The sequence below is a fragment of the Opisthocomus hoazin genome, chromosome 1, assembly GCF_030867145.1.
Source record: "Opisthocomus hoazin isolate bOpiHoa1 chromosome 1, bOpiHoa1.hap1, whole genome shotgun sequence".
NCBI lineage: Eukaryota > Metazoa > Chordata > Aves > Opisthocomiformes > Opisthocomidae > Opisthocomus > Opisthocomus hoazin.
This window is the reverse complement of record NC_134414.1, coordinates 27,987,632-28,498,270: the sequence shown is the minus strand read 5'-3', so window position 1 is coordinate 28,498,270 and position 510,639 is coordinate 27,987,632. Positions and strand designations below refer to the sequence as shown.

General features: G+C 40.4%; 6 protein-coding genes across 13 annotated transcripts; 3 read left to right on the top strand and 3 right to left on the bottom strand.

Moving 5' to 3' along the window:
- Positions 1–9,257: 9,257 nt before the first annotated feature.
- Positions 9,258–61,968, top strand: LOC104332702 (NEDD4 binding protein 2 like 2). 4 transcript variants are annotated; one of them, XM_075420217.1, is made up of 11 exons: positions 9,258–9,387; positions 11,775–13,213; positions 23,186–23,310; positions 28,744–28,832; positions 29,175–29,251; positions 33,857–34,000; positions 48,979–50,786; positions 53,350–53,435; positions 54,133–54,178; positions 55,116–55,308; positions 61,369–61,968. In XM_075420217.1, exons 2-10 carry the CDS (start codon positions 11,775–11,777, stop codon positions 55,274–55,276), a joined length of 3,975 nt encoding a protein of 1,324 aa, XP_075276332.1. In that variant the 5' UTR covers positions 9,258–9,387; the 3' UTR covers positions 55,277–55,308; positions 61,369–61,968. The 4 variants fall into 4 exon arrangements, with proteins under 4 accessions (XP_075276332.1, XP_075276342.1, XP_075276352.1 ...); XM_075420227.1 differs by lacking the exon at positions 33,857–34,000; XM_075420237.1 differs by lacking the exons at positions 53,350–53,435; positions 61,369–61,968 and having other exon boundaries at positions 55,116–55,206.
- Positions 61,969–62,714: 746 nt separating this feature from the next.
- Positions 62,715–77,005, top strand: N4BP2L1 (NEDD4 binding protein 2 like 1). Its single transcript, XM_075420204.1, has 5 exons — positions 62,715–62,891; positions 71,684–71,808; positions 72,671–72,759; positions 74,009–74,085; positions 75,794–77,005. The coding sequence occupies exons 1-5, from the start codon at positions 62,770–62,772 to the stop codon at positions 76,020–76,022; spliced, it is 642 nt and encodes a 213-aa protein (XP_075276319.1). The 5' UTR covers positions 62,715–62,769; the 3' UTR covers positions 76,023–77,005.
- A 1,229-nt stretch (positions 77,006–78,234) lies between these two features.
- Positions 78,235–121,370, bottom strand: BRCA2 (BRCA2 DNA repair associated). Its single transcript, XM_075419814.1, has 26 exons — positions 121,292–121,370; positions 120,391–120,639; positions 118,186–118,300; positions 117,336–117,388; positions 117,188–117,228; positions 116,983–117,094; positions 115,111–115,166; positions 114,060–114,174; positions 109,175–110,359; positions 103,472–108,289; positions 102,182–102,274; positions 100,695–100,764; positions 99,887–100,305; positions 98,717–98,907; positions 97,916–98,103; positions 92,868–93,038; positions 92,206–92,557; positions 91,370–91,525; positions 89,133–89,277; positions 84,670–84,791; positions 83,396–83,606; positions 82,994–83,160; positions 82,786–82,921; positions 81,022–81,278; positions 80,172–80,324; positions 78,235–78,861 (listed from the first exon to the last, which is right to left on the bottom strand). The coding sequence occupies exons 1-26, from the start codon at positions 121,368–121,370 to the stop codon at positions 78,235–78,237; spliced, it is 10,281 nt and encodes a 3,426-aa protein (XP_075275929.1).
- Positions 121,371–125,107: 3,737 nt separating this feature from the next.
- ZAR1L (zygote arrest 1 like) lies at positions 125,108–126,973 on the top strand. Its single transcript, XM_075428619.1, has 4 exons — positions 125,108–125,680; positions 125,919–126,011; positions 126,152–126,226; positions 126,628–126,973. The coding sequence occupies exons 1-4, from the start codon at positions 125,108–125,110 to the stop codon at positions 126,769–126,771; spliced, it is 885 nt and encodes a 294-aa protein (XP_075284734.1). The 3' UTR covers positions 126,772–126,973.
- Positions 126,974–130,830: 3,857 nt separating this feature from the next.
- Positions 130,831–388,670, bottom strand: FRY (FRY microtubule binding protein). 5 transcript variants are annotated; one of them, XM_075420163.1, is made up of 64 exons: positions 388,560–388,670; positions 355,598–355,774; positions 311,622–312,422; positions 278,236–278,435; positions 258,069–258,122; positions 249,641–249,780; positions 247,040–247,130; positions 246,557–246,636; positions 246,359–246,439; positions 244,571–244,739; positions 242,018–242,110; positions 241,825–241,923; positions 238,958–239,059; positions 235,851–235,954; positions 235,249–235,357; positions 234,219–234,305; positions 232,287–232,458; positions 230,461–230,593; positions 225,896–226,003; positions 221,361–221,616; positions 220,069–220,251; positions 219,096–219,182; positions 217,071–217,330; positions 216,553–216,742; positions 215,653–215,777; positions 215,414–215,471; positions 211,977–212,068; positions 211,604–211,776; positions 209,485–209,645; positions 208,531–208,641; positions 206,386–206,540; positions 204,278–204,377; positions 203,778–203,949; positions 201,794–202,050; positions 199,687–199,833; positions 195,525–195,693; positions 194,677–194,767; positions 191,916–191,998; positions 188,566–188,716; positions 187,906–188,009; positions 183,164–183,349; positions 180,930–181,128; positions 180,164–180,285; positions 179,105–179,292; positions 178,072–178,166; positions 175,745–176,346; positions 173,918–174,015; positions 173,655–173,825; positions 168,575–168,715; positions 167,647–167,826; positions 166,421–166,582; positions 165,500–165,574; positions 164,294–164,464; positions 158,280–158,480; positions 157,582–157,743; positions 153,868–154,031; positions 152,493–152,682; positions 146,610–146,759; positions 144,904–145,002; positions 144,344–144,427; positions 138,248–138,265; positions 135,136–135,246; positions 132,873–133,066; positions 130,831–132,280 (listed from the first exon to the last, which is right to left on the bottom strand). In XM_075420163.1, the coding sequence occupies exons 3-64, from the start codon at positions 311,689–311,691 to the stop codon at positions 132,022–132,024; spliced, it is 9,039 nt and encodes a 3,012-aa protein (XP_075276278.1). In that variant the 5' UTR covers positions 311,692–312,422; positions 355,598–355,774; positions 388,560–388,670; the 3' UTR covers positions 130,831–132,021. The 5 variants fall into 5 exon arrangements, with proteins under 5 accessions (XP_075276278.1, XP_075276279.1, XP_075276296.1 ...); XM_075420164.1 differs by lacking the exon at positions 388,560–388,670 and adding an exon at positions 388,389–388,452; XM_075420181.1 differs by lacking the exon at positions 138,248–138,265.
- RXFP2 (relaxin family peptide receptor 2) lies at positions 366,152–436,217 on the bottom strand. Its single transcript, XM_075418514.1, is given in 8 exon segments — positions 366,152–366,259; positions 412,040–412,201; positions 413,469–413,649; positions 415,218–415,479; positions 415,482–415,608; positions 417,373–417,478; positions 417,480–417,587; positions 436,195–436,217. Coding segments are annotated over 8 exon segments (1,077 nt in total).
- Between the last annotated feature and the right edge of the window lie 74,422 nt (positions 436,218–510,639).

Below are 510,639 nucleotides of genomic sequence, written 5' to 3'. Positions count from 1 at the left end.
GGAAGAAAGCTGACAGGTGAGAAGTGACATAGACTTTCAGAACACCCCAGCATCCCACTGTGGGATGAAGGAAGGTTGTAAGGAAGCTGGGTCCTAGAAAGACTCAATGCTGTAGACCGCAGCAATTCCTGCCAATTCACTACAGTGAAATATTAGAATTGCCTAACAAAATCCTACAGTCCCAGGCAGAACAAGGGAAGGAATAGATTGGAGTGAGCAAAATCTCTTAATCTTTTTTCTCTCCCCCCTCCCTACCCGCTCCCCCCCCCAAGCAGATATTTTAGTTTAACCATATTATAAAACTCTGTCGTGGCTAGCAAGCTCGGTCAGCTCACAGGAGAGTGAACTAACACAAGGAAGAAGGGAGGGAACTACACAGCAGAGACCAAGAACACCTGCTTTTGATAGCAGTAAGTTGTGAATTGTTTTGTCAGCTTCCCTGCCTATAGATTAACATTCTGTGACTTACAAGTAACTGTTGAGCAAATCCTTCCATACAGCCATCACCACAGTCTGATGAAGGGCCAGCACAAGTAACAAAGAATTTGAATGGAAGCCATTTGATGTATTTTTTATCTGAATGCAAACTGCAAGTTATATCTCTAACACAACAGGAGTTACCCAAGAGAAATCAAAACCATTTAACTGAATCCTAAGGTAGCTTTTGTTTTCTTTTATAAATGTTTTGGGCAAAATCAAGGCAGAACAGAAAAATAAAAATTGAAAAAGTTTAAGAAATAGAAAGGTGCATTTTTTCCTTCTTTTTTTTTCACCATGCTTGTCTAAATTCCCTTTCTTAATGTAGCAGGCTTGTGAAAAGGATACTTTTGTTTCCAGCACAGGTATAACCACTTTTCCTTTCTGTTTGTTTCTCTTATAATTGTGACTCTAGAACAATTGCATCAAAAGTATTTTACTAGAAAAACAGCTCAAATTAAATACATGTCATTTATACACTGAGCCCTTCACACTGAAAGGGTTTTGCCATGTAGGAGGGAGAGTTAGTGCCTACACATAGCTTCAACTTCGAGGTGTAATGATTTGTCTCATAGAAAGAAAAAATAGTTCATTTGTTAGTGTTGGCTCTTCAACTACATGGCTGACATTATTATGAATATGAGTTAACTTTGCAACTAATTTTAGTATCTCGTATGTCTCCAGTAATTTGCAAGGAAGCCACATGGAAACAGTGACTTAAGATGACTGGAATTATGAGGCTTACTGTCTCTGTGAGTGCTGTTTCCAACCCTGTCTCTTTGTAAACAAAAATCAAACAGCCAAATAAGACAGTGATGCTCAGAAGCTACAGCTTCAATACATGTGCAATATTAATTCTAAAGTTTAATAAGTACCACTTTAATCTTAGTGCTAATAAGTCTGACTACCAAAAATACCTATCCACATCTGTCTTGTGGCTGTTCTCTAACAAAAAGACAAGAGTCACTAAGTACTATACCATATTTCACAAAAAAAAAAAAAGTTTACTAGAGATGATATTATGTTGCTTTTCAGGGTGAGGACGGCAGGAAGGCTTTCGCTCCACCTCCTCATCTACTCTCTTCATGAAATAGTGAACAGCTACAGTGTGACACTAGTAAGATTAAATGACCTACTAAAGCAAGTCTTTCTATTAAAACAGCAACTATTACCCCCTCCCAAAACGTGCCATCTCAAGTCAGCGGTAGATGTATCTTTATCTCTGACCTCTCTTCTTCAGACAGAATCCTAAAGAGGTCAGCGCCTTTCTGGAGACATGCGTGGGAAGAGAGCAATAAGATGTTTCATGTTACAGTAGCCACAGGAGCGAAAAACATCATTTAGATCGTTAATGTTCTGAAACAGAATCTGTCTCTTTATTACAGTCAGGAAGTGATGGTGCTTTATTTCACTACCAACCAGTGCATCCTTTATGCCTTACCTAAACAAATCTAACCATCTTGCTGTCTGACAGGAGTAAGTTAGAGAGCACTAATACACAAATCTTTAAGGTTCCTAATACCTGTTTGTTGTTGGTTGGTTGGGGTGAGTTTTTTTTTTTCATTCTAGTGTGGCTTAACAGATGTCTTGTTGCTAAATATCATGGAATTTTCTTGCTGACCACTGACCCAGTTATTTGCACACTGCACACCTATGACTTAACACTAATGTAACCTACAGCAGCCAGCATCTAAAAAGCCACAGTAGTCGGGGGGAAAAAAAAAAACCTTCTTCGCTTAGTGCCTTCCTGACAATTCTGACAGTAGAGGATTAGTATTTTGGGAGTCTGTACCAGCAGTCTTTCTTTCCCTGGTGACTAGCTCAGTTTGTCAGTGAATTCAATTAGTTTCTCCTCTGAGTTACCTTTAATTGATTGAAACACTTTCCATCCTTAATTGAGATGTAGCATAGGAGGTAGGAGAGGGAGAGAACATAACCTAAATATTCTTCAGCAATGCTGTTAGTATGACAAAATGGGAAAAATATTTAAGAAATTTTTATTGTAAGTTGTACCTGAGAGGTGAGCATCTCAGTTGTTAAACTTCAAGTATTCAAACAAAAGTTATTTTAGGTAACAACTGCAGAGTTAAAAGGAAGAAGTATGCTACAAAACAGTGGGGATGTTAACATTGCCATAACTAAGCACGTTGTACTAAACTTCTATAGTGTTTTATCATCTCTTTTCCTCTCACTTAAACAGTGATTAGCATTAAATACTTAAACATATTCTGCTGTGTAAAATGCTGGGTATTTTTCAGTTGCTCTATCTGATACTATTTTTCTTCTGCTCACACTTATTCCTTTTATTATTCCACCATCTGCCCTCTATTTAAAGACACTTCTTTTAATGTCCCATTGAATTTAAGTCTACTGAAGGCATTATACTCAGTCTCCTCCATTTTTATCTAAGTTTTAACTGCTATTTAGATACTCTTGCAGACTTAGCAGTGCCTGGACCTTCACCTTGAGTGTCTCTTCCCAGAAATTCCCCATGCTCTACTTTGAAACACATAAATTGTTCAGAATCGTGGTTTCTTGGCCTGCTTTCCTCTAATATTTCACAATCTATAAGCTCAGCTTTGCTGTAGGCCAGCAGTTGCTGTATTTTCTAAAGCACTCTGCCTTAAGGTTAAATCTTACAGTTCTTTCAGTTTTGTTTTGCTATAGTGCTTGAGACCTAACTCAGAACAGGTGCTTTACTGTCCAAAAAAAGAAAAAAAAAATCTTCATATCATGCAGATTTCAGCCAAAAATTATGAAATAAAAGATTTCAAGAACCTCCAAAATAAACTAATGAGGTGTTCCTTTTTTTTCTCTCCACTATTTTTATCTTCAGAAGTGTTCATCCTATACTGCAAGCGAATCAAATAATATTTACATGAAAAACTACTTATAACCAAAAGAAACACTAGTTTCTTTGTAGCTTAAATATCGCTTACTAGAATCTGTTGCATATATCAAGAAATACTCCTATCTCCTATAACCAGCAGGGCAGTAGGGATATTTTTTGGTAAAAAATAGGACTTTATCAAAACTATAATGCCGAATTCCTAAGTTAATTCTCATGTTTAAATTAAAAAAAAACCCCAACAAACTCCTTTATTTCTGGAAATTATTAAGCCAAAAACTGTTACCAAATTTTTATGATCGAAACTTTGATCTGACATTTACATATCAGTATACCTCTTTGCCATATAAGTATTTCAGAAAACGATTTGGCAAGAAATATCCCCAGTTGGTTGAGTAAACTAGTTCTCTTGATGTTCACCAGAATTTCTCTCTAGAAATAGTTTGATTTAAATTCAAAGAATTGTGCAAGAGTATTTCCTAAATCATCTTGAAGCCTCACTTCTTCTAACATGATTTAGTGAAGTACAGAGTGGCAAGACTAGCTAAGACCCAAGGTGATTACCCTTTAGAAAGAGGAATGATTAAATATAAGTATGTAACTAGTCCTCTTGAACTCAAATGCATGTCTTATTAAAACGTTATTAGAAGAACAGTGTTGTGAGAAGAAGAAAGAGTATTCTGCTACATCAAGTCTGATAACAAGATCAAGGCACAAGATCTAAATGATTGAGCTATAATTCCATATCAACCCTTAATTGTAAAAGCCTATCTCAAGTAGTGCCCACTGGATATTTATCTTGATTTTTTTTTTCCTTGTTATTACAGGTGGAGTCTCATCGTTCTGTCTATCTTAAATTTGCCTAATCTTTTCTAGCAGAAGGCAGAATACAGACATTTATTGTTTTGCCAACAGTTAATTTTTGGGGTTATTATTTTTATTTTTACCTTCTTCATGCTGAGTTATTTTGGGAAGTTTTATCTAAAATTATTCTAGAAGCAAATTTAAGCAAAATCTTTCCTTACAGAATAGTATAATTTTATTAAAAATACCCAGTGCTTTCCCTTTTATGAAATAGGAACTGGCAATTTGAGAACTCTGAAGAATATTCCCATTCCTGCTGCTGTTACAGTGTACCCAAACAGTGTACCTCTCTCTCTGCATGTATGTACAGAGATGTATGTATTCTCAGTAGTTTTCCCTCAGCAAATGGATGCCACTGTGAGGCTCTGTTCCAGATTTGCAGGAGAAGATAAAGGCAGCACATTGTCTCTTGCAGAGAAGAGGAAAGTAATAAAAGCCAGAAGGAAGAAAACACCCTGAACCAAATAGAAAGGAAGGGAAGGGGAAAGAAGAACAGCATTAGTAGGAGGAAGTGATACAGGACTATGGAATGTAAAGGAATAATGGGAACCAGTCAAGGATCAAGACCATACTGGAAAGGAACTGTACAGGCAAGGCAGAGACCAGCAGTCACAGCGGGCAGAAACAAACACCGGAGTGTAACGACAACGGCAGAGCAATGTGGCGGGTAGGGTCATGTTAGTTGGCAACCATCAGGGTGAGGGTGAGGTGACACAGTTATACCGATCCAACAGCCGAATGCTGCTGGAAGGAGGAGTACCAGGCCCTGCACCCTCCCCAGCTACTTGTTCCCAGTGCTTCCCTGACACTGACTGGCCTGGCCACTAGTGATGCAGGAGCACTGGCTCCCTCCGGGGTCAAACAAGACCAAAAGCTACCATGAGAGAGGAGGCGCGGCAGCAGGGAGGCGTACCCATGTATGGGAAGAGAGTAGCAGAAGCCTCTTTTCTGACAGTAGTTTAGTTATAGTGTGGTTTAGTTGTAATTTGAACCAGCACCTTTAGGCATTTTTTCCTACAGCACCTGAAATTGGGCCCATGCAGAAAACAGCAGTCTGTTAGTGCAACTACTTACTTTACTACAAGTACCAGTGATCTCTGCCACGGATCTACAGCATCAACTATAGTGGTAAACCATGTAGGAATCAGGATGATCCTCCAAAGCGGACAGTCGCCATTTTCTCTTTTTAATTCAGGAAATCAAATGCAAAAATTACTCTGAAAAAATGCTCCATTTGCAAGTTCAAACATTCAAGTTACATAATACCAAAATTAATTTTTTTCATAGAACTTTATTCACTTCCTTTATGCATACAAATTGTGATGCTATCTCTAATGTTCAGATCAGTTTAAACTTACAAGACACTTGGAAAACTGAATCAAAATCTTATTATACAATGTGGAAAATATTTCTTTCACTCTTCTCTTAGATCAATTAAAGCCAACATTTCATCAGCTAATACAAAGGTGATGACACAAATGTCAAGGAACACAAGAATAGGTAATTTTTCATAATCTGTTACTCATGAAATAACAGTACTACACTCTTATATTTTTACTCCTATGAGAAGTTGCCACCAAAATCATAGATGAGTTTTGTATGTTACAGGAAGCGTGATTTGGGGGACATATAGCGGAATTACATGATAGAGTTCTAAGCAAATTTATAAATACATTAAAAAAATGAAGTTATAAAATTCAGACTCCTCTCCAAACACAGAAAAAAACATGATCTGTTAATGCTTCTTTGTAAATATTTTCAGCATTAGAGCTCAGCCCTGTGGACACTACTTTTACCTACCCTACCAGCTTCTCCTCCAACGTTTCCGATGGAACTTTTTCTATCATCTAGTGCAGACTGAGGATCCTGGGGGAATTGTTTGTAGCTTTGTCTCAAATAAGTACAACATCTTCCCATATAGGATCTGTAGCAGCTGTAGTAGTATCATCAGGGAAAGCATATTTTATTATCCTCAGTGAGGCTGAAAAAATGACATTAGGGTATTGTCAGTTGTAACATGTGGCGTATTTAATTAGGTACACAAGTACTGGGATAATTCCCAAAATGAAATACATCTGAGAAAATTACTAGATACACAACATGAAGCACTTGAGAGCTTTGATCTCCAGACACTTCCTTCACAAGGTCCACCTGCAGTATATTCTTATTCTCATGGTTCACAATGGTTCACTTGGGTGTTTTGTGATCTAGCTTGTGTAGTGAAGCAAATTATTATTTCAGATGGAAAAGTTTTTTTCTGTAGGATTAAACAATCGATAGTATTATTAGTAGAAACAAATTCTCCACGAAGCCAAGAATCTTCATTGCAAAATATTTTTAATATTAAAGACTAGCCTTACTATCTTTAGCCGATCTCATGAAAAATGGTAGAATAAAGCATATACCTTTGTATATTCAAAAATATTTGTGTTAGATATATTCCACCAACCTGCAATAATGTTCTCCTTTCTGTATCTCATGTCTCTACATTTTTCTCAGTAACAAAAGTCAGTTCTTCATGACATTTCCTATTTTCCTTCCTGAAAGAACCACTTATAGCAGAAATGACCAGTTCCTTCTGAATTTTCCTTTACTTCAAAATAGTTTTAGAATTTGTCTCTTTGACCATGGATTCCAAAATATGGTACATAACTCAGGCCCTAAAGACACAGCAAAGCCACGTCTAAACATAGGACTACTCCTGTCTTCCAGGAGAATTCACACATTGTTTCTCCAGTCTGGAACGGAGCGACAAGGTTATCATAGAATCACAGAATGGTAAGGGTTGGAAGGGACCTCTGGGGATCATCTGGTCCAACAGCCCTGCCGAAGCAGGGTCACCTACAGCAGGCTGCACAGGACCTCGTCCAGGCGGGTCTTGAATATCTCCAGAGAAGCAGAATCCACAACCCCTCTGGGCAGCCTGTTCTGTCACCCTCAGAGTGAAGAAGTTCTTCCTCACGTTCAGGTGGAACTTCCTATGCTTCAGTTTGTGCCCCTTGTCCTGTCACTGGGCACCACTGAAAAGAGTTTGGCCCCATCCTCCTGACACCCACCCTTAAGGTGTTTATAAGCATTTATAAGGTCCCCTCGCAGCCTTCTTCAGGCTAAACAGGCCCAGCTCCCTCAGCCGTTCCTCCTAGGAGAGATGCTCCAGTCCCCTCATCATCTTTGTAGCCCTCTGCTGGACTGTCTCCAGTAGCTCCTCATCTTTCTTGAACTGGGGAGCCCAGAATTGGACACAGTACTCCAGATGGGGCCTCACTAGAGCAGAGTAGAGGGGGAGGAGAACCTCCCTTGACCTGCTGGCCACACTCTTCTTCATGCACCCCAGAAGACCATTGGCCTTCCTGGCAACGAGGGCACACTGCTGGCGCATGGTTGTCCACCAGCACTCCCAGGTCCTTCTCCACAGAGCTGCTCTATAGCAGGTCAGCCCCGATCCTGTACTGGTGCATTGGGTTGTTCCTCCCCAGCTGCAGGACCCTGCACTTGCCCTTGTTGAACCCCATCAGGTTCCTCTCTGCCCAACTCTCCAGCCTGTCCAGGTCATGCTGAATGGCAGCACAGCCTTGCAGTGTATCAGCCACCCCTCCTAGTTTTGTGTCATCAGCAAACTTGCTGAGGGTACACTTTGTCCCTTCATCCAGGTCACTGATGAATAAGTTATGCCACCCTTATTCCTTAGAAAAAGCTGCACAAAGATTTCCCAGGTCTGGTCGTGGTGCAGGCAATGCCTAAGTAACTAGTGCAGTGCCATTAAATTCAAATCAGCATGGAAAAGTATTTGATGCTAAGATTATGGCATTCACACAATACATATTTCAGTAGATTTAAAATCAGAAGAGCACTAATCTTAACAAATTATGGTAAATGGGAAGAATCAGGAGATTCACTTCAAAAGCTCACTTCTGATCTAAACAAAAATGCTACCAAAGACACATGTACACCTTCTAAAAAAACAGGGTTATCATCTGGCACACAGAAGGGAACTACGTTTTGGTCTCAGGGGTAACAGGAAAAGAATGCCTGGCATGGATTTTAACAATCACTGTTTTCTTTTTACCATTTATAGCAAATAAGCTGATTTCAGAGGTTTTATAAGTTATATACAATGTCAAATATTTATAATTCATTCAGGTTATCCGAAAGCATAAATGTGGCAGGTATTTACAATGGGCACATCACTTGGAGGAGCTGGTTTGTGCACTAATGAAAATTGGGGAATTGCTGTTACAAGACTGTCTCTTAGGAAAAATTCACTTTGCGTTGCACAATATCACAAGATTCGGAAAAAAGAATGTAGTCACATGAAGGAAAAAATGTACTCTTTTTATGCTGCACAGAAAAGTTGCAAGTTCACGTAATTACAATACACATCTAGGAAACAGGCAGCTTTCACACTGGGGAACAATCCTCATCAGAAGTTCACAATCATGCTAAAATTTTCCTTTGTTCTCTTACACAAAATTCAGCATACCACTTAAAGCAAAATAAATGTTCTTACCGTTAAAACCCTATAGAAGAAAGTATTTTATCCTTAACATCACGGTCAGAGCAAGTTAACCTAGTACATGGATATACGTAACCCACTATAATAAATGTTCTCCCTTGGAATTGTGGCCATAAACAGATGCTTTATTCAAACGAACGTGGACAGGCCTAATGCCTGGGCAAAACACACCTCCAGGGTTTACCTCGTTATCTAAAACAACACAAGACAACCCCCGGTTTTGGGAAGGTAGACCGTACCGCAGGCACCAGAGTCAGAATGTGGTGTGAGTAGGGCAGGGGGACAGCGGGAACACAAACCAGGCCGCCGGCTGGCGCTTCTGCCCTGGGCTTTCCACAGTCCGGCACTTTCAATGCCCCACGGAAGGCAGCACCACACCACCTCACACCGCGCCGGAGACACCGCCCTCCTGAGGAGACCACGCACGCAGCCCGCGCCCTCACAGCGCTAAGCTCCGCCCCCGCCGGCGGGGGATGCTGGGAGTTGCAGTGCGACGCCGCGCCCGGCGGAACTACGAGTCCCATCACCGCCGGGGGCTGCGGGGGTGAAGGGGCAGAGGGAGGGGGGCGCCATTTTGAGAGCGGGGGGCTGCCCGCACTCCCCTCCTCTCCCCTTCCGGCCCGCCTGACGGGAGCGCGCCGTTTCGCTGAGGCGGCGGAAGACGGGCGGGCGCCGTTGCCTTGAGGTTGGTCTCCTCACCCGCGTGTGGCTCTGGCGTCTCTTCAGTGGGGCCGGGAAGTGCTGAGGCTACGGGACGTGGGCGCCGGGAGGGTGGTGGGCGTGGGGCGGGGAGGCGGCTGCCTTGCAGGGGGGCGTGGGGAGGGAGCGGTGGACACAGCTTCGGCTCAGGCCCCACCGCCTCCAGCCCGTGGCGGGAGCAGTGCCTGCTTCCCCCGGCTCCGAGGCGGCGCCCGGCTCTCCGAGGGCTCTGGCCTGCGCGCTGTCACCTCCGTGCCGGGAAACAGGCGGTCAGGCAAGCGGAGCCGATCAGCTCCCCCCGTCTGTGAGTTCTGGCGCATTCGCCTTCTTTTTCCATTGGGAAATTTGTTGTACTTAAGGCCTTGAATTACTTGGTTGAGGCGTCTGGGTGTTTGGCAGGTTAGATGAAATGGTAAATTAGCATTGCAGGCGCCAGCCTGGTGAATCACGCGTGCCAGCTCAGGTTCAACGCTTACAACGAGTTCGTTATAGAAATACGACAGACCTATGCCTGTCCTAGTCAAGGGGCAAGACTGTCACGTAGATCGCACTATCTCAGTACGTGTTTGCGCTGTCCTCCCCAAGAATGCAGGTGGAGATGCTTTCACTTGCAACTTTGCTGTCCCAAAGGATAGTCAGAGAAAGTCTGTTACAAAGGTTAGCAAGAAAGGCTATTCCTGTGTAGGACGGTCAGAGCAGCATCCTCCATCATTAGAGATATTGTGCAGCAAGTGTTCACGTGCTCTCTGTTTTCATTCCACATCATTAGTGGTCTCTGCTTAAACACCATCCCAGAAGGCAGATGAGGACATAGAAGCTAATAAAGCAATTTTTTTTCCCCTCGGTCCTGTTTTTGAGTGGAGGTGGAGTAACGTTTTTTGGTAGATGGGTGATAGAGTCCACCATTCATATAATGTCATACTCGCTTTCTAATTTACAGAAGAGAGGAACTGAGAAGCTGGAGGTATACATAAAATGTGTATATCTTGAGAGGCAGAGAGACTGTAGTACCCATATCATTGTTCTACCTATTCTGAAGAAGAGGGTTAGTTGCATGGCCATGTTTCTCCCGCTTCTGACATTAGTGTAGTCTTCCAAGTAGTAGAGTCAAACGCAAACAGTAAACTCTCCTTGGTCTAGATGTTGTGAGACTGAGGATGACAGATTTCTCTTCATTTGCATAGTAGGTGAGAAGTGCGCAGAGTAACACCACCTTTTCTTGTCAGTTTTGCAAAGGAACCTGAGATGATAAATATTACTTGCAAATCTTTCCTTAGTACTACCTACAGATCCTTGTCAGATAAAGAAAAAAACCTAATTTCTTGTCCAGAATGAAGAGCATGTGACATTAATATTTACTCCTAGAAAGCTGAAATGTTTACAGAAAGCAGCAGAATAAACCTTCTAGTAGGAAACATACTTTCTTTCTTGTTTGGTACTGCATTTGCTGTCAGGGGGGTGTGCTGAATACTTCACACTTGATTTAGAGTAAAGTGACTATTGCTTTTTATTGCATTCTGTCTAGAACTCTGGGATATGAAGGAAAGTCCAAGTAATTATAATTAATAGTTAGATGGATAACGACATGACTGCGTGCCACAGTGGTCAGTGCCATCTTGATTTGTTTTTAATTCCTCTTGTCTCTCTGCCTCTTTCTGGAATTTACTGGTGCATTCTTAGAATACAGTCTGTTTGGGGCAGGTGTTGCTTTTTTGTGTTTATTTTTAGAAAACATGCAACCAAGTAGTCTTAGTCCCTAACAAAGGTCTTCAGTTGTTCCAAAACTAGAATCATAATGACATATTACAGATTTAATTTGAAGTCTTATTTGACTAGTACTAAATTATAAATACTATCCAGCATCTGTTTGATTGGTGTTAATGAATTAGTTGAGTTCAGTTCATGTCACAGAAAATAATCCTTGTGATTGATGTCTTTGCATTTTTGGTGTTCGTATTAGTATTGATGTCAGGCATCAGTTCATGCATTGGAAATTGACGCATGTTTATCTTGTAAAAGAGACGTATAACACTTGACAGATTAACATTGGTCAGTAGAGAACAGAGGATGTTAATATTTCAAATACAACATTTTAAAATTGTGATTTGTAAATGGTTTAAGGTATATCATAAAATGTGACTGCTAGGCTGGTACAACATTAATGTAGTTCTTTGCTAAATATGTGCAATAATGTGGCAGTTTTGTTAAAACAATAATTCCAATATGTGATGTCTGCTTTTCTTCTCGTTGAGTATGTTTTAGGTGTGACCGTGGAGGGTCTGAGGATGCGTATCATAGGCCTGAATAACTTCTGCTTTTTCATACTTTTCTGTAAAGATGTGCATGCTGATAATGTATTAATTTTTTTCTAAGATGCTTCATGCTGAATGTAGAGTAAGGCTCTTGGAGTGTCAGGATGAAATCACAATTGAACCATGTTCTAAAAAAATGAAGTCAACAGAAGGGGCTTACGAGAAGCTTTCTGATGATGATAACCAAGGTATTCAGGAGGAAGTGGATGCTGAGAGAACGTCAAATGATTTCATGCCAGCATATGCCTCAGATAACCAAGGGCAACGTGAAGTGCCGAAGCAAGAGAAAATACCTACTGGTGTCTTGGGAACACTGAATGAAGTGCTCCCTGAAAATAATCTAGTGCTTAGTCAGCCAGTTAATTCAGAAACTGTGCAGAGTGTAAATCCTCCATTTGCATCAATAAATGACACTAAAATTGAAGAAAATAAAGGCCATTGTGTTACAAATAATACTGCTGAAGATAAAAATAATGGTATGTCATTCTCAGTAAATAGAAATGCATCAGATGAAGAGTTTTTTACAAGCAAAGAATTTATCGGACCGATTTACAAGCCTGCCGAAAGTAACAAACAGGACAAATCTGGCAGTTGCAATGAATGTACAAGCTGTGAGGGAGATCAGAATGAATTGCATAAAAATAGAGATAAAAGAAAGGAGGCCAAGAAGATCCAGACTATTTCCTCTGCTGTACCAGAAATAGGTGATGAACTGGACCAGTTCTATAAAGAAATTCACCAGCTGGAAAATGAAAATTTAGATTCTAATTTTCAGCAAAAAGAAACTGAAACTTCTCAGGAACGCTACTCTCCATATAACTGTAGTCAAACCTCACAAGAGGGTTATCAACGCGTATTGTTGGGCAGCCCACAGCCATTTTATGAAAATGGACAGTGTTTCTTTGGGGAACAGAACAGTCAGAAACCAAGCAATGAGCAGCAGCTTGTCATGGAAACAAATGGCTGGAATACTGAAAATACCTGTAATGGACAAGTGGATTCTAAATATTGGAACTACTCAGTGCCTGAATTCAGACCTGCTTGGCAGTCAGCAGAGTCTTTCAGAGTACCTCAGGGACCTCTTCCTCTTAGATTCAATCATCAGTCGCATTTTCAGAGACTTAATTCCCCGTCACAAAAACCAAATGCTCTTCTTTCTCAGAATGGTGAACTTTCTTACAAAAATTATCATGGTTACCATGGAAATACTGATATCAACAGTCATGGTCCATTGCTTGATCAAAGTACCAACTATGCAGGTCATATTGATATCCATACTACTCAGGTCTTCAGAAGTGGAAATAATGACGAGAACGGACTCCAAAATAATGGTTTTTGTGAAACCAGAGAAGAGCGTTGGAATGATCCAAAAGCTGACATTACAGAAGGAATGCATAGCTTTTCTTCCTTGCAGTTCCTTGAAGAAAGATTTGTTTGTTCACAGAAATGGCTCCTAATCTTAAGAGGCCTACCTGGTTCAGGGAAATCAACGCTTTCTCGGTAAGTAAAGACTTAAAGCTTGAGAAGCTTATTTAAATAAAAATTTCTAAGAATTTAAAAAAAAAATCTGTAAGCACTTGGCAAACTTTGGCATTTGTAAATTAGGCTATTAAAATGCAGTCATTTGTACTTAATGGGGACAAATGACATTAAATATTAAAAAGATTTGCTTGGGGGTTTTGTCTTCTTTAGTGTTTTGATGAACAAGAGCTGTTTTGTTTTAAATTTAAAGTGTTCTGTATCCATTAAATTGCATGATCTTTTATTCTGAAGCTTTCAGCTGTACTGGTATGTGATGGTCTGCCTCATTTTTTTTGTTCATAAATTCCTTCATTTAAAAAAAAAAAAAAATCTTCTGTCATATGTGACAGCATTAACTTAACTGAACCAGAAGTACTTTTTTATGCCCATGCAAAAATCTTCAAAGACCATGAGAAGAATTTTGCTACTCTGAAAATACTTAATTTGTTTTCAGTGTGTTGATGAAACTGAGCATAATCTCATTCCCCTCTTTCATAGTACGGTCTGTTAATTTCTCTGTTTGTTTATGAACAACACGCAAGAAAAGTATTATTAGTATTATTTGCAGTTAAAAATGCACGTGTTGAAGTCTGAGAGGGTTAAAAGCAGGTACCACCTCCAAATTGGATTTTCACCTTTTTTTTTTTTCGGCCTAGTTTAAAAAGCACATAGGTTGGTACAGAGCACAGACACTTTCTGTATTAAGTGAAAGTAGGTTTCTCTTGCATACAAAAAGTAAAAGTTGTTACTGTATCAGTACTTACTGATTGAGCTTTGTCCAGAAACTATACATCACGAATGGGATGTCTTCTGTGGTTATCTTCTGTTGTATGGTAAGAGTCTATGAAATAGATACAGTGATCATATTCTTCCTTGTTTTTTGTATGAAGAAGTAGCCTTGCTGATTGTGATTTTTTTTTTTTTATATTTAGACCAAGATTGCTGTATCATAAAAGAATACTTACTAGAAATTTCTAGCCTACGAGTTTGTACAATTTTAACCATAGTGTTTTCTAGTTGCCGATTGCTCTATTTTGCAAACCTGCATTTTTTAAGCTGCATGTGCCTGTGTAGGTCTTATTGCAATAATTCTTTTAATATATGAAAGCAACATGGAAAATTTTTTAAAATAACCCTTTGGGAAAAAATGCTGCCTCATTCAGTGCAGGAATTGGATAATACTTAATGTGAAGATATCAGATATTTTGTTTTCCGTGTTGGGTGTGCCGAATTGTCTCTGAATCTTTCTTCAAATGTATTATTCATATTATCTGAAAGATTGTAAATATCTTCAGGTTTTTATGAACACGTATTCATGCTTTATTCATGCTTAGTGAGATCAGTTACTGATTGTATTTAACACGTGGGAGAGTGGGCACTATTGAGATCAAGTTCAAGAATAGTCACCAAATTTGGGTGCAGAATTTCAATTGCATCGGACTTGTTTTTCAGTGTATTCAGTTATATACAGTTTCATATGCTCAATGCTTGGTTGCAGTTGTTAATTTCTCTGAAATCATGTCTCAGGGTCTTAGGCACCTGGGGGGGGTGGGGAAATCCCAGAATTAATAGCTGCCTACGGGGAAAATATATTTATTATTAATTAAGTCTTATTCTTATTAAAGTAGAATGTGTTTTTCTGTGTAACATCATAGAATTCTGCAGTGTAGACTAGGACAGCAAATACAGTTTTCTGATGTCATATTAGTACCCACAGATGTCTTTGCAGGCTTGGTATTTTTAGCACCTGCAGACAAACCTCTACCACTTGTGCCAGCAAAATGACTGTGAAGGAAAAGCAGAAAATTGACATCTTTGTGGATCAGCACTAGAAGGAAATGAGATGCATCTTGCAGGTTGGTTTCCCAAGTATGAAATGACAGTAGAGCAGTAGTGAGACCCAGGAATCTTGAATTCCTTTCTGCGTTTTGGGCAAAGTAAGGGCTGTAAGTACAGGCACTTCTCCTGCTCCCTAACTTGACCCATGTCTGTCCTGAATCTTCAAATGAAGTCTGTGTTTTGTTTTGACTCTTCCATCCCAACTGCTTGGAATCACAGGCGTGTTTTTTGGAAGAGGTTTGTGGAGGTCAACTAGTCCATTGTTCTTCTTGGAGCAGGTCTGTCAGATCAGCTGTGTCTTTGTCTAGCCTCATCTTGAAAACCTGCAGGTAAAGAGATTCCACAGTCTCTCCAAACGTTTCTGGTGCAGTGTTCTTCTGTGCTATAACATGTGCTGTTACCTGCTAGAATATGGCTCATCATCTTTGCAGCTTACCTTCAGGTAAGGGTGTAGGCTTATTCACTGTAATAGGCTGATACCAGGTGGCCTTTTACTGTCTTCATTCCCAGACTAAACAAGCCCAGCTGCTGTTAACCTCTCCTCATAGGTTGTGTGTCCTCAGCCATCTTGGTAGCCCTTTCGTGGTTTTCAGCATGTCTTTTGAATCGGGAAGCCACAAACTGGACACAGTATTTAGAATTGACCGCACAAGAGACAGGTAGAGTGTGGATGATACCTTGCATTGATCTGCTGGCCACATTTTCTCTAATAAAGCCCAGCATGTGGATTGTTCTTCTTTTGAGGAGAGCACACCATTCACTTGTCTCCAGTTTGATGTCCACTGTAATCCTCGGATCCTTTTCGTCAGGGCTGCTCAACCAGTTTCTTTCCATTCTGTACTGATGCCTACATTTCTTTTACACCAGTTGCAGAACTTTGCTCTTTTCCTTGTTGAGCTTCATGATGTTTTGCTTAGCCTGGTGCTCAAGTTTCCTAATGGCCTGCTGGATAGAAGCCCTGCTGTTCAGTATGTCAGGCGTCACTACTAATTTGGTGGCATCTGCAAGTTCTCTGCCTCCAGATCAACGAAGATACTGTAGAAATTGGTCCCACTGTCACGTCTTGCTGTGCTCTGCTTGTTACTGGCTGTGAGACGATGTTGAAAGCTTTGGTAATTTCCGAGTATGCTACATTTGTCACTGTCCTCATCCACAAAGGTGGTTGTTTCATCAGAGAGTGCATTCTGTGGTCAGTGAATAATGATTTGTCTGTTGCAAAACTCACGTTGACTCTTCCTGGTTACCTTCATTTCCTTCACATGTTTGGAAATGGATTCTGAGAGGATGCACTCCATTGTCTTTCCAAAACTGAGGTTAGGTGAGGTTGAGCTGCCTTTAGTTCCTTGGGTCCTTGTCTTTACCTGGCTTAAATATGAGCATAACATTGGCGGTTTCCTGGTCATTGGAGAGCTCCTCTCATCTCTTTATTTCCTGCATTCACCTGACCTAGACAGTCCCAGCCTCCAGAGGCTCATTTGAGTTCCCATTTCTTTATCTATCTATTTCCAGTTGTGTTTTCCTACTCCTTTACAACCATGGCTTTTGGTCTGCGCTTACGAGCTCCACGTTTCTTCCTAAATTCTAAGCTCATTTCTCAGTTTCTTCTTCTCCACCCGCTTTCTTCCCAGATTCATATTGTCCCTGTTTTAGCCAGTGGTATTATCTCACTCCCAGCTTCATTGTACTGGTTCCTTCCTTGCACTTCACTCTTTGCCTTGTCCCTGTTTTCTAGTTCTGTTGCCAGTACCAAGTTGCTTGTTCCAGTGTTTATACCATTATGCTTCGCATGTCCTTCCTGTTTTACGCCAATTTTGTTCCTTCTCTTGCCATTCTTAAGATTGTGTTGGGAGAAATGTGTTCTTATAATGCAGTATTGGTACTGAATCACCTTCCTACCACAGCTAGAATGCGCTGTTCAGGAATAGGTTTACTGCACCAAGGATCTTTGCATTTTATGCTCTAATTTATACAAAAATCAGTACTTTCCACTGTTATTTTCTGTCCACATTTTAAAGTCCTGCAGCTTGGGCAGATTTACAAAAAACTTTTGCAGGAAAACAAAACGCGTGTACTTTGCCAGATTTCACTTCCTCAATCAAAAGTTTCTTGGAGAAAAGCATGGAATAACAAAACATGATAAAATTCTTGTATTTATTCCTTGGTTTTGGAAGTGATTGACCATCTAGTTAGAAATTTTTTTCAAACAATTTGGCCAGACAGCCAGCAGCGATATCTTCAGCCCAAGTGAAATAATTCTGCTACAATTAGAAGTGGAAGATAATGTGATCTTACAATGCCAGAAAAAGTTGCAAGAAAACGGACTTGGATTTTTAGGATATTTTGCTGCTGAACTTGGCAGAAATTGTAATTTTCCATTCTTCCATAAATATCTGAACATTAATTTGAATAAAATGGAGCTTAGTGAGGTTGAAAGAACAAATATGGGTGCCATTTAAGAAGTACGTTTGGAATTAAATCCATTGTCAGGAGTATATGAAGACAGTTGTCTTTGGGGCCGCTCTTCTTAGAGCTCCATCTTCCGAATGGGAGAGTTAAAGAGTTAGTAAGTATAGCTGAAAGTAGAAACAATTGTGTGCTGTTGTTTCTATTTATGTATTTCTTCGAACAGTGTTACAAGCAATGCTTTTAAAGTAGCATTCACATAGTATAGTAATACTACAGATTTTAAAATTATGCTTACTTATTTTTTTCCTCATCTGTGATATGTTAGCTATTTTAAATAGGTGAATTATTAGATTCTAAGAGATCTTCTCTATTATAAAACCATCTATCAAAGTAGGCTAATCAGGATACAGGTTGAGGGACCGACTTAGTTTTGAAGAAAAATTAAGGCAGGATTTGTATGTGTCTGTGTGTGCATGCGCTGGAAAAACATGTATTGGTTTGCTGACTAGTTAAAATGAGCATTTTGGTTTCAAGATGAGTTTTGCATGTTGAACTGATATATTCTATTAGATGAGATAGCGTGTGAGGAAGAAGTAGGTGAACTGCTTTAAATTTATATCAGCTTTAATTTCACTGTCCTACTATGTTCAAAGATGGTTATTCAATTGTAGGGAAGGTTTTGGGTGAAAAAGCTGGATTACAGCAGTTGGATAATACTGCTGCTCATTTCAGACATGTGCACGTATTGATGCTGACTGATCTGTGGTTTGACTCTCTTATTAGAAATATATTCATCTTTTTTTTGTTTCTCCATTTCTCAAAAGTGGAATATCATCTCTTTGTGGGTTTAGATAGTAATGATGCTTTCTTTGCATAGGTGTGCTTTTTGTTGTTTCTGTTTACTAGTTCATGAGCCTGGGATAAATTTTATTTCCAAACACTTTAGAAGTATGTGAATTATTCCATATGATGTCAGCAATTATGTTTGTGTTTTAAATTTTGCAAGTTTAAAAACTATGAATTCTGAAACAGCTAATTGTCAGGCTTTTAAAATGTTATGTTTTATAATTTAATTTCACAGTTTGGAAACAGGCTACGATCATTGCTGTAATAATTGAAGTTTCAGTTCATAAACTCATCTCTTTATGATAGCTTGTGTTTTATGTACAAGGTAAGGGTTCTGTTACTCTGGCCTCTTTGGTAGTCACTTTGCCTTCCCAAATTCTGTAGTTTTAGTATTATTCTTGCAAACATTGTTTACTATATTAAATCTGTTACATCAGTTGTATAGGTTCATAAATAAATTGTGGTGTATTCTGAACTTCAAGTAATAATAACAAAATATTTCAAGAATAAACTTTGTTGATGGGTTTGCAAGATTCCTAAACCCTTGTCATTGTGTTTCTTTATTGCTACAACTAATGATGTTTGGAAGATACAGCAGAAGAATTTGACTAAGTGAATTATTCTCCAGAACACTGAGCAAACACAGTTCCTAGAAATAAAAATAAAAATGAATGCCCCGTTAGTGTTGATTCATCAGTTCATGTATGTTCCTACAGAAATGTGATAGGCTTCTGTGAGCTGTAGGTGTGTCTGTCTACTCAGCTAGTAGAAGAATCCCAGTTGTTACTTGCTATCTCTTTTATTAAGGCAAATGGTCCTTACTCTTTAAGATGTGTGTATATACATTCAGCACACACAAAGTTAGTGTGGAAGATGGGTCCAGTTTTTCTAGCATAATTTATTGGCAAATGTAGCATACTGTAAATAAAAAAATTGGGCCATGTATGAAAGCATGGCCAAGTAACTTAATGAATATAAATTCCTGTTAAATATTTCATACAAGAGAGGAACAGATATGAATAAATTCTGTTGTGTGTGATGTATGATTTACTTGTGCCATTTTATCTACTTAGAACAAAAACAGTCTTTGAATCCTACACCAGTGTAATACACATCCTAGTAAAAGACATACGCCCTAACAAAAATAAGTATTGAACAATGTCCAAAAAAAGTGGCTGTACTTTTGGTGTATTGCGCTCTGCTTTCTGGAATAGCATTGCTATTTATCCTGAGGTGAACTTAATACTCTGGGAAAGGGAGAAAGAGCAAGAAGGGAAAAACAGCTTGTGTGCAGCTTTGATCATGTTACTGGAACAGTTGCATCATTAGTAGTTTCTTCTAGTCCTCAGTAATCTGAATTTTGTTGTTATGAATCTCTGTATTTTAAAAACAAAAATAACCAACAACATAGTTGTGGGACAATAAATGTGTAGGAATGTAAGGTAATATGCCGTGCAGTGTCCCAGTCTTTAAACTACGATCCATAACAGGTCTGCTGTTGGTGACAGGTGGCAAAACATAGCAAATTCCTTGTGTAGGAATTAAACTTAAGTAGCTCTCCTGCAGATATATGTAGGAGAGCTTAGTAACTGAGAACTAACATAGATTTATTCCCCTACATTATCTGGGATATGGCCAGTTCTTTTCTGTTCCTCCCACCTCAACAGTAGTGCATCCTGTATATTGCTAGTGCAGTTTGGGTTTTGTAGCCTTTGGGTACATTGCCTATTTCTGAGCTGGAATAGTTGCCTATATTTTCATAGGACAGTGATATCTGAGTGTTGCAATGGGCTACAAATGCTCTGTGGCACTAACTGGCTGTTTTCTATTTTCAAATCTAAATATACTATAGAAAAAAAATAGTCAAGGGGGTTTTGTAATCACACTTATTCTGTAGATCAGACTTTAAACAGAATTATACTGTTGTCTCTGTTTTACAAAGTTTTCATTTAAAAAACCATTTTCCAAGGACTTTCTGAAAATAACGTTTACATGTGGCAGAATGGGGATTGCTTATTGGAATGGATTAATGTGGATTTGATTTGATGGAGATTCTGATCAACCAGCAGTTAGTTATAGAATCATAGAATCATAGAAAGTTTTGGGTTGGAAGGGACCCCTAGAGGTCATCTAGTCCAACCCCCCTGCAGCGAGCAGGGACACCGCTAACTAGATGAGGTTGCTCAGAGCCCTGTCCAACCTGGTCTTGAATGTTTCCAGGGATGGGGCCTCCACCACCTCTCTGGGCAACCCGTTCCAGTGTTTCACCACCCTCATTGTAAAGAATTTCTTCCTTATATCCAGCCTAAACCTACCCTGTTTTAGTTTAAAACCATTAGCCCTCGTCCTGTCACTGTTGTCTCTACTAAACAGACTGTCCCCATCTTTCCTATAGGCTCCCTTTAAGTACTGAAATACTGCAATCAGGGCTCCCCGCAGCCTTCTCTTCTCCAGGCTGAACAAGCCCAACTCTCTCAGCCTGTCCTCATAGGAGAGGTGCTCCAGCCCTCGGATCATTTTTGTAGCCCTCCTTTGGACCCGCTCCAACAGTTCCACGTCCTTCTTGTGCTGAGGGCTCCAGAGCTGAATGCAGTACTCCAGGTGAGGTCTCACCAAAGCAGAGTAGAGGGGCAGAATCACCTCTCTCGACCTGCTGGCCATGCTTCTCCTGATGCAGCCCAGGACACGGTTGGCCCTCTGGGCTGCCAGCGCACATTGCCGGCTCATGTCCAGCCTTTTGTCTATCAGTACCCCCAAGTCCCTCCTCTCAGCAGAGCTGCTCTCGATCCTTTCATCCCCCAGCCTGTATTGATACTGGGGATTATCCCGACCCAGGTGTAGGACGTCGCACTTGGCCGTGTTGAACCTCATGAGGTTCACCCAGGCCCACCTCTCCAGCTTGTCCAGGTCCCTCTGGATGGCATCCCATCCTTCTGGTGTCTCGACCGTACCACTCAGCTTGGTGTCATTATGCCCTGTGGCTTTGCTATAATCAGTTTCTGTGACTTACAGGTATTTGTTGGTGTGCCTGGGCAGGATGATTTTTAATTAAATCCAAAAGTCAGCTCTATGATGTGTTTAGAAGGTTTGACTGTGGCATTTCATGACAGTGCAAATACAGAATTATAGAAAAGCTTTATGGATTTTTGCAGTATTCCCACATCATCCGTTACAACAACTTCTGTAATTAATAAACATACTATTAGTAATATAAAATATTACAACATAGAGTAAATATAAAAATGTTAACAGTGAACATTGCAACTGTGTCACTCTGAGTTGCCCTTTTTACCCTCATGGGCTTCCTCACAGTGTCTTTTATTGTTTGCTAAAGTATACTTAAATTTCTTCAATAATCTTTAATGTTAGCTGTGCAAGAAGCAGAATGTAATGCAACTTATTGTGACCTACAAATGAAGTAAACATCTAGCCAGTAAAATATCTGTGTTACTTGGAAATGGTGGACCTAAAAGACTGGGTATTTACATTGCAATCTTTCTCCCTTTTTTATCTTTATAGATTCTAATTTGAATCTCTGCATTTTATCTGTTTGCTTACAAATTTGGTTTTTTGTTTGGTTTGTCTGTTTGTTTTCTCCCCATAAAAATTCATAGTCTTTTTGAGAGAATGTTCTGTCACATTTTGTTGAAATTGGTCTATGTGAAATCACCGTGGAATGGCATTGCCTCAGGAAACCAAGCTAAAATTCTCAAATCAAGTGCTTTAAGTGATTGGAGAAGTGATTGTTTTTCTCCTGATTTGAAGTAATACATGCAGGGATAGTAAAATGCATGGCTTTCCTGTCACACTGTTAGCACTAAAGAAAGAATGATAGGGAAAAACAATATAATTCCCTGATAGAAACTGAGATGCAAAAAAATCTTATCTTCAATTTTTTGTTATCTATTAGACTGAAACTACACTTCTACAAGACATGGTAACCCATGTAGCAGCTTGCTGCTGCTCAGCCAGGGGAGGTCTCCATTGATAGTTAGGCACTTAATGTATCACCTTCTGGGGCCTTCTTAAATAGACTCAACTGCGAAAGCTTCAGAAAAGTAACCCGGGGGAGGAGGGGGGGGAAGAAGAGAGAAAAGGATTGCTTTCTTCTGAGTATGAATTCCAGCGAGTGCCAGAGTTGCTGGGAAATAGAGGCAAGTAAGACTGTGTCAGCAGGTTTGGAGGAGAAGACATAAAACTGGATTCTTGAAAACTAGGAGTTTGAAAGAATACGGACACTCTTCTGTAATCCTGACTTCCATTAGTAGGACAATCTTGAATGTTTATTGTGATCTTTTACTTTTTCCTGAAAAAGGGACATTGCTGTAAACAAGTAGTTTTCTTTTGCTGTTCCTGTTTGACCCACATTGTATGTGCAAGCGTCGGCAAAGGTCAGAAGAGAGCATGTTGAGAGTCTAAGGTACTGAAAAAGTATGTAAACATCCAGTTCCTTTCTTGGATGCATCCAGATTCCTCATGATAAGAATGGTTTCTAGAGATAGTTCCAAATGAGAATTGATATGCAAAATGTTAGTAAATATATTAAATTGTTATGAGATACTTAGAACTTTCTTCAATATGAGCAGAAATTAGGTGGGTACAAACATCTCTGGGGAGTGGAGGAGAAGAAATAACAAATACAGAAATAGCAGAAAGGCGGAAAATATGTTGCTTTAATTTGGATTAGGATTCTTGGCAACACATACAAGTGTACTTTTATAAACCTGTTTGAAGTTTGCAAGAAGTTGAGAAATAGGGCACAGTTAAATTTGTTTTAGCTATATTCTTTTTTTCCTGTGTCTTTTTTTCTGTCTGAAAAATAAAAGTTAAAATATTTTTGTGTTTTCCTTTGTTTAACAGTATTCTGCTTAGTCAAAGTCGTGATGGCATTATACTCAGCACCGATGATTATTTTCGTCAACAAGATGGATATACATATAATGCTGCTCAGCTTGGTGATGCCCATGACTGGAACCAGAAGAGAGGTTTGAACGCATAAGAGGAATCCTATTAAATTATGCTTATATTTAGAAAATAGAAGTACAGGATAACGTGCATGTGTGTTAATAGTCTATATGGAAAAGGGTATATGTATTTTTTAGTATAGGGTATGTAGAAGTATATATTTAAAATATTCTTTATTTTCTAATTTATGTATATATATACACATTAAATTTTGAACTTATGGAAGGTTCAGAGTTAAAAAAATACAAAACCTCTCTTCTTTGTGCTATAACCTACTGATTTATTACATTTGATATTAGTATCTTGATGGCAGAGTTGAACCTTTTTAATGCTGACAACAGCAGAGTTTCCAGTGTCTTTCCTGATCTGAGGTTCATTCAGAATTTATGGAATGATTTTTCTGAGGAAGATCTTAGTTCACTTTTGTAGCTTAACAGCTTTATAAGTCATCGTTCTTAATACCTAGCAGTGTCCAAAGGTTGGGTTTAATTGGTAAGGAAATAGAGATACGTGGGGTAAGAGAGGTGGCAGATAGATCCTTGCTCTTTGTGTAGCAGTTTTCTAAGAATCTCATTATCAGTTTGGTCTGCTTCAAGGAGTGGACAAAGTGAGCAACTCCATTGCCTGTGTATGCAGATTACTCTCTGTGCTGCAGTGTCTCAAGCAGAAGCTTCCTTGTTGTGTAGTGGACTACTTCTTTGCATCAAAAGATACAGGAGGCCAAGGAAAAAAAGAATGTTCTCCCCTTTCCACCCCTCCTCACCCTAATGCAAAATTTATGGTACATCAGGGAATGTTTCTATATGAACAGTGAAGGAATTTTTTAGAGCAATCATTTAGAATATCAATTATAAAGAGCACTTTTGAGGTTGGAGTGCAGCAATAATAAATACTTTGAATGAAGTTCCCAGTAGGAGCCTAAGGAGCAGAAGAGTTTGTAAGGTAGTAGTTTATGGATGAGAAGCTCAACACTTCACAATTAGAACACCACCAAACAATTCTCACTTGATAATGGTTTCTGGCTGTTTCTAACTAGACCTTAAGATCTCGCTAGTTCTGTATCACTTAGTTAAACAATGGTTTTGATGACCAGAAAGGATATAATTTACTTATTCAGTGATTTTGACAGCGAGAACAAGAACAGCTGTGCCGTTCTGTATAGAACACCCCCACTGCGAAACATTTGCCAGAATAGCTTTGGGTTGAAGGTCATACTCAAGTCTTAACCTCCTGCTTTGATTAGACAGAGCTCTCTGACTTCAGTACTTCAGAAGCTCTTGGGTTTCATTTGTCTGTGGATCCTTGAAATACATGGAATGAGAACTTCAGGGGAATGGTAATCCTGATAGTTGGAATTCTTGTCTGATAAGTAAGTCTAGGTTAAAGTTTCATATAGATTATATCAGCTGCAGAAGTTATTTATATATTTGCTAATATTCATATGACAACATATTTAGCTAGAGCTTTATAATCCTAGTGTCAGAATTATGGAGAAGGCAAAAATTTACTTTCTTCACAAACGAGAAAATTATTCTGTTAAAATTATCCCCCTCCCATTTTTGAGGAGGGAGTGAATCTATAATATAATGAGAAAAAAATAGTTACAGGTAAGACCTATTAGCAACAAAAGAATTTATTTTAGATTAACAGAATTTCAAACTCAAGTGTTTGTAAGACAGTGAATTACATGCTCTTGATACTAAAGCACATAGACATTTAATGTGGGGATTGTAAGGTCACATTCACAAATATTAGGAAATATTAGAATTAATTTGCCACCACAACTTCAATTGTGAAATCAGTGTCACTCTTACACAATTTTAAGCCCTTTAAGTTCACTTCTGTGGCTTTGCTAAGTGTCTCCTATTTTAGTTCATCCTGCCACTTCTACTGGAACTTTTGGCTGCCTTTCTGTTTTTATCATTGTCGACTTGATGGGTCAAGTTGGGGTTTATCCACTATTTAAATTTTGTTTTGTTTTGGGTTGGTTTTGATAGTGACTAATAAAATGAATGAATTAGTAACTTTATTACTTTTAAATAAAACTTTATCTAGTATATTACATCAGCACTCTTAGCACTTAGATCCATAGTTAAAATGGTAGCATATGTAAGTGGGTTGTAGCTATAATATGGTCTTTCTTCACAAGCTTTTGTAAATGAACGATGCTCCCATATCTTCATTACCAAATCGGCTATTCTCTTGCTACTTTTATGAATCTTTTCTGAAATGCATATTTCAGAATTTTTCCCTTATTTCTGTCAGCCTACCAGTCGTCTTTTCTAGATTCGGGTTTCAGAAAGATCATTTGTGCCAGATTAATGAAACGAGGGCAATATATTTTTCATTTTTTGAAAATGGACCTTCTCCCATCTATGGAAATGGACCTTCTCCCATCTATTCTTAGTGCTCTGTTGGAACATATTTTTTCCTTCCTTCCTTCCTTCCTTCCTTCCTTCCTTCCTTCCTTCCTTCCTTCCTTCCTTCCTTCCTTCCTTCCTTCCTTCCTTCCTTCCTTCCTTCCTTCCTTCCTTCCTTCCTTCCTTCCTTCCTTCCTTCCTTCCTTCCTTCCTTCCTTCCTTCCTTCCTTCCTTCCTTCCTTCCTTCCTTCCTTCCTTCCTTCCTTCCTTCCTTCCTTCCTTCCTTCCTTCCTTCCTTCCTTCCTTCCTTCCTTCCTTCCTTCCTTCCTTCCTTCCTTCCCTCCTTCCTTCCCTCCTTCCTTCCTTCCTTCCTTCGTTACTTCCTTCCTTCCTGTTACTTCCCAGCCTGTTCATTTAGTTTCTTCCCATTGTGTGGATTGATTTCTGTATTTCTTCCTTCAGATCCCTGCTTCATTCAGTGTGCAGATTGAGCAGTGTTCATTACATGGGCAGGTATTCAACAGATGTATTTTTTGGTATGAGTGTTATTTTAATATTTTGAGCTTCATAGATTCCAATTCTTTCATCATCTTAACTTTCCTGTGAGCATTAGTGGTATTATATTCTGAATTTTTCATTGGCAAGCTGAGGCACAGTTGCTAAAAATATCTTTCTATTTTGGATGCCAGACTTAGCAGTTTAGATATTTTCTTCAGGGCATGTAGTAGTAATTAAACTTCATATATTCAGAATAAATTTTCACTGTCTTCATATTCAGATGAGTTCATATCTCTTCCGTAAATGATAGCTGTAACTTTTGAAATTGGGCAGCCAGAAAATGAAGATCATGCAAAGTGGTGGCCGCTTGGAAAGAGGTGAGATGATGTTCAAGAACATTCCCCAAAAGATGATCCTTCTCCCTTTGCAGTCATCCTGGCTTACTCATTATTTATCTCACAATTACTTTTTAAAAAAAAAAAAAAAAGGGAATGCTTGGGTGGTGCTGATGATCTGATACATACCACCAGTTCAACTACAGAACAAGTCCATCACACCTGCTGAAAGAGGTAGGAGTATATGTGAGGAAATAGTGTGCAAACATGTATTTAAGGACAGTATGGTAATACGTGTGCCCTATAATTACTACACACCCAGCTTTAATTCAGGTATTTCCTAAGGTTCAGAGTTTTGCTTTGCAACCATGATGTTTTCATTGTTTGTTTTTTTTTTTTCTGCTTTTGCAGTCTTTCTGTGTCTTTTAAATGAAGGACTGAATCTTTGCTCTTTTCCTGCAAAAATTTTGGAATGTGAAATTCTAGATATGTTTGTGGCTCACATTGCTAGTACTGCTTAGAACAACTAAAAATTTTTTTTTTTTCCCCTTGGCTTCAATGTGTAGCATCAGAGTAGTTGATTTTTTTTAAAAATGAATTTAATCTTCACAATGCTTTTGTAAAATAGATAAGAGATTATTGTTATGTTTTTACTGATTAACTGAGCCACACAGAAGCTGAGGAATAGAGTTTATAAAGGCCGTACTTTCACTTGTAAGATGCTTTAGAATAGTTGCAGGAAGAGCTGAGGAATCTTCTTCATGAATCTGATATTCAGTCATAAGTTGGAAATCTGCTTTTCCATCTGGCATAGTTTCAGGCTGGAAAAAGAACCTCATTTAGTGATTCACGCACAAAGTAGTTCTTTTCTAAAGTTGTAAAAGTTGTGTCCTTTTCTGCAAAGAATGGCAGAGATCTTGCTTTCAAAATAAAAAGGCAAAGGAAGTTAAAACAAGGAAAATTAAGGTAGCCCATTTGTCCCTCCTTCTCTAGGTACTCTCTTCTGCAGGAGTTCCTTCTTTACTTCTGGTACAAATAGCTTAACTGCTGTCCCGGTTTGTATAAAATGGAGGTGGATATCAGGCTGATAAGGGTATAGAACTTGAGTTTTTCACTGCCTTGAGTAAGTCTCCATGCAACATCGTGTAGAAGCTGAATGTCGTAATCATGCTCTCCAGGTGTGCTCAAAAAAAGTGGTTGTGCAGTGTTGTTTTTTTCAGGGACAAATCCTAGAAATGTGAGTTAGGAGTCCTCTGAGAATGTTCTTGAAATCAGGAATTCTTCTAAATCCCTTATACAGTCCAGAAAGCAAAGTTGGGTGTAGGCATAGGATAGATTTGTCAAGACTAAAGCAGTCTTGGGCTTAGGAAGAGATACCATTTTAGGCATTAGGGTAACGTTAAAATGTTTTTTGTGCTGTGGAGGTGATGAATGTCAGGTAGCCAACAGATCTGCATGTTTTGTTCCCTAAACTCCTTTAATCAATCTCAGTTGTGTTGTAAGCCCTAGCATGCTTCTGGTGGGTAAGAAGCAGTGTAGTCTTGCTGGACCAAAGTTAAAAGCATGCTACTGCAGAAGTGTCCTGTCAAACAAATTGCGTCATGACTGTGCTCTGTCTGTTTTTCCATCAGTAAAGATGCTAGTTTGGACGTGCCTTCTTACCATTTGCTGTTTTGTAGAACTTGGAAGCATCTTATTATTCCTGAAGCTTCTGCTCTCTATTAGATTTGGCAGAAACTGGCCAGTGAGTTCAAACATTATTCAAGTGGAGACAGCATGGTTGTAATGTATCTAAGAAATATATCAGATATGTGATGTTTTTCTGTGAACATCACCTATTTCTTAGCATTTTGTTGGAGAAGAATTGCAATACCTAACCACAGGTCTCACTTATGAGGGCACCATGTGTTATCCGACAGGGCTGGTAAAGCTGGAACCAGGATATGGTTTCATACTGGGATCTCTACAATCAGCAGGCCACAGACTTTGAGCAGTTCTGTTGTGTTGCTTTGACTTCTACACTTCCCACTTACCCCTTTGTATCAATTCACCACAGCCTCTTTTTTGTGCCCTTCACCGTCTTGCCTCTATGTCTTTCTATTCCTGTCTCTGCCTTTCAGTGCTTTTATTCCTTTTTGTACAACAGAGTGTTTCAGTCAGACTGGATTAGCACAAAGAACATGTGGAACAGTTTATTTGCATTTACCATTTTATTTGAGTTACATAGTTGTTTATTAACTGGCACTATTTTTCATTGCAGCAAAACAAGCAATGGAGCAGGGAAAATCTCCAGTTATAATAGACAACACTAATACTCAAGCCTGGGAAATGAAGCCATATGTGGAAGTGGTAGGTCTTGTTGTGTGATCATCTGTTACAACTTTGCAAGCTTACCTTCACATCTGATAAGTTGGTCTCTTTTGTCCAGAAACATTTTCCTTACTGAAGTTTCTAAAGAGAGATTGCTTATTGATATGATCAGTCATTGGTGTGGCAATAGTTCAGACCGATTTAAGGATTGACTTGATCTAATCTGCTTAGGCTGGAATGAAAGCTAAGGCAGGTTGGGGGTAAGTGAAATTCAGCATGCTACCGCCACAGAGTTAACTGCATCTGTTCCTTATACTGATCTATAAACTTTTTGTTACAGTTTATGCAATAATGATACATGTATTTCTTTGCTTGCTGCAGGCTTTAGAAAGGGGATACAGAGTGGAGTTCCATGAGCCAGATACTTGGTGGAAGTTTGATCCTGAAGAATTAGAAAAGTAAGGTTTATGTTACAGAAAACATTGTAGTTGCATATAGAGGTAGACAGACAGATAAATGTGCACACATAAATATATATGAAGTATGTTATATTTTATTCAGTATCTTATTTTTTTTAATACTTAACTACTAGTATAAAATGTATTTTCTTTAAATAGGCATTTTCTGATATACCTTTTAGATGAAAGTGTTACAGATAAATAAACTGACAAATAAATAGAGGTTCTGTCTTCTTGGGCCAAAAAGTTGATATTAAAATTTTGTTGGACATAATTAGAAAAATGATTCACCCCTGTAAGAATTGCTGCTATTATAATGAATAATTATTCTGAGAAATTTGTTGCTACAAAACACTGATGGCAAGAAATAGGTAGAAGACAAAAAGAAGTTATGCATTTTACAAGGAGTGCATCAATAGAAGTGCTTTGTTTAGTCTGCTTTTATAGATGTCTCAGTGTCAAAGAACAACAGTCCAAAACTAATCAGTAAAGGTTAAAAAGAAAACTCATATTTTAGATTATTCTTTTGCAAGATTTTGTGAAATTGTACCCAGTCTTCAGAGGATCTGACTTAGAGTACTGTTGGACATAGGTCATTGGAATTCTGGGTTGTGAGAGTGCCTGGGAAGCTGCGGATTATTCCTGGTTAATGTCTCTCTTCTCTCAGATGTAGCTGCCTTGGGTATCCATGAGGTATCAAATCAACTTAGGGATATTTCGTTATTTGAAATGTAACATAGTATTTCTGTATGCTTCCAGCTGACTTGGCTTCCAGCTTTGTAAAGTAGCCCCTACAATGCATGAATTATGTGCATATGATACTTACATTACTGACTTGGACTTTATTGTGTTTATAAATCTTTTAAAGTTTTTACCTTTTGGTCCTAAGCTATGACTAACTTATTTTTAGAGATGGAGTCCTCTCTCTGTAGGATGAATTCTAGTAAGTTTTTCTAGTTTTGGGTGCAGCACAGCCAAGTTAGGAAGCTGTCGTAGTGATCAGACGTTTCTAAGATGTTCAGTGTGAGACTTCCATTGCATGAGACAGACTAATTTTCCAGGAAAATTCATGTTTTCACATGGTCTTAACAAGTAACAGGATAAACAAATGTGAAGTGTTGTTACTGTTGAGTTTTATTGTTCAGTCATTAATTGTAAGAGTAAAGTTTGTATGTTTCCCAAAACCAAAGGAAGACCCTTGAACCGTGAAGTGCTGCTACCAGATCTTAGGAGCTTCCTAGGAATGTTTTAGCAGTTTTTTAGCAGTCCAGTTGCTTTAAATATTTGAATAAAGGCCCATTGTCTGGAAACTTATTTTTTGAGAGTTTAGGAAAGGTGGTGATATGAAGTTTCATTTTGTTTTTTAACTGCTTGGGGAGAAGGCTCAGTTCTTAAGGTTGGGTTTTTTCCATATTTGTATGTTCGAGAAATAGGTAATGATAGAGATGTTATTGTAGTTTTGGGATTCCCCTTACTAATTCTGAGCTCAACACTTTGTGCAGTACCTGGGCAAATACTATGCTAATAATAAATTTGGTCATTGTATTAATTGTCTGGAGTCATACATTCTAATTCCCTCCTAAAGAGGATCACTTAAGACTCTTTGTTTCTGGTAGTTGGAATAAAGAGTACACTAGCTCTTACTTCAATTAGCAAAAGACTTTTCTGTATTTTGGATACATGCTCCTTGTTTACTTGTTTTTGGTGGTGCTGTCTAGATTGTTAGCAACTTTTATCAAATAATATAATATGCCGATATTCTAGAAGTCAGGTGGATTTCTAGGTACTATTTTTGTAGGGTTGTTTCCGCCACCGCTTAATGTGTTGGAGAAATCTGTGAAAAGGCTCTCTAGGCCAACATGGGGTGAATTCTTCATGTCAGGAACATGACGGATGTTTTAGTGTGAAATAGTTGTCAGTGTCTTCCAGTGTGCCTGTGAGGTAGACATTATCTTTAAACTCACTCATGAGTGATTTTTGCGTTTAGTCCAGTTTTGTGCACATAACTTTTGTGAAAACGTCTTGACTCCACAGATGCCTTGCAGTAGTGGTCAAGACTTTGGGCATAGCATTTAGAACTTTATATAAAAGATTTTGTACTTTGGTACTGTTTTTAGGAAATCTTTAAGACTGCAGGTGAGAGAACAAAAGAGTGGCAAAATCACTGGTAGAAGAGAAAGATTGTTTTTTATTGTTTAATCAGTGTTGGATGAAAAAAATTACCCTCTGTCATCTTTGCATGCTTTCTGACTAGCTGGTCAGTTGAGAACTAGAACTTTTTTTGAAAAAGTATACGTTTGCTTGAAGCTTTTGGGGAATAACAGGTATCCTGTGTATAAGCTGTATTTTGGGATGAGTGTTTTTTTTTAAAAAAAGTTACCTGCTGTATAGCTTCACACAGAAGTGAAAGTCAAACATGTTTAAAGTAATCCTTTTTCTTTCAGTGTGATCATAAAACTGCAACTTGGTACTGACTTCATGAAATTTATGCTGATTTTTTTAAGTAGTAATGTCTGTGTAGAATTACTTTGGCAGTATATGGGTATGTAAGATTCTTCTAATGTAGAAGCATTTAATAGTGACAGAACTTTATCAATAGATTCTGTGTTCCTCCAAGTAAAACCGGCTTCCAAATCATAACTGTTAGGAGCTTTTACTGGTACATCTGCGTTGGTTAAGAATAGATAGCTTTATGCATGTTCAGCATAGCCCAGCTGCCAAAGGATGAGTGAAGACATGCCTGAAGAGGAGATCCCAGTATTAAATAACACTATATAGTAGATTTGTTTCCTTTTTAAAATTAATTTCTATGCTTGATGCAATTTTGCTTTTGGTAATTTTATTACCCTGCCTTATTCTTTAAGGAAAAGTACTTGCTCATTTGTGAAGTGATTATACACAAGTCCATTCAATTGTGGATGAGTGTGCACTTTATGCCTAGAGCCCTTTAGCTGTACTCTTTTTTTTCTAGGAGTACGAAGGTATGGAAAATACTGAATAACTGTGCTGCCACCATTTGGCATAAAAGGACTTAGACTTCCTCTTTTCAGTTTTCTTCTGGCATGAGAGTCAAGTGCTTTGTAGAATCCTCATATTTCTAGGGGATTGACTTTTTTCTCTACCATTAACCTTGTTCATATTCGTGAATAAAATCAGAACTGTTAAGACTTGTTAGCTGGTAAGTTCAGTATGCTGCTACTCCTTGACTTCTTGAGCACAATGTGGAAATTAGTAGAATTTAAACAATGAACCACTTGTGACAACCACTCTAGCTTCTGATGTCTCAGGGAAGAGTGTCTATGAGAGAAATACTCTATTTAAGCCTATTCTTCCCAGAAAGCAAGCTGGTAAAATACACCTTAAGGAGCCAGCATAATTCTGAATACTTCTGAGATCACAAGTGCTTCTTCCTTCCATTCTGAATGTGAAACTGGTGTGCAACCTGATGTATGCTTTGAAACCTCATCAACTTGATATATACTCCTTTGCTGTAACAATATGCACAAACTCTGGGGGGGGAGTGAATCAGTCTTTTAAAATATTTCTGTATAGAGTATCCTCTTTCCAGTGTAGCCTGTTTGTTCCCAGTATTGATTTATCTTCTATAGAACTGAGCAAGTTGGTAAGGAGGCCCGTGCCTCTTCTGTCCCTGGCAGAAAGCACAAAGATGCAGACATATATTCCCTTTTGGTATGACTTGGAAATATTTCAGCTTAGACAAGGTTTCATGGTGATAAGAGTATATTGGGTTATGATAAGTGCTTGTCTAAACTATCGATTATTTTTGTTTGTGGTTTATATCTGTTATTTTAGATTCTATTCTGTTACAGTGCTGACAATTCTCTGACATTGTTTGTGCATGAGCCTCGTGTTTTTCTGTTTGGCAGAGACCAAAATTTTCTGCTAACATGGATTTTAAGATCCTGTTCCATAGATACTAAGGAGATAGATACATTCTCAGGTTCTTGATAGGCTGAGTTCTCACTGAATGTAGCTGTTCACTAAACACTGCAAGAATAGGACAACACTTTTGGCCTCTCTTTCCTTGTATGCGTTTTTAAATTTCTACAGCACGTATCAGTAAGAGCTAGTAGATAAAGGTATCATCAGCATGCTGTCCAGGTTCAAAATGACAGTTGTTCCTTATTTTATATAGAGACTTATTGAAAAGAAAATATTGTGTCACTAAGTCTGGAAAACATGCAGTTTAATTTTTTTATGCTAGTTTGAACATTGCTTTCGTAAGTAGTAGTCTATAATATTATGCATCCCTCTACTCATTAGCTAGTAGATCATGTAAAATCTGATGAGTAAATAGAAAGCAAAGTACTAGGATTACTTAGGTACATAGTCCTGGTGAATAACATGACATTTCTGTATGAAAAAGAATGACTGTATTGCTTTCTGTTATTTAATATAAGCAGTGGTGCATTGTTAAAATAAACCTTAATAGAAGATGAATACTGAGAGAATGAGAATACAGTGTAATAAAAGTGAAATTTCAAATATGAAAAGCAAGAATAAAAATTGTTAGAGGGTTTTTTTCTTGAAGACTGTAAACATATAAACATACCAGACAATTTATTTAAATTTTTATTTTTGTAGGAGGAATAAACATGGGGTCACTCGTGAGAAGATTGCTCAGATGTTGGAACGATACGAATATCAAATATCCATACCTATTGTCATGAATTCAGTGGTACCTCCCCACAAAAACACTCAAAGGCCACCTCTGCATCGAAGACATAGGTGGGGAGGCAATACAGACTCGTGGAATTCTTTCAGTATTTCCAGTAGCCGATAACACAGTTGCAGTCAGTTAATAAAAATCTGTTGCTTGCTCTTCTAAAACACATCATCACCTCCAATAACGTAGTGGATCTTCTGTGTTTTAAATAGGCCTATTTCAAGAACATTTTCTTCTGGAGGTTGCTCCCTTAACAGATTTGCATGTAAATAAAATTGTACATTACATGTTTTTAAAATCTATATTTATTATAGTTGTAATAACTGAATTTAGTTAAATATTTAATATAGTATGACGTATAGCAGAGTCTTCCTTCGTAAACTGAAGACAATGATGTTGTCATACGTCAGGTAACTGTTGAGCAGTTTTTTTAGAGTAGGTCATATTAGATATCTTTTAGAAGAGAATTAAAGGCCCAGAAGAGGTTATTAATGTAATAACCAATTTTAATGATTGCCATTTAGTCTCCTTATCTCTTATGAGATTTTTTTTTTTAAAACAGTTGTGTCCTGGATTGTCCTTTTGTTCCATTTGGCATGTATTGCCAATTGGCAAAATTTTGGCATGTATTTTCTGTTTCTAGTTGTGTGTTTCAGTGGTTTTTTTTTTCTCTCAGAAGCTCATCTGGCAGCTGAAGCAATGTTCTGCCAAAACACTATTCACCAGCCTTAAACTGTGTGACTTGAATTATTTATTTGTTTGTTCTCAGTGGTGGTATATGAACTATGATGGTGGCTGAACACCACCAGCTTTTTTGTGCTGACTAAAAAACCTAAATTTTCTCACTAAACCCCCAAAATTTCACAGCTATGTCTAAGTCAATTTCTTCCACTTTGATAATACTGAAGTATTAAGGCATTAGGCGGTCAAGTCCCAGTCCACAGCTGGGATGCATCAATTCAATAGAAATAGTGGATATAACTCTGTAAAACCATGTTGCATTCCTAATTTTGGCACAGCCGATGTAATCTGTTTAGCACATAACAAAGAATGAGCCAGCATGGAGATTGACTAAAAAAATTATGAATGTGCAAGTTTTCGCTTTGCTTGCTTTCTAACAGCTTCCTGTATTAATAAAACATATTTGTCTTCAGTGTTGTTTTAGTAGTTCAGTGCAACAGTTTTTATTATTTTCAAGCCTTTATGTTTTATACAAATTAACATTATTACTCACTTGCTAGCTGAAACAACCTGTCTTCAAGTCTAACTACATTTGACTTCCTTAAACACTGAATGAGTGAATCTTGAGTAGGAAGTTTTCTGAAGAACAGGAGTACGTAGCTAAAAGAATTTTCATGGTTTTCTATTACTAATTTGGTGTAATAGCCATCAGAATTTTGAAAATTCCAAAGCCAGCATAATTTTTTTTTTTTTACTTGTAGGCGATTTTTGAATAGACCCTAGAAATTACTGCAGCTTTAAAGTCTGAATACCATGAAAGTTTAAAATCCGGGTATATAGTGAAGTATTTTTTTGTGGTTTTCTATGCCTGTTGTGCAAATCTAAATTTATACAATTTAATGTATATCTGGAATAACATTTTAATATGAGATCCTATTAGTTATAAAAGTCAAAGTGTGCAGTTTCACATTTTATTAATCAATTATTTGAAAAATAATTGAAAATGTTTCAGTAGCACATGGATTGTTAATATATTGAATTATGTGTATATATAAAAAAAAGAAGCCTTCCCAACTATATTAATTATCTTCCTTCGTTGTCTATTATTCTTACAAATTATGTTACTGTATTTTGGTTTTCATGTTTATCTTTTTCCATGTCTCAAAAGAAGCATGGAAATCACTGTAAATGGTCAGTAATACTTTAATTAGCCCGAAGTTTTTATATTTAAAAATGAAAGCATATTTCAAGTAGGAGGAAGATAAAAAGGTTTTAGAAAGACTCATTTTATTTACTCTATATTACTTTAAACCCTAATAAAGTGATACAATTTATTGAGGCTTTATGTAATATTCACACAGTGTGCTAAGGTATGACAAAAAAGAGCTGATTATTGAAAATTGATGTTATGATATATTTTGGTACATTCTGTCTTCAATTTTTAAAGCAAATGTATTTTTTTAGCAATATTTAGTTTATATTTAAGTTATCTTTAAATGAAATTTGTATTTAAATAGATGTGAATTCATCCTGTTTTAAAGTGGTGCAGCATTTTTGGGTGTTATCTTTTTAATAAATTATTGGTGGATGGGATGAGTATTTTTGATATGCAAAGCATCTTGATCAGTAGTAGGCTTGCAGTTTGCAAAAAACACATAACAAGAAAGGAACGCTTTGCAACTTGGCATTGTCAGACATTTCCTGTAAACTGCTTAATCTGTAAAGCTGTATTCCAAGGTAAGTACAATGACATGGTAGGTGAAAACACAATGGAATTACTGTCTGTGTAACACATTTTTGATTTCATGGTATATTTCGTGAGGATATGATAGCCAAGGTTATACGTATATCTCAGACAGAGATTACTTTTGCACTACAGTATTTATATGTAACAATATTAAAAAGATGATGTGAAACACACATTCCAGGTACTGAACTTCTCACGCTCCCTCACAAACAAGGAAAATTACTTTTGTCAAAAAGTGTGTACCAGAAATGTGAAAACTCACTGTGCAGTTAGACTGGGGATCTAAAAATTTTTTACTGTCTGGCATAGTTTTTATGCAATACACCTGTTGATGATAATCATGTGCCTAGAATGAAGGTTTTCTGTTGTTATAGATTTGTAGTGAATTGCTAGTTCATCATATTTCATGAAATAATAGTGTCAGAATTCTTTTTTAATGTAACTAATGGATAGAACCTTAATGGTACGAATGCAGATTGTATCTGTTGTGTACTTCAAACTAGTGGGATGTTTGGTAAGTAAATGTAAACAGAATAGTTAAGACACTCAGCTGTAGGTTGAACATCATCCTACTCTTCTAAGCATGAAATCTAAATGAGAATTAATTTGCAGAACATACATAAATTGGTTCATATAGCTGACCAGTTAGCATCAGCTATATAGGATTACGTGTTCTATAGAAAAAAAGAGTTCTAGTTTTACTGCTTCATATAAACTGCTGTTTCTTGTTTGATTAGTTTACTTCCTGAATTATCAGAAGTTTTCATCAGCCTTGTCTTTGACAGATGATTTAATGTTCTTATTTTTCTTTTGTTTGGAGAAGAAGAAAAAAAACAACAGAAATGAACAAAATAAAAAAACAAAACCAACAAAACCAGAAAAAACCCACCCCAGAACCCATAAACCCAAACCCTGGAAGACCTATGGGCTGGTTTTGGCTGGGATAGAGTTAATTTTCTTCATAGTAGCTGGTATGGGGCTATGTTTTGGATTTGTGCTGAAAACAGTGCTGATAACACAGGGATGTTTTAGTTACTGCTGAGAAATTCTCACACAGAGTCAAGGCCTTTTCTGCTCCTCACACCACCGCACCAGCAAGTGGGCTGGGGGTGCCCAAGGAGCTGGGAGAGGACACAGCCTGTCAGAGGACAGCTGACCCCACCAGACCAAAGGGATATTCCGTGCCGTGTGACATCGTGTGCAGCATGTAAAGCTGGGGAAAGAAGGAGGAAGGGGGGTACATTTGGAGTGATGGCGTTTGTCTTCCCAAGTAACTGGTACGCGTGATGGAGCCCTGCTTTCCTGGGGATGGCTGAACACCTGCCTGCCGACGGGAAGTGGTGAACGAATTCCTCGTTTTGCTTTGCTTGTGTGCACAGCTTTTGCTTTACCTGTTAAACTGCCTTTATCTCAACGCATGAGTTTTCTCACTTTGACCCTTCCAATCCTCTCCCCTATCCCACCGGGGGGGAGTGAGTGAGCAGCTCTCTGGTGCTTAGTTGCTGGCTGGGGTTAAACAACAACCTAATGTAACACTTATTTTTTAACATGATGTTAAATGATCTCCTGTGAGGATTTCTGTCTTCTGTTCATGTAGTCATGTCCTCTTTAGGTTTGTTGTAATCTAGTTTGTCATGCTGCATAATTTTTTTAAGCTTTTTGTCTTTAAGAAGAAAGCCAACATTTTGTCATCTGTCTCTTAAAACCTTTGCAGAGGTGGTAGTTTTTCTTTTTTGTCTCTGCTAATAGATAACTGAAAGCCAGGCTTTGTCTAGCTGAGATGGGACTCACAACATTTATATTTGATTTGTTTGTGTCTGTCTTTCCTGATGTAATTTAGACTGTTGATATTTTCTTCTTTGAGCTGACCAGTAGGGTTCATTTTCAGTGAATTAGAAAGAAAATTATTTTTCTGTGTTCACATTCATGTGTGATACCTGTAGTTTGAACTGCCGCTTGCTCCTAGCAATCGAGTTTTCTGGAAGAAGTGTTTCCCCTCTGTGCTGGTACGTAATGGAGATGAGGTTGCCGGGCGCATGTTGAGAATTGAGGGTTTTCCATACAAAAGAACAGAGATGTGTATTACAATTCCCAGTAAAGAGCAATAAGAAGACATGCTGTTGAAATGCAGTTCGTAGATTTGAAAGTAAGTACTCGATTTAAGAGTGAGCAGATGTTTCATATAGGTCAGGTGTGGAAATATTTCACTTCAGTGTTTCTACTGCAACACTTTCTCTTTGCAGTGTTTTATGTTCTTATCCTTTTGAAATAAAAGCACAAGTGGAGATTAAAGCTCTTTAGTAGTAATTTCCTGGGTGAGAATCTACTTGTACATCAGTTAATTTTGGGTTAGTGTTTTGGGTTTTTTTTTTCTTTTACAGCCTAATTGGTTGAAATTAGCTGTAAATCAGCTTATTTTGAGTTCACGGAAAAATATGTGAAAGCATAGCTGGTCTTTTAAGTATTTAGAAGATAAAGTCGTAAGTAACAGGATTTGTCAAGGTCAGATCATCTCAAATTTGTCTAATTTATTTCTGCAGTAATGGAGAAGCAGCAAGTTGTGGTTTTAGCTTGAGTTAGACTCTCATTGTCATTCTAGATCAAGAATAATAAAAGCGTTGAAGTGTTGCGTCTGGTATGGGTCTTTGCAGTGTCCTTTGAGCTGAGAAGGCTCCTCTTCATTTCTCAGTTAGGCAGGCAGCCCTCGACCCTTTCGTGTGTGCCTTACTGATGCATAGTGCTGTTGTAACAATACCACATAGCGCCAAGTCAGAACATACTGTATCCATGAAGTATTTTTTTTTCAGTTGCAGTCTTTTTAGCGATATTAAAGATTTTTCTTTTTTGAGCTGTTAATTGAATTCAGCTTTTCTTTTGTGGTCCCTCAAACTGATTTCAGAGTAACTGCTTTGATTATGTGGATCATTCTGCTTGTCCTTTTAAAATATTTTCCTGGTACTAACTTTGTAAGTATGCTAGTGTCTTATGGAAACATAGTAGAAAAATATTTTGTAAGTAAAACTTTTGGAATGTATGCTTGCATGTTCTCTAACTCCACTGGTTTAAGAAAGCATGAATTATTTAGTGGGTGATGTTTAATCTCTTCTTAAACTGCTAACAGACTAAGAAGTGCTGCTTTAGCTGACAGAATAAACATTTGCTTATTTCTAAGGGGTTTATTGCAGCATTTACACATCAGTCTTCATCACGGGCCAGTAATGCTCTTTGGCTGTTATTTTATTTGTGATACTTCTAAAATTTTTTTTTTCTTTATTCATCACCCATAGATTTTGGCGACCTATACTACAGGTTATAATAGCCTATAAGAAGTTACTGAACAGTTTATCCCACATGTTGCTCTTCACCATGGAGAGTTTCTGAAGGCTCATGAACCTGACTTGAGTAGATTGACTGTATTATTTTTCCCCCATTTAGCATTTGTCCTGATAACTTCCCTGTAATGCTTGTAAGGTAAATACACTGCTTTGCGAGGATCTTGACAACAAAAGTACAGACATCAGATCTTTTACCTGAAGCAAGACAGGTATACTTATTTGAGCTTCATTTTTAGCTCTTTGCAGCTGTTTGGTACACATGCTAAGTATTCAATGAAGTATACCTGATAAAAACTATTTTCACTTTATGAAAACTGCAGTTAGAAAACTGTACTTAATGGCTGGGCAGCAAAATTGCATTATAGATAGGAGCAGAGATGGAATTCTGTGTGTGTGTACATAGAAGGCACAGTTAGAGTGTTTCTTTCGGTGTCTGTTTTGTTCCAGCAGTCTAGACTGAGTTCTTGTTTCTAATAATGAGTACTTAGATTATGTCCATAATGCTGCCCTTTTTGGTCCTTGGTCTAGAGGAGAGGTTTTATTGTGAGTAAAGACAGCTAACAATTGTTGAACTTCCTACTGGCTCTGTAGGGAATTGAGCTGAAAAGAGAGAAAATGAGTGTGTCTTTTGCCTGGTTAGTTTGTGGTGCCTTTGTTGAGAATGTCAAGCTTTGAGCTCACTGGTACAAGTAAGGTGTGACATACTGGAGTGAGCTGAGCAGAGTGGTCAGAGCATGGAGCACATGATATACAAAGAGAAGCTGGGAGAAACGGATTGTTCAGCCTGGAGAAGAGAAGGCTATGGCTAAGACAGCTTAATGCTGTCTTCAGATACTCAATGGGAAAGTATAAAGGTGGAGCCAGGCTCCTCTTAGGTGAGAAGCAATGGGTAGAGGTCACAACATGGGGAATTCCAGTTAGATACTGGGTTGTATAATCTCCATCATTGGAGTATTCAGAACTTGTCTGGGCAAGGCACTGAGCAACAAGATCTGGGCTGGTATTGTTTTGAGCAGAGGTTGGGCTGTATGATCTCCAGAGGCCCTTTCTGGCATACGTTATTCTATTCTAACGGGTACAGTGAGAGCAGTGTCCAGAACATCAGAAGAGTTAGCTCTTGCATATCAGAGAAGACTAACAGAATTGCTGCCTGGTTTCAGGCTGTCGGATGTAGGCTTAATTGATACAGCAGTCCATGATTCCCTTCTGATTCTCAGATGGGCACCAAGTTTCTTGCTTTAACTGTAGCAGCAAAACTGGCTGTAATGTTTATTCCAGTTATTTTGCTTTATAGCTGTATTGGCAGAGTTTTTCCTCCCTCAGGCAGTGTCCATGACCATGTTAGTTGTACTGTTTTTCCAGACTTAAACACTAATATATGTCAGTATTTTCTATCTAAAGTAGTTTTTTATTTTCTGTCCAAAGACAGACTTCTATTGACACTTACTACATTGCAGAATGGGAAGCCAGTTTTCTGCATCTGTTCATCCACGATGCTCTAGGAACAATACAGGGCTGTTTTGTAAAAGGTAATAATCTGTAAGGGTAATTCATCACGCCTTTTGTGTATCTCTAGTCCTTCTGGTGAAAGATGTTTAAAAGGGAAATGAGTTAATACTAGAGAGTAGTGTGCAGAAATAGTAAGTAAAGTTGGATGCCAGTATAACGAAGTACTGAGATTTGTTGAAAAAGGTGTAATATCTTCCAGAGAATGCACGTTATAATTCAATGCTGAGTAGCTCTCAGTATTTCATACAGCATTTGAGATCCATAGAATGAGCCCAGTGCCTGGAGCAGATGTTCTGAATGGCAACATTGTCTACAGTTACAGGTATTTGAATTTTATGTTACTATAATCTAGGTTAAAGGCAGGTTACTTAATATTTACTGATACTGTTTTCCTCTTGTAACTTTCCCTCCCCCTTTTCTCTTACTTTTGAACTGCGTCTGTCTCATCTGATTTGAGTCCTGTGTGTTCAGTTACTACAGTTGTCTTCATAACTCTGGATCCCTCTCCCCCTCCTGTTTCTTCCCTGAACTATAAACTTGTGTGGAGAGCTACACCTTATTCTATTTTTTTTTAGTGCCTTGGTTCAAACTGATGCTGATTTAAAAACCGAGTATATATATATATATATATATATATATTCCCTCTCCCTCCAGGTTGTCCTTTTGAGTTTTTTTCTTGTTCTGCTGAAAGTAATATTTTCTGTTATACAATATATTTTTCTTCATTCCTTTTTTTTTCTTAGCCTTATTAAGTTTGCAGCATCTTCTTGTGTTTTCAAAACTCATACTTTTGTTCCCAGAATTATGGTCTGTGCTTTGGTGGTTATTTAATTATATGTCTCTGCTATATGCTTTGTTGATTGAAGCTGTTTTAGACATAGCTAACTTCTGTGATCTTTCATTGAAAGTTCCTAACGGAAAATAGCTTATTACGTACTTCTAAGTATTCCATTCTGCTCTCATTATACCTCGGTTGCTTCCTTACATGCCCACCCATATTTTTCCTCAACTTGATTTCACTTTTGTCTTATGTAGTTCTCTTTCTTTTCTGGTTAAAATAGTGGTAAATTGATTTATTTGAAGAGTAGATTCTATAGGGGCCTAAATATACAATGAGGATATTTTTTAGGAATTGGGATCTGGGAAGTCTGTCTTATTTGTGGACTGCATTTTAGGACACGATTTATTTCACAGCCTCGTGAAATCTCAGTAAATCTGCCTTTGCCTGGGTAGAGCTGCTCAGGTAGAATTGCATAAGCACATGCCTGGAAAGCAACAGATTGTCAGGGACAGGAACTGAAAGATGGATTGTGAGGTTTCTCACAGCATTTAATTTTTGAATGCAGATCTTATTTCTCCTGAAATCAAGGATCCACTCAGATGCGCTGCAGTCTTGTGTTTGAACTGGTTAGATTATATATACACTATGCAGTATGTTATATCTGTAACAGCAACTGTGGTTGTCATTTGGAATGAAAAAGGTTGATATTTTTAAGGTAATTATTACAGTTTGCGTGTTTTTTCAGTATCTGTGAATTGGCCATGAGGCAAGCGGGCTTCGCATTTGCAGTGGACAACACTGTTTGGTCAGTCACAGTCTTTACCAGCATGCTTGGTGGCTTTCAGCTGGGAGCACCAGCTTTGTAAGATGCAGTGTGTAAATTGTGCTCTGGTGTTGCTGAGAGTGCTTAGGATGTAGTGCTTAGGAAGTAGTGAAAACTGATTGCTTCTTATCACATGCAGTAGAGCTATAGTTTGTCCAGAAGATAGTGAAAACTGAGACTGATTGTTGTCTAGGAAGGTGGGATTTTTCTGTCCTGTTACAGATTTTTTGAAACTGTTCCTTAAAATCTCGTACAGAAATGTGTTTATATCAGTAGAAAATTAAGGAGCGCTGCTGCACAGCAGGTTACAGCAAACTTTATTAACTAGTGCGAATTTGACTATAGTTGCTATTTCTCCGAACTGCTTCTCAAAGCAGCATGTGTCTTGTGGAGCCTGGATGAATTTCAGTCAGGTTGTCTTCATGCTTGAGCTGGTATCATCCAAGCAGTAGAACTGATGTCATCAAACTTGATGAGATGATTCATACAGTACTTCCAGTGCATAACTTTGGCATCTGTGTCCATCATGTTCTCTTCAAAAGACTAAATACTGACAGAGAGAACTTAAATTAAATTTGATTCTGAGCTGAGCCTCCGTGGGTGAGGAGGCTGATGATAAAGCTGCGGTTTCTTCTCTGTATTGTAAGTGCACCCCCTTAAGATGGATTTAGATCACTTGCAGTGTTCCACTTTGTCCTTTTTTTTCCTTCTTAACATGCTTTTTAACATTGAGCCATAATTAATGGCACAGAGAAATCCAGTAAAACAAAAATGGTGTCTTGTCTCTGTTAGCATCCGTCAGTACCTCTGTTGCTGTTTGGGGTGTTTTTTTTTTTTCCTTTCCTGGTTAGAATTTTGAATTGTGTCAGGTCAGATGTTTATGGCAGCTAAATGAGGTTGAAAGCAGCTTTTGAATTGTTCCATGTGTTCAGCAAGTAGATGTTTGATTCTAAGCGGAAGTATTTTCAGTGTGCATGTATGTATATATCAATCGGTATATTCAGGATTGATTTCCTTAATGAACATATTCCGTGACTGAGGAGCCGAAATAGGAGATTGGCTCTCAGTCAGAAGACATTTATGAGTTTCATCAACCAGGCAGGACAAAGATCAGATCACTCCACTTGAAACTTCTTGTGGAGTGAACGGATCATCATTTGAAAGTGAATTGCTGTTACTAGCACCTCAGGCACTTGAGTTTCTTGGTGGGTTTGTTTTGTTGGGGTTTTTTGCTTAGTTGTTTGGTTTTTTACTTTGACAAGTAAAGTGGTTGTGCTTTTTGCCATGTACTTGATTAAATGAACAGCTTATAAAGGCATGCTTTGATCAAACCAATTGTATGCTGCTATCTGTGTACTCTCTAGATCAATGTCTCTTGTGTCTGGACTGTAACAGGGCAGCAGTCTGGTGGCTGATTATACATTGCGCAGAACTATACATAGATCAGTCCTGTAGAAATGATAAAGATAGGAGTAGCTCTTTGAGTACTGTGAAAAAATAGCACATTTTATGAAGGCAAGTAATAAAATCTCACCACCACTCACAATGCTGTTGGGAGACAATAATAAATACTGAGTCACTTTAGATTGAATCCAATTAGTAGAATCTTTACTGATCTAGGGTGGGGAGCATTAATTTGCAACACTGTAATGTGTAAATATTTTTTATGAATCATTTACGGTGAATGTCCTTAAGATGGGCTGCGAGGCAACCCAACACGTTGCTGCTAAAAGTAGTCACCTTGCTCCCACCAGCCACTTCCTTTGTCTTAGCTAGACACTTACATCTTGCTTTGGTCAGTTAAGTCAGCTCAACAACAAATCAAATAATTGCTTTCTTTTGATGCTGGCTCAGTCAGGTAAATCCACCCCCAAGGAGGATGGTAGAGCCAGCAAAAGTCAAGTAGTGGAAGTTCAGGGGCAACATGTGGAACATGGTAGGAAAGGGTGACTAAGACTGTTTCTTCAGCAGCAATAAAGTTCTTTGTTGGTTGCTGCACTGTCTAATGGAATTTCACCTTTTGGAAAACGCAGTAATGCTGACAAGTTATTTTGCATGTGTTTTTTTCCAGTTGCTTGATCACATATTACGGATATTCCATTTGGTTTTGAGGAACTGGACTTTTATCACTCATGTCAGTATTAAAGGCAAGATGTGTAACAAGAAGGCTGGTACCATGACTTGTTTTTGTTATACCAGAGTTATAACTTCAGTTTCTTTATGTTGCTGAAGTAAAGTTAGGTCACAAGGAATTCAGCAATGCAGTTGGACTTACCAGGCAGGGAAAGTGAAATGTACCCCAGTAAATGCAATTTTATGTAAGCAACTCTACTGTAATTTTGATGTTGAAAACCCATGCCATACACTTTGGAGATTAATGATAACATACATATTTTAAAGAGCATATACCTCATTTCTAAGTGTCATATGGAATTGCTTTTTAAATTTATCAATTCCTCTATATTTCATTACAGCAATGACTGCAGGCATTTTTGATATTAAGCAGACATCAGCTTAGATGTCTGCTAGGGCTGGAGTTTGTACAACTACAAGTAACTAACTCTTCCTGGTTTTGCCATTTTCCAGCAAAATGTGCCTAATTTCTGTAGATGTTTACTTTGCATGTCCTGTCTTAGCAGTCATTAAAGTGCATTTGTTTGTCCAGTAAAGGGTGTCATCTGAGCACTGACTCTCAATCAGGCTGGATGATGCTATTCTGAGCAGTTGGTTACAACCTTGAAGTCACATGCAACAGAGTTACGGCAAAAAGCTTTTGATACTGTCTAAATGGTAGGCTGAGAAATTTCAGAGTGTTGTTACAGAAAGTGAATTCCTATTTCAATAAAATTACTATTACGTATTTTCAGGTCTGTGTATTACCAATCAGTCATTTTTAATTGCACAATATATAGCAGAATTTAATTGCACAATATATAGCAGAATTTAATTATCAACTGAAATGACACCTTTACCCCCCCCTCCTCTTTTGTGTGTATTGTATGTGTTTAAAAACAGCTCACTAGTAAATGCCCCTATAAAGAAAAGAAGTCTATCTCCATGCTGGTTCTTGAATTTTCTCAGTGTTTGCATGCCATATGGTTTTACAATAAGAAAAACTAAAAAGGCGTGTCGGTGGACTGAAAGAGGAGGAACTAAGATAAAACTAAAGAAAACTAGTAGACAATTTGCTTCATTAAATGCAAAAACCTTGATGTGATACCAAGTATAGCCCAAGCAGGAAATTTTTAGCTATGCCATCATGGTGCCTTAGAGCGTTTCTTTGGGGCAGTATTTTCTTAGAATCAGTTGGAGAACAAGTTGCTTGGAAAAGTGAAGAATAATAAATGTTATTAATCTGCATTTACTAGTTCATCACTTTCCTTTTTACTGTAGTCCTTTCTTTAGGAAATCCAGACCTTTAGAAAATGAATTGCACTGAATTGCTGTAAAACCTCCATGTTTCGAAAGCGGAGAAATGATGTAGTTGTTGTATTTGTTACGAACTGTTGAATGTCACTACTGAAGGTCATATCCAGATATGCTAAATCATCAGCCTTGGCCAACGCTTGCATGCGTTATTGTTACGGCATGCGACAATTTCAACACAATAATAAGTGTTAGTTTCTCCAGGTTCTTCTTCTCCCATTGTTTGGTGGATGTATTTCTGCTGTTCTTGCATTCCAAAGTGAATCCTGTCCAGCATGGGTTTCCTTTCTGATTCAGAATTAATGGTGAGGAGAGTAAATAAATGTGCTGACCTCCGAGACGTTTCCCCTCCCCCCCCCCCCCCCCAATTTGCGCAAAGTTCTACAATACCTTTTGGTGTGGCATCCCAGCCTAAGAAGGTTTCTGTCAGCATTGTCCTGAAAGCGTTGTCAGGTGTCTCAGGAGTTAGACATCAGAAATATGCTTGAATCAGTATTAGGGACATTTGCTTCCAGCAGCAGCTGCGCAAATTCACATCTGGGAGAAGTGAGTGGTAAGCAAGAGTACAGCTACAATAATACCAAGGCTGGAGAAGTCCGTTCCTTTCCGTGCCAGTGCCAACATCAGCAATTTGGTTGTCATTTCTGCAGAGTTGTTATGGCAGCAGAGGGGCCTTTGGGTACAATACTAAATTCTTCTTGGAATTAGTGCACAGGTCTGTTTTATTCCCCACTCCATTAAAAACAATTAAAAATGGGACATTATTTTCTATTTCACTGGTAATGGGTTTTACGCTTCTGAAAACTTCAGAGAATTTCCTCTTCTAAAACCACTTTCAAGTCATAAATTTTCATCGCGGAGGGAGAAAGTTAATGTCAGGATTTAAGACAGAATCTGTGATTAGTATGTGGTTTCTGCAAATCTGCATTACATGTAAGAAAATAATCTCTCCAACTACCATTGCAGATGCTTCACTTATATATAATTTAGTTCAATAGGCAAATAAGATCTATTCCATCCTAAAGCTTTGTTTGCATCCCGTCTCTCTTTTGGGGAGAAAGGAGGCACGTTGCTGAGTAGGGAATGTATTGTGAACAGAATTCAGGTTGGAATTTGTCTTGGCTAGCTTCAAACATCTGCAGTATAGATACTCACACTTAAACCATAGGGTGCTGTGCTGAAAATAGACTGATTTGGAAAAGGGGAAGTCAGTTTCTATTACTCACAGGAAAGCACTGTGTGGACTTAAATGCCAACATTTGAAGGAAGTCCCATTTCTTAGTAGCATGTCTCATGTGGATGCAATTATAGGGCAATAAAATTGTTGTGCTTTCCAACAGCATATTTTCGGAGATCCCGTAGTGCTTGGTGCAGCAATATCAAGGCACCAAGACTTTTGAGTCCTGCTCCAGTCAAGTGACTTTGTGGCTGTAGCAAGGCTGAGAAAGCTGCTGAGGTCCTTCACACTCAGAGAATTAGGAGTTTGCTTTGTAGAGTTCAGATTAGAAAGAATTTACATGAGTCTAACAATGAATAAATTTAAGAATGAATAAAGGGTAAGGGTAGGTTTCCACAGGCAACCTTTAGTCCCAGGTTGCCTACTGATGACTCTGGCTTTCCATCCGTGTGCACAATCACCCCCATTTTTTAATTTCTCTCTGAAGAATTTCAGAATACAGCACTTAAAAAAGCTTATGTTGCATATGAATGCCCAGAAAATAACCAATTTTACCCTATAATTCTTCTAGCTACTGGTTTGTTTGCTTTAGTGTGTTGTGTAAAGTACCGTCCTGAACAAAGAGTTTACAGAAAAACGAAGAATTACAGAAAAGGAGCAGATCTTTGATATGAAGATTTATCGGTCAAACTTAACTTTGAAAATCTCATCTCTCTCTGAAGAGTTGCATAGGGAGAAATTAGATTTCTGGGCTAGGTTTTTCGTGCATGAGTTCATTTCAGGGTTAGCTGGCTGATGGGCTAACATCAAGATTTCAGAGGAGTCCCTGTTAGGGCTGCTATCTGTTAAATTCAATGAGAAATGCAGAGAAAAAAAATCAGACGTTCTGAAAAGGACTACAAAGTTTATTGTAAATAACTGCCTACAATTGTGTTAGTTTTTCTGTAGTGTGTTATTTTGTTGCTCGTAAAATATGAAATAGGGTTTCCAAATGTGTATGCATCCACACTTTATATACTGAACAGTAAATATCAGAGTTGCTGTAGTCACTGTACCTTTATTCAGACTTTTGGTTAGTAAGTTTTGAATTTGAGTCCAGGTTATCTAAGTATAGTCCATCTAATCTTAATGGATGAAATTTTCTTACTACATCCTCCACTAAGTAGCTTTCTGCTCAGCATGACATTTAATGAAATTTTAGAATAGCAGTAGCTCCTCAGTATCTGTTATTCAAACATCATTTAGAAAGACATCCAGAAACATGTTGTTTGGTCTTGCAATAATTTGTGGTGCTTTTTGTAAAGATAAGTTAATGAGATGGCAGCTATGTTTATTTAAATTGGTTTTGGATATTCAAGATTGTTCTGAATTGTAAGGTGTACGTTTGTTTAATCAATAGAAGGTTTTTAGAATAGAAGATTTTTATCTATTTAAAATGCAGATGGTCTGTGTTTGATCATCATATTAACATAAAGTGCCTATTCTTCAAATTGAACACCACAAGTATATTACTACTGAATTTTTTGTTTAGTTACATTTAATTTTTTTTGCTTTCGTGTAGGGAGACAATTTTAAAGAATAACCCTGGGCACCTGTTGACAAAAGCAAAGCAGAGGAAAAAGCGAAAAAGAAACAAAAAAATTAAAGGCGGTCATACAGAAATTATGAAGAAAAAGTTAGGTGGAGCAGCTCATCATCCACTTCCAAATGACCAGGACACATCCGAAAGTGAAGAGGATGATTCAGAAGAAGAAAACAGCAAATCGTTGTGTACGTTCAGGGAAGGTCCGGAGGATCCAGTGACAGTTTGTGAAGAGCAGCCTAACGGTGATGGTGAAAGCCTAAAAGAAGTTGCAGTGGTTTCACGAGAAAGGTTTCCCATCGCAGTGTCTGAGGTCTCAACAATGTTGAACAGTGCCTTGAAAAATGAGTTGCCTGTAGAAGGTCACATTTCACTTCTAGTAGATGTAGAACCTTTTTCGACTGAAAACCTAACCAAAAACGCATTCAATGACGAGGAAAGAAATCAAAGGTACAAAGAGAATCTTTGCAGAAGCAATTTCCTAAAAATAAGCAATGATAAAAATTCCACCTGGGAAACAGAAGGCGTCTCTGAAGATTATAAGACGCCACTGCTGAGCACAGAAAACAAGCTTGGATCATACCAAATTACATGTGAACCCGACATGGAAGCTAAGCTGTTAAGTTTAAATGGGGAAGAAAAAGAAGTGTCTCGGTGTTACAGTTCAAGTGTACGTGATAATGTGCCTGATCAGAACATGGAGGACAAAGGTGCATTAAAAGCAGAGAAGAATCACTCTAATGCCTGGGCTTTTTTTTCAGTTAATTTACCTACTGAGGAATTGCAGCTGGGCTTTGATACGCAAGTTTCTCTTTCCTCTTGGTCTGAGGATAAATTTGTAGGTGAACAAAGACCCCCAAAAATGAGGAATCCGAAACAGACTCTTATGAACAGTTCAACACAGCTAAACTGCTGTCAGTCAAACGAAGGGTGGGTAAAGGAAAACCATCAGGTAACAGTAACTGAGGAGGCTGGTGATGTGGTGAGCAATGGTCTATCAGTGTCTCCAGCTGGTGACATGCACTTGGATTCCCTTGTGGAAGCCAGGGCCGCCTTCATGCAGTGTTCGAGTGATGTAAAAGTTCCAAGAAATGATGCCACACCAACTACATCAAAGAGGAGAAGATGCAGAAGAATTGTCAATTTGGCGCCGAAGTTTAATCTACCAAGACAGATTGCTGGGAGTACAGAGGAAGGGAAGGAATTCCCCAGAAAAGGCGATGTTCCTCCAAAAAGTGTTTTAGAAGTGGAGCAAAAGAGCTTTCTAAGCAAGGACCGTGGAGAGGAACATGAGCAGAACAGTGCATTGCAGGAATATTCTGCACCTTGCAGTGGCACCAAGGCAACCTGTTCCTTACCCACCCAGGATGCAGATGCTCTGTTATGTGATATTTCTTATTTGGGACAACCTTCTCCTATGCCAGAATATTCCTGCAGGGTTTATGTAGCTTCCAGGACTAAGGAGGAGCAAGTTAGAACTCTTAAGCAACAACAGGTAGTTGATACAAAAGAGGGTGAGAGTGAAAAAGTTTCTTCAGAGGTTGCAAATAGCCAACCAGATATTTTGACATCTGTTAAAGTTATTTCTGAATGTCCAGGAGATTCTAGTATATTGGCAAGCTCCAGTGAAAATGGGCACGAAGCAGATAACCCTGAGCCAGCAGAGGCCTCTCAACTTGAAGATAATCAAGATGTGAATATGAAATGTAGTTTTCTGGGACTTCCCTTATCATTAGGATTTGCTTTTCAACTTGTGCAGCTCTTTGGCTCTCCAGGTCTTCCACTGGGTAATACTCTTCTCACTACTCCTATGTAAAAAAAACAAGAAAAAACCCACAACCCCTCAAAACCTCAAACAAAAAACCCTCCAGAACACCCCCAAAAAACAAAACAAATGAACAAACAAAAAATCCTAAATCTCTATGATTACTCAGGTTTATTGCAATACCAAGTAATCTAATATGAATCCTCTTGAAAGGAATCACTGCTGCTTTGGTGATTATTTTATTTTAATTCTTTTATTTTTTACCTAAAAGCTTTTTCAGTCTGTTAAAGGTGCCGTTGGATTTGGCTTCATAGTGTCTTTTGTAACAAAGACTTACTTTAAATCTAGAGCATGAAGCTCTGGTTGATGTTTTAGTGCGTCCTACTGAGTAAGACTTTTCTGTGTTGATTACAGAACTAAATGAAAACATGGTACAAAATGTTGTTCTTTTACATAAAGATTGCATGTTTGTTTTTATAGTCCACCTGGTTAATGTAGTACTTATTCCTTTTTCTTTATTTAGTGAGGTTTTCACAGAACCTTATGCAACTTAGGTACTGTTCAAAATCTTTCCCAGAATCAAATTTAATTTGAAGTTTAGTATCAAACTTACTAGATGCATTTTCTGATAGCGAATACTTTCTTTTTAATCATGCATGGTTAAGAAGTCTCACAGTGTTGCATACTTGCCTTCCAGAGCTCCAATTGTGATATTTTCGTACTTGGAGTTTAATAATTTTAAGTTAGCTGTTAGAAGTCTGATGATCGGTCCTCAAAGGAGTTGTGTGTGGCAATCATGATTTCCAGATTTACCGCAGGCCAGCGTAACCGTGCAGAGCTGTAGCCAGCAACAACAACAGCTGGCACTTGTCTGGAAATCACCCTAGGACATGGTGCTGTCTACGCACCTGCTGAAAGCGCCACGTTCCCTGTGCATAAAGTTCTGCTACTTCTTTGGTCCAAATTTAGTCAGTGGAGAAACAGTAACTTTGATGTGGCCAACAAATAGGATTAAAAAAAACACAGACTGGTTTTTTCAGCGTGTAGACCTTTACACCTGTTTGTTTCAGTAGAATATAAGCCTGTATTTCATATGAAAATTTTAAGATACAACTGAGGAGCAGCTTACATCTGTTTATCTGCCCAAACTGACCTTGGGATTCTTTCTTTTTATTGTAAAAGTCGATGGCAATGCTACCTGCCAGAACAGTGATGCAAACCCCAGGCAGCATTACTCGTCCCCAAAAGACCTGCAGTGCTGCTTTACCTAAATCTGGCAGCACACACCAAAGAACTTGCCATCTAGAGCTGAAACAGAGCAGAGAAGTATGGCTCATGTCCTCAGCTATTGCATATAAAACAATTTTCTCTTCCAAACTTGATGAGTCTTCATATCTGTGATCTTAAATTTCATCATCTTAGAGGGAGTTGGCCATGACATGAACACAGGGATCTTCCAGGAAAAAACTAAAAACAGGCATTCAGAAACACTCAGTAGGTTAGTGAACCAAATGTTGTTGTTCTGGGTCAGCAACAGGTGAATTTCTCTTGGTGTTTAGATGCATTTCTTTTGGAAATCACCGTTAAGAATCTCTCTGAAGCCCTGTCATAGTGGTCAGACATTGGAACAGGCTGCCCAGGGAGGTGATTGAGTCCCCATCCCTGGAGATGTTCAAAAAATGTGTGGATGTGGCACTTTGGGATATGGTTTAGCAGGCATGGTGGTGTTGGGTTGACGGTTGGACTTGATGATCTTAGAGGTCTTTTCCAACCTATGATTCTATGATTTTGTGATTGCTGGTTTTTGGGGTTGGTTTTTTCCATCAAAATTGCAATTGCTATCTGCGGAAGGCTGGTCTTATTCTCATTTGGCTACGCTTTTCCTACAATTTCAAAAATTCTTGTGCTTTTTGTAGCCTATTATATATTGATTCTAGTATTATATCTACTATTTATTCATGTACAGATTTGAGCTGTAGTATTTTACAACACTGGCAATTGCAGTCAATTGTTATTGACATTTGGAGGGGGAATTTTTGGGAAATGTCTGGTTATTTATAAATGAAAAATTTAGTTGAGTGACTTGCTTATATGATTTTCATATAAGCATAGAATATATTTTAGACTGTTTCCCTGTAAAGAATCTGTTTCCAGCTGCTTAAACAGTGTTAGAGTTAAAATGTTTTAGTGATTTCTTTAGTGATATTGCACAAATCCCTATAATTAAACATTTTTAAATTTAAAGGTTGTTACTTAAGTTGCATTTTGTTTAATTTATGGCCTGAAAGCTTTCTGGTTTTCTTTTTTGTGCCTGGTTTCAGGGGACTATGTGGGGGAAACGAAAGTATGGTAGGAAAGTCTTTGCCTAAAAAAAGTAACCAAACCCAAGTCTCCTCCCCCTTCTGTGCTCTGCATTACATTCTAGAAAACCAAAATTCTAACGTTGCTGCTGGCTTGTTCAAGTATCTGCTGATTTTTTGAAAAGTCCTACATATATAATGTATGCAAAAATTGTAATTCAAGTGATATATTTTGGCTATGGAGAGATCTGAACACTCAACTGCAAAAAATATTTTCTTCTGCAGAATCCTTGTTGCCAGATGATTATATAGTTCCTCTTGACTGGAAAGTTTCAAAGATGATCTATTTACTGTGGAAGACCTCTGTGGAGGTACGAATTTTAGGGGATTTTGGAAGGCTTTCCAATATTCCAGGTGTAAAGAGGAATTCTTCAGTTCATAAGCAAGATGATGTTCTTTGCAAGTAAATTTGCTTTGGTTTTTGATACCCACAGTGACGAGATGGATGTTTTATATACTCTTCTGAATATTTCCAGAACCAACTCCAGGCCATGGTAGGATTCATGTTTTGAAAGATCAGCTTCAGAAATGTAGACAAAGTAGTTGAAGGATTAAAAAAACCCAGCCCTTTCCCTTGATACTTTTGACCTGACCTGGCCTACGTTCATTAAGTACAACCTACCATCATCCAGTTGGTTTTCATCTCACGGTTTTCTCCCATCATCTGAGCAAATTTCATCCTGCGCTACCTGTAGCTTCTTGACAGCTACTTCTACAAAGAGTCAGAAGAGAGGAGAGAAGTCATTCTGAGTGACTGATAGCAACTTAGCTCTCCTTGTCTAGTTAGAAAGCATTAACTTACAAATTACTTTTTTCCCCCTGCTGTGGCTGTTGCTTTGTGAAGGTTTGTTTTTATCTAAGGAGCACTGTAGTCTCTGGTAGTGGAAATGAGAAAATCCTGTAAATAAAATGAAATTATAAGATAGAGCAAGGACCTTGTTCTTTCCCAAAATAACAAAATTTCTTTTAACATTCTTTTTTTCTCCGGACTATTATTATCTGTTTTAGGAAAAACAGAAAACAAATGGATTGCAGAATGGAAACGCCTTAGCTGGTAAGTGTGTTCTGTGGTACAAAAGCTATAAAATATGCCTTGTTCAGTAAAGAAGATAAGCTAATGCTGAAGTGTCTCAAAGGTTTTCAGCACAAATAGGCGATAACACTACTCTGTGCAAAAGCGCTAGGATGCGATAAATTAATCTGTGCCTCCGTTGATTGTGCACATGGTACGGCAGAGCTGCGGTTGCTGTGAATCATCCCTTTCTGCTTCCTGGGGCAAGTGCTGAAATTCTTTGCCTTTTCAAGTTTCCTGTATGGAATGAATCCAATGCTTAGCTCAAGTTTACCTGACTCCAGATCAGAAGGACATTTAGCATGAAAAAGTCTTTGTTTAAACTTTGTTTCTCTGAAAATTTGAGCATCTTCAACTTAATTAAACTTAATGGTCACTAAAGATTGCCAGCATAATAATTGGTCAGGCTCTGGAGCAGCAAGAGATTATCAAGGTCCGTGGGAAGCTCTGGACTGCTGCATACATTAATTCCTGCAGTGTGGAGGTCATGGGGTAAGGTTACTGATTCTTTTTCCGTTATTTCCATATTAGTTTAATATAATTTCACAAGTTGCCTAGCAGGAAGTTAAAAATACACAATAGTTGCTGTCCGGAAGCTGATAGGATTTGATGTCTGAAATAGGAGAGGAGTTTCTCTATTTTAAAAAAGAGAAAAGGAAGCTCTTGGAGGGCTGAGAGGAAGCATAGGAGTAGGAACACACACACATACACACACACACGCACGTGTAATTTCCCTGTCAGAGACAAACCTCAAAAATTTAGTTTATTTTGTAGGCCATTTAGGAGGCAGAATCAAGAGTATTCTGATGAAATAAAAGCTTGTTCTAGAAATACTCTATTCTGACATGATAGAAATAATGGACTACATACAGTAATTTCAGGTGTCTTTGGCTGCAGTTTGTAATTTGTTTATTTTTAGATGATATTATTAATCTTGAAGATCTAAATACAAATTGCCAAGAGAACCAAGACTTTTCTGAAACACATCTGGAAACGGACCTATTTCAAGAGGTGGTAGAGGAGAACGTCATGACCTACACTAGCGGTGGCTGCCTGGATGCTGCGCTTCATCAGTCATGACCGACCAGCTTAAATTCTGCGTGAAGGAAAAGGTAATCAGTCACACTTGTGAATGTATTTCATTCTTGTATTATATGTGACCAAACATCTAAAGAACATTGGTCATTACAGTTTTAAAGTGCATTTAGTATAATGACACGACATTCCATGCCAAGAGCCAGTCGATACACAATCAGCCAACTTGATCTTTTTTTTCCTTCAGCTTAGGATTGGAGGTTGGTTTTTTGTTTGTTTGGTTGTTGTTTTTTGAAGTCTGAATGGGGAAAAGAGAAGGTAGCATTTTGGTATAAAAGCCATATGAATTTTTTCCTCTGAAATCTGCAGCCTGCCTCGTGAAGTGAAAGCAGTGGTCTAGGTTGCTTAAGAACTGCATTTTATTCCCAGTTTGATTACTGCGGTGATCTGTAGTGAGTCAGGTCATCTCGGTGCTATTTTCCTCGTCTCTGCAACGTGGAGAGCAATGCTGACTCTGTTAAGGGTCTAATTACGAAGCGCGCTATATGAACAGTAAAACAATATTTCACTACACTAAGAAAGCATGTGGCAGTTCTGCTTTTCAGCAGAAAATCAGCAGCAGGAGGTTGCAACAGGATTCTACATATTGAAGGGTTAATTTTTCATGACTGTTTCATTCGGTATGACAAAGTGTGCTGCTGGGTGTTAGTACACTATCGTGTTTATGCTTGTCTTGTGAATTTTTGAACCCCTTGATAACTGGACAAACTTTCTCCAGTTTGTTTGTGAGAGATATTCTAAGTAGATTGTGATAAGAAGGAAGGACTTTTGGATCCAGCTGGAAAACACTAGCTGAACTTCCATATTGTTTTCCAACAGTTTTTCTTTCCAAAGTGGAAAATGCATAAATCTGTAGTTTTAAAATAAGGAAACTGATGTACATGGAAATAGAATACTCTACAGCGCTAGCTTATGTTAGTTGTAGGGAATATAGAATTAAAGCAATGCGTACTTCGCCATGAAAGAAGACTCCCAGTCAGTGTTTATCTTTTTTTTTTAAAAAAAAAAGGCATTGCACGCTCTGTGCGGAAGGATCTGATCATGAAGATCGTGCTGCAGTCGCGTGGTTAAGCTGGAGGTCCCTTGGCCTTCTGATTCCTACCCCCTCTTGGTAATGCAGATTCGCGGGGACGAGATAGCGGACAGAAGTCCCAAGGCCATCAAAAGGGACTTCAGGGCACTGGGGTGATTGGTTGAGGGATCAGGGGCACAGGTGGTGTTCTTCTCCATCCCATCAGTGGCAGGGAACAGCACTGAAAGGGGCAGGAAAACTCACCTGGTTAACAGGTGGCTCAGGGACTGGTGCCATTGGTCAAATTTTGGCTTCTTTGATCATGGGGAGGTGTACACAGCACCGGGCCTGCTGGCGACAGGTGGAACTCAGCTATCTCAAAGGGGAAAAAAGATTCTTGGCCACGAGCTGGCGGGGCTCATTGAGAGGGCTTTAAACTAGGTTCGAAGGGGGAAGGGGACGTAGCCCAGCTCACTAGGGATGAGCCTAGGCTTGGCGTGCCAGGGTCAGGGGTGAGATTGACAGCCCAGCATGGGCAATAACCAGGAGGAGCTGGAAGCCATTATACAGCAGGACGGCTACGACTTGGTCGCCATCACAGAAACGTGGTGGGACAACTCGCATGACTGGCATGCTATCATGGATGGCTACAGACTCTTTAGGAAAGACAGACCAACAAGGACAGGTGGTGGAGTTGCTCTATATGTGAGGGAGCAACTGGAATGCATTCAGCTTGGCCTGGGGGCAAATGAGGAACAAGTTGAGAGCTTGTGGGTTAGAATTAAGGGACAGGCTCATAAGGGTGACATTACGGTGGGTGTGTACTACAGGCCACCTGACCAGGAGGAGGAAATTGATGAGGCCTTCTAAGGGCAGCTGCAAGCAGCCTCACAATCACAGGCCCTGGTTCTCATGGGGGACTTCAACCACCCTGACATCAGCTGGGAAGACCATACAGCTAGGCAGGCACAATCCAGGAGGTTCCTACAGAGCATCGATGATAACTTTCTGATGCAAGTGATGGAGGAACCAACAAGGAAAGGTGCTCTGCTGGACCTTGTATTAACAAACAAGGAGGGACTGGTGGAGGATGTGAAGGTTGGAGGTAGACTCCGCTGCAGTGACCATGAAATGGTCGAGTTCAGGATCCTGCGTGGAGGAAGCAGGGCGATAAGCAGGATCAAAACCTTGGACCTCAGGAGGGCTGACTTCAGCCTCTTCAGGGAGCTACTGGGAGGAATCCCGTGGGCCAGGGCTCTCAAAGGCAGGGGGGTCCATTAGTGCTGGTCGCTCTTCAAACGACCCTTCCTCCATGCTCAGGAGCAATGCATCCCCCTGAGAAAGAAACTGAGCAAAGGAGGCAGGAGACCTGCATGGTTAAACAAGGAGCTTCTAGCGGAGATCAGGTGGAAGAGAAAGGTCCATGGAATGTGGAAAGAGGGGCAGGCCACTTGGGAAGAGTACAGGAATGTGGTCAGAGCATGCAGGGATGCCACGAGGAAGGCCAAAGTCCACCTGGAATTGAAGCTGGCAAGGGATGTCAAAAACAACAAGAAGGGCTTCTTCAACTACATCAGCAGCAAAAGGAAGGCTAGGGACAATGTGGGGCCGCTGCTGAATGAGGCGGGTGTCCTGGTGACGGAGGATGCAGAGAAGGCAGAGCTACTGAATGCCTTCTTTGCTTCAGTCTTCAGTGCCAAGGCAGGCCCTCAGGAATCCCAGGCCCCGGAGGTAAGAGAAGAAGCCTGCAGAAAGGACGACTTTCCCTTGCTCGAGGAGGACTGTGTGAGGGATCGCTTAAGCAATCTGGATGTCCACAAATCCATGGGCCCCGATGGAATGCACCCACGAGTGCTGAGGGAGCTGGCGGATGTCATTGCTGAGCCACTCTCCATCATCTTTGAGAGGTCCTGGAGGACAGGAGAGGTGCCCGAGGACTGGAGAAAGGCCAATGTCACTCCAGTCTTCAAAAAGGGCAAGAAGGAGGACCCAGGGAACTACAGGCCGGTCAGCCTCACCTCCATCCTGGGAAAGGTGATGGAGCAGCTTATCAAGGAGGCCATCATGAAGCAAGTGGAAGAAAAGAAGGTTATTGGGAGTAGTCAGCATGGATTCACCAAGGGGAAATCATGCCTGACCAATCTAATAGCTTTCTACGATGACATGACTGGCTGGGTAGATGAGGGGAGAGCCGTGGATGCTGTCTACCTAGATTTCAGCAAGGCTTTTGACACAGTCTCCCGTAACATCCTCCTAGGGAAGCTGAGGAAGTGTGGGCTGGATGAGTGGTCGGTGAAGTGGATTGAGAACTGGCTGAATGGCAGAACTCAGAGGGTTGTCATCAGCGGCGCTGAGTCTAGTTGGAGGCTGGTAACTAGTGGTGTCCCCCAGGGGTCAGTACTGGGCCCAGCCTTGTTTAACTTCTTCATCAACGACCTGGATGAAGAGTTAGAATGTACCCTCAGCAAGTTTGCTGATGACACCAAACTGGGAGGTGTGGTAGATACACCAGAAGGCTGTGCTGCCATTCAGCGTGACCTGGATAGGCTGGAAAGTTGGGCAGAGAGGAACCTGATGAGGTTCAACAAAGGCAAATGCAGGGTCCTGCACCTGGGGAGGAACAACCCCATGCACCAGTACAGGATTGGGGTGGATCTGCTGGAGAGCAGCTCTGCGGAGAGGGACCTGGGTGTCGTGGTGGATGACAGGTTGACCATGAGCCAGCAGTGTGCCCTGGCTGCCAGGAAAGCCAATGGGATCCTGGGGTGCATTAGGAGGAGTGTGGCCAGCAGGTCGAAGGAGGTTGTCCTTCCCCCCTACACTGCCCTAGTGAGGCCTTATCTGGAGTACTGTGTCCAGTTCTGGGCTCCCCAGTTCAAGAAAGATGAGGAGCTACTGGAGAGAGTCCAGCAGAGGGCTACAAGGATGATGAGGGGACTGGAGCATCTCTCCTACGAGGAGAGGCTGAGGGAGCTGGGCTTGTTTAGCCTGGAGAAGGCTGCGAGGGGACCTAATATATACTTACAAATATCTGAAGGGTGGGTGTCAGGAGGGTGGGGCCAAACTCTTTTCAGTGGTGCCCAGCGACAGGACAAGGGGCAATGGGCACAAACTGAGGCACAGGAAGTTCCATCTGAACACGAGGAAGAACTTCTTCCCTCTGAGGGTGACGGAGCCCTGGAACAGGCTGCCCAGGGAGGTTGTGAAGTCTGCTTCTCTGGAGATATTCAAGACCCGCCTGGACAAGGTCCTCTGCAGCCTGCTGTAGGTGACCCTGCTTCGGCAGGAGGGTTGGACTGGGTGACCCACAGAGGTCCTTTCCAACCCCTACCATTCTGTGATTCTGTGATTGTTGCAGACAAAGCCTATATGACTGTTGATTGCCTTGGTCCTGGCCACGTGGTCCCTTGATCCTTACAGCAGCTTCGGTGCTCAGCAAAGCCTTTGGTTTGGGAAAGCTAAGCTGGTTAGGTACTTGTACTGGGAGGAGGAGGGAAGTTAGTCGGGGCTTTTTGTGTTGGTGGGTGTTTTTTTTCTCCAGTTGAACATCTGAAAGGAGTTGGGGCAATCCCAAACACAAGTACAGGCTGGGCGGAGAGTGGCTTGAGAAGCAGCCCTGAAGAGAAGGACTTAGGGGTACTGGTGGATGAGAAGCTCAACATGAGCCAGCAATGTGCGCTTACAGCCCAGAAAGCCAACCATATCCTGAGCTGCATCAAGAGAATCGTGGCCAGCAGGTCGAGGGAGGTGATTCTGCCCCTTTACTCCGCTCTTGTGAGACCCCACCTGGAGTCCTGTGTCCAGCTCTGGAGCCCCCAACATAGGAAGGACATGGATGTGTTGGAGCGGGTCCAGAGGAGGTCCACAAAGATGATCAGAGGGCTGGAACACCTCTCCTGTGAGGACAGGCTGAGGGAGTTGAGACTGTTCAGCCTGGAGAAGAGAAGGCTCATCAGATCTCCTGATGAAGTGTGTTGTGGCTCCTCCTTTCCCTGGCCGTGCTGTTCCCATCACTTCCCTTTGCGGGACACGGTGATTCTGCAGCCAGACGGTGAGGCAGATCAGCTCTGCCATCCAGTCCATGAAGACATCCGGAAAGCTTTCAGTCTAGACCACTGAGCTGAAACCAATTGTCCTAGAGCCGTGCGACCATGTTAACTTTGCTGGGCATGGACACGGGCAAAGGGGCAGGAATGTATAGCTAGGACAAGCAGGACTGTCTTTCGGCTAGCATGACAAAAATAATCTAAAAGATACAAAGCAAAATAAAGCGGTCTTCCAATAGTGCCACAGAAAATATCATCTCATGGCCAAACCTCTTCCAGTTGCTACTTTGATAAAACAATAATTTTTTTTTTTTTTATCCTTTGACATTTAACCACTAATTTTAAGCAGAATGAAGCAAGAAAAAATAATTATGACCAGAAAACCTCACCTGTCTTTTACAGTGCTTACCAGGAAAACCTGGCCTAAAATTTACTTAAGCAGAAAGTATAATTACCGGGGGGGAGTAAGAGCTGCCCAGAACAGTGCTTCTGGAGCTCTCAGAAAAGAGTTACCATCAGGTTGTGCTGGTGCCTCACATGAACTCCCCAACTTGGAGGCCTGTGGGGTCCTGAGAGAATGTAACAGGGGGAAAAATCTGCAACATAATAAAACAATTATGAGATGTAGCTATGCTCTAGTAGTATTGGTTCATTATATTATTAGTATTCATTATATAGTGTTTGTGACATGGAGAGGAAAAAAAAAATCCACTGTGTTACTCTTATTTTTCAGCCTTAAGATTGATGGGTCCTTACTGTCTCTAGTTTTGACACTCAAGTTCTCTTCCTTCCTCCTTGCATTTTTTATTTTTCCTTATTTTTCCTTTGCTTTCCATCATCTGCTTCCTCTCCATTCTTTTTAACTTTTGAAAAAAAATAATCAAGAGCTGTATTAAGAAAGAAAGAAATATCAGACAGTTGAACTCTGCTCAGTCTGAAGGTCAGATTTGCAACCATTAAAGTCTTTCTGCAGTCTGGGCTGTTGTATTTCAGCAGAATCTTTTTTGTCTTTATTTCAGAAGCTCCTCACTTTGATTCCACCATGGAAGGACTTCAGTTGGCCACCAAGGATTTTTAATGTGAGGAATAACCTGGAAGAAAGTAACCACTTGTAGATTGTTGGTGTGAATCTTTGGCCGTTCCTTCCCCCACCGCGCCCCGATATCAACCTCTCTGTCCATGTAATAAAAATCAAAATTGAGTTACCTTCGCTGTGTGTGGCAAAAGCTCAATTTCTGAAGCCGTTTGGGATTTACGCCTTCTCAGTACATCCTCAAGTGTGGTACAGAGAGATTGAGAGCAGAGACCGGTAAGCAGAAGGGAAGGGTCCGTCGGCCTGAGGTGTGGGCGTCGGGCTCTGGTGTTTCACTCACTTGTATCAGGATGCCAGGCATTGCCACATGAGCTGGTAGCGATGCCTGCCTGCAGGGAGAGGTGTCCGCTGTTCTGTTGTGAACGGGTGGCTTACCCTGTTTCTGCCTGCTTTTACTTTTTGTCCTGCCACTCACCATTACATCCCAATCTCTTTACAATGTCAAGTGGAGTAAGTCTTCACCAGTCGCTCCTCTTCTTTCATCCAGAGGTGCACAACTTGCCTTGTTTTGTCCTGAAACCAAGCTTAACGCTTCCCCCTGACGAGATTCATTGGGGACTACAGAAATAAAAAGTCACTGTGGACCTGATTGAAACACGCTGGAGGTGTGGCCGCTGACCAAGCCGGGGTTGATGCTGTTCGTGGCTCCGAGAGGAGAGCAGGACGCCACACGGGCTGGTTTTGGTTTGAGTAGAAACGATCATTTCTTTCTTTGCCTTGTGTGACGATCAGGCTGAAGCAGGTCAGGTTTTCTGCAGGGGCAATAAATCTTGTTAAACTTCCTATAGTTTCCCATGTTATGTTATGTTTGGAAAAAAGTGAAGTTGGGGTGGAGAGTGCAATGCACAGGGTGATTTGTGCAGTGCCGTTACTTAGCTGCGTCTGCTTGGGATCCTCCTCTGCTCTTTTTTTTGGGGGGGAGAAGGGTTTGACTCCAACAGCTCCTTCACCCTCCTCTGCGGGGCTGTGGCGGCCGCCCCTGTGCGCTGCCCTGGGGGTCGCAGGCGGCAGCGGCAGCGGCAGGGCCCCAGCGCTTCCCGCGCTGACGGCTCCTACCCGGCCCCTCAGAGTTCCGAGATCCATCTCGGCTTTAAACACCCGGGGCTGAGCTGCGGGGCGGCAGCGGGGGCAGCAGCCGGGCGGTTTCGCCGTGCGAGCCGCAGGCGCCCGCCCTTCCCGGGACGCTGCTCCCCGGGGCGGCTTTCGCTTTCACGGGGGAAGAGGCAGCTCCGAACCCGCGGCCCACTGAGGGGGGGGGGGGGGGGCAGTTCCCGCCGCTCCCCGCTCCGCGCACACGGCGAAACCTCCGCGGGGCCGGGGCCGGGGGATGGAGGAGCGGCTGCTCCGCGCCCTGGGGGGGCTCAGCCTGCACCCCCCGCCGGGCCGCTTCGGCGGGCGCCTGGTGCTGCTGCGGGGGCTGCCGGGCGCCGGGAAGAGCACCCTGGCCAGGTAAGGCCGCGGCTCCGCAGCCCGTCCCCGGGGGCTGCCCGCTGCCCCGGCCCGGCGGCGGGACGGGGGCGCGGGGCAGTGCCCCCCGGGGCGGGGGTGCTGCGGGGAGCCCTCGGCCCGCCCGGGCCCCGCTTCCGAGCCGCGGATGGGCGGGGGGCGGCAGCGCGGGGTAGGGCCCTGGCTCGGGGGAGCCTCGGGCCGGGCCGGCGGGTGCTCGGCTGGGGAGGCCGCGCCCGGAGCGCCGTGTCCGGTGCTGGGGCCTCACGGCGAGAGGGACACGGAGGGGCTGGAGCGGGTCCGGAGACGGGCTGCGAGGGTGGTGAGGGGTCCGGAGAACAGGTCTGAGGAGGAGCGGCTGGGGGAGCTGGGGCTGTTTGGTCTGGAGAAGAGGAGGCTGAGGGGAGACCTTATCGCTCTCTACAACTGCCTGAAAGGAGGTTGTAGTGAGGCAGGGGTTGGTCTCTTCTCCCAGGTAACTAGCGATAGGACGAGAGGAAATGGCCTCAAGTTGAGTCAGGGGAGGTTTAGATTGGATATTAGGAAAAATTTCTTTACTGAAAGAGTGGTCAGGCATTGGAACAGGCTGCCCAGGGAGGTGGTTGAGTCCCCATCCCTGGAGGTGTTCAAAAAACGTGTAGAGGTGGCACTTCGGGGTATGGTTTAGCAGGCCTGGTGGTGCTGGGCAGATGGTTGGACTCGATGATCTTGGAGGTCTTTTCCAGCCTGTGATTCTGTGGTGTTATTCAGAGTGAGCAGTACCAACAGGGATGTGTCTGGTGACGTGGACTGATCGCCCAAGCCAGGGTAGTGCTTGTTGTTGTTCCTTCTCTAAAAAGTCCCAGACTGGTGCTTTTTTTTTTGTAGTTAATCACAAACACAGTAAAACACTTCCTCTCTCTGGCTGTGAAAGTTGACAACTCTGACCTGTGTTTCCACGATGTCCTGCAGTCCTGGTCAGAGCCATAGGGGTGTGTGAGATGGACAGAGGAGACCGTTCCACTCTCCGACAACTCCAAGACTGATTAAAAATAGCTGGACAACCCCAGAAGGGCGTGCTGGGCAACGGCGCCGCAGTCAGCGTGACACCGCGTAGCCGTTGTCTGGTGTCACAAAACCTGACAGCCCGACACCTCACAGCTCCCAGTGCCACCCACTCTCCATCGGAAGAGGAGCATTTGCTGTCTTCTCACTCAGGTTCCCATGCTGGGGTGAGGAACCCGTGATGGGATCAGGGGTTGCCACGGGAAGGGCTCTGCTGTGAGAGGTGGCGGCATGAAGCCGTACGACATGCGGGGTTAGCGTGCCATTTCTGCTTTTCAGTGCAGTCCTTCCTCTCACACGGTGCCTCACGGGATTTCTGCAGCATCAACTTCTATAATGCACAGCCAAAGGCTGTGTTTTTACTGACACCCAAATATATGTCTCTCCCTAAAGAGGTCGTGTAAGTGCAGGCCCCTTCTCCTTCAGAGTGGTTTGAGTCTTCTCATAGTACAAGAAGAACGTAATGACTGGGAGCTGTATTCTCAGCCAGGGCAAACAACTGACTGACCTGTTTTTTTTAGGTCAAAACACAAGGTTAATTATTAGTGACAGATTTACAAAATCAGTTGTAAGTATTCTTTTAGTCCCCTGTGAGATAAACGTTTGAGGAACCCATTCTGTTTCTAGCCCCTGTTAACTGTGTCACTGCATTTGGCCATTCAGCAGTACACAGATCAAAGGGCAGCTGTAAAAACTGCATTTAGGACCTCTTCATTAACTCTGTCCAGATTAAAAAAGGACCGTGCCAAGAAAATTCTGAGATTTGCTGTTCCCACATTGTGTACCTTTTGGTGCTGGTAAATGCAGTGTGCTAAGCAAAGCGGTGTCTGTGGAAAATTACTGCAGCAAAGCTCAGTGCAGGATCCTACAGGAGGAGGAAAGTAATACTCATTTGCTAAATCCTCAGTAAGCTCACTTTACCCTTTCAAATTCATTCTCTCAGATTTTATTCACTCACACTATCAGAGCCAAATACTTGCAGGCTCCAAGGTGCATGAGCACAGGTGGTCTTGCCCAAAACCAGAGAGGGCAAGGGCCTTCAGCTGTCACAGAATCACAGAATGTTCGGGGTTGGAAGGGACCTCTGTGGGTCATCTAGTCCAACCTCACTGCCGAAGCAGGGTCTCCTACAGCAGGCTGCACAGGACCTTGTCCAGGCGAGTCTTGAATATCTCCAGAGAAGGAGACTCTATAACCTCCCTGAGCAACCTGTTCCAGTGCTCCGTCACCCTCAGAGGGAAGAAGTTCTTCCTCATGTTCAGACGGAACTTCCTCTGCTTCAGTTTGTGCCCGTTGCCCTTTGTCCTGTCGCTGGGCACTACTGAAAAGAGCTTGGCCCCATCCTCCTGACACCCACCCTTAAGATATTTATAGGCATTTATAAGGTCCCCTCGCAGCCTTCTCTTCTTCAGGCTGAACAATCCCAGCTCCCTCAGCCCTTCCTCCTAGGACAGATGTTCCAGTCCCCTCATCTTCCTCGTAGCCCTCTGCTGGACTCTCTCCAATAGCTCCTCATCTTTCTTGAACTGGGGAGCCCAGAACTGGACACAGTACTCCAGATAAGGCCTCACTAGGGCAGTGTAGAGGGGAAGAAGAACCTCACTCGTCCTGCTGGCCGCACTCCTCTTGATGCATCCCAGGATCCGATTGGCCTTCTTGGCAACCTGGGCACACTGCTGGCTCATGGTCAACCTGTCATCCACCAGCACACCCAGGTCCCTCTCCACAGAGCTGCTCTCCAGCAGGTCCGCCCCAAGCCTATACTGGTGCATGGGGTTTTTCCTCCCCAGGTGCAGGACTCTGCACTTGTCCCATCCTCAATTTCTCTTCTGGATTCCTCTTGGTGGGTGGTGACAGGATGGGTCTGCTATGCCGTCTGGCAGCCAGCAGTTTCTGTGCTGCCATCTTTTTGCCTCCAAACTTTGCTCACTTGGTGCTCCATGAATCTTCTGCAGGGCTTTTCTCCCGTTACTTTCATTTTCCCCTTTTGGGTGTCTTTTCAGCTGCAGCCTCTCCCTCTTTTGGAACGAGGGGAAGAAGGAAGGTGTGTACAGGCTGGCATGACCTGCTGGCCATCCTCCGCTGTCCAAGCGTCGGTCTTCCAGCCGCAACTCATCTGTGCTGGGCCTTAGCTGAGCGCTGGCCTTCGGGGGGGTGTAAACAGTGCCTTTCCCAGTTTTATGGCTATAAATGATGTTCTTGGTTGTCAGCGTGCGCCTTTGCTCTGTTTCTCCTGGTGCTTTCACACATGGCTCCATTCATTCATTCTTCGTGTCAGCCAGTGTTTCTGTTACAACTTGTATGTCTTTACAGCGCTCAGAAGTGTCACTAACCGTCAATGTTGTCACTGATGACACAGCAGCTCGCTGATAACCCCAGCAGAAAGGCCACTTTTCAGTTCATCACACAATCCCAAGAACAACCTCAGATCCATGACTTGTTTCCGTGACCTTTCATTTTCACCCAGCACAGTTTGGGTACAGCTTTGTAAGATTCAGTTAAGGCATCTTCATTAAAATGATGTCCCCATCCCGGCTGCTCCCCCAGCTCAGAGCAGCACGACATTGGTATGGATCGGTTCAGGTCTGGTTTTTGGTTTCTGGTGAGGACAGCGAAGGATCCCCCTGTGATATACTGAATAGTCAAGGCAGAACGAGGAGTCGGTCTGCTCACCACCCAAGCTCCAAACCTTTCAATTTCCTTCACTGTTGAGAATAGGCTTCCCTGAACTACGAATTGTAGGTGACCGTAACTGTCTCGCTCTGACCGTCTGTCACCACCTGCATAAGCGCGTAGGAGAAGTGGGGTGGTTGGGTGTCCCCAACAGCCTCTGTCAGGCGTGTGTGGCACCCTCCTCCTGAACGCGTTCCCCTGGCTTCACAGGACGGAGTTCGTGATCACACCTGGGCAGCTGCTGAGAAGACCATTACCGGAGGGACAGTGGCAGGTACAGCTTCCAAAAATGGCTCCAAAAAGCATCGAGTGAGATGCATACAAGCTCGTACCAGCTTCCCCAGCAGACTCTTCATTGCACAGTAGCTGTATTTCCAGGTCTTCTACAATACATTGCTGTGACGCACAGCTTGTGGGAGCTGTAACCCTCTGTCTAGCAGTTTTGCTCAAGCAGCAGGTTGGGCATGAGCAAACATGCAACTTTTCAGCCGCCGCTGTTGATTTATCGCTTGAAGTGAGTTTGTTTTTGTGCGCCCTTGTGAAGCACAGAGGGAGCAATCTTCTGGAACAGAAGGGAAAAAAATGCATTGGCACTGAGGCATCGCTGCTTGGTGTAACCTGTCTCTGCTGCGGTTCTCTCTGCTGCTTTTGCCTGGTTCCTCCCAGCACCTCCAGCCCCATTGCCAGCACCCTGACCCGCTGCAGAACTGCGGCTCTGACAGGGTTCGTGGGCTTCAGCTCCGCAGCTCCCGCTTCCAGGCGACAGCGCCTCGTAAACGTTTACCTTTGTATCCAACCGCTTCAGGTGATTCTCCTGAACGTGTCGACCGAACAGGACACGCAGCCCGTGGCCTGACAGCTGCTCTCAGCCCCGCGGCCGAGACGCGAAGGCACTACGGGCTGTGGCGGCAGCACAGCCGTCGGCTGGCAGGCTCCCACCAGGGTGAAGTCCTCCGGGCACCTGGAGCTGTTAAAACACAGCAGGCAACTGATAGCGCTGGGCACGTGCTCCAGATCTCATAGTTCTGATTTTCTGCTGAAACAAAAAGCTTTGAAATGCCTCACGAACGCTGTGTGTTAGGAAGAGTGAGCGGAGCACATGGTTGTGTGTGGCGTCGGTAAATGTGTAGTACATTGGAAGTAGCTTGAGAATTTACTGGCTCGGAGGTCTGTCCAGTGTACTGTTCTGTTGCCTTCTAAGCACTGAAAAAGTTCCTTCCAATTTGTTTACTGGGCTCAATATTAGACATTCATTTATTTTCAAATTTTCTGAGGGAAAAACATAACAACCTATGAAATACAGTTATGGATTTTTTTTTAGCACCAGTGATATTACTGGTGGTCATGGAGCCTTCTCCCAGGTACTCCAATGCATCCAGCTAGTTGAAATCCTGAATAATTGTTTTGTTGTCTGTATATGCAGTTAAAATCTGAAACGATCGCTTGGAAACACTGAAGATGCTGTTTAGAAAAAGCGGGACTTTAAAAACTGTGTAAATCATGGAAATTGGGTCTTCAGATGAGTAACGCAGGAGACACTAAAACCACCTGTGTATTCCCTGGGGTGGCTGTTACACTGCTGCCGTGATCAAAGAAAACCACAGTTGTATTTCCAATGGAAAAATTCTCCTTTTCAGTCACAGCAGCTGTCATAAACCCGACCAGGGTGAGACAGCGGATGAGTGCCCACTGGCACCCGTCACGACGCCCCGTCGCTCAGAAGCGTCTTTCCAGGGGCTCTGTCAGTTCCCAGGCCCTGCTGGTGGGTGCATGAGGTTTGCTGCTGCTGTGTCAGAGCTGAAGAGCGGAAGCATCTGAAAGCCTTTCCCCCCACAGCTGTATCAGCCAGTCTCATGAGGTACGGCACCGGGTGTGGAAGCCTGCTTCGCCTTGGGGAAGGGGGAGAAAGGGCTGGGGAGATTCACTGCAAGCAGAGGAACATCCCCCTGTGTGTTCTTATTTTCTTATCCTTTGTATTTTTTCTGAAACAGCAGCAAACATCTCTTAAGCAAGACACGGAGCGTACCGTATTTTGTATCTACTGCAAGACAGGGAGCTGTAACACGGTGCAGTTGAATGTCCTGAGTAGGCAAATTCATAGTGAGCCTTTGGCAGATACTGCTTGTCACAACGCAGTGCTCCGAGTTCAGTGGCTTTTTTAAAACATGCAAACATAGCTCTCATGTAGCCTTTGATCTCACAAAGAGATTTCATTTTTCTTTTCCTCCTTAGTGGGCTTTACACTTTCTGATTTAACGGCAGTTGGTAATTTTCTTTTTACAGTGCTGCTCAAAATTTATTAATTAGTAACACTGGTCACAAGTCCTCCCTTTTTGCATAGCTGGTGTGTATTGTGCTGAAATATAGGCATTTTTACTGCATACAGTGATTAGGAGCCTGATGCCATTATGTGAAACCTTTCTTCTAAGCCAGCTGGTGGTCCTCTGCAGATCGTAGAAGGCTTATTGCTCCAGGAATACGCTAAAGAGGTTTGGGTGCCCTTTGAAATTATAAGGGGCAGAAGAAACTGGGTTTTTGTCAGCTTCTTGGGCAACAGGGAATTACAGAAAATGGTCTTAAATAACTTTAGTGTCCATTTGGTTGTTTTAGAGAGCTAAAAGTTAAACCCAGCAAAATATGCAGAAGGTGAAACCTTCTCTCTCTATATATCTGCATATATATATGTGTGTGTGTATATATATATGCGCATATGCAGAAGGTGAAAAGAAATCATCTTTTTCCCACTTCGTGTTTCTTACATTGCCGTTAGTAGGAGTTTGGTGTGAATATAGCAATGTGACAGTAATACATAGTTCTTAGCACTTTTTGGGCCATATTTCTCCTCCTTTGAAGCACAAGTTTTATCTACCTTACTGACCAGTGATATGAGGACAGTAGGCTGAGTTTACAGATAATGGCGTACTGCTTAGATTGCTTAAAGGGCTAATATCAAAGCTCTGATGCAAGCGTGCATATATGTGTTAAAAATCTAGTAAGGCATATGCTAAGAAAAGAATTTAAAAAATTTGTGCTGAGAGAGAACATTTTTAAAGGAAACATTGAGCAAGAAAAAATAATCTTGAGCTCTTGTATTAATATGTACAATTTTATATGCATATTAGTAGTTAAAAGGATGCCATATTTTAGCAGAGTGAGATTCTCAGAGGAGAGACGGCGAAGAGATGGCAAAGGTGGGGTGCTGAATTACAGCGAGAGCTGAACAGATCAGTTTGTCAGCACAAGAGTAACGAGGTAAGCATTAGGTGCTCCTGTGCTTTTCATGGTAAGGATTCTTTGCCTGTGCTCAAAATGAAAGCAAAAACAAATGGACTGTTTGCTAACAGTCTGCGACATGACGTTTGTTAGATCTGTTTGCCCGGTGGTGTGAATAAAGTTTCTCTTTGGAGCCAGAAGCTGGTGCCGTGTAGGTGCTACATGATGCGTCGTGTGGTGGCTGCAGCCCCGTGCTGTGGAGACAGCCCTGGCCGTGGGCAGCCAGCCTCCGCTCTCTGGGGCGGCTGCAGACACGCAATAATATTAATTAATCAGCAGACAGTAGACATTGCAGTGGAGGCAGAACAAAGTCCGAAGCTGACCTGTATTCAGCTAAATGCAGCGTGCAATCCTGGTGTAGAATTGCTGCTAGCAGGCAGATTAGGATAAAACTGGGAAGTAAGTGGTTAGGGTAGAGCTGGAGAGGCCAGGATTAGGCCGTTTCTGTCTGTGTGTCTGTTTTTTTGCTGATAACCCAGAGAGACATTGAGAACTGGTTGTTTCGCAGCTTACGGGGATGGAAGAGAAGGGTTTTTTCAGGGAAGCTGAAATGAGTCCCAGGGACTGGAGACCGTGTGTGGTGTGAGATAGCAGGGCAGCAGCATTCATGTCCGAGAGCCACAAGGTTTCTGGATTGGCCTTACTTTCTTTTGCAGTGACATTTTGGGCCTTGGGGAGACAGAAAGCAGCGAGGTGATGCCGTGGGCTCTGCCTGACTTCTTGCAGAGACTCCCTCCCCTCCCCAAGCACTCTGATGGGAAAAAAATTGACAGTTCAGTCTATGTACACAAATAAGTCTGGATTACACAAAATGGGAACACAGTTTTGCACTGATAATTTTTTTTTCACGCTCTCTAAGGACTGGCAGAGGAATGGTACATAGCTAAGCCACCGCAGAGGCCAGCCCTGTGACCTCCTGGCGCCAGGCAGTGCTGGCGAGGTCAGGCTCCAGCAGGCGACGCGTCTGCCCTCCATGGGCATACCGGGGCCGGGCAAGCAGCGCGGTGGGACGCACAGCGGTGGGGAGGGAAGGGGGATTGCCCTGTGCCGCTGGCCACAGGGAACTGGTTTTATGGATCTGTTGCATTTGGGGCTGCCAGTCCAGGCGATTCAGATTAGTTTATAAAACATACTTAAAAGCTGAAAATAAATAAAAATTAGTCAACCCTACAAGAGGATTAAGTAAAACAGGGACAAATGAAAAGCAGAAGGAACCTTAAATTGCAACAAATAATAGGAAATATTGACTAATGACTCAGATAGTTGTTTGCAAAGTAAAAAAAAGTGCTATGTGCTTTGTAGCCAAAAGAAAGAACAGAACAAAACTGATGGTAATACAGACCATATTTACTAAATGACTCATTATTCCTCCTAGTTATCTTCAGAAATCTCTCTGTAGCAAAATTCCCATGATCAAACTGTCTTTTGAGACTAACTTCCCTGGGATTAGCAGGCTTGTGGGTTTTTGGGGCTTGTTTTTTTTTTTTTTTGTATTTACAGTCATACCTTCTCAGATAACTCAGAAAGAAACCTGAATATATTAATGTGATTCAAGACTCAGGTTGGCAGTCCACTGTAGATTTCTCTGCTGAATTAAAGAAATCAAGGCCATGCCTTTAAGCGCCGTTCCTTTCCTCCTATGTGTCCATCTCCTGATAACATTACTTTCAGCTCCTTGAAGCTGGGATTTTCAAATGAAGCGCTGTGCATATTTGCAGAGCATTCATACGGCTCTTGATTTAATGTTCTCTGTTAAAGGCATGCGTTAGCATATACTAATCCTTCTTTCATCTTTTTTTTTCCAGACAGCTGAAACGTGACCATCCCACTGCTGTAATTCTTAGTACCGATGACTTCTTTATTGAAAATGGTGTATACGTGTTTGAGCCCGAGTTCCTAGAGGATGCGCACAAATGGAACCAAAAGAGAGGTGACTGGAGTTGGTCTGGGGGTTTTGCAGAATAGTTTTACTTTTCAGTCTGTCTTTAAACTTAGCCCCCAAAATAAAATATCTCAAAGCCCTATCATACACTGCAGTGCATGGCATACTGGTTAAAAAAAATACCTGTACCACTTCTGATTTTATTTCTTCTGTCTTACAAGAGAGAAATTTATAAATGAAAAAATGTTAGTGATGGATAGATGTTATTTTAGAAAGTAAACCGGTGACTATTAGGTAGCACTGCTGAAGCTTGGTAATGGCAGGTGGCATGCAAATACCAGCCCAGCAGCTGCTCAGCACAGCTCTGTCCACCGCAGCCTTCAGGCTGCAACAGTTTAGATGTCTGTCCAGACGGACTTCGAAGGGCACATTATGGGGGCGAGCTAGTGATAACCAGGGGGAAAACTTGCAAACCTAATTATAAGTTTGGGAATGAAACAAGCCAGGTCTCTACTTCAGGGAGCAAAACGTAACATGCTTTTGTGGCTGTGTTCTGAACTCATTTCTAGCAATGGCAAACACCTTGAGCTTATGTAACGGGGATCTCTCTGCAAATAACAGTCATTTTTAGCTGTTGTAAATACCTAGTGCTGTGACACCGCTAAGTATTGTCCTAGGAGAGCTTCAGCTCTTGGCGCTAAGCACAGGCACCGGCTGCGTGCCCTCCTCCAGGAGAGCATCTGCTGGGCACTGCCCTCTGCTCGCGTTCGGGCCGTGGCTGAGAACCCCAGGCTGGTGGGGAACCAAGCGCGCTAGCAGCGGGCAAAGAGAGGACGCTTTGGGGCTAGTAAGACCTGGCTCAGTCTGTTACTGAATACATTTTAGCATTATTTAATGTGTTACATTACAGCACGCAAGGCAATGAAGAATGGGAAAAGCCCGGTTATTATTGATAATACCAACATCCATGCTTGGGAAATGAAGCCGTATGTGATCATGGTAGGGAAAGCTCTGATTTACTGCTTTTTTATGCTCAGCTGTGACATTTAAGAGGTGATCTGACTGAAACAGTGCTTCACATAGCTAATGAGAATTACTTCACTGTCCCCTTAGTCCTCTAATTACAGTTAATGCTTGATACTGCAGAGAAGTAGGGGAAGAGGTGCCAGTGTAGTTGTTTTATCTAGTCAGAGAAATACCTCAGTGAAGGCAAAATTACTTGAAAGGATTAACAGTCTTTGAACTTGCCCTGGAACTTCTTGGTGATCAGGATGCCATCCTCTTCCCCAGTAGTGATGTGAATTGAACAGTTCCCAAACTATTCATCGACAAACACATCGAGATATGACTTAAAATTTTAGTTTATGACTTTTAAAAAATAAACCATAAGGAGTCTTTGAAGACACATTGGTATCTCTTGCAGGAGTTCTGGCAGAGATGGCAATATTTTTAGTACAGTTTCATAATGGGGCCTGTCTGCTCACATGACATTCATGCTTGTGCACAGCTATAACTTCTTGGGTTATGGGCTCGTCAGTTAAGAAATTTGGGTCATATTGCTGGTATGGAAACACAAAAGAGGCAATAATTAATAATTATGCTGGGAATCCTGGACATGCCACTCCAGTAGCAGCAGCTGTGAATGCCTGTGTGTGACTGGGAAGCACGCGAGCGAGCACAGCCAGAGGTTGGCAAGAAGTTAAAAAGATCAACAGATTTCCCTGTCTCCTTTCCCCCCAATCAAAACCCAAAAGCAATCAATAATTGTATTAAATATATATATGCACATGCATGTATATTTGTGCATGTGTGTATATACGTGTGTCTGTGTATACACACAGATAGGTTGCTTTATGTTGGAAAAAACTGAGGCCTGTAGACTCAGTGGCTGGAAATAGCATGGCTGATAGATGTTGCCCTCACACTCCCAGAAGCTCCAGATTGGCATGGCCAACTTGTGGCTCTTGAACCATCTGTGACTCCCAGAGAGTTCAAGCGCCAGGATGCTGTTGTTGTGGGGGATGGGGCCTGGGCCACTGCTGAGCCAGGTTTTGCTGGGAGACCCAAGTTCTTTGGTGTAGAAGGAAATGAACCAGCTGGGACTCAGCCAGTCATGGTTATCTTCCTGTTTCTGGCTCCTGGTACCTGCGATACATCTCCTGGTCAGATAAAATCACAGGGGGTCTGGAAGCTTGGCCATGCCAGAGCTCAGCAGCCACATGTCTAAAACTTCTGTGTACTTCTTCAGGCACGTGAAAATAGATATGAAGTTACATTCCGAGAACCAGATACACCCTGGAAGTTCAATGTCCCAGAACTGACGAGGTACATCTTTTTCTCTTTGGTATAGCAGACAGCTTCTCATTTTATTGACGTGCTCTGAGAAAGGTCAGCACTCTTCATGTATTGTAAAAAGTAACCTAGTAAATGACAACAGAAGGATTGTTGCAGAAAATTTCTATTACTCAGTACCTGGTCTGCAGTGAATTCAGCCCTGAAAGAGCCTGACCGTGCTGAAGCAAGTCAGGCAGTAGAAAAAGCAAGCCCCACCCCCCACCTGAAAGCATGTATGTATACTGCAAGCTTCTTGTAGCAGGAACCCTGATTTTCATTCCATATTTTGAGCAGCGCTTTCTCTATTTGGGCATAAACCACATCTAAGCACTACAGAAAACATTCAGACATCTGTTCTTAAAAAATCGAACCGTAACAAATATTGTCTTGCAATGGTGGGATGCTACATTAAGCGGGGTCAAGAAATGAGGTTCTGCAGGATATTTCTGAAGGTCTTAATGCACGCATAGAGAAGGAATACAATGAGTTTACCAACTGCATCATGTGGTGGGATATAGAGGCAGCCAAATATGGCTTTAAGTACGTTAGTTTGGCTAGTGGCTGCAAGGTTAATGGTTATATCTCTAAAAAAAAATTAATGCAGGCTAATTTCCTAGCCTTTAACCAACCTGATGTAAAGCACGTTGCAGTGAATAGTGCACTCCCCGGTGCAGGTCCAGAAGCTAACGTCTGCCAGCTTACTTGTTATTGCAAGGAAGCAGGGCATGGGTGCTTCATTCCGACTGATTTCTTTGTGTCGTACCAGCTAGGAACTCTAGTCAAAACTCAGCACGGCTCCCTTTCGCGCCTGACACAGACAAGTGGCAGAAGGCCGTGGCCCAGGGTGCGCGCGCTCCAGGGTGCAGCAGGACATGGCAGATGGCAGCCAGTGGCTTGGGGATGGAGGCAGGCGAGGACATCGACAGCAGTAGCAGGCAACTGCAAACTTCATAGTCATAGAATCATGGAAGCTTTGGCTCTTGCTTCACCAGCACCAGCTGGGAGCCATTGGTAGGGCATCACTGCGGAGGCAGCTCTTACTGGTAACCATTCATTATAGGCCGAGCTACTTGGTAACTTGTATTTTGTTTTATTTATCATTTGAAACAAGACAGCTTTTTACAGCAGCCCTGTAAAGCTAATTCAAATACACTCAGTTTGGAGCAGCTCTTTGGCAACCGATTCTGGGACAGCTGAAGGTTGCTTCCAGTCCGGTTCCACACCGCGTCTTTACTGGCAACACAGTTTGTTCTGGTTGCTGGTCCCAGACATTTTTTTGACCTCCATACTTGTCGTTTATGAGTCAGTGCCTGGGCTAGCTACAGCCCTTGTCTGCCATTTCTCCAGGTGCACAAAAGCTCACCCTGAGGCTAACAGCCCATTAGCATTAAAACCCAGCAATACTCATATGAAATAATACCCAGGTCTTCTACACAGCTCTTTCATTTCAAAGGATTTGTCTAACTGCTTATGTCCTGGCTGCCCACAGAAGGACTTGTGTTACATTTTTCAACAGTCTCAATAATATTTTTAAGAAGTAGGTAGAAGTGAACAACAATTTGGCAAGAAAAGGGCTAGAAATAGATCAGCAGGGACACGAACCTTTATCCTGAACATAGCAGGTCCTTTAGCAAGCTTAAGATAAGCTCTAATACATGGGCAGCTAAATACTTGTATTGTCTGAATGTTGACTCTACAGAAGAAATATTCATCATGTCCCTCGACAAAAGATACAACAGATGAAAGATCAATATGAGCACAACGTTACCTTCCACAGCGTTCTTCAGTCTGAGAAACCCAGCAGAGATGAGAGAAGCTCCAGCGGACCAAACACAGCTTATGGCATGGGTGCCCGCTCCAACCGCCCTCCAGCCTTCTCAAACCGGAGACCTCATGTGGCGCATAGAAACCACATGTCATTTCACTAGAGGTGGATTCCTCACTGTGTTTTAATTATCAGGGTATCAAAGTGTCTAGTTTCACCTTTTTTTCCTAAACTGCCTTTTAGTCTTGTATTTTTCTACTACATTTCTAAATAACTTTTCTTACAAATTTTTAAATGTCACTAGATTATGCCCTCACAGTGCTACATGACTAAGTACAAACTGTACCCCTCCTCATCCCTCTTCCTCCACGAAAATCCATTCAAGCTTACAGTGACATTTACTGGCTGTGCCACCTGCTTCAGGGGCTTTTTTCCCTGCATTGCACTCTGTCACTAATAGAGCACAATAAATATTCCTAAATTCTTCCTTTCTTACAGGCCATGTGGCCAATTCCTTCTCCATGCAGTTGTCATTTCTTCCCATTGTAATACTTTCTAGCTGGCTGTACAACCTTTTGTAGAGCGTTACTGCTAGCTGTAAGAGAGGCAAAGCAAGTTGTGGAAAAGGTGTCGAGATTTGATGCCGTTCCCTACCTACACCTCTGCTGTCTGGATTCGTGCTGGTCTTCCCTCGGCTTTGTCACAGCCAACATGCTTCTCCAGCCTGGAGGCAAAACACTTTCGCACACCAAGCTGAGCCCTTTATCTTGCCAAGACATAGGAGATCAACTGATCTGGAGACGAGTCCACAAATGGAGGCTCCTACAAGGAAACATCAGTGTTAAGCTAGTGCTTGGTAACTTCTGAGAAGGAACAGGGCTACAGGAGGAGCTCTGAACAGCTGAAGCCCAAAGCTACCAAACACCTGAACTAACTCAGAAGTACAAAATAATGACTTAAGAAAGGAGAAAAAAAAGTGTTCTCGTAAGGGGAGAAATCAGCTCCTTCCACCACTAAGCACCTACAAGCCACCGACTGATGGATGAGTGAGAAAAGCAGCTGTCCTGCAGTAGTTTTATCCATATTGTTAAATTCTGCTGATTATGTCCTCATCAAGAAGCCTCATTAAACATTTTTAAAAGTTGGCATTTGGTGATGGCAACTTTTTTGTAAGTAGGTGTGGATTATGAGGCAGTACTTACAGAACAGGACAGTAGCGAGTTAGCAGCAGGACATGAAGGCAGCTCACACTGGACATTAAGAGAGATGGGTAATGCTGCTCTTCATCTAGCAACATGGCAGAAATAGTATAAAGAAATATGCTGTTTCTGAGCAAAAGCCAAACTCTTCAGGCCACAGTAGATGTACGAGATGAATTGCATTTTCTGCTCAAGCTGCATTTAAAGAAGTAGTATCACCATTGTAAATAACTGTGAACTATGGGCCTAAGGAACCTGGCTCTGCAGTATTGTAAAAGTTTACAGACCCATCAGCAAGCTGCTGTCAGCCCATTACATGTCTCCTGTCCTGCTACAAAGTCCAGCTTGGTCACAGGAGCCACCCCCAGCTCAGCACTTGAGCCAAGTGAATGGCACAGCACCCTCAAAAGGTTGCCGAGTGGGAGCTGGTGGTCTCAGTTCTGAAACATCCTCCCTCCTTTGACCCATGCCCCGTGGGAAGCAGCAGGGGACAGCCCCACAACAAACAAACTAAAAAATGGAGGTGGCAGCAATTAACGAGAACAACGTAATGAATTCAAATACTAACTCACTGCCCGCAGAAAGGGAGATGAAATCAAAGAAAGATCTGATTATCTTTCATGATGCCGTGGCCTCAGGTGCTTCTTTAAGGAGGAGCAGCTCAGAAACACTGACCAAGGAGGATCTCTCATTAATACTTTAATAATCATAGCTGTTCTCTAAAACTCTTCTAGCACTGTATGGAAAGTTTGAGGGGAAAAGTGCTGTGGCAGAATTAAAGTGCAATATTTCAGTGGTAACAATAAACTTACCAAGAATTATTTATTTTGCCCTGTGCTACTTCTGACAGCCAGACACCTATTCTAATACTACAGAGGGTAGCAAAACTGAACAAAGATCGCACTGTAATTTAGGAACACATCAGAGTCGAAGCAGAAAAGGCTAATAAAATGTCATCAAGCCTTCAGCCACACTGATGCTATTGTACCACACGTTTGTGTGAGAAATGTATAATTACTCAGCTGCAAATTATTTTGCAGATGAAACGTCATTGAATGAGGCTTTGTTTCTGTAATATAGCTTTATTAAATACAATCAGGATTTAATGTACAAAGGGTAAAAATAATTTGAATTTGAAATATATACAATAGTGTACATGTGCATTTAGCAGCATTTTCAGGGTTTTTGTCTTTGTAGCTTTCTGGGGGCTGGTAACGAGTCCTCAGGCTCCTTTGCGTCTTTCTGAAGAGCCTCAGCTACTTCAGAACTGCTTTTTAATGAGTTATTTGGTTCCCTGGTAGACCTGGAACTATTTTTGGGTGAAAGATTATCAGATAAATCAGTAGCTGTTGTACCGCTGTTTTGATTTACATAATGCATCTTCTTTTCTTCTGATAAATTATTCATGAGTGCTTGTGTATTAATCATTGCAAGTTCCTCATCAGCAACCAGGTCATTCTCAGGAAGGTGGACAGTTTCTCTCAATTTTCTACAGGGGGTGACACGACCAAAATTGCCATTTGCTTCTTTTGATGACTTGCTACGCTCTAAACCCAAACGTCGTGGTGGCTGAAATGCCTTTTTTAACGATGGGGAAATAACCGAACAGATCGGTGTCAGTGGTGGAGGGGCAGGTATGCAACTGAGGAAGTCCATCGCTCTTCTCTTTTTGCTGTTTTTGGGGTGGTCTTCATTAACTGTAGCAGATGAAGGCGTTTTTGCTGACCCTTGTGTGACAAGTTTCATATTCGGCGTGCTAGTTGACAAAGGGCTTGGATGCTTGATTTCAATTTTAGAAGAGATCTAGTTAAAAAGAGATAGAATAGAATATCCTGTTTCATTAGCTTCCTCAACTGCTTCCACAAAACGGGAAAAAAAGTGATACAAAAATGCTGTGTCATCATTCATGTCCAATTTAACTTCAGTTTGATATCTTCTGACGGTGACTAATATTATTCTTTCAAGTATTAATGCCTGATAAATCATTGTTTACATACACATTAAGACAGCACATTTACACTCTGTTGCTGAGATCTGAGCTAACTGTATGGGAACTTTTCTGTGCCAGACAAGAAAGAAATCAAAGAAGAAATCAGAGCACTCATAGAAAGGAGTCAAGTCTTCTACTACATTGGATAGGTCCTCAATAGATTGTTAAACAGGGAAAAACGAGGAAAAGATGTTGAAGAAAAAAGGGTAGAATATAGACCAAAAAACTTGAAGATAACAATACACACAGGATAGAAGTTACACAGCAAATAATTCAAACGCATGCTTTATTTGAGAATACCTTTAGTGTCTGATCTGTTTTAACTTGGTTAATACAGTTAATAAATGGGTATAAACTAAACCTTCAGAATTAAATATTAGCACTCTATCTGAAATGGAAAAGGATGCCTTATAAGCTTAAATTTAGTCCCCAGGAATTGGTCTCACACCAGGGTGTTTCCATGTCCCTTGCAACTAGTGGCAGGAAAAAATATTTGTTCTGACTCCGCTCAGTTCTCCACATCAGGAACGACTTAGCAGCAGCAGCCTTCTTGGAACCTTCAGTACAAGTTAACTCAATTTTTGTCAAGACTGCTATAAAATGTAAGCATTTACTGGGTGACACCTCCTCCCTTCTAAATCCTGGAAACAGTGAACAATATCTCAGAAAAAAAGACCAGGAGGTAAATTCTGCAAGCAAAGGCAGGAGCTGTAGAATGCCCTGAAAGAAAAATTTACCGATCAAGATTTTTCCTTCCAGTGACATCCATGTCAGATAATCTTCACAGAGGGACCAAGGAAGCAATAAATCATCCATAGGAAAAGGATGATTCATTTTACTCTTAAAACTTGGAATATTTAAAGTATGCTGTGAAAACACAGGCCACAAGGGGAGGTTTTCATGTACTGCTTGGAGAAAGAATAGTCTCACAGTTCCTCCTGGGGAATAACCCTAAACCCAGACACAAAGAAAGCTTCTAATCAGCTTGCACTGCCCTGAAGAGAACATATGGAGTGGACCCAGAAGCGAGACCATTCACCACAGCCACCAGTGTCAAACATGCTTATATACTTACTGTATGTACTGTCAAGTGTAAACACAATATTCACTACCAGAAGCTTACCAAACTTCTATCGTCTGCATAAAGGCCTGAGTAGCCAGAAGGAGAGGGGCATTCCAAGCCACATCTTTTAGTTAAACTGGGTGGAAGCACGAGATTTCTTTGTAGCAAATTCGTCAATTTACTTTCTGCATCAGAGCAAAAGGAGGTCACATTCTATAAAGGAGAACAGATTACAATGCAGAACAGTTGTTTTCCAAATTAAGTACCATATGCTTGAAAAGTATTTAGGACTTTGTTTTCTCATCGTAATCCCACCAGAAGTTTATTTTCTATCAAACCAACAACTTAGAATACTGCTCTACTTTCTGGGGAGGGAAATATCATACCTTCCTTTTATTGTTAAGAAGAAAAAAATCCTTTTGTATTTAAACTTATTTTTCAGTAAGAAGTGAGAATGCATGACCAAGACATGCTATTTAGCACAGCTAGAAAATTGAAATAATAAATAAATGAAAATCAACTGAGCAAGACAGTGAATTTCAACTTGTAAAAGGCTAGACCCAAACTGTCCATGACCGATTCCCTGTTGACAGGTACAATACTTTTTTCTAGCCAGAGAATATTCAGCTCAACCAACACTGTCTTTAGTATGTGCCATGGAATTTAAAAAAAAAACAAAACTAAAAACAAGAAACAAACAAAAACCCAAAAGACATTCAATAGGTGATATGGTGAGTCCTCCACAAAAGTGCATTAATGCCTTACTCTGTCTCCCAGAAAATCCCCTCGAATTCAACATTATGTACATTACTTGTTTTAAAGATTTGTTAGTACTAACGGACTTTTTGGTGAAGACTGTAACAAAGCAGGAACTAAAATTAATCGTTAAACTAAAAATTTACAGATTTACCTCTATCATACTTCTCAGTTCATTAACCTTCTCTTGAAGATAGCTTTCCTTTGGACTGGCTGAGAACACAGAAAGATCTCCAGCCAACAGCATAGGAATTTCTGATCTGAATTCAGACTGCCACTGAAGATTGCTTGCAGAAATGAACGAGCAGCGGACAACTATATCTTCTACAGCAAAGTGTCTAAGATCAGTCCAGATCTTTACCGCCACCAAGTTACAGCTTTCATCAGATAAGTACACCATAGTAGTGAAACCTAAAAGCAAGACAAAAGTCTGAATTAAACCTTAAACCTTCAAGTAAAGGCTGATTACAAATTGTATCTTAAAAAAAGTCTCACAACTCTTGAAGGAGAATTGATAAATATAACATGGCAGCGTGTCTGCATGGTAACAGATGTTTGATGCTTTATTCATATAGAATCATAGAAAGTTTTGGGTTGGAAGGGACCCCTAGAGGTCATCTAGTCCAACCCCCCCCGCAGCGAGCAGGGACTCCACTAACTAGATCAGGTTGCTCAGAGCCCTGTCCAACCTGGTCTTGAATGTTTCCAGGGATGGGGCCTCCACTACCTCTCTGGGCAACCCGTTCCAGTGTTTCACCACCCTCATGGTAAAGAATTTCTTCCTTATATCCAGCCTAAACCTACCCTGTTTGAGTTTAAAACCATTACCCCTCGTCCTGTCACTGCTGTCTCTACTAAAAAGATTGTCCCCATCTTTCCTATAGGCTCCCTTTAAGTACTGAAATGCTGCAATCAGGTCTCCCCGCAGCCTTCTCTTCTCCAGGCTGAACAAGCCCAACTCTCTCAGCCTGTCCTCATAGGAGAGGTGCTCCAGCCCTCGGATCATTTTTGTAGCCCTCCTTTGGACCCGCTCCAACAGTTCCACGTCCTTCTTGTGCTGAGGGCTCCAGAGCTGAACGCAGTACTCCAGGTGAGGTCTCACCAAAGCAGAGTAGAGGGGCAGAATCACCTCTCTCGACCTGCTGGCCACGCTTCTCTTGATGCAGCCCAGGACACGGTTGGCCCTCTGGGCTGCCAGCGCACATTGCCGGCTTATGTCCAGCCTTCCGTCTATCAGTACCCCCAAGTCCCTCTCAGCAGAGCTGCTCTCGATCCTTTCATCCCCCAGCCTGTATTGATAGCGGGGATTACCCCGACCCAGATGTAGGACCTTGCACTTGGCCTTGTTGAACCTCATGAGGTTCACACAGGCCCACCTCTCCAGCTTGTCCAGGTCCCTCTGGATGGCATCCCATCCTTCTGGTACTACACCATGTCCCTACTGATTACAGAAAACAGCTTAAAGTCTGTGTTCCAGTGGTTAAAAAATAATACTCCGATGGTGCTTTCCCTTTCTATCCAGCAGATTATCCACCTGTCCCTACCCGTGAGCTCCAGTGCTTAGGTTCTACTCATTCCTTGTCACAAAAGAGGCAGCTCACATACACGCACAGTGCTACTTCTACAGATGCTGCACACAGATGTGAGAACTTACTTTCACCATTTATGGAAACAGCTAAAGAAAAGCTTTTCTTGAGTTAGATTGTCCCTCACTAAATTCTTCCTGAGCTAATAAATGAAGACAGTTTTTCTTTAGGAAACCAGAATTATCTGCCAGCATATGACAGTGATGGACTGTATTAGCAGGTTTTCACGTGGGTCTGAAATGTAGGTACAACATCAAGATCATTTTTGACTTTTGAAATAAAAAATCTAGTGCTTATTCAATGGGAGGACATGAAAGTGGTCCACAACATACCTGTTCTGCTAACAGAAACTACAACTCCAACTAAATCAACTTCAGCACATGGCGGCTGAAAAGAAGGATCCGACAAACTGGTGAATTTTAGAGCTTTTCTTGGGAAGAAAATCTGTACCAGCATCTCCTGTGATACCTGAAGAAACATAGAATTTGTAAGACTGTGATACGTTATAATGATTCATCTTTATGCAGTTAAAGCACTTACTGATAGTTGTAGATACTGAGTTCTCTTTGTTGCTGTTAATTGTATGTTAGTTGAGTCTGATCTTCCTTTGGACTGTGATGTTGACAGCTGGTAGATTCTGTACCGACTGCCTTCCTTTAACAGCGAACAAACATCTAGCAGTGGACGCCAGATACTCAGTATCGCTCCTAACAATATCAGATTAAGATATATTAGCTATGCAATACTCATTTGAAGGCTTTTAAACAATATAAATCCACAACGCTCTCTCCCACACAAAAGCCCTAAACCAAAAACCCACATAAAACTGGAAATACTGACATGCAAGCTAAAATCCTGTTGAGAAACTCTTCAAATCTACCCGCTATGTTGGCCAGTCACCATGTTTAGACAAAAGTTATTTACAGTTTTCCAAGTACTAACCTTTACGTTTTTCTTGTTTTTCTTGCTTTCTATAGTCTACCACGCATAATTTCCATACAGTAGACACATCTCTTTTGGAACAACCACTTGCTTCCTGTTCTGCTGACTCCAAAGCCTTCTTGAATTCTTCCTGTATCTGAGTTTGCTTTTTATCATTCATCCACTGCCTGTAAGCATTCAAAGCTTTTAATTGGTCTTCACTGAGATATCCCTGTAACCAGGAGAAAATGTATTCAGTTATCTTTTTAATTCATTAAAAAAAAATCCCATCCAGATTTTTAGATAGCCTCTTTCTTACGTGTTCATCTGTTACCAGCAACATATTGTTCAACTGACATACTACTAGGACTTGAAATGAGGGTTGTTAACACACTGGGACTCACCAGTCTTGACTGGTGCTCGGTGCTCCATTGTCTAATTATTACATGACACATTGTTCTTATGTGATAATTAGTGAGAAGCCTGCTTAAGAATGCGTAACTAAGGTGAATATTTGATACAACAGGCATGCTTGCTGGTTTCATTAGAAAGAAGAAATATTAGGAAAAAATTCTGTAAGAAGAAACGAAGAGTTGCACCTCTCAGCAGGCTGCTATGTCTGAGCTGACCCAGTAATTTACATTACCAGGAATGTTACCTCTCTGACCAAGCCTTCAAGATCCAGATGCTTTCACATGTAGCAGCACAGATATGCATAACGTTCTGTCAGACAAAGTCACAGAGCGTATGGCTGTAGGACAGTCAAGGACCCTGACTCGCATAAGGCAAGGCATGCATTTAATTTTTAAGAACTGGCAGGGACTAATCACCTGCATCTTATTAATAAAGGCATAAACACCTGAAAATTGTGATTGAACTAGAACAGAGTGCGAAAAGAGCAATGACAATATAATCATCCAAACGCTTCAGTGAACAGCATGCAAGAGGAAGTGTGTGAAACTCAAGACTTAGAGATGCATTTAGTTTTCATGTCTGCGAGACAAAACAAAGTAATAAAATTACAAGTAACATTAACTTTTAATTCTACTATGTCCTTGATTTTTATATCAAGAGAAAATAGCTTAGTCGGTTTTACAATCTAATTTTAACAAGACTTCATGAAAATATTTTCAAAATTTTTAATCTTCATTTACTTAGCAATAAGCATGCTGTAGAAAATCTCAAAAGGTAAGAAAAAAAAAATAGTAATTTAATGGTTGATTTTAGCAGGAGGTACTAAATTGTAAATTATTCCACAAACATTTCAAAATTAGCCCAGTAGGATCTACAGTTACCTCCATATAGCTAGGATCAGATGCATCCTGAATTGCCTCATAAAGTTCTGCACCATCTTGCAAATTATGGATTTGCTGTCTTGTGACTATGCGTGATCTCGGTGTTCTTCTGCTAGTGCTCTCTGTTGAAAAAATCCATTACATTGAGTACAACCAATACACTTTAAAAGTGAAAGAAGAAATAATTATGTAAGAAGCATGGCAGTACTTCGGCCTTGACAGAATAAAAATACAAAACACTTCTATATAGGAACTGACGTGTGTGTGTGTATATATATATATTAGGAAAACACAAGCGGAAGGAAAAAAAAATCTCATTCAAACTTTGGGGAAGCCAGTGTCAGTGTCTGCACTTGGGAGAGGGTGGGAGATTTGACAGCGTTCCACAAAACTTCATTGATACTTCACTGTATTTCCTGTATGTCACTTTTTCTTCGTCTCATACAGCAGAAAAGTCTCGAAAATACCAAGATCTGCGACAACAGGTGACCAGAGGCCTGCATGTGAAGCCTCCTTAGGGCACCAGCTAAAAGCCCAGTTAACTTCTTCATATTAATCTATTATGCTCTCCTTCGGCAAGTCATTTTGCTGCTAGCATTTTGATTAATTGTTTCAGTGTACGAGACTCCAGCGTACGCAAGTTTAGCAGTGAAACATAAAATAACACAATGAGGTGACTGATATGTGGAAGTTCGTATGAATGAAGTTAAAAATCATAAAGCAATTTCTGATTTAAACTAAGAATTAAGTAGTGAGGTTTGTTTTGGGGTTTTTTAGAGTATGGCTTCATTTGCCTTTTGCTTGTTATTGGTGAAGAACTGCGGGTTCTGAAAAGGAGTTAGAGAACGTGTTAGTGTTATAGACGACCACAAGATTTATGGAAAGGGAGAGGCTGTTGGGTTGTAGATATGACCCTGTCAAATTTGAACTGCACAGGCTACTGTTAGTGATGGAATCCTATCTGTTGCTGGAAAAAAAATCAACTAAAACACCAAACCAAAACCAACAAAAACTCCTCCCAAAAACCAGACCAAGCGTATCAAGGCAGCTGGAATCGATAATCAACATGGCAAGAATCCTAACACCCTTCCTCATTCCCGTTTAGCAGAGTCAAACCTAAGGGGAAGCAAACATATTTCTGGCACAGCAGTGAGCTTCATGCAGCTGTAGCAATCAGCAGCCAGTTGGGCCACTTGCAGCTACAGCAGGCCTGAACTACTGCTAGAAATCACCAGCAGATGTACGCAGTGTCATCCCATCACAGAGTCAGAATACGGCTGAAGTTGAAAGGGACCTCTGGAGGTCACCTTGGCCAACCCTCCTGCTCAAGCAGGGTCACCTACCGCAGGCTGTCCAAGACCAGGTCCAGTGAGCTTTTGAATATCTCTAAGGATGGAGATTTCACAGCCTCTCTAGGCAACACTGTTGATCACCCTCACAGTGAAAAAGGGTTTCCTGATGCCCAGAGGGAACCTCCTGTGTTTCAGTGTGTGCCCATTCCCTCTGGTCCCGTCACTGGGCACCACTGAGAAAAGCCTGGCTCCATGTACTTTGCACCCTCCCTTCAGTGGTCGGTGAATTGGATAGAGAACTGGCTGAATGGCAGAACTCAGAGGGTTGTCATCAGCGGCGCTGAGTCTAGTTGGAGGCCGGTAACTAGTGGTGTCCCCCAGGGGTCAGTACTGGGCCCAGTCTTGTTTAACTTCTTCATCAAGGACCTGGATGAAGAGTTAGAATGTACCCTCAGCAAGTTTGCTGATGGCACCAAACTGGGAGGTGTGGTAGACACACCGGAAGGCTGTGCTGCCATTCAGCGTGACCTGGATAGGCTGGAAAGTTGGGCAGAGAGGAACCTGATGAGGTTCAACAAAGGCAAATGCAGGGTCCTGCACCTGGGGAGGAACAGCCTCATGCACCAGTATAGGCTTGGGGTGGACCTGCTGGAGAGCAGCTCTGCGGAGAGGGACCTGGGTGTGCTGGTGGACGACAGGTTAACCATGAGCCAGCAGTGTGCCCTGGCTGCCAAGAAAGCCCATGGAATCCTGGGATGCATCAAGAAGAGTGTGGCCAGCAGGACGAGGGAGGTTCTCCTTCCCCTCTACACTGCCCTGGTGAGGCCTCATCTGGAGTACTGTGTCCAGTTCTGGGCTCCCCAGTTCAAGAAAGATGAAGAGCTACTGGAGAGAGTCCAGCGGAGGGCTACAAGGATGATGAGGGGACTGGAACATCTGTCCTACGAGGAGAGGCTGAGGGAGCTGGGCTTGTTCAGCCTGAAGAAGAGAAGGCTGCGAGGGGACCTAATAAATGCTTACAAATATCTGAAGGGTGGTTGTCAGGAGGGTGGGGCCAAGCTCTTTTCAGTGGTGCCCAGTGACAGGACAAGGGGCAATGGGCACAAACCGAGGCACAGGAAGTTCTGGCTGAACATGAGGAAGAACTTCTTCCCTCTGAGGGTGACGGAGCACTGGAACAGGCTGCCCAGGGAGGTTGTGGAGTCTCCTTCTCTGGAGATATTCAAGACCTGCCTGGACAAGGTCCTGTGCAGCCTGCTGTACGTGAGCCTGCTTCGGCAGGGGGGTTGGACTAGATGACCCACAGAGGTCCCTTCCAACCCCTACTATTCTGTGATTCTGTGATTCAGGTATTTACGCACATTGATGAGATCCCCCTGAGCCGCCTTCTTCTCCAGGCTGAACAGCCCCAGCTCTCTCACCATTTCCTCTCGTGTCAGATGCTCCAGTCCCTTAAGCATCTTCATGGCCCTTTGTTAGACTCCTTCCAGTATGTCCATGTCTCCTTTGTACTGGGGAGCCCAGAACTGGACACAGTTCTCCACATGTGGCCTTACCAATGCTAAGGAGAGTGAAAGGATCACTTCCTTAGACCTTCTGGCAACACTCCTCAACTTGTCCACCAGGACCCCCAGGGCATCTTCTGCAAAGCTGCTTTCCAGCAGGCAGCCCCAAGCATGTACTGGTGCATGGGACTGTTCCTCCCCAGGTGCAAGATCTGTACTTCCTTTTGTTGAACTTCACGAGCTTCTTGTCAGCCCATTTCTCCAACCTGTTGAGGTCCCTGTGAATGGCAGCATAATCCTCTAGTGTTTGTCACTTGTTCTAACTTTATCTCATCAGCAAACCTGCTGAGAGTACACCCTGCCTGATTATCCAGACTATTGATGAAGACGTTAAAACAGGACTGGACCCAGTGTTGATCCCTGAAGTACACTGCCAGTTACCAGCCTCCAAATAGACTTTGTGCCACTGATTACCACCCTCTGGGCCCAACTGTTCAGCCAGCTTTCAATCCACCTGTCTGCTCATCCAGCCCACGCTTCATCAGCTTCTCTATAAGGATCTCAGGGGAGACAGGGTCAAAAGCCTTACTGAAGTCAAGGCAGAGAATATGCACCGCTCTTGCCATATCTACTCAAGCCAGTAATTTCATCACAGAAGGTTGTCAGGTTAGTCAAACATAACTTCTCCTTGGTGAATCCTTGCTGACTGCTCCCAATCACCTTCTTGTCCTTCATGTGCCTGGAAATGGTTTCCAGGATTAGTTGTTCCACCACCTTCTCAGGGATCAAGGTAAGGCTGACTGGCCTGCAGTTAGTTCTCTGAGTCCTCCTTCCTGTCCTTTTTGAAGGCAGGAGACATATTTGGTTTCCTCCAGTTTTCAGGCACCTCTACCAAACACCATGATCATTCAAAGATAATCAAGAGCAGCCTCACAAAGGCATCAGCCAGCTGCTTCAGCACTTGTGGGTTCATCCCATCACCAACCATGGACTTACCAGTCCAGTTTGCATAAGTATTCTCTAACTTGATCTTCTTCCACCAAGAGTATGTCTCCCTTGCCCCAGACTTTCGCCTGGTCTCCAGGGCCTGGGATTGCTAAAGGCTGGCACTGCTAGTTAAGGCGTTCAGTAATTCAGCCTTCTCCACATCCTGTGTCACCAGGGTTCCTGTCCCATTTAGCACCTCCACTGACCTCAGTATCTCCACAGTCCTGCAGTGTTTGTGAGGAGAGATGCTCAGTCTTGGTGTTCAGGTCTACTGATATACATCATAAGCAGCGCCCACCTCCAGGTGAAATATTAGTGTCAGGTCTTTGAAGAGAATGGAATTAACAATTTACAATTTTGTAGCACTTCTCTGAGCACCATCTCAATGATAAGTTTTTAGTAGCCTGGCTACCAGCATGTTCAGGAAGAGTTTCCAAGATAGCCACAAAGCCAAGCAAATAAGTATATAACTGTTTTGTACTGAAAGGTCTTGATACGTAGGAAGTAACAAACCTAAAACAATACAACACAAAACCAACAACAACAAAGAAAATGCAACACCCTATCTCTGCTTCTCTTATCACCAGAGAAGTTTTTTCCAGTTTCATTAAACTCTTCTGTGAATGCCAAAGAAGTTTTTGTGTTCTTATTACATGTTCTGAAACAATGAAAGCTTTACCTTCATGCTTTTCATATTCTGCTTGGATTTTTGCAAACAGAGCTTCCAGTTTCTTTTGTTGATCCTCTGCATGCTTGGCCGCTTCCCTTTCTTCAGCTCGGCTGTTGCGAAACACATATGAACCAGCTGATGTCTTTTCCACCCACTAAGATGAAAAGATTCAAACAAAACCCAGATTTTTAAAATTTTTAACCTCATCTAGTTTCCTTCTAATACTCATTGTTAAGCAAAAATGCATTAAAAACTGAACAGGCAGTACAGCATAAATTCTTTCAGTATAATAGATAAAAGGCAAAACCCCACAGCACTGGTTGATAAATACTCACTTTAAAATTACACAAACAGAATGGAGCAGTAGTCAAAACTGCATGACTTAACAGCTAAAGAAACCATAGCTTGTAGTAATAGGTACCAATGATGTAATTTGAAGATAGCTGGATCCCAGTGGTAGACACGTTAAGATACAAACCATCAAACTCAATGGCTAAAAATATAGCAGAACCGCACTCTACCCGATTTGTCTTTCCATATCAATTGTACTGTCTGTCTTAACATGCTAGATTAGATGCTGTAAAAGAACTATGATGTTGTTCTGCAGACGCTCTTAAACTTTTTTCTGCCTGAAATGGTTCCATAGGACTACAGCCTTGTCCACAACCCTGCCAGAACTGGCTCGCCTGATTTGAAGAGATAGGCAAGTCAAAGAAAGAGGTCACTGCTGCTGAAAGTGGTCCCTTCCCTTCCTCTTCGCTGTGCAGTCTCATCTGCTTCTCCCATGCACTGGCTCTAGCACATACCTGACCTCAGACAACATGAGTCTGTTAATTCAATAGACAGCAGTTTGTTGTGGGGTTTTTTTGTTATTATTCATTAGTTAGTTACTCCTGGTTTACTGAATTAAATTAGCTAAGCAACAGGATCAGGTGAGCTCCAGGTTCAGCAGCAAGAGAGTATAGTGAGGGCAGAGCGAGGAAGGGTTGAAGGACTAATGCTTATGAGGCAGCGAATTGTTGAAGTAAGCTTTGCCTGCCTCATTAACTGCATGCCATGCATTTCCTGCACTATTCACAGTTTGACAACTTTAATTCAGGTTCCTGTGATTTGTACACTCCTTGACTCTTGAGGTAAAAGGACACAGACGGCCCAAGTCCTCCTATTGTTTTGGTCTGTTTGAGCAAGAGTCTTAGGTGTTTTAAATAAAATCTACATCAGCACATCAATCTCTTGATATAGTGAGATACAAAGCACAACTTTCCTCCCAGCCTGGAAGCCATTTACTGCGATGCAGTTATAGATTACAGTCCCCTTTCTGGGACCTAAATAAATGTTAGTTCTATCAGACAGTTCACATAGTAAGTATTGCAATTTCCTCCATTAAAGTAATAATCTAAATATCAAAGTAATGATCCAACCCAAGTATTGGTATTATCTTTGCAGAATTCATTCTACATCAACCAACAGTTAGACAACACTTTAGAAAGAAAGCAATGAAAAAACATCTGTATGTACAGGCCAAGTGTAACACACTCCGAGAAAAGTTAACAAAATCTGAAAGCTGTATCCTGGTTAAACTGTTAACATTAGAGGGATTGTTTACTAAAAAAATATTGTTTCTTTTCATATTTGGTACTGTTATAAAAGCAAGTAGTTACAGTGAAGTCTGACCATATTTAAAATGTCTGGATATCAAGTGGTATTTAGAAGACCTTAATTCTATTTTACACCATAATCACATTGTATTTTCAATAATATTTTAAAATAATAGATCTTACACAATATAGCCAGCTACATGTAAGAAAAAATAATCTTACTAATGGTTATAAATATTTAACTTCTTTGCAGGGATACGTATGTTAATAGAAAAAAAATGGGCTTCACTTCTGCTTAGGAGTTGAAACTGTCAATGGTTTTTTCCTTCTTTAAAACAAGTGCTGTGCTTTTCAGATTACAGAACTGAAATTCAATTATTTCTGCCTTTTTGAAGCTGAAAGCAAAGCCAACCAGAAGATACTGAACGCAAACTCAAATTCTTCTTACAGCAGAATACTCCAGTCCTGAAAAAACTAAATACATGCAGACTGCAAGAATCACTCCTGTTCATTTTACACGTAATAGTACCTTCTCTTAAATTTTTTAGTGAGCTCTATTATGTCAAATTTGAGGAATGATATAGCAATTAACTAATACACTTCAGATCTCATAGAGCCTGTTAGATTCATAAAATACTTATACCATACCTGAATAGGATAAGTTCTTTGAATAACTACATCAATACACCCCACTGCACCACCCTCACTGTAAAGCGATGACAAAGGCAAAGGAAAAGGTCTGGGATCCCGATGAAATCCTAGTTTTGCATGCCATCGTGCACATCGAGTGCTGTTCGCTGAAATCTGAATAAGTTAAATGTTGAATGATAAACTGTCACTGGTAGGTCAAAAAGACATCCAACTTATTATATCTAAAGGAAAGACTATTATCACACTGACCTCACTAAGAACATATCATTTTTTCACCTCAACATAATACATTTTAATTTCACAGTTTCTTTTTGCATTGAAGAATGTATTTTAAACAGGAACTAAAAATTTGGTAAGTTAAAATTTTCTAAGAAATTGGCACCTATGAGACAAGCCACTGACTTCTACCAGAGGAGCAAAATTTTTATGCTGAAACTTCATGCATTGTTTTAATCATCCTCGAAAAAGTCAAGACCGTCCCCTCCAAGCCCACCCTCTCATGACCTGTTTTCTTCCCCCCCAATTCTTCCTCCAAATTCCATATTGTCTGTGATGGATAAATACTTTTCGTAACCTGGTGCTTAACCAAATTAAGGAGCTGGAACTGTAAAAATACACAGCAAAACTTGGCAGAATTTTATATTATAAACTTATCTTCCAATCCTATTGAATAGTGTCAGCTACCTTGTGTCACATCTTACAAATCTCATTAAACTTTGACAAAACTTCGTCTGTTTATAAAGCCCCGACAAACCTTTTTCTGTTTACAAAATGTGGCTCAACTAAATAGCATCCATCACATCCAATCAAGCTGAACTAATGCTTTGTTTTACCTTTAACATAAGGGAATCTGGGGCTTCCAGTGGCGTACATCCATTTTGAGAGCCAACAAGTTCTGCTCCGTGCACTATGATCTTCTGACCAACAGTCAGCCTTCTTCTATGCAAGAAAGCTTTGAGAGGGGGATCCAGAAGAGCTCTAATCCCGTACCAGCCATCAGTAACTTCAATTATTGCTGCTGCTTTTTTACTTTCCACATTCTTATTGCTACTGCTAGGGGATACAACAGTGTTTAGCGATATGATTTTAGAAACACACAGTACAAGTGCTTTACCTGCCGCATCATCTCTTTCTGTTATTTTTTTAATTGCTGATCGTTTACTTCTATCAACTTCCAAATCATACCTAGAAAAAAGAATTCATGATGCTTTGTTAAAGGAAACAAAATCCACCACATTGTTTTTCCTTAAAAAAAACTGTAGCAAACTATTGCTTAATCAATCTAAATGATTAAGTACCACTGTAGCAAAGCAAATGTTATCGAAATCCTTACAAATAACACGCACTACATTTTTAATATGGATATGCATAAGTTTAACAATATAAACATTCTGATAAATAATAAATGTAAGGTAGAGGTGCTTATTTTATAATATGAACTAGAAAGGACACAGTATCACAGATTACAAGTCCAAATACATTCTTATATACTTACCTATATTTCAACTGCAACAGCACCGTTTCTGGTGTCAAACATCTGTTAGCAAATTCATGTGGAAAAGACACTTCCATGGCCGCCAATTTCCATACAATCCACCTATAGTGATTGTAAACCCAGGCCTCTGTTATTAGCTTGGGATCCACACCAGGAGTGTCACAGAGGGCTCTGCAGATAAATTGTTAATAAATTAACCGGAAATCCACTGTAAGGTTTTACTTGCCTATTTTTCCCCAGCATTGTATTCAGTGTATGTACATAGGTAACGTTAACAAAGGAATGTTTATGAGAGTGAAAACAGGAAGTTTACATAGTTTACAAGTTTCCATAACCTGATCTGGTTATTGTCCGAATACTGAAGTTTTGTCCTCATACGCTCTGGCAGCATGCATGTGCATACATGCATGCGTTCTTGAAATGGAGACTTTTGACCCTACGAGTAGCTCCAGGGGCATGCTCTGTCAGCTTCACGCAGTTATGCACAGAGCACAGAAGGACAGAAGTGTGCTCTATTCCCTTTCAGTCCTGGAATTTCCCCTGCTTGCTTGATGAGTTCATTACAATCCATCTACTCTACGTCACAGTCCCTAGAGTTGTGGTTTGAGTGTTTTGTTGCCTTTTTTTTTTTTTTTTAAGCATGCATGTGGACAGCACATTTCAAAGACCTTTCTTCTCTCCATTGAGTGACTTCAGAAATGGACTTTCATTCTGTGTTGAGGCCAAGCTGTACCACCATGACCTGCATGAGTTGCGTTGGAAACATCCGTTTTTACCAGCTCTCACAGTCACTAGGAAGGCCATTTCATGAAAGCAGGAAGAGAAAGAATTAGAGCAAAGATTCAAATAGCTGAGCCATTAGACTAATTAGAACAAGTCAAGTCCTATCAAAAAGTCAAATTCCAACTTGTCAGAAAGCCTCAAGAAGATTTTAAGGAACTGTATTGCTGTTGGGTGAGGAAAAGAAACAATTTAAAAGCCACAAAGTCATATACAGGAAGATAAGGAGCAGACATGACCATCAAATTGCTTTGCTCTCTTCTAATGTAGCAATAATTAATCTCAAACGTTAGGAGACACTCTGTAATCTTACGTGAAGGACAAAGCATTTCAGGAGTTAAAGACAGAATTCAGTTCAAGATTAAGATCCTAAATACAGATGACTAAATGAAGGCATATATATTCTAGTTGACAGAGATTCAGTTAATATACTTAAGGGGATACAAAGACTGATTCAGTTGACCAAACAGTAGGTATTTATTCTCAGCCATAAGCTTTAACATATAACAAGTCCAGAAAAGATACAGGAACTGAAGGCAACCTCTTGGGAAACAACCTCTACAAATTGCTCCAGAGGCTATCTGGTATTCAGGGTCAGGTCAGAGCAGGTTCTGACACCAACAACACCGTGGCTATTCTGGGATATTTAGCAGTATGTTGGTGGTTTCTCTCTTCTCTTTCTGAAAAATGAGTGTGGGGGAAAGCCATGTACCTGATGGCGTGACCACAGAATCAGGAGCACCATCTGAAAATGATTACTAAGACAAGTAACAAGGAACAAGTAAAAAGGAACAACGTGCTTTGGAACAAGCAGCTGGGCTGTCTAAAAAGGCCAGTATTTGGCACATCTAGGCATGTTTCATGCAAATACTTTAATGCCTTTCCCATTCACAGAAAAATTGTGTGAAATTAATCAAGATTACCTCCAACATGCCTAAGCAGCAGACTGCAAATACACTGATCCAGAGTTGGATGCATTATTCCCAGAGATCTACTGCTTCTTGACAAAACAACCTCAAAAGTCATGTTTCCTATTAATTTGCGTAGCACTGTTACTTGTCAGCCTAGAAATAGCATTTTCACATGAGAAAAGAGTGACCAGCATGCTTTCTAAAATGCACTGCAATTCCAGAACACTGACATGTAGCAAGAGGCCCTGCACCGGAACTACACATGGATGAACCTCCAAGACAGTCTTTTATGCTTCTACCATAAATGCTTTGTAGGAACATTCCATCTAGCAAGGTATATCCTCAAAACATTCAGCAATCGTGTCACCACTGGAGGGAAACGCAAAATCAGGGATGGTATTGCTAATAGCAAAATACTTGCCAAATGGGAAGGAAACAGACGGGTAGCAAGTTATGTCAAGTTCTGCATACTCTGCCTCTGAGTGACTACATAAAAGCATACGCTTGCACAGCCCATAGCTGTCCATGGAACAGTTGGGGCATGCGATGCCACAGGGTGCAAAATGGAACTGTGGGAGCATTAGCTATGCCTTACAGTACTTAGAAAAAAACAGAATAAATTTTAAGAACTGCTCTGAGACAAACTTTGTTTACTATCAAACAGAGAGACTCAAGAACTTCTGGAGCAGCATGCAAAAATACTTAGAAGCCACTTCTAAACAAGTGAAAGACAAGAGGGTGATTAGGAATGGCCAGCATGGATTTACTAAGAGCAAATCACACCTAACCAACCCAACTGATTTCTACAATGAAGTAACTGGTGCTGCGGGCAAGGGGAGGGCAGTGGATGCTGCATATGTTAGCAAGGACTTTGACAATTTTTTACAGTCTCTATCATGAAACTGGTAAGATATGGGCTGGATAAGTATAGATAAGGTGAGTGGAAAACTGGCTGCACTGCTGAGCGTAAAGAACTGTGATCAACAGTACAATTCCAGCAGGTGGGCAGTAACTAGTGGCACCTCTCAGATATCAACACAGGGACCAATGCTGTTTAATGTCTTCATTAACAACCCAGATGATGGCATGGAACACACGTGCAGCAAGTTTACGGATGACACCAAATTTGGGGAAGAGGTTGATAAACTGGGGGGGGGGGTGGGGGGGGCAGGGCTGCTATTTAGAGGGACCTGAGCAGGCTGAAGAAACAAGCTGTCAGGAATCTCATGAAATTCAACAACAGCAAAGTCTTGCACCTGCAATGGAACAACCCCACGCAACAGTAACAGGCTGCAGCTGACTGGGAAACAGCTTTACAGAAAAAGATCCAAGGTCCTGGTGGACAACAAGATGACCATGAGACAGCAATGTGTCCTTGCAGCAAAGAAGCACAAAACCACCCTCGGCTGTACTAGGAGCAAAGCCAGGAAAGCAGTAATCCTTCCCTTCTCTTCAGCACCTGGGAGACTACATCTGAAGTTTCTGTCCAGCTTTGGATTCACCAGGACAAAGATGCTGGTATACTGGAGCAAACCCTGCAGAGGACCACCAAGGTGATCCTCCTGTGCTCTCAGGGGCTAAGCATATGACATAAAAGCTAAGAGAGCTCAGTTTGTCCGAATTTAACAAAGGCGGCAGAGACCTTATTGCTGTACACAACTACCTGACTAGAGGATTCAGAGAAGACAGGGACAGGCTCTTCTCAGAAGCACGCAACAGGATGAGAGGCAACAGACAAGTTTGAACATGAAAAATTCTAACTGGAGATAAGGGTGGTTGTTTGTTTGTGTTTTTTTTTAAATCATGTGAGTGGTCAGCTGGCACAGACTGTCCAGAAAGGTTGTGGCAGCTCTGCCCTCAGAGGTTTTCAAGATTCAGACAAGTCCCCGAGTAATTAATCTGACTAGAACTGTGTTGAACAGGGGCTTGGACTGGATCACTACCAGCAGGCCCTTCCAATTTCAATTACTCTATGATTCTGAACTCCAGCACTTGATTGATCTTCACGGAGTAGTTGTTGGGTACGGACACAGAACATCTCCAGTTCTCCAAAGACGAACAAATATTGTTGACACCAAAACCATTTCCCAGAGTCATGGCAATGACTTGGGCATCAAAAACGTTTCCCAAAGTCACATGGGAGAAGCTAGTAATGATACTGAGTCACTAACAAGAGCAGAAAGCCATTTTTTTTTCACGAGGATCACAACATAAAAGTACACATCTTCTAACAGTCAATTTTCCCATATTGGATTATGGGCACCAACTTCATCAACTCAAGCTTTCAAATAAAAGCAGTCCTTGAGCTTGGAACAGACCTATCTCTGTCACACTTTGGTCCTGGGAAGCCAATGTTGGAAAGCTCTTGAATTCTGATACTACTTAAGTTGGCAATACATGCTTGACTACAAATACTATTCAAACACAGGTCCTTGCCTTGAGTCTTTGCATGAATGCATACCAACACTGACCGTGGCCTGAAAAAAGAGCATCTTAAATTTACAGAGGAAATCAGAAAATGATGGTTAAGTATTTTCTGAAGTTTCGGTAGAACAACAGTACATTGGTAGTTTCTTGATCTGTTGCACATGCTTTTGATGATTTTATAATGTACAAACCTGCTTACAGTAAAGCAAAACATAATTATGAAAGTGCTTAGAAGAGATGCACTCAACACATACACTTTTTTTTCAGCTCATCTTAAATGACTTGCAAAAGGAGGGACAGAAAGACCAGGAAGAGTGCAAGAGCAAGGGTTGTTCATGCACTTTTTTTTTGCTTCTTAAATATACTCGAAAGAAAGCTTGAATAAATCAGTGACTTTTACTACTGAAATCTTAGCTTCCTTCAAATCATACATCAGCTTTAAAAAAATAATATTAAAAAAATGTATTTTTAGCCTTGTCCTGCCAAAGAAGGCCCAAGCACCTCCCTGGAAAAACCTTCATTCCCATCAAGAAACTCTAGAGCCCACCAGAAATAAATCCTCCTCCACCTGGGAAACAAAAATCAAAACCTATTAATGCTAATTACACAATATAGTAAAGTGCTTAATTAACAGAAAATAGTTAATATTTTTCTAGACTATTTACACTGATGAAGAGTCCCCAGAAATCTTCTGAATTGACTTAGTATGCTTTCTTTAATGGTCAGTGAAGATCACTAACAACATTAGTCTGCATAGTAAATTTACAATCCTACAATATCTGTATTTACAGTAACAGAGGTGCACTAAAAATGCACAGTGAAGTAGTCAAAGGCTTTAAAAAAAATCACTGTGTTGAGTTTATTCTAGGGGATAAGGGAATCACTAACAAATAAATAGCATACTTGTTTCAAGTTCATAAGTAACAGTACCTGTAAAACTCCTTTTTTCCAGCTTTTCCCTCATCTGTGGGTATTAGCCATCCTCCATCAGCAAGTTGCATCCCATTTCCAGCTAATAAATACTCTTTACTGAAAAAGTCTTTGATGAGAAACTGGAAAGATTCTGCATTTGTGCTGTTAACTTGTATGCAATGTTTTGAAACACCACACATGTAAAGCTACAAAAAATTAGATGAAAAGACAAAATAACAACAATACAGTAAGAATTCAGCTGGGAGGTTTTATAACTAGCATTATAAATTCAGACAAAATATTTCCTTGAGGTTGAGACAGCTTTTGTCTAACCTTGTCATTTCGTATGTAATCCAAGAGGAATGGAGGAATTCCCAGCAATTATTTTATCAGAACAGCAGCATCACATTGTGCTTTAAAATGTTTAAAAAAATTCAATAGGTTTTGTACCTTCATTGTACCAAAAGCAAGAGGCTTTTGATGTAGACTAACCTAAACTTAAATTTTAACTGTTATCTTAAAACAGCTATGGGTTAAAGTCAATAGCAACTATAATTAGTGGATTTTTTCCTTGTTTGATGCTTGTCTTGTTTGATTATACCACTACAGAGACATTTATGAACCTTATGATGTGGGACAGTCATAAAAACTATGGATATGCAAAGCTACTTAAAAACTGTAGTAACTGGTATAACAGCTACTGTAAATACTTCTCTCAAAACTGAAGAATGTATCTATTCAAAAGCTACTGAGTTTTTGTTTGCTTGTCTTAAGGAACAGATCCCAGGGAAGACACCCAGCAAAAAGATATCAATATACCTCTTCCGTAGAATAAAAACTAGGAGATTTCTCTTCTACTGCAGTTTTCAGAGAGATTCTATTTCTTGCAGATGTTTTAATGGCATAAAGACTGCCTGGCTGTGAGCTAATATTTTGCCTATATTTCTTTTTAATTCTCATTTCCTGCAGATCTCGGGCACAGCGGAGGTTTGTCATCATCTTGACCACAGCTGCAAAGAAAAACAAACCCAAAATCATCAAAACCTTTTTACAGTATATATCGATTTAAAATATAGTCACATTATAAAAGCAGATTCAGAGAAGCATATTTTCTAAGCCACTCTGCAGCTTTTTAGAAACTGCAACAGTCTAAATACTCAAAGTTTAATGCATTTAAAAAGCAGTGTTTACTGAAGGAATTTGAATAGTATTTATATTAAACGAATGATATGAAATGAATATGAATATATAAGTCCCTGAACTAAACTTAAATCCACATATTCTTCTCAGACTGAACTCCATCTTCATAGAAAACTCCAAATGAACAGAAATTAGTTGATGATGACTACAAAGACCATAATCATGAGATTTTGACCGGTAAATAAGGGCTCTAATTCTGCAAATGTTCATGCACCTGTTCAAATATATACAATGAGTCATTATTTGATTGTAATAGTTACAGAAATTATACAGACTGGAACATTCAAGAAAACTTAGAAGGCATAAGGCCACATGATAAATCAAGTCAAACACTTGAGCCTTTAAACTCTCCCTCTTTGAAAATAACACAATCAGCCATTTATATGTTAAGCCTACATTTTAATTAGAAAACAGACTGAAAACAAGCTTCTGTAAAAGTGAATGAAGTATACCAAGGCTGGTCTTTAAGTAAAATATTCTAGGAACTTCAAGAGCTATACAGAACCAAATATCAAATGAAACACAAGCCATCTTATTTCTGAAGCAGTGTGAAAACAAATTTTTCATGTTTTTAATTGACTTTGGAGATGAGTTGCATATGTTTTATTAGGAGTGCAATATAAAAATATCAGGAAAGCAATTATTTCCTAATTTTCCTGCCAAAAAAAAGCTTAAAAAGAAGCTTTTTTTTTTTTTTAAATAAAGTCTGACAGAATATGCAAAACCCTTAAAGGTTCAACTCTGATAGTTAGCATTCACAACAGTTAAATGATCTAAATCTGAAAATACCTAAATTGTCATTGTCTAGGTCAGCGTCTGCTACATGCTGGATGCAAGACTGATGATCTTGAGGTTCAGCAATATTTTGTTCAGTTGTGATCTGATTTAATTCTGTCTCTGCAGTCATATTTTTGCTGATTGGTGAGTCACATCTTTTGCTGCTGCCTTGTTCACCTGCAGAAAATGTCAGCTTGGTTTTGAAGGGTGGAATAAAAGTTTTAGCAGTTTTGCCAGATTTGTGCGAACTTCGTGTTTCTTCACTCTCTTTTGCTGAGGCCTTACATGGAGTAGAAACCCCTGAAGTACCATTTGAAGACTGTCTTAGTGCACAGTGCTGAAAAATGGCAGGTTTAGACTTGAATCCTTTAAAGTCTTGATCTGGTAGAGTAAGGGTAGGATTCTTGACTTCTTGTCGTTCTTTAGTAGCCCTACAGAGATGAAAACATTCAAACACACAGGTCTCAGCTTCCTGAGAAAAACCATTGTGCTGATTTTTATATTCTTAAAGTAGTAATACGACTTTCAACAGTAAGTAATTATTGTCAATAAAAAGACAAAACGTCACTGTGACATTTTAAAAACTGAATACTTATCTATCCAGAAAAGAGAAATACAAGTATAAAATTTGTTTGTCATCTCACTGGTCTACTGCAGCAATGTGTGTTGTATGGTAATTTAATATATTTTGAAGTGAAATTATTAGTGTTTTATAAAGTTGGGTAGCAAATTATCATGTATTTTTAAAAAGTTACAAGAGCTTGTGAGGTTTTAAGAAATTGCATTAGAAGAACTTTAAAATATATCATAAATTTCTTACCCAAAAGGTTGACAAGTTACGGGTTTTAAAGGAATATGGTACATAAATTTTCTTCTGTCTTTGAAAATGCCTATAAAATAATTAGGAAAAAAGTTTGAAATGGCATATTACATTGATAGAAATTTACATCATGTTTTTTCTGTGTTAATGTTATAAATGTATAGAAAAGTTTCCAGAGTGAATTTAAACAGCTTTGTTCTTCTTCCCCCCAATAAAATCTTTGTATATAACGTCTTCACACTAGTTGCAGACAGATCTAAAGGAAAAGTGACCACAATGCTGAACTCTCAGAAGTTCCTATCTGTCAGCCTGCAAGATGTTTTTAGGCTCCTGAAAGGGAAATGTTTATCATATATTTAATTCTAGGTAGGCTCGCCATGCAATTTAGAATTCTGTTGGCAACCTGTTTTTTTTTCTGAAGTTACAACAGAAGAGGGTACGTTTGCACAAACTCCTCCTTCCATCATTGAAGGACATGGTTATCTTGGAATTATCAACATAACTAAATCATGTCTGCCTGGAATTTAAACTGATTTGTGCTATGCCCTTAGGCTGCAAAGAGGAAGTTTCATGCAAGAAGTCATATATACAAGATGCCACGTGTTCCAGAAGTCAGAGGCAAGACTGTACTGGAGATTAGAACTGTTTTCAGTTGTTCCACCAAAGAATAACACTGTTCAGATCCTGCTGCAGGGTAGGATAATATTTACATATGAAGGGTAAAATATTATTGTCTCGCAACAACTTAGAAATTTCATTTAAAACTTTCTTTAAATCATGGTGTTATGCTTAGAACAGATTTAGGACAGCATTCAGGAACCAATATACTGATTAAACCAATACATTTGATGAATCCTGCTATTGAATTCTAGGCCAGAGTATGCAGTGGTTAGAACAAGTTCCTTAAAGAACACAGCTTATCGCATAAGCCATAGCCAAAATCACACTACCCTAACACACTAATCACTAACTAGCTTCACATAAAGCATCAACTCAAACTTCAAAACCTTGATTTCACTTTCATAAGCCTCCACATCACTGGTTTAAAATATTAAAAGCACCTGCATACACCTATCAGTAAGTATATTCTTCACAAATTATTATATGATGAAACCTTCTCATCTTCCTGTAGATATTTTTAATTGAGAAATTACAGATCAATAAACTATATTCTCCCTACTGAGACTAGAATTTATGAGATTCAGGACTGCAAGAAACTGCAATAATTCCAGCCAAGCTGGAAATTAAACCAGAGTTCTTGCAGCAGTAGTACACTGTAATACACTTGGATTCTACACAATAATACATACCAGTAATCATCTGATTTCAAGTCAGCAGAGACATCACCATAGCAGCTTCCCTAAATTTCCATTACTATATTGACAAAAGCAGCAGTTAAGCAATCTTATATGCTAGTTTATTGGAAATTGAAGAATTCTAAAGATAACATCAGATTACTGCTTAGAACAGATGATGACTAAAATTACCATCAGGGGTGCTTTTTGAAGCTTTCAAACACCTGGGGGGATCCTTTGTTCTGTTGAATTCAAGCAGTAACTGTCTTTTAATTGGAGGTTCTCCTAGGATAAAACCACAAATTTTTAAAAGTGATGTTACTTCTAAGTTCAGTTTCTTACAAATACTGTATAACTTAATTATAATTTCTAAATAAAACATTGAAGAAGTCAGAGTAAGCAGAAATAACAAGTTTTCAGATCATGCATCTGTATTAAACAGCCTTTTTGAACACAGAGCTACTTTACCACAATTTGAAAAAAAGTTTGTTCTGTACAGAATGACTGTATATTGTCAAATCAAAGAATGTATATTGTCAATCAAAGAATGATTTTAAGACTCCGTATAATGACATCTGTTGCAGAATCTTTTGTGGTCAGTAAGTCTGTTCTGTCCAAATCAAAATTTGTGAGCCTTTAGTTACCAAACTTACTCAAGACAGTCTGCCTCACAAAGCGCACCACGGCAGACTTCAGCAGCACAGCTCACCTGCATCTTTTTTTGTACTTTCAGTAATCAAAGGGTCCCTAGTGAACTCTAAAACAGTGCATAACACATCTTTTACAGAAGCTGTAGCTAAGGATATGGTTCAACTGTGGCACAGCTGTTTCCAGGTGGAATGACAACAGTCCTATCTGCCTTTCATGCCTACCCAAACCTTCCCACACCAGCCTGCCCGACCTTAGTACCCAAACTTGTGCAGCCAGGCAGTGACTCTGTGGCAATCCACCCTTCCATAAACAGTTTTCAGCTAGCCCAGGTCCCTGAACAGGTCTGGGTGACTGTGCAAGCATGAAGTACCAGCACTTCAGCCCTGAGACAGATCAGTTTTAGATGGAAAAAAACTGCACTTTTAGACCAACAACTATTTTTCGTATCAGACTAGCAACCTCAATACAAGTGAAACCTTGTCCTTACCGACAAGGCACAAAAAGGTGAAAATGGAAATATTAGTACTAATTTTTCAGTGAAAAATACACTAGATTTGTGCAGAGAAAAAAAAAGTCTGCTGAGAGAAAATAAACAGTAGCTTTCTTCCATCTGCACACCTTCAAAATTACTAATCACAAATTTAGGTTGTACTGTGCATTTAAGGCTGGAAAGAGTGGATTAACTATCGGCTGCAGCAAGAAGAATTTTTGTCATTGACATCTAAAGAACTTCCACTTCTATATGACTTAAAAATCAGTGTGACATGCAAAAAACCCTCAAACAACTCACTGTAGAAATACGAAGTTGAACATATATAAGAAAAGACCTACCGAGCGAGTTTTCTTCTTCAAAATGCCTCTTCCCAAAGGTCTTACTTTGAAAGTTTTTATCCAGTCTGCCACTGAAGGACTGTGTGGCATTTATTTGTAGTCCAGAACCGGAAAGATCATCTTCCATAAAAGCTCTTGCACTTTCCACAGCCTCCACTTCCAAGTAATTTTTTGGAGTTTGGAGAAGATTAATACTCATTTCTGCTTTAGCAGTAGCACTGTACGAAATTGCTTCAGACTCTGTTTTCATCCCCTGATTCAGATGCCCTTTTCCGAAAGACCTAGTCTCCTCTTGCTGAAAGCTATTTTTAAATGATGCTAACTGCTTGTTTTTCTTATTATGTGGTACATACTCAGACATTTTGACGTGGTGTGTGCTTGGAACAGACTTCATTTCCTCAGGATAGATGCTTTTTAAGTCAAAGTCTTCATTGCAGCTTTTTTCAATTTTGGATTCTGAGATCACTTTATCAGTTAAAAATTTTACATGTTGACTACTCTCTTTAATTGAACTAAGCTGATCCGTAATGCAAAGCCCACTGCTCAAAAAGTCATCAGATTCTTTTAAAATTGCCTTTGCTTTTTGATAGGCATTTTTAGAGACTGTTACCTGCTTTCCACTTGCAGTGCTGAACCCAAAGGCAGGATCTGAAATCAATTCAGTGCTGGCATTTTCTTCCCTTCTTGGTAACACTGTTGGCATTTTCCTAGGAACTACTTCAGTGGGCATTTCGGGCTTTTCAGCATCTTCCTCGACTGAAAATGCTTCTTGTACATGCGATGAATGACTACCTTCCATTTCAGAAAAGAGCTGTCTCGCTTTCCTGAGTGACTCTTCTGATAGTTGTACAGGCTTACCACTTGCTGTACTAAAAAATCCAAGATTGCTTGTAGAAGAATCCAACTGCTTTATCTGCTTATCTGGAACAGGCAAGTGCCCTAAAAGTTTAACATTCTGTTCAAAGCATTGCTTCTGAGAATTTGGAACAGGCTTTGAATCTACAGACATGTTTGTATCTTGTTGACTATTTTCACTAGTACTTACATTTACTTTAATAAAATGGGATGCAGCTGAATTAATCTCTTCATTTTTTGTAATGTTTAAAAACTTCGCAGAATTAGGACACTCGGCATGAATGACAGAAGATGAATTTCCGGCAATTTCTGTTTGATTAGTTCTTGAGTTAGTCTCAATTTCATATTTTACAGATTCACCGTAGTCTTCTTGAAACATCTGTCTGACTCTTGCTAATGCACTTCCCGAAACAGAAACCGCTTTACCTTTTGCTGTACTAAACACAATTTGTTTCATATCATCCTTTTGTTTTTCAAACTTAAGTGATGTTTCTTTTAAGCTGGTTAAATTCACTTCATCTCCAGGAAGACTGACTAGTGACTGGCTTTGGCAAGCATTAACTGTGGTGTCTGTGAAGCAGTTTGTATCAGCACAAGGTTCATTTAAATGTTCCAAGTCAAATTCCTTATTGTCATAGTTCAAATGAGAAGAGCTACTTTTTGAAGTCAGGAGGAGGGACTGATCTCGTTTATTGTTACTATCCTCAACAAATAAAGTATTTTTTGTATCTCCAGGCACAGAATTATATGCAGGGTCATTTGATACCTTCATTAAATGCAGAGATGTATCAGAGTGCACAGGAGAATCATGCATGGTTTCCGAGTCATCCCTCTTTTTTGCTGAGTATTCCATCTCTCTCTCAGCAAACAGTTTTCCCTCTTCAGACAAACGAGTCCTACTTGAAGCATCACTCTCCCGCCTAGGAAGGGATTCTAATTCTGACTTTACAGGTCTGACATCAGGTTTTTCACATGCATATGAAGTTACCAACCTTCTGGCACAATCTTCACCTAGATTAACAAATCTATCTGCTTTAACAGTATCCAGAATTGCAGCGTGTTTAATGGGACTGCTCTCTACAGTCTGCTTAAATTGATCTCCAGGTTCTTCATGAACAAGGTTTTTATTAAAATTATGTTTGTCTGGATCACACTGAGCAATGCTTTCAATACGTAAGTCACAGTCTTTGACACAGTTTTCACCACATTTCCTTTTCTTTAAGGGGTTCTCGAAACTGTCATTAGGTTCCTTTTCCAAATCAACATTTTCTGCAAAAAAATGTTCAGCTTTAGCCAAAAATCCACCAGCAATTGTTATTTTCTTGCCACTAGCAGTATGAAAACCAGTCAGATAACTCCTCTTCACCTCATTTTTTTCAACATCCACCTCCTGCTCAAAAGGTATTTGATGATGATGGCAACTGCTTGTTTTTATTTTGCTTTCTTTCACTAGCAGGATCTTATCACGGGTGGTGTCTTCTCCTTCCATGTTTTTACTATTTGTCTTTTGTTTATCAGAGTTCTCCAACACATTTAAATCTTTTTCTGCACACTGTACATTGAGCAAGTGTAGAGAATCATCCAAAGCTGTGTCAGAAATGGATATATCACCACCAGCTGAAGTTCCAAAATTTTGTGACAAGCCTTCATTTTCTTTTCTGTCTTCTCTTTTCTGATTAGGAGACAGGCTTTCCATTTCCTCTGATATGCTTAAACTATGTTCTTCTGCAGCTGTAATAGCATCTCCTAGACATGTTACATCTAACAAGTCTTCTTGCAAACTACCTTCGACTTGGCAATCTCCTTGATTCAAAAACTGTTTGGAAGTTTTATCATTCTGGTTATGATTTTTAATGGATGATAGACTGTTGATGATAGTGCTAGTACTACTGAAATTAACATTTTCATTATAATGTATTGATTTTTTTGTTTGATTTTCCACATCTTCCTTGTACGGTGTACTAATATTTTCCTCATTTTTTTTCTGTGCATGGTGGGAAGCAGAACTTGTGTGGGAAATGGCACCTCTGCTTTTCAAATTTGAAACACAAACTGTTTTTCCTTTGTTTTCTTTTGTCAGGCATCTGACAAAATTACAGTTAGAAGACATATGCCTATTTGAATTGTGACATCTAAAACTAGTTTCAGAAGATTTAATCAAATAGTCATCATCATCCAAGTCCCTGAAGAGCTCTGCAGATCTGGTTAAAGCCTCCTTAGAAATATTTATTTTGTTACCTGCAGCTGAAGTAAAGCCTGCAAAATTAGAAAAGCCATCCTGTTTAGCTACTGGAAAGCTCTCATCAGATATTCTACTTTCATTTCTGTCTAAGTTAGTAAAAGTAACCTTTTTGTCATTTTTATCAAAAACCACTGTGTTTTCTTTTTCGTATTCCACCACTTTAGAGTCTTCATTTGTGTCTTCCTGCTTAGTAAAATACTTGTCATTTTTGACTTGATTTTCAGATTTAAAAGTGCCACCAAAGTCAGCATCTTTCCTTGTTTCAGAAATATTTTCCACATTTGTTGTTCCACATGTTTCTGCAGTTCCGAACTGTTGAAAGGCATGACTTTGTATCGTGTTACTTCGCTTTCTAAACTGTGTAAATTCAAACTGGCTACCTGTTTCTTCCAGGATACTCGAAATTTCAGCAATTTCAGCTTCTTGGCTTGCTGTCAAGGTTTGATTTGTTTCTTGCAAGGATTGTTGACTTCTAGGAAAGCTTTTACAGAAGCCAGCTTTATATGGAATAAGCTGTGTATGTCTGGGCTCAAGAAAACTTGTCTGTGAATCTAAAGAATCAGATAAATTACTGTCCAACTTGCTTTCTGAATCAGACACAAACGTATTCTCCTTTTTAACTTCGTTTGAAAAGTTTCTGGCTCGTTCCATGGAAGTGGCTTCAAAGCATTCATTTTCAATATCTTTGAACAGCATTCTGCCTTTCGCTATACTGACTTCAGAGAATTTAATCTGCTTATTGGAAGCAGTCTGGAAGCCACCAAAGCCCAGATTCAAACTGCATGCATTAAGATTTCCTGATGATTTCCTTTTATACTTTAGGTTCTGCCTTGACTTTGTGCTGGAATACATAGATGCCACTTGTTTATCTTCTTTAGAAACTACTTCATTTAAAGAATTACCATCTATACAATCCAACAATTCTTTAGCAACCTCTGCAGCTACATTATTGCAAGCAGCTGCTTGAGGGCTTTCACTGTTTTCAACTGACTTTGGCTGTTGATTGTCAGCTACAGCTTCTGAAAAGGCAGCTCCGTCTGTTTTCTCCCCTTGTTTTAATCCAGTGCTATCATTTTCCGAGTCGCTTATTCCCAAAGGTCCGAGTACTTCTCTGCAGTCAACTACTGACCACTGGTCTGCAGCATACCTTTTATCAGTCGATATTTTATTGCAACAATCACTATTGATTCCATTTATGCCACACTTGATCTGACTCAAAGCATTACTGAAACCGCCAGTTGTCACAGACGTAGTGTCATGGTCCATATCAATCAAGAGTTCATTATCCCTAGAGGAAGAACACGCAAGTTGTTCTTCAAGGCTCCGTACAGTAGGTCCATTGTTCACATTAGCACTCATGTACTGATCTTCCTGACCTTTGCTCCCTAAAGGCTGTTGCTTAGAGAATCTGGAACGCTTTCTTGCCATTAGGCATGCTGAAGTTCGAACTTTACGTTTTATATTTGAAATTATTTCACTATTTAAAGAATCTGTTGTGTCTTCCTTCTGTGTATTAGACACTTCTAAGCATTTTAATGACATAGCAGGTTGATCCTCTCTTGCATTTTCCCCCCAGCCTCTAAGGTCTTGTTGCTTCAGCCTGTCGTTGAAGGAATTACCAGATGAGTTGTCCATTATATCCATTTTTAAAGTACAGGTGCTGAAATTGTTATCTTTTATATTCGATTGCAAATGCTTTCTCTCAGCAAGAAGCAAGCAGTCTACAAGAGAAGACATTACAGAAAAAAAAAATGTTAATGAAGTAGTTCATATTTATTCAAACAAATGTAAATACAGATTTTCATAAACTTTTAGCTCATGATTTCTACACATGCTTAACACTAGTGCCATAAATAACACTACTGGTTTCAAATGTGAACACCCTCACAAGACTGGAGATCTGTTTAATCTAATCACGTTCTAATAGCCAGAAACAAGCGAGTAGCCTGCGGTTAATGCTATCAGTTAAAAAAAAAAATTTAGTTGTAGTGAATTTTGAAGAGATTGGCTTCCATTCCTTGTGTCTCAACATAGGGATTTGTTTCAAACTTCAAAGAGAAGTACTTCAATTTCTAATATTAAGTAATTCTTCCAGCAAGAACAACAGCTTTAAAAAACAGGAGTACATGCTTGCTTTTGTTATATAATTTTTTTAAAACATTTTGTGTTTCTGGAAGAAACACATGTACAGTCTTAAAACCCCTAATTTTAGAAAAGTAACAATACAGCTTTACCATTCTTTACGATCTCTAGAAGTTACCAATTCAGACAGGATGGCCCTTGACAGTACGGATGTCTAAACAGCATTAATAAAGACAATTAGGCTTGTCAATTAGAATAATGTTTCAAGGTGGAAGTTTCTATTTCAGAAACTAATCTGAGACTAAAACAGTAAGTTAGCAACAGACAATTTAAAAATAATGCTATTCTTTCAATATTATTATAACAGACCAATTCCATAACTGGTTTCCCAGACTAGTCAGTTGCAGAGCTACTTTATCACAAACACGAGATTTTACATAATTTTATCTGAAACATTTACATAAAAGGCTCTTAATAAATAAATACAGAATCCTCCACAAATGGTGAAAAGCTTAATAACATACCTTGCTTAGCAACACTGGCCACATGACAACCTTTAAATTCACACGAATCAGATTCCAAATGTGGTAATACAGGATGAATAGGCAATTCAGAGGTTACTTCTTTCTGTATTTTTTCTTCTTGATACAGAAAAGTATTATTTATTGTATAAATAAATCTCTTGGATCTCCTTCTCAAGCTGGATAACATACTCACACTTTTAAAGCCAGACTTTGTGAGAGTATTTTCACTATTTGCTAAATGTAGGTCACTGCAATTATCTGGAGATGTAGCACTACATACAAGTGCGTGAGACAGAACATCAGTTATCACAGATTTAGAAGTTGCTTTTAAATGCTTGGAAAAGCTGTCGTTGTAGACTACAGAATACTCCGTAACATTTGTACTTTCAATTAAAAAAGAATTACAGTTTAAGAAGCTCATTTTGGAAACCTTCTCAGCTGCACATCCTTGTACTAACTTTGGATCTTGAACCCTCACAGACAAAGATTTTACCGGAGTTATTTCTGATGCTGGGTTGTTTTCAGAATTTTTCACTTCATAGCACTTTTCTGACAAATTGACATTCAACAGCTTTTGTGTTTTTATCAAGCCAGAAATATTCAGTAAGGATGTTTCCACAGCATCATCCTGGGTCATTAGGACTGAGTTCTCTAAATTTTTCTCTCTACATGAGTCAGAGGGTGGAGAGCCACACATCGACATTTCCAGATGAGTTACATCAAGATCAGATATGTTCAGCTGAGACCACTGGCTTGATGAAGATAGCACGTCTTCTTTCATGGGCATCTTGTTCTCAGATGACTTGTGTGTTCTATAATCTTGCGCATCTCCTGTGATCGTAAGTGGCTCCAATTCCTTTTCATGACCTATTAAACAGCCATCTTTACCACCCCCTGTATCTTCATCTGTGTTTTGCAGTAAAGAATCCTTCATTTCAATAAAGTGGCTTTTTTCAGTCCAGCTGGTTGTTTTCACTTCCTGTGAAATGCCAGCCTTTCTTCTAACAGGCAGCTCAGAATGCACACTTCCCTCTCCTTGTGCTTTATCTGTGTTTATTTCATATTTCTCTACTGCATCCAGAGCATGCGGCACCAGCAGAACAGCTCCATTGGGCTCAGCAGGCACGTTGAATGTATCCTCAAAGCTACTCATCTCACCAAATAATCCATCTAACATCTCCGACTCTAAACAGTTTACAGAAGATGGGGAGAGGAAAACAAGTAAAAAATTAAGTTTTAGGAAATAACTTAGGGACAGCATTGTGCAGCTTTCAATTTTATGGCAATTACCTTTATTCAGGAGTGAGTTTGGAAAAATAAGTCTACATGTCTTTAAAATAGGTTACTCTTCAACAGTAGCTGTTCAAGGAAACAGGCAAAGGACACACACGCAGATGGTTCCGGCCTCCTGAGGACTGTGGTGGTTAAGCAGGTTTCCAAGATGAAACCTAGCTGTCTCAGAAGAATTTTGTTTTGTTCTACAATCAGGAGAACGAGTAGGTAATTTTACAAGATAAATATATAAATTTTTTTCCTCCAAAATTTGTACCAAACGGTAGGCACCAAACACAAAGAAGCTGCCTGGTTTTAACTGGCAGCTAAGGAAACTTGTTTACGGATGACTCTAGTAAACTGTCTTTGATGTAGTATAGTATAGTGTCTAGAATGATTTAGAAAAGATTCTAATTTTAAAAATTTTTTAGGAAGCTTTTAACAAGTTCCAAATGATTGGCACAAATATGAGAAATTTTTGTTTGTGTAGAGAAATAATATGCACTGGGAAAAAAAATAACCTAAACTCTACTTCACAGACAGCCTTAAAAGCTTATATAGATCAAATAAAAATATTACCTTCTCAAAAGTGTGAAACTAGGCCTACCTATCAAAATAGGTCACATTCAAAAATAAGCTAGGTTTTACTCTGAGAGTACTTTTTAAGGCTTTTTCATATCAAAGAAATTGTAATCAAGTCCCTAGAAAACATCCATGTTCTCTGTCTTCCTTGGGCACATAACCAATACCTTAACTTTTTCCATAGGCCTTTTTTATATAATTTAGAACACTTTTTCCCTATTGGAACTTTTAAATAATCTAGTGTATGAAAGATTTTTCCATTTGGAAGTCCATAAAAGATTTCCCAATACTTGGTCACACACATCCAACTATTTGCAACATATCCGTTAAGGGTTCATGCCCACACTGTGGCCATAAAACCGCCTCTCTCATCACATCTTTTGAATGGTTACTCATTCTCTCTACTTTCTGTTTTTTTGCCTGAGTGGCAGAAGGTATCACTACACAAGATCTCAAAAAGAAGAAACTGTAACACCAAAGACTGAGTGTACAGGTCCTTCTCCCTTACTATAGAAGGTTCCTCTGGAGTAACTTCTGTGTCCACAACCTTTCATCTTGTAATCCTTTGTCAACAGAGCTTTCTAAAAAGACACAGTTGTATTTCTTTTTACTTAAACAGGAGTCATTACCTTGAATAGAAAAACAGGAGTAGCTGAAAGACTGTAAAGATATTGGTTGTACACTGAATAACTCAATGCCAGGAATGAAAAAAAAATATCAGGGAAGTTCATTTTGACTTTTAAACTTGTTGGAAGGTCAGCGAAAGCCCAAAACCAAGGACTGAACAACAGAATGCTCCTGTTTTCCCAGTAAGTCCTCTAACTAGGCAATAACTACTTTATTTGTTTTCTCAGAGCCTCTCCTTCTGGGTGAATAATCCAGTACTGAGAAAAAAAGAGGCTTAAACATTAGATGTTTCTGCTCTGGAGTCATAATTGACTGATTGTTAGAACGGCTTAGAATTGCCACGTTTCAGGTTGAAATCCTTACTAGCAGACAGTATTTAACCCATTTCTCCTACTTTGTGAACGATTCTAGACAGTGACATTAAAGATGAACCATTTACTCTGATCAGGGTTACAAAGAGAACGAATGATGTCATTTTGTGTTTTGAATTAAAGAGTTTAAATATTTAAAGTTTTGGGCAACAGGCCAAGGTAAAATACCTAAAATGTTACAGAATTCCATGTTTCCTATTAGTTTTTCAATTTAAATAGCTTCCCAGTCAATATGTTGATTACTATATATTTGAAGAATCGTAACTCTGAATCCATGGTTATATACACACAGCAAAGCTGCAAATTTTGCTACAAGCGCCAGATGTCTAAAGCTTACTGTTACAATGATCAGTCTTAAGAGTTGCTTAAACTAGGGATGTGAACCTTAGGAATTAGTGACTGGGTTATAAAGGAATATGCTTAATGACTATATGCAAATATAGCTCCTTTCATGAAATTCCAAAGTCTTAATACATGACAGTACACATGTTGCAGTCCACGGTTAGACTAAATGTGAAACAGTTAAAAAAGTTTTCCTCTTCCCTCAAATTATTACAATTAAATCCCCCCAAAATACAGTGTAAAAAAAAATATCTTTGAAATATTTGGTAGTTCTTGTACTTTGGACTAAGTGCATATATGCAGTCTCACTGCTATTAAGGACACAATGTGCACAGTAGAAATAATCTCTTCATATCCTTAAAATCATGTAGATATTCAATTCAATTCTATGATCTCTCTTGCTTTCTTTGACTGAAATGAAACATATGCCTAATAAAACTGACTGCCTTTCATGATCATACAGCATTACTCCAGATAAAACCAACATTTGAAAGCTGCAAAGGTGGAGGTTTGCACTATCCTTCTTTTCACATCGCATCTTCAAATGTCAAGTTAACTATGATCAAAAAGGGAAGAAGGAAAAGACACAGCTGCAAAAGTCATTTTGTACTTTAAAAGAAGTGGGTTTCTCCTTCCTCTTATTTTTTATTCAGATGTTTTAACTAGCCTTCTCTACTGTAGTATAGGATGTAATAAGGCATTTTGGAACACAGAACATTAATTTGTCCTTGATTTCTAGAAGTATTTTACTGACTACAGATTACTTGCATATGCTTACTACGAACTATATTTTTCTCAGCATGTTTGAACCTACAATATAAAAAGAACAGTATAAAGCAACAATGCTTCCTGACCCCAGCATTCTCAGCCAAAATCTAAATTCACATTCAAAACTGATTCTTTCATAATTTTTACATGTACCCCCAAATAATATTTTTAGGGCAGACCATTCAATTCAGATTAGTAGACGTACAGTCTTCAGGATAAATTGTCCTGTCTAGCCTGTGTCAATTTCTGCAGCACCCTTTTACACCCACGCGGGCTGAACAAATTTCTGTTCATATTCTTCCCTTCTGCCATCATTGCTCAACAAAAACCAAAAAGCTCACACTGAAGTGTACATTTTCACTTGTTCACTAACATGGTCTGAGAACACAGAATGAAAACACTTTTTTCCCCTTGGCTGAGTATTTTCTGCATTAATTTAAAAAAAATGCAAAACCAAAACCATTTCATTTTCCTAAAGCATTTGTCACATTTTGAATTACTAATATGTGAAGTAAGTGAAGAAAGGACATAGCAAGATTAAAAAACAAGCTCACCACAGAATAATGAGTCTTGGGGTGAAACTTCATGATAAAGCTAAACTTTTTCAACAGCTAGAAGTAGCAGTCTTGCTCCCCCTTGAGCCTGTACCACTTTTGTCTCTCAGCTCTCCCACACAGTCTCACACCTCCACTTACACTAGTAGTAATTTGGTTGTCATCCAATGGCATGGTAACCAGATTTAATTCACCAACTCAGCAGAAACCGATTCCTTTTTTTAAGGCCAAACTAATTTCACAGTTGCATCGATTCAGGAAGTGGGAGTACACAGTTGGCAGAGAAAATAAGCTATAAGATCAGCTTGGGGTAACTTTACCGTCAGTCTTGCTTCACAGTATACTCAGTAGTAAAGCATCAATGCATACCAAAATCTTTGATGTCATCTCCAGCGTTTAGTGTTACTGTTTCTGGTACAGACAGCATACTTGTGTCACTTGTCCCAGGACATTTATCATGGTTGGAAAGAAAGTTGCGCAAAACCTGTAAACCAAAGACATAAACAGTTACATACATTACATATCAGTAAGCGTCACTTTAACAGTAACTCTAAACATTTACGGCAATATCTGAATAATTCTGCATCTCTTACAATGAAAGGTAACATTTTCACAGGTACACCTGAAAATAAATAAGCAGATAATACTCATTTTTGATTCAGGTTCCATTCTACAATTAATTTAAGGGCAGTGAATGAGTTCAGCAGTTAATTATAAGCAAGCCTCTCAAAAACAAAAAAAAGAAGATACGAGGAAGGAGAAAGATTTTTTGCTTATTTTACCTTGTAACAGTTTGTTAACTGTGAAGTTTCAGGTAGTGAAGAATCAAATGCAAATTTGTAACTGAATCCTATTGGCGCCATTCTTGGTTTTCAGTCTGAATAATCATTCAGCTTTCATAAACACAGAGTAAAACTAATATTTTGCCAGAACTTTCCCCTTCCTAACAATATCAAAGGTCTGAAATTAATACTCAATTTCAACTCTTGGTAGTGGATGAGCACAAGAAGTTATTGGACAATATAAGCTAAACAACTCCCAAAACTGACAGAAGAGGAAGAAGAACAAACAACAAACCCTCAGACAAGTAGCATATTGCAATGCCTAGGTTTGATTTCTCTTCGAATGACTCCAACTGCTGCTGAATTCAAGTGGGTGTGTTTTCTTTTGTTGTTTTTTTTGTTTTGTTTTGTTTTTTTAAAGGACAGCAAAAATATTCCTCAAAGGGGGTTATTTGTGAAAATACAGTCTACAGCCAGGCTTTGTAAGTTTAGTTTTGTGAGCAGTAACATTTCAAAATAGCCAGACAGAAGGGTCTAGAATGAAAATGAGAATTTTTTATTCTTGGCTCAAGGAATGTACATGTAACTAAATAGCTTAACTGAAATTAAAGAACAGCACAGCTCTCAAAACTACTTACTATGTCAGCTCTTTCATCCTGTTGCTTTGCTCCAGAAATAGAATCATTCTCTCTAGCTTTAGAAGAAAGACAGACAAGTCAATTCATTTGCTCCTATGCAATCTGTTGTGTTCAAATACAGTTGTGTTTTAGGAGTGTTTTTTTCAGGTTATTTTAAATGCAATTGAAATCTGTAAATAAAAAGCTACTTAAAAACTGACCAAAAGTTCTAACTAAACAGTCCTACAGGTGAGGCTGAGGGACAGTGTAAAAAAGTAGTTTCATAACTGCACAAAACACCCTGAATCACAGGTTGTGGTTTCTGCTACATAGGCAGACCAGTTACCATCCTGAGACCACCATCACTGCCAATCCCCTTTCCAGCAGTTATTCATGGCACTACTCTCTATTCTGTCAAAGGTTCTGGATGAGATCTTCAAGCCTCTGTCAGGAATTTAGTTTTTTCCATTTCCTCCCACAAGAGCAGTAATATCTGTTCACCTATATTACAAAAGGAGAAAATGAACCCCGTTTTTAAGATGCCTAAAGAGCAGTACATTCAAATTACTTATTTCAAAGACATGGCATCTAGGTTCCATGCAGTAGCCAAATGACTCACTCTTTCCTTTTACAGGTGCCAGATGGCAAAGAGTGGGCATCACTACTATAAAATACTAGGCTCATCCAGGACATGGGAGAATGAGAAGGAGAGCTCAAAGCACAACTCATCTCCCAGCAGAACATTATTAAGCTACAGGTACTTTCCCCAGCCTTCCTTTTCAAGCCACATTCTGAACCAATGAACACCCAAACCTGCACAACTCAGTAGCCTTGCGCATAGTACCACCCCCTCTGCCAACAGAGGAATCACGGAATCTCCCAAGCTGGAAGGGACCCGTAAGGATCATCGAGTCCAACTCCCTGCTCCTCGCAGGACTACCTACAGCTAAGCCGTATGACTAAACACATTGTCTCCCTGAACTCTGACAGGCTTGGTGCCGTGACCAGTTCTTACATGAGGAGATTCCCAACGCTTGCATGTATTCTTGATATGCTTTATATGTCTGCATGCTCTACATGCTTTATATAGTGATAGTTTAACCACATTTTAAAAAGCAATGTCAGGAGATAAGCTGACATCCAGGTTTTCCCATTTTCTCAAGAATTTTTATCAACAAGTCATAAAGTCAAATTTCATTTTGCTTATCATATGCTAAAGAAATCCCACTTACAGCCACACCTTAGGTCAAGGCTTCATGTTTAGCATCACTGTTAGTGCCACTTTAACAGTCATCACACACTCATCCTCAGCTATACTGGCCCAGCTATTCATGCAGCTGCGCAGCAAATGAGGTCCAGGCATTGCCCTGTCCAAGTAACCCAAGAAATATGGTCTTCAATTGGACCAGTATCTCAGTCTGTGTCACTGCATCAGTATGACAGTAGGCACAGAGGGAGGGCTTAAAAATGCTGAAGCCAGCACTGCTGCTGGAAAGTTTAGTCAACAGGCTACCTCCTTAGACTTCATAAATGTACTCACACAACTTAATCTAATAGTTAGTGATAGTTAGTTAATTTTTGTTAGTTAGTTTTGTGATAGTGCAAACATAAGCGATCATTATCTAATCCTCTTTCTAAGCATTGCTATATTATTTCTAAATTTATATTCCCTAATCCCTTATACAAAGGAAGAAAGCTTTTGAAAAGCAATGACAGATTTAATTTCATTTCTTTCTTTTAGGGCTGCATTAGTCACCCACTAAGCATCACTTTAAGATTTTTGTCCTTTTTCATTTAAAAAAAAAAAAAAAAAAATCAGTTCACACTAAGTGAAGTTCCAGTGTCAAACTCGGAAGTTTTTAACCCTTAGCAACTGTTTGGTTTTAGAAATACCTATTATCACTGTCGCACCAAGCGTAGGAGGTGTGGCTAAAGAACTTGACCAGGACATATCTGGATCCACTTCCGCTCCCAGACTTTCAGAAATACGTTTTGGAGTTCTGACCTAGAAATATATTTAACAATTAATATTTCTACGCAGAATTCTAAATGTACTACTCAGGAAAAAGACAACAAGATGCAGAAATAAAATATTTACCTCCAAAAGTTTTGGTGTGCAAAACAAGCTTCCATATGGTCCTAGAAAACAACACATAATAAGGACATTAAGTAATACCTAAAGACGTAAGGATTTATATCTACAGATATCAGATATTTTGGAAAATCAAAAAAATGAAAATACAAACCAGGAATATTACTTCTCTGAGGTGTTCTGTAAGTATTCGTTGAAACAGCTGGACTGCAAAACAAAACCAAATTAAAAACCACTAATTTCACGTCCCAATTTATGAAAATAAGGAAATATTTCAGACATAACATATATTACCACCTCCATTATTTTCTTTCTTTGCAACCATGGCTGTTTCCCTGACTAAATAAAATGTAGATTCCTCCCAACCATCAGTCAGTATTTTAAACCTTACCCTAAGTTTATTTCAAACTATAAAACCCTTTTTACGTAAAATGATAAATTTTTAGTGAGGATTTGTCTGAAAAATAGTGCATCAGACTTCAGTACAGATCTGCATTTCATAATATTCTGTATGAAGCTATGGAAACTGGCTTAACTAATCGGTTTTAATGAAATAATCGGTTTAACTGTTCTTATAATCAACATGAGTATTTTCAGTAGATTTATCTGAAATATACACATTTAAATGTAGAAATCAAGGCTATTATTAAAAAAAAATCTAAGTAAACGTTATAAATAGCTTTACAAATTACTACTTGAGAAGCACGTGATACATCACTATTCTTTCTTGCACTAGACATTGAGGATTTGGGAAGCTGAAATAGTGTCAACAAATGCCATATGCCTTTCTATATGACATATAGAAAGGAAGAACACCTAAAACCAAGGAAGCTTTCAAGATTAGCTAATGTTTTATCTTCAATTCACCTAACAACTTAAAAGTATCACAAACATACAAGACATACAGGATTGACTGCTCTGAAGAAGTCTATCAGTCAAATACGGTGGTTTTGATATCTCTTTTTGGCTAAAATCCAGTTTATTTTATATTTGCGTGGACATATTTAGCATACCTAGCAGCAAGGCAGTTGCAGCAGGTACCAGCAGGAGAAGCAAGTATTTCATTTTCTTGATCTATTTTTCCTCTTGTGATACTTGGGCTTATCAAATTCTCTGTGCCTACAAAATAGAAGATAATCAACACAACCTTCCAGAACTACAAACAACCATTTTGATTTTGAAGTTTAAAGATAAGCTTTAGAAAAAGATATCATGCAATGTCTGATTTTTAGTTTAAAAAAACCTCAACAGAACACTACCTTTTCCCCTAGTGTTTTGAACTTATTCAAATTCTATATCCAAACAATGCTAAACACATTTCAAATGCACAGCCAAAAGTGCTCATTGTCACTTTATCCGTTTGATATACAGGTGTTTCAGTATATTTCCTTGATATTATTCAAGTCACATATGCCATTGCAGTTTTAGTATACTGTATTGTGCCTTTCTTCTCATTGCAGAAGTTATCCTTAGGAGAAAGTCAATACATGCAAACATGCATTTGTACCAGCTTTCCCTCAGATTTACTTAAGACATAGCCTGCTTGATTTGAATAAGCAGCATAAAGCAAAAATTAGTTCTGGAACTGTTCGTGTAGGCACTGTCACTGGTAGCAGTAGCTATTTATATACTAGGCATCTCCAGGCAAAAGAGTGTGCCCACTAAGGCAGCAGAATCCTCCAAACAGCGAGCCCCTCACATGAACAAGCAACTACTGAAAAAAATTCCTATTCAGAAATTTCAAAAATAACTTTCATATCAGAAATTACACCAGGTTTCTGCATTTCTCTTTGCTTCTGAGTTCCTGAGCCTACACGCAGAGCACAGCTGCGTCCCAGTACCACACCAAGGTGAAATCCATCGGCTTCCATCCATGCTGTTGTTTTTACACAAAGTAAAACTGGGTACACGAGCCAGCTGGCTCTGAGAAAACCAGGAGAAAAAAAAAATCTTGGGCCAGCCACAGGTAACTATAGAAGCTTTGGTAACAGTTGTCTTCCCTTTAGGGAGTGCGTACAAACATCCGTGTGCACAAACACAGAGCAAAAATAACCATTTTGAAACAGAAGAATCATAAGGTTACTTTATTTGGAATTTATGAAATGCTACCAAGAATTCACTAGGGACTTAACACTGTAAAAGTCCAAACAGCTAAATTTAGAAGAAACATGTTCTCAGCGGAGAATAAGTTGAGCAGAAGTTCAGCAGTAAACTTAACAAAAACAAACAGGGTAGCAATATTCTATGTAAGCAATGTTATAAAGTACATTTGAACAGCAGCACAGTTCTACTGCTTTAAAGACTTTGCTTTACAATCCAAGAACGATTCTGGGTAATAAACCAAAACCAGGACATTAAGGGAGTCTTGTGCTTGTCTGTAACCTGTTTAGAAAAGCTTATCTTATTGTTAGGAGGGCACAGACACCGGAGATGTACAAATTGGGTGTTGCAGGAATGGGGTTAGATATTCTTCCACAGAAAAGATTCTTATACACCATCTTGCATACATTCCCCACAGAAAAGATCCATCTCTCTGTCCAAGGAGGATAGGTACTATGGCTTCCAGGTACATCAGAAAGGAGCAGAGTGACATGTACTTTGATGACATACTTGGGATTTGGAAACAATGCAATGATAAGTACTTCATTGAAGTGGTATAATTCCTTCTTTTCAAATGGAAAAGTGTAACTTCCTTCCATGACTTACAGTTTTACTAACTCCAAGAGCTTAGTGCTTCTAAATCTTTCCAAGAAAGGTAAAGGATTGCCCTACAGATGGCCTCATACTTCAGCATGATAAGCATCACTGTCTCTTGAAAAGATTCTCAGAGATTTTGCATAACAAAAATCAGACTGCTAAAAAAATTCACTCTGATTCTCAGTCAACAGGTTACACTAAGACTATTATCTCCTTATATTAGCAGTATTTAGAGTATTAGGACCATGACAATATCTTTTCTACAGGGAACTTTACACATACCTTACCAGTTTATTGCAAGGCCGAATGCATTATTAAGATTAATTCTGCATTTTTATAGGTGATCTTCAGAAGTGTACTAAAATAAGCTTTTTAGTCATACAATTTCTGCAGCAGCATTATCTATTACATTAATAATCATCAGCTGTAACAACAAAAGGCAAAAAAAAAGTCTCTTGCTATTGGACAGCGCAAGAAGCCTTTAAGTACCACTTAAAAAAAAAGTTACTCACTTGCTTCTGTTGTTTTCTGATCCAGTTCTTTTCCAGGAGAAGAATAAGGTGGCAATGTAATATTTTGCTCTTTAAAAATCAGTGGAGTTGAAGCTAGCTGACTGTACATAGGGTGTTTTGCCCTTGGAGTTTTAAGAGATGTTTGATCAAGCCAGTCAAAGGGACCATCAAGTTCTAACAATCTAGGCTCATATGGGGGTGCTTCAGCACTGAGTTCTTCAAACCAGTTGAGACTGATAGGCCCTAAGTCTACAAAGAAAAACATACAGAAAGTCACATGAAAAGGCAAGAAGGAAAAAGGGAAAAAAAAAGATCCTCCATCCAGGATATGAAAATACATTAGGCATTTAAATGCTAGCAGCAAATCACATTGCTCCTTCCATTGTCATACTTCTGTTTATTTTGTTTCTAGATAGCTTTGAAGTCTGATACCCACAAAGTATAAAAGAATACCTGCCCAAATTCTCAGACCATTAACAAAACTAACCAAAGAACACATAAACATCACGTTTGCTTAAAATATACTTCTGGCTTTCAGTTTATCTCTTATTTTACTCAGCCTGGCAAGTTAAACGGGTTCCTTTTTAACATTAATAAATCATACCACTACAGGTGCATTTGGTAAAAGAGTAAACTTGGTCTGCAAGTGGGTACGTAAGGAGGCCACAGCTAAACACAAGTGCAAGAAAGTAACTGAGCACACATTATGGAAAAAAGCTACAAATAAAAATTTAAGGAAATATATTAAAAAAGTAGATATTAGCAAATACGGATTTGGGGCAAGAAGAGCAGCTAACAAGTAGCATAATGCTTTTCTACAGAACATACAGCAGATGTGTCTAAAATGTCAATGTCCAGAAAGCAATCTTAATCAAAATTATTTACTGTAGAGAAGCTGTACCTGATTCGCTGCAATGTGCCTTAAATATTTCAAAGAAAGTCGGTCTTCCCACAGGTTTGTAAGCCATTTTCTTATCCATAACATTACTGGAACAGCTGCTGAAAAACCTGAGAGGAAATAAAAACCCACTTTCATACAGTGCTGTGCTAACGCCGTGGGGCTGCCAGCGTTAACCCCACTTGACTGCGTGTCTCGGCAGGTGTGCGGTAACCCAGCCTCTTCAGCCTCAGGACTGCGATCTGCGGGTTCAAACGCTGCAGTGACAAACACGGTATTGAAAACAACAGGAGAGCATGGGGAATACTACCAGAGAGAATAAAAACACTAAGCCAATACGACAGAAAAATCGAGACAGAATGGGCAGAACACTTTTCGGGTATTTTAAATACAAATAAAAAATCCACACTCATGACTATACGTTAGGATAGAATGTATACGATTACTTGTAAACTATTACCTATAAACTCTCACAACCATTACAACTTCTGCGCCCAGAATTCGATTTAAAGTGGCCTTCCAGTGGAGCAGACGTTGCCAATTTCACCGTTCCATTAAAAAATGGGTGTTAAGCGAGACTGCCATAGAAACTTTCCTGTCCATTCCAACACATTTTTACTGTTTCTGCCGTAAAATCCGTTTCCCACGCGACGGCTTTTTTATACACGGTGCCTCACGGAAACGACGGGAAAGTCAGGCATTTGAAAAGGGGGCAAAAGCTACCCCCGAGGCAGAGAGCCCCGCAACCGCAGCTACTGCCTCAGCAGCGCAGCGTAGAAGACGACGCGACCCATCCACGCCGCTTCCCGTGAGGGAAATCTCCCGCCGGGCGACCGCCCACACACGGGCGCTGCCCGCGGGGCCGCCTCCGGCTCACCCCACAGGGCCAAGGGTCCTCAGGGGACGAGCCCCGGGAGGCCGGTAACCGCAAGGCCCCGCGCCGGCTGTGAGGAGAAGGGCGGCAGCGGAAGGGACCCCGCGGGGGGGGGGGGGGGGGAAGCAGAGTCGCCCCCCACGCGAAGGGGCAGCGGGCCGGGCCAGACACGGGGTGTTTACCTCCCTCCGGCCCCTCGGGCGGCTCGGCGGCCGCAGCATCGCCTCCCGGGCGGGGCGGGCGGGCGGGCCGGCCTCCCCACAGAGACAGCGGCGGCGCTGCCCCGCCGATAGGCGCGCTCCCGCGGCGACCCTGCCTCCGCGTTCAAAGCTTGGCGCCAACAGCAGCACCGCCCCTCCCTTCCCCGCTGCCACCCGGCGCCTGCGCACTGAGAGCGCCGCCGTTCCCGCCCTCCCCGTCCCGCGCGTCACGGGAAGGGGGCGGTGTAACGGCCGCCACCGCCTCGCCTCGGCGGTCGCGGGGCGGGCTCGGGCGCCGCCCGCCTCACAAGGCCGGGGGCGGGAGCGGGAGGGCAGCGGGGCGGGGCGGGGCGGGGGGAGCGCGGTGCGTGGTGTAGTCCGGCCGCGCAGAAAGGGACCGCCCTGAGCCCACCGCCTGCTTGAGGAGCGAAGGGTGGCTGCCGAGGGCCGACGTGTTCCGACCCGGTGTCCGCAGCAGTTAACGGAAAGAGGCTCCGCTCCCGAAGCCTCGCAGCGCGCTGCAGTGCCGTGACGGGGAGCCCGTGCCTGCGGCGGTCACATCTTGCTGGTCAAGGCGGTTTTGTTGGCCTTGACACGTGCAATAGCTGGTGATGTCTGTAATAAAGTGAATATTATTGTCCTCCACATACATACCCATTCCCACTTTGACTTTTGGCAACTTCTTGGCCTCAGCAATGAGTCCATAAAATAACTCCCAAGCTGGGTGGGAAATTCTTCCCGTTACCAATGCTGACGTAGCCATCTTTTATTTCAGCGGGATGCTCATCCGCACTTGAGTTACAAAGGGGTTTCTTCCCACCTCTCCACACCAGTCCTTGTTGTACACCGTTTCATCACACCGCCTGCTCGCTCATCGGCCACCTTCTTCGGTGCCTCTTCATACAGTGATTTTTCCATGTCCCTCCTCCTCCCAACGAGCTGCTTTAACTTCTGCTCCTGCAGCGTCCCGGGGAGGTGCAGCAACAGGTTCTTCCCAAAGCATCCCAGAGGAAGCCATGCCGTTGTTTTGAATGACGTCCAATTTAATCTCCACCTCCCTCCCAACGCACCCTAACAATTTGCTCTTTTTGCAGCCACACCGCCATCATTTTACCTTGGTCACCTCCATACCCTGGTCTTGCTTTGAGCTGATACAGACGGTGCTTTGAAAATCCAAGCGTAATGCGGAGCCATCTTGCTTTTAATTATGATGAAGGTGTTTCCGGAATTTAAACCCATTTTTCTTCCATAAAAATGTTGTTTCCTCCTAATTTGTTTCAGACACTTGAAAGGATCTTTTTCAAATATGCTGTGAACGTTTAAAGACATCATCCCGACCAGCTTTTCTCTAGCCCTGTCTCGTTGGCCCATGGAATTTTATAATGCAGCTCTTCCGTAAAGGTGGTGCGGAGTCCTACCAAGAAACTGTTTCACATCACAGCAGGTCCAGGGACCTGCGCAGATTCTATAGCCTCTAAGGACTCACATAGGCAGTTTAGATGATGTAATTACATGATTTTAACTATATTACCTTGGAATTGAACTAAAGTGATGTAATTACAGAAGAAGGAATATCAGCCCAATATGTAAGTGCTTGTATTGCTACAATTTATTTCATTATGCAGATATTAGGCCGCTTTTCCCAGTATAACTGTTTTCCCTCTGGAGTGTTGCACAAATATATCCCACCATCTCCTCAACCCACACAGTTGACAGAAAAGCTGCACGCAGACAACCCCCAAGCAACAGGGATGCTCAGACCTTTGAACACCGAGAAAGGCTTCTTTCCAGAGATGTAACTGCCTGCGTTCTCTGCTCAGCTGTCTGCGGGGCACCCGGTTCATCTGGGCTTTGTTCGGTTCCCCGTCCTGCTCCTGGGACGGTGAGCAGGAGCTGCGAGAACGCAGGGTTTCCCATCTGCCAAAGCCTGGCTCTCCCGCCTGCGGCCCAGCTACGTTTAACTCCTCTTCCCAGCTCCCTGCAGACTGTCCAGTTCTGAGCTGCCCAGTTCAAGAAAGATGAAGAGCTACTAGAGAGTGTCCAGCAGAGGGCTACAAGAATGATGAGGGCACTGGAGCATCTCTCCTCTGAGGACAGGCTGAGGGAGCTGGGCTTGTTCAGCCTGAAGAAGAGAAGGCTGAGAGGGGACCTTATAAATGCCTACAAATATCTGAAGGATGGGTGTCAGGAGGATGGGGCCAGACTCTTTTCAGTGGTGTCCAGCGACAGGACAAGGGGCAATGGGCACAAACTGAAGCAGAGGAAGTTCCAGCTGAACACGAGGAAGAACTTCGTCTCTCTGAGGGTGACAGAGCACTGGAACAAGCTGCCCAGGGAGGTGGTGGAGTCTCCTTCTCTGGAGATATTCAAGACCTGCCTGGACAAGGTCCTGTGCAGCCTGCTGTAGGTGACCCTGCTTCGGCAGGAGGGTTGGACTAGATGACCCACAGAGGTCCCTTCCAACCCCAAACGTTCTGTGGTTCTGTGATTCCTGGCAGCTCTGCCGGGGCCACCGAGTGGCACTTTGCCTGGACAACGCAGACCACGTCTCACAGCGGTTCCCAGCCCCGCGGCCCCACTGCCCGCCCGAGATCATGGACGAGGGTCCCCGCGCTCCCCGCGGCCAGCCCCGCCGGGCTGGGGCCAATTTCCCCGCCAATTAGCAGCAATTAGCCGCTGCTCCCCCAGATAAGATAAAGGCAGGGCCGGGGGACGACCAGGAGCGACTTTTCTGCAGCTGTAGTCATGGAGGGCTTCGTCTACCCTCCCTTCGGCGCCTACCAGGGCTTCCGCGGCGGCCTCACGCCGAGCCGGGGCCCGGCGGCGAAGCAGCCCAGCTGGAAGCAGAGCAAGAGCGGCGGCATCAGCCCCCTCCTCGGCGGGCCGCTGGCCCCCGTGCCCCCCGACTACCTGGAGGGCTGCCAGCGGGCGCAGCTGCGGGCCCTCCTCTCGCAGGTGACGCCGGGGCTGGCGCCGCGGCTGCGGCGGGCCGGCACCCGGGAGGTGGGGGTGCAGGTCAACCTGCGGGCCGACACCGCCGTGCAGTGCTCGCTGGGGCCGCGCACGCTGCCCGCCGGCCGCCCGCCGGGCCCCGCCGCCCTCCGCGCCCGGGGCCGCCTCGCCCTCTACTCGCCGGCGCCCGACCGCCGGCCCTGCGCGCTGCCCGAGCCCGCCGCGCCCCGGGAGAAGGCTGAGGCGGCCGAGCCGGCCCCCGAGGCGCCGGGGGCGGAGGAGGGCGGAGAGCAGCGGCAGGGCCCGGCCGAGGCCGCTCCGCCCAGGGAGGAGGCCGCGGCCCCCAGACGGCGGCCGGCCTTCCAGGTAGGCAGCGTGGAGCCCGGAGCGGAGGGAGGGGGAGAAGTCCGCTGTCGAGCAGTGAAGGACGCGGCGGTGCCCGGCCCGGCTTCCCGCCCAGGCTGCGTCCCGGGTCTGTAGTCCCCGGGCAGCTCTGGCTCCGCTGCGGCCGGAGAAATAGGGGGGGAAAAATTGGTGTAAGGAGGGAGCTGGGCCAGGCGGTCTTGTGGTGCTGGAGGCTGCTCAGTGAACTTTCTCTTGGCAGTTCTTGGAGCAGAAGTATGGCTACTTCCACTGTAAAGACTGCAAGACCAGATGGGAGAGCGCTTACGTGTGGTGCATTTCTGGAAGCAACAAGGTAGCTGGCAAGTCATTTCTTCTTCCTGACACTTGTAAGAATGGCACCTAACCTGTGACCAGTCCGATGTTCTGGTGCAGATTTAGGTGCCTGTACTGAACGCCAGGAGTAAGTTTCTGTGGCAACCTGCTCTTTTCCAGGTGTACTTCAAGCAGCTCTGTCGCAAATGCCAGAAGGGCTTCAATCCCTATCGAGTGGAAGCAATCCAGTGCCAGGTAAGTTACGGATTTCTGTATCCGGGTGAGACTGCCAGAGTTTGCCATACACTCTTAAGAGTTTACAGTTGCCTAATTTGATACTGTCTTTATCTGGAGGAGAGCTTGCCTTCATTGAAGTACCGGATCTGTTATTTTGGTGAGGTGTAATGGGGTGGGGCTCCTGCCTCCTGCAGACGGCTTGCACGAACGGTCTCCTGTTCATACCATGTTATGCTCCACGTAGGGCAGGGTTTTGTGCTTCTGGGTGAGAAGGCTCATACTGCTGAACTCTGCAGGGCTCTTGCCACAAGAGCTCTTTGAAGTGTATCTGCCCACATGTGTTCAGGAAAACTAAGTGTCGGTCTAACACAAAGTGAGCATCTTTGATCTGCTACTTATAAAATGTCTTGTTTCTTAAGACCTGTTCAAAGACTCGTTGTTCCTGCCCTCAGAAGAAAAGGCACATTGACCTCAAGAGACCGCATCGCCAAGAACTTTGTGGCCGCTGCAGAGGCAAGAGGCTGTCCTGCGATAACACTTACAGCTTCAAATACATTGTCTGACCTGTCTGCCCGCTCCTGTTCACTTTGTCAGTCTCTTGCAATGTTTGGACTTTAGGCTTTTGACTTGGCATTGGATAATGGATAAAGACTTTTGTATTATTTATAAAGTATGTAACTTCATTGTTTATATGCTGTGAATAAAGCTCAATAAACATTTGCACTAGTTTGTTACCCCTTAGTTTCATCTTTCTGTGATGAAAGAGGAAAGTGCATCTGGGAGGAAATGGAACCTATTTGATTTCCTAAATGAAATAGGTTTTTTGTTTTCAGTCTGCCTTGAAGTAATGTGAACTGCAATAGTAAGTTTTTCCTTCAGTTCCACTGAACTGATGTGGAAGATGTGTTTTGGAGCATAGTCTGGGGTAAATGCATCTGTAAGTGCCTCTGTCAAATGTATAAAAGAACCCAAAACCAAACAAAAAAAAAGACCCCAAACCATCCAGCAGTTTGATAATCAAAGACTATATCCCAGAAGACTGTAAAGTAGGAGGGGAAAAGAAAAACCTTTTGAGTGTGGGTAGCTGTGACAGAGCGTGAAAAGAGGTAGAACAAGAAGAGCTCAGCACCTCCCTCCCCACTTCCCCTCCTCAGGAAGCTGTAGAGAGCAATGAGGTGCTCCCTCAGCCTCTTTTCTCCAAACCAGACAAGCCTGAAGCCCTCAGGTGCTCCTCACAGAACATACCTTACAGCCCTCTCACCAGCTTTCTTAACCTTCTCTGGACGCATTCAAAGGCCTTCACATCCTTCTCAAATTGTGGGGCCCAGAACTGCACACAGCTCTCAAGCTGAGGCTGCACCAACGCTGAACACAGTGAGACAATTCCCTCTTCTGACCGGCTGGTTGTGCTGTGTCTGACGTGCCCCAGAGTGGAGTTTGCCCTCCGGGCTGCCAGGGCACAGGGATGGCTCCTGTGGAGCCTGCTGCCAGCCAGCACCCCCAGGTCCCTTTCTGCAGGGCTGCTCTCCAGCCATTCGTCTCCCAGTTCATACTTGTACCCAGCATTACTCCATCCTAAGTGCAGAATCTGGCATTTGGACTCATTAATTTTTGTGCTGTTAATCATTGCCCAATGCTTCAACCTATCTAGACCCCTCTGCAAGGCCTCTTGTCCCTCAAGAGTTAACAGCACCTCCCAGTTTGGTGTCATCAGCAAACTTGCTAATGGTGCATTCAAATCCCACATCCAGATCGTTGATAAATACATTGCACAGGACTGGCCCTAGAGTTGAGCACTGAGGACACCGCTGGTGACTGGTCACCAGCCAGACGTATCCCCATCCACTACAACCCTTTGAGCTCTGCCCTTCAGCCAGGTCTTCACCCAGCGCACCGTGAACCTGCTCATCCCACCACAGAACAGCCTATCCAGAAGGATGCTGTGAGGGACAGCATCAAACACCTCACTAAATTCCAGAAAAACTGCATCCACCACTTTCCTTTCATCGCAGGATATCAAATTGAACAGGACTTTCCCTTTGTGAACCCATGCTGACTGTGCCTGATGACTGCATTATTCTTTAAATGCCTTTCAGTAATACCCAGTATAATCTTCTCCATAATTTTTCTGAGAACTGAGGTTAGATAACAGGTCTGTAGTTCCCTCAGTCTTCCCTCACGCCCTTTCTGTAAATTGGGATAACACTGCCTAGTTTCCCATTACTGGGGACCTCCCTAGACTCCCAGGACCTTTGGTGGGTGATCAAGAGGGGTCCTGCCATAAGATCTGCTAGCTCCTTCAGTGCTCTGGGATGAATCCCATCAGGCCTCATGGACTTGTGAACATTCACCTGATACAGCTGGTCCCTTACAACTTCAGCGTCCACAAATGGAAAGTCTCTGTTCCCAAACTTGTGGTCCTCCAACTCAGTAGACCGGGCAGCCCAAGGTCTATCAGTTTTATTAAAGACTGAGGCAAGAAGAAAGCATTGAAGGTCTCTGCTTTTATTTCAGCCCTGTTAGTCAGATGACCATCTACAAGAAGCATTGGTCCAATGTCTTTACACCTCCTCTTGCTATTAACATACTTAAAAAAGCCCTTCTTGTTATCTGACATATCATTGGCCAGTTCCAGCTCTTCTTGAGCTTTGGCCATACATGTCTTCTCCCTGCGTATATGAACCACAGTTTCAGTGAGGCTTTGTTGGGAATATACTGATTTCTACTCTACCTGAAGTTTAGAAATGATGCTAGATGGTTACATCATGGGTTTTGTTGTATCTGTGAAGACTCATAGAATACTTTGGAAGTTGGAAGGGACCTCTGGATGTCTTCATACTCAGCAGAGGACCAACTGAATCAAGTTGCTCAAGGTAGTGGTTAATGGATTGTACTCTACCTGCATGACAGTAACAAGTGGTGTGCAGCAGGTGGGCTGTCCTGGGACTTCTGTTCAACATCTTTACCAGTGACCTGGACGAGGCTAGAGAGCGTACTTGTCAAGTTTGCAGGTGACACCAAACCGGGGGGAGCAGCCAATACAGCTGAGGGCAGTGCAGCCATTTGGAGGGATCTCAGCTGACTGGAGGAATGGGCCAACAGGAGACTTCTGATATTCAGCGAGGACAAGAGGAAATTCCTACCCCTGGATGGGCAGAACCCATTGCAGTGACACAGCCAGGGGACTGCCCAGCAGCAGGGCACCTCACTGGAAGGTGCCCTTGGGGTTTGGTTGGCAATGAGCTGGATGTGGAGCCAGCAGTGGGCCCTGGCAGCAAAGGGTGGCAACAACATCCTCAGCTGCAAGAAGAGAAGGGGAGCCAGCAGAGCAGGGGAAGTGATTGTCCTCCTTCACTTGGCACTCACTAGACCACACCTAGATTACTGTATCCAGTCTGGGGCTCTCTGTATGAGAAAGATGTTCATCAAGTGTAAGGAGTTCAGTGGAGGCCACCAAGCTGGTCACGGGGCTGGAGCACTTGCTCTGTGAGGAGACGTTGAAGAAACCAGGCTCATTCAGTCTGTAGAAACGAAGACTTCAGGGGGACCTAACCGTAGCCTGCCAGGTTATGATTATTCAGGAAAGACGGAGCCAGGCCCTTCCATGTGGCTCATGGTAGTGGGATGAGAGACAGCATACACAAAATAAAACCATACAGGTTCAGACTGGATAAAGCAAAAGCTTTTCCACCATGAAAACAGTCAAGCAGAACAGGTTGTCCAGAGAGGCTGTGTGCTCTCCATCCTGAATGTTTTGAAGACCCAGCTGGAGAAATGCCTGAGTAACCCAATCCAATCTCATGGTTGATCCTGCTTCAAAGTGGATGACCTCCTCAGGTCTCCTCCAACATGAATTTTCCTGTGATGCTGTGATCTGTGAAATAGTAATGATTTTGCCAAATGATAAAGCAGATCTCAGCTTTCACCAACCGCTAAAATTTTTGCAGACCACCCCAATTACAGTCCTGAATAGCTTTCAGAAGTGAAATAGGTAACAGAACTCTGAAGACTTCTCCTGCCCTTGCAGATTATTTTATTCAGAATAAGAGCTGAGTGATTTCCTTGTACCTATTTGTCCTGGAACTACAACTGTTCTGCAGAGCTCTGTGGACTGCAAAATCAGCAAACCTGTGAAAGAAGTCGATTCCACCCCTTTTGTGCATCAATACAAGTATCTTTCAAGAGCCACATAAAGTTGTGCAAGCATTTTGAAAAGAGAAAAGGGGTGGAGGGGAGAGAGCTTTACTGGATTCTCAGAGCCAAGGCTGAATACGGCAGGCTGGACAGATTTTCCACGAGAAAAATGAGAAAAAACCCCACTGAAACTCAGCGCTGGAAAGAACAGGATCATTACTGATGTTTTTAACAGAAACAAACCTTCACCTCCATTTTGGATTTGGATGAAACTGCTTTAGTCAATGTGCTTTTCCTGGTTGAGCTGTAACTGCAGACTGACAAATCCTTACATGTCTCACTGGTTTCTCTCAGTGTAATGAGCGACTTCACCATCAGTGATGAAAAAGGTGTCTTTTGGGGGCTGCCGATCACAGATCCCATCTGCAACAGTATAAAGTCAGACAAGAACACAATCTTCACAACAAGCACATACTCTGTTGCGATTATATATGACTTTTATATTTTAGTTAAATGGATGTACTGATCCAAATATCAACCAAAGTTACTTCACAAAAACAGTAAGTGTATTTACAGAGTGAATAAGTTACATAGTTGTCAGAATAAAAGTGTCTCAGATGTGCAACAGATTTACATGCATACATTTAACACTGGACAGCAGTTAAATGTAAGAAAAAACCCATACAGGTATGACTTTTATATATATACATTACAAATAAAATAAGACATCTCTTTAAAGAAACTTAACATGAGAACTTGCATTTCACGTTAATATTTTTACTTTTTATACTCAAAAATTTATATTAAATAAAAATATGCATGCATAACAGTTCAAAAGATTTGACTCTGTGATGGGACTTTCTCCTACAAAATGGCAAGTTAAATTAGATCAACCATCCTTTAATAGTATAAATATATTCATAAAAGCAACCCTCTAGTAAAAAGCAGCCAAGGTCCTTTAAAAAAAAAAAAAAAGAAAATCTACCAAGACCATTCATGATGCTCGGGGGGGCCTAAGAACAGACCTCTGCAATGTGATCCAGTACCTTCAGAGACAGTAGCCTAGTAACATTAGGAAATGTACTTCATAGCAGCTCGTTGTTTTAAGATACAGTAATCATATTCAAATTACAGTGTACATTAAACTGGAGTCCATTTACAATTTATTTCATACACACAGGCTCTCAGCTTTTGACCAAGTTTGCGAGATTCTGTGGCCAGCTTCATTCTGCCCATCTTTCACTCAACCAAATAAGAGAAAAAAGGAAAAAATGTACAAGTTTTTTTTTTTAACAAAAAAATATTATTTCATGAAGGAAACATTGCACTTTTGCCAACCTAAAATTAATTTGCTATAGAGGAAGTATTGTTCAGTGTAGTAGGCTTTGGTATGCAATGGAAGTCACTTCTTCAGTAGTGAGTTGCAGTTGCTCAGTGAAATGCTAACTGATTTTTGGGCAACAGAGAACAAAGGATGCCATCCCAGATGCTCTATGCTACCTTCGTCCTTACAGTATTGCTACACATTTGAAGTTCGGCCCATGTCTTTTTAGCAGAAATCCTAAACGTAACAAGCGTGAGTACAGTTTGACCAAACCTTTGTAAGGCTGAGAAGACACTGAGCCACCTCACTCCAACAGGGCAGCACTCCCAGCGTGAAAGCGGACACGAGAGTCCTGTCAGAGACTTGTGCCGGAAATGCTGGAGTCTGGAAGAAAAGTATTGATGACCCGGTAACTCTGAGCTCTGCGAATCATGTCGCGGATCTCTATATTCAGTTCCATTAATTTGGTACAGATTTCAGTCAGGCTCTGGTTGGAGCCCACCAGTGCGTAGGTCCCCGTCTGACCCAAGGTTTGGTGCCGGAAGTAAATGTTCAGTAGTGTCTGGACTTCGTCGTCAGAGCTACTTCCAAAGATATCATTGGGCCACAAAATCCTGCAATCAAACAGGAAAGGAATGTCCGTGTCATTATGGGTGTATTAGCACAGACGGAAAATAGGTGATACAGATCTCTAAAAGGAGAACTGACTCGCACACGCTTATAAGCCAAAAGCAACTCACTGTTTTATGCTACTCATTTGTCACTCAGACTCTGGTGTCAGGCACAGAAATCACATAAAAGCACAACTCCTATTACCTAAAAAATAGAAGCTTAAGAAAACTCATTCAAATAAGTGGAAGTGAAACTGGGCTGAATGTTAGCTGATGCCAGTGACATACGCCCGGAAGGAATCAGCTCTGTAACAAGATTCTTTAGAGCCACACGGAAGTGCTTTTGACCTATGCAATGTAATTAAACATCTTCATTGTTGCAAGCATATGTGTTTGTATTACTGATTTGGTATCATTACTTGTGGCACACCCCTGTGAAAGTTAATAATATCGATGCTCCTATGTACCTTGTTGAAACACATTAAATTAATAATGCTGACTCAGCACATTATATTTAGTAGAAGTTAGGAGGCTAATAAATGCATGCTGCTCTATTAACGTGAAGGTCTAATATGAGCCATGCAGCAAAACTTGCCTGCATTCTCTTATTTGTCGGACGGCTTTAACAAGTTCATTGTTTTTCAAACACTCCAGCATGGATTGAATAGCCGCTTCCGTGGAATTGAATGTGGGCTCAGATTCCGTCGCCAGAGGCTCAGCTGCGATTGCAGCAGTGGCATCCTTCAGATTTTTCTTCAACTCACTCAGTTCTCTCGACATATTTAACAGCTGTTCCAGGGAGAAAGATGAGAGACGGACATTTTCATTCTCCATTGGCACCAAAGGGAGTGGCTATTTCAAGCCTGTTCTTGCTGCTACGTTGGATGTACACATTACAGAAAAGACCCCATTTTAACACAAGGGCATTTCTTAATCTCTGTGCTCTGTACAATACAGGGAAAACACAAACTACAGATTTTTAAGCTTTGTGCTTCCTTTGACCCTATGCTGTATTTTTGGCTTGCTAAAATGCAAGAGCACATCTAAACAATCTTTTATTTTTCACCCCCGCTACTTTTTTCATATCATGGTGAAAAAGTCTTAGCAAACATGTACTTCTCCCAGCAATGATCTTGTTATTTATTTACAAAACACATGCAGGAGCTGATATGATTAATAGATAGACAGGAATCGTGTAACCCTTTGTTAGGCTGAAAAGTTAATACGGCACAAGTCTCATAAATAATTCATAAGTGAACAGTTAATTTCTAAAGATCTACCTTTTCATGCTCATATATGCTAAAAATAACCACTGTTACATGAACTGACAATGGAACATCCTTTAAATAATAGCTTATTGCTCCAGCAAAATATGTGAATTTCATGGTGAAACAGCTATTCCTTATATTACTGTTCCTCATTTCCATAGGCTGCATTATTTATGACAATCTAACAAAATCTTAACTGGGAAAGAGTTACAGAAGTCAATGCTTTTATAAGGAACACACAATATTTCTAAAATTTAGGCTACTCTACGACTAGATGCCTACTGTCCTGCCTTCTCTTAAAAGCGAACAGCCCCGTCACACCACGAGCCACCCTTCAGACTGGTTCCTGAAGATACAATAACTATTCAAACTCTTTGTACTGCGACAGCACATCTGATAAAACAAACCATCTCAATTTATAAAGAATCTGTAAACTACTAGAATCTGTCATAAAATACATTTTATAGCTTGAAATTTTGTTTTACAGCTACAAGCAAAGTATAGTAACTTCTTCCCCTCAATAGTTTAAAATATAGACACCTTACCAGGAGAGAAATGGATATGGAACGGCAAGTTATTTTACTGTCTTTCCTTAAGTGATGATTATTCAACTAAAAGTGATCACCTCAAAGGCATTTCAAAGTATTACAATTTCATGCAATTGCTGAAAATGAATTGGACTAACAGTATTGTTCTTGTGAAGTGTTTTTTAAAGTCAGAGACATAGCTTTATCTACAAACAGAAAGCTATTTGGGTCAAAAGCAATAGTGCGTTGCGTCAGAAACACTTAAAGAAGAAAGCTTGTAAAAATTTAATACTCTCTGGAAATATTACACTGATTTTTATCAGTGAACAAGATCGGGCTGTATACTTGCAGTCAAAATATAACATAGTTCTACAGTACACATCTTTGCTTGCTCAGGTGTGAGAGGATGCAAAACCATTTAACAGCTGTTTGTCAGAAACTGCTGCAGACATTTCTAGGTAATGCACATGCAACAGAGACAGTTTATATGGCTGGAAATTGCAATACATCATTCCAGCAAAAACCTTAATTTTGCATCCATATTAATTTACCAAATTATTTTGTTATTGCCATGCTAACAAGTGCTCCTAGTCTAAGTGTCTCCACAAAGTTCAGATAAAATCATTCATGATCTAGGAAAAGGATATTTTCTTGTATGTGTGAAGAAGGCTTATTTTCCCTAAAAATTAAGGCCTCAATTAAAATAAGAATAAAAATAAATCACTTGCAGATGTTCACACAGTGTGAGCCCCCCCTACATGTAAAGTGTGTGAGTGAAGTTAAGATTTCATGTATCATTCTAGTTTGTTCTCACTGACTGGAATGACTTCTGAAGACTGCATGTATAAAATATCCCAGCCTCTGAAAGTACAGTTAATTAAAAAAAAAACCCAGCATCTCAACCATATTTTAATGCCGATACTGGCATAGTGAAGGGTTTTGTCTGCAGACTTTTATTCAGGGTGAAATAGTGTAATCTTTGGTGTAAGTCCATAGAAAGGAAAATGAGAATATGAAAACAAAATGATGCTTTCAGTGTGAGGCTTTGTAGTTTGTTACATACCTCTGGCATGGAACTGACTTCATGCACTTGTCCGATAAGTTTACAGTAGGACTGAAAAAGCAACAGCAGCTGGAAGTGCAGTTTATATAATCTCTGACACAGTTCCAATTGCTAAGGAAAGATTTGAAGGAGAAGAAATAATTAATAAAGATCAGTGAGTTGGGATAATTTTCAATATCTAAAAAACCACTTTGAGATAGTTAATTTCTTCAAAAAAAGTTATTTTTACTGAAGTATGATCATATACTGTTTCAGAACACATTCTTTCTTCTGCAGGTACGTCATATGCAACATTGAAAATCAAAATTATAATGGCTAGCTCTCAGGTAGCACACATCAGCATTAACTTCAAAGCAGTTTACATAGGTTAGCTGCACCATCTCCAGCTTGCAGCTGGAAAGCAGAGGCAGAATATGTGGGAAATGACTTTGCTGCATACAACATGAACTTCTTTAAAACCTCAGAAATGGTCAAAGACCTCTTCTGAGAGGATGGAAATCCAAGAGAGAAGCAATGAAGCAGTTGTCCACGAGGGTCAAAGCTCCTGCGTGCTTCTTTGAGGGGAGAGGAAGAGAGGCAATAAATCCAGCTTGGAGCGGGAAGGAGGAAGTGCCAGCACAGCAACTTAAACCTCAGCTCATGGATTTTCCACCATCTTAAAGAAACCATACAACAGATGGACAGAGTTTAATGTGTAAGAGGACACCTGGCTTCCTCAATTTATTCTCCCAGATTAAGCAGATACTGTTCTATGAATATTAACTTGTTTCTTCCAGTGCAATGCGCAGCACCACACAAGAGGTGTCAGACACACTGAAGTAACGTGCGATGGGCACATCTGCCAGAGGCGTCAAGTTAATATGCTCACGGTCCTGGTATCCGTGCTTGATGGTTGGACTTGATGATCTTAGAGGTCTTTTCCAACCTTAATGATTCTATGATCAGGATGGGGGATTCACTTAGTTCTACAGCTGGATCATGGTGGGGAAGGGAGGAATATTTAATCCTTGGCAAATTACGGAAAAAGTTAAAATCCTGCAAGTACCAGTCAGGAGGCCTTCTGACCCTTTGGCAGGAAAGCCTCACAGACTTTCAACCATGTTTTATTTGTCTTCTCTGTATTACAGAGACAGTGACCAAGGGTGGGCTCAGTGTGATCTTTCCATTTGCTTGGAGGAACCAGAGCAGAGTTTCATGCCAAACATGGCAGAAAAGAAGAAGTTGCTATGAATGACTTTGCTTCCTTAAAGGACTTCATACGTGCTTAGCTACCAGCATGTACTTCAGCTATTTGCTGAACTGGGGTCTGTGCAAATGCCAGCACAAACACTAATAAAAAGTACTTTAAAAACATTGTAAGCATTAATTTGACTGAAGTGTTTGTTTACATGTGGTTCAATATATAAATGCCAGGGGTTTTATTAATAAGCCAAAGTTAGAACCATATCCTTAGCATTCCAGTTCCCAAAATTTCTGTACCAGCCAGCCAAGGCAGAGGGACTGAGGTCAAAAGAGAGGTTCTTTGGCAAATTTCAACTTTGATGGTCAGGGAAAGGTGGACACCAACTACCCATCTACGAACAGTCACCCAAGGGCAGTGCCATAACCAGGCAGAGCTAGCCTCCGTCTGAAGGAGGTTTATGGGGGAGAGCAGGAGCAGCAGGTGCCAACCTGGCAGGGCCTGTCCTACCGAAAGCAAGGCAGATGGGTCTGCTCACACCTCGGCATTGGTCTGTCACTGCAGCAGAGTCCAGTGCTGTAAATTTGCCTGGTCTGAGCTCTGTGCTGTTGTGGATAAACTGTTTCTGGTATCTGAGTTGGTATGTTTAATGTTTGTTACTGGTGAGCAGAGGCAGACCATTCTCTCCCCACCTGGAAGGAAGGCATCTCACCAGACCTGACAGGACAGCAAAGACCCACAGGAGCTGAACGAAGGCCAGGTATATCCTTGGTGGGGAAAAAAGGGAAGGAACAGGTGTGGAACCTGCTAGGACAGAACTGACTTGTGGGCAGGGACAAAACCTGCCGGTGGCCAAGAGAATGAAGAGGTAGGGCATGAGGGATGCTGCCTGATAAACGAACCTGCCCCGATTCCACTCTCTCTAACTGAGGCCATGGAGCACTGCCAAGCTCGCATCTGTGTTGCTAACCTTTCTCCTCCCAAACTCAAGAGTGACTCTTTAGACACAACCTCCTGGGAAATGGCTCTGGCTTCTGTCTCCTCTCGAACTGTGCCCAGGCACTTGAGGGGCTGGCTGGTGCCCCTGCCAGGGAAGGTGCTGACCGACCAGCCGACCACCCCTGACACCAGTCCAGGGATGCATGCCAGCTCCCTGGTCATGTTCAGTGCACCAGCAGGGATTAAATTCACTCTGTTCAAATTTTGGAGAACTGGCAATGCTACCTAACACTGTATGTTACATACATATATACTTAAAATTGTCAGGGAGTTAAAAATTAATTGAAAACCAGGACATGGCATAACATAATTAAAAATAAAATCTCACAATAGCTTGGCATGTAACACATGATTTTTTTTTAGTCCTTGGAGAACAACAATTCAGTTTCACCCTTCTGGCTGCCAACCTGAAGGAAGACAAACTAGGCTGAAACTGAAGACTCAAGTTTGACTCACTCAGTATTTAGTTACCATATCAATCAACTCAATTTTTGTTCTTCCTGAATAAGTATTAGAAAACCAATCATGGTGAAACTATTCATCAACACATAAACAAAACCAATTTGAAACATAACTGACAACTACAAAATTGCAGTTTTTCATTGGGACAAATTGAAAATTATGAGTTTTAATGTAACAAAATATTTTATTTTCCTCTCCAGCATATTATATCCACTCAAAGTTTTGATTTTTAAATATTTATGTAAATGACCATTTAAAACAGCACATGAAGGTGTCAGAATTTTGGCACAGTATTTTTAGACTTCACAAAACACACCTTAGTAAATTGTTTTAGTCACTGCATGTAGAACCACGTATTCTACAGGAATATTACAACAAAAAAGGAAAACATGCTTAGAAGTAAAACAGTAAAATTGGGGTGTATTAGTCCATCTACAGATGGACAAAGAATATGAAAGAACTTCAACTTACTGCAAGAGATTCCATTTGCTACACAGCAAGCATGGCACAGGAGAAAAGGAAAGGAAAGAAAGTATAGTGTCAGTGTAATGCATGCAATAGGAAGCACAGCCCATCTTTAATAGCATAACTTGCCAGCAGTATTAGCAATGCTTGCCTCAACCTGATAACTGGTTGGAAATACCACATACAACATGCACAGCATTCTTAATAAAATCAAGCTTCAATTCTAATGGTAAATTCCAGTCTAAATATCCTCAGTTAGATCTGCAGATTTATTAGTTTTGATTTATTCCATTCAGTAGCTCAGGAACTTACAGTGAAATTGTGTTAGAAAACTCTTGAACTAATACTTTTATTTAAATCTGCTTTCTTTGTTATTAAAAAGAGGACATATTGCAAAACACTAAAAAAATTAGGAAAGGTTTTCAAATGATGAACATAACTGAACTTTGTTATTTAGAAATATTTTCTTATTTATAAATACTTCTGTTTTTGGACAGAATCAATTTAGTGAAATTTCCAGAACAAGCTTTGTAACTGCTGGGTTTATTACTTGGCACATTACAATGGAAACATTTTGCATATAACTTTTAAGTTATGACTATCACAAGAAAAAAAAATCCATGGAAAATGCCATTTGGGTTTCACTACATGGCAATGCCACAAGTTGAAACAGCTTTGTATTCCTTCCTCTCACCAGTAATGACTCACTGATTCATAATTCTGGAGCTATTAAAATGTCAGTGGAAGTCCTGTTGCAATGGTAATAAAAATGCTAATTCAGTTACATTAGCATTTCAAAGATTAGGGGACTAGCTTCTCTCCTCAAGAAGAAGTGTTCCTCTTTTCTTTGCCAAGAACTATCATTTGCACTCTGTGTGCATCTAGTGCAACTTTCCTTATTTTGTATATATGACATTCTCATGAGATTGTAGATGAACAGAATCATCATGTAAATGCTGTAAGTAACAAATACAATGTTGTCTGCCCACTTACAGCCTGATGCTAGTGCATATGCACACAGTGTTAAAAAACATTTGGAATTTTAATTAAAACGATTTACCTTACCATTAACACAAAGGCAGCAAACATAGAAATGTGAAAAAATGCTGACTTTGTGTAGCCTAACAAAGTACTTCAGTCTGGCGCCTTTCCATTGGCCTTGCTATTAAAGTATGTTTGAAAAGTGTTGTCCCAAATCCTGCACTACTCTTCTATAAAACCATGACAAACTAAGCTTTAAGTTTTGTGATGTTTAATTTTATGCCTTTAACATTGCTTGAACAGTTTTTTTCTTCTATTTAGTACTCTTGAAAAAAGCTCTTTATATCTTGGCTTCCACGCAGTTCACGTAAATTAAGCTTTGTAAAGCTAAATTCAAGATAAGAAGAGGACAAGAGCAGACAGATCACAGTGAGCTAGTAAATTCACAGGTGTGCTGGCTTGTGTTTTTCAAATCTTGTTTGTCTCTGACTTACGCTCCTCTGAAGTTTAGCATGCCACCAAGTTTCATTTGCACTTTCAAAAATACTGGAATCCACATACAATATCTAATTTGCCATGGAATTTACTTTAAAGAAGTGGAGGAAGGGGGGGGAAGCAGCAAATAAGTCAATTTCATGGTCTTTATTTTTTAAGAAAATACTGTCTTCTCTGTACTGCTTCCAAAACCAGGGCAAGCCAAAAAAAGAGGGGTGGGGAAGGGGTTTCGCATTACATGAAAACCCCTTCTTCTTCACTGAAAGAAAATATGCTGGATACAAAATCTCCCTAAGCTACTGATGCTCAACTCCACACGGCTCTACAATTTCATGATTGTAACTTATCTTCCTCTCTCTTTTGGTATAAAATGAAATATTCCTTGGAAGTTGTAAAAACACTCATAATTGTGCTAAGTGACATTTGTTGTAGTCCCCAGCAGCAAGGGCTCAGGCGGAATGTTCCTCACCTTCACTCTTCTCAATTTCTAGTTTAATTCCAACGGTAAGGGAAGTGTTGCTTTAGATTAGTTGACAGACACTACACAATGAATGGCTTCGGCAGCTGAAAACACTGCTTAGAGTATTTGGATCACTTGCAGAGTCCTTTATGCACCTGGTAAATGCTGCATCTAAGAAGGACACACCCCCCAGCAGCAACACTTTGATTTAGTTTTTTAGTGAGACAGAGAATTACTGTGCTGTACCATTAGCAGAACAGGAAGATAGCAAAGTAGTAATCTTTAGATCACGGGCCTTCTTGCTTTTTTCAAGGAATCATTTTTACATACTGAAAAGAGATGACAGTTATACAATTATTTCTTAAGGCATTAAGAAATGTTATTAATAAATTATTCTTAATCCCACTCGGATGGCAACAGAGTCTTTAGTCATTTATTGGCACAGAAGAGTCCCACCATAACAAAACAACGGCTGTGTGCAAGGGTTTTTAATTGTGAGTGCATCTTATTAAGGCATTCTATTTGACTTGACAGTCCAGCAGACAAAAGCTTTTCTCACAGTCTAGCAAAGTGGGTATATATATACAAATTTGTGTGTGTAGGTGTATATATATACATATATATATATGTATATCAGAGAGAAAAACAGAGATACAGTGTATGCTGTGCATTCTTAAATATCCACTGAGCTTCAAGGACAGTAGACACTATTCCGTCTGGGGAAATCTAAAACACAGCTGTGTTCCTGCTTTGGAAAAGCTGCCTGCCCAAGCCAATTTCACCTCATTGTCAGTCCATGGATCTATCAAGCAGCATTCAGAGAAATGATTATTAAGAATTTCTAACTTAACAATGAGACTCACTGTGCCTTGACCTTTACTGTAACTCAACTCAACTCCAGATGACTATGGTCCCAGGAGGTACACCTCCAGTCTTACTGGTGGCCTAGAGTAATTGAACTACAGGGAAACCCACAGAAACAGGTACATTCTGAATTTTTGGATGAATTTTTATGGGGTGCAGCATGTTTTAAATACCCAGTAACTGTCTGAATTTGCAAAGCCCACATCTATTAGTTTGTGGTGAGCTTTGGGATGAACACGGTTTAAGAAAGGTGTATACTGGCTTTGGACTCACAGAGTGAACTGAACATCTCCTTGGGAGATAAATACTTATTGGAATTAGCAGTGCTAATTGACAAGAAAAATAGGATCTTCCAGGTATCTTTTTTCCAGGGAAAAAACCTCCAAACAAAACCAGTCTTTGACTAGATTGAAAAAATCTCTGTTTAGTAAGGTGGAAGAATGTACTGACAGCTGTACTCATCTAAGACTGTTACACCTGGACAGACAGCACAATAGTATCTACAGTTATCATTTGTCTATAAATTGACCTTGAGACTCTGCTGCTCAATGTAGCATCAAAGCTTGCAAATCACATGCAAATCATGTAATCTGTTGCAAAAATAAGGGAGGGAAAGACATTCTGGGACATGAAGCTTTTACCCAGTTTCAGAAAAGTTGCTAGTTCTAGTAGCTGACCTAGACAGCTTCTATTTCAAGCTTCTCTAATGTCAGAATAAGCATCTTTTGCCTTTGCCAATATTCAGTAACAATGGTCAACAAATCATGTGCAATTATTCTGAAATAAGATCTGATTAGAGAAATTGGTGCCAAGTTAGTTATCAGCATCAGCAGGCATTTGTGTTGCAACCACTTGTGCTAATGCTGAATTTGGTCTTCTGTCTGTCTTGCCTGTAGAGGGGACTGTTTTCACCTCCAGCTTTTTACCAGGTGGGGAGTTCTGAGAATCTAAGATTTCTGCCTTCTGTAGAGCAAGGTGTTGCTTTTTCTTCCTTACAACTGTTGCTGCACCTTTTCCAGAAGTAGCCTGGTTTTGTGCTTAGCTAAGCAATTTTTTATGCCAGAAGTTTTCAGCAGGATTTCAGACTCTAGTCTAACCCTCCATGAGTTTAAGAATTTAGGCAAGTTCCCTTGTGACTACCACTGACCACTACAAGACAGACTTTTTTTCCTACAGTCATTAGATTCTTTAGCCTTTCAGGTTCAGGGAAAAGAGGTGAGGAAAGGTAAGAAAACAACTACTTGCCACTCCAGGAGTAATTTTTCCTTGTCCCTTCCTAATGACATTTCCTCAGTTTCCCTGGACTCTTCCTCCCATTACTCTTTGTGGAATAAACAGAATGTTCCTTTGGGATGAGCTGCTTCAATTGACAGTTAAATGAGAAGGGGAAGAAAAGAAATATGCCTGCTGATCAAAGACCTACCATCCTATCAACTTCCAAGGAATAATGCATTTTGGGATGAAGGAACAATGCTGGGGAGAGACCAGGGATTCCTGCAGGAGTGAGAAACCCTTCTTTTCAGGTTGTCTGATAAGCAGGAAGAACACTATCCCCAGCTTCACAAAACACACATTTAATTCTGAAACAGTGAACACCTAATTAAAAAAACCCCACACAAGTGGAACATGACACTTGTTAGCATTTGATTTGATGCTATACGAGCTCACATCACAGATTATTCCTATCCTCAGCGTTCTCTACCCTCTGCTTTTCCAAAAAAGAAACAGTGTAGATTATCAGCAAGATGTGTGATCCTCCATCCCATGCTATGGGTTTGCAAAAGACGGATGAAGAGGGTAAGTTAAGCTGTACACAGCAAGATATTTAACACTACAGCCTGAAGTCACTCTTCAGGGTGTTGTGCATCAGTGGGAAGAGAAAGCCCCTGCGCCTTCAGATATTTATGCCTCCCTCTGTATCCTGTATCTCCCTCTCCTGATGCACTTGCAGGAGAGGCAGCAGCATGTGTTCCAGGTCCCTCTTTTTAAGATTTGAGAGTAGCTCACTTGTAACTTCCCTGTACACCATTGCAATTACAGAAGAGACAGCATCCTGTTTAAAGGCACTGGAAGGTGCCTGTAACTTTTGCTGGTGCCAGTGCCAGGTGGGGGAAGATTGAACAGTTTTCCCACCACCTGTGATTGCAGCCAGATGATTTATTAGCAAATTAGATTTGCTAAGAAGGTCAAGAAAGCCAAAATGCAGGCGTGGCAAGGATTTGGGGTTCTTGGGAAATGGCATTAAAAAAAAAAATCAAGGGAGTTCGAAGACAGGAAGACAAATACATAGAGGTAGGGAAGAGATGTTAAGATAAAAAAAGAAGAAGATAAAGTGAACTGGGGGAGAAGACGGACAAACTGAAACCAGCGTAAGAATAAAACAAGGTATTTGAAAAAAATGGTTGCAACAGGCAACTTTGTTTTCTGAAAATGTCATCATTATCTTTCACAAGTTGAAATACATGGAAAGAGGAGATGCCACTTTTTTTCTACATGCTGTTGCTGCTTCCCGATTTTGGCTAATCCTCTCCAGCCCCCTTTTTCCCATCCCTCCATTCTTTTTCCTTCAAAAGGAAAAAAACCCACGAAATAACATTTCTCAGCTCATTCTACACCACTACAATACCAGCTGTTTCGTATTCTTAGTATAATATCAAGTAACAGGAATGTCTGCTGATTGTGCTGATATTATAAAAAGATTTGATTTCTTAACTAAAATCAGCACACTAAATGTATACATATTTATGTATATATATGTGTGTCTGTGTGTAAAACTTTTGTTCAAAAGTGATAGATATTTTGCCTTAGCCATAAATACTTATCTACAGCATAAATGATTTCCCTGGCCATTTTACAGTCATTATTTCATAACTACTAATCTAAGTGGATTTCAACCAGGCAAGTATTGCTGTTGGGCAGACCGAGCCTGCAACAGCTGTAGATAAAACGGGTGTAATGTGGAAGCACAGTACACCACGAGCGATTTTCAGAGGCTCTGCGCTGTGGGAAACTGCTGCTGCAACATCTCCCTAAAAGGGAGAGCACACAAGACACAGGCAAGGTTAGCTCTGCTTCCTTGTTTAGACCAGGCAGGTGGAAGTATTTCCTCTGAATACTTCCCATTTCCTGTGGTCAGGACTGCGGCAACAACCATACCTTTGAGCCTTAAGTGTGCAAACTGGGTTATGCCCTGGCCCAGCAGAGAGACAAGGAGGAAGCACAGCAGGGTGTTGGGGGGCTGAGGACAAGATACACCACACACATCACTTTACAGGAGAGGAATAATACTGCTCCTTCATTACCTTCTCTTCCGAGTCCCCTGGCTGGCAGGTAATAACTCCATCTCGTGAGCCCCCAGCAAATGTTGCTTTGCAGTTTGCAAGCCACTGTTTTCAGAAAGAAATTCAAAGAAGATATGAGTAAGGCCTATAGTTTGATTTGAAGAAAGGTGAGCAGTATTTTAGTTTCGCAGCACAGCATGTAAACAAATAAAATCTTGCAATTGCACTTTTTATTCACACAGACTGTGACAATTTGCTTTGACTGCAATTAAAAAAGTATAGTCTTCATTTCTATTAGTATTTGAATTGCATAAACCAAGAAAATGAATTTATTACTGAATAGGAGAAAGGAGAGAGCAGGAATATTAAAGATGCTAATGTTTCTAAAATCAAGGGACACAATAGCTGTTTTTTTAGTTCTGGTTCATATGTTCAGGAGGAAACATTTAATGACTCTGGTATCTGAAACATGTTTTTCTAGTCAATATTAGTTTAAACAGATCTGAGTGTATCTGCAATTTCCTGACATAGCCTAAGTATACACAAGGACAAAACCAAGAACATAACATCATCCAGCATACCGAGAGTGTTGCTTCTTTCCTGTTGTTGTATGTGTCCAGGTACTCCTGCAGTTCTAAAACACTGAACTTCAGCTTTTCCAGAAGTCCACAAGAGAGCAGCTGGAGAAATGAAATGAAAAGAGCTAGTAAATGTCACTACAAAGGAATAACAATATTAGCAGAGCAGAAAGTGTAATAAAGATCTTGCAAGAGAATACTTAGAATTACAGATACCAATACTGAAAAATATTTCTACGTATGCAAAATATACATAAATAGAATACTATACTGCAAACTCAATAACAAAAGTTGCACTTACGATAATCATAGAATCATAGAATCACAGAATCATAGAATGGTTTGGGTTGGAAGGGACCTTAAAGATCATCTAGTTCCAACCCCGCTGCCATGGGCCGGGACACCTTCCACTAGACCAGGCTGATCAAAGCCCCATCAAACCCGGCCTTGAACACTTTCAGGGAGGGGGCACCAACAGTTTCTCTGGGCAACCTGTGCCAGTGCCTCACCACCCCCAGAGTAAAGATTTTCTTCTTTATACTTAATCTAAACCTAACCTCTTTTAGTTTAAAGCCATTACCCTTTGTCCTGTCACTACAGGCCCTTGTAAAAAGTCCCTCTCCAGCTTTCTTATAGGCCCCTTCAGGTACTGGAAGGCTGCTACAAGGTCTCCCCCCAGCCTTCTCCAGGCTGAACAGCCCCAATTCTCTCAGCCTGTCCTTGCAGGAGAGCTACTCCAGCCCTTGGATCATTTTTGTGTCCCTCCTCTGGTCCCACTCCAACAGGTTCATGTCTTTTCTGTGCTGGGGGCTCCAGAGCTGGATTCAGGACTCCACGTGGGGTCTCACCAGAGCGGAGTAGAGGGGCAGAATCACCTCCCTCGACCTGCTGGCCACACTTCTTTTGTCGGGAAAAAGCCCACAGCTGGCTTTCTGGGCTGTAAGCGCACATTGCTGGGTCATGTTTAGCTTCTTGTCAGCCAGCACCCCTAAGTCCTTCTCCTCAGAACTTGGGGATGTTGGTTGATGAGAAGCTCATTGAAACCATGTTCTGTGTTTAATAGCTTTGCAGAGGACTTCCCTAAAATAAAATACTCCACAAAGCTTAACTAGTTAATCTCCACAGCTCTCTGATGATGTAAGTAAGGCACAGCTCTTCCACGGCCACAGAAGTGGGCCCAAGATTACATTTTGCAAGTTCCCACCTCTACACTTCTGTATGAGGCCACACTGTCCTGATGCTGTTGGATAAACATGGGCCAGAATGAAAACAATGAGAAGGGCCATCTCATTCAATCCCTAATATACAATTTTTATCATCCAGCTCACATCACAGTTGAGTCAAATGAAACCACTGAACGTATTACCATCTTTCATACTGAAATATGTAAAAAATAGCTTCTCCTTTTCCATTTGTGGAGCCAACTGGGTCCAGTAGGCACCTGTTTTATACTGGGTTTTAGCACACAGGCTCAACACATCATAACTACTCTATGATTCTATGATTCCACGTTGCTCATCTTCCAGTACTTACCTAATAAAATAACAAGGAAAATTATTGGAAATATGGTTATGAACAAGAGATAAAAATTAGAGATCGGAGGTGAGTATGTTCTTGACATATTTGTTCGGGAGTTGCTCAAAAGTGAAACAGTCAGTAAAATAACACACTGCAATGCAGCACATGCTTTTTGAAAGGTATGTACTCACTGTTTCTGCATCTACAAAAAGGGTGGGACATTCTGAACATGATGTTAACATTTGAGAAGACCTCACAAACTTGGAGCCTATTCCTCGCAGGTTGTCTCCCAAATAACTAGCTGCATCACAGGTTAGGAAGCAGAATCTTTTCTGAATATTCTGGAAAGCAAAATATAGTTTATTACGTTCTTTACTCAAGTACAAGCTTCTTTCCTTTGTAAAGAAACGACACACTTTTTTTTCTTTGTACAGTAACATGTGCAAAAGAGACATCTCCCTGGGGAGAACTGAACGTCTGCTCAAGGATACTGAATAATAGTTACTTTGCTGAAGATAGTGTACAGTGGGGCAGCTGTGAAACTGATTACAGAATTCATAATAATCTACTACTGAAATACATTCTTTCTTGTAAAGATGATTCAATCTTTATAAAGCCTTTTACCCAGAGGTAGCATTTTTTCTTGGCTGTACAGTTAACAGAGTTGATCAGCACGTTATTTTTCTGCCCATTCCGGGCATTGTTTTGTTAGTATTCCATGTCAAGTGGCTAATCAGATAATATAATGGACATCCTTATGCCAAAGAGCAGCATGGAAAAATCAGAAAAAAACTTTTGTTTTCTACTGTGGGAAAAACCTTCCTACTAAAACTTTCCTGCTGCTTGGGAGGACTCCAGAAATACGCCATTGCATCCAGGAATTGTTCTTCTCAGAAGATTTTTTTGGGTGTTTTGAATCCTAAACCAGTCTAACCTTCCAGAAACATTCTAGTGCTGATACTTTATTTTCAGTGACTAGTATATAAAGCAAATAACAAACAAAAATAGTATATTAGTCTTGCAGGAACTGAAACAATGATATTGACAAATACACAGCAGGTTTCACTGCCAAGATATATCTCACTAAGGCCAACTGTGCAGCAGACAGGAGTAACATGAAAATATTTTGAAAAATAGAAGTATGGAACATTTTTATATGATTCAATCCACTTTACCATAGGCATTTCTCTGAGGAATGCAGGTTAGGACCTGTATGACCATAAGCATGCCTCACTGGAGAGAACTGCTTCCCAAATACCAATGTGGACAACAGACATACAAATAGCCTGTTACTGCTCCTACACTGGAGCACTGAAGTTAAGTACCTAAAAGCAGGTGAGCTGAATTCAGACTTTATTGCTAACAGAAGCTGTTGGATTGAATGATTTTTTTTTTTAAAAACGCTACATAAGCCCTTACACAGAAACAAAGCACTATACATGTCACTCAGCACATGGTTCAGATTCTCTGCTGCACCGAGTCTATAGCAAGGGGCTCTTGGTAATTACCACCAAACCAGGTAAATTATTATTTTTATGAGCAACCAGCAGAATCATCTGAATCATAGGGCTTGGTGACAGTTGGAGATTTATTATATGATGTCTTCTGAAAAGAAAAATTCAGTTGAAGTCTTAGTGAAATTGTTGCTGACAACTCTTCTGGCAAAGGAAAGAGATACAGATTTGATCCTAGCTAACAGAAAAGAACTAGCTGAGAATGTAAAAGTGGAAGGAAATTCAGAAAGACAGATTATGGAACAGAATCCAAGAGATGTTGGTTGAAAGGGACCTCTGAAGAACATCTGGTACAACCTTCAACTCGAAGTGGGACTATTTGCAACCCTAGATCAGGTGAGCCATGGTTTTGTCTAGCTGAGTCTTGAAAGCTCCAAGGTCACAGCTTCCTCAGGCTCTCTGTGTAACCTGTTTAGGTGCTGCAGTGCCCTCCTGGGGAAGAGTAATTGAGTTCACGAATCTGAGGCAGTGAAGGAGAGAGATAACGGAAATAATACAACTGACTTCAATGCATTCAGAAATTGCAGGAAGGAGCCCATTAGAAATAAGTTCATGGGGAAAGCAGATAATGAGAGGTGGCCATGCCTTTAGGGAAAAAAAAGAGGGCAGAAGCACATTCTATACCACTGAAAGACAGCAAATCTATTAAGACATACATCTGGCTAAATGACAAATATTTCACTCAGCCAAATACTCATGCAAAAAAGAACAACCGAATGTGAAACTGTGTTAAATTACTAATTTAGGTACCAAAATTAGCCTGGCAATGTAGGCACAATAATCAGAGAGGAAGATGCCAAACAAACTAGTAAGAGAAAGAGAGAATGTCAAGCAGTAAACTATAAATAATGAAGAGGAAGGCCAAGGAATCACAGTGGAGAGAAATAGCTACTCACAGATGGTACTGAAAAGACTGACAGGTTTAATGACTTCTTTTGCCTTATTAGTCCCACAAAGGGCATTGGTGTACAGGCAACAATGAAACATCAGTGAAAACTCAGGTGAGAACTCAGCCCTCACATCTTGCTAGTGAGGGCTTGGATATTTCTACATCTTTGCAGATCAGGGAAATTCATGCTATGATAGGTATAATACTGGCTAAAGAGGTCTAGGAGCCATAGCAAGTATCTTTGAGAACTCACAGAACACAGCGTGTTATAAAAAACTTGAGGAAAGTGCTTATCTCAAAAAAAATCAAGAGCAAGATAATTAAACATGAAGTTCGGAAAATGTGGGAACATAAAAGAGATGAATAATAGGCAGTACAGATTTGGTCAGAAGAAATCATATCAAACTATTTAATTTTCATGAAAGGTTAGAATTTTCTATTAGGAGGAGAACCAATTGATATGTCATATATGAATTCATTTACCGTCTTAGAAGTAAGACAGAGAAACCCAGTCAAGGTAACTAGGTGCAAAACCATATTCAGAAGTTAATTATCAGCAGCTCACTGTCCAGCTGGAAAGATAAATTGAGTAGGATTCCACTGGGGACTGTCTCAGGCTCTAATCACATCATTAATGAAAATACTGAATAATGGAATATGCAACATGCTTATTACATGCATGGATGATGATTGAGCTGCAGGGGCTGCAAACTCATTGGAAGCAAGGATTAGAATTCAGACTGATCTTGATAAACTGAGAAAGTGGTATAGGGAAAAGAAAGAAGGACAAAGTTGTACACCTGGGTTGAAACAATCCACAGAGCACATTCAGGATGGAGAATAACCAGGAAGGCAAAATCTTGTACAACAAGATCTGCATACTAGATTGGGTTACAAGTGGAAAACAATTAACTGTATTCTACTGTACAACAGCTAGCAGAGAGAAGTTTTTAAGCATGAATAGCTTCGATAAAACAGGTAATCCTCTTCTAGTCAGTGCTCGTAAGAACTTAGGCTGAAATACAGAAGCTGCTCTTGCTTTTCAAGTAATGCATAGACTAAACTGAAGAGAGCCCATAGCAACAGTGAGTTTAGAAAAAGTGACTTATGAGGAAGGTTGAAAGAACTGAGGTTAAATTAGAGAAGTTTGGGGTAGGTGAAGTCATGGTAATGGTCTTCAAATATACGCAGCAACTGCAAAGAAGAGAAGTACCACTGCATATAGAGCAAGAAGTCACGGGCATAAAACACAGAAGAGTGTTTTTCAAGCAATAAGGAGAGTTAAGCATTGGACTACATTGCCTAGGAACATTGTGAAGTTCCACCTTAGCCTAAAGGTTAAGAACAGTCTAGAGGAAAAAGTTAAAAAACATTTGACTGAAATGAAAGTTATAGTCGACCCTGTCCTGGGCAAGATAAGGAACATCAATTCTTCAGGTCTGTTCCAGCACACATCTGCTCATGCATTTTAACAGTTCTTGTTTATTTTATGTAAATAACTTCCTCAAAGCATTTCAGTTATGGCTTCATCAAAAGCTGACCAGTCAACTGTTCAGATTCAAGAAAACATATTCTTCCTTTACTGCTTCCCCTTTCAAATATTTATAAAAGCAACAATCAATCTACAGCTAACAGTCTTGAACAGTGTTTTAAAGTATTAAAATGTGAAACAGCAAGAGACTATCCTTTGGTATCTATGTATAATGCTTCACTAAATATATTTATTTTGCAATTACATGGACTATCAGTTCTACAATAAGTTATCATCTCGACTATGTCCTTCTAGGTGCAGATTACAGCAGCTTAAATCTTTCAAGCAAGGTCTGAATGCAGTATATATTTTATGAAATGGGACTACTGTAAATAGTAACATTAACCACCAGCATATTACAAATAGGTATATGCCTTCATATAGTTCCTGTGCTTTGTATCAATGTAAATATTAAAATATTCTCAGAACATTTTCTTCTTAACCTCAGACTTCCTATTCTGGGAAGAGGACTTTGCAGAATAAAAGGGCTTGATTGTGGAAACTACCTGCTAGCTCTCAAATCTACTTGTCTTGGAACTGGCTGGTCTGCTGGAAGACATTTGATTTGATGGAATATGAAGAGGCAGCCATAAAGGTAATCCAGAGATCTCTGAGCTATGACTCATTTACAGGAAAAGTACTTCAATACTTTCAGGAATTTTAAACAAGTTTAGTGTGTTGTGGGCAAACATCCAAGATACCATTAACTTGATGCAGACTGAAATGTAGGTGCCCTGGAAAATGCACTTCTTTCACTTCACCAAGTATTTAGCTGACAGGTTCCTCCAAACAAGGATTTTGTTTCACAGTTAAATATTTTGGCAGTACTTTGCATTGCAAGCCTAGCACATACTGGGCTTGTTTCTGAAACTTCTTGTTGGTGAGGGTCGAGAGACTTTTAAGTTAGGGGATGAGTAGCAAAGTTTGATGGTGCAAATACAATATAATTCCAGATAAGCTGAGATCTTGTAAAGAAATCTGGGAAAATAATACTTCTATGCTTTAATCCTGAAAAGGAGAATAAAGCAATTCTATAAACTAAAAATACGGCTGTGACTCCAGCTAGAAAATTCTGGTTTGTTGATACTATTAATATCTTTAATTTTTTTTTAGTACTGTTATTCAGGCTTTGCTGTTATTGAAAACTTTTTGAAAGCAGTATAGTATCTTTCTCCTCCAGTATGAACCAAAGAAATTCAGTAGTCTATCTTTTGAATATAGGGCAAGCACAACAGCAGTGTAGTGCATTACACAATATTATTTCTTTAGTTTTCAGAAGTGTGACACCAGTTGCTTTTGACCTCTTCAAACAGAACAAAAAGGACAAATAACTCTCAGAACACTTGAACGGGGACATTAACCTCTAGGACTGAAATAATGGCAGAAAAGCTGAAATACACATCATGAAGAAACACATGACTAATTTTCAAAGTTGAACTGTCATGCACTCGTCAGCACTGTTTTTTTCCTTCCAAATGGTTATTTATCAGTGTTATCTCATATAAAGCAGGAGAAACAATTTTAAAAGGCTTTAAAACTAATTATGGGTAAAACCAGACAGTCATTCCTTATAACAGCTTGTACATCTGGCTCTCTTTTCTTCTATCTTTTTGCAACATTCTTATCTTTGCGAGCACACAGTTTTAGAAAGGAGAAATGTATTTTTAGTCTTCAGACTCAATCTCTGGAATTTATGTCATGTGATGGCAGATGGATATTTCTATTCAGCTTATTAGGTATAGAATATTTTAATAATGTTCACATTTACATGAGCATGGTCAGATTTCAACAGTTTGAGATGAAAGAACAGATTAACAATAGTTTCAGAGGAAAAGGCTATTTCCTTTCTTTTGTAGATATTGTTTCAGGCTGTTTGTAAAGTACTGAAGAAAAATACTATTTGAAGTGGTTTCACATTTTATAATGTTATTTCCCAACCCGCAAGTATCAGATACATACTGACAAAACTGGTTCTAGAAGACAGTTCTGCATGAAAATCTGGTATGGCAATTCTGCAGCATGCAAAATTGCAGCAGTTATACACCTAGTAGTTCATTACTGGTTCTGCTGTCAAGAACCATCCTCATAGCCACACACAACCTAAACATTTTGATTTTGTATCTTCAACATATTTTCTTACCTTAAACAGGGAAGAGAACACATGAAATGTATAAACTGCACAAGAACCATCAGAGTCGCACATGAGCTGGTTGATATGACTACGCCAGGCTTCTTCTGCATCATCACATGCTGCTGGCTGAAATGCAGCAAGGATGGCAGAAAAAAATGGTGAGGGAGGAGGGGAGGCATTTCGATCCACTTCTCCAAAACTGCAGGAGAAAAAAAAAAGTGATAAAAGGAGAATACCAAGAAAGTGGCAGATAAAATCACAGGACCAATTACAGCACCTTTCTAAAAATATTCATGAAACCTCAAATTACTTTTGAAGATTGGCAAGATGTTGGCTACAATAAGAAATCCCTCCAGTTCAGAATCCCTGTCTTCAGGCTATTATCATCTATCTTCCTCCATGCCAGAATACTTGAATTGTTTTATTGTACCATTGTTTGGAGGAAGAAGGCTGAAACTTCACAGGATAGAGCCCATGAAGAAAAACTCCTCTTCAAGGAGAACTTGGTTATAATAATGTCTAGCAAAAGTACTGCAAAGAATCTCAGCGTGTACAAACATTATATGTATGACTTGTCTGGTTTCCGCCCAGTGGACTGGAGAAGATCCATCCCTTCTCCACGCTGTTCCTAGGACAGAGTATTTTTCTGGTACTCCATGGTCAGTGGAAGAGGCTGACTACCATTTTTAAAAGCTATTAAGCTACTCGATCTTGTGTATTATCCTTTGGGATGGAGAAATACTTCCTACGGCTCTCAAGAACAGGAACTGTGATTTGGAAACATGTGGCACACAGACAGAGAGCGAGCTTCTCTATATATCCTCATTCCTTTCCTTTCTTCCATAAATACAGGCTAACTGCAGTCTAACTCAGCATCCAAAATCTGAAAGAGCTCCATAAGGCATGGAAAAATCTTGATGTCTTGTTGCAGCATATACTGGAATCCAGCCATGCTCACCAGCAGCCTCAAGAGTATGCAGATGGGATTTTTAACAATATTGTGACTGCCTTATGACCCATAAGAAGTCAGAAGGATGACTACATGGCCAATCTGTTGAACAGCTAACTAAGCAGTATTTCCACTACTGCAAATCTTTAAAAATATTTTTTTCTTTTTTTAAGTAAATATAATACATATATAATGACTAACTGCATATATGTATGTAGAAACCATACCTTGTTTTCCTAGAAGGAAAATCTTCAGGTTTTTTTGAGTTTTGTGATAATTATGCAGGTAATTAGGGCATTGTCTTTTCACTGCTCTAAACTCCTGATAATTTTATAAGTCCTGTGGCCAAGACAGCCATTCCATTAACTAACACCTTGTTACCACTTTGTTGTACAGTGTAAAAGAACTTTCATGAATGATAGCATATACAATTACCTAGCAAGAGCAAATTGCTCCAGCCTGTCAACCTTTTCTTCAGTCTCTGTCATATCCAGACTAAGGCTATCACTGCATTCAAACACTCCAGGGAGTTCATTTGTAGATCCCGAGAGGTCATCCTCATGGACTGCTGTATCTTGTTCTTCATGTACAGCTTCAGCCTAGGAGAGTGAATGATGATGTCTTAGAAAACAGCAAATTAGTAAGTTCATTCCACTAATGAATAGAAAGCATTTAATGAAAAAATCCACCTGACAACATGTTAAATTGCACAGATATAAAGCCACAGATTGTAAATGACATGAATCAAATTACACTTCTTCAAAAATACTGTGTTTGTTTAACTTGCTGTCTTGGATCAATACTATTTTTAAGGCATTTCTTCAACTCAGTTTGTCTAGCAAAGAATTTCAGATTTCATTGCATTTGGCAACACAGCAGTGAAGTATTTTTTCAAGAAAAACAATAGGGTCCTTGGTACTGTCAGGCTGTCCTTGTCACTTATCACTTTATAGTGTCCGTGAGTGTATTAAAGCCTCTCAAAATATATTGAAAACAATCACTGTCTGGAAGATTATATGCGTGTTTAGAATTGAGAATTATTTTTCATATGTTATTTACATAATCACTTCCATTCAAGAGGAATCCAAAGCATTCTACAGGCCATTAAAAAGACTATACTTCTATCACTTCCTTCCTTTTTCATCCATTAGCACCTAAAGGGCTTGATTTCTTTTTGAAACTTTCCAATCTCTCTTGCACTTTTAGTCTGAATAAATTTTGTTTCAGTTTTTAGCTTTTGCCTTTTGTCCGCGTCATCCAAAGCATCTCTGCAAAGCAGTTGCCGTAGGGATGACTGCAGTGTGTAGCTCAAACTCTGTCTCTTCTCTTTGGAGTTTCTCATCAGGTGTGTGTTTGTGCACACATGCATATGCACAGTACATTTGTGTGTTGGGAGCTGGTAGGAAGGGAAGTCCGTGCCAAATGGAATTAAAAGAGAAGAGTGTCTCTTTGCAGGTTACCAGGCCTGCTTGCATCCTACAGATGGATTCTGGGGATTCACATTTCTAAAAGTTAAACAAGACTTGTATCAGAAAGGACAGGATCAGAAACTAAGCAGGAGAAAGCTTTTTTGGTTTGTTCTGTTTTCTAAGTGGAAGGGATAGGAATATTGCTGAGTCCAGGGTGGACGAAATGAACGAGAGCACAAATGATCTTGAAAAGAGAAATGAAAGCTATATGGTTGAATTACCAGAACAGGAGTGAGAGCAGTTGGCAAGAAGCATAAACGTTTCATGCTTCTTCAAGAAGTAGTTAGTATTGACCACTTCCAAATACGAACTATTAGCTTGAATTCTAGAACCATTGGCTTGTTCATTGCAATGATGGTGTTTGTGTGAGGAAAACGCATTTTGATGGGATAGGGTAAAGGAGGAAGAAAGAGGATGCAAACACCTCCCACCCACTGGAGTCCAACGCGATGCCCAAAAAGCAAAATAAAACAGTGGACTCCAAATATTCATGCAGGATTGCAGTACAGTTCCAGAAATTGGTGAGTTTAGATAACTCGAAAAATACATAAAATAGCATCATCTGCATCTTTGTATCCCTCACATCATCATCCATCACTGCCTTCTAATCACTTATAAATACTATCTTTTGATCATTATCTTTATTAGCAAATAAGTTTAACTAATTTTGTGCCTTTAACAATAATACCTGGATTTTGGCACTGAAACATTTGAGAAGAGGCCTAGTTAACCAGTCTGTGGCTCTTATTCGCTGCATCTATTTAAAAGCTGAGGAGATATTTTTGGTTTTGCTTATGAAGCAACAATTAAACATTTTTGTACAGCACTAAAGAAGCAACAAAAAGTCTCCTCTGCATTGCTGACATACCATCGGCTCTCTGAAAGAACTCAGAGGAAAAGAGAAACAGGAAAGAGCTCAGATTTTGTGTTGTCAAATTAATTAAAAATTATTTAGGTGCAAGTTCAAGTTTTCTGACTAAAAACTGGATGACTTCTTTAAAATAAATATAAACCCAGGCATTTTAACTTTGTTTATAGTGACTCCAAATTGTTTTGAGTGAAAATACAGAAGTATACATACTAGAAGAAAATAACTTTCAAGCAAAAAAACACTAAGCAGGCATTATATGTAAAGTTTATCAAATCAAACGTCTTTGTAACACTGTCAAATCCCTGTCAACTGGGGTTATGTATTTCAACGATATCAAACCTGTCTCAGAACTAGCTGAATTTGCCTGTCAGTCCTACAAGGAACTGCTGTGATTTTATATTCTTCACTTATTTATGCTGGTGCATGGGTATTGGGACACTAAAGAAATTTTCACAGTAAGGGTTCTAAAACCCCAGGCATGTATGAAACTCATGAACTGTGAGTCTTAATGTGTGTACCAATAGCTGCAGCAGCTGGACGCGTGACATTAGCCACAGTCACCACCTGCAAACGTATCTGTTCTGACTGCAGCTTCCTGAACTGAAATTCTGCCAACTTCTCCTGCTTATGGTTGTTATGTGGTAACTTGTCTCCCAGCAGTTGTTTTCACAAATGATAATGAGTTTACCTTTTCCACAACCTTCATTTTGAGAGGTTCCCCTCCTTTCCTATCCTTACCCACATTTCCCTCCTCCAGTTGTTTCTTCCTCCTGGGGAGGTTTCTGACACAAACAATTTGTTCAATATTCAGCACAATTCCAACCTCATTTTCTATGATCTCTTCAATAGACGTTTCCATTACTTCTGTTATATGCAGTGCTAGCAGTACTGTATCAATTTTTGCGTGGCTGCATGTGGAAAGGACCAAGGGCAAGAACTGGAATGAAAGCCGATGATTACACAAGACATATTCTTCCCCTGCCCCATTCTCTTACACTGCCCATTCTGCGGAAGTCACCCAATTTAGAAATGACAGAGAAAGCTTTAATCGTTAAGGCACCAGTGTCATAAAGCCACTAACCCACACACACCCCTCCACCCCAGATTATATTTCTGGAGAGACACTGAGAGGAGTAGGTTCACTTGATCTCCCACAAACAAGTTATTATCACACAGAAAATTACAGAAACCATCCCCACATTGATAATCATTTACCAACCTTACTTTGTGTTAATCTTCTGATACAACTGTCTGAAATAAAACTGTGCTGAATGTGGTTGTTGTATGTTTGCAAATCCTGCCTCCCCACCCCCCCAAGATGGCTTAATATTGCAGTCATGAATTTAAAATTTTTGAGTGTCTGCCAAAAGGCAAGAACTGAATCCAGTGCACACAACTGTACAATAGGTTCCCACATACAAAAAAATCTCAGAGAATACACGTGTTCACCCACCACATGAGTTGGCATATCATTCTTTTAAATCAGCATGAAGAACAAAAGAATATTCCCTTAGGGTTGTAACTTGTAGCCAGTTCATGAATTTGTCTTCCAATGAGCTTGTAGTATCTTGGTGCATATGTAGGGCAATATACTTAAGAAACAATAAATTCTTCAATGAAGAAAGCAGAAGGGAAAGGGTATGAATGTGCAGGACCGCATGAATGTATTGTACTATACCATTAGCTACAGGAAGTCAGAATGTACTTGCTTTCACAGATCAAACCCTTCATGAAAGTGTAAGTAAAATAAACTTGTAAAAGTGTCATGTAAAACAGCCCAGTCAGAAAAGAAAGTAAAAATGTATTCACCTTGGATCCTTCAGACACTTGGAGATTATTCATTTCAGGCAAAGACACGTCAAAGCTGGCTGTTCCTATATTAAAATGATGAGGGTCTGCTGAGGTTGTGTCACATGATGTAGAGAGTGAGTCAATATGATTTGTATCCTCAGATGGGGAAAGAGTTATAATCTGTTTAAAAGACAACAAAAGCACAGAAGAACCGAGTATAATCTACCCCAGCACACACTGCTTTTACGAACATGCAAAGAAGGCATTGTCTTAAAGGGCAGTGGCAGTGGCTCTAAATTTGTACATGCAGACATATTATAAGCCTTTCAATGTTTCTAGCATAAAAATTGTATGCAAACATCCCAGAAGTGAACAATTAAAACCTGACACAGTTTACCAAACGGGAGTTTTGTCCTATTTAAGTATCGGATACGTCAGAAAGATTTACTACTGGCCGTTTGTGCAAAATTGTCACATAGTAACCTGTGGAAAAAAGGGCAAATAGTTGTATCTGACACTTCCTGTGTTTCAAACTTTGCATTAAAATTCCTGTTTACCTTTGCAAATAAGCAAAAATCATCAGCAACAAAACACCGCTTTGAGTGCCACCCCCCAATCTGAGCTGATTAGATTGCACCTGGGCAAGAGGAAATTAAAGCCCAGCTTATTTAAAAACACAACCCTATCTATTCTTAAATTGCAAGTTTGCAACTTACTAGGTCTGAGTTCTCCAAGATTTGGCTGGTGGTCAGGTCCTCCTCCTCTGATGACTCATCGGAGTCCTCTCGGTTCATTTTGTTGAGGCTGGGCGTGCTTCCTGAGAGCTGGCTCTCCTCCAGCAGCTGCATGTCACACTTGTCCAGGCTATCCAGGGACCGCCTGCGGACTCCCCAGTTGAAGTTGTCCATGCTCTCCCCCTGAAATCAGATATAGGGTTAGCTTCTTTGATTTGAAACTCATCAGACACAAAACACTAATCATTAGATCAAAGTTAGCTCAAGAAATATTTTAATGTAAAAATATAATACACACTTCCTACAAACATTATTTTGTTAAGCAACAATGTAACAACAGCATTTAAAATTTCCAGCATTTCACCTGGAGACGAGAGCAGAAGCATGGAAATGACAATTAAATGAAGAGTCATTCTTTACTGTATTAGATGTTTTTCATGCATTTGCCAATTTAAGAATTCGTTTTTGTAAGTCCACATATACACACACCTCAATACCAGCAGAGCAATGACAGGCAAAAGAAAAGTTTGGAAGCAATTTTAAAGGATTTTTCGATGATGTTTAAAAATATTAGGAGCATAGTTCATAGCAATGGTTCAATTGTGAAACACATGTTAAAGATTTTAGATTCTTTTCATTACACACATAACCATAATGATGAGTTAAAGTAGATTTGAATGAACCCTTCATTTAGCACGCAAAACGTAATAGCTAAAGCAGCACACCTTCTACAACTTTCTTTCTAGGCCCATATAGCTTATTTTTGTAACTTGCATTTATCTGAATTATTTGAAACTATACTCTGAGAATAACCTGATTAGTACTGACTGAGATTTCACTTCTTAAACAGAAAATCAAGCAAATTGCATAACTATTTGTTAGGCTGGTGAAGTGATACAAAGATCAATTGATTTCTTTTGTGTATAAAAATGACAGTTAGTTTTCCACCATTTTTCAACTTGTTTTGTTTCTGTATTTTCCAGTGGACTGCATCATTTCCCTGATTGTGCTAATTCTCTTGCTCCCTTCTTCACGTCTAGCCAGGTTCCTCTCTGGCAAGTGGAGGAGCATGTCCACAACTGGTCCCATCATGGACATGCAGAGGCCAAAGGGGCCTTACACAGCGATGGAGGGTCTACCCCAAATTATCCAGCTGCAGTTCTGGGTACTTTATTTGGGTGAAAGCCCTTAACCTTACATAGACATGGGAAGGAAATTTACAGAGAAAAGAAATGTCTGTTTTGAAAATTCAGGACCGACTGTTTAAAACAAGACTCTGCAAGATGCAACACTCTTAAACAAGTAAACCAACTGCTGAAAATTCAAGTTGACAGTAATCTTTTAAAGATGAAACCACTGAATTTGACAAAAATATAGTTCTGCCTAGAACAATCACAAAATTTAGTAAATATTTCTGGAAGGAGTATATCGGATTATGGAAGGAGTATATCGTGGGCTCATGCAGATTAAAATTATGTGCAGTCATAGAGAAAGAGGTCTCAGTTCAGTAGGGTCTTTAGGCAGATTTATAATTTTAAACACTTGAGTAATCCCCATTCCGGACTACTCAGAGATTTACTGAATGGGGACCAACTGCATACAGTGCCAATTAATTCAGCTGCAACCTTACCTGCTTAACAATCAAGAAACTTGCACAAATAGATCCTACTTTGCGTCATTGCCCTTTAATGCAATGGACTTTGGAATATGATTGGAAAGAGGTAATGTTCATTTTCATGACACTAAGCTCACCGTTCATAAACAAATACAAGTTAAAAAAAAGTATTTTTAGGAAAAAGACAATCTGGGAATGCAAAAGCACCAACCCACAAGAACATGTATAACTAAGGAATGCACTATATTCAAAAGCAAATGAAGGTGAAAGTGTTATGAAGTTCAATACATTATTGGAAGAACTCTGTGTTTTCATCCTGGGACTAGGATCATGTAGTGGTTTTGTGCAGGTAGAGAACGGAACACATCTAAGAAACTCGGTCTCTTTGTATCTTAAAAATGACTGTGCAGTTCCCTACTACTTATTTTAACAAATTCTTTGGCAATCCATCCTTGCCCATAAAGGCTGGAGCACACATGCAGCAATGAGATATCCTCCACAAACACATCAGCTACTGAACTAACATATGACAAAATGACAAAAATAAGCAAGCAAGCAAAGGTGACCCTCATCACGTGCTGATCCTCATGATGCCTAGTAGAGCTATCAGTGAACTTTGCAGCCTATGTCTGTGGGAACATTTCTTGTTGTAGTTTTATTTTGCAATGTCTTACAAGAAGGAAGCCAGCCAAAAGAAGAGAATTGAAAAGGGACACTTCTGGGCCATGCAATTAGAAGGGGGGTTAGTGAATTAAAGCTGAGGGAGAAGGGCAAGAGAGATGAAACAGAGTGTAACCCAAATACTCACAGCATTTGGGTTAGCGTAAGTTTGCTACAGGAGCACCCAGACTCATACGGAATTTAAACAAGAGGTCAACACATGTCTGCAAAGATGGAGTTGTTTTTACAGTCTGTTAAGCAGTCTTTCTTTCACAGTTAACAAGAAGGAGGGAAGATGTATTTGAGAGGCTGTTCATTTTTATCTACAGGAGGAGCAAAGCTATCTCCTATCCGAAAAGCCACCTGCAGCAGACATCAGTTCAAAATAAAGCAGTCACATATTATAACCGGGTCTGGCCAGCAATGAGCAGATACCACATATGACTTCCCACAGTCACCACCCTCTGGTAAAGGAGCAGACGTGCCCTCGCAGACACTTTAAACATTACCACAACCCAGGGGAAAGGGAAGACGCAGAAAGGGCAGTAAAAAGGGAAGGAGCTCTATGTGGTGGAGAGCAGCATAGCTCCTCCATAAAGCCGGGAAGAATCATGCAAAACTTCTTTCACACAGGTCTCTACCTTACTGTATTGACAACGTATGCAAAGTTAATGGAGTCACACAAATATTGTAGGATATAGGCAAAAGTGTTGTGGAACTGCATAGTAAGGCACTGTTTCCACATGTTCATATCTTTTAGAGCACAGGCATTTTCAGACAAAGATTTGGGGGCTGTGTTTGCATAATAACTGATGTACAAACTAGCAGAAACAAATATGCAAAATACTGCTGTTGCTGATTTTTGTATCATTTGTACAATTCATTACAATTCTTTATCATTTCAGTTCTCTCTGTACATCGATAAACTGCAAGTTTAGGTCCAAAACTGGCAACAACTGATGTGCCTTTTCAGCTGTCTTCACAGGGTAAATGAGTTCAGCAGAATTGGTAGGAGTATACAGCCGAACTAAATTAAGCTGTATGTATTAATTAAGTTATTTAATTAAATTCAGGCTGGCAGGCAATGATGTAAACTTTTGGAAGAGGTCTCTGGTAACAGCTTTAGCAAGATGCTAACAGGAGCCAATGTACCACAAGTGAAAAGCTGGAAATTATACATAATTTCCCCATGGAAACAAATAGCCCAAACTTTACTATATCATAAATAATGAAGTTCTTCTTTTGTTTCTACATAATACTTATGCACAAATACACTAAAAGGAGAAAAGGCTCAATTTGAAAAATGCTGATACTAGAATTAAGATATTTTAAAATTTGTGAAGACTGTTGAACATGTCAAAAACAAACTTAAAATGAAACAGAGTATTTGAAAAAGACCTCAACAAAGTTTCTACTACAAGAAAAAATTAAGCACCTGTCAGAAGTGCAAGCACACGCACACCCACCCAGCCACGCACACTCTGAAAAGGGGGAGGGCAACAACAAAACTACGATGTTATTCTATGATACGAGTTTGCAAGAAGGCATAACATATACTGGCATATCTGAGTTCAAGTAGCATTCTTACCTGAAGTTCCTGGGTAGCACATATAACAGATAGAAAAACAAATAGAAAGAATCTATGTAAAATTACTGTATTAAAGACATCATAGACAAACATCTGCCTACAATTGTAACTAATATTATCACAGAAACTTCAACTCTTCAGCCTATCTTTTAAGTTTGAAAATAATCATTACTTGCTTTCACATCTGTATGAAATTTCAAACACGAACATCTTGTGGTATGGGGATAACACAAGCATCACTGGTCTGTTTAAACCCTGAGGTTTTTTTTGGAAAGACTATTTGTGCTCTTGCTAGCTTAAGTTTTCTAACACTGTTTCATTCATGTTTATGAATATATCAAATTCAGACCTGATGTAAATGATACAGTTTCAACTCAGTCATTAGAGATGTAGCCTCTTACACCAGCTCTTAACTGGGCTAAAGTATCTATTTATTTAATAAGTCAGTCTGGACTAAACCCTGGAATGCAAGGTCTCAGATCCATGGCAATTTGAAAACTGTACTAAGTAAAAGACTACATTTTTAATTTTGCTTCACATAAAACTAGAGAAGCTTAGTATCTGTTCCACAACCAACTTAAGACCATTAGTATGTAGATTAATTTAGGCCTCAGTGTTGAAGTTAGCCACATGTATAAAACAAATTTTTGCAGGGTCACAGTCCATGAAGGTAAACTCAGTTTGATAGGAATTGTTCTGCACAATTATATATAATCTGTATATGGTTTTAACTGGTGAAGAGAAAGAAGAAATTCCTGAATTTCACTGGAAAAAAAATTACCATCTGATATCTAGTCAAAATTGCAGTCCCAAGTCCTTGTAATATCTTGAAAGCATTTAAGACAGAAATGATTGCAGCCGGTATACTTTTCAGCAAACAACCTGCCGTTGCTGTTTTATGATTTATCATTGTATGGAACATTAAAGCTCCTTCATAATATTTGGTTAATGTGTTTTCAACCATTAATGCCAACTGCTTTGTTTTGTTTGTTTGTTTGTTGTTGGCAAAGTCATGGGCAGATGTGAGCCAAAATTACTATACTTGATACAGAGATTCCTGACTTGGAAAATAAGGACTCTGTGATGTCTCTTTCCATTCCTTCATCTTTTCTCTTCATTGGAAAAAAAATTAAAATTCACATGTACATGAGTTCACACCTGATGCATCTGTTTACCTTCAAATGATTTTACTACTGTAATTCAGCTAGGGAGAAAACTGATTATTTCTTCTTGTACACATGTTCTTCTCAGGGGTAAGCGCAATGCCTGAGAGAATTCATGTTAAAATTGAGTCCTGATTATGACAAGACAATTTGTTAAACTGTAGGTTTGCTGAACATATGCACCTTAAGTACTTCAAAACAGCTAACAGCTTCTGAACATTTAAATAGCAACAAAATCTTTTGGCTTGTTTGCCAATGGATATTCATTTTCGGCTCTTCTCACCCAAACAGAAAGAAATACTCCAAGTTTGATATAAGCAAGGTTAAAGGTGTAGCCCACAAAATTCAGCATTTCTTCAACTTTCTCCCTTCAGCAGTTTCAGCTCAAGGTAAGCTGACAAGCTTCATCTGTCAAGACTTGATCTGGGCCCTCAGGGTTCTGTTTCGCTCCTGCACGAAATGATGAAATCCCAGACACCTAAGCAGAGTGGAAGGTACATTTCTCTGAGCGTTAGTGATTTCATCAGCAGTTGCAGGAGAAACAACAGCTCAAAGGCTTGAATTCATGTTTTGGAAGGTTACTCTTGGGCCAACAGATTTGGAGCAATTTCATTTTATGAGTTTTTAATCGGCAAATATATTTTTGTTAACAATTTAGATCCTTAAAAATTGTATTTAAAATAAATCCACTTAAAAATAAATTCACTGAAAAGGTACTAGAACAAAGGCTTTATCCTCCAGTAACAGTTTTGCAGTGTTTCCAAAAGTAGATTCGGAAACAAAGGGTGTGGTAGCCTCTTACTGTTATGCTACTGAAAGAAACAGTAAGTGAACATTATAAACAATCTGAACTCAAAACTAAGTTTACAGTAGAGTTAAAGCTTTATATTACAAGAAGAGTATAGTGTTTAGTAGAAAGAATATCAAACTGTTTTAATAAAAAAGCTGTTTCAGAGAAAATATACTGTACCTCCCCATCTTCCAGCTCAACGTCTAGGAAATCAAAGTCCCTAAAGACTCTGAATTGTTGTTCACTGTTTGAATCATCCATGTTCTCCTGCTCCCTTGTTCCGTCTTCAGAAGACACCAGGCTTGTCTGGTGCTCAATCAGGTCCAAATCACCACAGGAAGAAAAAATTACCTACAATTCAAAGGATTTCTCTTGTAACAAACTGTTTCCTCTGGTTGTTTCTTCCTAAAAGCTGTAATTGGTTATTTGGACGACTGTATTTCCAGTACACACCTAATTCCTTCACCGAGTATTTTTAGAACACTCTTTATTATTTATGTTGGACAGGTGCCTTCAGATTAAACTTGTACAAAGAAACAACTTCATGCTGCAGGAACACATCCAAGAATATTGCAGCTACCTCCTAATGGCTGCAGATTGATGTTGCCTGGATGTTTGCATGCATTTATAGGAACAAAATTCAGAGCATTTAGTAAAGAAAATACTGTCAAGGGGATGAGATAGTAAGTTAGTAAAAAAATCTCTAGTTAAAACTGATGTTCAAAAATATGTCAAGATTAGAAAATACAAGTAGCTATAATTTTTCCTTTCCTGCTAAAAATAATTATATCTGCAATTTAGTTGCAACAATGCAACAGTCCCTGTCTTGCAGCTATGAAGGACCTGTTCACCATAATACAAGTGACATACAATATATTCAAAAACATCCAGAAATTTTCCTTTCTCTGTAGAAAATATTTAATAACTATTTTAAGAGCTTCCTACCCTGGATGATCAATTGCCCATTTCCTGGCACCAGATAATATTAATTTTTAAAGAGTAACATTAGAACTACTATCTAATGGAAAAATCAGACACACGCCCTTTCTGTTTTATTTCTGTAATTTAATTTTTTACTTTATAAAGGCTCTAGATTAGATTGCTAATACCAGAGGTCATTACTGTCTATCCACTGAGATGGCACAAGTAAAGCCTACAGCATCACAGATGATACCTGTATTTATCTCCATAAGTAAATCATCTTTAAGTGTGAGGGCCATTAACCCACTGGTCTATCTGCTGAGAAATGCAGTGTGGGCCAGTACAAATGACAATGACAATAATGTGACATGAAGCTATGCAAAACAGGTCAGCAACTCTGGGAGACAAAGTACTTCACTTTTAAAGTTCAGGGCAAAATGAAAGGGTCAATACAAGGCTACTTACTGAAGGGTTTTTACTCAGCCCAACTTCCTGACCACATAGAGAAAGGACGTGCACCAGCTTTTCCTTTGTCCGTTTCTAGAAAACAAGACGTTTCTCAAGTGAGCATTTTTTAAATCACTCATTCTCCTGGTGGCTAAAAACATACATTAACAATTTTTAATTAGGAGCACCCAACCAAAGAATTAGTCATTATGTGCTCAAAGGGTTGCCTGCAGAGCAAATATGCATACAAGGAAATAAAAAAATAACTGTTAATGATTTTGGTGTTTACTATTTTTAAATTAGCCTATTAATTCTATTAAGCATAATAAAGAAACATTGGATTGTGTGCATTACTTCAAAGGGACAGTTCAGAAGCTTAAAATTAAGTAAATGCATAATTTTTTTTTTGCAGAGTTGGGCCTGAGTCACCGCTATATTCTACTATATTAAAAAAAAGAGCAATAAATACATTTATTCTGCATGGTTTTATTTTAACTGGCAGATAAACAAAATCAATAAGGTAATGAAACACCACTTTTAGGAAAATAGTTCCAAGGAATTATTTTTATCTGATTTCCCATGAAAATAGCACTTTGAAAGTTGCACGTTGGCTATCTTCTCTCCTTGCTGATATCTGAACCCACCCGCCATTCTTAGCTAAATCTGACCTAGACTTAGAGGTCTTAAAGAGACGCATTTCCTGGAGGCTGAACAAAAAACACTGGCAGGATAGAAGACAGACGTAACTCAGTCCACTTCCGAGCCCAAGACAGACATTCAGCACACACAGTCCGATGCTGCGCTGCCACTGCCCCAGCCAGCCAGCAGCACTGCCCAGGGCACAGAGGGTACAACTATTCCAGAACCTAACTGTGCGTTAATTCAGCTGCTCCGCGTGCAACTTGTTCATGAATAGTGGGCTACTTAAAAGGAGTTTACCTGAGAGTACTGGGGTCTCTTCCAGCTCACAGGAACAAGGACATTCGAGTTAGATCCTGATGAGGTTGAAGAAATGCTTCTGGTGACAGCCATTACCCTGGGTTTACCATCTCGTCCAGAAGAACTTTGCAGGTCGTCATACCGCCTCCCAATAATTGGAGTCTTAAACAGAGAGTAATTATTCACTAGCACTATACTCCAGGATGAACTTATAATGGTGCATATTGCTTCAGTTGCATGAAAAGATTACTCTGAAGATCATACACACTGGTAAAACAAGGAGTGCACCAAATGTCATGTCACTTGGTATGTATGTTATTTTCCACTGTGAACGCCTCAGTAATAATGGCCATACCTTGTAGCTAGTGCTTATGTTCATGAATAGCTAATACCCAAAGCAACTGTCAAGCTAGTTTCTACAAAAGAAACATCAAACAACCCAGAAAGCTTATGAAATCTACTTCAAATCCACATTTCTTGCATGTGTCTTTAAATGTTTTTTTTCCTAAGAGTGCCGAACACTCTGGCCCTGTTCCAACAAACAATAAAATGCTTTCTTGTATTGCTGATAGGATGCTCAGCATTTTCTAGAACTATACCTACATGAAACAGCAAGAAGAAACTCGTTCTACAAATAGCACAAGATGCCTTTTCATGTTTGCGTTTCCTTTTAACCTCGAAGTCTCATTATTATCTATATGAAATAGTCTATAATGCTGCAAACAGTCCTGTAGGTTCATTACTATAGAGTTGCCCACTAAAGTCAACAGGACCATTCAGTTCTATAAAATTAAAAGGTGTACAGGGTTTGCAGGATGAAGACTGCTGTAAAAGAGTTCAGTCAGCAGTCAGGCAGTACTCTCTTAAAGGACATGCTTCTAGTCTAACAGTTACAAAGAACACTGGCATTCAAGTACAAAATGCTTTGAGGGGTAATTTGTACATGTAGTATACTTATATATTACAGTTGGCATAATTACAACACAATTTTTCCACCAGATAATTTTAAACACATCTAATATCTCCTTCACAAAAAAATCTAGTAAAAATCCAGAAAGAGCCCTCCAGCATGGGTCATTGAATATGTCACTGTAGATCGAAAGGAATTACTCAGTTTGGTAACTTTCCTTTCTTTCCTAATTTTTCAGATTTCTTAAGGAGCTGCAACACATGTTTTATGATTATCAAATAACAGAATTAAGGTGTAGCAGAATTACAGATAGTACCTCTGAAATATCAAAATGAAACTCTAAAGTCTTCCCTGGTAGCTCCTTGGAGGCATTGTTCCATACTCGATGTATTTCCATTTTTGAAAGATCGCTGTGTTGATAGGATGGTAAAACTAAACTTGCAGAACGAGAAACTACCAACTTCAGGATATTCAAAGCTTCTCTCCAGTGAATGCTCTAGAAATAGGTAAATTTAACCAACAAATGGAAGAAAAGATTCACACACATAAAAGATAATCTACATTTTACAGTCATATTTTTTGCCACACAACAAAAATTGGAATTGGAATATTACTATTCTTTCTCTTTCCTCTCTTGGCAAGGTACGCACTTGCAGAATAACTTCAACAGCAGGGACCAAGACTTGCCTAAAGGTGTCATTGTTAGGGAACTGGCCTGCAACCTGGGACACCTAAGTGCAAGGCCAACTTGGCAAAGGACTTAAAATCTCCTACCTGAATGCCCTAATCAGTACGAATAAATATACGAGCCATTACAGAATCTTCATTTAACAGAAAAGCTGACTTGACACAGGCTCTTTACAGCTGTGAATTCCTAGTAGAAATATGTATTTTCCACTTGCCAAGAATTAGGTGCAGGGTCTGTGAAGGAAAGTGCTTATGCCACATCTCCCTCATGCTAATAATTAAGAACAGTGGTCAGTCAGGCTCCACCTGGTATTAAGCTTGCTTCTAACGTAGTATAGCTGCAGCCTAACCTTCCCCACACAGTGAACATACAGCTGGGCATCTTATCAGAGGATGTGCAGTCTATGGGGCATCAGGATGTTTATAAACTAGATACCGCACTGGGCAGTTGCGGTCCTCCCTGCTAATCTAGTCTTAAATTCTTATCAAGAAAATCAACTGATGATAGTAAAAACTGCTAAGTTCCTATGTTAATATAAAGAAGATATGGTATTTACCTGTACATATTTTTCAATGGTTTTTAGCACTTCCATGTTAAACTGTTTCACAGGAATAGCTGACAGGTCCATATAACTAAGAAGACTGTAGATCATCTGTAAGAGGGACTGTTGCATACTAGGCAGGCCTTTTTCCAGTAGCTGTTAAAAAAAAAAAAAGTTAACTAAATTTTGAGACATTTCATCTCATGGAAAAAGCTAGTAGCTCCATGAATACCGTTTGTACTGTTAATCTCTCTTCACTCACTGATTTTGCAATGCCATTTTACAATCATTTTACAAGTGATGATGGTACAAGTGTGAAATAAAAGAGAGCTTTAAGTTGGGAGCCAAATGCTAGCTTGTTTTGATAATGAAACATACATTTTATATATGCCTGCCCTAACTTCTCCAGAAAACACATTCAGCAGTTGAGTAAACTGTAACTGGGGAAGCATATCCAACAAAAACAGGGGAGTATCTTTTTATTTCTACCTTTGCTGAAAGTCAGAGAGAAAAAAGAAAACACGCTGAAGAAACAAAACTACTACTATTCAGACATCAGTATGTATTTATCCAAATATATTTCACTGCCAGTGCTCACTGCCTGTAACTGCCAAGGAAACATTTTCTGTTAAGCAGGAGATGGAGTCCCTGGGCTCTCTTACTGTAGATGCTAATACAAAGAAGGGCTTCATCTAAATCCCGGAATTTTGGAACATCTGAGTGTAGATCCCAGAATACCACAATGAACCTTGGAAATGCAACTGTGCTCATATATACACACAACAATAATTTAGGAGGCTTACAGACAGACATGCTATGTTTGCAAACATGTGCGAAATAGCTGAAAATTTCCTGGAAGGTAGCGCGCTCTTTCACTGGTGACATGTACTGTCCCACCCCACAAATTTCAGAGGCAATCAAATGTTATTGCTGGAAGTTACCAGAGGCTCAAGACTAGATTCCATCCTTCTGCTCAGAACAACAAAAAAGTTCTAACACTAGCTAGTAGAGACATTAGGATCTAGAAAACAATTGCTTATAAAAACTCTATGCCACCTCAGGTCTTCCACCAGAGAAAAATTTCGACTGTTACCCAAGTGGAGTCTAGTAATTTATTAGATGTCCTTGCTGGCCTGAATGACAAGGCTCCTCTTTTTACTGAATGAGAACACTTCATGCCAGCCAAAATGGAATGATTAGGTACGACACACACGTATCTCACCCCACTAAATATCTTATGATTTCTTTCATCAGTAAAAGTGAGTAGTAATTAGTGATTCCTAAAATGAAGTAGACAAATTCCATTAACAGCAGAATAGATGGAACTTACTATGCTTTACCTATTCCTCTACAAAAAGACAGCAAGAATTTTTAAATTAAAGGTACTACATGGTAACCTGCTTCAGCCCACGGATACCTTTACTGAGAGACAAAAAGTGCTTAGCAATTCTTCTTCAAAACAGGGTTTTAGACTTTTGCTTGCCTTCCATCAGGACCTTGCAATGGAAGGTTTGACTCTTTCCTTGTAAACAGTTTATATCATCCAGCACATCAGCTGGTATACCATTTCAGTGTAGGACTAAAGGATTAGAAGAAACTATCTGGATGAAAGGAATTTTTTTGTTCTCTGACAGAGGCTACTGTACCAGATAATCACTTTTGTGATAGGAAAATGAATTCTTGGGATACAATAGGATTTTTGTCTCTACTGCTGATTAGAAAGCTTTTCTAGGAACTTACTTCTGAAAGCTTCTAATTTCCATTCCTGTTTGTATAGATTTGTTGTCAATGGAATCCTTTGACTTAAAAAGGTCTTGGCCGTTAAACTCTAAACATTTGTGGACTGTGCTAGTTTTCACTTGTTCAGATGAGTATATGTGGTGGCTGATAGTCCAAATGTGTACTTAAATACATCATGAATTTGTAACAAGAAAGAATATTCCAGTTTGAAAAAAGAACAGCAACTTTAAAATGCATTTAGTACAATAAGAATTCTTATGCTGCCAGAAGTATCAAAAATAGCAGCAAGATGGAGTTATGGTAACACATCATTTGGATCAGCGAGTGCAGGACAAAGACTTTCTACTGTATTTGTAAGAAGAAATCATAACTGTTCTCTGTATTTTTTTTTTTCACTCTGTTCCATACAAACTGTTTTGAACTGTGGATTCTTTTCTTGTTAGTGTGTGGTAACTATCTGTGTCTTATCTAGGTTTAGGGATCTACACTCTGTCAGTGACATTTGTTGCCTGGGCTGGCTGCTGCCTGTTGATGTGGCTGCTAGGGTGCTACTGTAGGAGATAGTTCCCTTTGCCCCTCCAAATCTGGCAGCAGGTGAGAAGAGATACTCAACTCTTAGGCTACGTTGGTCAGTCAAACAAATATTCTCTGTGTCCACTGAGGAAACAAAGAAGGCATTTCATAAGCAATGTCTGATAGACAAGCTATTAGTGGGATAATGCCTGATCTAGGACATCATTCCCCTTGCAGCACAGATGTTTTAATCACTAGTGATTCCTTGGTTTTGAACAGGTTATGAATGCTCATGTTTCTATCACAAGTAATCCTCTAACAGGGAGGAGGAGGAAACATCTACCATGAGCATATTACTATGCACTATGTGGTTTCTTGTCCCTTCTTCTGTATTAACAGCATTACTTGTCTAAGCATGACCCTGGACTTAATGAATCATTAGTTTAACATGTGACCCACGTAAATTCAGATATGCTCCTAGAATGATTGTGCTCTCACGGTAAAAGGTTGATTTTTAAAAATTAGTATACAAAAATCTAACATAAAATCAAACAAAGCTTTTATTAATGTGTTTGTATGCTGATTTTGGTAGTGGAGGTTCAAAGTTCTCATGCATTGTTAAATATTAATTTTTCCTCATCTGTAGACTGAGATCCCCAAGTGTTTTTCTAGAAGAAATGATCATTTTTCATGGAGGGAGCTGTAATATGTGAAACTGAGTAAGGAGCACTGCTTGTCACTGTAAGGTTTGGATAAGAACACAGCTGAAATGTCTTATTTTATGTCAGGACTATAACCCTAGCTGACAAGCAATTACTTGCCATCAAACAGGTTAAACACAAATTTTTGTCTGAGTGGCAATAATTGAAGCTTTTACCTTCTGCAGAGAGCATTTGTTCTCATAGTCTTAACTTGTGGTAGAAAGCCCCCTTCTGCAGGTATACCTGTGTGTTTGGAGGGGTCACTGTTGCAACACAGATGTCCTTTGTTATCTTTAGGTGCTGCACGTCTTACAATTTCGCTCAGGTCTGAGCACTGGGGACTGAGCCAGGCCTGTTAAAGCCCGAGGCTCTGTAACCAATGGCTGTAACATCCAACTGCAGATTGCCCAGTGGGGCTGTTAACCCGTTTGGCTTGACCTATTGACAATATATCCCACAGTTAGTTTACAGGAGACAGGAGCACTTTATTTATCCTGGTCTGGGGATTAACTCAGAGGAAAAGGGGAAACATATTCTGAATGCTGGAAAAATCTTTTCCATGGCCGCAGGAGGCCGAACAAGATGGTTTCTTGTCTCTTGCTCCTCCTCTAGGCTGGCAGCTACCCTATGCTGGTACAAATATTCCCCAGACATGACTCAACAGAGCTGCAGTCAATGTAAATACAGAGAAGGGAAGTTGTGCTTACTACTCTGTCATCCTTCCATGTTGGTGCTATGTGAGGAATGTGCCTTAATCACAGTCACAAAACTGCCTGACTGGCTGTTAATACAGTAGCGTGGTGCCACTCTACAGCAAGGGGGAAGTGCAAAGAATGAGTCTCCAGACGAATGTCTAAACCCGTTCTGGGGGGAGCAAGATCACGTGCAATGGCCTTTGTGGAGGTGCTCCAGCACTAGGAACTGTACGTGGAACACTGAAGGGAAAACACAGGCGCAAATCCTTTCCTAGGGCTGGGAAAGCAAAAGAGTCTAAACCTCCATTTTTACAGCATTTGTTTATTAGAAACACAAGTTTCTGTGGTGAAGCAGACACTTTACTGGAGGATTCAGTTGTGTTTGAAGAGCTAATAGTTCTTCAAAGTCTTTGAGTTTGAAAACAGACTGAAGAACCTCAAGGTCCTGTTTTACTCTCCTACAGGAGAGTCATGGCTTTCACCACCAGTTAAGATCTGATATGATTGTTTCATTGGAACATCTATGTGCAAACAAGGTGAGGAATTGCAGCTTGAGGTAGCAGGGCCAAGTTTGCTCTGAAGTCTTGAGCGGGTGTGGGAGCACAGCCTGGCCTCTCAGGTTCTTGAGAATACGTGACTAGCCAGTATCAGAGATGCCCATGGAGTTTTTCCAGATCCTTTGGCAGAGGGGAGAACAAGTCTTCTCCAAAAACCAAAGCTGCTCTAAAGAAGCTAGAGAATTTATGTCATGAATACAGAACTGTCTTCTCCCTCTTGATGAGAGGGGAGACGGAAGGCTTCTCAATACGGCAGGGAAGTGAAGGGATAAATCTGAGAACTCTACAAGAACATGGTGTCCCAATACTGATCTGACACAGGACACAGAAGATCATGTGGCCTTAAGCTAAAGAGCAGAACTGAGTCTTGGATCCCCAGTAAGAACACTGCATCAGCTCTATACTTCATGCCTGAGAAATGTTAGGAGTAAGTGATGAGTACAGGGCAAGCCCTGGGGAGCAAGATGGTCCCATTCAATATTTGAGGAATGCACACAAATCTATATCAAGAACCAGATTCTTACATAGCAGATGATATCCTATTTATGCTGCTAAACCCCTTCTGGAATTAGTCCTTCTCTAATTTTCCTCAGGAAGCTAAATAAATGTTGTCCAGTTTCTTTCTCTTTCACAGTGGAAAATCTGACCAGCTGATAAGTGAAGCTGCTTTCAGATGTATCAGCCTTGCAGACCTTTGTTGGCATTTGTTATAGTGTTCAATATTGATTTCCTATAGTAATTCCCTTTCTACTGCTAATTTCTGCTTTTTATTCTTAATTATAAATAAGAGCTACAGAAAGCCCCCAATATTCTGCAGGTAGATGTCAGCTCTTTGGGTTGTTAGGCAACAAAAGAGTTAAAACAGTAAACAGTTTTTGAAAAAACTTACCTCAGCCAAATACGTAACCATACTCAAAGTAATATCAGCGAATGCTTCATGAAGGTAACGACAAACCACATTTACCCAGGTAGCACAGTCCCTTGTATAGCTGTGTGTTTTATAAAGGGTCATAACATGCGCGAGATTTGATAGCTTGGGGTTCTTCTCCTCCAAACAAACCTAATTAAATATAAATGTCAAAACACATTATGAACAAGGCAACTGCATTTACAAGGTTTGAAGATGTACAAAACAGTAAATAACTTTGATACCTGAGCAATCCTTTCGGCTATATCTTTACAAAACTGGTTTGGGCTGTCAAAATGCTGAATTAAATGGGGCAGGAGACACAAAACATTCAGTGGAAATCCTAGAACAGGAAAATACAGAACAAAATGTGTATTTTGGACAGCAAGAGCCACAGTGATCTTTAAGTTCATGTTTTGTGAGAGGTCACAGTTCCAATATTACATTAGCTGTAAACTCACACAGGCTCTGTCAAGTTGTTCACGCCACTGGCCATGCCACATTTGTCTTCAAGGGGTCTTGATTTGAAAATCCAGTAATATCATTGAGGCAACAGTACTGTTACAAAGCATGAACCTATTTCTGCAAATACTACTGCACAAGCAGGTATTTACAGGATAAAATATCTCACAAAAGTATATATTTTATTCCTGTTAGAGAATATGTTTAACTTTTCCACTTAACTGGCTTATTGACAGTCTTAACTGGTGGCATTCTCATTACTGCTGCTAAAACATAAAAAGGATTTCAGTGAGTATTGATAAATGAACAACTGTCTTGGTCAGGCTGCCAGGCATAGCTTCCATTGTTTTATACTGTTCAAGTTAATAGTAATAATGAATCAAAATTCTGATACAACTGGTCAGATGAGACTACTCAAATGGTTGTTTTTGAAGCTAGGGGATGGCTCCTGCACTAAGTGCCAGCCACTGTCATGGGTGTAAAGGCTCTGTCTGGAGCTGGGGTTCAGCTCTTCTGCACCAACTCTTAGATCAAGGTAGCTGATGAACTACAGGCAGTGATTGCAACAGGGAGCTGTAACAAAAGCTGCTCCAGTTCAGGTGGGAGCTCAGGGCTCAGAAGTCAAGAATTTGTAACAGGACACAATCCATTTTTTGAAAAGAAAGAATCTGATCTATGAAAATAACTTTCTAACTGTTCATTCCCTCTTGTTCTACACAATTAAACAAGTTGCTAAGGTAGAAGCATAATTTCCCCAGGTTTCCCCTACGCTCAGAGAAAAGAAAAGATACCTCCAGATGGTACCATCACGGTCCATGTGTGAATTGCCCAACCAAAGTCTGGAACACAGGCACCACACAGGTGCTTAGAGACGGGCAGCCTGTTCATGGCATTCATCCCCTCACTCTCTGTCTAAGCTTGTTATGACTTAGTTGTGAAGCCTGCACAATTGTCTTAATATCTGTGTTTCTGACTGAGAGAGGGGAGTAAGTATCTGGAACAATACAGAAACTCTCTTCAAGAATAAAATTAAGAAGTGATCACAATCTCAACTATATAATTGGGAATTTCAAAATGTTACCTTATTTTGTTTTAACCCAGGCCTCTCTCCTCACACACTAATGTGCTATTGTAGTTTCTCTAAAAAGTGCACAGAGTTTTCAATATTTATATTTATCGGAAAAATCCCATGAAGCACTAATTTCAAATCAAATAATTTGCAGTATTCTGAAAAGAATGCAATGGAAAACCTGGCCAAAACTGGTTCTAAAAAATTTGACAGTAGCTCCTTACATATGTTTATTTTGTCAGCACTCAGAAACTTTTAATGCTACTAAACACTAGAAATGAAATGTGAAATAATACATGATTGCTCTTGTCCAAAACCTTACTGTGCAAGAGATTCACTTTTCAGAAGCATGTTATATTGCTAAGAAATTTCCAAAAAGCCCACCCAACTCAAAGCAAAAGTACATTATTAGTAGAGAATTGTATACCAGAAGAGAAAGAAAAAAATGCCATTTTTGGTTTTGTGCAGATGGCCTAATGAGGTCTGTCATCAAATGTCAAAGCAACAGAAACTGAAAGAGAGGAAAGTATATTGGTTTTACCTATAGCTTGAGAGGAATCCACCATGGATATTCGAGACACTGGTGTCAGCGAACTAAAGAGCTGTAGTGTGAGATCAGTGGTAGTAAGGGAGGTGAATCCTTTCAGGAGTAGCTGCTGAAGCCCAGAGAAGTCTGTCCACTTCAGCTGTCCTTGCAACTTCTCTAACTTCTCCCGATTTTCAGCTTTATCTAGTGGCAAATGAGCCAGAAGTTTATTCAGTAACCGCAATGCCATCAGATACTCAAACTCAAAATCTGATTCCATCAAAGCCACAGCAACCCAGAAGATGGTGGCCAGTAGGTTGGTTGGATTGTTAATATGGGATGGGTCAGTGAGACTGTCCTTTAGAGAAGATGAACTTCTGGTTTTAGAGGACAGGCCTTGCTGTGTGCATGCCTGAATTCTGTCTAGTGTGGCACTGCGCGGTGGGTCAGAGGACTTATCCACATCTCCAAACTTTTTGGGTACAGAGAAGCTCCTTTGGTGCCTGCTTCGTTCAGCAGTGGCTGTGTTACCGCTTGCAGGATTCACGTTCAGCTGTCCTGTGCTCTTCCGGTTCACAGTCAGTTTGGTGCTTGATGTTAAATCTGGCGAAGATGAACTGAATCCAAAATATATAACATACATTGCAACATGTGAATGCACAGCTTGAAACTTGTATATACTGGATGCAAGTTAAGTATTTATCAAACTGTAAATAAATATTTAAATAGGAAAAGTAAAACAGCACAGCACACTGCCTATTGCAGCCTGACTTTTTTATTCCAGAAGTGCCCACAGACACGACTGAAGTGAGGTTCATGTGGCACTGCACCAAACCAGAGCAGGATAGCCTACAGTCTAGATAGGTAAGAACGGGATAGGAGATACAGAGCTGTGAAGCGACTTGTGGAAATGCCGACATAATGGGGCAGTGGTAGAACTGAAAACAATTTTGGTCTGTAAAATGCTTTCAACAGTGGAGCAAACCCTGAACTTGGCACAGCTGGCAGGCAAGTGCACAATGGCTTACTGGCTAATGTGAGAACTGTGGGCAGAAGAAACAGCGCGTCTTAAGCAGAACCACAAATATGCCACATGATCCTCAAGAAACCTGTCACGTGTCTGCCTAGGTTCTTGCTAGTACAGGTCCTTCAGAAACCTTGTTGTCATTGCATCCTCTCCTGCCTGTACCCTAAGACCTCTTCTAGCTGGTTTACAAAAAGTGGAGATGTTTTAATTTCAGTGACTGATGCCTCCTCATGGACTGTCATGTTGATGATCCAGACAATCCCTATCAATCATCTGTACAGATGAACATGCTGTGTTGATGCATGCAACAGAAGCTTGTTCTGGAGACAGCTAATTCCTGACTCTCTGGTCCCATTCCTACCTCATATACTATGAGTCCCTACTGTCTATAATATTTAAAGAGGATCTTATGGAATCAATAGTGTTAGGGTAAAGAATGTTGCATCCCAATGCTTTCTGGAGTGTTTCTTATTTTCTGCTCCATCTTGGTCTTTCCTGAAATGTGCACTGAAGAAAGATAAATAGCTCTCAGTTTAGAAAGTAGAAGCTGTATTTCCCCACCTCTACTCTGTCACAAGGCAATACTTGTGTTCTGCTGTTGCAGTATAATACATAGCACCCTGCCTACTAGCTTCAGAAATGATAGCCCTTGTATTTTTGTTCTGCATGTAAATCATGGTAACTTATGGACAGTTTTCAAACATGTTCCCTATTCTGTCATTGCTATTAGGAGTCAGAGATACATTAATTTCCCTCAGTACTGTCAACAGCTGTGTTATGGAAGGAGCCTGCCTTTTCCCTCCATGTACAAAGGTCTACTTTCAGGCCAGCGGTATCACAAAGATGGTCTACACGTCTGGCAAAATCCATGGGTTATGTGCACATCAGACAAAAATCCCCCTAGTTTTACTGAGGAGAACAAACCACGATCATTTATGTTTAGGGGAATACTTCATCTGAGAACGACAGGTTGTATGAAACCAATATTCCAAAAAACATGTTTCTTCACAGATATGTTTTCAAATATATGGTACAAAGGTGAAAAAAATACATATTTTTAAAGGACATTAAAGTAAGTTATAGCCAAGAGGCAGCAAGGCAGAATTTAAAATGCATTGTAAAGTTCCAGCAGTTCTATCAACATTATTTCAACTCTTGCAAAATTTGGCTGAGATGTGCTCTTAGCCTAGTTCTCTGAAAGTTACAAATGAGCTTCATCTTAGAAAAATAATTTTATGCTTTCAGACTGCAGAACTGCGCACTTAATAGCATGAGACACTGAAAAATAGATACAGTTAGGAGAACAGTCTCTTACCGTGATAATACCGTCAAAAGATCACTGTTCTTCAAACACTCAGACAGATTATCCACAGCAGCTTCCAATGTAAGTAGCGCCTCCATTACGTACCCCTGTCAATGCACGAGGTTAACCATTTCAACAAAGACATTCAAAATAGTGAACATTTAAAAAATTTTCAGTTCATAAAAGGAACAGGCACCTACTGAAAACCTGTAATTTCTCCTGAACAAAGAAATTCACATCAATGCCACTGCCCTGAACATTAAAATGTCACTGCAAATGTGTTTTATTTTCTGCCTCTGAATGATCTATGAAGGCATGCAAGAAGGGCACATATCTCATCAGGGGATTGGTAACGGCCTACAGAACCTCTGCCTTGCAGGTCACTGATTTAAATTCTGCACAAGCAGTTGTGACAGAATATTACTGTCATCTTGTGGCAGTTTCATTATCTAAGTAAAATATGGAGGTAATGTCAGTCTATTTCTTATTAAGAGCTAGTAGTTCTCTTTATTAAGTCTTGAATCTCGCAATAAATAGGCTCTGATCGTAAAATTTCAGGAGAGGACAGTCTGTTTAGCTAAACCAAGTGAACATCATAGTTCACTGAGAGAGGACTGGGTCAAATTAGGTCAGTGTAAGATTTGTATTGTTATGAATGGTGTGGATTTCTTTATTCCAAAAGATGTTAACATTTGAGAAATGAGGTGGTGTCTACTCCAGCTTGTCAGATTACATCAACATAGGAAGATGTGTTCCTCTAGCACAAATTAATGATGTGAAAAGGGAAAAAATGGTCATCACAAACATTTCGAGTGACATTTACTAGAAATTTTTGAATTATTTTCTTTACAGCTATATAAGATTGTAACAGCCTGATGAGGACTTTGTTAGGGTACATATGGATTCAGTAAATTCAGAGGTAACCTTTGTTAAGGCCACATTCTACTTTGCATCATGACTCCAGAACAGCTTGCTAAAATGGTAATTTTAAATTAAATCTACATCAAAAGAACAGTATTAAGAAACATTATGTACACATGGATACCTGAATCTCATCTCCATGCTCTCCAATAACTTCCACCAATCTTGACAGGAGGTCAGACAACGCATGTGCAGAAAGGGGTTGCTTTAAGGCCCTGAATATCTGGAAAGAGCGACCTGCATAATGTCTTGAAGAGCTTGAAAGCGCTGTTTGTAATGCAACTTCACTCAGATGCTGCTCCAAATGAAAACCTAAGCAAAAGAATAGTATGTAAATTGTTTTTTTTTCAATGACAGACTTTACTGTGGGTCATAAACAGGCTGAACCAACTCTGTGGGGAGGATATCTTGTAGTGTATCTTGTAAACTCTGTGAGAAATGGAGATGCAGAAACGTCTGAGTTTGGGAGAATTTCCCACTGTTACATTTATTTCACACAAAATGTAAGAAAATAAACTGGAAACCCAAAATTCTGAGTCTGCAACTGTTTGCCAGCAAAGCTCTGAAATTCCTCATCTGATTTAATTTTTTTTACAGTTCCTGGACAAACTTGCAATCCATCCACTACTCTTGCTGGCAGCAACACATAACTTCTGAACACTCCCAAACCTAAAGCCAAGCTGTATTAGGAGTCTTTCTACTAGCTTCAGTACGCTTTGGATAAGATCTTAAATATAAATACTGATGCTGAATTCTGCTCTGATCTTGGAAGATATCTAATTAGTGACTGTGTTGGTTTTAAAAACACAATCAGTACCTTTCCTAAGCTGTAAAAACATAGCAAATTAAAAGTAAACTTTAATTGCCAGAAGAAATTTAACAAAGTACATTTACTTAGTAACTGTCATGTATTTTACCAACAGGACATAGAGGGGCTTTTATCTGCTGGAATCAACCAAAATGCTTTCACCAACAGCATTGAAGAAATGTTCAATTTAACATTCAGCCACAGTCCAATCTAACAAGATTTTTTTAAAGCAGTTCTTTCATATGTCATACATCCTTGTTAAGACATACAATATGTTGTGCTTCTGCATAAGCAGATCTACTAAATCACAGGATAAACATTCAGTGTGAACTTGAGGGAATATTCTTTTAGTTATGAAAGGAAAAAATTTACTACCTGACTTGGAATCTTTAAATACAGATACAACATGACGCAGAAAATTAGTAAGCTGTTCAGCACTCTTGGTGTTCTGATTTTTGGGTGTGATATCTTCATGGCACCAAAGTGGACCAAATGCCCTTAAAGAAATACATAACAAAGTGCAAAAATTCTTTGAGTTATCTGAAATAAATTTAATCAGATAAAATATATAAACTGTAAAGGCAGTTAGATATTTCCAGGGCCACAGCCTGGAAAACATGCAACTGAAAAGAATTCTATGAGCAAAATACAAGCAAATAAATATTCCTGCACTGTATTTTACAAAACCTTTCTTATAAAATATAAGTTATACCATTTAGAGAGCAGCATAAACAAATCCCTGTTTTTTAATTTAACATTGCGCCTAGGATCTGCTGGCTGTAGTTGGTAGTTAATAGTTTCACTATGGACTTTCACTACGCCCTGTACACTTTCTATCTAATTTTTATAAAAAAAAAAAACCTGTCTTATTCCATTAGTTGATTGTTGAACATAATACTATCAGTCAATTAAACATTTTATTCCTGTCAGCCAAGACTTTTTATGTTGTTCCTGACACTGTAGTGCTTTTAAGTACCTACCTACTTCTATAAGTATCCATAAAAGAGGAACAGGATTCTGTAATTACTATAAAAGCTCAGACATTTTCCTTTGAGTCTTTTAAGTTGCTACAGATAATTGTAGAGAAGACATGAAAGTATGTGTTTTGAGTACAAACGTAACCTCTGCTTGTCTCTGTTACCTGGTTGTCAGAAACTCAATTAATTTGTTTGCTTTCTCATCTGTTTCAGGAGCAGTGTCCATGTCCTCAACCTCTTGTGTAATCTGTGGGAGATTTCCACTGCTGCCTCCCAGACTGATACTGGAGGAGGTGGAGCTGGAGCTCAAGCCGGAATCTGGCACCGGAGACGACTGGTATTCCCGCAGAAAGTCAAAGCCACCTGCCAGCCGAAAGGGAGGAGATAAAGAAGGAATGCACTGTTGGGCCAGCATTACAGATGAACATGTCTGCCAAGCAGCTCTTTTCAGAGTCAGCAGAAGAAACCTTCTACTGGGAAACATGGAGAAAACCTGCAGAACACAACAACTCTCAAACGCCGATGGGAGTGAAAATGGTACTGTGTTTCTAAACATGCAGAATCCAATATAAAACAAAAAATACCAAAGTCAAGTTCTTTTTTTTTTTTTTTTAACTGCACAAGGGCTACAGCACTTGAAAAACAAATGTTTCAGGGCTTTTTACATTCAGAAGTATGGCTTTTTGTAAAGTGAATTTTGAAGTTGGCTAAGCGCATGCAAAGTTCAGATCTCTTCTGTGGGCCAGTCTGATGAGGAAAAAAACCTCTGCAGGGTGGAATTGTTAGCACAATGATGTTGTCCTAATTTTAAAAATGTAATGGAAACCAAGACAGAAATGTCTAAGACTTCTGTTCAACACCTTTAGTAGCTGTCAACACTGGACTACTCATACGAAATATTTTCAGCATTAAGATTAAATATCTGAGTAAGAGTTCTGCTGGATCAAAAGCTTGCCACACAACTTCAGAGCTGAAATCAGAAACTAAGACCTGTTTTCTTAAAGTCAGACTGCTAGTCATCTTAGGTTGTATCTACAGGAGAAGAACTGGCCTTGCGAGAAGACTGGGAGCAGGAAGGGCCTCTCTACTGACAAAATCCATTGCAGGTCAGAAGACTCCTAATTTAGTTGCCTGACATCATGTGGAACAAACCTGAGCCAAAGTATTTTCAGTTAGGATTCTTTGCTATAGCTACTCACCCACAGTCTCACTCTGTATATAGCTGCTCAAAAAAGAGTCCAAATATGAAGTTTTGACAATTTCTTGGACTTAAGAGGCCCAGACACAGTATAACAATTATGTTTTTCAGAAACAGCAACTGAAACAGTTTTTCATTTTGGCAGAAGAGCAGCAATAAAATTTTCATGTAAGACTTTGGTTCTGTATTTAATAATTCATGGACAGGCATTAGAAATGAGATCTACACAACTCAGGACAGGAAATCCACGTGTGAGGTAATTTTGCACAGATGTTATTCAGAATAAAACATCCGTAGCCAAAGTAATTCATTAATCTGAAATACCTACCCCTTCTTCTCATTACTTTAAAATACCTTTTTGTGTCTCATAAGTTATCAAGTAATATTCTTTATAAAGTCAAATTGTTTATTACTTTTGGTTACATTCCTGAAGAACCATGGAAATGCCACAAATTTTATAATCTTTCCTTCTCTTTTCTCACTGTGTGGTGAAGTTCCTCACCCTCTCCCAGACAACTAATTCCATCTGCATCACTCTACATTGGTTCTGTGATTCGTTCAAATCTCAGCAGTACATTTGCTTTTAGCAATACTACATGACAATAGTAAATCTAGCTATCAGCCCTCTCCAAACTGTTCCAAACCAACCCCTTAAAAACTGGAAAACTGCTAAAAGTCAACAGCATACCAATCTCAGCAGAGGTCTGAAGTACGCCTCCTAATGCAGAAACAGATTTCAGGACAGAAATGAAGTGTATCTATCTGATATTAAGGAGGGTGTGTATGATGTGAAATTTAATTTAATAATGGAAAATCTGAGCTGCACATCCTTGCTGCTCTTCCTGTGTTGGAATTATTTATTCATTTCTTTTGAAGGCTGAGGAGTGATTGCCCTCATTTAAAGTAGTCCTTGCTCCCTGAGGGGGAAGTTAGGAAGTTATTAGCTGTATTAATGTTTAAAATTCTACATTATATATTTTGCCTTACATCAGATGGCTTTCTCAACTATCACAAAAATAATAATTTGGGTGCATCTTTAGGGTAGTTCACATGGAAATAATATTAATGGGAACTGTTCATATTTGTCACTACTATTTTAATTTATCAAAACTGTTGTATTTTAGGAAAGTAACCTTGACATTCTACTTTCAAAAACCTCACAGTATAATGCAATGTTCTTTTCTTCTTTTGCTTTATTACCTGTATAAAGATATTCAGGTAAGTATGCTGGTTGTACTGTCAGAGTCTTGGTCTCATTCATCTCTCTGGTCTGAAGAAGCACTGATGCAATGGCTTGGTAGTTGCTATTGCAAGATAACGCAATCAAAAGGTGAAGCAGTAACTTTTTACTGTGTTCAAAGACCTCAGGGCGGTAATGGTCAAGACCTAAAAGAAAAGGTTACAGCAATCACTGAATATAAAGTAATAAGAAACAATTTCACATTCCAGAAATAGCAAAAATTTCAAGGCAGTTCATGGCAACTGTGCAAACAAACAAAAGATGCAGTATTTCCAGACACAGTTACTAGAGTTTTTACTTAAATGTATGTGTATGTATTTAGTTTCCAGATTGGGGTCCTCTACAGGAGGTACAAAACAAGGTGTGGCAATACAGCTTTATGCATTCTGCCTCACTGCAGTGTTAATTTGACAGGCTGGAAAACCTCTGAAGATTGGAAATTCTTCGTGGTGGTTGTAATTACATTGCTTACCGCAGCATCTGGCTTTCTTGCACAGACATCAGTTTTAGAATGAGTGTAAACTGTAAGAGGTAGATACTGATTTATTAAGAAAGGAACTCACAGACAAAACCCCTTGAAATAGAACTACAACTACCAGTAAGTAGCATGAGAAACTAGCCACTAGCTCAGGGTGCAGAACTGAAATCGAAAGTCTAGCACTGAAAGACTCTGATCTGGTTAGCACTACTGCTATTTGCAAGGTTTTAACACAACCTGAATAATTCACAAATTTCATATGTAAAGGAAACATGTTTGCAAAATAAACTGCATTCTGTGGCAGCAATCTCTGTTTGATTCTCTTTCAGTATCTTCCAGATATTTAAAAATACTTTATTCCATTTACGGGCAGTTCCAGTGCTGAAAAATTGAACTGTTTTCTCCTTAGCTCCTCTCTTCCCAGGATACATTCCTCTTTAAAAAGAAGCTCCTTTACTCTAAGTGGCAGCAGCCAACAGGTCTTTCAAGTCAGGTATTCTCTAATACACTCCAGTCACGCTTGTTCTTACCCGGTCTGCAAAACTGAAGCTGCTCATACTGCCATAGTCTGAGCAGTGCGTCTCTGGCTCCTGTGGGCAGGTCTTTGGAGCTCCTGTGATCACAGAATCATAGAATGGTGGGGGTTGGAAGGGACCTCTGTGGGTCATCTAGTCCAACCACCCTGCCGAAGCAGGGGCACCTACAGCAGGCTGCACAGGACTGCGTTCAAGCAGGTCTTGAATATCTCCAGAGAAGGAGACTTCACAACCTCCCTGGGCAGCCTGTTCCAGGGCTCTGTCACCCTCAAAATGAAGATATTCTTCCTCATGCTCAGATGGAACTTCCTCTGCTTCAGTTTGTGCCCGTTGCCCCTTATCCTGTCGCTGGGCATCACTGCATAGTCTGGTCCCATCCTCTTGACACCCACCCTTCAGATATTTGTGGGCATTTATAAGATCCCCTCTCAGCCTTCTCCAGGCTAAACAAGCCCAGCTCCCTCAGCCTCTCCTCATAGGAGAGATGCTCCAGTCCCCTCATCATCCTCGTCGCCCTCCGCTGGACTCTCTCCAGTAGCTCCTCATCTTTCTTGAACTGGGGAGCCCAGAACTGGATGCAGCACTCCAGATGAGGCCTCACTAGGGCAGTGTAGAGGGGAAGGAGAACCTCCCTCGACCTACTGGCCACACTCCTCTTCATGCACCCCAGGACACCATTGGCCTTCTTGGCAACAAGGGCACACTGCTGGCTCATGGTCAACCTGTCGTCCACCAGGACACCCAGGTCCCTCTCCGCAGAGCTGCTCTCCAGCAGGTGTGCCCAAAGCCTGTACTGGTGCATTGGGTTGTTCCTCCCCAAGTGCAGGACCCTGCACTTGCCCTTGTTGAACTTCATCAGGTTCCTCTCTGCCCAACTCTCCAGCCTGTCCAGGTCACGCTGAATGGCAGCACAGTCTTCTGGTGTATCAGCCATTCCTCCCAGTTTTGTGTCATCAGCAAACTTGTTGAGGATACATTCTAACTCTTCATCCAGGTCCCTGATGAAGAAGTTGAATAAGACTGGGCCAAGTATTGACCCCTGGGGGACAGCACTAGTTACCAGCCTCCAACTAGACTCAGCGCCGCTGATGACAACCCTCTGAGTTCTGCCATTCAGCCAGTTCTCTATCCACTTCACTGACCACTCATCCAGCCCACACTTGGTTGATCCTTGGTCTTACTCATCTGCCCATAGCCTCCTCCAAAAGAATCATGGGCAACGTGCCCACCTCTTTTTCAGCTTCTTCAGGTTTCTTCTCCTATTCTCCTATCTCCATTTCCTTCCACCTGCCAGGAGATAATGAACCCATCCTACCCTGTTCTAACATACCCTGAAAACGATATAAAAAGTTCTTTTAGTTGCAAATAAATTCCACATTGGCAGCATTTGTGACTGAAATCCTGTTAAACCCTAGGTTTTTGTATGACAGTATTGATATAGATGTGCTAACCAGGAGGTGAGAAGGACAGTTCAGTCTTTGTGCTTGTCCAGTGCTGGGCCATCCTTTACTCAGAAGACATCCTGAGAGGGTGAACTTCTGTGACGTGGACACATTTCCATTGGAAAGGAGTCTAGCTGCTAAACTCATTTCACACTGGTTGCAAAACAGTTTTTAAACAGTAGTGATTTTCATCCACTATTGAGTGAAGCAGGATCACACCAGCAGTCTACCTCCAGTATCAGCTCTACAAACCATCCAATAGCCTATTAAACACATAAATTGCAAAATTCTTTCATTTTAATATTTTCTCTCTCCTTCCAATAAATGGAATGATACAGGCTCTTCAGCTAGCCACCATACCAGCTTCCAGTTTCCTTTTGGGTCAGATGTATCTGCCTCCTCCAACAGGACAGAAATACTTGATTTTCGATCATACTGGCTAACAAGTGTAGCATAACTTTCTTACACCTTCACAACAGAGCTCTACTACAAAACACTGAAAAATTTTTCCATGGGATGTATAAAAACCACAGGAACTGAACTTGAAGCCTGGAAGCTGTGATGTCATTTTAGTTACCACTAGGCCATTTACATTTAGTTACCAGTCACACTTTGCTTTCATTTCACATTTGAGAACTGAAAGTTCTTAACCAAAGGACTTTCTCAAATGGTATTCATAAATTTCTATTTATTTCTTATGAAAAACTGTAATGTTGTAACATTATTGCATGAACAAATCACTAAAGGTATTTTTATAGTGGATTACTAATATCATAACTCCGTTCCTGCCTATGTTTATTCACATGGCTCCTTGATGGCATCTTAAAGCTGTCTTAACTGCAGTGGCCACGCTGCTGCATACTGTTCCTGTCTTAAGTTATTAATTTATTCTTGTGAGAATTTCTAACTGTAAGCACCATTTTTCTCACACTTGCTACAAAATCGTACTAAAGACGTTGTTTGATCAGTTGATAGTTATTGATTTGATTCATACACTACTCCAGTTCACTTTTCAGCTCACAGCAATGTAAAAAAGAAGTAAAAAATTGTTATGGGCAGTCACAAAACAGATTTAAGTGAAGAATGTGTGTGAAATGTCTTATTGAAACTGACCCTGGAAGTCCCATCCGACATGGTCCTGGCTGTTATTCTTATGTTTCTTAAGAAGTTTGTTGAAATCAATGTACTAATATACAAAATGAGTATTTGATGAGTGTGCATTTTCCAAAAAACCCTATTTCATAAAAAAATTTCAAACAGAGCAGTTGGTAACAGACTACCAGAAAAGGAGAATGAGGTATCTTCTTGAACTATATACCGAAGTATATCACATGTATTCTACTGTGCTGTAACCTCCCAATTTAACCTTTTTGCCCACTGAACAACAGACTCTTCCCAGATTGCCAGTGAATAGACTTAGTGGTAACTATGGTGACGGAATGAGAAGTGGACTGTGATCTCCAGTTATAATAAATTTATTTCACAAGTGTCTGGCTGTGTTTATTTCTGAAAACTATTATTTATCAACCATGCAAGTTAGGGAATTGCTTTATAATGCTAAATACTCTTGTATGCTAAAAAATTATGCTACTTGCTTTTCATAATGTTAAGTGGCAGGATAAGGAAGGTATCACCCCTCCAGCTGAACTGTGTTACAGTCAAGAACAGACAGAGCAGTGGTGAAAAAGCAGTGCCTCTATGCTCAGTTATACAAGGGAAGACATTGACGATAATACATTCCATGAGCAGTGAAATTAATGAAGCTTGCTTTCCTGAGATTTGTGTCCTACCTTCACCATCTCTGCAGAACAGTAATCTCAGCTCTCTTACATAACATTTTTGCGAAGGCAAGAGACAGCACTGGTGGGTGTAGTCCAGGTCTAAAGCAAATCCTGACTGCGCAGCTGCCCATCACATAGCAGACTGTGCAAAGGCTGAGTCTCACCTGCCTTTTTCAGGGGTGGGGTGGGGGGGGGTTGTGCTACAGGTTATTTAGAGATATTTTAGGAAGTCAATAATCTTTCAATTTCTACCCACCTCTTGAATTTGGGTGAAATTGGCCAAGATACTCAAAACCTTCAAAGTTTTGAGACTAATTCACAGACTGTAATGCCTCAGGTTTGGGTTTTTTTTTAAGGAAACCGTAATTAAAAGCATGCAAGAAACACAACTCTACAAATTCAGCAAAACTAAACTAATAGGACAGGAGTACATTTATATTTTGCTTCTTGTTCTGTTGGTCTTACCTAGAAAGAGAGCATGTAGCAATAAAGGGAGGTGAAGAGCCCAATCTTCTCTCACACTGTGATCCACTACCATCTCAGTCATGAAGATGACAGCAATATTGCACCTGGAAATTAGATCACCGTATCAGTTTGAAACCTCTTCGAGATGGGAAAACAGTCACATCATGGCTATTTCTGAATTTCTACATTTTCAAATTTGTAGCATTTCAACATGCTCAATATGACTAATGCTGAAGCACCTTAGTTACAGTATTAAGCAGGTAAGTACCCATTACTGAAAAGAACACTATTACTGTCAATATAAATTATATAAAAGAGGAATTTGAGAATATACATAGCCTCATTAGAATAAATGATCAAAGGGGAACAACTGCTTGGAACAAAGGCTTGGGAAAGGGAAATTTTCCTTTTCTGTTTTAGTTGTTTCTTCAGTCTGATTCTTATCAGAAAGTGATGCCCTACATCGTAAACAGGCTTTATGGTACAGAACTGGTAGAACTGCAGGCCTTCACTGCATGTTGATTTTAGCACTGGAAATCAGCAGAAATTGTAGGTATGCTTTTCAGATGTTCTGAGTGGTGGGATGGCTGGATTGGTGTTGGTCAACCAGTAAAAGGAAGCATGTCCCTGTTTGAAATGTCAGAATGAGAAACTGCTCACCTATGAAGAGGTCCCCGGGGTGTGATGGTTTCTGGGAGGTAGTCCACAAGTGGTGCCCAACATCCTCCATTGTAAGGCATGGGCAGGGGATGTGGTTGTTTGGTTTCAACAATATTCAATAACCAGCTTGTATAAGGAGAAACAGGATCATCTGTGTGGAAAAGCATTAAAACAGAGTCTATAAAAAAAAAGCCTGGTTACCCATTTTGGAGAAATAATAAAATAGAGTTTATGGTAACTTATCAGCTCAGCTGTTTGGAATAATGTGATAAGATGACATGAGGTTTTCAAATTCCCATGTTCAATAACAAGTCATGCACTTTTAATCCCTTTTTCACGCTGCTGGAAATTAAACAGATTCCAGGCAAACAGCACTGAATGGTAGGAGCTGCAGCTGAATCCCTGCTGTCACTTAGTAGCTTTGGATCCACATCACAAAGCACTAAGCAACAGACTTTCTCTTCAAAAATGAGAGAAAAGTTCAGCCAAGGAAGCTGCTGTCAGAAGCCACCTGCTGCAAGGAGCCACGTACCAGCGACACATTCTTGCAGCTCCTCACCAATGCCCTGCTGAGTGATGCTACAAAGGCAGAAGTTAAAAGTCCTGAAGTAGGAAGGAGACATGAGGAATGCAAAAAGCATCTTCAGGGTAATCGTCTTTCAACAAGGATGAATTATCATCTTGTGAACTTCTCAAAGATGTATTTAACTTCGCTTCAGTATGACAGCTGCTGTATGTTCATAAGCAATAGGGTTTTTTCTTCCACCTGTTTATCTGCAACGATGTGGGTCAAGTAAGTTATTTCCACCACTTTCTGTCTTCTCTCAGCCGCATGCCTTTGTTCATCTCTCCTGTATTTTGTTCCCTCTCATTCTTCTCATTTTTCCCATTGGTCAGCTTTTATTTCTTAGGTCTGGCAGTCTGCAGTACACTGCCATGGAATGTATCCTTTCCAGGCCTGGTCTTGACATATATCCAGACATTGCCCTTCGTGAATTTTTAATTAAAGCATTATATTTTGCTCTGCCTTTTTGTTACACTTCTGCATTTTAGGTAGATTTGAAACTCTCAGAACTTTCATCAACCTTTTTTTTTTTTTTTTTTAACAGCATGTACCTGATGTTTGTTGGTTTTGGTACAGGAAGCAAAACTGTGTTGATGCCTACAAAACTATCAGAGCTAGCTTTCTCTAATGCACACCACTTCTTGGTTTTGACAAAATGTCTCCAGGTTTTCAGATCTTCAGGAGCCCTTCAATGCAGTAGCTGCTTCTCCAATTATTAGTAAGATGCCAGCTTTTTCATTTCCATTCTTCAGTGTTAATCTTCTAAGAAGCACTTCAGATCTTTATGACTTAGACCTCTACTTGTTCCTCTTATCCTCTGGAGGATGATTTATTAGTTACAGATAAAGCAGAATAAACTGGCCTAATAATGTAGCAAAGTAAGTATAGCATTTTCACATATTCATCTTCTAAGGATTGACCAATAATGTTTGCCAGATGCTTTTCACACAAAAAGCACTGTGCAATCACTGCTTATTACTACCAGTTTAAGCGCTTCATGAAGTCCACACTAAGACCTAGCTCCTCACTCATGTTTTCACAGGTTTATGTGCAGACTGAGAAAAAAAGTAAGAAACACCCTGCACCTTAACATAAAGTCTTTGCATGAACAAAAGAATTTCTGTGCTGCAGAGCTCTGTTCCCTGTTTATATCCTCAGAAATACGTGTATGCTCAGGTGGACTGGGGAGAAGAGGGAAGCCATATCACCAACTCTTTCACAGTCTGGGCTGCCTGCCAGAGGGAATAAGTTGCACGTTCTTCACAGAGGTTGCACTATTTATCGTGTACAAATACAAATTCTTACAAATGGTGTAAGAATTACTCTTTCTTCTTACAGTTTTATATAATGTCAGTAGCTAAGTAAAATGCAGTTCATTTTACATATAAGTATTCATATATTTGCGGAAGGAACCCCTGTGAGCAGCAAACATTGCATAAATATTCACAGTACTACAAAACTTACAGGTGCAGGCAGGAAAAAACATTTGGGCACCACCTTGAGAAGACATGCCAACAGACCCTAAGAAAATTTCAGTATTTTTTAATATTTTATTACTTAAAGCCCCTGTCAAAACCAGCCATTCATGAAAAATGTTCTGATATATAAACATTGTTCTATTTTGAAAGATTGTTCATGCAGATCATATTCCTGCTGGTGTTCCAGTTAACATCTGCTGAAGAATTTTTAGTAGCTGCAGTAAGAGAAAGCCATAAGAAAAACAAGACAAGTGTACTAAAACCCACCAAGTTTAATACGTTGCACTATTTTTTTGTGGATTTCAATACTGCACTATATACATATGCAATATTTTGTAAATATTCTACTTCACAACTATGAAGGATAGTTAATTATACAGAGGAAATTAGCCTATCATATTGTACTTCATAGTGTTTCCATATTTTGCAGAAAAGTATTGCCAAAAAATTGTTTGGATGAAAGAATATATTAAATCTTTACTTCTAATGTTGAAATACTGTCCCAAACTGCTGTTCATTCCACCAATACAAGTCATTAAGGTCTCTATATTATTTGACTTGGCTTTAATAAGCCAGAGATAAAAGTCTATAAAAAGGTCTTGCCTTTATTACATTTGGTTAGGACCTAACCAAAACCTGTACATTGGCTTCTTTATAATTCACTCCAGAAATTAATTCAAACCATCCAACTCCTAAAATTTACAATGTAATTCAGTAGTTGATGGAAATATCTTGGCTTTCTTTGGAATCTCTGCTCAGCATCAAGTGTCCACTTATAGTCCGCTCAGCAGAAATACATAAAGAACAACAAGCATGCTCAGGAGCCCTATCTCACTCTCCCCTCTTGGCACAGGTCCACAGTGCAGCCAGAAATTGGCTGCAGACAGCAGAGAAAAGCTAAAGAGGAGATAAGGACTCAGTTTTGGAAACTTCTGAATTTCTTCTCCATGCTTATATAACAGCACTTGATTTTGAGGGCACAATTCAGAGCACTCACTGTAATACTCTTGGAAGTCTTTTGCCTTGCCATGTACAACAGGTTCAAGGTGTTACTGTCTGGAGGATTCTCTGCTACTGCTGTCTGTGAACGTCTCTAGCCTTTAAATAGGATTGATTGATTGAGCCCAGGTTAAACAAGGGAAATTAATTAAATGAGGTATGAAGGTAAAATAAGGACACTTCCTGTATGGTGATGCTACATTACTATTCATACAGAACTTAAACAGAGAACCTCCACCAGTCATAAGAATGTTTTCCTCTCCCACCAAAACACCAGAAATTTCATCAAATTGAATAATAGAACTTACTTTTGTCATCATCATAAGATCCTCCAGAGCTATTACTGTACCTTGATTCTAGTCGGGTATGTGCTCTGATTACATTACTGAACCTTCAAATACAAGAAAAATCTTCATTAAAAACACAGACTGACATTAAATATCTGGACTATATGCTTACTCTACAAAAAAAGCATTTCCTTATGCACGCACTTTTATACAGGAGTAGACAGCAATGCGAACATTAATGCTGTTTCTTTCCACAAAAAAAGCAGTGTGCTCCTGTGTCACAAGCTTTTACAATTTAGCAGAGGGAAAATTCTGTTGCTGCAAATGTATGATTTTCTTGAAGCAAGAAACTGTGCTAAAGCTCAGCTGAGATATAAACTGTTCACAGCTAGTATTTTTTCACAGGTAAAATTCTGGCGACCTGCTGCAACAGTAACTGCCTGAATAGTCTAAAGTCAAGCCCGCACATGTATCAAGCAGCAAAAGCTGCAGCAGATGACCCTTCAAGTGGAAAACCCAGCAACTACTAGAGCAGATCTAGCAGAGGAATTAAGGGATGTAAGAGCCAGAACAAACTGTTCACAGCTGTCCTCAAATTTGCCACAGATCCACAATAAGCTAATTTATACTGGTGATCTCCTTTGGCTTTCTCCACCTCCTTGTGCTGTCAGTGTAATCAGGCCTGAAGTGGAGTGAGAGGAATCATGCAGGAGACTCACACACTAGTGAGGATGTAAAACCATCATCATTTCTGCAAAGCTAGGAAATTAATTACAAATAACCATGTTAAAACAACTATATCAAACAAAACCAGGCTGAAGATTCTCTTTGCAACACTCAATTAAATTTCATACTAATGTGCATACATCTTATTGCAGGGTATTTAATAATACATTGACACATTATGCTGCTTCCAAAGCATGCCTGTCTCATAAGAGCACAATAAATTCATTGTGAAGGTGACAGAAAGGCATCATGAGCCATCTTAATTCTGCCATTTTCTGTCTTTCCAGTATCTGTTTCTCATATATTTTAGTAACTTCCTTTAATAAATGTGTACAAACTGACAATCACTGACATATTTAACTGGCATACTTAAAAAGATAAAAAAGATAAAAGAACAATAAAGTCAAGGAAAAAAAATGAAGAAATATGCAGAGATTAATTCTATTCTGTACGAAACAAACTGAGAATACAGGTCATAGAAATGACTTGAATGCAGGACATTTTACATCATATTGTGTCAACACAATAACATAGATATCTTCTGATCAGCTTCATATTATTAAAAAAATTCACAGATTTATGAGAATGGTTTGCTTACAATCTATTCTCTACTACTTTCTGTAAATAGTATTTTTAATATGTCTTGACATGAGGTCAATATTAATGGACAGTCTAAGACTGGCACATCGAAGTGTACATGCACTTACAGCTTCTAATGTCTTTGGTAATGTAAATGCCAGCAATGAATTCAGGCAAATTACTTTACACTTTTTTATGAGGAATCTTCCACTAGGAATCAGAATACCAAGAACAGAACTTTGTGATCTTCCTTTCATTTTTATTATACAGCCTTTGGCAGATTTGAATGCCAAAACTGTTTTTGGAATCACATTTCAAATTTATACAGTTAGATTTAAAGTATAGCAGGAGATGAAATTTGCTCAACTTCTCTGCAAATCAACTAAACAAAAATCTAACTTAAAACTATATAGCCATAAACATTTACACAAAGAATAAAAAAAAACTAATCCAGAGGAAAAATGGTTTTATCTTCCTTTTAAGTATACTTTTAGTGCATATGCTGAAAACCACAATTTTGAGTCAAATCCTCTCTACTATCAGTTTGAAACTTACTTAGTACTGAGTGCTGTTTTTTACTTACATTCAAATCAGCAGATAGATATAACTAACCTGACAAAATGCTACTCATATTTATAACATGTAGAAGTGAAGTGACTCAAAAATATTCTGAAGTACAGAAAAGTTTGCTCACATAATTGTCTCTGTACCTCTAAGCCTGAAACTGTGGAAGGTGGGTTGGACTGCTGAAGTGATACTAGCAACTACCAGGAACAACAGACTAATGTGGTATTAATACACTTACTAATTAATGCTATTAGAAATCATTCAAAGTTCTCTTAAAAAATAAGATGATTTCATTAAGAGAAGAAATCTATATCTGTTTTTGCTCACAGATCTGATGGCCCTTAAGCTTTGCATTTGTTCATTCATCATTTGTCAGTATGTACCATAAGTAGTAGAAGACTAAAGTGCATGTATGATTTCTAAGCAAAATATTTTACATAGCTTTCCTCGCTAAGATATTTTGTCTGGACAAAGGATGTGTCCTTGCAATCATGGATACAAACCTGCATACTAAACTTTACTCGCTGTCCATGACATCAAAAGGTGTGATCAAACTTGATTTTTAATAGAGATATTAACACTCCCAATTTTCTTTCTCCTTTGCGGTTAATTCCTACAAACCCACAATCTACTTAGCACAATTTGTTCAATGTAGGTTTAACAGATGTTCCTCTGCAATGTATTATTAAGCAACAGTAGGAACAAGAATCATGTGAGTAGGATTGTTTGTTTTACTTTTACATACACTCATTTTAACACGGTCTTACTGGGATAATGCCACTTCGGATCAGTGTAAGCATCAGAGTTTCTCACAAAGCAATGCAGAACTTTGCCCGACACCTCATCCAACACTTCATCCTTAGCCTAGGAAAATGCACAGATTTTGGAGGAAAGAAAACAAACCACAAACCTTTCATCAGTCTCTTTCACCATCTTGTTCTCCTCTACATCAGGAAAACTGTCTTGGCCAGCTACAACAGTGTTACTGCTAGAGGTGGTTCCTGTATATGAATGAAAGAAGAACACCCCTTACATGCAGCAGACAGTATTTGCAAAGCAATAAAATCCCGTAACTTAAATTACTCTAGTAGCCACAGTCAAAGTGATCATCCTGCAAGTACATGTGCATGTGAATGAATGCTGTCACCTCTACAAAACAGGACCCGCTTGCATGCTGAATGGTGTAAAATTTACATGCTTTGAGGGGTAGATTAACATAATTATGCTCTTCCACTCCTTGAACTCTGCTTATTTTCAAGTGACATAACCTACTGTTTTTCAAGAATTTGGCAAAACATAGGCAAGGTTGAATTTGGGGTGACTGTCTCTTTCCTACCTTTGACAACTGCAGCTTACAAATAGCTTCTTGCTTTTGAAAACAGAATTGCCACACAGTTGAGGCTCTCTGTTTTCAGCAGACTCTATTGCTTTAGTATACCTGCTGCAATCACAGCATCGGTGATGACTTCTTGTTCTGAGAAACTAGCAGTAGAAGAACCACCTCATAAGGGTCCTGAACAGCACCAAACATTGGCAATATCCTATTAAAATAGTTGCAATAATTAAGCATATGTTTACAAAGCATATACAATACTAGGAATCAAAACCAACTGTAATTTAGCTGTGCAACACAGCCCTGAAACTTGCGCTTTTTATATACACAAATCTGAATGGGTGCAAAACTAACATTGTTGTTTCAAAGAGATGAAGACTGGAAAAAGCAGAAGAGTGTAACTGAAAAGTGTATTTAGGTCATACCAGAAGCTGCAGCTGAGGCTTTGTTACTGGCAGCAAAACGGTAAAATGGAGGATTATCGCAGTGCTGGACTATTGGGTTCACTGGGTCGGTTTGCTGCAGCTCAAAAAGCAGCTCCTCCATTGTCTGAATAGTGTTATTGCGACATAGATATATTGCAACCTTTTTTATCTAGAGAAGAAAATAACAGTTATTAAACTCTGTCCAAAGTGAACTTCCAAAGAAATCAATACACATTACACTGCAGTACTGAAAAGATCCAGGATTCAAGGTGTTACTCCTGGACAGACACCCCAACCACACAACTGCACCCATCTTGTTCATACAGAAATACAGCTGCTCACTTTGATATCAAGATCATTTCCCCAGCAGCGTGAATCTGTGATCTGATTACCCCAAAGTTTTTGCTTACCATCCATATATGAGCTGTTTAGATATGTAACGATATAACATACACAGACACACCCCCCACCTAATCCTATTATTTAAGAGTATCAGCATTAACTCTGAATCACACTCAGGGATTTATAGGTTGAGTATGTTATTTCCGTTGAACATGAATCTTACTATCTTGCATGGAGCAGAGTTCTCATCTAGAAAGCTAGACCCACCCAAAACTTCATGCCTACATTTCCAGATATGGTTGATGTGAAAGAGATAGGTGTAGCCACAAAGAATAAACCAGGCTCTGAGTAGTTACTTATATCTGTAATCAGTGATAGCACATGGGAGAAAGGCAGAGCAATTATGCTTACAGACTTCATGCATCCCAACTTGAAAAATCTGTCTGAGAGAGTATAATTTATAGAAATTCTGGGAAAAAAATCTTTCATCTTATTTAACAAGACCTCAAACCTTATGGTATGCACAGCAGCAGTGAGGACCCTTGAGATACTGAGATCAAACTAGACTGAATTCTTGAGAAAAAAACCCAATGGTTATTAAAAGCAGAGAGTTTCTCTGGCTCAAAAACATTGTGATTCATAAACTGCTGGAGCTGGGAGACCGTGTGGGGAAGCATCCCTCTGTGCTTGCCTTCTTGTTTTTAAAGAAGCGTAAACAGATGCTTATAGCAGAGCTAATGCATACAGTGGAATGAACTGCCTGTTGGCCTCACTAAGTATTGCTGTTCTGATACTATTAAATGCTTCCATTAAAATCACTTCCTGACTGCTTCTGTTTCCCTTTTTTTCCTCTCCTTTTCTTTTTCTAAAGTAGAGAAAATGCACGTATTCAAGGTCTCTTTTAGTCTACTGTGCTAACAATTTTCCAGGGATTTTGCAGATACAAATCCACCTCTCTTCCGAGGCTCATAGTGCCACTTCCAGCTTCTTTGACCCCAGGAGGGGTCACATCCCCTACTCTAAAAGTCTTTATTGAAGAGGTTTCTGAACTGTAGATTTTCTAAGAAATCTTTTGGTACATATGTGAAAGAAAGGAGAGCTGAGCAATTTGCACTGGGACACTGGGAAAAAAATGCTTAAAGGAAACATAAGAGACAAAGCAATGAATTTAGCTGCTTAAAAAAAATATATTAAAAAATGTAAGTCAGGCATGCTTTTGGCTTGGACCCACATGGGCAGAACAGATGGCTAAAGGCATGAAGCAGCTGGTGACTGCCTTGGGGCCCAGAGGCCTCCAAAAGGAGACGTGTAAACTGGCAATCTTGCAACTGCATGGTCTTTTGAGCCCAGGTGATCTGGAACAGTGCTGATCATCTGTCTGAATTATCTTTACTTGCCAATGTGTATGTGTTATCTACATGATAATGGAAGATACATGTTTATGGTATCAGCAGTCTTGTGTAGTTAGCAGAGTTAGGTATGATTTCTTATCTGTAAACTCCAGGGCATTACCAAAACACTGAGCAGATGTGTGTGATAAGCCCTGTGAGTTTTCCTACTCCAGACAAAGCTACCAGTGAAGGGGTGACTCATAAGCACAGTCAGGCTTGGCTTTCTACAGAAGTTGAAAACTTTTTCAGATTTTGCAAAATCCAGGAATCGAACTTCTAACTCAACACTAGAAAACACAAACTAACAGGGTGGCAGAAAACACAGGGACCTTGTCAGCTGATGCCACTGAGGAAGACCTGATTGTCTTGTAACAGCTGCTGGAAGCCCGGGAGGAAGAGCAGAGAAGTCCCACAGGCAAAGCAGGAGATGCTGAGCCGATTAAGCTGGAGATGCCAAAAAAGACTGCTCTCTTTGTGGAGTAAGAAGACTGTATTGTCCTGGAGGAGGACAGAACTGTGTGAGCCAAGGCTTTGAGGCAAGAAGGTTTGGAATGAATTCGAAGAGAGAAGGAGAAGTGCTATGGACAGTAAGAGGGTTTGAGGTTGGCTGCTCAGAGCTGTGGGATGGTAACAGTTTTGGAAAAAGAATGTGCTGAAAACTCTGCGTTGGCAAGTATCTTCGTGGGGCAGTAGATGAGGTATGTGAGCTGCTCCTGGGCAAGAAGCGACAGGCTTGTTAGGCATTTCCAATCAGGCTAGAGATTAGGGGTGAGAATATATACTCAGCACAGGACTGTTCCTTCCTTTTACAAAACTGCCCCTATTCCTTTTTTAAGCTGTCAGAAATACAGCCGTCCTTATTTTATCTCTTCTCTCGCTGATTTCCACTTGTTCTCTGCCAACATACTTCCTCCCCATGGAGGCCACCTTTGGGCCTGATCCGAAGTCTGTCACAGATTGTAGGATCAGTCAGGTTGGAAAGGACCTGGGAGGTTTCTCATCTAACCTTGTGCTCAAAGCATTGTCAACACAGAATGGAGAGCCTCTGTCACTGCGTCATAGCTGATGGAAAGATCTTCATTATCCTCAAGATATTTGGGAGCAACCCCTTTGTATTCTCATATAAACCTTGAGCTTGTTCTTACAGCAAGTCCACTTTCAAATCTTTCCTCTTTTGATTAGCTAGGCAACACTAACTTGGCATATATATGCACTGATTTGATAATATACAACAGTAAACCCTACAAATAAAAGGAAACCAACAGCATGTCTATAGTACAATAACAACATCTTCAAAATTTTAATGTTCTTATATATTTCTTTCACTGTATTATGCTTAGTAGTCATCACAAACAGTTTAAGCAAAATGTAAAAAAGTATGTTTGTGAGGCTTTTTAGATATGTTTAACCCCATTAATATTAATTTCAAATTTATTTCATGGAAATCAATACAAAGAGACTAAACAATAAAACAGCATATTGTAATTGTGCCGGAAAAATTACTAAATTTAGATTGTTTCACCCAGCAACTGAGTAATAAGGAACATGGGAATGGGACTAGCTTGCTTTTCTCAGACAGCCCTGATTTTATTTTAACTTGAATAATAACAATAACCAGCACAGTTTGTCTTGCACACTGCAGGAACAGTTACATAATTCATGACAGCCATGCAAAGGCAAAAGTTGATATGGTAAAGAGCTTATAAAGGTTAGCTATCTTGTGTCCCTTGAGATGTCCCACAGCAAGCCTTAGTCTGCTAAAGCAGAAGAGAATGTAGCACTTTCTTAAAACTACATGCTTTTCTGAAGGAACACCTAAACCTTTACAACGAACAAACCAATACGATGATAGCATGTTATGTCCCATTCACAATATAACATCCATTGTTTAAAGGACTTTCAAAATTTAACTGATAGCTTTGTAAACTAACTGATTACTGAGAAAAATTATAAGCATTCAGTATTTCTACTTCTCTTCATTTTCCATACAAGTTATTTAACCTCTGAACAGTCATTTTGTCTTTTTAATGAAATTTTAAATCTATATATAAAATCACAGATTTTTGTGCAATTCTGACAAAAAAATGTTTCTAATATTTTTTTCTCATTCATTCTGGCAATTTACGGCTAGTTCCTGTCACTGGCCCCTTACACAGACATGCAAAGTTGCTCTTTGCTTGAAAGCAGTCCACCTCTTGCTTGAAATGAGGTGTGCTCCACTGGTGGAGACTGAGATTCTCATCACTCTATTCCTTTCTTGACTTTCAGTTTCTTGGCTCATTTATTCCTATGATTTCATTTTGCACAGTCTGCTAGGGAATACGTTGGTACTTCTTATTTTTGAAACAGAAATTCATTTGCTACAGGTAATCACTGTTTTCTTCATGAAAACCTGTGCAATTCACAGTAATTAAAGTGCAAACACTTACATAAGGTAAAAGGATGGTATCACTGCTAACACCACACAAACTAATGAGAAACTGCAGTGTTATCCTAAGGTTGTTACTCCATTTTTCATTGTTGGCCAAAGCATTCCAGACATTTTCCATCTCTGGTCCGGGAATTTCATCTCCATACTGCAAATGATCACAGACATACATTTCTTGGAATACGCATACCTCCACAAAATAAGGCATTCTCTTTTAGATCATTTTCTCATGCAAAATTAACAGTAAAATGCTGTAACTAGTGACAAAACAGTATTTTCAAAAGCCACCTGACAGACTTCAGAGCATAAAGTATATTTAAAAGTATTTAGGTTCAGATCCACAGAAGGACTTCAAGCACAAAAAAGTCATTCAGGAATGTAAACTCAAAAGGTGATCCTAAAATCAAGCCATTTATTGGGTTTCATCTTTACAGCTGTTCAAGCAACTGAAGTTCTGTTTCTGATTGTCCATAACTAAGTGCTTCAGCCTTCATAGTACTGAGCAATTCGAGACCTCTCTCCTCAGTAAATCCTAGCAGAATGAAGCATTAGACAGACATGGTTATAGGAATGACTTCCTTTGGTCCACTCATTTAAATGGTTAGTGCATGCATCCAGGAGGCGAGAGTCTAGAATTGAAGATGTTCTGCTTCTGTTTCCTATGTAAAATCTTTGGCTCCCACTTTGAGAAGACTGTTTTAACCACTGCACACACTGACATTCTGCTAGGAGAGGAGTGGCAATCTCCAGGTCATGCTATTCAACTGAAAATGATTTCAATACACATTAGCTACATCTACACTGTCACTGGCATCTGAATCTACTGTCATCTACATTGGCACTTCCAGGTGCCAGTCCCTTTATCACACATAGAGGCACAAGGCTAGGTCAATCAATGTGGTTTGAAGAAAACATACTTGTTCACTCTAGAACAAAAACCGTGTGTGGTTTTGTAAGCAACTTGTTCCAAAGACTGCTGCTGGTAGGCAGTAAAGGTAAGAGTGCATCGCATCTGTTTTCAACCCGTATAATTCCTCTAACAATATCTTACAGACTCCGTAATATCAGATAATTCACGAGGCAATATCATGCCCTGGATACACAACAAGTTTCAGAAAAACATGCTGGTGGGCTGAAGCACAGCCCCAGTATTACTTCAGACTTGCTCATATGACAAAATACACACAAAAAAATAATAATTATATTATTATTATTATTATTATTATTATTATTATTGCCTCAACATGAGGCAAGATCCAGAATCAGCTGTTATGTAGCAGGGATACAGACATTCTGTTGGAGAGAGGATTAACCCCGAGCAGGACAGGAAATGTGAACTGCTCTGTCCCATATGACACAGGTGTCGGGAATTACTTCTGGGAGTTATGTATTTAGCAGTTTAGACATATGTACTGAATCTGGCAAAAGCAGTGCCAGAGCAGGTACGGCACACTAGCACAGCAGCCTGCAACTCGGGAAAGAGAAGGAAAGGATGGATTCCTGGTACCCTTTCCACCAGATGCTTAGGTATTTTATATTAAAAAGTAAATGGAAGAAAGGAATCCCTGGTCCTTTATCAGGACTTGGGATGTAAAATACCTCCCCTTTTACAAAAGAATGCTTTAACTAGCACCTTAGAAAATTACACTGTTTTCTTCCTTTTCACTCTCTGAAAGAATATTGAAGTGCTTCCTAGAAAGTACAAGAGCTTCAGTAGGACAAATTCCAGGTGCTCATTCTCACCCCCAAATAAACTTTCATCTGCTGCCTTAGACCTATTAACCCAGGAGGTGATATAGGAGGGAACCGAACTTAGTTCCTCTATAAGTAATCCTTAATGCCCTCACTATTAAGTTTTTTTTTTTGTTTTTTTTGGTTTTTTTAAAAGGGTAACACACTGTTCTTTGAAAGAGAACAGTGTTAGCACTGTGCTCAAAAGTGAAGGGATTTCTTCAAAAAGAAGAGTCGGATTAGCACAGGCTGTTCCAGCGCAAAATTTCTGGTATCAAAGGGAAGACACCTAACTATCTTTTCCTAATGAAACAGAAGTTTGAATATTTCAGAAAGTGTTTTACAGGTTGTTTTTCTTGTCTGCTTTGCTTTTTTACCTTGGCTGTCATGTACATGAGATTATTAAGAACCAGTGAGGTGGCCTCAGGAGAGCCCCAGCCGTTGCCTTTTAGGCCACCTGTGACTGTTATTTCCCCATCCTTGTCCTTCAGTTCATCTTCTGGAGTGGTAGGGCTTGAACCAGGGAGGAGCAGTCTGTTGTCTACAAGTTCAATATTATGAAGCCATGGTAGCAGATAGGTAAGCATGATCTGTCTTCCATTTGGATGTGTTGTTGGAAATCGCTGGCTTATCTCTAAAACAGTAAGAGTTGAAAAGGACAACATGTTAGTTTATGAAGGAAACCTTAAATACACAGTTTAAATCAGATTTCTGACATGTGTTAGACCACCTGACAGTTTTTATCTTGCAAACTACAAGCATAAAAAAGCATGTACTTGAGCTTCTTGAAGAGAAACATTAATTTAATATTCAATAATAGCAAGCAACTGGTTGGGTTTTCTGTCTAGAATAACTAACATAGTCTGGGCTTAGAAACAGAAAGTCACCCCTTGTTACTGTGCCATGTTATGTATTACAGGAAATGGATGTCAGTAAAGAGGAAAAAGAATAACTCAAGTTACTGGCTGTTATTCTAGAATTTCAAGACCTTTTGAGAATTACGATAAACAAACAAAAGTGTTCTGCAGAATTACAAGTGCCCCATCAGCCTCCACATTTCCAAGCTATAGTTTAAATCTTAAGGCACTCAGTACACTGAGTTTACAAAACCACCTTGCATATATTAGAAGTGTTACTTCCTGTGGGGAGGCCTACAAAATTCACAGTCGGCTGCCAGTCCAGGAGTGCTGTATACAGCACTTCATACAGTTCATAAAAAAAGAACTGGCACTGTAAGGGAAAGGGATCTGGAAAATCTGGGATAAGAAATACAGTGACAGGCTTACTGCCAAGGTGAACTACAACAGCTCTCTACCAGAATTATTCCATAAAATCAGTACAGTTAACATTCCCTTTCTTTCCTCACTGCTTGGTTTTTAAAATTCTGCAAGACATACACTGTTCTCTCTTCTTATGACTCTAGATGCATAGAAAGGGGCTCTGATTTGGACAGTGTATCTGAGTTCTTTTGAACAACATAGCCACTACAGCAGCCTGAATAGATGGTAGCAGTAATAACGAACAACATTTGCTTTTTTTAAGATAAATGAGCCATCAGAATTTCCCTAGACCAGTTATTTATAATCCATGATATCTTGGGCACTAAGAAATGGATGATGTATTATTCATTTACCCCTCCTCCAGCCCCTACAGACGGAGTAAAAGCAACAGAAACTGTTTTTAAGAGCTAGTAAGAATTCCCACGACTACAGACATTGCATTCTGCTATTTAAAATCTAGAGCAACACATTAGATGGATTAAAACAGGCAGAGGTCTCAAAATGTAATTGTTCCCAGGAATGGTCTCAGAGAGGGAATATTCTGAATGGTGCTCCTGCAGGTCTGATTCTTTAACATTTTTCTCAGTAAGCCTGATATAGTTCTGAAAAAATTAAAATGATACTAATGACTTCCAGATGTGGCAAATAACAGAAGGTAGAGATCACTCATTCAGAGTGATTTCAATCATTGGTAAAACTGGACACATGCAATCAATCTTCCCAAAGTTAGCCATGTTTATATAAAATGAAGAATTCTATCCTTGCAAATATCATCTAAGCAAATGTATATATAAGAAGAATCACTACACTTAACACAAGAACTCAACTATAGCAGAGCCTGCCAATGTCCTTTAACTTCTTCAGGGCTCTCGTAATTTCAAAGTTACCCTAAGATAGCACAAGTGGCACAGAATCCTCAACCGAGGTTTTAAAATAGCTGTTCTGTACTTTTTGTAAGTACCTCCAGGAAATATATTTTAAATTTATAAACAGAATTGCTGTTCACAGGTGGAAACGTCTTAGCACTCTACCATTTATACAAAAATGTAAAGTAGATTACATGTCAAATAGATATAGGTACCTGAAAAAAGTGGAAGGGTAAGTTCAGGATACATCCTTGCTAGTTCATATGAAAGAAGCGCAAGTGAGACACTGTAAAGAGGTGGTAATGGACCATGTGTACCATACAAGATACTGCCCGGTCTTTGCTCAGCTACCTTTTTTGAATAAACAAAAAGCTTTGATTCAAGGATCTATGAAAGAGAAAAAAAAAATGTAATGAGACAATAAAAATTCATTAGTTCAGGAAATGTCAGCATTACAAGTTTACATACCAGAGAACAATCTATATGCTTCGGAGTATACTCTCCAAATTTGAAAGACATCATAACTGATATTTTTCCATTAATTTTCATATAAATATTCCCATAAATGTTTATAGCAAAGACAAAACTAATTGTTTATTTTAAAAACAAAACTAAAAAGGGAATAAACAGTACTTTATAAGACGGTCACAAAAAAACCCAAAGATAGGAGGACACATGCATTCGGTTGTTTTAAAAAAAAGCAGCTGATACGTGCCTGCATAAGTTGCATGGAAATTTCATAAATCTCTCTGTTGGTGTCAGACGCCTTGAACAGCACCAAGTTTAAAAGCGTCACTATATCAAAAGGATAGTTCCTAGAAGAATAAACAGCACGTTTTTGTGAATGTTGGTGAGGAATGCAGATTATATTCACTCTGATCTACTCTGTAATATGGTCTAAAGAGAACATCATCTTTCTTTACTCTATCATCAGAATATGGGAAAGGGAGCTCTTATGAATACATGCTGCTTGATCAAAGGGCCATCTGGTGAATGGGAAGAAAGAAGGGATTATTTATAATTACCTTAGACTAATGCTTAGGAATGCACTGAGTTACCCGGAGTGAGAAATGCAATACCTGTGTCTATAACTGTCAATTCATTTTAGTTTGTAACACAAACGGTTCACAGAACAGTCCAAACCCCTGAGAGAAGATGGGTAGCACAAAAAATTCCAGGGATAAAGTATTTCTTAAGTCAAGCTGCAACTAAAACAGTTCCTTTGGAAAAAAGACACTATCTCTGACATGAACATTCCCAGATGTTAGCCAGCTCTCTCAAAATTATTTTCAAAGAGTGAACACGAAGAACTGCTTCAAAAAGTCCACTATCTATAAAGTCAACATTAAATGTAAGGGTAAACATATTAAGGTGTTAATGAGAATATTGCTAGAAAAGCAATTCCCATGTCACATTATTTGCATTTTCACTAAGTCTCTGCTTTCTCATGATGATTTGTAAATGCATCTGATTCAATTGTGAACCATCAATTTTTCATCCTAGATATGAGCTACTGGGCCTCTGGATGGCTGCAGAATGTCTATTTGGACAATGTAGTAATAAAAAACACGGCAAATACATGTGTGGCACGGGACATTCGTGGTAATGCCAAATACCAGCTACTATCCATCCTCTACACCTGTCTCTTTGTCATTCCACTAAGTTTAAAAAATAATAATAAAAAAGAAGTTAAGGGAAGCTTTTTTGTAGAAAGTCAGACAGCAGCAATGAGATATATTACTGCTCATTTTACAAGCAGTTTAAGCAGTGGTGTCTCTACACGTGTTGACAGACGATAGAGGAAAAACTGTTAACAGCTTTTAAATATTAATAAAACCCCACAGCTTGATAGAAATTGGACTTTCCCTTCAACATAAATCATACTCTTGATTTTTACTGTAGGTATGGGAAAGATTAATTTTTAGGACACAGTGGCACAGGTAATCTAGGAAAAAAGACTGGCTGAAAACCTGGTATGTTTATGTGTTTACTAAACAAAAAACCCTCTTAAAATAATTGAATTTGCAAACACAAAATTCCATTAATAATTTTAAACTGTCAGTATAATACAGTCTATAGTCGTCTTGTTCCTGTAATAACAAAATATTTTTACAGATCAATTCTAAAATACTTGACTTGTTTAGATTTGCTGTATTTTTCTGTTGAACTATGCTGATCAGATATCTTGCCAAATTATTTTTTGTCAAGAGTAAAATTTTCAGATTTATTTTAATTAGATGCAAATTATCTTCTTGTTTTAGACTACTATTGACTTCCTCTATAAATTTTGTCTTGAAAAAATACCCCCCAAAAAGATAAATTTTTATTTGTAGCGGTATTTGTATCTGTGTCTTCATGTAGCGTGTGCTTGCTTAGCATTAGCAGCAATGATAATACTAGCTTACAGAAGAGGAATAGGTAACTAACTCAAATGAAAGCCAGCTAGGAAAAGAACACAATAGTTACTTTCAAGCTAGTAACATTTAAAGCATTTTTCCTTTTATAAAGTAAATGTAAAACCATGCCAAATCTTCCGAAACTAGATTTATGACCTATGTCCAAATTACAGTATTGTGGTTATTTTGTATCTTCCTGAGCAAAACAGCATAAAAACGGCACAGATTTCAAACACACATATTGTAAGAGCATCTTCTACCAAGCACACCACTCTGTTTTGGGGATCATGGAAATAAAGCAATACAGTCCCCAAGAATTGTTTGAGAGGATATAACCTAAGAGTGTGACTAACAACTCTCTACAACACAAGCTGAACCTCCAGTTTTCTTTACATTTTAAAGTGTAGATTCATAGATCAATTAATACCTGCTTCCACACACAGTTGCAATGGCTCTGAAACATCCAGAGGCAAGCTGGTATGATCCAGTATAACATCGATCTATAGCCCAGTTGAAGAGATTGATTTGATCAGGATTCAGTTCCAGCAACAGGACTACAACTTCACAGCCAAGCTGATGAACCTGAGCATATAAATACATGTCAAAACGTGATTGGTGTGGTCAGATATGCTCGTTCTCTACAATTCCTAGAGTGACATAGGCAAAACAAAGGGAAAATGGAGTATTCAAAATAAGTAATTTCAGAAAATTTTTCATAAATTTATTTTAGGGATAGCACAGTTGAAATGCAACTGAGTTTTCAATATTCCTCACTTGAAAGAAACTTGTATGTTTCTTGTATAAAGACTACATAAATGAAATAAATTTTCAAAGGAGGTTTCCAAAATTTGCACAGAAGAAAGCAGAATCTTTGGAAAATATAAGACACTTGATAGGCATTCTTGGGCAACTTCCACTTATACTGGTTGACTGATTTGTTAAATGCTTATTTCCTACTTCATGTGAGCTTCATAAAGTGGTACACTTTCATGCTTATCCTTCTTTTGATTAACACAGAAGCAAGGCTGACAAAGAAAAATACCTTTTGCAAGCCTGGGGCTATGAAAACTTGTATGTTTAATCCAACTATATCAAGCAATCTAACAACCCTCCCTAAAGACCTTGTATCACTTAATCCTGGTGCTACGACTGCTACAAACATATCACAACTAAGGCTTGGACTGTGCATTTGCGATGCTTCAGTAGAGGATAGCACTAGAACACCAAACACTAACGTCTATTAATATTCTGTCATCAAGTGTAGGTAACAACTTGCAAAGACTGCAAATGATATTTAATGTTAATGGACCGCGTAGGATCCTTCTTGTCTAAATCTGAACTAGCTGTATAGGCAATGCAGTTTATTTACAGTCCTTCATTACAATGACTAATCATGAATTGTAGTTATTAGCTTTGGGGAAACATATTTGACCTATCATATCAAAATTTTGCATTTCAAGGGGAAAAGTTAAAAAAAGGTAATTTTTGTCCCCAGTTACTTCATGAGTAGTATATAGTATTTGTTGATGATAATGAAAACATATCAGAAGGAAAAGTGCATCTTTTCCTTTCTGTTGTTCTGTATGTTTTCTTCCCAAGAATTACAAGAACACATATTACTTACACATATCTTTATAGCTCCCGACATTCCAAAATCTTATCTAATTTCTGAAAGATTTTCTCTGTAGCTGTTCTTTCTTCTAATTTGTCCAACCTTTCTTTTCCTAATCAATTATCATTTCTACAGCATGTATCCTCTACTTGCTCCACAAGCCTTTAGGCTTTGCTGTCGGCATTTTTTTAGCAATCACAGTCACCTGTGCTGGTATGAGACTTTTAGGGAGAACAGTGGGTCAGAGTACGAGATACCACAATGGCAAAGATCACTGTTCTCTCTCTCCACTTGGTGTAAATCACCAATCTGCTCCTCTTTAATCAAAGAGATAGTCCAATCAGCTATAAAGGCAGAAATATGACTGGGTAGTTACAAAATCAAAACCCATCTTCAAGGAAATGGAAGAGGAAATTGCAAGATTTTAATCTATTAGATATTTTATAAAAAGAAAAAAAATTTATTTCTTTCCTCTCTTGAATCATTTATTCTCTTGACTTCTTTGGAAGATCTATCCACTTGCTTTCATTCAGATTTGTTTCACCAGCATCTATGTTACCAAGCACGAAGGGATTTTACATTCTTATTCCACAGAAACTTGAAGTAGGTGCATGGAAGTACTCCGAATAGAAATAGAAGTATTTCTGAGCTCGTGCCATTTTTAACCTTTCTTTATCACCAGAAAAAAAGCCTAAATTTCTGTTGCAACTAATACTGAGCCATAAGGCAATTTTTTAATCGTACTATTTACCTACATTATATTTTCAGGAACAACAATTCTTTTACTGCTTAAGTGCTTTTAAATTAATTACACTTTTGCATTAGAACCTTGCAAAAAGCTATTGTTTCCTGCTCAAAATAGAACATATACAGTCATAGGTCTTCCGAGTTCCAAACTCTTTACTCACCCAGTACAGAGATAAAACTATTAATCAGTGTTGCATTTTGGTGAGTACTTACACGTAAATCTTGACAAGCCAGAATGTTATCCAGCCATTTGTAAAGATATCCATCAGGGGAAAGACCAACATTATCAAACACGGGTCCACAGCAGAGCACAGCTGACATAGCCTAAAATCATAAGGAACTTTAGTTACACGAAAAAGTAATATGAATGAACCTTTCAGAATGATTTGAGCCAAGGTCCAGGCTAACAGGACTGCCACTTGTTTTTATTCTTGAGGGATCTATGGTGAAAATGAAAAACAGCTGATTTTGCTAGAATTCACTAATTATGCTGCTATGGATGTTACTGGATTTCAAGGTAATGCTGAGCTTAAGCATTTGGCAGGCATATTACAGCCCAGTTTCTCCATTCTTCAGGATACATTTTGTCATTTTACCGAGTCTTTACAAGTCAAGCTACAAAACCAATTAAAATACACAGATTTTTTAATAGTATCTTTCTGCAGAAATTAAAATTGTATTATAACAAGTGGTGCAGCTTATACAAGTACACAAACTATTATTTTCCCAGCTTACTTATGTGAAAGAGTTGCAACTGGTTTTGTCACAAAAGTGTTTAATTTGTGCATGTGTCCAGGCAAGTGTGGGAGTGTGGGAGACAGTCCTGAGATGTGCATGTGATACTGAATTGGTACTATATTTCATTTCAGAGCCTAATATCTTCTCACTGAATCTGATGACGTGTTAATGAACAGCTGAGTAAAATTTTAAAATGAGTTCTGATTTTGAAAACAATTAGCCTTGAAAAGTGTCTACAAAGAAAAAAATGCGTAACTTCAGTGGCTCATACTGCTATATTCTATGATACCACTGTACATACACGTATGAGTATATAAACTTGCATCAAGTATGGCAATCAAATTTCTGTGAAATAAAAGGAAATAAACATCACACTTATATTTTGACTGGAAATCGCTATTACTGATTTTGACAGTGAAACTTTAATACCTTTAATGCACAATACTGGTATCTTGTAATCTGATGATTTCTGTCACTGTAACGGTCCAGTGGTGTGAACATAATACTGAAAGGTCCTGCCCACTGGCTGAACAAGATGAACAGGTGATGCCTCAAGCTCTGCTGAGGGAAGAGAAACCTCCTGTGGTGAACTAAGTGAACAGAAACAGAAATAGTTGTCATTTGTTAATGTTAAATACACATTCATATAGCAGAGATGATGACACGAATTTCAAATTTCTGCAAAAAGGGAGTTTTTCTTAAATGCTCAGTATACATTTACTCCAAACTATCTAAGCTCCTTTTAAAAATCTACCGTAGTGAAGAAGATGCATCTTATTTCTAAGATCCTTCACTTCTGAATTAATGTCTAGTTATACAAACATGTATATCTGACTTTCGAAACAGCATGCAAAAAACTAGTTATAGAATCAGGCCTTTCACTGCCTCTTGCATTCCTTTAGTGGCCAATATTTACTTGTTTTTTACCAAACCTTTACATATAAGCCCCCAAAATACCTATGTCTTATTCTAACACAGTAATAAGTAGGGACAAGAAATAAAAGAAACTTGGTGCCTGTTTGTTTATGACAAAGAAGTGGTATATTTTTTGAACAGCTAAATTACCTGAGCAAATGAAAAATATCTATGCATTCTTAACCGTGTGGAGAAAACAAAGAGAAATCCTTTAAACAATAGTTTTCACTCCCCTAAGCAAAACATGGTGGCAGAGGCAGTACTATGTTTATTAAAGAGACTGGAAAATTGCTACTGGCCAATTATTTTTCACTTAGAAACTGTGCTGGAAGCCAACAAAGTCTAACTAGACAATACTAATTCAAATCAATATGAACAGTGGCTAAAGATGATAGATGTTGACACAATAAACATTTGTTTGCTAGGAGTTAAATGTTATGGCATTGTTAGCGATTGATATATTTTAAAGCTGTCTTGTCAGCAGAAAATACATCTCTGAATTATTGAAATGCATCGGTTGTTATTGTATTCTCTCAAAACATACAGCATGGATGTCTCGTGGAAAATTCATATAACATGCAGTCATTGGTGACGTGCCTTGTAGAACATGAAAATGAATGCAAAGCCTTTTGAAATGCTCCTGGCAAAATAACTACTAAATAAATTCTGTATTGTTAATGAGCATCATTCAGAAAAGGAATAAAGGAAGGAAATTCAGTATTTCGTTTAATAACAGCAGCTAAGAACTTGACACCACTCAGTTCGAAGGCAACATTTTTACTGTCTTCAACAAGAATAGCAGGGATACCATTTTTTCCTTATCTTATTCACCTATTACATATTTTTTATGTAAACTATACTTTTATGTAACTTTATGCAACTATATAACTTTGACAAAATCTGCACCCCCGGGAACTGACATGAAAACATTTGTTCATTATTTATTCTTTTACTTTACTCTTGAATTCCTTGTTTGTTGCTACCAATGCTGTTATGTCCTGCCATAAATGATCTGGAGATACCAGATTTACGTAGACTGAGTAATCTCCAGACTTTATCTTCCAGTAATTACACGGACTTTACGGCAGATTTTTTTTTTCTGCTATTGGAATTACTCTGCATTTCTGAAGTGATCTTGCAACATACAAAAAGCATGAAATCAATTGGAGTAGTCTTCACTATACAGCTGGAGTCAGGTAACATGGGATACAGTCTCAACACCTCAGGCAAGTTTTTCACACATTTAATATTGTACATTTCCTGCACGTACCTATATTTTTCAAGGCCTGCCTGAGTTTATGAAGAGTCTGGCAATAAAGTCAAAGGCAATCAAACAAGGCCTTATGTCAAAGAAATCTGGAGACCCTAGAGGTCACAGACAAATTCTTTGCTGGGCTTTTACAGAGATGACTCTTATATATGAATATTACAAGCTTCAATAAGCTTTACTCGTTTTTTATTTGACTATTAATGGAGTTTTGAACATATTTTTGTCCACATTCCCGTTTACATTCATTATATGACAATTCACAAGCAGTGAAGAAAGCATAGAAAAAGAGAAACAAAAAATTACTTTTCCAATACATATATTAAATGCAATTTTATAGTACGTTGAGATAACTTAACACCATACCTGGAACACACTGAATCAAGTTGGCAATCATTGCACTGAAATGTGCTCTCATATCCTTAAGGATTTCGACTTCTTTATCATTTTCAGCCTCCAGAAGCATGCGAGTCAGATCAACATACTCTAAGAACAAGGCTCCAAGGGCCAACGTATCTCTTTCTAAGGCTCCATTTGTACTAGCATAAAGGGAAGTTGTATGTTAATATAAAGTAATAGTGTAGTTATACTACAGCTTTCTGAAGAAATGCATAAAAGTCTCTCCATATTTGATAGATTACACAATTCTTTAAAGAACACATCGACATAAACTCAGTGTTGTAAACATTGAAAATTATTTCACTTAAAGATCAATATTTATGATGAGTGATAGTCCTACCTGTCACTTATAACACCAGCATCAGCAAGTAGTTCAAAAATTCGCAGTAACTGCAGTCTTAGCAGATCTCGGCGTTCTCGACGTTTCTTGTTCTTGGAATTTAAAACAACAGCCATTTTTTATATGCATAGGTGCATACATTAAAAACTAGTAACTTCAGAAACGTCAGCATAGTAGAGAGATTTAAGAATTCCAGTTCAACCACCACCTTCTTCATTAAGGAATTTGACTACTTTTGGGTATTTCATCACAACAGCATGCTTATACATCAACACAGAACTAAATATGATCAAATTTTTGTCTTTGTAACTATTTTTGAACAAACTGTTAACAGCTATCTTAGTCCTCATTGAAAATGTGGAAATGAAATAATGAAATACTGGATAAAAAATAATTAATATTCAAGGTTCCTGTGCCAAAAAATCTGCTATCTTCAGGTAGCATAGATATTCATGTCAGCTTAACACCATCCAGTTTGGGTGCTGGAAGCATTGTAAAGTGCAGAACAGATGTCCAGACCCCAGGAAGATATTTTAGTGATTAGCGATTCTTGAACTTGGCAAGGCTGCAGCTGCATGATCACCCATATTCAAGTTAGCTCCTAGCAGACACGGCGCTAGTACACTCTTGGAAGTGCTGAGTGCAGTGGTTGTACACACAGTTAACGTACTCCTCCCACAGAACAGGACTGCACTGTTGTTAACCGGGTGCATGGTATCTCATTATCTTCTAGAAGGCTGTGCTTTCTGTCTTCTGTCTTGCCTTGAAAGACGTGAATGCAACAAGGCCTGTTCTTTGCTGAAGGGCTAAATTCACTTGTTTCTTTGTATCCCACATCTCCACTAAGCAAAAAGCGTGAGGAAGTCAAAAAGCTGCTATTGCACTCAAAGAAGTTTGCTGCCAGAACAAGAAAACCTCAGAGAAAGCTCAAATTTTCCTCTGCAGACAGTAAGAACGGCAATACCGAGTCAGACCAAAGGCTTATCTCACCCAGTACTCTGGCTCTGCCGATGGCCAGTAGCAGATGCTCGGGAAAAGGATGTGACACTTTCCCTGGTATTCTGACCAGGACTGGCAGGCTGCAGCTTCCGAGCCAATGGTTTTATTCAAATCATAATGCCATTGGATTTGTCCTGTTTAGAGCCCTGGTTTTTTCCCTTTACACTTTAAAGGTTCCAGCAAGCACGTGTAGAGAGAAAAAAAGCAGTTTTATTGTAACACAGTATTTAACAGGCTTAACTGCCTTCTGCAACAGCGTTAGAGGCATCTGGCAAGCTCCGTGCCAGTGCCCACATAGGGGATCTTCTGTAATGTCCGTTTTGGTTCACCCCCCGCAGTTCTTGGCCATGCTGGTAATTCTCTTTCTAGTCATTGCATATATCAGTTCAAGGAAGTTATTTCTGATGTGTTGTATACCTGCCTGCTGACAGGGAGGCCTGCCATGTTCTCTACTACTACAGGACCCATGCAGTCACTCCTGGGTTTACTGGTGGCACTGCCTGCAGGAAGGTGCCCCAATTCTTCATACCAGGAGCAATACAGGAATTAACATTGCAGTCTCTTGTTCTCACACTCTGCTGAAATTTCCACATGATATATTTGCTCTTACAGCACACTGTAAAACTCTGCATTCTCGTGATTCCTTTCCTAAGGGCGGACTGGATATGTGCTTCTCCAGAAAAGGCCTTTCAAGTCTAAGGTGTCTTCAGTGGTGCATTGGCAGAAATGCAGAGGCAAGTGGCAGCTCTAATGTGTATTAATCCACTTCTGCCCAGTATCAAAACAAGTGACCTTCAAATCAAAGACTTCATAGGGATGGATGGCACACAAGTGAATTGAGGTGTGAAGCAGCACAGAGTGGAAATCTTAGTGGATGCTTGCCAGACACAGAATTATTAACAATTGTCCACACAAAACTGAACACGAGTGAAGAGCCCGCTGAGTGAATGAACTTCTGTTTATTTCCATATTGGGCATAGCTGAGAGTCTTTGTCCACCTACTAATAATTTAGCTTCTTCTTGGCCACCATTCTCTGTGCAGCTTTTGTGCCAAAGACTGTGACTTGTCAGATGGGCACAGCATGCCAGGTCACCATGAAGATACCTTACTGAAACTGCTGCGGAGGACAGAGCAGTGAACACACAGTTTGAAATTGCGTGAGACCCAGGTAAACAAGCCTGGGCAGAGGCCAGTATTAATGCAGCAACACTGCTTCCTGTACATTGCCGTGCAGACTCCTCAGCAGGGCTGCATGGGCACAACAGCTGTGTCCACACTGGTAAACAGAGACAGGGACTGTTCACGGCCCCAAAGCACAGGCTGCCTTGTATTCCCACTGCTCCAGGAGACCCCAAGAAGGCTGGCTACGTCTATGTTGCCTAGCATGACTTGTGCAACGCTCCTCTGGCCCAAGGCATTATCACTTTGTGTTCTCCTATCACAAAATGCCTGCTCTAACCTGAGGAGTGTTTTGCAGCCACAGCAGTCGTTCTGTAAACTGGCCCTTAGGTTGCTGTGCACAGGGAGGTAGGAGATGAGAGGAAGCACAGAAGAGGAAAAGCGGCTGGGGCAGTTTGGAGGAGGACAAGTTTTGTGCTTGGTGCCTGCTTGTTCCTGGGTGTGAGCTACCCCCAGAACCATCTCAGATTCCTGTCTTGCAGCCAGGTGGAATGATCCAAAACAGAGCCGGGGAAGGAAAATTGAGCAGAATGGGAACTCGGGTCCAGCACTCTAGCTCTCCCTGTGCCTTTCCCCTCTAGCCGCATAAACATGTCCTGTGACTAAACCGCTTAGCCAGGCTCAGAGTCTACCACCAGAGGTTTTTAAACACTGTTTAGACAACATCTGTCAGGAATGACACAAGACTAGTTCATCCTCCCTTGGACAGATCCCATGATCTGCTGGGATACCTTCTAGCACTACTTTCCGTTATAACAAAGGACAGTATTATAATGAAGGTGAAAACAATGACAAATTTGCCAGTTAACCTGCTGTATTTAGAACAAAGAAACAGAGTCAATTAAAATTGAAATAGGTGACCCTGCCTACCCAGCAAATAAAAACCACATCTGAACACTGCCACGAAATGTGCTTGCAGCCCAGCTGAGTTACACAGTACTTTTTCCAGGTATTGAAAGTAGATTTCCAGTATGTTTGAGTTCCCTATGAGAAGGTTCCACATTTGACTGCAAATTTTTCCTCAGAATAGATGTCTATATTGCACATTTTGTATCACTGATAGAATTAAAATTAAACTTCGTTTTAATGGAATTACTTTATGTTCTTACACATAATTAATAACATTCTTCTTGCACACAGAGCTTAAATTGTTACTTAGTACAAAAGAATGTCTTTGTTTTTCAAGGAGACAAAAGTACTACTTTTAAAATAATCCTGCAGTTCAAACAAACTAGTACATTTAATTTCACCAACAAACCTCTGGTCTTCTTTCTAGGGCTTCTTTCATTAGTGGGTGAAGTTCTTCTACTAATTCCCTAAATTAAAAAAAAAAATTGTAAACAAAATCTAGCCTCCTCTGAAAAGCCTCAATATTTTAATCAATACACAAACACTAATGTCTAAGGTGCAAAGAAAAATGTGAGTATATTTAAATTACAACAAAAGTAATGCATTGGAATTAGAGGCAAATAATTGAGAATATAAGTGGGGAAGTACCTGAAAACAAGGGAATTTGTTCTTCCAAATCCTAATACAAGTGATTCTGTTATTTCTATGCTTTCAAGTCTCATCAAAGGCACTAGCTGCTTTAGTAAGACTCCAACAGATGGAGTTCCAATAGCCTAAAATGTATTAAGAAACCATTGACATTCAATTGTCAGGATTATCAATATCAAGTAAATATTTTTTTTTTTTACAAAAAAGCATGGTCCAAGAATCATTATGTATTTTAAAAACATGCTGAAATGATTTTACTATTATGGATATTAAAACACAAGCCTAACTGGATGTCTGCTACATCACAATCATCTCTATAAGGCTTAGCAAATAAATACACCTGGGAGATCTCTTTGATTTCATTCAGATTATTGTAATTTACTTAATTTGTTGTTTCATTAAAATATTCCAGTAATCGCATTTGTGAAGCTACAAATAGTAGCAACCTGTGCTCCTCCCAGGTTGCTACTACTTGAAACTGTATTTTATACAATATTCCTTCATGTCTGACAGGCATACAATGTTTATTCAGAAATCTGCCTTATTGATTAATAATGTTATAAATTTACAAACTGGAGTGCTCTACAAGGAAAGCAAGGGGATGACAAACTAAAATTAAAATGAACATCTATGTCCAGAACTTCTATATTTTGAATATACATCACGCAGAATGTGAAAAAAGTAATATTTTGAAAATTCCATGGCTTTTGCCAAATATTTATTGACACATCATGTTACAGATTATACAGATGTTTTAATTATTCACTATGTGCCTTAAGCAGTTCACATGTATCAAAATATTCTCCTAACTGAAATACTTTCATCAGGATACGATTTTGCATGCAGATGCAGTTTAAAACTCTCACAAACAAATAATTTCTTTGAAACAAGATGTATCACCTTATTATCGTAGTTCACTGTTCCATCAGGAGTGGTAGCCATGATCTCTGGTGTTGAAGCACGCAAGTGTCCTGGGCTCATAATACTGGGCTTTGCTACTCCAAAACAGAGAATAAGATAGTTTCTCCACAAAGTAACATAGTTGTCTCCACTGCTTGCTGTACTTGTTTTCTTTGCATTAACAGGAATACTAGAATGTAAAAATAAATTAAAATGACCAAAATAATTTCCCAGTCTTAATTACACAGTATCTTAAAATCTTTCAAATAGTAATAAAACATGCTATGTAGCCACCAGCCGCTATTCAAACATGACATGACCCCATGTAGGAAAAATCAGTGAAGGCAGAACACTAGGCTTATCCACCTTACAAGCTGCAATTATGAAACTCAAAACTGAATGTTTGGGTAGCACTCTTCTGGACTTACAGACTGATACTGAAACATCAGACTAAAAAAATCTTGTATTAAAACCACACAAACCATAAAAATGAAAGTTAAATGCTGATTGCCACTTACTTTGGATCCACAAGAGGCATTATCAGCTGTAGCCTCGTGAAAGCGTATGGCCAAGCATAGCTGAGAGCGGTAGGACAATGTTTTGGTAAATTCTCCTGTCTAAGAAAACTGAAGAGGCAGAGAACCCATGGGTCCTTAACAGACTGTGCAAATATCCAGACATGGGAAGGACTTTTCACATCATAATGGCTATTTACTAGGACAGCATTCCACTCTACCAGCCACTGCAAATCCACGCTGTGTGTTAATGGGATTGTTGTCTGTGGAGAGAAAAGATAAAAAATGACAGCAACAATCATTTATTCCCTGCCATGCTCCCCCTCAGTTCTTGTCTTTATTTTCAAGCTCCATGGCCAACTTCTGATGGATTTTTTAGACCAACACTTTTATGCTTCCCATCACATTGCCTTTTCACTCAGGAGGAGCTTTTTACAAATGTTTATAAGACCTACCTCATTATTGCCCCTCTGGTTCTTCCTTAAAGCTCCTATCTACTGCAACAGGCACAACAACTTGCCGTTAAACCCTACTGCAACTGTTGATTATGCTGATTGATATAATCTCATCATTACTTTCTCTTCCCCTTGCTGCCTGCACCCATCAACTGTCTCTTGTGTGAGACTGCGATCTGTAATAGCTATAGATTGTCCTTATGTTCTTTGTCTGAACAGCCGGACAGAGCCTTAGCCCATGATTAAGACTCCTACATGCTATGACATTATGATAAATGCCAATGCTATTAATAAATATTCTTCAGAATTCATCAGGGTGTTTGAATATGCATGTAGGGAATTAGGAGGCTGAAGCAGGTGCTTAAGCAGTTTTAATCCACTTAAATCCTGCTTCCTTTAGTGGCAAATATGGTTCTTGTATCAGCAAACCATCTCTCACTGTAATTTAAATTTTGTCTTAAGAAAACAACTTTGTGGAATGAAAACTTAAAACACATGCATTATGGCATCCTTATCATCAGACCTCAAACAGGATGTAACAGTTGCCTGCACCCTGCATCTACTGTAACAAAAGTAATCACTGTTACCACTCTCTGCTGTACCTGTCAGAAACCAGGTACACAGGCAACACATTTGCTTTGCTACACTATTAATGCATAGAATTCAAGCACAAAATCCAAACTCTTGCCTATAGAAACTGCAACACCCAAACTCAGAGCTGTTATTTCAGCTGAATTTCCTCATTCCTGGGTCACAGAGTCAGAATGTCTCTTGCTTGCCCAGTTTCTGATCCCTCCACTTTCTCTTTTCAGCTGCACAATGGCCAGACTTCACCACCAGTTCAATGTCCCCTTCCTGCTTTAGGAAAGGGCACTCATGCAGCAAGGAACAATTGTTGCTTTAAACTTAATCAGGCTGAAAAGTGCCCAGAACTGATAGTTGCTGCTCTCCAGACAAGGGCATTAATCTCTAAGATCGTACACAAAACAAGTTGCCTTATGCATCCGTTCTTCCACGGATACTTTTTCATCCAAAATGCTTACTGCATCTCTGCTTCCTCTGGTGGCATGTTAGGCACGTCAAACCCAGCAGAGTGTGAAAGGAGGGATTCACCCCAGCTGTGAATTACTCTAGAGCTTAGGCTTAGGTCTGCAGGCAGGGCCAATTCTGAGCACACAAGGGAGCTAGAGCTTATTCCCTTCTGGAACAAATGATAGCAGTGAGTGACTTCCAAGCACCCCAACCATTAGGTGGTACTGGAAATAAGACTTCCTCAATGGTTTCTTTGGATGCAGGTCACAGGTCCAGAATCTAGGTAGCTTTGATTATACATTTTGTTATAACTTTTTTTTTCTATAGGTAGTTATGTTCTATATCCATACTGTGATTTTTTTCATGGAACAGATTGTCTGGGACATTGTGCAGCCTTGGAGCTCTTGGGTGGATGGCTGGGGCCTTCAAGTTGTATGATTTCTTTGATTTCTGGCAGCTTTATTTTCAGTATTTCATGTCTGATATTTGTTATGTCCATGCGCTATGTAAATACTAGCAGTAACAGTAAAGTAGTACTTACTGAATCTGAAACAGCCACATGAATAAAACTTTCAAGAATAGAAGAACTCAATTGATCCATAACATCAATCATAGGCCTGTCATCATCCTGCATAACAAAGAGAACACAAGTTAACTGCTTTCCTGACCAAATTATTTCCCTTCTTACTTTTCTGGCACATGACACAGAGCCACCGAAGAATTATGACATGAATCTAAAATGCCTAAAAAAAATCATTGGTAATGATGAGTGCTTTTTGTCTTTTCCATATTAATCTCAGAACCAAGTCCAGGCTGTGGTTTGAAATGAAGTTAATTTGTGGCTACAGCTCACTGCTTACTGAACAAAAGCACATATCAGAAAATCCCAAATGACTTTGGATAGCTGGGATCAGAAGACTGAAAAATTAGCTTACTGTTTATTAAAGCATTCCTTTGCCATGAACACGCATATTTGTGTTCTTAGGCATTTAGATGCCTCACTGAGCTGTGACCACCAACGCACAACATGACTCTCCAAATTTCTACATCCATAAAAAAGACCTAGAGGTCTTTACTATACAAGGAAAATGTATGTGAATAATCTTAAATGTCTTATCCTTTTTTTTACCAAATGGTATGCTACAGGAATGAGTTTAATTTCCGATACAAATCTATAATCCTGACAATACAAAAATGATCCATGCAGCAAAAAAAGGTTTTACAGTGTCATTTACATTCACATCATGCCAAGAGAAAATATTAAGTTGCTGTATATGCTTCCTTTCAAATTCTTGTACAGGGCCCACGTTATTAATGTTACATTGTTGAGTACACAGAAAGGTTTGCAATGTTAAGGCAAATACAAATGGTGAGCTCAGACCGAATGCGTTTTTTATAAACTAAGTGCATACCTGCTACACCAGAGCTAGTACGCTAAAAGGAACTATAATAGCAGTCTTGAGCTTTATCTTTGGAAAATTTTAATTCAAAGTTCCAGAAAATAAAAATCATACCTCTGCCTGGCCAAGGGCCAGGAATAAAGCACGGATCTCTCTCAGGATTAAAACAGCTAGTTTACGTGTAGCAACCTGGAAACTACACAGCAGAACCAGTGCAAATCCTTCAACTGCATGTAGCACATTAGAATAGGGGCTTCTTTCAGACTGTATCCGGTGGCTGGATCCATTTGGTATCAACTGTAGAACAGTGCAAGGGGGGAAAAATGGAGGATGGTGTTTGAAAACCAGGTGTCCCAAGAAATCCTCTATTTAACTAGGACATATAAAGGAACACAATGCAGAGGCCACGTAAATGCTGAAGGAGGAGACTGACAGCATTCCCTCAACCAAGCAAATTTCATTGCTTTAAGTTATCTTGTTCCACAAATCCAATATATTAGCAGAGTCCTTTGGCCAAACGCCTCCCTCTAATTTGCAATTCAGCTACCTGCTTTGTTCCATCCTCCACTGAAAAAATGAAGGGGTGAGTCAGACTGTGAAGACTTCATACTTTTTCTACTCCATATAGCAGGTCCTCAGGTCCTCCATGAATCCTGTAGCAGGCAACACCTTAGGTAGGTGGCCTCTAGAATCCGGCCTCACCACTACAGTGTAACAATACTTACTGAAAAGTATGTGAGGATTTCTCTTTTCTATTTTTTTTAATACTATTATTACTTATTGTTTAATGGTCCTCTGTGATATAAAGAAGACGTCATGCTTGCCCAAAGGAAAACATTTCCAATGTGATTGGGTTAGGAGATAAGAAACCTGAAAATCATCTCTCATAACGAAAATATCCATGGGACAGTGCAGATGGGAGGAGCAGGAGCAAAGCTGTTCAGTTCCCAGGAATTTTTGTAACACATGGAGACAGCAGGCTGTAGAAACAATTGGGTTCTTTGATGTTTTTGAATCAACCAAATGAAATGGCTATGCGAAGGGAAGACCCATTACACTCCTCTCAGTGCTCCCACTAGCATTATCAATCATTTTTAGTCCTGGGGAAAGTGTCCTTCTGCCACATCTACATACACATATTTCACTTCATGTGCTTTTGTTGATGTGCATATTTCATTTTGACATGCATTCTCTTATGTTGCTCAACAACAATAACATCTGCTGTCTTACACAAGGACATAGCTGTCCTCAAAAGACAGCTGAACTAATTACCTTAAAAAGTCTTACGTAGTGAATTCTTCTCAGGTGAGCAAAACCAAAACACATAAACAACAGCAATATCAAGAAACATATTTTCTGTCTTCAATTAGTATAAACTTCAGGACACAGATCTCCTGATTTCATACCTCTGCAGATCTGGTTTTCGCCTGTTCAGAAGCTTTTCCTGGAGTGTGTATTACAAGCTTCCATTGTGTAAGCAACTGTAGCAGCAACTTCAGTGAAGTATCAAGAAGGGTATGATGCATATCATTCACTTCACGTAGCAGAAAATTAGTAAAACCAAAGAGTACATCCTCCCGCCAGTCAACAAAGTCAACAAGTAGACCCTGAAGAGAATTCTGTGCAATGTGTCGAAGTTCATCATCCATATGGATAGACAGCCTGTAAGTAAAAGTAAATGTCAGGTAATAAAAATCTAGGGAGGGTCTACAGTAGTAAGGAGCACACGTTTCTCAGTGTCTTAACACTGATGGAAAATTCCCAATGACAATGCAAATGTCAACGATGCTACCAGGATCTCATTATTACTGACCACAATTAACATCCTTAACCTGTTTTTATACTGTAATTCTTGCTACAACACTGCCTGAACATATTAATGAATCCAAAATAAGTCTTTGTTCCACTCCTAAAAGAGGAAAGTAACTTTAAAGTACATAATTTGGCAACCTTGCTGTCTCCCCAAACCAAGTACAGTTTACTTTCCTCACTTTTATAAAATAACTTATATTTAGTTATGATAACAAAAAGATTACAGGTTAATACATAATTTCACTATTTATGTATTTACTTATTTACTTTCAATGTAATAATAAGAAAATCACAACACCTCAGCTGCCCAACAGTTACAATGAATGTTTAACCAAGTAGCAAATCACAACTAGTGAAAGTAAATCTTCAAAAGAAATTAAAAGAAGCATTTGAATTAAAAAATCCCTTCATGCTTTAAACAGGTTAGGACAGGGAAATGGGAAAAACAGTGTCAGGACTTTCCATACTTCTAAACACACATTGGACAACCCCAAAGTCCTTCTGAAAGATGGTGCAATTGTAGATCCCATTTTCAAATTTGATTTCCTTTTACATTTGCATTGTGCTAAAGTTCTTTTAAACATAAAAATTATATATACTTTCTCTTGACACAAAAATTATTGAACCACTTCTGTGTTGGTAGCTTGGCAGAACAGAGTAAATTCAGATCAATGTTTTCTGCAATTCTTGGTTCATTGCCTTTATGATGTATTTTATTTTTATTACCCATGAGACTGTAAATTTCTGTGGTGTGTTAGAACTCATTTTCAAAGTGTTTTATCTACATTTAATCTACATAGTTGAAAACAAGGATGCGTTATAAAGAAATGGACAGAAAGCTAGGAAAAAAACACCCAAAATGTCAAATGGAGTGGAACCAAACTCCATTCAGTTGGAAGTGTATGATGAGATGCAGCTCATAACAAATTTGGTTCATTATAGCTGCCTAATTGGGAGGCAGGGGACATTTCAGTTAAGTCAAAAGAAAGCAACCGCCATGAAACTTCACCCTTGGTGAATATGACTACAAAAATAACTGCTATGCTTTAATAACCACGTGACCTTCCATATAGATTTGGAAACATGGCATTTTGTTGTGCTAAGAAAGGACCCTTTTTTTGTCTCCTCTTTGGAATGCCAAAACCAGAAAAACAAGCAAAACCCCTGAGACTGTGATTAAGTCATCCAAGAAGTCACTTCCACAATGACACAAAGTAAGAACAGAAAAAAGGATACAAAAGACATACGTCTCTAAGCCCAAGTTACTACATAATAGCATTATCAAATGAGATGAAATTCAAATTGAGCCTAAGAATGTATTTGTGTATATTACCACTAGATGACAGGAAGCTTGGGGAAGCAAGTAAATGTTTGTTTTTTGCACTTGAGTCAGTTAAATTTAAGACCTACTTGGGAATTTTTAATGAATGGTGTCAGTGGGCAGCAAAAGGGCAAAAGGTACAGTATATACTTGACATCTGCTTTATGGCTTATAATTTGAATACAGCTGTCCTGGAAGAAAGTCTACCCGCTGAGTTAAAGACTCCTTTTGGAAAAAGCCAAAAGACCTATCTGTTGTGAGGATGAAAAAGTCAAACGAAACTGTGATTAAAAGAATCCATTAACCCAAAGATGTTATTTTATCCTTAGTGAAAAGAAAATATTTAACTGTTTTCGATCCCAACAACACAGCCCCACACAAATCCTGGCAGAACAGCTTCTCAGGTTCTTTTCAAAAACTGAGAGAAGCTGAAACCTCATCTCTGCAACATTTTTATCCTTGTCTTGATTTTAGTCTCCAAACCAGAAAAGACACAATATTGTAATGCAGTGTCCTCTAGAACAGCAAAGACTTACCTCCTGGGACTATTATTTCATAGTTGGGAGTAGCCAATCTGGACCCAAACAAACATGGCATAGTATAGAGAATGTAGAAGCAGCTGTGGTGCTGGGGTAGTCTGGAGACTTAGATTAAGATTAGGCCAGGTATTAACTCCTTGAACAGTTTATTACTTTGTTCTCTGAAGCTGTACTTTTGTAGACTGTTTTCGGTCCACGCTGTCCCAGACTAAATAGACCTAATTCTTTCAATTCACTGATCTTTCTTTCTCTTCTTCTCTGGTCAACCTCTTCTTCAACTGCAATGCCCAAGCTTGGACTTGTTCCCCAAATCAGGCATCCTTGATACTGACTAGACCAGAACAACCTTTTCAAAAATCTTTTAGACTTATTTCAATTTATACGTGAGAATAAGGCTTGCCTTTTCATAGGAACATCACCTTTTCTGTGTTCAGTTTGTGGTCCTGCTCTGCAATACTGAGACCCTGCCAAGCTATTTCAACACTATGCTACACGTCCTGAACCATGAACTGGTAACTGCTTTGCAGCCTCTTCTGTGTCCACTTACTTTTACCTAAATTGTATTTCCCTTGCTTATAGTTGAGAATCTGATTTAAAACAGTTATCAATGTCTCAAAGAGTATGAGTACATGTAGGAGATGAGAACAGCTTCCCAAAGGTCCCATTGCTGGGGAAAGGTTGAGTATGTAATTGCTTCCAAAGCTGCTCTAGAGATGCTGTCCTCAGCTGCTCTTGATGTCTCACTTCCACAGTCAGAGTTAATTGACCCAGCAGACCTACTGCTTGCATTGTCCCAGCATGGAACCCAAGAAATGCTTACAAACTGATTGTGGCTGAAGAATCACAACTAACCTTTTCTGCATGAAGTTTGATGACAGAATAAAGATAGATCAGTGGTTATATTAACAGTTGTGGGACTTAAGGTGGGAAGCACCAATTTCTGAAGAAATCCACATCAGTTTCCAAACTTTCTTAAGAGTAGTGATGGGTCTGACCTGGACAATTCTCTGTGATTGAAGAGCTGTGACCAGAATGGGTATGTATGTGCTTTCTACCAGCTCAGTTAAGGCCATTACTAAGGACAGAAAGCTAGTTAAAATATTGGATTAAAGGAAAACATGTCCTTTTTCATTTCCCTTAAGCAGAATTGATGTTACTATTTAAGATGGTATCTGTATAATTTGATTATGTCAAGATCTAAAACAACCCACAAGTGATTTATAGCAGAGGATATAAACACAAGGAAATCAAGCTGCCCACGCACCACAGCACACCTACCCTTGGCTGTAATTTTGGCTTCTTTGGCTGTCTGAACCCTTTACTGCTAGTAGAAGTAATTGTTTCACTGTTTTAGCACGTCACTGGGAGCTGGGTGTTCATAGAGCAGAAGAAACTGCTTTTGCATGTAATCCTCTGACTCCCACAACTGCTGTTCCTCACAGACGTTTCAAAAGCAAAAATGGAATGGCCAAGACTGCTTTGTCACAGTTACCTGAGAGAAATATGCTGCACGGGCTTTGTGGCTTAATTTACCACCATCATCCACCTACATAAATAACACATGCTGGACTCTTTGACTTGGATACCAGAACTGAAATGTAACAGACCCTTCTGTACTGATCAGTACCTGTTATCATAATTATCTGCACTAAGTCACTGATTTGACAACCTGAAACATAAACTATTTTAGCAGTCGTGTTGAAGACTACATTCTTCAGTGATGTGAAGTCTACCTAGATAAATTCAATGGAACTGAAGCAGGGAGGAGATGAAATTTAAACAGCCTTTTCTTTATTTTCTGTCTTATAGTTAAAAAAAAATAATTAAAATAATTACTATCCATATTTGGAAGGATAGCACATCTAGCATATTCTGTTTTATCAGACAGACAAGTGGGAATCATAAATTAAAACTAAACACGTATCTCCACATTTTTCCACTACGCAGAAAAGATGTTATCTCCTGTTAATTAGCATGCTGTGATGGTTAAAAAAAGGCAATAAATGGTGAATATAATGAAGAATAGTGAATACGATGTAACCAACATACTGATGGAAAAGAGTTCTGGATGATCGATCTACTCTCTTATAAAGTTAGGAGTCTACATTATAAACACTATGCCTGTAAAAAGATGGTAGGACTTCTATGTCTTATCCATTAATTACTTCTTATAAGCATATGGCTTTGTCTAAGGAAGAGTTACGTATTCTGTGGCTCAGTTTTTCATTCTGTTCCCCTTGAGCAACCATTTAATGCTTGAACAGCTTACCTTGCCAGCAAGTCAATCAACTCAAGTTTTGACATTCCATCAGGAAGCAATCGAGGAATAGCAGCAACACATGTCCTGAACAGATCGATTTTTGGTTTTCTTTCACCGCTGAAAAATTAAACCAGAATTTTGACTAAGCTTAGCAAGTAACTGTGTTAAATGATCCACCTACAGTTTTTCAGAAAAAGGCTGGACATAACAGAGTGCCAGAGGCCATATAAGAACATCAGGACAGAAAGCTAGACCCTATAAATGAAGTAAGAAGGAAACATGAGTAAATGTTTCCATTCAATAAATGGTTTCAGTTTTGACAGTTTTCCTGCATTGTATCTATACAGTGCTTGAAAAATCAATTATTATTGACTCCTTTGTTTCTCTCTGAGGGGAACTGGTAGGTATATCAAGATAGAGTTACAATGTAAAAGAGTTCCCCCATCAAGATGAGCATTTGCATGATGCAAGCTTTGGATGAGGCGATGAGGAAAAAGCTGGGGTGCTCCCCATCACAGTGCAGCTATATTACACCAGTTGTATAAAGCAAATAGCAGATATGTAAGAGGCCCAAATAACAAGACTGAAGATCCAGAGAGTTGCCCTCAGTAGGGCATAGATCTGTGGAAATTGCACACCACACATTATTACACTGAAAAAGCAGCATAATTTAGAGGGACGTACGGCCAGAGAGTTTCTGTTGATTCTTGCCTGAGGTAGCAGCACTTCAGCAACCACTATCAGTTAAAACATGTTTTAGCAGTCCTAAGACTGCTCTAATCTGTGGAATGGCTCAACTGCTCCCCAACAGCCTGGGAAAGTGGTTGAGTCTAAAATTCAGCATGAACCAAAACCTAGTCTGGGAGTCCTTAAGTCTTCTAAAAGTAGCTCAAGTTTCAGCTGCTGATTATTTTCACAGCAGATGCAGCTGTTTCCTCACTTGTCTCCATTATTTTTTTTGTAAGAATGCAGATTAAAGAAGTCCTTCAGACAGACCCCAAAATCTAGCTTTTTATTTGTTAATTTTTAATGATCTATATTTTATGATAAAGAAATAACCAAAGCATAATAACGGCATTGCAAACTGTACAGTCTTTCCCACAAAATTACTAATTATTAGCCTGCAATATGCTTTGGAGGAGTCAAAAGAACAAGGTCCTCTTTAGGGACACTACTACTTTAAACACACAGAGAAAGACTGTTCCTGCTTTAATATGCTTTGGATTGAACTAGAAAAGGATGGGGGAAAAAGAGCGTCACCAATAAGCACTGCAAGTTACTTAACACCACAGTGAAATTCAGTAACAAAACAGATAATGAACGTAGTTTTCCTGCACCTCAGTCCAACTTACTGCAGTCCTGCTTACTACAGTACTCTGCCTCTCCACCCAACTGAGGCCATTGTATTTGGATACCTTCTGTGTCCAGTCACAGAGAAAGCCTAAATACAATACCATCTCATAAGTCTAAAATAAGATTTATAGAGTAACACTGAGCATTCAGTGAAATAATAGGTACAGAACAGCATAAACTGACATTAGGCTTATTTAATTCAAAGATTAAAGACAGTTTTGTAGTGAATATCGTTCTTTCTCTTAACACTCTATATACTTATCAGCTTTGATATATATTACATTAAGAAAATTATGATATGATTTTAATCTACTGACTTAAATTGTGCAATGAGGGGAAGCTATTTTCATAAGGAATTATCTCTGTCTCACTGTATCTATATCCTAACAGACAGAACTTGAAAGAAGGTGTCAGCAACTGACTTGAACAAGAGTAAAATGCACCATCTCATCTGAGAATGTGGTTGTAAACAAATCCCTCTGAACTTTTATTGCTAATACAACTACTAATGGATTAATAATTAGTGCAAAATATTATACTTTTACAGCTGTAAAGAGAAAAGTGTCATCGGCACTTTTATCTGCAGGCAAACCCATGAGTCTTCCCTGCTGACTTGAAATCGGAAGTGAACTTTGCAGAGTTTCCTTATTATCAGTCCCCAGTGGGGGTAAACAGTTTGTGCACTGAAAATGGAGGCATGTAAAATAATAGTCTGAGAGGAAACGCTTCTGAAGGCAAATCAGTAATTATTTATAAATATAAAATCTGTAGGTGTTGTGTGGTGTACCAGCTGCCCAGATGACTAGCAGGAGAAGATCCAAACCTGAGGCTTAAGTTCCAAATTTATCTGAGCTACCAGGCACAGCATGCAAAGTGTCTGGCCAGGGGGCCCTCCCAGGGCTCTGCAGCCGTCTCTTGCTGACTCAGGCTCCAACAAGATGAGCTCTGGATGAACACACTGACAGCTGTCCTCACCTGGAAGCCTGTGTTTCCATGCCAGCAGCATCAGATTTTAGTTACGTATTGGCAGCAAAAATCTTTGAAGTACATGCAAGAACAGGTTTGTACGTTAGAAAAATGGATGCCCCGTTCTGACTAGATGTTGGAAAGTCATTATAAGCTGTATGGAAATTCACGTCCCAATGGAGGATGCAAAGGATGCTCCTTAGTCAGGATTTTAGTAAGCCTCTTCAGAGTAGCATTTACTACTTCAGCAATAAATGCTTAAAGGGTCAGTCATTAAATACAGAAGCATGCCTAATACTGCCAAAGAAAATTCCAGAATCCATATACTTTAAAATGTTACGACTATGCATTGCCTAGCTAATTCCTTTTGATTCTTACTTTGTTATTAAAAATATCATTATGATATTTAGTTTATACAATAACATTAACTATATGTAAATATGACAAAAGCCATAACTTTAAAATACAGATAAATGTAGTGTTGTATCTAAGTACTAAAACCCCTAAGAAGTCAAAACAAATATGTAACAAATACGCTCCAGTGAAGCATGAAGTTCTGCAAATAAAATGATCAGTAATTACACAAAAGCCAGTATATTGGCTTTTCCAGTTATCATGCACAATGCAGTTTTCAAATGAGCCATTTTAAATGCTGACAGTAATGGCTAATGATGTTTTTCATGAGTTCACATGATTTTTTATCAACTGATAATTAGGCATCCTGGATGTTTTTTCCTTGGAAGAACAAGTAAAAATGTGTTCTAATGTGTTTTTCCTTTCCAGTGTATATATTGAGTTACAGCTCAACTCATCTGGATATAAAGTACAACACAAAAATATAGTGAGTTACATGTCAAGATCTTCCAAACTGAAAATCTTTATGTCTCTGACAAAAGTTACTACCAAAGCATAAGACTTTCTGAAATTTAAAACTCTTTTAAGTCTATTTGTTCACTGCTTCTAAAAATAAACAACACTTTGGTGATGCTGACAAACCATAAGAGACGTTTACAGCTAAGGTTAAGTACACTTCTTATCTAAGTGCTCAAGGTTTCACTACGCAATTATCTTTGGGGAATAAAATGTGAGTGTCAAAATTCCTTTTCCTTCTCGCAAAAGTCTGAATACCCAAAATGTTATGAACACTGTCTGTGAGTTCTGAGCAGTATATTGTATATATTAGTATATATAAGTATATATAGTATGTAAGTGTATATATATATATATAAATATTATTGAATAGTAATACTGGAATTTAATATAAAGACAATTTCTAAAGACACAAAGAGCTTACAATCTCCTCTACACAGCCACAGCAAAAAACAAGGGCAGAGAAATGACTTTAAAACATAAAGATTATATCCGCTGTAAAAGGTAGTTGAATTTGGCCAGTCATTGCAGCCTCTTTACCACTCACAGTATATTTAGCAAGTTGTCTTTTTTTTCACAGTATATGAAAAAAACAATCCTGATGAGACCAATGTCCTTTTCATTACACCTCAAACTTTTTTCCAGTGGTTGTTTCTCTTCTAGCATAACTACCATGTCCACTCATCTAAAAGGAAAGATATGCAAGGTATCCTCAGAGTTGGGATCTCTACAATCTGTGCTCTGCATGTGTCAAATGATGTCTCTGTGTCTCTAAAGTCTACTACATGTCCACCTCACTAGAACTCTCTCCAGGAAACTTCCCTTGTTAATAGTTTTGTATCAGAGTGTAAAATGCTGCTGTTCAACACTGCTTGCAAGGTACTGGTTTGATTCTGTTCCAGCGGGGTACTGCTTAAATCCAAGACTTATCACAAAATGACTTGTTTTTTTAATTAAGATTTGATTTTGACTACAGGCATGAATAACAATGGGAATTCTGAAAGATTATTATTATTCATAGGGATTTACAGCATTTGTTGTGTTCATTTTGAAACTCAATGATGCAAATATACCCTGAAACAGGGTTCTGATCATAGGCTGACAAGTTTTCCACTTTGGGCTTTCAACATTTACCATCTAAACATTCATAGGATTCACGCATGATTTTGGCTACATCAAGAGCCATCAGTTCAATTCCAAACACTGCAACATGCAAAAAAGTACAATCAGGTTGTCAGAAACAGTTTTTCAGAGTATATATTAACTAAACAAAACGTTCCTGTTTCTTGCTGTTTCTCTGATGACCCGTGATAGAAAGAAATAGAGGAAAAGTTTTGAAATTACATCTCAGTATTTTATGGGATTTACTGTTCTTTAACACTCACGTAATCATGTCTTCAGGTTCTTTGTTAAGCATCTGTATGTTGGTGAGCATCATGCACCGACCCACTTCCTTGTCAAGGTGTCTGAGTATGTTGTCCACAGCTTTTCTTACTTGAGAATAATATAATGACATACCTGCAATAACAAGCATTTTTTTATAATTTGGAATATTTATAGATACATATATTTTGAATTTTTTTTTCTTCTTACTCATGCTGTGCTGCATGAATTAAGAAAAATGTTTTCCTTGTGAGACAGCATATTCCACAAGTAATGATAGCCTGATTCAGAGACAGAATATGTTGCTCTCTCCAAAAAGAATGCTACTGTATGTAAAAATAGCCCAAGTGATATATACATACACACACATTTTTCCTGGAAGAAAAATCAAAAAATACCTAGTCAAAATATGTCCCTACATAGTCAAATGAAGTTGCACAGTTTGCCAAGTTATAGAATGTAGTTTGCGACTTGGTGACAGAAGTAAAAGCTCTAATCCGGCAGCAAGGATTAAAAACTACAGACAAAGAGAAAAAAGGAATCTGAATGAGCTCTCCTAAAACTTATTCAATATGGACATTCATGGCATGACATTTTACGTGAAAAAAAAATTAGACATTCAGCTTTACAGCAGCTGATGGACATCAAATATTTAAAAAATAAAACTTGAATTAACTCTTTTTCTATGTTCATCAAAGGCTAAAATTTTTATTTTCTTAATTAAATGTTATTTGTTAACACTGAACAATATATTTTTAATCATCTAGTCAATTCTCTATCCAATTCTTTCCAATTTGATAAAGACAACATAAGCTTAGAATTTCAAAATCGCATCAATTTTCAGATCCGATATGATCAAAAGTTCAATGGCACAGTAGAAGGCAAAAGAAAATACAGGAATTACCAAGTTTAATCTTGTATGTTATAAATGGAAACTAAATTATTGTATCGTAAAATAGTGAAGAAATTGCTAATAAAATGTAAGAATTCAATAGTGTAAACATTTATTATCAAATGCATGAGCTGTAACCCAAATGAACTGAATTGGTGACAGCATGAATACTACATCTGTCGTATTTCAACAGCAGTGGGTCTTACATTGCTTATTTTCTTGATATTACTACAATGATCTAGCAACAGTACAAGACAGGTCTTTGTCATTGGTGTAGAAATACGTAGACTTTCATTCACGTAACTTTGGGGACTTAATGAAGTGCTAAGGTGAGTAGTCAAATTTTCTTTTTTGTCAGCAACATCAGACACTTTCAGGGCATGATATAGAAGCTCTTCTCCTACAGCGCAGGATTCTCTCATTGACTCAAAGAAGCCCAAGGTAATGGTGCTTTTAACTCATGCACTTCAGTTCAGCTTTATTTTACATTTTAAAGTTTCTGTCATTTTTAAAGTTTCCCTTGGTGTGAGATACTGCAATTAAAATTAAGACATCAACAGAATTTTGCTGGTTTTCAAAGCTGATGAATTTTCTGAGCACAGGCACTGTTTCTAAGATTAATATCTGTGAATAAACACAGCAATTCAGCAATGAAAGAAGCTAATTCTTAACTATCTGTGTACTTAACTCCCCCAGAATATAGAGTTGCTACCCCTTGTGGAGCATGACTGAGGACTTTTCCTGAAATAATTTTAAAAAGCAGTATTTGCCAAACTAAACCATACATTTCATTAGAATGCACAATAAAGTAAATGTTTACAAGAAATAAATCAATTGAATATTTAACAATAGTAAATTATTCTGCTCAGGTACTGAAGAGTTTTTCACATTCATTCTCATTCAAGTTTCTATGATGTTGTCCGTTCTCTTACTGACCTATCATTTTAGCTTCCTCCTCCGTAAGAGTTTTGCTCAAATACGTTTTCTTCACTCTGAGAGTGTTTCCAGAGGGAAGGACAGCTCCAGTCACCGGCATTGGAGGTTCACCATCTTTTTGCTGCAAGCTATCAGCAATTACCAAGAAAGCTCTCAGACCAATATTCATTCTCTGCAAAGTTCAGAAGATGAATGAGTATCATAACCAAATAATCATTATTATACTCACACTCTTTAATCACTTTGAAATTTTGAGTATGCACTTGCCAGCATTTTTTCTCTATCTTTGCTACATTGACTAGTGTGAAATATTTCACAAAAAATGCCCATGAAAGAAATAGTGAATTTATAGTTGCATTACGAGCAGTGCTCTCCACTATTTCTAAGTATTTTCATTAGCACATTGTCTTTTCATCTTCAGGATAAAACACGTGGATATGACCTGGAGTTTAGTAATGCATTTGAAGTGGACCTTCGGTTAAAAATAAACGACCTATGTGGTCCACTACGAAAAAAGATCAATAACTGTCTTGAAAGGCCCAGGGCTGGCCATTATTCAGTGAAAAGTCTGGAATGGTGCTCAGCACTGAAACTTCAATGTGAAAACATCGGGAAGATGAGGCTAAGTGACCTGAATGCCTTCTGGGAATTCACCAGAGGAAAATTTGCAGGCTTCACATTGCAACGATTAAAAGACCAGAATGTTTTCAACTTCCCAGGAACGTATTCCAAAAAATCAGAGGCTGTCCTACTGACAGTCTCCCAGAGGTTCATTTACATAGATTTGGGGTATTTTTTTTTAGAATGCTAAAGTCTACGTACATCAAAAAGTATTCCTATTATTTCATTGTTTTTGGACTTACATTGTCGTCGAGAAACAGTAAAGTTTCAGATGCTGATTCATCAAGAAGCTAAGGACTATGTCCACTCCCTACACGCTTGGCTTCATGCAATGCTAATACACAATGTCCTTTGTAGGACCTTCCTCACTCAATACTGCAGGTGACTGACCCAGAACGTGGTGGGGATTGGCTGCTCTAGAATTCTGTTTCATTTTTCTTTGCTGAAGAAAGATGAAAGCTGTGCTCAAAGTAAAGCCTGCCCTTCGCTTCTGTTGATTTTGCCAGTAAAAAGTTTAATCTACTTTTCAAAAAACTTTTTTTGTATCAAATACAATTATTGTAAAGCAACTCACTCTATTTTAAAACCTTAGTGAACAGATATGACTCGTTAACAGTGCAAGATTAATATGGACATATTTTATCAGATGATCACAAATGCTTTTTATTTTTCATGTGTTTATCCTTAATTTTCAAATGAAATTTTTGCAAAATTATAAGCAAATACATTATTTTCAAGACAATTTTTCATTATTTTACCACTTTTTTGTGTGGGTTTTTTTTAAGTTTTTCAAATTTCTAATTGTTTTCTTTCAGGAAAGCACTAGCAAGCTGATTCATGACACTAACAGTAGTGGAGCTTTACCAGTCAGAGTGGTAAAACTTTATATTAAAGTTTTCTCTTTTTTGTCATCTTCAATTCTTCTTGCATCATGCACTCTTTTTCAGTAAAACTGTTTTGAAAAACATTGAAATTGTTACAGAAAATTTATTTTTATATTAAAATAGTTTAAGGCATTGCATATAACAACAGCAGAGTGATAAGGAAACACTATGAGCAATAGTTTAATTTATCTTTTTGTTTTCTACATTTGCCCTACTTCATATTTGATAATCTTCGCTGAGGAAACATGAGATAGGCATGTGACACTTCACAGATCAAAGTCCGCAGATGTATTTTACCAATAAATCAAGTTCAAGATTTGGCCTGAAAACTGGACAAAGGTGAAAGCATGCTTACAAGGTAAACAGAAAGTAAACGTAGCACACTACAATATATACTAACTCAAAAAAATGCAGATGCACGTCCTACCTCAGGGTTAAGACTGAAAGCTTTTGCTGGTTTTCCAACATAAAGGAAGTCAAAGATAATTTCTTTCATTGCAAAATCTAAACGTTCCTAAAATAGTAAAAATATTACAAATCATTAAACTGCTCACTTCTCTTCTTATATTCTTTAAGGCAACAGACTGTTGAAAACCAGTTTAATCGTGATTTATTTAAAAGTACAGAAAAACAGATTTTCAGAAGTATGCAGAACATATTATCAGATCTAAGCTTTCAACACTGCTGCATGTTGACAAATTCAAAAATTTACAGCATTTAAACAGAAAATGATCCTTTTTGGAAATAAAGCTTTTAATTATTTGATTTAAACTGTGGTAATTATGGTACTAACACAGTATTTTACATAAAAGGAGATTGTTCACAGATGGCACAGTTCAGGGAAGATTTTAAGCATCTGTTTAATCCATTCCTATTCAGAGACTTTAAGTCTGTGCTTAAGTGCTTTGCTCAATGGGAATGTTTTCTGAATTTAAGTAATAAAGAGATGAAAATTCCAACACTGAACGTTAGTTTGTTCTAGCAATTCCCATTTGAACTGAAAACTAAATGTGTCAGCTACATGCTGAACTTGGTTTTCCTCTGACTTACTGCTTTAAAAGCAGTGCATCTCCTTGTCCTATATAGTAGGAATGACTCAGTATCAGGACAAACTATGGATATTTATTTTGAACTTTATTGACAGTCAGAGCCTGTCAGCAAATGCATTTTCTGACTTGCTGGCAATACCAAAAACTGACAAATGTATTCAAAAAATACATTTGAGTTGAAGTGAAAACATTTTTATCCATTTTTAGTGGAATAAAGTTAATCAAACCCTGTTGTTTAAAAGAAGTCTGCTGCAGCTCAGTCTATAAATTTATCATTGCCTAGATGAAAGCTACTGACAATGGGGTTGCAAGAAATTCAGAAAATAGAAGTTTACTTATTTGTTAATTTCTTATTGGGAAAACAAATTATGCATTGTTTGGTATGCCACATGCATGGTTCTCCCATACCTGTGCAATAAACTGTATTATCTTCACAAAGATGTTTAGAGGCATATCTCTTGGCACAACACCACGGGACCCTTTTGGGAAAAGTGTTGTGACAATAGTAGTAAGCCGACTGTAAAAGAAGGAAAAAAAGCATTAGACATGTCTGGACTTTGCAGAACTTCACTTACCATGAAATGTAAGTTGGAAATCCTACTCTATTTAGAAAGACTAGAACGTATTTCCTTTGAAATGAAAATGTAATGGGGTATCTTGTTCTGATCCTTTGCTACAGAGTCAATGTAATTATTTTATTTCATTACTACATTGCAAGTAACAATAAACCCGTCAATGATATACCACTACAAAAATATTTCTAACTTTAACCAGGCAAAGAGTGATTTTTATTTCTTCCAAAAGCAGAAACACTTTATACAGTAATTCTAGTAAGTGGGAGAGTAACTGACGGTGCCACAAAGGGGAATATTCGGTTGTGCACTGTTGAGTTTTTTATTTCACAACAGGTATAGGTTCAATTCAAAGCAGTTCAGGAGTACTATAAAAGCTCTTCACTGGCAACATTCACTCTACAATGCCTGATTATCGTTACAAATACAGTATCTTACCTTTGGGTAGCTGTGTTGCTTTCACATTTAATTCTGATCATGTAAACCCACAGCAGTCTGTACAGAGATTCCAGTGCAACTCGAGCCATTTTGGGGTCCTTATTCTAAAGAAATATATAATGTAAGAACAAACTTCAGGCACAAATTAGAAAGGAAGTTCTGCACTTAATGGATGTCAAGGTTCAGAGTTCTCGTAAAGGCACTACAAAAAAATTCACCCTCACAGCTGCCCAGTACCCCATTCCTATAGCTCCAGGACCCTTACGCATCTCACCTACCTCTCCTGGTATTACTTAAGTTGTCTAAAAACCCAAGTATCAAGTTAGTTAAATTAGATACATGTTACAATTTAAAATCTCTATTTGAAAACCACCTCACTTTGAAAAGAAAACAACTTCTTCAGCTGATTCTGTCAATTCAAAAGCAATTGCCCTATGGTGGAGACCTGGTATGAAGAACATAACAGATAAATAAATGTACTGCATATATTCCAAAGTGAAAGGACAAAAGTGTGTCAAGAAGAAAAATCCATCTAGTAATCCTATTAGAACAAGCTGTATTTGCCCTAATATATCTGACATCTTCTTTACTTCCCCAACAGAAGGTATTGGCACTGGATGTGGTTCCTTTACCACTCCTGGCAGTACCCAACTCACTACTGGTGACAAAAAAATTGTTGAAGTCAATGTGGGGCTTTTGAACATGGGAGTAGTTGGCGACAGAGCTCTGCCAAGATCTCTACTGTTTCTTGATTGACAAGCACTGCTGGCTTTTATTCATTGTTCTTGCTCTTCTAGAAATTTCTTTTTCAATGCCTCTGCCTCTTTTCCTGTGATTGGTGGAGGAGCAACCAGACTGCCAGGAGTGAGGCCCATTTTCTTTAGCTCCTCCTTTTCTGTTTTCCAATAATACGGTGTTAGGTCCGGCCCATTCAGGTCAAAGGGACATTGTGTTGGTACTCACGGATTAATTGCTGAGATAGGTACTGTTTGACCCATTCTTGTAAAGTAAGTTCTGCACTCTCAGCTCAATCAAACTGTACTGGAGCTTTCTCTTTGTCCCATGTAGTTTGGACACAAAGAACTGTTGCTCCTGCTGAAAAATTTTGCCTCTAAATGAAACACAGTGCTTTGACTCTCTCCTATATAGAATTCCCGCCTTTAATAGTTCTTTGTAAATAAAGTTTAGTTAATGATAAATGTTCCATTTCAAAACCAGGATACTTATTAACTTTTACACCATTTTTAACAGGATAGTATGAAATGCCCTTTGGCCAGAATTTGGCTGGGGTCAAATATTTCTACGTCCTGGCAGGAGTCTCCTTTTGAAGAAGCAGACAAGTTTGTTTTTGTAAGATCAGAGATTTGCTAGTTTATATTAAAATCAGAAATATGATTAGAATATAAACCTTTTAGCTTTCCCAGTGTATGCTTGACCTTAATGGTTTTGGGAAGGAGACTGCGCTCTATGAAGTGTGGAGGCTCTTGAGAAACTTGATCCATTATGCAGTTCATGGGAGCCCACACAAGAACATGGAGTCCCATACACTGTTCTGGTGTGCACAACTCTTCTTCTAACATAAGGATTTCTCCTTCTTGTTGATCTAGCTCTTCTTCCAGCTGCGTGAGTTTGCTTTGGGCTTTGAGGTGCCACTCTGACTGGTGAAGTGATTGCTTCAACGGTTGGGGCATCTATTCCTCTGTACTAAGGAGTGGCTAACCACGTTCTTAATTTAGTCACATATTCAGCTACCTTTCCTTCTCCCCAAACTAAAGACTGAATGTGCCACCACATTAATCTATGAGCCCTACGAATTGAAGTATATGTCAATGAATTCCAATTTGATTTTCAATTGGTAATTTCTCTAACGGTTTCAAATAATTCGTCAGGATCTCCATAATTTTCAGAAAAATCTATATTCCCAGCTGGCTCCTCAGCAATCTTATAGATGTAGCTACCTTTTCTAAAGCTTGTATAACCTCATAAATATTGATAAAATTAGTTGCAATAACAGCATGTTTGTTTTCTGAGTCACTTTGCAAATAAAGTTCTAATACAACTCTAGCAAAAGTAAGTAATTCAGATACAGGTGGAAAGAAAACTTCAGGTAGGCTATGAACATTTTGTAGAGCTATTCTAACAGCAGGATCCATATGAAGAGAGTCAATACAAATTGTTTCATTAAGACAGAGAGAAACTACAGCAAGAAAGCAACAACGACAAAGGATGTAATATATACCTCATCAACAAGCTCAACTTCTGGAGAACAGGGATTCCTTCCACAGTTTGCCTCTGAGCTGAGAAAATGGCTGCATGTTTTACCTGTGCCGTTTGTAGAAGCCTCTTTAACCACTGATTCATCAAGCAGCAGTTTGGAGGCCTTTCACTTGAGCTAACCACTTCACTGTGCTTCTTATTTTGGCCTTTTCAGGTAGGCACAGGACCATCCTTTCATATGGATCCACTTTAAGTGTGGAATGGGACATGAGTTATTGTGCAAGTAAAAGAAACATGGAGGTGCAGTAATGACAACTGGCATACGTGTATTCAACAGTATGTGCTGGCCAGGAACCACAGCAGATTGCAGTGGACAGTTAGTCTCAAACTTCCAAGATCTAACAAATAGTAAAGGAATAAGAATGGATATGTGGAGGAAACTGCTTAAAATAGTTTAGGATTTTTTATTGCAACTTAACAGAGTGAAACAGGCAATGGAATCAGTGTCCTGCAACTAGTTCCATTCTGATACAGTAATAACAAGTGCTTTGTCTGAGAATGCCTCTGTGAAAAAAGGCAAATTAATATAGGCTCAGTTTTGCTATGTCACTCGAGCTAATAACATTAATCAACAGTATTGCCTGTTTCACAGCTGTTTGACTGAGGCTTGGTTTGAGTTAGAGAAACAGTAGAAATGCAAACTAGGCACAAGAACAGTTTTTTATTTACTGAAAAAATCTGCACAGCTAAAGAATTTGTACTCTTGGGAATAAAAGTATGTATGGAATCAGATAACTGCAATAATTCCTAACATTTACCTAAAATGGATTTGCAACAGATCAATAGCGCATATGAAGTTTAATACAATATTAAAACCAGAAAACACTAACCTTGAGATTGGATAGGCAGTTGTTGAGGAAAATATGCCATCTGTTTAAAAAGAACTGCTTCTGACTGACACAAAGCAGGCATGTTACCAAAGGGTACAAAGCCTAAACAGAGAATGGATGTCAATACCGTATTATTTGCACGTCTACACAACATAAAAGTAACTTAATAGAGCTACTGTAAACTTAAAGCTCTCCTTTTTGGGCAATATGTGTTAGTCAGCATAAACACATTGTTAAGTAGTACAATTTAAAAGGAACCTTTCGCTAAAGCTGTTACAGATATGTTTTACGGATTAACTGAAAAAAAAAGTCTACTTATAGCAGTATAATAAATCCAAATAAATCCACAGTTTTACAGACTCACAGGGCTAATTTCTGTCAGCTGACTGAGAAATGATAGCATGGAAATAACAAAACTTTATGATAACAACAGGACCCATAGAGATTGTTGGGACTTGTGAATGCTCAGATGCCTATTACTCCTCAAAATTTGCAGTCACAATCCTTACCGAGAGACATGTCAAACACTCTAATGAATTGTGTTAAAATACAGGCAATGCCTGGATCTGCTGGTAGTTACATCTTGCAAAGTGAAAAATAAAAAAAAAACCCAAGGCAGAACATAGAAGTCCAAATACTGGAATCTGGTCTCTTCGTCAACGCTTACTTTGATACTCATCTTGTAAATGTTACAGTAAAAAAATAAAAAAAAAGCTAAAATGCATCTATTAATTTTGAAACTGATTTGCTATTTCAGCAAGACTCTCCTGTTTCAGTTGTCATGTTAACATGCCCAATCAAGACTTTAAAGTTGTTAGTCAAAAATAAGGTAACTTTATCTTAAAAACCAATGATCACAGAATCACAGAATAGTAGGGGTTGGAAGGGACCTCTGTGGGTCATCTAGTCCAACCCCCCCGCCGAAGCAGGGTCACCTACAGCAGGCTGCACAGGACCTTGTCCAGGCGGGTCTTGAATATCTCCAGAGAAGGAGACTCCACAACCTCCCTGGGCAGCCTGTTCCAGTGCTCCATCACCCTCAGAGGGAAGAAGTTCTTCCTCATGTTCAGACGGAACTTCCTGTGCCTCTGTTTGTGCCCATTGCCCCTTGTCCTGTCACTGGGCACCACTGAAAAGAGCTTGGCCCCATCCTCCTGACACCCACCCTTCAGATATTTGTAAGCATTTATTAGGTCCCCTCGCAGCCTTCTCTTCTTCAGGCTGAACAAGCCCAGTTCCCTCAACCTCTTCTCGTAGGGGAGATGTTTCAGTCCCCTCATCATCCTCGTAGCCCTCCGCTGGACTCTCTCCAGTAGCTCTTCATCTTTCTTGAACTGGGGAGCCCAGAACTGGACAGAATACTCCAGATGAGGCCTCACTAGGGCAGTGTAGAGGGGAAGGAGAACCTCCCTCGTCCTGCTGGCCACACTCTTCTTGATGCACCCCAGGATCCCATTGGCTTTCTTGGCACCCAGGGCACACTGCTGGCTCATGGTTAACCTGTCGTCCACCAGGACACCCAGGTCCCTCTCCGCAGAGCTGCAATGCTTCCATTCTGCCTGTACAGCAAGTGCACCGATTCGCAAAACACTGATCTTGGAAAGGATGGTCCTGTTCGGACTCTAAAGAATGTGCTTTCTTTCGAGAAGCCTGAAAATATGCGCTGCAACCAACTGTTTGCCTTTCCCCTCCTACTCCTCCTTGGAGTGTTTCTATTTGTAATCACACCCTCACAAGAATCTATTCTGTTTTGTCACTTTTAACCATGTAGCCTCCAGTGTGGTATGTGCAGACAAGCAATCAAACACAAAGCCCCAGCTGTGCAATCCTTTCTCGAGCACATCGTATTGACTTTGGCAAGTATGGCCACCAGTTTGGGGAAGTTCTATTTACTGTAAAAACTGTACAGCAAAGCTCTTACCCTGCTGCAGTTTCAACAATGTTTTAGTAACTCGACAGAGTGGAATAAAGCCACAAAAACACAAGCAGAGTGAAATCAGAAATCCACCCCAAGTCTCCCACTAATTCAAACCAGAGCAGGACTGTGCCCCAGGGGACAGTCCCCCGGTACTGGTGTAATGGCGGCAGAGAGCTCAAGCACACTCCTGCAGTCTTCCCAGCAGATTCACCAATGCTAATGACCAGCATCTGCCCAGAACGCAGGGAACAGGGAAGTATTTTTGACTTTCTCATAGAACGAGGGAGGATGAACGACAACTTTCTTTACTTAAAAGGTCCAAGACTTCAAAACGGATTAGCTAACGCCACATTGCTGACGTGCGGTGACCCAGTTGGAGAGACAGACTGCTTAAGGCGGCCAGCGTCAAACTGACTCAGATCTTCATTTAATTCAGATCAACTCACGCTTCCAAAAATACACTGCAGTGCCACTGTTCATCTCACAAGAAAAAAATGAAATAGGGAGCTGCACAGTAGCCAAGTTACGGATTTAAAAGGGCATGTGTGATACATTTTTCTGTTCCTACAATGTATTATTTAAGCCCCGTGAAAGAGTTGTTCCCACATGCCTCATCTGTTCTCGCTTGACAAGAAGTGAACTCTATTCTTTCTCCTCTCCTCCTAATGTTTACACATAACAAGTATGAGAAAACCTAACCGTTTAATAATCACAGACCCAGAAGCTGAAAACATCTGTCTGATTCAGACTGATTTTGATCATATTCTGAATAAAATAAATACAGTTATCTTCCACAAACACAACAACTTTCCCTGCAAATAGAAATGTACTGGTTATTAAGCTTAATGGAGAAAAAAGTTTTGCAGCCTATTCTTGGAATTTCCCAAGAGTCTTGCTCAGAGATATTTCTGACAAAGAGTTTTAGCCTCTGCTTCTTAGGGTTACTAACCAGTGAGTGCTTCTTTCGTGAAGAAAGTTCAAGTGTTGTATCATACAGGCTTTCAACAAAGTTCCTCAGACAGGGGACATTGACTTCATTTTTAACAGCCTGAAAGAAAATTTCATGTTAATAAAACACTATTACACATGCCGTTTTAGCTTATTTAAAGGAATTTTGCAAACAGCCTGAAAAATAAACTCACAGCAGCCACGGGGACAAGAATTTCAACAAACAGTCCTGCCAGTGCATGCTTGATGTCTTTGTCTTTAACTTCAAGGAAATAATGTGCACATTCCTAAAACAAAACAAAACAAGAAACATAAACTGCCTGTCAGCTGGAATAAAGACCTCTAAATGTTTGCTGAATGCACATGAAGTGTCAGTGACCATTTTTATCTTGCAAATCCCACAGAAAACATTTGTCTACAAACTTCTAAATCTCCATTTTGCAGCAAGCACAAAGCAGGACATAAGTCAAGATCAAGGATCTGTCACTCTAACCATGATAATCTACAAACTCTCCACTGATTCCAGCTGTGCCGGGTGGTATTTTGGGGACAGAAAGGGAGTTGGACTCAGGGGCTGACCTCATGCCTTCCCTGTGTATACCTTCAGGAGCAGGAGTAATAGCTCACACAGACTGCCTTACACAAAGCTCTTGGAGGCCAGAATAGCAACATACTTCTCTGGTAAGGTACTCAAGGGAAGGAACAACCTTACTAATTCTATTCAATGCAGAACTGTGCTATGTGAGGGAAGAGACCTGTGGTGCAAACACCAGTTTCCAGCCAGCAACTGGGGATTGAGAGAGAAAGTAAAAATGTGCTTTTGTCCTAAACATGCAGCAAGCTACTATCCACACAGCTGTGCTGCTCAGGAAGTGGGGCGGGGGGAGGATGTTTGGGGGAGGGGTGGAGGGAGGTGAGCGTCCACCCACTCTTGTGTTTCTGTACAACTTCTCTGAAGACGACAAATCCTGTTGTTCCAGTTACTTCTTCCTCTCTGGGTCCAAGGCCCAAACAGCCACTGACATGACAAGGATGTTCCCCACCGACCTTTTTTCCTGTCCATGCGTGCAGAGCAGTTTACACTTTAGACCATGCATAATTTTTCCTGGCTGCGATCAGGATTTTACGCCACATGGCTTCAGTCACTCTGGCCATTTCTGCTACACAGCTGAGGCCCCTACACAAAGACAGCAGCCTTGCAGGGCTGCTTCTGCACTCCATGGTGGAGGACAGGCTTTTCTGAAGCTCACTCCTGAGATTAGCTTGCCCTTTGAAAGTGTCTCTCTCTGCTAGAGCAGAACTGGTGTGGTAGAGCTTGTAGCTGAGGCACTGCATGTAGATACTCCAGCTAACAGATGAATCGCCCACAGAAACGAACTGTAAGAGTATTTCACCAAACTGAGCAAAACTGGTTGTCCTGCATACACAGTGCATCTTCTGACGCTTTGTAGTATACGTAAGAATTGATTTGGTGCTGAGACACTGTAGTCATGAGCAAGGTAGAGATTATTTACATCCAAATTTTGAGCCTACTATATGGGAGCTTTACCACTGATTTCAATACCAGTGAACACTGGATCCCACCAGTGTTGTACCATAAAGCTGTGCCACAAAGTCATTCACTCACGTTAGCCTTGTGCACTGAACACACTACTTTGATATCTTGCCAGCTCTGGATAAGTTACATTAAGTCAACAAATACAAAGCTGTGTTCATGTAATGAAGAACAAGGTAAGAAGAAAAATGAGCTGTTTCTGTGTTTTTAAATATGTTTTCAGTATGTTGTTAAATACGGTTTAAAACACATTGCAAAATTGAAATAGAATGTGATTCCTGTTCAGGACTTAGAGAAATGGCTCTGTGTGTCTGTAAGCACGTGGATTTGTATGCTAATGTCAAATCCTTACTTGTGGGCATATAACATTGGTTTTTCACTCCAGTCACACTATCAATAAGCTGATCTTTACGTGGAGGTTCACATAAAATGTGTATTTTACTGGATGACTGGCTACAAACCATCTAGCCATGAGGGTGTTCCCAAGAAAAAATGGGAATAAAAAGGTTAAGCTAAAGAAACCTGCTGATGGAACAGAATCCATTGTATATTACCAACAAATGTTTAAACATAAAAGATTTTCCTTCCTTTTACAAAATTATGTAATCTGTTAAATTACAGCATTCATGATAGTCATACTGTGATCTGTACTAGCGGCTTTCAAACTGGGTGGGTATAGAATGCACCCTACAGGAAAGGGTTTGAAGGTGTGGTGGAAGGAGATGACATATGCAAGGGAAATTCCATCCAGCTTTTGCCTCAATTCTTTGTCTCTTTCTCTGCGTTTTTCTCCATCAGAAGTTCCTCTCCTCTCTAGCAGCTATGTCAAGGGTGGAAGATTCACTCTGGAGGCAGTGAGCAGCTAGGGAGACATAGCTACGCAGGGACACAAGGCAAGGAACAGCTGCGGGATGGCAGGGTGGAAGGTCTAGGGTCTACAGAACCAAAACTCCTTTTGTTGGGAGGGTGAGATGTAGGGACTGGGGGTATAAGGCTGATGAAAACTTGGTATGGAATGATACAGTCCAGAGACCAGAGACTGGACCGTTGAGATTCAAAACAAACAGAAAGTACCTGCACATACATTTATGTGGGAATGATGTGAGAAATCTCCTGGAGTATTACAGGAAATATGAAGGGGAGTCCTTTCTAAAAGCTCTGGGGACCACAGTTACATACTTAGGAATTTTACCTGCATAAACTGAAGAGAAGCTTCAAAGTCCTCCACAGGATACATCTTAATACGAAAGAATTTCATTCCCATTATAAGACTGATAATGCTTTGAACTACATATGGGCTTTGTTCTTTATGTCGTAACTCTTTTAACTCTGCCATGAATTTCTTCTTTACAGCAGGAAATCTATGAATTCACATTGGTTAGTTACAAAAAAGTACAGATTCATATTTTAAATGTATTGTAAGGTATATAAATGGGGAAAAACCTAAAGAAAATTCAACTTTGGTTATAAAATACCATTTCAGTCAGTATGTGAAGAGATTTCTTTTTCTTTGGTTTTCTATCACTTCTGATAAACTCAGAAAAGAAAACGAAGTGTACAGCCTGATCTTAGTCCCTTTGGATAACCACAACTTTCCAATCATTTTCTCACCATGCCCCCCTTTTACCTAAGAGCTAACAATATTTAGAACAGCCCCCTTACATGTTTTAAAAAAATCCAAGATGAAAGACAGTTTTGTTGCAAGTACATGCGATGTTTTCAAAAGAAAACACTTAAATGACAACCATGAAAACATTCAGATAGGCTATTCCTCCCTTCCGGCTTTTTCTATTAGCCACTACAGTAACACTTAAGCTTTAACAACAACAATTTGGGATGGGGTGGTTGTGACCATTTTTGATCTACCCCGTGAGTATATTGGAGCTGTCTTTTGAAACACACTGTCCACAAAAATATCATATAGGAAAATCACCCAACAGGATCTCCTGTCCTTCTTGAGACAAAATGAAAAGAATGTCATTTTCATGGGCAGGCGTAGCATGTAACAACTTGTTATCGCCTCTGACAGGGAACGCAGGAGAGCTGAAAAACACAGGTTGGCAGGAAGAAGTCCTTCAGAATTGGAGGAGAAAAACAGAATTTATGGAGAACAGGTATGTTTTGTCTTTGACAGTCAGCTTGAAGCTTTGGATCCAGATGTCACTTCCCCTTTTGCTTTTGACCCAGCCAGCTTAGAAGCCCAGGTAAGGCCTTATCTGAAGTCTGTGGAAGTCATATGATTTCCAGGAACTCAAACCAGTTTGCCTACATCAAGCTAAAAAAATAAGTTTGGTTGATTGGTCTTGAAGAGCAGACTTGCTCTCAGCAACACCAAGAAGTCAAGAGAGGCAGAGATCACTGACATGGATTTATGTTGGGGCAGTAAATTTAATTCTTCTGCTTAGCTTGTGTAATAAACGTATGATGAGATGTTCTGTTGGGTATATGAGCTTATGAATCTGTCTGGCTCCAGATTCAAAATTTAAGACCGGACTCCACAAAGTGTTTTTTGTCTTTATTCTGCCATCTGCATTAAGAAGTGCAGGATGAAGGACTGAGAAGCAGTGGCGTTGAGTTCTAAACTGAAATAACTGCAGAGAAACTTGAAAATGTTGCTGTGTTGGAGTATAGCCATTTTTAGGCTTGCCCAGACAGTGAAAAAATAGCATATAGAAAAAAGATTAATTAAAATAGCCCTCTTCAGCCCTTTGGGCCTTCCACTGATGTCATCGCTGAGATAAGAAAAATAATGCTGCTGTAGTCTATTTCAATTTTTTCAGTATCACTGGACTAGATGCAGAAAGCCTGTGATTCCCTAGAGTTCTAGACTCTAGAACAGCTGGATGAACAGAGGGCCAGTGAACTGAAATGATTTATTCCTACACTATCTTTTAAGAAAGCAAGAAAATCAGAATAGTCATATGCTAAGCCAGTAAAAATTCTCAGATTTCCATTATGTGTGGTATTCAATTTTACTTACTTTGCTTGAGCTAGAACACCTATTACTTCTGCATACAAATCTGCAACAATGTGCATATTTCCAGTGTTAGGACCAAGGTACCTAGCAAGAAATAAGAAAGAATTCTTGGCTGAGGAAACATCTGCTTAAACAACTACAATTAAAAAATTCAGCAAATAATTTTTTTTCATAGAATTTTTGTGTGAAAAGAAACCTTACCCTTCTTTGTATTTAAAGTGCTTGAAAGCCAAGTTAATAACATCGTGTACCAAACTGTCTATTACAGGATGAAGTGGAATCTGAAAACACAAAGTAAACCGTAACAGGTACCATATATTACACTTCAAGCTGCATACCTTAGTGCTTACATTACTCTCGAGTATCTTCCCTACACATATATGGTATCAGCTGAAACTGCATCTAGCTAACAAAACAGCTTAAGTGTGTTAGCAATTTAAAGTTTATTTAGTATTGAAGAGAAATACTTTAGCTCCAAAGACTGGGCAAAGCAAAGTCTGTATGAGCACAGAATAATATGTACCCTACAGGTGCAAGAAAGACAGCAATAAACAAGCATGCAGGATGTATCTAGTGTTTTTATTAGACTCTTAAAGATGGAAATAGAAAGAAGAATCCTAAAACTAGGTTGTACTGGTAATTTCCATCATTCATTAGTTAATGAGTAATTTAAGAACTCCATACCTGTTTCAAAACTTCTATTAATACTAAAGAAAAAATAAAATCAATAGCCAGATCTCTTCTCTCCATTAAATAATCCCTCTGCTGTTCATCACTGCAAAATCAAAACAGGAAACACTGTATTTAGGAGATGTGTCGTAATTCATATTATATGCCTTCCTCAATTACACAAATACAGATAACAGGGGATTGTGTTCTACTTTTTAAATTGCAGTCCAGCATTTCAGACAGTAATGTACTCACATGCTCTTAAAAACTGAGATAAATAGACCAAATCTGACTTGTTACTTTCACCTTCTTTCATATGTTTAAATGTAACTCTCCTTTTCCTCCCTCTTTTTTCCAATTTAAGATCAACACAAAACTTTCTGGAAAAAAAGAAATCAAACCAAAAAAAATGAAACTTTGGATTCTGTATTCTAATAATGGGATTTAATTTCAATTTCCTTGCTGATGGCACCATTTAGACAGTTCTTAATTACACTTTGGAGACAAATACAATAAATTATTTTGTGCTATCAAATGCATATCTAGACTTGTGATGGATTTTGAAAAATGCCTTAAAAGTACCAATGGAGAATTCATAACTAAACTATGCTCTCTTTTTAAAACTGTTCCAGTGTTATTTTTTTAATTTTGGCCACAAAATTGATCAGAGCTGGAACACCTCTCCTGTGAGGAAAGGCTGAGAGAGTTGGGGCTTTTCAGCCTGGAGAAGAGCAGGCTCCAGGGAGACCTTATTGCAGACTCCCAGTACCTGAAGGGGCCAGCAAGAAAGCTGGAGAGGGACTTTCTACAAGGGCCTATAGTGATAGGACAAGGGGTGACAGCTTCAAGCTGAAAGAGGGTAGATTTAGATTAGAAATAAGGAAGAAATTCTTTACTCTGAGGGTGGTGAGTCACTGGAACAGGCTGCCCAGAGAAGCTCTGGATGCCCCATCCCTGGAAGTGTTCAAGGCCAGGTTGGACGGGGCTCTGAGCAACCTGATCTAACTGAAGATGGCCATGCTCATTGAAGGGTCGGACTAGACAACGTTTAAAGGTCCCTTCAAATCCAAACTATTCAATGATTCTATGATCACTTGTCAGACGTTCAAACCCATTCCTGTGCAGAACAACACTGAGAAATAAATGTCTGAGGTGAATAGCTTGCAATACAAATATCTATTTGGATCACCTGATCGCGGTTTCAAAGTGTACTGAAAAGATAACATGAAATATACAATACTTTCTAAAAATTAAACATTAAAGGGACAGTTCTGCAGTCCGTTTCAAGCAGTTACCACTCATTTCTGTGAGATTTGTGTTGGCATAAATTCAGCACAATTCTTATAAACATTAACAACTTCAGTCTTTTCAGTTGTCCTTACGTGCTTTTAATAAAACATGCATTTAAGAGTTCTGCTTGATTAGTGACAAAAAAACCTGACCAATCTGATAGCTTTCTACGATGGCCCTGCTTTGGCAGGGGGATTGGACTAGATGATCCACAGAGGTCCCTTCCAACCCCTACCATTCTGTGATTCTGTGAAATAATTTGCATTTTGGTTTTCATAGTTTCACATTAACTGGAGAAAGGACTGGTTATACATTCTTTCTGTAATGCTATCAATTGACAGAGTGGCCTTGGTTCACTGCTAAGCTGACATTCAACTAGATTTTGGGTGGAGTTCCTGAAGACATATATTTATGAGCAGGTGGTCCTGCAACAAGTTGAGACAAAGGGGCACTTTAAGGCAAGGATTCATCTCATGCAGAAGTAGATATTGATGAATCATGCCTTCAGACTGCCTGCTTCCACTGACATATAGAGTCTGGAAGTGTCTGATTCAGGTTCATGTCTACCCTGCTGTTCTAAAACTAGCTCCTGCCCCTTCGTTCTTGCAACTATTGCCTGCAGTAGTTACTGGATTTTAATGTAATCCTAGAGTGAAGAATTGCCACCTATGCATTTCCAAACACCAGGTCTGCCGGTGTTGATTCTCCTGCTGCTTCACTAAAGTGTGTAAATGTACTACCAAAGTACTCAGAAAAAACTGTAATTTTGAAGAATATACCTGTACCAACCTGTCAGACCTCAATACAAACAAGACCAAACTATTGCCTTATCACTGAGGAACTACTGATATCATAAGAGATCAATATGTCTGTTTTGGGGTCTTTATTTTTGTTTGCTTTTAAGAGCTAAGTCAATGTTGCTAAAGCTTTTTGACTGATTCACAATTTTTTGGATTGAGGATAGGTGTATGTGAAATTTCGATGACTAATCAGAATGCTATATAAAAAAAAATCCTTCCAAGTGTCACAGAATTATTGCCTGCTCACATGAGTAAAGAAGACAGACACAGTTTATACACATCAATATTTAAATGACATTACAGCTTCCAAAACCGCAGTAAGAAACAGTGTTTGAACTATCATAAGGAGCATAATTTTAAAGACACAATTACTCCATCCATTTAGAAGCTGAGAGAAGAGTTCTAGAAACAAGCAGAAAAAGCTGACAACTTTCAAACAATTGTAACCTCACAAAAGCTGACAGACAAAATGTAATATATTTTATCTTATAATCTGTCAATAATGTATGTATACTCAAGATCATACCTTTTGGATTTAGTACTTGTTCTTGGTCTGTACTCATGAGATTCATCTTCTATGCCATTCTGTCTTTTATACCAATCAAACAAAGTGCGCAGGATAGAGGGCAGACAATATTCTGAAAGTGAGCTCATTGAGCTTATTACCTATGGGGAAAAGACAACAAATCAACAGGTATTCAAGTTTCCCCTCCTCCTTAAAAAAAAGTACTAATTCAAAGGCCTGTTCTTTTTTGTTTTCATCTAATTTACAAGATCCATGGTACAAGCTGTGACTTAATATTCTGCATTTCCTGTTGAAACATAAGAAGAAATACAATAATGGGCTGTATGTCGATGGTGTCTTTCTGTTGGTAATACTAAAATGCATTAAAATTGTGCATCACGTCCTAAAACACACCAGAAAACAACCTAGTTCTTCAAGGGGCTTATTTTTATTTGCCAGACAATGTTGATTTGAGTTTGAGTGTATTAGAAAGAAAGAAAAAGTGATGAACCAGAGGTAGCCTCATGAGTTGTATCTGACTGCTGGATGCCTCTCCTGAAGCTCAGAATGTACTCACAAACCCCGTAAGGTCTGCAATAATCTTAACAAACTGAATGTGCAGATGCATCCATCTTACTATTAGGCTGACACACCCGATAACTTACACTTTTTTATATACAGAAAAATATTTACAGTTTCATGTGTCTTCGTGTGCACAAATAAGTAAAACATAGTTTAAAATTATTCCTTAAAAGTTCCTGATTAAACAGCGCTAGTGGCATACTGGAAAAGATTACTGCTCACTCAGTACAAATTGTGTCACTAATTGCAGAAATGTTACTGAACATGTTACTACTGAACTATGACTTAAACTTCCTATAACAGGAAACCATAAAGCTGCAAAACATGAAAAGATCAAAAGCTAGGGTGAAAAAAACTCCCATTATTATACAAGATGTATTGCAACTGAATGTTCACAGCTACCGTATTCGTTTACATTCTAAGGAAACTACTATTTAAAATAGGAGTAAATTACTGATCTGGAGATTTATGACCACCTCAAGATCATGCAGGGCTTCATCCTGTGAAGTTCTGAGCAGCAGGAGCAAAGTGCTGAAGTACGTACTTCATGTCAAGTACACTGATCATGCCACTAATTCTGTCAGGTTTATCCATCTGCTTAAACTTACACCAGCACGTTACAGTGCTTGTGGAACAACCACAGTAGAGTTTAATGTCTTGCGTAAGACCAAGCTTGTGTGGAGCCTGTGACTAAGACAAGAGCAAAACTGGGAGACTGAGCACCTTACACACAATTCCCAAACATTACTAAAGCCTTAAATGACAACTTCTGTGGATGACAGTTAGTTTTGATCAAGAATTCTGATCTCTTTTGCAGCTTTTCATCCTCAGAATTTAACTACCTCACAGTGACGTTGTGGTCAAAAGTTAATGAGACACTTTGAGGATAAAATATTATTGTTTTGATTGGATTCAAGTATTACGGCCCAAAACTAAACACGGAACATTAGAAAGGTATAACAACTGCCTCTGTAAAAATACAAGTTTCTATAAAAGTACTATTTTAGGAAAGCTTTCAATCCAATGTTTCCAATAAATTTTATTACCTGAAATATGAAACAGGTTGCTGTGGAAGACGGTATGAAGGCACTGCTTGCAGCAGTGACAGGAGGACTTTAATGAAGAATTACTACAGCAGCCCAGGCTCAAGTATACCAAAGCCTTCAAGCGTAATACTTCAGATAAATACTTAGAAGACGTGAATCCCCTAGTGTCAGTGGAGACTATTCACTCTCAACTCAGGACACTTACACATCTCATTTGCTTCTCAGGTGTTTTCCACAGGTTATTCTGAAGTTGGCATAACACCATTGTCAATTATGAGATGCAGTGAAAAAGGGTTTACTGGGGAAGACTAGAACAGACCTAAGTATCTTTTCAGAGAACACAGCACTTAACTATAAGTGAAAAGTTGTTTCAATCAGGTCTTTCTGCACTTTTACCAACATATATCTCAATGGTCTTCCTAAATCCTGGCTACACAATTTCACTCACCACAAAAGTCAAAGTGATTCCTGTTAAATCTCCTCACGCCATACTTTCTCTGCTGAATTTACAGTGTGTGTCTTTAGTAGGGATGAAAGGTCAGTAGAGGTTTTTTTTTTTAATCTTTCTGTCATGGCACTTTTAAGACAGGAAGGAAGGGTGGACTGGGCAAAGACCTGGCGCTCAGGGAACAGGAAGGGAGGGAAGTCTAGCCAGCGTGTTGGTTACTCAGCCCTTTCATTTACTGGAAGTAAGTCCAGGAGTGAGATGAATTCTAGCTCTGTGCTGCTCCTGAAAGGGAGTGCACAGATGTACAAACGTGTCCTTGTTGGACAAATGATCATGTTCTTCCACCATAAATGAACTGCCTACTGTATAGCTTAAGGATAAGAAAGCTGCACAAGTAGGGAGCTGTTCAAAACTTGCGTTCACAGAGCATTAAATATACTTTATGTAAATGTTTAATATTTATTTTGGACTAATATGTAAGAGTAAATTTGATGAAATCTTGCCCAGATCGTTTGCTAGATTTTACATACTTTCATAAAAAGGTCTTCCTATGTTGTCAAAATAGATGCTGGGTTTTTTTATTTCACATATGAATTTCTATGTGCTTTAACAGCAAATATATTAAAAAATGCATTCAATCTCCAACACTATCATTGATTTCTTGGCTCTGCATTTTTTTATATACCATATATGTCAGCATGTATGTTAAATGTGCATTTTATTGCCATTTTAATAATGTAGAATTGCAGTATTTCGTTTCTGTATAGTGTTGGTTTATTTTTGTAAATCTATTATATGCGCAGTGTCTGCATATGCTGTTTTTAAATTGTTGTTGTGTAGATTCCAAATAATGGACATTTGGAGTGAGATTTTACACTTTATATCAATGATACTGAAAGTAGAATTTGATAAACGTTGTCTTCACTATATTTAGGATACCCATAGCTACGCAATAATGTATTTCCTTCATTCAATGTTTGTTCCACTTCATCCATGTCTGTAACAAAGCCTCATAACTACAAACGATACAGATTTAAGGAAAATAACAGCTGCAGTGAAATCCTTGTTCCTTGAAATCAGCAGCAAAACTCTCATGGACCACAGTAAGACTGGGATTTCATATGCAGTATACAAAATGAAGGAGATAAAGTTAACTACTCCTGTTCCAAATACTCTAGGCTGGGGCAGGGGGAAGGTGGAGAGACGAACTGCACTGAGCTCTGATCAAGGCAGCTACATGCTCTAATTCTGCTGTACCCTTTGAGACAAACCAGTTTTTCTTCTGCTGATGATAGCTTTCTAGACAAGTTAACTCTAACTGAAAAATCTGTAAAATCAAACATTAGGAGCAAGCAGTGCACTTGTGTTTGTGTAGATCTCCTTTCAGGCACGTCTTTGTTCTAAGCAGTTTTTTTGATAGTGCTATGAAGTTAAATGTCCCTGGGAACTGTAAAAACTGGTAACTATTAAGTTGTTCTTAACAATTTTCATTTATGGCCTTTGTTTTGCGAGTAAAGAAACAGTACTTTTTTGTACCATAATTTTGTAGATGGGTATTTTCACCTAGCTTGCTTACACATTAGCAATGTTTATAGCTATTTTACTGCCAAGATAAGAGTTTACATGAAAACCCACTTATTTCTAGTGTGCAGCAAGTCCAGTTCTGAGTGTGTTACCTTTAATTTTGCCTTCAGATTGACTTTGTTACACACTGCTTCAATCCAAACCTCTGATCAGGAGCCAAGGGTTGTTCTATGACCCCATCATCACCATTTCTTATACTTTCCCTACCATGTGCCCTTCTGCTGGTGAAGAAGGACAATGCGTAAAACTTAGGGAAATGGAAAACACAAAAGGGGTCAACTGCAGCACTACTGCAATGATGATGATACCATTGTTCACTTACTACTTCTAACAAATACAATATTGGATGGGAATAATTATTAGCATGTCATTTACCACGTTTAGGCTGTTATGAAAAAGGGACACTTAATCATTAGTTTGTTGCTTAGTGTCTTTTTACTATTACACTTTTATTCTATTTAGCTTGACCTACTTTTTGCTTCCATCTCTTAAAAGTATATAAAACATTAAATGTTATTGCTTTTCTATCTGTATTCTCCAACCTAGTGCACTTTTAAGAAGAGAATAATTAAAATGAACACAATTTTTTGTGCAGTTTATGCTGAAACTCTTGCAACAGGAACCTCATATAGATACTAAAACTAAGTCTTGCCTTTAAATTTTCACTTTCAGGGCCAAAACATCACATTTTGTATTTTCATATGGAAAAATGTCTGCAGGTTGGTCCAAGATTACACAGTGCCCTTTTTCTGTCTCCAGTGTTGTCAATTCACAGAACATTTATATACCGTGTAAGAACAGATGATACTTTAGTAGGGGCTGAGAAAAGGCTAATAAAAATGTTTCCTTGGGTGAGGATAAGCCTCCTGGATAACTATGGTTTTTTGCACCTAGCTTTTGATCTTGTCATGTACTGCAACTTTATGGTTTCCTGTAATAGGAAATTTAAGTCATATACAGGCGTACTATGGTTAATAACATTTCTGTAACTGGGGACATAGAACATGCTAATGCTGGAGCAGTAATGCTCTTTGCCAATAGGCAGCTATAGTTGTCTAATCAAGAACTTTTAAAACATGATTTAAAACACATTATAAAGATATTTAAAACCATATATAAAAACTGCGTCTTTTCATATATATATATTTCCTTTACATGTACACGCATCTAAAAATGAAAATACAGTCAGTGTAAGGAATCCAGTTTGTGAGGCTACTAGTGAGACATTCTGCAAGTCAGGATAAGATTACTTCATACATTGCTCAAGATACTGTTAGAGTTTGAGGAGGGTGATGCAATTGGCAGCCAGACAGAGCCCACAGGACAACACTGTCTGCCTAACCGGAGGCACTGACACCGCATCCACATGCAGAGCAACAGCTCTGCCTGGACACAGTCAGGTCCCTAGAGGCTGGATCCATCACCACCATCACAACTAGCATTCCTAAAATGGTGTTTTAGAATGGGCAGTGAAAAATGCTGGTTCTCAGAGCATCAGAGATAAAGCTGTTAAGTGGAAGTAATGCTTTCAGAATCGTTTTAAATAGTTCGGGGGTTTCACTGTTAAACTTGATGCTAATTACTCTGGGTAGCTAAAGTTCCATTCTGCTCATTGTAAGTTACTGTAAAGGGTTTTTTTTGGCTGTTTTTTCCACCCCTGAAGCTGACTTGCAAAAGGCAAATTTTAAATCAGGTCATGCCTTGCCTTTGTTGCTTTTTAATTTACAATTAGGAGATGCAGCTCAGGTATTTTAAAGTGATAGTCACCTGGTCACTTCAGCATCACCTAATCAATTTCATTTAAGTTGAACAGAGATAATTTTGACAAAGTAGAAAAAAGAAAATTAGGTTTCTTTGACAGTGTGTCATTTTTGATGTCTTAAAACTGAAAGTCAAAATTATTAGACACCCCTTGAAAATGTTTCTTCATGGGAAATCTCCCTCTTTTCCTCCTTAATTTCTGTAGTAAAAACGTCAGGAATGGCATGTGTGGCCTTTCCTGTTTTTGCTAGATGACTGTCTCCAGTCAGTTCCAGGAATAAACACCAAAGCTTTCCACACCTTACCTGGAAGGGAGAAGCAAGGGATAATCAATCTGGTCTTCCTTCATCCCACAGACTCTTTAAATATTTGAGTTAACTTAAAAAATACAACTTAAATGGTTTGACTTAAAAGCACATGCCCTCTTACTTGTATTTTAGTACCATGTGGAATCATGATCTTCAGTTTTCCAGGTAGACCACACCTTCATTTTTAATATCAGCAAAATTATCCATGTTTTCATGACAACTTTATAATAATGACATGTTATCATTTGCAAAACAACTTTATCATACTGAGATGTACTGACCTAATCTACTGAGTGAAACATATTAAGTAAAGAAAGACCTTTTGCTCTGTCTTCCTGTCCTTGATGTAGCTGAGTTCTATCAAATCTCTACTGTCTATTACAAATTTTTGAACGCAAATCTAACTACAGTGTAGCTAAACTAAAATGATTTTAGTAAGTATGAACCATGTCCTTGAAAACAGGCTCATCAGCCAGGTACATTTCGGGTCCCATCTTCCAGTCACAGGCATACACCAATCCCAGGAGCACTAGAACATCTCACAATGATCGTGCTGTTCAAGCAGAAAACAGTGTGAAATCTGAAAAGGGAAACCCAGGCTGAAGCAGACAGATAGTCTGAAAGATTCAAATCTGAACAGTTTGTTTGGAAAATTTCAAGGAACTGAAAACAAGGTTTTCTGACAAGACGTCTAAGGCAATCTCAGCTCTATACTTTTCTATCAACTCTACGCATAGGTAGGACACTAGATACACAGAAAAATATAAAAATGTTATGAATAGCATAATTTGCCTCATTTTTTTGTCTGCATCTGTTTTTTTCTTCTCCAGCATTGAGTAAATTGCTACAGTAATAAACACACCGTTGTTTCACTCGACAAAGCATTCGCTATTCTCATTAATTGATCTTGACTTAATTGTTCAATTTTCCATCTAATTACCAATACTAGGAAAAGCATAAGTCGTCTCATTCTTCCTTGTAAAGGGCCACAATTTGCTTAACCATGAATATTTAATCAAATCACAGCCACCCATTATGTGTTTGTTTAAAACACTGCAGGAACAGTATCACAAGGTTTGTGTATGGGTGGCTTAACTTGTTTTTCTTTCCCATTTGTATGTGACACTCTTCCCACAGGAAGGAAAAAAAATTACATAAAATTAAGGTCAGAATACCACAAAAAAATTCATTAGGCAGGTAGAGTACTCACAAAGCAGCCTCCTTTAGCCTGCAGTGGCTGTCTCCCCTGGGGGGGTCTCTCTGTGGTCAGCAAGGTGGGCAGAGACCTCCACAGTACAATGCAGAAGTCCTAACGTTCACCTCCTGCTCTGAACAGCCCTCCAGGCAGGCTACCTCTCCACAAAAAACAGCTACAGAACAACCTAGAAAGCGTCAATTTATCAAGCTAAAATTATGAAGTGAGCCTTTGTGAACACCAGTGGGAGTACTGTGGGTGCACAAGGCACCTTTGCTTCTGGTGCAAGGTATCTAATGTCCCAGCAAACACAACATGTGTTAAATTCATTTGAGGTTCTGATGTCCAACTCATACCTACCTCCCATCCCAAAGTTCAGTTAATCAGTATGGTACCTGCAGCTTATGGCATTGGCCACAGTTGCTTTCAGAGTTGTTGCTGTTGCTGCTGCTTCTGCTATCTCTTTCTGTCCCATATTTCTGGCACCATTGGGAGCAGAGTGGTGCGGGCAGCCACGGAGTTAGCAGCAATGGCAACAGCAACAGCAGCTGAGCCAGGAATGGCAAAGCAGCAGATATAACTTTGCTGCTTCTGATACGCCTTGAATTTCTCTTTCCTCTTTGTGGGGAGTGAGTTCTATGAGTTTTGGCATCCTTTATGCAACTTGAATTCTTTAGCACCTATCTTCCATTATTTCAAAATAGGTTACTTATGTAGGCATTTTTTCTAGATGCCTTTTTTTTAAGAAAGACGGCTGACAAAAATTAATTCTCTTATACCATTATTAAAAAGTGTATCTATTGCTGTTGGTTTTATTTTTATGCTTGTCCCATTTCCCTTACATAATAAATTTATTAATCTAATGGCCGGATATAAATTTCATTTGATTAGTTACAATTTAATTGTTTTATTACATGAAATCTAATTCATTATATAAATTCTATTTTAGTTTTTAATTCTTTTTCCCTGCCAACTATTTTTCTCAGATTACTATTTACCTTGTCATATGTAGCTATTCATGCTTAATTTTAAATACAATAGGTTGGCTCAGTCTATGTGAAGTGCAGCATACATGTAAGTCACGCTGGGTCACAGCTACAGAGATAAAATAGACTGATGAGACTGACAGCAATGACAATGATTCTAAAGACTCACATATTACCCATAAGAGAAACCCCATAAAAGAAAGATCTGGGGCCATGTCCCTGTTTCAAAACCCAGGTGTTCTGAAAAGATACAAAGTTTGCTTCAAAATCTCCATTGGGGAAGCAGCCAGGAAATAATACATATGTAAAAAGCTAGAAGCTTTATGGCAAAAAAAAAAATATTGAGCTTGAAAACAGTGGAAAAATCCTCTTAATTTAAAACCAAGACTGGTTAGGCAAAGCACTCATCATTCTACGAAAGGACATTGAAAGATATTGCTTTTGCAGTATGCAACAATAGTATACGGACACTGGATTGCTGCCCAAGTAACCATCTTACAGCCTGAGGAATGGCAACAAAATAATTTCAAGTGTCTTACTTGATCAAACTGGGGGTCTTCTCCTCGTTGCAGAGATTTTGTCAGTGGCTTCTCCTAAAACAAAATGTATTAAATATGTATTACTTAAAGTCAATATTATGATATATTCTATCAACTCTACTATTATTTTTTCTGTTAGAATTTACTCACATAATTTGCCTCCTGATCTGTTTCATGCTGGAGATACTGTTTATTTCATATGCAAAGGAGAGCTCCGCATACATACACATGACCTAATACTGACTGAGTGTCTTTTGTGTCTTTCCAAGAAAGAAAAGGCTTAATAATTTATTACATCGGAGTTACTTCATGCTCACACTGACAATAAAATCTTTCAAAATCCTAAGAAGCACCTCATATTTCCTCTAATACATAACCAAGGAGCTCTATTTAGCTATATGATGCACTTTCTTCTTATAATACTACCAGGCAATACAAACATGCCCATAGCGACAGTGCATCACACAGTGCTTACTGAAAGAAAGGTGATTTCAGAAGAATCCAATACCATAGAGCTCATTTTTAAGGAAGATAACTGTAGAAAAAATGGCTGCATCACTCAAAAAAAAATAAAGCATTTTTGGAATTTAAGCAAATTTTCAGGACACATTCCCTGACTACCTGGGAAGGCCAAGGAGCACTGCCCAACTCAGAAAGAGTCCGCATGTGTGAACATCCATTCACCTTCATGGCTTTTTTGCCAAGCAGGCTCAATTACTGAGGCAAGCAGATGTACATAGTCCAGTGTTCTAGATACGCGCAACAGTAAACAAAACATGCATCTCCTAAAGCACAATGAAAATAAACAATACATGAAGGCAGATGAGAGTCTCAAAAACATGTCACCATCACCATCACAGTCCTGCACTGAATTGTACTACTGTTGCTGGTGTCTGAAATGTGCCAGCGCCTTATTTCTCTATAAACCACGCATCTTTCTTCTCCTACAGCTGCGAGATCGGGGCTCTCCCACCAGCTCAGCGTGAGATTTTCTGTTCAGCTTTCAGCAAACTATTCTACTCATCAGCATATGTGAATGTACCAGGCAGAATACCACCACTGCCAGCGAATGTGAGATGCAAAACAAAGAAATCTGTACAGCTGCTGAAATAATGGAACGGAGAGACCTGAGGCAGTCCAAAGATTTCTATTCTTTAATGTTTCTCTCCGGAGAAAATCTTGCCCAGTATAATCTGCTGACTGATTTTGAAATTAATTATGCTGATCCATTCCTAATGCCAGCTGGCAGGGAGGCTGGCTGCAGGGTCACCGCAGTATCCCCTGACTACCCATCAAATAGAAAAATCAACAAAATGTTTTCTATTGAGTCACTGATTTATCCAGGGGAGTCATCAATATTTTTCATTGTTATCTCTAATGTCTAAAGTGACTTCTCCAGGTTACATTAAGGGCACAACTGCTATTAATTAGAACTTTATGACAGATTATTGGTAATGAACAGACACAGTAAAATCTTGTAGCCCAGAAACAGACACACGACAGCACCCCACCAGCAGTCCTCCTTCTCAGGCAGTAACTCAGTGCCACCCTACCTAGCTGTGTCTCATGGGAGGACAATACTTCTTTTGTCTGTTGCCGCACACTGAAAAGAACAGCAGATAATATTTCAAAAGTGGTGTTCACCTTATTTAAAACAAAAAAGATTCTTAAGTTTTCATGGGTCCTGGACAAATTAACATACCGAGAATCAGTGCAGTTTAGAGAAAAAAATAACATATAACCTTTTTTTTAGCATTAAATTTCTGATTCTCTTACAGAAGACTTGTGTTACCACAGAGAAGTTTCTTAAGGTCTGTTTCAATAAAAAGGGCTTTGGCATGAAGAAGCTTTGTGTTCTGGTGCCCGACACTGCAAGGCTTGGCTTTCAGAGTAGTATCTGAAACCCTGCAGAAATGCATTCAGTGTTTCAGGCAGAAATGAGGCATGGGATTCCTCATCATATACTTATCTGTAAAGTGAACACAATTAAACAAGACAAAACACGCTCTGGGAACCCAGGTCTGGAATTGCAATCCTGAAAATGTCATAATCACCTGTTACCTATCTCTGAAAGCACACACATCTCACTTCAGTTTCTGATTATGATGTTCCCCAGAGGCTACATTTCTGAGTTAGTGAAGATCCCTGCATTTTGACAAGGCAATACAATTCATCTCTTGCCCTCTTATGGGCGACTGGACCAGGGCTTCCCAAGCCATGGTACATCCAACTAAAGAAACCATTCACAGGCTGTGCAACAGACTTGGTCGTTGCAGAAGATGCCCTGAGATGGAAACCAGCCAAGGACACCCAGCAAAAGCCAGGAAGGGTTCTGCTGCCTTAACTTTTCCATCTCTCCAGTCTAGGGCTTTAACCGAGGCCCTTTTCTTCCCTTCATCCCACCCCTCACTTAACGTTGTTCTTGCCGCTTCCCTTCTCCTCACGCTCCTGTCATGCAGCAGCTGCTGCTGCAGTTGTCTCTACCTCCCCATCGTCCCCCTGTTCAGGTTGCTGCTGTTGCTGCTTTCTCCTCCACTCCTTCTGCACATGGCACTGCCACTGACTCTGCAGCAATGGCTCAGCCCAGCTGGACCCAAGCTGACCCCGTGAAGCCAAGTGTCTCTGCACGTACCCCCCTGTTCTGGGAGCGGGGTGCCCACAGCAGAGCAACTCATTGTACCTCTGCACTGAACGGCAATAACCACAGCAAATTATATTTGGGGCTTGGAGATTTGACAAAACTCAAAGTAGACGTTATTACTATTTACTTTATTACTAATGATGAGTACTGAATAGATAATGAATTGAATAAAGATGAAGGCCCAGATACAAATACATTGTTTGGTGCCCAAGTGCTCCTAAAATATAAAAGGATGATTGCTTGCACGATGAGTGTAACAAGTGACCATGTCAAGAGGACATTGCCAAGTAAATTCAAAGACAGCTCAACTACATGTAGGTGCTTCAGTGCCCTTTGAAAACAGCATTTTTTCTTTATGCAATAGATAATTTCTTCTCATCTACTGTAAACAACCTGCCTATTCTATACCATGTAGTTCTAATATCCTTACAATTCCTATCATTTCATTTCACAGAATCACAGAATCACAGAATGTTAGGGGTTGTAAAGGACCTCTGTGGGTCATCTAGGCCAACCCCCCTACCAAAGCAGGGCCATCAAAGAAAGCTATCAGATTGGTCAGTCTCTTTTCAATTCTCTTTCAGTATCTTCCAAATATTTAAAAATACTTTATTGTGTTTACGGGCAGTTCCAGTTCTGAAAAACTGAATTGTTTTCTCCTTAGCTCCTCTGTTCCCAGGATACATTCCTCTTTACAAAGCAGCTCCTTCGTTACTCTAAGTGGCAGCAGTCAACAGGTCTTTCAAGTCAGGTATTCTCTAATACACTCCAGTCATGCTTGTTCTTGTTTGGCCTGCAAAACTGAAGCTGCTCATACTGCCATAGTCTGAGCAATGCGTCTCTGGCTCCTGTGGGCAGGTCTTTGGAGCTCCTGTGATCACAGAATCACAGAACCACAGATTCACAGAATGTTAGGGCTTGGAAGGGGCCTCTGGGGGTCATCTAGTCCAACCCTCCTGTCGAAGCAGGGTCACCTACAGCTGGCTGCACAGGACTGCTTCCAGGTGGGTCTTGAATATCTCCAGAGAAGCAGAATCCACAGCCTCCCTGGGCAACCTGTTCCAGTGCTCCATCAGTATTTTATTATTTTATGCAGTATTTTCAACATTGCTGCTGTTGCACCTACTATATAGAATATATTCAATGGTAGACATTTTCATTATATACCAAAGGATCAGGACTGGCAAAGACAAGGTTAAAAAGTATAATAAAGTGAAATTGCCTCTGAGTAATAGATTCCATAGTGATCTATTTACCCTGGAGATACACTTCCTTAAAAGTTTTAAAAAATCTTAAAAATGTTTTCCAGCCTCAAGGCACTATTTTATTTTTATTTATTTTCTTGCCTACCCAATTCAGTAATGGCAAAGAGGCCCTTTTATATTATGAGTTGACTCTGTTTGAGCCTCTGTAGCTATAATACATTCTACAGAAATGTCTTCCAAATTTTGGATGAATAGGTAGGTTGAATATGGAGCCAAAGCCTACAGCCACAAAATATGAATAAAGAAACTTTTGATCAATCTGAAAGAGCCCATAGCTTTCTGGGTATGAAAAACATCAGAAAATTTCAGAAGAATGGATTCTCAATAACAACATTTTCATTTTTAATCACTAAGTTAAACATCCTTATTTCTTGTTTGAAGTGCTGCCTTCATTTGTATACTCTGTATTTGTTCATGCTGGAAACTCCTACAATATGAATACACATTAGAGATAAGCAGTAAAGATCAGCACAGACAATTTTCCATTTAATATTTGAAATGATCATTTTCAATAAAACTATTTCCACTCTTTGCATCACCAATGCTTACAAAGCAAAATGCTCACCTAAAAATTAATTCCTTCCTCTGCCTCATTGCTGTTGTGAAAACATTGATAGAATATAATCAAATAGAATATATTGACTATGTGATGGCAAATGTGTATTTTATCACATTTGCATGCATCAACTAAATATAATATTTGTAATTTATCTGAAAAGTAACATATCAGTCAAACCCTCTATTCATATAGGCACACTGAAACACTTCTCCAAAGACTGTCAGCTGCTTTTAATGGTTAATATATTAATGCTTTTTCAGGGCTGCTACACAAATATAATTGGGTAAATTTACACAGGAATAGCTTTCCTCAGCCATCTGTCACAGAACTAGTGTTCAGGGAAACACAAAAACAAAAAGATGTTATAGTGCCTACTAAGCTTCACTATGTCACCATGTTATAATGATATATAACGCCCCTTAAAGTTACTTCTAACCTCAGCAACCATTAGGCGTGTTATTCCTGCTGAACTACGACTGCATACTGTATTACTGACTGAGATAAAACCCCTCTTTTTATAAGACCATGGAGGATGCAAGGATATTTTGATACCAAATGTAACTTTTGCACTGCATGCTAAAAAGCAGCCACACATACTCTACCGAGTAGTCTACTGGGATGGAAGAGCTACCGCAAGGGAACAGCAGAAGAATGTTGGAGATGTAAAATGGAGTGTACATAGACCACATTCAGCTACTACAGCTGAAATATATATAAAATGCATGTAAGCACAATCTTAAGAACCAAAAAATCCCCAAGTGTAATTTTTTCCTGCTTACAACAAATCACCACATAAGCCCCAAAATTGAACATCTTTTTATTATATTCTTTTCAGAAGGAGGGGAAGGTGGTGTTTTGTAGGAAAAGGTCTGCTCCCAAAAAAGCTGGATCAAACATGCTAAATTTTTAATTTTTCCATTGGTTATTTTGAACAAAGATCGGAAGAAGTATCGCTGTCAATCTTGCGCTCATGTGGTCTGTAAACATTATCTGTATCATGTAGGAGAAAATGCCATGATGCTGATTTGCTTCTGAAGGCTGGGCATGCGAAACTTTATTCCACGGAGGAGCGCCTACCCTTCAGATGCAGCTGACGTGCCAGCCAGCTGCCTCTGCACGGGACAGCTTGTGTGTCCGGTCCCTGCCTCCATTTCGGCCGTGTGCTCCCACCTCCTCCCTCCCAGAACGGGTCTATGCTGATCCTGCACTGAGCAGCCTCACGCAGCTGAACTTGCAAGTATTTACTTCTGGTTTGCCCTCTCAAAAATGGCCAGGACAGTCTATGGTCCCATAAAAAAGCTATTGGACTGAAAATAGTTCTAAACTTCTTGGGAAATAATTTTAATCTCTTATTTACCTTTTTACTATATGGGAATCCTCCTCACCACCCCACAAAGCCTAGTTAATTTACACCTAAGCAATTAAGAGAGCCAAGCTTTTTGACTCAGAAGCACAATCTGTTTACTCTGATAACCTCCCAAATGTCTCCCACCTGGAACTTCTACGAAACAGGCAATTAGTGTCCCGTTTTCACAACTGTTCTTTGAAAGTCAGCAAGTCCTCATGCATAGAATATAAATTGCCAGTTCAGTGGATGACAACAGAATCTCTGATTTCTCTTCTTGCTCTGCTCAGGATCAATCGGATGCCAGATATCTCTTTTAAGAGACTGTGTCAGTGACCATGGTACACAGACAGCAGAATAATCAGAAACATGGGCTTCCTTTAATCAACTTTGGAAATTCTAAACATACACCAAAAGGAAATTCTAAAGGCAAAAATAATAAAAAAGATTTGACAATATAGCTTCAAGAAAACATCACAACTCCACATAAAACAAAATTATAGACTCAAAAAATGTTAAAGAAAACTCTGGTGAACTTCATGTAACTTTTGAAAATTAAGTAAAACAGCAATGCTAATTGTACATGGTGTTTCATATGGAGAAAAAAAGCATATTTCAAGTGGATATGAAATATATACAAAAATATTCTGTGTCTCCAGTAAATTTTTATTTTAGCAAACTCAGGTCAAAAACCTACTTGTCATTACAGTTATCACATAAAAATAATCACAGAATCATAGAATGCTTTGGGTTGGCAAGGATCTTTAGAGGTCATCCAGCCCAACCCCCCTGCAGTGAGCAGGGACATCTTCAACTAGACCAGGTTGCTCAGAGTCCTGTCTAACCTGGCCTTGAATTTTTCCAGGGATGGGGCCTCCACTGCCTCCCTGGGTAATCTGTGCCAGTGTTTCACCACCGTTGTAAAAAATTTCTTCCTTATATTCAGTCTAAATCTACCCTTCCTTAGTTTAAAGCCATTACTCCTTGTCCTATTGCAACAAGCCCTGCTGAAAATATTTTCCCCATCTTTCCTACAGGCCCCCTTCATCAAAGTTGCATGTTCAGAAGACAGGCTCAGTATTATTAAGTCTATCCTTGTCTAATGCAATTGCTCTTTTCTTTGTAACAGCTCTTCTGTTTCATAAATGTGGAAAAAGATGTGTCCAGTACTGCTGTACTGCTGAATACAAAACTGTGTAAGAAAACATCAGTTCAGCTTCAAATACAGGTTTTCACTCACTGGCTCTGACTCTTGCCTCTTTGGTATCTGTGTCATGTACAGTTCTGATAGCTTATGGTGACAGTTTATGTCATCACATCAGCTATTACCAGCTAATTTTTGTCTGATTATCACATTCTCTGCAAAAGGCATCTTACCTATGCTGTGTAGCAACAAAATTTAAATGTGGACAATCAGAAATTTTGGCCATGAGAATGTTTAATCTAAAGTAACTGATATATCAGAAAAAAATGGCCACACAAGCCAAAGAAATATCAAACTGATTTTCAGAACTAATACTACACAAAAGTGGAGTGAATTCCAAGCTGTCTGAAGAGAGAAGCAACCCCACTGAATTAGAGATTGCTTTCCAAGCTATTACATGCACAATGCAAAAATTAGCACTGCAACTTTCCCATAATATCATGGAACTTAAGAAAAAACCTCACAAAAAGCAAATATGAAAGTTTTCTTTCTTTCACTTACCTTGAGCAAACGACTCCAGAACTCCGACATTTTTACCTGATCAGTAAAAAAATTCCCAGACATGTTCTCAACTCAGTGTTGATAATAAGTGGTCACAAACTTTAAACAAAGGTTAAGTGCTGTTACAGATATACAGGTAAATGCAAAAAGAAACTCAAACAAAAAACCTACTGCTCTCAGCATTTGCATCTTCTCTAGTAAGGTGCTTTCTTGTAGGTAGGAAGTAAAACAATTCCTTTTACTAAGGTATTTTAATCCCAACTAAGCTAACAGCTACCAGTGGATGAGTTCCAAAAGAAATATTTTAAATACTTGCTTTTGTAAAATCTGGAAAGTTTAAAGAGTACTAAGGATGACTTTACTGACATTTGAGGTGGACTCTACCACAAGCAAAAAAGGAAATCTTATCGGCTGCTCATTTTCAGAGTTTTGTGTTACTAGGAATGTCTTTTTAAACTTGTAACCTGAACACATCAGAATCCTCTGTCTGAACACATGCAAGTTGTAAGGTGGGCCTTGGTTTTCCCTGATTTTAATTACTCCAGTACTACAGTGTACAGAAAAAGACGTGAATTTTACAACCTGTAAGTTTGATAATTTTAAAGAGAGCATCTAGAAACAAAGTGTGGACACTTAATGTCGACACCCTAATTCCAACATAGACCTGTGTTAGTAGACTGATTGATTCTGACTTCAGAACTTCCAACGTGAGAAGACAAAATTTTGTTATTTGGAATCTAATTTGCTGGGGCAGAGAATACATTAACTTTTAGTGGCATCCTTACTTATGATGAAAATTCATGAAGGACCATGATGTACAGCTTGGGGAAGGACTATAAAGTTAATATAATGGATTAACTAAAATAGCGCTAACTGAATTCTAGGTACAGGATTTAGTTTATTAGCAGTCCCAAGTCCAACCAATGATTTACACAGGTTAAGTTCAACACTATCAATATTCCCAGTTTCAATACCTATAATCAATTATTATAGCTTCAGTGATTTACACTCCTAAAAGAGTTATTGACTAAACTGGTATTTGATTGTAAATTTGAATATTCAAAAAAACCCCTAAATCATTTTAAAGTTGGTCATTGCTAAACTAACTAAATTGGTATTAATGAAATGAGAAAGGCCTGTTATAGGAAGCAACAGTAACAAACTGTTGTGGAGTTGGAAAACAATATGACTATTATATTGCAAAGCCTGACTGCAGCAAGACAAACATACACAAAAAAAGACAGGATTTTTTGCTTATATGATGCTTTTTCTTCAGGATGAGCAAGATATACAGGATTTACTTCTCAAAAACTATTGAAGTAAATACAGATTCTGTTGTTTGTGCTGAGATTCATTACAATGCATTTTCATTAAAATGTTTCTCTATAATAGGAACAAGAACGTGCCCATACAGACACCCAGAGCCAGCTATACTCCATAAACCCACTATGTCCACCTTGCTCTCAGCATGAAACCAAGAAGAAGGCTTTCTGCAGTCATGCTCTAACAATTAATGATACTTTGTACAAGGCATCAGTCAAGAGTGGTGTCATGAGACGCAGTATGAGAGTCCAAGATCTTTTACCTATAAGCCTGTGGGACTGGAATAAACATGATGCTCTGAAAAAGCATTTGATATAGTGATTTGTATGTAACTTATTTTTAGCATTCTAAGAAGAATAGACTATGGAGATCTGGACTTCCACATCTACATTAAGACCTTTGCATGAAACTGCTATTCAAAGCCCTGTTTCAGCTGTTTACCAAGGGGTTCATCTAGGCACTCTTCATCAGCCAATATGTGTATTAAAAAAAAAAAAATATCAGGGATATGCATATAATAATCCCTTCTATGAAGAGAAGGTTTTTGTGACAGCCAAATTCCGTGAAATAGAAACACTGAAAGATCCAGTGGTAAATTAAACAGATCTAGGAGACAAAGTCACCACAGTCAAGCGTGTAACTTGAACAGCACTGTTCCCTCCTTTCCACCTCTGACATTCCTTCTGAGAGCTGGCGAAGAGGGTGAGATGATGCTCTTCACTCACCTTGATATACCCTGGTCATTTGGTACAATTTTGTTTCCTAAACAGAGAAGTTAACTGACACTTCAATCCCATATGCAAAGAGTTTTACACCAACTGATTTATGACGAGCAAAGTTATCACTTCTGCACAAGCAGGACACTGTAGACAAATGCAGGAAGCTTTTTTTCCTGCACAGAATGGGGGATGCGCAGCTTCCCTCTTAAGCTCACCATGTTGTCCAAGGTATTACGAGAGCTCTCTCCTCACCTTCAGTCAAACCTCCTGACCATGGTGACAACAATGCTACGAGGATTTAGGGGACCTCCATGTTCCAAGCAGCGGATGAAGTTTCTTCTTTTAGTATACTTACACGGAACTGGTAAAATGCTATAAAAACAGGGAGGTCAGGAAGGGTGGGCAAGTTTCCCACATTCGTGAGCCTTGGGAATGAAAATACAGGATTGTCACTAGACATGTACTGACAGGTACAGCAGAGTAAAATTCAAAACGTCTGTCTGGATGCAGACATCCAGAACGACCTACGACCAGGCAGGACAGACCTCCTACCAGCTACTGAGTACTGAGACATGGCTGCACGGGAGAGAGAGACCCACAGCTGTTTCTGGTGCAGAACTGCCCACGACCCCACTCTTTTCCCCGTATCTCAACCTCCGTGGGAAGCACGAAGCAGGACACGCTTCAGTTCCTGTGTGGCGAGCTGCTGAAGCGCTAACATGGCTTTGCCGGCGTCGGGGCCCAGCAGGGCCAGCCGCAGCGGCCGGGGCTCCCCATGAGGACAGCAGGGCCGGGCCTGGCAGCCAAGGCCTGTCCCACCGCCCCAGCCAGGAGCATGGCCGGGATGCGGGCCCAGGGCGGTCCTGGCTTGGCAGGCTGGGCAGGGCTGCGGGGAGCTGGAGATCAGCCCTGCTGTGGGGCTGCTGGGGCAGGGACTGATGGCCCCAGCTCCTGGAACGGGGTCCTGGGCTGTGGTCAGTAGCGGGTCAGACCCAGAGGAGGCCACTGAGGCTTATTAGTGCCCTCAGGGCCCTGACCGCTGGTTACCCGGTCAGAGTAATGTGACCCAATTTTATCAAGGCTATAGGAAGCCCTTATCAGTTGATTTGAATAAATTCAGAGCTGGAATTGCTGGGCTGCTCCAGGCACAGCTGAGAGCTCTGCGAGAAGGAACCACATTTCTCTCAAGCCTCAGAGGCAGCCGGGGGTAATAATGACAGCTACTGACCCTGGCAGTGGTCTGCTGCTTTAACGTCAGGTAGCTACTTACTGTCATCAACACTGCGTCCCTTTTCATAGAATAGACCAACAGATGAGGAAAGGTGTATTTTTAAAGTGAACTTGAGAAATTCTGATGTCTGTCAGTAGTTTTCTCTAAACTTCCTTTATTTGGGGTTTTCTTGATTATGTGTTTATGTCAAAGGCTGTAGCTGTACCGCAACAAACGTGTCTCCAGGTGACTTGATCTGAAGCCTTTTCCTCTCGGTTACTGGTACCGATCTGAGAGACTTTCAAGGAGGATACCAGGGTTTCCCTGCAGAGCTAACGTCAGCCTTCACTGTTCTTTTGCTACGAGTACGATGGCCATAAAAGCCATAGCTTCCACCCTTACTACATGCTTGGCTAAGGAAACAAGACCTTATTGGGCAGATTTCCAAACTGGGAAGATAGCTAAGTGAAGTATTCAAGTTTTTCTCATATTTGTCATGCCACCAGATATGCAGGGTCAAATACAGCATAATTCAAGCTGTCTGATGCATAAACTGTACCATGCCAGACTCTGGCCCAGAAAAGAGCACATAAATTTAAATTTAAAAACATGCAGCAATCCTGATGAAGCAGTGCCTCATTGACTTCAAACATGACTCTGAAGGCATGCAAAGGATGAAGCTGTTGCGAAAATACTGAAAGATAAACCTTTATTTAATTTCCACTTCTCTGGCAAGAATGCTATCCAAGTGCATACTCGATTTTCTTTCTGTTCTTCATGATGACAGACCAGTGATACAACTGGCCTGAGATGACTGCAGTATGATTTTCATTTTCTGGACAGTGGTAATAACCAATATCCTTAAATGATACCAAAATTTGATTTGGGGAATGTGGTAGGTTCTCTGCTATATTTGCAGGCATTGGCTAACATATGATATAGTGTGACAGCCTTGGTGACCTTGGATTGAATCTGCCTTCCAAAGTTAAATTGTCTTGGTGATTTGAACCATCATATGTGGCATTGACTGTCCTCCAACTATACCCATGGAGTAGTGAAGCCCAGGGACAGTGAGCATCCTGGAGAGTCTTGCCATCAGAATGAGATCTAAAGCCCCAAACAGCATTCTGCCCACACGCCCAGCTACGGAAACCCTGACATCACTGAGAAAGCTCCTGTCAACATCAGCTGGCTCTGAAATCCATGAGCATTTTTATGGACCTGCGTCTAGCTCCAAAAGCCTATGCCAATGGCTATGCAAAAATGTGTCCTTTCCCTCCATGGTTGCTAAAATGGCATTTACTTTTTTACTCGATCTTGTATGGAAGCTGGAATCTGCCCCACACTGCATCCTGTTTCCTTCCTCCTGCACTCCCCATGAGTACTTCTGAAACCCTACATTCGTCTCTAACTCTTTTTCCAACTGTGTCTTTCATACTCTTTCCCTCAACTCCTGTGTTTCAATTCTATGATATGTCCCCCTGACCTACACAGAAGATACCGCATCTGTGGTCCCTGTTTCAGTCACACAAACCTTTCTAGGTCTTTCAGGAAGACAGCTGTCCTGAGGTTCAAGATTAGCCACCTTCGAAGGACTACCACACTGTACTGTTCAGTGCTTGGCTTCTGCTCCTTAGGGTTGGGATGGAGTGCCCAAGTGCTTTACAGAATTCTGGCTACCACAAACACTAGTGGAATAAAAGAATTATATTAATGATGATTGACATAATCCTTGAGTGACACAGAGGTGAACAGGGACAGATGCCAATGGGAATCTGGCATGTTTGCAGCATTTATAGAGGAAGACCCTAGGGAGGATACTTTTTGTATGGGAAAAAAACAATTTCAATGTATGCTTGCATAAAGTTATTCAGATAGAGTTGTCTTCTTTTCAATCTATCTGGGCATACATACACATACTAAGTGGATAGTCAGCATAGAGTGAGGTAGTTTGCCTTTCCGCTTTTCCATGAAATTACTTGTTCCTTATAGTAACTCCTGTCTGTGAACTGTCAATAAACAGGGGTCCAAAGTCCCCCTGTAGGCTAAAATATTTGTGAGGACTTCAAATGTTAAAAATGTACAATGTCAATGTGTCTCATTATGGGAGATAACAAAGGAGTCATTCTTCATTTCATGCAGCTGAAATTTTTGTCCACGTAAAACAGAAAATCCTACATTACAGTTGTGGGATAAAACTGCTTGGTATTATCATAGCCTACATAAATCTTACTAGTTATCCCAGCCCAGCCCTCACAAATCAAAAAAATTCTGACTTCCTTTTCTTCCAAGCCTGTCCTTAGCGTATTTCTTCTCCTGCCTAGAGCAGGTGAAGCCTAGGTTAAAGGTAATCGGACAGCAGTGCCATTATACATGTCAGTTGGTCGGTCTTCACAAAAACAAACTTGCATTATTCTTCCTAACTACCTGCTTGGCTGCTATCACCAGTCCTGTTTTGAAATAGGCCTATATTTTAATGTCTTTGAGCTTCTAATGAGATGGAAGTAATAAATACACTAGTACTAACAACATCACTGCTTTCATTTTTTTTCTAATGGCAAGATAAAACCTACCTAGGAGAAAGTTATAGGCAAGAATACATGAATATGCATATAGTCCTAATCTTATAATGAGTAGATTCTGTTCCTGAGTTCAGTATTCAGAGAGATCTTGAATTTAGACAAGCTCAGTAAAAGAAGATGCTTGTAGGAGAAAAGCATAATGAAAGTTTACCAACAGCTAAATTAACCATTAACCGCTGTCAAAGCCTGTAGCTCACTGTTTTATCCATGTCTACAGCTGTGTGTAAGTACTACTGAAAGCCATATTTAAAGATTAGCCTGATCAGTATGCGTAGGATGAATTACCACCCTAAGTGATAATCAACAGTCCCAAAAAGGAAACTGTTTTCCGGGTTTTTTTTCCTTCCAGTGTTAATATATGTAAACACATTTTATCATTTGAACTGGCAAAAGTATTTCCCTGGCTTCCTCATTCTAGCTTCATTTTACGGTCACCACTGGTTGAAAAAAAATCAGCAGTAATAAAATATCAAATTGTGTTTGTAAGTGAAGCAGTGCAGAGAAGATTTACAATATAAATTGAAAAAAATTAAATAGGAATGCAATATGCTGTGTAAAAAGGTCTGCAGGAAAAATTCTTACTATTCAATATAAAGGAGAACAATTATTTACAGAAAAGAAGCAGGAAATTATTAAAGGTTATCAAGAAGAAATTATTTACATTTCATTTATGTGAATTTACTTTTCTACACTGGAAAATCCCTTTTAATTAATTCTGCCATCAAATATCTTTGATTTGGATTAATATGACTTGACAAGCTGGGTACAGTAGTTTAATGATTGAAATTTAGCAACATAATTGTGAACTTAATGTAATTATTAAAATGTTTTTTATATTTCAGAGACCCTAAAAAGGTGAAAAACATGACCTGAAATTCCAAATAAAATATTCTGCAGACAAAGTAAAAAAAAATCACATCTGTAAACAAAACGTTCACATTGTAACTTGTTCAAGACTTCACAGTGGATAGCTGACATTAGATTCATGCCCAGAGAACATGCTAACTGGGGAGGGCATTTTTGATGATGATCGCTGCCAGATCCAGTAACCAAAGTGTCAAATCATACTCGGTTGACAGCCAAGGCAGCAGGAGGGGTAGCTGACATTGCCCTCTGCTTTCTCTGCCACTGGAGTCTTGCTCTCCCAGCCGACATTTCATGGGCCTGCAGGAGGGCGTGAGTGCTGTGCCCTTCACGGCTGCCCTAGAAAACAGCAAAAAATTTTTGTGCCTTGCTAGCATCTGCAACTCATGGCAGGACACAAAGCTGGTTCTCCACCATAGTTGTCAGAACACTGTAATTTGCAGTTGGACTCTGTGTATACCACAAAAGAAAGAGATGTGCATATCAAACGGGCATATGAACCCAAAAAAACTGAGAGAAAAATTCCTAAAAACAACAGTAATAATACTAAGAAAGGATAAGCAGGCAAAATCTGTGCATGAAAAGAAGTATCTAGGTAAAAAAAATATCAGTAAGTCTTTAATTTAATCTCATAGTAATTTCAGAGCTTGAATGTGAGCTAGACTTTGTGATAAGAGAGGAAAAAGCAATCATGTTATAAACAGATCATTTTAGCTTCTCTAAAAGATCTCCTAAGTATTCATCACCCATTATAAAATGAAACTGTCATATCTTGTAATGACTTAGAGAATTCAAACTAGAAACATCTCAGTGTTTGAGCACTTCGAAGTTTGATTTTCTTTGAGGTACGTTTGATTTTAATTAGAACAGAATCTTCAAAGAGCTCACCATTTGGCTATCTATTGTGAAAAAAGGCCAAAGAGTGGCTCTGCACCATCAATTTATAATCTTTGTCTCGCAAATCCCTGGGACTTCCTGGTCACAATTCTAGTCAGTAGAGTAGAAATATGGGAACAAAGCTGCTAAACATCCCACAGCTGCCCCACAAAAAGGGTGGACTGAACTTCTTAGCTGTTATTCCAGAACAATTTTTGCCATTTCCCTTGTCGCTTCTTTCATTACAACCTAATTATTTCAAGATCATTTTGACTGAATGTCTACAAAATCCTGCTTGCACATTTGTCACAGCCACCCTCAAAGAGCAGCATGCCATGACTTGTAAGTCCTATTAGTATTAATAAGATGTGAGTATGTCACTGAACTATTGTTAGTGCCTCATGGTTATACCCCTGTAAAAAATACGTTCTGAAAATGTTGACAAGAAGTAGGTGACATTCCAATTTCTTACCATATTTTTACATTCTACACTGAATTTACCAAACAGAATTTCACTGAACAACCTCTGGAATAAGGTAAGATCAACTTTCAGATGTTCATAGTTTCACAAAGAGACAAAAATAATATATCAACACACTGCAACTCCAAATCATCTTAACACAAATTGGAATGGGAATAAATCAAGGTCACTGGTTCATATCTATGTCTGAAATATTACATGAAAATGCAGAGGTTAGTGTTTAAGACTAACAGAGGTGCCGCAAGGAAATGATGTTCTCAGTCCTGGTCTTTTTGTTTGTTTCCCTGATCTTGTCAAGTAATTTTACATCACATTTTGTCTCAAAATGTTAAAGATGTTCACTGTGCATCACATGAAGACTGGATGGTAATAAATAGTTGCTGGCATTGTTTTTTCTTAAAGAACCTGCATTATGAATGTCAGCTTATCCTACTTTTTGTGATTTAAAAGGGACTCATGAAGGAAGAAAAAAATGGATCTTTGTCACAATATTTCTTTCTGTTAGCTTTTTCTGTGTTATATCCAAATTATGTAAGATATTTCTGTCATCTTGCATCCACCTCATGTTTCAGAGGGTAGCCTGGAAAAACTTTCCAAGCATCAACTGCTTCTGAATCTAAATCATGACATAAAGCTAAATAGATGCCATCAGAAAACACGATAATCTTAATTTTACTGTTCAGCATATCCAGACCTGAAAACAGGGAACTGAACTAAGTATTCTATACTGTGCTTTATAACAAAAATGTTATATGGCTTTACAAAAATTCACTTACAGCTCAGAAATACAGGTTCCTTGTTTGGGGTTCTTTTATATTATTTTTACCTTGTCAGAACTAAAACATAGATTACAGAACTATTCTTGCCTCATCAAAATAACAAGAATGTATATAAAACATAGTCTCAAGTTAAAATAGCAGAATCCCAGAAGTTCAGTTACATAAGACAATTTGCAACAGACATACTTGTATGTTAAATTTGCATAAGATACAAATAACGATGTCTCTCTCGCTCTCTGTGCAAGACCTTGCAATGTAGCTCCTTTTTCAAACGCTGCATGCTTTCTCATCTCTGGAAAATAGGTGCTACAGCCATTTGTTAGCTTATGAAATCTACTACTGTCACAACTAAAATAGGAACCAGCAGCACTATTCATTTTCATATTTTAGCTGAAAACCGGTAATGTTCAGAAATACTGTTTTTATCGTATTTCAGCATTTTCTAATCTATTTGGACTCAAGTGACTGCTCTCCCAGCTGTGAAATCTATGCTGGCTGACACCCCTTCTGCCTCTCAGTCAATCACATTAACACACGCCCGTATTGCTAACAGAAATAAAATACTCATTCATCATACTTAAACTGAAGGACTCGGGGGGTAGGGGGGAAAGCCACAATGCTCAAGCCATTCCATCTGGCTGGGGATTAAGAGTGGCCAATCAGAGCAGTGACAAATGTTCCTCAGCTGCGTCCCAAGCTGAGAAGCAAAAGACCAACAACCTTAAGGGTGGGCATGGACACGGCAGATCCTCTTGCTCCTCTCCAGGGAAACCAGCATGCTCGAGTTCCTCCCTGAAATGTCTGTACATCAACGCACGGAGCACGGGCAATAAGCAGGAAGAATCGGAGATCTGTGCGCCGCCGCAGGACCACGATCTCATTGCAATTACAGGGACATGGTGGGACAGCTCGCGTGACTGGAATGCTGTCATGGATGGCTACACGCTCTTTAGGAAAGACAGGCTCTGTATGTGAGGGAGCAACTGGAATGTATTGAGCTCTGCCTGGGGGTGGATGAAGAACGAGTTGAGAGCTTATGGGTTAGAATTAAGGGACAGCCTCATATGGGCGACATTGTTGTGGGTGTGTACTACAGGCCACCTGACCAGGAGGAGGAAGTTGATGAGGCCTTCTACAGGCAGCTGAAAGTAGCCTCACTGTTACAGGCCCTGGTTCTCGTGGGGGACTTCAACCACCCTGACATCTGCTGGGAAGACCACACAGCTAGGCATTTGCAATCCAGGAGGTTCCTGCAGAGCATCGATGATAACTTTCTGACGCAAGTGGTGGAGCAGGCAACGAGGGGAGGCGCTCTGCTGGACCTTGTACTAACGAACAAAAAGGGACTGGTTGAGGATGTGAAGGTTGGAGGCAGCCTCAGCAGCAGTGACCATGAAATGGTGGAGTTCACGATCCTGCATGGAGGAAGCAGGGTGATAAGTAGGATCAAAACCTTGGACTTCAGGAGAGCTAACTTTGGCCTCTTCAAGGACCTACTGGGAGGAATCCCATGGTTGAGGGCTCTAGAAGTTAGGGGGGGTCAAAGAGAGCTGGTCACTGTTTAAAAATCACTTCCTCCATGCTCTGGATCGGTGCACCCCACTGAGAAAGAAATCCAGAATAGGAGGCAGGAGACTCACATGGATGAGCAAGGAGCTTCTAGCGGAGCTCAGGTGGAAGAGAAAGGTCCATGGAATGTGGAAAGAGGAACACGTCACTTGGGAGGAATACAGGAACGTTGTCAGAGCATGCAGGGATGCAACGAGGAAGGCTAAGGTCCACCTGGAATTCAATCTGTCAAGGGATGCCAAGGACAACAAGAAAAGCTTCTTCAACTACATCAGCGGCAAACAGAAGACTAGGGATAATGTGGAGCCGCTGCTGAATGAGGCGGGTGCCCTGGTGATGGAGGACGCAGAGAAGGCAGAGCTACTGAATGCCTTCTTTGCTTCAGTCTTCAGTGCCAAGACAGGCCCTCAGGAATCCCATGCCCTAGAGGTAAGAGAGGAAGCCTGCAGAAAGGATGACTTTCCCTTGGTCGAGGAGGATTGTGTGAGAGATTGTTTAAGCAATCTGGTTACCCACAAATCCATGGGCCCCGATGGAATGCACCCACAAGCACTGAGGGAGCTGGCGGATGTCATTGCTGAGCCACTCTCCATCATCTTTGAACGGTCCTGGAGCATAGCAGAGGTGCCTGAGGACTGGAGAAAGGCCAATGTCACTCCAATCTTCAAAAAGGGCAAGAAGGAGGACCCAGGGAACTACAGGTCGGTCAGCCTCACCTCCATCCCAGGAAAGATGATGGAGCAGCTCATTCTGGAAGTCATCATTAAAGCAAGTGGAGGAAAAGAAGGTTATCAGGAGTAGTCAGCATGGATTCATCAAGGGGAAATCATGCTTGACCAAGCTGATAGCTTTCTACGATGGCATGACTGGCTGGGTAGATGAGGGGAGAGCCGTGGATGTTGTCTACCTAGACTTCAGCAAGGCTTTCGACACTGTCTCCCATAACATCCTCCTAGGGAAGCTCAGGAAATGTGGGCTGGATGAGTGGTCAGTGAGGTGGATTGAGAACTGGCTGAATGGCCGAACTCAGAGGGTTGACATCAGCGGCGCTGAGTCTAGTTGGAGGCCTGTAACTAGTGCTGTCCCCCAGGGGTCAGTACTTGGCCCAGTCTTATTCAACTTCATCAATGACCTGGATGAAGAGTTAGATTGTACCCTCAGCAAGTTTGCTGACGACACCAAACTGGGAGGTGTGGTAGATACACCAGAAGGCTGTGCTGCCATTGAGTGAGACCTAGACAGGCTGGAGAGTTGGTCGCAGAGGAACCTGATGAGGTTCAACAAGGACAAATGCAGGGTCCTGCACCTGGGGAGGAACAACCCCATGCATCTGTACAGGCTTGGGGCGCTCCTGCTGGAGAGTAGCTGTGTGGAGAAGGACCCAGGAGTGCTGGTGGACGACAGGTTGACCATGAGCCAGCAGTGTGCCCTGGCTGCCAAGAAGGCCAATGGAATCCTGGGGTGCATCAAGAAGAGTGTGGCCAGCAGGTCGAGGGAGGTTCTCCTTCCCCTCTACTCTGCCCTAGTGAGGTCCCATCTGGAGTATTCTGTCCAGTTCTGGGCTCCCCAGATCAAGAAAGATGAGGAGCTACTGGAGAGAGTCCAGCAGAGGGCTACGAGGATGATGAGGGCACTGGAGCATCTCTCCTACAAGGAAAGGCTGAGGGAGCTGGGCTTGTTTAGCCTGAAGAAGAGAAGACTGAGAGGGGATCTTACAAATGCCTATAAATACCTTAAGGGTGGGTGTCAGGAGGATGGGGCCAGACTCTTTTCACTTGTGCCCAGTGACAGGACAAGGTGCAATGGGCACAAACTGGAGCACAGGAAGTTCCGTCTGAAGATGAGGAGGAGCTTTTTCACTCTGAGGGTGACAGAGCACTGGAACAGGCTGCCCAGGGAGGTTGTGGATTCTCCTTCTCTGGAGATATTCAAGACCCGCCTGGACAAGGTCCTGTGCAGCCTGCTGTAGGTGACCCTGCTTTGCCAGGGGCGGGTGGACCAGATGATCCACAGAGGTCCCTTCCAACCCCTACCATTCTGTGAGTCTTTTCATGTCACCTCTTTGGCATATCTTGCACACCTCTGTCCTCTCCCACAACATTCTACTTGCCATAGTAGCGTATCTTACAGTTTGGAAAACACTGTCAACGCAGATTACAAAGAAAATATTCTTCACTGCACAGCAAGCCTAATCTAAAAATGAATTCGGAGCGAAGTGCATATATACTTAAGAGTTTCTTTTTACTCACAAGAGGTTCTGCCATGATGATGCGAATCTTGCGTTCAGCCTGAGTAGTGAAGTTAACAAACAAGCTCTTCAGGACATATTCGCCCGGTTTACTGTCTGGGTCAACGCTGACAGGCAGCATGGCTGGAGGTCCTTTTTCTCTCTGTGTACCAGAAACAGGTGGGACGGGTGGCTTGATATATCCGTTACCAACTGGAGAAGCTGAAATGTAGAAAAGACACCTTTACTTTTAGGTAATTCAGCAAGTCTTGACTTTTCTAGAGCATGCCAATGGCCTACTATACTGTCAAAGAAAACCTGGAGATTAGCTGATAATGAAAGAAATACAAAACCCATAAACAGAATTTCCACGGCATAGTTATAGGTAAAATGTACATAATCTAGACTGAAGAAGGAATCAAAGATGAAATTTTACATATTAAAACTGAGTTGTGTTTACTATGCACTGCACATTCAATCCTCTTTTTTCACACACCAACACCTAACTATCTGAATAATATCCTCATTTATTATCCTTTGTCTTTCAGGCCAGATCTGTAAGTCAGCTGTCAAGTAACAGATTTATTCTTTATTGCTATTCATACTGGCCTATCCTTGCAAAAGTCAGAAATTTGGTCTTTTGACTAAGGTGAGTTGTAAAGCGCCTGATTTTCCTCTCATTTATATGAAGGTCAACCAAGAATGACTCCTTTAAATACAATGACATTTCACCAGTATAAATCTTATATGAAGAGTCAGACATCAAACATTTTCCATGGCCAAAAAACGTTCATTATGCATTAGTTCTCCTGAAAGTACCAAACCCTATAGTCCCATTTGGCACTTGTGTGGTCACACCTGGAGTACTATGTCCAGTTTTGGGCTCCCCCATACAGGAATGACATTGCTATTCCGGAGCAAGGCCAAGGGAGGATCACAGAGCTGATCAGGGGCTTACATGCTTGCTACATGAGTACAAGCTGACACTGCTGGACTGGTTCAACCTTAAGCAGAGAAGCCTAAGGGGAGACCTTATTGCAGTCTTCAGCTACCTAGTGTAGTATAGCAAAGATGGAGCCAGACTCTTCTTTGAGCACAGTGACAGGACAAGAGGCAACAGACACTAGCTGGAATGCAGGAAAATCCAATCAGATATAAGGTAAAAATTTCCACTGCGAGGGGGTGATCAAACACTGGTACATGTTGTTCACAGATACAGTAGAAATTCCAGTCTTGGAGATACCTGAAACTTGACTAGATGAGGCCCTGAGAAACCTCCTCTAGTTGGTGAGCAGAGGTTGGACTAATCATCCTCCAGAGACTCCTTTCAATCTAAATTATCTGATGATTCTGTGAATTCCCCATAAACAGTATCAAGATATTATGTCCTAGGCTTAGCTCCACTTACTGTTTTTTCTGAGAAACTGAGGGAAAAAAAAATAATACGAAAGAAAACCTCATTAATTCAAATATTACCACTCTACGCATAAAATTTCCAAAACAAAATCCCCAGGCTTAGCTCTTATTGGCAATAAAATTCATGTTTGGTCTTCAGGCAGCTACTGGTAGCACACTCTGTTAGCTCTGCCAGAGACTTTAGAAGTAGCAAATCAAGTAACAGTGGGAAGACCAGCCATCAGCCACTGTGAATGCAATATAAGTGTGGTAACACCCGTGAGCAGTGCTAATGACTGGGCCAGAGATGCTTTAATGCAACACAAACTGTAGAAAATACTGTAAACTAATCTCATTATAGCATTTCCCCATAGCATTGCATTCCAGAGTGTCACATTGTAAGTTGCATCCAAGTTGCAAAGAATGAGAGAAAGAAAGAGAGAAAGAAAGAGAGAAAGAAAGAAAGAAAGAAAGAAAGAAAGAAAGAAAGAAAGAGAGAAAGAAAGAGAGAAAGAAAGAAAGAAAGAAAGAAAGAAAGAAAGAAAGAAAGAAAGAAAGAAAGAAAGAAAGAAAGAAAGAAAGAAAGAAAGAAAGAAAGAAAGAAAGAAAGAAAGAAAGAAAGAAAGAAAGAAGGAAAGAAAGAAAGACGGAAAGAAGGAAAGAAGGAAAGAAGGAAAGAAGGAAAGAAAGAAAGAAAGAAAGAAAGAGAGAAAGAGAGAGAAAGAAAGAAAGAAAGAGAGAAAGAGAGAGAAAGAAAGAAAGAGAGGAAAAAAAGAGAGAAAGAAAGAAAGAAAGAAAGAAAGAAAGAAAGAAAGAAAGAAAGAAAGAAAGAAAGAAAGAAAGAAAGAAAGAAAGAAAGAAAGAAAGAAAGAAAGAAAGAAAGAAAGAAAGAAAGAAAGAAAGAACTACAATGAAGGATGCTACACATCTAATGCCTTTAGCCTTTCCTTTTGAGGAACAGAATTGCCACTACTATTGAAAGTAACCGTTAACGATTAATTACATGAGATTGTTTTAAGAATAAATGAGATTTTAGATCTTTCCTAAATACTGCAACACTTCATTGCTGCAAAAACCTGAAAAAAGTAAATCCCAAAGACTACATTATTTTTTAAGAGTATTCAAGATATTGCAGAATCAGGTCCAAAATTCATGTATTGAAAAAAATAGATGATGAATTGGAGAAATGAGAACATGTTTTCCTTTAGCAAAATCAAAGTTTTGAAGTCCACTATATGACTACACTGCAAGACAGAAATGCAGAAATGCTTTTGTTTGTGCAGTTATTATTCTGCAAGTGTAACACATCCATACTTTACTTTGAAAATAACTCCCCTGATTGACAAGGTATGCCATCACTCTTCAGCACAGCACCACCACTTCTTCCACTCCAATAGATGTTTCCTGCCAGATTTGTTTCCTGTAAAGTTCCACTTGATTTTTGAGGGCAAAAGCATAATTATGGAGTCTTGTTGGCATTATGATTCTTTGCATAAAACAAAGTGTATAGAACAGTTCTACATTTATATCATACAAAACTGTTTCTAAAAATATACTGTTATTCTGAATAATAATCTACTTCAAAGTAATGAAAGATGAGCCACCAGAGAAGAGTGTAAGCACTACTGCTCTCCTGTCATCACCTAGGTTCTCCTAAAGTTTAAGCATGAAGAGAGCGGGATGCAGAGGATCAGATGCAAATTTACATAAACTATCAAATATACGAGGTAATGGAAACTTGTCCACAAAGACCTTTAGGAAGAAGTCAGGCAATACTTTTACAATCAGTCATATATTTGCCACATGCATGGTTTTGACTGGCTCACAACTATCCATTAAATCAGTTTGATCGTCAAGTGCTCAGTTAGGAAAAATATCTTTTTGTGAGCAGTGAAACCAATTTTCTTAAGGACTTGTATCCTTTGTGCAGGAAAAGCCCTGCCCTCGCTGCTGTCCTCATCCCGAGCTCCCCGCAGCCCTTCCCAAGCTCGGGGCTGGGCAGGCAGGCTGCCCGCCGGCCAGAATCTGCCAAGCCACACACACCCCGGCTGGCCAGCGCAACTATCCCAGGCTCCCGCTTCAAGGCATCTGTAGGATTCTAATCATGCAAACTTGCCTTCTGCTCCTCAGGCAATTATGGTTTAAACTGGCTACTGAGCTCAAAATTTGCTGGGAAGGGACACGCAGGAGGGATAGAAGGAAGGAAGGCAGCGTGTGAGATCGTGCATGCCTCACATCCTCACAAAATTAAGTCTGAGAAACCCCAGTCACACTACCTGGGAGCTGCCACCCTCATCTTCAATCATTGCGGCATTCAGCCAGGATTTTGAGACTGAAATTTAAATCTACATAGTCACTGTTAGTAGGAAGCCTTTTAACAATGATGCTGTTAGGTTTGTGACACAGATCTGATTCTTCTTTCCCGGACATCTAACTGAAAAATCAATTATATGCAGACTGTCATAGAGAAATGCAATTATCTGTGAGATTTTCTACACTAGCTCTTCTCTGAAATACAGGACTGTATAGCCTTTCCCCCAAAGGAAAGTAGAAAGATATCCTGGGATTAACATCTATCATTGCTACAGCAATGACAGCAGTTATAGAAAGGAGTGACATATGGCATTAATTTAGTTCGAATTTTTAAAAGATCATTTTGTAGCTGCTAACTCCATATAAGCATCTTCAAGTGGAAGTTAACATTGTCAGCAGTGTGAGGGTTCTGAGTTGATCATGAGTTGGTCATGAACTATTACATACAGGTTTGGCTTTCTAATGCATCGTTTCAGTGCCATTATCTCAAGCATTTGCATATGTTTGATATATGCATTGCAAAAATCTGCCCCAGTAACTAGACTATGACTGACATGTATACTGATGATGTATGAGCTTTAACAGAACACAGTTCTTTTTCCTAGACTGAAAGCCCTACAAAGCTTATTAAAAACCAAGTTGCCTCTGAGACATAAAACTGGAAATCAAGGACTCAAACTTTAGGAAACAGCTGCATTAAAGTAATCCATGACTGGTCCTTTTATGTTGACATATGATGTTGTGGGCCTTAAAAATAGCAATTAAAAGGATGTGCCCATTTTTGCCATCTATGCCAGAGAAACACTGCCCCATTAAATAAAAGACAGAATTTTTACGTGAGTAATCACCATATATAGTTTGTATGGGTTTATGCAGAAGATATCTGGTGGGGGTGAGGTGGGACGAAGGGGTTATACTTAATTCTAAATACTGATTTCATTGACAAATAAAGTTTTTAACTATCTGATTTCAAAATAATAATGTTTTACAAAGAAGTACCAGAACGGACCACTGAAACATATAGTTTGGACTCCTAACATACTGTAGGATACTGGTCACCACACACGTACTGCATTAAACTAAACCCTTCATCTAGAAAAAAGTAGCTCATTCCCCAGGAGAATGAATGGTGAGGCACACACAGGAGACCATGGTAACCCTGACGCCCGAGGGCCCTGCAATAGCAGGGCATCTGTAGGTCAGTGTTAGAAAGTTGCATACACATTTAAAGCTCCTATCCTAGGGAAAACTGTAAAAAAGATTAACTACACGTTATCAACTATAAGACGCCTGTACCATTTTGGGGTGAAATTCTGGCTGAGGGCTACTTCTCTCAAACAACCCACTTCCTCGTTTCCAAGGTAAGTTCCCCATTTTTCTACCATATCTGCAATAAGCTGTATTTCAAACGATATACTTTTCCTATTGAATATTTTTGTTTAGTTCAGGCTATAACCAGAAGATTTTCTTAACGTAAAACTAAAAATATGGAGTAAGTATGAAGTAGCAATGCAGTATCACATACAGTTGTCACCACGACCATATACTATTGCCACAGAAAGGATAACTGAACTAAAATCACTGCTAATTTTTTTCCTGTGTTGATCATTTCCCTGATCAGGAAATAGCTGTAAAAAAGCAGTTTTAACACAGACGCACACAGTCACTAAGCTGGCAATGGGGATGAGTACAAAATTAAATTATCTTAAGAGAGTCTCTGCTATGATTTACACTACAGGTATTTTTCTGAAAGCTCTGAGATGAAGCAAAACAACAGAAAAATCACCATGCAGGAGCCAAGAGTCTGTGCTACACTGGACACAACTTCAGCCAGAAACAGTTACTGAATTTTCAGTATCGTTAAGTAGAAGACACAGAGACTGCATTTTTTTAGTTAATTGTGTCAGATTTACACTTTAGCAGCAAGGAACACAAACCAAAACATGTATTTGCAGCATTTTCATACCTACCGAGCCCCTTTATAAAGCCGATCACACTGGACTTTCTCCAACATGCTATTGTAATATCCATGAGCTTGTGAATACCTGAAATGTTCCACTCTTCCAGTCAGAAAAGTTAGAATTGTTTTCTAACTAAAATCAAATAGGAAATCAGCTGCTTCATAATCCTGTTTCATACTTCACTATAAATTTTTCAGCATTGAGGCAGACATTTCCTTTAGTTTTTTCGTTTTGCTTTTTTAACAGGCAAGCGCTGAAGCCCTACAACGTGTGAGCGAGAGCAGGCCTCCGGATCAGATCAGCCTTTCCATAACCAAAGGGGTAATTTTTAGCTTCAGCATATGATGATGACCACTCACCGAGTGGCTGCATGTCTATATTTATCCACAAGTACATACTATGCTGACAGATTAGCGAAACTACTTCAGGCACTCCAAGAACATGAGACAGGACAACGGAGTCCGACATAAACAAACCATGCATATCTAACACAGGTATTATCACACAACCCAAGCTGAAAGCAATTAGTATAGAAATGCAGAGCACAGAGACAACACAGGATGGGTTTTGTTTTGTAACTAAGGTCTTCTGGCCAAAAGTACATACAGTTTAAATATCCTGCGATAAAATCAAGGCAGTATCTCTTCTGTTCCCATGGCAAGAGTCAGTGAGAAACCGCATACCCTTAAGGATAATTATACATCTGCTGAAATAACTCTTAAGAAAAATTACTTTGTTTTAAAACAGCAATTATAATATTAAAAAGAAAACACATTACTAAACCAAGTGTGAAGAATTTAATTTACAAGGATATGTTACATGTGCCAAGGTTACCAAAAAGTGGCTATTCACCCTTTGAAGGAGAACATTCCCAATTAGTTTGAGTTTGATAGACAAAGAGAATACAATTCAGGGGAAACTTTTGCTGAAGGAAACAAACTAGAAGTCTAGCAGATCTATTTTTATCTTGGTGAAAGAAACTGAAACATTCCCAAGGAAAATATTATTCCAGCATATTAGTAAGACGCAGTAGTAGCACTATTTCAATGCAAGCGTTGTTTTTATAATTCATTTGCATGTTTCAACAAAAAATAACCATAAAGGCAAAAGTTAACCAATAGAACCTAACATTAATGACTTTCAATACATATGATAGGAAGCAGATTTATTAAAATACAGGACTTTACGATGAGCAATTGATGCTACTAATGTCGGATCTTTCTGTGTTTCTGATCCTCTCCTAGGAGGATTTACACTCAAAATTGAAATACCAGGAAGAATTCAGTGCACATCTCACTCCCACATCCAGACTACTTGGAAAGTAAAAGTGTAAGTTATGGTGGTACTGGTGTTGTCCTTACTCTTCACAGGGAATTAATTTTATACTGGCCTACATGTTTTGTTTACTGCTTGTTTTCCTTTTTTTTGTTAAAAGAGTTGATAAACCAGTGAGTAACAATACAAAATGATAAAATATAAATAAATAACAATTACTAAATAAGTAATAATTGTATTTATTAACAATAACAAATACCTAATAACAAATACATCCTTTCAAAGATACTTCTCCCCTTTTCTTAACTGCATGCTTACCTAAATATAATTTGAACTAATTATTAACATAAATGTAAGAAAACCTGATTGTATGGCCCATAGCGACTTCAAAGATCCATATACAACCTACTGTAAGAATCCGCCACAAGCAACAGCATTGCAGACATAGCTTTCCTTCTCTAGTGCTGGAAACCAGTTACACTTCCATCTGTAGTAAGACTGGCATGCATTCTCCCAGGGATGGAGAGATCCGTAATTACCTTTTGCACATGTATGTCCCAGGCAGAAAGTATCAACCGTAGAGCTTTTACACTACACTGAACCACAAGTACTGCTGCAAAGTTTCCTCTATTTTAAAAAGAAGTGTAAAATAAGCAGTAAACAAAACTTGTAGGCAAATACTCATATTGCATTAAATGGACGCCCTGTGAAGGCTCATTTGAATGTGATGGAATTCTTCGCAGTGGAAAATTTACTCACTGACAGCAGTATGTAGACACAGACAGTACATACAGGCACATACAGACAATAAGAATGCATGAGAGAGTCTATATTAGAAAAAGCTCAAACATATTTTCCCTCTTAGTAGAAGAAAGTTGTCCCTAAAACTGCACATATTAGAAATCTCAGCGAAATTGTATTTTAAAACTCCAGACACTGAAGACTCCGTCCGAAACTGTTGTTCAAGGAGGTGCTAGGAGAAGACACTAGGTCGTTCTGTGCAGCTGTCTTGACGCAAGACCATGACATAAAACTATCCCAACTCATCCTGTCTTTCAAAAGCCTATTTAATCCAAATGAAGGATTCTTCAGGAAGAGTTACTTAGGTGGCCTGCAATGTAACAAAGATAAATCCCAACAATTCCATGCAAAACAGAAGTCTGGGCATAGCACGTAAATCCCTGCGCCAGAGGAAATGCTGTCTAGTCTAGAAGGTAAAATGGAAGAGTTCATGAGGTCGGCGGGGAAAGGTATAAAAGAAGTTCAAGATTCTGGAGCAAAATGGCTCATTCTAAAAACAAGTCTGAAGGGAATAACAGATTTGGGATTATTTCCAAAAAGGTGGTGAGAGATGACCTAAGCTCTTCAAATGGAAATTCTCAAACTACTTGATTATGCTGAAACTGTAAGGGAGAAAAGGCTAATTTATAAATTTGAGTTTCATCTGTGTCTTTAAAGAGACATGCCTCGGGAAAGTAATTTGTGTAAAATGGCATGGAGGAGGCGAAAGGAAAGAGATACCTTCCGTGATAAAGGTATTCCAGGACTTGGTCACGGATTTAACTGAGATAAGACCAACATTTTAAACTATTTCTGTCCGAAGACTTAGTGAAAAAAAATGCTGTTGCCAGCTTTAGATATATTTATTCCACTCTTTTCAGAATACTTGTTGAACTATGGAAGACAATTCCAACCCCTGTAGACTTGGTTGGGCAATTCTTCTTCAAACCTTCTATTCCTTTTACCACAAGAGAGTGTAAATTCTGTGTGAACACAGGGAACAAAAACACCAGAAAACAGAAGACAAATGAACTAATGCATCCACTAAGAAGTGGCAGAGTTACTGCTAAAGTGCAAACTTTTGCCAACCCAGTTGCTCTAGCCAAGAAAAAAGAGGCTTGAACTTCACGTGTGTGTGTGCATGCGCACATGCATGCCATTCCTCAAGTTATTTTCAGTATCTCCAGGGATGTTATAAAACAGCAGGCCTAAAACAGACCGTATGATATCCTCAGTGAGACTGAACATTTCAGGACGTAAGGCTAACCCCTTGTAGCAAACATATTCTGCACTCCCCTGAATCCAGGGGCGGACAATGATTTGCAGAATGGAGCCTCAGAACAAGTCCCAGATGTGGTCAGTTCTTAACAATCAGATCCAGTACTCTGCAGGATAGAAACAAAATGCAGCATCCATGAAAATAAGTATATGGCCAGCGGATGCTAAAATACCTCTTGTGGAGGATGCTCTTCTCTGCACATCTACAAAGATCTCAAATGTTTATTCCACTCAAAGATGCTTATGAAGCAGCCATTTTCTGAGATGAACCCCATTAGGAATAACCAGTTTAATACAGATATCTTTGCCCAAGCTCAGGGAAGCATCGGAACAGTCCTTACGTATACCGACAGGTCTTATCTGAGATGGATGTAGGTGGTGAAGTGCCTGTTAGCTTTGAAGCTAAGGATCTTTTTCAGTCTGGTACCCTGGAAAGGCTAAAATTGTTGGCTTGGCTTTATTAGCCACTAGCCATCTTCTGGCCCTCACATCCCTGCTGCTGGCAGGTAGGTGTTCGGCTTTGTAATCCTCAGACGTGCACTGCAACTCTGTACAAGAGAGGGGTAATTGATATTAGACCCCTTAGAGGAAAGCAGTGGGTGGAACACATATTCTCCTCTTGCAGGAGACCGTGTCTCCACATGCAGGGGATTCAAGACTGATGACTGCCAAAACAAACAAACAAACAGGAAATCCTGTCATCTACATCAACCCAGTTTCTAAAGTCCTTTTCACTGACTTGGCAAAGCTCCTAGTAACTATGATCCTGTAAGAAGTGGACTTTCTCTTTCTCCTAAGTTGCAGGTCATGGGTTGAGCAGCTTAACAATGTTCTCTAGGGTCTCAGATCCCTGCAAGACATCTGAGTGAGGCAGGAAAGTAATTCTCCTTCCTGCCCATTTTCTTTGTTCATCATCTATATTTCTGATACTTTTCCTCTAGATCATTATTTTCTTGTTTGCATATACCACTGTGCTGATGACTTGTCGTAATCTAGGCGTATAACATAAAGATTTTTAGCTATGCTGATTTTAGAATTTTCTTGGTTTATCACAAAATTAAAGACTGAAAAAGCTAACTGACATGGGAAATTTTGTGGACAATCCCAATACAACTTTCAATTGCCATCTGAGTGCACCATTTGGGGGTGACATCTCACTAAAGGAAACACCTGTGTTGCTTCTGATGGGATCCAAATCAAACATAAATACTTCTTAGTTTCTGTGTTTTATATGGTAATAGCATGCTGAATCTTTGCAGGCTGCTTTGAGATTAACAAAACACTTTCAAATTCTTGGTATCTTTTCTAGATACCTTCAAAAGTTTTGTTATCTTTGCCAGTTATTCCAAAAGTGAAAACTTGAAAGAAGGATGGAAAGACATATTCAGATCATCATTTTCTGATTAGTAGATGAACTGATTTTTAAAAAATTAAAACAAACAAAAGTTTTATTTCTGAAACTATGCTAGAATTTCTTTGGGTTTAAATAGAACTTAAAAAGCATTTTATTTTACATAAAGATGCTCATACTCTTCTTTTATACTTTTTTATGCACTAGGGGAAAAACCTAGCAGCCACTTTGGTTTTGTTGGATCAGAAAATAGCTTCCTGTAAAATTTTTAGACAGATGTTTTGTTGGGTGTGGTTTCCCTTTCAGAGACAGGGAGATGGAGATATTCCCATCATTTTGTGGTTGATGGGTGTTAGCAGAAGAATTATTTTTAGGGAACTTGGAAAAGTGCCGAGGAAGCACAAGGCTAAAAGAGTCCAAAAGAGAAGGAACAGTTACTTCCAAAAGAGGGACCAGCAAACAAGGAGGATGTGACCTGCATCTTCCCTACATGATTTCTCTTGGAGAGCGTATACTTTTCTCCTTAAATGTTTTACAATAAAACTGTCAGAGTCTGGATAAGACAGAATTTTTAAAAGATAATTCAACTGGTTATTTTTTAGTACAGAAAGACATTAAATGCTTGCATCTGAGTCCTATTCCAATTTCAATAGCTACCTCAGACGTTACAACTGGAACCTTCCCTGAATTTTTGCTGTCTCTTTGTCCGCACTTGCTCTTTCAAACCACTGACAAATGTTGGTTCATGCTGTTAAAAGCTCATATGTTTCACTCTGTGCAATGCGCACATGTGAATGAAAACCCGAGCGTGTTGTAATGCGCTTGTGCAAACATAAGCAGTATTTTATAACTGCTGCACAAAAAGAAGCAGGCTGTAGCTCATTTCCCTCTGAAATTGCATGGTCTGAACAGTCCTACCGATCTGACACTGTTCAATGGCTAAGAGCTGGTTTCCTAAAGAGTCTTGTTTGTTTCATGCCATAAGAAATACTACACCATGTTTACTTACATTTCGAAGTGTAGTACTATATTGAAGAAAAATCTTTAAAACTGTAATTGCTTCCTTGACCTTATCTTCTGATGCACCTGGTCTACTCTATGGCTGCCTTTTAAGGAAAGGTTCAAATTTAGCCACCTACAAACCAGATATCAAATTTAATCTGGCCACCTAGGCTCTGAGTAAATGAAGAGAGACTGACATTTCTAGGTGATTCATCATATCCTTCTTAGATTCTTAGCTTAAGACAGAACAAATCACTTTATAGAGGTGCCTATCACTCCTCAGTGATGACTGAGGAAGAACTGACACAAGGTTATGAGATGACTCTCACTCGTAAGCCTGTAAACTCTTCAAGAGCATCTTGTACAGACTGAACTGCATCGTGGTGCCTTTCAGCTGCTGCTGGCTAGGATTCATACCCTTGCTCATGTAGGTGGAAAATGGCACAATACCAGGAGTAAACCAAGCCACAAGCTGGCACTGTGAACTGGCAAGCTAAACCTTCACCGTCCAAGAAGACTCACAACATTTTGTGAAGCTTTCTGTGATGAAACTACAGGAGAGATTTCTGTGAAAAAAGACTAACATGAGAACAAGTCAGACACCTGTTCATGTTTCCCTCTACAGTAGAGCATACAAAGTAACACCTACACAAAGAAAAATGAGAGAAGAATATTTGCAGCCAAAATCTAGCTTAATAATTATCATTATCAATCCCCTATTCTATGTCTGATTGAATCATTATTGTCATTTCTTGATACTAGCTGCAGCAGCACACTCACAACGTTGTCTATCTTTTATATTGAATTAAATGCTATTTGGCCTCCTTGCTTACAGACAACCCAACACACGATGTGTCATCTTTTATTAGCCACACACCATTATGATGCTGTAGTATATAATAACCCTTTATTAACATTACATTAACAACTCCTTCTCTGAAAGTGGAGTTCACCCTTTTCTTAGCCACAAACCTAAAGGCAAATGTAAATGTTTGCTGCTTTGCTAGACTCAGACTCCAGGACATAAATATTTCTCATGGTGACTCTGAAATATAAAAGCAGCAGGGACAAGAAAATTACTTGTGCCATCCACAGGAGCTCAGTGAAGTTTTTTGAAAGTTTGGCTTGAGTACAGCTGCCTACTGAAAAATTTTCACTTGAGCAGACAAGTGAAGTGCATGGAATTTAACTGGTGTCTGAGGGACCTTCTGTATGACCAGACAGTTGCAGCTACCAAACACAGCATGGACAGGACATTGCTCTCACGCTGGTCAGTGGGCCATGACAGAAAACTCTTTATATATATTGAAATATCTAAAGGCTTTGGAGTAAGTGACTGCCAGAAATACATTATTAAATTTGGAGTGGAACAGGCACCTATAGAGATGAACTCTGCATTGGTTAGTTGTGAAAATAAAGAAAGAATACTAAGCTTAACGTCAGATTTTCCAAATAAGCAGCTTAAACGCTGAGAAAACACAGTAATTCCTCAGAAAAACTGAAAAGCCTAATTACATCTGAAAATAATAAAAAGATCCCTTTTATTGCATATTCAAAAGGAAATTCAGTATTCCTGAAGGCTGGGACAAAACTAATATTATATCTTTTTTTTTTGAAGTGTCAGCAAGGACAATCCAGGCAACCACAACACAGCTGGCCTGATGCTCATCCAGGAATGGCTGGGTTTGATTATTAAAGAGCCAAAGTATAATAACACAATGCCATAAGCATAGATTTACGGAAAGCAGATTTTATTAAACAAACTGTATCTTTTTACTAGATTATAAAATTGGTTAACACGGTTAAAAGCATAGTCTTGTATTCCTGGTTGGCAGCTGGATAGATGTCTTACCAAACTGTAAAACAAGAACCAAAAAATCAATGTTCACGACAAAAACAGATGAAAAGCTAGGTAACTGATACTTCTCAGCATGGGTTAAGGGAGAATCATACCACAATGAATGTATTTCTAGCAGAGGTACAGAAACCAGTTCTTGGTCCTGTACTATTTATCCTTACTGTTAATGACATAAAAGAAAACCAAAAACATTTCCATAAAGTTTACAGGCAAAACACAAATTAAGAGTGGCAGACAGAAAAAGAAGTAAAAAGATCCTTCTACTTCGAATAGCATTTTGAAAACTAAATGCAAGTAAAGAATGTATGAGATACTAATTCTAACCTGTGGAGAACTGCATAGCCAGAGACAAAGAGCGCACACCACATGGGCAGAACAAGGCTTTCTATTCCTGGGAAGCACTGATTATGAAAAAAGGCCTGAGACCAGGATGACTAATGTGTCGAAAACAGGCTGCTATTCTTGTGACCTGAAGAGCTATGGAGAGCCTTTTCAAGCATGATAAACAAAAGCAAAATCAGGAAAGCTCTCCTGCTTCACCGCCAGTGTCTCTGCAGCCATTGTGGGATGCTCAGTCCTGTTTTGGTGCCTGCAACTTGAGAAAGTTGCTGACGAACTAGAGGACATTCAGGAAAGGCAACTATAACCAATGACTGGAAAACTTGCCTTAAATCTTAGTTCTCTTTGACCACGAGAAAGTTACAGTCATTTAATCATATCCTCTAATAGCAGGAATTTGCACCTGCAATGGCACCTATTTGCAAAACATATTTACAGGGAGCCACTCAACCCATTTTAGACAACACAAACATTCAGGCACTTCCAAGGTGTCATTCATTGCCTCCTAATAAACACACCTAAAGCAGCTCATCTGAACTGCACCCTGAAAGTGCACATTCCTCTCCACCGGTTATCATCAGGCAAGCCAGGCTTGATGTAAGATGCAACATAAACTATTGAGGATGCCTGAAAGTTAGGTGAGATGACTTCCATGCCTACTCAGCATGAATACGAGTAACAGAAATGTGCTAACAGACAGCTCTTCGTTCAGTAATATCCAGTGTATGGAATTTTATACCAGACAAATGCATTAAAGAAGTTAAACACAAAGGGAAGGAAATTAACCGCCAGAATGCTATTCAGCCTGGTGGTGATTCTTCCATTAGTGGAAATTTTATATTAAGTGGGTTTTTTTTGAAGATGTGCTTTAGCTCAAACAGAAATTAATTCAGAGAAGCCATAAAGCCTGCTCTATGAGAAGAGCAGACTGGATGACACAACAGTTTTTCTGGTTGTATAATTTATGACTCGTTGAATACATTAGTAGGAAACATACTGCTGAGAACAATCTTTCTTTGGTAAAAGTACAACACAGATGTTCTAAGAAGGATGCTTCTATGTCTAATCTTGATAACATCAAGAAGCAAGTCTGAATGCCTATCAGTACTTGATGTCTCTCTGCACATCCAGGTACAAATATAACTTGTGTGATCAGAGTATCTTTGTGACATATATAGTAATTTCTTGCTATGATGGTTTGCTTCTCAAACACCCTTTGCCAAAGCAGAAGCTGATCTTAAGGGTTGTTTTGTGCAATACACCTCGGGGGAATATGAAAGTGGAGGTAACATTGGGATGATACAATTTTCAGGGAATATTTTAAAGAAAAAGTACATTGCCAGAATAATTTATAAATATGCCTTACAACTAAAAGTGATAACCATATAAAATAGTGGTTTGCCTTAAGAGAATGCTTGTACAGAGAAGTGAAGCTTTCTGAAAGCACGGTGATACGCTCTAGGGAAGCCATATTCTGAGTGGATGTCTTGAGAAGCACAGAATCATGGCTGAAATGCTGTCATTGAAAGTATGCTCACATGCACATGAAGGTGGACTGTCCTGAGAATCTGGCAAAGGCTAAAACCACATTTCAGTGTATGTTACAGATCACTAACAAATGCCAGGTCATCTGCTACAGAACAAAGATGAAGCAATATGAAGATTCAAGGCCAGTTCCTCGTGTAGTAGCACAGTCTGAAATAAAGTTCAGTTTCACGCTTGGGTGTATAAGAAAGGTTGTGATAATGCTGTTTGCATTACAGAATTATGTATTCCACCTATTGAACATAATTGTCTTTGTTTTCTTGTGGCACCTAAGAAGTTCACCAAATCCAGTAAATTGTCCTGCCTCTGTCCCAAAGGGAACTTTGTAACACGAACTTGAGGCTCCAAGGAAGCAGGACAGCACAGAAGACACGTGTTTATAGCACTGAGCAAACAGGCCAGAACTGTTCTGTCAAAAACCCCTGTTTCTCATGGTAGAAAGAAGTTAAAAACAGAACAATACTGACCTAAAGGATGTATAAACGGTTTTGTAAATAGATGTCAAATCAAAAAGATAATTCAAAGAAAAAAGGGTAGGCAATGTTTGGCAACACTGTTCCATACACTGCGATCTTACCATAAATTGTATTAGTTACAAACATCAGTTGTTACGGGACATCACATCGCATCAGACACAATGACAAGCTATATTAGCATAATGGGTTATTATTCCCAGATCTGTGAGATCAGTACTCCATGGCAACCCAATGATAATGAACGGCTTTGTCAGTAAGATAGCATGTACAAAACTGTATGAAGCATGAATTTCAAGTACCTGAAATGGTACATAAGGCTGTTAATAAATTAAGAATTTAAACACCAGCATTGACATTTCTTTCCATATATACACAGAAAGAAGCACTGAAATTTTCAGTACATTCTCAGTCGACCATCGCCATTGTGAGGACTTGGCATTGCGAAGACACTTTCACTCAGGGTTCAAGCTAGGTGAGAAGTTGGGTGCTTAAACCTGGGCTGTGGAACAGAAATCAGAAAATTGACCCAAACGGTTGGGTTCCCAGTGAGTCCGGGAGCAGCTCAGAACAGGATCCCCAACAGCCAACCTGGGCATGACACCTCCTGAGATACATCCCCCATGGACCTCACATTGTTAGGCCATTTCAGGTGTGCAAAGCAGAGCAGAGAAGCAGCTCCTCTCCTTTTCACTTTGGCTGTAACTGCTTTTTATGTAACAGCTTAACGGCTAGAGAACTCACCTAGAAGGTAGTAGCTCTGCGTTAAATGCTTAATTAAACATCAGGGTTTTGAACTCTCATCTCCCATCTTCTTGGAGAGCGCTCTCATTTTCTGGCTAGCGGCCAGAACAGTAAGGATTACCCATGTCCCGCTTGTTCGAGGTTTGTCATATTTGAAGAAAGAATTCAATCATCTGCTTTAAATTAGAGATGAAATGTAACAGTGCCCTGGTTTTGGTTAAAACAGAACTGATTCTCTTTTAGTGAATCTTCCTTACAGCTAAGTTCTTCTAAGTAAGCATGGCTCTGGCCCAGTAGTTTCCACTCAATCAACGAGTGACAATCACTGAAAAGTATGTGATGATAGATTAAAATATAATAAAAAGTAACATTAACCAATAAAGGTATCTGGGCAAGTGAATGCCTACATTGGTAAATTATCTTTTGTTCTTGTCACTGTGTGTTAGATGCATTTCATGAACGCGTCCAAATTAGATCCTTCAGGTATTTCACAGAATCACAGAATCACAGAATAGTAGGGGTTGGAAGGGACCTCTGTGGGTCATCTAGTCCAACCCCCCCGCCGAAGCAGGGTCACCTACAGCAGGCTGCACAGGACCTTGTCCAGGCGGGTCTTGAATATCTCCAGAGAAGGAGAATCCACAACCTCCCTGGGCAGCCTGTTCCAGTGCTCCGTCACCCTCAGAGAGAAGAAGTTCCTCCTCATGTTCAGACGGAACTTCCTGTGCCTCAGTTTGTGCCCATTGCCCCTTGTCCTGTCACTGGGCACCACTGAAAAGAGCTTGGCCCCATCCTCCTGACACCCACCCTTCAGATATTTGTAGGCATTTATAAGGTCCCCTCGCAGCCTTCTCTTCTTCAGGCTGAACAAGCCCAGTTCCCTCAACCTCTCCTCGTAGTGGAGATGCTCCAGTCCCCTCACCATCCTTGTAGCCCTCCGCTGGACTCTCTCCAGTAGCTCTTCATCCTTCTTGAACTGGGGAGCCCAGAACTGGACACAGTACTCCAGATGAGGTCTCACCAGGGCAGTGTAGAGGGGAAGGAGAACCTCCCTTGTCCTGCTGGCCACACTCTTCTTGATGCACCCCAGGATCCCATTGGCTTTCTTGGCAGCCAGGGCACACTGCTGGCTCATAGTTATTTATACCTGTTTTCTGTCTGAGTCTGAGTCATGCTAAATAATTCGTGTCATATTTGTCTTCATCCTGGGCTTCTTTTTGAATGCCAGTTTATTGTCCCACAAAGCAGAGCAATGAGCAGGGCAAGAATCAGCCTCCAAAGCATGAATTGTTCCAGATGCCCCTCGCTTCCCAGTAAAGACATCTCTGGTCTGGCACAGTGCATCCTTGTGATATTAAACACCCCTAAGTAACAGCTGCACAAAAAACATACAGGAACTTCTAAATGCTACAAAATGTATGTTATGCTTTTTATGTACCCAGTCCAGACCAAGCACCAAGCTACTAATCCAAAACTAATCAGTCTTTCACACGAAATAAAAGATGCCAGTATAATCACCACTAAAATGAATGTCCACTTGCACCAATTTATTTTCTTCTACTTCATTTTAACCAACAGTAAATGCTGCATTTGTAACAGTAATATTTGTTTCATATAATTTTCTTAACATCTTTAAATGAGATAAATGAAAATGTGAAAAGATTACAGTTAATCAGACCATTTTAAAGACTCTGGGTATGTTAAATGTGGTCCTCACATATACTAGGCACTTCACCAAAGCCACAGCGATGGATGCTCTCTCCTGCAGCTAGACCCAGGCTAACTGGCCCCTACTCTCTCTTTAAGTGGAGGCACAGTGAAAACCCTGGGATTCCGCACTTTGTGCACAGGCTCACTTCAGTAGATTTTACCTGCTGGGCAGATGGGCACTTGAGCACCAGATCTGACACATGACAGAGAATGAAAACACCCCTGAGAAAGTGGAAGGACAGATGAGAAAAGTCACTGTCTAAAGAAACACGATTATCTGGTTCTTGTGTTTAGACAGATCTGGGGCGTGTCTGTGAGGTACACACACTGGCTCATAGTGTTTGATTTATGTACTAAAATCTGTATGCCCATGGCCACCTCGAGCGCTCAGTAGACACAAGCTATTCTGAGTCACTTTGCCTTGACCCACAGAAGAGCACAGACAGAACCAACCAAATGAACTGTTCCGCAGCAGCTGTCTAACGCTATCATAAATGCAACATAATTAACGAATTAATTTAAAATATATCGTTAAAGCTGGATAAGCATCCTGAAATGCTGAAATCTATAGGGTAATCCTTTATTCAGTATTTCGAAAAAGACAATGACATAGAACAGAATCATAGAATCACAGAATGCATTGGGTTGGCAGGGACCTTTAGAGGTCGTCCCACCCAACCCCCCTGCAGTAAGCAGGGACATCTTCAACGAGACTTGGTTGCTCAGAGCCCCGTCCAATCTGGTCTTGAATGTTTCTAGGGATGGAGGTCATAGAAGTGAGTTACAACAGACGAAATTACAAATATCAGGCATAAGGACTGACCAGTCTAACTCCAATTCCACTGACGTAAACAGTTATATACTCACTTTTCTTCAGTGAAAAAGCCTTAGGACAATGCTCAGCTTTCTGAAAATGCTGCTCAGTATATCTTACTTTAATTATCAGTGAATATATTTATCAGAATTTCATTACACTGTGATGGTTCTTGTACAGTTTGTGGAAAACCATAGCTATAATTTGAATCCACAATGCATACGATGTGTATATTCAAAACAGAAAAAAGGGATTGAAAAAGATTTTCATTGATCACACTGATCATTTGTGTCATAAGAAGTTTAATGACTGAAGATCATTTTCTATATTAATTAGCAAGATATATATTTGTTATATATATTCACACACACATTTATTTATACACACATAAATAACAATGTATAGATTCAGATGAAATATAGATAAAAATGAAAACTTTATAATGAAAAGTCATGCCCTGAGGATATCATCATAACATAAATGTAATCTTCAAAATGCATGATGTCTCAGGCCGGCTTTAGGAGAATTTACCAATAAGTTGAAATTTGGTATGTAAATGTTTAGGATATGTTCCAGCTGTGCAAGAGGATGTGACTACTAATATACACTCCTTTATACTTAATTGAGAAAAATGCTTGATTAAAATCAGTGGCAGCAACTTTGTTGAAACCAGCCCATTACTTTGCAGGAATAGATTCCTTTCGGTAACAAGAAAATGACTGCATAAAGTAATAATAGGCTTTACAGTGAACTAGAAAGAATGGTATTAATATTATGCAAGAAGCCATTCCAAGTATCTATTAATATCATAAGCATATCATCAATTTAAACAAAACTCTAGCTTGCCAGTAGGGTGATGCTTCCATTTTACTGCTTGAAGGACTACTGTTTGTCCTCAAAGAAATTAAAAACCCTTACTTGTCATGGCCATTCTCAGTAGCTCTGCTGTAACAGACAGACATCTGGGTTTCCCACTTTGGGCAAAATTGAGCTGGGAATTGGCCCAGGTGCAGCTATGCATGCGCATGGACCTTCTCGCACTGTGGCTGCAGAAGACAGTCAACCTTACGCCTCTCCTTCCAGGGAAGACCTGGCCTTTACACTACAATTCAAAAATGTAGCCAGTCTTGTTTTTCACGTTTCAAAAATAAATTCTGCCTCGAAAGATATTTACAGATTCCCATGGTAATTACATTTCCAGATTTTTACTCTAAATAACTCCTCATTTGATTCTTTTTTCCTCCTTTTCCTTTTCTGATACTTCTATACTTTAAAGTAAGGATTATCACAAATGCCATTAACATGCTATTTACATATTCTTCCAAATCCTTAACAAGGATGTAAAACCAAATAAAGCCTAGAGTCCATCCCTGCAGTACCCAACTGCTTAGCTGAAGCTAATGTGACAACAAACCATCAGTAAGGATGCTTTATTTACAGTGCCTCATGCCACTTTTTAACACATTGCTCGTAAAACTATTATACTTGCAAGTATGCTGACACTCAAATATTCACCAGTACCCAAACCCACGGTCTGTTTCTTCATTCACCTGAGAACACTGTCAAAAGCCCCCAGATGTGCCTGCCAGCCTCCCTTGGGAGATCCTAGGACAGACTAGCTTTTATTACCAGCTAACTGCCGTACTGGAGAAGAAATACGTTAGGAAGTTATCTGCTACTGCATTACAAGTAACGATAAATAGAAGAGTAATGTGGTAAGAGTATTTCTTTGTACATCTATATACTTTCCTGCTGCATTACCTCATTGGACTGGGGCTTTCAGAGGTGAAAATGATAAGCAAGGTAATATAGGGGATGTATGATTAATCTGATGCCAAATGAACCAATTGTTGACTCAGTTACCTTCACAGCACACACAAGTCACTTGCTGCTCTCTTCACCTGATAACGTTTAACACTTTCTGTCACCTAACCTAAGCACTAAAGCAAATCAAGGCATACCCTTTGCTGGTGGGATTTGCTATAAAGTAAGGACGTAGGATGGAAATCAGGACTCCTGCACAGCATTCTACGCTTGGGAGGGGATTTCTCTGTCTCTCACCACCCCCTTCTCCCCAGTTGCTCTCTTCTTCCACTATCTCTACAATCTGGTGTCTCCTCAAGACTGTATCTTCCCCACTTCAGGCTCCCCATTCCACCTCAAGACTCCCAAGCACTGTTCCCCCTGCCCAACCAAACACTGCTCGTCTCATCCTTCCAGCCCTCTCACTCCCGTCCCATCCCTCCTTCTGTCCCTACCCCTTCACCCACCCCTTTCCAGTCCTCCCTTGGCCCTGTCTCCTACCAGCCATTCTTCATTTCTAGTCCTACTGTCTGGGAAGTATCAATTCCCCTATTACTGGTTTGTCCTCCTCTCCCCTGCCTCCTCTCCCTCCATTCCTGCTGGCTCTTTGCTGAGCTTTTAATCCAAATTTGCTCTCCCCTCCACCCTCACTTTCTTTGTGCAGTCACCGTAAGGAGCCAGTTGGCTGTAAAGTGTCTGTCACCCACCCACCCCCAAGATCCTCTTCAAGAGGATTGTTAACATGAACAAACAACAGCATTTTCACATTTTCTCATTCTTAGGAAGGGTAGAACCATTTCTGCAGAAAATTTCGAAATTCACCCTCAGGGGCATTAAGTTTAGAAGTGCTTTAGTTGAAACTGCGAAGCTCAGGAAAAATTACTGGCAACAGAAAAGAGCGTTTTTACATTAAAAAGTAAGCACAGCAATATACATGCATAATCATTAACAAATATTCTCTACCTTTTTATGAAATTCCAACCTGTCTGTATTAAGAATTCGGTTTTAGAAGTTCATTAAAATAATAATTCCAATGATTCCAGTAATTTCACTTGCCATAGAAGTCTGCGGCTCCCTGTAACACCCACTTCTACCTGCCCCTCTCCCTTACTGCTTGAACACGACAGACAAATGAGTAAAAACAACGAAATTTTTAACTTCACTTTCCATTTGAAAACATTTCCATCTCCTATTTCATGACATATATGTTGAAGATTCACTATGGACAAGCTGAGACTTTGCTTGATTTGCTACAAACCCCAATGACTTTTGTATTTCAAAAGCACTACCTTCCAACTTTTGATTCCTGGAGAGTTGTTCTTGCTCTTGACCAAGCACTCATCCCAGTAAAGAATACATACATTGCTCTGCCACATTTTCCTGTCTATGAGGAATAGAACAAAAATCAAAATAATCACCTAGCTTTGGTTCAGATGGCACACAGATAAAGGGTGTGGTGAGGTTATTTGTTTCAAACATCTTCCTTAAAAGAAGAAGGCTTACAGCTAAGTAATTTTATCCTCACTTAGGGCATCAGTAGCAACAAATATGCACCCCGTGGAATTTAAAATAATCCAAGGACATTTCCATTTAAAGTTATTACTTACCGCCAATTTAAAATATCATTACAAATAACAATTAGTTGAGTCATGATTCACAATGTGTCATTTGGCTACCAAGAACGTGAAGGAAGAAAGGTTCTTCCATCAAAGGAACAGAAGACAGGGTTTCACTTCCAGCTCTAACACCAGTTTCACGTGTAATCCTGTGTTTTGCAGCTAATTTCTCTGTTTCAATTTGCCCAGTAACAGCAAAGGAATAATACTTTCATCTTTCATATTCATGTAATTATGCTGAAAGAATTTAAGTCTGTAAAGCTTCCAGATGGGAAGCGCTGTATGAATACTATTATAATGTAGACCTCTGCAAGCAAGGTATTTGCAGCAGTTTTCCTGCATCTGAACTAATTAATGTCAATTTGCATCTTGTGAATGTATTTTAGCAACACTACGAGTTTTGTGTGCAACCCTCTCAAAGGTGTGACTGAAGCTTGTCTCACAGCTGGGTTATTTACACAGGCAGTTGCAGCACCGATTTTCTTATGTCTAAGAAGATGGGAAGCTTATGCCACCATTTTTCATCAAGTGGGCTTCCCTCTTCCCTACCTAACAAACAGCCTTGTTTTACAAATTCTGTAGAAACTTAGACATGTTTAAGAACTCTACCCTTCTCTGAATTGTTCTGAATTTGGTCAACATGTCCAGAAAGGGCAGGAAGACTGAATAAACTGCGCTTCCATTGGAAAGCAGATCAAAAATAATTCTAGTTACAAGGGAATAAATTGCAAAACCTGATGTCAGGTAGCTTAGACTATTTTCAACACATGATATGTCTGTAATACACACAGAATAAACCCAATTCTGAGAATATACAACAATATATTACTGTCATTATATACAGAAACCTACTCTACAAACTTTTCAAGGAAGAACTTTGGCTAGAACTCTATACAGGTATCCTTCTGACTAAAAAGGAAACTGATCCAGACATTCAAAGACATTCATAAATAACAATCAGAAATGCAGTAAGAAAGATATAATTGTGTATATTCTGTTCAATAAAAGTTGTTCAAGGGAATCGGTATCAAAACAAACAAATTGATACATGGACATTCTTTGAAGTTTAATTTACTCCCCATACAAGTTGAGACTCTTGAAAATTACAGAGACAGAGGAGTGCTAGAGAGCTAGAGATTAGGAAAAAATGTGAGTATAATGATCACCTAATTATAGGAGAATTCCTGCAAAACAATACCTTCGGCAGACTTCTGTGCTGAGCCAGGTACCACTGGTTACTTAAGAATCCAAGGTAATATAAATAATTCTTACAAAGCAAGCCTTTCAAAATAACTAAACTGACAAACCAAAACCATCTGCAACTTCACAATTATAAATAGAATCAACAACAATAATAACCACAATCTGTTACACTCTTTTGATCAGTCCTTGTCTAACGCCAACCCAGCTAATACCTTCACATTTCGACTGCACACAAACCATGATTTCTGACCCCCTCACTGAGTAGCGAAAACCACAGCAGCCTCTCTACTTGCATGCATTAGTGCTACATTTGCTGACAGAGAATTTTGGGAAGCTTAGAAAGTATTCAGGATAGAGATTGTATAGCAAGTTTTTCAACAGGGTCCTGGGTTTTTTTTGTGTGTGTGAAACTTCCCTGCAAAGGCTCCAACCACTTAATTAAGCTCGTTACCAGCAACACATTCCCCTGGAGACACTTGATACTGTCACTACAGTGATCCTACAGTATTTACAAAACAACACTCAGATTTCTCTCCAAACCAGTGGCCTGAAAAGTACCCCAAAATCTCCCTTCTGGGACGTGACAGAGCTGAATCTCTCAGGTGGCTCTGTAATACCAGTTGCATCAGTGGCCTTTATATTTATGCTCAAATATCAATAGTGTTGGTGGCCTCTCTATATTGGTGGTCTCTGTATTTCATGCAGACGAGGAAGCAAGCAGCATTTGACAGCTCAGGGAAACCACTGCTACTTGGCTAAACGCAAACTAGGAAGCCAGTGGTTCTCAGATGTGTTTTCATTCACCCACTTGTTTTAGAAAGCTCTACTGTCTGCTGTGAAAAGAAAACCTTTGCCAGCCCTCAGTTTTGAATGTGACTATAATTTGAAATATATAAAAGATCATAAATATATATGGACTTGCCAGTCTTCTCAGTAGTTTCTGTGAGGAGGAGAGTCTGTGCTCCCAAACTGTGGACTTGCACAAGTTCTACCTTTGCCCCTTACCAGAAGTGCCATATCAAGGGGCACTCCAGCACCTGGCAGACAGAGGCTGGAGAGACCTTGCTGGTGAAGACTGAGGCAAAGGTGGCACTCAGTACCCCAGCCCGCTGTCACTAAATCCCTTGCCCCTTTCAGGGACAGGTCCACATTTTCCTTGTTCAGCCTTTTACCACTAATAAAGAGAGACAAACTCTTCTTGTTGCCCATGATATCCCTTTCAATCCCCATCTCCAGTTAAGCTTTGGATTTCCAAGCACCATCCCTGCATGCCCGGGCCATGTTTATAGATTCATCCTTTGTAGCCAGCCCCTGCTTCTGCCTCCAATATACTGCCTGTTTTGCACTGGAGCTCAGCCATGACGTCCCTGATAAGCCAAGCCAGTTGCCTCATACATCCGCATGTTTCCCTGAGTATTGGGGTGTCCCACTCTTGTACTTGGAAGATGCTGACCTTAAAGACCTGCCAGCTTTCCCGTGTTCCCCTGCCTTTCAGAGCTGCCCCCCATGTGATCCCACCTAACAGTTTCTGAAATCTGAAAAACTGACATCTGCTCTCCTGAAGTCCAGGTTTTGTACTCTGCTGCCCTCTTTCCTCACTCTTCTCAGGATCTTGAGCTCCAACCAGCTCTTCCTTGTTAGTGGATAGCAAATCCAGCTGCACTTCACCCCTGGTTGGTCCACCCTGTATCAAGAAGTTACTCCCAACACCCTAGAGTAATCTTGACTGCTTGTGTCCTACTATGTGTCACTTCCAGGAGACATCAGGAGGTTCAAGTTCCTCATGTGAACTACCATCAGCAATTCATCAACTTCTTCAAGTTGTTTAAAGAAGACTTTGTCCACTTCCTCACCTTGATTGAGTGGCCCATAACAGATTCCACCATGTAACCCTTAAAGTCCTCTCTTCCATTCCTGACCTACAAATCTCAAGCACACTGTCACCCAGTGTAGTTGATGGCCTTGCTGCACTTGTCAATGCAAGACAAAAGACATCCTCAGATTCAGGCGCCAAGAGCCAGAGGAGTTAACAAAGGGAGCAATTGACCTGTGCTTATCTTATTAGACAGAAGAAAAGGGGGATAGTCCATCATTGTAAATCAAGTAATGTCCAGGACGTGATGGAGGAGCGCAGCCAGAGGTTGCTTCAACATTTGACCCCCTTGAGCACATACCAAGATGCCTGCTCCGGCCAAGTCCTGCTTGTGACGACACAACATTCCATGCCAAGAGCCAATCAACACGTAATAATTGATTTACTCCCACCTTGCCAGTCGATTTTCAAATGTATGAAAACTGGCACTTTAAAACTCTCTTTGGGAGGAGGAGCCAAACAAGAACCTTACCTGATGGACAGGTCAATGGGCCTGAACCTCTCTTCTTCCCCCCCAAGAAGGGATACCTTTTTGGTAAGAGTCGCGCCTCTGACTTTGTCAGACGCATCCCCAGGAACACATTGCTAACTCAAGTGCTAAACTATTACCTTGAGCTCAACTTCTGTAGACAGTGCATTTACCAACGGCAATCCCAAATCTGTGACACCTGTCGCTTGAATAAATTACCTATTGTTTCAACTTTGCAAAACTGTTTCAGTGAAAGTCCTTGGAGGGGCTCTGACAGGCAAGTTGAATCTGAGAAGTGGCTACATACTTAACCCTTTAGACATAAACCATTGGCCAAGTCTGGGACTAGGAGTAGATCCAGCTGCACCTGGACTCCTCTCTGAGACAGAGTTTAGAACACAAGGGGGTCTGCTCTGAACCTCATGACTCAATGGGAGGGCTTTTCCTTTTGCCACCTATCAGACTCCTTTACCCCTTTAAACACAACACCCAGCCATCCCATAGCAGAGCTCATTACACGAGGACCTCCTTCACAATGACGGCAACCTCCACTCCTCATCTTTCCTGCACGTACTTCCTGAAGAGCTTGTATCCACCCATCAGAGCCCTCCAACTGTGTGAGCTGTTAACACCAAGGCAGCTACTCCAATGATGCTGTAGTCTTGTGACCGCATGCAGCACTTAATGTCCTCCTGCTTGTTTTGCAGAGTGTATGTATTTGTATACATTCACTTACGGTGGGTTTCTCTTCATGCTGTTTTACAGTTCCCGAGCTCTCTCTTGTTCACTTTGCCCTGCACCCTTTGCTTTCCACCCCAGTTCACTGCTACCTAGCTGAACCATGGGTCATAATCCCCCTCCACCGTCATTCCTAGTTTCAAGCTCTTAACAGGCTGATGAGCTGGTTGGCAGATGTCTTGCCCCACTTCGTCATACTACCGAACATCTTTCCAATTACATTCTTAAAAAATATAAACAGTATAAGAGCTTACACTATGTGGCTGAAAGAGCTGCTGTGAAGTTGGAACACTATGTTTAGTATTCCTTTTAGATGAAGCAATAGACAAAGGATTGGATGATTTAAAAGAAAGTATATTACAGGAGAAGGGATTTTCTTTCTACAGACGATTGATTCAAATCTATTTTAGGTAACTGCAGTGAGTGAAAAATCACCAACTCACAAATAATTCAGCTACCTATCTCTGTGAAATTCTTCTGCAGTCCAAATTTATCACGGAAACAACAACAGAAAGAACAACTTCACTGCTTATGCTCTGAAGCAGAGAAGAGAGGGATGTAAAAGCTAGATTGGCCTGAAGAAGAAACCAGCTCCGATATTTAGAACCAGGGACAGGTACAGGAGTCACTATTAAGAAAGTAAATATGATTTACCATACAGCTCCACCAGTCTAACAGCTGTAATCAGCCAAAACTGCCTCCTGCTCTTAGCCATGTATCGTTGTCCCCTTCCCTAGGCTGACGTGAGCATCTACATCATTTCAGAAGGTTTAAATGGCAGGATATTAACTGTTTGGGGAGTTAGGCATAGCGAGTGTCGGAGCTACCACTTAGAAAATCAGGAATAAATACAGAAAATAAAGCTGAACAGGCACATGGAATCGTAACTCTGGAGGTGTGGAGACTGCTTCCTACTGTCCACAGGGTCAATATAGCACAGAGAGTTTAAACTATTAATTAAATGAGTGCATCAAAAGTGACTAAAATACCAAAGGAATGCTAATTAGCATTTTGGCTTATAACCTCCTTTACTAAACCATGGACACCTAAGGTAACCTGTATATTATCACTTCCCTTATACTTACACATGTTCTTTTATTTATATATATATAAACCTACAACTTCTTCAGTGGTATTTCATACACATAGAGGAAACCACAAGAACTGTTAGTTCTTTCCCTGATCTTTTTGAACAGTAACTAGCTATATTGGAAAAACCCAAACTGCTGGTAATCTGATAAATCAACACTACTGCAACATCAAATATCACAAATTAATCTCAAAGTGGATACTAATAGTATAAGTGAATAGTTGTGGTTTCCCACCAGTAAAATTATTGTAACCTTTCTGGAATGTGTACCAGTAATTATCTACGCCTAGTTTATGCCTAGTTTCCACATTCTTTTATATTTTGAGATGCAGACTGAAGTTTTACCACAAAAATTTATGCACTAAGATGGCACTCAAACTATTTGTAGATGTTTACAACAATAATTCAAACTTCTTAATGGCAATCACAACTGATACTGTAAAAAAAAGGAATTTTACAATAGAGCATTTTGGACTCTCTCATGCTTTTTTCCTCCCGATATGGCAGAAACAATTCTGGAAGGTCCTGAAGAGAGTAGCAAACACCAAAATAAACAAAAATCCTCTTCTAAGAGTCCTCAGGTCCCCAGAATCATAAAACTTCCGTCTTCCCTTCTAAGAAGAACCATGTCAAAAGGCAAATCCTGAAATGGTTACCACCCAGAGCACAGCCCAAACGCTGTGGTGTAACCACCTTTCCTTACAGCTCTGTGGAGAAGAGGATCGGATCTGCAGACAAATACAAAGGTGGTCCTGGAAGACAACAGTTGCCACTATTAAGCAAGTCACTTTTCTGTGGGCAATCACAGACTACTTAAAGCTGAAGAATATACTAAGCACCCTAATTTCAGGCTCAATGGATAGAGCAATCAATTCTCTTTACGTAGCAGGACAGCTTGAATTAATAGCCTCCTCTGTCCAAGGCAGAGTCACAGGCCAAGGCCCCAGCAGATGCTGACCAAGTGCTCCCTGAAGGCGGAGGCTGTGGGAGCGGTCAACTTTCCGCAAGTGTTTTGGGGTGAGACCTCAGCAGCCATCAAGGGGAGCAGGTCCCAGCCCGGCCCCAGCCCAGGCTGCAGCTTCCCCGTCAGCGCCAGCCCGCCATCCTGCTTGCCACAGCCACGCTTCCCTAGGTCTCCTGCTCGCTCCAGGCCAGGGCCGGGCCTGGCCCCTCAGGCTGAGTCTGCAGCACCTCAGTGCTTCCATCAGCTCGCTGTGGGTCTGCCCGAGCAACGAGGCGGCAGCGAAGGACAGGTCCTTCGTCCTCAGGGAACGTGTTTGCTCAAGTGGGCGCTGAGAAACACGAAGGAGTCTCTTTCCTTCACTCGTATCTTGCTACAGTCAAGAAGCCTGATAGTGCAACATGCTTGGTGTGTTCAGCTTTAAACAGGTCTATGTTTGCCTGCAGATAAGCGACCCTCTGCAGAATGGCTGTTATCATCTTCCTGCACAATAAAGTCTTACTAGAATACCAAAATTGTGCACCACAGAACTTTTACCTAAGAAACTGCACATGGCCCTCTCTTTCTCTTGCTCACAGCCACAGGACTTCATGAACATTCTCTGTGAAAAGGCTGAATTTCAATGCTAAATATATTAGATTCATTTCATGCAGGACTACACGGCATCCAATGACTCTCCAGGCATCGCTCTGGCCATCGAGAAGTTCCCCTTATGCCTGATGCTCCTCTGACATGGCAGCTTGTTTGGATGCCAGCACGGCATTCAGCTCGGTACGTGATGAGCTGGCGGCGGAGGAGCCAGAGCTGCTCCCGGGGCTGCCCTGGGACGCTGCTGTGTCTGTGCCACGTGAGCAGTAACGGTGGGGTGCTGGTGTGCCTCCACAATTCAGCTGTCTCCAACTTTGCCACCGCTAGTAAACAGTGAGTGGCTTTTGCCAGAGACTGCTACAGAGACTGGGCATGCAGGAGCACAGGGTGTACAGGAGGAGGATTGAGCAGTGGGCTTTGCACAGCACAGAGGTGAAGAGGATGATGGCACGAGGGTTTTGATGTGGATGGCAGCTACTCTCGAAGAATGCAGGGAAGTATGAGTCACGGGAGAGACCTGAAGTCCTAGTACTGAAAAACGCCTTACTCCCAATCTGAATTAAATGCAAGCCCACAGAAAAAAACATCTGGCCATTCAAAGGTAGATACACAAGCCTTACAATTGTTAAAACCAGGCCCTGAATATAACTCCATTCTATGAGAAATGGCAAATAAAATTAAAATGTTCACTATGTAAAATGTGCTCTCTCATTTCATTACACAAAAAGACACCTTAAGATCTATCTCTAGCAACTGAGAGACAATAATTTGCAGTTTCTACCAGCCCACACAAGAGCTGACTTGTGAGAGCACAAATGAGCCATATACCCGTGCCGTTTGGTATCTTCTACAAAATCATTTCCTCCAACAAACTTTATTGCTGATCTGATCTAAAAACTGCAAAAAAAAGAATTTATAGAATTTCCTGCAGTTTATACTGATGGTACTCCAGCTTCTTGTAGCTTGATTTTTAAATTTCTATTTAGATTTTTTTTTAAACTATGAATTTGAAAAATGCATTTGGAAATTAAATTCAGAATAAATCTAACTATCATCCAATTCAATCAAAAAGTAAAAACAGTCTAAGAAAAGAGCACTTTGCAATATTTCCATAACAAATATGAGCAGAAGACTCTTAATTGTCTTACTTCTGGTGAGCCCTATTTTACTCTTGGCATCTTCTTGACCTCAGTGGGCCAAATGACCACTGCTCACTTTGAGTAAGCATGGCCTTTTTAGCAGTAATTTCAGAAGAAGTAATGCAAATGATTAATGCAGTTGTTGACTAATGCAGCGTTGATCAAAAACACTTGACTATGTAAGAAAAAATCAGAACACAAATGAGATCAGTTAAAATAAAAAAAAAACCCTGTTCTTATTTTCCAACTAGAGAATCCCAATTCTGATCCCATCTCCAAGAAATGATAGGAATACTTTCCAGAACTGCATGACGTGCACCGTATTTTATTGACATGTGCAGAGCAAAAGTCTGTTTCGAGAGCTGCACAAAGGAATACTTTGAGGTCTCTCAGTTTGGTGGGATGATTCAAAGGCCAGACTGTGACTCGGCTTTTTTGTGCCCTAGGAACAAGAGTGCATGCTCACTGAGAACACACCACCAACTGTATCATCCTGATTACTATAGTTAACAGGTACTTAAAATGAACTGACTCCAGTGCCCATAAATTACCTGCCTCCTTAGCTGGCTGGCGAACACAAAAATCCAAGCAGCATGCCAGGTAAACACTTCTGCAAGTGTCGTGTGACACTGAATCAAAATCCTGCCCAGCATGTCAAGAATGCTAGGTTGTTACAGACCTCAGATAGCAAAATCAGAGAAAATTGTCATCCCAGGTAGAGTAACTGAGTATATTTCATGGTCTGGTCTGGGCAATGGGTGCGGCTGGCAATCTGTTAGAAAAAATGCTCTGTGTAAGCCAAAACACAAATCAATAGAAAGGACTGGTTTTGGTGGTACTATAAAGCCTGGGAAGGATAACTGCTATTAACACCTACTGTTTTAAAGCGCCAATTTACAGAAACATACATGGAAAGCACCTCTCCACTATTACCATTTGAGCAAAATACATACTGCTGGGCCCAAACTTATTTTTCTTTTGAAACAGTATCTTAGACCTCTTTTGACTAGGTAAATGCCACAGCATAATTTATAGCTTACTTCTGCTCTTGGGTATGCAGACACAGCACCTATTCTCTGAAAAACATGTTCCTGTGCATGCATGTGCAGGCTTCCCAGCAGTTTCTCAAGCAAGGGAAGTGTTTTCCTCTGCTCCACCCAGCACATAGCACAGCTGAAGAAAGCCCTAGGTCTTTTGAACTCCCTGCTGCCTTCTTATCAAATTGTTTGCTTTTCAGCTGAAAGGATATGTACAGATATATGAACACAGCCTTCCAGACTGAAAGCAGAAAAAAAAATAATTGGCAACAAGTTTAAGTCAACCTGGATTAATTTATTGCATTTCCTCTTACTGTTTATTCAAATACAGTAGAAAGCATTTTTATCAGCTAAAAGAATGTCAGAAATACGAATTCTTCATATACTATTTCCATTTCTCTAAATGAGAATTTCATTTAAGGACTTTGAATTTCAGACTAGAAACATCTTTGCTGTTTTGAAGCACTTTCAATATACTTTGGTACAGAGGAAAAAGAAAAAAGAAGACTGAAATGTTTTATTTAATTCCATAATATAGTCATTCTTATAGTCTTAATTGCTAGTTTTACTTAGTCTTAAAGTTACAGTTGCCTGTTACAAAAATAATGCCAGAACTGATTTGATTTCTGCACCATAAAGTGACTTGTTTTTCTTCTGTCATAAACTGTGACTAGCTTGTTATAAAATATGTGTTATCACAATACATGCTTATATTCTTACTATTTGATTAACATTAGTCCAAAAAAGTAACTAAATTATAAAATTCTCTTCCAGTCCTTGAGGGATCACTGATTTGAATGAATATGCACTAAGTATTTTAGAAGGAGGGCAGATAAGCAGTGCTGTTTAGGTAATAGTATTATTCCCTGGTGGTTTCACACTTGTGGTACAAAAACAGATTCAAACAGCAGTACAGTGTTACTGAGGTTACAAATGACCTGGAAAAATACAGTTTCTATGGATATCATTTAATGAAGACAAGCCTTGCATGTCACACATCTAATACAGTGTTATTTTTATTTCTTTGCAGGTATTCAAATCCACACCTTGTATCACGCAGATTTCGCAATTTTTTTACACCACAGAATTTTAAAATACTAGATTTTTATGCAGAAGTTAATAAATTATAGATAGTAGGATGATCAGAACCTTACTGCATATGTAGCCAAGTTGGATTTTTCCAGAGACATTGTGTTTCTACTCTTTAAAAACAGTTAATTATGGACATCTAGCACTGTTAATACAAGCTTCTATAGAAAAGGAATATATATGTTCATGCACTTTAAATTAAAAAGCAAATTTCTGCCAGAGTTATCCCATGGCCTTACCTAATCTGAATACATTTGCAAGCACTAAATGTTATTCAGAAATCTTTATTACATAATATTGCTAAAAATGCAAAGAGTGATTGATTTACACAGCAATACTAAAAAGACCAAGGAAGACTAAAATGCCATTTGTTTACATTCTGCAAAACCCAGCCTGGATTAGATAAACAGATGGATTCTTTCTGGATGGAAATATTGCATAAGATTCTGAAATTAAGCATAGAGGGTGGGAAGTGCAGCTATAAGCAACTGATGTTTTGCTTTTTGTCACATTAAAATAATGACTTTCAGACCTGAAATATAATAATTATATTTTTGTCCTCAGTGTACAATTAATAAAAACCAACTTCTGAGCAATGCCACACCCTTGTGATTAAACAACATTTTCAAAAATGTTTAGATAAAGCCTGAGCAAATCAAATAAACATGCAGGCAGGAAATGCTGTTTGGAACGCACTCCCTTCAATGTACTATTAGACAGAGCCAGAAAGCAGCCTAACTTCAGAATTCAATCAAGCAAAATCTAGTATAATCTCATTACAGCCTTTGCAGTTAATGAAACCTATTTAAAGCTCTGACATTCTGATTTTTAGAGCTGACAAAAGCAAAAATTATTTGGTTCATATAACACAAACACACAGAAATACAAGATTTTATCCTTTAGGTTATCCTAGCTATTTACCAAGCAATGCGTAATATGAAAAGATTACTCTGCTGCTACTCACTATTGCTCCAGGATTTCAGTAAATATTTGATACTGATTTCAAAGAAGCCTGAATCCTGCTGGCTAGCCATGTCTGCTGCATACAAAGAGCCTTCTATAATTCTGAGCAGCTGAAGTGGCAGGTACTGTGTATGTAGATGTGACTGTCACCAGTTAGTGATGCAAACGAGGGGTCAGAGGAGGAAATGAAGTCTCTGCAGATCCACTTCTTCCGTTCATGGTAGGTAAGCTCATTAAAAAAAAAAAAAAAAGGTGCTCAACAACAACAACACACCATGAGATTTTTGTCCTTTGCTCTTCCTCCGGGGCTTGTACTTAATTCTATCCACAGAGTATTTTATTCCCTCACTCCCTCACAGTATGTATTTTCATTTATTCCATTCCACGACTGGGCAAATTTCTCCCAGTCGGTTAAGGCATACACAGCACCACAGCACTTGTTCCGTCAGCACAGTTAGAGTATCTTCCCGAAGGGTGTCTGAGCTGTGCTTTTAATAACGCGCAGTCTGCCTGTCTGAAGCTTTTTTTCCATCAGAAGCTGACAGCGCGAGCAGATGTACCTCCTCTCGCGAACCGAGTATCAACTTGAAGCCCCACTGAAACCGTCTCTTCTGCAGCTGGAGGAATTTCACACGTACTGTTTAGCTTTAGGAAAAAAACCACCCTCTAATGAATATCCTCTGCATGCTCTGGTCAGCTGCTCTCCTTCCGCCGGTTTCCAAGAAGAGCACGCTGAACTACACACAACTGCATCACGCTGCGGTAAAGCAAAGCTGCACCCATATATCTCATTGCAGTGACGCTGGAAAAAAAAAAAAAGGCTCTCCCTCAGCCCAGTTGCTCAAGAGAAGCACTTCCAGAGCACTAAAAACACAGCACTCAGACTGGCTGCTTCTGCTTTTCTTTCACACTACAGAAGAACGTGTTGTCATGTTTTTCTTGACTTCCCCCCCCCCCCCCCCCCCCCCTTAACAAAGATGAGAGACAGCAAGCTGATTTCATAATGGCAAATAAACCAGGGAGCTCACTGCTTGGTATTCACCTCCGAAAGAGCCACAGAAAATTCTCAGTTTGATGTCATTTTAATCTCGAATACTGTTTTTTTCAAAAAGGAACCGAATTCACGTAAGAAAATGAGGCAGAAGCAATTCACTGCTTATTAACCTCTCTGTATTTTCTACAAAGTACTTAACTGCTGGCTACAAATTCCATCTTCCTAAGATTTTATTTCAAATAGTCACAGTACATCGCTATGCATTTTTTAATGGTAATGAAGAAAAATAATAAGAATCAGTTTCCCAAATATTCTTTGTTTCATATATTCTTAGTATCATCCTTCTAGATATTATTTCCTGGGAATAACAGTACTTCTTTTCTCACTTAGTGGAATAAATTTCCTGCAGCATCATAATTACAGTATCTGAGCCAAAACAGAGCTTGTCTGCTGCTGATTATTCTAAAAACTTTTTCAGCAATTATAATTGCACATTATTTTTAGTTTCAGTATGCAGAATATTTGATGTTTGGATTGGAAACCGAGGAACACAAGAGTCACTGAGACCAAACTCCTGTGGTTCTCACTGAAAACAGGCTAAATCTCTTCTGTAAACATACCTTATCTAGAGAGAAGGTTTTGTGTCCTCACTGATGGAAGGCTGTTGCAGAAGCTCACTTTATCAACCTTTTTTCAATTCCTAAATGAAGTTTGCTCAAATCCAGTTTACACCCTTTCGTGAACATGAGCTATCACAAATGTTCTCAGTATCTCAGGTTTGATGTCACCAGCTACCAAAGAGATCTGATCAGCTCTTCCTCCCTTTATTGTTAAATGTCATCCCATTGCTGTCACTCTGGGCCCCCAATTTCTTTTCTGAGACTGCCCCCCCCCCCGACAATGCCTCCACATCGTACCATCCCTTATTAACCAGCACACTCCAACTTTTCACAGTTAAATTTCATACCAAATATGGCAAGTCCCAAGACCTAGGACTGATGACTTCCTATCATGCCATTAATTGGTTTTTCAACAGAGACAATGCCAGGTAGGTTTGGAAGTCCTTATTCATCCTTACAAATGCTGTATTCATTCCTATGTTCAAGGATTTAAGTAATCATTTCCCCTGTGGTGCTACACCAAATGCTTTTCTGAAGATGACTGATATTTTGATTTTATCACAATTCTTATGCTGAAAATAAAAATATGAGGTTAATTTGCAAATAGTTGTCTTTCCTAAATCTGTACTGGATTTCATCCATTTTTCAATTAAATCCACACCCTTAAATATAATTTCCCACCAAATTTTCCTTCAAAGCCTTGAGTGTAGCTGAGGTCAAGCAGCCTCTCTGCCGATGTATAAATATAAATTCTGTGGTTTATATTTACATGTCAGAATCTCTCTTTTGATAGATTAAACAAAAATTTTATTACCCAAGCTGCAAATTCATATGCCCGCTCTTCTGTTATTATGAACGAGAAGCTATGGGGTTTTTGTAATGTGAATTTGAAGATCTTTCACTTTTTTTCCACCTCGTAACTGATTTTTTGTTTCGTTTGTATTACTCCTCCTACCTCTGTTCCCCTACAAGGCTCCATCCTTATGGAAAATAAAGGCAAGGCATTCACTTAGTTAGTGGTCCTATCTTGTTCTTACTCTGTCTCTCATCCTCACTGGATACTGGACCCTTTAAAATCAATGTTCTTGTTTCAAGATTGTAAACGACCATGGATGTTTAACCATTTGCTTTTAATTCCTTCACATATTCTTACTCAGCTGAACTTCAGCTAGTGCTCACTTTAAATTGACACTCTAACCTCCAAGCCACAAATGTCTTCGCTAACAATGCGATGGGGGCTCTTCCAATGACTCTGCTGTCCTTTTCTGTAAGAGTGGTGGAGCTTTCAATGAAGTGACTGGGAGATCAGTTTCAAACAAAAGAGTTTTTTTCTTCAGGAAGTTGTGAGCTTCTGGAACTTGTTGCTGCTGGAGGTTATGGAGCTAGACAGCATTAGCAGCTTCAAAATACTGATAATAAACACAAATTTAGTTCTATAAAGGATGCTAAAAGGACCAGGCAGGAAGCTGCTCCCCTCTAACATCCCTAATACGGCAATGCACGTGCTGGGGCTTATGAGAGGGATGGGTGGCAGAAAATGGCTACGCCCATGTGGACCCTTCCCAAACAGCGTCTTCTATTGCTGCGGTCAGAAGAATACCAGGAGAGATGGGTGAACAGTGGGACCCCATGGCATGCTCCTGAGGGTCTCAGGTTTCCCTCCCAGGCAGAATGAAAAGTTCAAGGTTTTGTTGGTTGGTTGGTTTTGGTGATTTCAAGTTAATGAAATTTCAGACATCCCCCATAGGCGAGTACCTGATTTCTTCGTTGTCACTAACCAGTTCCTTTATTTCTCATAGTTTGTCTTTTCAAAACTGCAGGCCTATCCTTGCTTATCCTGAATCAGCTTGTACGAACATGATCCAGTAATGCTCCTGTCACTTGCCTTTCTTGGTCTTCACCAGTTATCAAGTCTAACCAGCACAATCTCTTCTTGGCTTTGCAATCATTTGGTGAAGAAATAAATGGGCTATCACATCCAAGGATATCTGGGTTTGACTACTGTAAGTAGAGTTTGTGTCTGGGATGTTATCACTCGATGCCTACTTGCACTTCCCTGTGGAGTAACATTAAAAAGGCGATCGCTACATTCAGCCTTCTGTCTAGGAGTGGCAGAACCCCCAGCACCTTTTTTACAGAATTTCTCCAAAGGGATTTGGAGTCAAAATAATTCCATTTCATGTATAGCAGTCTTTTGTTAACATTGCATCACATTAATAAACAATGCAGAATCTCACGCTTTCACCTTTGAGTACTCTTTCCGAAGAACACGTTTACCTATTGTGCACTTCCACTGACAATATGCTGTTGTCCTAAAATATTCAACAACTTAATGGATGTCTTAAGACAAAGCGTATTACAGAAAAATGCCACCACTCTTAGACTGTATATTTTTGGCATTGTATGAAAGAGTTCATACTGAATGCAACTTTTACATTATGCTTCCTGATCTCACAATTGTACTAAGGAGAGGTACAGACTAAGGAACGGCTTCCAATCCACAAGGCAGTCTAATGACCGACAAGAGGAACAACTGTCCCACTACTTCAGTACAGGCGTTCACAGCCAAGTGTTCAACACTACTGTTAAAATTTACTTCAGGGTTGATACTCCTCCATTATCAGTTCTGCTCTCGAAAGTACCATCCAGAACATAAATGCTCCCAAATTTAACTTTTGCTCTAACAGCTTCTTTAAAATTAAAACTATAACACTCCTAAAACAGCTATAAAACACTGAAATGGCAGAAACAGCAACATCCTAATCTAGTGTTCTGAATTTATTTTAGGGACTCTGACAAGACAAAGAAGTTTTGAAGTTATACAGCTCCCCCTTTAATTCTTGCTGACTTTATGTTATTTAGAATTTAATTATGTATTCCAGGTTGTGAAAGATAGAGAGGCACAAGCATACAAAATCTGTCAATGTAAGTTTTCTGATGATAGATATTAGTCTTACATAGTTACAAATACAGTGGGGTTCTTTTTGTGCTATTACTACATGAGTGTTTACAATAAATTAATGACAATGTAACATTTTGTTCACCATAAGAAATCTTAGATCCATAATGTAAGGCTTTTCACAGGTCTACCGCGATGAAGCACCTGCTGATTGCCGTGATAACAGAAGCATTATTTCAATTGTAAACATACGTATGTAACTCAAACTCCACATTTGTGATGCGCAGTGCACGTTCTGTTCTCTCATTTGCTTTCTGAGATCAGAGGTAGCACATATTCCAGGAGCCTTGGGTACCTGGCTTCTACCCTTCTCTGGCTGAACAAAGGCTGTGGAGTTTCCATGCCCCAATTTTTGAAACAACAGGTTGGGAGAAGCTGTTTGGCAGCACGGTCAGAAGTGTTCTCTTAGCAGAACACTCTATGAACAGCTGTTCTCATTGCAAAACATCTGAAAAATAGACTTCCAAAACTTTCACTCAGTAAAAGAGAAAAGAATAACAAAAATACGTACTGCTGGAGGTAGCCACAGGATCTGTGGTGAGGCATCCAGCTTAGATGCCTGTGCTTGGAGGTGAGTGCCTTCAGCATGACTCAAGAGTTCCCAAGACTTCCAGTACAGAGCACGATTATTTTCCGAAGCAGCCTCTTTCTCCTCACGGTCTACACATGATATTTAGGGTAACTACTTTTGTAAATCAGGTACTTTATTTAGATTCTTAATATTTAGTAGCATGGGTACCCATCTTGTTTACATTTTTAGTGGCTACTATGTATAACAGTCACATAGGCAGTTTAGTCCTCTGTGTTCTGAACAATGCTTGCAGGAATCCTTAAAAAAGCACATGGAGACAGGAATACAGCAGAGTCCTTGCACAATCTTTCAGGGCTCATTTTAGCTTGGTATGAAAGGATTGCTTTGGATTTTGCAATCTGAACTCTTCAGAATCTGAGGCTAAATGCAAAGAGGAGCTGAAGGCATCTAAGGGCTGACAACAGTAACAAAGCAAATATAAACTATAGATTCAAATTTCGTACACAGAATTTCTTTCCTAGCGCTGACACTGATTGTCTTCCAGTTGCAGAAACCAGTAACTAGAACAGTGTGTTCCGTATTTGTTGCTAAGAGAGTAAGTCTTTTAACTTCTGTAGCAGGTGATTATATTTTTGATCTCTAAGGACTTTTATTCAAACTCCATCAATAAACCACAGTGATTGGATTTATGAGTGCACAAGTATCTGCCAACAGTACAAAGCCTCTCCTTGGTTTGCAGCAGTACATCTTTATAACCAAATGTCTCCTACAGTGTCATCCTGCAAGAAAGGAACACTTCAGCCCGAATCTAGCAGCAAACCACAATTTTTTATGTGCCCAGCTTGGGCTTAATACCTTGCTTCTACCTTTGCTAGGTGTCAATCATCCTGCTGCTGCCCAGCTCCCCACAGCTTCCAGGCAGTGATGTGGACACAGATCCCAAAGCAAAAAGCAGCTCTACTGAACTGCTGGAAGTTTTAGCATGGTTTTTGATTTTCTGTGGCTTCACCGAGTCATATAGCTTTTCCACCTTAATTTGGGTCAAATGCTATGTCCTTTTATGCAGGCAGTGCTGGATGCTGAATTACACCTGTGTCTCTGATTTCCACGGATTCAGCTTGGATTTATGCTGTTGCAGTTTCTGTAAAAGTTTGGCTGTCTGGAGTTTTTGCCCCAAGGAATAAGTAAGGGCTGATTATTAGGGTCTCTGCGTTTTGATACGATGTAGTCCTTATAGGCAAAATAAAGCAACCCTACAAAGAATGATTCCCAGATCGATCTGACGCCAGTGCAGAACACACCTAACAGATGGAAACAAGAAGTATCTGTTATATTATCGCATCCTGGGATATATTGCATTGCATTCATGAGTTCACATTCCCTTCTTTAATAAAACTACTTGGAACCTCTTTATGATCTACTCTTGAAACACTGCGCTGGCTTTCAGATGGACACTGGTCATAGTTGAATGGTATTCAGGTACCTAAATATAGGTGTCTAGTGTGATTATAGATACCCTACGGTATGTGAGCTATTCACAGAGACTGGCAGATACGACATAAGACCTACACTAGATCCACAGCCTTCTGAAGCAGTTGGAGGCTTTCTCCTAGATGCCTATACTTAGGTATCTGATTTGCTCCCTTGTTTTCAGCAGAAAAAAAAAATGAAAAAGAATTATGTGTCTGTATTATTCGTGAAGCAAAAAGTCCATGAGTAAGCCAGCAATAAAAAAGGAGTAATATTTTTACATTTAAGCATAAAAAACCACAGTATTTATATATAGTGAGTTTATTTTCTTCATCTTGACATTTCTTGAGTTTATGCACTTAAATTATTTACAAGGTTTTTTGATTTTCTTATTACAGCTTGCATAACACAAAACAATTCAAGACAAACATTAACAAAGCAGCTTGTACACATGCTTTACTAATTCCCTCTGTTAAAATGAAAATCAGAATTCTTATCTAAATCAACCGAACTCTAGGTACCTATAATGTCCCGTAATTTAACAAGGTAAAATAAACATCTTGCTTGGGTCCTAATTAAAAGTACAGAGTGACAGAAAGTACTGCACAAAATAAGATTTCATTAAGCAAACTTAATGTGATAAGCTCTAAATAAAACAACAGATACCCTTCCTAGTTTTTGTCTCATTAGTTTTGCTGCCCCATTTTGTTTCGCCTTGTGTTTGTAACTGACTGTTAAGATATTGCCACCTAGTGATGAAAAGCAAAACAAGCAGAAGCAGTAGGACAGTAAATAATGCATAGGGGGAATACATGTTTACATTGTAAACTGTCAGAATGGAAGATATGTTCTTCATAGAAATGAAGAACATATCTGTATTTCTGCAGAAAGGATATCGGGCAATTTGGGTACAATTATTTAAAATATTTTAATAGAAGCCTATTAAATACAATTTAATAGAATAAAATATTTTAATAATACATGATAGATTCATGTATCACTGAGCTCCCATCCTCAGCTTGTTCAGTGAATTCATAAGTGTAATTAAATAGGTTTTAAGGGGTTTGTGACTTCTCTGTGTATAACAAATGATAACTACCTACTAGGCATTTTGCAGATGATTAATTAGTTAATGTTGGAATTCTGCCTTCAAGATTCAAAGTACTGTTATCCTTCCCTTGACTTTGCTTTGGAGCTGTCAAACTGACACGTCCTCTTAGGATTCTGCCATTCACCTCTGAGTTTCTCCCTAGCTGAACAGTCTCTGGAAGCGTCAGCCAGCCAGGAACAAATCTTGTTTGCCCAGACCACCATACACGTGCTAAAAATAAACCTTCCTATAAGCCAATCTGAAATCTGCACTGCTGCCACTGGGGCACAGACTCAGGCAACACTGACGCAGGAAATTCTGCTGCGCAAGACAGAGTGCAGCCTGCGCCCTGCAAGCTCAGCCTGCAGGCATCAGCAGGCATGACGAATAGCTTGAGTAGTATTTTCTTCCTGCTCCTCACCTTAGTTTCCAGTCACCATCCCTCAACAAGCTGTTTTCCATTACCGGAATCCTATAAACTGATTTCCTTCTCAATTTTGTTACAAACCCTTAGGTATATTTTAGAGACAAGATCGCCCAGCATGCTCTCCAAACATCCCAGCATGACAGGTCGGACCTTCCTCACAGCAGCAAATTTCAAAATAGCCATTGATGGTGCCTCTGATTTTGGGTGCTTGTTTCAGAGACAAGATTCAGTAACTGAACCCCACCTACCCACTCAAAGTATACTTTGCATTAGGTAACTTCTGCTTACGAGCTTGGTGCCAGGTCACACAAAGCCTAGGGCAGAGAGAACGCAAGGGTTGTAGCTGTCCCTTTTTTCCTCAAGTTATGAAATTGCAATACACAACACAGACTGGAGCCCTAAATACTCAAAAATTTAGGGTCGTAATTAGGTTATAATCAGGGCCTCTTCAGGGCCTGGACCCGAACACAAACCACATCATACGCTTTAGCTTTCCTGATTTTGTCTTCCTTGTAGAATGACATGTTCAAAATACTCATTTTCCACAAGGTACCATCCTGTAACATGCTACATGTGTGTGATGTTTTCCTTTATTATCTGATTAGGAGCAGTTTTCAGTGCAGTAGCTCCCATTTGCTTTCAAACACCAGTCCACCCCTCAGACAGTTCTTATCTCAATGGATGCACTTCTTGCCATGTGATTTTTAATACAAATGTTTTCCTGAATCTCAAATACGTTTACAGATACAATTTCTTTCTCTTAATTCTAGCACAGCAATTCTTAAAGCTTTCCCTGACTTCAAATAAGATGCTCTTGTGATAAGCTACTTGCTTACTTGTTCTTTTTTTAAACTTTCTTTCCATTCTCTAGTTTTATCTTTAATTATTAACACTTCTTCCTTTCTGGCTGACCTATTTGGATACTCACACCTGAACGTTTTCATTACTCTGTAGAAAGGTATCCTTCTGCTCGTGTCCCTTTGCTCCACTACCAATGTCAACCTTAGAAGACTGGCTGATTTTTTACTTCTCTCATACAGCGAGAATAAACATGTTGGAAGGGTTTCAACCAACTCCTGTCTACTACAGATCAGGATGAGATGGACATGGGATCAGACTGTACTTCATTTGTTGCCCATCATACCTCCCTATCAGGTGTCGCGCTCTGCCTGCTATCAGAGAGATGCCGTCAGACCAGCCAGGCATCGGGTCTGAGTGGGCACATGCGTGCCCGTGTAACGCAAACACCTCCACAGTTCCCTCAGATGGCTCATGCATACAGCGTTCACTCTGAATTATTCAAAAAAATGCTACCTCTTGCAACGTATGTGTAAGAATTAGCCCGCTGAAACAGGGAAACTGAGCGCCATCAGGATTAGCTGATCTAAGATAACTAACAACAGTTTTTGCCACTCTTTCAGATGATGAAGCATCAAATTGAATGTATCACTGCATCAGCCTTCCTCACTCTCTCACACGCACTGCCACATACTTGTTTGGGAAAACAAGACCGTACATCCCTCAGGGCAGGACTCGGGCCCTTGCTGTGGGTGAAGTGCTTGGCACAGTTGGAGCCCTGGCTCATTACGGGATGAGGAGCTTGCTTCTTATTTTACTCTGAAGTGCTAACAGAAAGATCCAAAGTTCAGGTTCGGACAGCTCAGACTAGTGCTACCTCCAGTTAGACCAGAGACCTAACAACTCAGCTAGGTAACACCTACAACTTTCAAAACCTTTTTTGTTCCAAGGTGGAGAGAAGTAATGCTTCAAAAATCAGGTTTACCTAAGAAGCCATGCCAGGTGGCAGACCAAAAAGAGTATTTTTCTTTCCCTGACTGCAGTTTATAAACAGGGCACGCACATGAACATAGGCTTCTTAGCTCACTTGATACCTTTAATAACTAAACTGTCAATCACTATGCCCTTCATCCTTTTGAAAATCTTTCTGCATATCCAAAGCAAACATAAATATGTATCAGCAGAAATTTTCATGACTCAAACCACTGGCTCTTTTACAGCAACTTTACATAAATGACTGCAGTGAGGCAGTGTCAAGAGAAATCAAGCCATGTGATTTTTACAGTAAAATTTCTGTTTCTCATGGTTGTTTTTCCCTCACGTTCCTCTTCACTGTGTGCAGACGACCCTTCGGTTACAGCTTCTCCCTTGGTGCTCTCCCATTACTACTCAAAATTACTTTCTCCGTTCTTTGAAGAACTGATGCCAGTAAACCAACTCAATCCTAACCAGTTGTTGAAGGAAAAGTATCTTGTTTTATGTAGTTTTGAAATCCCTTTCCATATAGCCCTTCTAGGCAAGCGCTGGTGAGACACAGCATATGAGGTTTACTATGTAGTACCCTTACTTGCGCAAGGGCGTGCTTAGATTCTGGCTAGATAGGAGGTAACACTTTGGTTTGAAAAAAAAAATCTCACTGGTCTTACATAAGAACACTTGTTCTGACTTGCAAAATCTTTTCTATATTTTTTCTAAAGTAGAGGGAAGCAAAACTTTTGTTTTTTTAAATTAAAACATTATCTATAACGATGTATTGTTTCACCTTTTGAAGTAATCTGTGGCAGAAGAGCTCTCAGTGAGAGAGTTTTTCTTTGCTGTTTTTTTTCCCCCCCTCAACGTAGTACTTTTTAACTGATAAGCACTTGTGCAAGGGTTCTCCCTTGCTGTTGTGAAGATTTTGCAACAGCAACTCTTCCATCTGGGCATGCTAATAGAACTCCAGCACCCTCCAACTTGCTGCTTCTCTATAGGAGCACCAGTGTGCTCACAGAGGCCAAGTTACATCTACATGCAGTCTTTGTATTTGGGTCTTTTATATCCTTCAGAATCCACCCCTTCCTGCTAACCTAAAACACATCTTGATTTTCTGAGAGCTAGGAGGTCTAACACAGCTCCCTGTTTATGCTGGAAAAAGGCAAATGACCTTCTTCCTGTTTAAGAGGGTAATGTTACTGACGGTTTCTCTCATGCTACATTTGAACAGAAATTGCAATTTCATGAAAAAAAGTACAAAACAAAACTTACAATCTGCTTTTTATTAACTTAAAGAAAAAACACTATTTTGGGCTCAGTACACAGGGAAGAAAGCACAAAAAGATGTCACATTTAAAACTGAATAATTTCCTAGTAAAGACAGTGGTAATTATAGTTACCTTAACTACACTTAAAATGATTAATGATTTTGAGTCACCACAGGCTAGATTTTCAAAGGTATTTAGCTCCTGAAATACCTAACAGTTTCTTTGTAGATTATTAAAGTGCTTAATCTAGATAAGTATCAAACTCCTAGTACTTGTTTGTCCACTGCATCATTAAAGGCTTTAAAAATGTAAACTCATTTTTTTGTAGTTATTAAATTGAGTAGAACTCCTCCTTTCCCATGTTGGTTTTTTTTTTCCACCAGATCAGAAGAGGAAAATAGGTTCCTTCTTTTTCATCTCCAGATTGGCTTCTCAGCCATGAAATGAAGTCTAAAACAACGGACATGTAAGTGAAAACAATCCACTGACACAGAATACTTTTATTCAAGTATTTGAATAGGATGCTTAGATCTGGAGAAAACCCAGTTAACTTTTATAACAACCTGATTCAAAAGAGAATGGTGATAATAAAAAACCAACAACTCAGATTCACCTTCTATGAAATCTTGCAGTGGAGCTGCAAGCAGCACTGGGCTGCGGTTCTGGATGTGGAACTTGAGCTTACGCCTGGTCAGGTACTGGTGCTCAGTGACACCGTATCCTCCCGACTCACACAGGGCATCGACGCACGAACCTTGCCTGAACTCTTCCGCAGATCAAGGGAGGTCATCGCTAGCTACTGACTAATTCAGTGAACTAAAAAAATAGCATCCGCACAGACGGAATGCTCTATAAAACAGAAACTTCACCAAGAATATACGGGTACTTCTTCCTCTTCTGATAATATGACAGATTTGACCCAGGGTGTGTTTTCATGTTTGACTTAAGCTAATCTAAGATTGTGCTGCTGTTGGAAAAGCTGTGAAGTTCTTCCATCCTCTCCCTTTCCCTCATAATTTCCAACAGGTCTCCTTACAGTGGCACTAGTTAGGAGCAGAAATTTGGTTGGAATGGTGTATGTGTGGTTTTGGGAACACGGCTGGGGCTAAAGTGTCACCTTCAGTTGATGAATGAGGTTATGAGTCACCCCACAGATGCACATGATCACTACGGTTGACACAAGGGAGGCTACATGGGTGTGCAGGCAGGGAAAAGAAGCCAATGAAAATAATGTCTCTCAACTGAAAAAAAAAAAAAGTTTTAAAAAATCAAATATACACTTTTCATAGGTATTACATGGTTAAATAGCTTTCCCAACTGCTCATATGCATTTACAAACACCTATAACAGGCACTGCATTTTGTAGTAAGAACATTCTTCCAAGCCACTTTTCTGGCTGAGCCCTTAGTAAACTCTGGTTGTTCCAGGAACAGACATACTCTAGGTCTAACTGCAAGAGGCATGGAAGCATGGCCAGGCAATGAACTTGAGGACTTTAAAAGCCAGAATGGACAGTGATAATCAACCTGATCTGCATAGGTCACGCCACAGAATGTCGTTATTTCTGGTCCATGTACAATAATTCAGAGTAGCCAGACAAAACAGAAAAACCTTCTGTCAGAGTTATTACAGGTAATGCTAGATCCAGGTTAAACTATTTGCAAATGCTAAGAACAGGTACTTAGAAAGTCAGCTCTAGTCTATGAGACACAAACAACATTTCACATATACTTACATATGCAACACTCTTAATTCTCAATAATACACAATCTGATCAAAATAATTAACCTAAGATACCCATCTATGTGGACAACAGGCTGTACGCTATTATTAAAAAGCAACTACTGCAACTCATATTTGTTCCTGTGAGGTTTCATCAGCAAATTACAGTATTAAGCCGACACAGAACCTATGCTGCCTAGTCCATGCATGACACAAAGAACACCAGATTGAAAATGGCATAAAGAGAAAAATACAGAATTTTTATTCACAAAATACATAGAGAATCTTAAAACAAACCCCACTCATTACAGTTCTGGGGTTTGGGAATATAAATGCAAATTTACAATGGTTTGGTGCAGCTTTCTTCCCTGGGATAAATACTGGTGGCAGAACAGCCCACACAGACTAGCTCTGCCGGCAGGCAGAACCCAGCTGATCAAATGTAGAAGAGATAAAGGTCAGCTCCAGAGAAAAAAGGAGCATACCTATCCAAAAGAGCCTCTGTAATCAGCTGTCCAGTATAGCTGTGCTCATGGACATGCAGCCAGCAATCTGTACCTCAAGTGAATCTGGAATGCTGAACAGAAGATACGGTGATCTTGGAGGCGGGTTGGGGGAGGGGGGGGAACAACTACATTGGGAGAAAAAAATGGAACCATGAATTAAATATCTCAGATATGTTTTACTTATCAGTACATATGCACATACATACTATTCCCTTTTAATGTGTTACTTTTAAGCTATCATTTAAGCTCGAGTAAATATTATGCATATAATATTTTGTATTTTAATGTTTGCAGCATTCTGTTAGGTGTGAGTGGATGTGGATGTAAGATAAGGGGATTTCTTTTTTTTTTTTTTTTACAGTGAGGGGAAGGAAGGATGTCACACTGTGGATTTAACATGCCAGAATACCCATAAGAAGTTATTTAAAGCAGTTCAGAGCTCACACAGCAGAAAACAGGACTGTGGCAGCTGGCATCAATGCTAGTGACAGTCTGTATCTTCTGCAGGGGAGGCACCTCAGGACTCCACTCTGGTTGACAATACAGTGTACGCTAAGTCTCACAGCACTGATGGAATACCAAAAAGATGTGTATAAAGAGGCACTTTATGTTCAAGGTGCTGGAATTCTGTGTTAGTAAACATAATGGTATGGTTTTTAAAAGAATCATTAACACTTTATTAAAAATAAAGTGAAATAAGTGTTCATGAATATGAACAAACACTGTAACTAGTAGTTATTAAAAAGGACGAGTAACTTACGATTGAGAAGCACAAGTCCATGTTTTATTATTTTAAAACCTGAGGTTTCAGAAATAATCTTGTCATAATTTTGAGAGCTTCTCTTATGAATCACTAATGTGAGGGCAAGCCATATTGTTTGCACAGAAGAAACACTTGCTGACATCATCCTACGAAAGAATGGAAGCAGAGAATAATTCACCTCTTGAGTCTCTTCCTGTACGTCTGTACATGGTCCCTTGCTTGGACAGAAGGGAGAAGCTAAAGGTAGACTACAGAGGTGGGACTTCTTTGACTTCAAGCAGGCGTTTACAATATAATCCCATTTCAGCAACTCATCTTGGATGTCTTCTAGTTAAAGAAATAAGAGCTGATTCATCCCATTTTAATACTGACATCTACAACATACCACACTGATTAAACCCTAATAATACCTGTTTTTCTCCAATGACTGTAAAGGGAGCTTGAAGTGACTAGTTTAGGCATGGACATCTATTCAGAAAATGTCTGCATTTAGAAAGATGAGACCCCATTTGTCCAGACCAGAAAATACTTCTATTTATAACCCCAGAAATTGTGATGCTGGCTTTCTCCCCACGCTGCTCCTCTTCTGAGACTAGCAAGCCTTCTAGGATGCAAAGCCATTAGGAGAGCACAAAGCCATTTCTTATCATCCTCAGCTTGAAGCACAAACTATTTATTTCTATTTATAGACAGTTTATTTCCCAAAAAACTGCTTTAAATACTAAATTTAGCCACCTATACCTAAAATTGGCATCAAAGTGAAACTCTTGAAACCACCTAATAGAAAGAATGATAAATCTGTTGAAGGAACTGCACCTGTTCCTTCTAGACCTCTACTGTGAGAACGGAGCAAGGCTACTGCACATGGAAGTTCCTTCTGCTTTTCCTCCTGCGAGTATCAGGAGTGGAGGAAAGCAAAGAAGATGAGAAGAGAGGGGTCTGCAATTCCTGCAACAATGGTCATTGCCTACAGGCAACACACAGTGAAGTTTAAGGTAGGTCTATAGGATTGCTTGACAGTTTTACCATTAATATTTCATAAAAAGAAAAAAAAAAAAAAAGGAGATTATGTTTTCTGGTAATATTTAGTGGTGAAGATTGCCAATAAAAAAGACTCAGGAAATGCCTAAATATTGAACAAAATTGTGGTAAAATCATATTAACTTTGACTTTTCCTTTTGTTGAGTTTCCTGAGATTCCTGTTGAACAGTACTGACCCCAGTATCGACCCCTGGGCTACACTCTTAGTGACTGACCTCCAGCTAGGCTTCGTGCTGCTAATCACAACCTGGTCAGCCTGGCAGCTCGGTTTTCAATGCACCTCACCGTCCGCTCATCTAGTTTGTACTTCGTGATTTTGTCTATGAGGATGTTGTAGGAGATACTGTCAAAAGCCTTTCTAAAGTTGAGACAAACAGTGTCCTTTGCTCTCCCATCAACCACCAAGCCATTTACCTTGTTCTAGAAGGCTATCGAGTTGGTAATGCATGATCTCCCCTTCATATAAACATGCTGACTGTTCCCAGTCATCTACTCTTATGTTTGGAAATGGGTTATAGGAGTATCTGCTCCATCACTTTTCCAGGGATTATGCTGAAGGTGACCAGCCAGTATTTCCCTGGATCCTCTTTCTCGCCCTTCTTGAATAAAGGAGTCACATTTGCTCTCTTCTAGTCCTCAGGAACCTCCCCCAGTTGCTATGAGCTTTCAAAGACTATCAGGACTGGCCTGACAGTGATGTCAGCCAGCTTTCTCAGCACTTGTGGTTGCACCCTATCAGGCACCATGGGCTCATGTATGTCCAGCTTGTTTACAATGTTACCTAACCTGTTGTCCCTGTACCAAGGGTAAGCCTGCCTTAGTTCAGGCCTTCCTACTGGTCTCTGGGACCTGGGATTCCTGAAGGCCTCCTGAAGGTAAAGACTGAGGCAAGGAAAACACTGACTACCTCAGCCTTTTCCATGTCCATCACTGTCATTCTTCTTGCTGCTGAGTGAAGTTTACAGTCACTGAGACCTCTTTCAGGATGGGCTTTCAAGTTGGAGGACTCAAAACGTAACAACAGTTTATGCAGAAGTATTCTTAACCCTGAAACCAGAGAAAGGACAAAGTGTAACACTACTCTTATTTAAGGGTTCCATAACATTTAGTATGACAAATCAAAACTTGAATTATGTTACTACTAGCTGCTAGAGAGACAACTGCTGATTTTCCAGTTCCAGAATGGATTTTGAATTGGACATGTACACATATGCTTTGCTTATCATCAATTTGCTCAGCAGAAAATGAAATACATTCTAGACCCTGAAATCCAGTTTCTGGTATTCTGCTTTATTTGTCATCCTCCTTTTGCCGTGGCATCTTTGTGTGATAGTAAAACCTCTGCTGCAGATTAGACTTTTTACTTTGGAGTAAAGCCTCAGCTTCTAGTGGAAATCTAACGCTTGAATGATTCTCCATACAGGAGTCAATAACTGTCAGTGATAAATCTAAACAAGTCCTCTCAGAAGTACTTTAAGGTGATGCATTGAACAAACCAGTACTGAGTTTTAATGACCTTTGTAGTCATTAAAGTTGTGTCTTGTTGGACAGACTGGCGATTCAACTGAACTAGACCACGAATGCCATGCCTACATTGATACCTGGGGCTGCCCTCTGGCCACAAGGCCAGACAGCACAGAACAGCCTACAAGCATACAGTAAAACACTCTCTAAATGCTGGTGGCAACATCCAACTCTCTTTTGATTCCTCAGCTCCTGCCAGCTTCTGAACCGTGGCTGAGAATTGTTAGGGGAGGCTGCAGGCTTGTCCAGGCAAAATGGGGAAGAAGTGGAGCAGCTTTGCTAGAGAGGGATTTCTCTGACTTGCATACGAGGAACAGAGGGGAGAACAGACAGGCTGGCAAGAGATTCACTAGTTTAAAGGTCCTGAACAAAGTAGGAAATACAGAATAACTGAGATTACAATAAGAAAGATGACACTTGTTGACTGCCCCTCTGCTTACCAACCTGCAGACTAAACATTGTGATTAAAAATTATTTTGCCAACCCTTTATTGTTTGCATCACAAATTACCCCAGAAAAGGTTTATTAGGAAGAGCTGAAAATTCACCACAAAGTGAGCACAGGGATGCACAGTCGAGTGTTCTGCAACTAAAGCACGTCACCATTACAGCCACCATGACATTGCAGAAACAGTAACTCCAAAGGCACAGAGCAAAACCCCACAGAAAGTCACAGCAGTACCCTTAGGCAGTTCTAAAATAAACAAACAAACCCCCCCCTACACAGCCAGGTGCTTGGAAGAGGAGTCACTAGACTGTAACACGTACAATATACATCGCTTATCTACAGAAAAAATTTCCTGGAAACAGTAATGGCTTCCAGTAACAGATGGGAAAGATTTCTTATTTTAAGAAATTTTAAATTTCAGTGCAACTTAAGTATATGATTAAAAAGCATGAACAGACATTTGTTGGGTCTTCAAAATTGTATCTGATTATAAAACTACATTCCAACATTGTGTAGCAGCTAGACGTTAGTATATCCTGTGCAAGAAGAATTTAAATTGACCTCATCTTGTGAAGCACTGTGCAATTTCAACTTCCCAGAAAACCTAAATGTAATAAAGAACGTTCTGAGCTCCTGAAGTCACATTCCTGATTTAAGGTCCAGTCCCCAAAATTAATAATAATCACATTCCAAATTAACCACTCTTAATTAGTAGCAATAAAGAAAACTAATGAGAGATACAGTTAGTGAATTTTTTTTTTTTTATCATAACCTCAACATATGAACTCAGTATGTATCCGCTCATAGCTTGTTTAGCAGAAGTGCCATAAGGAGTTCACTTCACCACCAGGGCATCTTTCATCATGAGGAGCAGCACAAAGCAATCTGCCAGCTAACTCTAGCTGTGTTCAAAGAGTTTTCATTAGGTAGTCTTTTGTAATTAAGATGAATTTTATTATCTACACCCGTCTTCAGGCAAAACAGTCTCTGAACCTAAACAGATTAATAAAATACTGGGGTTTTACTTAAATTCTTATGAAAATTAAGTATTTTCAGAAATTCCTAAACTTTTTATTGTTGCTTACATTCAGGTACAGTAAGACAGCAATGAAATGAAAATGAAGAAAACATTGAGAATTTTTATTTCAGAGATTCCAAGATTATCATGTGATTTAACTCGGATACAGTATGCTCCTATTAAATCTGTAAGGCTAGGTAAAGTACAAATAGCTGAAAGAAAAATAGTTACTCACGAAATGCAACCAACAAATCTACAAAAGTATCTACAAGTAAACAAGCCCTACAGAAGAAATACATTTTAAGTGATTGATACGCAGACCATAGACCCATCTGACTGTCAAAAGAACACACTTCAATGTCATTAACTATATTACCTTATGAGAAGATTGCACTTCAGAGGAAGAACAAAATATACATGAGGAAGAAGGTTAAATCAAAGCCATTATGGTAACCTTTAAGTATTATTCTTTTAAAACATTTTACTTGGCTGATAAGCTTTTGATTACAAGCAGATGCACTACTGTAAAACTTTAAAAGTAATGTCTGCCTTTTGTGTAACGAAATGATATGTATTTCTCAATTCTACGAAAAAAATTACTGTAGACAATCTTTCCAATCCATTAGCACAAAAATAATTCTTTATGGGCCAGACGGACATATTTTTTATGGTGAATCTGCCCTTTAAGGTGCATCTTAAATCAGATAAAGATAATAAAATATTCTATTTTCTCATGATGGCCAAAGAAATATTTACTTAAAATAACGTCAGCAAACTCTCATGGCTTTACCGCACATGAAATGTAGTTAAGGCTACCACCACTTGATGTAAAGAGTTACTGGCTTGTTCTTAAATCTTTTAAAACATTTTTGTATGTTTCCCATTTCGCTAATGTTTCTTAGGATTCTGATTTTTTATTTTAAAATTCAATACATTTCATATTAACATATCTTTTTGGAGATACAACCAGTGTTGAATCTTAATTCAATGCTCCTTCTTGAAGATTATATAAATGTACAAAAAAAAGAGCCTGTTGTGTTTCCCAGAAGGTTTGGCACAAGTTTGAAGATTTTACTCTGCACTCTAATCGTTATCCTCTGGACAGGACACAGCTGAGAGCCAAAGGGTCAAACTGGCAACCATGTTAACAAACCAGATTCTTTTTCACATGCTGTTTCTTCCGCTGCAGGCACAGAAACTTGTGCTGAAATCCGGAAGCAAGTGCTGTAATTGTTTCACAAGGTCTTTCAGCACAGTGAAGTCTATAAACCCTTAGACATCATTAAGATTTGAGGTATATTACTGCATGTACAACGCGTTTTGTTCACTTGAACACTGGAGTCTTTGCTTTAAAGTGGAGTCTTAACACCTGTAACAATGGATGGTGGCAACCTAAATCTAGGAGACAACTAAAGAGTTTTACAACAAACAAAAAAATAACAAATCAGAAAACAAAAATCCAAGTCACTACAGCAGAAAGAGCCTTCCCTATCTTAACCTCACCTTCTTCCCTACCTTCCCCCTCATCTTCACATTCAAGTCACTCTCTATTGTACGTAGAGAGCTTCCTTTATGTCCCAAATACAACTCAAAGGTGAGGAAGCATCTTCACTTCCCTACAAGAACATTAGGAAATCAGTCTCCACAGTCCATAAAATACCAGTGAACCCAAGAAGAAAACAAGTTTGACAACATGCATATATTACATCAGACTTCAAAATGCAGAATTCGGAGCTTTCCTCTGAATCATCGACCCATCCTTTCTAAAGAAAATGACGCTTTAAAAAAACATTCAAGAACTAAAGTGCTGAAGAGTATATTAAGTAATACATGTAGAAATACATAAGTGAGCATAAAAATACAGCAGGCTGAGGGAAAAGCAAGACATCACTAATTTGATAATTTCTATTAATAAAGCAGTGGTTATACCCAGATCAGCAGGTGGACACACACTCAATCAGCAATGTACCAATTTTACAGCATGATGGCATATCTTACCATAAGGCTCAATAAAACACAGTAACACAGGGAACTAATGCCAGTTTACAATATGAACAGCAAATTAAAAAATGCAACACTCCCTTCCCTCCGCATTTTCAATCAGCAGGAGGTCTTGCTAACAGTATTAAGGGGAAACCAAGTCAATTTTTTCAAGTCACAAAGGGAAGACAAGAACTTTGGGACAAGCCAGTCTTGCCTTCCCTTCTGCTGTCAGTGGATGATACTTGCAAAATGCAGCACCAGCACAAGACATTCTGCCAAAGTTCAATGACACTAGGGGTACCCTAAGTGAACAGCAATTATCCTATGCAGATCACAAGCATACATTATTACCATGCAGTACAATTTATTCACAGAGGAGGTAGGATATTCAAATCTTCACTAAATTAAAATACTGAACACAGATCATTATAATTCATTTGAATTAAGACACGTACTGTACCCATGATTTTAAGTATACTGATTAAAAGTAATTAGATTTTGGCAAGTCCTTCCCAATTAATGTAGCCAATCAAAAGAAAAAAAAATAATACATACTGGCTGTTTTATCCCCATGTCTCATGAAAAATTAAATGATTTATTCATATCCCTGTTGAATAACTTTTAAATATTTTTCTTATATATAAACCCCTTCTTTTATTTTTCTCAGTATTTTAATATACATACAAATATGGTGTCAAATCAACTTACTTATTTTAGAAAGTGACTTTGCTAGACTGTATGCTGGTCTGAACTCCAGAAATGCTTTGAGAGAGTGCCTCAAGACTTCTAACTGCGACAATATTTTAACTGAAAAAAAAAGCAGTGAATTTGTTACAGAACACTAGCTATTCTGTTGTAAAATCACAGACCAGCAACCTACATTCTTACTTTGAGTGGCTATATGAAGTACTGTTAACCACTTGCCTTTGTTACATTAACTCACAGCAACACCACAACGCTTTTACAGAAGTAGAGTATCTTGCTGTCCCACAGAATACACAGAGCTTATTTTGGCTGTGATGACAATGCTTGAGTCACAGGCATATGGCCATGAAATGGAGGTATGCCTTGTTCCGGGAGAGGCAAAAAATCCGAAGTATTTTCCTCAACTTCTGTCCTTCAAAACTGACACATCAGTCAACAATAATACAGGCTACCTCTGAATGAAAATAAAGAAGAAGAAAAAAGCCCACAAGATACTAACAAAAGTAATAGAAGTGAATTTGCAGTGGAACCTAAAGAAACATCCCCAGCGCACCATATGAATGGCTTCCAAGTAGTACTTAACTATATTTTTTTATTTTAGTATTTCAACCTTTGTAATTTCTGTATTGTTTACTCTGTTTTCTTCAGAAAACTAACAATCCCAGCCAAAATCTCAAATGTCTTTGCAGGGTAGAAAGCGGAAACTCAAACAACACCAATATCAGCAGCCTTCTTCCAAAAAGAAATGAGTGTAAAAACTTACCCCACATTTCCCTAAATTAAAATTAATGAATAGAGACTAATTTTCTTCAGGCTGTTGTGCTTTTGAATATGAATCAGCATAGATGTTTAATGATGTTTGGCTAATTCATTTTAACTTTATGCCCCTTCAGATGGCTCAATTTACCTTTCCTAGGTACCTCTGTAAAGACATAGCCTCCTAAGGCCCCTGCGGTGCCCCGTCTGTCTTTTTACAATTCTTTCTTTTCACATTAACAAGTCACAGGTTTATCTTCAGGTTAAGACAAGACACCGTTCATTTTTGTACGGTCCTGCCAGGATGACGTTCAGTCATGGCTATGACAGTATGCTGAGCTGAGGGCACGCCAGCACATCTGTACAAAACTCAACTAATTAAGGTGATGAACCTTTCTGTTGACAATAAAGGGCTCTATAATGTTGATTATGATCACTTGTGCCGGAGTCATCATTTAAAAAAAAAAAAAAAAAAAAAAAAAAAAAAAAAAAAGAGGGTAGCCAGGAAACAGTAAAAACAAAAATTTAGATATTGGCAGTTGCTATTAACCAAGCCCTGAAGCATGCAACAACTCTAACCATTTTGAATTTAAAGAACAAGAAGAAATGAAGTGCTTTGTTGCAAGAAGAAAAAGGTAACTCTGTGTAGTGTAACCCTTTGGCAATGCCATGGTTTCTCCTAGCAGTCACAGTTTTCTTCCTCCCCTTGCTGTGTGGGAATGAACACAATAACCCAGTGATACGATTGTTTGGAGAGTCCTGCCTAGGCATACGTGAATGACTAACTTCATGATGACAGGACAGACAGATGTGTCACTGTTCTGGGGTTTCAGCTTTCATTTTTAAAGAGTGAGCTTCTAAGCCATCACAGTTCAGAAAAAAACTGTAAAGCAAGCCTATCGCAAGCAAGATGCATCCCTATGTCTGCACCACGTCTGAAATATGAGTTCCAATGTATGAACCAACCTATATCCCTGCACCTAGATGTCTTTATTCTGTCTTAAAGAATAAAAGGAAAGCAAACAAGATGTACAGTACTGCAGACCAACTTGCAAGCATGTCCTAAAACTCAGGCTCATGGTGAGATAAAAGACTAAGCAAAGACACAGGGATTAGGAGAATGTGGAAGAATCAAAATTATATAGATTTAAAATATTTATATTAATAGATGAACAGGCTGAAACAAGGAAGTATGAATTACCACATTCTTCAGAGAGCTTCAGCAGTGGTCCAAAAGACTGCAGAGCAAGTGTATCAATATATATATATTTATATATATGTTTAATGTCTATCTATCTATCTCAACTTTTCAAGGTCAGGTTGGACAGGGCTTTGAGGAACCTGATCTAGTGGAAGCTGTCCCTGTCCACAGCAAGGGGGTTGGACTATATGATCTTTAGAGGTCCCTTCCAATCCAACCCATTCCATGATTCTATGATACAGCTCTGTTTCCATTCTAATCTACATTTACAGCATGAAAGACAATGGTCTAGAGGACTCCAAGCTCATTTGCTAACCTGTTTTCAAAAGCAAATCAAGTAAAGCTTCTCCCATGTATACTGCTGACCTACCAAATGAAAGACTACACCCATCTTTCCATCATGCTCCATCAATTGCTTATAGCAAGCAATTTGCATTACCTTTGAGTTAAGTGCCCTTGAGTGTACAGTAACACAGCTGCAGTGGATTTCATAAACGTAATGGCAGCGTTCCAGACACACAAACTACATTAAAGTGCTCATATCTGACACAGCACAAACGACGGAGTATTTATGCTAGTGTGGTCATTTGGGAGCGTGGAAAGAGAACAGAGAGGAAGAATTGTATTTAAAAATAAGGAAAGATCACAGAATAAAGCAGGAATCTGGGTGGGCACAACAGAATATGGGTGTTGGAGACCAAACACAAGGCTATTTAAAATGTTTTTTCTAATAAAAATATTGATGTACAGGAAAAAAAGTGAAAAGTTACAGGAGGAAGAAAAAACAAATACAGAATTAAGGAGCAGAAAAGGCACCTACAAGACAAAATGCAGCAACTGAGAAAGAGTAAGAAAAGATACAGGGTCTACCCTGCCCAAAATAATGTGCTTTGACAGTCACCAACAGACCACTTCACCTCAGGAAGAGCCTGTTCAGGCACTGGGAAGCACAGGGCACGTCCAAGTCACCTGACTTAAGATCTGATCAGGCTTTTTGCATTTTTTTTTAAGCTGGGGAAATAGAATAGGAAGGAGGAAAAAAGCATTATTTCCTAAGGTGCTGAAATATTTCAAATACCTTAACAAAGGTACAAAGGAGGTTCTAAATACCACACAAACAGTGCTGCCCTGCGTCATCTGTTAACATTGTATTCCCGTTCCTTCAGCAGCATTTCAGCTCATGAGAAGGTACCTGTATAAGCTTAGCTGTCATTAAGGAACATAATGTTAACATTTAAATAACTAATAACACTTCTTTATATACTTCATAGCTCTTCAAAGAGCTGGATGGTTGTACTATTTCCCCCTAGAAATTTAAAAATCATCATTTTCATCTGGAAATGGAGATACCTAAATTTAAAAAACAGTCTATTTTTGTATCTATAAAGAATTTCATTTCCTCTGATTGCTTCTCAGAAACACATCTCAAGTTTCAGCAGGGATGAGCTGGTATTGAATTTTTCCACTGTAAAATCTTTTAAGTCCTCCTACTAAAGATGACCTGATTTTTTTTGCCACAAATCCTTTGTTCACATGCTAATCTGTTGCCTATTTTTAGGCATATTTCAAATAATAATAATTAAAAAGCCCAAAATAATCCAGACTTGCCATTAGCTTGACTGAAATCCACTCTTAGACCTTGTTCCTGCTTCTTAACAACTAGAGTTAAACTGAACTATTAACTACAGACATTACAGGCTCCAGTGCAAGCCAGGAATTCAAACCATGCATTTGACTATTTAGTGATGTTAATTTCTTGCTACACAAAAGAAATCAGCCAGACTGAAGAAGTCTGCTATCCCCAAACCACTCTCCTCCAGAAAAGCAATGAGATACAGTATTAGAGCAGCAAGAGAGATACTTATACTGCAGCTATTGATTGCACTGTTTATAAGTGGGGTTAAGCAAAATGCAGTTTAAAGTTCTAGAGAAACAACTAGTTCTCTTTAAATGTGAAGTATTAAAAGAAAAATCCCCACAAGCAAGCAACACGAAATCTAGAATGTGAAGTCTCTCTTTTCGATTCCATCACTTCAACTCTAACGGCTGACATAATTTCACGTAAATGGTATTTGATTAAATCTATCTGTGAAGACTGTCTTAGGTTTTAAAACAGAATAAATTCTGGCTGGAATCAGCTACTGATTCCTTCAAATATTACCAAAAAGGTTTAAAAGATATTGCACCAACATACTATGAATACAGCATTTCCTACCTGAAAATATGGAAGGTCTTTTCTTAGGGCGCCTTGGATGTACAGGCTCTATATTCCTAATATTTCTTTGAAACTTCCCTTTAAAATCATTTTCTAGCAGGATGTCTGGTGGTAGGCTTCTCCGTCTTGTCGACTTACAATGAGTCTGATAGGAATTCAGTTTACTTTTAGTCCTAGAATACAAGTTGCTGTCATCAACGGCCATTATAGAGCACTAGCTGTTACAGCCACCCCAGCGCGAAGCCAGTCTGAACACCCACAAGTGTTTGGACTGGTGGTGACAGACCCAGGCAATCTCGGATGTTCTCATGCCCAACTCGGCACTGGTTGGGGAAGCTGAGCAAGTGGAGAGGCGTGTGCTGGAACAGGTGTAGAGTTACTACATCACCCCTCCTTGCAGCACTGAACCAGCCCAGGGAGGAGACAGGGTGAAATCAGTCCTCTGAAAGCTCTGGAGGTAATTACGAAGTTCAAGACACCTGAGCTCAGCAGCACGATCTGGGCAAAGGGGAAAATACAATTTAATATGGGGCACTAGCTAGGGCTACTATCGTTTATAGCAAACCAACAGCATTTCTCAGATCAGTTCATTAATAATTCATTAACTTGGCAAGCTAAACAAGTGTTGCTAAACCTTAAAAAAACAAAAAAGAGAATGAGGAATGAGATTAAAAAAACCAACAACAAACAAACAGCAAAAAAAACAGCCCAGTCCCCAGCGTAGGGACTGGTCTGGGGAAAGGTACAGCCTGAACAGTATGTTCAGGTTTTTAGTCCTGTCCTTTGACAACGTTACATTTTAAACAACGATAAACAATCCAAAGCACAAAGGTTTTTATGGCCACAACTGTCAGTTTGGGGTTTCTTTCGTCAAGAAGCAATAATTTTATTTCCTACTGGAATCAGAATGAAAGGTCTGCCAGATCTGACTGATTTTCTCTCCATGTAACTGCTCACTAATAGAAACATGCCATTTAAACATGTGTATGACAAAGATGGTCTGTAAATTCTCCATTTAACTAAAAGTCAAGGTACTTTTCTTGTTTGGTTCCAATCAGCTCAATGAAATCTTCTGAGCCTCCCAAGGATATGATCTTCCTTTCTCATGTTCAGAGAGAAGAAAGGACAAATCCGAACATTTTCTACGAACCTGCTATTTTTTTTACTTGAATTCTATCATAAATGAGACAAAATTAATTAGTAAATTAAAACTAACAAACTGTCTAACTAAATACATTTTGCTATTACATAACAATAACTTCTAATATGGCAAAGTGAATATGCAGGTGTTAATGCAAACTGTCAGTAACCAATGCTTCAACCATGGATACTTATGGCAAACTGATTTTAACACCTGAAGATAAACTTGATTTCTCTGAAAGATACTTTCCCAAAGACAGGGTACACTGTATGACTGGTGTAATGATCGAGAGGTTGGCTACTCCAACTATAATTATTGTATGAAATACAGTACAACCTTTATTATTTCTGACAAGAAATTATTATTATTTCTGACAAGAAATAAACTGTTCATCTGTATGCTTTTGAAAGGGAACAGGGGAAATTATGTATCTTAATATGTATCTATGTAGCTTTTAAAATATCTTCTTGTGTTAGAAATGCAGAAGGATGCAAATAGTCTGCTAGATTTTGTCTTCTTCTTCTGAAAATTAAATTGCATTTGGCTGGATGTTGAAATTATGAATGTAAGAATCCAGTCTTACATACAATGGACCCAGAAATCATACCTCGCATTCAGCACAAACTGATTATTTAAACCAAAGTGATTTAAACCAAGTGAACACAAACTGTAGATAGCAAACTGATTATTTCCGGTCTTGCTGAGTCTTCAAAGGATATGAGCTCTGTTTATATGCAGAAATCAGCTTCTGAAAATCCCACTGGACTCCAAAATGGGTTAGGTGGTGGGAATTAGGTTATAACCAAAGGGAATTGTATGTCTAAATTGCTCAGGTACTTTTTAAAATTTCCTCTAGGCACTGGTCTTCATCACTAGAGGTCAAAGTATTTCTTTCATGTCCTTCAAATCTATAGAATCTGTGGATCTCATCCTGTTTTTCCCAGTTAATAAAAAAGAACCAGGTCAGAGAAGCGTTCCTTGCTTCCCATTCTCTTCGAACTCCACTTGCTTTTTCAGCTTCGACTGAACTAACATAAAAATATTCAGTCCATTCCCGATAGTCCAACTACACCAAAGTAACTGGATCAAATGCTTTTCAAAACAACAGAAAGTGCTTAAAACTGAGCAAATACAAATATATTTGAACCACATGTGAAGACTGAGAAATAACAAATACCAAATGCAGGCATTGACATTTGAGGAGCTTTAAACCGAAATTTAACAGAAGCTTTAAATAAAATGTCAACATCCTCAGCAAGTGACCTAACCACCAGGCTACAAGATATTCTGGAAACAGCTCTTAACTTTTCCTGCTGAAACTACTCCAACACATCTAAATAATTAATTATTTATCAGAAGAGTGACTTGAAAGTGACTGTCCCATATTCTAGCTGAGTGATACAATTGCTACACTATACAATCTTACCTTCTCAAGCCCAATGAATATTCATGCCAAGTGGAACATTTCCAACAAGAGAAATTGCTGCTGAGATACTCAAAGGTGCGACAGTGATCACACTCTTTCAGCTGGGGGGAAACCTGCCAAGGGTTCAAGCCCCTGATCCAGCAGCAGCACACAGGAATCTAAGAACAGTTTACTCTTGAGTGGCCCTCAGGTGGAAACCGAGAAAAGGATAGATGAAAACCCCAAATACCTCATCACTAAATTGCCTTCTGTAGGATCCACTCTAGAGGACATGCTTTGAAAATTCCATTTAGAAGTAAAAATCAAGACAGGCAAATACTTGGTCTGAAAACTGAAAATCCTAAGCACACAAAGGAATATGCGGCAGAAGAACAGAAGCTAAGAGTCCTGGTGATGTCTGAAAGTCGTTGGAATGAGGTGCCTAAGTGCCATTTTAGTAGCCTAACTCTTTTAGTGATTTAGTTTATGTATCTCGTGTTGGTCATTTTCTCGTCTTTGAGGGGCACGTCTAAAAACTTGTCAGTCTACTCCCAAGTCAGACCACCACAGAATAAGTTACAGCACAATATGAAGAACAAAACTGGGAATGGGGGAGGTAGAGGGACTTGGAAGAGCTGATCATTAATTATAAGACCAAAGAAACAAAGCAGATGCACAGAGCATTCAGAAAAAGATTGTAAGATTCAGCACAGGACGAAAGGACAAGAACACTCGATAAAATATGAGATTATTCTCCACCGAGGTTGCAGTGACAACATAGAATCATAGAATGGTAAGGGTTGGAAGGGACCTTTAGAGGTCATATAGTTCCAAACCCCCTGCCATGGACAGGGACACCTTCCACTAGACCAGGTTGCTCAGACCCCCGTCCAACCTGGCCTTGAACACTTCCGGGGACAGGGCATCTACCACCTCTCTGGGCAACCTGTTCCAGTGTTTCACCACCCTCACGGTAGAAAATTTCTTCCTTATATCCAGTCTAAATCTACCCTCCTGCAGTTTAAAACCACTACCCCTTGTCCTGTTGCAACAGGCCTTGCTAAAAAGATCTTCCCCATCTTTCCTATAGGCCCCCTTTAAGCACTGAAAGGCTGCTATAAGGTCTCCCTGCAGCCTTCTCTTCTCCAGGCTGAACAGCCCCAACCCTCTAAGCCTTTCCTCACAGGAGAGGTGTTCCAGCCCTCAGAACATTTTTTTCAAAATAATTTTCAAACATCCCTCTCAGATCTTGTATTTTCTACTTAAAGATGGAAGCTTTGCACCTTTATAGATGGAAATAAAACCAGGAAAAAAAAAAACAAAAAACACAAAAGCCATCCAGCAAAAAATGCAAGCCTGATATGTGGAAAAATAAGTAAACCATTGAACAACAGAGGATGGCGAATGAAAATATTTACATATTTTTTAGAAGGACATACCATATTTTAAGGAATTACACTTCAATGAGCCTTTCATCTGAAAGGGTGATTAAAATGATAATTAATAGTTGAGTAAAACGCCAAGATTACAACACAATAGGACTAATCAACATGGTTTCCAAAAAGAAAAAAAAAGGGTCATTAATCTATTACAGTTGTTTGAGCATGGAAGATAGAGGAAGACTAATTATTTATTTATCCCATAAAATATTTAAACAAGAACCTTCAGAAGAGATTACTCAAAGATAGTAATCATTGTGTTAAGTTCAGAAATGAATCATGAAAGTGCTCGAATGATGAAAAGCAAAGCACAGGAGATATAATCTGGCCACATTTTCAGGCTGGCAAAGTTTTATAAGGCTTCAGACTTCTCTAGTAGGTCTATGTAGTTCAGTACTTTCTTACAATTTTCAAAGCTCAGTATAATAAAAAAACCCTGCCTGATTTAGATTGCTGAACTACAGATCATTGGGTTCATCCGTTACGGTCAAAGGCTAAATCAGAATGTCATACCCCTTGCCTCCAGCAGAGTACCCAATTGTAGTCTCTGCAATTTCTATTCCTATTTCTTTTGATTAAAGTTTGGTAAATAAAAGATAACGGAAACTGATGTTTGATAACTGATTCATGTTTGGACTATACACTGTACCGCAGAAATACTGATTTCAGGCTACAAAATTAGCATAGTCCAGGTCACAGAAAAGTAAGTTTTCTCACAGGAGGAATTATTGTTAGCTTTTTGTTTAATAATACAGCAGTAAATCTTGTTATATTTCATGTGCCGTAACCCATGTGTTATTATGACTGCATAAGAGCTGTCATTCTCATGTTCAGCTGAGGAAACATTCATGCTTATCAACAACAGAAATAAGAAAAGGTTTCCTAAAAAGTGTTCTCAATGTGTCAGCCAGTGCAGGCTGGCTCAGAAAATCTGTATTATGGAAGAAAAATACCAACAACAGAATGAGTTCCTGTCTGGTTTGGTAAAGTAATGTCCACATCAGTGTACGTTGATTCATGGACCTTCCCGCCATGCCGCACATACCAGAGTGGAATGGTATGTAAATACCTCCAAGGGAGGATGAGGCCTCTTACGCAGTTAAGTTGGAGGAACTGCAGTGGCAGGAAAAGAAAGTTTGAGCTTTACTAACATTTTAAACCAGCACAACTCAATCAATCAATCAACAAATAAATAAAGCCTCATCCTTCATCTTGCCTGTGGCCCATGGAGCTTCGGTCCTTGTTGCTTTAGCATCCATTTTGTGAGGCTGCACAGCAAACCATGGCACAAACCTAGGTCAACCTTTTGTTTCTTTATTTATTTTTAGCCATGCTGCAACCAGGGACAAAAAGACAGGAGTAAGCATCCAGGACAGGGATATATGAATCATTTCTTTTAGTGACTGTGCCAGGTTACCCCTAGTCAAAATACTTCTAAAATTACAGTTACAAAGGCAATGTTCAGGCTACTTACTGCATTTTGGGTCGGTTTTAGGTGTCAGAAGTGTTTAAAAAAATCAAGTTGATTGACAACAACCAAGTTCAGTATTCTTGGGTACCTCTTGCTCAGTGGAGACTGTTTAACAGTACATACCCATTTAGAAAACGTCTTCTTCTTTTTTCCCATAAGCACTTATTACCTAGGTGTCAACCCCTAAGTATAACAGAACAGTCACAGATCTGCAAACGTATCTGTGCCATGAAGTCGCTAATCTATTTTGTTTTGCATTCAAATAGGAAAGTTAAACAAAGCAGGAAGAGAAAACGGCAAATCAAAAAAAGTGAGGAACACATATAGCTGTTCAAATCCTCCAACTGTTACTCAAAAATTATATGTTTAATTCTCTGGAATAACCTGGTTGTCTTAATCCATAGGATGTGAACATCTGACACGTTCTTTGCTTGAATTAACCCATTTTTTCCAGTCTAATGTTGTTATAATCAAAGAGCCTGGATTTGACACAGCCTTAGCATCTAAAAAAAGTCTCTTTAGTCAAGCATCATTTTTCAGCAGTGGGTATAGGAGGAAAAGGTCAACAAATAACCAGTCATGGTCACACTCTCGAAGACAGCAAAGAGATCGTTTTAGGTTCACATTAATTTCTACCCCTGCAGCAAATGCTTGACTCGTAGTATTCTTGTAGTGCAATCAGTACTCTAGTTGCCAGGCTACACCTGACCCTAGAGCAAGCTAAATCGGAGTATTAGATGCTAGTCATATCATGCACTACATTTGCAGTTTTAATTTGCAATAGATAACTTAATATTGAATTACAACCACAGAAAATAGAAACAAGCTTTCAGCCCAAATAATTTCTCGCCTCCCTCAAACACAAACAGATAAAACATGAAGAAGAGAATACAGCTTTTCCAGACTTGCTTTCTATGCTGGCATGCTGATTTGTGTAGATGCATATTGACAGGAGATTTGGCTGAGTGTTTCAACTGCATTGTCTTTCAGCTGAAAGAAGATAAGCACCTTTAATTTGTAGTCATATTCTTGTTTGCTAACAACAAACAAAATATATGGTTAAAGCTGTAATCTGGTTCTAAGATAATATTAGTCCCTTACTGTTTGATCCATAATGTGCGCTTCCCATATTAAGAGGGGAAGCTGACTCATGTCACAGCATTTCATAAGCAGAACAATTCATATGCTAATGTACATTTGTAATAATTTCACTTCACGCTGATGTTCTCATTACATGATAGCTGTCGCAGCCTTATCTTCACGAGGACTTGAAAGCCGATCCTTCTCCAACAAAAGCAGCGCAGACCCTGGGAACAGGCGTTTTCTGGCAGGGTCCGGTGTAAAGAGGCATGGCGCAGGAACTGAGCCAGCTGACAGGGCTCCTCACAGATGGCCTCAGAGCCGTCAGGACATGCGGCTTTGCCCGAGCAGCAGCCCAGAGGCTGGGCATCTTCCAGAGATCAAAAGCTGAGGGTGGTAGTTGCCAGAATCCACATGATGGTAACACTTGGAAGTACAAAATCATGCTTGCTATGATTCCACTGCAATCTGTGACATTAGGCCTATGCCCTGGATACAGTGCTAAGAGAAAGACCTAGAGGCTACACAGCAATTTTATTTAGTAGGGTGTAGTAGTAGTCCTGAGTAAAACATGGCAGATGTCCCTGTTTTTCCTATTGCATTCTGTGTAGAAAGTGAATACTGTGAGCAAGCTACAAATATGAAGATCACAGATTTCAGATACAATTTTCTATTTAAAACCACTTCTGAGTGTTCAGTATTTTACACAAATTGTTAACACCTATCTGTGAAATAATAACAGTCCATTTCAGCTTCTGTAAAAAATGTGTTACAGATTATAGGAAAAAAAATCAGAATGTTTGGCACTTGAAAGTACTTTTTAGAGAGCATAGTTTTAATGAAAATTCCCATCAATCACAAAGAGTTTATTCTACAATTGCTGTTAACTTGGGTCACTGTCCAAAGTGATCCCAGAGATTTAAGAAATCCAGTCTTCTTCCTTTCCTTATCATGAAAACTAAGTGATAATGAAAATTCCGCTTTTCACGGACAAGCAGTCAAATATACATGTGGCCTATTGATAACACATAGACTTTTAAAAAATTCAACATATTAAAGTTGCATTGATTCAGTGCTGGATGAGATGTGACACAGACAGATGGGGTTGCACCATGGCAGAAACAGTCCCTTGCCCAAGACTCTGGGTTGCTTGTGTTACATGAAATTCTGTTAATGAAGAGGAAACAAGAGAAGTGGCCAAAACTTCCCTCACCCTTCAGTAGACATGCCCTATGCAGTGTAATGGGACAGACCTAAATCCGGTTTCACGTGTCCTTCCTACATTGCAAGAGAACAGATACAGGAATGGTGTATCAGAGAAGGGAGACTGAAAAGAACAGAGGAGAGAAAACTCTGCTATGCAGTCCTTTTGAGCCCTTGTGAAGATTTCATTTCTCGTCTTTTCCCACCCGCCACTTCTTCCTATGTCAGTCTCTACTTCATGCACGGTCACTTCCTTTCCACCACACCCTTCCTGAATATCCATGCCTTAGGTCGTAGCAGGCTGTGTGTTACAGCCTGACACAAAGATGTGATCTTGAATCCCTGGGTAAGTAGGTGGTGAGTATTAGGTCGCTGCCCACACACATAAAAAGAAGGTAACAACTATCACCAGTCTTTGAATCCAGCAGTAATAGTTAGCTCTTTAATATTTGTTTCCTGTTCTGAGTGTAGATCCTACTTCTACATCACCATAATGAAACACATTTTGTATCATCTCCTACTAATTATGGGTGAGATTCAGACCATTTGATTTCCACTTCAGTTTGGATCTGAGTGAAATCTGCCCAAATCTTAGGAATCCATGCTGCCTTCTCTCCAGCAGCACCGCTTAAGCTCTGAATCAAGGCCATCATGATCCCATGTCATCCAGGCCAGGAGCTGTACTTGCTCTCAAAATATTTGTTCTTTGGGGATTAAAAAGATGGCTCCAGCGGGACTGGGCTCCAGAACTGCAGAAAGCGCTACTCCATGGGCTCCTACTGGCCTAAGCGTCATCTGTACCCTCACACTGGGGCAAACTGTTCCCTAGATCCTTAACACTGATGCCTACTCATTTTCAGAAGTGCAGTAGTCTGACCAGCCATGTGTTGCTTTTATCGTCATTTTCCATTCAAGACAAATACGTAAAGTATCTACATTTTGCCTGAGTTCCCAGATTGATGGATTTCATATGTGTACTCAGGCCACACCTAAATTCAGATGCACAAATGATAGTGCTAGTTTTCAGGAATAAGTGTATTCATAACTACTATTAAAGGAATTGAAGCATATAAATTGTTGTTGTTTAGTATCAGATCAGAGGATGCTTGATCAAATGCTGAGCCTGTGGCTTTCCAGCTTCCCCATATTCTCCCCAAAAGCCCACTTCACTTTCATACATGGTGTGGTGCGCTGCATAGGAAAGCAGCATTAAGCTATGATAATTCTAGAGTTTTAGTAACAACACAAAAAATGTAGATGGATCCCTAATAGTCATAGAAACATGACCTAGTTTTATCCAACTGATTCTCCAAATTAGTGCTCTCAGTTTCATCTGATGATCATAAAGGTATCTATTAAAGCAATGGTATTGGCCAAAGGAGCACGCAAACTGCCAGGTGCGAGCCTATCCTTCAGTGCTCCCCAGAGACAACAGCAGCCTTTACAAAAGCATCTTAAATTTTCATCTAAGATGACAAATACATTCTGTCTCCATCAGTCAGCAAAGCATACTCCTTCCTAGCCATCACACTCACAGGAGAGTCAGAACCACGTGCGTATGCTTGATGTTTGGCACACAGAAACAGGTTGGAAGTTCTTTGTCTGGCATGCTTTCAGCGCATCCCCTTTCATGGGCAGTGTAACATACAGATTTATATACACTTTGACTTAATTTTATTCTCTGTCTAGTATAAGAGAAATACTTCATTTGCTCTCTACATACTTGGCTGTATTTCAGCTTTCACGGAACTACTTACAACACAGTCTCAAGCGTGGGACCAGTCAATAGGAAAATGAAGGTTTCCCACTTGAGGCCAGAGCTCTAGAAACACCAGAACACATCCTTAGCGGCTACTTTGAATGCCTGATTGAGGCATAACCCCGAGGACACGAGTTTCAGCTCAGATGCCCTGCCACGGAAGTCAGCGGTATGCAAGAACCAACATGACATTGCTACAGCATCATAAAGCACCGATGTGTAAATTATCTTCACAACCTCCAGATACAGACACGAATATCCCACACCTGATTTGTACATGTTTAATTGTACAATATTAAACTTCTGTAGTTTTATTATAAATACTTATTTGGCATTTGAACACTATTAATAAGATCCACTTATTGCATCTAACACTGCAATACAGGAGGATGCTTCTTTCATAAAATAAGCATTTTTCTGTGTACAGACTTACAGCAGAGTTCTGTCACCTCTCTTATAACTGCACCTAAATTAGATGAACTGGTTACTGATGTGCTGCCAGTGCTCTTGAGTTTGAATTCCACATTGCAAATAAAAACTCTCTCTGTCTCTGCACCCCTCTCTCCCCCTCTCTCATCTGCAGTAAGCAAAGAATTGCCTGGGGAAAATGAGAGGGGTTGAGGGAAAGTTTCTCTACACAAGTTCATAAATGTGGATTTACAAGCAGTCTGGAGCTCCTCTTACATTGTCATGGAAAGAAAGACAGAAAACAAGGAAAGCAACAGCTACCTGGGTATTAAATCTACATTTTCATTTTTTTTCCATACTCCGAGATAAAAGATGACAGCCAGCAGATGTGTAAAAAACAGGGAAAAGGAAGGGACATGAGGAAACTCTGGGTCTCCAAACCACAGGAAGCAGTGGCCAACGGCACACAGTGCTGCCTCAAGCAACAGCAAGCACTGCTTGGCAAGCACAAGCAGTCGCTGACTCTTACAGCAAGCCTTACGGTAAGTGAAAAATTCCAAGTGCTTAAAGACTGACAAAGGAGAAGAAGCCCACAAAACATGAAAGGAAGAGCAAGATTCCCTGTACAGACTTACCTGAAGACAGAGATCATTTGGGGTTCTTTTTCCTCCATTTCCTGAAGATGTATGATGATGTATGTACCAATGTTGGATTTAAGAGAGTGTCTGTGCATTTTTTTTTAATGTGGCTAATAAAACTGTATGGATGTATACCGATCACTCGGTTTCCCTATGATTATTCAGATTAGGACCCTCAGTGGTCACAGCTATTAATATAAGCAGAACAAGAATGAAATAGAAAAACCTTTAAAAATTTGGGTGAGGTTCTTGGAGTCTAGGTACTGACCTGACTTAACTAAAGTTTAGACTAAACTGACAATTGTTAGCTTGCAAGAATGACAGCAGCTGCATTCAAAACAGTATTAGCAGAAGAGAGGAGCTGTGTCCCCTTCGCAAGCGCTGTAATACAGGCAAAATGAGAAAAGAGATCGTGTGTTTAACAGATGCTCCTTTTAGGTGTTGTGTTGCTGAAAGTGTGTCCCTGCACACAGCTGCAGTGGCGCAGGGCTCACCAGGTAAACACCATATACATCTACCCACTATTGCACGCAATGAAAATAAGAAGTAAAGATCACTCTTGCAACAACAGAACAGAAAAGGAGAGTTACTTTTCTGAGTGTCAACGGTACAACTGGTAGATTTTAAACGAAGATGACACAACCTTAGTCTAACTAGTAACACTTATGAAAACAACTGAGAAAAACGTAGTGTTACTGTTAAATGAAACCGTGCAATAACCTAGTTTGTCAGACACTCACTGTAGCAAGTACATATTTTAAGACACCTGTTTGCCCACTGACTGTGAACATTGACTGCCAAATTTATCAGCTCTCTCAAGAAAATTAAACACCTTTTCACTCCTTACAGTCTTCTGCCGTTATCTCCATACAGGGCTTCAGAACTAGGGAAATTTTTTCACACAAAGTCAATTAAGAGCTTGCTTAGAGAGAAAAAAGCTTGCCAAGGGAGATAAATCCTGCAACACTCCCAAAACACAGCGAGACTCCCACTGAACTCTTCCAGTAATTCATTCCACAGTCCAGGGAGGTGCATGAACACCATCATCCTCCTCCTTCTTGGAAGTTCAGCTCGTGGCTTTATAACCCCCAAATTAAGATGAGTGGCAGAATATTGAGGAGCAATAAGTTTTTCAGCTGGACTGTAGGCAATTTAGGGCTTTTAGGACCCAGGATGATAATCCTGAAATTAATCTAGATTCAAATATACTCAAAGACTGTGCAGCCCTGTTGCAGTATCCTCACACAGCTCGGATAAACTATATTTTCCTGACATTTCAGATTAGTTTCAAGAGGAATTTGAAGAACTAATGCCTGTGATAGCATAGAATACCATGATCTGGCTTATCTCTGGGAAGTCAAGTTGTTACCAGTCTCTAGGACAGGCAAAGATGAAAAATACATTCCTGAACACTTCTGTAATTACGCAAACTTCAAGAAAAAGTGGTAATAGTACAGAAACTAATTATTTTCAGGAAGACATATATCAATAAGATAATACTTTCAATCAGTTTGCGTTAGGAATTCGTACCCTCACATTTTTTGTAGTTAAGCACTACTGTCACGTTAGCACTATAAATTTAGCTGGTAAAGCAATTCTGCATCTGAGAACAACTTTCAGCTATGAAAATGAAAAGGTATGATAGCAAGGATGAGACCTACTCATAGCACTTTACACTGCTGGTCATATTATATCTGTCTTTCTTAGGTGGAGAAAATTATTTGGGGCTATCTTTCCAAGTCTTGACTCCAAACATCAGAGTATTAGGGAAACTGCACTTTCAGCACAGTGTGAAAATGTAATAAATATTTCTGGGGAGAGTCGAAACTAACAGGGGGTCCCAAGAGGACCTAAATAGCCTGTGATCCCCTTGGTTCCTACACAGATTGGAAGCACACGGAGAAATGGGTGAAGTTCGGATTGCATTTCAGCAGAAATGAGATTCTTAGTCTTCTCAAGTATAACAAGCAGGACACATCTCCTTGCATGGAAAAGAATACAGCACATGAACACAGAAAAACAAGAGGTAAGTGTAAGTGAGGGTCATCTGGACCAGCTGCAAACAGAAGGCTGCAGAGTTTTTCCTGCTAGCTAAAGACAGGCTTTTGGAAAGTACTGGAGACTCGTAGGAATTAAACCACAAAGCCTAACGTCAGCCTGGGAGTGCAGTCTCCCATACCTCTTTCACAGCCAATGGACAGAGCCATTGATTCAGGGCTGGGAATAAGCTCTGCCTTGCCACTAACTATGCTGAACAGTGGCAAGGTTAAAGTTGGCTTTCGGGAGTGCCTGTTCCACAATGACAGGAATATTGCTCCTTCCTTGGTAGGAGACGCTAAAACTCATCTATTTCAATGTTAATCTTTCCTTCTTGCGAGAAAAATTGGGTTTGGATAGAACTAGCTCAGCTTCAACTTCCAGGCGCCTTTATTTATAAAGCTGAGAAATTCCTTGCTTTGGGACGGCTTTTTAAAAGACTAGAATTTGTAGATGATGATCAACTCATCTTGCAAATCTCTGTTCTATAAATTTACATGACTGAACTCTTGAGGCCCCACAGTATAAAAGTTTTGTTGTTTTTTTCCCCTCCAGACCCTGAGAAATTCCACAGGCCTCTTTTTTGAAGTCTCTCCTTTATTTACACCTCATTGTTAAGTGGAAATATCAACACACTGGATAAAATATTTTAGTACCACTATATTTTAGCATCACACTGACAGCCAAGCTGAACAAGCTTCTTAAATTGCCCTTCCTTCAAGTTACTACCCCAAAGAGTTTTGTCTTTGTAACCCTACCATCTGTGCTCGTATTACCTTCCATGTAGGAGCATTAAAAACATGTTTAGTTGTACCATGCGCACTTAACTAGGCAATTAACATATGACTATCATGCTGTAATACTGATTCAAATTCATTATTTACTGATATCCCATCAATTTTGGACACCCTGGAAAGTAGTAGGACTGCATAGGATACTTAGTAAGTGAAAATTTTACATCATCCAAATGCTTTGAATCTGTAGGATTCTTAACTCTCACTAGGAGCTAAAACTCACGTCAATTATCAACTATAAATGAAGATTTGAGAGCCAGATTTTTTAAAAGTACTGTACACAATCTTTATGTTATACAGTGTAAATTTAAAAAAGAGAAGAATCAAATCAAATGTCTTAGAAAAACATACATATAACATATCCACAGGCTAGCTTAGGTAGGTCATAATACTTTCCAGAGAGGTACGAAGCATGTCTGTCAGTCACGGGAAGATTCAGACCTGCCATTCATGACATTTTGAGGCCTCATTTATACTGTCCAGCCTTTCTCAGTAGAACTACATCAGTAACGATAAATTAACAAAACTCCCTACTCTGGCTGTGGTATATACAAAGAAAAGAGACTGGATTTCTCTAACCTAGGTGCAGACATTCAAAGATTAAGTCGTCCAAACTCCATCTATAGTTAACACAGAGACAGAGACGTACCTCCCCATGGCAGAATTCATCTTCCCTAACTGAGGATAGGGGAAATTGTCTTTTCCTCTTAACTGCAGACTCTTACAGAGACGTACAAATGCTTAACCTTTGTATGCTCATACAGGTCAGATGAGAAGAATGCCACAGCAAGACCTTCTGCACCTCGGTCATGGTGAGCGAAGCACAATAAACTAAAAAGGATTTTCTTCCATGAGCAGAGCAGCTCTGCTGGGAAAAGCCCACACGTAAGTGCAGTGTTGCTGTGGCTGATGAATTTTTTCTGCCCTAAGCAAAGGGTAGGAGCAGGTCTTCATCTCTCATTATTTGTTCTCATAATTTGTTCATACAATTCCCAAGCTCTGTGTATTATTATTTTAATATGGAATGGCAAACTGATGGGCTGTACATTCTTTGATGGTCAGTGCTGAATAAAGAGATGCATGGAGTCAAAGTAAATGATTCAACGGGGTTTTATCTTCCAGTCTCTAAGACAAAGCTGAAGAAACTGGAAAAAATATAATAACGAGATTCTTATAGCAATTTTGGATGTTTCTGCTTAGGTATTAAATTTATTCAAAATTGGGAACTGAAAGCTTTCTATCTTATCATGTAATTCTGAATAACTGCACCACTAGATTGCAAACATCTTGTGAAATCCTATCAAGGCAGGTGTCTAGCAGCAGATCTCTGCTGCTATTATTGTTGAAATTGTACCAAAATTGGCAGTCTTGATTTGCTACTGTACATCAACCCCCACGCTAGCCAACATGTGTGTGTGTGAATATATGCGAAAGCATGTACAAAAATCCACTGAAAAATAAATCCAAATCTTTATGCAACCTGAGCTAAAAATTTTCAGCCTGCTTTCTGGAAACATAGAAAGTAGGTCAGTACATATCCCAAAATAGCACATCAGCACTGAGAGAAAAAGTAGTATATCTGTATCTCTGGACTTTTCAGCTCATTTCTCTACAGGGGGCAATGGACAGTGAAAGCCTTTCCCTTATTCTACTATACGGAGGAACACATACAAGAAAAAAATGCCTATCCTTAAAAAAGCCCCCAAATCAGCCACCTACATAGGAAAATGTTATGCTTCAATCAATGCAAAATAACATTGAGTGGAACCATTTAAGCTTTATCTAAATACTAGCAAGGGAAAAGCCAGGAAGTTGAAAAAGTGTTTAAAATGTTGTCCTGGATATGTATCACATCCTGTTCCTTGTACGTCTTGCTGCTTGTATCAAAAACCTATTTGGTAAAATATTTGCTTGGGATATAATGGCATACTTTCTGCAATTTTGTTGTTCATCTTGTCATTTTTTTTTAAAGTATTTGCTGTTTCAACAAGAATTGCTGCCTATTGTGTGATATCTTTCCTGCTATGCACAGTCCTAAACAAAAAATATTTTCTTTAATACCAGATGTAGGTCTCCCACTTTTTATTTTTCTTCCTCCCTCCCCTTTTTAAGGAAGTAAAAAGGTACAAGGAAAAACCAAATTATTTAGACGCTCACACATCTTATAGCTATAAAGATTCTGAAGAACTCTTCTGGGATTAATACTGACAAACTCCCTTCATGAACTATTACAATACCTTAACATGAAAAGAAAAACAATAACCACTCTTAGGCAATATTAAATGATGCTTATCAGCCCTACAATGTTATTACCTTATTCAAGTCAATATCAATATTGTTGGCTACAACATGATAAATGATACTGGTCTGCTTCGCAGAGCAGATTTCTAGCTAGAACACTGATATTTTTAATTAGGAAAAAATTATATAGCCTCCCCCAAATTCCAAGTGTCAGTCTTCATTTGGATCTCTGCACTAGATTAAAATGAATGTTTGAAAGGTACTGAGCATTGGTAGTATGATCTTTTAAGTTCAATGCTTTTTGTGCAACCAGCAGGAATTCTTAAAAATAACAAAACGAATGTATTTTTAGTTCTTCCTTTTCTGTTTTCATTTTCTTGTTTTATTTTTTAAACTACTGGTCTATTCATGCTCCATCTCAATTCTTGGACACCTAGCTTTCATTTATTCCCCTGTATCACTCTAACCTGTTTAAATACCTCATCTACCAGCTTGTGAAGTACTATAATCCATGTATATATGTACCTAGTTTAGGAGTTATAGAATTGGACTCTTCCACCCAGCCAGGCTTTAAGTCTCTCTGAAAAGGAGATCAAAATGGAGAACAATTTCCTGAAATGATAGCTGCTGTGATCTGCACTTTTCTTTGACACTCAATAACCAATGCTTGCTATCAGAACCTACGCAAAAATGAGGACCTTCATAGGTAACACAGGCTTCACCATCAACTGAGTGAAGAAATGATGGAGTTTCTCAAACTTTGAAAAATGAAGTCAGAGCACTAGAATAAAATAAAAGAGTTGAGTTTTTATGTCCTGTGAGGCCTCCACCTTGCAAAATTTTAGAACTCTAACCTAGCAAACGAAGTGCATAATTAAACATGTTTAACTGCATTCCTAGATTACTGCCAGATAGCTTGTCACATGCCTTGGTGGGTCTAAATTGACAGTTTTCATTCGTTACTTCCAAAAGCCAAAGGCACAGAACTGATTGAGTTCAATTTAGAGCTGGACAAATATACTATTAAAATATTATCAGATCAAATAAATCAAAGAGCATAAATTTATAGTGCAGCATTAAAATAAATAAGAGGAAATACGGCAGTTATATTTATAAGTAGTAACAGATACAATCTCCCCTAGCTTTCTCTCACTGATGCCAGCAACGTAATCCTCCAAAACCTGAGAGAAGCTAAGGAAAGATAATAGGTCCCACATTCATCAGACGTTAGTACTGCTAATTTTTCTGCCACCAGAGTAATTAAAAAACAGCACTGTTCTAGTTAAATGGTACTAAATGATTCCCTCCAAGCCCTGGGATTTTTTCTGAACTGTAAAAGACAAGAGATTTCACAAGAGCACATCATGTCAGTTGGTTTCATCTCCTTTTTAGAAAATAAAAAGCCCATGAATATGTTTGCATATTAATGTAATTCCAACTCTGAGTTCAAGGACATTTACAAGACACCTGCTAATGTGCCAAATTTGTATTCATTGGAGTTCGAAGCCTGCTGCCATGAGACAACGGCTTCACTCAGGAGCCATTAGCTTAACTGCCGAGAGGTTGTATCTTCTTAAACTGCTTTGTGAAGAAAAGCATTAGTATAATCAGTTGTCTCAAGGCACAGTAAACACTTAAACTAGTTGAGAAGTGGTCAGATCTAGTATTTTCTAAGTTTGCTTCACTGGGACTTAGGAGGCCCTAGAATTACAGTCACAAGGTAGTCTAGGAAACGGCGCTCTCATTTGCCAGCTTGGAGCCTGTAATTACATATAGTTGTACTTTTCCAGAGCAGAGTCATCACACGTTCCCCCCTAGCTCACGTGGCGCAACAATACATGTTCAATCTTGTGTCTAGAGCACTAGTGACTGTGCTGTAGACTCCTGTGGCTGCATTATTTTATATGGGTTACACATCTCCCTTAGACCCTTCAGTGACTGACACGGGAATTTCAGCACGCTCCAGTGGTACGCCAGGTTGAAATCACACATGCTGCTGCCAAGATGTGTCCTAGAGCCCTATCACAAGTCACACTGAACTTACAGAGTCAGCCATATGGAGCCCTTTTCATGTCAGCATGCTGCGCAGAACAGCTTATCTCTAGGCAATGAAAACCACCATCTTCGTCACGATCATATAGGTCACATACATCACATACTTACAGATCTCTCTGCTTTACAGCATAAATACATCCTTCTACTTGTTTTCATCTGCACTGTCTTGGATAAAAAAAAAGGCTACATCGAAATAAAATAAGAACTGAATAATACATGGCATTAGAATCATTGTCCCAATGTACTGAAAACCATCATCTAAAATCTAGAAAAGCTGAAACAGAAAAATTTGTATTTAAGCAATCAACAAAGACCATAAAAATAACTACTCACACTGAAAAGTCTGTGGCCCTGTCAAGAGCCTTTATAGTACTGCCCTTTAAAAGCAAAAGAAAACATTTCACTCTTCAGTGGAGTAGAATTGGGAGCACTATGGAAGCCAGCACTCCAGAAGAAGTATAATTTGCTATGACTTACAGGCAATTACGGGGCAAAATTAATTGACTCCGAGAAATCTTATTTTTGTATGACAGAAGGACTAACTACAGCTTGATAATGACAGGTTAAAACCCATCCAACCTTTTTCAGTAGGCAAAATTTTTTTTGTTTTGTTCAAGAGAAGAACACTGATGAATCTCTACTCATGTTGCTCTCTATTTTCCCCCTGGTTCCTTGAGAAATAAATGCATGGTAACAACTGCAGCAATTTCAGATACTTGCTTAGTAAACATGCAAAATGCTTATTCATCTGTTTTCAAACACATACCAGCATTTACAAAACCAAATATAACCAACTGTTTTCTGTAAGGAATTTCAGTCCCAGAAAGGCTTTAGCTGAACACTTGCACTGTGTCAGATTAGTTAAAACCCACAGGTTTCTTCAGCTCCTGGTAACGGTTTGCCAGCTTTCACTATCGTTAAGACAAAGAGTCCATAAATACTTATAGTAAAGCATGTGCACAATCTCGTGCACATGTGACGGTCTTAATATAGCTTTGTAATTCACATTTAAAGTGAGACCATAAGAAACCAAAACCTGTCATTGCCAAATACTTAAATTCGTACACACAGTCCTTTTCAGTAAGAACTACATATACATGAAGCTCCAAATCCCAATATGCACATTTTACATTTCTCACCTATGCAAAAGACTTTTGACTATTTACTGAAAAAGGGATGATAGCTGCCACATTTATTCAATAAAGAAATGCATTCATACATAAAGTTCACTGTCATTCTAACAGAAAAATCTCATGTAAATCCGTAACGACTAGATAATTACTGCAAAGTCTTACCTTTCCCTGAAGCAACAGTTTCCAGTAGTGATCTCTCTTAATGCTTGAATTTTGCAATGTAATTTTCGTAAATAGTTTTCTAGTTCAGGCAGAGATGGGTTAACTGCAAGCAGGCTGGATGCTATCTTGCTTGCTTCCTGGAGATCACTGTTTTGCATTGTGAGCCATCACAACCACCTAGGGAAAATAACAGTTGTCTTAACCTTCAGCCACCTGAACAACACGATATATTACTGCTCCCAGATTAAACAAAAGATTAAACAAAATCCAAGTCTTAAAACATGACCTTAAAAATTGTATTTATCTACCAAACATTTCATAATAGATGCTGTCAAAAGAATTCTTGCATACTTTCTTACCAGCAATTCATACTCTTGGACAGAGACATAAAACACGTGAGAAAATTTTCTGTACAAATGTTGTAAATTTCTAAAATTATAACTTGTCTTTAGACTGACAATATGAACTAGACTTTTTTTTTTTGTAGATTTATTGTCAGAAACTATAAACCACAGCAGAAACTGAGTTATGCAGTAATTCCTTAAGCAGAAGTAAATGAGTGGTGCCTCTGGAAAATAAAAATGGTGAGAGCAGGAATCTACTTTTCAACTTTGGGTATAACTGCAAGGTCCGTTTTAGAACAGTTTATTTCAGTTTGATGCAACTACAAGCATCTGACAGCAAATTTTTTAATTCAGTCTAGTAACAGCTGCAGGCTCAGAAAGAAAAGTTACCCATAACCATTCTTTGAGACAGGCTACTTACATACTATATGGAAGAAGCACAAAGCATCAGAACATTTCCTCACCTAGACTGCCTGAAACCTTCTCAGCCCCCAGAAATCCCGACACAGAGATGGCTTTTGGACTGCAGGACTGTTCTTATTGTATATCAGGTTTCTGTGCTGGATTCCCTGCTCACGGTACCAAAGGAGCATGAATTTGTCTCTGGTGCTCCTCCTCTGAGCAACACACGCATCATATGATGCCATGTTACTGTCAGTGTGTCCTAGGTTTTAATGCTTTTTCAAAAGGTGGTGATGGAGGAGAAGCTGAGTTCTGAGCAGATCCCAATATGCACAAAGGCCCTGAAGCTGACACTGCCACGTGCACCACGTATGTGTTCAAAACCACTGGCAGCGGATCATAGAGAATCACAGGTTGGAAAAGACCTCTAAGATCATCAAGTCCAACCACCAAGCCAACACCACCATGCCTACTAAACCATATCCCAAAGTGCCACATCTACACGTTTATTAAACACCTCCAGGGATGGGGACTCCACCACCTCCCTGGGCAGCCTGTGCCAATGCCTGACCACTCTTTCAGTAAAGAAATGTTTCCTAATATCTAATCTAAACCTCCCCTGACGCAACTTGAGGCCACTGCCTTTCGTCCTATCGCTAGTTACCTGGGAGAAGAGACCAACACCTGCCTCACTACAACCTCCTTTCAGGCAGTTGTAGAGAGTGATAGGGTCCCCCCTCAGCCTCCTCTTCTCCAGACTAAACAGCCCCGGCTCCCTCAGCCGCTCCTCGTAAGTCTTGTTCTCTAGACCCCTCACCAGCCTCCTTGCCCTTCTCTGGACACACTCCAGCACCTCCATTTCCTTCTTGTAGTGAGGGGCCCAAAACTGAACACAGTACTCCAGGTGCGGCCTCACCAGTGCTGAGTACAGGGGGACAATCACCACCCTACTCCTGCTGGCCACACTGTTCCTGATACAAGCCAGGATGCCATTGGCCTTCTTGGCCACCTGGGCACACTGCTGGCTCATGTTCAGCCGGCTGTCAACCAACACCCCAAGGTCCTTGTCTGCCAGGCAGCTTTCCAGCCTCTCTTCCCCAAGCCTGTAGCACTGCATGGGGGTGTTGTGACCGAAGTGCAGGACCCAGCACTTGGCCATGTTGAACCTCATACAGTTGGCCTCAGCCCATCGATCCAGTCTTCCTGGTCCCTCTGCAGAGCCTTCCTACCCTCGAGCAGATTGACACTCCCGCCCAGCTTGGTATCATCTGCAAACTTAATGATGGAGCACTCAATCCCTTCATCCAGATCATTGATAAAGATGTTAAACAAGACTGGAACCAAAACTGAGCCCTGGGGAACACTACCTCTCACCGGCCGCCAGCTGGATTTAACTCTGTTCACCACCACTCTCTGCGCCCAGCCACTCCGCCAGTTCTTTATCCAGCGAAAAGAAGACCCATCCAAACCATGGGCAGCTAGTTTCTCCAGGAGGATGCTGTAGGGAACAGTGTCAAATGATGTACCACACTTCGGAGGGAGAGCACTGTCCTGTGATGGATATGCCCGGAGGCCCATAATGCTTGATTACCAAATCCAACCTGAATTTTATTACTATGAGGACAGGTTGAATGTTCTCTGCGAGCTCAGGGAGCGATGATCTGTGACATGAATAAGAAACCTTGTTTGCTAACTTGAACATGAGATGCAGTTTCTCAGGGCCTTGTCCAGCCACAGCATTGAATACCTGCAAGGACAAGGTCACAACCCGTCTGGACAACCAAGGTGCTGTCAGAGCAGCCTCTTGAGCAGTGTATCTCAATCTGAATACTCCAGACTCACGGCAGCAAACTGGACAGTCCAACTTCAACAACATTATTTGACCTGTTCAGCCGCATGAAATGTTTGACAGGGCACTTAATTAAAAGATCTACTGAGTCGATACTAGCAAATGACACTCAATTTTCTGCTATCTCATAAGGCAGTGTTTTACAACCCTATCTCCTCTCCCCAGCCTTCCCTTAACAACAGGATCCACCCTCACAACTTCACCATGTATTATTAAAGGGCTCATACATTTTTATTTCTCTCTTCAGTGCCTTTTTCCTTCTGGATAGCCCTTTGCAGCTGTTTTCTATAAAAACACAACAGTAGTTCTGTCCACACTTTAAGAAGCACTACTGTAAGTCTGGATAATTCTCTTCTTGCATGTTTATGCCAGAGTTCAGACTTCCTGAACATTAGGAGATATATGAAACTGTGGCTTCTGACTCAAAAGTCACTGAGATAGAGAGGGCAGTCATGGCTCAGCTCTGCTCCTTCAATCTTTCTGCAAATTTGCGTATCTTTTTGTATGCTATACTCCAGATGCATTTTAAAGATAAGGCCCCATCGTTTAGACACTTTTTGGTTTTGGAAAATGAGAAGTGACAGACAGTAGACCTGACAGCTTCCTGAAACTACTCTAGTTCCTCATCTCCCTGCTGAGAAGTCCGTTCATATCTGCATGATGCTGTCAGAGACATACAAGATCTTTGCACAAAAATGGGTTATCGAGTTTTAGACTCAACAAAGAAAATCCAAACAACATGGAACATTTCAGGTTATCATCATCAATATAACAGAGTGGATGTAGTCCATCATACACCACATCTGTGCAGTAACGAGAGACTGCATCTTAAAAGTAATCGCCTGGTTTTGCATATCCGTGTGATAAATTGCACTCTCCAATCTCTGGTAGCCTGAAGCCACTGCCTTCCGCTTTGGGGGGAGGAGGAGGGTCAGGAGAAGAGGAAGGGAGCGCTTTCCGCAACAGACTCTCAGGCAACACTGTAAATACTGACTTTCATGGACATGCTTTACTTCAAAGCACAGGGGCAAGCTGAATCAAGCAGTCTCCAGCCAAACACTACAACCACGTGCAGACACACCACCTTTTCATCCAATATATAAAGGGCACAGTATCCCTTACAACCAGAGCAGAAACCAGACCCCAAACAAGGATAAAAATGAGGAAAATGAAATAAAGTACAGTATGGATATAATTAGTTTAACTGCAAAGTGTTGCACAATGATTAGTCATACGCTATCTAACTTTTTATTCATCCTCCTGGAAATATTTCTTGGTAAGTACATTCTTTCTACACAGGTATTATTTACACCAAATCATGACTTTCATAGATCAGTGCTTTGTTACATCAGTCTCAAAATATGTGCAAAATAGCATGTATAAGTCACAGAGATCATTGGCATTTTCACTCTGCCCAACTTTTTCTTCTGAAAAAGCAGGATTTTCATTTGTATCTCCATTTAGAGGTAAAGAAAATTAATAAATGTCCCATCTAGGTACACATTGTTCTTGTAAATATTACTGCTTATCAGGCATTTCTGAAATAATCTTCACAACACATAGTAGTACTTAAAAGTATGAAAATTATGGTATTAAACGCATAAACAATGCAATAACTCCACAGCTGTACAGTAAGACATCCCAAAACAAGGAGGTTTGTCAAAATACACCGTGTTCCCCAGAAAGCAGAAAACCCCGGTGAAGAGCTGCATCGCTCCAGCACCCTCTGATGGCCTTCTGCAGCATGGTACTTTGTGTGCTCATTTAACAGCGTCATTTCTTTCAGCCTTAAGCTGACAAAGATTCCTTTATACAAAAACACACGAAAAGCAAAAGAAAACGCCACCCCACAACCCAGCCCTATTGATAGAAACTTGAGATATATAGCACAGTGCAGCTTAATATCAGAATACTCAGTACTGCCGGACCTGTCATGCGTTAGCCTCTCTTTGCAGATGGTCAAAATTGACCCGTCTGATTACATGGGCAAAATGTTATTTACCTGCCTTCTGTGTCTGATATTTCTAATAGACACCAATAACAAATGGCATCTCACGTGCAGCTCCCACCAACAGAAATGACAGCTCTGCAGAAAGAACAATTATTTTTACATAACATCTTTCACTGTGGTAACTGAGAACTGACAAGACACACATTACGTAGAACATCATCCACAAAAGAAAGTGCTCAAACCACATCTGGTCAAGCACGCAGATAAATAAAGTCCAGACGCCAGATACTAGGTGATTTAAATACAAACTCCATACACTGCATTCTGGTGTACAGCCAGATGGTGCAATTTCCAGCAGCCAAGGCCCTTAGCCCAGCCCTCCCGGCAGCTGCTTCCCAAAGCCGGCTCACAGCCTTGCAACAGCAGATGCGAAGCTGCAGTGGGGAGTGGAGAGGAAGATGGAGGGGAAGTGGCAGGGCTACGATGGAGGAGCAGGTGTGCTCCCGCGGCGCTGGGGGAGGTACGGGTGGTACGGGTGGTACGGGCTGCTTCCAAGAAAAGGCACCCAGGTGGTTATCGGGGCTGCCTTGGTCCTTTCTGGCCCCTCCGTGGGTGAGAACAGCAGAAAGCAGCCTGTGCCCGGCAGGGCAGCAGCAGGAGGCGAAGACCTGCTGCCTGGCCATCCTGCACTCCTTGAACCACCACTCAGGAAAAGCCACAGGCAAAAGAAAGGCAGGACCAAAGCAGGTTGCTACCACCAGCTGAATGCTCAACTAACTGCCTACTTTATCTACCTACAGCTAAACCCTAAAACCAACAGTGACCAGAATCCAGAGAACCAACAAAAGAGCTTTTCTTTGTTGACTGTAAGTTTAATGACAGGGAAAAATTTAGTCTCAGAAATGTCACCAGCTATTGCAAACCTGCTCCTACCACAGTCTCTTAACTTTGCACCTTTAAGCTCTGTACAGTTTTGTACTTGCTTAGTTTTGTTTCCACAGCATCCTGTCTGCTCACCTGAAATTCATGCCCACTATCTCACCACCCTTCCAGGCTCCGCTCTTCGCTTCTCTTCTTCCCCGCACGCAGCTTCACACGATTCTCTCCTAATATTTCTGTGTTTATCGACTTTAAGATGGTGCTAAGAACTGATGGCCAGATAATAATCTCCAGACCACTCTTGCCAACCACATTTGTAGTACTATTTCTCAGAAAGCATTACTACCCCATTTCAAATATTTACACACATGCTTCTGCTTTGGGTAATTTATATTTTACCACTTAACAGGGATGGAGAAATCAGTTTGATTCGGAATGTCAAGATGTAAATTATTAGAGTCAAATATTTATTGCACAGAACAAACCAGGAACTATCTGATGAAATCTGTGGAGTTCATTTGAGGTCGGTCACTCACCAGTCCAGAAGCCAGACGTGGACCCAAACTGAATCCACATCCCTAAACCTCAAAACTGAAAAAAAGCAATTGAGCATTTGCAATGCATGATGTTATCATCCCTTTTCAGGAGTTACTAGTTTGAGTTATTTTCAGGCATTTATATTCTTGCTTTATACTAGTTTCTGCTGGCAAAGATTTTTTTCTCTTTAGCTGTTTTGTTATTTCAACACAAATTTACCGCTGCGTTTTTTCTGTGTTTAAAAGGTCTGGTTCCAAACAGTAAATGGTAGAAGTTACTTCCTTTAAGACTTGGCTGTTCATTAGATGGCTGGTTAGGGCTGCAGGAGCCTGTTCAGTAACAGGTTACTGACGCAACTAAGTTCCTCTGCCTAGCAACCCTCAGGGTGGGGTTCAAAACAGCAACTGCACCAGTCACATTTTGCAATGAAAAGTGAGGGAAAAAGAAAAAGAGATGCAGAGTGGGGAGTGCAGAGGGAAATACCATTCTTCTTCATGATAAATGTAACTTACTAAGTAAAGAATGTAACAAACAACACAGAAGAAAGAATCAAAGCCAGCTAAAATATTTCCCACTCAAAGTTGTAATTAATTCTGAGACCAGAAGATGATAATGATTGTTAAGAGAAATAATTCATGCAGAGAACACATCAATCCCTGCAGAGGATCATGTAAATACTTTGCTATTCTGGCACTAACGTTCCCTTTCCACTGAATACTGAAACAATCTTAACTTCTAAAAAATTCTTGCCAAAAAAAAGTTACTGGTAAAATAGCTGGATGTTTTGAACACTTACAGAGAAAGGTTCAGTATTAGTATCTTTACATTGAGATGTTAAATTGAAAAAAAGTGAAGGTAAACATTAAAATTACTGTTGACTGAGTTTCAGCAATAATATTAACTTTATTAATTTCATTTACTAAGTTTGTGCTGGTTAAAAGTAGGCAAAATTACACCATAAAATACATTATTTTGGAGATCTACAAATAAATATTCCATGAAAGAATCAAGGGAACCAGTACTTCAAACATCAGTGAATGAGGAAAAAACCCACGAAACTATTTGGTCATGTATCACTTTATTGTTCCTAAAAACTATTCCATGTAGTGATTTCCTAACCCTCCGCAATTTGCAAGTGTTTCCCTTCCCGTGCTTGCCCAGAAACTGATTAAGTATCACAGTGAGAATAAGCCTAGCTGAGGAAGTTATCCATTTATATTCAGATAGACCTTGTACTTTTCATTTTTTCACGTATTTAATGCAGAGGGGAGAAACTACCTCCCAGGCAGCAGGGATGCACTCAGCCAGTCCATGGAGTGCAATGCTGTGCCAGGAACACCTGCGCTTGCCTCAGACCAGCTATAGCTGTGCAGCACAACTTAAAGCTTCGGGTTCGGGTGCTGGAAGGAATCATAGAATCATTAGCGCTGGAAAAGACCTCTAAGATCATCAAGTCCAACCATCAACCCAAGAACACCAGGCCTGCTAAACCATGTCGCAAAGTGCAGTATCTACACATTTTTTAAACACCTTCAGGGATGGTGACTCCACCACCTCCCTGGGCAGCCTGTTCCAATGCCTGACCACTCTTTCAGTAAAGAAATGTTTCCTAATATCCCATCTAAGCCTCCCCTGATGCAACTTGAGGTCATTGCCTTTCATCCTGTCGCTAGTTACCTGGGAGAAGAGACCAACACCCGCCTCACTACAACCTCCTTTCAGGCAGTTGTAGAGAGCAATAAAGTCCCCCCTCAGCCTCCTCTTCTCCAGACTAAACAGCCCCAGCTCCCTCAGCTGCTCTATCAGTTGCCTGCATCTACCCAACAAACTGCACTTCTCATTTGGTTTCATCTGGCCAGGCCCGGGCAGTCTGCAGATCTGAATTGGTGCAAACAGCTCAGAACGGCAGCATCAGCATTTCTGCACCACAGCACAGCACACGTCGTACATGCACCTCTGGTCCTCAGGCTTTTTTCTCCTTATGCTCTCAAAGACAACTAGTATTAGTCTTTATCTATATTTCAGCTCTTATCCCAACATACTGGTCTCCTATAGAGGAGCCTTTTCTGTTAACTACGCTGCTTTACACAGTAATGCACTAAATGCATTTACTAGATGAAGAGTCCGAGACGCATCTTTTATGCTATGAAACGGATTGATAAACCTATCTGTAGTTGGAAGGCACTGTTCTCTGATGTGTTACCATACAATCCCTAGAGCTCAACTTGGCAGATTGTTTCTTATCAAAAATACATAAGGTCACGTGTTTCTTTCACATTTACCTAATTTGTGACAAAATGTTCACCTTACCAATTGACTGTACACCCATATGACCCAATTACTATTAGCAAAGGCACTTTGCTAATAAACATTCCGTGGTCCTAAAAACATTTACTTAATTCACTGATAGAAAAGAAGATAAAGTGATACAAAATAAAAAATTGTAAGTGAAGGCTGGAATCAACCTTGTTTGCCAGCAGGGTGATAGCACATGGATTATTGCCTCCCACCGTGGTCACTGATAGCTCTATGCTCGCTCTCTGGAGAGCTCCACGTTTATGAAAACCTTGAAAATTAGTATCAATAAATGCCATCCCATTCTAGTTTTAAGCTCTCATGCCTCTGGCTATTTTACAAGAACTTTTCAAATCACAACAGTTCTACATAAATTTCACCTCAAAACTGACCGTCAGTCTTGAATAACTTCTATTTGCCAAGGATTTCAACAGTGGAAAGGACATAAGGAGATGGTATTTTTAAAAGGCCCTAACATCTCAGACAGAGGATTAAAAATACCCAAACAAACCACAGGCAAAAACCCACCAACTCTCCCTCTACTACACACTAACTTTTTTTGGGAAGACTTGAGCACGGCCAACACAAGAGAGCTGGCAGGACAGAGCAGGATGTCAGATGAAGGGAACTCATTTTCCAGCATCAGCAGTGATTTGCTCCTGGTGAAAGTGCTCACGCAACCACGGCCTTGTTGAGAGTCAAAATAATAAAGGGAGAACACTTTATTGCTTAACAGGTAAGGAGTTTTCTACAGATGACTAAAAAGGAAGGCAAATGGTGGTGAGGTGCTGCACTTCCAACCAGCACAACAGTGCTGCATTCTCAGAAGAGTTCTGCGGCTTGCTGTCCTACTGCAAGCATCTCTAATGGTGCGTCAAGTGTTGGTTTGGTGACTACAGCAAGAGTGGAGGTCCGTTTGAACAAAAATCTGAAAAATAATCCTCTTCTAAAAAACCTCGAATTTTCAGTTGGGGCCAAAAATCTGGTATTTATTTTACTAGGCTTCTGTGACGTGGCTGGCTGCAATAGTTTTCAGATAGGAACTACTACTTTTGTTTTGTTAGTTTTAATTAAATTTGATCTCTAAACTGGCATTTCATTAAATAGTGTTCCTTCTTCTGATCTCCCTCCCCACTCTGTTTTGATTAATCAGATACGCAGGCATCTTCAGTGACCCAGACATTGCAATTTTCAGTAAATAAACTCTGGATTAAACTCTTATGCAATCTGTACAAAGCACCCGAACAAGATGTAGACCAGAACTTTTCCAGCTTTTCTTGCATGCTTGAGCAGGAAGAACTATTTGAAGGATGGTATCAAAAATGGTAGAACAGAAATCTATTTTCTAGACACCCTTTTCCTATGATGATCTGCACGAATTTTTTTCCCCAGCTAAGTAGCTTAAGGAAAAAACCAAACAAAACACCCAATGCAGCCAGTACCTTCCCTTCATGTTATAAAATTAGCCATCTCTTTAATTTAGTTTAAATTTCCTTTGTCTAATTAATAGGCAAATTAGGTAGTACAGCATTACTTTTTTTCTATCTCAAGTAATTCTTAATTATTTCAGATAAAAAAAGAGTAGAAATTGAATAATAAATCTAAATAACAACCAGGCAAGGCCTCCCCTTGACTTACAGTTGACTTATCCGTCTGTTATGCCTTTATACATAAAGGCCTTCCGAGTCAATAATTAAGAAGAAAGACTAACAGAAGCAGCATGTAAGTAGCTTTTTTAGTTAGGAATACCAATCAGTTTGCTGCCCGCTTACTTATTAAAATATTTAATGCCAAAAAAAAGACAAAAAAGAAATATCAATCCCAATGTGAAGTGAAAAATTCAACCTACTAGAGACAAGGTTTCTGAATATGAGTAATCTGCCAAAAAAACCCCAAAACCAAACTCCAGGGGCTCAAACTTGATAATAATAGTGTTCTGAATAATACCTTTAGCGTCTGCACTTTCTCGCTGTCATATATATGATAATCTCAAAAGCAGAATCGGAATCAGAATCATGAAGTCTTCTGAAACAATAGACAAATTTAAAAAAACCTTCAGTTGCAAAATTCTGTTAAAGATTACTTCATTTAGGAAAACCAAGCAATCCAGAAAGCGTCTTTAGGGATGCCTTTACACTTGCAATCAATATTGCTTTCTTCAGTCGTACAATAAACCACTGTTAATCATGCTGCCAACGAACTGCTTCAGAACTAAGCAGAGAACACTTTATTCAAAAGTTACGCTAACAAGACAAGATGAACATCTATCTCTACTAAATATCCTTTTCTCAAAAGTCTTAATAGTGAGCAGACCCCTTGAGGCGTTCCTCTTCTCCACTGTGCTCGGAGGAAGATCCAGATCTGTTAGCCTCTGACACTGAAGCCCCTGACAAATGTCTATCACTCTATTAAACAGGTGGAAAAATTACATAACACAGTTCCAAGTTCTGAGAGAGAAATAGCTGAGAATATCTGTGCTTTGCAATACTCAGCACTGTCTGCTTTTCTGCAAGAAACCACTCCTAAAGAAATAATGTAAGCAAATACTAACAAATGCATACAACTTACAGGTTAATGGTCTCCTGTACGCAAATCACAGATAGTAACATATATGGAATTAATTTACTGACGCTTAGCAAGCTATATGGGAAATCAAGCATACAAAAACATAATGTAAATTCCATGAAAATGTAACAGAAAAACAGCAAATACCAGGCAGCCAAAATACATGCTTAACCCTTCACTAATCTATCAAAAAAAAGGTACCCCTTTGCCTTTGTTGGAGGCATGTGCACATAAACCGACAGGCTTTGACGCTACCATTTTTTCCAAGATGTTACTTCAAAATTTCTGAAAAGCTAATTAAAGAAAATAACTGTGTCTGTAGTGTTTATGCAATAACACAACTTTTCTTCGCTGTGTATAATTTTATAACACAATCTTAACTGACCAGTAGACCTCAAAACCCAACCCACGCCAGCTCCACTCAGCAGAGCTTCACAACATAGTGTATTACCCATCACAGAAAGTGCTCCTCTGCTGCCAGTGCCGCAACCCTGGCTCGGTGCAGCACCCAAGGAACTGCCGAGTCCAACGTCTAGAAGGAAGCCTTCGCAGCCCTCCGACTTTCACTTCAAAGGGACTAATAGGAAGGCAAGGACCAGACAACTGCTGCCAGTCATTCAAGAGTCTCCCATTAATGATGGAGACACGCTTAAAGAGAAGTGTTTTTCAATTTTGAGGTTAATTACAGTTATTAGCTTTTGATCTGTATCATTTTCAGTTCTATTTTAACTGCCCAGCTAGAACGCCCCTCTCCCAAAAATAAACTTCACAAGTTTTTCTCAAAGGTACATTTATCAAATTCACGTTCCCCAATGACATGTATATCCGAGACCTCCAATGTACTGGAAAATTCTACGCTTTTTTTGCAATTAATAAGGCTGCTTTCTAATATCTGATGTAATGTTCACTGAAGAATGCAGGAAGAAACGCAAGCATTCCACCAAGCAACTGCATCAAGATATTTTTGAAGAAGACACCATATGACACCAATATGACTATTACATATGCACAGATCATTGCTTCAGACACAATACAAAGCCTCTTCCCATTCAGGATGAATTCATTGTTTAAGCATCGTGCATATCATACCAGTATGAAAAACACAGAGGTTTTGAATACAGTTTCTTCTACACAGACCATGGCTGTATAAAACCATCAATGTATAAAACACCAACGTGAGTTTTACATTTGATTCAGTTCTAGGATGGACAAAAATCAAGTCTGAAAACCTCATCTTTAAGTATGTCTATCTGTGGGAAATAGGAATATTTAGGCATACTACAAACCAGCTGACAAAAATGCTGATCACTTTTATACATATCTAGTACCTCTACGATCCTCTACATGTACAATGTTTAAGAAAGACAACCCCTTTCCTTTTCCTCTTGGATTGCCTGTCTTGATTCATTTATAATCATTAGGGGCAGTTTGCCAATTTTTAAGCCAAAAAATGCGCAGGAAGCCTGTGCAGCTTTAGAAGTTAGTGAAGGAAATCAAGTGCCTCATCATGTAATACAAACCTAAACTTTTTGTTACGTGCTGTATGCTACTCCCTACTTACTCTAGACAGTAAATTAACTGAAATTGAACCTGATGTTGATATTTGCCATCCTTCTTTAAGGCATCTCTCAGTTCTGTCCCTTGATATTTGCCGTCACTATTTCACAGTAACTGTTGAATTAGTTTCCATTTGTTCTGATTCGTCCTTTTTAAAGTTCTAAATATATGGTCATACTGTGGTTATAATTTAACTTACTCTAGAGAACATGAAGAGATGTTTGTTTTAAAGGGGCATTTACTATAAGATGGTTTGCAACCTTGAGGCATTAAAAGAGTGAAAAAAAATATTTTAAATGAAGCACACAATATTTATACAGAGATTGCTTCATATCAGTCAACTTTTTTCCCCTAAATAATTTAATGCAGCTCACAAGCAGAAAAAATAACACCCCCAACCTCAGGATTGTTGTATGCGAGCCAACTGCATGTATTTTATTTATTTTAATGGAGCTAATTAAAAATGAAAAATAGCTCTTGCTACTGGGATTGCTAAAAAGGAAATTATGACAAGTAAAGTTTGCTACAGGGCAGCTGGACTGTATTTAGAACTATTGTGTATGTTCACTGATTTCCATCATTCATTTATAAATGACACATTTATTAAGTAAAACTGTTTATAAAGGCATGAGGCCTGCAGTTCTTTGCTCTAGGAGATCTGCAATGTTTATCCCAGAAAATAGCTTTCCATTACTTTACTCAGGGATATCTTCGCAACAGCAGTCAGATTTTTAACCGTTCTGAAAAAGCGCGTCTTTAAGATTTATCAGGACACTTTTAAGTACGGTTTCTTAATTCAGGATGGCCTAGGACACCTTACTAAACTACTTCTAAACCAAATCTTAAAAATTAAATTAAGAGCTATTTTGAGTGACTAAAACCAGGAGGAGGCAAGCACACAGGCACAAGGTTACAACTTGTGTTACTGAACCTTATGACACAGTTTTGTTTCTGTTACATTTTTAAGAAATACAGTAATACATGCAGCCTGGCCAAATACATCCCATGCTAAAAGTCTTCCTTTTTTTAACTTCATGGTTTATGCTTGAATTCTCAATCTTAGCACTGCAGTAACTGTATACTTGTGTGTTCTTGCACACATAAGCCACTGGTACTTTGCTTAAAGTTCATGCAAAAACCTGTCACACTGTATGCTAATGTGTTTCTCTGAGGTTTTTTTGAAGTAAAGAGCATGCATGAATATCAAAGAGCACACTGTAAATGATCGTTTCTAATCTTAGACTAGTATCAATTATTCACTAGCTCGTTCTTCTTGTGCTTTATCATATAGACTTCACCATGGCAACACTATTCTTCACTTCCTAGCCTTAATCAGTGAATCTGTAAACTAATATTAGATTTAGCTGTTGGATTACTTGATATTCTACTTACTACATCATGAACGTAGACATATCTCTCTTATTACACCATGAACCATACACAGTTTCCAGGACATCAGTAAACTTCTGTTTGCTTTGCAATACTGAGATGGTAATTTTCTAAGAACTAGCTAGTTCCTCTTTTACTGCTAAGTATAAATATGTATCTTTGAATTACCACCAGCAAAATTCAGACTGGAATTTAATGTCTGGATGCAATACCTGTCCTACGGTCCTTACACAAATTGGGAAATGGTCCGCCTTTCAAGAATTATAAATTTTACAATCACTACTAAGCTTTAGAACTACATCACTTGTTTTCAGCAAGCACCTTAACTAAAATATGTCTTCATATCTAACAGTCTTCTTGGTATTCTACAATTTACAGAAGATACAACTTATATTTCAATGTTTTCTTTCTCCTTTTGCATAATTTCTGGCATTGTTACACATATCATTTTCCATCTTCCTAAAATAATCTTTTTCTCACAGCTTTGGGCCCAGCTATTTGTCCTTTCCAGTGAGTTTCTTCTTTCTAATTTCTCTTCTAATTTGCATTTTCTTCACCCTTTTCCTATGTTTCTCCAATACTCTTGATCCTCTTAATTCTCACCTTCCTTTTGTTGTTCCATCACACAATCATACTTCCTTTGCCCTCAGATTTATGAGGATTGTTTCTATATATGATCAGGACAAAAGAGACATCTTGAACACCTTAATGCTGCACTGTTCCTTCCATCAACTTGTTAACCAGAACAGCAAACATCTCCTGTTTGCCCCACTCTTACACTAGCTTTTTCACAAAGGTGTTCAACTTGTGATATCGTTGCTGTAGTCTCTAGGGAGCACTGATTCAAGTTGTGCTTTTGAGCATATCATTAATTATCATCCTGGCAGCAATTTCTAAAGTTTCTTTAATATGTAAAGATCTAACTATAATATTACCAGCACAGAAACAGTAATACACACAGAGAGCTTGTGGCCCTTCCCATTAAGTCCTTAATACTGTTCCCTCATCACTCCTTGTTAAAATGATGAACTGTGTGATATTTCCCGTAAACATTAATTATCTCCACTACAGTTAAAAGGAAAAAAAGGCAGAATTCACTTTTCTGAGGGAGCTGTCATACCACAAAAACTCAAAAAAATCAGACATTTCAGTCTTGCAGCAGGATGGATATTGCCTAGAGAGAAAAACTGTTAGTGGTTTGTGCTTGGTGGAGACCCCACTGTCCTTTCTAGATCTGCAAGCCATGGTAAGCATTCCCTTCAGGTCTGGTATGATCATCAGTGGACGCCTACTGCCTCTTGAAAGCAGAAATTATCAGCCTTGTACTGAGCGGGTACCAGTTGTCCTGTGACAGAGCTGAGCAAGTCACAGTGGTTTCCTTGTGCCGCTCTTTCCACCAAGATCTTCACTTGTGGAGTCCCACAGGGATCCACCGTCTTCTCCTCCAGCTCAATATGCATGAAGATAATAGGATAAACTGTGAAGCAAATTGCATCAGAAGTTTATTCATATTTTCACAGCCTCACAGTTGTCAAGGAATATGTCCAAGAACACAAGAGAAGAAGCTTAGCTGACTGAAGCTACCTCCTCCAGGCAAAGAGATGATACCCACAGATCAGTGTCAAGGCGCTGTGCGCTACCTCTTCACCCCTTCCTAGAGGGTCAGCTGGCTGTGCTTAAGGCTAGCTCTGCCATGCTGCCAGAGAGCTGTGAGAAGAGCTGTGTGGGAAAGAGCTATGAAAAGCCATGTTGGAGGTTTCCCTATTTTGCCTGGAAGCTATGCTGAAGCTCAGAGTCTTGCCCTTGGTCCCTGCCTGAGCCACGCTCCCAGATATGCTTGTGCCTGGCCACATGCACTGACAAGCAGACTTGACCTTGGACTTGCTTCATGACTACAGGTCTGTCTGGCAAACAGGGCTGTTGGCTGTCCCTGGGTACTGTCACCAGACTGCTCCACTCTTCTTGTTTGGGTACTGTCAGACTACGCTCTTTGTTGTCACCCTTGGCTGTTGGCAGTTTCCTTTGCAGAGCAGCCTTGTCCTGCTGCTCCCTGACAACTGGGCTCAGACACAGAAAAACATTAAGCTCCCAGTAAGGGATGATGTTAATCTTCTGCCTACAAAAGCCGTAGCCTCAAATAGCGCTGAAAAATGGATGTAGTTACATTTTTAAAAATACTTTTTCCCATCCATTGATGACAGGGTCACCACACCTCCATATTGTGTTTGGAGTCAGCCCCAGTGATGCACACACTCACAATACACACAGTTAACCATAATTCTCCATATGCAGATATAAAACTACCAGCCTCCAGTACACTGCACTTCTGTAAGACAAGGGAAGCTGCTCCACCACTATGCTTGCAATTCAGTTCAGCTGAACGCATTGCAACTCCTCCTGCTTCAGCTTCTTGGCTGCTGCTCAAACACTGGCTAAGTCCCTAACTTTCAGTGATGTCCTCAGAGCTCACTAAGGAACTGCACGATCCTGACCGCCTTCCACACACAATGCAAAACTTATGCTCTTGATTCAATATCTTCATTGATACACTAGACAGTCCATACACCAAATGACCTCAGGAGCCAATTCTTACCCCTCAACACATAAACCATACAATTCGCACTATGCAGAAACATAGATTACAACCCCAGTAATGATGTGTAGTACTCTTAGATAGCAGTACAATTTGCAATTATTTCAACAAGGACAAAAAAAAAAACATTCCTTTGTTATGACTACAGCAGTTTGAAGAGATGGTCTCGCAGCCAGCCAAGCTCACCTGGCAAACAGATCGCACAAAGCCAATCACTGCAACAGGGGCTACTGCAGCCTGCTCTAGAGGCTACTGCATTAACCCCAACGCCTTGCAGCCATTACAGTGCCCATCAGAGAGGCTTCACAAGTGGTATCAGAGGAGAAAAAGTATCATATACTAACGTGGGGATGTCTCCTACGACACTTCTGTCAAAATACTGCTGGAAGTTTATCAACAGAACTAAATTATCATAGAATCATAGAATTATAGGTTGGAAAAGACCTCTAAGATCATCAAGTCCAACCGTCAACCCAACACCACCATGGCTGCTAAACCATGTCCCGAAGTGCCACATCTACACGTTTTTTGAACAACTCCAGGGATGGGGACTCAACCACTGCCCTGGGCAGCCTGTTCCAATGTCTGACCACTCTTTCAGTAAAGAAATTTTTCCTAATATCCAATCTAAATCTCCCCTGAGACACGTGCGCATGCTGTCTTCTTTGCATGAATACCATGGGCAACCCCTACGTTCGCATTTGCTCTCAAATTTGGTACCAATCATAAGATGGATACTACACAGCCAAAGAAGTTCTCTTCCTCAAACTTCAGTCACTTTCCTAAATACAAGCTATGAACAACTCCATAAATAGGGCAGGAGTAAAATACATCTTGCATTAATTGACTTTTTATGGCATAAAATTAAGACAATAAGGTTCTAGAGCTTGATCTTGCAATTTTTTAGACTCCCATTCTAACTTTGATCCAAAAGGAGAACACTATAAGCCTACCTACATAAATCATACTTCCTAATTAAATTGTAATGGTAAAGTAATTATTCAAGGAAATTAGCAGGAATTTTTTATAAAGGCCTAAACACAGGAACTGATAATACTAACAAATTTCTGCTGAAGTAATGAAAACTATCAGTATCCTGAAATAAGACCTTATTGTTAAGCCTTGTCATAAAACTTGGATCAAGTTAATTAAAAAAATATGGAAAATACTTCTTTAGAGAAGAAAATGTTTATTTAAAGTAATAGCAAATAAAGTAAACTGCTACTTGAAAATCTTTGCTTGAACAAACTTGGGTATTTTGACATTATTAAGTAAAAAATGCTATGTTTGTTATCTTTCACTTTGACCACCAGCTAAGTCTCAACAATCTCTTTGTTTAAGTGGTCAAACTCCTATGATGAATATTAAACAAGAGTATGCTGGAATGGGTTATTTTCCCATCTAACATATTTTTCCACCTGACCAGCAACAAAATCCACAGGGCTTTCTGAATCACATGTAGCATGATGAAGACTCACTATTGGCATTCTTTTATTCAAACTGTAGAGCAATATTCTACAGCTGACGTACAGAAGTGTGAGGTCAAATAAAGCAAGCTAGAGTAGATTTGTTTTCAGTCTTTATTAAAAAAGTCTAGATCAACAATGCACCCACCTTTCTGTCCCGCCACCATCTGCACTACACACATTAACATACAAGCAGTTCTCAAAACTTTTAAATTGAAAACAAGAAAGAAAAGGCCAGATGGTTACTGGATGCAGTAACTCCTGATTCTGACTGCTAAGATTACATGGAAGTTAAATAAAAATAAAATAGTTCAAACTTAATTAAAAATAGCAACACTGTCTTTTCAAAGACAGATAGGACCACACTCCAAATTTTAAGACATTTTTGATCTAGAAGATTACGTGTCCTGATAGACTGGATTTGGCCCAAACTGCTATTAAAGCTTAACACACTTAGTGATGTTGAGAGGGATTGCTCCTTCCAGCAGCAGTGAATTTAAAAGAATTACAGTATAGCAGCCTGTATCTTAAAAGCTCATTTAATGATGCTCCTAGTCTCCTTAAAAGCATATAATGCCATAAAATTTCTGACCTTACTATTTTTCCTCAAGATATTTCTGAGGACTTATTTCAGAAATTAATGGGACTTTGCAGCTCTGAGATACTGTAACAGTTTTACAGCCTCTAACATGGCAGTTGGGGCTTCATTCAGTTGCCCACACACAAGCATCTAGTGCTGCTTGAGATGCTGCTGCAAATCCTGGTCTCCAGGTGTCAACTGACGAGGATACAGGTCTCACACGGGTGAAACTACAGTTACCCTTTACATGGTCTTGCTTGGGACAGAAAACCTGCTCAAGACCTTAATCTGTTGCCCTCGCCCCAACTACTGAATGAATCTGGACAGGCTTCAGGGAACTCAAATGCTTTTAAAGCTGGTAAACAGAAAGGCAGAAAGAAAAAAAAACAAAAAAAGGAAATTTGAACAGATCAATCTTAGATCATTTAGTTTCATTTTGTGTAAAAATTAAAGAGAGTCTCTACAGAATTGCATGATACAACATTACATATTAGTTAGTCACCAGAATGCCTATGATCAGCAACTTCAGCTTCTGGGTTTAATTGACATCCCCACAAATAAAAGAATAAAAATATGTATTTACACAGAGATGCCAGAGCCTTTTCAGTGATGAAATGGAGATCATAACCCAGTAACATTAAGTACAGGAAGTCCCCAAATCTACTTTTAACTTCCATGGATTTATGCACAGCTACGGGAGATGAAGAATGACAAAGAGCTGCAACAGCTCTTGCCCTCTTTGAGAGTTGTGTAAACTCATTTGGTCAGTTTATTGAAAATAGGCACACTGAAAATACGAAGTCACTCAAGTTATTCTAGGACAGAAAACATAGACTGAAAGAGGTTGATCTACCACCAATATCCGCAGCTCTTTTATCAGTTTGTGGGCTATCTGCATACAACTTACTGTATTAGGAAAGTTCATTAAATACATCAAAGATAACAGGCAGAATATCAGATTGTGCGAAAAATTAATTAGCTCCAAAGTTTGGTTATTAACACAGTCTACATGGGCATAAGACACAGACTGTTCCAGTACGATCATAACAGTTTTTCACTTTGTGGATCTTCTCACAGTGACATAATTGACAGGTCATAGTTGATATAGCAAAAAATCTAAGCCATCAGAATTGCTGCTAGAAAGCAGCACCCAGTGTATCTGCAGCGTTGAGGAACACCTGGGCAAGCTCACTCTCCAAATCTTTGTAAAAACAATAGTGAAACAAAAGAAAAGAATTGCATTGCTGATCTACATGCAAAAGGCCCATAACGATGAGCCAAATCCTATTGTCTAAAAGAGAGAAAACGAAATTTAGCAAAAGATTCCAGCAAGGAGCCTTGATCCGAATCTGTGTTGGCCTATAACACGGGTTTAGCTGGCAAACCCACAGCTACTGTACTGCAGGAAGAGCGTCCTTTGCATCACTGCTCTTCTGTCCCTAGAGCAGCCCACCAGTGGTCAGTCACGTGCTTCTGCTTTGATCACGAGCAGGTCTAGAGACTGGAAAGCCACCAGCAGTGCTGAAAACTCTGACGGTAACACAGTGGGATGCCAGCCACTTCTGCCCTACTGTTGTTGGAACTGGACCTCTGATGCTTACAGGCATCTCACACTTCACTAGTAATCATGGGAATCATTAAACAGTGACCAAATGGCATCGTTAACCTCTTTTAATCCTGACAAATGCAAGAATGATTAAGTTACAAAGTAAAATTGGACCACTCGCAAATACTCCTATGAAGCCTACTTAAGAACACTTCAAAGGGCCATATGTTGGAATTAATTAAATAAATAAATACTTTCTCTGCTAGTCTGTATACAGCTTCAAAGACAACATCTGCATCTGCCACTGGCAGAAAAAAAAATATTTGTATGGTATAATGTCCAAACTCGCAGCAGGAAGAAACTCTAAGAGGTGATGGTGGTGCCTCCTCAGAGACAGAGATCTCAAGTGTATCCCAAAATGAAGCTGGTATTTGTTCTAGCTAGGCTGTACCTCCAGCACTGATAGCTGCTTTGTACTTTGGAGTGATGTATGATGCCTGGAATTATGCAGATCCCCCCAGCCCAAGACAGGCACAACTCTGCGCTCCTCTTGATTCAGCCATTTCTTCTCATGGGGACGTGACAGAGGTTACTGAGATGTTCTTCTGCTAAATCAAGGCTTATCAGAAAACATTGAAAATGCTTCAAAAACAGCCATGTGGGTTTGTGACCTCTCCCTGTCAACAGCATCCTGCAGTGTGGGAGCTCATAGCAAGAACACTTTGCCTGCCCCCACCCTCAAAAAATTAACTCTAAGCTTCATTAGTCACAAAGTTCCCACTGAAAGGAACACGGGAGCTATCAAAATAGCTCATACGAGTGCTTCATCTAATCCAGCATGCTGTCTGTTCATTAGCTTGTAGCAGATGGTTTGACAGAAGGTGCAAGAAATTCGTCAGTGGACAATTCTGGATTGGGAAAGTGTCTTTTTAGTTGTTTCATCTAGTTTCTTATATTTTGAAGCACAAGGATTTATAGCAGAAAGGACTTAAAAAAGACTGTGAAAAAATATATACATTGCATGCATATATTACGTTTAGGCATCTAATCTTTTGTTGTAGAAATATCAGCATCTTCTCATTGCTCAGATATTTTTGTCAGTTAATTACATAAACTAATGACACACCATCTAAAAAGAACTTACTGCTTATTTGGGGTTTGTTGACTTCATTACAGAGTTGTTACTCCTCTATCAAAAAGGGTAGACAGAACACACAATTCCCTTTTCTCATAAAGGCTGGTATTCTGCATATAGTTCTAAGTGGAAAAAGTTGAAAAGTGCCAATCTTCTCAGTCTTGCTTTATACAGAAGGTTTTCCAAAACCTATTGATCATTGTTGCCAGTCTCCAGCTTCTGTTTCTGCTCTCTTTCTGGACAGCAAATGGCTGTATGTAAACAGAGATCTTCATGTCTTTGCTGACAACCAATTCCTATGGCTGGGTCAGGAAAAACAAAATTTCAGAGCCTATCTTATCTATTAAGCCATCAACACAGAGCAGTATTTACTCTCTTGTCTCAGTGGTGTTTATGTATTTTATTTTATTCCTTTTGTTGAAGAAGTAGATCCTAATACATGTCAATACGGAATTTGACACAACACAAAATTATTCAGAACCTTCTATAATTTCCAGTAAGCAAAGTAACCTGTCACCTGCAAGCGTACTTTTTCTTTTTCAGACATGCTGATGCTCACTTTTCACCCACCACAGTATCACAGTACTCTATCAATAGGCAGCAGTTTAACTATTGCCTTTTGCACTCTTTTTCAGTTTTTATGATATAATAAAATTTTAATCTATAATTTTAATCTACTGTAACTGCTACTGTAATAGTTTCACAGCCACAAACTGTATATAATGAACTACCTGCCATAGCGATGCTCAGATATGGCTTACATGGCATATTAAGGATATATCTATTCCTCCCCATCTCCCAGGGGTAAAAAAACCAACCAACCAACCAACCTATACAATTAATTTAAATCTTTGAAAACAACAGAAAACCAGCTCAGCCAACTCCTCCTCTCCTTCACCTTTTAATAGTAGCAGAAATTAGAAGTAGAGTCATAATACTACAGACTGCTTCAGACGTCATTTGAATACTGCTGTTTGCAAGATGGATTCAGTGGCCTAAGAACCATCAGAATTTCATCACTCACAAATTGTTCTGGAGTCCTGGAGGCAGCATGTGGATGCTCCCAAGAGATGGGGAACATAATCAGATTGTTCAAAGAATGGAGACTCATTAGTGAATAGCGGGACCTTACATACTGCTACCATATACCTCAAAGCTAGGTATTAGCATGTGAATTGATAGACTAGAATTATTAAGGGGAGAAAAATCTCCACAGCAATGCTTACAAGTCAGAAGAAACAAAGTACTGATAGGACAAAGACAGCATAAAAAATTACCTTAAAGACAATGAAAAAAAGGCAGCTACAGCAACCTCCCCTTCCCATAGTGTGTTTCCCTCTACTAATAACTGTGACCATAGGAACTAAGGGAATCTTAGTCTTTCCTATTTTTATGTATAACAACACATTAAAAAAAAAAACCACAACCACCAAACTTCATTAAATATGCTTATAAATTTAACTTCTAAGTTCATTCAAGAAATTCAGTGGAAAGCTGACAAAAGCCAATCAAGCCAGCACATTAAACACCTGTGTTTACACTGAACTTTGCACACTGTTTGATCTGTCAGAGATAAGAACACGTTCTTGACTGTTCCATTGGCCTCATATTTGTGTAAATTGCATTAGCATTTGCAGCGAAACCCAATGCAGACTTCAGATGGAACAGTGTTGTTTCCCTATCCCATTTTTATGTGACACCATTAAAAAGGCAGACAGAGAGAGGAAGAAGAACAAAAGAAAACCCCAAACCACAGGTGCTGGTCTCTGAAGTTTATTTTATTAAAACACAAAAATAGGAACCTTAAGCAACATAACTGCGCACAAGAAGAATCCAAGCTAGTTTGTTGCCAGTTGACTCTATTTTAAAAGCTCAAAATCAAATCTAACCCATAACCACTATGTCCATGCAGGAGCTGTTCTTTCCTCTGGACCTTACTTCCAACCCACCAATCTTCAGTGGCTTCCTAGGGAGAAAAGCATCCACACGGCCTCCTCCAAGTATGAATAAATCATTTAGAACAGCTTCTCCTAAATAGCAGCATCAACAAAATGGTATTTCCATAAGCTTGTACAGCTTTAGCTCCCTAAAAATCAACCTTTTCTTTCCCCATTGCTTCTGACCCATGTCCACACTGCAGGACAAAAGGAAGGACAAGAAGCAAGCCCGAGCACCAAACCCCAATTGTCCACACTGCTCACCAGTCACCTTGCCCTTGGATCTGCTTTCATTCTCCACACAACAGAGCTGCTCCAGACTGAGGTCAGCTCAGCATCACGTCCAAGTCCTGACCTGCAGCCGCAGCAGTACAGAAGGAGCCGCTGAGGCCTGACTGCCGCTGGAGGCAGACCCACGCTGCTCCGTCTCCCAACCTCTACCTGCGCTGCAGCCTCTGCCTCTCTCCCCACTTCCTCCTCTTCCTTACACCTCAGAAGCTGCTCCAGTTGGATCACACCTTCCTTGAGGGTAACTGACCTTCCCTCCTCCTTCCAGAAACACTCAATCTGACCTAAAAGACAACAGTCAGGGCTAAATATATAGGCAGCTGTTCTCTTCTTCTTTTTACGATGGCAGCATTTTCCATCTAGTATACAAGATACTGTATGTATGCAAAAAGTGGAAACAAATTAAGTATTTTTACCTTCTGAGATGCCATTAGTAAGCATTTTAGGAACTGCAAGAGCAACATAAAACAATTATTTTTGATCTGAAGGGCATCTGCTTGTTTTCTCATGAGACTACTGTAAATGGCCGTAGTCCATTTGCTTACCATGCTTAGTCTGAGGAAGAAATATCACTGCAGCACGAATTTCCTAAGCCTATGTGGTAACAGAAAGTCCTTGTTATACCTTCCAGTGTTGTCCCTAAATGTGGAAAATCAGCCCTACAAAATTCTCACGTGGCTCTGATGCTGACTGCCCAGGCTTACAGTGTTTTCTACTTTTTCTTATCAATATACAAACTCTGAGAACAGTGAAGAATCAGTCTCAGGTGATTTATGACTTGCAAATTAGTTACAGCTAACAAATCATGCAATGAAATGTAAGAAGCTATTCAAAAAGTCAGCTTGACATGAAATAGAATAACACAGACTCTTCTGAAGAATGTATACAAATTAGTAGACACAGAGTTATACGCTGTACTTCAACTGGGACACTGCTGATTTTCAAAAGGCTCTACCTGCCGTCATTTCTCTTCTCCTTTAAATGGCGATTTCTCTCCCTTCATCCTTTATTATGCTCTTCATTCACCCCATCTCTATCCAAATCTCACCCTCTCCAATGCCTTCACATCAATCGGTTTTCCTTAATTCCGAAATCATGTTTATTTTTGCAGTCTTTGCTTTTCCTTTTCTCTCTCTCTTTGGGTTTTCACTTCTCATCTCCTGTATAAACAGACGAAAATGTTGAGAATGTACAGCATGTCAATACCAATAGCACACTTCTGAGTGCTGCAAGATTTAATTACGAATAATCATTATTGACAGAAAACAGTTTTCTATTCTTTCTGCAATTAAAACAAATAGGATATTGATTTTCATTTGTTATGGGACAACTTCCTATTTGCATGGTATGGATTAACTTCAAGATGACTTCTCTAATACGACTGCCAGACAAGATTGCTAAATGACACCGCAACAGGCCAGAACTGCAATAAGATTTCATAAAAACCATCCTTACATAAACTGAGTCAAACATTGTGTTGGAGTATGTGATTCCACAAGTATTTCTCATAGGAGGAGCCGGAGTTTTATCCTTGTAGTATATATTAAAGCTATTCTTTCTGACAGATGTCCCAATCTCACATGTGACTGTGCTCCTTGTATAAACTCTTGCAAAGATATGCAGAATATTAAGCTGTAAGATACACGCTCACAAAATGTTTTGCCTGAATAAATTATAGCTATTTCTGCTTTCAAAATATCCATGAAAATTAGGCAAAAAAAAAATTTTAAATGTGGTCTGAAATGTTATTAAAAATAAACTAGTATTTTTAGGAATCTCCTGTTGACACTAGGCATTCCAAGAAATATTATCTGGTTTCAGCACATGTTTTAAACTTCTCATACACAAACAAATTTCTTTTTTGAGATGTATCTCCTTAAGGAGAGCATCAGAATCTCAAGTGCTGCAGAATAATTCAAATACAGATTTCGGGTCTGCTTTGCTAAAGCTAAGAAGCTTATGTGATCACGAGGTCTGCAAACATCTCTCTCTTCCCCTCCCAACAGTTTTCAACCACTTGGCAGATATTCCTGATTTTTGACAGGATAGCGACCTTAAAGGTACTTAAATCACTACATGTTTTATGGAAACAGATGGCCAAGTGAAGAACAAGCTTCTGATGAACAGCTCCAATAAATGTCTCTAATGAAATAAAGGCTGGAGTATGGATTCACATCAGATTACACATCAGCAGAGCACACATGGAGAGAAGCTTTACCATGCCTTCAACACAGTAAAACCACTGATCAGAATCATCAGATGAACCATGAGATAAAAATTCGTAAGAAAATGAGCTTTACTAGCTCCAGACCTCATAGGAAGACAGGCTTGCTGTTAATGATGATCACAGTTAATCAGGAGACAGAAGAAATAGGCAAATATAATAGGAAAGATGCAGATCATGTTATTCGATTTCTAATTTTAAATCTTCTAACAACAATCGTCTAATGAAACTTTTAATAGACAAAACAACCTCTCTCTCAGAATACATATTGCTACAAATGTCTCAAATGAGCAACGCATGCAACTTTTTATGTATATAAAATGTAGAATTTTAAGGTACTGAACATGTTCATTTAATAATATTCAAGCTGAAAGTCCATCTGTAGACTAACCAGGATCCATTAAACAATTTCAGAACAAATTCTGATTAAGCTAATGCATACAGCTTTCCTTCTAACTCATTTCAAAACTTGTCACACTAGGGAAAAGAAAGGAGAGATTAATGAATTCTGTGAAGTCTAGTAAAATTACTTGTTAAACAGCAACGTGTGGAACTACCCACTTAAGAACAGTCTACACTGCTACAGTACAATTAAAAACAATTGTTACGTTACTTGTTGTCTGTCATTTTACCCTCAGTGCCAACTGTCCTGGTATTGGCTTGGACAGAGTTGATTTTCATCCTAGTAGCTGGTATAGTGCTGTGGTTTGGATTTAGTGTGAGAATAATGTTGATAACACACTGACAGTTTTAGTTGTTGCTAGGTAGCGCTTCTACTAGGTCAAGGCCTTTTTCAGCGTCCCATGGTTTACCAAGTGAGAAGGTGCACAAGGAGCTGGGAGGGAGCACAGCCAGGACAGCTGACCCAAACTGGCCCAAAGGATATTCCATACTGTACAACATCATGCTCACCATATAAACTGGGGGGACTTGGCCGGGCGCCGAGATCGCTGCTCAGAGTCAGGCTTGGCATTGGCCAGTGGGTGGTGAGCAACAGCACTGTGCATCACTCGTTTTGTACATTCTATTATTATTATTATCATTGTTATTTCTTCCTTTGCTGTCCTATTGAACTATCTTTATCTTAACCCACGAGTTTTACTTTTTTTTCCTGATTCTCCTCCCCATCCCACTGGTGGGGAGAGGTGAGTGAGCCGGTGTGTGGTGCTTAGTTGCTGGCTGGGGTTAAACTATGACACAACACTAACTTCAGGATGATTTATGGTATTTCATCACATGCACAGAGGTTAAAGTCATGCTCTTGCCCAGCAGCTGTAGGGTTGCCACTCTCAAGAAGTAAGCCTGCTTCTACCATAAGAGAAAATCAGCGTGCTTTCTGGAAGCAGCAGTCTGTACTTACTTCATACTAAGTACAAAAGTATGTAGCATTTTTTCCACAGAACTACAGCACCTATTCAAATTATTATTGCTTTTGCATGGAATTAGATTTTTAGTAAAGATATCTGAAATAAAATATTAAGTAATAAAAAGAATGTAGTAGCTGATTTCATCCCTAAAAAAAACCCCACAAAACTCCGCTATGTTGTTTTTATGCAACTTGTCAGGTACATCTATGATGATCACAGTGAAAGTCCTGCAGTGATACAGGTGTTCTGTTTCCAAATAAAACCTTCCACAAGTTGAGATAAAGATTCTTTTTCAGAGATGCATTGTGCAAAGAGCCTGTCTTTGAAAATCAAATCCTGTTTAAATAAGAATATACCAAGTATTCAATTCAAAAGACAGTAATATCCTATAGAACTGCTGAATGTCTTCACTCGCTTACCTATGTAGCACACAGAGAAGTTCCTGTCTTGCTGCAGAAAGGTGCTCTGGCATGGATTTCTATACCAAGTTTGTACGCCCTGTCATGGCCTGGTCTGGAGGCCTTGCAATTTCTGCTCCAAGACAAATCACGTACTATGATGCAAAGAATAAAATACATCCACATCCTAATGATCACTCATTTACAATGATGACTGACACTTGTATTTAAACTCCTTTCAAAGCACTCTAATTATCTGAGCTCTTACGTAACTGAAATAAAACAAAATACTGTGAAGCATGGGCTAATATGTTATAGACATTAATAATACTATTGGTATTATCACAGACTCTGTTCCAGCCCATTTAAAAGCATGATGAAGGATTTATGAGAATCTTTTTTTTCTAATGTACAAATTTTCATGAATTGAGTCTTAAATATCAGAGTGAACACGTACTACATTTCTACTCCATGTTTCTAGATACTTGCCTAAAACATATAAGGAGATTTCTTGTTTGACATGGATAATAAAACAAAAAGTCAACAAAAGCAATGATACTTACCCAAGCTATATTGGGTAAGAAAACTTAAATTACCAGGGACAGAAACTCAGGTTTTAAATTTAATTGTCACATCCTGTGATGGTAGTCACCAAAAATTCTCCCATCGTTTCTCCAGCCTGACACTGCCATCTACAGCAGTCTCCTGCTACAGATGCTTGCGACAATGGTACCACTAGCAGAGAGCAGAACAAATGGTTGTGTTGCGAACACAAACTGTTCTGTGGAAAACGGGTTTGCATCATATATTAGTACAAATATTAGCAACCAGTCACTTAAACTGGTGGCACAGCAGCCTAGTGATTTCTGGCCTAGGAGAGGTAATCCTCGAGCCGACGCCATGGCACTCCTTCCAGGGCCAGTTTGGTACATATATGTAAATCACGGATTTCTTTCTAGAAACAAGAAATGTAAAGCCATCCACCTCACACAGAAGTTGAAGGAATGCTGATTTGGAACAGCACTCTGTGCAATTTCAAGCAAAGTTCAAACGTGTAAGTCCTCAAATGTAACGTGAAGCCTGTCAGGAGCTCGTGGAAGGTGCTGCAGAATTTCACCAGCAAACTGTAAACTTCAGAAATCTCCACAGGGCTGCATGCAAAGGTTATAAAGTTCAGAAAAGCCAGCAAAAATTCCTAAGCACTACCATAATTGAATCTATGCTCAGGTTCACAGGTATTTACTGAATAATACTGACTGGTACCATTCTACCACGTATTATTTTGACATGTTCGTAACTACATATTCCCACAGCATGCAACCTATTTTTACCAGAAGACATCACAATGAGGAATCTAAAAGTATTCAGAAATGGACTCTAAGGATAAAGGTGACATGATAAGCGTCCCACATGCAAGATGATACTGATACTGGAATTGAGCAATATTCAGAAATAGACTGTACTATAACAATGCTTTTTTCCCCCCCTCTTTTAAGACAAGCCCATAGCTAAGGAGACTCAAGTAAGCAGGTATTGGGCTAGAGGGTCCTTTCAGACTCGCTTGTTGTTTGTTGATGCTGTTTATATACAAAATACTTGAACACTCACTAGGACAGTCGTTGGAACACAAACTTCACAAGTTTCCCAAGTCCAAAATAAAAGACCTAACTAGCAAGCATGGTCATGGTCTCTATTTCAGTTCCATGGGAAAAGTTGAGATACACACCCCAGACCATCCTACAAACTGGTGATAATGGGATTCTGTGAGGAGCAGCTTCTGTTCCAGACCTTGCTCCAACACTAACAGAAAAGGAATCTGAAACTGGGCAGGTTTCACATCCACAGGAGTGTTGTCACCACTGCAGTTCAAAGTGTAAGGATGTGGGCAGAAGCACTTCTTTTTCCCCAAATGTCACATTAGCCCTCGTCATTGAATTTAGTGGAAAATATTCAGTGAACTTGTCCTGAGTCTGTGAACAGTCTGGCATCAAGCAAGCAAAGAAAACCCCTGCATAAACTAGCTGCCCCCCAAATTAGCCTTCGCTCTAGACTGGCTACTTGTATCAGCAACATGTATGTCCAAAATTATCATAATTATGCATAATAACATCTGAAGAGGCTATTACACATTATTTGGGTTTTAAGCCAATTCCAGACTACAAAGCGTCGGATTCACCTTGAACATGGGATGCAAATTATCTCACATTTGTTCTTACAACTCCCTCTGAAGCATCTGGTATTAGTCATTGTCACAGACCCCTGGTTTGATTTAGCACAGCCGTTCCAACATTCAGTCCTCCAGGCCATAAAACTGAAAGCATATGAGCTGCATTGTGAAATTCTGTCCTATAACAATAACGTTAAAGCTACTGACAGCCTTTCTGCACACACTACGATAAGCAAACCATTCATGAGTCTAATAAGTGCATTCCTAGTTTTACGTTCTTGTCCAGATTCAGACTGAAATTTATTACATGAATCACTGCTATCCTGGTCTGCTTGCAGACACACAATGATCACTCTTCCAAGATTTTGATCTTAACAGTCCAAAATAAACTCTTTTAGCAACTATGCAAACCATTCTCAAATACTGTCAAATCAAATAAAGCCTTTATACCCCCCCAAACGTTTTATTTTATGGAAATGTAATGTGTCATTAGTTTATTTATTTATTTTACCATAATGACAGGCTAACAGGAGATTAATACAGACTGGGAAAAACATAAACAAACTAAGCAGTCCACTTTTGAAACAGAAAATATAATTTTAAAAGCCCTAAAATATTAGCAGTGGTAAAATTTAAAATCTCAAATATATAATCTAGAGTTCAGTGAGCCTGCAGAAGAGGCTTCTGTATGTGAAGAATATCTAATACTCACATAGGCACTACAGGACTAAATAAAATAATAAAAACCAACATAAAAACCTCATACATTTTATTTCTTCCTGAGTGGAACCTCACTACAATTAACACAAGCCAAAGAGCATAACTGTCGGGTGTTCTCATCATTATAAAATGGCAGATGCTATCTGGAAATGTAAGTTAAATTATTTATCAGACAATTCCAAATATCATCAAATTCAGTGTACCCAGCCATTCAAACAGCTTCTAATAAATTATTTGATACGGCTCTAATGGAAAGCATGAGTTATTCAGAAGCATTTGCTATTAAGCAGCATCATACTAATGTTTTGAAATTCTACCCACACGTGTCCAGATGTGACATACTATGAATCACATAACAAATATATTCTCCTGCTTTTGAAATATTATCAGCAACATCCAAGAATTTACGCAAATTAAGAAACAAGTAATATTGGCAGTCATGTCACGATGGAGAGCATGTAGATTTTTATTCTCCACGACCTAAAAACATTTTTTTTCCCTGCTGAATGAAAAAAGGTACCCACACAATTTACCACATCAACAGCATTATAAATATCAGCCAAGGCTTCTCCAGAGCATTAAACAATGCCTATATAGTACAAAGGCAACTTCCCAGTAATAACAGGTTGTACTGTATTGTTCCAGGTCCATCCCAAGGAAAATCTATTTCAAGATTAAAGCCAAAAAGCTTTCCTTCTATTAAAATGAGTAGACTCTTCATCATTGCATGAGACTATATGACACTGCTAATGGTGAAAGGACTCTAGCAAAAGTTGGGAGCAAACTGCCCCAAATTCAGGTTAAGGAACACAAGGCCAATGGACAGAGACGGCTAAATTATTTGAGACATTTGATTAAAAACAGAAAACAACAAATAGTCTTCACAAGGTGTTTATGCATTTTAAATTAACATGGCAATCTGCTATTAACCACATTCAAATAAATAGGAAAAATTAAGCAAGTGTTTGGGAAGAATAAATTTCCAATTTATGAGAATAAAATCTAGCAATTTTACTTGGAACGATGTCATGAAACAATCAGCCCTTTGGTCCAAAACACTAGCATGGTTTCTGCTGGCTTCTAGAACTACATGTGCACACAACTATGATCACCCATGGACGTGAGATGCACAGTGTCAGGACAAAAGGAAACACAAACTGCAACAGGAAATTGCCATTAGATTAAAGGGAAAAAAAAAAATCCCCACAAAGGTGGTCAGACACTGGCATCACCACAGCCACAGGGACTGTGAAATTTGCATCCTTGGAGACGCTCAAAACTCACCTGAACAAGGTCTAAGCAACCTTACCCAACTGGACCTGCTTTGAGCATGCGAGCAGGACTAAGGAGACATCCAGAGGTCCTTTCCAATCTAAAACGCTCTACGATTCGACACTTTTTTCTTAAAATTCCTTTCCCTATTGGAGATATACTTTTCCCTTTACATTTACACTTCATTTACACAAGTCTCTCATATATCTGCAGTGGTTTTAAAATAAAAATCAGAATTCTCCTTTGTGAGCGATCATGACCATACCATCGATACAAAGTATATAACATTACACGTGTAGCGCAATGAGACTAGTTTATTTTATGGTAGTTCTGTCACCAGAACCAGCTGAGATATGGCAGCTAAGCCAAAAGCACCAGGTTAATTAAAAAAAAATAATAAACAGTGCCGATTCTTGTTGCCCGTTATCACTCCTTCAACGTGCATCACCCACATGTTGCCGGCGTTCCAGAGAGAACTGACACGACAGAAAATGAAGAAAACGCCAGATCAAAAAAAGAACCTGGAGTCGCCCCATAAGAAGCCTCGCACGAAGCAGGTGCGCACGCACACCGGACCTCGCGTCTCGCACTGAAGGCACGCAGCAGGGGACAAAGCCGTGAGCACCTTTGCTCACGTGCTTAAGGGGTGACCTTAATGAAGATACAGTAAAAGCATCCCGTGGGTACCTGTGGATATGGACCAGCTGCCTAAACCGCAGAAACAATTATTTTTTTTCTCTAGAAAAATGGCTTTTTTTAAAACAACACAAAGACACCACGAGGCCTCCAGAACCACTTTCTTTCCCACTCCTTAAATAAGGACCGTGCTATTTTTAAGAGGCATTGAGATGGGAGGCACAGCTAAAAATAAGTTTGCTGGCGCTCAGCGGGCCGCTGTCTCGCCACACGCCCGGCACTGGCAGGACACCCGGCCCCGGCCCCTCTCCCCGCCGCGGGGCCGCGGCGGCCCCGCGGCGGGGAGAGGGGCCGGGGCCGCAGGTGGGGCGTCGGCTTTGTCTCCGATCGGGCGTCGAGCGCCGGGCGGCGGCACGGTGGGCGACCGGGCTCTGTGGAGGAGGCGAAGGGGCGCGGGCGGGCGGCTGAGGGGAAAGGGGAGCCCCCCCCCCCCCCCAACCTCACCGGCATCCCCGAAACTTTCTTCCGGGCAGCGAGGGAAACGGCGACGCCGCAAGCCCCCCCCCCCCCCGCCTCGTTAACCGGGGCGCGGCCGAGAGCCGCCTCCCCGCTTCAGCCGCCCGCCATCCGCCGGGGACGCGCCGCGCCTCAGCCGCCCGCCGCCCTCCCCGCGCCCGCCCGCCCGCTCACTCACCCTCGCCCGGCGAGCGCGGCCACCGGCGCCTCCTTCCCTCGCTCCCTCCCTCCTGTCAACTTGAGCCCGGCCTCCCTCCGCCCGACCCCACCTCCGCCATCGGCAGCCGCCGCTGCCGCCGGAACCGGCCGGGCCCTCCCTCAGCGGCGCCTGGCGCCGCCCCGCTCTCACCTGGGTCCTGCCGCCGCCGCCGCCGCTGGGGGAGCGGGAGGGGGGGAAAGGCGGAGGCGGCGCCGGGCAGTCCCGGTCAGCGGCGAAATCGCACCGCCCCGCCCGGAGCTCCCTGCCTGGGGCGGGGCGGGCGGCTCCTCCCCGCCGGGACGCCCCGAGAGGCGAGGGGGGCGGTGGGCTGGGACGGGCCGTGCCATGCCGGGCGTGAGGCGGGCATGGCGGGCGCGGCGTTCTGCGCCTGAGGGGAACGCGATGCGACCTGGGAGTCGCGGCGGGAAAGCGAAGCAGACGCGGGAGAGCCCAGGAGGCCGGCCGGACGGAGGGGCTTCCCTCAGCGACGGGCTCTCCGGGAGCGCAGGCAGCGAGCGTCCCGGGTCAGAGAGCCCCGCGCGGGAGGGGAGACGCTCCGTGTGCGGGACACAAAAATGGAGACAGTCACAGGGTGTAGAATCGGGGGTTTTCAGGGGAACGCGCAGTGCCGGTGGTACCCGGCAGCGAGGAGGTCTTAAACTGAAACCCTACTTGGGGGTCTAAAGCGAGCCAGGAGGGTTGAGTGAAATCGCAAAGCAGAAAAGTGAGAAGCTGCTAGGAGTGATGGGCTCCGTGTTGGGAATGGAGCCGGGTCGTGGTTCCGCTGCCTAGAGGCGTCCCGGAGAGACGGCGCTCGCCGAGTTGCCCGGCGAGGAACTGGTAAAAACCAGGGGTCTGGGTCTGCAGTGTCAGGTAACTTGCAAGGTGACAGTATGAAAGGAGTTGGCCGGGAAAGACACCCCTTCACCTTAGTTTGGATCATTTTTTTAAATACTGAGGAGTACTGCTAGGAATACAGGCAAGTTGGAAGAAGGTTGTTGTTATAAGGGTGAATGTGTTGGCCTGGGAAGTAAGTTTTTCAGCTGTAAGATACTAAGACCCATACCGACTTCTACTCAGCTGCAGGAAAATAGGCTTGTAAAAGCAGCTTGGTGTCTTCTTTCCTGCGAGAAACACACTGTTCCTTATGCAGCATAGCCGGTGAGGCCTGGTTTCCTGGGGAGGGATGTTTTTTGTCACCGTATCCTTCGCTGAGCCTTCTGCACCTCTCCCTCCTGCCAAAGTCACCTGTAGTTTTTTCCTCCTGCGTGTATGCTGGGCTGGCGTCCATGTGCAGAGCTGCCGATCAAAAGACGTGTCATTAATCTTTCGAAATTAATAAGAGGCTCAAGTAAAACTGTGAAGTTAGTGGCAACTTTAATTAGTGGAGAGAGTGATTGGGGTGTCTCTTCTACTTCTCTTTGAATTCTCGTGAAATTTTAAAGAATGTAGTGTCTCTGAGACTTCTGTCACAGTTCTCCACTTAACCTGTCAAACTGGCAAAAGCTCCAGAGTTTGTTAGGGCCATGCACTGACAGACAAAAGGACAGAATAATATAATAATCACCTAAGCCCCACATTGTTTGGGATTGATTCCAGGCTAAAACCAGACCATACAGGATTCGTGTTAGTTTGTCATTCATTGTAAACCATGTGCTATGTTACAGTTAGAAATCTCTCTGGCAACCAAATTATTGTGTGACATAAAACATGTATTCATATAACTCATAGTCGTTAGTTTTGAAATTAAAACTCTTGAATCTCAGAGTAATTACGAATCGGAATTCTTTATCCAACAAGGATGTGTCTAACAGGGTGTCACTGGCTGATGATAAAGCAGGTATTGTTGTCTGTACATCATCCGTACGCCAACTGTGCTGCGCGTTACTGCCAGGCAGCTCAGACCTGTTAGGGGAGAGTGGGGTAATAGACCTCTGCCTGCTTTTTAGTGCTGCTTGGCGTTCTGCAATGCAAGCTCTTAAAGATTTTGGGTTGACATCACAGTGTTCAGAGTGAGGAGGTAGGAGACAGTGTCTGCTACACTGCTAGCTAATTCAGTGCTTCAGCCTTCCCTAAAATCTCATCTTTGATGTCTTGTAGGAAAACTACATGATAAATACACCTGAGAACCAGTATGACCCTTATGGTGGGTTTGCATTTTCTGTTCCCTTTTCCCAATTAACCAGCTTTACAGTGTTCCTCATTGCATCCCTCTGCTCTGCATGGGAAGTCAATTGTTTGTTCTGGTCTGGAGCCATCTCATCTCCCCAGCCCTGTATCTTGGGGATTATTTTGTGAGAAAAATCAACATCTTTGTTTTAGACTTTGTAACAATTAATGAAGATAAGGTATGATTAGCAGAAATGAAAGGGTCTTCTGAGGACATACAGGAAAAGCATTGTCATTACCTCTAGCACATACGATGTCTTTGCAAGCTGTGCCATCTTGTAGGTTGAGACTAAGCTCTTGGAAAGCATCTTGGAATTTTGTAGGGGTATAAGGTTGCATGAGAACCCCAATTAAATCTCTATACATAAAACTTTCAAAAGCCACTGGGATCCAAGAATTTAAAGGTTATACACACAATATTAATCTCCAGGAGTGAGTAGCGTGGGCAAGAAGTTTAATCTTGGCTGATTCCCTAGAGTACGTTAACCGATGCAGCTGAAACACTATGGGACTGATTGTGCTTGTGCATGCTGGGACAAAGTTTCTACCCTTTGAGGAAAAAAGAGGAGCAGAGGGGAATCTGTGACTTAGAAAGCATTGGGTGAGCCCCCTTGTCCTCAGGGCAGCTAGGTTTGTAATTACATTTAACTAGGATTGCTTGTAAAGCCACGGGGTAAACTAAACCTGGTTTTCTCACATTTGTAGAAATTGGTTTTGAGAACCAGTGGCTTCCTGTAGAAGGCAACTCTATCCAACCTCTTCTATGGGTGTGGAAGGAGGGCGCTATGCCAAATAGTGCTGTATTTATCTATTCCTCTTTGAAATACTTGACTTTATTAAAGAGACTGAAACCCATTATGTCCTATGTCCCCATGCCCCATATTTGACGAATGCTGGAAGCAGACACAAAGAGGGAGTTGCCTATCAAGGTGCAGTGTGTTAGTGACTGGAAAAGGGCCAGCATTAACTGCGTGTCACTCAACTGTCCCCCCACCCCCTATGAGATTTTTCATGCCAAAAATGTTTTAAAAGATTTCAGAAGGATATAGATGGATGTTCATAAGTTTAGCTCTTTTCTTTGTGTTAGAATGATTTCAGATGGGATTAGAATGCTCTTATTTCAGGTATTGTTATTTTCATTGTTCAGTTAATTAGTAAATCTCATTCCTCAAATGCAGATGGGCATCATCCAGGTTGTTTTTTTTTTCCCAGCCTTCTCATAAAACACAATCAGCTCTTTGTATGAACACAAAAAATATGTTACCGTTGAAGAGCGAGAGGTGATTATTTTAGCATTTCAGCTATCAGGTAATTTGTTAAACTGTAGATCAAAACCTTGCTAGAACAAGCTACTAGGAGGCAAGAGCAATCTAAGCTGAAGGAGAAAAAGTGAATTAACAGGAGTGTGATGGTGAAGGAGTGTGTATATGGTGTTGGCTTGTACACTTCGTGAAAGAAAGTGAGTGAAATTAAGGGCAAGACTGATGAAGAGTGGGAAGAGTCTTTCAGAAGTGAGGAAATGGCACTGAAACTGATGGAAACAGGAGGTTGGTTTGGAAAGAGGTTGGAAGGATAGCAAGTATGAAGAGAGACAGGTGCGCTGAGAAAAGGAGTATGGGGGAAGAAAAGGAAAAATGTGTTGAAGAAACAATGAAGGAAGGTAAACAAGAAGGTATTATAGGGGGATACTAGGAAAAAGTGTTGGGTGGCTGAATGTGGGGAGAAGGAGAAAAGGGTATGAAGCAGAAAACTGAAGAACATTGTGAAGGAGGCAAGCTAATGTGGAGGAAATACTGAACTGGAATCTGTGCAAGAAAGGTTTCTGCATGGAATAGGAAGGGCATGGAGTATCTGAACTTTTTTGGCCTTATTTTCTATTATTTATCTAATGACAGTGGCAGCTCTTCATAATGGTAGGTAATGATACTTAGGTCCCTTGCAAGCAAATTAGAATACCTGTGTTCTTACAGGGATACTGAAGGTTGAATTTCCAGCCTGAAGTGATTACTCACAGGGTGTGCATGCTGGCTGAAGGGCTGGGAGCTGGGCTGTCATTTCATAAAGCAGCCTGCACACTTCTAAAGATCACACAGTTTGTCTGGAAGCTTTCTGTAAAGCTCAGTATATTTTAGAGTAGGAAGCTGGGGTTTTTTTAACATTTTGTGTCTGCATCTTTTGGCTTTAAAAATGCCTATTTTGATGACTTAACAGAAATTCGGAAGCCATGCATAACAGAAATTTTATAGCACATCTTTTAATGGGAAGGAAATTTTACACTGACAGAGAGTAATACGCTCTGGCAGTATGGATTCCTTTGGTTTCTTCGTTTCTCAGTTTCCAAGGAAATGAGGAAACATGCTTCAAATTAATGTCTGGAAAAATCATTCAGAGTTGCAACGGATAATTTATCACGTTGATGAAATTAATAACAAATAGTTTTCCTAGTTTGGGCATTTTGGTACACCTAAGAGCAGAATATTGTTACGGTGTCTTTTGGAAGAGAGAGCAGCTCTCACAGCAGCTGACATGGCTTGAAGTTCACAACTATTCTGCTTCTTCCCACTGCTTCACTTAATGGCCTAGTAACAATGAAGGATGAGGGAAACCTTCAGAAAATTTCAAAATTATCAAATTCAAATGATTTGGGATGGTGACCTGGATGAGGAGTTGGAATGTACCCTCAGCAAGTTTGCTGATGACACCAAACTGGGAGATGTGGTAGATACACCAGAAGGCTGTGCTGCCATTCAGCGTGACCTGGATAGGCTGGAAAGTTGGGCAGAGAGGAACCTGATGAGGTTCAACAAAGGCAAATGCAGGGTCCTGCACCTGGGAAGGAACAACCCCATGCATCAGTACAGGCTTAGGGCGGACCTGCTGGAGAGCAGCTCTGCAGAGAGGGACCTGGGTGTCCTGGTGGACGACAGGTTAACCATGAGCCAGCAGTATGCCCTGGCTGCCAAGAAAGCCAATGGGATCCTGGGATGCATCAAGAAGAGTGTGGCCAACAGGCCGAGGGAGGTTCTCCTTCCCCTCTACACTGCCCTAGTGAGGCCTCATCTGGAGTACTCTGTCCAGTTCTGGGCTCCCCAGTTCAAGAAACATGAGGAGCTACTGGAGAGAGTCCAGCGGAAGGGCTACAAGGATGGTGAGGGGACTGGAACATCTCTCCTACGAGGAGAGGCTGAGGGAGCTGGGCTTGTTCAGCCTGAAGAAGAGAAGGCTGCGAGGGGACCTAATATATACTTACAAATATCTGAAGGGTGGGTGTCAGGAGGATGGGGCCAGACTCTTTTCAGTGGTGCCCAGCGACAGAACAAGGAGCAACGTGCTCAAACTGAAGCACAGGAAGTTCCATCTGAACATGAGGAAGAACTTCTTCCCTCTGAGGGTGACGGAGCACTGGAACAGACTGCCCGGGGAGGTTTTGGAGTCTCCTTCTCTGGAAATATTCAAGACCCGCCTGGACAAGGTCCTCTACAGCCTACTGTAGGTGACCCTGCTTCGGCAGGGGGGTTGGACTAGATGACCCACAGAGGTCCCTTCCAACCCCTACCATTCTGTGATTCTGTGATGACAGGGAGAAGGTATTAAGCACCTTTCTGCTTGATTCTTCCCTGCTTTTTCCAAGTATACAGAGGGCAAGTGCTCTTCAGCTGTTGCATTACATTTACTTACACTTTGGTAACACTCAAAGGCCAACTCTTTTTGCTCAGTTGTGACAAGTTCTGTCAAATATGTGATTTTGCAAAGTCTTTTTCCTATGTTAAGAAATGCTACATTAGCAGAGAGATAAAAGAGGAAGTTGTTACTGCTAAGAGCTGACACTTCCTTTCTCTCCTGACATGGAGAACTATTTTTAAATAAAGTGTAAATATCTCAAATTACATCATTTTGTATTAGGCAGAGCTTGCCAATTTCTTTTAATTTAGGACGATCCAAGAAAATCCCGTTTCCATTCACTGAAGGCCAGGATCATGGAAATGCATGGAAACAACATTCTTAATTACAGTCTCAGTTATTTCCAGTGACTGGAATGGATCTTACCTTTTAAAAATTTGCATTTCTTTTGCAGAGTCTTTAGTTCAGAAGTGTCTTATTCCATCAATGAGATTTCAGGCAGGACTTTGACCCCAACTCACTCATCAAATTTGTGAACTGACCTCTGCTGGTTTCTGTTAGTGGGCTCAGTGTGGTCAGATTGAATGGGAGGTGATGGTGGAGCTGACTTCGTCATCTGTCAGAAGTGAGGAGGGGGTGTATGTTTGATGACTTCAAAACACCACCTGCAAAACGTGCCATGTGGAAATTCATCTTTAGGGGAATAATGGAGGAAATGCATTTTGATAATGGCCTTCATCACTTCATGGAGGGAGGCACTGTCTTAAAGTACTCACTTTCACCATCCTTCAGATGCCTACACACCCTTCCACAAACTCTGCTTGCTATGCACATTATGCTGATTTTTCTGGCAGGGGAAACAAAAGGTAGAAATTGGTTGCCAAAGTCTACATAAATAAAACTTTAATTGTTTGTCGCCTCTGAAGGACTCAAGCGTGTGGTGCAGTTCTCTGTGGTTTCTTGCCTTTCTTTGTCATTTTTACCAGTGCGAAGAGTGTGCAAAAAGGTGATGTTTTGTGACACTTTGTACAAGCAGCTGCTCTAGTAGCATGATTTGATTCAGAGCAATTGTGAGTAGGGTCATAGCTGATTGGGAAATAAGCTTCATTTAAGTAATTATAGTAGTTTAACAAGAACTACAATACTAGACCAAGCACTGAAATTATATTCCCCGCGTAAGAACATTTCACAAAGCATAAGGAGGAAGATGTTACTCACTAGATATGTACTACACCAGCTTCATCTGTGTGCTGCTTCCCTGGTCTGCACTGGTGAATGACATTGCTGTGCCTCGAACAAGGCATATGGAAATCTAACTTGAGTCTGCTTGCTTGAATTTGTATGTAGCAGCATGACCAAGATAATGTCAAATAAAGCATGGTTTTACTTGTTAAGATTTTGGAGACAACACAGACCCTAATTTTAGAACTAAGACTTCTCATGCTCACCTGGAGGCTCTGTCAAGAGTGATAATAAGCCTAGTGTGAGTTAACACATGGGCTCTTTGAAATTTGTAGAAACAGCCGCTATCTCTGACTGTTACTATGCCTCATATCAAGTGTTCTGCTGTCTCAGTAGTGTGAGGGCTGGCTGGATATTACTGCATAATGAGTCAAATAGCAAATAAGAGGCCTTTCTGACTTACATTTCACAGCATATACTGCTTGGTTTTCATAGGTGTTACATCCCTGGAAACTGAGTTTCTGCAAAGTGGGAGGTGAGACTTGTTAATGAATTAGTGATCTTAGTAGAAGGTACAGGACTGAGGTGACATGCTGAGGTTTGTGCTACTTGAGGAAGAGTGGCCGAGAAGGTAACTGTGTGTTTGTGCTGCTGGTGTAAAACTAGTATCCTTTGCTGCCTGAAACATCACATTTCTAGAAACTCTAGAAAGAAAATAGATATAATTAGACCCTACTTTCATGTCTGTGCTTATAATCCAGGTGACTTAACCAACTCTCCCTTTGCTTACATTTTTTTTTCTATTTATTACAAATGATGAAATTGTTTTGCCAATATACTAAATAGTGAAGCAATAGGCAGGAGAGGCTTTTCGCCTCAGGGCAAAACACTTGTCCCAATAAATCAGTTGGACAAACAGGCAAAAATTGGAAAAGTAGCATAAAGCATGCAGACTTCAGCCCTAGACCCTGACTTCTTTGAAGTGTGTTGGTTACACGTATCACGGGCATGTGCAGGTACCCATGCACAGGCACAGCCCTTTGTATTTTTGGCCGACAGTGCTGGTGGTGAGCTGTAGCACAGTACCCGATCATCGTTTGCGCTGTGGAGTCCTCTGGGATGGAAGGAGGGTGAAGGCCTAAGACTGCTTCAGCAACTGCTATAGCCTCTGTTTCTTATTTATGTGGGTGGAAAATTAATTCTACAACCCCCTCTGTGGTGCTGCCTCCTGTTTCTCTACATCTCTCTGGTGTAAAGGAATTGCATCCTTACGCAATACCTTTCAGTATAAAACAGATAGCAGTGAATCTCACCTTTGCTAAGTGTGTGCTAGTGATGGCAAGTGCGAGGATGAAGCAGTACAAATCAATAGGCACTGTTTTAACCTTTATGAACACATGAAGATAGGCAGGACCACACACACTTCCTGGACCTCTAGACTTCGAAATTATCACAAGTTCCCGTTTCTTCTTCCTTCAGACCCAAATGTGCAGGAGAAGTTTCTAGGCTGCCTTTCTGATGTCATTTAATTCTACGCCTGAAATCACAATACAGTGCACAGGGCTGTAATAATCTCATCCTCTCTGGTGCTTATGCTCATCTCACATAAATGCTTTGTGTGTCACCATCCTAAATTGAAACTGGTTATTATCAAAGGCTCTGTTTTCTTATGCAATACAATCTTTGTTGTAGGAGTCATAGTTTTTAGGGCTATTGACAGAAAATACAAACCTAAAAACTCATAAGTGTGTTTAGATGGATTAAAAGCAATGAGTTTTTAAAACAAGGAGGTAGGGCAGCTTCCTTAAAACATGTTTTGTTTATGGGATAAAATTAATACTTAACAATAGCTACCTTTTTCATTCCAGAGCCTCCTTAGAGAAGAATTTTAAGTTGTCCTTAATTGCATAGTAGACACTCTGGGTGGGATTCAGCTGCCTCAGCACAGACATCTGGTGCACTTTGAGAAGCCCTGGGGCTGCTGTCTGTGTGCGGCTGGCAGATATGGGTGGGGAACTGTGGAGACGCCTGCTTTCCCAGAGACCATACCTGGGGTTCTCAAATGGCACTAGACACCTATGTTAAGACAGCCGAATTTCCCCCTTTCCAGCAAGGACTTGCTTGGCAGAATTCCTCTAGTACACATTTCCAGGCTTTAGAAGTCCTAATGCTCATTTTGGGTTTAATTTTAGTGTGAGTTTGCTCAGTACTGTATAGAGGTTCTATTGCTGTCCGCTGTCGTCCTCTTTTCAAGTGACTACTAGTTTAATGTCTATCTGCTTGATGAAAATGAGTGAGGGGCGGGGAAGAGTCTGAATCTTTAACACAAGGAAATTTGTTTAATTTAGTTTCTTGTCCAGAGCTAAGCCCTTAAGAAGCAAGTATTTAAATCCAGGTTAAGATTTAATTTGTATGACTGAACATTCAGAGTAATTTCATCAATTTCAGAAGCATCATTTCAGGTATTCAGCAATATGAGCAAGTGCAGAATTAATACATAAATTGATACAGTACTTAAGGTACAATAATCTTCCTATATAAGCATAACATTTAATCCCCAATTTATGCCTTCTGTCTTAGTAATAGGGTCGCATGCTGTCAGAAATAATTATATTATTACAATTTTTGATCCATTGGTTTTCTGTTATGGTATTCTTTCAAGAGCTGGCTATTTTATAACCCCTTGTATTCAAGTCCATTTGACAGCATATTTATCACTGCATCAATATAATTTTCCATTTCTAGTAAATATTTTGAACCAATTTTGGGGTATCCTGAGGCGCTTGGTTGCAATAGAGCCATCAGAGGTGTTTGCAAGTGCATCTCGTCCCTATCTCAAAGGAGTAAGAAGCAGAATTTCCTGAAGACCGACACTTGGTTTTACATTCAGGGTGAACTGATCTAATGGTTTGCTGCTGCCAAAAGGAAAATACTGTCCCTTGTCCTCCGTTTTTCTCCTCTCCCGCTCCTGGTTGCACATTTCTGTTACTTAAGCCTGTGCTAGCTCTGATACTCACTGAACTCTGGACAACCTCCTTTAATTCACCTATGTGATAGAAAACTAGTCCGTCAAAAAAATGAGCCATTTTCTGGTGGGTTAAGAATTTGAATTGGCTCCCAAAAAGGTCGGACAAATGCCAGAGCTCCTACAAAAGCACATGTGCTCCTACAGAGCACATGGAGGCCAGGGAGGTGATTCGAGACAGCCAGCACGGCTTCACCAAGGGCAAGTCCTGCCTCACCAACCTAGTGGCTTTCTATGATGGTGTAACAAGGGTGGACAAGGGAAAACCAATGGATGTCATCTATCTGGATTTTTGTAAAGCCTTTGACACGGTCCCCCACAACATCCTTCTCTCTAAATTGGAGAGCCATGGATTTGATGGGTGGACCATTCAGTGGATAAGAAATTGGTTGGATGGTCGCAGCCAAAGGGTAGTGGTCAATGGCTCAGTGTCCAGATGGAGACCAGTGACGAGTGGAGTCCCTCAGGGGTCCGTACTGGGACCGGTGCTGTTCAATATATTTATCAATGACATGGACAGCGACATCGAGTGTACCCTCAGCAAGTTTGCAGATGACACCAAGCTGAGTGGTACGGTTGAGACACCAGAAGGATGGGATGCCATCCAGAGGGACCTGGACAAGCTAGAGAGGTGGGCCTGTGTGAACCTCATGAGGTTCAACAAGGCCAAGTGCAAGGTCCTACATCTGGGTCGGGGTAATCCCCGCTATCAATACAGGCTGGGGGATGAAAGGATCGAGAGCAGCTCTGCTGAGAGGGACTTGGGGGTACTGATAGATGAAAGGCTGGACATGAGCCGGCAATGTGTGCTGGCAGCCCAGAGGCCAACCGTGTCCTGGGCTGAATCAAGGGAAATGTGGCCAGCAGGTCGAGAGAGGTGATTCTGCCCCTCTACTCTGCTCTGGTGAGACCTCACCTGGAGTACTGCGTTCAGCTCTGGAGCCCTCAGCACAAGAAGGACATGGAACTGTTGGAGCGGGTCCAAAGGAGGGCTACAAAAATGATCCGAGGGCTGGAGCACCTCTCCTATGAGGACAGGCTGAGAGAGTTGGGCTTGTTCAGCCTGGAGAAGAGAAGGCTGCGGGGAGACCTGATTGCAGCCTTTCAGTACTTAAAGGGAGCCTATAGGAAAGATGGGGACAATCTTTTTAGTAGAGACAGCAGTGACAGGACGAGGGGTAATGGTTTTAAACTAAAACAGGGTAGGTTTAGGCTGGATATAAGGAAGAAATTCTTTACAATGAGGGTGGTGAAACACTGGAACGGGTTGCCCAGAGAGGTAGTGGAGGCCCCATCCCTGGAAACATTCAAGACCAGGTTGGACAGGGCTCTGAGCAACCTGATCTAGTTAGTGGTGTCCCTGCTCGCTGCGGGGGGGTTGGACTAGATGACCTCTAGGGGTCCCTTCCGACCCAAAACTCTCTATGATTCTATGAAAAGAAGTGGGGCCACACAGCTGAGCAGTGAAGAGGGACAGAGAGATAAGAGTAGAGAAGCAATGGGTGCAAGACATTCCACTTTGGTAAATCGTGATAAAGTGAGCTGCTTGTATAACCACAACCAGAATTTACAACTGGAAGAGTACTTGGAAATGGAGGTACCACTGTTACCCTTACCTCTGTAGGTCTCATGGCCAAAATAACATGGTGGGCCATGGATCTATTCAGCAGTTAGTCTGGATCTGTGGAGAACCACATCCCCTAAAGGAGCCAGTTAAGGTGTATATTTAGTCAGATTCATATCAAATTTCTCATGGTCACTGCAAAAAGTCATGAGATACTGATTCCTATGCCAGCCCAAGTATTTGGCATGCTGCTTTCTGTCCAAGTTTGCTTGCATTTACCTGTCACTTGGCTTCCATATAGATTGCCAGGTACCAGCCTCGTTGCTTAATGCAATTTTTTGGTGCGATGGGTTCAGCTTTTTGCTACCAAAAAGCCAAGGCTCACACTTTTACCAACTGAAGGGATATTTCAGAGCTCACATTGAAAATATGAATATAGGTTTTCTGTACAGAAAATCCTTGCTTTTTAAAACTGAAGGCAGCACACAAACATGTCATGCAACAAAATATTTCTGGGCACTGAATACCTGTGAAATAGATATGATGCTGTGAGCAGATCAGTAATTAAGAGACACAGTGCTCTCTGTTATTCATAAAACTTCCTAATCACCGGAGAAGCTTAGGCAAATACATCTCATATGTGGTTTGAGGGTCTTGGTGTTATAAAAATCTGGCATTTTATGTATCCTGAGAGCAAGGCCTAGGCCTAAAATGTCCAAACATAAATATGCTCAATTTAGCGCTCTCAGGAAAATCAAGGATGAATCAGTTCTAAAGGGATTTCAATCAGTGGTGCCAGAAAGTCTAAGCAGTTCAAATCAGAACCCTAGATAGCTAAATTTACCAGTGTCAGGGGTTTTTTTTTATGTTGCAGAATACTAAGACTATAAATCCTTTTATGTTAGTTTATAAACTGATTACTGGGGACACTGTAACTTTAAGCATATTTATAGTTGAACTATTTGTGGAAATGCTAATAATGATGCAAGTATTTTTTTCCACATTTTATCTCTTCTTGATTTCTGCTTTCTGAAACCATGAGCAATATTCCTTTGAGATACCAAGATGCTGGCTCACAAAATGTCCTGACCCGGTTCTGAGTCGACGTCTCTAAGGAAGCATGCTCTACCCTCCCACAATGACTGAAGACATGGGTTTGGAAACAAAATTTTTTAAATTGCTTTCATTAATCATCTCATAAATTAGGACAAAATTAACTGCTTGTTTGTGGTGGCTTCACAAATAATTCCATGATTTCTCAAAAGCTGAATGTAATCTAAGGGAAACAAAAAGCTTCTATATGCTTACTAAATTGACACATAAAAATAATGTCATAAGATGCAGCTTTCTGGGCTGTTTTGAAAGGAATCCAATAAGCTTTTGAAACTCGTCTTAAATATTTTCATGATTTTTATTTTAAGGCTTCTGAGCTGAACTGTGCATTCAATGATTTGTGCTTTAGTAGAAGACCAGGAGTATATACTTGCCTTTCGGAGGATTCTGTTAGCTGTCTCTTCATTAGAAAATGTAATTACGAATATTGAACAATACATCTCATAATACATACCTACTTTGAAACAGAAATTGTCAATGAAACCTTATACTTTATAAAAACTTCCTACTTACTGTGTTACTAATATAATCTTTGGTATCTTTGAATATTAATTTTGAAGATTAATGTTCATTAATCTTTGAATATTAATACTGAAAGGAACCTTATTTGTATGTGGCTGCTTATTTACTATTTACATTTCTCTGTGTTTACATGATGAAAGAAAATGTTTTTCCAGTCTGTTTCTAGGGATCTTGTATGAATATTCAGTTTTAATTTTGATATAGCAGAGAAATTCTTGAATAAAAAAATAAAGGTCTTGTATTTAAAAAGTCATTAGTAATGGCTTTCAGATCTACAGATGAAGAGTAACACATAGGAGAAAAATGTGTTTTAGTGTTTTCATATTAAATGTATCTCTTCCTTTTTTCTTCGTGATTTTTAAGTGATTTGTTAGCATTGGTTTGAGGGGAAGAGAGGCTTTTGTCTGTGGCCTTTGTCTGTGGCCCTCATTACTTGCAAATACTAAAGCAAATAATGAAACTTAGAATCATAGAATAGTTTGGGTTGTAAGGGACCTTTAAAGGTCACCTAGTCCAACCCCCCTGTAATGAGCTGGCACATCTTCAACTAGGCCAGGTTGCTCAGAGCCCCGTCCAACCTGGCCTTGAATGTTTCCAGGGATGGGGCATCTACCACCTCTCTGGGCAACCTGTTCCAGTGTTTCACCACCATCATCATAAAAAATTTCTTCCTTATATTCAGTCTAAATCTACCCTCTTGCAGTTTAAAACTATTACCCCTTGTCCTGTTGCAACAGGCTCTGCTAAAATGTCTGTCCCCATCTTTCTTATAGGCCCCCTTTTAAGTACTGGAAGGCCACAACAAGGTCTCCCTGCAGCCTTCTCTTCTCCAGGCTGAACAACCTCAACTCTCTCAGCATTTCCTCATAGGAGATGTGTTGCAGCCCTCAGATCATTTTTGTGGCCCTCCTCTGGACCCGCTCCAACAGGTCCATGTCTTTCCTGTGCTGGGGGCTCCAGAGCTGGACGCAGGACTCCAGATGAGGTCTCACCAGAGCAGAGTAGAGGGGCAGAATCACCTCCCTCGACCTGCTGGCCACGCTTCTCTTGATGCAGCCCGGGATATGGGTGGCCTTCTGAGCTGCATGAGTACATTGTTGGCTCATGTCAAGCTTTTCATCCACCAGTACCCCCAAGTCCTTCTCGGCAGGGCTGCTCTCAATCCCTTCATCCCCCAGCCTGTATTGATACTGGAGGTTGTCAAACTTCTGTCAGTGCAGCTCAAAGAAGCGTTACCCAAGTCTCCACCTGTGGTCTCATGACCTGTTTAAGCTGATTTAAATATTGTCAGACACCAAAAACGGCACCATGCTTTCTTCCATCACCAGCTGCTGATTCCTGACCTCTCCCTTGCAGCAATGCTGGTTTTTCTCTGTTTATTCAGTGAGCTGAACCAGGTTGGTGATATAGTTGAGATGCAGCCCTGCAAGAAAACATGGTTTAGCACCAAGCTAGAGTGGCAGCAAGAAGGGGAAACTGCATTTCAGTGCAGAGAAGTGGAGATGTGGTGCAGGGAAGTACCTTGGCCACAGCTGTTCCTTCAGGACACAATTTTCTGATGGCACAGCTCATCTGCTGCAGCTGTGTGCTGATGAGATGATCTGACTCTGTGTGCTTGCAGAAGGATCAATAAAATTATTCCAGCAAATCCAGCACTCGCAGAGCTAGAGCTGAACTTCTCAGGCAGGGGACCTCAATTCCTTGCTATCTTCTCTATGTACCCAAAGCTGATTTACACAAGTGGTATTAAAAGACACCGGAATATCAGAGCAGAGGAGTTTTATACCTCTGATCAAGACTACAAACTCTTCTGTAAGTATGAAGCAGTGGAGATTGTTCAATGCATAATCTCAGCTTCTGTGTTGGGATAGTCCGGTGCTGGAACAGCATTTCTCTTGTGCTGAGTGGAGCTGATTTTAGAGATCTGAGGACTCTCTACAGTAGTCAGCAATAGAAGGACTTATTCCACTGTTCTCTTATCCAAGGTGCACAACTATTCAAGGAGAGAAAATAGTAGCAGAAATGCCACAGAATTTCAGTTGAAACACTTCTGCCTTGTGCCATCAAGAGCCACACTTTTGGGTCTGTGTCCATTTTGGACTTCTCGTAGACTCTCACAGCTGAAGAGCCTTGGTCCCACCTCACCTCATCCTGTTCATCTGGGAAACCATATCTAATCAAGGATCACCCGACATCCGAAATTGAAGCTGAGGGACTCCTCCCTTTGAATAAGTATTTTGTAGTAGAAAAAAGTGTCGTAAAACATTTGCACAGGCTGGCAAAGAGCACTTTACCGTGACATAATCCCCTTAGTAGCTGTTGGGGTGAAAGAGTGTTGGATTCTGAATGGTTATATGTGGGTGATTTACAAGATTTATGGCATTACTGCTTTTTGCCATCACAATAGATACTGGTAAGTGCAGTGTTCAATAAATCTTTTGCACTTAAATGATATACTGGTCCATCTAGATATGCTATTTTTGAAATCATTGCTTGCGTACAGTTTAGTTTCTTGGTTTTTGATATTGTTTGTAATCTAAATGCCTCCAATGCTTTAATACTGCCTGTATTGAAAAGCAAAACATCAAGCAGTCCCTGGGTAGCTGGATTTTTTTCTGGCCAGCACAGTCCTGTGGAGAGAGGTCAGGTGAAGAAAAGCTATCTTGAATGCTGGAGGTCCTTAGGGATGTCATGCTGTGGTCATAGCTCTGCTACCCTTTAAATGGGTACAGTGTGTGAGCTCTCCTTGCTGTGCGACCAACTGCTGCTGATTGATATAAAAACATTAAAGCTTGACGGGCTGTGTCTGCCATCTTGTTGTACTGCTCATGCCACTTCCCTAACAAATAAATTTATTGCCTCTCCCCTTTGCCTAAGTAGCCTTCGGATAACCCTCGGACATTCTCCCAAAGCACTGGGAAATTCCTTACCCTAAAATTGTGACTGGTGTCAGTTCTGGTGGCATGACCCCGTGGTTATTCTATGCATCTGGTGTTGCAGAATGACAGATGGTGCTTCGTCCAGTGCCTGGAGCTGTTTGAAGCACCCAGCTCTCCTCTCTCCTTTTTCTCAGTTTCGTGGGTTTGTCACACGGGGACCACTGAGATCATTGTGGATGCTGAGAGGCTGCAGCGGGAGCAGCTCCTCTCCCTGGAGCTGTATGATGGCATCTCAGGGTGTGATGAGGAAATTATGAGTTAGGGCCAAGGTCAGCAGGGGCTTGTGGTGGATGCCACAAACGTTGGTGGCACATTTCTAGTGCCGAAGGGCCTCTCAAGCAGTACATGGTAGATTTGCTCAGGGTAGTTGACATGAAGATGCTTGAAACAGCCTTAGAAGTGTGGTCTCCAGGAGTGTAGAAGAGACATAATTAAGTGGAAATAAAATCCAAGGACTGCTGTTATTTTTGTTAGTGCTGTCAGGAAGGGAAAAAATATCTCTAGTAAAAGTGAATTCCTTTCTTGATATACCTTTTCCCTTGCAGTGAGTCTCCCACATGTTAGAGAAGTGATTAAGTTGCTAAATAGCTGCCATGAACATCTTGTTAATTCCTTTGTGCTGTGCTGCTTGGTGAACCTTTACAAATGAGATTATTTACTCTCCAATTCCTCCATTGTCATTCTCCTGCCCCTTTCTATGTGTGGTGGCAAAAGCAAAGCAAAAGTAACTAAAATGTCAGCTTCTGAAAAGCAGCATTTCATTCACTTACAAGATGTTATTATCAGTGCACACAAAACATCTCAAAAATAATACAGGAATGAAATGCAGATGGAGGAAAGACAGCAAACGGCAGGGAGCATGAAAAAAAGGTAACAGACCTCGAAAGAGGAGAGCATCTTGCTGCTTCGCATTAAACTCTTTGAGTTTTCTGTCTTGTCTTGCAATAAGGTGATGAAATAGATAGCGTCATTACAAGTATCGGTTACGCTGTGCTTCAGGAGGTGCAGGGCTGGTTGCAATCCCTGAAACTCTGTTTCTAGGTGCAGACAAAATCCCCAGGATGTTTTTTAGGTTTGCTATACTTTTCAAGGAAGCAGAGATGTCGCGTAGGAGATACTGGCACTACTTGGACCTTTGGTTTTATTAGTGAGAGTCAAATTATAAACAAAGACGTTAGATTAAAATTTAATTTTCAACTGGTGTGCACAACCAGCATTGTAACATTTTAGCTTACATGCAATGGGTATTTCAGTGCTTTGTTTTTCTTACATGTTTAGGCTGCAGAACAGATAACATTGAAATACTACTCATACCAATGAACCATCTTGTTTGACCTTTCAGAAACTATTGATATTATTGATTTCTAAACAGTAGAATAATGGGAGAAGGCAGCCCAAGCCCTGAATATGTTTTGATGCAGGTTTTTTTTCAGAATTGAGAGGCTCTCTTTTGATACATAATTTGTTTAAGGCATCTGTGTGTTTGAATGCAGAGATGTAGTTCAACATTCAGTCCACCACCACCATCATCTATCATACTGAAGTACTTTTTATAGATTTATGCAGACAGGAAGGTGACTAACTTTACTTTCCGTTTCATTATTCATGTGTTGTCCTGAGGGGACCTTTGTTGATATTACAGTGTGCCTCCTCAACAACCTTTATTCAGAATAGGAAAACTAAGTGGTTTTATCCTGGACAAACAATGAATAATGCACAATATTTTAGAACTCTCCTAAGGGCACACACTTATTGTAAAACACTAAAAATTGAAAATGCTGAATAAAATGGATTTCTGCAAGAGTTTTAAAATCTCTGGTTTTAAATACATCATCCTGTGGACATAGTTTAGTATCACTGCAGCTGGTCCTGTCTGATCCATTTTATCTTTTCTTTTGACTAGGGAGATAATATAAAAGATTACCATTTAAAAGATCTAGCTCTGAGTTAGAGTATCTCCTATTAGGATTTCCAAGGCTGAAGCGTTTGTGGATCAGTCATTCACTGATACAGGGGAATGTTCTCTGCTGCCATCAGGCTCATAATAACCTGAAAAAACTTCCCTGCATTGCAGACAATTGAACTGCACTTGGGATGTCCACTATTCACCTTCAGTTCCTGCTTCTGTGTTTCATTTTTCATTGATCAACCACTAGCTGCGAGGGACGAGAAATTATTTTATTCATCACTGTGTTCTGTCAAAAAGTTATGTTGTAGAACCAACTGTTAGTTTTTTTTCTATTTGCTTGTTAAACAAATCCCAGTAACAACAGAGTAAAAATGTTTAACACAGTACAAAGGCAACTCTCCTTTCAGTTCTTCATGGTGAGCGATTATGTCAGCGATATTTGTTCAGGCACAGCTGTTTCTGCTGATCTTATTTTTTTGGGGTTTTTTTATTAAAAATTAGACAAATAGCCGTGGAAATATTTATAAAGAATTACGGTCAAAAGAGAGGAAAAAAAAATCCCACAAATCTTTTTAAACCCACTCCCCCCCAGTATTTTATATGCTAGGGAACCACAGGTCAGTCAGCTTTATATTTAGGGAACCACAGTTTATATATAGGGAACCACAGGGCAGTCAGCTTCACCTTGATCCCTGGGAGGGTGGTGGAGCAAATAATCCTGGAAACCATTTCCAAGACAAATAGATGACTGGGAGCAGTCAGCATGTTTGTATGAGTGGGATATTGTACTTGACCAACTTGATAGCCTTCTACAGCAAGATGACTGCCTTGGTGGATGGAGAGCAGTCAATGCTTTTTATCTCCACTGTAGAATGTCTTTTGACACTGTCTCCCATAACGTCCCATAGACAAACTACAGTGATAGGAACTAGATAAATGGATGGTAAGGTGGATTGAGACCTGAGCTGCCAGGCTAAGAGGCACGTAGTCCAGCTGGAGGCCAGTCACTAGTGAAGCACTCCAGGGTCGGTGCTGGGGCGAGCAATGTTTGATATCTTCATTAATGATCTGGACAATGGGACAGAGTTTGCAGAGGATACAAAACAGGGAGGAGGGGTTGATGCAGCAGCTGGTTGTGCTGCCATTTAGAGGGACCTCGACAGGCTGGAGAAATGGGCTGACAGGGATTTGAGAAGGTTCAATAAAGGGAAAAGCCAAGCCCTGCCCCTGGGGAAGAATCAACCTGTGCACCAGTACACTCTGGGGACCCTCAGAGCTGGAAGGCAGCTTTGAAGAGAGGGACCTAGGGGTGCTGGTGGAGAACACGTGGGTCATGAGCCAGCAATGTGCCTTTGTAGGAAAAATGACGAAAGCTGCATTAGGAAGAGTGTTTCCAGCAGGAAAAGGGAGGTGATCATTTCTCTCTGCTCAGCCCTGGTGAGACACATCTGGAGTGCTGGATCCATGTCTTGGCTCCCCAGCACAGGAGAGACATGTACCTGCTGAATTGTGCGTCCAAGGAAGATGTCCATGAAGAATACTCAGGGACTGGAGCATCTGACATATAGAGGCTGAGAGAGCCGGGACTATTCAGCCTGGAGAAGAGAAGACTTTTCTCTGTGGTGCCTAATGACAGGACAGGAGACCATGGGCATAAATTTAAATACAGGGAATTTTGTTTAAATGTAAGAAAAAAAAATTCTTAACTGTACAGTGATCAAAGACTGGAAGAATCAACCCAGAGATGTTGTGGAGTCTGCGTCCTTGGGAGATACTCAAAACCAAGGTGGACGTGATCCTGGAAGGCCTGGTCTAGCTCATCCAGCTTTGAGCTCGGATGTTGGACTAGATGATCTCCAGAGGTGCCTTCCAACTGCAGTTTTTCTATGGTTCTGTGTTTCTGTAATCTCTGATTCTGTGTATAATTCTTCCTTCTTTGCTTTTTAACAATTTGTCTTTTATTTTTTACATCTTATCAGAAGAGGGCAGGGCCATCAAGGTTTACAACTTATAAGAAGGAGTAGAGCTATTGCAAAAAGCAAATAGCTTTTATATATTAGCAATGAGAATCAGACTTTTGAGACATTTTAGACAGAAAAAGCTTTCTTCTTTCATATTCATAGACAACTCAGTTACTGCAAGTGGAAGCCCAGAAAACACAAATTTGAATTAATTTGTTTATTTTAATAATGGACGTACTTTAAATAATAACATGTTGGAACAGATTACCAATGGATGTGGAAATGTATCCTTCCGTCTCATTAAATAAAATTTGGGTGGAGAGCAAAGCTATATAAAGATCAATTTCTGCTTTATCCCAAAGTTCAAGAGAAAGAACCACTTTTAGTGAAAATTTTGTCAAGGAGAGGAAAACATGACAAGTAGTGTCTACATTATCCTAGGGAAGTGCCCAGAGAGGTGTATTCAAGACTAATTTCCCTTCCCATCCCTGCTATTTAGCCGCTACAATGCACATGGGTAGCAACCCATGGGTAGCACAGAGGTGCAGCAGTTGGTATGTCAGGAAGGGGTGCAGGGGTGGAAATTTCCTTTCCAGGGTTCCCCAGGGCAGCCACGTGAAATCTGGATGATAGGTAGCTGGCAGCACCTCTGTTTGCAGAAGGCAACACGTGTTTTAGGTGGCAGAGCAGCCTCGCTGGGGTGCTGCCCTCTGACATCTGCCCTGGCGTGTGACCAGCCCTTCTGTGGTACCAATGGCAGGGTTGCTTTGCTCCCTTCTGGCATACCCATTCGTCAAATCCAAAGTCCTGCTGTGTCCAAGGAAGGGAACTTCCTACAGCACCTACAGCAGCCAGAACCTACTTCATCTCCACAACAACAAGAAAAGAAGCCACTGATATGAACCAGCAAGCTGCTATAGCCCCTCTGTCCCTGGACTCCTGCTCCTCCATCACCAGGGGTACGCTGAACCCAGGAGGCTCCAGGGACTGCTCAGGACAAGCAGGACAGTGTCTATCAAATTAAGGCACCAAGTGGGTTGGTCAGTACTGAAAAGTAGGCCGACTGGGTCACTGACTGAGAGGATCTTCTGATACCTAAACGGAAGTTTAGATTTCTTCAGACAGAATCCCACGCTGAAGTGTGTGCTGTGTGAATACTTGGGTCAAAACCTCATGGTTGGGCTCATTGCCACAGTACAATGACCTTATTATGGGACTTGACTTCCTGCCTTCGTGGTGGTTCAAATATGTCCATCGTATTTCGCAGTCTGGGTGGGCCCAAAGCACACACTCAGTCTTGTCATCTCAGCTGAGAAATGTTAACTCTTCAGGCTCCTCTTTATTTTCAGTTATGTGCCCGGACACTTGGGGATTTTCTTCCCTTTCTGGATCTTCCTCATTGCTCTGAACTCCTTTTGTTTGATAACACTTCAGAATGATTTATGAACTGGAGCTTCTAAAACATTTTTGGAGCCTTCTGTAGTAAATATTATAAAAACAGTAAAAGTTTGCTGAAAGTTTTGCTTTACTCTTTTTCCAAGAGCTTGATTCTTCTATTTATAACAGGTAGGAAGCTCATACGCAGTAAAGTCAAAATATAGCTAAGGTGGTTATGAAAACATAGCTAATAACAGGGAATTGTTCTTCCTTGCAAGTGCCTCAGCTCCATAAATGATCCCCCAAGCATGTGCTTACCCATGCTGCCCAGATGCCTATGCTTCATAAAAACTGATGCAATGAAAAATGAATTGACTGCTTTCAAGGGTCGTTCTGAGAGCTTCATTATTTAATTTTTATTTCAGTCTGGGCTCTGTTGCTTACACAGGAAGTTTTGCTTGAGTTTTAGTACCTTAAAAATATTGTAGTAACACTGCTCAGGTCTTGCAGTTCTGAGTAGTGACTTTGTGTGCACAAAGAGACATTCACCACTCTGCAGAGCTCACATATTACTCAAATCTTACAAGATTAATACAGATTTGCACGTTGCGTAGAACATTCTGGCCTTCTCCCACCAAGGACTTCCAACCCTGGGAGAAACACCTCTCCACAAGGATGTATCCTGAAATTGGTACACCAGACCAAATGAGACAGAAGTCCTTTCACTTGATCTGTGCATATTATGTGAAGACTATAGCTAGCAAGTGCAGATTGAGTGCAGTGGATTGAGAACTGGCTGAATGGCAGAACTCAGAGGGTTGTCATCAGCGGCGCTGAGTCTAGTTGGAGGCTGGTAACAAGTGGTGTCCCCAAGGGGTCAGTACTGGGCCCAGTCTTGTTTAACTTCTTCATCAACGACCTGGATGAAGAGTTAGAATGTACCCTCAGCAAGTTTGCTGATGACACCAAACTGGGAGGAGTGGTAGACACACCGGAAGGCTGTGCTGCCATTCAGTGAGACCTGGACAGGCTGGAAAGTTGGGCAGAGAGGAACCTGATGAGGTTCAACAAAGGCAAATGCAGGATCCTGCACCTGGGGAGGAACAACCCCATGCATCAGTATAGGCTTGGGGTGGACCTGCTGGAGAGCAGCTCTGCAGAGAGGGACCTGGGTGTCCTGGTGGACGACAGGTTAACCATGAGCCAGCAGTGGGCCCTGGGTGCCAAGAAAGCCAATGGGATCCTGGGGTGCATCAAGAAGAGTGTGGCCAGCAGGTCGAGGGAGGTTCTCCTTCCCCTCTACACTGCCCTGGTGAGGCCTCATCTGGAGTACTCTGTCCAGTTCTGGGCTCCCCAGTTCAAGAAAGATGAAGAGCTACTGGAGAGAGTCCAGCGGAGGGCTCCAAGGATGGTGAAGGGACTGGAGCATCTGTCCTACGAGGAGAGGCTGAGGGAGCTGGGCTTGTTCAGCCTGAAGAAGAGAAGGCTGCGAGGGGGCCTAATATATTCTTACAAATATCTGAAGGGTGGGTGTCAGGAGGATGGGGCCAAGCTCTTTTCAGTGGTGCCCAGTGACAGGACAAGGGGCAATGGGCACAAACTGAGGCACAGGAAGTTCCATCTGAACATGAGGAAGAACTTCTTCCCTCTGAGGGTGATGGAGCACTGGAACAGGCTGCCCAGGGAGGTTGTGGAGTCTCCTTCTCTGGAGATATTCAAGACCCGCCTGGACAAGGTCCTGTGCAGCCTGCTGTAGGTGACCCTGCTTCAGCAGGAGGGTTGGACTAGATGACCCACAGAGGTCCCTTCCAACCCCTACCATTCTGTGATTCTGTGATTCTGTGAGATACACTAACTCTCAGGGGAAGGAGGGTGAACAGTGGAAAAGTATTGCAGTTTTTAGCCCCAGTGCACAGTCTGCCTGTGTTTCAATCTGCAATACAGAGCTCCTCTGATGACTGCAACACTTGTGATTTTATTTTCCAGGAAGATTAATACAGAGATGGTAATGGCCAAAAAGAGTCCACATATGAATCTCAAAGAGAGTAATGCAGCTGTAAGGCAGTTAGGTCCTGTTTCTGTTCTCTTGCTGAGAAACAACCACTTGTAGATTGGTAAACAAAAGTTAGTACTGTCCCCGTGAGTTATTTTTTAGAAATCCAAGCATAAATGAAGAGCTATGGGTGAGGGGATTGTCTGTCTGTATGACTGAAGTGGCCAAACACTTTTGGTCATTATTGAAAATTACCGTCATTCGATGACTGCCCAGTGACTGCTTCAGCTTCTCCTTAAAGAAATGAGTTGTGAGAGTATAGAGAATGGGCTTCAAGGCACTGTGCATTGGCAGAACAAATATCACTATCCGGGAAGGGACGGTGCCTAGGAAAAAAGGTGAGATACTTCGTATGCTCTGTGGTAGGAATGCTAAAGAAGCAAACATGTCCTTATGTTATTTTTACTTGAAGTCCTTTATTTTACTTTATGTCACTTCATATCATTTTTTACAGAATGCTACCTTAGTAATATTTTTACAGTAAAGGAGTTTGAACTCAGCATTGCTCAGTGTGGTTTTCATTGAGTTCACCACGGGTTTTCATGAGAAGGGGAAAAGACCTTTTCACCAGAGAGTGCCTTTCTCTACTGGAATTTAATAAAAGGACTAAACATGAGCTGAAGTCCATCTCTGTTTAAGACAGTGTTTAATATAAATCCAAATCCCACACCTATTTTTTATGTGGCAGTTTTCATCAGTACCTTTCAAAAAGCCTTACAAAAGCTATTGTTACTATTATTTTACAGAGGGGAACCTGGAGTACAGAGGGTTGAAGTGACTTGCTCAGAGGGCCATGAGCTGAGCTGTGTAGAGCCCCGTGCCAGCCACAGTCGTTCATCTTCTGAACGCCCTCACGATGGCCGTGTTTTATTTTTAACAACCTAAATGTGATCACTTTTCTCCTGGTTACGCAAACAGATTTCAGTGCTGCCAGTGAGGCTAAATAAATTTTATGATAAAATCATTGACAATTTGCTACATTTCTTAATGCCTTTCATATTATGGAGAGCTATTTACCCAATCTTCTGCAAACATGAGGCATCAGCTTTCTAGAATTATAACAGGAGAGCAAGACACCTTTATTACCTTTTATCTGTTAGCAGCTGCGGGACTAGCAGGGCTGCGTATAGCCGGAGCAGTGCTGACAAGCTGTGAGCTTACACCCAGCTCCCCCACGGGCTGGCAGGACAGGGAGAGGGTGTGCTGCCCTGCAGAGCGGGAGGGCGGTGGCCTCCTCAGGACCCCCTGGCAGTCATTACCTGCACTTACAAATGGGGTCTCTGGGTTGCTTAAAGACCCACCTGTTATAGTTCTACTTCCCTGACAGTCAAACTAATGGACTTACATTACCGTGGGATTTTGCAGCTGTAGCAGGGGAGAACCTCTTTGCTGGAGAGCTTATTCTGGTTCTCGCCTACATATGCCGACTGAGGATTTTATGTACAGACTTCGAAGCTCAGTTTCTGAACACAAAGTGCCCCAGATATATGGGGCAATACTTACTCTTCACCCATGATTAGCTAGAATTCCTCTGGCAGAATTGGTTTGGTTTAAAATGAATCTTTAACAAAAGAAATCACACCCTTACACAGCATTACCTGTAATTTCTGCCTCGAATAATGACAAAACCAGGAATCCAGCAGATGGCATCCGTGAATACTACTAAAAAAAAATATCGACTGTCAACAGCAACATCCCTGTGAATGTGACTCCTTACTTCTGACGTCTGAAGGGCAGTTTTTTGAACAAAACAAAACATGCTGACCTATGAAAACACGATGGTGATGGAGGCTGGAAGGTTCACACTTGTGGGGAAACAAGATTTGAAACAAATGGCATTGAGATGGTCTTTGCTCTCTTCTGTTTCTCCCGACCACTTACCTGTTTCATTCCCTTTCATTATTTTGCTAGAATTTTTACGTTAATGTGTCTGTAGCACATTGATACCAATTTTACGTTAGAAACAGCTCCTCGGTATTGTCTGCTGTCACACAGCCTGCTCACATACCACGTGTTCCCATCTGTTACACAGCGAGATGTGATGCAGTTGTAAGAAGTTACTATAGAAACACAGTTAATACACAGTATGGGTGGGCCCATGATTCCACAGAGATCTGGTCTCCTGACTGGAAATGCTGCAGTAAATCTGAAACAGAAACCACCTGCAGGACTCTCATGTAGTGTGGAAAGAACAAGATATTCCCCGGCAAAGCGACAAACCGATCTGAGGCGTCTGTTCATTTCAGACTGGCTTCCTCGGTTCTGTATACCCATCGCAAATTACTGATGGAAGAACATGTGCAGAGCAAGCTGTGCGACTCGGCTTTTGATCGCGCTGCGCTGTGTTGCAGAGCAAGGCTTTTAACAGTTCATCAGGTGGCAGCTCCATGGACTGGAGCACTCCGATGAGTAGCTGAGGGCCACTGAAGGAGCCATTTATGTCAAGATCCCAGCACCTGAAAGCAGGCTTTTGCTCAGAAATATGGATTGAAACAAACTAAAAGAATTGCAAAGTGTAACACAGTAATTTTATTGGTGGGAAATTGCTGCATGAATCTGTTTTGACATGTTTGTTGCCTTTTTTACTTTCTACTTGATATAATTCTTAAAAACTAGTTTGATCTTTTGGAATGTAGCTTTTTCATCTTTTTGATATCAAGCTAAGATGAGGAATGACTATTAAATAGGTGCTGTCAAAATAATCTCTATGTATCTGCAAATGCAAGTCAGGGAGAAGATCATTTGGTAGCTGTCTTTGCCGTGAGAGAGTGCTGAGACTGAGCATGAACAGCTCAGATATATTTCAGGCTGAAGTTTCTGGGGCTGTTCATTTCCAGTTTAGTTTATACATATATATATATGTATGTTTAATCATTATTCCCTGCCAGTATAATGCACATAAAGCCACACTTTCAAATTTTCATCCATTTTTATTTATATTATCACTGTTTTCTGCAATCCAGTGAAGACTGCATGGAGTAGTAGTTGAAGGTTGCTATTTGACTGATTTATACAAATGAAAAGGTTTCAAACCATTGGGCTGTTCACACAGTATCACTAAGTAATTTCATTATCTTATTCCTATTCAAATTACTATTTCCTTCTGTGTCTTCGCCTCTTCTTTGTGACACTTGCTTGTGATTTGTTTAAATTAGATACTAAACTCTTCAGATGACATAGACCTTTTTAAGTGTGCAGCCAGCACACAGCACACAAGGCTCTGCTCCTGTTGTGGACCTTTGGGAAGTATTACAACATGAACATCAACCGTGTAGTGAAAAGTGCATCTATCAGTGAATGTTTTGTAGGCTGACTGCCACTTTTTCTAATAAAATAGTATTAATGAAGAAGTATAGCATACTAAAAATTAAACTTACCAAGAAGAATACCAAGGGGATACCTGTTGCCTGCAATGTCCTCTCTTTCATCAGAATTAGGTAGGAAACAAACTCAATTTTTCCTGTAATATTTGCCAAAAAAAGAGTCCCCATCCTAGACTGTGATTATTGCTATGACAAACTCAGAAATCCATATCAATATAAGAATTACTGCAGTCTGCTGCCTTCCAGGATGGATATTACTGAAGGGAATGATGATCACTAAATAATTTTCCAAGGTCAGATACTTCAATAGCAGAACCCCATGATATGGCATGGTAAACTTTCCATTCACAGCACAGCATATTTTTTGTACTGTCCATGGTATTTAGTATCAAAAACTCCAATGAAGAACAAATACACTCCCATAAGACAATCAGCAGCTATGTAAGAAACAGATTTCATAATTTGCTGAAAAAAATCAATGAAATGCTTATATGTAGTCTACTTTGATGTTTAACCAAACTCTAGCTGGCATTCAAAATAATTTAACTGTGATTCTGGCATCAGAATTCATGTGCTGTGGGGCTGTGAGCCCCCCAGTCACAACCGGGACAGTGGCAGCTGGTGTCGGGACACAAAGGTAGACGTGTTGCCAAATGGGTCTCCCATGAGCACACAACAACCTGGGGTCAGGGTTGCTGGATGTGGCCGGCGTGGTGGCTTTTGCAGACAGCAGAATAGTATAGAATCGTAGAATCATAGGTTAGAAATCATTCAGGTTGGAAAAGACCTTTAAGATCATCAAGTTCAGCTGTAAATCTAACACTGCCAAGTCCACCACTAAGCTATGCCCATCAGTGCCACACCTCCACATCTTTTAAACACCTCCAGGGAGGGTGACTCAACCACTTCCCTGGGCAGCCTGTTCTGATACTTGACAAGCCTTTGGGTCAATACTGAATCGCTGCAATGGCTGCATTTGGCACACAAGCAGCCAGCATCGGAGAGAGGCTACAGCAGCGCCTGGGCACTGCTCACGGTACAGATACTGCAGTGGCGGAGATTCAAACAGGAGCAAGATGAAAGGGTCTCAGCAGAGTCTGGAAGACCTGGCAGGCCTATGGCACTGTGTAGTGTATACATGACACTATATAATAAATGCACAGTCGATCTCTGATATCTTGCCTGGGACTCACTTCTTCTAATCGTACACATCCACAATAAGTATCTGCTAACAAGGTGTATTCATTTTACCTGACTCTTCACCATTTACAAAGGTGAAGATCTGAACCAGTCGTGCCTTGGCTGTCTTTACAGTCGATGAAGTCAACAGATACTTTTGGGACATGATTCATTAAACCTACCTTGGGCATCTTTTTTAGAATTAGGGAAATTGCACAATTCATTGACTATAAAGAGAGGGCAAGGTGCCTAGTTCAGAGACATCTACACTGTAAGCATGTGAAGTCATGCAAAACAAAATCTTTCCTACGTGAAGTTCCCATGCAGTCAGAAAGCAGAGTTTGTAGGTGTGGCTAGCTGGAACAAAGAGAGGGGAAGTAATAAGAATTCTCATATGTTTTTAAAGGGTTAATTACCAGGAAACAGCATCACACAATTACACCATAAGCTTGCAAGGAAGTAGGATTTGGCTACAGCAAATATGGATTTGGTCCCACATTTCTATTGGCATGAGGATTCTTAATTTGGGAACAACTGCTGGACAGGGTATGGTGCAATCGTTTGGAAGTACTCATGTTTTGAAATATACGATTTAAAAATAACAGAAGCACCTATTACTTCCTGTGCAAAGAAAGGAGATATGGTGATTTGACACATCACAGAATAAACTCAGACAGCAAGTAGCTAGGTTGTCCATATTCTTTAATGCAGAACGAATAGTAGTAATTAATGAAGTGAAATATTTAAATTCTTTGTACACATCTTGACTATCCAAAGTCAAGGAACTGAAGGACCTTGGTTATTTTTTGGACATCCACTTTCATTGAGAGTATCAGAAAAGAGTGCAAAAATAGATAATGCACAACATTTTTAAATGTTTTGAAACTAGCATGTGTCTAGAATGCAAACTGAAATTACTGGAACATACATAATGTAATGTATTATATATAATATGTCATATTGTAGTATACAATACCATAGTAATATGTTATTTTCATTAATGTACTAATCAAATAAATGTATTATGAGTACCTTCAATACATACTTAGAAAATTTTGATATAGTGTACATCTTGTTTTCTGCTTTGATAAATGATCTCTTTCTGATGACAAGATTTCCCAAACATACCACAAGCTGTGACACACACAAATACTCTCAGAACGTTGTCAGCTGAGAGATCTTCGAATGATGAACTCCCATCTGTTAATGGTGTGTATAGATGCACGTGGAGTGCATAGAAACTGTAAGTGAAACATTTTGAAATAGCTGAAAGTAAAGAAATGAACATGTAGTGCTGCTGATTAAACACAAGCCAATGTCACAGTTATGTACCAGTTATGCAATTAGGTGCAAGGAGCTCGAAGAGAAGAAATTCTAACAAAATAATGCCTAGTGCTTATAAAGGCCATGCTGTGAGAGGTCTTAAATCAAAGGAGGATTTACTCAGGACATTGTTAGCAGCTCATGCCCTTTTGGTCCCCAGTAAGAATGCTGGTGGTAGTGGCTGCAGTTGCCTGTGATTTCCTTCAGGTCGCTGTAATATGCAGACAGAGCGTTGCCCTTCGTTCACGTACGACTTGAGAGGAATGGTCAGAGCTGGTACAATTTTTGTTTTCACAATCCTTGTAAGAACCTTGCTTTGCTACTCTGAGTTTGTTATCAGTGTGCAGGTGGATGTTCTTCATGCTAAGGTGCTTCAAAAGCAGAGTTTTTACTGTCCTTGGCATAAAGATTTTGCCTGCCTTAACATATTTTGTAATGCAATGCCTGTGGAATAACTAAAATTTGGTAATGACCATTATTACATCTAAAATGTTTCAATTCCTTGACTATTATTCAAATAAATTGCTCTCTGCTTCAGTGGCAGCACTCTCTCAAAGAAGGCTTCTGGGACAGGACATAAAGGCTTTAATACAGCAAAGTCTTCAAGAGCAGGGTTGTTTGGAAATGTATCCTTACATCCCATTGACTTGTACAAGATTTAAAAATATGTTCTGGTACATATGAAAAATAAAACGTGAAGGATAGATCTGAAAATGAAATTCTGGTGTAATATAATTATAGCTGTGAAAGATTCTGCATGTTGATGTGGTCCTATTGATTGTATCCACCATTTGCTGGTAAGTAAGTGGACAGTAGCTGATTTGAGTTTTATTTTTCAAGAAGTAGTAAAAAGTGGAGGAAAGAGTATAATATAAGCTCTTTAGAAATAAAGTCAGAAAGGACATTGCACAGTTGAAGAAGTTGCTTACATTCATGGCATAGAATAAGAAAATTAAATACTTGAGAGCAATTCTGGACTGAAAGATCAAAATCAGAAGGAAAAAAACAATCCTGAAGATTTCTTATCAAGAATGGCTTTTTAATTATTTAGAGAGGCAAGGGACATTTGAGTATATATCCTGGCTGGCATTATGTGCGAACGTGTGACACTCCTGAAGCCCTTTGCCTCAGTTCAGGGATTGCAGTTCAGAGGCACCTGATGTCACTGGCATGTAGATGTGACATACAGTGAAGGAAAAAGGCATACTTTATGACAGCAAACTGAGGTGACTATCTTATCTATGATCTTGTATGGCTTTTATTCATGTCCAAAATATAATCACTTCTCTGTTTCTTAAGTAATTTCCTGATTTTGGTGTACATGAATGAGGTATCCTACTTCTGCCTGCTAAGCTCAAGGCTACAGTAGCTCCCAAGTAAGCACAGTTTTATTTAGAATCATAGAATGCTTTGGGTTGTTAGGGACCTTCAGAGGTCATCATTTATTCCGCTTCAGCCAGAAAAAGAAGTGTGAAGGGCAGAAACAGAACTGAGTGATATGATCTAGAAATAAGGGAACAAAATGAGAAGCATGTTTCCTTTTTCTGTTTAATACAGTGAAACATTTAATGTATTTTTTTTTTTGCAGAAATTGGGCTACCAATGGAATTAATATGGAAAACCAACACCCTGGGATGGTTTTGCACATTTTTACATGGACCTCCCACCCCCTTAATTATCCCTTCTTTTATTTTGCATACATACATGTGGGAGACGTTCCTCATATGTTGAAAGATTCTTCTGTTTGTATTTAGAATCTCAGTTAATTTCCAGGTATCAGTAAAATATGCAGATATTGTGATCTGCAGATACATCATATTAAATAGGACTTTCTGTAGTCATCGATTTTGAATTACACAAACAAACCTTTTCTTAAATCATAAGTCTTAAAGAAACTATGTTACGGAAAAATCCTGACTGTATTCAGTAGGAGTGATCCTGTGACTGTTCATCACACTGAGCTTTTCACTGGAAGATTATGCTGTAGGGATGTGCATTTAGCCTGAACTCCCTTTGTAGTTAGGGCATTCAGCAACCGATGCAATATCCATTAAGGGAAGCACACGCAGTGACTTGTGCAGGTTTTTGTCTCTTTCCCTGGGTGCTAAGCTCATCTGCTCACAGCAGTGTCATTTAAAATCTTATTAATATAAACCTTGGCCAGAGGGCCTTCCAACCGACAAAGGAGTCACAGAACTGAAAGCACAAACAAGCCCAGAACAAGCAGAGATGAAAGGCAGCTTATTCTATGAGAATCAGAAGAAGAGAGGAGGAAATAAGAAGTCAAAATGTATAAATCTCTCAGATTTTCCTTGGGCAAGTGAGAATTCCCCTCCATTGTTCAAAGTAAGATTGAGCTGCAAGCTTGTGATGAAAAATCCAAAGTACTGGCATGTAGCTGTGGGCCGGCTGAGGAAAGACAAGAACACTGAAGATCTTTTGGGTTTGAATTACTGGAAGCAGCTGCTGTAGACAATACAGCCGGGCCTCTCTTCGGAAGGATGGACAAACGTACAGACAGTCTGGCAGGCAGAGGGAAGCTGAATATTTTATCGCATTTCTGGGGTTTGCACAAACCACAGGCATGGACTGGCTGGCAGCAGAAGCTGTAGCAGTGAGTGATTCAGCGACGGGCTGTACAACTAGAAGTACAAATCACTGAAGAGCATGTGTTTGTAGATGAGGACCTGCACCTTCCTCCGTTAGCCACTCAAAGCATTGAGATGATTTTGTTTATTTATTAATTTTACTTTTTTTTTCATTTTGTAGATTCAGGCATCTGGGCTGGGTTTTGTTTCACCTGACATTAGACCTCCTCAGTGTAGCTGAGTTTCCTTTAAAGTCAGTGGAGAGAAGCATCTCCTCAGACACAGCTGAGTCAAAAGACTCTTGTCCTGCAAGGTTTCTTCTCTGCTGACTGTAGAGGAAGCCTCACAGAGAAGAGATCTTTAGAAAAATAGACTAAAATATGTCAGAAAATTTAACATTAGAAAATAGCAGTTTGAATAACTAGACCACATAAAACATTCAGGTTATACCTGCATTAGTAAAATGAAGAGGATCAAGCTGCAGACATAAGCAGCTACCCATACTGCCTTGTTGTTTTGTCCCTTGTGAGCTAGTATAGGCCAGACGGTTCTATTTACTGGTATAAATGGGGCCCAGGGATCAAAGACACCTACTAGGGCCAGTGATGACCTGCATGTGATGGGACAGAGGGATGATTAGTGTGCAGATACGTTCCTCCCTCCCACTCAGGAGTGACAGAGGAGCATAGGGTGTAGCTGAGGGCAGATGTGGTGTGTTTGCAGCAGACATAGACTGCCTTACATGAGGCCAGAGAGATGCACAGCACTGAAAAATGTTCATAAGGAGTGCCACGAGGCAACCAGCTTTGCCCATGTCACATGCCAAGAAGGCGGCACCGGGTGTAGCGGTATGAGGCAGGCAACCGGGAACACCTCTAAGCAGAAAAGTTATACAATGTTTTGACTTCTGTTCTGCTGTAATACAAACAAGAAGAGGACGACAATGCTTGTATGTGGCTATCCGAACAGATCCTCCGAAAATGCCCAGGACAATTAAATTGAACCCTGAAAACAAAACAGTGGGGAAATATAGCCCTTCCCCTGTATGTGACATGGCATGATTCAACGGGACTTGCTGGCTGGGCAGGACGTACTCTCCATACAGCAGGGAAATCTGATACCAAATATCAGTAAGAGTTTTGTATAGTATTACATGCATGCAAGCAAAACCAGTACTGGCACTGAAAGCCTTAAAAGCATTCAACTTGATAAAAACCCTAATGGTGACAGAGCCATGACAGGACACTTTGTGTGCTGAATACTTTCAGCAAGCAATTCCTGAAGTGTCTGAAACCAAAACTTCATTCTGCAGCATCCCAATAGACCTTCAGTCTACAAATTCAGTGTCGGGAGTGCATGTGCTGGAGGATTAGCACACCCGGTAAGGCCAGAAACAGTGACACAACTTCTTTGGCTGTAATGGAAAAATAAATGAAGCCACAGGAATAGGTTATTTGATTAGCTGTGATCTATACAGGAGGAGAAGCTCCTGGCATAATCAAAGCCGATTGTAGCCACCTGGCAGAGGCAAAAACGCTGACAGAAACCTGCGATACTGAGTCAGTCCACTGCAGTAGGCACTCAGTGCAGGTACTGGCATACTAGGGCTGCAGCTTATCATTTTCACCTCACCTGTTGGGCAATAGCATTTCAAGGGATTTGACATGTTATCTGCACAGGTGATATTTTAGGGAAAGGTGTGTGAAATATGAGAAGGGTGACAGGAACTGAAATCTTGTCAATGATGCTCTAGTAACATGAAACCCAAAACCTGTTCTATTCATAACATACAGTTGGCACAACCTGAAGCTGGTTCACAGCAATCATAAGACAGTGCACAAATTATATATTTTGATCATGTTTTAGAAAAGGGAAACATCACAACTGAACCAAAAACAAAAATAATTAAATTAGAAAGTCAGGTGATCTGCTTAGATAAAAGGCACTTGGGTTGTATCCCTTTGAAATGACTGTGAAGAAAGGAGAAAAACAACAGTTCTGTAAGAAAACGCATCCAAGGATTCCAAGTATGGTTTATGAAGAACATCTTAATCTGGTAAAATGGGAAAGGAAAGCCTGAAATTGAAAGCCTCAGTAGGAGAGGTGGTTAACAACTTCTGCATTTGTGAAGAGTACCAGAAACAGAACTGCAGAGAACCTCAGGAAAGACATGGACCTGTTGGAGAGGGTCCAGAGGAGGGCCACAAAAATGATCTGAGGGATGGAACGCCTCTCCTATGAGGAAAGCCTGAGAAAGTTGGGGTTGTTCAGCCTGGAGAAGAGAAGGCTGCAGGGAGACCTTGTTGCAGCCTTCCAGTACCTGAAGAGGGTCTACAAGAAAGGTGGAGAGGGACTTTTTACAAGGACATGTAGTGATAGCACAAGGGGTAATGGCTTTAAACTAAAAGAGGGTAGATTTAAGTTAGATACAAGAAAGAAATTCTTTACTCTGAGGGTGGTGAGGCACTGGCACAGGTTGCCCAGAGAAGCTGTGGCTGCCGCCTCCCTGGAAGTGTTCAAGGCCAGGCTGGGTGGGGCTTTGAGCATCCTGGTCTAGTGGAAGGTGTCCCTGCCCACGGCAGGGGGGTTGGAACCGGATGATCTTTAAGGTCCTTTCCAATCCAAACCATTCTATGATTCTGACAGATGTGACAAAATGTGTGTAGCATCTAGCCAGGCCTTATGACCAACACAAACAGTGTTATCGCTATGGCTGTATCAATGTGACTGTTAGAGTGCTCATGTCCATTATAGGAAAATATTAAATCCCAAGCTAGTCCTAGGGCAGACATGCCTTTGATACCTAATCCAAGATCAGGGATTCCTATGCTTCCAGAGAACCTAGTAGGTGTTCCTGCCTCAGCTATTCCCAGCTCACTGAGGCGACCTTGTGAAATTATCCCCCTTGTCACTGCGGTTAGAGAACTGATGTAGTCTTTGTTTCACTTTTAGGAAGTCACAGGGCAGATTCTTTTTGATAAGAATTTCAAATTTTATTTGAGGATTCGGTTTGGCTCTTGTCTAGGCCTAAGCCAAGTGGTGTTTTCTTCCACAAGATTTTAAACTTGAAAAACTCTTTTTTGGATTGTATACTGTCTATCCCATGAAATAAAGTGCCTGTCATCCTGTCAACAAGGTTTCTGGAAAAATGAGTGATTACTGAGATCACTTTGTTCTGGTTAATTCTAGCCCAGTTAGATTTCGGGGAGGGTGACATTATGTCTGTCTTACATCCTTTGTTCCTGTACTGCGTGTTCTCAGTTGGAAATGTAGATCAGACAATCATTTTGACAGGCAGGCAGGTGGTACTATTGCATTGGCAGTACCATATCTATCAGGGTTAATGTGTTCTCACATTGAAATGACTACACTTTCCCTCGATGGTCAAGGTTTACAGAGCAGCAGAGCACGTCTCCATCCTTATTTCAATGCAATGCCCTCCTGTCTTACGGTTACTGTCTTGTCTCTGTGGTGGCTTATGGACTAGAATATTGACAGTTGCTGTGTTTAATTCTGTGCATAATAATGAAACAAAGGGCTGTAATGCATTCAAAAAGAATCTAAAAGGAAATTATTCTGGCACAGCTGCTGCATGATTGACTCAGTTATCTGTCAAAAAACATTTGAGGTGCCCGGGAGAGGCTGGTTTGAGAACCCCGTGTAGGGGTGGCTGATAAGACATAAGATCTACAAGACACCTGTGGCCTTCTGGAGTAGTGGGTGGTGGCCAGGTGGGACAGATACCCAAGGGCATCTCCAACAGCATCAGACTCCCATCTGCGGGCCATGTAACAATCCAGGCTGAACACAGTCACTGGAATCTTGAGAATGGCTCGTCTAAACCTAGACTAGCTTTTGGTTTGCTGAATGGCTCTCCAGACTAATACTCCATCTAACATTATTTGGCATGTCCTGTGGTATCTGAGATATCCATCTGGGCAGGCAGACATGATGCAGGACCCATGAGAGATGAAAGACCTTCTGGAGTGAGGATGCAATAGGGATGTCAGCACTAGATAGCCGACCTGTGGGCAACTGAACCAATCCCCTAAGTTTTGCTCTTATGGTAATGACTTAACATACACTGCTCACCTGGTTACCCTTGGACACTTAACATACAGGGGTCTACAAAAAGGAACTGAATGTTACACTGTGTGCTGACTTACAGTATTCACTGGCAAAAATATCAAACTGAGTTGCCGGGAAGCTGTTCAAATTAATCATTCAGATTAATTGAGGATGTTTTCCTTTTGCTTAACAAAAAAACCAGCGTGATTTAAAAATAACATTTGGTACTTCTTTTGGACAGCTTTTTAAGAAAAAGCCATATGGCACAGAATGACAATTTAAAAAAAAAATAAATTATAGTCTTGTTTTTCAACTCTGAATCCAATGAAATTATAGGATGTACTTTTAGATGAGAGTGAATCTTTGCAAATGAAGGAAGAAATAAGAAAACTTCTGAGTTTGAGCTTTCTGTTAAATACTTAATTAAAAAAGCTGTGGCTGAATCATCATCCCTGCTAAGTGAATATTATATGAACCACCTCAAAGAAGAGTTTATAGAAATTCTAAAATATTTGTTACCATTTATTTATGTCCTTATCTGCCCAGGTGCCCTAGCTGTACTTGTTGTGCAATTTGCTCTGAATTTATGTGTTTTGATTGCTCCTAGGCTTATAGTTTGTGAGTAAAACAGAGCAAACTGTATGGCTGTCATTCATGTATTTTGGCCTGCTACCTTAGGGTGTTGAGTGCTCCTGCAGGAACAGAAATTTGAAGTACATTCAGCACCTGGCAGAATGCCAATCAATACTTTACATGCCTTTTGTAACTGATGACTATTTCTCCTGGAAAGAAAGGATATTATTTAGTGTACTATGTCAGTAGAATATTTCAGCTTTTACTTACAGTGACTGAAGCTGCTGAAGACTTTCAAAGTGATCCTCAGAGAGGTGAGAAAGTAGATTGAAAGACAGATGGCTAAAAGAAAGATAAACTGTTCCTTATTTTATTTCAGGAAAAAGACAAGCTAAATTATTACATTTTAAATGCAGTTGGGAATTCTGATTTATAGCTTCTAGCTTTTGTAAATACTTCAAGTCTATAAAAATACAATGTCGTAATTTTATAATCATGTTGCTGGACAGATCCCTTGGAGAAACAGAGAACAAAAGCTATGCTCTGTGTTCCACCCATCCCTTTCAGTACAAACTTTAAGAACTCTAAGCCTCAGATTTATAGGTGAGGAGGTATGCTATCTTACTTCAAATTTTAATAGCAGCAAAATGATCTTTTATCACTACTTCAGTTCAGCCAGTACTTCCTTGCTCTGATTTTATCCGTAAGTCACTTTGAAGCCAGTCAGTACAGGCACTGATGTTTGGCAATTGCTAAACATGGATCATTTTAGCTCTGATTCATAATAACTAATTCAGCTGAGGTATCTAATTTGGAAACCTGGTTGCCTGAGGGTCTCTCTATAATTTATGAACTTAATCATTGCTGAGAGGTGAGATGAATCAAAGCCTAATTACATAGATGTGAAGCTTTCACCTTTATAATACAGGTATAACATGGAAAAACAAAGAAAAAAACATTTAAAAAATCCCACTGTAAATTCAACGCTGAAGATTGGTATTAGTGAGTAGGTTTTCACCATGCCAGCAAATCAGTGGCTTTTACAAAGAACACCAGTTGCTACTCTCTTTCCACAGCCGGTAGCAGCCAGTTTCAACCACTCATGTCACTGCAGTCACTGACAGCTCCCCTTCTCCTTCAAGCTTTCCCTGCTTGTTTCTGCTTCTACACCTTGTGTAGCTGTTTTATGTTTCTGCCTAAACATGTCATGCCAGATAATGAGGCAACCAAAACCCAGATGTAGCATGACTACTTTATATGCAGATGAGCCTAATGCATGCACACTTATCCCCAGGGGAAGTGGCAGTCTCAAAGCTTGAAGTAGGTGCCTCAGTTCCCCAAGCAGCTACTAGGAGAGACTGGCTCACCTCCAAAGCACAGAGATGCCACCCTAGCTGCCTTTCTATAGACAGTACAGGGAATGTAAATACCCTCAGTGTGCGAGCTGAAGCAACTGAAAAATGCAATATTGGCTCCAGAGGACCCAGGTAAGCTGGGCGCTTGTATGCCCAGAAGGGAGGGATCCTGATGGTCACTGGGGAAGAGAGGAACCTTGTTTTTCAGTTGAAAAACCTGGGAAGTCTTGGAATAATTTTCTGCCTGCCCTGTGATGCTGCCCTAAGCACTACCTGCAGCTCCCTCTTTCTGGTTGCCTTTCAGTCCTTCTGCCTTTGATTCTGCGTGGCCTCCTGCCTCACCTTGGGCTGGAAAAGTGCAATACCTTCACAGGTTATAGGCATGTAATAGCTCACACTTTAGATTAAAAATAGATTTTAGAAAGATTACAGTTCTGTCAAATTTTTTAATGAGGAAAAGGTGTTTGCAGGCACCAAGTGAATTTGATTTCCCTGAATCATAAAATCACAGAACTATAGGTTGGGAAAGACCTCTAAGATCATCAAGTCCAACCGTCAACCCAGCAACACCAGGCCTACTAAATGATATCCTGAAGTGGCACATCTACACGTTTTTTGAACACCTCCAGGGATGGGGACTCCACCACCTCCCTGGGCAGCCAGTTCCAATGCCTGACCACTCTTTCAGTAAAGAAATGTTTCCTAACATCTAATTTAAACCTCCTCTGATGCAACTTGAGGCCATTGCCTCTCATCCTATTGCTAGTTACTTGGGAGAAGAGGCCAACACCTGCCTCACTACGACCTCTTTTCAGGTAGTTGTAGAAAACAAGATCCCCCCTCAGCCTCCTCTTCTCCAGACTAAACAGCCCCAGTTACCTCAGTCCCTTCTCCTAAGACGTGTTCTCCAGATACCTCACCAGCCTTGTTGCCCTTCTCTGGACACACTCCAGCAACTCAATGTCCTTCTTGTAGTGAGGGGCCCAAAAGTGAACACAGTACGCAAGGTGAGGCCTCACCAGAGCCAAGTACAGGGGCACGATCACCTCCCTACTGCTGCTGGCCACACTGTTCCTGATACAAGCCAGGATGCCATTGGCCTTTTTGGCCACCTGGGCACACTGCTGGCTCATGTTCAGCCAGCTGTCAATTAACACCATAATGTCTTTTTCCGCCCGGCAGCTTTCCAGCCACACTTCCCCAAGCCTGTAGCACTGCATGGGGTTCTTGTGACCCAAGTGCAGGACTTGTCACTTGGCCTTGTTGAACCTCATACAGTTGGCCTCGTCCCATTGATCCAGTCTGTCCTGGTCCCTCTGCAGAGCCTTCCTACCCTCAAGCAGATCGACACTCCCACCCGGCTTGGTGTCATCTGCAAACTTACCAATGGAGCACTCAGTCCCCTCATCCAGATCATTGATAAAGATGTTAGACAAGACCAGACCCAAAACTGAGCCCTGGGGAACACCACTCGTCACCAGCCACCAGCTGGATTTAACTCTGTTCACCACCACTCTCTGTGCTCGACCATCCAGCAAAGAGTACACCCATCCAAACCATGGGCAGCTAGTTTCTCCAGGAAGATACTGTGGGGAACAGTGTCAAAGGCCTTACTAATGTCCAGGTGGACAACATCCACAGCCTTTCCCTTATCCACTGGGCGGGTCACCTGCTTATAGAAGGAGATCAGTTTGGTCAAGCAGGACCTGCGTTTCATGAACCCATGATCTCTGGGACTGATCCCCTGATTGTCCTTCACATGCCCAGTGAGCGCACTCAGGATGAATCACTCCATAATCTTCCCTGGCACCAAGGTCAGGCTGACAGATCTGTAGTTCCCAGGATCCTCCTTCTGGCCCTTCTTGTAGATGGGCATCACACTGGCGATCCTCAAGACATCTGGGACCTCCCCTGCTAGCCAGGACTGCTGATAGATGATGGAGAGTGGCTTGGCCAGCTCCTCCAGCAGTCCCCTCAGCACTCTTGGGTGGATCCCATTTAGACCCATAGACTTGTAAGTGTCCAGGTGACATAGCAGGTCGTTAACTGCTTCCTCCTGGATTATGGGAGGTTTGTTCCACTCTCATTCCCTATCTTCCAGCACTGGGGGCTGACTACCCTGTGGATAACCAGTCTGATCATTAAAGACTGAGGTGGAGAAGACATTAAGTACCTCAACCTTTTCACAGAATCACAGAATCACAGAATGGTAGGGGTTGGAAGGGACCTCTGTGGGTCATCTAGTCCAACCCCCCTGTCGAAGCAGGATCACCTACAACAGGCTGCACAGGACCTTGTCCAGGCGGGTCTTGAATATCTCCAGAGAAGGAGACTCCACAACCTCCCTGGGAAGCCTGTTCCAGTGCTCCATCACCCTCAGAGGGAAGAAGTTTTTCCTCATGTTCAGATGGAACTTCCTATGCTTCAGTTTGTGCCCGTTGCCTCTTGTGCTGTTGCTGGGCACCACTGAAAAGAGTCTGGCCCCATCCTCCTGACACCCACCCTTCAGATATTTATAGGCATTTATTAGGTCCCCTCTCAGCCTTCTCTTCTTCAGGCTGAACAAGCCCAGCTCCCTCAGCCTTTCCTCATAGGACAGATGATCCAGTCCCCTCACCATCCTCGTAGCCCTCATCCTTTTTGGCAGTATTCCCCCTCACATCCAATAAGGGATGGAGACTCTCTTTGGCATTCTTTTTGTTGTTGATGTATTTGTAAAAACATTTTTTGTTGTCCCTTATTACAGTGGCCAGCTTGAGTTCTAGCTGGGCTTTTGCCTTTCTAATTTCCTCTCTGCACAACCTAATGAGACCCCTGTACTCCTCTGGCGTCGCCTGCCCTTTCTTCCATAGGTGGTAGACCCTCCTTTTTTTCCTGAGTCCCAGCAAGAGCTCCCTGTTCAGCCAGGCTGGTCGTCTTCCCCACTGGTTTGTCTTGCGGCACATGGGGACAGCCTGCTCCTGTGCCTTGAAGACTTCCTCCTTGAAGAGTGAAGAAACTTGTAAAGTAAAATATGTATTAGAATAGGTACTTGATGATTTAATTTAATATACATTGCTAGTTTCATGTTTCAGTATGACTACTTAGCTTTTTATTTTTCTAGTATGTTAGAAGTTACACAGGAGCCTGGTTAATGTTTCCAAGCCGTAACAAGGTGTGTTTTTGTAGTCAGTGCAAAAGAAACCTACACAAGACGAAGTAGTTAGTTAAGTAAAACTTTCCTTAGTTTTAATTAAAACAAAGTAATTTACAAAGTAAAAGAGCGATGTGGAATTTTGTTTGATTGAAGGCAGTAGGACTTGCTATCCAGACAGAAATTTTACGTGTTCAAATTGAGCTCTTTTTGCTTTTGCTCTCATTGCAATGGATACAGTCCCACTGCAGGGAATTCCTGTTCCTCACTGGTAAGACACCACATATATAGCACCAAGGAGTATTTTACATTTCTTAACCTGTAGAATTTTTTCTTCATGAACATGATCCTCCTTCAGTTTCTGCTTTCGCTGTCTCTGTATATATGAGATACAGCTGAATATAAAAAAGTTAGAAATTTCTACTTCGTGATCAGGTTGCAACTCCCAGGATTCACTGGAATTTAAAAAGCACCCTGGTGCTCATGAGCTGACCACAAGGCAGAAATAACACAGTATGCCTATTTCTTAGTCTGGTTGTTGAAACGAGTGAGCATGACAATTGCCAAAGTGTGCCATGTGACTGTGCACACAATAATTCAATTAATTGTAAAGAATTCTTCCTTGACAAAAGCACAGCTGTCCTGATGCGGCTTTATGCGTTGAGACAAATCCTGTGTTGAGCTCTGTAAGTCACACACACTCAAAAGGTTTTTGTTGCTTTATTTTCATACATCATTTACTGACAACACAGTGAGTGCATCGCATTCCAGGAAGGTGGTATTAGTTGAGGCCTTAATATGATTGCCTTCAAAATCCCTGAATAACAATAAAGAACATGGTTTTATTGATGAGTTGTGTAATAATTTTGCAGGAAGCAGTTTAAGCCCTGGGCTAGTCTTTTTTTTTGACCTTCCTTTATTTATTTCTTACAGAATTAGTCCCAATTTATTGCCTAGTTTTGAATATGACTGTAAATACCAAACAAAGCAAATTGTATCCTTTTCTTTGTCGTATTTTGGTCTCTATTTATGGCCCAGCTCGACAGCCATTTCAGCAATAACAGGCTAATACATTGGCATTACTTGTGTGTGATCTGTGTGCCAGAATAGGGAGACCACTAGATGGAGATTTTACATTTAATTGTAACATATGTCTGTATATCCTAAGTTATACTTAGGATAAACACACATTCACAATAACCGAGTTCATTTTCGTTGGGAAACTACAGTGAAAGACAGAATCTTGCTAAACTCATGAGAGCCATGAGAACAAGAAGTAGGTCTAAAGATTTGTGTTGGCAGAGGACTGTGGTGTTTTGTAGGCAGTCATCTGAAACGCTGTGAGGTTCAACCTTGGCAAAGTTATACTTTTTGTTCGAATGTTGCACCTTTAAAAGTGCCTTGGTCTAGCAAAATGAACAAAAGATTAATTTTTTATCTGCACAGAAAAATATGTAAAATTTATCAGATTTTTTTTTTCTCATAATTTACTTACATCCAGTTGATAAGAGGCATTTGAGTACAGATCTTGGGAAAAGTCTCAAGTGAATTGTTTATAATTGATCTTCATAAATTAAAACATGGTTAGAAAAGCTGTTTTATCATACTTCATAACACAATATGTAAGTGTAAGAAAGATATGCAAATATAAATTTTTGAGAGAAGAATCCAATATTAGATTTAGTTACATTGCTTTAAAATTTAAAGTAAATTTAGATTTTACAGAAACTACACAAGAGAAAAGATTTTTTAAGTTACCAGTAGCAAAACATAGAACAAACAGTTATTTTTTGATGCTAGCTTATTTATGTATTTTATTTATAAGCAGTGGATACATTGAATGACCAAGAAGTATACTAAAATGAAAAACTCAGAAAAAAATACATTCATTAAATAATTTACACTCTCAATATGGGTAATGTATGTTGTCCACACATGCTATGACCTTCCCCAATCTCTTTTCCGTGGAGGCTGGTAAGGTGGAAAGGTATTTCAGCTCCTGCCCCATCCATTGCTTCAGTGCTTGCTCTGTGGAGCCTCGTCCAAAGGCTACCAGTGCTGGCTCTGATGCCAGCAGCTGCCTACCACAAGCTTGACTGAAAACAGTCGATCATGAAAGACACAAAGTTTTTCATCTGCTTTGCCCTGAGCCAAGGGACTAGTAGCAAAAAAAAGTCTGCTAAAAAAAAACAGGTAATTCATTTCCCTGGATACTATTACAAACAGCTGCTAGCTTTTCCAAGAAACCAAGATAATACTTTTCAGTTGCTGGTTTACTTGATAAGGGTGATTGTTAGAAAATGCTTATAGGAATTCACGTCTCCTTCCTGCTTACTGTAAGCTCTGCCTTATATGGAATTTTCTGTTACAGTCGTCACAGTGATACCTGCTGGGAAATTGTTCGAGTACCTAAATACTGTTTCAGTTTTCAAAAAGGAGATGCTGGTTCTATCCAAGCCTTTCCAGCTTAGTTTGTGAGTTTCCTCTAGGTGTTCTGACAAGAGAGATACGGTTCTAAACAGTTTTACAACTTCAGGAATGTGCTTTAGTTTTAACAGAAACATAGTAAAGATAGTCATAGCATGGAAGATGCCTGTGAGAAATCTAAATCCAATTTGGATCCAGACCTGGTAAGTATGGGGAGTTGACAAGTGTGATTCCTCCATGAAGAAGATGTTTGACAGTCTTAAAGAAAGAAAAAGAACTTGGAGGAAAAACAAAAAGGTAGAAAGGAAAGCTACTTGGATATTGAACAATACCAATATGAATATGTGCAACAGCAACACTTATTGAAAAGAAACACAGCCTTTAGCCCAGTAAATAACTGCTGTGAAATTTTTGCTATTGGGCTATAATCTGGAATACTAGACAGAAAGAATAGTTTACTACGTCACCAGTCCTTGTAAAGAAACAATGAAAAAATGGCTGAGATAAGCAAATCGTGAGGGAGCTTTTCCCCTGCAAATCCAAAATAACTAGACCTAGTTATTATCTCCAGAAGTTGAAATACGACCTGTGTGATAAGGAGTTGCAAGCTGCAGTAATCATTCAAAATTTTTTGAGCAGAATGTCATTTGCACACGTAGCTTTACTGCCTTGTTGCTTTCTTTGCAGATCAATGCCATAAACGCACGCGCTGCCAGAGGAGCATAAACGTATGCACCGCTAGTGATGAGTGGTGCTTTTACAGCCAGGGAGAAAATGGGTATTTACAGCCATTTCCATTTGTGTAGATCTCTGAGCACCCCAGGCTTCAAACTGGTGATCCATTTATGCCTAAGATACCTGTTGACAAAAACATATAACACGGAGACTAAAATAACAGTCTGAAAACTGATAGACTACTTCTAAAGGGAGGAAGCAGAAACCTTTAAGACAGTTGATGAGAACAGCCAGAAAGATAAAGGACTGTGACAAGCAATATTTGATTTTAAAATGCTGAGTGAAAGTATTTTAATGTTTCTATCTCATAAAAGGCTGTCTGTTACTGCAAGGGCAGTAGCATTTGACTTAATCCTTTTTAATGTTTTATAGTTGGAATGATGCAAAGCATTAAAAATGTGCTTTTATGAATACTTTTGCACTGCACTGGGATGGATCTGTTTTGCTATGGTGCAATGAACAACTTTTGCCTAGGTGTTATACACAGGCTTTTTAGACCAAGGCAGACATAATGAAAAAGCTTTGCATGTAAATACAGTAATCTATCAAAATGTCAATACTTGTGGCTTGTTATTCAAAACTTGATAAGGAACCAGAAAGATTAGCCTGATTTTCAAAGGCACTGAGCTTATATCTGCTGTTGGAAGTGGCAGGGATACCTGGGTTCCTAATAATGCTGTGAATACTGACATTTGAAAAATTTGGCCAATATGGTTTGTGAATGTCAGCTAATGAGGTGATGTCAGGTACACGTAGTAAATGAAGTTTATAATGGGTTGATAATGATACAAAAAAAAGTTCAGCAATTTATCTTTGCCCCAGGGTGCAGTTAGAGTCACAGCTAGAGTAAAAATTCAGGAAGAAGTGCTCACATCTTTCTCGAGCTGCAAGAATGTGCAGAATAGTGGCTGGATGAGGCTTTGAGGGGCTGAAGTTTAGATGCCACTTCCCGTACTGTGGAAGCCTGGTTGCTCAGTGATACCGAAGAGGCAATCAATTATTTAAGAAGGCAAAACAGGGGAATAATGTACTCACAATTTCTGACTTTTGCATAGTCCAAATAATGCTTTGCTTGATGCTGTCTGAATGCAATTGTGTTGCAGAAATCCAGTGCAGGTAAGGCAAGAAAGCCAGGATAATCATGATTCATTAACTTCTTAGAAATAAAAATGTATCATAATCCCATATTTATCTCCTTCTACCATTTTAAGTAACTACAAATTAATGCCTGGTGTAACACCACTGAAGTCAGATTCAATGTTTTCCACCAGAACAAAGCTTTCTAATGACTTATTTGAGGCTATTCTGTATGTATCTCTCTCCAGGGTGTGTCATGTCCTGTTTCTTAAGCTCAGGAAGTGTGGGCTGGATGAGTGGTCGGTGAAGTGGATTGAGAACTGGCTGAATGGCAGAACTCAGAGGGTTGTCATCAGCGGCGCTGAGTCTAGTTGGAGGCTGGTAACTAGTGGTGTCCCTCAGGGGTCAGTACTGGGCCCAGCCTTGTTTAACCTCTTCATCAATGACCTGGATGAAGAGTTAGAGTGTACCCTCAGCAAGTTTGCTGATGACACCAAACTGGGAGGTGTGGTAGACACACCGGAAGGCTGTGCTGCCATTCAGCGTGACCTGGATAGACTGGAAGGTTGGGCAGAGAGGAACCTGATGAGGTTCAACAAAGGCAAATGCAGGATCCTGCACCTGGGGAGGAACAACCCCATGCATCAGTATAGGCTTGGGGTGGACCTGCTGGAGAGCAGCTCTGCAGAGAGGGACCTGGGTGTGCTGGTGGACGACAGGTTAACCATGAGCCAGCAGTGGGCCCTGGGTGCCAAGAAGGCTAATGGGATTCTGGGATGCATCAAGATGAGTGTGGCCAGCAGGACGAGGGAGGTTCTCCTTCCCCTCTACACTGCCCTGGTGAGGCCTCATCTGGAGTACTGTGTCCAGTTCTGGGCTCCCCAGTTCAAGAAAGATGAAGAGCTACTGGAGAGAGTCCAGCGGAGGGCTACAAGGGTGGTGAGGGGACTGGAACATCTGTCCTACGAGGAGAGGCTGAGGGAGCTGGGCTTGTTCAGCCTGAAGAAGAGAAGGCTGCGAGAGGACCTAGTATATACTTACAAATATCTGAAGGGATACAAATATCTTTTCAGCAGTGCCCAGCGACAGGACAAGGGGCAACGGGCACAAACTGAAGCACAGGAGGTTCCATCTGAACATGAGGAAGAACTTCTTCCCTCTGAGGGTGACGGAGCACTGGAACAGGCTGCCCGGGGAGGTTGTGGAGTCTCCTTCTCTGGAGATATTCAAGACCCGCCTGGACAAGGTCCTCTACAGCCTACTGTAGGTGACCCTGCTTCGGCAGGAGGGTTGGACTAGATGACCCACAGAGGTCCCTTCCAACCCCTACCATTCTGTGATTCTGTGATTCTTGGTCATGCTTTTGGAACAGAAGATCATAGGGTATAAAGAAAAAATAGAAAGCACTGGAGGCTGGGGAGAAAAGTCAATATTGTTCCAGGCTACAAGTATATTATTCTGAATGTGAACCATTGCTAGCCATCCTTCTTGGCACACTTACGCTAAGGTACATTGCACCTGCTGATGTGACTCAGCTGATAATTAGTGGCATGTGTGTTTTGTTTACATAAAACTGGTTCTAGCACTCTGCCCACTCTTCAAATTATACAGTCCTTTCACATGTCTGTCATTCTTGCAGGCTCCTAACCTCTTTTGGATGGAAGGCAGTTGGAGCTGTCATTAGGCACTGTTGAATAAAAGGCATACACCGTCCAGTCAGAAGCAAGAGCTGAACTCACTGTGTACTACTGTGTACGTAGTGGGTTTATGAGGATTTATCTGAAGTCTGGTACAAGAATTCTTACCCTTGGAGCTGTCCCTATTTTCTTATGTAGACTTCATACCTTCTAGCTGTGTATACATGCCTTAATCCTGTAAGAATTTATCTGAGGGAGATGCCAGATATGGGGCTAATAGATTAATTTTTTTGTTACTAACAACAGCCATATTTAAAGGGGACACAACTCATTCTACTTCACATCTCCCTTCTTCATAACTCAGTGAAGGTTCCTACAGAAACTTGGAAGAAGCTCTGTTGAAAGCTCTCCAAGTCAAATTCCAATAAAAAGGCCATCCTACTATAGAAAGAGCATGGAAGACACTACCCAGCTTGAAAAACAAAAAATGTACCAGTGGTCTATGAGAGGATTGACTACACAGGAGAACTTGCCCCATGTATGGCTACTTGCACCATTTTGCAATTGGTTTTGGTGGTAGCTTAGCACCAAAAAAGAAAGAAAAAAGGGAAAAAATTAGAAAGATGCTTTATTTACCCTTTGAAAACAGTAAGGTGCAGTTTCATCACAAAGTGGTGGTATTGTTTATTAGACAGACTTATTTTTCTGTGGTGGGGAGCAAGACTAGATCTCTGTGAACTGCATATGAAACTGCCTGCATCTGTGCACATCTGGCTACACTGGAAGACCAACGTGATGAAAACATGAATTTCCGAAGCGAATGCCATGCTAGACTGTTAAAAGAGTGATCACACCGGTGACTGTACATTGATTTTGTGCATTCTGTATACTTCAGAACTCGTAATAATTTAACAAACTGTCAAGGTACTTACCTTTCCTTCACCTCTGGGTGCATTCCACTACGTTACACTGGGTGTAGCACATTGGGTGCATTACCTTGCCTGTGATGCTTGCGTAAGCTCAGCTTCTTTGCCATACCTCCGTATTGTTCAAATCCCGAGCTGAAGCTTGAGTGCCTTCCCAGGATTAGCTGGGAGAAGACAGGCCTCCCTTTGGTCTGTTTGGAAAGAAAATGTGCTTGACTGCTTGAACAAGCTAGCTGAAGGCCAAGAAACTTCATCGCTGAGTTTTAGGACTGGCCTCTTTTAAATATTTCCCTTTGGTGATCCAGATTCTTTGAAAATTTCTCGTATTAACAAGTATTCAGCCATATATAAATTTTGACAACCTGTAGGACTGGAGCTGGCAAAATGAAAAAGGGAGCTGTCAGTCATAATTAAGAACCAATACTCCTGAAATTCCTGCTTTGGTATCTTCACTAATATTTGGTGGGTGCTCATTACCCCAGCACTGGCTGCACAACCAGTGATCTTCAGTGAGTGGTCTGGGGCTGACAGGCTTTCAAAAGCAATAAGAATGACAAACCCAAATAGCATTCAACTCACCTAATTGTGAACATCTACAGTGCAAAATCCACATCTAAGCTAACACCCCAAGCTCTCTTTAGAGGAGAGAAGTAAACAAGTTCTGCGTGCAGTTCATATGACCTGTATTAGATGACTGGTTTACACTGCTGACATATACAGTTTGTCAGCTTAATTCCAACCTGAAGTGGACCTTGCAGCAAAATACTCACAGCCTTCACTACATACTAGTAAATCACCTAGTAAGTGTCTATAGTGTGTCAACTTTTTCTGCAGTCTCTGAATGAAGAGGGCCCATACTTGGTAGTATAGCACTATGCAAGGTGTGTTTAGGCATCTCTGTAAAACAGCTTTATGCTGAAGAGCAAAGGGAACTCTAGTTACAGGAGGGTTAAATTTCTTGAAATAAGTGGAACAGACTTTAAATTAACAGCAGCACATTCTAGTTCTGTTTCCTTGCTGCTGCAACCTTCTGTGTATCGGTGGAGACATGGGAAAATGAATTCTTAAGTGATGCCTGACATAAGACCCACCGAGTATGTCTGATTTGATGGAGTTTCATTCTGAGACGTCTCCTTAGAAAGGGTCATCTAGATACAACACTCCCAAATTACCTTAGTCAGGTTTGCTTGTCAGGAAGAGTATAAAACTCTGATGCCACACTTGCTAGGATTGCAGTGATTTACATGTAATGAAAGCAAGCCTAAGTAAAACATAGATCAAGTTTAATATCCTACTGTCCATAAGCTATATAAGGGTAGCTGAAAGACAACATGTACTTGATGTATGTATAAATTTATATATACATAAAAATAAGAACATCTGAGAAACTGTTGATGGAACAGTTTCCATTGGAGAATGCAGATCTTTTTAAGTCGCTGCACTTCATTGGAGAAATCGGATGCTTTGATTTTCATGCAGAACAGAGAATCATAGCATCTAAACTTGCCTCTTGCTAGCCAAGACACTGTTCTTGCTTTCTGGTGTTTGAGGGAAGGGCTTTTTGGGTACCCCAACTTGGCAGTCCATCTGAAGAGCTGTTCCAGAGCTGTAACACTCTGACTGAACTGAAGCTTTTGAGCTTACGACTCTTCCTCAGTAGGCAAGAAGTATTTTAGAAGGGATCAACATAAAGCATTTCAAGACTTTATTTTTTTTTTCCATGTTTCATAAAGAAGCCTTTTTTTTTCCTTTTGTTCCTTTTGTTCCTGTGTGGTATGAAAAATACTGACATTCCAGAAATTTTCAGAAATGCTATTACCATTTTTATGCAACTTTATAAAGCTGCAACCTGGCACTAACAAGTATGTTCCACACTGCATTACTCTGCTCTGCATGCAAAAACCTCTGGGAAAGTAAAGGAGTTCCCTGAGCGCATCTAAAATTCCAGATATCTCTATAATTATAGTAAGTATATGCATGCAGTGAAAAGCCTTAGAACTGTGATATAGTTTAAGGATATTAATAAGGCATTAGGATGAAGTTAGAATTCTTCTGATAAATCCAGATAATTAGGCTTTCCATGAACCATACCAAAGATTCTTGCCCATACACTATTATCTCCTGTAAAAAGTGTTAACATTCCTCAGCTGTACTTGAAATTGTATATCAGTTTTTAATGAAAACCCAAACATTAAGGCAAATTTGCCTGTGGGATACATGTGTTTTATATGGGATGGCACCAAAAGTAAATCTTCAAATGGACTATTTTTATTGTATTTTCTGCTGATTATGAGTAGCAATTATAAACCCAAATTAAAAAATCGTGTGCAAATTGAATATCAGAAGTGTACCAGACTATAAACGTGGCAGAGAAAGAGAGAGAGAGGGAAGTGAAACAGAGAGAAATCTAATGTTGATGCAAAATACTATTAGAAAATATGCTGATAAAAAGAACTGAATGCTGAAGTAGAATGATTAATGTACTGGAGAAACTCGTACTGCTGTACGTGGTATAGCATGGAGAGATATAAATAATTTCCAGTGAAAATCTACACATGACAAAACATATGTTCTGGGATAAGACTGAAAGTCAGAAAGTGACTCAGTGAAAACCAGAAACTTACTGAAATGTTTGATCTCAAATTTCAGGCAAAACCATGGAAAATTAGGACAACACATCATTACTGGACCAGCCAAATGTATAGGCAGTTATACAAGTTATAGGACATTTGAGAGAAAATAAATTAAAATTTATAAAGCTTAGACTTTTTTTTTTTTAATAGGTTGGCAGAAGGTAGGAATGTCTATTACATATGAAGAATATCAGTCTTTGGGGCAGTCAGTGTCAGTGTGCCAGAGTGCAGTTTGGAGCTAGTAACAACACTGGTACACAGGTGAACAGTAAACGGGAAAGGTGCAGCGTGGAAATCATAAACACAAATGACCACATCCAAAGACGGTAGCTGAGAGGTGGTGGTAATGAAAAAGGAACGAGGCACAGGAGCATGATTTGAAATACCCAGAAGGAGGAAAAGGAAGTGAAAGAGGTGTGAGAACTTCAGTAGGAGGCAGGTGGGGAGGGAGGATACACCACAGGAGGTGGCAGTGGAGTTGACACAGTGTCTTCGGACCCAACATGCTTCAGAGTCACAGAAGTCAAATGTGATGTAGAGGGAATCATGTTTCTAAACAAGGATCATTTATTAGCCAAAAAAGGAGATCAATCTCATTGATCTGACTTCCTCATTGCTCTTTTGGACTGAGAGTGGGCGTGGAGATCAAGAAGACAGGAAGGAATGGTGGTGTGATCACCACCAAGTGTGTATGTGCCTGTGGACATATATCAACATATGTATGTATCTAAGACTCTTAACAACACTTGAAATCATCACAGAACAGGAATTCTTCGCTTCTCCTGGTAGAAAGCCTTACTGAGCATAAGTACCCCTACTTATGGGCAGCAGTTTATGCACCCACTTTGAGGGATTCTGTACACAGGTATGCAGTGATTACCCACTGTCCACAGCAAAGAATAATACAACAGGGACTCTACAGGAATCTCACCACTGGAGTCTGCCTGGGGCATGCCTTTAGATACTGTGAGTTTTCTTTGCTGATCAACATGGTGTGATTCCCTCATTCATTGAAAAAAAGAAAATATTCAGTTACATTGAAAACCACAGACTTGTCAAGCTTGTGGATCATCTGCCGACTATTAGTGAATCAGTGTGTATTAGCTGGAGGAGCACATCCTACAACCAGATTTCTATATACTTATAGCAGTTGCAGTACTCACCACAGTTCTCTTCATCTGCATCATTCCCACAGTCATTTATGCCATCAGAATGAAATGTCGTGAGGAGGCGGGATGAATGATTTCTGCATGGAAAATGTCTTTTGGCAGACACTACCAACTGAAATGCCTTCCATCAACCAGGATTCTGAGAAAATATGGGAACATATTTCCACTATATCAGAGTATGTTTCAAATTAGAAAGGCCTGATAAAACCACAACTACTGCATCTGACAATATTTTCACTGTTTCAATGTGAAGTGAGTTGTAATGTCATTTTAGTTCTGCCTCTTGCATTATAGTGTCAGCTAGAAATGACTTACCACCACTGAAATTTAGAAGAGACAGCTTGAAGTTTCCATTTGTTTTTCTTCTCTCTTTCCCATCATCTGCAGAATACAGAAGTTTCCAGAAAGAAACTTATCAATGTGCTTTGCTGGTAGACTGATTCCTCGATGGTGTGAGCATGAAGTAGCAGAACCCTGCAGCACGGCTGTGAGTGGACAGGGAAGTGGTGCTTGGATGCTCCTGGCTGAGGGAAACGGAAGTCTCACGTGAAGAGAGAATTTCCAGCTGGAGCGTGTGGAAAGCCACTTCCCATGCTGAAGGCAGCTGGGTAACAGGGAAGTGTCCGCCTACACATCAGAAAGGTACAAGTACTAAGAATGCTTGTTGCACACATTTACAGTAAAATCTTTGAGCAATTAGCAAGTCAAATCTTGGTATAAATCTGTGAAGTTGGTCTCTGATTTATGGCTTTTCTTTTGGGATTTTTTTTTGCAATAATGCAATTACATTTCTAGTCTTGTAAATCACTCATTTAGACAAGATGTTCAAAGCAAGAGAATGGTTTTTATTTCCTTTATTGGCACACATCACAAATGACTGGTTTTCTGCACAACATTTGCAGGAAATCTGCTCTATTGTTTCATTACAGCTATGGAGCAAAAGCACTTTTTCCCTTTAACAGAGTTTATAGGAGCTTTTATGTCCAAGAAAAGCCAATGAAAGAATGCTAAAACTGCAAACAAATGAAAACAGGAAAGTTCTTTGTATCATACAGAGCTGGTTCTGGTTTTACTCATTAACAACATCTTTGAAAAGTGAAGTTCAAATTTGAAAAAGCAAATTCGATTATAATCTTTGTTGAACTGGTAGTAATGTCTATGGACCCACCTTGCAAAGGCAGACCTGCTGACTGTAGACACGAGACTCCTATGGGACTATATACAAGATTAAAATGAAACATGAGGGATAAAATTACAGTGACGAATGACAGAAATTAAGTGAAGTAATCCAATTCATATGAGGCCAATGGACAATTGGGGGCTATGTAGTATCAGCAAGGAAGAAAAGAGCAGAAGTTCAGCTAAACAATAATCTTTAAAAACTGTATGTTTTAGTCTTAAGTACCTAACACTGTCCTAATGGTACTGCTTTTTGTATGATGCAAAGAATTTAGGTTGAGACACGATAACAGGAGATGAAATACATAGTTGATTCCAGACTCAGGCTTGAGATCCAAATTCAATTAATATTGGAAAGCTCGTCAGGATATGTCTTACCTGTTAAGTGATGGACCTCTAACATTCTCTTGCAACAAAATTTAAAAGATGGATGAAGAGGTTTAGACTAGCTTTTCTGAAGGCTTTTGTTGGGATCCACTACGTGGATAAAAATAGGTAGTTTAGACTGGTTAACTATAGATCTCTGTATATCAGTATTTTAAATAATGTTACAATTAGACTCTGATAATTTGCTGTTTTTATCAAAGTCCTCATGGTAGTGCCAGTGGTTTTAGTTCTAACTCATTTTTACATGTATCAGATATTGCACAAAGGTTGGACTGGAAAAATGTTTCTTTCTGTATTCATTCAGGTACAATAAAAGCATTTTTTCAGAGTTCATGTGTGTGTTTTGTATGGCCTGACAATCCCTTTCAACGAATGGAGTGTGTCCATGACCTCTCAAGAGAAGCAAAGCTACAACAGAATGCATGTGGGGTAGCAGAGCTGAAAATGAATCCCTAGTCTCTCTTCTCTCTCAGCATTCAGTTAATTGCCCTCGCAGACAAGAAACCAGCTATCATCCAAAGAGAAAGGTCTTGCTCTTTTAGTTTTGTCTTTGAGTATCTAAATTCATTTTAACTTGACTCAATTTGCTCTTTTATCAAGCATAGTGCATTTACTGCTCTGATGGCTGCAGTTGTTCCTGACACAATTTCCAGTAACGCTGACACGCAAACAACAGTGTCACCTGCTGGGTATCCACATCCATTCGCATCAACGTCTGCATTATTATGTGGAGCAGGTCTGTAAGACTCATGATTTACTACCCCATGGACAGCACTACAGCTGATGAATAGATACAGATAAAAGTGGAAGCTTCTCTTTCAAAGTAACAATGCCATAAAAGCAGTTCTTTATTCACCATGTGATAAAATTCAGTCTTCAAATTTCCGCCTGTGATGAAGTTGCTCCTTCTCTACTTCCGAGTAGATTTCCCTTATTTCTCACCACAAATTTCTGACTGGCAAAAACCGACCAAACCGTATCATGTATTACTGAGGATCAGCTAGGTTCATGCAACATGTCGCTGTTATTCAGTTTGCTTTAATGAAACAAATTGATTGCAAATTTGACAGTGCAAGCAAGGAATGTTGTCTCTTTCAGTGGCTGTGGTTGTAAGAACAGTTTTGTTTAAAGCAGAAAAAATGAAACATTCTCTGAAAATGTACAAGTTGTGCGAAAGCTCTGCTTTGCAATAAGACAGCTCCAGAGACTTGAGCACTGGTTAAAATGGATTTAGTGAAAGCCCCTTGTTGAATCAATACTGCTTGGAGCTGTAGAAGCACAGGTAATTAAGGTACATTTTGGAGGATAACAGAATATATTTTGCTTGATCCTATTACTACTGCTCTTGGGTCACGGTGAGAGCAGACAGGACAGTTTGCTTTCCCTAACTTCAAAATCATGGAAATATTATTGACTGAGAGCTCAGTGGGAGCACAGCTGTTGTTAAATTCACATACCACTGAAGAAGAAAGAGATTAAAAGAAAGAAAAGAACCAAGTCAGTCAAATGAGTCATAAGCACTTAGAATTAGTAAAAATTTTTGAAAAATGGAAAGATAAAACTTTACAATTCTGGATCCTGTTTCATTGAAGACACACTCTAAAACATACACAAAATTATTTACTTGTGCACAGATATAAGTTTCATAACCATTCTTTTCCACCAATATTGTTTTTCTAACTGGGAAAAGAAAAACTTCATTTTATATCAAATTTTCCCTGGAAAAAAAAAACCTCAGTAGAGCCAGACTACAGGCTGAAGAGGTGTTTGATGAACTGCAAGAACTGTTGTCATACAATTTTTAAAATACTGCAGACTGCCCACATGAAACATCCACGTAATCTCCTGAACCATGAGCAGGTTTAAAACAACAACACAAATTTGATACCGTCTGTGAAATACATAAACTACAGAAAATGGCACTAGTCATCAGATTTTTATATTAATATAAACTGTGCTTGTTTTAGGGTTCCTACATTTCGTACGGTGACAGGCTCTTCATCCACAGCGCTCCATAGGAAACAACATCCATGAACTCTCGTTTTGAAATGAGTGTGCTCTTTACCAGGTTACTCTTTTAGAATCATGGAAGAGAATCATAGAATGCTTTGGGTTGGAAGGGCCCTTTAGAGGTCATCTAGCCCAACCCCCCTGGTTGAGAAGTGAGTCATACTCTAATTTATGCTTGGTAGTTGTATGACACTTAAATATTCTTGATTGTCACACTTAGAATAGCAGAGGTTTTTATTGCTAGAGCTGAACAACTCAACTGATCACTAGCCTGCATTGGTATTATTGTCTGGACTGTAAATCCCTTCCTGACACAGAGAAGCAGTTACTCACTGAAGAGGTCCTATAGCTGCTGTGAACAGCAGTTTATCATAAAAAGAAAAGGCTTAAAAGTCTGGATTTAAATATTTTATCCTTAGATTTGTCACACATAGACTCTCTAGGCAGTGATATAGGAAGTCTGAAACCACTGTTAGAGATACCTGTTCTCTCAGCTATATCAGGAGATCCTCCTGGGCTTATCAATTCAGACTGATAAGATCCATTCAAGTGTGGAATTGTGTTTTGGACACAGTTTGGCTAACTAACATCAGTCTACAAAGTTACCGCTCTGATTTGAGCAACCTTGTTTCCACTCGGTACGTCAATGTTGTTTCTCCAACATGCCCAGGATGCTGGACAATTACTTTCCACAGGTCTTGGCATGTGAGGATAATTGTGTGAGGTTTCCTCCTGGCTGGAGGATTTTGTGTCTCAGAGGCCCATTGAGGCCCGCTGAGGAGAGCTTTTTTGGGAATAAATGGAAAAAAAAAGGAGCCAGTCGTTAGAGGGCAGTAAAATACCGTCTTTTTATGCATCGTCAGTTTATTCTCACTGAGTACAAAGGGCACTTTTTGAAGGTTAACCAGCCGTTCCAATATCAGCAGTACTTATAATCAACTGGTGTTTTTCCACTCTTTTGGAGTGGAGTCATGTATTTGTTCTAGGAATTATAGAGTACGTATCTAGTGAGCCTGAACAGCCTGTAATCAATACCTGTTTTACAGTACAGATGTTTTCCCCAGAAACATGCCACAGATGTGGCTTTCCCAGACGTAACTGTGTCCTATGACATTCCCAAAGCTGCTATACTGAACATGTGTAGACACATTTAAGTGGAGAGGGCAAGACGGGAGCTGATCAGTAATAGTCTTCATATTTCTGTACCACTTGGAGTGCAGTTACGTGAGGGCTGTGAGGACTTGTCCACGCAGGAAAAATCTCTGACAGATGTCTCCTTGCCTATGGCTTTTGCTTATACCTGTGGTTATCCAAGGCTTTTGAGCTGGAACCTTTTCAGGATGGAGGCTGCAGTGCCTTGGAGTGCCCAGTCACCTTGGGTTCAACCGCTCTCCGGAGTAATCTGGACTAGTCTGGTTTGGCTAAAGGGAACAAAGAGCTTGCTGTTAGATCAAGACAATTTATGGCAAAACTGGTTCAGGCCCTGTTGTCTGCTGCTGATTGGGAGTATATGGAAACAGCAATCTGAAAGAATGTTAAGGTGGATATTTACATTTTTGTCTAACAGTTCAAAATAAATGAAGATACATTTCATTGTGTGTAAATAGGAAAAATGGTAAGGGTTGCTTTTGTAATAAACTATTTCCAGCTTTTGTTTCTGCTAATCAAATTTGTGACAATGAAAGCAATATATTAATTTGTATAATGAAAGGCTGAGTCATTGCATGTTTTTGCTAACCACATTGTCTGAAACAAAACATTGGAAACATAATAAAATAAATTTTATGTCAAAATAAAAACTTTACATGAGTAACATTTCCTTCAGCAATAACAAAACATAGTGATTTAACAATAATTATTTTAAAATAGAGTATTTAGTAAAATTCAATACATTTAAATCCTGCGTAGTCCACTTCTTTGTAACAGGGTGTCTACAGAACAAATAACAGATTCTCTAATACTTATTTTCTGTCTCTAACAGACTGCCAATTTTAAAAATTTCTTTTCTTCACAGTAATATATTTTCTGTTTCAGTTTCTTATTTTGGTTACACTATAACCTGCGCTTTACACATTATTTGAAAAAAATGCTATTTCATTAAAGAACTTTTCACAAGCTGAAAAATTACCATTCGTGAGCTAATTACAGTGAAAACCATTTGTTCACTTTTCTGTAATGCTTCAGGAATTACTAAGCATAAGAAAACTACTCATTATTAAAAACGAAATTGTGCAGGAGCTGAAAAGTCTGAATTTTGGAAAATTTGCGTGAATGACACACTGTAGCTTGTACCTGTATATTATACACAGTGTTTCTATGGGAAAAAACTTTTCTCATAGAAGCAATCTTTTAGGCAATCATTTCTGAGATCCAAAGTGCTCTATATAATGTATAACTCTGATTTTATTGTGCTGATACTGAAAGGATTTTCTTGGCCGAATTACCACAGATATTGTTGATATCGAGAAATATTTATGAAAACTCAGTGGCTGAATTAAACGCTCATTTTTTCACCTAATATGTAGAAAATGTGTTATGATACTGGTGTGAAGCTTGCTATTTGCAATAATATTTTATTATGTCACATAGTTTTTCAAAAAGCATTGCTTTTTCATTTAGTCTTACATTTGGTGAACTTCATCACAATTTAGAGTAATCTGGTTGGACAATTCTGTCATTTTATGATATCAAATTTCCTCATGTGCTGTGAACATTTTTTTTCCTAGAAGATATGTTTTACAAAATCATGTAAATGAGAATTCCTTACTAATTCCTTCCTTTAGATGAAATTCCTTGTTCATTCCTTAATGGAAATGAAAATTCCTTGCTGTGTCCCAAAAGGCAATCAGATTTATAAAGGATTAAGAAAGAAACGATCTTACCTTGGTTTTCTAATAGAGAAACAAAATGGAGCAGAAATAGCATTGCTGACAGTCTGAAGTCAGTAAGAGAAGAGCAATAGTACGCTTATGGCCATCGAGTAGTACTTCTGCTCTGGACACCTTAGTAGCTGCTCTCCTGAAGAAATCTCCAGTTCAGCTACGTGTGGCAATGAGCATGCTCACAGCCTGCTGCTTCCCAGCTCTAGAGGAGAAATCTCTTGTCACCCACCAGGTTGTTGGCAATTGTTTAAACCTTAGTAACAGTTTTGTCTGGCTTCTAGATTACTGCTGCTTTTGTCTGAGAAAGAGTGTGAGGGATTTGATTTTACTAGATTCATGACTGATGCATGACAAGGTAATTTTGGGTTATAGGAGGTGTTTATTTTCTAGTAATAGTAAGTTACCTTTGTAAGGGAGATAGATAAACATCTCTGAACATTTTGGTGTTATTATATTGCAACTGGGATTACAAAGCAAAATGTCAGTTTGATTTTTAGTTACAATGCCATCTAAGTATGAACATCCAAATACTTAAACATGTAATCAAACACTGCGTAGAGTTGGCCTGCTGAACTCAGTTGCTTAGTTCTCTCCAAGAGTGATTTCTGAAATAGCAGTTTCTCAAAGAAATATCGTGACCCCTTTGCCTTAACTATTATTCTGAAAAGTTAATGTTTTTCTGCCCCACGTTATAGCAGCCTTACATGTATCCCTCACTTATTCTTCTTCCCAAAAAAGAGGATATCACAGGTGTAGAAGTTCTACTACACCACTATTTGTGTTTAAAATTATGCAGGACAGACACAATATTCTAACACTAATACATCATTTTGTGCAAGTTTTCAGTGCATGTAACTAATATGTGTGATGAGTGGCACTGTGTTCTTCTGTGGTATGTTTGGATTTAAATGGGGAAAACAAATGCAAGAAGATCACAGTTCTTTTGTATAAAATCTCACCAGAAACTGTTGATAACTTTTGTCTAGAATACTTCAGGATACATGGGCTAACAGGAGGAATGCAAAGCTCTCCAGAAATAGGGACTACAAAATGCAATGTGTATGGGTGGTCCAATTCATAAGATTCAAAACAGACCCATCATGAATTACCCAGTGTTAAAAGGCCAAACTGCTGTTCACATCTATGCAAGGCAACGAACAATTAAAATGAGAAGGAATACTCACACCAGAAAGTATTTGACTTCAGTAATCTGCAATATCTGGGATACATTTTCCATCCCAGCCACTGGTGCTCTTTGAATTGCATATGGGAGACAAATGAAGGTGGGAGAGGGATGGGGCATACTTAACACCTATATGTCTCAGTGCTGTGTAGCACTGTAGATTTTCTGCACTTTCTGAAACTGCAGATGCGAATGTGCGCATTTGCCAACATTCCAACATGGAAGGTGACTGAAGTCGAAGTTGGTGGAAGGGTCTAAAGGCTCTTGGCCACCACAGTAAATTTACATGTATGTCTTGCTTGGCAGCGTTTGACTCTGTTTCTGTTTTCTCCATACTATCCACCCAGGCACTTCAAGAGTTCCTAGCTGAAGAGGAGGGATGGATGGCACCGAGATTCAGCCCATGCAAATGAAAAGTACAACTGAGAATAACAGAGATGCAGAATTCTGTGAGGATCACATGAAAAGTAAAATAACATTGGTAAATGTCCGTGTTTCTTGGCATCCCGTTTTTGGCGTGTACTGAGCAAGTTGTCTGCTCAGAGGATTGAGGTGCAATCAGCTGTAGGTCACCAGCTGCAAAGGAGCAGAGCCGCCTTGCTTCTCACTGTCTCACTGCTACAGATCACACATGGGACCTTCCTGAGGCCTTTGCAGCAGCAACAGAGATAATGCCTTGCTCATGGTACCGATGAGACTGATGAAATCACTAGGAGACTTCTATGCCTCTGCTTACCTGTCATCATGTCAGTGATGAAAATGGCAACTGCCTATTACTAGAATGTCATGGCTGATTTTGCCATCCTGACGTAGGAGTCTGGCTTACAGCCCAGTGTAGAAGATCCTGAGTATAACTGATTTGAGCCATGTACTTATTTAGGTGCCTTTTTAAGCACTGCATAGTACTAGGCAGATAATACATTTGGGCTGAATGCTGGTGTCTGTGCAAGTGATAGAAGTATTCTGTGTACAGAGGACTTCTGTAGAGACCTCAGACCTTTGAGGTGTTTTTTTGTGTGGCCAGATTCTCATGACTACCGATATTTCTCTGGATTCCATGTAATCTCCCTTTTCCCTTTTCAAAGCCACATGTAGGTAGGGAGTAAGGAAGAAAAGCTACCGAGGGCTAAAAAGACCTCTACTTTTGCATCCTAAGAGCTAGTGTTCAGGGAGGGATGCAAAACAGCAACATAGGACTGTGTCCAGGAACACAGAGACATGACTTCTGAGGTCAGCAGTTCTTTAAATCCTGGATATGAGGGAAAGGTGTGGGCTGAAGTCAGCCCATAGAAGTGCAGAGGAAGCCTTTCCCCACTTGATGGGCCATCGTGCTTGCAGAGAGTCCTGGTGGGAGGATCAGCAGCTGGGACCTGAGTCCTGCTGCGGCTAGCACGGAGGAGAGAGTAAGATGGTTGAAGTGATGCTATGTCCTGAGTTGGAGAAGGCAGGTATAAAAACTGAGCCAAATGGAGGTGAGGAACAGGAATCCAGAAAAAAAAAAAGAGCGTCCAGAGATGTGTCATCAAAGACAGTGGTTTTGCCCAGTACCCCCAGGCACAGAGAGGGCATGGCAGAACTGAACTCATCTGCAAGAGAGGATGAGCAAAAGCAAGGACCAGGGAGGAGACTGGCGTAAAGGCAGTGTGTTTCGCAGGCAGGAGCTGGTTGATGAGTGCCAGGCAATGAACTGATTGCAGACAATGAACAGTGATGTGCCTCTTGAAGTAAAAGTGTAAGAGAGTGCTCACGAGGGTAAGAGGAGATGTTGAGGAAGACACTTGGTGAAATGGAAGGGAGGACGTCCACTGTCAATGTTATGCATTTCTTACTGAATCCCTGAAGCAAACATGAGATTCCTTTCGAGGAAATGAAACTCCAAGGTGAGATTTTAAAAAAAAAGAAAATGGAAACTTTTGGCTTTAAGCCAGTCCTTAAACACTTTGGCACCCATCTTGTGATGTTGGAATGTGGCTGGATTGAGGCCACATCAAGCTGTGAGAAACAGCTGTATGTTTCTAATGAGGTTCTGTTTGTTGGCTAATTAAAACTGGCATCAGGAAAGCGGCTGAACTGTCACAGGGAAAATTGTTTCTATTCCTGTTTCAATATTTTAAAAATAGAAAACAGATGTTTCCTTCATTCTCTACTGCCAAGCTGTAGGGAACCCCAAACAAGAAAAGCATCCCTGATGCAGGCAGAACTGTAGAGCCTATAACCATGGCGGGAATAGTGGTGTGGACAGGACATTGTCTTGTGCAGGGTTTCTAGGTTACCAGGGCCAGTTGATTTTGGTCTCTTTTTTTCTCATTTCAGTCTGTTTTCTCAGTGTGTTTTCTCACATGACAATGTTTGTTGTGTTCTTGTGATGTGACTAGAACCAATTTGAGATTTTAAAGAGAAAGCATCAAAAAAGCTGATTTGCAACCATTGACTTTTTTTTCTTGAATTTGTATCAGCTACACATTAATTCAACTTAACTCCCTCCAACACTTTCAATATGGTAGCAAACTTGCAGGAAATGCCTCGTGATTATTTTCCCAGAGAACTGTAACCTTTCAGAAGAAAATGTGTTACCTGTAGTTAAAATCCTACCAGTCACCATTCACACTATGGAGTTTTTGGAGTTAATGAGTGCACTATCAGGTCAGCACTCCTTGCAAAAGACACATTCCAAAGTTCTGTCATCTGAGAATTTTCTTGCTCAGATAGTACAAGACTGGCCTAAGGCATACTACAACATTATGCTGTCTGCAGTGTCATGGTTTACCATTTTAGTAACTCTTTCCATGTGCAGGGAGAATGATTGTTTTGTTTTCATGCTTCACTATAGCCTGAGCAATCTCCCCTTAAAACTATGTTTGTTTGCTTCCTTCAGTTGTAGTAATATTTATCTAGTATCAGTTGTTTGAAACCCAAAATGTAGCACTTCTTTAAGTAGATGGGAAAGTAGAATAAAACAGTGCTGAAAACTACACATACATGAGTGATTTCCGAGCAAGAAAAATGTAACTATCATTCATCGTTTTCAGGAGTATCATGTGGGGAACATTTTTTTTCCTGAGATGTCAAGAATATGCTCAAATAACTGCTCACCAGCCACGGGAGGCCAGATTATCAAGTCACTGTTCCATGAAAGCCAATACAAATTTCTAGATGAAGCCTTTGTGACATTAGACAAGGGAACAAGTGAACATCCTAGCTTCCCTGAATCCTGAAATGACTAACTTCAGTGATTGTCCTGTCAAAGGATTATGAAACCTCAATATATGGAAATAGGAAAAAACCCAAAACTAATTTTGCCTTCAGTTAAAAATGAAAGCCACAGGATGTAAATGTGGGTTTGTTGCATGTTTAAGATGCATATTCATTTTTAGTGTATCCAAAAAAGCTGCAAGAGACACAATGCCATTGGGACTTCTGCGATGAAGTCCTTTGTAACGAATAACAGGTGTTGTCAAAGAAAACTGAAGTCTCTGGTGAAATTGTTGCTGGTTTATGTGCTGAATTTTATCTTCATACAAATATGGCATTACTTCACAGCCTGCATCATTCGGGGTTGAATTGCTGCTTGACCCCTTAACTACAATCCCTACATAGGGATTTAAATACAACTCCTATGTGCAATTCCTGTGATTCCAAATATCAGCATCAGGGTTTGAAGTTGCATTTTGGTTTATCACTGTTTCAGGAATAATGCTTGAGAAGTGTTCCTCGTGTTTTCTTCATTCCTTCCTTCGTTTCATTGTGCAGTGACCGCAGCAACTGCCTGGAGGTTATACTGTATGGGTGGATTGTGAAGGCCTCCATCAGTGAAGCAATGCTGAGCAATAAAGCTTCACAGTGCATGCTTCAACCTGCTAGGTGAAGTGCAGAGTGGCATGCCCCCAGTACAAAGGGAATTCGCTAGATTTCATATATATGATGGATAACAAGACCGCTGCTCGTAACGGCATAGTAAATTGGACAGAACTACTCGTCAGAGACTGTTAATTTGACCCACGATTCAGTGCTGTGTTAATTCCAGCCTTGTTATTATAGTTGACTGAAAAAACAGCATGTGGGGATGAGGGGTAACTTGCATAAGAAACTGGAAGGAAACGTCAATCCAAGGAAGTCGTTAATATATTAAGGATAAGCTCTGTTGACCACTGTTTAAAAACATTTCATGCAAGGAAATGTTTTCCGTTCTTCATCTTCCTCCACCACCGACCTCCTTTAGAAGGACAGGCTTTCTGCTGGGCTCCACCAAAATGGCACCTCACAGCTGCCAAGAGCTCCCTGTCTGGGATAAGGATTTGGGGCCTGCCAGGGCTGCAAGATGTGGATGGGCAGAGCCATTGACTGCTACCGAGTGCTATTTTCCCTCCACTTCCCTCTGTGCAAGGTGTCTCCTTGGGATGGGCTCCCAGGTGTCAAGCAGCAGGTCTGGCAGCAACCTTCTCGGTGGGTCACAGATACTTGGTCAGAGAGGACAGCTTGCTGCTGTCAGTGAAACACAAACAAAGGCAAGCTCCATTTAAACTTCTCGTTAATTAATCCAGTCAAACTAAATTTGAACACTGGCTTGTGAAAAAGATCATAGAATCGTAGACTCATAGAATGGTTTGGGTTGGAAGGGACCTTTAAAACTCATCTCGTCCAACCTCCCTACAAGGAGCAGGGATATCTTCAACTAGATCAGGTTGCTCGGAGCCATCTCCAACCTGGCCTTGAGAGTTTCCACTGATGGGGCATCTACCACCTCTCTGGGCAACCTGTTCCAGTGTTTCACCACTCTTATTGTAAAAAATTTCTTCCTTATATCCAGTCTGAATCTACCCTCTTTTAATTTAGAACCATTACCCTTTGTCCTATTGCAACAGACCCTGCTAAAAAGATTAATTATCTGGCATCAATGCACTGGTATGCCTGTAAACGCATAAAATAATGATGCACTCCCTGTCAAGAGTGAGAGACAGACACACACGGTCTTTGTGATACACCCAACCTGAATTTTCAATATCAGATACATATCTTTGCAGCAATGTTTGTGACAGCCATATGCATGAGTCGTGGAAAAATAGAGCTTGAGGAATTAGAGCTGTCACCTAGCCTGAAAGGAGGAATAAAAGTAGCTCTTGTGCTTTTCATGATGAATGATTCACACGGCTGTTGTCAGCCCTTTCCTCACCCCTACTTGTAAACACTTCAAAGCTGCTGCCTAGCAGAAGTGCAGTTGGCTATGGATGCTGCCCGCAAAGGCAGTGGAAATGGCAGCAGAAATGGCAGCGGTTTCATCTGTAAGGGGCTGAAGACCGTTCCCCCTGACTGTGAGAGACTCGCACCCGGCATGGTCCAGGATGACAACAGTGCCCATTACAGCTAACAGGGGTCAGCTTATCCAACTGCTGCAATGGCAAGCAAGACTGGTGTCCACAGCCAGGGGTGATAGCCAGGAGTGGGGTGAGCTGGGCATGGGGACCTCCTCTGAGTGAGAAATGTGCGGACAAACCCACAGAGCTTTTCAGTGCAGCAGATACACGGAGAGATCAGTCAATGTTCACAAGCGCCTGCATCTCGCTGAAAGCAGGCATTTGTCATTTTGTATTTTTAGTCTGATAAAGCACTAACTGTGTGTAGGGAAATCTCTTGCTGTGAAAGGCAACTGCATGGAGATGGCATGTTTGTGAGACTCCTTGGTTTTCTGGTACACAGGGAGGGTCAGCACTTCCTTATTTTGCCATTCTGGTGCTTTCATAATTCTATAGGGTATGTGTTAGCTAATTTATATATGCTTCTTTTGCTCTGCTATTTTATTTGTATTGCCTGCACACCTATTGCTTTGGACCATCTCTTGTTTCTGTGGTGCTTCTTAGGGATAATTAACTACCCATCCATTTACTTATCTGTTAAAATAACCAGTGATTCACCTCTGTTTCAGGCTGTGTTAAAAACTAAACATTCTCATAATCTTTAATGTGACTTGATAATCCATGTAGTGTTGCAAGATCCCTGTTCTCCTTTATGGCTTTACAGGAGATAACAGTGTCTCTCCAGCATCCCTCTGCTTCACTGTGAGATGGGCTAGACCCTGAGACCCAGGTCCCAGGATGACCTTGGCCTCAGCTCCTGCTGTCTTGCTTTGTCCCATGCTCAGCCAGGACAGAGTTTGCAGCACCTGACCTGCCTGGAAGCTCAGTAGCTTTAGGGTTGCAACTCCTAACCTAGGCTGTAAGGACAGGGATGTCTGTGAAGCACTGTGTTGTGAGAAAAAGCCCTACTAAGTCCTGAAAGAATTAGTGAAATCTGTCTTAAAAATAGATGAGGGGATGTGCTATCATTTCAGCAACAATTTTCTCTGCATTTTTTCCTATTTAGTTCATGGTCTAGACTTTTGTTATCCTGCTTTCCAGCAATTTCTTAATCTTTGTAGCCCCAAAAGAGCCTGTATATTCCTTAGTAAAAAGCAAGGCCCCCAAAAACTTGTCTCCAGCTCTTTTTGAACTCTTGTTTACATCTTTTCTGTGGTAGCATAGGAGACTCAGTGACCCACCTTCTACATTATCAATTTTTATGCCTTCAGCTATTAGCTCATCATGTATCTACTGGACCAAGCTAAATTACTCATCCCAACACCCATATTTTACTGATGTGCTGGTTCACTTTACCTAGATTTTGGAAGTCGTTGGATTTTTTTTAAGACTGTGACACAAGTTATTCAGATGTGGTTCTTGACTTGAATCCTATTGAGTACATCCAGGAACTCCAAGGAGAACTGGGATCTCAGAGAAACTGAGGTTTCATTTGCACATGTCTCCATTAAAGAGAGACATCTGCAGTAGTTTTCTGTGGGCTATTATCAAGGAAAAAAAATCTATAAGGGTAGTCCTGGAGTTAGATGGTTTCTTCTCCTATATGTTTCACAGGTTTTTTTCCAAGTTTTCTGTGGATAAATGCTATATAGTTTGTAAGAGGAATGAAATTTGCTTACATATAGCATTGTCTGCTGTAAAATGGTTGTCTTGAACATGGCACATCTACCCAACCTGTGCAAAGCGGCATGTATTCCTTTAGGGGTGTTTTTCCAATTAGTGATTCTGGAACGATGGAGAATTGGAAGGGAGGCCTGCTAATTTTTTCTCAGCTTTCTCATGGCGTTATATGCTGCATGTTCTTTCACAGGCTCAAGTATGTACATTGTTCAAATCCAGAATTACTGGGGTAAAATGCCAGCTTCATTATCCTTCAGCCAAGAGCTGAATTCTAATAAAAAGCCCTGGTGTGGCCCATCTGTTTGGTGGTTTCCAGAATGATCATGCAGCAAAGCTCAGAGACAAATTGTTACTGGCCAGGAACACTCAATAGCTGTACTCAAAAGCGTTGCATATGAAACGTGGCTGCACCATGACCTGCACACAATGCGCTGTCAGGAAAAAAACCACCATACACTTGTTTTTTATTTACCTGTGCTTCTGTTGTGGTCTTGGTGTTGGGAGAGCATTTGTGTGCTTCACACTTGTGCTGGCAGGGCGTGGAGCACTTGGTCAGATCGGAGCGTGGCTGTGGGTAGATTTAGGGCTGAAGCAGTCGGAGACCCCTCTCTCTGTCCCTGCTTTTTCCTGCCCCTCTGGCTGGCTTTGCTGTGGGACCTGCACCAGCATTTCCAGTGAGCCAAGCCGAGGCATGGCTCCAGCTGAAAAATCACCTGGCAAAAAAGGAGCAGGCAAGCTCTCTGTTGCGAATGGACACACAACCCACAGGCTGCTTTGCCAGTGCCATGGGAGGGCATGGTAAGGGTGAGCTGACCCTCACCGACTGGTCCTGAGAGCAAGAAACAGCAGCTGTCTGGCTCACCTGTAACAAAAAAATGGATCCTGGTGGGGTAAGCGTGTGCTGTACCAATGTTTAAATAACCTCCATGTCCTGCAGAGGTATTTTTCCTGTGTCTGGCCATGCAGTATGTGAGACATCTGGCCTGATGCTGCAGGGGATGGAGGCTTTTACGTTCAAAGTTGCACTGCTGGCTTGGTTTGTCTAGAGACTTCAAGGCAGGAAGCAAAACTGTTAATTAATTAGGAGTATTCACAGGCTCCGAATAGATGTTTTATTCTTTAATTGATTGCTGTGTTACTGGGCTGCTCAGTGAAGGTGAGGTTTCTCCTTAAGGCCAAGCTAACTTGTTGGTGAACTGCCACCAGATAAAATGGTCCGGCCTCTCTTCTTCAGTTCCACAGTCCCATCCCCTTTGTCATGCCAGCTCTGGCACAAGATAGTCAGTCTCTGTAGGAGTAGATTTCTGTGAGTTTAGTTTCCTGCATGAGCTCAGTGCAGGTCTGCCAAGCACCAGGGAAGCGAGATAGGTGGTGGCCAGCAGCAGTAGGGAGGTGATGGTGCCCCTGTACTCGGCACTGGTGAGGCCGCACCTGGAGTATTGTGTTCAGTTTTGGGCCCCTCACTACAAGAAGGACATTGAGGTGCTGGAGCCTGTCCAGAGAAGGGCAACTTGCCTGGTGAAGGGTCTGGAGAACAAGTCTTATGAGGAGCAGCTGAGGGAGCTGGGGCTGTTTAGTCTGGAGAAGAGGAGGCTGAGGGGGGACCTTGTTGCTCTCTACAACTGCCTGAAAGGAGGTTGTAGTGAGGCAAGTGTTGGCCTCTCTCCCAAGTAACTAGCAATAGGATGAGAAGAAATGGCCTCAAGTTGCATCAGGGGTGGTTTATATTGGATATTAGGAAGTATTTCTTCACTGAAAAAGTGGTCAGGCATTGAAATAGGCTGCCCAGGAAAGCGGTGGAGCGACCTTCCTTGGAGATGTTAAAAAAAAGTGTAGATGTGGCACTTCGGGACATGGCTTAGTAGGCATGGTGGTGTTGGGTTGACAGTTGGACTTGAGGATCTTAGAGGTCTTGTCCAACCTATGATTCTATGATTCTTTGACACACAGCCAGGAGTAGGTAGGGGTAGAAAGGACAGTGTGTTCCTACCAGGAGTCACCAGAAGATCTTCATCTGGTCTGGAGATCAAGGATTATCAGATGAAAAGGGGAGCAAGACCCCTCATACACTTTTTTAGCCAGTCTTTGTTGGCGATGAGTTAATAAAAAAAGAACAAAAAAAAATCTGTGTAGTGAAATCCTGAATGTGACCACCTGCAAAGCAGCAGAGGAGTGCTGGAAATGTTGGGAATCACACACTTTCTGAGTGAAATTTGGGCTCGCCCAGTTATTGCAGGGTGGATGAGGACTGTCCGCAGGTATGCCACTGACTTTACTCCATTGTAGAAATAACAGGTATGGACTAGGGATGGCTTTTATGGGAAGCTGACCAGTCAGCAAGGAGAAGGGGGACAGGGAGGAACAGCTGGGGTGGCACTGGCACATCCTGAGATCATGTTGTTCTTCCAGAGTTGCAGGCAGTTACCACCCTCCTACTCCTCCAGGAAGGGGTCGACTGGCAGGAGGAACTAATTTAAGAGCTACCCTGTTGTTGGTATTTCCACGGGCCAAGAAAAGCAGAAATAGTTTAGGTCAACAAAAAATTGTTTCTTTCATAGCGTTGTTGATAGTGTCTAGCTTGTAGCTTGCTCTGCAGTTTATTACGCTGAAGCGTGAAGCCCAGCCAGAGAGGTGATGTGCTGGTGGACAGCCAAAGCCCAGCCCTCAGTAGGAAGTGTGAGCAGGCTGTGGGATGTGAGCTGGGATTTTGCAAAATAACCGGGGGATCCAGAGCCTTGAAAAGTCACTGAAGATGTATAGAGTCTGCTGACCCCTATTTGGGAGTTCCTAAATAAGTGGTGATGCCCAATATCCAAGACTGGATTTTTGTTTTTTTTTTTTAATTTTACATAGTATATGAGCAAGTAAAGCTGCAGTCTGCTCTATCAATCCCATGCTGAGTGTCACATCACCCTTCATTCCTAGTCAGAGCTGATCAGGTAGAGTCTTGTAGAAGTGTTTTTGTAAAAGTCACTCCAAATGTCTCCTTTCCTCACTTACGGATGTGGTGGCTGGAAACCAGCCAGCCTTGCAATGCCTCTTCCAGTACATTGTGTAGCACACAAAACTCACTCGCTGTGCTGAGCCAGAGGGGCCCGTGAGTGGCTGTCGGGGCCCACCGTTGATGCTGCTGCAGCTTCTGTGTGGGCATCTGCTCATGTAGCTGCTTGGCCTGGCAGAACCTGCAAAGCAGCCCCCAGTGAATACTTCAGTATACCCAAGCATAGATTTACTGACAACCAGAGAACTAGCAGATCAGAAGCACAGTTCCGTGCTGGATAACACAAAAGAGGACCGCTAGATGATGCAGGAATATTCAAGACATGCTGGTGTTATGACTGGTTTGTTTGAAAGCTGGTCTGTGACTGTTCAGGGAGAAGAAATGCCCTCCCTAGTAACTGCTGCTGAGCAAAAAGGTTGATGCCTCATTCACTGTATTATACTGTGCCCACGGCATGCAAGAAGCCGGAAGAAAACCACGAAGAGTCAGAGAATGGGGTATTCCCAGTGTGACAATACTTACAGAAAATTAAAGGAGACTTTAAACTACTGGGCTAAAGTTAGGTAAAGTGAATTCCAAATCAAATGTAAGGAAAATGGTGTTCTCTGCGCAGGGAAAAATGAATTTTTATTCTCTGGCTGAATTGCTTCCAGAAAAGTTGCTTTTTTTTGTACAGTTGCTGTGTTCAGGTTAAAAACATGCAAGACAAATCACAGTAATGATTCTCCAAATATTGTATAAGCTGTTTAGTTTACTTCCAAGAAGGCATGTAATGAAAATTAGAGATATTGTTAAAAAAAAAAAGGAAATCTGCATGTGTTACTGCTGACACTCGTTGAAAGAAGAAGGGAGATGAAAAATTATATATAGATTTTGTGAGTTAGAGCAGGAAGTGAAATATAATAAAAATGACACTTGGGGGAATATTTTTATGGAATATGGTAATAAGTGAAAACATCTGTGACATTAACTCAAAGATACGAAATATTCAAAGAATTATTGAAGGATTTAACACAATAGAACCATATGCTTAGATTTAAAATGTAATTGTCTTCAAATATAACACATTTTAATGTTTGAAAAATATATTCATCTGAAAACAGCCAAACTTGATGAGAAACTGTGCATAACACACAAAACCCCCAGGCACTACAAAATGGAAATAAAACATTAACAAAAAATATTTTATACTGTGTCTATGGTAATAAGAGTAGTTTATTTTTAACAAGTACAAAGAAACTCTTGAGAACTTACTTACACTTAATTTGGAAACAGAACCTAGTGGGCAGGATTTTTTTTTATCAGAGGTTACCTGTGTCTTTGGAGTTTATGATCCATGTTGTGACTTGACTAAAACAGCATAAGCTGGATTGACTTAGTTTTTCCTGGATTTTAATAAAAAGAGTGAGCAAACAGATAGACTCTTGAAGAAGAGAAATTAAAGACATGAGACTGCAAAGATCAAATTGAGTTTACAATTAAAATTAATCAATAGGCTAAATTGATTACCAAATCAACACAGCAGGTAATCAACACAAACTATGTGGTTGACTCTAGTGGGGATTGTATTATTTTGCTTTTAGATCTCAGCTTCTTCTGCCCACATACCTAGCCAGAACTCTAGCTGATATATTGCATTTATATACCTGATGAAGGATGTTGGTATGTATTGGACATGTAAACTTTACAGAATTTAAGTATCAGTACAAGTCTTAGGAATTTTTTCGTTTGTCAAGGAAATTTTTCTGATCTTTTCACAGAATCACAGAATGGTAGGGGTTGGAAGGGACCTCTGTGGGTCATCTAGTCCAACCCCTCTGCCGAAGCAGGGTCACCTACAGTAGGCTGTAGAGGACCTTGTCCAGGCGGGTCTTGAATATCTCCAGAGAAGGAGACTCCACAACCTCCCTAGGCAGCCTGTTCCAGTGCTCCGTCACCCTCAGAGGGAAGAAATTCTTCCTCATCTTCAGACGGAACCTCCTGTGCTTCAGTTTGTGCCCATTGCCCCTTGTCCTGTCGCTGGGCATCACTGAAAAGAGCTTGGCCCCATCCTCCTGACACCCACCCTTCAGATATTTGTAAGCATTTATAAGGTCCCCTCTCAGCTTTCTCTTCTTCAGGCTGAACAAGCCCAGCTCCCTCAGCCTCTCCTCGTAGGAGAGATGCTCCAGTCCCCTCACCATCCTTGGAGCCCTCCGCTGGACTCTCTCCATCTTTCTTGAACTGGGGAGCCCAGAACTGGACAGAGTACTCCAGATGAGGCCTCACTAGGGCAGTGTAGAGGGGAAGGAGAACCTCCCTCGACCTGCTGGCCACACTATTCTTGATGCACCCCAGAATCCCATTGGCCTTCTTGGCAGCCAGGGCACACTGCTGGCTCATGGTTAACCTGTCGTCCACCAGGACACCCAGGTCCCTCTCCACAGAGCTGCTCTCCAGTAGGTCCACCCCAAGCCTGTACTGATGCATGGGGTTGTTCCTGCCCAGGTGCAGGACCCTGCATTTGCCCTTGTTGAACCTCATCAGGTTCCTCTCTGCCCAGCTTTCCAGCCTGTCCAGGTCGCGCTGAATGGCAGCACAGCCTTCTGGTGTATCTACCACACCTCCCAGTTTGGTGTCATCAGCAAACTTGCTGAGGGTACATTCTAACTCTTCATCCAGGTCATTGATGAAGAAGTTGAACAAGGCTGGGCCCAGTACTGACCCCTGAGGGACACCACTAGTTACCAGCCTCCAACTAGACTCAACGCCGCTGGTGACAACCCTCTGAGTTCTGCCATTCAGCCACTACTCAATCCACCCCACCGACCACTCATCCAGCCCACACTTCCTCAGCTTCCCTAGGAGGATATTATGGGAGACTGTGTCGAAAGCCTTGCTGAAGTTGAGGTAGACAACATCTGCGGCTCTCCCTACATCTACCCAGCCAGTCATGTCATCGTAGAAAGCTATCAGATTGGTCAGGCATGATTTCCCCTTGGTGAATCCATGCTGACTAATCCTGATAACATTCTTTTCCTCCACTTGCTTGTTGATGGCCTCCAGGTTAAGCTGCTCCATCACCTTTCCTGGGATGGAGGTGAGGCTGACCGACCTGTAGTTCCCTGGGTCCTCCTTCTTGCCCTTTTTGAAGACTGGTGTGACATTGGCCTTTCTCCAGTCCTCGGGCACCTCTCCTGTCCTCCAGGACCTCTCAAAGATGATGGAGGGTGGCTCAGCAATGACATCTGCCAGCTCCCTCAGCACTCGTGGGTGCATTCCATCGGGGCCCATGGATTTGTGGACATCCAGATCGCTTAAGCGAACCCTCACACAGTCCTCCTCGACCAAGGGAAAGTCGTCCTCTCTGTAGGCTTCTTCTCTTACCTCCGGGGCCTGAGATTCCTGAGGGCCAGTCTTAGCACTGAAGACTGAAGCAAAGAAGGCATTCAGTAGCTCTGCCTTCTCTGCATCTTCCGTCACCAGGACACCCTCCTCATTCAGCAGTGGCCCCACATTGTCCCTAGCCTTTCTTTTGCTGCTGATGTAGTTGAAGAAGCCCTTCTTGTTGTTTTTGACATCCCTTGCCAGCTTCAATTCCAGGTGGGCCTTGGCCTTCCTTGTCGCATCCCTGCATGCTCTGACCACATTCCTGTATTCTTCCCAAGTGGCCTGCCCCTCTTTCCACATTCCATGGACCTTTCTCTTCCACCTGATCTCCGCTAGAAGCTCCTTGTTCAACCATGCAGGTCTCCTGCCTCCTTTGCTCAATTTCTTTCTCAGGGGGATGCACTGCTTCTGAGCATGGAGGAAGTGACATTTAAAAAGTGACCAGCACTCTTGGACCCCCCTGCCTTCGAGAGCCCTGGCCCACGGGATTTCTGCCAGTAGCTCCTTGAAGAGGCCAAAGTTAGCCCTCAAGGAAGCACGGATTTGAGAGCCTTAAACAACAATGCTCTTTAACACTTAGGGCCAGAAATTATGTAGTAGTAAGACACTCAACATGTAAGTTATGTCCTTCCAGAGTGAGATACAGACACCTATAGTTAATGCTTTATATGACTTTTATAGAAATTTGGAGTCCCTCAGATGAGAACTTCCAACTCCTAATACACTGAGCTCACTAATCTGAACTCAATGTGATTTGCACACAGCTTCCAAAAACATATGCCGAGAACAGAAGATTTCAGCCCCTGGGCCTTCTAGTGTGTGAGTATCTTATTTCAGACGCATTGTAGTATCTCCATTTATCAAGCTTCTGATATCCTGCAGAGAGATATTTTTAAACAGTCCTGCACTGCACAAGGCTTTCCCTTTCAAAAGGAGGGGAAGAGACCGGCACAGCTGAGTGGAGACCTGCTGGTCAAACTAAAGGGCAAGAGGGAACTGCACAGGCAGTGGAAGCAGGGACAGGTATCTTGGGAAGAGTATAGGGATGCTGCCTGGTTGTGTAGGGATGAGGTCAGGAGGGCCAAGGCGTGGCTGGAGCTGAACTTGGCAAGGGATGCAAAGAACAACAAGAAGGGCTTCTACAGCTGTGTCAGCCAGAAAAGGAAAGTCAAAGAAAGTGTACCCCGCCCCGATGAGCAAGAATGGCAACCTCGTATCAATAGACGAGGAGAAGGCTGAGATACTCAACAGCTTTTTTGTCTCAGTCTTCACTGGCAGACTCTCTCCTTGCCCCTCCCCAGCTGATGGACTGCAAGATGGGTTCAGAGAGGCAAAACCCTTCCCACTGTAATGGAAGACCAGGTTCAGGACCACCTGAGGAACCTGAGCATATAGAAGTCTACGGGACCTAATGAGACACATCCCAGAGTCCTAAGGGAATTGGCAGATGTCATTGCCAAGCCACTCTCCATCATATTTCAAAGGTCATGGCAGTCAGGTGAAGTCCCTGGTGACTGGAAGAAGGGAAACATTGTGCCCATTTTTTAAAAGGGTAGGAAGGAGGACCCTGGGAACTACCCACCTGTCAGCCTCACCTCTGTGCCTGGGAAGATCATGGAGCAGGTTCTCCTAGAAGCTATGCTAAGGCACATGGAGGCTAGGGAGGTGATTCGAGACAGCCAGCATGGCTTCACCAAGGGCAAGTCCTGCCTGACCAACCTGGAGGCTTTCTATGATGGCCTGACTAGATCAGTGGACAAGGGAAGAGCTATGGAGGTGATCTATCTGGACTTCTGTAAAGCCTTCAATACAGTCCCTCACAAAATCCTTCTCTCTAAATTGGGGAGATATGGATTTGATGGGTGGACTGTTTGGTGGCTAAGGAATTGGCTGGAAGGTCACAGCCAGAGGGTAGTGGTCAATGGCTTGATGTGCAGATGGATGCCGGTGACAACTGGTGTCCCTCAGGGGTCCGTACTGGGACCGGTGCTGTTTATCATTTTCACCAATGACTTAGCGAGATCGAGTGCACCCTCAGCAAGTTTGCAGACAACACCAAGCTGAGTGGTGCTGTTGACACACCAGAAGGACGGGATGGCATTGAGAGGGACCTGGACAAGCTCGAGACGTGGGCTAGTGTGAACGTCATGAGGTTCAACAAGGCCAAGTGTGAAGTCCCGCATCTGGGTCGGGGCAACCCCCACTATCAGTACAGGCCAGGGGGATGAAGGGATTGAGAGCAGCCCTGAGGAGAAGGACTTTGTGGTACTGGTGGGCGAAGAGCTTGACATGAGCTACCAGTGTGTGCTTGCAGCCCAGAAGGCTAAATGTATCCTGGGCTGCATCAAGAGAAGCGTGGCCAGCAGGTCAAGGGAGATGATTCTGCCCTTCTGCTCTGCTCTGCTGAGACTCCACCTGAAGTCCTGCGTCCAGCTCTGGAGCCCCCAGCACAAGAAGAACACGGAGCTGTTGGAACATGTCCAGAGGAGGGCCACAAGGATGATTCAAGGGCTGGAGCACCTCTCCTGTGAGGAAAGGCTGAGGGAGCTGGGGCTGTTCAGCCTGGAGAAGAAAAGGCTGGTGGGAGACCTTATAGCAGCCTTTCGGTACTTAAAGGGGGCCTATAAGAAAGATGGGGAAAATCTTTTTAGCAAGGCTTGTTGCAATAGGACAATAAGTAATGGATTTAAACTAAGAGAGGGCAGATTTAGACTAGATATAAGGAAGAAATTTTTTACAATGAGGGTAGTGAAACACTGGAACGGGTTGCCAGAGAGGCAGTGGAGGCCCCATCCCTGGAAACATTCAAGGCCAGGTTGGATGAGCTCTGAGCAACCTGGTGTAGTTGAAGATATCCCTGCTCACTGCAGGGGGGTTGGGCTAGTTGATCTCTAAAGGTCCCTTCCAACCCAAAGCATTCTATGATTCTATGATAAAACTCATCTAAATGAGGAACAGGAGCAGTGACGTCGTTTTATGCAATGACCAGTTTGGCATGTGGGAAGGAGAAGGCCTCTATTCTGCTCCTCAGCTTGAAGAGATTGACATCTGTTGCTCTCACCAGCTTGTTGAATCACAAGACTATTGATCTTAGTAGGCCAGGTGGAAAGCGGTTTCCAGCCATGTCTTTACTAGCAAATCAAACAGCTCTCAGCCAGGTTCTCGAATGCCAAAAACAAGTAATACAGAACAGCCCACGCCTATGCTAGTAAAACCTTACTTGGTAAACCCTGTTTTAACAGGATGATAGTGTCCAAGCTGTGTGCCTGGAATGATTCCTGGACTGATAGGTGCCTGAATACCTAAGTTGTATCTGAGAATCAGGACACTCCTAGCTAGCCCAGGCCAAAATTGTGCCTGTGAAGAGTATAGACCATTGCATTCTTCCGTAACTGCTTAATTTACTTCGCAAAGGGTACCCTCCATGTCTGCTAGAAAGCTTTGCTCCTCTGCATGGAGAAATTCAAAGTCTTGGTAGTGAAATGAAAGCAAAGAGAGAGTAGCAGGGACATGTATATAACACTTGGGGCAATCAGTGATACTGTCATCCTTATTCTCAGAACTTTGTGCTACAAGAGGCATTGGATAAAGTATGCAAACAACCCTGTGAGAAAAAAAATGGTTTCTTTGCTTTCAAATGAGCACTCAAATCACCTGTACATCAAAAATAGTGTTCTACCCAAAATCTAGCAAAAAATTCACCACTCTAACCCAAGTGAAGAATGCTCCACTCAGAAAAGTCTACTCCTCAAGCATTATGATGAGAAAGAGAAGATTCAAGAGGAGATGTGACTGAAAGTAAAGGCCTTGCAGAGAAGGAATGAGGTGAACGCATGAGACACGGAAGGAGACTGGGAGGTGAGAAGGTGTGTACTGCACTCACAGGGTTGGCAGTCACTTACTGGGTAAAGCAGATTCATTGCGCATCACATTCTTGTAACATGGATTTTATTTTTATTTTCTATTTCTTCAGTAACAACTGCCTCATAATGAAAGTAAAGAATAGTTATTTGTTCTGACATTAGGCACCTTGAGACTGTGTGTCTGGCTTGAAAATAGATAAATTCATAGACGAGATCTTTCAGGTCTTTGGAAGGCCTCAGTGTTAAGTCTGACAGGTTGAGCAGTTATTCAGAATATCCTGTGTAGACTCTTTGGTTTCTTTTAGAAACGTTGCTAATAAAGCTCAACCCCCTATCCCTTAAATGTAAATTGTCCTCTTGTCCTTGTGTTCATTTTCCCTTTATGGTATAGGAAATGAGTCCAGAAGGTAATTTGTAGCTGTTCTGTTTTGATAGAAGCAAGATGTGAATGTTCCAGTGAAAAGGTTGTCAGTGGGAGTTTGTTTAGGTGGTTTGCAGGAAAAGCTATGGCAATTCCCTAGCTCCCAGCAAGTCTTTGGCTGTTTTCAAAGCTGTTCTATTTGAGTCTCAGAAAAGCAGTAGTTCAACAATATCTAAAACCCTCCACTTGTTATTCCTCTGAGGAAAACACTTCCCTCTTCATGTATGATGTTGTTTTCCTAGCTGCACAAGCCTTTAACAAACATTTACATAGCAAGCAAATTATGTTTTTTCTTGTGAAACTGGATTTTGATAGCAGCTAAAAACTGTGTTAATAATCCACATTCCAATGTTTGTGTTTTCCTCTCACTTGCTTTAGAAGAATGTTCTGTTTGCCACAGTAAATGGCCAAGGTGTAGGGGCAGGTGTATAATTTGTCTGACTTAACATTGACAGACACTGAACTTTCTTTGGATGTGTCAGTTTGCCAGCCTAAATTCCATTTTGTCTCTTCCTGTGTGCTCATGTAAAATGAATCTTGCGTTGTCTGCTTTCATTAAAATCTCTAAAGTTTCATGATTTCTTTCTCCTCCATTCTGGACTAGTTTAGTAATTTAACTACTAGAAATCCGGTGGCACTTTGGAGTGCTGTCCTTGTTGGCCTGAGAATGCTACATCGTACTCATTAAAGTTAGGAAGACTACTCATTTCCATTTTATATTTAAAATCGGTACCTTCTACAAAGAAATCCCTGGTTACACATCCCAGCATATATTAAATTGGTAAAAGATAATCTCAAAACTTCAAACTAACAAGCCGAATAACTAGAGGAAGGATGACAAAGTAATGCAGCACTAACATTTTTCTCCTTCAGAAATTACTGAAGGGAAATACCCAGTACATTGACGTGGCACTTTTATGGGTGCTTTCTCATGGTGCAGTAGGACAACATATGCATGCAACCCTTTTCCACAGAGGCTCTGTAGTTATCATCTTTTGTAGTGAAAAGGGTGATAAAAATTATAATACAAAAAAGAAAGATTACCTGTGGCAAACAATACTCTCAATAAAAGGGAAACCCTGAAGCATTTTTCTTTATGACAGCAAAATCTGGAGGTGAATGAGCTCTCTGCCTTTCTAGTCAAACTCTTTAGTTCTAGCCCCACCCTGGCTCCTTGGATGTAAATCTGATTTCTGCAGTCAGATAAAAAAAGCACACTTTTTTTTAAAAAAAATAATTGCTAGACTGTTGTTTTTTTGTGTTCAGACACTTTTTTGCTGTGGCTTGTCAGCTACACTTGCTTCTGGTCTCCTGCCATTTTGTTTGGAGCCATTTCATTCGAGAGCTAGCTGGCATATAGAAAGAGGATACAGAACTTTAATAACACACTGGAACACATGCATAAATGCTGAAAACATACTGAGCTTCTAGAAGGAGAGTATACTACCTTCTGAAAGAAGGACCAAGACCAGTTTCCCGTGCAAGATTGGGAACCGTGCAGCAGAAACAGGGAACCATCTACCTGAAAAGTTCTGCTGCAGTTAACAGATGCTCACCATCTTCCTGCAATCAGGCTATGTTTCCTGTCAGCCTGTTTGTGTGTCAGATCTTATTATACCCTGTACACTGCCTACACTGAGCTGAGGCTTGTGTGGGAGCAGACTGCGAGAGGCCATCACGATCAGCCCAGTAATGGATGCTCTCCAGTGCTCCTGAAGGCACCATGCTTACCTCAGACCTCCACCCCGAGTTCTTCTCCCAGCTTCTGCCCAGTTCTGACAGTGACTCCTATGGAATGCCAGGCTGTATATCCAGAGCCACTCTAAATTTCTGTTACTTCAATGTGTCTATTGCACTAGGAAAAGCAATGCACATGTTTTTGGGGGTTTTTTTGAATTATTACATAGACATGGATGACTCCATAGCCAAACTTAAGGGACTGGGAAACATGAATAGGTGTAAATACAATTGTAATAAAGAAGTTTTATTTAACCTTTCTCCCTTAAGATATTGTAAAGATTACTTGAAAAGAAGATTCTGAAACCTGTTAGAAGAAATGGTGAAAAGCCAGTTGGAGGAATCCAACTGGTTTACAGCAAAGAGGAGATGCTTAAAGACAATAAACAAGTTAATATTTGAGACTGTGGCATTGCCAGAGCCAGTGTGACTGTGTGTGGCCAGAAATATTTCATACCTTTCCCATAAAATATATCTTAATCCCTCGTTCTTTTTCCTCAGTTTGCTCGTATACTTAGGATGACTCAGTTCAGTTCATTACAGTTCAGCTGCAGATCCCAAAGCTGCATTGTTCAATGAGTATTCTCATAAAAGAGAGAGAAAAAAAGCAGAGTACTCTGTGATTTATCAGGGACATCAAAATACGGCACATTTTGTAGATATGATGTAAGAGTAGACACTTTGTCAAGCTATCTACAGTGTCTGTAGTATGATGTCTACATTTCAAGAATCCTGAAAGAAAAATTGACTCATTTCCCGCCATAAAGTCATGTTACATCCAGAATGGTGTTGTGTTCGAAGAACATGACATGCTCATAAAATATATGACAAGCAATAAAATTGTTTTCTGAAATGTACACAAGTCTCAATGCAGAAGAGCAGGCCACCACAAAGCTAGCTACATCAGTTGTCATTTTCCACATCAGTCACTGCACTATGTATATGCACTATCCATTCATCATCTAGCGAAATGTGAATGTAAACCTTCATGCATGATTTACTGTGATGAATGCTTTCACTGGCAATGAATAAACTGAACTAAATACTAGATTTAAAATTAGCTGCTAACTGAGAAAAGAGAACGTCTAGGAAACACTTTCTGGGGGAAAAAAAATAAATGCAAGTGAATAAGTTGCCGCTGTTCACCAGCACACTATTTTGCTAGTGTCTAAAGCAATGGGTGAATGTTACTGGCCTGTGAGCTGTGCTGCCAGTGCAAGTAACTCCTTCCCCCACCAAAGCTCTCTGTGTCTACTCCTTCCCAGCAGTGCTAATCTTCTTTGCATAGCTACTCTCCAACAATATTAAAAATGATCAAGTTTTAACAAACAAGATATGGTAATAAAGCACCTGCCGGATGAGGAGGCATAAATCTCTCCAGCTAGAGAAGAGTGAATGGGGATGGTAGAGAGTGGAGGGAAACATCAGCAATTGCTGTGAAATAGTAACATGTACTTGTAGCCTTTAGGATGAACCAGGACCTCATTTCACTAATGCCAGAGGGATCGTGAAAATGTTCCTGCTTTGGAAATTAAAGTCAGAGATGTTAAAAATACTGATAAAAAATTATCCTTATTTAAACTGAGCAGTTGGAATTATGTTGGCAGAATTCAGTAACAAATTATCAGAAACAAATTCATCTTTAAAATAGGTGAAAGCACACCATGCTGAATATGTAAACTAGGTCAGCTCTCGTTTAAATTCTGTATTGCTGAGAAAAGGACACCAAAGGAAATGGGATTTAACACTAGATTCATCTGGCAGATCATAGGAAAAAGCTAGTGTTTTAATTACCATTACTTTATCAAAAATTGCAGAAATGTGGAGTGAAAGGGACCTAAAACGAATCTTTTATATGCTCTGATAATCAAGTAAGATTACACGTCTTCTGAGAGATACTTGGCTAAACCGAAATAATCCAGGGCTGGGGATTTTATTATCTTTTCTAAAGCCTGTTAAAGCCTTTTAGCACCTTCTTCTCTGTTAAAAAATACAAAACAAAACAGTTTTTTCTCCTATCTGCCTGATTCCTCCATTTCTGAAAATTAAGCTCATTATTTTTTCTTCTAGCTTTGGTAGAAGTGGAGAACAGATACAACGCTTTTTTTTTCCAACAACCTATACAAAAACTCCTTTACTCCATGCATTTCTAGGCCACATGATCCCAGTTCCTTGGATTTTTTTCGTATAGACCATAGTTTCTAGGTTTTGGACTACTCACTATATTTTTCATTTTCTTTAAATGCCCCATGTTTGCCCTGTATGTGGTGGCCTGAACTGACCAGACACTTAAGATTTTTGTGATCTGCTAAAATATCTAAAGCTTTTTTCTGCAGTGTTTGTGCTTTGCTGGTGGTTCTCTATTTATCATTTCTGCATTTGATATTTTTCATCCTTATTGCAGGGCATCTTGATTTCAGACCACTTTTCCAATCAATTCAGACAATTCAGATATGTGTACCCTAGTCTTTCAGCCATGTAGATTATTAATATATGAATACTGTTGATGATGATACTGATTATAGTGTTTTATACAGTGTTTTATAGGAGATCCACTGGCCCCCAAATGTTGCCTGCATAATGTGCCAGCAATAAAATGAATTATGTTTAACTACAGAAATCCGCACAAGGTTATAGCACCACCTTGCCGTGCTGGGTACCTGGTCCAGCATTTAGCCAACATAAAGGTGCAAACAACTAAAACTGTCAACATAGTCATGCTTATGATTCTCCAGAGAAGCATATAAAAATCCTGCCTGAGCTGACAGTGTTGCCCAGTCCTGCCTACTGACAGTGGGCTCTGTAAAGAAAAGGGACTTATCCATGTGGAACAGACATAGACTGAAAAAGATCAAATTCTGTATGTGTAAGCAGCAAAGAAAAAAAAACAAGCTTCGAATTAACAACTCATACATGATGTACATTTACCAAGACAAAACAGTTTTGAAAAGATCTGCTCTGATGCTGCACCTTCTTTGCAAAATAATTCCACAGGGTCTTGTTTCTTTTGATGCAATTTATGACATTGTTTATGAGGTGTGCAATTGTACCTGAATCAACACTACTAGATGTCTCGTAACACAGTCATTGCACTGTCTACAGAATTTAAAGGTCGGAATTTAGGAGAGTTGCCTTCCACATGTACTCAAAAACATCAGGATTATTGTTTGTCACCTGTTGCTGTTTCTATAAACTAGAAAGGTTGTGGGCACCTGGCAATTAAGCACCATAGTAATCTGGTCCCCTTGCCACGGAACCCCAGGTCCTGTGGGAGGTATAAGGGCTTACCATATCATTCATGACATGGTTGAAATGTATCTGAATAAGATCCAGAACAGCCAGCACACTGCACCGAGTTGTCGAAAATGAGTATGTACATCAGGGAACCACTCTGAGTTAGTCAGTGGGAAGCGTTGAGGACTTGGATGCTGAGAACTACCTCCAGGCGCCTCTGCCTGTGACTGTGGTGAGACACCCAGACTAGCTCTGGATGGTTGACTCTACGTCAGCAAGGAGTTTGGGGCATCAGTATGTTGGAGGACTGGTGCAGAGGCTCCATAATCCCTACTGAGTGACTTGTAGGGTTATATTCTGGATCAGATTTAGTCTGGTCCCCTGGATTCATCATTCACACATATGTTTCAAAGTGGCCTGGAGGGCCAGTCACTGGCTCAGAGACCCTAGTGCCTCCTTCAGGGGCAGGTCCATATGGGGAGCAAAGAGATCTGCGTCCAATAAAAGGAATCAACTTACTGTGCACCAGAACTACTCTGTGAAGTGAGCCAGGACACTGAAAGCAGAGACAACTGGGAGATTCCCTCACACACTGCGATACAGCTCTGATCCAAAACTCTTCCTGCATTGGTACTGAAATTAGTCCAGGTGCACTATACAGGTTAAGCCACCCCGCTGACCAAAGGAAGTATTTCTTTAATACGACTTCACTTTTTCACCCTGGCAGGTTATTTGAAGTTCTGTGTCGTTGTCTCCCTGGCAGTGCGTGGTGTAGTTTGGATGTGTTTGGAGATGACCTCAGCACTTTTTGGAAAAGGTTTCAGCACTTTTCCTATGGGAATGCAGCACTGTCTAAGGCACAACCTGGGGCTGGGCTGCCAGATGTCTCTGTCTGCTCTGGGTCCACAGTCCTGGACTCTCCCATTGACTTTCAAGGCTCACTGTTGTAAAAATGCAACCAGAATACTGCCATCATGTTTGAGCTATTGCCTCACTTTATTAGGATAACACCTGTGCTCATCTTCCATTTTGAATAATTAGAGACATACAAGTGAAATAATTTTGTATTCTTAATTTATCCACAACCTGTACATTTTAACATATCCTTAACCATTCAAGCATCTCATTAATTCACATCAAGAGTTAAAACAGAAATGGATGTTGATGTAATTCTACTGCTCTAATCATTACCTGCTAAAACTAGCAATACTGGGGACAGCACGACAGCACAAGTCTGGACTCTGTTACACTGGAATGCACTAAAAGAAAACACTCAGAGGCAATATCCATGACAAATGGTTGGTCCATTAATCATCAACATTTTCAGTCATCTTTTAAACTGATTTCTCTCAATACGTGATATCTAATTAATCTTAACATTTACCTTCATATAAACATGAAATGTAACATAAAGTACTGTATTTTAAATCAATATCTGTTGGTACAGAATTACTATACTGCCATAACTCTGATTTTTTCCCAACTTTTTTTTGAAAAAAATCTGCTGAACAGCAAAAGCAGGATTTGAATCTTTGTACAAAATGTCTGGTTGCTCATGCTCAGTAGAGACATCTTCAAGTTCAAAGGGGACATTTTCCAAAGACGCTGCCAGTCTCAGTCATGTTCCAGGCAGAGGACAAGAAACAAGGTCTTTGCAGCTTGCTCTGTCCAGTGTTATCGGTGACTTTGTTCTGCGACCCTCTTCGGATGCTTGAGGAAGAGAAAGATCTGACCCAAAAAGTTGCTGTTTCTCTCCATTAGGAAAATTTAGACAACTGATTTAGCTGTATCTATCCACAGAGCAGACGTCTGTGATGAATCTCATTCACAGTGTCATATCTGATATAATGAGTTGGACAGCCTGTGCTCAGTAGAACACACTCCTTTCAACACTTCCACCTTGTGGGTCCAGATTTTTGATATTCATCATTCCTCTTTAGTAGCAAATTTCTCTGATACAAGGACAAATACTCCCACTAACTTTGAATATATAGAATAGAATAGAATAGAATAGAATAGAATAGAATAGAATAGAATAGAATAGAATAGAATATTTTTCAATTGGAAGGGACCTACAACGAACATCTAGTCCAACTGCCTGACCGCTTCAGGGCTGAAGGATCACACGGAAGCCAATTATTTTTCACTTTCCTGAGAGTCTGCTTCTTTGCCTGCCCAGATGGTTCTCTTTTTATTTTATTTTTCCAAGACAGCCCAGAAAATGGCACACAAAAATCCCTCGTAATAAAATTAGTTTGCAAACCTTAACGTAGTTTGATAGAAAATGCCGGAACTTAGTTTTATGATTTAAGCTTGTTTTCCTTGTGAATGTGTGGTCTCACCATATGGTCTTCTTTCCATCAGAGCCATGACTTACTGTGTGGAGAGGGGAGAGAGTGCATATCAGTTAGTGTCTGGGCAGTGTCTGGCTCTCCCTTACTCCTCAAGATATATCTGCTTCCATTATTTCCTGCACACTAGTCAGATAGTTCTAGTGACAGATGACCGATGTCACCGGCTATTTTATGCCTCTAGCACAGATATCTGAAAATCTTTAAAATATAGTGCCCTTATAGGATATTTTTTTCATTTTTCCAGGTGCAAAATTGCATGAGAAAGTGTAGTAGTGATTTGTTATTTTGAACTGAGGAAAATAAATCAAGTGACAAATGCCTCCATGCAAGAGAATAGATTCCATTTCCTCGCCATCTAAGCTGAGCGGTGCCAACAAAGGGAATGGTTTCTGTAGTGCCAACAGCCTCTCCAGCTGACTGACTCTCCATGCCTGCCTGTTACACCTTTGGCTATTATCCCCACAGTTGATGAAAGCCCCATATAAAAACCAGAATGGTACATTGGCAGAGCTGTTCTGCCTTTGAATATCAGTATGTTCTGATGGCAGGACCAGGGAGGCTGCAGGTAGAGAGAGGTAGCAATGCTCCATTGCTAGTTTACCAGTAGTGTCCCCCTCCACATTCAGCTCTGGGAGGTGATTTCAGCTGAGAGCCACAGGGGTAAAGGGTGAGAACTTCTCCATCTCTCCTCTGTCCTCAGGCTCAGAATGCTGAGGGAAAGGGACAGAAGAACTAGGGAAAACGAAGTGGTTTTGAGAACTGACAGTGATTTCAAAGGCTGGCTGAACTGAACAGGGAACCTTTCCTCTAGCACAGCCCTTAGAGTTTGGGTCAAGCTGGAAATTTGTGACATGAATGTGGGAGGATAAGTTACTGCTTTGGTGTTATTCACAGCTGACAACTTAGAAGTTGAAGTTCTATGCCCTAGGTGATCATTTTTCTAAAGATTATGAAGATACTGATAATTAGGTTTTCTCAAGAATTTTCCTTCTTATGAGGCCCTGTTAGGTACCTTCAGCTTTTCTGGTATTCATTGTTCAGGCTGAAATTTGAGCTCTATACTTTGTGAAGGTGCTTCTGCTGTGGCTGAGCCAGAATAGTTCTGTTTCTAATGATAGTGAAATGTAGGGGAAAAGAAAATCGCTTTCCCATCATAAAAAGTAAATGTATGACTGCCATTGCAGAACTCTAATATTACTGGCTAAACTGAAGTAATGAGATTTGCCATACGTGTTATTTTGGGTGTAATTTTATTTCCAATGGACAAAACTGTGAAGACTGAAAGACATATTTTTTCATTTGCACAGACTCCTCAAGCATTGATTCTCTTCATGTTGCATCTTCTAACCTCTTGTCAGTATTTTATCTTCTTTTTAAAAAAAAATATTTTGGGTGGACAAAGATATAGAAGGAAAGAGGCAGAATGACTGGCTACCTGCAAGTGGATCTCCTAAGGTGTTTCTGGGGGGCTGGAGCATGGAGCTTCTCCACAACATCCCATGCTCTGAAGCTGGGAGAGGGCTTGACCGAAAGAAGGGTCGCACGGTGCCTCCTGAGGTGAACCCAACATTTCAGACTGGCAAACAACTAGTCCAGGAGGGTGGAGGGATGCCTTCAAGGAAAGGAGGAAAAATTATAAGGTTTTTTTTTGTTTTTGTCCTTCTTAGGCAAATGTGCTGTCGAACTTTCTTTAAATACATTTTAATTCTCCATATGTGTTTGCACTGCTTGCACAAAGAAATTAGTCAGGGTCTTTTGCTGTTGTTATAACGTAATTATTTATAGTGAGATATATGTGCGGTATTAACACACATTACTGCTATTAGTTAATTCAGTATCTCAGACAAGGACCTTATCTTTTATACAGCTCCTTGATATTCCTCTCAAGACAATGTACTGCCTCTGTTAGAAATGGTCTTTAGTTTATCTTTTTAGTTTTTAATTCTTCCCATCTAAAGAAATAAACGACATACCTCTGCATCCAGTTATGAGAAAACAAAACACACACAAAGCCCCTATAGCTAGGGATTTTCAGCCTTGTAGCTTACTTTAAAGACTGCCTTTCTTACAGGAGTCACTCTTTTCAGTGTTTACTGGAGCAGGGCATCTTTTAGTAAATGGAGCAAAACAGTTTGTTGTTTGTTTTTTTTTTTATGTTGCTGATTTAGAAAGCTAGGAGCCTTAGTTATGGATGGGAATGTTGTACCCACCCAGGGGAACAATATAATTTTTTCTCCTGTGACAGGATTTCATCTCATTATTTTGAGGAATTCTCTTTAGTGTGTTTTGTGAAATGCTTTGAGATCTCAGAGAAAAAGTCTTATGTAAGAACTCAGCCCTAAAAGACGCTGAAAATACTCTGGCCTTGATCCAGTAAAGCACTTAAACAGATCTTTAAGTTAAAGTGCATAGGAATACCCTGGGGAATAAAAACATACTTAAAGCTAAATACGTACTTCTGTGCTTTGTTGGATCAAAACCGAAGCACTCAAATCCTTGCAGGACTGAGACCTCATGTTTTTGTTTTTGTAGAGTTTACCGACTTTCATAAATCCTAGTACATCATTCAGCTCAAATACAGTGCTACAGAATGCTTTCAAGTCTATACCACCTGACCCTGCACTGTTTGACATCAGTAGTAACCTTTATTTCAATGGGAATAAAGCCAAATCTTCATGGTTTGATGGACTGATGTGCAAATCCTGCTTATCCATCAGACAGATAATACATGTACTGAATGGTAAGTGATCACAGTCTGTGTCTTAAAGTTATACACAAACAGTAATATTTATTCTTGTCAAAAACATACAGAAATATTCTGTGCATTTTACAAACAAAGACAGAGGGAAAAGCTTTCCCCAAGGCATTTCCCACTGTATTGTATGTAGGGCAATCTGGCAGGGCAGCACCACATGGAAGCAAGGCCGGTGAGAAGGGAATGGGCAGATGAGCTAGGAATGTACCCACACCTTAGGAGCAGAGCATGAGCCCTGCAGAAGCCCTTACCACAAACAGTCTGCAGAGTCTGCCTAACTGCACAAAGAATAAGTTAACAACCTGCCGCTTTGAAAAAAAATGGAAGCCTTCATTTCCCACTACTGCTCAAAGTTGCGAATGTAGAATATATCATCAAAGGCAATAGTTACAAGAGGCAACAAAAAAATAAAGGCAGTGGCAGACGTAAGGGACACAACAGAGTCAGGCTGCAGCTTTTTGCTCGTCTTTGAAAAGGAAAAATAAGAAAAACAAGAAAGTACCCACTGGTAGGCTTTCCTACTGGGCTTTGACCGGAGTTCAGTAATATGCCTGCATTTACCTCATACAGAATGCAAGAGCTGTGTGTGCTGTCTTGGTAAATCATATCAGCACTGCTATAACGAAGTTCAAGGATTTATTTTTAGCACAATGTTAACTATTGCAACTGCCTGGATATACTGTGAGAACTTGCCAATGAACTTTTCAGTCATATCAGTATCACTGCATAGCCAATAAAGAGCAATCCTGTATATCGCTTATAAACTTCTAATCCATCTTTTGCAAATATTCTGGTTTTTGTTCTGAGGTTCGTTTTTTTACCCTTTTCCCTTGCAGGCATTATGTGTGGAAAACTACTGGTCTTTTCTCCTAGTGATGGTTGTTTCTGCCTTACAAAATAAAAGCTGCAGAACTACTGGCAAGATCAGAAATTGCATAACTCAAATAACTGACAAGAAGCTGAATAAAAAGAAAAAATTAAGACGGTGCACAAGATGTATATAAGAAAAAAGTATCAAAAAGGTAGGTGTACACTTAGTATTAAGAAAAACCCTGTTTTCATCAAAGTCTGTTAAAGGAGCACCCTTCAAGTGTGCAGAAAAAGAAGTCTCACATGAGCCATGCTTTTACTAGACCCTAAATAGTTTGCCTCAAACAAATACGTGATGACTGGCAAACTGGACTGATCTATTGGTTCTTTTCATTTCCAGTTTTATCATTGCAATAATGCCATAAAAAGTTAGATCTAAAGATTATTTAAAAAAAATGATTGAAACAGCTCTCTAGCCAAGCTGAGCATTTTGTCTTTCCGAGTCACAGCTCTGCTATAGTCTGTATGCTACCAAAGTCACATGTTTTCATTCATGCATGCTGTCGTGGTTTCATTTAGTATGTGGTCCATGTTTCTTTTGCTTCATCCGACCTTCTCTATTGAATACGGTGCAACTGTCTACAGGAAATTGCACCTGCCTAAGTTAGGAGGAAAAGGAACTTTATACCCACAGTTGCCCATTTAAACATCACCAAATTGCAGTCTATGTTCTCTCATATTTTTTACTGGTGTTCTTTCTTTCTGTCTTGGAGGATCTCTCGCACACTAGGAAGCTTATGGCAGAGTCTTCTGTACTCCATTCGGATTCCTTTTGAGAAAGATGCAAACATATCATCAGAGACAGAGCAAATGAAATGAAACTGTGTACTGACATTTCCTGATCCTCCTGAACTTCCGCTGTGTGAGAGTCTCTCCCCTGAACTGACAGACATTTCTCCCTGAAGTCTGTGTGATGTGAGCCTGCTGCAGCAGGGTTATTTGAAGTCTGTGGGGATGGCCTTTTCACATCTCTGCTCTTTTCTCTGGCCCTCTAAGTCATATTCAGTTAAACATGCCCAGAAGACCAGCTCTATCCTGGGCTGCATCAAGAGAAGCCTGGCCAGCAGGTCGAGGGTTGTGATTCTGCCCCTCTACTCCACCCTGGTGAGACCTCACCTGGAGTCCTGCGTCCAGCTGTGGAGCCCCAACATAAGAGGGACATGGATGTGTTGGAACGGTTCCAGAGGAGGGCCACAAAAATGATTCAAGGGCTGGAGCACCTCTCCTATGGCCACAGGCTGAGAGAGTTGGGGCTGTTCAGCCTGGAGAAGAGAAGGCTGCGGGGTGACCTTATAGCAGCCTTTCAGTACTTAAAGGGGGCCTATAAGAAAGATGGGGAAAATCTTTTTAGCAAGGCTTGTTGCAATAGGACAATAAGTAATGGATTTAAACTAGGGGAGGGCAGATTTATACTAAACATAAGGAAGAAATTTTTTACAATGAGGGTGGTGAAACACTGGAATGGGTTGCCAGAGAGGTAGTGGAGGCCCCATCCCTGGAAACATTCAAGGCCAGGTTGGACGGGGCTCTGAACAACCTGGTCTAGTTGAAGATGTCCCTGCTGACTACTGGGGGGTTGGGCTAGATGACCTCTAAATATCCCTTCCAACCTAAAGCATTCTATGATTCTATGATTTTATGTTGCTTGAGGTCTTCTCCACTTCTCCTTTTTCTTGTGCAACATTATTACTGCCATCAAACCAAGATGTGGTGATAGCACTGAAAGGTGCACTCAGACTGTGGAGATGCTGAATGTACTGTGCTAGATTTTGGTAAATGAATCAGCATTGCACTCATGAGTCCTAGTTATTGTATCCACTCTTTACACACACAAATCTGCTTTTAAATGAAAAAAAGAGTTCGTGTTTGACATATAGATCTTCTTCAGTTTATCCTAATTTTGAACACCCAGAGAAATCACTCTGTATGAGACAGATAGCAAGATCTTTAATCGGCATAGTTGCACTGGAAATCCTACTATACCCAACAAAGGGCAGTACTCAAAATAACTGGAGGCAAATAATGACAAGATCTTTTGTTTTTTTAAAACTTGTAATAAATTCATAAAGCACATAGCTTTACAACAAGGTTATGGCTACACACCGTTTGTATAGTAACCATTTCAGCATTCAAAATGATGATAATTTAACATTCTACTGAAACACGAACAGGAACAGGTTTCTTGTATAGATACCTGTCAAAGATCCTTTTTTGCTTCATAGGGAAAACGGTACAGTGACTGTTGCAGCCAGTGTAGCATACGTTGGTAACAGCCCCATATCTCTATTGGATTAAGCCCTAAAATTCTGGAAGATGGAATGATTATAAAATGCACAATGTAGTGACATAATTTTTTAAATTTGTTCAGCTGCTAACTTCTCATTTAAAAGCTAGTCATAGTACTCCATTGTTTACTGGTTTATGTTTTCAATATCTTTTAGCTCTTGCTTTGTTGTAAATTCATACAGTACCCCCCTGTAGACATATGCTCTTTGAAGTCCAAAGAAAACTTTTAGCACTTAAAAGGGCTATGGATCTATCAGACCTGAAATTTAAGTCTGTGTGAAAAGTCCAATGAAGATACTCTGTCAGGAGATAGAAAAGAGAAGAAAGCTGAAGTTTTAAAATTAATTCAGATTAAGTAAATCCTTAGCAGAACCTTTTTTTAGTATAGAAGAAGCTGCATTTTTTTCTTTCTTCTTAGTTATTTTCAGTTTGTTTCTACAGTTGAGTGATTTTTTTTAATGACTGTGAGAAAACTGCATGCCCTCTGGATATGCATCAGCAAATTACTTTGTCATGTTTGTACTTTCTTTGTTTTCCATGGCTTTGAATACAAGAATGTGCTGCATTTTATACCGATTACATTTTCTGCAAGTTTCCATGATGATGAGTGATCAATATTCTGTTTTTGCCAACAGAATACATCAACAAGCAAATGCCAGAAGCGTGGCAAGCATGATAAATTATATCAGTGATCAATACCAGAATGATTCATTGCACAAAATATCCCATATTGCCACTGTTGTTTCATTATTTTGCAAAGCATTTGCTGTGTGCTATGGACCAGATCCTGATGACAATTGCGTTGTTAGCAAATCTTTTGCCAGTTCAGGGGATTTTACATCCTCTCTTTAATGGGACAAATATGAATTATTGCAGACTAATTGAACAAGCAACACTAGATCTCCTTTAAAACTTCCACCAGTTTGGCTCTGCCCCGTTTTCACCACTTCTTGCTTGTTTGACAACCCTTCTTCCCCACTGAGACTCATAGTCAGAGACTCACAGGTGTCAAATTCACATGTCAACAGGTCTGTGTCAAAGTCCAATACTCTCTGACCAGGTTCTGTTAGATATTCCATGCATGGAGGGTGAAATACTTACTATCACATCTATTTATTTATTTATTTGAAGATACTTGATGTTACACTGTATTTCTGGTTTAGCAGAATGACACAAAATATACTGAAATCATAATACAAATGTAAGTTACACTTCGCAAAATATGGCAATTGCAATATACAGTTCAATCACAGTACCAGTCCCCATTAATGGGGTCTCTATAATGTGGTCACTGTCAGGATGCTGGGTGTCCTCAGTTGCTGAGAAGGAATTTATGGGTTGAAGGCAGCTCAAGGCAGCTCTCTTCAGATTGTTTTGTTAGTTGTTTAGGTTTTATAGTCTGTTGCACTGAGCCAAATATTCACTCCTCCTATGTTGGTCTGGCTAACTCAAGGAGACTTTTTCACCACCAGTTGATCTCCTCAACTGTGGTATATTCAGCTGATCCACTCAACTGACATGAGTGTTTATATACAGCAAAGGCCACCCTCCAATCCCCTTAGTGTTGAGATAAAGTCAGCTTCTTTGCAACAGCTGTGGTCAGTCACACCCTACATTATTCTCCACGTTTCGTGGACACATCGTCCTTGCCCATCTCTACTGAGCCTTCTTCCATTGTAGGTATTTATTAGTCAGTCACAGTCTGTTAAGAAGGCAAACTGTTTTGTCTCTCTCTCTATGAGTTCTTCTAACGACGACAGTTTTTACACTGAGCGTGGTGAAACACTGGCACAGGTTGCCTGGAGAGACAGTGGAGGCTCCATCCCTCGAAACATTCAAGACCAGGTTGGACAGGGCTCTGAGCAACCTGGTCTAGTTGAAGATGTCCCTGCTTGTTCCAGGAGGGTTGGACTAGATGACCTTCAAAGGTCCCTACCAACCCAAAATGTTCTATGATTCTATGACCATAAAGGTTTTTCTTCCTGCTCTCTGCAGATCCTTGAGGAGGTGAAGTGGAGAGGGAGGTACTGATCTCTTCTCCCTGATATCCAGTGGCAGGACACATGGGAATTGTTCAAAGCTGTGCCAGGGGATGTTTAGGCTGGACATTAGGAAGCATTTCTTTACCAAGAGGGTGGTCAAACACTGGAACAGGCTTCCTAGAGAGATGGTCAATTTTTCAAGGCTGTCAGTGACAATAATTTGGACAATGTCCTTAATAATTTGCTTTTGGTCAGCCCTGAAGTGATCAGGCAGTTTGACTAGATGATTTAAGCTCTCTGCCCTCCCTGCAATATGTATGGGGGACACACCATCTTGAAACCAAAAGTTGCAACTTTTCACTGTGTTTTTTTTCTGTGAGGGCTGAAGAAAAGGAATGGCTGCAACATGAAGCATATTGTCTAAACAAGATTTATCACTTGATATATCTCTTAGTCTTCCCTTCTGTTATTTTCATTTTTATCTGCTTTCATTGGCAAGAGATGTAGACCATCCAAAAAACAATCTGAAATTTGGAAACCAGGAAACACAGCAGCTTTTATATAGAAAAAACTCTGAAACAAAATCAAAATCATGTTCAGTTTATTTAGTGACTTATTCTTGGTCTAAATTTCAGAAAAATTGAACTGTCTACCCTTAACAATCTTTTTTGTAGAGATCTGTATGCTTGTCATGGTGCCTTGCAGTGAAGAGGATGTGGTGGTGCTGAATAATAATCCTACACCCAAACTTATGGGGAATGCAGAATTTCTGTGGTTTTATTACACAATATGACTACAACATGCAAGTGAGAGTACAAAGTGAAAAAAAGAGGGCATAATAAAATGAGATTGTTTATGTGTAGATCATATATTCCAAAGGAAAATGGCTTTGACTTGTTCAGCAGAAGAATCTGGACTTTTCAGTTGAGCTTCTTCCAAGAGTAAATCTTGGCTGTTTATGATAAACCTCAGATAACTGTGGAAGTAAAATCATGACTATGTCAATAGGTTATACAGATTTATAACAATATAACATTTTTTTGCTTAGAATAGAGATTCATTCTCTCTTTTATGTAGGAGAAATAAAACATAACCTCCCCTTACGGTATTAATACTCTTGTGAACTGAATTAATTTTCTGAGATTTTACAATCCAATCTGCCATGTAGTTTAAGAATGAAAATTAATGAAAACTGAACCCTCTAAGAAATTCAGCACCTGTGTCAGACTCTATTCCTACCCCAAATGAGCTAAGCAATAACACAGATGAATCAAACTTTCCATATGATTAGGCTTACTAAGAAATGGTGCATATGCAAATATGAAGAAATTTCATAATTATTTACAGAAAAAGGGTCTGTATGCCCCTCCAATCTTTTTTAGTTTCAAGGGTTGTGCCCCACAGGTGATTTGTTATTGTCATCGTGCCTATGTTGTCCTACCTTGTCCACACTGCAGCTGACTCTAGTCCTATCCCAATGGGACAGCACAACATGTTCATGTAGACCCCTTTAGTAGAGTTCCTTCCATTGCCACTATACTTCCTATGGCATGGGCTTTATTACTTTTCCATTATTTTCAAAATTTGGTTGTTCCTGGCAACAAAAGCAGAAGGTCCAGGTACCACTGTCAATGCTAGCGTTGCACACCGGTTTTTTAATATGCTCTAGCTTGCCCAAATTCAAATTAGAAGAAATGGTGGGAATAAGACAGACAAAAAGAGCAAGTCTGTATCTAATTCAGCATTTTTTTAGGGTTTTATCTAGATCTCAGACATCAGATTCCTAAGAAATATCCTCAGTATTCCAGCAAAGATTGCATGAGATTAACCCTTCCAAGATTTCCATTATGTGAGGTGTGTCAATATTTTTGTATTTGATTTTCTGTCACAAGGACAAAAGTAAAAATATAGAAATACTTAATGTACTGAAAGTCTATTTGCTTTCATATGTGAAGTATCAAACCAGTTGCATTGTAACATTTTCTGTTTTAGAAAACATTTTTGCATCCTCTAGAGCCAGCATATTGCCCTCTAGGAATCATAGCTCAGGAATGCAGGAGACTCGTTCTCCTCCTGCAGCACATCTTCCCTGGTGAGCTGTGGTCTCGTCTGCAGCCTCGCCTCGCAGCACCTCCTTAGCAGGGAGGATGATGCTGAGTCTGGTGTGATGGGGACCAATCATTTCGTGGGCACACAGGGGAAAACTGAATCAAGGCACAAATGGGATTATGAGCACAGGAATTTGAAGTACCTAAGGTGGACATGAAGATTTACACATACAATATGTAATTTTAATTTTCCTGATAGAAATATCTATGGAAAGAGTATTCTTTCTAATGGAAAATTTCAATGAGATCTCACGTTCCTACAGGAAATTCTCTTATGTAGAATTTTCACTGGCTCTTTGATATTATTTAGCATTACAACTATTCAATTATGCAAAAAGAAATAAGAAAATAGGGCAAGAAATGCCTTATTTTGTATTGACATTGTTCTATGGTGATTTTTGCATTCCAGGCAGGATAGCTAAATAAAGACAGACAGGCACAATTGGTCTGTATCTAGGAGTACTTGATCATAGAGTAAAACAATACTATTTTAGTAATCTTAAGACTTACTAAAAATAAATATCTCACTACAATTTAGCCAAAGCCAACTTTTTGGTGGCCAGACTCCTAGATGATACAAACAATCAGAGGGACACTGAAGTCCAAACAGAAAGAGATTCAATTTTATGACCCATAAAATTGGATGCTGGGTTTTGGTTCAAGCCCAAATCTAGATTAAATGAAAACGCTTATGGTTAAAACACTGATTTAGAAGCCTTTTAAACATTGATTTTTAAGTCCTTTAACATGTATTTTGACCCAAAAAGAACTTCAGCCTCAAAAGCACTTCATTTTAAATACACATTTAAGATGTATTGATATCAAATTGACACATTCTACAACCAGTTATGTGCTTTTCAACCTTTAAATTATTTTAGTGTTCATGTCACTTCAGTAATGTGACTCCATTGTGCTAACGTTCTGGCCAATCCCTGTTGCGTGCCCTAGGAGCAAAGAAAATGGGTCTCAGAAGTTGTCTAGAGCCCCATCATTGTGGAATACTGGCAGCATGTGCAGCCGAGTAAGCCTGGGTAGATTAGGCAGTTCCTCTGGATGCAGCAGTATGAATGGGGGTTAAGAGGGAACAAGTACCACTGGTTTAGAAGGGAGGTAAATGCTTTTTTTGCCAGAAACAGCTCTCAGCTGCCCTGCTGGTCACAGCTGCATGCCTGCCTTAGCTCAAGCTGCCCTGCATATTTTGCGTCATTGGAGCATCACTTTAAAACAGTCTTCTGTGCTTCACTCTCATTGTTGCTCCTTGCTGTGCTGGTTTAGAGAAGATCTGTTGTCCTTATTCTGTATTGTTCTATAAAGGGCTTTCTATAGATTTATGATAATGCAGATAAGAAAGTAGCGAGCTGCTGGGGAAATGTAAAGGAAATCTTTTTCTGGCTATTCTTCAAACAAGCTTAGCATTACTCCCCAGATGAATGGATCATAGCACGCTTAGATGCTATATCTCATACACGATAACACATCTTGCTGTTACTGCTGTGCGCTTGTGGCAAAGATATAGAGAATATCAAGAGCCACTGCAATGTGTTAGGGTCCTTCTGTTTGGGAGTGACTACTCTAATGTATTAAGGTCATGTCATAGGCTCAATGTGTGAAGTAATGGTGGAATTCACCTAACAAAATGTGCATGTCTGCACTGGAGCTGGTCATCCCTGGCTCCCTTTATGGTCAATGAAAAGAAACAGGCACATCAGAGCACAGTTCTTCTTGTCCTTCTGGGCACATCGAACGTACAGCAGATGAATTATGGCAAAACAGTGCTCATTTTCCACTGCTGACCATTCAGTGTAGAGACTTAGATATAATTTTCAGAACTGTAAACAACTGAAATTATACACGACACAGCTCGCCAGAAAAAAAACTAACCTCTGTTAACTTACCAGCAGTTTCCAGATGCTTTTGCAGTCATATCCCAACTTATGCCTAATCCTCAACCCATTTTCCAAAAAACACCATAAAAGAAATTTATGGAAGAGCTGAGGTGGTGCAATACCATTTTCTGGAAATAACAAGTTATAAGACACTCTGGCCAGCAGGTCGAGGGAGGTGATTCTGCCCCCTTACTCTGCTCTTGTGAGACCCTACCTGGAGTCCTGCGTCCAGCTCTGGAGCCCCCAACATAAGAAGGACATGGATGTGTTGGAGCGGGTCCGGAGGAGGGCCATGAAGATGATCAGAGGGCTGGAGCACCTCTGCTGTGAGGACAGGCTGAGGCAGTTGGGGCTGTTCAGCCTGGAGAAGAGAAGGCTCCGGGGTGACCTTACAGCAGCCTTCCAGTACCTGAAGGGGCCTACAGAAAGGATGGAGAGGGCCTTTTCACAAGGGTGTGTAGTGATAGGACAAGGGGGGACAGCTCTGAACTAAAAGAGGGCAGATTTAGATCAGATATTAGGAAGAAATTCTTCACCATGAGGGTGGTGAAACACTGGCACAGGTTGCCCAGAGAAGCTGTGGCTGCCCCCTCCCTGGCAGTGTTCAAGGCCGGGTTGGATGGAGCTCTGAGCAACCTGGTCTGGTGGAAGATGTCCCTGCTCATGGCATGGGGGTTGGAACCAGATGATCTTTAAGGTCCCTTCCAACCCAAACCATTCTATGATTCTTTTTATCAACACGTTTTCTAATACTATTTTGCATCAACATCAGATTTCTCTCTGTTTCACTTCCCTCTCTCTCTCTTTCTCTGCCACGTTTATAGTCTGGTACACTTCTGATATTCAATTTACATGAGATTTCTTGATTTGGGTTTATAATTGCTACTCATAATCAGCAGAAAATACAATAAAAATAGAAGATTTACTTTTGGTGCCATCCCATATAAAACACATGTACCCCACAGCCAAATTGGCCTTAATGTTTTGTTTCTAATTAAAAGCTGATATACAATTTCAAGTACAGCTGAGAAATGTTAACACTTTTTACAGCAGATAATAGTGTACGGGCAAGAATCTTTGGTATAGTTCATGGAAAGCCTAATTATCTGGATTTATCGGAAGAATTCTAACTTCATCCTAATGCCTTATTAATATCCTTAAACTATTTCACAGTTCTAAGGCTTTTCACTGCATACATATATTTACTATAATTACAGAGATATCTGGAATTTTAGATGCGCTCCTTTCTGGGAACTCCTTTACTTTCCCAGATCTTTTTGGATGCAGAACAGAGCAGAGTAATGCAGTGTGGAACGTACTTGTTAGCATCAGGTTGCAGCTTTATAAAGTTGCATAAAAATTCTATGACTAGCTGAGGAACATGAAGCTTCCAGGTGTCCAGGCCAGCCAGATTCCTGGGTTGCCCAGCTTTTGGCAAGATGACCAGGAGTCTGGAAGCTGTAATGTCTCCAGCCTTTGGACAGTCCGTAGGAGAGGACTGACCTGGAAACAGAGGGCTGTGGCTGACAAAGAAGTCGGATGTGTGGGCACAAGCAGATGTAGTTCTTCTTTTTTCTTTTTGTAAATATTTATTTTCTGAAGAGTGTTGGTTATCTTGCAAACTTAAGAGTCAGTCAAGAGGACACAAGATCATGTCAAGGATGAGGACAATATGGCTGACAGCAAAGTACACTCCTGGTTTGTGAGACTGGCTCTGCAAAAGCCGAAAAAGTCATGAGCAACATACAAGGAATTGGCAGTGGGGAAAAAAAAATACAGAAGAAATCGATTGTGTGAAGGATGATGTTCAAGTCACAAATACTGAAGTGTTGCTGTGGCTGGCAAAGCAAACTCAGATTTAGCAGATGTATCTGCAAGCCGCATCAATCTAAAGGGTGCAGCAAAAACATAGAAACAAGTATAAATTACAGACCAAAGTGGCAACAAGCTTGGTCTGAATGTGTTATGTATTTTTCCTTTTTCAAATTAAATATGCGCATTCCCTTACACTGCAATGTCTTCCAGAGCACTGGAAGATGAAGCATAGTCAAAAAAGAAAAAGCAAACTTAGAAAGTCCTCAGCTTTCTTGAACTGTTGGTGAAACAGCAAATTTGTAAGGACTTCCAGGAGCTGCATGATTTTTAGTCTGCAATATCCAGTGGAGTGGCAGTACTTCAGAAATCACATATGATGCTCCAGTTGTGAATCTTTTGCTGGTCTGGGTGACGGTAGCTGGAAAAGCTGGTTGTTGCTCAGCCATGATTAGGCAGGAGTCATGCAGGGAGTTCTTCGCTGAGAATGCAGTAAATCTCTGAACTCCTTGCTTCAGGTTACTGAGAATAACAACAGTTCATGTGGGTTCAAAGAGACAATCTCATGAAAGGAAAACTAGAGGATTCCAAACTACACTGCAACCACATCAGCTTAAGGAGGTCCCTGGAGCTGTAAACAGTTGGAAGTTCAGAGTGTACTCAGAAGAAATGTTTCATATGCATGTCTTGTTCTCATTGCCTGTTCAGGTATTGCTAAAAATCCTGTCTGAGTACATAATTGTTTGCAGCATGTTTCCTGTATTGCTTATTTCTTTCATGTAGCAGCTGATGTCCCAGCAGCAGGGGATTTTGCCATCTTTAGCAAAGTTTGTGATAATTTCACAAATATAATAACGTTCAAAACTAAACTGTGATTTTTCCTGGCTGCTGCCAGCATCCTAGAACACACTGCACTTGGATACTTACTCCTAAACAAAGGGATATTGCTTAAATAATGGTTCAAAGTAATGGCAATCAATCAAATCAAAATGCAGGTCTTCAGTTTTTACTTCTAAATCTCAAAAATATTACTATTATTCACAAAGAAAATTAGGGCAATCACACTCTTGAGTGATAAGGTGACATAATTACAAACAAGACATAGTTACAATGCAAATAGCTGGTCCCCTCATATTGGTGAAACCTCACAATACAGTCTAAAAGTGTAATGTGTTGCAGGAAGCAATGAATATCTTCCATGCACTTTTGAAAACAAATTCCGATGTTGAAAGCCTTAGAGCCAAGATGGTAAAAGGAAGGTATTTACATCTGTCAGATAACCGAAAGCAAGTTTAATCTCAAAATGGAAAAATGTTCTGGCAAACAAAGATAACTGTATATTATCAGGAGGGAGAACAGCAACCATTTCACAAACTCAGTGCCCCGGTTTTGTGTGTAGTGTATGTGTTTGCTGCAGCTGTGAATTCACTCAGTTTATTTCAAAAAATCCAGAACAAAAGATGAATTTTTCTCCCTAGCTGCCACATCAGGCAGCTGAATATGCTTCAGTTTTACAAAGACTTTCCAAGTGACTTTGAATATTACAGGAAGATGTTCCTGGTGGTCATGGGGAATGTAAAGTATCCAATTTTGACATGGAGTTACAAAGAGAATATGTATTTTTGCAGCCAATAACTCAACTTTCAGCTTTCTTGGAATTTTGAAATCTACATGAAGTGATGATGAAAATTTTATTTTGCTCCAAACTGAAGTTATAAATAGACAGGCATCGAGGTATTATGTTCAAAAGTGTGAGTATCTAATTACTATTTAAAAACTAATCTCAGTATGAGATGCTTAAATATAGTTTTAGCATATGAACTGCTTTAGATGAACTCATCAAATGAAATATGTTGTCCCCCAACACTGCCTTTGATTACAGAGGCTTTCTGAATTTATGTTTCTCGATTTAATATCAAATTGATGAAAAATTGTAATGCATATTAAGCATTCATAAATATACATAGACTCATAGAATCATAGAACGGTTTGGTTTGGAAGGGACCTTAAAGATCATCTAGTTCCAACCCCCCTGCCATGGGCAGAGACACCTTCCATTAGAGCAGGTTGTTCAAAGCCCCATCCAGCTTGGCCTTGAACACTGCCAGGAAGGGGGCATCCACAGCTTCTCTGGGCAACCTGTGCCAGTGCCTCACCACCTTCATCGTAGGTCTACATAAATTCTGGCTTTTGACTTTTGTTAGAAGTTGCAGGATCCAGTGAACCTGAGGACCCAGGGGCTTTTTCCTGCTGCTGGGGCTCTGCATCTCCAGGTCTGGCCAGTAGTGATTCTGAGCCGGTATTCCTCATGGTCACACACATACGCACACATAAACACCCCCCCCCACACCCCCCCATCCTTCATGGGTCTTCCCAATAGCTGTCCTCTGATGCTGGGTCTATCCAGCCTCAGCCTGCCACTGCCTGGTCACCTCCTGGTTTTGACACCCAGTGGCCCCTCAGACCTGCAGTCCCTCCATGGTGACTGGACCTCTTGGACTTCTCACACTGCTCTCCAGCTACTCCAAGTTGCAGTTTACTAGTGGATCATGCACACACGCACACACAGGCACACACAGAGACCAGAGAGCATGCTCGTGCAGAAAATACAAATAATTTAAGAAGAACACTGGCAGGCTGCCCAGCTAGGGAGACATCCAAACCAGCAGCTTTGTTTACATGTGACCAGTTCATTTTATCTCATTTTCCCCTCTATTTTCTCACATGTGTTTCTCCATCATCCACTTTGGTCCCTCTCTTTCCACATCTTTGATCCTTTGCCTAATGATAATTTTCACAAATTCTCACAATCCCTTTAAAATACCCTATGGTAAGTTTTATACCCTCCCCAAATTCTCTTGCCCCTGCATCCAATAAGAAGTCCTGTTCCCCTCTGGGCAATAATTCCCTTTATTTTGTGAGGCTTTGTGGGGTGGAGATTCTTTCCTTGACACCCGTGGGCAGTTTCCCACCGGGGACACTGGCTGAATCATTCCCCTGGGATGGCCTTGGGGAGCAGCTGGGGCAGTGGGCTCCGTCTTCACTGGGCAGGTTGTGGGGGCTTCCATTTCTCAGTCATCCTCTGATCTTCGCGGGGTCTTTGGGCTTATAGTGTTTAACCTTTAATCAGATAACCTAAAAAATTTAAATAAAAGATAATTCTGACTCTTTCTAAGCCTGTTTTGACAGACTTCAGGCCCTAATATGAGAAACATAACTCTGTATTTAATAAACTGTGAATGTGCCAGGGAGATCAGGCAGTGCCCTAGGAAGGCTGAATGCCTTGGATGCAATGTCTCTCTCAGGTCCCCCGGGGACTCCAGGCAGTGGAATAGGTCTCAGGGTGCAAAGGAAGGCCAAAGTTTTGGCTCTACCTACTAACCAGACCTGTGGGGTCAGGGAGACAAAACCTGGAAAACTGCACATTTCTGAGTATGAAATGCTTCCTTCAGCAAAAGCCTACACTTGCTCCTGTCTTCCCAATTACTAGTTCCAGCTTACGTTTTTATGGATTTGGAGAAACTTTGATTAATTTTTCATTGCATTAGGTTTCCACTTCTAGCATTTCAATCCAACTTGCAAATGAATCGTGCAGAATGTGAGAAATAGTAAATCTGCCATTTTTCTTTGCTTCCCAGTGCACAAACTTTCCAGAGCTGCTGTAATCTGACATCACTATAATACTGATTTATTGCATAAAAGGAGGAGAAAAGACAAACAGCTATGGAAACATGAAGCTCTATTAAGGGAAGCCTCAGTATTTGTCGAGTGAATAGTATAAAACAAAAAAAAATCTTCACTAATACTGTATAAAGTTTCTATGATGATGCATCATTTGGGACACCTAATAGGCAACAACAATTTTACAAAAATCGCAGAACAAATATCTGATCAGTCCCAAGTGCTATGGATACATTGGAAAATCAGGAATGTTAAGTCATTCATTCTGCTTGGGACCGGTGAATCCATCCTCTTGTGCATTCGTGTTTCCATGCCTAAGGTCTATTGATGAAATGTCAGGAGGTCTTCAGACCTTCGAATAATTATAAAGCATATGTAAATCATTAAATGACCAATGAGTTCCTCCAACGCCCAGAGCTCTGCAGTGACACAAAACCAGGCCTTCTTCTTTAGTACCTTTACAGCATGTCCCACAATGGGACAGTGACCAAGGCCACAGCTCAGCTGTAGGGAAGGAGGGCAGAGGTTTGCTTTGACAGCTCTAGAACTGGTGGCTGGAGAAGGCAGCTTTGGGAGGCCTCTGTCCCTTTCTCATCTAAATTTATTATTGACTTTGTGCCGGTAACACAGCTACAGCCAGTAACACCTTTGCAACCAGACTCTTGAACACCAGCATGCAGATTCGCAGCAGGTTTATGTCAGAAGCATTTCCAGGGAAGCCACAGAAGCCTGGCAGGAGCACCGTGTCACCAATGAGGACAAAATAGGGATCTACAAGAAGATCCTGAAAGAGGATCCAGGATACTACAGGCCCATTAGTCTTACTTCAAATCCTGCAAAAGTAGTGGAATGAGTCCTCTTAGAAACTATTACTTACCAAATGAAGCAAGTGACTGGGAAAAGCCAACCTGGATTTATCAAAGGCAAATCATGCCAGACTAACCTGATCACCTGCTACAACAAAATAATGTTTTCTGTTGACATGGGGAAAGCAGTGAATGTTGTTTACCTGGACTTCAGTGAAGTGTTCAACATTGTTTCCCACAGCCTTCTCCTAGACAAACTGTCAAGACACAGAGTAGATGGCTGGTCTGTGAGATGGATAGGAAATAGGCTAACAGGTCACACTCAGAGGGTGGTGATCGACGGCTTTTACTCTGGCTGGCAGCCTGTCACAAGTGGAGTCCTCCCAGGGCTTGATACTGGGTCCCACGCTGCTCAACATCTTCATAAATGGTCTACATGGTTGGATTGAAAGCACCTTCACAGATTTTGCTGATGACTAAACTGGGTGGTGAGGTGGACGTGAGCAGAGAGAGCTATCTTACAGAGAGACCTGGACAGGCCGGATGAGTGAGCTAGCAAGAACAGTATGGAGTTTAACAAAGCCAAGTGCAGAGTCCTGCATCTGGAAGACATAACCGAAGAGCCCAGTACAGGCTAGGATCTGTGTGGCTGGGGAGTACCTTGCTCAAAGGGACCTGGGGGTCCTGGTGGACAACAAAATGAACATGAGTCAGCAGCACACTGCTACAGCAACAAAGGCAAACTGGATCCTGGGCTGCATCTGCAAGGGCGTTACTAGCAGAGGTAGCGATGCGATCATTCTACTCTACTCAGTACTTGTCAGGCTGCACTTGGAGTGCTCTGTCCAGTTCTGGACTCTACAATTCAAAACAGACATGGAAATACTGAAGCGGATCCAAAGGTGGGCCGTGAAGATGATCAAAGGGCTGGAAAACCTGCCCTATGAGGAAAGACTGAAGGCTCAGGGGGAACCTCATCACAGGATTTCAGTACTTAAAGGGCAGCTACAAAGAGGACAGAGGCTCCCTCTTCACTTCACATGAAGACTAGGGGCAACAGATATAAGTTGTTCCAGGATGCATTTCATCTCGATGTAAGAAATGTTCTTCTTACGGTGAGAACAATCAGTCTCTGGAACAACCTCCCCAGGGTTGTGATAGAGTCCCTGTCACTGAAAGGTTTCAAGATGTGGTTGGATGGGGTGCTAGATAATCTCATCTAGGCTCCCATTCACATGAAAGGTTGGATCAGATGATCTTTTATGTTCCCTTCTACCCTGGGCTGTTCTATGATTCTATGAGTCTATGATCTGTATGTAGCAGATAGGGCTGTAAATCCTACAAATAATTATTGAAGTCATTGCCTTTTTAAAGTGGAAGGGAATGGTTTGTGAACCAATTAATCCTCAAGTGATGACAGTAAGAAATGAGCAATGAAAGCTTTAAAAGTAATTGGAGTAAGTTTTAAAGCACAGGTAAATGCAGGACTAAAAATTAGATGAGGAAAAAGTGAGAAAAAGTTTAATTCTTATCTTAGATTTTGCTAGTCATCTAACCAGTATCTAAAATGGAGTTATGGTAGACAGCTAGATAGTTGAGAAAGCAGAATTTGTAAGAGAAAGACACAAATTTATGACAGGTGGGAGTATAATGAAAATTGCAGTCATTCCTGAACATACACACACTTGTGAGGAACATCTTCAGCTGGTAAAGCAGAGATCAACATCAGTCAAGGACAATTTAGTCTTTACTGCTACAAATACCGCTTGCCTGACTGCAGATATCCATGTTGTTTACAGAAACAGCGAGACTAGCAAAGAGTAACCAAACCAGATAAAAATCATTATCACTCAGATGATTAACATCATCACATCATGAGATGATATGATAGTCTTCCAGAAAAGGAAAAAAAGTATTAATACACTTTTTTCCAAGCAAATCATTTGAGAAATCTCAGTTACATCTTCTGAACTCACTTTGTAGGGACAGTTAATGTCTTTCATGTCACTCTTCCCATTACATCTCCTTTCAAGCTTCAGAAATATTTAATACATGAATACCACAAAATCTTTTCAGGAAATGTTTCTATTAAATAAATGTGCTTTGACTGAGTTCACAGTCATTTTCTGTTCACTTTCTGTAGGTATACTTATATAAAAATTTAATGGCAAAAATAATTTAGAGTTACTTCTCATGAACATCAGTTCAAGATGTCCACAGAAAGCACCTGTTTTAAATTATTAGATTTTTGCCCAGGAAATTTAGTCCAAAGCCTCCTATTTACACAATAAAGCAACAGCAAAAAACTTATATTATTTACCACATACTGCACAGACCTATCCAGTCCACTCACACCTTGTAAAAGTGCTGGGACAGAGTCCTATATTCACATCCAGCCAGAGGAGAAGAACGCCTGTCTCTAATGGTTACCTGCACCACTGGTGTCCCATACAGACACCCACGACCAATGCTGGCAGGAAGTTTACACCTCCTCACAGCATGCCCTGGGTTTGCAGTCCAAGAATTACTTAGTCATATTTGACAGAAAGCCTTGATGTCACTAAAGCAGTGTGGTCCACTGGGCAGTCCCAGAGATGCTGCTGGCTGAACCAGCTCCCTTCCCTGCAGAGTGGGATCTGGCTGCTACCCAAATGGCTGGATGAGCCCCCTGCCCTTGCCTGTGGCTGCAGTAGCAAGTGAGAAGTCACTATTAGGGGAGAAGGTGGTGACTTGGACACTCAGCAAGCAGGCTGAGCAGGGGGCTTGTGCAGAGAATAGGCCACTGGCACCAAGAAGGTTGTCCAGCAGCAGGACTTCTGAGGTGTGGATCTAGTCCTTGCCGCTGCCAAGATTCAGCCACCACCAGGTATCCATTCTTCACAAAGTCCCTAGGAGTCTAAATCATGGTGGGGACAGGGGAAGTAAGGTGCGCACTTCAAGTACAAATCTATATACAGACAGGCACCCAAAGGAATATTGGGAAAGTGATTTTGTTAGGACTGAGTCTCCTTTCATGTGAAATGGTGCAAATCCACAGGAAGGGTGTAAATATCTATTTGGAGAAATTGCTGTAAAAATGGAGAAGATCAGATTTAGCATGATCAAGACTTCTCCCTGTGGGAAAACATACTATAGAGCGATTATCAGAAGATGGACACCAAATGAGAAGGTGACTGAAGCACCTGAAGTTGGGTATGAGAAAACACCCGTTCCCAGGGGTTTCTGCTGAAGCTAAACCTAAGCTGGATCCCCCTGTCATGACCAGTCTGTGCATGGGTGACTCTAGCACAGATCGAGCCAGATGTGCTATTCACACTTTTCCCTCCAGCTGAGCCGGTGGTTCAGTTACCTCCCACTTCACTCCCATAATTTGAAACCAATTTGTAGCAGTTCCAAATGATTAAAGCAAATTTCCCAGCTGCCAATTGCAATAATAAACAGAAGTATCTGTTTTATTTCCCTCAATCAGATTTAGATTTGCCATAGGTGTTTAAATCTTATTTTGACAGCTGTTTGTACACATCCCCGATTTGAAGGAATGGAGGTGACAGTTGGCAGTAGCAGTAATTCCTGCGTCCGTGAGATTTCCTGCAACTCTAAGTAGTTTTGATTAATGCCTGTGCTTACCACTTTCTATCCAAGATGATGTATATGTGCTACACATATATGATGATATATCAGAGCTATCTGACTGTTGGGATGAATAAACAACCATTCTCTTCCCCATCTAGTTCATGTGTAGATATCTCTAATTTCTGGAATAGCTAAGGTAAGCCATTTTATGGACAAGGACATTGGGGTTTTAGTGAGTTTTATGTACACTGCTAGTGTACATAAACACTCGGTGTTTAGTCTTCCTCAGGGGCAACTCCCAGAAGTAAAATCTTCAAAAGAGGATATTCTGTAATAAAATTCTGAGAAGAAACTACACCTTCTCTCCAGGTCTCATATCCTCATTACAGAGTATACCACTGGTAAAATTATTCTTTCATCTGCAATGGCTGCTGTAATTGGAAGCAGGCTGTATGGCTCTTAAACAACATGCTGCAATAATTCAGTCCAATATTAAAAAACACGTTATTATATGGCAAGCTCAGGAAGAGACAGGAAAACCTACCAAATTTCAGTGCATGACTACTGGGACCTATTAATTTTTAAACTGATCTTTTTAGCAAATTATACAGTTTTCCGCAGCTATACACTTGTCCTAGTTTTGGTTAAAACAGAACCGATTTTCTTTTAGTGAATCTTCCTTATAGCTAAGTTCTTCTAAGTAACTTCATTTTTCTGAAGCTGGCTGCATAATTTACACACACTGTCCACTCCAAAGCTGATAACACCGAATGTTTATAGTTACACTGAGCTAATGGTAGGAAAGGAATGAAGAAAAAGGCCCCTGTTTATAGTTATCACTGTAGCAGCCAAGGTCACCGACAGATCTCTTAGGTCCTGCAGGTAAGGAGTCGGAAAGGGTCACACTTGTGGGGAGGGGCGGACGGGACAGGTGACCCAATATTGATCAACGCGGTATTCCGTGCCATGCACGTCATACTCTGTTTGAAGCTGGGGGATCGCGAGGGTCTCGCTGTCTTCATCCATGGCTGCCTTCTGAAGAGGACCCTGCTCATTGTCCTGTCTGCAATCCTGATAAAGATCCTGATCTGTGCGTTCCTGAGTCCAGTTCCTGCCCGCTGCTGACGCCAGTCCGGGACTGCCTGGTGCTGCCTGGCAGCTGCTGGAGGGACGCCAGTGCCCGTAAACTCCGTGTTGGTTTTGTATAATTTGCATTATTTCTCTTCTTATTAATATTATTAGTAGTATTAGTGTTCTTAGTAAAACTTTTTATATTCAATTTGTAAGTCTCTCTCCCTTTTCCTCCTTTTCCCTTCCCCTGGTGGGAGAGTGGGGGTTAACAGAGAGCATCTGCCACTCAGTTTGTTGACACCCTGCTTTAAACCATGACAACGCTTCATGTCCTCTGTTTCTCAGATTTAATTATCGTAAGATTTTAAGATTTTGACAAGGTGTTTGGAGACTCTAATGCATTAAAAACTCTTCAATAGAGGAATTTCATAACTAGAAAGCTTTCCACCAGTCAGTAATCGCTATTATGTTCTGAAGACTCCCATGGTTTGCTCCAACATCTGCCTCCAGAAATCACAACTGTCTGGCAATCCATGCAGTCTACTACATGCAGTGGGAATAGCTGGTAGCCGTTTAGATGGGGCTCACAGCTTGTTAACTAAGTTCCCTCTGCAGCCCATTGATTCAGTCCATAAATCTGTAACACTGATTTTTCTATGATGGGATTAGCAGATCTCTGGAGATGCTAATCTCTCTCTTTCTCTCCTCTTCCCTCTCAAGCAGAGGTAGCCCTAATGACTAGCTTAAAGCTGTCTTTTATATAATTAAGGATAGACAAGGTATGTATGCACAAAATTTCACTTTTCTCACCCATCCTTCAAAAAACCTGCAGCTTCCATAACCTGAGAACATCCTTTAACTCCACCATCTTTTACTGCCAGTCTTTGACCAAGATGGTAGCTCACTGATATTCCTGGCTTTCCCTAAACCTGTTGGTCTGTGACTCAGCTGTAGTCTAAGCCACTGAATTTTTTGTGTCTCTGCAGAGGATTTACATGTGACCAGGGAGCCTATGCTTGCGTTCACAATGAGAGGAGATGTAGTCGGTGCTGTTGGTAGAGTCAGGAGAGCCAGGGGCTGTTTCCTCAGAAACACACTCTGAAGATGGTGACAACACATTGTAGCAATTTTGTTAACTGGTCAAAACATGTACTACTGTTTTCACGCTATTTATTGTTTTCAGTTTAGAAAAGAGAAAAAACCTAAAAGTTGGAGAAAAAAAATTCTAGAAAATAGCAGGATTCTTCAAGGGATTTTAGCATCAAAAGATCACAAAGATCTGAGAGAATTTTAAGAGATGTTCAAAAGAGCAACGCTCTATTGCTGTAGATATTATGCATTTAATTCACATGCCTTTTAACCTGTTTCTGTAGTGCAGAAAGTAGACAAAACTCAATGAAACTAGAGCAATATCTGCTAGGGAGAAAGAGGGGAGGTTGAATAAAATCTGGGCTACACATCCCAGTGGTAGAAAGTTTGCCTGGATGAGATACACCCATAAATACCTGTCTGCCAGTGGAGAGCCATGGGAAATGGCTGTCACAGCACAGAATGTAATATCAAACAAACAGATTTTAGGTCTTTAATATCAGGCAGGCAGGCACCAATCTCCGCTAACACCACCAGTCTCAACCCCTCTGTATGGCTGCCTCAGCCTGATCTCCTCTTATATTTGAGATGTGACTGCTCTGTGCAGACAGAGAGGTGTGGTTTGTTTTGCTCTCAGTCTGTAGGGCTCACTGTGCACCAGCAAAAGGGAAGTTTTGCAGTAGAGCAGGAGAAACTCCCTTGGACAGGGTGCAAATTGATCTACTTGGCTCTGCCACCAAGCAAACGCGGCAGGTGACACGGCAATTGTCTATTGATCAAACACACAACTAAGGTGAGAGTAAAATCGTTAGGGAAAATTATTTCTCTGGTGGCTGAGACACAAAAGGTCGAGATTTGACACGTCCAGATTAAAACTGAATGTTTTTCAGGAGCTAGTGCTACTGCTGCTGAAAACCCATCTCTGATGTCAGAGAGGTGCAATCAGCCTGGCATAACTGATCCCAAGATGCCTCCCCACCATGTCCCTGCCCTCACTTGATGCCAATTTTATGGCTGATGTCTCAGTGAAATTCTTAAAATACGTGGCATAAATACACAGTGCAATGCTCTGGCTAGTGAATAATACAGCAAAATTATGCAGCAAGTAACTTCAATAATAAATTCATTAATAAGTTCGTCAGCCATTGTGTCTGTTTCTCTTCTGAATTTTATGCCTAAAATCTGTTTAGAGATTCAGAAGAGCTTCCTGGCTCCAGCCAGGTCACCATTTTATAACTCTAGTTATAAAACTCTAGTCCCTGTCCATCTTCCCCCTGACCCTTGTCATCTCTATTCAGTGCCTAGACCTGGTGTCCTCAAAGCTTCATGCATGCATAAAACAGATGCTCCTTCCTACTGAGTCAGTTCGTAGAGTCAGGTAAAGGTCAGTTTGTGTTTATAAACCTTTACATCTGATTTTAAACATTCACCTGGCTACACTTCAATACAGATTTACTTGAACAAAGCTCAGCAGGAATTATGCATTAGCAGAAATGAAAGGGAAAAAATTCATATGATGAAAGTAGAGAAATACTGCTGACTGCCTTACACACTCCAAAGTTCATACATGATACTTTCTGGCTCTGGTCCAGCATATAACTTCTAATTATCTTTAATTAATAAAAAAATTTGGAAAACCTCAGAGAAGGAATGATGGAACATATAAGACAAGGACTTAAACTCCTGGAAAGCTACACCTCTTTTCAGCAAAAATAAATGAAAAAGTCAGCCATGAAAAGATTAACTGCACATCAATACTTTAGCCAGGGAATTTTGCAGAGCAGCAAGTTCAATGGCGTGTATAGCCAACTACTTTCACTTCAGCAGCATCTCATTTTGCAAGAAATGTCCTGAATTACTACATTATTGCAAAAATCAAGGACTCACTGTCATGGGACTAACACTCCAAATACAGCTCGTAGTGGTTTTACTGCTATTGTTTGAAACTGGGATCAAAGTTTTATATTAGTCATATTAGTTTATAGCAATTCCTTTTTCTTGTATGGAGTGCAACTTTCTATCTCAAAGAAAATGCTTTTAGAAAAGGTAGCTATCTTTGTCAAATTCTACCCATGATGCTCTAAGAAAAGCTTCTTTGTGGAAATAGTTTCATGAGCTGCTCGTGAAATTTTCTGCTCTTCGGAAATGTGTGTAGTTAGGCAGCAGGACATGCTCATTGTGTCTTGAGCTTTTATCTTCAAGAGAACATTTCAATATTCTAGTCCTAAAGGTTTTTTGCATGAATGAATTTGAGGACTAATCTGCTGGCTGAATCACCTAAATTTCTGGTGTAAAAATTTCATGCACAGGCTTTGTGATGAATAGCAGAATAAAATTAATTGGAAACAAAATATCCATTCCTTCTTTATGGCGGAAAAAATACTTCTACCTGCTCATCAGCTACGCTTTGTACAATGTTCATCTATGTTGAGTTTATCTTATAGGAAACTACTGTCGCCAACAGCAAAGATGGGAGAAGAGGCTCCTCAAAGGGTGACAGCAAGTGGCAGCCGAAATGGAAGGATCAGAAGGATCAATTAGTGCTGCTAGGACAATCTGTGCAGCTACACTGCTGGTGGCACAGCTGAGAAATGCAGACTTTTTCAGACTCCATCATCTTGCAGAAGTTTACTAGAACTAATCAGAAATCAGGTATTCACTTGCACAGAAACTTCCAGTTTTCTTCTTGGTTGTTTTTAGCAGGTTTTCTTCCACATCTGGTTGCCAAGCTAAAATTTCCACATTTCCATAGAAAGAAAATGAAAATATATTTTCATTTGGACATAGCATTTGGTTTCTATTATGTTTCATCTTTCTTCTATCCTTTATATTAAGTTGCTTCTGCAAGAGTGTATTCACTCTATCAAAACTACGTTTATCTGATGTGTAATTTTCCAAGGCATATGTTTCCATCAGAACTTTTAAAGTGAATGTGCTTATTCTATTGACAAAAGTAAAGTAGATTCTACTGGAGAGAAGCCTACAAATCACTGATTTCCACATGTAGGTCCTCTTAACACATCTAATATGCAAGCAGATGTTTTGAGGACACTTGCTGACAGTCTTCCGCTTGTTTTTACTCTTTCTTAAATGTTACATTCTGCCTGGGACTTATGAACTCCCTTTGTTTGGTTGCTATACAAAGAAGATTTGACATTGAAAAGTAAGGTTTTCTCTGCATTTAAACAAGTATGTAGGAGTATTTTGTACTGCAACTTTAATACCTATTTTTGTGATAATATATCGACTGCATCTAATGTTCAAAGCCTCATGCATAATCCTCTCAAATGTTGAGAAAAAAGAAGATACCTAGTTTCAGCTTAGTAAAAAATATTGCTAAAGGTACACAATGCATGCCATTAAGAAAATAATTACTTTATTGCATATTTTAGTTTCCATCTCCCCCTGCGCCAACACGCATGCACCAGGAGCAGGAATGGGCACAGCCCAAATCTGGCTGTGGTGGAGCAGAGCATGGGCTGCTGGGGAGCCCAGCGCGTGGCACATGATGCAGAAGGGCATGTCACACCAGGAAGGGCTAACAGAAAGTAAGAAAGTGGACCACCTCGTCACCTGGGCTACCACAAAAACCTCTTTCCACCGACAGTCACATCTGAACGAGTGCCCCAACATTAAAAGTCTGCATGGGCTGCCACCAAACACCTGCTTCCTAAACGTTACTTCTTCTGCCACATTTTTCTTTGAGCCAACATCATCAAGGGAGCACAGAAAAGCTGGCAAGATAATGAATTTCAGTAGTCCAATTGACATGGCAGGTGGATGAGAGATTATGAGAAAGCTCTCTAAGCAGAGGCCAGACTGTAGCAGCTTGCAGTTCTGGCACTTCATAAAAAAAGAACAAAAGATGTTGGCAACATGAGCACTGAGGTAGTCCAGAGGTCTGGACAGCCCTGGCAACACAGCAAGTCTGTAAAACGGTGGGGAATAAAGAAGCTTGGAAACAAGCAAAGTCTGAAGGAAAGTACAAGTAAGTCAAGATGGAATATGAGCCCTGAGCAACCTGGTCTGACCTCACAGGCTGCCCTGCTTGGAGCAGGAGGTTGGACCCGCTGAGGTACCTTCCAGCCTGAATTGTCCGTGAGCCTGTGACCCCAGAGTGCTGGAGGTTATAAGCATGGTCGGTGCTGGCTGATGATTTGTGCACTGTAGCCTTGTACTTGAGACCTTCTACTCCTGGGCCCATGTCACTCACAATTTTTAAAAGGATGCCTGCAGGATTTTGTTGAGGTGCTCCAAAAGGAGAAATCACGCTTTCCCCACATGGCAGGAAAGGGTTTATGTGAAAGACTTTGTGCCAGCAGAGCTTTACCGCAAGGAGAAGGGGAACAGCAATAACGGATCAGGCTGGGAGTCCTGTGCGAGTACATGTTGGAAAGACCACAGTCCCTCAGGATGCACAGAACAGTTCTGCTCCCTGCTCTCCTTCTGCAGCAAGAAGGGCTGGCTGGGGTGCAAGCTTCTCCCCACATCTAGTTTAGCTCTGCTCCCAGGTCATTACCCAGTCTTGGGAAAGGTCTTTCAGAAAGGCGCCTGAGGGTGTCCCTCTCTCAGGCACCCTGGCTGACTGGGAGATGGGAAGCCTGGCTCCAGGATTCCTGCCTGAAGCTGCGATCCCAAGAGGCTTCGGCTTGTGCTGCGACCGCAGGCTCTGCAACTCCGTTCCCACCACTGGTCCTTGCTGGCGCTTGTCAGAGATTTCTCGGTGTTTTTCCAAACATTTTTGTTTGGCACCAAGGAAGGCTTCATTTTGCTTAGTGATTTCTTCCATATTTTTGATCATGTGTATTATTCTGTAAGTATTAAGCTTTATTAAAATGTTATAGACTGCGTGGAAAATCCTATTTTAAAATTGGTATTTGAATAGAACTTAGCTAAATCAAGAGCAAGGTAAAAAATGGACATTTTGCCATTAACAAAATTTGAAATGGAAAATTTTTACTTTTAGAATGTCATTGAAATGTATATTGGCAAAAAAGTAAAAAAAAATTTGTAAAAAATTAAGCTTTAAAGGTAAAAACTGTTCTAGATGGTTCTTCACTCTCATGTTCCAACTACAAAGCACATTTTCAATTGCTCAGAGTTGTTGGAAAGAATGCAACATATGAGTGAATGTGTATATATATAAACAAACATATATACACATACATATATATAACATACATATGTATATGTATACACACATTTATGTCAGCCAGCATTACTAAACACAATTCTCCTCTGGGAATGAGATGACTGAAGGATAGAATCATAGAATCACAGAATGCTTTGGGTTGGCAAGGACCTTTAGAGGTCATCTAGCCCAACCCCCCTGCAGTGACCAGGGACATCTTCAACCAGACCAGGTTGCTCAGAGCCCCGTCCAACCTGGTCTTGAATGTTTCCAGGGATGGGGCCTCCACTACCTCTCTGGGCAACCTGTTCCAGTGTTTCACCACCCTCAGTGTAAAAAATTTCTTCCTTATATCCAGTCTAAATCTACCCTCCCTTAGTTTCAAACCATTACCCCTTGTCCTGTCACTGTTGTCTCTACTAAAAAGATTGTCCCCATCTTTCCTATAGGCCCCTTCAGGTACTGAAAGGCTGCTATAAGGTCACCCTGCAGCCTTCTCTTCTCCAGGCTGAACAACCCCGACTCTCTCAGCCTGTGCTCATAGGAGAGGTGCCCCAGCCCTCTGATAATTTTTGTGGCCTCCTCTGGACCCGTTCCAACAGGTCTGTGTCCTTCTTGAGACATAGAAGACTATAGCACAGGAAGTTCCAGCTGAACATGAGGAAGAACTTCTTCCCTCTGAGGGTGACGGAGCACTGGAACAGGCTGCCCAGAGGGGCTGTGGAGTCTCCTTCTCTGGTGATACTCAAGACCCGCCTGGACAAGGTCCTCTACAGCCTACTGTAGGTGACCCTGCTTCGGCAGGGGGATTGGACTAGATGATCCCCGAGGTCCCTTCCAACCCCTACCGTTAAGTCTGATTCTGTGTGTGACTCTGTGATTCTGTGAAACCAAACTTTGTGAGAGATGAAAGTGATTACCTGAAAAATACAAGCAAAATACTGCTTTTCGCTAATAACTAAGGGATTACACCACAGGTTGCCTGAAAGCTCCTTAAATTAGGTTTTGGTGCCTCAGTCCCACACACCGACTCAGCAGCAATCAATCTTCTATCGTCCTAAAATCAATAGTTACTACTACAAGCAGCACAAAGGGTCCCATGAGAGCTGGAGTTAGGCTGCAGGCTTGCTCATTGCTCATGAAAAACTGAACAGAAGGAAGAAAGAGAAAGGCGATCAGGAGTGGTTTGTGTGGTCTGCATCTTGCTCTAGTAATCAATTCATTCTGGTCAAATACATTGTACTATTATTCCTATTTTCCTACATGTCATAATAACGTCACTTAAACAAAGCACTACTAGGATAATATTGCTCTCTCTTTATTATAATACATGGTCATAAATTCAAAACACAATACTGGTCCATGACAACCACAAGTGGGATTCTTGAATCCAGCTAAGCAGCTGAAAAGATGACATTTTAATATTGATGGTAGAACCAATTTAGAATTGAATCTGGAAATAAACACAGGGCTGCAAATGGAAAATGTAATTAGAACACCCCCTAGGTTAGGGACCAAAGTTACACATTGTCATAAACAGAGTTTGCTTTCATCATGTAGTTATAAACTCCAACCATCTGTTCCTTGATGGGGATGGGAATGCTCTGCCATTAACAAGAGTTATTCACAGGAGCAAATGGGCTGAAACAGGATCTGAGGACAGGAGGAGGGTTTCCACTTGGGTTATGGATTGCTAAAAAGAGCTTGCAGAGGACATGGGCATGTAATGCACAGAGAAGGGATGAGCACGCTTACAGAAGCACAAACTGAACTTGCATCATTTTTCATCTTTAGGGCAACAATGTGCAAACCAGAAAATTCCCTTTGCAACCGAGAAGACAATTTCCAGATATGAAAAAGAATGAGGAGGGGAGGACCGTCTCACTTTTGGGTGAATAACTGGCACGATTCAATGCAGAAACAGGATTTTTCTGAGCTATCTCTGAGTCAGTCAGAAAGGCATCAGACTGGACCTATGAGAGCAAATAAGGTGATGCAGATGTGCAGGGGGCTCTTCCTGCTTTGAGACACCCGACAGACTGGGCTGAGGACCTGGCAGGAGAACCTTCCTATCATCAGTCATGCACTGGCACGAAGCAAGCTCGCAGACTGCAGCTTGATAAGCCTCAGCTACTCACTAAATATATGATGTACCTCAGCGAGTGCATTATACAAATAAATTGGTATTTGATGTTTTTGTAATGCAATTGTAAAAGCTTATGGAGTGGAACATTATTAACAGCACAAAAGGCATTAGTTGGTGTGTTTTTCTGTGCTGAATCTAGTAAGTAGATTCAGCAGCTGTCCTCATTTTCTCCTCATTGTTTTTTTCTCTAGTGGCAAATTCAGTTTGCTCTGTGGCACCGCAGCTGCCATATGCTCCGTGGCCCATCATTTAATGCCAGCACGTCCTCTGAGGTAACGGCAGAACTCCCGCGGGGAGCTCGCTCTTAGGCTGCCTCGTGCCCCCCAGCACCTTTTGCTGAGCCGGTGCAAAGGCAGGGACACGCATGACAGGGACACTTGCCCACCTTGGGTGCAGTTGAGCAGTACAAACTGGCAGTCTGCAAACAAATCATGTCTGCAGCCACTTAAAAACTAACATGAATATTAAACTGCACTTTCAATTGCCTGGCTCACTTTCTCAATCACCTCTCCCAGCTCAAGAGATTTATTTGAAATTCTTGCTATCAGACACACCGTTTCTGAAGCCAGTTCATTCCACAAGCTGGAATTATGCCTCTCCTCGTCAAGCTGATTTTTATTCCTTCCTCAGATTTCTCTTTCCATAGCATGCTTATGACCAGCCACCCTGCCTTTGCCATCGTACTCTAAAACTATCCGACTAAAAACAGTCAGCTTAAGCATTTAGTTAGGGACCATTCCTAAAACGTTTTCATACTGCACCCTCATCCGCTTACTGGTGACCCTGTATCTTTTATTTTCCTCTTCCAATTCATAAGACTTAAGAAGGGCTTTCTATTCAATGTAACTTCAAGAAAATGTAAGGTAATTGCAGGGTATAATTTAGCTTGCCTTTTGGCAGTTTCCACCTCTGAGGCTGAAGACGATTTGAGTTAATTTACAGCTACTTTGCTGTGAAGCAGCCTGGAGTGCTCACACAATCAGTTTTGATGTTTTCAGGGCTGGAAGAAATGGCCTCCAGGTGACAATAACCATTTGAACCACTTTTGGTAGAGCCATGTGAGCACGATTGTTAACATCAGCCAGCATCTCGCAGCATTTAATGACTTGGTAAATCAAAGCAGAGTACCATCAGACTGGCACCCTGCGAAAATAGATGGGAAGCAGGACTTTATCTGAATTAAGTACCCACTATTTCAGGGTCTAAAAATCTAAGCAAAGAAAATTAAAACTCAAGCTACCTTGTGATGTTGGTAAATACATATTATCTGCATTTCTGAAGTGTAATGAAAACTGTAAAAAGGACAAAGAGAACTCATACCTTCTGACAATAATCCTGTATTTCTATCACAGAATTATTTTTCTTCCTCTAATATCATACAGTGTATGCTGGAGAAAATTTCAGCAATAAATAAAACAGAAGGACATGTTCTGCTGATTTCATTAAAAATTATAAAAAAAATTGGTTTTATCAATTTCAATATGAACACTTTACCTCCTCGGGGAAAAATCCTGTATTTGTCGTTTATGAAGAGAGACACAAGGGAAAAATATGTATTAAATTAGAGCCAAGAATTTTAAAAGTGTGTAGCTGTTCTTAATTCAAATTAAAAAGTGATGTTAAATAATTTCTATTTTTATTTATAACACTGTCTGAGCAGCTGCATTATTTATATGCTGTACTACCGCAAAATGTTACCCAGACATTTTGCACAGATGAAAATAAAACTCATGCTACACTGTCATATCCAAAATCTGAACACTATGACAGCTGTCTAACAGTGATAGTAAATTTTTTGGCATGTTCATGTAATAAAGAACATCTCTGGCAACTACAGCAAGAAAAATATCTGCTCCCGTAAGAAAATATTCTCTGATCCAAGAGACCTCTCATCTGTGTTTCTTATCAATGCTTCTTCAGCCAAGAGTAAGTCTTATATTTGTGCTGTTTCAGTTGTGTTATTAGTGAATCACCACAAAACTGCATTATTTCCCCAGCCCTAGAGGACACACTGAAGCAGCAGAGCCTGCCTGCCACTGCCTTTCACCATGGGATGAAAATCCATACTTGAAGAAATATCCGTAAATTTACAGTTATGAGCTTTCAGTACATCATATGGTAGCAAGATGGGATGCGCTTCTCTGTTGAGGTGTACAAGGCATGCCAGCCTCTACTCCAGCAAAGAGCCTAGAAGCTGTAAATAAACCTTCAGTCTCAGTATCCCTGGAAGGAATAAGGCAGACACATATGGACCTGACTGCTGTCCCCTGGCCTCCCAGCAGTATGTACAGACATTCAAGCCTGGGGCTAGCTCTTGGTCTGCCCCCTCCCATCTCCAAGGGTATTCTTAATGTCATGACAGAAACGGAAGTCACTCACCCATAACTGTAGCTCTGCAAGGTATCTGCTGATTTATATTTTGAGTGAGATGGAGATATTGCCCATGAATTTAAATAAGGGCTGGGACAGAGAGCACATCTGTGACAGCAAGTCTGTGAGTATGTCCTGGGGAAGCAACCTACCAGGAGCTGCTGGGCACTGGCTTTGGCTGCCTCCGGGTCTGGTCCTGGCTCTGCTGGAGTACTTGGGGCTCACAGCCTCCTCCATTAATGGAGCAGAAGGCTGTTCCTCAGAGTTGCAGTTATGAGCCCCCAAACTTCCATCCCTACCCTACTTCAGCCAGTGGTCTAAGCAGTGCGTCCATCGTGGTCTTGTTGGAGGAGACTGCACTTCAGTCTTCTGAATGAGAACAGGACCCTTTCCGGAGGATATTACGAGAGGGTTCACAGAAAGGTTAGTATGCACGTACAGACTCCGTCACTGCTCAGCATGACTTGCTGAATTGTGTCACTTAACGTTGAGACAGAGTCACACCATTTCTGATGGAAATGTCAGGAACAGGGATAGAAATAACTCTGAATCGTGTAGGAACGCGCTGCTTGTGCAAGGGTCCCTGGGGAAGGAACCAGAGCAGGAGCTGGTTCAGCATCACATTTATCATCATCCTTCATGTGGGCCATGAGACTAGCTACAGTACCTGAAAACTAGCATTCGGTATGACATTCAGATATCTGACTCTGAGCATGCAATAATTTCTGACACGAGAAATCACAGCAGTAGTTTCAGAGAAGCAGGATAGTTATTTTTTTTAATTAGAGTAGAAGCTTCTGTACAAATATTTTCCTGCCTTATCATTTTCAGAGCTTGAAGTTTAACACAACATGTTATGTTACACACATGGCTGAATGTCAAAGGTAAATTCGGGCGTATAATGAATTCCACCCCACAGCATGGCCATGGAGAAGTCTTGGTGTGTAAGGCTGTTACTCCTGTCATTGCAGTGCTTCATGCTGATACATGCAATGTGTGACAGTGAGAGCTGGGTTCCCAGGGTGGCTGGGGTATCCGGCTGGTGAAGCCCCTGCCTTCCGTGTCCCCCCTCTGCCTCAGGCCACCCGACCCCTGCAGCGCAGCACTGCAGCTTTCTGCAGTCCCGTGGGGGTTTAAAAGGAGCAGCAGTGTCATGGAGGCAGCAGCTCATGTGTGGGCTCCTCTCCCTTGCTCCCCTCTTGCAGCCTTGCTCAGCACTGGTTTAGCATGGGAGTATGGCACAGTAAGGACCACAGGAGTTACTCCGCTGGGATGAGCCAGGAGAACTCATAGAGAACTGTTCATAGTCAAAACTGATTCTGGGGTTTTCTGCAATGAGTTTATACTCTGTCCCTTGTTTTGTCAGGACAGCATCTCTCCTATGGAAGAGCACGCTCTCTTGGGCAGCAAAGCATTAAATACTGAAGTTCTCAGTATTAAAGCTGTCAAGAAAATTTTAGAAAAGAAGGAAGGAGATATTTGGATGCCATTTTGTCTAGTGTAGGAACCGTTCATTGCACTTCCCTGGAAAATAACAAAATAGTAACACTGGAATTTTCCGAGTTCAGCTTGTTTGTTACAGTCGTGTTAATAGCTGACTGTTCAGTAAGACTATAAAAGAGAGCAATAGCTTTTCAGTCCACAGTGTCACAGAACGCAGTTTTCCTGAAGACCATCAATACAGCAACAGTAAATTAGGTGAGATAAGAGCAGGGGTAGAACCGTTTTCTTTCTTGGCCTCAAATCTGTGAATCTTTCACCTTAGTTTATTTTATGTAATATCCTTGAAGACATGCATTCGCTTAATATCTTCCTTAGTAATAAAATGCTGCTTTGTAATTAGCAATGCTAAATGCATCGTCACTGTTGGTGAGCCACAGACTTTGTTCAGGAGCAATCAGAGGCATTGGACACTGCTGGCAAAGAGATGAGGAGAAATGAAAACAGAGGCAATGGATGCCTAAGGAAGATCATATGAGGATATGAATGAAGTAAAAACATAACATAATACACTGTGAAGAGATGTGACGTGCTGATTCATCTTCAGATTAAAATAATGCTCTTAGCATAAAACTAGGACAAAAATAAGGATACAAGAAAATAAAAAGAAATATTGGAAAACATGATGACAACATGATCCTTCTATCTGGTAGAAATTAGATTTCATTTAGTATAGATTTTATGGAATATATGTATGTTCATTATATAAATCTGTAACATCAGGTGTGCATTTGTATTACATACAGCTAATGTATGTACACGTAGAAGTAAACAGGTATTATGCACTAGTTATTTCTTTCAGGAGAGGCTAGCTCAAAGCAGAAAGCAACTGGACAGATGTGTAGGTTTCCAAGGGAACCCACACTGTGTCTTCCATCATATCCATCTTACATGACTGAAGGTTTGTCCCTCACATCAGTGAGGTTACCCTTGCTGTAGTGAATCCCTCTGTGTCAGTGGCATGATGGTCTCATCGTGAGCAGATTTTTAAACTTTCTGAGACCAGATCAGAGACTTGATATTAGGAGGAAGACTTTGCTCATGATTCCCAGATTTATAAGAATCTGGAGCAGAGAAGAGGAGGGAGGGCAAACTACTCTGAGCTGACAGTTGTTACTGACTGGAGTTTGCTAAACTCCTAAGTCTTCAAGTTGTGCTATAACACAATTGAGAGGTGAGGGAGGTATGGATTACGAGTAGAAGACCTATGCCTGTAACAAACTCACTGAACACAGATAACAAAAGCCTTCAATCACGTATGTTTTTGTGTGAGAACTTGATGTGGGTAAAGAACTCAGTATGGCTGGAGAGTTTGAGACCATCCTGCAGACATGCACTAAAACTCTGGCAATCTTTGCAAAGCTGGTCTCCAGCATCTCAGAAAGGTTATAGGATTTGTGGCAGGTGTGCAGTGACTGTAGAAAGACAAGATTTGCATCCACCTTTGAAAAGGACACAAAGGACAAGCCAGGGAGGTACAAGACTGGTCAGGCTCACCCATTTCCTGTGAAAATCACGGACAATGTCCTCTGAAAAGCTGCTGCTGGGCACATGAAAGAGAAGAAGCATCTGGGGACAGTAGGCATAGATTTGTTATGGGTAGATCATGCCTGACCCACCTGTTTGCCTTCTGTGATGAAAAGACTAGATTTGTGGACAAGGGGAGGGCAGTGGACGTCATTTATGCCAATCTTAACAAGGCCTTCAATTCTGTCTCCTGTAGTATCTTTGTATCCAGTGAGACACTGCAATCTAGACCAGTGGACAACTAGATGGATGAAACACTGAAATAATGACTAATGGGTCGTCACACTCTACCTGGAGAATGGTTACGATTCCCCAGGCGTCTGTCCTGGGACCTGTCCTGTTTAATGTTTTTATTGATGACCTGGAGGAGACAGGACGCCCGCTCATCTCATCAGTTGATGTGAAAGTGGGGGGACCCACTGATATGTGGAAAGCCAGGGCTGTAATCCAGAGGTCATACACAGGCTGAAGGAACAGGTCAACAGGAATCTCCTGAAATTCAGCAAGGACATATGCAAAGCACTGGAGAAGAACTGACCCACAAGACTGGTGCAGGCTAGAGACTGACTAGTTGGGGAGTAGCTCTGCTGAGAAGGGCCTGGGGGCCTTGGTGAACGGTGGGCCAAACATGAGCCACCAGTGTGCCTCCGCAGGGATGAAGGCTAACAGCATCCAGGGCAGTGTCAGTCAGAACAGAGCCAGAGGCTGAAGGAAGTAATAAAGCTGAATAAATGCCCTTTACTGAGCACTCAGCAGGGCATAACTAGAATACTTCATCCAGTTTTAGGCCCTAATCTGAAATCCTGCTTTGAACAGGAGACCTTCTGAAATCCCTTCCAAACTTGAATGATTTAATGATCCTCCTACGGATCATGACTATGGCTACTTGACCAAGGTAAAATGTGCCCCAAAAGAGAAGCAACTGGATCTTAAAGGAGCATGGATTTGGTTTTATAAGTATCGACAAGGATAATGATAAATACCCTGAGACTTAATGTAGTTTATTTGGAAAATGGTTTTCACTTGCTTCTGGTTGATTCACAGAACAAACAGATCACAAAAGCACCGCTGTCTTTGCATCCATGAACTTTTTTCCCTAGGAGTCTGCATGCACAAAGTGACAAAGGGGCTGCTGTAGAAGTCAAGCAGTGTGGCAAAGAATTAGCCATGATAATTCATTTGATTCTGGCAGCAAATTAAATAGTCCTGTCTCCCACCAGCCATAGGTAAAATATACAAAGCTTTTTTTCCCTTGTGAAAGTAGATTCTCTACAATAAATAGGCTCATGTTTCAATAGAGAAGAAGAAAAGACTCAGTTAAAACGGGTGGATTTGTCTTCGTAGGCACTAATGCCACAAACACAGCAACATCAAAGCTTTTGTAATATTTGTTTGTTACTACAGAATCAAAAAGGGCATTATCCATTGCTTGGTAGAATTTTTGGAGATGGAAAACCATCTCCAT

Bases quoted from the DNA above. Each gene is read 5' to 3' on its own strand.
- LOC104332702 (XM_075420217.1), top strand. From the start codon at position 11,775: ATGCTTCATGCTGAATGTAGAGTAAGGCTCTTGGAGTGTCAGGATGAA. The intron at 28,833-29,174 runs GTAGGTCTTGTT...TGCTTGCTGCAG, and splicing joins TGAAGCCATATGTGGAAGTG to GCTTTAGAAAGGGGATACAG. The intron at 29,252-33,856 runs GTAAGGTTTATG...TTATTTTTGTAG, and splicing joins GATCCTGAAGAATTAGAAAA to GAGGAATAAACATGGGGTCA.
- N4BP2L1 (XM_075420204.1), top strand. From the start codon at position 62,770: ATGGAGGAGCGGCTGCTCCGCGCCCTGGGGGGGCTCAGCCTGCACCCC. The intron at 62,892-71,683 runs GTAAGGCCGCGG...TTTTTTTTCCAG, and splicing joins GGGAAGAGCACCCTGGCCAG to ACAGCTGAAACGTGACCATC. The intron at 74,086-75,793 runs GTACATCTTTTT...TTGACTCTACAG, and splicing joins AATGTCCCAGAACTGACGAG to AAGAAATATTCATCATGTCC.
- BRCA2 (XM_075419814.1), bottom strand. From the start codon at position 121,370: ATGGATAAGAAAATGGCTTACAAACCTGTGGGAAGACCGACTTTCTTT. The intron at 110,360-114,059 runs GTATGCATTGAT...TAAACTGTTTAG, and splicing joins AGATGACATCAAAGATTTTG to AGTCGGAGATGTTAGATGGA. The intron at 100,306-100,694 runs GTAAGAAATTTA...TCATCTCTGTAG, and splicing joins GTAACTTGTCAACCTTTTGG to GGCTACTAAAGAACGACAAG.
- ZAR1L (XM_075428619.1), top strand. From the start codon at position 125,108: ATGGAGGGCTTCGTCTACCCTCCCTTCGGCGCCTACCAGGGCTTCCGC. The intron at 126,012-126,151 runs GTAGCTGGCAAG...GCTCTTTTCCAG, and splicing joins GCATTTCTGGAAGCAACAAG to GTGTACTTCAAGCAGCTCTG. The intron at 126,227-126,627 runs GTAAGTTACGGA...TTGTTTCTTAAG, and splicing joins TGGAAGCAATCCAGTGCCAG to ACCTGTTCAAAGACTCGTTG.
- FRY (XM_075420163.1), bottom strand. From the start codon at position 311,691: ATGGCTAGCCAGCAGGATTCAGGCTTCTTTGAAATCAGTATCAAATAT. The intron at 241,924-242,017 runs GTGAGTTTATTT...ATTTTCTTTCAG, and splicing joins TTCTTGTCCCCGTGGCTGCT to GCTGTTAAAAATGAAGTCAA. The intron at 220,252-221,360 runs GTATGAAATCAG...ACTGTTCTACAG, and splicing joins CGAAAACCAGATCTGCAGAG to TTGATACCAAATGGATCCAG.